This window comes from Prionailurus bengalensis, chromosome E1 (assembly GCF_016509475.1).
Source record: "Prionailurus bengalensis isolate Pbe53 chromosome E1, Fcat_Pben_1.1_paternal_pri, whole genome shotgun sequence".
Taxonomy (NCBI): Eukaryota; Metazoa; Chordata; class Mammalia; order Carnivora; family Felidae; genus Prionailurus; species Prionailurus bengalensis.
This window is the reverse complement of record NC_057347.1, coordinates 44581885-45128834: the sequence shown is the minus strand read 5'-3', so window position 1 is coordinate 45128834 and position 546950 is coordinate 44581885. Positions and strand designations below refer to the sequence as shown.

The following is a 546950-nucleotide window of genomic DNA, read 5'->3' as shown; positions in this document are numbered from 1 at the left end:
TTCCCTTAATTAGTCTAGCTAAAGGTTTGTCAATTTTGTCTTTTCAAAAACAACAACTTAATGTTTTTCTATTGCTTTCCAGTTTCACTTATTTATCCTCTAATCTTTATTATTTCCTTCCTTCTGCTACCTTTGGGTTCAGTTCTTCTTTTTCTAGTTCCTAAAGGCATAGATTGAGATCTTGTTTCTTTATCTTCATGTTTATTACTACAGAATTCCCTCTTAGAACTGCTTGTGTATCCCATAAGTTTTGGTATGGTGTGTTTCCATTTTCATTTGTCTCCTTCATTTTCCCTTTAATTTCTTTGATCCATTGGTTGCTCAGGAGAGTGTTAACTTCCATGTATTTGTGAGTTTTCCAGCTTTCCTGTTACTGATTTCTAGTTTCATACCATGTGGTCAGAGAAGATACTTGATATGATTTCAGTCTTCTTGATTGTGCTAAGACTGTTTTTGTGGCCTAACATATGGTTTATCATAGAAAATGTTTCATATGTACTTGAGAAGAATATGTATTCTGCTAATACAGACATAATGTTCCGTATATCTTTGTTAGGTCCATTTGGTCAATAGTATTATTCAAATCTGTCTCCTTATTTTTGTGTGTGTGAATATCTACCCATTGCTGTGAGTGAAATATTAGGGTCCCTGACTATTCTTATATTGCTATTTATTTCTCCTTTTAGCTCTGCTATTTTTTGCTTTGTATATTTAGGTACTCTGATATTGACTGCATAAAGATTTACAATTGTTATATCTTTTTTGTTGGATTCATCCTTTTATCACTGTATAATGACCTTGTCTCTTTTTAGTATTTTTAAAGTCTATTTTGTCTAAGTATAGCTACCCCTGACTTTTTCTGGGTTACCATTTGTTTGAAATATCTTTTTCCATTCCTTCACTCTCAGTCTATGTGTATCTTTAAGTCTAAAGTGAGTCCCGTAGGCAGCTTTCATTGGATCTTATTTTTTTTAATCCATTCAGCCATGCTGTGTTTTTTTTATTGGAGAATTTAGTCTATTTACATTTAAAGTAATTATTAATAGGTCAGGACTTACTGTTACCAATTTGTTGTTTTCTGGTTTTATAGCTCTATTGTTTCTTGTTTCAGTTGTCTTTTTTAATTTTTATTTTTTGTATTTTGATGCCTTTTGTTATAAGTTTTGACCTCTCTTATTATGTTCTTTTGTATAATTACTATAGGCTTTTTTCTTGTTACTATGAGGCTTACGTAAAATATCTTAAAATTGTAATGCCCTATTTTATTTTATTTATTTATTTATTTATTTTTTCAACGTTTATTTATTTTGGGGACAGAGAGAGACAGAGCATGAATGGGGGAGGGGCAGAGAGAGAGGGAGACACAGAATCAGAAACAGGCTCCAGGCTCTGAGCCATCAGCCCAGAGCCCGATGCGGGGCTCGAACTCACGGGCCGCGAGATCGTGACCTGGCTGAAGTCGGACGCTTAACTGACTGCGCCACCCAGGCGCCCCATGTAATGCCCTATTTTAAAGTGATAACTTCAATAGCAAGCCTAAACATTATACTTTTACTTCTCCCCCTCACTTTTTAGCTTATTGATACAGTTTACAAATTTTTTATATTGTGTAACTAGTAACAGATTATTGCAGTAATGGTTATTTTTACATTTATTTAACTTTTATTTTTTTAATGTTTATTTTTGAGAGAGTGGGGGGAGGGGCAGAGAGAATCCCAAGCAGGCTCCTTGATGCCAGTGCAGAGTATGACTACGGGTTCAAACTCACAAACCATGAGATCATGACTTGAACCAAAATCAAGCGTCACTTAACCTACCAAGAACCCCTTGTTGTTTTTTGTTTTGTTTAAATATTTATTTTAGAGAGACAGCACAAGTGGAGGAGGGGCTGAGAGAGACACAGAATAGGAAGCAGGCTTCAGGTTCCAAGCTGTCAGCACAGACCCTGATGCGGGGCTCTAACTCACAAACTCTGAAATCATGACCTGAGAAGTTGGATGTTTAATCAACTGAGCCACCCAGGTGTCCCACCTGTTTAACTTTTAAACCAGAGTTACAAGCTAATTACACACTACTGTTACAATACAGAATCTAACTTTGTATGTATGTATATACATATATATATACATACACACACAAACACACACACACACACCATTACCAGTGAGTTTAAATACTTTGTTTTTATAATGTTAATTAGCATCCTTTTACTTCCACTCAGAGAACTTTAGCACTTCTTGTAAGGCTGTTCTAGTGATTATGAACTCCCTCAGCTTTTATTTGTTTGGGGAGTCTTTCTCTTTCCTTTCCAAAGGACAGTGTTTCTGGGTATAGAATTCTTGGTTGACAGGTTTTTTTTCTTTCAATATTTTGAACATGTCATCCCATTCTCATCTGAGCTAAAATGTTTGTCAAGAAATCTGCCAAGAGACTTATGAGGGTACCCTTGCATGTAACTTCTCTTTTCTCTTGCTGCTTTCAAAATTCTGTCTTTGACTTTTGACTATTTAATGTATCTTCTTGTGTCCTACTCAGGCTCAACCTATTTGGAGTCCTTTGGGCCTCACAAATCTTGACGTCCATTTCTCTCTCCAGGTTTGGGAAGTTTTCAGCCATTATTCCTTTAAATATACTACTTTCTGTCCCTTTCTCTTTCTCTTCTTTTCCTGGCATTCCCATAATGTGGATATTGTTTCTTTTTTATCCCAGAAGTCCTGTAAGGTTTCTTCATTCTTTTTCTCTTTCTTTTTGGTCTCTGACTGGATAGTATCACATTTTCTGTGTTCTAGGTCACTGATTCTTTCTTCTGCCTGGTTGAGTCCAGTTTTAAAGCTCTCTATTGAATTCTTCAGTACAGTCATTGTTTTGTTTTGTTTTCCCCAGTTTTATCATTTCTATTTGGGGGTGTTTTGATGGTTTTTATTTCTTTGAACTCTTTGCTCATGCATCATTTATCTAATTTTGTTTAGTTGTCTGATCAGTAGAGAACACATTTCCACATGAGGAACAGTATTATGGCAATAAAATTTTATAATTTGGTAAAAATCAAATGCATGGTCACCTTAATATATTTTTTTACTTAATTTTTAACAGAATCAATAAATGATATGACAAATTCCTTCTTTTGGATCCTAAGTACGAGTATTTTTCCGGTGATGAATTCTTTTTTGGGATGTTTAAAAGTGAACAGAAATAGCAAAAAGAAAATATTCAAAAACACTGACAAAGTGAGAGCCTATTACTTTATGGCTGTGCTATGAAACATGCTTGATAAGCTGCACCCATAAGAATTGCCAGTTGTATGAGTGTGTGTGTTTCATATACTGAAACTTGCCACATAAGAAAATGGGGGAATGGGGGTGTCCAACTTGTAGCTTTTTGAAAACTAGCAGATTGACCAAGATGTTCAAGAAATAGTGTCTTTAAACATGAAGGCATGAACATAAATAGGAACTAGGGAGAAAGATCCCAGTTTAGGAAACAGCGGGTCAAGGTCTGAATCCTGGCTCCCCTACCAGCCAATTATAACTCCTCTGAGCTTCACTTTCCTCATTATAAAGTAGTGGAATGCATCCCTAAGTAACAAGGTTGTTGTGATGATTAAATTAGATTAAATGTGGGCAACTAGCTACCTCTGTTGGTGAAACATGTGACTCTTGATCTCAGGGTTGTAAGTTCGAGCCCTGTGTTGGGTGTAGAGATTACTTAAAAACAAAAACTTTTTTAAAAATGAGATTAAATGTTAGTGGCTTGTGGTTAGGAATCAGGCCTGCCCTCATTTCCAGTCAACAGTGGGAGGTTGGGGGGGGGGGGTCTTTTCTTTCCTGCCTCCATCCACTTTTAACAGGGTATTGTGGTCTCAAAGAGCATGAGTTTTGGTGTCATTTGGACTCTAGCTAAGAATCCTGGCTTTGCTACTTAAAAATTTGTGATCTCAGGGGCCCCTGGGTGGCTCAGTTGGTTAAGTATCTGACTTCAGCTCAGGTCATGATCTCACAGTCCATGAGTTAGAGCCCCACATCAGCTGTGTGCTGACAGCTCAGAGCCTGGAGCCTGCTTCAGATTCTGTGTCCCCACCCCCACCTTCTCATGCCCGCTCTCCCGCTCTCCCGCTCTCCCGCTCTCCCGCTCTCCCGCTCTCCCGCTCTCCCGCTCTCCCGCTCTCCCGCTCTCCCGCTCTCCCGCTCTCCCGCTCTCCCGCTCTCCCGCTCTCCCGCTCTCCCGCTCTCCCGCTCTCCCGCTCTCCCGCTCTCCCGCTCTCCCGCTCTCCGTCTCTCAAAAATAAATATTTTAAAAAAAAGTATTCTGCTAAACAAAACAAAACTTGTGATCTCAGGCAAGTTATTTAATGTCCCTGGGTCTCAGGGACAAGGACACATACCACATTAGGTTAATGTGCAGATTAAATCACATGGTTTATATTTAGCTCTTACCACAGCAAATGATAGGAGATATTCAATACATGCTCTTTTGCTACACTATGTGTCCCTTAAGTGAATGGCCTCACATGCTATAGGTAAATGGGGAATTGGTATAACATGAAGTCATGTTAGTTCTTAATGTAACTTTTTTCTAGCCTCTTAATGTTTAAAGCAACCAGAGGTAAGCCTTCCACAGTACCTGCCTCTTTAATAAGAGGAAACTTAACATTCTATGAAGGCCTTTAGGAAAAGTTGAGAATACATAGAGCTGCCCTCTTTACCTGCAGAAAAGGACTGACTGATTTTAAGAATCCCCATGTTACCCTCATAGCAAGCTTTCTGGAGAAAATGAGGATACAAATGAAGCTGGGAAGATATTTCCTAACTTTCAACCAGGATAGATTAGTGAACACCACTCCTTAAATCCAATGCCTAATTGTGATTCAACTGGTCCCTATTACAAATTAATGTCTTCCAGGTGTGTGTGTGTGTTTTAAGTAGGCTTCATGCCTAGTGCAGGGCTTAAATCCACAACTCTAAGACCTGAGCTGAGATCAAGAGTAGGATGCTTAACCAACTGAGCCACCCAGGTGCTCCTGCCCTCCAGGACTTTTATCTCAAAAGCACCACCAGGAGCCCCCAGTTCAAGGCCAGGACGCAATGTGCAGATGACTCTACAAGTTGAGGTTTAGCGGAGCTCACATTTTATTAGTTTTGACAGGTTTTGCTAGCCCTCTAGTTACAAAGTTGTATGGGGTTTGAGTGGTCTGCCCCAACCTAATTTTGTCCACACCAGCCCACTTTGTAGACTATGGGAGCTTTTTCAGGAACAAATAGATGGTGTGACAGCAGAGACCTTTGTGTCCCTTTCCCTCCAGTGTTTCTTAGGCACGATGTAAAAAAATCTAAGCAAGGTAAGTGTAATAATGAAAACAATGGCTCACATTTACCATGTGCTTTGTACAAATGAGCGAACTCTCTAATTCTCACAACAACCCTGTGAACTAGGGACTCCATAGGACACCCATTCACTAACTACAGAAACTAAGACTTGCAAGTTAACATGAGTAAGCGGAGATTAAGTAACTTGCCCAGGTCACCCAGTTGGAAAGTGGTAGAGACTTAAAGCGTGTCTTTTTTCTATGCATTTAAACACATTGTATTGTCTTTGCCAGTTTGTTTTAACATAAATGAGAATTACACTTACATTGTTTCTTTAATTTACAGTCATTGCCCTATTAGAAAGCCTAAGTAAAGGAAAGCTGTTGATAATTCACAGCTATTTACACTTCACAAGACTCGTGTTTCATTCCAAGAAATCAGGCTCATCAATTATTTGCATTTGGTAACATGTTAATTATACAAATAATTAGCCGTGAGACTAGACATGAACATGAAAGTATAATGAATAGTTTTGCTAATTGCTCTTTTCTGTTATGGACAGTTCCTGATCTGAAGTATTAAATGGCTCCCATATTTGGCTTGCTAGATTCTCTTTTCACTTCATGGAAAAGCCCAATTCAGGGATGACAATTAGATTTTCTGTGTCATGCTAGCCCTAACCCAGTGATTATGACTGTTGAGAAGCATTCTAGGAGACTATCTGGGCCCCCGGGGAACTCATATGGTGATTGATGGGTCTTTTTGCCACAGGTGAGTGTGGCTTGGCAGCAGATGAGCCAGATTTTTGCCATCTCCGGCCTGCTGAGAAATTTGTTTTAACTGCACCCCATAATAGTCCTACAAATGTGCTGTATCCTGGGGTGGAGACACGAAAAAAATCAGATATGGATTCTGTGTTCTAAAAAGAAAAGCATAAGTGGTCATACATAAATTTAAAGTGCTAAGTGCTCTAAAAGTAATAGACAGTGTGACATAAGGCATCAGAGAAGAGAAGGGATTGTTTATAGTAACAGGAAGGCTGGGGCAGAGATGGATCAAGTGTCCCTTCTGAGGTAGGCCTTAATACATAGAAATGGGGAGCAGGAGTGAAATGAGGAAGGCTCATTTTTTTTTTCCCATTTTTGGGCAGATGATGAATCACCTGCCGTAATGAAGAAGGAAATGTGAAACAGTGGCCTGTACATGGGAAGAATTCAGTGCAGCTGGAAGGTAGGAAAATAAAGGAAGGTCAAGTTGGGAAACAAGGGCAGGCCCAGGTTGTAAAGGGCCTGGGAACACCAGATTAGGAATGTTCTAGAACAATGTCTCTCAAGGTGTGTCCACAGGATATTCATACTTTTTACGTAACAAATGATCCTGCTGTGAACTATGTGGGAGAAACACTGAATTAAAACAAACAAATTTCTATGCAGGGGTTTTTAGAGCTTTTAAAAGGCTAATGTACACTGTGAATTTCCCAGACAGGCTTGTAGTTTGCAAAAATCCCAAACTTAGTGATCATAAACTTGTCTTTCTTGGAGCACCACATGAGATTAGCATCCGCAGGAACTCTATGAAAGTAGTAATCAACGTTACCTGCCAATAGACCAACTGACTGATCTTCTAGAAACCTATATTGTCGTTGCACAAATAGGGAGACAATTATCTGTCCCCAAAGCAGCCTCAATCCCCTCCCTCCCTCCCTGATTCCCCTGTTGCTTTACTGTTACAAGGAGCTGCCTTCAGCAGCTGACCCTTTGCCTTCCTTTCAGCCAGACCCAGTTGCTCTCATTCCTGGAGCTCTGTTCTTGCCCTGAAAGAATTTTGCCTTGTTTCAGGTCTCTAATGGTTTCATGTTTGGAATCTCCTGTCTGTCAGCCCGGACCCCAGATGTGCTGCCTGATGCCCCTTGACCCTTCCCCAGCCTGCCTGTATTCTTTCTTTACTGCTGCCCTGACCTCTACATACTTTGAGCACTTCTGGTCCTTCTGGTAAACCTGGAGATGTCCCATCTCCAGCTGCTCCCTGTTCTGGGGTACCTGTGGCTCCAGCTGCTTGATCAGAAACAAGACACCTGTGTGCTACATTCTGGGGGGCTGCGCTGATGCATGCCCAGTAAATACCCTTCTGCTACTCTTCCCAGTTATGGTGGCTTCCAGGTGAGATTCCATAATTCCCCTTGGGAGGGATGAACAAGAATCCTCTAAATTTCACATCATTTAATTATCTCGGGTGGAGGGGGAGAATCTTAGCAGTGATGTGTTTAGAGCTGCACTCCCAAGAAGCTTCTGTTGATTGGGCAAAATCAGATGGGATCATACAATGTCCTAGAAGGGGGTGTGAAATCTCTAAGTGTTTAGAGATCTGCAGGGTTCCATTAGGCACTCAACAAGAAGCCAACTGTGGTGAGATTAAACCAGCCTGGGTGAGTGGCCAAAACTTTGCCGGCAATAAGAGCATTGACCTGCCAGGCAAGTAAAACTATAGAAGATGAGATGCTGCCACTATAAATCAACTGTTGTGACCCCACAAAAGGACTTGGGATTCATTGTAAGAGTGGGCAGCAAAGACTGTGGCCCCAAAAGGCCTACCAATTTTTGGAAACTGTTAGGAAAAATAACGAACAAAAATACAGAGATATTACCTTACCTTTATAAAGAATGTGCAGTTCGAGTGGATGCATTTCAAGAAAGGAATAATGGAGTTCGCAAGGCATTTTAAGTCAGGGGGCTGCAGGAGCTTCAGTTTGAAACCAGGGTGGAGGCTGGAGGCTGACAGGGGAAATGCTCCAGTCTAGAAAATTCTGAAAGGCACGGATAATGTGAACATAGACCAAAACCCACTTATTAGAAGGAGAAGTATTCTGAGATAGGGTCAAGGAAGTAAAAAAAGGTTACTAAATGTATGGAACTCCTTACCCCCCAAGAGGTGGCATAGGCTGAAAATAGAAATAGCTTCAAAGCTGCTTACATAACATTGTGGCTGCTGGAACTATCCTGGGTTGTTGAGGGAAAGGTGATTGTTGTAGATAATAGAGAGGCCAAGTGTGTCTTCCTAAATACAGCCCTATCCTCACCCTCAGCATCGGTGGAAAAGATCCTGCGTTGGACCACACATTCCAATCTTACTTTTTTAAAGTATTGTCCTCTTTACCAGGTGCCTACCTAATATTAGGCATCATGGTCAGCACTTTTATATACATTATCTTTAATCCTCATTATACTGCAGGAGATAATAATTACCCCCATTTCATAGGTGAGAAACCACTCAAGTTGAATAACGACTCAAGGTCACATACCCAGTAACTGGAGGAGCTGAGAGTTGAGGCTTAGACACACTCCTAATGACCCTACTGCCTCTCCTCTCACACATTTCTTTTCTGGCCTTCATGTTTAAATTTAGCCTAAGACTTTACCACCTCAAATTCCACAACTGCTAGTTTTGTCCTTTGCTCATTGCTGGAAAAAAATTATCTCAGCCATCATAGGACTTGCACATTTGTTCATAGACTTCTACAGTTCAAAGTGCCCAGCTGGAGAGAGGGGGACATTAGGATCCTGGGGCTGAGACAAGATGGCGAATGGAGGAGTCTAACAGATCAGGCATTTTGAGTGTTTTGACATGTAATTCTCCCAGCACCCCATGTGAATTTCCATTTTGGAGTTGAGACTGGGTCTCGGATTATGTCACATGCCTAAGAGCCCATGGTGCATAGGCAATAGACCCAGTATGTAAAACTACATCTGTTTGGCACCAAAGTTTGCCTCCCTGGAAGGAGAGGCCATTACATCTCTGTGCTATTTCCTTATAACCTCAGAGGTTGCCTCCATTACCACAAACCACAGAGGGCTCTCTGCTCTACACCTTTGCTAAGTCCACTGCTGGCAGGGGCGGAGGAGTTCTGTGCCATACAGATATTCAGGTTGGAATTATGTCAAACAGATTGTGATCAGTCCCACCCTTTACCTTGTCAACATTTTTCCTAGTCAGCTGTAGTGCTGGTTTTTCACAAGACAGATGGATATTCTGATTGCTCTAACTCAGGGTTTCTCAACCTCAGCATATTGATATGTGGGCAGGATACTTCTTTGTTGTTGGGGGATGTCCATCGCATTGTAGAATGTTTAGCAACATCCCTGGTCTCTAGACCACCAGCCAGCAGTATCCTCCACTAGCTGTCAGTAACCTCTCCCCTCCCTCACCAGTTGTGACAACCAAAAATGTCTGCAGACCTTACCAAATGTTGCCCAAGATCATCCCTGGTTGAAAACCACTACTGTAAGTCCAAGAGAGCTATAGGGTATCCTTTTCTACCAAAAACCCAACAAACCTCACTCTCCCACCTTATCCTCCCCCCCCCCCCCCCCCAGGGTAAGCCAAGGAGAGATGACACCTGTGGGTGGGGTCGGGCTTTTCTGGTTGGGGGGAGGGAACAGCACAAATTGCTGGCCCTGTACTTACTTGATGCCCCCACGAGACGTGAAAAATGTAGAGCTTTCAATGTGCAGATGGCTCGCGCTGCTTAATTACCAGCCGAAAGCATGCTAACATTTTCCTCCCTCTCCCTGCCTGCAACAGCCCGCCAGGAGCAGTGGAGGCATTAACAACAGGGAGCGGTTGCCCTTTCCCGCATCCTTATCACACACTAATTATTTTATTCTAAAGAGACAAAGTAGAGAGAATGTAACATATGATTCTGACGACAAACACTTAAAGAAAAAAAAAAAACCTCTGCTTTTCCTAGTGACTAGAGCATTGGAGCTGGTTGCTAAGCAACTGGCAAACTGCAGACTCCTGTACTGGCCATGCTGGTTTCGGAAATGAGCCATAAAAGGAATTCCCCAGTGAGAAGGGATCCCATACCATTGCCTGGTTGCCATGGACACCATACATAAGTGATGGATCCTGGGTTACAGGCCCTGCTTAAGAAAAAATGTTGCCCCTGCTTAAGGCTTGAATGGTATGAGAAAGGTATGGAAGCCTTCTTCCCCCACGTTATCCATGTAGGCACGTCCCATCCCCTGCTTCTCCACGTGTTCCTCTGAAAGAGAGGTCTGAATCTAAGTGGCTGAGACATTCCATCCAATTTCAGCTCTGCTCTTATTTAATATGTTCCAGTCTTTGCTCGAGTTGGAAGGGAGTCTGCAATCTGGAAAGCAAATTTTTAAGCAAGAAAAGATGCCTCGGGTGGCAGACAGGCTGTCTGTCTGTCTATCATCCACCCCTGTTTGGGGGCCACACAACGCCAAGATCAGGCACAAGGGCAACTCTCTATGTTCACACTTTCTATTGGAATTTTGGAAAACAAGAGAGATTAGCAGGGAAAAAGACAATAGCCGTGACTCCAAAATGAAATTGGCATGTCATGCGGAGCACGGCACACAATAGGCCACTGCAGTTCTGTCAGAAATTAGAAACAGACTTCAGATAATAGGAGTGAAAAATGTGAGGCAAATATAAAGACATAGAGCTTAAAATACAAAGATGTGCAGGTTTAACGGGGCTTCCTATGCTAAACAGTAGAAGAGATAGGCCCTGTAGCATCACCGACCACTTCCTCATGGATGAGAGACTTGGGGCACTGGCCTCTAATCCCTATCTCATAGAGGAGGAGACGGACCCAAAGAACAGCAGTGATTTGCTCGAGGTCATAGAAGGGAAACATTGCTGAAGGGTGATCTATGAAGCACAACTCTGCATTTTTAATACTGATGCATAACAAATTGCTGTTTTAAGCTGCTAAATTTTAGAGTAAACATTGATTATCTTACAGTTTCCATGGGTTGGAATCCAGAGCATCTCAGCTGGGTGCCTCAGATTTCAGGGATCCTTCACAGACTACATCAAGGTGGTAGAGGGACTGCAGTCATCTTGAGGCTCAAATGGGGTAGATCACTCACCTGGTTGTTGGCAGAGACTTCTCACCGGCCGGAGACTTCAGTTCCTTGGTACGTGGGCTTCTCCATAAGAGCAGTTTACGGCATAGCAGCCGGCTTTCTGCAAGCCAAAGAACACCTAAGACGCCTATGATGGAAGCAGCAGTCTTTTTCTTTTTCAACTTTGGGAAGAACACAGGCAGAGGAGGGGCGGAGAGATGGAGGACAGAGGATCTGAAATGGGTCTTCACTGACAGGCTAACACAGCAAGCCCAATGTGGGGCTCAAACTCATGAACCACGAGATGATGACCTGAGCTGAAATCAGACACTCAACAGGCTGAGCCGCCAGTTAACCTAAGCTCAGAAGTGCTATCCCATCATTCCCATCCTATTCATTAGAATCAAGTTACTAGGTCCAGCACATACTGAAAGGAGAGGATTCCATGACAGTATGGGTGCCAGGAAGTGGGGACCACGGGTGGCCATCTCAGAGGCTACCACAGTGATCAAGTATGCTTCCTGGACCCAAACTGGGAGTGGGAGAGACGAGGGGTGGAGACTGGGCTCCCAGTTAGGCATGGAACACACAGGAGGGCAGAGCAAAGGTGTCTAGAAGGGGCAGCTAGGGGGCTTGAAGGGGGGGATGGGAGACCAACAGCAGAGAAGGGAAAGAGAACCTGATGGTATGGGGACAGGCAGGTGGTAGAAGAGGGGAGTTGAAATGAAGGACATAAATTGTAAGAAAGCAGGATGGAGAGTGAATTGGATGAGTCGAAAGGAATAAAGACCGAGAGTGGAGAGCAGAAACAGGAGGGAAAGAGAGCTGGGAAGCCAAGGGCTTCATCAGACAGTGCAAGAGAGCAGGGGGAGGAAGTAAGGGTGGGAAAACTGTACAGAAGAGATAGTATGGGACACTGGCAGCGGTAGCAATGGGGGAAAATAACACTGATGATAATATTTATTGAGTGCTAAGAACTTGACATGCATTACCTCACTTAGTCTTCATACCAGCCAACACTGTAGATGCTGTTATTTATAGCATTTCAGAAATGGGGAAATTGAACTTTAGGATGAAGTACCTGCCCAAGGCTGTAGAGTTGGAAAGTGGCTGCAGGTGGGTAGTGGCTGGGCACCTTTCCACGCAGCAGACCTCAGACTTGGTCATCTTGGTCAAGGGAGGCTGAGGACTGGGGAGTTTACTCTCTTACCTGTACATGGATGTCCTCTCCTGTCTCTTCTGCCATGCCCCTGGAGCCCTGTGTCCCAGCACAGATTTGGAAGCCTGGATTCCTTGCCGGTAACAGTAGCCTCATCAAACCTGAGGTGCAAGGCGAGTGCCTCAGTCTATGATGTGTACTCACATATTAAAACTGTTCTGCTACCGGGTGCCGGAGTGGCCAAGTCGGTTAAGCGTCTGACTCTTCAGTTCGTGAGTTCAAGCCTCGCGTCAGGCTCTGTGCTGACAGTGCAGAGCCTGCTTGGGATTCTCTGTCGTCTTCTCTTTCTGCCTCTCCCCAGCTCACACATGTTCGTTTTCTCTCAAAAATAAAAATAAGCACACAAAAAACTGTTCTATACTGTATTTCTCTACACCTGCGTTACTAAGGGCCATGAGGACACCATGTCTCATTCTTCAAATCTCCCACTGTGCCTTGAGCTGTCTTGAGTGAGCATTCAACAAAATGTGTGGAACCAAACCTTTACTTCTGAATCCACTGAGAAATTTTGCCTTAGTAGCTTCACAGCAAAGAGGGACAAGACGGCCTCTCCCTCTTAGGCCCAGCTCTTCACTAGCTGTTTGGGCAAATTACTTAACTAGACTGGAATGCAGTATCCTTATCAGTTAAGCAGACAGGTTGGCTAAATGATCTTTAAAGTCTTTCCTAACTCTGAAACCTCATGAATTACGTATTAGAGACTACAGTTAGGAGTCAAAGTGGAAATGGTCAACGGATCTGATACAGGCCACCACTTAGGCGGACTTGATATAGAAGTGTTCTGGATTCCATTTTGCCAAGATGCCAATCCATCAATATGCTTCTCAAGGGAAGCTCAGCTCCACTCGTCGGTGGCATGTGTGTGCAATACCGACTCCACGAGCTCAATTCATTGAGCTCATGCCAAGGTCTCTCTCTGATGCTATATGAGGAACTTAGACTTATCAACTCTCAAGAGACCAACTGGGGCACCTGCCAAAGTGACATTACAGATAAAGAGAGCAATAGGACTTGAGGTTTCAGGGTCACCAAGACTATGTAATGGGAATTAGGATGCATGGGTTTAATCACACTTTTCCAGTTGTCAGTGTTTGGAGCTGGTCCCTAAATAAAGTATAGTGCCACATACCTCCTTTTGGACCCTGCCCATCTGGGCAAGTTATAGTTTGCCTCCCACACCAGGGTCCCCAAGGTACCCAGGATAGGAGAGCACTTTTGAAAATCATCTAAGCAGTAAGCGTATGCTAACCCTGGAAATCCACTAATGGTGGATCAAAGATCATCTTAGAGTAAAGGCTGTATTTATTTTCTTCTATACCCTCCATCCACTAAAAACGATGGATGGGAGCATTTTGAAAGGGCTTGATATTAATCTATTGGGTGTGGCGACAGGCCACATTTCCTAGGCTTTCTGCACAATAAAGATATTTTGAGGGGTATACTTTAATTTCCTAATAATGAGTCTCTAAAAACAAAAACTCTACACCCCACATGGGGCTTGAACTCACAACACCAAGATCCAGAGTCCCATGCTCCACCGAGCCAGCCAGGCACCCTAAAAACCTTTTCTGATTTGCAGAAAATTCACCTAGAAGACACCAGTAAGGAGTAGTTATTTTAGCGACTTTCAGGAGCAATGGAGAGCCCTACCCTCATCGCACATGTGCTCTGAGAAGCTAAGTGTAGCAGATGTGTTGGTGTCCTGCCCACAGCCATTCACATTTCAGGCATTTACCTATGACTTGGCTTCCAACTGCCAGCACCTACTATCCAAGAGCTTTCTTGGATTGTGGTAGGCCTTGCCATGTAGAGGGTAGAAGGGCTGGGAAATTAACACCCCCGTCCCTGAATGCAGCCTTCAGACAATGACACTGGAGCCAATGTGTGAACAGCCCCAGGCTCCCTCACCCCCAGGTGGTATAAACCTGAGGTGTGCCTTCTACCCAGAGGTTCCCAACAGGACTGAGCACCACTTGCCCACCGTAGTGCCTTCCACGTCCTATCTTGAATGGACTTCCTTCCCTTTATTACTTTCCAGCCTCTGCTGGTGTTTCCTGGCATTACCTCCCTAGGAAACCATTTGCATGTAAACCCTTATCTCCAGGCCTGCTGCTAGGGGAGCCCCAACTTCTTCTAGGCCCATAAGAAGGACAGAGAAAAATGATCAAAAGAAGGATTTCTGGGGACGCTTGGGTGGCTCAGTTGAGCATCTGACTTTGGCTCAGGTTATGATATCATGGTTTGTGGGTTTGAGCCCTGCATCAAGCTCTATATTGACAGCTCAGAGCCTGGAGCCTGCTTCAGATTCTGTGTCTCCATCTCTCTCTGCCCCTCCCCCATTTGTGCTTTGTCTCTCTCAAAAATGAACAATTTCCGTAAGTGTATGCTCCCATGGTACATTTAAGAGCTTATTTACAGCTTGTTACCTACCTTTCCAGAAATGCTATGGTAAGAAGTGCTGCAGACCAATCAGAAATGGAGATATGAAGCATCTCTGAAACAGTCCTGGAAGCTTGATCACAAAATTTGTTTACTCACGACTTTCCTGCGGAGAAATGCAGCATGCCTGTAGTGATAGCCAAGGGCAGCACCCTTGAGACTTACGTCCGTGGAGTCCTCCAGAAAAACATGCTGACTTAGGGACAAGGGTCTTGTCAGAAGACACAGTGCTGGAGCTCGGTGGGGCTTCCACCCAAAATCATCTGGTTTGCCTCCAGCAGCATCTGGTCCTGAGGCTGCCCCAGTGCAGAGGAATGGGGGAGGGGAGAGCAGAGATACCCTAACTCGAAGGGCAACTGAATAAGAAGCAGCTTACAGCATGTGGGCTCAATTTTCCTCAAAAAGCTCATAATATAACTTGTCAAGAATGGCACTATGAACCCAAATTATAAGATAATTGTATTCAGTCCCAAATTTAACACAATAAAGGTTATTTGCGCTCCTGCCCTAGCAACCATCTCATAGTGGGGAGAAAAATACCATACAAAAACAAAATGTAAACTCACAAAGTAGTAATAAAACCAGCACACAACTATTCATTTCAAGTCTATTTTGAAAAGCCTTTGATAATACCAGTAATTCCCTATAAAGCTTCTATTCTCTTGCCACAGTTCCCTTCTGGAGATAGAAAACGGTTTACTGTTCTACAGCCATACTTTTACAGAGATAAAGTTCACTTTATTTCTCAATTTTAAATGTCATTCTTAAAAAAAAAATACCAGAAATCCCTGACCACCTCCATGTAGCACAGGGACAGGGCTTAGTGGCAATACCAACATGAATCCCCCTTGTTTGCATAACAAGATTCATTTGATGGTCTCAGCAAGGTCCTCAAATGTGGCCCAAGAGCCTTGTCCACAAGATACTAAAACACTTCAATAAAAAGAAAATTCAACCATCTACCCCTTTTGAAATATTCTGATGCTTCAGAGCATCCAGGTTGAGCGTCATCCCTTGTATGTCCTGGGTGACACCATAGAGGCTCAGCTTCATCAGGGGGTGACTGGCAGGTCTATCTCCAATGGAGGAAGGAGAGGGAAGGGGTCTGAGGTGCTCTTGGGTACAAGAACAGAAATATCAGACAAGCTCATGTGAGGGCGATGGCTGTAAAATATCATGAACCCTGCAGAAATCTGAGCGATCAGGCCTCAGGAAGAGGGGGAACAAGCAGCAATTGTTGCTGGAGAGCTAGGTGGTGAACAGAAGGCAGGCAGATGCCCCTAGAAGGGAGTGGGCATGCAGATGATAGCCTCTGTGAGGTAGAAAGGCAAAAAGGAAAAGAAGGTGGGGCACTGAAGAGAAAAAGATTGCAGGAACGGAGCAGTGAAGCATCGTCATCAACAAATGCTTCAGCCAGCAGTCAGCAGCTCACTGGCGCTAAAGAGGTGGCAGCCTGCAGACCCAAAGCCCTTTCAAGTTACCGCATTGGTCTTTGTGATTCACATGGAACTGGTCATTCTAATTTACATTTTGATTTTATGAGCTACTTTTAAAGAGTTAAAGTTGTATTAATGGAAATGATGTGCACGAATTTGATGAAGTCCATGTACTTTTTTAAAGTATTGATTTAATCTCTACACTCAATGAGGGGCTGAACTCATGATCCCCGGATCAAAAGTCGTACCCCCTTCTGAGCCAGCCACACATGCTCCCCCCCCACATACATACTTTTTATACATTAGTTTTAAAGCTTTAATAACTTGCCTTACATGTGCGATAGAAATAATTTGTACTTGTAGTTCAGGCTACTCTGATGTTTCTTGTTACAATGGACTTCAGTTTGCTTCACTAAGTTTATTTCCACATATATGATGGCTATTCTTTGTCCCAAAATATATGCCCTAAACTTTAATAAATCCGTGCTTAAATCCTACTTCAATTTTTATCAGAAATGTTTCCTGGATATCTATGATGGGGTATTTTTGGTTTTTGTTTGTTATTTATTTATTTTGAGAGAGAGTGCAAATGAGCAGGGGGGAGGGGCGGGGGGAGAGAGAGCACGCGAGAGCAAGACAACCTCAAGCAGGCTCCATGCTCATCACAGAGCCCAATGCAGGGCTCGATCCCACAACCCTGGGATCATGATCTGAGCCATTATCAAGAGTTGGCCTCAACCAACTGAGCCACCCAGGCACCCCGGATATCTATCATGTTAAAGGCACTGTGCTAAACATTAATATGGGAACAGAGATGAGCAAAGCATAGCCCTGTCTTTAGGGATCTTATAAATCTTATAATGTGAAAGTGGAGATGGGGAGTGGAAGGAGAATTAGACACAATTAGACATATATACCAGTAACTGTAAGGCAATCAAGGCAATAAAGATCATTGTCAGCTTCAATGCAGGCTCTTCTTTAAGCATTCCCAGCTCTGAGACTGGAGCCTTTGACCACCCCTCAATCTCTCATACGTCTCCCCAGTCTCTGCCTAAAACCTACCCCTCTCTTCATCCTATTCATTGCATAACCAGTCTTGGCAGATCTTCCATAGCATGTGGTCTCTCTGGAACCTCTATAGCATTTGTTTATTCCAGTATGACGGGAGTTATCACTGGAGGCTAAGTACAGCCTTTAAGATAATCTGAGTCAACTGATGCAATGCACCTCTCTCAGGGAGACCCTGCACACTGAAAATTTGCCTGAGCTGTGGGGTAACTGGATCCCTTTGGCTACTCACTGGGCTCTCATTTCCAGCTTCATTTGGGACTTCACATTTCTGATTTCTCTCATTAGGATTCTTTATGCTCTGATCAGACTGGAGTATGTGCGTGCATGCACACATGCACACATCAGAGAAGAGAACTCTGAGGGGTTTGCCAACCCTCATTCTCTCTCTTGCCTTCCTGTCCACAGTTGCCTCTCAAAATCCAGGTGAGAGGCTGCTCCATATTATTCATGTTGACTTACGTATCTCCACCAGCCCGTCTCTGGAGACAGCCTGAGCACCGAGGACAAGATGGGTTCCGTGACTGTGAAGACACAGTGTCTTGTAAGGCCAACCACAAAGTATCATCCTGGCCACCCTGTCCCTGGACGTTGGATACAGTAGTTCCTGCCTTTATTCCCTCTGCCCTGATTCTAATGGTTGTAGGAATCCAATGCCCAGGATTTTCTAGACACCTCTGGCCCACAGCCTAACTGCCATGGGGGTGGTAGTCAACTCTACTGCTTTGGAAGGGCGGCCTTCAGCACAGACCCTGGCCAAAAGCATCTGATTCTTATCAGAGGCTGAAGGACAGGTTTTACCAGAGCTCCTATGCCCAAACTTGAAAAGCAAGTTCATCTACCCCTTTACACACTTGGGCTTCCCTCCTATTCTTAAGAAAAAGTCAAATGCTCCACCTCCAATAATGACTAGAGATCCCTGTGTAGCTTAATGACTACTGGCTGCTGGTCACTAGAGCCAGGCTGGCCCGTTGTAACTATTTCCTAGGACTTGGGAGTTCACTGTTAAAAACAGAAAAGTCCCAAGTAACCTGATACAGATTGATCAATTTAACTATAACTTATCGTCTCAGACCTGTTCCCCGGGATCCATGGGACCTACAGCTTAGGCAAATCCGTGGGGGGAGAAAGAGCTAGATCTGGAACTGCAGGCGGTAGCTGTCCTTTGCCTTATTCAGAACTCTTGCTGTGTTCAGAACCCTCATGTGTACACAAGGCAGGCTTTGTCCCCCTAGATTTGGATGGGGAAGGAGCAAGAAGGAACAGAGATTTTCACAATCATCACATACCTAGAGTACATTTGTAAGTCTTGTCAACGTGGGATGTTGCTAGATTATTTGTAGACTGAGAAATATAGGACTGTTACGAATTGGACCAGGGACCTGCAACACCCAAACCTTCCTTTCCTCCACCTATACTCCTTCCTGCAAGGTCACAAGGGAGTCTACACTCACTGAGGGCAAAGGAACACTTACTTCTGCTGGCGCTTTGGCCCCAAACCCTGTTGTCAAACTCCAGTGAACTGGCCTGTGTCCCTGAAAAGGCTCCCTTTGGCTGAATCAGAACCAAAGCACAAAATGCAAACCTTAGCTCAAACCACTTCCATGGGAGGAAAAGCCATGTCAGGAGAGTCACCGGTGAGCACAACCAAAGAACAAGGCCAGGGCACAAAGCAAGACAGTATTTGCACCAATGGCTAAGGCCAGGCAGGTCTCCTAGCGAGGGCATTAGGTGTGTCAGTTGGGCCTGAAACTACTACCCCCAGCTCCTCAATAATTCCTCAACTCTCTGGAAGCACTGGCATCCAAAAAGAGGCAGTGGCTGGGTCTCCAGGCCATGCTTTACTTTTCAGGAATCTTTACAGGTACAGTATCCGAACAGACTAGGCATGTGCTCTGAACCTCTAATTATTTTACTTTATTTTCACTTTATTAAAAAAACTTTTTTAATGTTTATTTATTTTTGAGAGAGAGAGACCAAGTATGAGCAGGGGAGGGGCAGAGAGAGAGGGAGACACAGAATCCAAAGCAGACTCCAGGCTCTGAGCTGTCAGCACAGGGCCCAACGCAGGGCTTGAACCCACGAACCCTGAGATCCTGACCTGAGCCAAAGTTGGACGCTTAACCTACTGAGCCACCCAGGCACCCCTGAACCTCTATTTGAAAAGCTCTATCTCTGGGGCCCTGGTGGCTCAGTCAGTTGAGCATCTGATTCTGGATTTTGGCTGTGGTCATGATCCCAGGGCCATGGGATCGAGCCTTGTATCAGGCTTTGCACGGAGTGTGGAGTCTGCTTAAGATCCTCTTTCTCTCTCCCCTCTGCCCCTCTCCCCAGCTTGTGCTCTCTCTCTAAAAATAATAAATAAACAAAAACTCTATCTCTAGGTCTGTGGCCAATAAAATACCCTAATTTGACAAATTTATTGAGCTTGCCTCCTTTTGGGGGAGGTGTTTCCCCTGCCTTGGAAGCCACCACTGTGCAAGTATCCACAAGACGGGTGGTCAAGAGCCCTAGGCTTTAGTATCTTTGAAGATATATATGATTGGTTTGAGGTAAATCATTAAACTTCTCAGTTTCCTCACCTGTAAAGTTGACTGGACTAACCTTTTGGGATTAAGATTTCTTCCAGCTTTGTCATTCATCAGTCTGTCTCTGTCTCATGCACACACACACAAATACACACACTTTCTTATTCTGATTCCTGGATATTAACTCAAACGCCATGCTGAGTCACATTAGAGCCTAAAGCAACAGAGGAAAGAAAAATCATTAACACTGGTCTTCTCTTTATTTAAAATATTGATATCTTGTTCATCATTGATTTTTTGCATTAATTTGGATTTTTAAAATATTCTTGATTAATATTTTAAGTAATTAATATTTAATTTTTGGTGCCCCCTGAAACTGTACACGCAGGGTAAGTGCCTTGCTGGCCTCGCCCTGGTTCCAGCCCTTCTTTACGTCTGGGTGAGCTGCCTGATGAGGAAAGAAGGGATGAAATGTGGCCCACTTTACAAAGTTCCCTGGTGACAGCCACACAGTTATTGTATTATCAGTAAGCCACCTATACTTTCTCATTGTTTCTGTTGTTTGTTTTGTTTCCTACAGCCTAAAAATTCTTTGAGAAGGGGGACCCTCTGGTCTGCTTTATTGTTTATTTTGCTTTTTATCCCTCCTTCCACATACCAAATGCCAAGCAGAGTTAAGCACTGAACGCAGGACCCACACTGAATCCAGATTTCACAGCCGCCTTTCTCTTGACCTTTCACAACACAACTCTTTATCATTAAAAAAAATTTTTTTTTTTACAGGTGCCTGGGTGGCTCAGTCGGTTAAGGGTCCGACTTCAGCTCGGGTCATGATCTCGCTGTACCGGTGTGGGGCTCTGTGCTGACAGCTCAGAGCCTGGAGCCTGCTTCAGATTCTGTGTCTTGCTCTCTCTGCCCCTCCCTGCTTGTACTCTGTCTCTGTTGAAAATGAATGTTAAAAAAATTTTTTTTTTAAATTTTCTTTTTTAAGTTCAGACAGTAGGAAAGCAGCTGGACAGCCGGAAAAGTTAAACAGTTGTTTTAGCACACCATTACCAGGTAATGAAAAAAGAAATTTGGGTTTTATTCCTTGCTTTTGCCTTTCAGAGTCAAGAGAACCAGAGGAGAGGCAGACTTAGACAAACAGGTCTCATGGGACCGTGAGGATTCCAGAAGCTCCTCATTTTGAGAAGGGTCACCATTCTTTGACCTAAGAAACCAAAGGCTGCTGGTTACCTTTGGGCTTGCAACAATGTCTGTACGAAAACATCTTCAAAGCAAACGAGCCCTGGGCTCAGGATGTAGAGCAGAGGGCACAGTGCTCAGGTGTTACCTCTGCAAAGTCTGCATTAGAGCACGTTTTAAAGGGATTTTATTTCTTTCAATTAGATGCGTTAATAAAGGCGAATCTCTGTGAAAATGTATTCGTGCTGAAGTCCTGAAAGCCTTTATCAGGTAAACAAGTGATCATGGGTGTCCAGGAGCTATAGTGAGGGAACGCACCAGACTGCACCTCTTCTTTGGCCACCTGCTCGTTCTGTGCCCTTGAGCAAATCTCTTTCCCTCTCCCTGCTCCATGGTCTTGGTCTATAAAAGAGGGTCTGGACTACAGGCTGCCAAAATGCCCTCTCCCTCTGATGTCATAAAGGCGGCACTCTTAAAGGACTGGGCAAAGTTTGTTTGTTAAATATTCTCTCCTGTCTCTCTGTTCTGGTGGCCTTTTTTCATAGATAGTGTCAAATTCTTTTTTTTTTCTTTTTTTAGGGGAAGGGAGGGGCAGAGAGAGAGGGGGAGAGAGAATCCCAAGCAGGTTCCATGCTCAGCACGGAGCTGAACACCAGGCTCCATCCTATAAATAACCATGAGATCATGACCTGAGCCAAAATCAAGAGCCAGAAGCTCAACTGAAAGAGTCACCCAGGTGCCCCAATAGTGTCAAATTCTTAATTAGTAGGTCTCAAAGATGTACATTTGGGAGGAATGAACATTTACCTTTTTTTTTTTTTAAGATTATTATGAGAGAGTGTGCTCATGGGCATGAGTGGGGGAGGGGCAGAGAGAAGGAGAGAGAGAATTACAAGCAGGAATTGCTGTCAGTCTGCTGTCAGCCCTGAGGTGGGGCTCGAAACCACGAACCCCGAGATCATGACCTGAGCCAAAATCAAGAGTCGGATGCTCAAGAGCCACCCAGGCGCTCTGGTTTACCTTGTAGAGCAGAGAAATAGAGCTTGCTTAGGCAACTAACCGAAGCAAGCTGCACCTCCACGAGAATGAAATGGAAGCATGAAAAATTGTGCAAAACAGGGACTCTGTGCAAGTAAGGGACATTTATATTTTTAAAAAGATTTTCAGGGGCGCCTGGGTGGCTCAGTCGGTTGAGCGGCCGACTTCGGCTCAGGTGACGATCTCGCGGTCCGTGAGTTCGAGCCCCGCGTCGGGCTCTGTGTTGACAGCTGGGAGCCTGGAGCCTGTTTCGGATTCTGTGTCTCCCTCTCTCTGCCCCTCCCCCGTTCATGCTCTGTCTCTCTCTGTCTCAAAAATAAATAAATGTTAAAAAAAATTTAAAAAGATTTTCATTCCATTTGCAACATCTTTGTGCTTCCTTTATGAATTTCTCCATCTCTTTCAGCTCTACAATGAGCTATTTTTAAGACTGTTTTTCTTTCATACAGTAATACCGTTCAGATAGGCAACTTAATTGTCATCAGACCTTTTCATAGTCTTTCAAGACCTTTTGTTACGGTGAAATAATTTTAGGCACACCAAGCACAGATCCATTAAATACTTTCCTTATTTCACTAATGAACTGTTGTGGGTGGTAAAAATTAATTTCATTCCACCCATGATACCTACATATCTGTTCAATTTTTATAGTTGAGAAATGGAGGTTGCGAATAACTGCACTCAAATGAAAATCCCCTCTTAAAGTGTCTGTTGTTTCATTTATGCTGAGACATACCCAGAGGAAAAAAAATCTATAAAAATACTTCATGATTTGAAAATGGTTCAATAGGTCCAATCTCAGGGTTGATGTTGCAAAAGTTTGTACAGACTGAACATGCTTAGGAATTGGAAGGCCCCTGTGTTGACGGATTGGAAGAAAATCCTCTGAGCAGATGTGTTTAAACTCATCTGGATGGACATGTGGGCTATTAGCAGACTTGCTTAAACAGGATACTGATGAGACCAAGGGCCTGGATTGAATGACCATACGGCTCAGCCAGTGTTGCTTAATTCCGTAGGTCAGGCGGTAGCCCTAGCATCTCTCTGTCATTTTACATTCCATGCACCCCTATGGGAGGTCAAATGAGAAGGGCAGAGGCTGGGGATGAACTCAGGCAAACCCCTACCCACAGCATGGAAAGGAATGCCGAGCACAAGCTGTACCAAAGGCCAGGGAAGCCACTTTAACACATTTTAACAATTACAGGTCAGACTATTAGTTCTGATTGGAAGGTGTGAAGAAAAAAAGAAAAGAAACGAAACCATGCCCATCCCAATGGTAATGATCCCATTGGCGAGTGGAGGGTTGAGGAGAGAGATGTGCCTTCAGAGAAAAAAGGCAAAAGCCAGAGTTCTCTTCAGGGAGACAGGACAAGCATTTGAGTCCTGTACCCAAAGATAAATCTTTCCAGAACTACGAAGGACCTTGACAAATGTAAAGTTGGGATGGACTAGTACATGCCTCCTCATTTACAACCAGTCCCTTCCAGAGCCGACTCTGACTTACTTAACGTCAGTGCCTTAGGAAGCAGCAGCAGCATACTGATTTTTCTTTAGTCAGATTTAATTCTAGTTTCTGGCTTAAATGTGTGCAGACTGCCCCACAGGGTTCCACGAGCCTGGCGCTTTAACAACACTGCTTCACCTCTTACTGTGGACTCCTTTCTCCGCTCCTTTGTTTCCAAACCCCAAACCACAGATTGTTGAGAAGACACAATCAAGCAGAGTAACGAGAAGACAGTCTGAAAGAAAACAGGTAAGAATCCCCAAACTCATGTGCTGTGGCTCTGAAGTAATGACTCAGGAAAGTCTGATGGAGTTCATACCAGGGCTGAGTTTAGGGCTTAACAACATAACCACCAAGATCAGTGACAACTTTAAACAAGAACAAGAATGAAAAGGTAGTTGTCATATTTTTGCAGGCTATAAAATAATTATTTCATTGTGCTTCCTTTCCACACACACGTTCTAACACACACACACACACACACACACACACACACACAACCTGATACCTTTTTTTTTTTTCATATTAAATGGCAGCGAGCCATGAAAGACTGCAGAGAATAAGAAGTGGAGTCTGCCTCAAAGAAAAAAAGAAAAGATTTCTCTCCTCAAGTGACAGTAAATTGGATAAATGCTATTTTTAGATGAAATATATCTCACTAATGTCCAGATGTGAGTCTACCACATGAAGCGAAAAACAAATCTATCTAAAGCACTGAGCTGTACTTGAAAACATTTTTTAAAAAATTTCTGGGAATAATGATTTACAATGGAAAGACTCGAGGCACATGGTACTGACCATCAGCCTCTACGGCAGTTCACTTGGAAACAATGTCTGCACACATGGCTTCAACATGTAGATGATCCCAAGGTTTACATTCCTGATTTAATTGTTACTAACTCGCTGGGCTTGCAACTTGTCGGCAGTTTATTTCCATGTGAGCATAAAGGAGAGGAACCAGGCGTATCAGGATTTCTGCGCTAAGCCAGGGGGGTCCTCTAAGGACTGTCACCTCAAGAGGTCACCTGCTTGTTCCAATGCTGAAGCTTCTGCTCTAGACATTCTTGGAAGTCCTCCTACTCATTCACTCAACGTTATTTATTAAGCGCCTACGATTTTCCAAGCTGAACATAAAGTGATGAGTAGAGCACACACAGCCCCTGCCCTCACACCTACAGTCAAGTGGGATTTCTTTTGGAGCCCAGGTTACAAACTGCAAAAGAAAATCAATCTGATTACTTTAGTGACACAAATAACGGTGTTGCGTCTGATCACAGTCTTCATTACTGTGCATGACCCTGGATAATGTCTGGCCATTTGAAAAAAGTCAACCCCTGAAGTAGAGTCACTGAAGATATTCAGAATAACGTGATACACGCTTTAAGACCAGAGCTGTACAAATAAATTTTTGGGTAGTGCCATCATCGCTGGAATAAAGGCTTGGCCTCTCCAAGTACCTGTGTAGTTTATGCTCCTACAAGAGAGTAAGGACATCTACCCGGGACAGCAGCAAAGTGGCAGGAAAGAGGCAGGGGAGAGGACGTGGCAGGAAAGAGGCAGGGGAGGGGATGTGGCAGGAAACTAGGTGGGGTGAGTCCAGGCAGGTGATAAAATCCCTGGATAAAGGAAGGAGTGGATCATGAGGGAGAAAAGCATTAAGTAAGGCCAGCTCAGAGAGTTGAACCCTGATGGTTGGAGAAACTTGGCTAAGTATGGAAGAGAATCCATCTAAAACTGGATGTGGACGCATGGGAACTAGGTCAGTAACCTGGATACCAAAGCCCAGGCGAGTAGAAATTTCCACGATATCCAAGACAACCTGGCCACTAGGAGCTAGACGATGATCTGGCCTCACCTAGGGCTGGACAAGAAGGTGGCCAGGCCACATGGCTTTGTGGTACCCTGGAAGCATCTGGCACTTCCGCTGTAGGAACAGCCACAACTACTTTAAAACCTTCAAGACCAAGGTTGGTCCCTCCTTTGTCCCAAGAAGAGGATGAAGGAGCATATGGATGAAGAGGATGAAGATAATGAAGATTCATTAGAGTCAGTCAATAAAGGGTTAAGATGGAACAGGGACTAAGGACGCAGACACAATTTCCTACTGATTTCTTAAATATCCAGTAGCCATCAGAAGACACACGTGTACAAAAGGATCCTTTTGTCATAACTGACAAATCATATGCACTGTTTTGCAGGGTTGGTTTTTCCCTTCCCTGGCATTAAAGGTGGATTTGTACATAGCTCTCCTACTTTATCTCGCTCACAAATAGCCCAGCTGCAACCTGAAACTGCTCAAACCAAAGAAGAAATCAGGCACAAAGCCTCCATTTTGCTCACATTATACTCCACAACTTAACGGAGGAGAGCCAGAGTTTGCCTCCTTTCCCTCCTCAAGGGCCACCCCATCTGAGTCAGCTTTTAAGCCTAGCAGGTCAGCAATATACTTATCTTGCACTCCTTGGCACCTCAGGTAACACAGCTCCCCTGTAGGGATTATCATGGAGCTGTCCTCTTGATCTCCATCTCAATGACCTGCTTGACAATGTACCTCAAATACACAACTGTGAGGTAGCCTAGTGGGTGGGACCAGGCTTCCCCACTTAGTACACACTCAGCTGCTCTTTGTATTTTAAATCCATTTGCTAAACTGGTCTCCATGCAAGATTTTGTTTGATAAAACGAAAAGATTAGGGGAGGTTCTATTATATATTTATTTTCAAAAAAGAGATGAGGGTACTTGAAATCACTTTTCTAGACCAAGGGTCAGCAGTCATTTTAACCATATGTGGGATGAACAGGGCTAGACAATGGGATAAGTAAATTCTTTCCATGGCCTGTTAAAACCAAGGCATAGTCAAGAAAGAAAAAATGAAAAGGGAAATAGGTAAAAGGAAAAAGAGGGAAGTCAGAGAAAGAAAAAAGCCAACTGCTTCCATAGTAATTTGGGGGGTGGGCTTTCTCCCCAGCAATGCACATATATACATATTCACCTAATACTTTGCAAATCATCTGTAGGTCTCTATGACTGTGAAGTCCCTCACCTAGGGACCCAGGTTGAAAACCTCCATAGGAAGGCATCATCAGCCCATAGCAATGACCTTGGGTTACTCTATGAGTTATATAGTGCTGGTTGTGGAAGCAAAATTCTGGATTCTTAATTTTAATGCTACTCTGATCACTTTACCTAATTCTCATGTAGATGTGACTATGAACCACACCTAAAGTTTTGAGCATGGCCTTTCAAGTATTTCACTGAGGATTCTTATCTGATTTAATAGCCTTTATCAGAGACTCTCCAAACCATATCTTTAGATCTCTAATTGGAAGAAATGCTGAAATTGTCAGTTTCAGGTGATACTTGCCAAATGTGTTCAACAGTTGTCACATTAATAGCTCCCCTTGGAAGCACAAACAGTTCAGGTTGGTATGGAGACATCCAAATTATTTGGTTCTTTTAACAGCAATGGCCTCCTGGTGTCATCCTTAAACCTCTCATACTCCCTTAGATCTTAATTGTTATTGATACTAAAACTTTTAATGAGCCTTTTATTTAGAACTTTGAGACCAAGTAATCTACCAAGTCCATACCCTGTCATGTTTGATCGTTACCCAAAACTATCATGCCTTTCTTACCATCTATCCTCTCTTGCACTAAATGAAGTAGAGTTTAACTCCTGCACAGACTTCCTCCTGAGTTCTAGCCTCACACACCCAGGGGCTCGCTAAATCACCACTCAGATGTCCCAAAGTCACCTTAAATTCAACATGCCAAAACTATACTCTTCTTTCCTCCACATTTACTCCTCCGTCTACCTTCACCATCACCATACACACAATGCTTAAGACAAAGATAACTGGACTCTTTCCTTCTTCTTGACTCTCAGAGATCATAGATGTTAAGGTCTTGATTCTGCCTCCTTCATAACTAAGTGCTTTAGTCCAGGCCTTCTTCTTCTTCCTTCTGAACCCAGAAGGGGTTAGAATAAAATTGAACAAGCCTTCCTAAGCCCACTTTTAGCCCTTCTCCCTTCAATCACTTGCCAATGACCTTTCCAAATCACAAATCTGATTTTGTAACCATTTCTACTTAAAATTATTCAACAGATACCCCTTGCCTTCAGAATGCAAACCAAACTCCTTAGCCTAGAAATCAGTGCCCCCCTAATGCCCCAGGCCGGCACCCAGTAAACCACCTGCTATTCCTTTGAAGGATGACCTTCCCCTCTTGGTCCACATTCTTCCCTTGCTAAACACCTACTCATTCTTCAAAAATACATGGACTGTTGATGCTGGCACTGTTTGGGTGCTCTACACATAGATTCTAATTTCTAATCCTCCCACCAACCCTATGGGACTTGCAGAATTTGCTGAAGATCATGCAGCCAATGGGTAAATTTCAATCCAGGCCTGCCTGCTTCCAGTGCCTACATTCTTTCCATGAAGCCAAGAGGCCTCCCTTTAAAACTACACTCAGATGTCTTCTCTGGGGGCCTCCCCTGACTCTTCTCATTGCTTGCCCTTACAGCACCCTGGCCAGCCCTTCCTCTACTGGCCTCAGGTTAACGTGCAGTACAAGTGTTCATCAGTCTCTGTCCTGTGCTGTGAGCTTCTAGGAGGCAGATGTTGGACCTTTTAATTATTAAACAAAAACAAAAACAAAACACCAAAATATTCACAGATACTAAAATTCAAATAATGTATAAAAGTATGGGTAGACCCCCACCCCAGCTCCATAGAAGTAATCAATGTTAACTTCTTGTATAACCTTCTTGTGTAACAACATACACTTCTTGTGTAACCTTCCAGACTTTTAGGACTATGGAAATACACCTACATGCACTCTTCCTCCAACAGATGGGCTCATATTATATATACTTTCCTGCAATTTGTTTTTTCCTTTGAACTACATCTTAGCCATTTTTCTACGTGACTACATACAGATATCTTTTTTTTTTTTTTTTTGAGGAAATAAATCCATAAGGGCGCCTGGGTGGCTCAGTCAGTTAAGCGTCCGACTTCGGCTCAGGTCATGATCTCATGGTTCATGAGTTCGAGTCCTGCATCAGACTCTGTGCTGACAGCTCAGAGCCTGGAGCCTGCTTCAGATTCTGTGTCTCCCTCTCTCTCTCTCTCTGCCCTTCCCCCACTCACACTCTGTCACTTTCTCCCTCTCTCTCTCTCAAAAATAAACATTAAAAAAAACTTTTAAGAAATAAATCCATAATACTATTTTCACAGTGTATATAAATGAATAAAACTTACCATTTAAAGGTTAGAAAGACAGTCTAAGGGCAGGGGGTGGGGAGGGGGGGAAGGCCTATCTGTATGCTGATTATAAGAGAAACACCTAAGACAGGATGCAAAGAGATTAAAAGTCAAGAAATTTATTGAATAAAATAGGAATAGGAGTCTGTATGTGTGTAAATAAATAAATGGAAGACAAAGGACATTTCTATCTTACAGAATAAAGCCAACTGATAAATATGGAAGGAATGTTGGAAGTAAAAAATTGCCATTTGGCAACCATCATTGTAATAATAGATCCAAGTAAAAGTCATTCATTTTTACTAAAACTAAAGGGTAAAAATTTGAAGAGTAAGAGCATATTTATAATTGTCTCAAAATCTATTTCCTCAAAAGAAAATGATCTTCTAAGTTACAAAGGGAAAACTAACTTTCCAATGAAAATACTAGACAGGCATCACTTTAACCAAGTGAGCTAAATTAATACAATTAACGGGACCTGTTGACATTATCTGATGTGATGGACTAAGGAGGACACAACATTACTTCTGGAGAATTCCTGTCACAATGTATAACCTGAGGGGCCCTGGGTGGCTCAGTTGGTTAAACATCCGACTCTTGATTTTGGCTCAGGTCATGATCTTGCGGTTCATGGGATCGAACCCTGCACTGGGCTCTATGCTGGGCATGGAGGCTGCTTGGGATTCTCACTCTCCCTCTCTCTCTCAGCCCCTCCTCTGCATGCACTCTCTCTTTCTCTCTCTCAAAATAAATAAACATTTTTAAAAATGCATAACCTGAATATAATCATGAGGAAACATCAGACAAACCCAAATCAAGACATACTTGCAAAATAACTGGCCAGACCATTCAAAAATGTCAAGTTCATGAAAGACAGCAAAAGCACTAAGGAGGCATTTCTGATTAAAGGTCACTAAAGAGTTGTGACAACAGAATGCAATTTGGGACTTTCTTTTGCTATAAAGGACATTACTGGAACAAATGCCAATGACCTTTGAAAATTACAAATTTGATTTATAACCACTTCTCCTTAAAATTCTTCAAAAGACACCTTTAGCCTTCAAAATACAGACCAAACTTTTCAGCTTGGAATTCAACACTCCTCATAAACCAACTCATTTGTAAATACTTCTGTATGTATTTCTAAACCATGACTTTTTTGTTGTTAGCATAGCCATAATTTCATACTGGACTGGTTGTGGAAGCTATAGGAAACTCAGGGCCTGTGTGCGAGCCCCACCCCATCCCCCCAAACCTGGGATGTCAGAACTGCCAGGCTGCACCTGCTGCAGATGAACTATATTCTGGATCTCTCAAGGTGATGCCCAAGTGGTGCTATCTTTAACCCTCCATCCAAGGGATTAAAATGTGCAGTTGGTTCTTGCCAACCTCCTTCATTCTACTTCCCCATCCTCTGCCTTTGAATTCTGTGTGACAAGACCCACAGTCTTGACCTGCTGCCCCTGAAGGTTTTGTCCTGTTCAACCCTCTCCCTTCGCCAGCACCTGGTCGTTCTGGGCTCCTGGATTGCTCTGGCATTGTCACACAGGATGGGGGTTTTCCATGGGTACATGTTTATCATCTTCAATAGATAGATCCCCTTGAGGTTGACCAACAAGCAGTGTGGACTACACTGAACCAGAGGTTCTAAAATCTGGGAGAAAAGGGCAAGATGTCACAGGCTTAGAAATTAGAAAAAGGCATCCTGGAAGGAGTGGCCTTTGGGCAGAATGATCACAGCAGGATGGGATGCGGAGCACCTGAGTGGCTCAGTTGGTTGAGTATCTGATTCTTGGTTTTGGCTCAGGTTGTGATCTTACAGTTTGTGAGTTTCAGCCCCATGTCTGGCTCTGGGCTGGCAGTGTGGAGCCTGGTTGGGATTCATTCTCTCTCTCTCTCTCTCTCTCTCTCTCTCTCTCTCTCTCTCTGTCACTACCCTTCCCTTGCTCGCACTGTCTCAGTCCCTCTCAAAATAAATAAACTTAAAAAAAATTTTTTTTTGAAAAGGCAAGATGGGATGGGTGGAGACTTATAATTGGACTTGTAACTGCCTGAGTTCCCTGAACACCTCAGGTGTTGTATTTCTTTTCTCCACCTCTTACCTACTTTAACTGTGATCTTCTGTATCTTGAGGGTGGTTTAAAACATGGTCATCAGAGTCTGAAAACACTGGGGTTTGTACCTGTGTGGTCTGGGGCAAGTCAAGGGACCTCACTGACCTCAGGCTCCTCATCAGAGAACTGGGAATAATGGCACTTCACAGGGTTGCAGTAAGCATTAAATGGAATGTTCTAGATAGAGTCAACAGGGAACCACTGACAGTGAGTAGTTGAACAGTCATTCTGAGGTGGGCTTGGAATAGGGACAAAGCTGGAGGACCCTTTAAGATATCAGCCATATCCCAAGCAGTAAAAACATTACCTGACTCTTTTTAATTAAATGTTTATCTTGGGATCATTGTAGATTCACAAGAGTTATAAGAAGTAATACAGAAAATTTTCATATACCCTTATCCAGTTTCCCCCACTGGTAACTTCTTATAAAACTATGGCACAGTATCACAACCAGGATATGGATGGACAGTGATACAGTCAATGTCCTTTACCACAAGGATCCCCCATGTTAGGCATTTTATTACTATATCTGCTTCTCTTACTGCCCCCTCCCCTCCTTAATCCCTGGCAACCACTAATCCATTTCTGTAATTTTGTCATTGCAAGAATGTCATATAAATAGAATCACATATAAGCTTTGGGGATTGGCTCTATTCGCTCTACATAATCTCCTGGAGGGTCATGTAGGGGTCATTATGTGTATCAGTAGTTCATTTCTTCATAGTGTTCAATAGTATTTTGACTGTACCCCACTTCATTTAACCATTCACCTGTTGAGAGACATTTGGGTTGTTTCCAATTTTTGGCTGTAAAGCTTTAATTAACATTTGTGTACAGGGTTTTGTGCAAATTGAACATACATGTTCATTTCTCTGAAATAAATGTCCAAGAGTGTAATGGTGGAATCATATGGTTGTTACATGCTTAAGAAATTGCCAAACTGTTTTCCAGATGACCCATGTTTTCCAAGTGATCCGGTTTCTCGGTATCCTTGCTGGGTATTGACACTATTTGGATAGGGAAATAATAGTATCGCATGGTTTTGATTTGGATTTACCTAACGGCCAATGATCTTGAACACCCTTCCATGTGCTTATTTGCCCTCCTTAAGATCTTCTTCATGTCTTTTGGCCATCTTATAATTGGATTTTTGCTTATTTTACTGTTGAGATTTAAGAATTCTTTATATATTCTATAGAACTAGTTCTTTGTCAGATATATGGCTTACAAATATTTTCCCTGTAGAAATGTGTCCACAACTGTTTTTTTTTATCCTCTTAATAGAGTCTTTTGCAGAGCAAAATTTGATGAAGTCTAATTTATCAATTTTTCCAGGGCTCCTGGATGGCTCAGTCAGTTGAGTGTCTGACTTCGGCTCAGGTCATCATCTCACAGTTCAGGAGTTAAGCCCCACATTGGGCTTTGCACTGATAGCGCAGAACCTGCTTCAGATTCTCTTTCTCCTGCTCTCTGCCCCTCTCCTGCTCATGCTCTCTCAAAATTAAACATTAAAAATTTTTTTAATAAAATACCAATTTTTCCTTTTATGACTCATGCTTTTCATGTCATCTAGGAACTCTGCCTAGTCCTACATCTCAGAGATTCTATTTTTTCTAAAAAATCTTATTATTTTACACTTCATATAAAAGTTTGTGACTCTGAGTTAATTTTTGTATACAATGTGAGATTTAGGTCAAGGGTTTTTGTTTTTGTTTTTTCCCCACCAATGGATGTCCACTTACTCCAGCACGATTTCTTGAAAAGATTTTCCTCCATTGAATTGCTTTTACATCTTTATCAAAAATCATTTGGGCATATTTGTGTGGGTCTATTTCTAGATTATTTTTTCTATTCTATTATTATGTGTTTAATGTGTATTTTTGCCAATACTAGACAATCTTAATTACTATAGCTTTATAGTAAGTCTTAAAATCAGATAGGCTGATTACTCCCAATTTATTCTTTTTCAAAATTATTTTAGCTTTTGATTTTCCATATAAATTTTAGAATAGCCTTATCTATACCTATAAAAATACCTTGCTGAGATTTTAATAGGAATTACATTAAATCTTTATAATCATTTGAGGAAAAGAGACATCTTTGCTATGCTGAGACTTCAGTTTATGAACATGGAATCTCTCAATTTATTTAGATCTTCTCTGATATCTTTCATCATGTTGTATAGTTTACAACATATAACTCCTGTACTTATTAGATTTATACCTAAGTACTTGATTGTTAATAGTATTATACTTTTAATCTTGGTATCCATGTGTTCATTTCTAGTATACAGATATAAGATCCACATATAAAAATCATATAAAAAGATCTGTCACACACCCTGTTGAACTAATTTATTAGTCTCACGTGGCTTTTTGTTTTTTTCTTTTTTCCCCTTTTGCAAATTCTTTGAGATTTTCTATGTGGACAATCTGTCATCTTCACATAGGAATTTTTATTCCTTCCTTCCAATTTATGGGACTTCTCTTTCCTTATTGCACTGGCCAGACCTTCCAGCACTATGTTTATTAAGAATGGTTAGAGTGGACATCCTTGCCTTGCTCCCAATCTTAAGGGGAAGCATCAGTCTTTCACCATTAACTAGAATGTTAGCTGTTGTAGACATTTTGTAGATGCCTAAAGGCACAGGATAGACATTCCCATTACTAAAGGGAGGAATAGGAAAGAAGGAAGCAGTGATGGATCTCAAGCAAATCCCAAACACACGGAGGCAAATTCCACTAGATCTGAAGGCTTGAGAATAATCCTCTTTGGTTGGATGCTCTACCTTCTGGACTCACTGGGACAGGAGTCCCACCTCTCTGGCTCCACCAGGCAGGAATCATACCCCCAAGGATTCAGGAACCCTATCCTCAGTCAGGTCATGAACCCTGCTGGAACCCAAGTGGTAGCCTTGATCTCTAAATTGCCTTCAGGGTTCTTCTTCCCTTTTATTGAATAGCACCTGTTTGCAACTGAATAGCTCTATGGTCCAGTCCTGTAGGAACTAAGCAATCTGACAGCCTTCCTTCATTTTATCTTATTTTTAAATGTCCTGTTTCATTCAAATTGGCAGTGTCTTTACTGATATAATCCCATCTCTTTTCCTGCCTTCTGTTGAAATGGCAGATTAATTTCATGAATCACACCCATTATCTCTTTATCAAATAGATGTTCAGCCACTCTTAGAGTTCTCTTTGGAAAACCCTTTCTCATTTTTTGCAGTATGGATAGGTTGACAATTTTCCAAATCTTCAAGTGCGGTTCCTTTTCGTTTAATAGTTCATTCTTAAATTCATCTTTCCTCCTTCACATTTTATTGTGAGTATTCAGGAGGAACCAAATTTCTCCTTTGACACTTTTTGTACAAAATGTCCTCGGCTAAATGTCCGGTTCTATCATTCACAAGTTCTACCTTCCACAAAACACTAGAACCCAGTTCAGCCAAGTTGTTTGCTATGTTATAACAAGGATCATCTTTCCTTCAGTGTCCAGATACCTGTTCCTCATTTCTGAGATCTCACCAGAATCACTTAACATCTGTATTTCTAAATGCACCTCAAAACTCTTCCAGCCTCTCCTCATTACCCAGTTCCAAAGTCACGTCTATATGTGTAAGTATTTATCACAACAGCAACCCACTTCAGTACCAAAATCTGTCTTAGTCTGCTTGGGCTGCTGTAACAAAATACACAGCATAGACTAGGTAACTTAAGCAAAGTTTTTCCTCACCATTCTTGAGACTGAAAGTCCAAGATGTAATAGGGTCCATGCCTGGTAAGGACGCTCTTCTTGGGTTGCCAATGGCCACCTCTTGCTGTGTCTTCATAAGATGGAGAGAGAGAGAGAGAAAGAGAGGGAGAGAGGGAGGGAGGGAGGGAGGGAGGGAGAACATGCAATCTCTCACTTTCTCTTCTTCTAAGCAACTAATCCCATCATGAGAGCCTCACTTTCATGACCTCATCTAACCCAAATTACTTCCCAAAGGCCTCATCTCCATATAGCATCACATTGATGGTTAGGGTTTCAATATATGAATTTTGGGGGCACACAGTTCAGTCCATAGCATTATGGAGAAGTTTTCTGTCTTGCTAGGCAGCCCCTCTCCCAGTCCTTTAGTTAGAGACAGCATGTTATTGTTAGGGTTTTCTCGTCTACTTCTGTTGGCATTTCTAGGTTGCTAGCTTCTTCAGCTCCAAGTCTGGGACAGAGGAGGCAAAAAGAAAACTCAAGGAACTTGCTGCCGTGTTGTTCCTTGGGTCCCGAAATCCCTAGCCATTCTGTCTCTTCTCCACCTTTCATTCTCCTGTTTCAGGTCATGTCTGGCATTTTCACTGTAAGCATCTTTGCTACAAGTTTTTTTGCCATGTAACTAATTGGCTGTGAGGAAATGTTGTCATGAAAGAGAAAAAATAACCAGTTGATAGTTTGGTTTGTTTGGCAGTTTAGTTTCATCAACTGGTTGAGTTTGGTTTAATTTCCCCCATTGATGCAGTACTCTCATTTTTATATAAATCATAGCCTTTATAATGATCTATACAGTGGTATAGAGTTTTGAACCCACATTTCCCATAGAACTTCAGAACGTCTATCAACAGACATGTGACAATATGCTAAGAACAACCATGTAGAAGGCTTTCATAATGCAAACAAAGCTAGTTAGAAATGTGCATCCTAGGTGCGCCTGGGTGGCTCAGTCGGTTAAGCATCCAACATTGGCTCAGGTCATGATCTCACGGTTCATGGGTCTGAGCCCCTCATTGGGCTCTGTGCTGACAGCTCAGAGCCTGGAGCCTGTTTCAGAGTCTGTGTCTCCCTCTTTCTCATTTCCCCTCCCCTGCTCGTGCTTAGTCTCTGTCTCTCAAAAATAAATAAACATTAAAAAAATTTTTTTAAAGTGTGCATCCTAGTATTTGGAAATGGATACCTCTCTTAATGAAGAAATTGTAACAAAAAAAAAAGAAAACATGCCATGCTGAATGAGGACATAAATCAACAAGAGAGGGGAAAAAAAAACAGCTTAACACCTTAAATGAAAGACTTGGAAGATAGGTGCTTAGGTACAATCCACAAAATTAGATCAGTTATTTGCCTTGTATTGCCATGGATCTACATATCCTTTAAGTGTGTTCAACTATTCTGTATTTCACAGGAAAGTCTTTTTAATCTTGTTCTTAATTTTTCAGGTTTCATTATGTCCTTTTTAATGGATGCCCTCTTAGTTAAGCAGTGAAAATGTTTGCAGTGAAACTACCTAGAACCATTTCATATATAATGTCTAGGGTTTTTACCTATACTTAGTGGAAGGAATAGGGAAAAGTGAATCAACTCTACCATCCTGCTACTTATTTTTTAAGGACTCTGTTGGAGGGCTGTGCCATAAATTACTAATGAACATTTAGGTTGCTAATAAATATAATTTTTTTCCTATTAAAAACAGCACCTCAATAAACAAGGGAGTCGATTGTTTGGGTATTTGCTTGTTTTTAATTTCTGTATCACCAGGGCTCAGCAGTGCCAACCTAATAAATGTTTTTTGAATGAATACATGCATTATGACTAATGTTCTACTTCCTTCTTGACCTAGCGTGTGCTTCATTGTCCCAAAGACTCTTACCATATCAAGAGCAGACTTAAAACCTCAACGATTAGAACTGATATTGGCTAAAAATTAGCTTATTAATTGATAAGGCTTGAGGTATGCCTTCTCCATCAGTGTTTGCATTTTATGGTGGAAAGAACTTAGCTTTCCAGGTATGGGTGAAAAATAGGATTAGAAGAAATTTATCAAAATCCCAGGGTTAACTCAGATGATGTGTGTTTGAAAATTTCTTAGTGTCCTAAGTTTTCTACAAAGATCATGTGTTATATCTGAAAAGAACAAAACAAAAATCCTTCTAAGGGTAGATGGAAGTTTTTAAAACCCAGTGACCTAAAGCTGTGGTCACTGGTGGAGGGTACCTGGGTGGTTCAGTTGGTGACTCTTGAGATTGACTCAGATCACGATCTCGTGGTTTGCGAGACAACACAGATCCACTTTGGGATCCTCTCTCTCTCTCTCTCTCTCTCTCTCTCTCTCTCTCTCATGCTCTCTTCCCCTTGCTCACATGCTGTCTCTGTCTCTCAAAATAAATAAGTAAACATTTTTAAAAAGAATTTTTTAAAAACACCATGCTGCCCATCAATTAACTGGTAATCCTGGCCCTGCATTAATTTGGAAATAGAAGTGAAAGCGTAAGTGGGATGCGTCACTTCATAAGAACATCGTGGTGTCTAAGGGTGAAAGGCGTGCGGGTAAACCACACAGAAGTTTCACACAGCTATACTCAGCATTGGTCAGATGAGTGAGCTACACAGGTGAAGATAACAAAAAGTTGCCATTTACTGAGCCCATACTTCACATAAGGTACTGTTCTGGATGCTTTACATGGAGTGTTGTCCTCAGAACGCTTCCCCCATTTTACAGATGAGAAGACAGAGGCAGAACTGCCTTATGTGATTGCCCTCAGTCACTCAGTACCAAGCAAAGGAGCCAGAACTTAACGCATAGCAAGTGTGGCTCCAGATCCCAAACTTTTAATTTCAAGGGTGTCAAGGTGGCCTCCTCTGCCCTAAAAATATTCCAGCTGTTTCTTGGTATGTCATCCTTGCCAAAAGCAGCATTAAGGTGTTTCTGGATGAAGAGAAGAGGCAACTAATCTTGCCCATGGGAATTCTGTGTGGGCAAGTACATCACTGTGACATTTCCCTGGTGGGTGGCCACTGGTTTTTTCACTCCCGCTACTTCTGGGACACACTCCATAGTTTGGTCTCATCTTGAATTTTTTTTAAAGTTTTATTTTTAAGTAATCTCTACACTCAATATGGGGCTTGAACTCACAACCCCAAGACCACAAGTTGCATGCTCTACCGACTGAGCCAGCCAGGCACCCTTCATCATGAACTTTTGACCATTACTAGACCTTTGCCTTTAGAAGGGGCCCTGGCCACTTCAGTTGTACGTCACACCTCCTATGGTCCTATCCTTAGGTTCTGTTCTAGTTATTTCTCGTGTTCATTTATGTCTGTAGTCCCTCTGCTAAAGACGGACAATGCTAGAGATTTCTCGCTCTGGTTTTGGTCCCTGTGAAAACTTAGTATTCCTAAAGGGGAACACTAAGACTTATTAGTATTTTTTTCTTCACTAAGCTCACAAGAAGGCATAATTTCCTGGGCCAGAAAATAAGATTATGAAACTATTAAAAATGGAGGGGATGGCTTTCGGTGATGATGTTGATTACTTGAGTGATATCCATGAGGTTCCAGACCCTTCCTTCACATATCATATATATATATATATATATATATATATATATATATATATATATAAAATCTTCACAGCCTTAGCCATAATATCCATTCCCTTCTACAGATGGGGAACAGAAGGCTCAGAGAAGTTAAATAAGATTACGTAGCCAAGATTCAAATCCAGGTCTGTCTAGTTTGCCAAGCTAGAGTTCTTTCCCCATTTCTATGCTGGTTGGACACTGTTGGAGGAATAAAAACAAGAAAGTTGGGGGCTCCATATATTGTCTCTATATACAAATAAACTATAAGCCCATTTACTGGGCATCAGCTAGCAATTTTTTGGCTATTGGGAGACATTGGCTCACAGACTTTAGTTGATATTTTTACACACACACACACACACACACACATACACACACACACACAATGTATTTCTTGGAAAATATTCTGCCAAGAATCATTGGAAAAAAGTGTCTAAACAAAATTGGTTTTGACTCTGCCCAATGAATTAGAACACTAACTTCAGCGCATAATATTTCTTCTGTGCCTTCTAAATCATTTTTGCAGAAAACGAAGTTAACATTTCACATTTGGAGAGCTCATGATTTCCAATTCTATTTGGTCTTTCCGAAGCTTGAACTAAATCGTAGGAGTTGTACTTGTTTGCTCTAAGGCAATGGTTCTCAAAGTCTGTGGGCCCTGGGGAACTCAAAGGCCTTTCTGGGGGTGTCCACAAAACTGTCTTTACAATACTACTAAAATGTTATTTGCCTTTTCTCTGTGTTGAGATTTGCACTGATGTTACTCAACAATGCTGGGTAATGCTGCTGGGGCTGCAGCATAAATCAGGGCAATGGCATCACACTGTACTAGTATGGAAAGCCTATTGATTTGAGAGAATGGAAAGACAGGCCACAGACCAGGAGAAAATATTTCCATAACACATATCTGACAAAGGACTAGTATCTCAACAGGAAAAGATCTCAATAGACACCTCACCAAAGAAGATACACAAAAAATAAGCATGGGAGGGTCTCCTGGGTGGCTCAGTCAGCTAAGTGTCTGACTCTTGATTTCAGCTCAGGTCACGATCTCATGAATCATGAGATCTAGCCTTGCATTGGGCTCCACTATGACAGCGTGGACCCTGCTTGGGATTCTCATTCTCTTCTCATTCTCTCTCTCTCTCTCTCTCTCTCTCTCTCTCTCTCCCCCCCCCCGCCACCCTTCCCCCGTTTGTTTGTTTGTGTGCAGGTGTGCACATACACTCTCCCTCTCTCTCAAAATAATAAACATTTTTCAAAAATAATAAGCATTGGAAAGATGCTCAACATCATATGTCATTAGGGAATTGCAAATTAAACAATAATCAGATACTACTGTATATCTATTAAAATGGCTAAAATCCAAAAAAACCCCACAAAAACCCTGATCATACCAAATGCTGGTGAAGATGTACAACAATAGAAACTCATTTAACTTGAGAGAGCACGAGTGGGGGAGAGGGAAGGAGAGGAGGAGGGAGAGGGGAGGAGGGAGAGGGGAGGAGGGAGAGGGGAGGAGGGAGAGGGGAGGAGGGAGAGGGGAGGAGGGAGAGGGGAGGAGGGAGAGAGAGAATCCCAAGCAGGCTCCACACTCAGCACAGAGCTTGACATAGGGCTCCATCCCACAACCCTGGGATCATGACCTGAGGTAAAATCAGGAGTCGGTTGCTCAACCGACTGAGCCACCCAGGTGCCCCCGAAATAGGAACTCTTAAATCATTGCTAGTGGAATGTAAAATGGTAAAACTACTTTGGAAAATAGTCTGGCAGTTTCTCACAAAGATCAACAGTCTTACCAGAGGACCCCACAATCACAGTCTTTGGTATTCACCCAAATGAGTTGAAAACTTATGTCCACACACAAAGCTGCACACAAGTATTTATAGCAGCTTATTCATAATTTCCAAAAGCTGAAAGCAACTAAGATGTCCTCAAAAGCTGAATAGATTGTTATATACTCATCAATGGAATATTATTCAGCGATTAAAAAAAAATGAGCTATCAAGTCATACAAAGACATAAAGGAACATTAAATGCATATTGCTTAAAGTAACCAGTCTGAAGATGTGGTGTATATATATATATATATATATATATATATATATATATATGTATACACACACACACACACACACACGCACACACACACACACACACACACACACACACACAATGGAGTATTACTCGGCAATGAAAAAGAATGAGATCTTGCCATTTGCAACTACATGGATGGAACTGGAGGGTATTATGCTAAGTGGAATTAGTCAGTCAGAGAAAGACAAAAATCATATGACTTCACTCATATGAGGACTTTAAGAGACAAAACAGATGAACATAAGGGAACAGAAACAAAAATAATATAAAAACAGGGAGGGGGACCAAACAGAAGAGACTCCTAAATATGGAGAACAAACTGAGGGTTACTGGAGGGGTTGTGGGAGGGGGGGTGGGCTAAATGGGTAAGGGGCACTAAGGAATCTACTCCTGAAATCATTGTTGCACTGTATGCTAACTAATTTGGATGTAAATTTAAAAAATTAAAAATAATAAAATAAAAAAAAAAAGAAACCAGTCTGAAAATGGTATACACTATGTGATTCCAGCTGTAAGATAGCCTGGAAAAGGAAACACTACAGAGATAATGAAAAGATTGATGGTTACCAGAGGTTCAGGGGAAGAGGAGAGGGGGTGAATAGGTGGACCACAATGATTCTGGGGGCAGTGAAACGATTCTGTGTGATACTGTGCCCGTGGATACATGACATGCATTTGTCAAAACCCATAGAACTATACATCACAAAGAGTGAACCCTACTTTAAACTGTGTGCTTTGGTTAATAATATAGCAATATGGGCTCATCAACTGTAACACATGTTAGACTACATTAATGCAATGCATTAACCATAGAGGAAACTCTTTCAAAACTCTTGCACTATCTGCTCAATTTTCTATAAACATAAAACTGCTCTAAAAAAAAAAGAGAGAGAGAGAGAGGCGGGGGGGAAGCCTGGGTGGCTCAGTCAGTTAAGCGTCTGACTTTGGCTCAGGTGGTGATTTCATGCCTTGTGAGTTCAAGCCCCGTGCTGGGCTTTGTGCTGACAGCTCAGGGCCTGGAGCCTGCTTTGGACTCTGGGTCTCCCTCTCTGCCCCTCCCTCTCTCTCTCTCTCTCTCAGAAAGAAAAAAGCATTAAAAATGAAACAAACAAACAAATAACAAAGTCTGTTGGGGTGCCTGGCTGGCTCGGTCATCAGGATGTGTGACTCTTGGCCTCAGGGTCGTGGGTTCGAGTCCCATGTTGGGTGCAAGATTTTATTTATTTAAGTAAACTCAACAAATAAAGTCCATTAATTAAAAAAAAAAAGTCCACTGATGGGATTTCAGATTCCTCATTGTAACTAACCTTTAAAAAACCACCACTTGTCAAATTTAGGTTTGCAATCCAAGAATAATACCCATAATTATTTGAAAAAGCTGTGAAAATGCACACTTTTTCAGCTACATAGCTGTGCAGGGCCAGATTTTCTTCATATACTTCAACTAAAGCAACAGATCACGACAGACTGAATGGAAAAATGGATAGGAGAACCCACTTTTCCTCTATCAAGTCACAATCTAAAGCAATCCCTGTCTCAAAAAAACTTTTTTTCTTTAGAAAATAATTTTTTTTCTTTTGAAATGCTATTTATATTAACATGCGATGGGTTTTTAACATTATTTTTAAGTAAATGATTTTTTGAAGGTCTCAGTTCTCATTTCTTATACAGGAAATATTGGCAGACAAAATCCACACAAACAAAAACTCTTTCAAGAGTATAAAGGGGTCCTGAGACCAAAAAGTTTGAGAACCACTGCGCTAAGCCTCTGTGGTTTAGTCCAACTTTAATTTGTAGGCTATTTTCTAGACCATTGAACAAGTGATATACTAATAGCAACCACATCTAATAGTTAACTACACAGAAGCTGCCAATATCCAGAAAGTGGCCATCAAGCTGTCCGGGTGTATTCAGAAAATATGTATGCTAAGCGTATCTTTCTTCAAGCATGAATTTGGAATTTGTTCAATTTTCATTCTTCTGTTATCTTCCTTTAAAATGAAATATTTCAAAGAATATAATGAAACATGAAGGTAAATAAAAAAACAGTGCAAGTCAAATTTATGGTGTGGGAACATAAGGCTTGCTATTACAGCTTTTAATGGCAGATAGTTTACAATAAACATTGGGCTTCGCCTGGTAGAAAATAGTCGCCGACAGGAGGTAATTACTTGTCCATCTCCAAGCATCAGAAACTCTGGAGTCCCTCCAGTGGAATAATGCAGATCTGCCAACTGTCACTCATTTGAACTAACGCTTTTTTTGCTGTTGTTTTAATTAAATTGGAAACAAACAACAACAACAACAAAAAACCCAGAAGATAAACCTCCTTCCAAAAGGGCTAAAATTCCATGGGTGGATAAATCTGTGACCCATCCTTTTACACTGTCTTTATTAGCCTTGAGTAAATCACACAGCCTCCCATAAATAGAGTCACAGAGGGGAATGGAATGTATACTGTGTTAGCAAGGGCTCATTGCCAGCAAATCTGAATATTACAGTGAGGTTCTATAAACAGTAAGAGAAAAACAGCTAGGTCCCCATATAGATAACAAGAATATAAATGGACCTTTTCATGAGCTTTGCATCATCACGTATGAAATAATAAATACACCCAAACAGAGATAAAAAGGGGAAAAGCAAAATTATGCAATGATTCTGTCGTTAAGATATGTGGGCAGTGTGGCTCAAAATAGAAACCAAGCAGCTTTCCAAAGACGTGAAGGTTTTCGATAAAGAAAATATAATCGCTCTAATTCTTGTTTAATCCTGTTCCCTTCCGCTTTTGTCAGAAACTGTTACCCACCTCTGGTTATTTGAGGACAGTGGAACTGTTCACAGAAATATACCTGAAACAGATTCTTACAAGTACATATTCTAAGGTTTTTACATTTAAAAAAAGAACTGAGGCAAAATCCAAGGTTATGTGTAGGAAGAATAACCAAGATACAAATGACATACATATTTTATGTTAATCTCTAACATGCTCCGCAAATAACTTACATTTATTTTTGCTGTATGAATACTTTGGATTAAAGGGTAATTTCGCATCAACTCTTAAATTGTTAACTAAAAAGACTTCACCTGTGATTAACACTTTAGATTACTTGAAATCAAGGGCTCTCAATATAAATGCCGTGTACTTATCCAGGGTGTTTCTTGAAATGAAAAATGTGGTTATGAGTAATTCTGATTTTTATTTGGATCGTTTCATTGGCTAAGAGGTTGTTGTAGTGCTACAAAACTTCTATTTCATTTTACGGTGACGGAAAACATTTTCTTTCTATAGATGTGTATGGAAGAACTAGTCTCCCCCATGGCAAGTGCTAGTAACTGCTTGACTTGTTTTATGTTCCAAAAGAATTTAAAAATAAACGATGCTAGATTTTAGCAACTGTAATGATCTTTACCTTCAATGTCACTGTGAAAATTTATGACATGTCACAGGTGCCAAACCCAAAAGGAATGATGTGGTCAGTGAGAAAATGAATAAAATTTGAAAAGGAACTGAGGTACTTGCTTTTCTACTATTTTTCCTTCTGGTATGGATGTTCACGTTCATCAGTGTCCTCAGGGTCTAGGGCAAAAGTAAGCATGAGGATATCAGATCAACATTTTGCCAACCAACACAACTCAATATTGAGGATGAAGCAGTCTTAGACTTATCTAGAAGGTGGCACTCAGCTTGCAGGTAGAATAGAGCTTATGAAAGAGTGGACTTTATTTGACCTTTAGGGTGTCTTTCTAAAAACTGAATTCATGGGGCGCCTGGGTGGCTCAGTCGGTTGAGCGTCCGACTTCAGCTCAGGTCATGATCTCGCAGTCCGTGAGTTCGAGCCCCGCGTCGGGCTCTGTGCTGACCGCTCAGAGCCTGGAGCCTGTTTCAGATTCTATGTCTCCCTCTCTCTCTGACCCTCCCCCGTTCATGCTCTGTCTCCCTCTATGTCAAAAATAAATAACGTTAAAAAAAATTAAAAAAAAACTGAATTCATTGTCAACATCACAAATCGGGATATTTCACAAAAACAAACAAAACAAACACAAACCTGCATCCCTGTCTTCTGGAATAATTGGAAGGTCTGGCAACAGAGCCTGCATCGTTGTGCCAAGGCATGAAATGCGAGGGCTGGGCAATGACGGTTCCCCTCCCAGAGTCTCCCCAACCCACCCTACTCACGCATGTTGCCTTCTTGGTGCGTGGATATATTTACCTGGAAGGCTGTTGTCAATGAGCTGTTCCAGCTTTAGCTGTGAGTCAATGAAGACAAGACTGATCAGGCTCAGGTGTCTGCTCCTTTGGGATTCCTCCCTACTCTTGCAATGAAACTCTATTATAAAGTATAGAGTTGCAGAACCCAAGTGGACCTAAAATGGGAGGCATTTAGGGCCATCGTCCCAGATGAGAATCATTTCAAAGTTATCATTGATCTGGAGATTTTCTGGGAAATAAGGGCTCAGAGTCTTTTCTTGGAGGTGATGTCAAATCTAAGTTGAGCTGGGTACTGTACCTCAATTTAGAATGAGAATAATTCTGAGGTCAAACAGGAAAAAGACCCACTATGGAGGTATTATTGAAATGTCTTTCAGTATATGAGATGGGGTAGAGATGAATACCCGGATTCTGCCCCACTTCCTGCCTCTAACCAGCTGTGAGACCTTAGGTGAGTCACTTAACCCAGCCTCTGTTTCTTCACCTGTAAGAGGAAGGGGATGTTTCTGCATTCAGAGCCCAGGCCATACATTAGAATCACCTGGGGGATTTTTAAAACTGATACCTAGGCCCCATCCCAGATCAACTGAATCTGATTCTCTGAGGGGGATCCAAGAATCAGTATTCTCCTGACATTCCTCTCTGTGATTCTGAGGCGCAGAGAGGGACACAATTCAACATGATCTCCAAGGAGAGACAAGGTCCAACATGATTGCCAAGGTTCCTTTCCAGTCTCCAATTTCGTGGTCTCACAGCTTGGTAGCAGGTGCCAGGAGAATAGCTATTTGCCCTGGTAATGTATCAGATTGCAAGCCAAGACTATTCTTTCACAGGAAGGAAGGAAGGGAGCGAGGGAAAAAGAAAGGAATGAAGGAAGGAAGAAGAAGAAAAAGTGTGGTCATAGTTTTTCATTTATTAAGCCACCAAACCCAAATTCAAACACCCACTCCCTTAAATTCACTCTCTACAACCACATTCAGGTATCGCTTGTGCAAAGCACACTCGTTCCTTCAATTTAAATATGTTTATCTGGAGAAGGTATCTAAACTGCTGCCATTTGAAAGATACCAAGACTTTCCCAGTATAATGAGATAACCACCAGCCACACGTTGCCCTGAACAGCTGAAATGTCATTTGTCCCTGTTGAGATGCACTGGAAGTGAAAAATACACACCCAGCTTTGCATGGCGAGTACAAAAAGAAGTAAAATATCTCCTTAATAATTCTTTTATCAATCATATGTTGAAATGGTAATGTTTTAATAGAGTGGGTTCATAAGATATATAATGAAAATTAATTTTGGCTCTTTACTTTTCAAAATATGATTACTAGAAAATTTTCTTTTTTTTTTAACGTTGTATTTATTTTTGAGACAGGGAGAGACAGAGCATGAATGGGGAGGGTCAGAGAGACAGGGAGACACAGAATCTGACACAGGCTCCAGGCTCTGAGCGGTCAGCACAGAGCCCGACGCGGGGCTCGAACTCACGGACTGCGAGATCATGACCTGAGCCAAAGTCGGATGCTTAACCGACTGAGCCACCCAGGCACCCCTAGAAAATTATCGATTAGGTGGCTTCCATTATATTTTTATTGGACAGTGCTAGGAGATGTCCACTTTCTTAAACTCTAATTAAAGTTGACAGTATTATGGCAGAAAAACAGACACATAGACCAATGGAATAGAATAGAAACCCCAGAACTAGACCCACAAACGTATGGCCAACTCATCTTTGACAAAGCAGAAAAGAACATCCAATGGAAAAAAGACAGCCTCTTTAACAAATGGTGCTGGGAGACCTGGACAGCAACATGCAGAAGGTTGAAACTAGACCACTTTCTCACACCATTCACAAAAATAAACTCAAAATGGATAAAGGACCTAAATGTGAGACAGGAAACCATCAAAACCTTAGAGGAGAAAGCAGGAAAAGACCTCTCTGACCTCAGCCGTAGCAATCTCTTACTCGACACATCCCCAAAGGCAAGGGAATTAAAAGCAAAAGTGAATTACTGGGACCTTATGAAGATAAAAAGCTTCTGCACAGCAAAGGAAACAACCAACAAAACTAAAAGGCAACCAACGGAATGGGAAAAGATATTTGCAAATGACATATCGGACAAAGGGCTAGTATCCAAAATCTATAAAGAGCTCACCAAACTCCACACCCGAAAAACAAATAACCCAGTGAAGAAATGGGCAGAAAACATGAATAGACACTTCTCTAAAGAAGACATCCGGATGGCCAACAGGCACATGAAAAGATGTTCAGCGTCGCTCCTTATCAGGGAAATACAAATCAAAACCACACTCAGGTATCACCTCACGCCAGTCAGAGTGGCCAAAATGAACAAATCAGGAGACTATAGATGCTGGAGAGGATGTGGAGAAACGGGAACCCTCTTGCACTGTTGGTGGGAATGCAAATTGGTGCAGCCGCTCTGGAAAGCAGTGTGGAGGTTCCTCAGAAAATTAAAAATAGACCTACCCTATGACCCAGCAATAGCACTGCTAGGAATTTATCCAAGGGATACAGGAACACTGATGCATAGGGCCACTTGTACCCCAATGTTCATAGCAGCACTCTCAACAATAGCCAAATTATGGAAAGAGCCTAAATGTCCATCAACTGATGAATGGATAAAGAAATTGTGGTTTATATACACAATGGAATATTACGTGGCAGTGAGAAAAAATGAAATATGGCCTTTTGTAGCAACGTGGATGGAACTGGAGAGTGTGATGCTAAGTGAAATAAGCCATACAGAGAAAGACAGATACCATATGGTTTCACTCTTATGTGGATCCTGAGAAACTTAACAGGAACCCATGGGGGAGGGGAAGGAAAAAAAAAAAAAAGAGGTTAGAATGGGAGAGAGCCAAAGCATAAGAGACTGTTAAAAACTGAGAATAGGGGCGCCTGGGTGGCTCAGTCGGTTAAGTGTCCAACTTCAGCTCAGGTCACGATCTCACGGTCCGTGAGTTCGAGCCCCGCGTTGGGCTCTGGGCTGATGGCCCAGAGCCTGGAGCCTGCTTCCGGTTCTGTGTCTCCCTCTCTCTCTGCCCCTCCCCCGTTCATGCTCTGTCTCTGTCTCAAAAATAAATAAATGTTAAAAAAAAAATTAAAAAAAAACTGAGAACAAACTGAGGGTTGATGGGGGTGGGAGGGAGGGGAGGGTGGGTGATGGGTATTGAGGAGGGCACCTTTTGGGATGAGCACTGGGTGTTGTATGGAAACCAATTTGTCAATAAATTTCAAAAAAAAAAACACAGAACAAAAACCAGGAAAAAAAAATAAAGTTGATAGTATTAAAAAAAAAAAAAAAAAGATAGCTCAGGGTGCCTGGGTGGCTCAGTTGGTTAGGTGTCCGAATTTGGCTCAGGTCATGATCTCACAGTTCGTCACAGTTCGTGCTGACAGCTCAGAGCCTGGACCCCGTTTCAGAGTCTGTGTCTCCCTCTCTCTGCCCCTCCCCACTTGCACACTCTCTGTCTCTCTCAAAAATAAATAAACATTAAAAAAAGACAGCCCCTCAGAATGAACTCAGTCGGGGTTTGAAAAACATTTAATTACTAGTCTTTACTGCATAGGATCCTAGAAGGGGACTATTCTTTTTTGTTGTTGTTTTTTATTTATTCATTTTGATAGAGAAAGAGCATGCAAGTAGGGGAGGGGTAGAGAGAGAGGGAGAGAGAGAATCCCAAGCAGGCTCCTCACTGTCAGCACAGAGCCCGGCGTGGGGCTCGAACTCGTGAACTGAGAGATCATGACCTGAGCCGAAGTTAGACGCTCAACCAACTGAGCCACCCAGGCACCACACAAGGGGACTATTCTTAATAGAACTTACTGGAACTACCCAGCCTCAGTTGGACGGGGATATGAAAATCAAAAGCTGTACTTTAACCAGTAGGACACTTCTGTGCACCCACATACAGCCCCTGGGAGAATCCTAGTGGAACACGGTGGGGACAATGATGTGGTGATTCCTTCCACCTAACGTTAGGAATGTGACTTCAAAACATCTGCCCTCTCCCGATGTCTCCCCCCAGTCCTGCACTCCCGCCAGCTGTGTGCTTGCAGCATACACAGGGTCAAGAATGAACTAGAAGAATGAGTGCATTTCGAAGGGACAACATCTCAATGTCCTACTCACCCACCTTTGGTTTTCATCACTTGTCTCTCAAATGCCTCACCGTGGTTGTGTCCGCAGTCTTAACAGGATTTCCAGCCAGAAGGTCTCAGATTAGCAGTTGTCAGCCCCCGCCCTTGCCTTATCGTGCAGCCACAATAGAGGGCCAGGAGGGGAAACATGTAAGACTGGATGTTTGGAAACAGGGCCAGCTTTAAGTGCAGAAAGAGTAGGCAACTGTCCAGAATATGTGATTTCAGAAGTGCCAGGAACACTCCAGCCCACTAAGCAAACGCTTTTCTCCTTAAGCTGACTGAAGCCCTTTCTGCTTAAGGCTTTGAGGCCTCATAAATGCACACGCTCCCAGATGCACCCCACCTTAGTCATTTATGGCTTAACGTGAATACCTTTCAGATCAATTCGATTCAATGAACCCTGATCGACTGTGTGTGTGGCCGCCCTAAGCAGATTCCTAGAAGACCGTCAGGACCCCCCTTCCAGACAGGAAGGGAAAGAAAGGGCAGGGAGGGAGGAAGAGGGCAGAGTCGGGAAGGCTGGGAGAGCTGACGACAGACGTCATCCAGCTCATGGTCCAGCCAGTGTCTGGCACTGTGAGAAATGCTTCCGTCTGAAGGGAACCGGCCCCAGCAGGCAACACTGAGTAGGGCCTCAAGCGATACGTGGAGGCACCGTGAGAACTTTTCTTTCCACTCTCGCATCTCCCCCTCTCCCTCTCCCAGGCCCACACCTACCTCTGCTGTCAAACTTACTCATGGTCTTGTTTATTTTCCTTCCTCCCCCACAGGCACAAAGGCCAGGCCTTATTCCTCTGTGAGTCCCCAGAACCCAGCACACCACTTGGCACCTAAGTGCTTCATAAGCATTCGATGAATGAATGTGTGACTGCGCCCCCCTGCCTCTTTGGGGGCAGCAGGACAGTCTGTCATCCTGCCCATGGCGCTCGGCTCCCCTGCATCAAACTCTGCCTGCCTTTCTCAACTCTGGACACAACGTTGCGCAACGAAGATAAAGAGGAAGAGGCACAGGACAGGTCAGGGCATGAAGATACCACCACCCATGTGCGCACAGACCCACTTACCTGCTGTCGCTCTGCCCTTTCCCACGGACATGTGTCACTGTTTTACCCCTGACCTCAGTAGGTTTCTAAAATGTTTTTTTTTTTTTTTACGTTTATGTTTGAGACAGAGAGAGACAGAGCATGAACGGGGGAGGGGTAGACAGAGAGGGAGACACAGAACCGGAAGCAGGCTCCAGGCTCTGAGCCATCAGCCCAGAGCCCGACGCGGGGCTCGAACTCACGGTCTGTGAGATCATGACCTGAGCTGAAGTCGGACGCTTAACCGACCAAGCCACCCAGGCACCCCAATAGGTTTCTATGAGAAAAGCCACTAGCATGACTCCTTATCCTCTGTTGTGTATCAAAATAAATGAAAAGCAGAGTCTATCAAAGCCCTACCCCCATGACAGTTGATGACTATACTTTCTAACAAACAGACCCACCACCATTTTCCAGCACTTACGATATGTGCTGCAAATAAGTGGCTGGCACTCAGCAAGCTCAAGGTTCCAGCAACAGTTGCGGAGCCTTGGACAAGGAATACAGGGAGATTCTTTGTCTTCTGGTTTCTTCAGTGCATTAAAAGAGATAGTGGTATATTCAATGGGTATGAAGAAAGCTTAACATTAGTCTGCATGAAGCTCTTTGAAATGCATGAAGGGCACTACAGTGTATAAATTTAACACTTGCCCTAGTGTTCTCAGAACCCTTGTCCGAACATTTAGACAATCTCTCTGTGGATGTGCACACACACACACACACACACACACACACACAAATACATTTTAAATCGCTTAATTGCTTTTAAAATTTTTTAAGTAAACACACTGAAATGATTATAAGGCATCTGTGCAATGTATCCATTGCAAGCCTGCCACGATAAGGGCTATTTGAGAAACTAAATCACATCAATGGAAGAATAGCAATGAGTCAATTGATGAAATATTGCATTAGCAATGGCCTCTGACCCCGTATGATGCCAACTGAATGCTTTTTCCTCTTTGTAATTTAATCATTTTCCAGTTAAATTAATTTCTTAAAATCCACTCAGATAAGCCGCCTATGTTAACCACGCACACACACACACACACACACACACACATACACACACACACACACACACACACACACCCCACACACCTCCAGGTGTAGGTGAAATAAAAGACAAACTACACTTGTGTTGTGACTTTCTACCCCTACTTTGTTCTGGAAACGGACAACATCCTGTTTCTTTTTTCTATATTTGACAAGAATTTTCCATAATTTCTTCCTGCTAAAGTATGATGTCAAAGGCTCCCAAATTCCCCAAGGCAGAGACCCAGTCAACACAACACAAAACCATGAAAATGCAGCCATGAACGACCCCAGAGTGTGTCTACTGTACAGACTAACTGGCTATCATGTTGTGTTGTTGTTTTTTTTTTTTCCCGTAATACAAACTAACCAGCTCAGAAGGTGGCTTTGTACAGGTAGCAGCTCTGAAGAATGCTACCAAGCCCGCCCGCACGTTTGTGCTCAGGCTTGCTGGTAGCGTGTCTTCCACACACATCCAGGAATTTGTTTGAGGCCTGAGCGTGGTTAAGTCATGTTCTAAGAATGTGCTCTCATTATCCTGACTCAGAGGGCGCAGTGAGCCACTGAAAGGAGGTTGCACAGTGATACCTTCTGTTTTGTCTGGTTTTCAAGACCTGTCTTCCACTGCATTGATGGCCACAGACTGATGTCACTGAGGTTCATTCCGTCACATCTTTTGACAGGGCTAGAGCAAGAGCATTTTTTCCTGATGACATTTTTCAAATCGCGTGACCTGGGGGTTAGGCCTGTTGAGGGAGGGGAGTGTGGGGAGAAGCCCCTAGAGGGGAGGTGAGTGGAACCAGGGGAGGGACTAGCATGGAATGAGAGGAGAAAAGCAATGACAAAAATGAGGAGCCAAGAAATTTGGGAAACAGAAATCAAAGAGCTGTGGTTTGGCAAGTAACTCTTTTTTTTTTTTTTTACTTTTTTTTTAAACATTTATTTATTTTTGAGAGAGTGCAAATGGAGGAGGGGCAGAGAGAGAGAGGGAGACAGAGGATCCAGAGCAGGCTCCAAGCTGACAGCAGAGAGCCTGATGTGGGGCTCATTCTCACGAAGCATGCAATCATGAACTGAGCCGGAGTCGGACTCTTAACCAACTGAACCACCCAGGCGCCTCATAACCGTCTCTTAATGAGAAAGGCAGAGAGAGAAGGAAGAAGAAACAGAGGTGAAGAGCGCTGAGGAAAGGAGAGAAGAGGAAGGAGAGGTGGAGGAGAGTGAGAAAGGAGGACAGGCAGGGGTGTAAAAGCAGCAAGACTCAGTGTGTGACACAAATGCATCAGTAAGGGATGTTATGAGGAGATGCACTGTGATGAGAGCCTGGAAGCGAAAAATCAGGATATACCACCCAATATGGCACCTCTGGTTGTGTCAGTGTCCCGGAACTAGGAGAAGTAGCTTGCAATTCATCTTTAATCAGCTTGTCTCGTGCCAATGGACAAGCATGTGCTTGAATGACATTTTGAAGTTTCCTCAAAGGCTGGGATAGGGATCATGAGGTCATCACTAGCAGTTCTGGTAAGGAACCTCCTCACAGGTCTCCACATGATATATCTCTGTCTCTGTCTCTGTCTCTGTCTCTCTCTCTCTCTCACACACACATACACACACACACACACACACACACACACACTCTCACACTTTAAAAACCACTCCATCGCTTTCCATTGTATTTAGAATAAAACCCACCCCAACTCCTGAGTCTTACCAGCCTCCCCTCACAACAGCCTTGTGGCCATACCTGCTGCCTTACAGTTCCCTGAATCCCGTGAGCTCCCTCTCACCTCAAGATTTTCCCAGTGTTGTTTTATCCACCTGTGCCCCTTCTTCACCCTCAGAGGGCTGGCTCCTCTCCATCCTCTGTGCCTCACCCAGTGAGGCCATCTTCAACCACTTTGTCTCAATAGGGTCCCACACTCCCCATTGCCACCCCCATCATTTCATCTCTGCATCTATTAATGTCCCAGCACTATCATTTGTCAATGTATATTTATTGATTTGTCTACCTGTAAATTGTCCTTGACACCTACCTATCAAATATTTGTGAATTAAGTGAACAGGTGGAATGTTCTAGATTCACCGATTTGGGATGCCCAGCTTTGAACACTGGTAGCAGTCCCCAGCAGCCCTTCTTTACTAAGTGTCTCCTCCTCCTCTCTGCTGCCTCACAACTCATTCCCACCTTGGCCCTGAAGATGTTCCCGCTGCGTGAAGCCGTTCCTGGCTACCTACTAGTTCAAGGGGAGGCAAGCAGCTGTCCTTGGGTGGGGCAGATTCAATCAGAAGCCTCAAGAAGTTAAAGAAGGGCATTAGAGTTAGCAACTAACCGGTTGCTCCATCTGTATAATTAGAAAAACAGAAAGAACATCACAAAAAAGCGAGCCCTGGAGAGCAAAGAGCACAGAGATTAGAAATGCTCTCTGTCAGAGATGAATGTCCCTCTGCGTGGTACGGTCCTCAGGGGGACGGGGGGATCCCCACTGCGCCCCTGTGAGTGCAGAGGGCATTCCTCAGAGCCAAAGCTCCCTGGCTGCCACCATCAGGAAATGGGCGGTGGGAAAAGAGGCCACCTGCCCCCCAAACCAGAGCTGCCTCTGCTCCTCCATCCAGCTACGTTCGTGCAGCTCTCTCCCTCATTGGCTCAGCACTTTTATCCAAACAGAACATCCCAGGGTGACATCTACTTCCCAAAAGTCCAGGAGTTGCTTAGTGCTCATGTTCTTCTGCCCTCTTGATAAGAATTTTTTTTTTTTGGCCTGAGTACTTATCCATCCAGAAACATGTTTAAAGATCACATGCAATCCTGACACTGTCATGGCTTTCTGAAGCCTGGGTTCTGAAGCCTGGGATCATCTTGCTCAGAGCTTGATGATCAGTCCACAAATTAAACTCTTGGCCCAAAACATGTATGGCTTGAGTTTATCCAAAGTCCAAACAAATCAGATGCTCCTTCTGGAAAGAAGTCAAATGCTTTCCTTTGGTAACAATTGCTCAGAAATTTAGAAAAGCAGTATGTTTTGTATCCCCAAAGTTCTTATAATCACATCCAGTCTTGTATAAGATGCATCAATTGCCATAATGAAGGTTCTGAAAAGTCTGAGGCATCCAAAACGGATAAAGAAATCAAAGCCTGCTTGAACTTTTGAGAAGTATCTCAACACTATAGGATCCAAAAACATTAATGAGTTTGCCCTCTCTTCGTGAGACAGCACAATAGGCCAGCTACAATTCCAAATGAAGAAAATTCTAAGGGATCCCCTAAAGGAGATGTATTTGTTTAAATCAATTATAGGGAGTTTGCCAATCTTTACTAGAGTCTGCTTTGTTCCACAAGAGAATCAAATCTCGGATATTTGACCTATGAAAGCCCAAAAGGCACTACTAAGTTTCATATAGTTCATGGATGACTGCAACCCCCAAATTGGATACACCCTCATAATTAGAGATGAGGTCATAAAATGTCAGTCTCTGAAATTCAGGATAAAAAAATATCAATATGAAATTAACCACCATGACATCAGCAACGTAAGATTACCATTTTAAAGAAATAACAAGCCTTTGGAGCGGTTTGCTAAATTTGTAGGTGATGTACCCTGGTGTGTCCTCAGATCTCAGCCAGGAGAATTAAATCTACATGATATAAATGATAATGATAGCCACCATTTGCTGAGCAGCTATTACGTCGCCGACTCAGTGCCAGAAACTTTGCTATTTCATTAATCCTCACAAGGATGGCAAGGAGGCTCTGACTATTCCCATTTTAACTATGAGGATTTTGAAGTGTGAGGGGGCTGAAAGTTCACTGTCACGCAGCAAGTGTCACTGCTGGGACTCCAACCCCGCTCTTCTCAATCCCAAACTATGCTGTTAATGCCATAAGTGGAAGAGAAATGGTCCCGTGAAGTTAAGCAGAAAGTCAGTTAACTGAAACAAAGACGTGGTCTCTGAACGCCTTGAGGTGAATAATCCACAGCAGCTATTCCAGACTGAAACAACTCTGGAGGGAAGGCACATTATTCCTTAAGGCCTCCTCAGCCTGCTGGAGATATCCCTGAAGAATACTCAGGTCGCTTGGATCTAATTCAATATTCACCAAGCCTTATGATCTTTAATTTGATCTCCTGGGGATGCCTTCCTCCCCATTCCACCCCCCTCCCCGGGGAAAGTACTTTTGGTACCTGACCAGGGCTGGTCAGCTACCGGCTATACTCTCTGAGATAAAACAACTTGGTCAAGTGGAGGGCATTTAGTCTCTGCTGAGTGAAACTACTGGGAATCGTTTCCTAAAAAGATCGGCTCCAAATGAACTAAAATGGTGTTTCTGATCTTAGAAAATCGAGGGCCTAATCCTGGGTCTTCAGTGACCTCCCTCAAAATGTCCAGAGGGCACACCTTGGAACAGCCTACCCAAGCTCTCTAGCCATTTTAATGACACCTATACAGGCCACTTTTAATAAGTGACATCAAGAGACTGTCACATTGCATGCTTAGCCTGGCCAAATATAGCTGTGGGATGAACACAGAATGTCACACGAGCCCATGGCAAATTCAAAAAGCCATTAGCCAGTTTTTAAAATTAATCAGATGAAGGGGCGCCCGGGTGGCTCAGTGGGTTGAGTGTCTTGACTCTTGATTTCAGCTCAGCTCACGATCCCAGGGTCGTGGGATCGAGCCCTGCATCAGGCTCCACACTGAGTGTGGAGCCTGCTTAAGATTCTCTCTCTCCGCACCCCCCCCCCCCCGCTTTTCCCCTCTCCCCTGCTTGCTCTCCATCTCTCTCTCTTCTCTCTCAAAACTGAAAAATGAAATAAATAAATAAATAAAAATAATCAGATGAATCCCCTGCATAAAGGGGTTCTGGAGGAGAACCCGTGAATCTTTAAAGGACTACCATGCCCACAGTCCCCTTCTCAGGGAAGCCTCTCCTAGAGGTTCTTTCTGTAAAACTGCCATGGCCCATGCTTTGTGCATTGAATGAAAGCAACATCGCCACATTGGCCTCAACTGATGACAACAGAAACCCATTAGTCATGGCAAGACCCAAGGCAAAAATGACCATGTCGTGTATAAGGGAGGCCATCAGCTTCTGAGGCCACTTAGTATACAGCTCTCTACCTTTCAGGAGAGCTCCTGATTAGACAGTAACAAAGTGACCTAGTTAGACTCCTCTCTTAGGAAATATTAGATGGACAAAGTATGTGTTGTTCGGGATCTTGTGAGTAGCTGAGTCAGGTCTCCATGAGGCTCTTGGATATCCCAGGCTTAGGGCATAGTCCCAGTCTTGGGAGGCTTAGAATGCATAGCTACCCCCTCTGGACAGCTTACTCTCTGCACAAATTCAATTATTTCCCTCAAAAATGTTATTTCTGAAACTTAAGACATGGAACATTTCTGAAATTTTATACTTAAAGCTGCCCTTTGCAGAACGTTTAGATTAAGCTAAAGAACTTCCTGATGCTTATTTGTAAACACCAAATATCTCTATCTTTAGAACCCATGATCTACTCGAGTCTGTTTTCTTCACTTATTCATCATCTACCAGGGACATTTTGCAAAGGATAAGGAAGAGTAGGATTCTTTGTCCAAGCAGAAATTGTGTTTCCTCCCCACGCTAATATCTCTCTTCCTTAGCACTTTGCTTCTTAATTCTAGAACCAAGCTTATTTGTTACTTACATGCCAAGCATAAATTCACTCATTAAACACTAAAGTTGGAGTCACTGGGTAACCGTTTATAGGCTGACCCCTAGCACTGCCACGTTCTTTCAAGAGCACCAAGATGCTTTTCATGGAACTTAATTTTCAGAAACACTTTGAAATGTAGAAGAGTTTAAAACTGAGGTATGAAGTGCCATCTCCCAACCTTGTTATTTAAAAATGTGAAAATACGGGGGCACCTGGCTGGCTCTATCAGTGGAGCATGTGACTCGACCTTGGTTCTGAGTTTGAGTCCCACATTGGGCACAGAGATTACTTAAAAAATAAAAAAAATAGGGGCACCTGGGTGGCTCAGTTCGTTAAGTGTCTGACTCTTGATCTTAACTCAGGTCTTGATCTCTGGGTTGTGAGTTCGAGCCCCACATTGGGCTCCATGCTAGGCATGAAGCCTACTTAAATATATATATATATATATATATATATATATATATATATATACACACACACAATAAAATCTGAAAATATTTACAGCTGGCATCCAAGTACATTAAATAAAATCTTAAAATGTGCCTCAGAAAGTAAAGGTACTGATTATTGAGTGCTTACTATATACTAAGTATGATGTTAAATGCTTTGTCCTCTCTTGTTTAATCTGCACAGCAATGTTTTATTTTATATGGATGTTGAAGTGGAAGGAGGAAAATCTGGGTCTAATATATACTAAGGTGCTTTTCTTACTAGTAGGCAAAATCAGGAGCTGAGAATGGGAAGCCCTACTTTTGAGCCCTGGTCTGCTACTTACCATGTGTCCTCCAGCATGTCCCTTCTCTCCAACTTTCTCGCCTGGCTTTGACTTCCTCCCTCTGTTAGTCATTACTAGTTACTGATTATCATTATTCATTATGATTATTTTTATTTGAAGGGGGTCCTTGCTTCAACAGAACAAGGTCTACATCTATAATTTCACTTATAGTTTTGATTAGTGTGTCTGAAAGATTGAAAGGCAGAGGCCCCTGGGTGGCTCAGTTGGTTAAGCATTCAACTCTTGATTTTGGCTCAGGTCATGATCTCACAGTTCACGAGTTCGAGCCCCGTATAGGGCTCTGCGCTGACAGTGCAGAGCCTGCTTGGGATTCTCTCTTTTCCCCTCCCTCTGCCTCTCCCTCACACCCTCACTCTCTGTCTCTCTCAAAATAAACAAATAAACTTTAAAAAACAAACAAAAAAGATTGAAAGGCAAATTTGGGACAACATGAATGGACCTAGAGGGTGTTATGCTAAGTAAAGTAAGTCAGATTGAGAAAGACAAATACCATATGATTTCACTCATACATAGAATCTAAACAAACAAACAAACAGCAGAATCAGACCTAGTATATACAGAGAACAAACTGGTTGCCAGAGGGGAGGGGATGGGCAAAATGGGTAAAGAGGAGTGGGAGATACAGGCTTTCAGGTATGGAATGAATAAGTAATGGGAATAAAAGGCACAACATAAGGAATATAGTCAATGATATTGTAAGAGCGTTGCATGGTGACAGATGGTAGCTATACTTGTGGTGAGCAAACCATTATGTATAAACATGTCGAATCACTATGTTGTACACCTGAGACTAATGTAACATTGTGTGTCAACTATACTTGAATTTAAAAAAAACACAATTTTTAAAAAGATTCAAATGTAAAACCCATGGGGAGAGGTCTTAGGTTAGTACTTATCAGTCAATGCTTTAATTCGCAATTAATGCTTTGATAAGGATTACTTGATAGCCAGCTGAGAACAAGAACAGAACGTGGGTTGAGCTATCGTGGATGGAAAGGTACTCGTGAATGCTGAAGGACCAATGAAGGTTAGATGACAAAATGCCCCCCAAAAAGGTTTTACCTAAGTACATATTATCTGGAGTCTGCCCGGCTCAGGATATGCCTTAGAGGTTGGCGTGAAGGCAGCGAGTAATGTTCAGGTGTAATATGCAGTCTGGTCTGCCTGAAGTATGAATGAAATGCTGACAGAGGAGAACCAAGAAAGCAAGCCCTGGGGGAGGGTATAGGGAAAGCCATAGTCAAGAGTTTGGACTTCATTCCACAGTCAGTGAGGAATCTCAGAGAGCTGCTTAACAAGGGCACCACACCATGAGACCTAAGCTGCTTATGGAATAAGGGAAATGGGGGGGGGGGGTAGGGTGAGGAAGACAGGGGCTCAAGATGTGGGCAGGAGGCCCTTACAATAATCCAGTTATGAAGTCCTGGAGGTCCAAACTAGGATGGTAGTGATGAGAATAGAAGGAAGAGGGGAGCCTGGGTGGCTCAGTCAGTTAAACAGCTGACTTCAGCTCAGGTCATGATCTCACAGTTCATGGGTTCAAGCCCCGTGTGGGCTCTGCACTGTCTGCCTAGAGCCTGGCACCTGCTCTTGATTCCGTGTCTCTCTCTCTTTCTGCCCCTCCCCCACTCGTGCTCGCTCTCTCTCTCAAAAATAAATGAACATTAACATTAAAAAATTTTTAAAAGAATATTAGGAATGGTGCCATGCTGCAGGAGATATAGATGCCGACTGGATTTGGGGGTTTGCTGAAAAGACACCCCAAGCCACAGACACCTAGGGACGCTGGGCACTGACAAAAAGTCCAAGAATTTCTAGTCTCCTTTCTCCCCGTTCTCCACCCAATCAAAACTGCCCTAACTTGACATCAGTTGGCAAGTTATTGAGTGCCTACGCATGCAAAATAAATGTAAGAGTCATCTTTGCATACCCCAAGCCACGGACAGAAATAAACCTGGCAGAGAGAAGGTGAGGCTAGCACCGCTTTCCGGTCCTTCTTTCCAAATCTGTGGGCACTAGTCTAAAGCTCTAAAAACCTCCTTCCTTGGGAAAGGCAGCCAAGATTACTGATAACCAGGAGATGACTGGGGTCTGGTCTCCCTTCTACCACTGGCGGGGTGCCCCTCTTAATCATCTACTTCTTCTTACGTTGGAGCAGGTATTTCCGAGATCCCCCAAACTCCCTCAAACTCCAGGGCTGCCCTATCTTTCCTCTACCCGTACACTGTCTTTCATATTACTTTATTCAGTTAAAAACATTTTCCCCTCTCGTTTTCTAACCACGTTCTTTATAAAGCCCAGCACCGACACAGGGCAGAAGTGATGGCCTCAGTATCTGGGCCTGGGCTCGGGCATCAAGACAAAGCCAATCGGCCTCCTCCTTCAGCGTGTCTTCTCCGCCCGCCGCCATCACCGCTAGGCCTTCCCGACCGCATCCCGTTCCCACGGCAACCGCGGGGCGCGCGTCCGGGCTCTGGACCGCAGGGCCGCGGCCCCCGCCCCGCCCCCGCCCCCCCACGTTCGCGCGCGCAGGGCGAGGAGGTCGCGTTGCCAAGGGAACGGGAGGACGCTAGGCAGCCGCCCCCGCCGCCTCCGCCCCTAGAAAGCCGGGCCGCCGCCGCGGAAAGCTGTCCCCGGGGAGGAGGAGGAGGAGGAAGAGGGGCAGGGTAGAGGGAGGGGAGACGAGACAGGAGGGGGAAGAGGAGCACCGAGACGGCCCCCGCGTGATTGATGGGCGGCTCCTCCGCCCTGGACCGGCCCGCCTGCCCCGCCCCTCGGCCCCTTCAGCCCTCGCAGGTGGGGAAGGACTGACCCGCCAGGTAACGGCCTGCCCGCCCCGGCCGCGCGCGCCCCCTGCGCCCCCCGGTCCTCCTCCGAGGCGTGGGGAGGAGAAGGGGGACAACCTAGCCTTTCGACTCCTGCCATTCTGGAGGGAAATCGGGCCGAGGCCTGGAGGCCTGGCCGCTCCCTGTCCCCCGTGCTTTCCTGCCTCAAAGGGACAGGTGCGGGGGCGGGGTGGGTGGGTGGGGGTGGGCTCTGTGGTCACGTATATTCGCACTCTGGCAGGCGCCCCGCAGCTACAAAACTTCCCCGCAGGCTCCTCTGGTCTGCAAGCCCAGGGTATGGCCGCCCATCTCTGCCACAGTGTCACAATAAAATGAAGAGTCACCGCCAAAGAGCTTTTCTTATGAGCCCCTTACACACACCCCCAACCCAGCCCTTGATCTCTTAAACCAAATTGGCTGGGAGAGCCCGATTATCTGCGCACCCCCCACCCCCCATCCATCTCATTTCCTCCACTTTCCCTTGGGCCACAGCAGTCTCTCAGTAGCGGGGTGTTAGGAAAATTGGCCCCAGATCACTCATCTTTGTTGCTTATATTCAAGTCATTTTTATAAGATTTTAAAACTCTTAAGATTTTTTTTTTAAGCCGAGACTTAAAGGAATCCTGTAATCTTTGTCATTACAAATTAATTAAAAGGAGAACTAAGTTCTGAAGTCTTTCTTCCAAGCACCCACTTGTGGAAAAGGGGGACTTTAGAAACCTGATTGTCAGGTATTCATATGGCCATTTAGATTTTGGTTCAAAGGATGCTTCAGCCGAAAGAGGGGCTTAAATTTACATTTTTCTTGATTGCTGAACCAAGAAAATATTCGCTTTAATACTTCTAAAAGACCATATTAGAAACTTCTAATAAGAAAAGAGTGAAATAGTTGATGTCATTAAAAAGAGCTCCCTTCAATTCTTTGGACAAGTGTGGTCACTGAGCAGGACAGTATGTATGATATTTTAGAGAACTGAAATATATTCTGCAATCAGAGTCTGTTCTCCTTAGTCAGGGAAACTTGGTTTGAATTCATCACAATCTTACACTAGAGAGGAATACATATGTCACAAAGTTCTTAGAATATTCCTCATTGAAATTTCACAGATATGTAGAATTTTGAGGCCAAGAAGAAGCACTCCCTCTTCCTTTCAGCAAAGCAGGGCTCGTCTCCCTTCCCCACATCCCTCCTACACCCTTCTCTCCTTCTCCCTCTCCCAATTTAATATGGCTTCTTATGTTGATTTTTAAAGCTCAAGTTTGGCCCAATCTATTGTCACCAGAGACTTAAAACAGAAGTGTGCATGACCATGAGTGGATTTTAAATTGAGGATCAGTTCAAAGGTGAGAAATGGGAGAGAATACAGGGTGCTATTTTAGAAACATGTGCCTTGCCCACATTTTATTATCACCCCCCCAACACACACACACACACACACACACACACACACACTCTCTCTCTCTCTCTCTCTCTCTCTCTCTCTCTCTCTCTCTCTCTCTGTGTGTGTGTGTGTGTGTGTGTGTGTGTGTCTCTCTCTCTCCCTGTCTGTATTTGCTGAGGAAAAAATTGGGGGCTTCAAATGGCCATCTGGTTGAGAGGCCCACTAAACTGAGATCTGCAAATTAAGCATGATCTCACGTGAACTTACTTCCATACAGTTATTTCTGTTTCTTGTTCATCCTGGGCAGTTTTCGAACCTGCAGTACAGTATGAAATTCAAGTGATACTTCAGAAAGGTGGAAAGTGTTTACCTGTTTACTTAAACTGTGGCGATCTCCTAATAATCGGTTTGCCTAGTGCCTATGGTATTCGTTTACTCTCAGAGAGTACTAGGGTATTCAAATAAGAAAGCACTTGTGGCACGATGATGCTTCTAAATATACATTTTATAGTAAAGTACAGTAATAGAGAGTTTATGGGAGGGTAAAGAGACTTTTGTAGGTAATTTCAAAGTCCTTTATTTGGTAGGTGTTTGTGAAGTCAGAGGTAACCTAACAAGTAGTTCAAATAGTGTTATTTCCTACCTAGTTAGACAAAGTTTTGCCTCTTGACTCAGGAGCCTCTTTAAAATAACACCACATTATGGGGCGCCTGGGTGGCACAGTCGGTTAAGCGTCCGACTTCAGCCAGGTCACGATCTCGCGGTCCATGAGTTCGAGCCCCGCGTCAGGCTCTGGGCTGATGGCTCAGAGCCTGGAGCCTGTTTCCGATTCTGTGTCTCTCTCTCTGCCCCTCCCCTGTTCATGCTCTGTCTCTCTCTGTCCCAAAAATAAATAAACGTTGAAAAAAAAAATTAAAATAACACCACATTAAAGCCAGACTCTATTAGCTAGTTTTTCTATGTGAACTTTGTAACCAAAATGTATCATCCAAGTGGACTCTGGGATGTGCCCCTTTAGTGACCATTAACATATTTTCATTATGAATCCTTATGTTGTCTGCCTGATTAATATTCAGACAGGCTTCTCTTTCCAACAGTAGCAGCAAGGGTTCATCTTTCTGCCTGTTTTAACACCATTGTTTTCTGAAAAGAGTGGGAACATAACTTCATTCTGTGCAGGTACAAATTCATAGGAAAAGTTGAAAGTGATCTTTTAACGTGCAGTTCCATAAGTGACTACTAAACTGGTCAGAGGCAAACTTTAGGTTTTGTGTGTAGTCTGTGGAACTATCCGTTGGATTATAGTTTCAGGTTCGGACCCTCAAAGACCAACTTTCTGTACTAGAGAGACAGTAACTCTGCAGGAAGCAGCACAAGTGGCTAGATGATATTGCTCAGAGCTAGGTGATAAACCTGGTGAGATTTCACAATGACCAGTCCAGACATGGAGTCACCACGAGTCAGGGGCAACCTGATTTTGCCAATATCTACACAACTGAAAAAAAAAATGGAGAGGGGAAGGAAAGGTTCAGAATGCAGAGACACCTGAGGGTAGGGATGTTGTCTATCTTATCCTACTGTTTTCCCCAGAACCTACAGCAGCACCTGTCACATGGTAATTATTTAAAAATGTGTGTAGGAAAGAACAACAAAGCTGGAGACATGGTGCTTCCTGATTTCAAACAATATTACCAAGCTATGGTAATAAAATAGTATGATATTGGCATAAAAGCAGATACGTAGATCAGTGGATCAGAATAGAGAGCCTCAGAAAGCTCATGCATATGTGGTCAATTAACTTATGACAGAGGAGCCAAAAATTTGCCACTGGGACAGAACAGTCTCTTCAATAAATGGTGCAGGGAAAACTGGATGGGCACATGGAAAAGAATGAAACTGGACTATATTACGCTGTATGCACAAATTAACTCAAAATGGATTAAATAATTGAACCTAAGACCTGAAACCATAATACTCCATAGGTGGTAAGCTCCTTGACCTCAGTCTTGGCAAGATTTTTTCGGATTTGCTACCAAAGGCATCAAAGACAACAAAAGCAGGGCACCTGGCTGGCTCAGTCAGAAGAGCATGAGACTCTTGATCTCCGGGTCATGAGTTTGAGCCCCGTGTTGGGTGTAGAGATTACTTAAATAAATAAACTTAAAAAAAAAAAAAAGGCAACAAAAGCAAATACCAGCAAGTGGGATTCCACCAAACTAAAAAGCTTCTACACAGCAGAGGAAACTATCATCAAAGTGAAAAAGCAGTCTACTGAATGAGAGAAAATATTTGAAAATCATATATCTGATAAAAGGTTAATATCCAAAATACATAAAGAATGTATACAACTCAATGGCAAAACAAAAACAAAAACAAACCTGATTCTTAAATGGGCAGAAGATTTGAATAGACTTTTTTTTTTCCCCAAAGAAGACATACATGTGGCCAACAGGTACATGAAATGTGTTCAACATCACTCATGATGAGAGAAATGCATATAAAACCACAATGAGATATCAGCTCCCCCTTGTTAGAATGGCTAGTATCAAAAAAGATAAGAAATAAAGGTTGGTGAGGATGTGGAGAAAAGGGAGTCCCTGTGCACTGTTGATGGGAATGTAAAATGGTACAGCCACTATGGAAAACAGTATGGAGGTTCCTCAAAAAAAACCTAAAAATAAGAATTACCATATGATCCAGAAATTCCACTTGTGGATATTTATCCAAAACACTAACTAACTCCATGTTAAGCCATCTAGGCCATGGAGGCCAACTAGGTATCTACTGATGGACGAATAGATAAATGGGAGATATATTATATGATATATAATTATATATATATTAGATTATATATATATATAGAGAGAGAGACAGAAAGACAAATACTGTATAACCTCACATGGATTAAAAAAATAAAACAACAAAACTCACAGGCAGAGAGAACATCCAGAGAACAGACTGGCAGTTTCCAGAAGCAGGAGGTGGGGAGGGTGGGCAAAATGGGTGAAGAGAGTCCAAATGCACAAACTTCCAGCTATGAAATAAATAAGTACTGAGGATGTGACATACAGCATGGTGACTGTAGTTAATAATACTGTATATTTGGGGTTACTGGGGTTACTGGGTGGCTCAGACAATTGAGCATCCGACTTTGGCTTAGGTTGTGACCTCACGGTTCATGAGTTTGAGCCCTGCATCTTGCTCGCTGCTGTCAGCTCAGAGCCGGCTTCGGATCCTCTGTCCCCCTCTCTCTCTGTTGCTTCCTCGTTCACGCTCTCTCTCTCTCTCTCTCTCTCTCTCTCTCTCTCTGTCTCAAAAATAATAAACATTGAAAATAAAATAATACTGTATATTTGAAAGTTGCTAAGAGGATAGATCCTAAAAGTTCTCATCACGAGAGGAAAACCATTTTAACTCTGTGTGGGTGATGGATGTTAACTAGACTTATCAAATCAGAATGTTGTATGCGAGAAACGAATGTTATATGTCAAATTAAAAAAAAAATACCTAGAGAAACCAAGAGAGCGCTTCTCTGGCCAATCAGCAGGAGGTGCGGGACCTTAGATGACCATACTGCTGAGGTCTAGCAGGCTCGTTATGAACGGCGCCGTTTAATAACCTCGTGAACTTAAATATTTGGGCCATAAATTTAGGCCACGCCAATCCGAGCCAAAGCCCTTGGAAGCACTGGCGCTCCTTCCTTACCTCTCAGGCGCGGTTCCCTGCAATCTGTCTTCAGCCCCGCCGCGCTCTCGGCTAAGTGCTCTCACCAAGGTTATAAATAACCTGCTCTTCCCAGAATCTCTGAAACTGCACCCACCTGGTTTTCCTCCTGCTTCTCTGGCTCCTTTGCAGTTTCTCCATGTTCTTAAGTTGGAGCGTTCCTCAGAATCCTGTCTCGGGTTCTCCTCTTTGGAGCACACCTGCTGCCTTCGACTTCGGTTGTCCCCCAAATGCCAGTGGTGCCCAGACCTTCACTTCTCCAGCCAGCTCCAGAGCCCTGCGTCTGACGGCTTGCTTGACATCTCCATGTTGTTTATCTGCCCCCTCCTCCAGAATCGTCTGAGGGGACCTTCTCCCTGACCAGCTAGCTGCTGGAGCCGGTAACCTGGGCGGCTTCCTCCACGTTCCCTCTCCTGCACCATCCATATGATCACCAGCCCTGAGTAGCCCTCCAACCCATCGTGGTTAGCACGGGGGCCCTGGTGTGAGACCCTCTGGGTTCAAATCCCAACTCCACCATTTAGTAGCTCTGTAACCTTAAGCAAGTGACTTACTCCCGCTGGGCCCCGGTTTCCTTATCAGCAAAAGAGAAATGTGATGCTTGCCGCAAGCATGGGCCAGAAGATGGAATGGGTTCACGTGTGGAAATGTTTAGAACAGTGCCTGGCACTTCAGCAGGCTCAGTAAATAGCACCTATGGCCTCCTCCTCCTCCTCCTCTCCCCTGTTGCTACCCAAGTGTGGTCACCATCTTGTCTGGATTATTGTAATATATTCCCAGTGGTCTTTCTACTTCCATTTTTACTCTACCCCCCACCCCCCTTTCATTCTCCATACTAGATCTGGAGGGGCCTTTTAAAATGCAGATCTAAGGGCGCCTGGGTGGCGCAGTCGGTTAAGCGTCCGACTTCAGCCAGGTCACGATCTCGCGGTCCGTGAGTTCGAGCCCCGCGTCAGGCTCTGGGCTGATGGCTCGGAGCCTGGAGCCTGTTTCCGATTCTGTGTCTCCCTCTCTCTCTGCCCCTCCCCTGTTCATGCTCTGTCTCTCTCTGTCCCAAAAATAAATAAACGTTGAAAAAAAATTAAAAAAAAATAAAATAAAATGCAGATCTAACCATTTACTCCCCAGGCTGGATCCTTCCAGTGGCGTTGTGTGGCCCTTCCAGTCATAACCTTCCACACTCCAAGTGAACTGGTTCCTGCCTACCCTGCAGCCCTTCTGTTGCTGTCCTCCCCTCTCTCTGCTCCAGCTGCACTGGCCCACCTGTTCCTCAACCTCACTGCTGCCCCCAAAGCTTCTGTACCTGCTGTCCTTTCTGTTCAGCGTCTTGCCTGGCTCACTCCTTAGCAAGCCCAGTGTCATCTCCTAAGGGAACCTTTGCCCCCTAGATCATGTGATGCCCTCCCCATAATAACCATCTCTCATAGAAGCTCACATTTCCGGGGCGGCTGGGTGGCTCAGTCAGTCAGTTAAGCGTCTGACTTCGGCTCAGGTCATGATCCGGTGGTCCGTGAGTTCAAGCCCCGTGTCGGGCTCTGTGCTGACAGCTCAGAGCCTGGAGCTTCAGATTCTGTGTCTCCCTCTCTCTCTGACCCTCCCCCCATTCATGCTCTGTCTCTCTCTGTCTCAAAAATAAATAAAGGTTAAAAAAAAAAAAGCCCACATTTCCACTCCATAGTGCTTATCACAATCAATGTTCCCTTGTCAGTGCTCAAAGGCTTAAAATCTGAACCCAGAGGGTCTCACAACACAAAGGCAAAGGCAAAGGGCATGTTCCTCTGGCCAACTGCTCTATCCCAGTGCTCAGCCTAGTGCCTTAGCTGGAGTAGGGACACAACAATTGTTGATTGAGTGAATTTAAATTACCAAGGGCTCGTAACTTCAGTCATCGCTAATTTAGCTTGCTTTTTTTTTTTTTTTGTCAAGTTGTAAAACTTCTCCTGAAGCAGGTGTCTGTTGATCTAACCCTCTCTGAATAACCAGGACAGGATCACTGAAGCCAGCTGATGAACGTGGCTGCATTATTTATGCCGGGAATAGGAGGGCTGTAAGGGCATCAACACCAATACAAAGAGTCTTCGCAGGCTGAAAGGGGCATCTGTGGCTTTCAAACAATGGAAATCGGATTTGTAAGAGAATAAAAGCAGTTATACTACGATAAAGCCAAATATGGCAAAGCAACAAAGAATTGTGCCACAGCACATTCATTTATCTTGTATATGCAGGTTGGGGATTAAGGATCATGTTGCACGAAGCAAGGGACAGGCAGAAGTTCGTGAGTGATGTTCAGTATCTGCGGGACATGCAGCACAAAGCGGACTCTGAATACCAGGTAAGTGTAGAAAACTAGAACTATCCTCCCCCTCCGCCTACAGCTTTATGAGAGAATTCAGGGTGCAGTATCAGTGTTTGATCAGCAGTAATCGTTTCCTAAAATCCAAAACCCATCACATCCTAGATGTGTGACCATGGAAAGCCACTGAAACTCTCTGTGCTTCCTCATCTTTAAAATGGAGTTAATGGGGGCGCCTGGGTGGCGCAGTCGGTTAAGCGTCCGACTTCAGCCAGGTCAGGATCTCGCGGTCCGGGAGTTCGAGCCCCGCGTCGGCCTCTGGGCTGATGGCTCAGAGCCTGGAGCCTGTTTCCGATTCTGTGTCTCCCTCTCTCTCTGCCCCTCCCCCGTTCATGCTCTGTCTCTCTCTGTCCCAAAAATAAATAAACGTTGAAAAAAAATTTTTTTCAAATAAATAAATAAATAAATAAAATGGAGTTAATGGGGCGCCCCGGGGGCTCAGTCCTTTGGGCGTCCGACTTCGGCTCAGGTCATGATCTGGCAGTCCGTGAGTTCGAGTCCTGCGGCAGGCTCTGTGCTGACGGCTCAGAGCCCCGAGCCTGCTTCGGATTCTGTGTCTCCCCCTCTCTCTGCCCCTCCCCTGCTCATGCTCTGTCTCTTTCTCAAAACTAAATAAACATTAACTTAAATGGGGCTAATAATAGTACCTACTTCAGGGTGCCTGGGTAGCTCGGTCGGTTAAGCGTCTGACTCTCAGGTTTTGGCTCAGGACATGATCTCACAATTTCGTGAGTTCGAGCCCCATGTCAGGCTCTACATCATTGGTGCAGAGCCTGCTTGGGATTCTCTCTCTCCCTCTATCTCTGCCCCTCCCCTGCTCACACTGTCCCTGTCTCTCTCTAAATAAATAAATAAACTCAAAAAATTAAAAAAAAATAGTACCTACTTCATAATAGTTGTCATGAAAATAAAATAATACTGAAAAAGTATATAGCACAGAGCTTGGCTCACAAACCTTTGATAAACAAATGACATTTGATAAACCAGCTATCAAGAAAAAAACCATTAAAGAGTTAACTGGATCGACGCACCATTTATAAAATAATATGGCCTTCCACTGTCATCCCACCAGAAAAAAGGTGTTAGCACATTCTCCAACAAGCTAACTATTCGTCACCCTAGTTACAGTGTTTACATGCAAAAACAAACCAGACAGGGAGCCTGAGGAGTCATGATGTAATTACCCAGAGCTGGCATAGGACAAGCTTGCCAGACTGGGTGTGGGATTCTGGGAGCAGTTAGAAAGTGTCGCTCAGCCGGATGGCCAGAGGTCAACCCTCGCCAATCAAGGAGGCATGTCCTCAGCCTCAGCCGAGGATTGAAAAGTGCTCCTTCCCTTAGGAAAACACAGAACTGTCGTTATCAGATTTTTCTCCTTCTTAGCAATGTCAAATATAACCAAACCTCCTGGGTCACCAAGGAAACCAGACCTATCTTAGTAACCTGATTTCACCTGTATAACACAGCTTAGCTTTGGGATTGGAAACAAAGTCAGCAATTTCCTCCCACAACTTGCCAACCCACGTACAAGACTGTAAAATTGACGGAATTTCTGCACAATGAATAAGAACATAAATATCTGAACTGGTCACACTGGGAATCCATCTACTTTTCACCAGGATGCCTCTGCCACCTGACCCTCCTTTGGAAATACGTGTTTGAAATTGTCTCCAGAATAGGCATGTAAGAAAATCCATCATTATTTGATGGTCTGTGCTTAAGAAAATCACACAAATGTGTGGCTTAAAGTCACCACGGTCGTATTTTTCTAATCTCATTGAGCCTTCAACACTGTCCTTTAACAATACTTCTTAAGTACCTACTATGTCCTAAACGAAGTCCCCTCTCTCCCAGAGTTCGTATTCTGGGATTGAAACCAACCCTACACACAAGGAAATAAATATGTAAGATAGTTTCAATTACTGATATATATAAGGAAGCAAAGAAACAGAAGTTTTGGGTGGTAACATTTGGCCATGGAGGTAAAAGATGGGAAAGAGTCAGCCAGAGCATCCTGAGTAGCAGGAAGGCAAGTGCAAAGGCCCTGAGGCAGGAACTAACTTGGAGCCCTGGAAGAAACAAAAGAAGGCCAGAGTAGCTGAAACACCTTGACCAAGGGAGAATGTGCAACATGACAAGGTAGGAGAGGTAAAAAGGGCCAGATGATGCCTGAATCTCTCAGGACAAAGCTTGGTGTTAGGAGTTTATACTTATCTCACTGAGAATTATTGGATGATTTTAAGCAGCGGAGTGGTATGATCTGATTTACGGGGAGGTGGGGGGGGGGTATTTATTTATTTATTTTTGAGAGAGAGAGTGCATGAGCTAGGGAAGGGCAGAGAGAGGGAGAGAGAGAGAGGATCCAAAGCAGGCTCTGTGCTCAGAGCGCAGAGCCTGATGCGGGCCTCAAACTCAGAAACCATGAGATGATGACCTGAACAGAAGTCAGATGCTTAGCTGACTGAGCCACCCAGGCGCCCCTGATTTACAGCTTTTACAGATCACTCTGGCTGCTGTGTGGGGAAAGGACCAAAAGGGGCTAGGGAAGCAGCAGAAAAACTTAGTAAGGAAACCCTGGTAGAAATTTAGGAGAGAAATTATGGCGGCTTGGACCCAGAGGGTAGGAGTGGAGGCGGTGAGATGTGGCCCAACCCAGGAAACAGAAGCAGAAGAGACATCTTGCTGATAGATGGAGAGGCGGAGTGGGGGAGAGAAAGGAGTGAAGGTTGACTCACATCAACATGTTTACTTGTCCATCAGCTTCCTCTGTCATCGTCCATTTTAAACTTTTCTCCTTTTTTTTTTTTTTTTTTTTTTTTTTGGACCTCCCATCCCCACACTTTCAACAAAGAACTTCCCTTCCTGTTTTACACACACAGGAAACAAAGCAAGGCCATCAGGTGGGAAGCCACGGCACTCCTCCCCTTCCATTCCAGGCTACGCATCCATCCAGCCCCTCAAGCCCCGAGGGTGAAGTGACACTCTCCCTGCCAGTGCCTGGCCCCAGTTCTTGGTCCACACCCCGCTGTGCCCAGCCCCTCTCCATCCAGGCACTTCTCGTCTGTATCATGGACATTTCCTTCCTCTAATTGGCTCAGCCTACAAACACGTTCAAGTCCCTCCTGTCCTCAGAACAAAAGAACAAAGCTGCCTGAGGACCCTGTGTCCTTCTCTGGCCACAGCCCAAGATGTCCCCAGACAGCTACATTTCTATCACCTCCCCCCTCCCCTCCCCGGCTCCCCATTCATTCCTAACCCATTGTGGCCTGGCTGTCACCTCCCCTCCCCTGAAACTGTTCTCTCACTAAGGTCAGTAGCCAAATCCAGCAGACACCTTTTTAGGCTTTGTTTTCTAAAGCTTTATCTACATTTGACACTATTACTCTCTTCTTCTCAAAACATTACTCCTTTGCCTTTCTGACATCACACTCTTCTGATTTTCCTTCTGTTCCTGTCACAGTCTTCTCTCTGCCCCTCAAATGTTAATTCCCCCAGGTTTCCATCAGCCCAGTTTTCTTCTAATTCACACGGTCCCTGTGACCCATCTCATCCCTCCTGTGTTTTTAACCACCACTCCCAGACTAGCGACTTGAAATCCCGAGTCTCCCCCAAAGTGTCGACATCACGTGCACGCCTGCTTGCTGGGCATTTCCAGCTGGGTGTTGCAGAGGGATGCCAGCCTGTTCCACCCCCTGCCATCCTCCTCTGCGTTCCCTCCCTGACGACAGAGACCTAAGCCTGCCCGACTCCCCTCTCTTCCTCACCACCCACACCCCACCAGTTACCAAGTCCTGCCACCATTACCCAAATGCTCGTGAACTTGTGCCTTCCTTCCCATGCCGTTGCTGCCATTCTGGTTCCCACCGCCACCGTCTGTCTCCAGGATTGTTCCATTGTCCTTATTACTGGTCTCCTCGCCTCCAACCTTGGCATCTTTCAGATTGCTTTTTTGAAGTGGATCTAAAATGTGAATTTGACTATGCAGTTGGAATGCATGCAGCTCTTGAGTTATTTCCCCTCACTTAAAGGCAGGCCCAAGACCCAAGAACCACAGCAAGACCAGCCTAAACCTTAACCACGTCTCTGACCTCCTCTCCTCCCTTCTTTACTCTCTTGACAAGGGTGGTGAGGACTGCAGTTTGAATTTAGAACTAAATGGAATGTCTGTACTCCCACCACACCCTTCTTTAAAAAAAAAAAAAAAACAACTTTAGGGGCACCTGGGTGGCTCAGTCAGTTAAGCATCCGAACTTCAGCTCAGGTCATGATCTCATAGTTTGTGAGTTCAAGCCCTACATCAGGCTCTGCACTGAGAGGGCAGCGCCTGCTCCGGATCTTCTGTCTCATGTTTCTCTGCCCCTTTCCCACTCCCGCTCTGTCTCTCAAAAATAAACATTAAAAAAATTACAAAAAACAACTTTATTGAGGTATAATTTACATATCATAAAATTCATCTGTTCTAAGTGTGTAATTTCATAACATTTACCAAAGTTGCACCCATCACCATCATCCAGTTTTAGAACATTTCCATCACTCCCAACACCAAAACATCCTTTCCTAACTCTTTCACACTGCTTATGAAATAGTATTGAAATTGTCTTTTGTGTGACTTCCTCTCAATCCGGACCACAGCCTCTTAAGGGCAGTGATGGAGTCTTACTTTTCTACGTTGAACTGAATGCCCTGTCATTGATGTGAGTCAGCATTACCCAACTTGACCACCAGCTCTGTTTATCAGACTTAGATTCAGCTGACTTGTAACTATTCCTCAAGGCCAAGTCCACCCCCATTGAGCATTTTCAAAACCACTCACCACAAGGTCTGCAGAAAATAATTATGGTTGTCTTTAATACGTTCTGAGTCTTGTTGAATGAAGTATGTAGCAACCCAGCAAAACTACTTTGAAGGGAACAGTAATAAGTTATTTGTATTATTTAGTCTATCCCTTGTCTTGTTCCAGAAAGGATTTAAACTAGGGGTTTAAGAATCTGTTACGTGACCTTAATAACCCCTCAATAACTTGGTCCGTATATGACTTGTGTGTATCTAGATAATTGACCAGGGTCGACTTTGCGTTAGGTCAGTATTGAAATCCTGGGTCATCGATGAGCTTGGCCGGTTACTTGTGGCCCAAGAAATCCCAGCTCTCGCTCCTAGCACAGCAACCTGCTTGGACACCCGTGAGTCCCATTTCAGGGTGTACAAATAGCATAAGACCTAATGACTAGATATGACTCCTAAATCATACATTTGCCACAGATTCCTTCCTGCGCTTCACTTGCCTTTAATGAACTGGCTCAAATTGAAGCCCTTGGAAACCTCCTGTATGCACTATTCCTGCTACATCCTAAAATATGCGAAGGCTTGGTACGCACCAAATTAGCAGTGCCTTTGCAGGTCTGTCTGCTGGCAACAGGAGAGGTGGGTTAAACCCACCCTGAGTTATTTTGATGCTACTCCTTTCGGTGGTTGGGTGGGGCCCTTTTGAAAAAAAAGAGGAAATAAACATCTATTTGGCATATTACATGCTATTTCGGAATCTGGTAACTCGTACATAATTATATGCCATCTCAGGATCTGGCTCTTATTTCTTCAAGGGTGCTCATGCTGCATAGGCTTTTTTTTTTTTTGGTCAAACGTGTTTATGTAACTTAAGGCAGAATTTAGCCATTAATGTCTACTGAAAGCTGGAGAGAAAGATTACACTTGGCATTTCAGAATGTTATTCGGTAATCTATCAAATGTGTTCAGATGGGTTTCATTTCCCGTCATTTATTCATCCTGATTTTTCACGTACCAGGCAAACAACTCAACATGACGATATAAACTTGTTCAAAGACGTGCTAGGTGACTATACCAGGTAGCAGGGGCTCGGGAACCATTGACTCAGGGGGTTGAAGGAGTAAAGATAATTCGGCTTCCTCTCCCATAGGAGCCAGGTGGGTTCCCTGCTCTGCTCACCTCTGGGGTACATGCTTCTATACTCTTCACAGACAGAACAGGAAAAGAAACTCATTTGAGGGGAATATCATGTCAAATTATTTTTACACCTTTGTTTTTTTAACCTCTTAAAACTAATGAGCTTGAACAATGCCCCCCAATGATAATTAAATCCCAAAATGTTGGATCATAAGAACAACAAAAACGTCCCCACTGAAGCAGGGACAACTCCCACGTTTCAAAATGCTTGGAGACTTCAAGCAACAATAACCTTGACAGGGGCCACCTGCTCAAGAGGCAGAGATGTGCTGTGGTGGGGGGGGGGGGGGGGGCGGTTCACACCAGAACCCAGTGAGTCTGGGAAGTGTTCCTGGGGTATGTGGCTTCTTAAGGCACCAGGAGCTTGGATGGTGACTGGGAGGGACTGACTGAGAAACTGAGGACCCCTGTAGGTTCCAAAAGCTGTTAACACTTGGAGCACCTGAGTGGTTCAGCAGGTTACACGATCAATCAATCGACTCTTGATTTTGGCTCAGATCATGATCTCACCCTTCATGAGTTTGAGCCCTGCATCATAGGGCTCTGCGCTGTGCTGTGCTATGTGAACAGAGCCTGCTTGGGATTTGCTCTCTCCCCTCTCTCTGCTCCTCCCCTGCTCATGCTTGTGCTCTCTCTCTCTCTCTCTCTCTCTCTTAAAATAAATAAACTTAGAAAGTGAAAGAGAGAGAGATGGAGGGAGGAAGGAAGGAAGATAGGAAAGAAAAGAAAGAAAGAAAGAAAGAAAGAAAGAAAGAAAGAAAGAAAAAGAAAGAAAGAAAGAAAGAGAGAAAAAAAGAAAAAAAGAAAAACGAAGGAGGAAGGAAAGGAAAGGAAAGGAAAGGAAGGAATCTGTAACACTGAAGAAAAATCAGTTTCCAAGGCAGCCTGACTGACTGAGAGCAGGACTTTCTCAGTTGTCTGGCGGGGGAACTGCGGGCTCAGGAGACAGACCTCTGCTCCCAGAGCACAAAAACAAGGATGAACCTCAGGCCCAGACAGAAAGATCCTTTCTTCTTCCCTGACCAGAATCAGAGTCACATGATTTGGCAAAGGCTGACTTTAGAAATAGAAGTAAACCAAGAAATGGGATCAGAAGCAACAATTAAAGCCTAATGATGCTAATGACGGCGGTGACGGTGGTGATGAGTGTCTTTCACTGAACACTCCCCAGGAGCCACTCACTCTGCTGAGCGTCCTGCCAACGGGGCCCCAGGCTCCCCAGCAGTCTGGCGGCAGAGGGCATCTCCCTCGTACAGATGAGGGAAACAAGAATCAATGGAGGTAGTCAGCCTGCCCAAGGTCACGTTGGAGAAAGTGGCAGGGTGCGGGTCTGTCGTGTTTACCCGTATTGAGTTACCGTGAGTCACAGAAACCACGTCATGCCCCACAGGCACATGTGCACATTCTGTGTTCTGCCCCCACAGTGGTAGCTTGTGCTCTGTGCGTGCCTGCAGTCACAGGGATGGGCTGGGGGGTGGGGGCTGCTGGGCGCCTGCAGTCACAGCGATGCGTGGGGGGTGGGGGACTAGTGGGTGCCTGCAGTCACAGGGATGGTGGGGGGTGGGGGGCTGCTGGGCGCCTGCAGTCACAGGGATGGGCTGGGGGGTGGGGGGCTGCTACACCAGAGGAGGAGGGGAGGAGGAAGCCGCCCATCCCAAGGAGGAAATGAGGAGTTACCTGAAGCCTTCCATTTTAAGACTGCCCTCAGCCAGTTCTGTCACATGAACAGAAACTTATTTATAGCAATCTAGCTCCAGACATGTGGAACTCTGAAAGGGGAATATTTTTAAAGTTCCAGAGGAAGGGGAGCCCCTGGTAATCATTACAAATCAATTCAACCTCTGCATCCTGCATCCTAAGGTTTCATACTCTGCCCTTGTCACTCCAGGACCCCCAAAGAGGAAGCAACACCAGCATCAACAACAACAACAAAAATCATTCACATTACAAATAACAAGAAAACCAGGGGCGTCTGAGGGTTCATTGGTTAAGCATCCAACTTCAGCTCAGGTCATGATCTCACAGTTTATGAGTTCAAGCCCCGCATCGGGCTTTCTGCTGTCAGCGCAGAGCCTGGAGCCTGCTTCGGAGTCTGTGTCTCCCTCTCTGTCTGCCCCTCCCCTGCTCACACACACTCTCTCTCCCTCAAAAATAAATAAACATTTAAAAAAGATGAAAAAAAAAGCAAGTAACAAGAAAACCAGCCCCTGGAGGACGAGGTGGCAGTTATGGCTAGGTTCTTGCTATTTCCAGGACTGGAAGTCTAGACTTGCCTCTCTGTCCTGGTGTCCCTTCAACTCTGCAAAGCTGTAACTTCGAGAGGAGTAATGCTTGATTTACACAGAAAGACTGCTTGGCTTTATCAAGATAAAAATGAGGAAGGACCTACCCTGATGCTGGTTTGTTCTCTTGCTCCTCTGTGAGAGGAGGCATAAGAAACCAGAGGGAGAAAAAAAAAATTTTTTTTTTTTTTACATTGCAAACCATTCTACTCCTCCTCCCCCTTTGGTAAAGAAATATTTAAGTTGCATGCATTCTTGGAGAGAATTTTCAAAAACACTCAACCCACAAGAATTCTGTTCATCCCACAAAATCTGCTTTGGTCCTGCGTGCATTTGCTAACACCGTCCTGCACTTTTAGCCTATCAGCATTTGCCTCTTGCGCCTTTAATCCCAGTCGGTTAGGATAACACAGACATCTGCCGCTCCAGGAAACAACAGTGGCAGCCAGGACTCCTCCCAAACGAGCTCCAATCTGAAGTCATTGTAAAAGGAATGGAAAAGAAGAGGCCCATATTTACTTGAACGTCATTGAACTCTCTGGCTAACTCTCTTTAGGTTTACCTTGGTTTATTTTATTACTTGGTGTTTGTTTCACTTATTTATTATAGTTACTGTCCAGTATTCTGGGGGGTTTTCTTGCTTCAATTATTGATGAAAACAAACACTGCCCACGATTTATTAAAATGGCTTGCTATCTAGATAGCATAGTTTTGAAAATAAGGTTAACAGTGAGACAGGGGGGAAAATAAAGCGGCAACCATTTTGGAGTGCTCTCCCTTCCCCAGTAAGGCAGGGTGGAACAGTACCCTTCTCCTGGGAATCCAGGATTCCACTTGCTGCACGTATCACCTGGCCAACAGTGCATGAGCCACCACCCCCCCAGCCCCGCCCCAACCCCCAGGCCAGTGCCTCACCAGCAATTGTTGTGAGGCACAATGTAAACCAACTTGCTGTTCCCAATTCCAAGTGGTAAATGTTTTGTTAATATCAGGTCATTTCTATTTTTAACCATGTAGCATGATATTAGGCTTTCCCAGTGGTGTGAAATTCTGGCATGTCCTTCCACATCAAAGAAGGAGATGCATTTTCTAACAAAGGGGGAAAATGCGGAAGGAATCTTTCCTTTCTTAACCCAGCCCGGAAAGGGAGATGTCAGGCCCTGTTTAGAAACAGTATTGTTGGGTCCTTACGTTGCGTTTCTTTACCATGACAGGGGATAATTTGGCTCTAGCAGAGCAAAGGTGAATCTGGGCACTGGATCTACAGAAAGGCTCCAAGAAGTTTTCCTATTTTAAACTATTTAAAATATCACTGGAAACCCCCATATAGCACATGATTTCTTGGGGTTTGTTCAGTCCTGATACTGGAGAAGAAATCTTTTGGTACTAGATTTTTCTCTTAATTTCGTTTTTTGAAAATGGAATTTTTTTTTGTGGTTATTTTGTTTTTATTATTTTGCATTCAGGGACTGATATTTCCCCCTGAAACAATAATGCAATTGAGCTAACATGCAGTGCTAGATGCTGAGGGGATTCAAAAGGTAAGAGGTGGTCCTTACCCTGAGGGGGTCCTCACTGATCTGCAGGAGACACGGGCTCAAAACAAAGCAACTAAATACAACAGTAAAAACGAAAATTGTGTAATTCCAGCTGCTTTTGTATAAAGGAGCAATTAATTCGGCCTGGGGAAGAAGAGCTTGGCAAGGCGAGAGATGTCTCTTGAGCTGGATCTTAGTAGATCCACAGATTTGCCTGCTGTGCTGTGAACACCCCTGTGAAAGGCATTCAAAGGGGAGGAAGGGCAGGTGCGAAAGCTCTCAGGTAGGAAGGGTCTGATCCCATAACTGGGAGTGATCCAGGGGGACAGAGAGCCACGCTGGAATGAGCAGGGCTTTGAAGAGAACGAAGACAGAGGGGAAGTCAATGCTGCCTCTCAGGTACTTCCTGCCTTAAGGAAGCAATTGTTGGGGACACACTTGTCAAAACGCCTCTTAGTGTGTTTGTCATTGTAACTTATTAAAGCAGAGATGACTCTTTTTGACCTGGCATTTTGGGGCAAAGGGAAGAGAGTCGTGATGCCTGGCTGAGTGTCTTGACACTTGCTAAATGTGCTGATGAGCCCTTGAAGCTGGACATTGTGTATTTCATGTTCCTCACGATAGGAATTAAGCAAAAAGTCATGAAAGTTTGTCGCAGACCTAAACCAAAGATACTTTTTAAAAAAATTGTATTCTGCAGGCTTGTCTGAGACGACAGGAATACAGAAGAGACCCAAATGAGAAGAAACAAGATCAATTTGGGGGGCAAGAGACAAATTTGGAGAGACCCCGGTTTTCAACTGGGTCATCTTCCAAACAGGTACTTAGAACTCTGGGAGATACCCTCCTGCTGCCGTGTGTGTGTGTGTGTGTGTGTGTGTGTGTGTGTGTGTGTATACACGTGCGTGCACATGCATATGTCACTTAGGAAAAAGCCAACTCCAAAAGGAGGTACTGGAGAATCCTGAAAGTCAGGGTGGTCAGTCAGTTGGGCGTCTGACTTCAGCTCAGGTCGTGATCTCACGGGTCGTGAGTTTGAGCCCCACGTCGGGCTCTTTGCTGTCAGCACGGAGCCTGCTTTAGATCCTCTGTCTCCCTCTCTCTCTGCCCCTCCCCTGCTCAGGTTCATGCACACCCTCTCTCTCATAAATAAAGCAAACAAGCAAACAAAGAAACAAATCCTACAGTTCAGAGCAGGGAGATACAGGGGCAGGAGATCCCATCCTGGATGCAGCCTGGGGCCGCTCCTCTGCTGTGTGACTGTCCCCCTTCACCCAGGTTGGGCCTCGTTCTTCTTTCCTGATGGATCCCATGGCGATGGTCTCTGAGATACCATCCAAATCAGAAATGCTACAACTCTTCCACTTCAAGAGTTGAGGCACTGGGCTTTCTAAAGCACAGCATCATCTCTCCATCTACACGCCTGCACCTGTGTCTATCTGATCGGTCCATATAACCACAGCCATACATAGATATGGGTACGAAGATATATCTTATTTGTATATGGACTTATAGTCTAACTCATTGCATTGCTTAGTCTGGTCTTTCAAATACAGTTAAAATGTAGCAATAACTGCATCGTGTAATGACTAGAAATTGCTCAAATATTTCTGTCTGGATGATAATAAAAAAGGATAAGATCTAAATAATAGTGATAAGACAATGACAATACTAGTCACCGTCATTACCATCATCTGAGTGGTGGCAGTGTTCCAGCACTGTGCCAAATGTTTTATACGTTATTAGCTTATTTAATTCTCATAAATCTCTATATATTTACCTCCCCTCAAAGATGAGAAACTGAGCCTCAGAAAAGACCAGAAAATTGACCTAAGACTCCATAGCCAGTGTGTGGTAGAGTCAGAGTTCCTTTCCAGGGAGCCCAGCCCCGGGGAAGGTGCTCTGAACCACTGAACGATACGATCATATTTCATGTTTAAGATCTTATCCGAGTAAGAATTTTACTTATCCTATGTAAGCACCAAACACCACAAGCTGCATTCAACACCCATTTGTTAGCATGGCGAATTGATTTAAGATGAGCCAGACGCCTTTTATGAATTCTTATTTAATATTTCATGCCTGCAATATACTCTAGAGGATGGACTCTCGCTTTCTGTCAGCGGTGTGGATCCCTGAGATAGATCCTGGACACCTGATATCAATCGATTTGTTGGGATTTCTTTTTAATCTAGGAGGTTCACACTGCAGTTATTTAATGTTCAAAGGATCCCTCAGAAACATCAGCGATTGATGTATATGGGTGTAGATGTATCCCTGGGTGAGATCTATACTCCCTATTAAGGAACGTAAAATCGCACAATCAGATATTCCACCTAGAGTCTAAAGGTGAAAGAGACTATCTTCTAACATTGGCAGCATCGAGAAGAACACATCGCCTGGATCGCTCCCTGTTAGTCGAAGACTAAATATAATGCCTGCTGCTGATTGAACTTAGGGAGTGAGATTAATCCAAAAATTAAATCTAGTTTGGCTCGAACAGCACACTTCTAGCATTAAGATAAATTCTCACATTTTTTGCACTTAGAAACAAAACTCAAGGACTGATAAGAAAAAAGGCAATTTAAGTCGAACGGTAGCATGTAGCAATCTTCCTAGATTGGTAAAGAAATGGGCAGCTGGGTTCTTCTATTTTCACGCAAGGATTCACATGCATAGCCGTGGCCATTTTGTATGGCAATACTCACACATTTGGGACATTCTAGGACTAGAAGTTTTATGCTCCTCTCCATAAACTTTGTTTAGGGGACAGGCTGGTGACAGATTTCTGTAGTTTTCTTCTTTATGCTATAAAAATTATTCATTCTTTAAATCATCATGGCAAAATGCTCAGACCACATCTAAAAAAGGATATGGTTGTACATATAAAAGTAATTATGAAATAAGGACAAAAATATGTGCTAAAACGCATAAAGCTGGCAATTTCTAAAGTGTAAGAACAGGATTTTTCATGTTGCACTATGCCACTGTACCTCAATCTGCCAGAAACCCCAAAACAACATTACTTAAATAATCTCAGATTTATTTTCCAGGTAATGATATCCCAAGGGTTTGAGCCTTGATTGTACAAGCGCCTTCAAGGTCACATCTTCTGTGTCAAGAAGAGTGACGAAATCAGAATTTTCCCCAGTGGAATTCACCTCTGCTTTCCTCTCTGTATACAGATATTCTTTGGGGGATACTGGAGAATTTCCCCCCAGATACAAAAGCACAGGAAGGGCACGGGGAGTGAGAATGTCACTGAAAGCATCATTCAACAGCCATATGACTTGTGTGCTCCTAGTGTTGACCCCACCCCCCGCTCAATCCTTCCACTTTTGCTTGGTACAAGTGAAGCCAGAGATCCCTTATGAGACAAACCGTATCCAGAACTCTTCAACCCCCAGGATCATGGGTTGCTTTGGAGAGCTCTCCTCCCAGGTTTGGACCCCCACCCAAATTTCTATGAAAATCTGGCTGTTCCTAAGCCTTCATAGTCTGGGCCTGCCCTGCTATATTTTGAATCCTGAGGGGATACAGAACTTACCAAACCTCTTTATCAAACCTCAGTGCCAGGGAGGATGAGGATCCCAGGGGATCCCTGAGGATGGGATCCTCAGGTCCCAGAGGAGGGTATAAGAACATGGGCACCTCCCAAAGGAGAACCCAGGCCAGATTAGTCCCAGTTTCCAGAGCTCAGTGTATTGAATGTCACATCAGACAATTAGAGTTGCAAAAGATCATTGGTCGACGAGAAAAGACCAGGAGAAAGATACGTGTCCATGAGCAGACGTAAACCTAACCTAGCCCTCCTCCCTAGGTAAACATTCCCCTAAGTAATTCCCTTTTAGAGACTCCTGTGGCTGAAAACTCCAAGGAACGCTTTGCCTCTGATCTGTGAAGGGAAGTTCATTCTGACTGAGCGCGTGGTAGGGAAGTGGACTGCTTAATCCATGGGAAGTTTTCCACCACAGGGTCAATAGGTGAAGTGCACCACCACCTGTATTTTGACACTGGTATTGCAACTTCTGTCACTCGTTCCTTCCTTGCCCCAATCTCAGATTGGCACAGTTCTGATGAACCTGGAATAAGTGAGACATTTATCATCAAGTAACAGATCCAATATCAAGCCATCGTTTCCAGACACCTGCCTGGCAGGGGGCAGATCTCCCAACGCGGTGGCCACACCATTCCGCACAAGCGCCTCACCACGACCAGTGCCTTGGGCAGAGGTTGTCTTACGTCTAAATCCAAGATAAAGCAATAACCACCCAGCTCGTGCTGAGATGTTCTTTAAAGTGGTGCCTCCTAAATACATTTAAGTTAATGGTGTGGCATAGAAAGAACACTTATCATCAAGGGCCATCTCTGTCCCTCATTACAGTGTGAATTCAGACACAGCACTTGTAAGCACTTCAGTTTCCCATCACGGAGGTACTTATTATTAATGCTTATCTTGTGGGATCAATGCAAGAACAAGTGAGACTCTTGGGATCATACTAACATTTGATTACATTAGAAATTGCCTTGGTGTCTGGCTGTTCTTACAAATGGTGCTCCAGTACGTATTGGGTTCTGAGACTTCTAGAATACCTTCTTTTGCCTCAGCCCAATCCCAGGCCACATTACCAAAAGCCAACCTTATGTGGCAACTTAATTTTAGACCCTTCTCAAAGTTACATCCAACCTTGTTAACGAATCGGATTAGAATAAATAGGGAAATACATAACAGCTCCACAAAGTCATCAACTAGGAGCTGGATGAGCAGTAGACTAAAAACAAAGCAGTCTCTCAATATGAACAGGAAACAGTGTCCCCAGGAGAGCTGCTGGCCTAGAGGAGGACACATCGCCTGGATCATTCCCTGCTGTGATTGACAGGATATGTTGCCTTCTCAAACCTTCACAGAAAAGAAACAGGAGCCCTGATTTCCCCATAGAAAATGATGAAAATGAGAGGCCTCTGGGTGGCTCAGTCGGTTGAGCGTGTGACTTCGGCTCAGGTCATGGTCTCACAGTTCATGGGTTTGACCCCCGCGCCGGGCTCTGTGCTGACAGTTCAGAGCCAGCCTGCTTTGGATTCTGTGTCTCCCTCTCTCTCTGCCCCTCCTCCGCTCACACTCTGTCTCTCTCAAAAATAAACATTAAAAAAAAAATCTTTTTTTTTTCAAAGAAAGAAAATGATGAAAATGATAAGCCCATGACTTTGCAGGCAGCAACCTTCTGTGAAAAGGGACATCATGAGCATTTCTCATCTATCCTTGCTGGTCCAAATGCACAAACCTCAAGGACTTAGGACAGATCGTCACCGCATTTACTTTGCCGGCAACGAAGGCGGAGACCACCCAGCTCTCGGTTTTTCAAGAGTACTGTTTGCTTTGCTAATAGGAACAAGATTATTGTCCTTTACCATCAGCAACCAGCAACTAAATATTTAGATTCCAGGTCACAAGGACCCAATGTTACATTGGAAAGAGGCAGTAACCCTGATAACAGTAGCAACTGGCTCTTCCCCAGGCCTGGCTCGGTGGGATGTTGACCAGTGAGATCACCTGAACCTCCCAGAAAGCACGGTACTCTCAAGTGTGAAGGCAACTACCCAACATAAACATCTTAATTGTTTTGTCCATAATGATCCACACAAACTTTGGAGGTTAAAATTAAAAAGAAAGCCTCTTCAAGTAACCTGCAGTGGCTTAAAATGTCAGAATGTCCATCCACACGTGAGGGCGGCGAAAGTCTAGAAATGTGTCGTCCAATAAGGTGGCCACTAGCCATGTGTGGCTAGTTACCTTTAACTTTAAATTAATCAAAAGAAAACAGCCAACATTTCACATGCCACATGTATCCCGTGGTTGCCATATTGGACCACGCAGATATAGGACATTTCCACCATTGCTGAAAGTTCTATGTGACAGCGCTGCTCCAGATTGTGGTCAAGTTCAAAAAAGCAAAACAAGACAAGAGCCCATGGGCCAGAAAGTATAATCCACAATACGGTGCTTTACATACTATGGCTCTTTGCAAATGTTAGCTCTCTGAGGACAGTGCAGCTGTCCAAGAAGGCTGGCTCAATTTGCATTTTGTGTTTTCTGTGACCTCGCTATATTTGCATGCCTCCTTTCATTACCTTCTTATTCAGCCTACCCTGCCTGTGAAACCTTCAGCTTCTCCTCTTTCAAACAGCTCTTGGGGAAGTTATTCTCCCATTAATCTGTCAGTGTCAACCCACCAACACCCTGACCGGTGTCATGAAAGCAGCCAGGGCTTAGCACAGAGCATAAGCGTTCCATGACTCATCCTTCTCATTTTTCTGACTTCTGCTTGTCCGTTGTCGGATTCCTTGAGGGTCGGGCCTCCCTTCTTTCTGGCTCCAGGCCGGTGTGCGGCTTGAGGCAGGTCACACACGCACACACCGGTTCTAACTGCCAGAAGGCCCCACCCTGGGAGGCTATGAGTCACCCTTAGCACCTGGTGTGCTGTTTGTCCTAGCCACCCTCTCGACTGTAGCTCAGATTCCGCACCCTCAAGGTGCACCTGAGCAATAACGTGGCTCTGCACACGACATCTCAAGCTCCAAATGTACGTCATGGAGAGAGAATGTGCAGCTCACAGTTTGACAAGTGCAGATCTGTGAGAATTCTCGTCTGAGTTTGTTTTCCATTTTAGCTGTTGATCTTTTCCCCATGGCGTGTCCCACAAGCACCTCAGACTCAAGATGCTGACTGCGTCATCTGGTTCCCTCAAAATGGTCCCTCTTCCTGAATTAATTTCTGCCCAAGCCAGAATTCCAGAAATTATCTTGGGTTCCTTCTGCTGCTATTTCTCACACTTCACAGTAATCACACACCAAAGCCAGATCATCTTGTCTCCTTTCTCGGGAATCTGTCCATCAACACTCCCCTCTGCCGGGCCATCTCTCTTTTTTTTTTTTTTTGCCTGGAAATTGTCAGAGTCATTTCCTTGGACATTTTGCCCTCACCTCACCCTTTCCAGCCAGTCTTCCAGACGGTACTAAGAGTGATCCGTCTGGATCGTGTCACTCCTCTGTGGAAAATTCTTTAGTGGATCCCCCCAGATCAAGTTCAAACACATTAGCAAGGTACTCAAGGCCCTGGCCGGCCTGCCTCTCAACCCTGAGGGCACCTCTTCTGTGAAGTTTCTAGAGCTTCTCCTGGGGGTCAGGTGACTTTGCTGTTGTCTTTCCTCTGTATTCCCATAACACCCTCTGGACTCAAGTCCACCTTGGGGTTCCTCTTCCTATCTCCCTCCTCCCTTAGGCTGGAAGCCACTTGAGAGCAGGTGCCATTAGTTGTCATATTTCCAATGCCCACCATGTAACAGGAACTCAAGGAATGGCTGACGGCTGACAGTTACCAGAATGGTTTAGGAACACGCACGTGTTATAGGCATATAGCCGTAACAGCCAAAATAGGAATCCTCACCCCGCACGAGAGAAAATAGATGTTGTTACTTGGAGTGGAGTGGTGAATGCTCCCTGACCTTGCTTGCAATTACTGAGAGGCAAGTAGTTTAGTAAGGTTGCCAGTGTGCAATGGCCAGTTTGGGCTTGAAGAGGAATCCATTCCAATCAACCACTTGGAAACCTCCACAGTGGTGATCACCAGGGAGTGACCAATGAAAGAGAGCACTCTTCCGTGCATACCCTTCCGCGAATGGACAGATGGCTTCTTCAAAGCTCTGGGTAAGTTCCTTTTGTCACAGATAGGCAAGAACACGAGGACGTAGAAGGGCTGGGTTCAAGGCTCTCCGTGGACAGAGGAAACTCAGAACAGCCCAAAGTTGGCCCGGGACTCCGCTGTACTTTATAACAGAAGTCATGTTGTTATAAAGATGTGAATTCATGTTCCACCAGATAAGTCACCAGACTAAATTGGATATTTCTTTTATAATTAGGTTATAGATTAATTGGAATACACTGGCGTGCATGCCCTTCTGTGGGCAAACCAGGGTGCTGAAGGTCTCCAACAGCATTAATGGAGAAAGCAAACAATAACTGTATCGTGGGCAAAGCCAGGAATGCTTCACTTCTCCTTCATTTCTGGGCTTTGTCTGAGTTCCACTAGGTAATTTAAAAATAGGCCATGGCAGTAAAATGGGGCAACTGTCAGTTCAAATTGCAGCTGCTTCCAGAATGTTGTCCTGCCTTTTTTAACCGATAAGCAAGACAAGCCTAGAGTCAATCCTTCCACTAGGGCGATTCTGCCATGTGGCCGGGTGATACAAACACCAATTGTTATCCCAGTTCAGTGAAATTGTGGATGCCGAGAGTTGGTGGCCTCTGATCCAGAGGGCTCCTGATGTTAATTGGACTCAGCAGCTCCGAAATTGCATGAGAGAAGATTATAACAAAGTAGATTTTTGCCCATTTTATGCAGTGCTATGTATTTTGGTTTACTACCTTTTATTAAAATTCCTTACTTAAAAAAAATGGCCCTAATTAATTTTTAAAACCAAAAAAAAAAACCCCAAACCTTGTTAAAAACCAATTAAAACTCAGCTATCAAGCTTAAAAATGTTTTCACTTGCAAGATATTATTCAGGTGCATACCTGGGTGAAGCATGAGTTAGAACATACAACATCTCATCCTGAAACCTTTTGTTTTGCTTTTATACCACGTTACTCATTAAGCAATTGCAAACCGCTTTGTGTCCAAGACGCGGTGTTAGATGCTGTGGGCACACGGTAATAACAAAGTCGTGCCCCCGCCCGTTCACAGTGTGGGCAAAATAAGACGTTACACTAATGCCTACAGTTCAAGACGGTATCTGATGAGTGTAATAAAAAGGCAAAAGGAAACCTGGAAAAGCTTCCTAGAGGAATGCAGATTTTCATCTGGATCTTAAGGCACGACAGGATTTGGGGAGCTGGGAGTGGGGGGTGGGGAGCTGAGGCAGGGCACCGTCACAGGTGGAAGGAAGAGCCGAAATCAAAGAGAGATGGGCACGTTTGGGAAAGGGTGAGCCGCCCAGTCTTCCTGCAGCACAGGAAATGTACATCAGACCTCTCTTCAGAGCTCCCCTCCCTGGAGGACACCCGTCATACCCCCCTGCACCCTTTCCTTAGGATCAGGACACAGGAGGGTGCCCTTCTCGCTCCCAATTCTGCTCCCAGACCACTGCTCCCCAGGCTTTGATGGAAACACGGGTGCCCTAAGGCTTGTGCTGTTTCGCTCCACCATTCTCTCCCCCCCCCCCCCATACACACACCATCCCTCTTGTCTCCAGGCCACTCTCTTACTCAGTGAAGACGCTGGCAGTGGCTTGGTCTCTGCTCACCCATCCCCTGATCTCCTGCCGCAATCCTGGATGACTCTGGCACCCACCAGGCCACACCCTGGCTTCTCAGTTCCTGATGCGTCTTAAGTGCCCCCCTCCACTCCCCTCAGCCGCCGCCTCCCCCAGCCCACGGCACATCCCAGACTGCGCCATCAACCAAAAGGTCTCCATGTCCAAAATCCATTGATGACAACAGTCTTCCAGCTCTCCTGCTCATCCACTTTTACTCTGACGTCTCTCCCACCTCTTGGGAACCTTTGGTCCATTTGCCCTTTGTCTTTTTTTCTCGCCTCTCTGGCAGTCTCAGCCTTCCGTGGTCTCTGGGTCCATATCCAGGCCCCTGGTAACTGCTGCAGAAAAGTCACTCAAATTTGAGAAATGGTCTTACTGAAAGGTCACAGCCACCAATCTCCTGGAACCCCTCAGTGCTGCTGCGTTGCCCTGCTCAGCTCTCTCACTTGGATCCTCTTTCCCTTTGCCCAGTCTTCAATCCCTCCTCTCTTCCATTCCACACCTTGGTGGTCCTCAGAGTTTTCCCTAGCTCGTTGCTGCCCTGCCCACCCATCCCCTCTCTTGTGCATTACCCTGTCCTCAAGATCCCACCTCCTTGCTGCCCACAGACCCTTTTCCATCCAGTTCCCTCACCCTGCCTGCACCCCCAGCTGACCCAGAACCTTCTATCAGCATCTAATCGTGATCCCCGGTCTCCCACGAAAAAAAAAAAAAAAAGTTCTCCCTTGATCCTGTCCCTCCATTTATTTCTTCTCCTTCACAGTCAGAATTCTCAAAAGAATTATTTACACTGACTGACTCCATTTCCCCACCTCCCACTCACTCCTCAACCCACTCCAATCTGGCTCTCATGCTCCCTCATTCCACTGAAATGGCACTTTGTCAAACGACTTCCACATCTATGAATGGGGCAGGTCTTTGGGTCCTCTCCACATTTGCCCTCCCAGTGGCTTCCACTGGCCCCTTCACTCAGTCCCCCCGAAGCATGTGCCCCTGAGCTCCTGCAAAGCCATCTTCTCCTCCGGGTTTCCTCCCGTGTCTCTGGAGGGGATTTCTCCTCCTGTTCCTCCACTGCTGCCCAGGCCCTGAGTCCCGGGATTCCTCGAGGCTCGGGCTCTCTTCCCACTCCATACCTAGGGGTTTATCTTAATTTTGTATCACAGACCTCGTGGGCACTATGGTGAACTCTCTTAGATCCTCTTCTCAGAATATTTCAAACGCATAAAATAATAATACAAAGGATTTCAAAGGAAGCTACTTTTATCGAAATAGTCATCAAAATATTTTTAGAAATCTGTGATTCAGTAATGTATGTGCTTCTTTATTAACACATTAAATAACAAGTGATGGGCGTAAAGGGTATTTTGAGACATCTGCAACAAATTTAATGAAATGTGAAAATATCTGTGATTTCTATTGGCGACAAAGTCACAGGAACTGCCAATACCACCGTGGTTCGTTGCCTGCGTTCAGAAATGAAAGCTACACTTAGCTTTCAGTTGGGGGTTAGTGGAAATAACGATATAATTTTTCCCCCCATCCAAGTTCACGACCCACCCCCCAAGAAGCCCTGCTCTATAAATTTTCCTTAGGTCACCTCATCAAGATGTTAATTGCCAAAGTCAAGATGTTAACTGCCAAAGACCTCCAGATCTGCATACCCAACCCAAAACTCACTTGTAATCTCCAGGTCTGAATATTCAACTGTTTACTCAATACGTCTACTTGGAAGTCTCAACAGGCCCAACACCATAGTCCCCAGCCTGGTCCTTCACGATTCCTTTTGTGTGGCATCATCCAAATCGGGCACTTTCTCTCCTCCTGACCCTCATATTCAATTCAATCACCAAGTCTATGCCATTTACTTCCCCAATTGCTTTTTTTCTTTAATGTTTATTTTCTTTCGAGAGAGAATGAGCATGAGCAGGGGAGGGGCAGAGAGGGAGAGAATCGCAAGCAGGCTCCACGCTGTTGTCACGGAGCCCAATGTAGGGCTTGATCTCACCAACTGTGAGATCATGACCTGAGCCGAAATGGAGAGTTGGACGCTTAACCGACTGAGCCACCCAGGCACCCCTTCCCCAAGAGCTTTTTAATCGGTCTGTGTGTGCTTTTCTTCCATTGCCTACTTGGGTTACTGCCGACACCTCCTGGCCAGTCTTCACACTTCTACTCCTCCCCCTAAATTCCACTTTCTGTACCACATGGAGTGACAGTGACGAGTGGAACTCAGATCATGTCCCTGGCCCGCTGAAACCCCTTCCGTGGCCTTCTGTGACTTTCAGAATGGGAACCAGAATTCGTCATGGAGCCAATAAGGGCCTGAAGGATCTGGTCCTCCGTACTGCCCCAAGTCCGTCCACCCTGGCTTTGGGTCTTCCTACCTGCCAGGCCACCTCTCTTACAACACGCACCCTGCCTTCCCACCATGCCTCAGATGTCAGCCCAGGTCACTTCCTCGGGGAGCTTTTTCCCAACTGTCCCCTCCCGCAACTAGATTCGGACCCTTCTGCCCTATCTTCTATGGTTTTCCATATGCTTCCTTTTTTTTTTTTTAATTTAGGACTTGTAATTTTACATCAATAATTATTTGATTAAATGATCTACCTTCCTACCTAGACTGTAAGCTCTGTAAGAACCAAGTCGTTGTTTTACTCGTCATTCGCATATCCCAACATATGTGGCTATATTGTCTCTTCTGTGGAGGGTCCCTGTTAGTATAAATTTATGTTCATCCTAAATCACCAAGTATAAGATGAGGCATATCTTTTAAAATTTATCCTGCATTGACTTCTCTGTATTGATCATTGATCTCTCATTGTTACCAGATGGTATCATGAAGGAAACATTTTAAATCTAATGAAACGTTCATTATGAGGTATAAAAAGAAACTGGCAGTGTTCCCACAAAGTACCTACTTTATCCTCGCAGCCCGACAATATCTATCTATATTTCTGCTCCATTTCCCCCCAATATTTTATTCTGAGGACTTCAAAACATAGAGAAAACTTGACAGAATTGTATAGTGAATATCCATATACCTACCACCTAGATTCTATAATTGTTGACATTTTGCTATATTTACTTTATCACGTAACTATCTGTCCATCTATCCATCCACAGATCCACCTTGGGTTTTGGCGCATTTAATTTTAATTCTTTTTAATAACGTTTATTTTTGAGAGACAGAGAGAGAGCACAAGCAGGGGAGAGGCAGAGAGAGAGGGAGACACAGAATCTGAAGCAGGCTCCAGGCTCCAAGCTGTCAGCACAGAGCCCAACATGGGTCTGGAACTCAAACCGTGAGATCATGACCTGAGCCAAAGTCGGACGCTTAACCGACTGAGCCACCCAGGCGCCCATGTTTTGATGCATTTCAAAGCAAGTTGCAGACTTGCAACTTGATCAGTACTCTCCCCCCCAAAATACTTCAGCATGTACGTCATTAACTAGCATTGAATACCTGTTTATGGCTTTTGTGGTTTTGATGGTTCATTTTTTTTTTCCAGTTTTTGCTTAGGCGGTAGAAATTACCTGAAGTAAATTGTATAGAATAGATTTTAAGAGTAATATTTAATGAGTTTTGACAAATGCATGTGCCCTGTAACCCACACCCCCATCAAGTTTTCATCACCCCATGAAGATTCTTTATGCCCCTTTCTAGCCAGTTCCCGTCCCTGTCCCTCTCAGAGACGGCTGCTATTCTAAGTATTTTCTCCATAAATTAGTTTCTGCCTTTTCTTGTTCCATTTCTTAAAAACGGCTTTGAGTTCTTTTAAGTAATCTCAGAACCTTTTTAGAAATAGGTGGAATATACATTCTAAATAGCTGAGATAAATGAGCCTGTGTAATAATTAAAATTACATATGAGTTACAATTCAAAATTATAATCTCCCAAAATGACTTTTCAAAAAAAGATAATAGTTGGAAAAGTTATGTGGAAGTTGGCATCCTCACATACATCTACAAATGTAAGTTGATACCAATATTTCTGGAGGACAATTTGGGAACAAAAAATTTTAAATCTTTGTGATGCTTTTAATCTACTAATATAAATTCCCACTTTGGGAAACTTGAGATAATTAAAGATGTGCATAAATCTAGAAGAATATTTATCATAGCACTATTTATTATAGCAAAAAGCTGGAAGCAAAGTACATGATCAACAAAAAGAATTATGATCGATCCATTCAGTGAGGAGTGTATTCTGAAGACAAAGAGAACTGGGGCATCTGGCTGGCTCAGCCAGCAGAGCATGTGACTCTTGATCTCGAGGTTGTGAGTTTGAGCCCCACATTGGATATAGAGATTACTTAAATAAATACTTAAAAAAAGAAATTGTAAACAAAGATTAAAAAACAAAGAGAACTACCAAGAAAGAATGAACTTTACTTAGTGGGTTTATTCTTACAGTAATATTTGTATTGTAATTCTGACATTATTTCACATTTATTACAGAGCAAAACATGAATAAGAATGTTAATATAATTAAGGAATAAAGATGCTAAATGTAAAATACGAATATAAAACTTTTCAAAGGAATGGAAAGCTCCATATAGTGTTAAATTTTAATTAGAAAGATTGCTGTGAACTCATGATTTTTTTAAATACATATTTTTTAAGTGTATTTATTTTTGAGAGAGACAGAGACAGAGCATGAGCAGAAGAGGGGCAGAGAGGGAGGGAGAGACAGAATCTGAAGCAGGCTCCAAGCTCTGAGCTGTCAGCACAGAGCCCAATGCGGGGCTCAAACCCACGAACCATGAGATCATCACCTGAGCCGAAGTCAGACACTCAACCGACTGAACCACCCAGGTGCCCCTAAATACATATTTCTAATGAATTCTATTGAAAGGACTTAGGAACAGTGTCATTCTAGTAGCAATGAACACACCCAGCATTGATATTAAGTCCTAACTACCATTTTAACTAAAAGGAACCAGAGCTACTTGGATTCCAGGTCTGAGACAGGTAAAATACAAGGGGGAAACTATGATATTTTTATTGTACCAGAAAGTAAAGAAGTGCTCAAAAACTCATGTCAAAAGTCAACTTCAGTGGACTCCCACTCACCAATTTTGGTACAATTTGAGCATGAAAGAATGTGATGAGATAATTGAAGAAAATATATCCTTGAGACTGCAGTGATAATAAATAAATTAAATATGTACATAAATAAAAGAGAAGGTGGGGGGAATGTTCTTCTCTAGAGAAGAATGCCAGTTATTAATTGTAGGAGAAATGACAGAATTGGAGAAAAAAATTGTTTTGCTACTACCCCAAATGATTATCAATTCAGGAAAAGTACATCAAGAGACACTAAAATCATTGGGTAAAGTGTTGTTTATGAATAGGCTATTCAGTGTCAAAGAATCATTCATAGATTACCTACTAATTACAATGGGGGGAAATGTAGTTTACATTGAAGACATCTGGCAGTCACCACCTTAGCTAGAGATCAAACAGCATTACCAATAGCATTGTTAGGTGCTGATGTGTGACGTTATACAGAAGGACACCACACCACCTATAGAATATGCATACCCAAAATGGTTAACCTGAATTTTATCATGAGAAAACAATCAAATTCAGAACGTAAGACCTTCTATGGGGCTGGGACTCTCCAAAACAGTAAAAAACATGAAAAAGCCAAAAAGGCAGAAAACCAAAGAGTAAAGGGACATAAAAACCACATGCAATCTAAGTACCTTGACTGGATCATAGATCAGAACAAACAGCTGGAGAGACATTTGGGGGACAATTTGAATATGCTGTACGTATTAGACAATGTCACGGAACCATTACATTTTTTTAGGTAAGATGGCTGGTACTGTGGCTTTGCAGGAGAATGTCTATTTTGATAAGAGATGGATGTTTAAGTATTTAGGGGTGAACTATCATGAAGTCTAGTGACTTTGAAATTCTTTAGAAAAAGAATATATATAGAGAGAGAGAGTGTGCGCATACTTGTGTGAGAGCAGGCTCAAGAGAGCGTAGCGTGCAAATAGAGTGATGGCTGTTTTTTGTACCGTTCTTTCGACTGCTCTATAGATTTGACATTTGCAGAATAAGATTGAAACATTATTAAAAGGTATCTGTTGATGCAACGTATTGTTAAGTGAAACAGTATGTATGGTACAATTCTATTTTTTTAGTCACACTTGTATAGGCATAAACGTGTGTTAGCGTAACGTCAGCTGCTGTAACAAAGGGACCAAAAATATGATGAGTGAATCAAGGCAGTTTAGTTCTTGCACCTGTGACAGTTCAGGCTGGACGAACCAGATGGGCAGACAGCTCTCCTCCACCAAGACTTTCAGAGACTCGGGCTGATAACAGTTCGGTTGTCTTCAATGCATGACTTTCAAAGTTGTTGCCTTTCTAGCTGAAGTGCCGGGCCAGACACTGAGGCAGAAGTGAGGCAGACACTTTCATTCCCACTCGGTGGGTGAGACTTTCCTCCGAGGCCACACCACGTGGCAGGGGAGATGGAAACGTTCTGTTCAAGGAGGGTGGCCATATCCCAGCTTCACCCCATTGCTTGAGAAGGGATTTCAGTGGAAATCCATCACAGTCATTAAAAGGGAGTCTTAAAGAATACAGACCAAGCTGCTTGCAGTTTTTAGTTCTAGGTTAATGGGGCTTTGAATGTTTTAAATTTTCTTTCTTAGGCTTCTCTTTATATGTCCATTATGAGCATGCATTCCTTTTGTAATGAAGAGTTACACTTCACCAAAAAAAAGCCATTGAAACTATGAAAAGATCATTTCACTGGCAAAATTTCAGGATGCTTTCTTTTCCCGCTCTGAGAGAAACATACATGCTCATCTTAGAAACCATGTTAAGCATTTTTCTACTCAGAAACCTTCAGTTGGACCCCATTTTCTATCACATTGACTCTCACTTCTTTGCTTGCATCTCAGGGCCCCCCCCCCAATCTGACGCCACCCTGCCATCCAGCTTTCTCTCTCCCCCTCCTCCCCCACTCTCTGCTCTGGCCCCTTGCCCTGTCGTCTGAGAATCATGCCCTACTCATTACTCCATCCATACCTTGGCTCCTGTGCTGCCTCCAGCCTAAGGCAGTCACCACTCATACTTCAGGTTCCAGAAGCCTCAGGAACCCTGCCTTGACTTCGCATCTTTTTCTGTGCGTTCCTTTGGAATTCAGAATTGGTGCCACCCGATTTATCGCTTAATTAAATGTTGTTTCGCATTTCATGAGATTATAATCTCATCTCTCCCACCGCAAGCTTCTTGTCTTTAAATGCCTTCCTGGTGCTTGAGTAGGGTTGAAGTCATAGTCGTTGCAAATGATGCTTCTCAATTAATTCCCACATTGTATGACATATTATTTCGAGTAGGAGGTACTTTTGTAGATGATCTCCATTTGATGGCCAAATCTTTCATGTTCCTCAGAGGCTCCTCTCAGCTAAAAGGGGCACAGGAATTCAAATAAAGAATGGAGGAGAAATTTATTGTAGCCAAACTCTACTTGAGAAATATCCAACGGAGGGCAGTCTCGATGTGCTACTAACCACTACACTTTAGTGTTCAAATTTTTAAAATCCAGCATTTTCTGGCCACATACCACTTCCTCACCTGCTGCCCACCACACAGAACTCCATCCCAGAGCACATCATACGCACTCACTCACTCGCACAGGTCCCCAAAAGCATGAAAATGTGTCACCACCCACAAGAGTGATTTCTACAACTCACAAGGGATTAATTTGCATTACAAGAAATAGCTAGCAAGTGTCAGAAAACCTGTCATATCTGCCATTTGAGTAGCTTGCAGCTCTGAGCTTCACCCAGAGGCCATTCCACAGTCAGATGGAGAGTCATCACGAAGCAAATTCTATGGTCTCACGTGCCCCTCCTTCAGGGAGCCGACGCCGTGGTCATCAGATGTTGGGAAGACTTTGGCCAAGGCCACTAGTGACAGATCAGTGTCTCAGGCTGAGTCATTCCAACTTGCTAGCATGAGAATCACAGAGACTGTGGCAGGTGGGGGGTGGGGCGCTCTTTACCGAAGTCCATGGTAGACACAGGTGCACGTGATATTTACACACGTGGCGGCCCCCCTGACTCCAAAAAGCATCTTGCGGCGAAATGGAGCGCAACACTGTCCTGAACATGCGAAGGACTTTGCTGCTTTAGAGTTTTTTCTAGATTAGAGACAGGTTAGCCTGCTTTGTGACAAGCCAGCCCTCTGTGTAGAACACGCTTTTATGCTTCTTGAATGCACAAAGGAGTCCACCCTGTCCAGAATGCTACGTATACAAGCTACCTTCGATTCTCTAAGGCTGTTTCTGTGTCTGAGGCACAATTTGAACGTAGACTTTGGAAACTTGAAGGTACACGTTCGCACCCACAGTCCTTCAGTCACCCTTCCTGTGTTGTTACTGTTTGGACGTCAAGTGTCACCGCGTTGGTCACTGTCTTTCATGTTCTCATGAAAACATACTTATTTCAAGTGTCATAAACACACGGTCCTTCTCTGGCAATAGCCCGACACTACTCTTTTCCTCTTGTTCGCAGCAGGCCGTACCCTGATCCACACCATATCGGGAGATCTGCTCAGCCCAGCTTTCCATCACATGACATGTGGCAAAAATGGGGCTAGTCTACGTCAATCAGAATGCAGTAGCACACCCTGAAGGAGGGAGGGCGGGAGAGAGGGGCCATCCCATTTGAGGACCAGTTTCCTGGGTCTTGGAAATGAGCCATCAGGCAAGAGCTGGAAAATAACCTGGTCTCGTCCATCCCTGACTACTTAGGTCTCCTTCTCTTCTAATTGTCTCTGTTCACTGTCACCTTGCCATTCCAGATCCCACATTGTGAGGTCCCAGGCGAAATAATCTCATCATTCTCACGTCCCTGAGGCAATGTGTTCCACTTCCCAACCCCTGGGTCTCCGTCTTCCAGGAGGCCTAACTAGAACCATTATAGCATCAATAAGTTGTTCCCTATGGAAGTCCCTAATGGGACTCCCAGACAGGAGTCTTTCTCTGAACTTTGGAGAGAGCCTTGCCCTGGGCAAGGTAGTCTCTCTATTCTGCCAGAAGAGCAAGTGGGGGACCGGGGAGAATGATAAATACAAAAGTAATAACACTCTAGAAAAATGTTCATTTTGACAATAGCTTATTTCTATTCACATGGCTTTATTAGGACTTTCTTACCAAATTATGAATAGGGAACTGAGAATCCTCACATGTATCCTGTAGCTTGATTTTTAAAAGTTTCTTTCTAGTTAGTTTTTTTTTTTTTTAATGCTTTAGACTTTGATTTTGAAAGACAAAGCTGGTTTTCTTCCCCCAAAGGAATAGCAAAATGTGCTGTTGCCTCCACCTCCATGTGACATTTCAACTTAGGAACATATGGGGGAAGAAATGAACATTGTAATTACTGTTCAAAATTACAAGGGGGAAAAGACAGTTTTAAAATCAACTTTAAATCAAAATAACTTAATGATTATTGTTTGATAATCTCTGACTGTTGTTAAATATTTTCCGTTAGAGCTTTACTGTCTGAAAAAGAAATCGTGCCATATTTTCTTAAGACCAGACAAATTTCAGCTGGATACTTAGAAGACAATCATAAATTCAACAGCTTGTGAAAGAAACCAAGGGTCCAGGTGCGCCTGGGTGGCTCAGTCGGTTAGGTGTTTAGGTCATGATATCACAGCTCGTGGGTTCGGGCCCCGAGTTGGGCTCTGTGCTGACAGCTCAGAGCCTGGAGCCAGCTTCAGATTCTGTTTCCCTATCTCTCTGCCCCTCCCCAACTTGTGCTCTCTCTCTCTCTCTCTCTCTCTCTCTCTCTCTCTCAAAAATAATAAATCAATCAATACATAAATCAAGAGTCTGATGTAAGATCTGATCTACCTCTCTGCTCACATTTCTTCGGATGAAGTGAAAGTCCAATAGTATTTCTCACTGGGGATTTGGGTTTTGCTTTCAACCACAGGTAGTTAATATTCGGTTGTTAGCAAGTTAATTTTTTAAATGGGTAATTACAAAAGCCAACACTCACATGGCATTTACTGCATGCCTGATATTGTTCTAAGTACTACGAGCACGTCCTAACTCATTTAATCCTCGCAGAACAACCACAAGGTAGACAGTATGGTTCATGGATGGAAAACTCTGAGATGCAGAGATGAACCAAAATTAACACTATGTCGCACAATAACCCTGGGAAACCCAGAATCCCCTCCCAGGAAGTCTTAAATACTACACTTTGGTGCCAGAATGAGTTACTACACTTGTCACACCAAGGATCATCCTCCCTGATTAATATTATGCGTTTTCATAAGAGAGGAGAGAGAATGGCAGAGAACACAAGAAGACGTGAATAAAGGCACAAAAAAAGTTGAAATGATTTGCTTACGATTAGTGAAGCAAGCACATTCATCATAAGTATTATTATTTCTGCCATTGCGACTTTAGTTTCCCACTGACAAAACACCCCCTTCCAGCGGCAATTTCTAGACTCTTAAGAATGATTAGCAACTGGAAGCAAGTAAGGCTGATGGAACTAGGAACCGGAAAAGGATGTATTCAGAGCACAGGTACACTATTCCCTATGTAATAGGCACTGTCTCGTGGACCAAACTGTCGTTCACCTTTGGTGCTATTAAAGGCTTGAAGTATAATGAGTGGGTGAAGGAAGGATAAAATATGGCTTAACACCCACCCAATCAAAAGTCTTGTAACCAACTCCTCCCAATTCACCACTGCCCGGGACAAGCAAAGAATCCAGCCCTGGCTGAGGGTGACAGACCCACCAGCAACGGTGGACGCTATTATTGCTCCTGATACTGTAACCATGGATATTGGTAGTCGTAGACCAGAGTATCTTTTTCCTGCCTTTGCATTGGCTAGAAGTAAAGGGTTGAAGAATAGACCCTTTCTATTGTCCACTCACTCACATGAGGTATTTGTTGGGCAGTTTGTGGAAAAAATTCCATCCCATGTTCACTGACGTTCTCCTTGCCTAGGACAGTCTTGGGCATCATAATTAAAATTTGCCCACATTTCCTACTCTGAAAACAGAGAACCTGTCTCATGTTCAGAAATGACGTAATGCTTCATAGGGTGCCTGGGTAGCTCAGTCAGTTAAGTGTCTGACTCTTGATTTTAGCTCAGGTCATGATCTCACGCTTCATGAGTTCAAGCTCCATGTTGAGCTCTGCATTGACAGTGCAGAGCCTGCTTGGGATATTCTCTCCCCCTCTCTCCCTGCCACCTCCCTGCTCACACTCTTTCTCTCAAAAATAAATAAATAAACTTTTTAAAAAATGACCTAATGCTTCACCTTTGACATTTCAGAATCATTTTCAAGGATTTCCGTTAGATTCCAGAATCGAAAAGGAAAATGGAGAACAACCAGTTCATTAAGTCCTTTCTTTTTCCTGTCTCTTTATCTGATTTGTTTTCTGAAAACACAAGGAGAAACAATAATTATTTGTTTGAAGGCTGTCTCCAGACTCTAAATTACAAAACAACAATTTATAATCTTAGAGGATAATGATCTGTCCACCTGTAGATTTATACAGACATCTTTGAAGAAGACTGACAAGCAGGGGAATTTTTTTTTAGAATTCAGTTTGTCTTCTGTTGCACCCAATAATTCAAAGCTACTCAGGGTATTTTCCTGAGCCAGGAGCCCTTGAAATGAAAATGCCACAATTGTCAGCGGGAACGATGAGCAAGATCAATACAAATCGCCACGTTTGGGGAAGAGGGGGGCATTAATGTAGCACTCTGTCTGCAGAAGACCGTGCATCCTGAGAGGACTTTCCCAAGACTGGACTAATGTGCCTGTAGAAGAACTGAGTGACCCTCCCCCTGGGGAGGGAGGGGCGGAGACCTTGGGGTTTAGTTTGTTGCAGAGTGTATCACAAATCGTAACACCAGGACCTAAAACCATGAGGTAGGACTTAACTCACCCACTGTGACCAGATTTCCCATAGCCAGTTACATTGCTTTCATTATTCTTTTGGTGAGCGTCGTGGCGGCAAAGTAGAAAACTATCGAATGCCTGGATAATTTTTGTTGTGTTGGCAAGGCTGCGCTGAGACACTCTGACGTTGCAGGAATCATGATTTGGCTGTGCGTAGATTTATACTGACTTCTTTATAGAAGACGGACAACTAGGAGACTCTTAAAAAGATTAGTCTGTCTCACGTTGCACCCAGTAATTCAGAATGGTAAACGGAGGTCTAATTTTTTCAATCCCAACACACTATCTAAATTTCCTTTTCATTGTCAAGTATATGATTACCATTAGGAACATCTTTCCTCACCCACCCCCAAAGCAGTTCAGATAACAAAAGCAAGAAGTTTAAGGGCATTGATTGTTTCTTTTGCTTTCATACATAGCTTTCATAACATGAGCTGTTTGTTGGTCATCAAATTACTTAAGGGTCAGAAATGTATTCTTTTCGTAACGTTCTACAAGATAGACTCATAGAAGCGTCTCCTTTTTATGGTGTTCTGCAAAATAGTCTCATTAACTTTGCTATTATTTCTAATTGATTCTTCTAAATTGATACAGTCCATCAAAACCTCACTGGTAAAAGGGCATATTAAGCATGGCGGGATATTCCAGTGTTAGTGTTGGAGGGATCCCTGCAGTCAGCTAGTCTCTTTTTCCCTCTCTGCCCAGCAGAGATGACCTATTTGCCCATTAATACTCAGACACCTTTCATTTCTGGTAGAGTTCTGGTGAGGAGGATTCTGTAGCCGAACCAAGACTTTCCACCAAGAGTTCTGCGGTCAAGGGTGATTCCAGACTTCCAGCAATTGACCAAACATCAGTCAAACAGAAACATAAAAGTACCATGACCCCACGGAAACCGGAGAAGGTGGGCCCCAGCAAACCCTCTTCAGGTGAGTGACTGATGTGCGGAAATTCACAAACTCTAAAATCCCAACACTACAGGTAATGCCAACACTCAGACTGGTGGTACCGGTTACACCGAGGGCCCTCTGAGTGGCGAATTCAGGTTTTGGAGGGTCTGGTGATCTTATACAAGTGGTAAAATTCATTCTAGAGTACAAGAGCAAGTCAAGAAGGTGTGACTTATGCAGAACAACTGTTCCCACTGCCCAAATTTGCTGCCCAGTCATTGGCTTTGTGTGACACTTTCCTAGAATTGGTGCCTTTTCGTCTTCCTTACCCTTCTGGGGTGGGGATGGCGGAAGGCATTTGGCCCCAGGTATCAAATTTTATGACTCAAGCGAGAGCATGAAGAGAAGCTTTCAAAAGCATCTGAATGGCATAATTTATAGCCAAGAAAGAGAGAGTAATAAAGTCCTCCAATACTGGGGTTGTCCTCTCTGGGAGAAAGGGGGCTTGATACATCCTCCCTTTTGTGCAATTTGGTAAATAATTCACTCTTCAGCTGCCTTTGAAGCAGAGATCAGTCCTCCGCTTGAGGCAGGAATGATTTAATAGTATCCAGAAAGAGGATAAATTCAAGTGAAAGCGTAGAATCCCTCGGGCTCATCCCCATCAAAGCCAACATATGGAGGACAAACTTGATTCCTCCAGGAACTGACTTCGAAGTTGGGGTAACTAGGCAGAAAGGTCTGCCTTCTGCTTGCAGTAGAATGGAAAGGATCCAAATTAACTGCCGAAGAATTTGTAAATAGCGTGCAATTCATTTAAATACAAATCACAACTACTCTCTAATCCTAAATAGCTCTTGTCATGCAACCACCCGTCCAGTTAAGTCTTAATGCATTTTTAGAAAATGGCAGCTTTCCCTCAGATTAACCACCCACATTTTGTTGCTTTAATGAGGTAAAAAAAAAAAAAAAAAAATCTGAAATGATGTCCTTCCAAGCAAAGCCCCAACACTTTTTCCTTATTTAATTAGGGGAAAGTATCATTAATAGTTAACAATTTCTCATTTTTAAGACTTTTAGTAGGAAGTGTGTTTAAAATTTTTTTTAATATTTATATTTGCGTGACAAAGAGGGCACATGGAAAAGGGGCAGAGAGAGAGGGAGACACAGAATCCGAAGAAGGCTCCAGGCTCTGAGCTATCAGCACAGAGCCCTATGAGGGGGCTCAAACTCACAAACCATGAGATCATGACCCAGGCCACAGTCAGACGTTTAATCCACTGAGCCACCCAGGCTCCCCAGTAGGAAGCATGCTTTCAATTCAGCTGTTTAAGAATGGAATAGGGCAGATAAGATGATTCCCCAATTACTTCAAAATATATGTGGTCATTTATTGAATTGGGGAGGTTTTTAATAAAAAAAAATTGAAGTTTAAATAATGCAATTCCAGGGGCGCCTGGGTGGCACAGTCGGTTGAGCGTCCGACTTCAGCCAGGTCACGATCTCGCGGTCCGTGAGTTCGAGCCCCGCGTCGGGCTCTGGGCTGATGGCTCAGAGCCTGGAGCCTGTTTCCAATTCTGTGTCTCCCTCTCTCTCTGCCCTTCCCCCATTCATGCTCTGTCTCTCTCTGTCCCAAAAATAAATAAAACGTTGAAAAAAAATTTATTAAATAATGCAATTCCATTCACTAGATATGATTTCTAACCTTCTTGCTAAAACTGGATAGCTATTTGCTTGGGCTACTTTGTCATCTGTCAAGTAAAATCATTAAAATGTACGGTTTAGGCCCACTAGATGATCTTAGTTTGTGTGATTAATACAGATGCTTTTCTGACCGAGCAAACTCCAGATGGACCTTACAACACTGACAAAAAGAAGAATTAATTCACTTTACATTTTATAAAACATCACGTCTGAAGAATTACTAGCCTGGAAACACCAAGGTTTAGGCAAGAGAGCCAAGTTGGCAGAAGGCTACCTATTTCATCAAATGAGGGATGTTACTTGGAGTAAAAGCTTTTTTTTTTTTTCTTTTTTTTTTTTTCTTTTTTCTTTTTTTTTTTTTTTTTCAACGTTTAATTATTTGTGGGACAGAGACAGAGCATGAGCGGGGGAGGGGCAGAGAGAGAGGGAGACACAGAATCGGAAACAGGCTCCAGGCTCTGAGCCATCAGCCCAGAGCCCGACGCGGGGCTCGAACTCACGGACCGCGAGATCGTGACCTGGCTGAAGTCGGACGCTTAACCGACTGCGCCACCCAGGCGCCCCAGAGTAAAAGCTTTTAAAAAGTACCAGCTTTATCGTCCTATTATGATCCCGGACCACGTCCAGGACCCGCGCAGGAAGGGGCTAGACTGGGGCCTGGCTGTCCAGTGAGCCCAGCGGTCCCGGTGATCAATGCCGGTTGCTACAGAAGCCTGATCAGTTGTACAGCAAACTGGATTCACGAAGTTGGCTAAAAGCAAAGCGTTGGCGTGTTAAGATCCACTCGTTTTACATGTGTAGATGCACCCTCAGAGTTCCTTAATTAGCACAGTGAAATGAGAGCCCAGAGACATGGTGAGAATTTAAGCTGAGTCTTTTCAGGAAAAGTCCAGTTGAGTGACGCTAGCAACTCAGAAAATTCAAAGGACTCTCCTGTGGTTCTTGAAAAAGAGGATTGGGGGTCTGAATTATCTAGACACATTGATCCAGCTCACCAGGTTCCTGTTTTTCTTTACCTCTGTAGAGGAATATTTTCCCAAAGCATTTTGGGGGTGAGCCAAAGCTGACAGTGAGTCACCAAAACTCCTCCCATTTCAGAACTGAGATTCTGTGTCAAATTGAAGCATCCAAGCCAGTGAAATCCCTTTGCAACACCCGTGTAATAGACTAACCTTCCATACCGAGGTCTACTAGGCTTTTCCTGAATAAAATAATATAGCTGGGAAATGTGGATTGCCTTACACGCGAATCTATGTAATGATAATCCATTGAAATCAAGTTTTTCCTTATATCCATGCGACCTACCATCTAGAACCCCCAAGAAGGCTATTTACAATAGAGGAACCCATGGTGCCCTCTACCAATAGATTTATAACTGAGAAGGTGTCAGATTTTCATTGCTCTTCACACTCTTTTAGAAGGAGTTCACGCATTTTAAATTAAGTAAGTTCATATATTCCATCAAACTGCTGCTAAATGAGTTGGCTTGTAATTCTCCGTGTTACCCACCCCCCTCCGTGTAGTGTCGGGGAAGTGCCTTAGAGTCAAAATGCTTGGCTTAGCATCTGGGTACCATTTCTTATTTGCTTGTGTGCCTTTGGGCAAGTGACTTCTCTGTGCCTCAGTTTCCTCATCTGTAAAGTGGGGGGTCAAAACAGATCCCACCTCCTGGGATTGCTGTGAAGTTTCAATGATAAAATGTACGCTCAGCCATTAGAACAGTGCCTGTTACAATTAAATACCTGGTAAATTACAGCATATTGATATCTAGGACGCAAGAACTGTGTTTAGTAGGGAATGAATTATAAAACCTTGTTTTCTCTGGCTTAATGTTGCCCCCACTCCCCACAATCCTTTTTTTCCCCTTTACCAAAAATCGAGTTATATTTTTTAAATCCTAATATAAATGCAGGTACAAACACTTTTACTACACCCTGAATTTCCAGAGCAGAACACAAAAGGGGGAGAAATGAATAATCAGAAAGCATTCACCAAGCCAGAGATTTGCTTCATCTCCAAAAAGACATGGAAAAGTCGGGCAGCTGTGTCTGATGTGCAATGGATTCAGAAATCCTATTTCACGATCAAGGTGAACTCTGGTCCAGGGAGGGACAGAAGCAGAGCTACATAGTCTTTCAGAATTCTGCATGGATCTGGGAGAAGCTGAGCAGGTCTCCAGGCCCCACAAACGCTGGGGGACAGAGAAGCACAGGGAGCTACTATGGCCTCCTGGCCTCCTGCCTATACCCGAGACCCCGCCCAGCGCTAGCCTGAGTTGTAAAGGAGCCATCTTCCTTTTCCAGGATGCGTAGAGGCATCCAAAGGCCACTGTGCTGCGGGGTTCTGGCGCCTGGAGTCCTGCAGACCTCTCTGCCTCAGTGCCCGGCACACGGGAAAAGAGCATGCCCTCTCCTGTCACCTAGAGCTTGGGCACGGTCTCCTAGTTCTGTGCCAGGAAAATGGATCTGGATGGAGTCCTAGAGCCTGCTTCCAAAATCCTGCCCTTTTAAACAAAGCCAAGTGTTCTGAAATTATCCTCACTTATTACTGAGTTCAATGTTAGTCATTACCAGATTCACATTTGTGGGAGTAGCAAAGCCTATTCAGCTTAATAATGGCTTCTCGTGAGGACGTATTCTTGTAAAACCAAGAAAAAGCAGTGAACTCAGATTTAAAAAGATAAACATCTAACATAACTGTGGTCTCTTGTGAGTCGGGAAATATTTATTTGAAGGGCGGCCTGGAAGAGAAATTGGACGCAAATCCCAAATCTTCATAACCTACCTTGCAAATAAATTCTGTGGAAGGTTTTCTCGAAAGGCCAAGATTAATGAATTTCCAGGCAGGTCCCTTGGTGTCCCAACAACTTTCCAGGCCATCTGCCCAAGTTAGAAAACAACCACCATAAGTGAACGCTCTTTCTACGTAGAGAATACTAATCCTCAGTCGTTTATGGTAATGCTTCCGAGACCGTGGGGCTCAGGGAGGTCACAGGGCCCAGAACGGAAAGCCATGGCTCAGCATCCTGGTCTACTACTTTATAGCCCTAAATGTGAGCTGGCAACTTCCCCGAACTCAGTTTCCTCATCAGTAAAGTCGAGTTGTTACCTACCTCACCAGGTAGATGGGAGGATTAAAACCTTGTGGGGAGACTAGGCCGTAGGGAAAGGTCAGTCCCCAATCCTCCCTCTGCTTGGAAATCCCGACTCCCACCCCCACCACCTGCCGCTCCAGGCCTGGCATCTTTTTATAAGCTGCTCAACCAAAGCCAAGTTAGTCTGAGATGTAAGACAGGTTATAACTTTCTTGTAAAAAATTGAGGAACTCCAAGTAGTCTAGGGCCTTGGGCCTTAAAATGTCCCCAGACCAGGAGCAGAGGCCTCACCTGAGAGCTTGGTAGAAATACAGAACCTCAGATCCCAGTCCAGACTGACCAAACCAGAACTTGCCTTTGATAGTATCTCTGGGGTATTTGTGTGCACAGATGAGTTTGAGAAGCTCTGCTTTAGGGTCGCCTACAAATTAAATTAGGAAGAGGAGAGTATAAAGCTGACACCCTATAGGGAGGCAAGGACCAGGTCCCTGAGGGCCTTGAATGTCAAGCAGAAAGGCATTGGCGCATCAACCTGGGAGGGGATCTAAGTGAGATGTGGTGCGACCCAACTGGCACTTTTACAAGTGGGCTGTGGCATGGAGAGGGGCCTGAAAGGGGAGTGAGAGCAGCCTGACAGAGGCCGAGAGACCAGACAAGCTGTACGTGCACTGCACCCAGAGAGAAATAAGAAGGGCTTGGCCTGGAGTAAAAGCAGAGGGGATGGGGAAGAGGGCTGGGCTTGAGGGATGTTCAAGGAAGTATTCCTGGCAGTACTTGGTGGTGACTCCTGGGTGTGGGGATAAGGAAAAAGGAGGAACCAAAGAGAAGCTGGAGCTCTGGCCCAGAAAACTAGGCCTGTGGAGGTTGCCTTTGTCAAGGCTGAGAAAGCAAGAGAATGGGCCCCATTCCATGAGTGTTGTCTTTGAGGGGCAGGCAGGATGGCCGGGAGGAAATGCCAGGAAACACCGGAGGACCCAGGTCTGCTGCTGGGCAGAGAGCTCCTGGCCACCAGCAGGAATCCAAGGGCCTAGAGGGAGAGCAAGGGAGCTGAAGAGGGTCTCCCCTGTGAGAGCTCATGGAGCAAGCAGGGATGATGTGGGGAAAGGACAGAAGAAGACAACCACAGAGAAACAAGGCAAGAAGTAGCAGCCACTGCAAAAGCCTAGGGAGGCACTGGGAAACGAAGGAACAGATCATTGTGTCAGATCTTGCACAGGATAGGAGTAACTAAGGGCTGAGACCCACCCCCACCCCCAATGATACTGGAGGTAATGATCATGGTTTTCAACTGGATGCTTCCAATGATGGCATTTTAGAATCGAGACTGATTGCAGCTGCAGCCTTTCCCAAACTTCTCTGATAAGAGTCACCCGGGAGGTACTTGATGAAAAGACACATTCCTGGTTCCCGTTCCTGACCCAGAGCGTCAGAATCTCCACTGAGGCAGCCTGTAAAACCACATCTTTAACAAGCACAGCAGGTGATTCTCATCACAGAGGTTTGGACACCTGTCTCACAGCCTTGATTCTAGAACATTAAAGTTGATGAGATACCTGGAGACTCCAATAAGCTGCAGGTTGTGATTCGGTCGGTTTGGGAGGAGGGGGCGAGGATTCTGCATTTCTAAGAAGCTTCCAGGGGACATCCATGCTGGCGGTCAAAGGACCACCCGTGGGGGAACAAGGCCTAGAGAAAACACCTGTCTCATTTTGCGGATGAGGAAATAGTTTTTGAGAAGGTAAACAGATGATCCAAGGTGACCCAGCTGGCTAGTGGCAGCGCTGAGAGATCTGTCATGCACGAGGGGGTCTCTCTGGATCGTGTCTCCATCAGGTGCCCGTACTCCGCCTCCAGAAGGTTGGCAGATTAAGTGTGGGTTTAGCGGGCAAATCATTCACTTCACTTGGACACCTCCCTCGTCCACCTGCTTCTTCCCCTCCTTGGTCCCTCCCCCTTTCCGTGATCCCACCAGGATCTCTCTGCTTCTTTCTCTTTTCTCAAACCTCCCCTCTGCAGCAGAAAGGCCAGATTAGGGCATGACTGCCGCCTCCTCCTGCGGGCAGCTGGAGGACTGGAGGGGGAGAGCCTTACCGAGGTGAGACCCTGCCAGCCACCGTATGTTGCTGCGGGCACAGCTAATTAGACTGGCCGTGGGGGCGGAGAAGGGACCCCGCGCTGCCAGGCAGGAACTTAGTGGGGGAAGAACTTTCCGGCGTCTGTCAGGGACGCCAGAGACTATTGGCTGGAAGAGGGTGTGATGATGAGGCCATGTCCCTCAGTTAACTCTCGGGTGACTTTGAGATCCCATCGGCCACCCCTCTGACACCTGGACAGGCCAGCCCGAAGAACCCTCTTTGTGTTCTGATTCATTCACAGGCTTTCCCACCATGAGTGCTGCTTCCTGATTGCTCTTTTTCTTTTGTGCAGGTGACAGCAGCGAGCACCCCCTGTTCTGTGTTGAATATTCCCCTTACTGCTCCGTCTTCGCTTTCTCCCCCTTCCTGCAGCCCAATACCAATTCCTGCTGCCTCCTCCTGCCGCTCCTGCCGCCAGCCTCCCCGGTGGCCCAGGACCCCTTCCCCCAGCTCCCTCCTGCCCCCTCTCCCTCCTTCACCAACCCCTCTTCCTTGTCCCCGGGCCCTGTGCCCCAGTCCCCGGCCACCCTGTGTTACTTCCCCGTGTCCTGCCCGACCCCAGCGGAGACCCCTGTGCTGTGTCTGCCGGGCCCCAGGAGGCCCAGTAAGATTTACCTCGTGTGGTAAGTCGCCCTCGGCCAGGCACACAGCACAGAGGAGTCAGGGAGAGGGGGACTTCGGGCTTCCGGAAGGCAGGTGGAGAGGTGGGGGGCCGGAGGGCAAGGTCACGAGCAACACCCAGGCGGTGAGGTGTGCAGGGGAGCAGGAAGACCAGACAGCTGCCACTTGACTCGACCTCCTCGTAGCGCTAAGGCGTGAGCGACCAATAAAATCCCGTCCTCTCTCGAGACTCATCTCATTTCTTCGCTCCCGTGGCTGGCACACTCTGGAACATGACGCCCAGAAACAGAGCAGGCCCTCCTGTGTCCGATGGCAGCCCCGAGAGGGCGGCGCGGGGAGGGGGGGGGCGGGGCAGGCCCTTCCCAAGGCACACGCTGGGACTGAGAAGCCACGCAGAACCATGCCGAAAGGAGACAAATTAAAGGGCTCACTCACTGTTTACATTCCCTTTCCTGCCTACTTATTAGGCACCACATTTCCCAAAATCAAAAAATCCCACCTCCTGGGCTCCAAAATAAAACATATTTATGGTACATAATTAAGCTTTAATTAAGATCTCCTCTGGGTATGTGAGACAGCACACATTTCCAGCACACCCAAATAGGCAAATCGACGCGGCCTGTTATTTGTGACTGTACAGAAAGCTGCCTATTACTCCAGGGCAACACTGGCCCTTGCGACTAAGCTGTAATTCTTCCCACGATCTAAAGGAAGCAAGACTTTTTTTTTTTTTTAAGTTTATTTATTTATGTTGAGAGAGTAAAGGAAGCAAGACATTTTTTTAAGAAGGCATCTCTTAGACAGAATCTTGGCACCTCCTTGTCAAGACAGGGGGAGGGAGTAAAGGTTTAGGAGTTGTATTTTTCTCTCGCTTCGACCTGGTCTATCAAGAACCGCACTGAGCAATGACGAGGCACATGGAATTAACATGCACGATTAAGTGGATTTGGTTCTCAGTCATCAGGGCCTTGGGTAAATAGGAGATTACTACCTTTTTTCCCCCCTAGTCAAATTAAGAACTATTCAATCAACAATTACAGCATCCCAGCATCGTCAAGAGAACTAGGACAGGCACCTTGTATCGAAACAGCCATTTGGTTTCTTTGTCCCTGGAGGCATCGCCTCGCTCAGACACTAGAAGAGGGTCCAGTGCAAAGCAAACCAGTCTTCCCCAAATTCGCTAACAAACGTCAGGGTGTTAAGTGGCAGCAATGGGACTGCTGAGCACAAATGCCTTCTCTCCAAGGCAACGGGTCTGTCCTCCAACCTGCAGAGGAAGCTCTATTTCCTCTTCCAGTGTGACTCTAACTTGGGGGTCTCTGTAGGTTAAGGTCTGTACCATGCCACGGGGAGGACCATGCTAGAAAGGCCCCAGAGGTCTGAAGTTTGGTTTGATTTGGGTACGGGGAAGGTGAGTAGGACCCGGAAACAGGGTGCATAGAAGCTGTGCGGCCCAGGTCACCTCATCTGTGCCTGCAACGGCAGGTGGTGAAAAGGGATATTTTGTAAGAGTTTGCCTTCCATAGACTCTGAGAGGGTAATCACAAGGAAGAAGTCAGCAGTACCACCAAATTGGATTACAGTCTTTAAGGTCATGACCAAACTGTCTTACTCATCTTTGCGAACCCTCAAATTATTACATAGCAAAGGCACACGGGTATTTGCCGAACAGATTACAATAGGGAGTTGCTATTTGCCTTTTGGATTTTATAAAGGATTGAGGGAGGACGGCTCGGCAAGCACAGCACAGAAATGAAGGTTATCGAGTAGGTTATTCTCAAGGGATGAAACCTGCAGAACACGTTCTGGGCCAGTGCAGTTCTCTCCGGGGAGCGACTTCAGATCCCCAATTAGCAGTAGTAGCAGTAAACTGTTTGTGGCACATGCTGCAACAACCACTGAGAGCGGCCGAGAAGCACCAGACTCTGAGGCCATTTACGTACATTATCGCGAAACGTCGCAGTAACTCGGCAAGACGGGAATATTCCCGTTTCAGAGATGCCGAGCCTGAGGTCCCACCTGCCCAAAGTCAGGGGCTCCTGCCCACCCTGCCAGCTTCGCTTGCCAGACCTCGTAAAACCATCTCCGGGTTCTCAGCTTTATTACTTTAGTCTGCTGAAACCCTCGGTTAGAGACAGACAGGCTCATTTCTGGAAATCATTTAAAAGAGCTGATGCTTCGAAGAAAGCGCGCTTTTTTTGGAACAAGACAAAATCACCTTAAGTCATCTTGGATGGTCAGCCCAAGAAAAAGTCTGTTCTACTTTTGGACTCCCCCGTGGTAGCCGGGTAGCCGAACGCACCTTCGCACATCACACTAAACAATTACTCTTTGTCCTGAAGGAGACCAGGCCACACGCAGGCTAAGACAGGGTCCTCATCCTTAAGGAGAGAAAAGATGTATACCTCGGGCGACGTTAGACTATTTCAATGCTAAAGGTCCTAGGAATCCTGAAAGTTCTGACCAAAGCAGAGTCAGAGCATAAAAGCATGTGGGTGGGCATAAAAGTGGAAATAGGCCTCGAAGGATCTGCCGGCTGGGGCAGGCTGGGGCAGAAAGGCCCCTGGGGAGGAGGACCCCACCCCTGCACCCTGGGAGGGTGTGGAGGGGGGTGAGGGCATGGGGCAGTGGGCAGTGTGAGGCTCTGCTGCCCTGGGCTCTGAAGGAAATGCAAAGATTCTAACGGGATTCCCGCTAGGAATCAACGTGCAATCCTTGTGACCAGGACCTTGGGGCCTGAATCCCAAGACTGCCCCTCCCTCGGCCCTCCAGCTGCCGCTTCTTCAGTAGGAATCCCGTTGCCTCCCGCCCTGGCTGTCAGGGGAGAGGTAGGAGGCAGTCTTTGACTGCTGAGAGCTGGAGGGATGAGGTCCTAGATGACCAGGGAGAAACCCGGGGGTTGCAGGAAAGCAATCTGGGTGCTGAGAAAGTGCCTCGCTCCCCCCTTCCGTCCTGGCTCCCATAGCGTAAATCCCCTCTCACTCTCCTCCAGGTTAGTGAAATTGTGTCTCATCACCACCCCACACCCTCTGAAGAATATGTCCTCATCTTCTGGAGAACTCCCTTCTCTCCTTTGCAGTCACACCTGCAACCCCTCCAGGCCCCACCAGCTCACCCTACGTGAGCCACCACCACCGGCCGTGCCCCTCTTTCCACACATCCCCAGGAGAACATGGTCCCCTCTGTCTTGGGGACACAGAACTGAGTGCCTTCCCCTCCTGGGGCCCATCAGGAGAAGCGGGCCGTACCTAATCGCATTAAACTCGGCTTCGTGAGCTGCCAGGAAGAACTTTCATTCATTTCCTGAATCTGGACAAAAACCACAACTTACTCTCTGGAACATAAATCCAGTTGTCTCCACAGGCCAAGAACGGCTGCTCTCTCGCACACAACTCAAGGACCTTCCCAGCTTTACCCGTGTTGCCTGCTGGCTACGGTTATTTGTGAAACTTCTGAACTGTCCAAGAGGGGATGAGCCAGGCAAATTCCCCTGGAAAGATCTAGTTCAGATATTCACAATTCAACTGCCTTGTAAACTCAAGAACTTGCAGAGAGGCATGGAAAATACTGAAACGCTTGCCCCAAACTCCGCGGGCACCGACGCTTCCTACATGTGCAGAAGACATTTGAGATTATTCAAACCAATTAGCAACCTAGTTCAAAATGTGAATTTCCAAAAAAAAAAAAAAAAAATTCATCGGGAACACATTCCACGTTAGCATTCCCACTACTGTCTTTCCCGTGAGTTCATCCTCCCAGCACATAGCCAAGCAAAGAGGTCTACCTGGTATTCCAGACGCTTGGAACTTTTCTGGAAGGCCATCTTAGCTGCTAATAAACAACCTGAGGGTACAAAATAGGCTGTGATTCAACCTTGGAAGAGCAGCTGGAGAGAGGGCCTTTGCATGTCCCAACGGCAGAGGGCTCTTGACAGGGTTCCCAGCATGCCCATCCCAACATCTATGAACAGGAAGCTAGAAGCATCTTAGCAGAAGGGCACACCCCTTATAGACCCTGCTTGCAGGTGTCACAGGTACTCATTAATGGTGAGTGATAACAACCTTGCCAAGTAGGTATTATGATTTTCCATTTGATAGGGGAGGAAACTGAGGCTGCAAGGGGTGAGGTGATCTGCCCAATTTCACACAGCTACAAGGTCACAGAACCAGGTTTCAAATCCAGCTCTTCTCTGACCACCTGGGCCCCAGTCCCTTACCTGCCTTCCCCATTGCTGGGCCTTTATGCAGAAGCTGTTTCCCTGTAAAAATTATTGAAAAGATTTTGCACCTTTCAGCAGCCCAGGCACCACAAATTTTATCAAGGAAGAGGAGGCCAAACCTGGGGAGACTGACAGTCAGCCCAGAAACGCAGAGCCCAAGAGTGCCAGGGGACAGGAGCAGACAGAAATCGCAGCTGCCAGTGAAGTCGCCGGCCCTCAGGGGACCAGGTAAGGACCTGGGACCCATGCGTCTTGGTGCTCAGAGAGGACGGACTTGTGTGGTTACCTGGTGAATCCCATATGGTTTTCAGACACTTGGGCTTTTATGTGGAGGACAGTGTGCCTTGAAATGAAATGCTTAAAAGGACTTGAAAGCAAACTATTGGATCTAGTTTCCTTCTCGGAGAGAGGCTGGCCGGAAAAGGTACGGCAGGGGAGTTTGTTTTTATTTTTTCTCCCATTTATTCCATAAGCATGACTGTGCATGGTTTTGAGTGGGGGCCAGCCATTCGGCTTCTGGAGAGGGCATCTGGGTGGTGGGGGACAAGGGGTAGAGAAGCAGTCTGCAGTTCTGGGGCTGTCTCACCTGGCCCAAGAGGCGGGGAGGGGGGTCTGTGGGTGGCAGACTGCTCACCTCCCGCAGGGATCTTCTCGCCTCGCCATCCAGAGTGTTGAGATCTCAGTGTGTAAGAAATAACATCAAAGCAAATATACACTTTCCTTCAAAACCCTGGTCTGGTGGATACGTCCTCTTTCCGTCCTGAGCATTCATCCAAAGGCCCAGGCCATGTTGCTCCACTGACCACACCACCCTCCCCTGTGATGGCAGAAGGAATAGGACCCGAAGAGTCTCCATGGGACTCAAAGAAAGTGACACTGGACAGCCAACCTCGCCAGGGACCTAGTCTTCCCCTTGGAGAAACCACTGAGCATCACACTTCCTCACCACCCGATGAACACAGTAGGCTTTATTTTAAAATGTGGTATATACTTCAATGGACACCTATAAATATCAAACAGGGTAGTGGTTTGGATGGCTTGGAATTAGGGGCAATTAGAGCATATGTGAACCTGCAACAACCATATGTCACAGGCCCCCAGTGATGTAACACCTCCTATTGAGAAGGGCAGACCTCCCTTCTAATTTTAGGTCTTCTTCCTCCCTGCCTTGGAGTCTGGGATGGTCAAGTAGCCCCTCTGGGTTACAGTTCCCTTGTCCTAAAATGATGCTAACGAGGGGCACCTGGGTGGCTCAGTAGGTTAGGTGTCCGACTCTTGACTTTGGCTCAGGTCATGACTTCACAGTTCATGGGCTCCGTGTTCTGGCAGCTCAGAGCCTGCTCAGAATTCTCCTCTCTCCACCCCTCCCCTGCTAGCTCACACTCTCTCAAAAATAATAAAAATAAAGAAACTTAAAAAAATAAAAGATAATATAATCTACCTCACTGTATTGCTGTAATAACTAAAGGAAGTAATGCACCGACCAGCACCTAGCTATAGTAGGCTCCAAATTACTGTTAGTTTCTCTCCTGCACCGCACCAATGGTCCTAGTAAACCCTTGAATATTATATGAAAGGTCAGGTTTCCCATGCATGAAACATCCCATGAGGCTCATACAATCCTCCACCTGTACCTGGAAGACATCTTCTGTTATCCTGAGATTCACTGAGAATTTATCCCAATTTTCTAGTATATATTCAGCTTTCTATTATGTAAGGATAAGGCCTCCTTGTCTTCCCCCAATTTTTTTCCTCACTAGTCTCTCTTTCGTTCTTTCTCTAACATTCTCAAGTGGTTTGTATAAATTGGAGTAGGATCCAGATGTTTGAATCGCATCTGTGAGAAATTCGAAGCCAATGTGACGGAGAGGTAATATATAGAAAGCTCTTACAGATCAATAAGAAAACCCACAAGTACCTGATAGGAAAATGGGAAGAGGCGTAGCAGACAATTTCACAGAAGAAATGCAGGCAGCTAATAAACATGTGGAAGAAAACAACAAGTTGAACCTCACTAAGTAATAAATGTAAATTTGCACAAGATCGATTTGGCCCATGAAATTGGCTAAGGTTTTAACAATAACACCCAATACTGATAACAATATTGTTACCCAATACTGGGTAACAATAATACCCAATACTGATAGTGAAACGAATAACATTTCCTGCGCACTGTTGTGTCAATGTCATGCCAAGCCCTTGGCAGGAGTTGCTGGTGACACAGCTATGAGAGATGCTTTCATTTCGTACCTGTAGGGTAATTTGGTTACAAACTGGAATTTGGCAACATGTGTGAAAAGTCTTTAGAAGGGTCATACCTTTTGACCTAGCAATCCCATGCCCGTGAATCTGCTCTAAGAAGACACGTAGTCAAAGACGTACGAGCAAGGACATTTATCATGGTGTAATCTGTAATAGCAAAAACCGTGAAACCACTTATATACCCAAGAATAGGAGAAGAGTGAAACAAATTATGATACATTTATATAATGTATCTTTTTTTTAATGTTTTTATTTATTTTTGAGACAGAGAGAGACAGAGCATGAGCAGGGGAGGGGCAGAGAGAGAGGGAGACACAGAATCGGAAGCAGGCTCCAGGCTGACCTGTCAGCACAGAGCCCGATGCAGGGCTCAAACTCACGGACTGTGAGATCATGACCTGAGCCGAAGTCGGACGCTTAACTGACTGAGCCACCCAGGCACCCCTGTATATCTTAACCTGTCCTTAATATCATGCTCTTGAAGAATAATTGAACTTCTGGCAGGAGATAATGTTCACAATAAAAAAATTAGGGAAAGAAAGCAGGACATAAAGTTTTATGTACCCGAATATTCCAGTATTGACTTTTTTGAAAAAAAGTATTTCTAGGTAAGAGCGCTGACTTATAAATTCAAATGACTTCAGGGAACCCATGGAAATGGCAGGAGAAACACGTAACCGAGGCTGTGGGGACTGAGGTAAACCAGAACGTACAGGCTCCACCTAAAGGCAGTTAACTCAGTGTTCAGAGGCCGAGCCAAACCACTATTGCAGGATGAAAATGGCCCAGGGGTCTTGGGTTTGCAACCCACCCCTGAATTCCAGAACAGGAACAAGGGCAGTCTGAGTCTCAGATTATGGGGATTTTTATTTCTTCTTCATCCTCTTCTGAAAGTTCCAAATTTTCTCCAAATGAACATCAACCACTTGTATAATCAGAGGAAAACAGGTAAAAGTATATGGTTCCTACATTAGGACTGGTTGGTCAAGCACATGAAGAAATCTAGACCAAAGACAGAGAGGATGGATGCTTTTTCTGGTTTCATCTTGTTGCACCTGGAACATTCAGTGGCCCCTGGTTGAACTTCTGGAAATGGGAGCCCCTCCCTTCTGAGCTGGAGTCCACACAGAGCCCAAGAGGCGTTCAGCAGAATCTGTAGGGCCTGGTCTATGAATAGCACATCCTGGCATACCAAATGGGGTGTTTATTCCCAGCCCGCGCACTATGAAGTCTGCTCCCTATCTGATAGACGCAAGAAATAGGGTTAAAATAGTGGAAATATAGAATGGCACAGTCTGCCACCTTTAGGGGAAACACACCAAGGAAACGCTGATTGAACCTTTAAAGAGGAAGGCAGTGGTGGTGACAAGGAGAGTGAAGACGCATTCCCTGGGGTGTTTTGGGATACACAGAAGCTGCCTTGCAGCATTCAGAAGCCAGTGTTGCTGGGCGACAGCTCTCTGGCTTCCTTGAAATAAGCTTGTGGTTCCTGTTGAGTGTCCAGTTCTGATTTGCAAAAGTTGTCCTGGCCGATCATTTTGCTCAGGTGTCTCCTGGAGCCCAGACTGAACTGGCTCAGGGCAGAGGGACAGCTGTGTGTTCAGGGACAGACCAGAAGATTCAGGTTCCAGCAACTTGTTAGCTAATCTCCACAGTGCTTCATCGGATTCAAAATGAAAAGCAATCGACTGGAGCCTGCATTTCTGAATCTTCTGTATCACTTTTTTTTTTCTCAAAAAAAAAAAAAAAATCAAGAGAATTCAGTTGGTCACTTAGAAGAATTTGTCCCCCCAAACGGGATCTGAGTGGGCATACCAGCTCTACTCCTAATACACATACAGCCAGATGCTCAGAGCTTCCTGGAATCGCTGATATATCTCTTATTGGGGTTTATAAAACCCGTGAGGGGCCTGATTGGGAGAGCTTAACTGATTTCTGGAAGAGCTGATGAGTAAAAATTCACACTGCGTCGCTGAGTGTCCCATGCAGTTAACAATAAAAGAGGCTTAGAGAGTATTAGGACTTTAGAAGCTGTGCTCCCAGGAGGCCCTCAATTAAAGTGAGTCAGTATTGACTTGGCCCTTGGCTGGGACGGAGGCTCTGCGGATTTGCATTTCACTTGCCTGAGCTATTACCACACAGGCCTTTCCAACCCCGTGGAGTCCTGTCCACTCTAGGGGGCGAACGGCTCTGGAAAGTAAATGATAAGGACCGGATCCTGCAGGATAGCACAGGGGAGGTGGGGGGTGGGGCCGGGAGGAGGCTGATGCCAGGAGGAAACCAAGAGAAGTGGGATCAGAGAAGTAAGTACTTTCAGTGTCCTATCTGCACTGAGAGGGTTAAAAAAAAAAAAATCCTGAACAGTACATGCACATCACAATGAATTAAACGGATACTCATTTTCACAAGGAAATTGGAAGTCCAGCCATTTTCTTAAGGGGGACACAGGGTCGGGGTTAAGAACACAAACCATAGTGTCAGGCGGGCTTGAGTTTGAATGATCACACCCTGACTTCCTAGAAATGTGACCTTGGGTAAGTTTTGTGACCTAAGCCTTGGTGCCCTCAATCAGAAAGTGGTGTCATTGTGGCACCTATTTCCTAGGATTCTGAGGCAAAATGTGTGTATGTAATAAAGTTAGTATGGTGCCTGGCCCATTCAGTATAAGCCCGCAGTAAGGTGTGCTTAGTCGTTATTTTTATAAGGCAAGTTTTGACCAAGTGACTTCACCACTAGAAATTGCTACCCATTTGGGCACTTTGCCCCCTCTTCTCCATACATCTCTTCATAATTTAGAATCAGGGGGCGGGGGAGGAATTCTATTATTACTCGAGGTTACAAATCGACTGGGAGCTAGTGACAAAGAGAAGGTAATGATGTCATGAGAGAGTTATAATTTTTATTGCACTAAGCACTAAATGTAACCCAAGTCATCAGGGTAACTGGACACCAGCTTCTAGAGCCTTCCTCCCAATCTGCCCAGGTAGATTATATTTTCTTAAGATTTTTTAAAGCTGTGTGTGGTGCAGGAGTGTCATAAATGCGTGTTGAATGAATCCAGATGAAGAGGCACTGGTGGTTTTTGTAGAAGCCATTCCTGGAGTGCTGGTTTTCCTTATCCACAAACACTGTTATGAAAACCAGCATTTGAGAGATTTCCCCATAATCGGCCCTGACTGACCTGGGCTAGACAGTCTTCCCAAAGCTTCCACAAAAAAAAGACCTGTATCCTCAGGGTCACCCTGTCACCCCAGAACCAGCCCGAGCTCCACAAAATGTACAAAGAAGACTCCAGAAGCATTAAAGGAAGCTACCTCTACTGTCCTGCTTCTGTACCTCCAGCCGTTTTAAAGCGTGCAGATTTCCTTCTCTAGGCTTGCTTGTTTCCTTGAGGGACTCTCACTCTTAGTGTTTGAGCTCTTTCATCCATGAGCACCTATAGAAGAATGATAAACTTGTCTTTTCTCCATGCAGATCCAATAGTTCAACAAGAGGGCTCAGTGTGGGCCAGTGGCACCAAGCTGAAGAGGCCAACTCAAGAGAGAAGACACTTAGTCCCATCTTCACAGCTAATGACTATGACTGAGTATACCTCTGAGAGAGCCAAAAAAGGAGACTCAAGTGTTCTTTCTCAGAATGAGCCACATTCAGGCCTATCTCAGGCCTTCCTAGGAACAAACAGCCCTCAAGTGTCGAGTGAGTCCTTGGGGCCACCACTCCTCACCACCGCCATGGGAGGGTCAAGAAGGGCACCATTTAGATTCAGAGATGAAGATTTTTATTCCATTTTATCATTAAACCCTGGAGGAGAAAATGATGACACTGAGGAGGAGACCCTCATAGAGGAAGAACTTTTGTTGGTTGGTATGCACCGGCCTCGTTCTCCTCCCAGTCATAAGAGAAGTCGATTTCTTGGGACGTCGGCCACTCAGGCCAAAAGTAAAAATTTTGAAGAAAGTCCTGAAAATTGCAGAGCAAATTCGGTAAGAAGAACTGAGTCCAGTCATGGCTCATTAAGAATGAGCAATGCAATGGAACCAGTGACAGAGCAGCTTCCTGTGGGGGCAAGGGTGTCTCAAGACCTCAAGCAACCTGGTGGAGGGTCTCCTAACAAGAATGACAGTGGTGACAGTGAACATGAGAAAAGCACCTTTCCTTCATGGGACACCAAATCCACAGCTAGTCTAGATGATGACCTCAGTGCTGAAAATGGATTTAGAGACTGTACCTCCACGGAAGATAGGCCTGGTATCCGTGATTATGAAAGAGATTGGCATGCCTACTTAAGCAGTTCTAGTAATTCTCTTGACTGTTTTCTTTCTGGTAGACCAACAGCTCCAAGATCACCAGTGAGTTTATCTTATAACACTCCTGGATCATTAATGCATTCTGCCATGAGAGATGATATTCCAGTAGACTTGTCGATGTCGTCTACATTTATTCACAGTTCAGACTCAGAGGGAAACTCAAGGTTTAATGTTCGCCGACCACTGTCCCCTATTAGAAATAGGAATCCACTCGCCAGTGCTGAGAACCACAGTTATTTTCCAGTAAATAGTGCACATGAATTTGATGTCAGGGGAGCAGAAGATATTCCTTTAACGAACCCATCCCAGGGGGCTCTAGAATATACGGAAGAGCTCTTATTAAATCCTCAAAGCCACTTGTCCTTGGGGAGTCTTCTAGCTCCTCACCATCAAGAATGAACTTACAAGGCCATTTGCACGTGCCTGGGTCCCTGCAAGAAAATATGCCTTTTACTTTCTTCGCGGTCTCTAATTTCCCAAATCAAAGTGATAACGGGAACAGAATGGCAGCCTCTGCTTTCACAGATGAAAAGGAAGCCAATAAGATAAAGGCAGACTCTGAGAAACTCAAGAAACTGCAAGAAAGGTGAGGAATTTTCATAATGATATGTATATACTTTTTTATTCCATTTTTCCAGGTAGAAATAAGCACTGCCTTCATTAGAGCATCATGGGAATTTTAAATCCTAAGTAGGCCCTTCCTTGACATTTTAATGATTGCTTTTATCGACAACATTATCTATTTTGTTGCTCTTAAAATGTGTGTATCTATGAGGAAAATTTTGGTGTTCCAGCTCAATCTCTCCCGTATTCCCCAAATACCATAACTTTAAGGAAGGCAAGTTTGCTAGACATAAGGGATTTTTGACTGCTACATAGGGCTAGCTCTTCTCATGGGCAATTAGGAACCAGGATCTTTTACGAAAAGGCTGCTATCTCCCCAGAGAGTGAGCCACTCCACACTTGAAGTTCACCAGCTCTCCCTCATGGGACTTTGTGCAAATCCAACCAACAGTTCTAGAATTTGAATCTTTCCAACCAAAAGGCCTGTCCCAAACCGTTACCATGGTTACCTCGGTTCTCCGAAGGGCTACGCTGGGGTAACCACAGCTTCCATTTTATGTGTTCTTTCTCACGCATGAGAGAGAAACAGGTCTTTTTTCTGGATTGCCCTTTCCTTTGATCTTCCCTGTCTTGTAAGATGATGTGGGGATATTTCACAACATCCACAATATATGAAATTTGATACTTTTTAAAGCCATCATTAGACACCGTGTCAGGATTCTGTTTCCTTTACGTAGGTGTTACCACACCCTGATGTTGGCTTACTGATCAGGAAACGCATTCTGTGAATGCAAGCCGCCTTTGTGTACGTTAGTATGGCTCATTTCAGCCGTTAGTTATCTATTGATATTCATTGTAAGTGGGGAAATTCTAAGGCAATGAATTAGAATGCAGAGGGTAAGAGAGGACACAGGACACACACCTACTACTCCTTGAGGTCTGTTATCCAACTGCAGGAGTTAAGTCACTCTCCTATTAGCAGTACCTTTTCCTTTCCATATTTATTTATTTTTTTTAATATTTATTTATGTATTTTTGAGAGACAGAGAGAGACAGAGCATGAGCAGGGGAGGGGCTGAGAGAGAAGGAGACACAGAATCCAGGCTCTGAGCCGTCAGCACAGAACCCAACGGGGGGCTCGAACTCACAAACCACGAGATCGTGACCTGAGCCAAAGTTGGACACTTAACCGACTAAGCCACCCAGGCACCCCAATTTTCCTTTCCCTATTATACGAGCTACCAGCAGACCGACTCATGGTTAAGGGCCAAAAGGCCTCACATTCACCCATCTACACCTGTCCAAACATACAGCTTCAGACCCACTTGTCAGGAGTCTGGTCTTCCACCATCCCAAAGTGATGCCTTGGAGCTAAAAATGATTTCTTTTAAAAATACATCCACGTCTCGGCATGGCAATGCATTAAACAGCTATGAGTTATGTACTTCGCCTATCAGACACCCTTTTTCTTTCTGTATGTAATAAACCTTATGCTTTTCTGTTTATCTCAAAAATGTTCATTCTAGGAAGTATGAAAAATATAAACTTAAAAGAAAAATCACCTGTAATCCTATAATCCAGAGATAAGCACTAGAAAATAACTTTGCTTCCCATCTTTTATCTTTGCATATAAATGCAATTTTTAGTAAGCATTGGCTCATGTTTTATAATATGCCTCATTTAAATATTTCAAGCCCATTTCTCAATGCCACTTATACTCTTTAAAAATTTTCCCTTAGTTACTTTAATGCATACAAATAATTAGAGAATTCAAAAAAAGGCAAAACCCAGATATCCCTGTGCCTACCTTCCAGCTAACAGAACTTTACTGGAGCCCTTGAGCCCCTCATCCACCCTATCTCATCTACCCCCTCCCAATATCCTTTCTGCCCCCCGGAAACCATTCTTGCATTGTATTTATCATTCCTTTGAATGTATTTATGTATGTATGTATGTATGTATGTATGTATGTAATCTCTACACCCAACGTGGGGCTTGAACTCACAACCCTGAGACCAAGAGCCGCATACTTCTCTGACTGAGCCAGCCAGGGCCCCCTCTTGATGTCTTTTAATGAAGATCAATTTTTAATTTTACTGGAGTCAAATATATCCATCTTTATGGATTGTGATTTGTATCTTGTTATCTTGATGAAGAAATCCTTTACTAACTGAAGGTCATCAACATGTTCTATCTATTTGGGGCACCTGGGTGGCTCAATAGGTTGAGTGACTTTGACTCAGATCATGATCTTGTGGTTCATGAGTTCGAGCCCCACATTGGGCTCTGGAGCTCAGAGCCTGGAGCCCGCTTCGGGTCCTGTGTCTTCCTCTCTCTCTGCCCACCCCCCCACTCACGCTCTGTCTCTCTCTCTTTCTCAAAAATAAATAAACATTAAAAAAAATTGTTTTAAAGATATTCTTCCTATTTTTTTCTAAAATCTGTACAGTTTCACTTTGAACACTTAGGACTTAGTGTGAAATGGATTTTGGTCTTAAATGTGAAGTAATGTTTAATATGTGATGTGAGGTATGCTTTGTGAATGCCCAACTGTCCCAAGATCTTTCCTCGCTCAACTGAAGGGCCACCTCTGTCTTATAACTATAAATGTACGAGTCTGCTTCAGAGCTCTCTATTCTGGCCTGTTCCTTTTTGTTTTTCCCTAATCCAATACGACGTCATCTTAATGTCTGTAGCTTTTATAAGTTTTGGTAGCCAGTGGTGCCCTTTGGTAGGCCTCCCCACTTTGTTCCTTAAGAGTCCTGGGCTATACACGTTTCAGAATCAGCTTGTTGGGATTTTCACTGAAACTGCATTGAATCTGTAGATTATTCTGGGGAGAACTGACATCTTAGAGATACTGAGTCTTTAAAAAATATGATTTATCTCCTCTTTTGTTTGTGCCCATAATAGAAAACTATAGTTCGGTTCCTTTTCATGACTTCTGTTTCCTGGAGAGGCAGGTCTCTTCAGAAACTCAGCACACACTTCTATCTCCAGAGCAATGCCCATTTCTTCCTCTCCTTTGATTTGAGTCTCTGGCCAGTTTCCTTTCCTTGACCAGACAGTCCCCAGGCCATGAGGATTCTAAAGAACAAGCCATAGACTTCCTAAGGGCCTCCCAACATGAACATCAACCAGCTAGTCTTCACTCCCCGTCGATTAGACACAAACATATCTGCTTATATTTTCACTAATTCCATCTTTATCAGATCCCAGCAGCTTACATTCTGGAATGTTGGCAAAATTTCTTGGCAAGTGTTATGCTATCGGTGAATTCACATCCAGGTTCCTTGGTTCATCATCATCCCAAACGACATCTAGTGAGGGGTCTCTGTGTGCAAATACTTTGCCAGACTCTCGATGCACTTTGCAGAGCGGTGACACCGCCATCATGGCATCCAGGCTGCCCAAGACCCTGTTAGATAAGTAGTGGTGGTATTGGCACCACATGGCTTTATACGTGAGGAAACAGAGACCCGAGAAGCTTCGAGAACTGGTCCAGAGTCACCAAACCCACACGTTTCAGAGGCAAGCCTCAAACCCAGGCCCCCTGCCTGCAAATCCCACGTACTCAACAACAAGCCACACCGCCAACTCCCTCACAGTGGCCACGACAGGGGGAGGGGCGCCCAGCCCTTTCCATGACTTTCTTCTGTAGCCCTGTCCCACGCCTCTAGATTTATGGAGGCACTGCTGGTTCTCCTGGTCAGCTCACACGTACCACTAGCTGCAGAGGAGCCTGACACAAGACTTTGTGCACCTGCTATCAGTAACCTGGAAGAAGTTTCAGCAGGGTGGGAGGGAGCAGGGGGTGGGCCTGGGGAGTCCTGGGGGGGGCCTCCCCCTTGAACATCCCGGGACGTGGTACTTGTAGTTTGTAGACACTGCAACTGTGCAGACCCCTGCTCACCAGGGCTTGTTTTCCATTTAGTCTCCTGGAGGAGGACTCAGAGGAGGAAGGAGACTTGTGTCGCATCTGTCAGATAGCCGGGGGTTCCCCAACCAACCCCCTCCTGGAGCCTTGCGGCTGTGTGGGAAGCCTGCGGTTTGTTCATCAGGAGTGCCTGAAAAAGTGGCTGAAAGTGAAAATAACATCAGGTGGGTGGGGAAGGAGAAGCGGAAAACGTGAGCCAACATATAATTAATATGAGACACCACCGTGCGGGACTCCGAGCCTGGACAACTGTCCCCTCTCCTCCTAAGCAGTAGCCAGAAGAACCATGGCCCCTGACCCCAGGACTCTTGCTCACAGCGCTGATGGATAGTAGCGGGTCTAAATGCTGCCTTTAAATTATGGAGGGAAATGAATTTGTTTCCCAAGTCTGAGAGAAGAATCTTGGCGATGCTATTAAATCCTACCCCACTTGAGCCCGAGCAGAGATGCTAAGATTCCCTCCCAGGAGGAAGGAAACTGAAATAGGTCAGTGGTTGCACCTCAGCAAAAGCACACAGCAGCCATGCCTGCTAATAGACACCTGGCAAAAGCAGTTCTGCTTCCTTTTATTTGCGGGGGAAGGAGGGTGTCACCTAAGAAACTGAGCAAAGCTGCGTTTTGGCAGTAGGGGCAGGGAAAGAGCGCTGATCTAATTTTCTAGAACCGTATTAGGTAAAGAGATTTCCGCGTGCTGGCTTTGTCAGCTCTGTCTTTTGCAGATCTTGTAACTGAATGTGAAGCCCTTTCTCAACTCCCTGGGGAGGTTATAACCTAAATACGGCCACATGGGGAGGTCAGCTGTGGTTTTCTTGGCAGAAAACGGGGGGTTTCTTTAAAACACGGTTTGAGGAAGAAGGGCAACTTGAATAACAACAACCAAAAACAAACAAACAAACCGAAACAAAATTAACAAACAAAAGCAAACAAAAAACCCAAAACAGGAAACGGCAATGCAAAGAACCCATTACAAAATAGCTGCTATGTCTTTCAGAGACAACTCCCTGAAAACCTTTTACCCCATAGCTGGATCCTAGTTCTCTTCTCTCCGTGTTTTCCTCTTTGGTTATCACTCTTTCAGGCAGCCTGGGAGACCTAAGAGCTTTATCCTGTCCCCATAGGGAGTGGCCACGTCCCCTCCAGAGAAAGAGGCAGGAACCGCGGGCCGATCGCATTACCCGTCTCCTCCCTGATCCCCTGTCCACCTTCTGCATTTTCCCGAGCAAGGGAAACAAACCCGGGCCCATCATCCAAGCTGCTTAAACACATCTCCACGCAGCGAGCTTGGTACTCAGTCCTTCAGACGGGGAGGAAACGGGGATCTTGGCCGCTAATGACCCTGTCATGCGGTGTTTTATCTTACTACAAATTTGGGCCAATTAAACATCTAGCACAGGAAAAGAGCACTCATGAAATGTGCAATGAAAGCGCTGCTAACTGCTTGTAAAACGCCAGCATCAGTAGGGGTGTGTTGAGCGCCATCAAGATCAGAGGCACATGGGACACTCAGTAGCCTAAAGCACTACCGAGAGGCCCTAAAAAAAGAAAAAAATCAAGCAAACAAAATGCAGACACGGGATCACCATTCATCCTTGTCTTTTGACGTTCTCTACCGTTTACTATTTCTTTACGTCCCCATTGAGGCAGAGTAGAACTGGGGTATAAAACGGCACCAACCCTACCTTTCCCAAATAAATGCAGGTAACTAACCAGGCCTCTAGTTGCTAATGCATGAAAATAAACACCAGGACATCATTAGCAAAACTGCAGCACCCACGTGCCAGGAAAAGACGCTGGGCATGGTGTTTGCCTCAACACAGCACAGTTCTGCATCTTCCATTTTTGCTTTGGGGACCAGGATAAGCGGAGAAAAAATGCTGATCTAGAATGCATGTTAAAAAAAAAAAAAATTAAAAAAAACCAACAACCCCACAGCGACAAAGGAAGGCTTCTCATGTTTCTTTTCCCAGATGAGGCTGAGCTCAGTCTCAGGGGCTGGCCGGAGATACTGCTGTGCTAGTTCCCATACATGGCCCCCGGCTCCCTCACGCCCTCAGGAGGGAAGTCACCTGGGTGAGAGGAAAGGCAGATTTTTAAGCCACAGACTGAGAAAAGCTTCTGCCATCAATGTGGTCCTCATTTATTTGCTTGGACCTGTGTTATGTCTATCAGAAAAACAACAACAACAACAAAAACAACAACACAGGCCAATCTTCACTCTTTTGGCAAACACCTATGTTACAGATTCTCTGCCTCCATGTAGCAACTCCAGTTTTATGAAGCAGTGTGTTTATATTTAAACAGAAAGCAAGGCCTATTATCTAAAAGTCACGAGAATTTCACGTATACAAAGCTTGCATGCATAATAATGAAAACGATTACGAAGGAAATTTTCCAGATCTCAGATTCAAGGTCCTTTTCTACAGACAATGGCTGGCTTTAAAAAGGTCACTGAAACTCAGAATTCATAACAGACACAAGTGCACTCCCAAAATGTCAGCACAGAGAGACCCAGGGCTACATGTAACAAAGAATTCTTTAATTTCAGGAGCGGATCTAGGTGCCGCGAAGACCTGCGAAATGTGTAAGCAAGGCCTGCTGGTCGATCTGGATGATTTTAACGTGACCGACTTCTACCACAAACACCAGCAATCCCGGGTAAGAGACACTCACGCCGATCTGCTTCCACGGGTCAAAGTCAGTTAGAGGCGGCGCATGGTAGGAAGACATGCTTTCCCTGATAAAGGGACAGTATTAGGCCTGTGCATGGCATGAGTCTGGGAATGTTCCCCCCACCCCCCCCCTCGGCTCTCATCTCCAAGAAGGTCTGCTACTAAATCAGGCCATCGGGAGGGTTCGAAAGTCTTGGTCACCTGGGGTTGAGGTCCCGCTGTTGTCAGGGGCAAAAGTAGGAAGGCAGAGTAGCCGACTGGACACAGAAACAGGAATACTCTGGCAAGCTCCATGCCCCGATTTGCTGAAGTAATTTAAATTTAATAGCGACAAGGAAAAAAAAAATCAGGGTCTTGGAAAAAATGGTCCCTAATTTACATAGCAAGTAACTCTAGGGTAATAAGAAACTGCTTTACTGTTTATTAACAGGTAGTAAGCACCTAGTGTGTGCTTTTTAACACCCGGTGAATTAATTCTCCTGGGGCATTTGGGTTGCAATTCTAATACTGTGAAAAAGCTAGCGGGGCCCCTGGGTGGCTCAGTCGGTTAAGCGGCCGACTTCGGCTCAGGTCGTGATCTCGCGGTCCGTGAGTTCGAGCCCCGCATTGGGCTCTGTGCTGACAGCTTGGAGCCTGGAGCCTGCTTCTGTTTCTGTGTCTCCCTCTCTCTCTGCCCCTCCCCCGTTTGCGCTCTGTCTCTCTCTGCCTTCCAAAAATGAATAAATGTTAAAAATTTTTTTAAAAAAAAAGAAAGAAAAAGCTAGGTAACCTTATGTGGGAAGGTGATCCGTGCTCAGAATAATAGTTAATTGTTCAGTTCTCAGGCAAACGATCTTTTCTTTAGAACTGCACTGTCCAATATGGCAGCCACAAGCCACATGTGGCTAATGAACAAGTGGCTACTGCCACTCCAGATGTGCTACGTGAGGGGCACCTGGGTGGCTCAGTCCATTGAGATCTGACTCTTGATTTCAGCTCAGGTCATGATCCCAGGGTTGTGAGATCGAGCCCTATGTAGGGCTTCACACTAGCCTCCCTGAGATTCTCTCTCTCTCTCTCTCTCTCTCCCTCTGCCCCTCCCTTGCTCCACCCCTCTCTAAAATTAAAAAAAAAAAAATTAAAAAGAAAGATGTGCTGTGTCAAATGCACACTGAATTTCAAAGACTCAGTATTAAAAAAGGCAAAATATCACATAAATAATTTTATATTAATTAAATGTTGAAATAATATTTTGAATATACGGGGCTAAATAAAACATACTATTAAAATTAATTTCACCAGTGTCCTTTCACTTCTTTAATGTGGCTACTGGGAAGAATCAAGTTACATACCGGGGTTGCATCTGTGACTCACATTGTATTTCCATCGGGTGATGTTTATCTACAAGGTGCCTTGCATGTAATAAGCAGTCAATAAGTATTTATCAAATGAAAATAGTCATCATTACCATTATGATTTAACATGATTAGGAAAAAAAAAAGGATTAATAACCGTAACTGTAAAGCACATTACTTTAAAACTATAAAATCATTGTTAGTAACTAAAATGTCATTCTTCAGAGGAGTCCCTTTGACTTTTAAATCATTAGCCTGTGCCCAGACCTTTTTGTTTGTTTGTTTGTTTGTTTGTCTTTTGGAAAAAAGCACAGCTGAGTCAAAATGCTGCATCTGAGTCTAGGCAATTGTTTAGTTACCTTTTTTAAAACCCTAAGGCTTCGAGACAGAAGGACAAACTATTGATAAGAATGAAATATTTGAATAGCACAACCAAGAAGTTTCTTGGAAAACTTGGAAAAAAGGAAGAAAGAATTTCCTGAGAAATAAATGTATTTTGAGTCCATCCTTTCTGAGGCCTGAGGGTCTTGAATCATTCAGTCACAAACCCGAGGCACTGAGATGAGAAACAGAAGTGATTCTGGAACCACACTACTGAAGGGAACCAGGGCCCATGAGTGCCTGAGATCAGGATGCCAGCCAGGGTGCAGAAGGTTCCACGTGGTCATCTTGGAAGATTATTTCCGGAAATGGAACCTGTGGGACTTCCTGAGAAGGACATGTCCAGACAAGGCCAGGTTATGTGGAATACTACCAGAATGGTCTGCAGACATCACACAGCGCAGCCCAAGGGATTGCCTTGTCTAGGGAAGACCCCTGTTGGTTCCAAGTATTTCTGCATCGTTCACCCTCTGCAAAGCAGCTACCACCACTGTGCGCTGTTGGTTTACCATTGGTATTTGTAGAATTCACTCACTCACAGCAGACTTTTCAAGTTGTAGTAAAATGTTTGCACTCACGTAGCCAGAGGCAGCCTACCCCACTGAAGAGCACAGCAGCTTTGATGAAGGTATGAACCTAAATCCCTATTCCCCTCCCCAAAGTTGCTGTGTGACCTCGGGGAAACTACACAAGCTCTCTGGATCTCACTTCTCTCATCTGTAGGAAGGAGGAGATAGTTCCTACCCCGCAGGATGGGAGGTAGGAAAAGACTTGAGGATAACCCCTAATCCAGGACCTGTGCAGAGAAGGCGCTCAGGAAATGAGATCCACCGTGTTACAGCCCCAGAGATGCCCAACGTCTCTGGACTCGAGGGAGGCAGCTAAGCACGCCAGGACAAGGCTAGAGTCCATCACTGAAAAAAGCCGACCAGCCCATGCAGGGGTCATACCCGTAACCTTGGCTTCACTGCATCCTACCAGTGGAGAGAAGCATCTACAAGCATGTCCTAACCAGAACCGTGGAAGTAACTGTGTTAGCCAGAATCTTGGTGGAAGAGATCGAGGCACCCTCAACAGGGGTGAGTAAGGAGAGCTGACCTAAGAGCAGAAATGTGCAGGAAAAGAAACCAACAAGGTAGGATGAAGTATCCTGAGACTGGCATTGTGACCTTTCCCAGGCCTCAAGTGACAAGGGGAGGGTGCAACCACCAGGATCAAGAGACCCATAGGTATAGGAGAGAGTCCGCAATGGCCTGTGACCTTCAGTAACCGAAAGCAGCCACTGCCACACCACTCTCCGGCAGAGAGGGAACAAGAAGAATAACCACCTGGCCTCCCTCTCCTCCCGCCCTCTGGTCCCCTGCCAGGGCCTCCCATTGGCCAAACCCAACGGGAAGCCAGAGAACAAGGGGGTCTAGTTAATGCGATCCATTGAGATCGGCGTGTAGGGCACAGCACAGGGTGGAAACTGAATCTGGAGGGGAAAGCAGAAAATACCTAGCACAGTGATTACTCTACATGGAAGCAGAAAAGAGTTTAAATGAGTTTCAGCAAGAACCTGACAGGCCATCAAAGCCTTTTGAAAATGCCCTTCATTATAACCACAGGTGGAAACTAGACTGACAGACCCACCCTGGTGGGCGAACAACAGTCCCAAGAACCAACGCGAAGTATTCACCTGCAGGTGGAAAACAGTTGCGGGCTCACCCTTTCGCAATGGTTCTGACTGCTCTGATGGACCCTTGTGGATTTAATGGAGTCTGTTTGCCAACAGTCTGAGTTAAACTTGAGACAGTAGGGAAGCATGACTTAGACAAATTCAGAAACTCCGTGGACCAATGCGGAAGTAACTATTGTTGAACAGAAAGATATGGAGGATATAATATGCTCTCAGCTCGTCCCCAGCCGGGGAGGCCCCTTGGCCTGGCCTTGGAGTTGTTATGTCTACACGGGCTCCTGAGGTCCAGGCCTTTCCCGACTCCCAAACCTTGGTCCTCTGGCCATCTTAGCCAATGCCCAGTGCCCTTCACTCCTGGCAAACAAGTTCCTTTGTTGAGACAGGAGGTAGCTGGTCCCCAAAACAGACATATACAAGGAAAAGATCAAAACCAGAAGAAGCCTAGAACTGACTTCAGCCCAGTCTGGGTCTCACTTGACCTCAACTAACTTGCTAACTCACTAATTAACAATTAACTTATTATCTTATGCATTTTTTCTTTAGGTGGTTTTGGGGTTTTTTTTGTTTTTGTTTTTGTTTGCTTTTCTTCAATTATAAAAATCACAAACATGCAAAAATCCCCTATAATTAACATTTAGCTGCATGCCTTTTTATTTTCCTATTAAAGTATTCATGTCTAGGCCGGGCCCCAGAGATTCTGATTTAATTGATCTGGGATGGGCCCAGGTATCAAAAAAAAAAATTTTTTTTTGAAATGTGGCAAAATACACATAACATAAAAGTTTAACTTTTAAAACACATATTGAGAGCCTATTGTATATCAGATGCTCTGCTGGAGACACCGAGGTGCCCAAGACCAGCACAGTCACTTCCTTCTAACGGGAAGGGCATAGGGAGGGTAACCCTAGTGTGGGAGCATCACAACAAGGGATGCGCAGGCAGCTTGGGAACAGCCACAAAGAGGTGTGACCCGTTCTCAGGACCAGAGAAAGATTCCCTGAGGCAGAGACAGTTAAGACCAGAAAGGAAAAAGAGCAGTGAGCTCTCTATCCACGTGCCCTTGAAGGCAAAATCTGAGATATCAAAGAAAGACACCTGACACAAGATCTGATCCCAGATCGCAGTCATGCCCACTGGGTGTCCAGTCAGCATTGTCAATGGCTTTGAGGGTGTGGAGGGGCTTAGACCAGTGTTTTCCTGGTTTGCTTCAATGCACCTGAGTAGGAGTAGAGTGAATGTTGCCCATGGGTTTTAACAGGGCATTGAAATGTGATTATGCCCCATCCCTCAGACACTGGGTGGTTCCTGTAGGCCCCGTAGATCAAGGCTTGTTACTCGGCTTCTAGTGGCTGGATTAGGAGCTCCTACAGGCTGTGTGCAGAGTGACCCCATGAAGCAGAAACAACTGTGGGGGCCCTAGGACCTGGACTAAGCACTTTGGGGCCGCTGGCACCTGGTGGCCCAATCATAGCTCAACCCTCCCACCCTCCTTACTCAAGGATGCCTGAAAAGTAAGCCCAAGAAGCATCCTTGGCTCTGTGGGTGCTGTCCGGGAAGGAGGAGTCCTGTGTGACGTTTCTCACCCGGGAAGTAGGCTTCAGATCTGGCTCTGGCTGGGGCACTCAGTGTTGGGGTGCAAGGAAGAACCCCCCAGATAGAGCTCGAACTAACATTCCAAACTCCAAGACAGGCCAGGAGAAAGCAGGCTGAAGCACAGTTTAGATCACAGATTGTACACTCAGACGCCATAGAGGCCAGGCCCATATTAAATGGTTGGAATCCTGCAGGCGGCATTGTAATAAAGGGAGGTGGTCACCGAGGCAAAATGGAGAGTTCTGTCTCCAACTGGAGAAGTTCGTGTTTGTCTGTCCATCCTTCCTCTCCTTCGTTCCCTTTCTTTCCTTCCCTTCCTTCTGCCCTCCCTACTTCCCTTCCCTTCCCTTCCCTTCCTTCCTTCCTTCCCACCAGAGCACATCCCCAGACCACATTGTTGATCCATAGCTTAGAGCAGTGGTTCTCCAAGACGGGTGATCCCCAGTAGCATCAGCATCAATTAGGAACTTGTTAGAAATACACATTCTTTGACTCTACCCACCAGACCCACTGAATCAGAATCTGGGGGAGGGGGAGAGGTGGTGCCCAGCAACTGTTTTTTTTTTTTAAGTTTATTTATTTATTTTGAGAGAGAGAGCGAGACAGCATGTGTACTGCATATGAGCAGAGGCAGGGGAGGGGCAGAGAAAGAGGGAGACAGAATCCCAAGCAGGCTCCATGCTATCAGCACAGAGCCTGATGCTAGGCTTGGGCTCAATCTGACGAACGATGAGATCTGGACCTGAGCTGAAATCAAGAGTCAGATGCTTAACCAACTGAGCCACCCAGGTGACCCCCAGCAGCTATGTTTTAAAAGGCCCTTTCAGTAATTCTGATGCACATTCAAGTTGGGAGTGACTAGGGTCAAAAGACATGGCTAAACGGGCCACTGTCTGGTCCAAAATCACACATTTTTGTCATTCTTTCATCTGTACATATATTTATTGAGCACACACCAAATATCCAGGGCTAGGCACGAGCACAGGATCAAACAGGCACATGTGGTCCTTGCCCTGAGTCCTATCTTTCCTCTCTGCCTCTCATAGGATATTTTTATTTTGCAAAATACCACGTCCATTTGTATTAGCTCATTTTGCCAAAAACACCTTGGGGAAACAGGCAGGATAGAGGTTACTTCTCCCCTTTTTATAACTGGAGTCACTTGGGTCAGGCCCAGTTAAAACTCCGCCCAAAGTCTTAGCACTCGATGGCCCCAGGCTGCCCGCTCTGGGGACCCACGCCCACTGCGTGATGGAGATGTGCTGCTGTCTTCTTTGCCCGGCTGCACAGGAGGGTCTCAGCGGGCCTCTGGCTGTCATTGCTCTGAAGCACAGGCCTGGCTTTGCTCCATCGCAGCCACGGACAGATGTCCTTGGACACACGCAGCCACCTAATCACCCTCACACCTAGGAGCATCTCTTGAACACATCTGAAGACTTGATAGGACATTCAGCCAGGCTGTCTGCGTCTTTGAGTGGATTACATGGAGAATTTCCATAGGTAGCCAATCTCTTGGCCCAAATGAATATTAACAAAATGAAGGGGTGGGAGGGAGGTGGGAGAAAAGAAAGAAAAACATCTGGCAGGCAGCCTGAGTGCTTCGGGGCTCCTGTCCATGGCTTCATGAGCCTTCTCTCTTTCGAGCCTCCCTGCCCCCCACCCACCCACCCACTGCCGACACTGCACATGGGTGTCAATGCCCCACCAGAATGGTTCGAGGAGGGAGGGTCAGGAAAGCTACAAAAATAACGCTCCAAAACCTAGCTCATTTTGCCCTTGCCGAACAAATGCCCTGGAACTCTCTGTGATAACAAGTCCCTCCCACTTGTGGCTCGGAGCCTGAGATGACTGAGTTCACTAGCAAACGCATGCTCTGATTGGTCAGCCCAGCCCCTCTGTGGTGCATCACCAGCTCTGCAAAGGGCGCACATCAAGGGGCCCCGGCCAGTGAGATTTATGGCACCACGTGACAGGTTCCCTCCCACAGGCCAGAGAAGAGACACAATCTGCTAGAAGTGACTTTTCAAATTATCTGCAGAAAACATTAGTGGATATTTTCCCCATCTGCATGCCTCCGGGCCTTATTGAGTCATAAAAAGTAAATGATTTCCCTGAATGCTTTGACAAACCTGATCGTTCCAAGCCATTTTCTAGCTGATTGATTTGCCATTATGCATCGGAGTGTCTCTCAGCACAAAGGCTTACTGGCGAAGAGGGTGCTGGAGAGAAAACCAGCAGCAGCTCGCGGGAGGCCACCGCCAGCCAGCGATAGAAGCAAGCAAGGGAGAAGGCTCGGTGTGCAGGGAGGAGCCGAAGGGTGTGGGTTAGGAAGGCTTCCCAGAGGCGGTGGCTTGCGAGACAGTCGACAAGGAAGCAGGTGGGAGGAGGCAATTAGGAAAAAAGTGAAAACAAGCAACTTCCTCTCTGCCCGCTCTAGGCCAAGGTCAGGAGAGCACAGAAAACACGACCAAAGGCTAAAAATAGGAGGCTAACTGCTAAGGACAGCTGACTAGAGCCTTTAAAGACAGGTCCGTAGGAGAGCGGAAGGGCCTTGAGCCGTGACCTTGGGGCCAGTGGTCAAGATCCGGAGTTGGACCTGATCCAGAAGGAAGAGTGCACCGATCCTTGCTCAACCTGGGCACCTCTTCTGGCAGCTGTTTTGTTCTTCCTGAGCTACCCTTGATGCAATGGGAACAGGGAGATAGGCCCGGAAGGAAGGGAAAAGCACTGAGGTGGTCGCCGCGTCAGGTCTGAGCTTCAGTTATCCTAGGGAAGCAGTCACACTTCTGACCTTTCCCCAGGGTGATGCAGAGGGCCATGTCCTCTGCTAGGGATTTTAGTCTCCCAGGGGCTTCCCGAGCTTGGTCTGGCCTTTCCCCATCCCCCAGCCATGGGGATCTGATGGGAGGCCAGGCAGGGAAACAAAGCGGAGGGGGAGGGGTCGTTTCTAATGCCCCTAATTTATTGAAGGTCCAGGAAGGGTCCACAGGCCTTGTGGCATAGACCACCAAAGGCACTGAGGACAGAGGAGCTGTCCTCAGCCAGACAGCCAGACCCTCCCTGTGTACCTCCCTATGTTCCCAGCACCCGTGAGAAAAATAAAACACAAGCCACCGCTGAGGAAAAGCAAACTGAGGTTCATCGGGAAGGCTTCTACAAGCAGGAGACATTGCGAAGGAAGTCCTGGGAAAGGAGTGGGGGAGGGTGGGGAGGAGGGGGAGGGGGGCGGGGGGCACTCAAAACAGAAGAACAAACCAAGCCCACCGATGGAATGAGGAAGAGGTGAGCCAAGGCCCTGAGGTTCGCAGTCCATCTGGAACTCTACTGGGCACATGCTCAGCTTGCCCTCTGGGAGTTAATGGACCAGCCAGGGCTGGGGGCTTTAGGTGAGACCATCATCAAGCCCAATTATACAGAGAGAAACACACAGAACTAAGACCTGGGGCCTTTTCTCTGGACAAACAAGGGATCTAGGAAAACAAAATGCCCGTGGCATCTGTGCTCCACATTCTCCCACAGAAAACTTTTCCTTCCTAAGATGCACATCTCATTGTGTTTACTCCTCCGCTCAGGTAGCTAGGTATACACACACAGCAGGACATCCGCACTCTTGGCTCGGCCTGATACCCTCCCACCTTCCCATACTCGCCAGCCCATGCCCAAACAGTTTTTCAGTCCAAGACGAACACCTTCCCCATACACTCCAGCCACACCAGTGCGTAGGGAATGTTACCCAACATGTGCTCTGCTCTCTCCGCCCCTGTGCCTTTGCTGGCATTCCATGCCTCTGTCTGAAAGGCCCTCACCGACCCTCAGAGCCCACCCAAGGTGCTCCCATCCATTCGGGAACGTCCAAGGGGCCTTCCCCATGTCTTAGTAAACTGGTCTCTCTTCCCCGTGCATCTCCAGTGTAGCATGTGACACTTGCAGCTGGTACTAGAACCGTCTCTGAACGAGGCTGTCCCACACCAGACGATGGGCTCCCAGCAGGACCTCATATTCCCCACAACACCCAGCTCAAGGCTTTGACGTGTAACTGCTCAATAAACATTCAAGGCATGGGGTTGAGCCTGGAACACGGGGCTTTTTCAGGGCATCCTCCACTAAGCAGTAAAGAATTTCCACCCTCTGCCCTGAGAGTGCAGTAAAGGGTCCCCCCTCTCTTGCTCTGTTCTCTGATCCCCAAAGGCAGGCCTTGCCTTGGGGTTTGGGGTCTTGTCCCACTTCTTGTCACCCGGTGTCCTTACTACCCTCTGCCCAGTGATGTAGGCCGTGAATAGTTTATAGATGCACTTAGGAGTCTCTTTTCCATATTTAGGCACAAAATGAGCTGATGAACTCAGGCTTGTACCTGGCGCTCCTGCTTCACCTCTATGAGCAGAGGTTTGCAGAACTCATGAGACGCAACTACAACCGAGTCATCAGAGAGAGGGTGAGTGTGGCTCCGACCCGGGCCGTCGGCAGCAGTCCCCCAAACCTTGCAGCGCTGGTTAATACATGTGCAATCTGTTGAGGCCTTCACGGTCACTTGGTAGGGTATGGCACTGCCATCGTTAGGACTAAGACGTAGTGGCTGCTAAGTGTATGCACAGTGGGCCTTCTGGCTGAAAAGTAAGGGATAATCACATGATTGCTTCCTATTGAACATAAATAGCAATTAAATGGTCACTCTTGGTCATATAAGCAAGTGAGTCTCTGGAGATATTTGCTCCCCCAAGTAGAGGCCAGCAAGGCTGTGAGGCGTGCCCACGGCCCAAGCTCGGAGGGTCCGTAAAAATCAGGGGCCTTCCCCCAAGGAGAACTGTTTCTTTTGCCTTGGCTCCCACAGCGTGTTATTCCAGTGTCTCTGCATGTGTGAGGTCAGGAAATAAAAGTGCCGACAGTGTCCCATTTGTCATTAGAGAGGGGACAATGTGTTCACCGGGAATAGTCATCTGGGGCCGCCCTTCGTTTAACAGGAGAACCAGGAGCCCTCTATGAGGCCACGCAGTTTGGGGGGAGAAGCCTGGCCCCGCTACTAATTGGAGCCTGGACTTAGCAAAGTCCAGCAAAATGTACATTTGGTCACTGTCCAGTCAGAACGCAGAGCCCCAAGGGACTTCCCTCTTGGCCAAATGCCTGTCTGTGGCCAGGCCAGGAAAGCGTACTCCGTAGCCAGACACGGGTACCTCACTTACCTTAAGGTCATGCCAGGGACTGGTCTGCTTTTAGCGTTCAATGCCCCTCGGGGCCTGAAACTTGACCTCTGCTCCTATCAGGAGGTCGTGACTAGCAAGCAAGGCAGTGTGGGCGACGGGCAAGCCACCAGTCGTGTCACAAGGCAGTTTTGGTGACACTGCCACCCTTTCCCTATGCATCTCTCTTTCTCTTGACTTTCTCTTCTCTGTCCCCCACTTTCTGTCTCTCTTCATGTCTCTCTCCTCTTCTTCCTCAAGTGGGTAAGAGGCACCTGCCTGGAGGCTGGAACCCAGTGATTCTGAGGGTCCCTGACATAGCCCAGACCTTGCAATGACAGCAGGCTTCTGAGCCATTCCTATTAGTGATGCTGGGTTCAAACCATCAGTCATAAGAATTCTAGATTTGTCCCTCCTTTTTTTTTCTGGCATAAATTCTCCCCTTAGACCTCAAGCTCTCAATTAAGAAAACAGGCTGGGTCTTGGCCAAGATATCTCCTCAGGAATCTCACCCTCTTTTTGACCCAGGCCTGTCCTTCCTTTAACTCTTCCGTAGTTTTAATGGTGACATAAATTCCTCAGAGAAATACATTTAAAAAAAAATACAGGAAGCAGGAAACGATCCTTTGTTAACATTTCTGTAACCTTATTTTCATGATTCCACATCTTTTTTAATGAACTTTTTATTGCACATTGAACTTCAAAGCACCCAGTGTTTGATATAGGTTACAGATGGCTAAAACGTCAACAGGCTAATGTAAGCAATGCTAGCCTCCAGGACTGCAGGACAAACACGAGAGGACAACGTACAGTACAACCCCATGGGTGAAAACCAAGGCCTTAAAGCATTGAGTCTGCAGAACTTTCTGGTAAAACTATCCTAGAGAAGGAGTAAGTGACACCAGGAGCAATCTGGGAACCCAGATTGCTGGGAAGGAAGAAGGAAGCAGAATGGACAGGGCAACACTCTTAGGCTTACATTTAATTTGGGAAACCCTGAAATAGATCTCACGCACTAAAACCACCACACAATAACCAGTACAAATAGCCAGTTAAGAGGGACCCAAATGGAAGGACGAAAACAAATGACTTTTGTCAAATTCACACTCTCCTGGATTTGAGTCTTGGGATCTTCTTGTAGAATATACTAGGAATCTGAGGGTAACATGTAGCAAAAAAAAAGAAAGAAAAAAGGCCCTATGTTGGGGAAAAAAACCTTCTGTCCTTTACCTATCAGAACTGGAGAACCCATTCATGTCTGACTCCTTGGTGATGTCTCATTAAGACACCCAGTGATGAATCCTTGCCCATGGCGATGATCATTCACTCACTCTCTCATCCATGCCCTGGCTTGTTTCGGGTGCCGAGATGGGAATCAGGGGAAGTGGGCACCTGACATGACGCCATGTTGTCCCATTCTGACCAAGCTGGAAGATGAGACTCACATATTTATAAAGACTGGAAATAACTGGAAAGTAGCACTTGGTCAAGAGAACCAGTGGATCCAGTGAATTTCTAGAGGCTGTGAATTAACCAGATCTTCCCTGGCTAGGACTTCTGGGGTTTCCAGTGACCCCATAAACAAACCATTTGTCTCCCTCATGAGGTTGTGTTACTTGAAGGCAAAGCCGGGCCTTCTACACCTGTCTGATGATCTGGGCATACAGTGAACCAATCATATTTGATGATCATGTCCCAGGCACTGTGGACGCCAGGGGCATTGAGTGATTACCAAAATGCTAAATGACTGCAAATGAGGACATGGTCTCCTGGGGGGCGGGGGTGGGGGGACGGTGGCGGTCACTGGCGGCTCGCTCGTGGAATTTTTATCTCCCTTTGTGACCCGCAAACCTCCAGTGCCTAGAAAATGCCTGCCGCATAGTAGGTGCTCAGTAAACTTTGATGCTCAAATCAATGAACTAATAAACCAAAGCCTATTCTCTAGGAAGTGAGTTTTGAGTTATGTTTTGGAGAAAGTAGTAGCACAAATTTGTGGAGCGTGAACAGTATTCTAGGTAAAGGAACCCTCTCAAGTTCAAGGTATATATTTGTCTATTCAAAGAATTTCTGTATGCCTACTACGTGCCAGGTTCTAAACTAAATTCTGGGAATACAAACTCCTTGCCTATAAGGGGCTCCGAGTCTGAAGAGAGATAAGCATGTAACCAAGAGTATCAAGAAATGTGCTTTACGATGGAAGAAGGAGCCAGATGCGGAAGCGCCCAGAGCAGTTAGGTCCCGGGAGGAACCACCCTTCTCACCCCTTCCTACCACTCCTTCTCCAGGACCAACTGTCCAGGCAGGGTCTTCAGAGACACAAACTAACGTTCCAAGAGGACTTGCTTTTAATCCAGTTGGGTTGTACCCTCTGCCATGGGCCTTCCCACTGCTTGAGAAGCCTCATGCCAAAGCTGCTTCCAGGCTCGCCCCCCCAACCTGATCAGCTCAGGAGGTGATGTCCCAACCAAATCTTGGGGAGTTTAGCAGCTGGACAAGGGATGGTGGTGAGGGAAAGGGCATTCCATGCAGAAGGAAAGGCAGAGGCTCAGAGAAATGAGGAAGACTTGTATGTTTGAGAGAGTCGAGGAGAGGAGCGCGGCTGGAGCTGGCAGGAAGTGAGTGTGGAGGCGGAGGCAGGGAGCAGGGGCTGGAGGGTTTGTGTGCAGCTCTGGGAGGGTTTCTAGCCCGAGGCTGGCAGGCCAGATTTGCATTTTTGAGCGAAAACTGCAGCAGCTACGAGGGCGGGCAGCTGCTGCTGCAGTGGGATGGGTTAAGGGGGCCCAGGTGGGGGCACTGGAGACGGAAAGGGCACAGAGTGAGGTCCAGGCTGAAGGAAACATTGACTGTTACTCTCTGCAAGGGCCCAGCAGGAAACTGGCCTTTTCTCCAAATGCTCACGGTGGAAGCATCTCCAGAGAACACAGGACCCCACCAGCTGCCTGTTAAGCTGATGGGGACACAGGGCTGTCCTCTGCGGGGAAGCTAAATGGACTCGCCTTCCCTCACCTCCCTCCCTCTCAGTGCCCATGTGGGGTACTCCATCATTCAGGGCCAGTACCCACAAAGTCCCCTGTCCTGGACTCTCTCCTAGCCATAGGTTTTGTCAGTATCATGCTCTCCATTTCCTCAATGAAATGTACCTGTACCCTGAATCCCTCTCCCTGCTTGCCCAAGGCAGCTCCCCGATGCCCCAAAGTGCCGACCTCCATGGACTACGTCAAACCATAGAAAGAATCTCGGTCCATGAGCTAAAAGGCAAAGAGCAGAAGGGACCCCAGGCCTTTCAGGGATCATGACAGTGCCTGCGTCCTCCTGGAGTGAGCACCCGCCCCCGCCCTGGTTTCCTGCCCCGGGTGTGCTGTATTAACATTTCACCTGTAGGGCAACTTCCACCTGTGTGAAACTGGGAGGAGGGGCAGGGAACGCAGCGGCTGGCCTGGGAGGCGGGCAGGGTCTTCAAGGAGCTCCGAAACCCCACTGGCCCATTCACGTGTGAGGCCACAGGGACTTTCTCCAGGTCCTCCCACTCACACTGTGCGTAGAAAACCCAAAACTCTTGCCTCAAAGGACCAAGTCTACCCAAAACATTTGAGGCCCAGGCTCGGCCCTCATTTGGGGAAACTTCCCTGCTCACCCAGAAGGCATTTCCTTGAGGAATGAGGCCTGGTTAACATAGATGCGGTCACCTGGCTCTGAGTCTAGGCCGGGATGTGGCCGGCTCAGCAGGAGGGCATGGGAGCTGCGGATAGCTCAGTCCTGGCGTATAATTTACCCCGTCCCCAGGACCGCTACTTAGGACAGAGTCCATCCTTCTCCTGCCCTCCCCCTAGTCTGCGGGTGACAGGGACCCAGGGGCCAACGCTGCCTCCACAATGGCCAGCAGTTGCCCTAGGAACAGCGTCCGGCACCCCTCGTTTTGTCCTCCAGCCTGTCACAAAGCCCCTCTTCTGCTGGGGGGAAGCCCACCAGCCCTTCCGCGCAGGAGCCACATCCTCGCAGCCTGGCACAATGGGCTCCCACGGAGTACACAGTGTTTCTCATTGTGGCATAAAATGCCATAAAGTCAGAACAAAGAGGGAGCCCAGAGCCTTGATGGGCCTGCTGCTTCCTGCCGGGCAGAGAATACAACCGATTGTTTAAAAGCCAGTGGTGAGGCAAGTGGCCAATTAGCACGGCCTTCACCCCCACTGGCTTGTAGATGATTCGGGCCATCCAGAATGGGATTCTGCTACTCAGATCAATTGCTGAAAGGAAGCAAGTTGCGCACACATGGCCAAATTTAGAAGCCCTGAACCAGCAAAGGTGACCTGGGTCGTGGCCGCCGCCGGTGTCTTTAGGAGAGGCTAAGCCCTGCGGGTGAATATCAACACTGCCCTTGGCACCTCTGCCCCTTTAAGGCGATGTAAGGGAGTCCTAGGATATTCCTGAGACCGGGGAATTATACATCTGTTCACAATTGCTTTGGAGAAAAAAAAAATTCATTTTTCATTGTCTTCTTTCTCATAGTTGTCAAGAAATTACCCACAACCCAGACCGGAAGAAAATGAAAGTAGGTTTGGGGGTCAGTCCTGCCATCTTGAGGGTGTTTTTGCTAACTTACTCTTTTTCCCCCGTGGCTGTGTCGAACCTCATACTGTGGAAGGAAGTAATGACCACCACCCAGAGGCAAAAATAACCCCACCAAGCCTGGGAAAGTCTAGCTGCAGCAGTCAGGAAAGCGAGTCCGAGTAGGCTGGAGGCACAGCAGATAAGAATTTTAACTCATCCTGAAATCAAGGACAAGGGCCAGCCAAAGGGAAGATGGTATGGTCAGGCGGGCTCCGGAGGGCTGGCTGCAGGCTTTTTTCCCTTCGCCTTTGCTGGGATTTTCCAGCATCCGGTACTTGGGGAGCCTCCTGGGTTATCTTCTAAACCCTGGAAGGGAGCTGTTTAGCCATCACGGGAAGGGACCACGTTCATTCACGGGCTAGTGGCTGTCCTGGATCCTCTCACCACGCGGTCCAGTCAGGCGGCTCAGCCGGATACGGAGGCTGAACGAGGAAAGCAGGTCCCCCGAGAAAGGTCCCACAAAGGAGGCAGCACAGCTGTCTTCCAACAGGTTCGTTATCCCATTAAAAAAAAGAAAAGAAAAAAAAAAACAAAACAAAACAAACCCACCACACGGAAGAAAATGTGCTTAATTAAAGCAGGAGGGTTTACAGCCAGGCTCAGGAAGGATTCCTCCATCAGCAGGGAGAATGAACGTTACCGTGGACTGAGGCGGGTGTGACGATCCCATCTCCAGAAGTTCTTCAGGGGAGAAATTTTACAATCGCCCGCCCTAAGGCAGGTGGAAGGTTTAGAACGACGATTCCCACACTGGCCTCGCCATCGGAATCACCTGGGCGATTTAGCAAAAGGGCAGGTTCCTGGGCCCCTCCCAGGGGTTCGGATTCAGACGGTGGGGTGGACCCCCGGGGATCCCGACGCAGCCGATCGCGGCGATGCTTTGGGGAACCCCGACCAGCTCAAAGCCCCACAGGGTGGGGCCCGGATTCCGACCCCAGAGAACCCAATTTATTATTCGGGGCACGCAACGCTGAGAACCCGGGCTGCCCGTTCTCAGGGACGCGGGGAGGAGACGCTTCCCTCCGTTCACAAAAGGAGCCCAGAGCGCGCCACGGTGTCCCCCCCGCGTCCCCTGGCGCCCTCGCCAGGTCCCGGGGCCGCTCGGGGCCCCGCTTCCCGGCCCTGCCGCCTGGGCCCACCCGGAGCCGCTGCTCCCCCTGCGGCAGCCGGGAAGGGAGCGTGGAGATCTAGAAAAGACCTTTGTGTCTCGGGGAAAGCGCCTCTGCGCCTCGCTCGCAGGTCCCAGAGGCAGCCTTCGGCGAGAGCCCCTGCTCCGAAAGGGTGCGGCCGGGAGCCGACCTCGGGCGCCTGGGCCCGCGCTCCGGCCGGGGAGGAGGAGGGGGGGGAGGGCCGCGGCTCCGGGCAGGGCGGCGGAGGCGCCCCTCCCAGCGCCCCCGCCCCGGAGGCTCTAACCGGTCCCGGGAAACCCGCGGCCCGCGCGCGGTGGCTGGGCTGGGCGGGGGCGACCCCTAGTGCCCAGCGCGGGCCGCTGTCGCCCTGCGGTCCCGGGGACGCAGCCTTTCCCCGGGGGTCTGGGGGCCTCCTCGCCCGGGCCGCAGGGGAGCCTGCCCTCTCTGGAGAGCGGGGGAAGAGCATCCCTGGGGCTCTGCTTAAGAAAAAAAAAAAAAAAAAAAGAGTCTCCGCCGAGACCCGCGGGAGCCCTCCCTGCAAGTGCCTGGCGCTGCGCTGCTGCCCCCCTGCGTCGCTCAGAGGCAGATGGTCCTGCTGATCGTCACTTGCCCTCTCCTCTTCAGGAAGCTGGGACTAGCTGTAGGATCTGCCCCAACGCGGGGCAGCCAATGCTCCCCTGGAAACGCGGGTCTAGGCCTTCTCTCCCTGCACCATCCCAGACACTGGGGATACAGCCCGGGTGGAGGAGGGCCCTGCACAGAGGGGCTATCTTGGCACGCTGGTCAGGTGCCCCGCTTGCCTAGCTTCCGGCCGGGGCCACAATCAAGACCCAGACAAGCCGGGGCAGCCAGAGGCAGATAGACGCACATGCCTCCGGTCCTCCTCTGGCCACACTCTCCTTTGCTCCCCAGAAGCCTGGCATGGCTCGCCTGGTCGGCAGCACTTTTTTAAGTTGGGTTGCCAGCGCTGAGTCACAGCTGCCCTAGCTCAGTTCAGGTAAAAAGGGAGGAAAAAGACGAAACATTGGGGCCCATCAGGTGGCACAAGGAGACGCCAACCTCTCTGGGGCTCCGTGGTGCCCATGCCAGGCTTCTCACTGGGTTCCCCCCTCCCCTGGATCTGGAGCACACAAATGCCACCAGCAGCACTGAGGTAAAAGCAGCTTCGGAGAGTTCCTGGGTGGGTGTGCCCAAGTTCCACCACTTGCCATATGGCTCTGTGACCCAGCCCCCCCCAACAGGCACTTCACAAATGACTGACACAAATGACTGTCACCACAGCCAAGTCCAAGGCCTGGGAGGGGAACAATGCCTCCTGTAGCCAGCTGTACAGGTGTGGACAGGTGCAGCCTTGAGGGTCTTCAGGCCAAAGGCTGGGCCAGACCACCTCACCCCCATAGACACAAGTCTAGGCAACTAGCTTTGGGGGAAAGAATACGATAGGCCAGGGCACAGGGGCAGCTCGTGGGGCTGGAGCTTCCTTGTAGCACAGGCAGAGGCAGAGAGGGTCCAGGATGTCAATTAATCCTGCTCCCTGCCCTTCTTCAGTGGTTTCCAGATAAGTCAGGGAGGACTCCTGATGCCAATGGGAAAAGTATTCTGAGAACAAGAGTTCCCCCAAGAATAAAGACAAGTCCCCCATACTCCCCCTCTTCCCCGGGGCCCCCACTGCCACCCCACTGCCTCTTTGCTCCCTGTCTTCCCATCCCAGGACCCTCTACCTCCAGCCATTTGATCTCTGAAAGATTTCTTAAAGACCTAGCTCAACCCTCTCCCCATTCCCCCACCCAGCAAGGAAGTAGAGGTTTATGTGGAGGCATTGCCCTGAGAGGCAGCAAGGCTCCTCTGGGGATTCACCCTGCAAACATCTGCCACACCAGGTCAGGCGAGGATGTGGACTAAGGTGCTTTTGTGGAGGGGCTTACAGTCCCCTCTGCCCTGGTCTGGCTGGAAGCCCCGAGGGGCATTCGAGGATTCCCCGGACAGCGGGCCCTTATCTGCGCTGTTGCACTGCAGCGAGTGTGTGTGTGCGTGTGTGTGTGCGTGCGTGTGTGTGTGTGCACGCATGCGCACACACACACGCGAATGCCCGGGCACAGGTGCTGGGGTGGGGGCAGGAGGGGAAGCCCAGCCACACCCTGGTTGACAGAGCTCGCTGTCCACTATGGCCCCACAGCCTGAGATGCCTTCTTACTCTCCAGATTCCGAGCTGGGGGATGGAAACGAAAGCAACGGCCACGTTGTCTAGCAAGGGAGCTGGCCCTGGAGCTCTCCAAGGACATCGCCCCACAGCCGCTTCTTCTACATCCCCGTATGCCTCCTTTCCTCCTCCTCCTCCTCTTTACTGAAACGGAAACCAAAGTGTTTACATTACCATTTTCCCCTTGTGCCCCTCTCTTCTCGGGGTCTGGCCCGAGCAATACAGACGGCAGCAGCGACCGGCGCAGCCCCAGTGCGGTCCCAGACAGCGCAAGCCAAGCAGCCCGGGGCTTGTTGGGTCCCTGCAGGTGGCCCTGCTGCTGGCTCAGCCAGAAGCCCAGGTGACCCAGCAGCCCTGCCAGCCCAGCAGCCCGGGGGGCCCTCTGCTGAGGGCACCTGGTCAGGCCTTACTCCATGCTGAGTGGAATCAAGCCACATCCTCAGTAAATGGACTTAATTCACCCAGCTTCCTTGTGTGTGTGTGTGTGTGTGTGTGTGTGTGTGTGTGTGTGTGTTTTGTTTTTTGTTTTGGTCTCTTTGCACAAAGGTTCAGGGCCTCAAACTTGGGGGACAGGGAAGCATATCTCACCCCTCTCCCCACCTCCACCTCTCCTTGCTCCCCACCATCACGGTGACATGTCCTGGACCCTGTGGACTGTGACAGGCTGGAATGGTCAGCAGCCCCTGTAGTACCTACTTAGGTCGGGCTTGGTGTGTGGACTCCATACAACTCTCCTATTGACATTGTAGGGCCCAAAGACTAGGCCAACACGTGAGGTTAAGAAAAAAAAAAAAGGTCAGGGGTGCCTGGGTGGCTCAGTCAATTTAGCATCTGACTTCAGCTCAGGTCATGATCTTGCGGTTCATGAGTTCAAGCCCCACATCAGGCTCTGTGCTGATAGACCAGAGCCTGGAGCCTGCTTCAGATTCTGTGTCTCCCTCTCTCTCAGTCCCTCCTCTCCTCACGCACTCTCTTTCTCTCTCTCTCTCAAATATAAATATTTAAAAAAATTAAAAGCTCAGAGAAGGTTTGTGTGTGTATGAGAGAGGGACAAAGGTCAAAAAAATAATAAAAGATGGCGGGAATGAAGTTCTAATACATGTAAAAGCACGAGGCTAAGTGAAGGAAGCCAGGCACAAAAGACAACACTGTAGGATTCTATTTACACACAATTTCTAGAAAAGGCAAAACTATAGAGATAGATCGGGAGTGGCAGGATTGGGACCAGAAGGAGAGACTCTCTACACACGGGCTCACGAGGATCTGGGTGAGGAGGCTGCTCTAAAGCTGGGTCCTGGGTGATGCTTCCACAGCTGGACAAATTTACTAACGCTCATCGAACTGGGTGCTCACAATGGATGAACTCTGTGGTATAACTGTAAAATACGCCTCAATAAATTTTCTCTAAAAATGGAGGAAAAGGCAGAGAATGAGAGAGAAGAGGGAGAGAGAAAGGGAAAATGAGAATAAAGAGGTATGTCTCCCTCCTACCTCCCAAGACCAGGAGCAGCCATTGCAGATTTTGCCACAAAGACGGGGTCACCTGAGATGAGTGACGGTGCCGGCAGGGTTTTAGGAAATCTGAGTTCTGACTGAATTCCCTCAAAATCTTGTCCATCCCTGACACGATCCAGTTAAAGTGACTCTATTACTGCAAGCTGGTGGGTGTGGCCAGGCAGCCTAGCTCCAAGAGCTGAGAGCAAAGCACAGGGACGCCTTTGAATGTTAATAGAATCTACAAGAGCCATTCCAGTTGAAAATATCTCCCTGATGTAAATAAAACTCCTAAAACCTCAAATTCTTCCATTCACAAATGCAGCCCCAAGCCCTAATCATTCTATGAGAAAATGGGCCTTTATTTTTCAACTGCACTCAAAGGTTGACTCAAGACTAAAGAATTGGTCCAGGAGCCAATACTGAGAAATGTCTAAGAAGGAACAATACATATTTAAAAAAAAAATAAGTTTTAGGGCGCCTGGGTGGCTCAGTCAGTTGAGTGCCTGACATTTGACTTTGGCTCAGGTCATGATTCTAGGGTCATGGGATGGAGCTCTGAGTCAGGCTCTGTGCTGAGCGAGGAGCCTGCTTAAGATTCTGTCTCTCCCAGGTGCCTGGGTGGCTCAGTCGGTTAAGTGTCCGACTTCGGCTCAGGTCATGATCTCCCAGTTTGTGAGTTTGAGCCCCGTGTAAGGCTCTGTGCTGACAGCTCGAGGCTGGAGCCTGCTTCGGATTCTGGGTCTCCCTCTCTCTCTGCCCCTCCCCCACTCATGCTCTCTCTGTCTCTCAAAAATAAATACATGTTAAAAAATTAAAAAAAAAAAAGATTCCCTCTCTCCTCCTCACCTCTGCCCCTCTCCCCGAATTGTGCTCTCTTTCTCTCTAAAATAAAAAATAAATAAGTTTTATAGAGAGCTTGATGGAATCTGAGGTGGCCGTATAAACATTGACAGGCCCAATCCACTATAAGATGGGACAACGTTTGAGGCCGCTACCCTGAGATTGTCACAGGTTTACATCAGCCAACACTGACTTTTTGAAAACTATTTCAAGGATTTACCCTCCTCGGGTGCCTCAGAGTGCCTCCTCTGAGGTCTCGGTGGGAAAGACACAGCAGAACTAATATCTACCTGCTCCATTAATTCAACATTGCTGTGGCCCAGGGCTCCACTGATGGGGCTTCTCATGGCCTGAGGTACTTCAAGGATCAAGTCTCATTTATTAAAAGACCCTGGTGAAAAGGGCTACATTGCCCCTTTCTAACTGAGTAAATATTGTCAAAATCTATTAGAGGTTGAGACACAGTAGATGGAACGTGGATTAAAAAAAACAAAGCAAAACCTTTGCCTTCACCATGACCCTCAAACATTTATCAACCATCAACCATGTGCCAGGTTGTAAGGACACACAGAAAACAAATGATGCCCGCCCCCTAGGAACATAGCCTTTCTGGGGCAATAGGATATACACAGAAAAAGTCAAATCAAGGTTATATAGATGCCACCCATAGAGCACTTTCTATAAGCTGGGACTGGGGACTCACAATAAGCTTGTGAGGCAGATATTACTAACCCCACATTACTTGAGAGGAAACTTGTAGTAGGGTTCTCCAGGGAAACAGAACCAATAAGGTATATTTATAAATATATGGAAAGAGATTCATTATGAAGGATTGGCTCACGCAATGACAGAGGCTGAGAAGTCCTGCCATCTACCACATGCAAACTGAAGTTCCAGTGAAGTCTGTGAGGTAGTTCTAGTTCAAACCTGAAGGCCAGGGGTGCCTGGCTGGCTCAGTCGGTGGAGTGTGAGACTCTTGATCTTAGGGTTGTGGGTTCAAGCCCCACGTTGGATGTAAAGATTACTTAAAAATAGGAATCATAAAGAAAGAAAGAGAGAGAGAGAGAGAGAGAAAGAAAGAGAGAGAGAGAGAGAGAAAGAAAGAAAGAAAGAGAGAAAGAAAGAAAAAGAAAAAAAATCACCAAAAACTGAACGCCTAAGACCCAGAAAGGCTTATTTTTGAGGGCAGGAGAAGACGAATGTTCTAGCCAAAGCAGAGAGAACATTCACCCTTCCTCTGCCTTTTTGTTGTTTTCAGGCCCTCAACAGATAGGGTGATGACCACCCACCCTGGAGAAGGAGATATTCTTTACTCGGTCGACCCATTCAAATGCTACTCTTTTCCAGAAACACAGACACACTCAGAAGTAACGCTTTTCCAGCTATCTGGGTATCCTTAGCCCGGTCGAATTGACCCATAAAATTAACCATCACAAACCTAACCTTGTGTGATGCACCGAAGTTTACAGGATGAAGTCTGTTGGCCAAGGCCAGGCTCCCAGACTGCCTAAGAGAGGGGGTAATATCCTTAACCAGCTCCAGGAGGGCCAAAGGTTCAGGGAAGGCTTGTGGAGGAGAAAAGGGCCTTGAAGGATGGTGGAGCTCAGGTAAGCAGAGAGGTGGTGGAGGGAGGGGCAGGTGGGGAGCACACACAAACATAGGGTATGGTGGGAGCCACTGGCTAGAAAGGGCTCATTGGGCAGGGGAGCTAGGGGACCGTGGGGCCAAGACAGGGAGCTGAGAGTCCACACATAGGCAGCAGGGAGCTTCCATAGTCACAGCCCAGGCTGGCACAATGAGAGTAGGACCCAGAAGAACAGGCAGTAGGAAAGAGGGGAGCGCACCCTGTCACAACAGCACGTTGGATGAGTCAACTCCCACTGAGGAGGCGAATATGAGTTTTTAAATATCCTTAACCTTGTAAATGTCTAATATATCAACCGAGCGCCCACCTCGTTTCTGTGTCTTCCCTGCAATTCCGCACATCGTACATTGTAACCCTCAGCCCTACCCCAGCCCAGGCTACCCACGTCTCCCTCCTCCACTGCCTTGGAAGGGCAAAAAGAAAGCCGTCCTTCTCCACCCTTAAGCTCAAAATAGGCTTCTGAAACTCTAAGCAGAAATGATAGGTTGAGACAAAACTCTTGGGTCTCAGAGACTGGCTTCAAGATCCCAGGGGCTCTCTGTTCCCATGGCTGACTCTGCCACAATTCCTATAGAGCAGCGGGGGGCGGGGTGGGGAAGAGGTGCCATGGCGAGTCCTCCCCTCTTGTGCCTCCATTCCTCACCTGTTCGTGGTGTCTTGAAAGGATAAAATCAGTTAGTTCATGGCAAACAGAACAGGGCTGCACATAGTAAATACTCAATGAATATTTTGATTTTTACCATGATCATGGAGGAATGGCCTGTCTGAGGCAGTGTCCTGAGCCCCCTGCAGCCCCCGTATGGGGAAAGACACTGTCCAAAAGTTCCCCAAGTCCCAAAGAGAGACACACAAGGGCAAAAGAAGGGCATCTCTTCATCAACCAGCAGGGAGCTGCAATGACCAGGGACCGTGTCGCTGGATACTCCAGAGGACCACAGAACTTAGAGGTGCCGGGGAGGAAAGGAGAAAACCGCCCAGTGGACCGGAAAGCCTTAGCCGAGCAGGATTCCCTGGAAACGGCTAAAACTAAACTTCCACCATCTGCTATCAGAAGATAGTCAATTTTTTGCATTGAGTGCCAGCGACGAATCCATTTCAAGGGGAGGGGGGCGGATGCCTGCTTACTGCTTAGCTCCTCTCCTCCCTCCAGGGCTGGCTGTCCGCCTGCTTTTCCGGACAAGGAAGGATTGAAATCACACCTCGGGTTGTGCTGACTCTGGTGGCAGTCAAGACCGAGGTCAGCCTTTTCCTGGGGCCTCTTGGCAGCCCTGAGCCCTATGATAAAGGCCTGAACGTCTGGGCACTTGGATCTCATTGTCCCCCCTTGAGGCCCCTCCCTTTTTCCTCTCCTCTCCCCCTCCTGCCCTTCTTTCTCCGGTCTGCCCTCAAGATGCAATTCTTTACCTTGTGCCTGTCACACACCGGAGCCCCAGTGCTCCAGGCAGCTTGGCAGGGCTCAGACAGCCCGTTCCAGGAAAGCCATGTGGTGTGGCTGGCTGGCTCCTCACCCCTGCGGCCTCATAGTGCTGCCCACTGGGCCAGCCCAGCTCTGCCAGGACACCTGGGAGGAGGCCATCTCTGCCTCGACAAGGAGAGGTTGTGAGAAAAGGCCTGACACTGTTCTCTGGAGGGCGGCCCCACTCTCCCGTTCATTCATGGGTTCAGTGAGCTGTCACCGAACATCCAGGAGGCCAGAGCTGAGCCAGGTTAGCCCTGCGGGTGGAGGTTGGCCTTGGTGCCTGGCACACAGTGCCCTCGGCCAGGCCCACCGGGATGAGATCCTGCCGCCGGCAGAGAGGGAATGCAGAGGCGTCCTTAATGTTTACTGAATTGAAACGAACAGAAAGACAGGAGGTTCAGCGGACTCCATCAGAACCAGCACTGTTGAGAAGCCCGAGGGAAATGGCTGCTCCCGGCCCAGAGCCTTCTTCCTGCCCTGACAGAGAGCTGCCAGAGCCTCCCCTTACCTTCCTCTGGGCCAGCAGGAGCCCCCAAGCATAAAGAACAAAGTCTACAGGGAGCCCCCAGGTGTCTGTGAAGTCCAGCGTTTAGCCGGGGAACAGGGCTCTGGTGAGAACAACAGCCACCTGAGGGAAGGATAGAGGGGCCAGGATAGGTATTTCTGGAATAATTTAAACCTCTGGACACTCACTATCGCTACCCCCAGGCAGCACTAGACATTTGCGTCCTAGGTTTCTTGGCTGCTCCTCCCACCCCCAGGAATCCCGTGACCCTGCCTTTACCCCTCAGCTTTTCTTCCCTCCCAGGGCAAGGGGTCAGCAGAGGCCCAGGGAGCTTCTGCCCCCAGGTGGCTCCCTGCAGGCGGGTCAAGCAGTCTTTTGAGCTGCAGATAATGGCAGGGCCCTTAGCGCACAAAGGGAGCCGCTCCCTAATTTGGGGAGCAAATCGCTTCAGGGGGAAGTGGATTAATCATTAAGGACCCCTCCCCTGTGGGATTGGGGCTCCCTCCCCAAAGTGACCAGCTCCCTCCACGGGTCCTGCTGCTGCCCGTCAGAGGAGAGCCACTGCAGGGAGGCGAGAGCTGGACGATGGCCTCGGGCTTGGCCTCAGTCACGGGTTCAGAGAAGCAGCTCACAAGCCCAACCTCGGCGGGGGGGGGGGGGGGGGGCTCAAAAAATGGCATCCCATTTACCCTACTGTCCAGGCCAAAAGCTTTGGACTTCTCAATGTGTACCTTTTCATACTGTTTAGGTTTAGACTCTGAACCACGTGGTGTTACAACTTACTCAAAAAACAGAAACTTGTTTTCAAAAATCACAAACAAGGTAAAACATGCACGTAATATGTGCCGCCGGCGCCCAGAACCTGGCCAGACCAAGGTACCGGTCCACACCACCATCTTCAAAGGACAATCGGATTAGCCATTCCCACCGACTTCCTATTACCTCAAACAACGTCCATACTCTCTACCACTGCCTTCAAGGCCTTGGACTCCCCCATGCTCCCCTTCCCAACCCTCCAGCCAGCCTGGCCTCCTTGCTGGTCCTCTGAAGCACCAGGGACCAACACACAGCAGGGCCCAGCCTGCACCGCCCCCCCCCCCACCCCCCCGGCCTGGACCTACCTAGGTGTCTCCATTGCTCACTCCCTCACCTCCTTCAGGTTCATCTCACTTCCTCTGATGAGACTCTACCCCACCAGCCAGTCCAAACTAACACCCCCTTCCCATGGCCTAGTTCAGTCTTCCCCACAGCACCTAGCACGTACCTGGCATCGTTGACTAGCAGAGCCTTCTCTTTGTTCACTGCTGTCTGCAGCTCAAATATCCGGAGTGAATGCTGGTGGGAGAAAGGTCCTGCAAGCCACCGACCCCGCCTCTGGGGGGTTTCAGAGCCCAAACTCCCCAAGAACAAATGTGCACTTTCTCGAAGCTCAGAGACAGGTATGTGGCTGCCTTGAAAGATGGTGACGTGGAACCCCCAGCCCAGGGCTGGCCTGAGCACCTCCAAGGCTGCCCTGGGGGCCACCGCCCAGAAATAACAGTAACAGCTGGCATTTATGAGGCCCTTACTGGCTGAGCGCGGAGGTGCTGGGCTGCTAACTGCTTTGCACAGATGATCTCATTTAATCCTCCAATATCCTTAAAGCAGCCCCAAGAAGCTCATCCTGTCCTCCTATCTTACACACGTTGAAAAGTGAGCTAAGTTGCCGAAGCTCACATAGCTGTCAGGTGGCTCCTGAGCTGTCACTTACTTACACACACGTCCCCAGGAATAGGGAACGTGGGGAGCAGGCCCAGAAAGGCAAGGGTCCAGAAGAAGAGACAAGGGTGCAGGGGTCTCCATGGGGCCAAGGCATAGTAACAAAATGGTGGACTGCAGAAAGAGCACACAACACGAACCCCAAACACGACATTTATCTCTGAGGCAACACGAGGAAGTTTTGACGACAGAACAAAGCACGAACCCTTCTCTCTCAAGCCTCTTAAAGGTGTTTTATTTGTTTGCTTCTTTCTCTTTTCTTTTTTTCACAATAATGGCACATTAAAAAAATTAAGAACTACAAAAAAGGACGTCTTTGAGTCTGTGTTCACACTGCCCCGCGCCGTGGCACAGGGACTGGCCGCCCGCCCCAGCCCCCGCCGGGGTTCCGGAAGGCACTGTCAGCGCCCTGGGACTGGGCCCCCCAGGAGCTTGGGCACTGTTCCTCTGGGCCCCACTAGAGGGCGGTCTCCTGCTTCTGAGGTCCCCGGGGCTCTAGCAACCCCCTCTTCTCTCCCAACCAGAGCCAGGAGCTGGAAACGTTAGGGAACTTACTTTGGTCCCCACAGGGGACTCTTTAGGGACAGAGCCCTCCCCTAACCGGCAGGAGATGACACCTCAGCCCGGTCACCCCCAGAAGGTCAGGGCGTCTCTCCCAGTCCTGTCTCCAGCCCAGGTGACACCCCAGTGGTGCCCTGGTTCTCAGGCCCAACCTAGGCCCCTCCTGCCATGCCCCATGGGCCACTCCAGCAGGCACAGGAGTGACAGATGCTTGGCTCCCTCCGCTGACACCCACCATGAGCAACAGGGCTCCCCAAACCCTGGGGCTCTGGCTCAGAAGGAAGGGCTGCATGAGAAGCAGGGAGAGGGGATGGGGGAGAGGGGTTGGGAGCCTAGGCTGCCAGGAAGGAGAGAAGCGACAGAGGCTGGCTGAGGGCTCAGGGGAGGACCCTCAGGTTCTGCAATGAGAAGGGGGTCCTGGGGCGTGGGTCAGCAGGCCTGGGCAGTGGGGCCTGGGGAGAAAGGGGCAGAAAGAGGCTCCCGTCCTGCTTCCGGTCACCATGGGGGCACAGGCCTAGGTGACAAGACCTTAGGCCCCCCAAAAGGGAAACACCACTCTGCACTCAGCCAGGTCTCAGCCCAGCCCTCACGGGAGGGAGGGACCCCACCAGCCAGGCCCTGCTCAGCCCCAGCTCCTGACAGTGATCCCAAAGGCACCCCTCCATAGGCCACCTGGGCTGGTAGCTGGTGGGGGGGCCCCGCTGACCCAGGGCCCAGCCTCCCCACTCCTCCTGTCCCCACCCTGCCCACGCCCTTGGCTCTACTCCTGCTGCTCATTCATTTCCATGTCAGACACCAGAATGTTCTTCTCAGTGGCCTCGCCGGGGCCAGAGGCGCTGCGGCTGTAACGGGCGCCCTCAAAGGTCCCACGCTCCGCGCTCTGTCGCCGCCGGTAGAGGATCAAGGCCGCAGTCAGCAGGGCCAGGAGCAGCAGCACCGCCATCAGCACCACCACCAGGGCCGCCGGGTTTTCCGGGAGCGCTGCTGCGGCAAGCCGGACACTCAGGGGACAGGCTGCCCGCCGACTGCCCACCTGCCCACCTGCTGCCCTGCATGCGGGGGGAAAAGCGGGGAGAGGGCTGCTCTGGGCCCAGCTGCAGACTCACCCGATGGAGAGAAGCTGCTTTCCTCAGCTGCAGGGGAGAGGGAGGGACCAGTCAATAACCGAAGTAGTTAACAGAAATAATAAGCAAACACGGAGACAGCACTTCCCGAGTGCCAGCCACGTTATGAGCTCATGAGCTCGTTTAATTTCGTAGGTACTGTTATTATCCTCATTTTACATAGGAAGACCCTGAGGCCACAGGCTTCAAGTAGCTTGCCCAAGGTCACAGAGTTGGTAAAGTGGTTTGCCCGGGGCTTGAACCTTGTCCCTGCCCTTAACCGCTACAAAATGATGGGTTTGCTGTCTAGTTTGGAAATTTGTAGGAAGGGCCAGTCCCGCCTACAGACCAATTTATCCCGGGGGAGGGTCCTGGCGGCCCCGGGGCCTGTCCGTTCCCGCCCTCCCGTCCGCCCCGTGTGTCTCCGGCAGAATGAGAAGCAGGCCCCTGGCCCAGGCCCAGCACCGGCCGGCCGTGTGGGGGCGGCAGGGGGCTGAGCGCAGCATCTGCCAGCGCACTCACCTCGAGGGAGCTTGCAGACGACGCCCATGGTGATGTTGGTGCAGGCGCCCGGGCGCCACAGCCCGCTGCTGCTCTGGATCCAGTAGCAGCTGTTGTGGCTCAGCATGCTGGGGCCCAGGCCGGGGGGCCCCCAGTTGGAGTAGTTCACAGCTGTGTTGTCATGCCAGACCAGGGTGCCTCCTATGGGAAACAAGACACTGAGGGGTGTGGGGGAGAGGACACAAGGTGGAGCAGGAGCGGGTGCGAGAGAGCAGGCCTGTTCTAGAACCAATTCCCATCTCCTGCAAGCCCTCACCCCCACCAAGCCCTGGTGGAGGGCTTCCCCCCTGTACCCTGAGGCTTCACCCTCCCGATGCCACACACAGGGTACCCACCTTTGGGGTTGAAGTTCATGCCCAGCCAGGCACCCCGACTCTGGCCCTCAGAGCTCTGCAGGTGCTCCCAGACGAACACATTCTCCATCTCATCCAGAATGGACAGGACTGCCCCACCCGCTGGACACAAGGGAGGCCCATGTCAGGGCAGACAGGTCTCCCAGGGGGTGGCGGAGACCCCCCTCCCCCTTCCCAGAGGCCCCAGCCCTCTTCTCTGGCAGCCTGGGTAGAGGATGGTGTGGAGTCTGGGCGTCTGCGTGTGTGTGGCAGGTGTTACATGCGTGTAACGTCACATGTGGTCCCTGTAAATCGGAACACGACGGGGCACTTATGTGTGAGTGCGGCCTACAGGTGGAGAGTAGCAGGGGGACTGCATCCATGGAGTCTGTAAGTGTCCACGCCAGGGGCCACCACCTGAAACGCCCACGCGTGGGCACTCGCCTGCCCCGGCCCACCTCTCTGGCAGCGCTGCAGCGCCTCCTTGTGGCCCAGCAGCAGCTCCATGTGGAAGGAGTAGCAGTGCTCCCGGAAGGGAATCCAGGCGGAGTCGGCCAGCCCTTGGGGACAGCTGCCGTGGTAGCTTATTCTTCGGGGAGGAGGGGGCCCTGCGGGGGTGCAGGGTTGAAGAAGTGTCCCAGAATCCTCCCCGGGATAACCTGCGCCTTGCCCACCCCTCGGCCCCAGCGGCTGGGCACTCACCACTGTTCCCACCACAGACGGCGCCCTGCAGCTTGGTGTCGCAGCTGGTGGTGCGCCAGGCCCCGTCTACGTCCACGTAGGCGCAGCCCCCTGGCTGCTGGGGCTCCCCGTCCTGCCAGCTCACATAGCTCAGCGGCTCCTCCGAGACCCAGGAGTACCTCCGGGAGCCCTGGGCACGAGGGGGCCATCAGGGTGGGAAGAAGGGGGCCAGTGGGGGGAGGGGATGGGGGGGTAGCGGAAGGTGGGTAAGGTAAGGCAAGGAGTCGGGAGGAGACAGGGAGGGAAATCAGGGGAGCGGTCCCCAGCCCCGGCGTCAGGACAAGTGTTGGGGGCCCACCTCCTCACTGGCCAGCCCGATCCAGAGCGGGGTGCGCAGCCCTCGGGAGGCCTGAGTGAGGAAGGCCTGGGTATAGGGGTCAGGGACGCGGGCCAGGCTGGCGTTGCGGCTCTCACACAGCAGGAGGGCGTCATGCCAGCGCAGAGGCTTCTGCAGCAGCCGGAAGGTGCCGTTGAGGTAGGAGAGCACAGTGCCCGGGGCAGGGGGCGACGCTGCTGGGGATGGGCTCAGGGAAGGGTCTACAGGGAAGGGGGCAGAGCTCAGGCCAGGCTCTGCCTCCCTCACCCCACTTCCAGGCATGAAGCTGAGAGAGCACCAGCCACGGGGCAGAGACCAGGTCTCTGCCGGGCACGGTGCCTGGCACAGACTAACAGGAAATGTTAGCCACTGTTCCTAAGAACACATTCTTGCTGATAAATGGAGGAGCAACCTAGTCCTACCCCAGGAACCCATGTAGAACATGCACGGGGCTGCAGGTGCCTCAGATGCGGAACTTCAGGTTCCTGACAACAGGCACGCGCAGTGTCTAGCTGCCCCCTGTCAGCCCTCCATCCTCCCAAACCTTCCTCCTGAGACCCTCAGCACTCACTGCCTTTCCCTCTGACTGGCGCCTGGCCTTTCTGCCCATCTGCTTCCCAAGCAGATACTAGACTCTGGGGGTGACCTCAGGGGGGGGTCCTGGGTCTATGAGACTATGTTTCATTCCTCCTGGCATGGCCCACAGCATCTGGCCCCAGTGCTGACGTTTCTGAGTTCGCTGGTGACACGTACCCGTGCTCTTCTGGCAGATGAAGCCGTGCGTCTCCTCCGTGCAGCTCCGATCATCCCAGCGGCCAGTGAAGTGAGCTGAGGGGCTGTGCAGGACCACCGCACAGCTGGTCTGGGGGAAAGGAACTGCTCAGGGGAGCCCCGGCAGCTTTCCCCTGTGCCACTGCCCTGGAAAGGCTGCACTCTGAGCAAAGAGGCTGGAAGACAGGGGGACCCCGGGAGTGAAGGCAAGTGCGGCAGGTTGGCGTGGGGGTGCAGAGGGAGGGGCTTCCTCACCGGTATGTTGCCACTGGGAGCAGGGCTGGGGCCAGAGGGCTCCCCAGGTGCCCAGTTGGTATACAGCAGAGGCTCCTGCTCCACCCACTGGAAGTCCCTCTGAGAGGCATGGAGGCCAATCCAAAGGTCAAAGGTCACATTGGGCAGGCTGGCTGTGATGAAGGCTACAGTTCCCCAGAAGAGAGAATTATGAGTGACAGGACAGCCCCTTGCTCACTCGGCTCTAGCCATCTTGGGGGGGGGGGGGGCAGGATCGCGTCAGAGGATACTGGGGCCCTCCCATGGGCTGGCCCTACCTTGCTCTAAGGGGTTGGCAATGGTGACCAGTTGGGCCTCTTGCTGTTCACAGGAGAACTGTGCCTCTGACCACTTCACCCGGTCCTGAGGGTCCTGGCCCTGGATTCGGAAACACTGGGGCGGAGGGGGAGACATGATGTCATGCCCCACCATCCTGTCCCACAAACCCAGAAACTCTGCTGTGCAGCCCTCAGTGGCAGGCCCTGAGAGGCTTTGAGGGCTGTGAGAACAATAAATCAGAATCAGGACATCTAAGGCTCTGGCGCCCTCTCAGCCCAGCACCCCACATTCACACACACATCCCTACACTCGGGAGAGTTTGTCAGTGGCAGGATTTCTTTGGGTCACCAAAGTCTCTATTACCTATGACAGCAGAGCCTGGACCACGCATGGAGACAAGGTCTGTCTCAATTTCAGCTTAAACACGTTTTTGAGTGTTGCCTGAAATCCGCTATTTTACCCCATGAACTTAAAAGTTCATCTGTATGATATCCTTATCTTTTTTTTTAATGTTTATTTATTTTGGGGAGACAGAGCACAAGCAGGGGAGAGGCAGAGAGAAAGGGAGACACAGGATCTGAAGCAGGCTCCAGGCTATGAGCTATCAGCACAGAGCCCGACACGGGGCTTGAACCCATAAAGCACAAGATCACGACCAGGGCTGAAGTCGGACTCTCAACTGACTGAGCCATCCAGGCGCCCCAACCTTAGCTTTACTTTCGAATGATCTTTATTAGGCAGCAGCCTGTAACTCTGTAATTTTGTTTCTCTGTTCCCACCTTCACTACTTCTGTAAGGTCAAAGGAACCCTGTGTGGGAAATCTTTCAAGTGAAGACTATTTAAAAATGAATGACTTCCAGTGATTTCTTCCTTGGTAGGATGGAGGAGAAAGAAAGGAAGGAAGCTTTGGAGTCACAGAGGGCCGGGGGGACGTGCAGCTCAGATTCCAGATCTAACTTAACCCTTCTGTAAAATGGGAATAAAAAAAATCTGTCTTTTGGGGTCATTTTAAAGGTTAAAGAGAACAGTGCACAACACAGGAGCAGGAGCTTAACAAGTAAAAGCTCTTACTATTACTCTTATGACCAGCTCTACCATGAGCTTACTGATGCAAACGTCAGATTTGGGGTAGAAAACTATAAGCCCAGAAATAACGCAAGAGTTTGGGGGAGGTTTATCATGAAGCCCATGCATTTGGTTTCACAGAAGCAGTTCAGAGACACGGAGGCCTCCTCTAAATAACTAGCAATATTAGTCACAAGATGAGAAGCAGCAAGGTCACACCCGTATCAGCAAGTATCAGCAGTTAAAGAGAGGAAGTATTCAGCCCAGCCCAACAAACACTACGGGACCTCCTATCATGTGCAAGTATATTTAGTGATATGTCAGGAGCCAGTGGCCCTGCCCTCCAGGAGCTTAAGGCTAGTGGGAGAGGTGGATCCTTACATCCAAATGCTATGGGGCTGCAAAGAGGGCAAAAAACTAGCAGAGCAAGGTATCTGGGGCCAGGGAGCAAAGGGGCAAACAGCCTCTCATAATTCAAAGGCTTCTGACAGGGGAGTAACTGGTATCTTCACAATGATGCTGATGCATTAAGACAGACAGACCAGTTAGAGGCGCCTGGGTGGCTCAGTTAAGTGTCCGACTCCGGCTCAGGTCATGATCTCGCAGTTCGTGAGTTCAAGCCCTGCGTCGGGCTCTGTGCTGACAGCTCAGAGCCTGGAGCCTGCTTCGGATTCTGTGTCTCCCTCTCTCTCTGCCCCTCTCCCGCTCACACGCTCTCTTTCTCAAAAATAAATAAACATTAAAAAAAATGTTTTTTAAAGAAAGAGACCAATTACCTACATATGATATATTGTTTTATATCAGGTAGGAGAAGCCACAAGAGTAAGTTTTTGAAAAAGGTAATGACATGAGAAAAATGCTCAAAATACAGCCCTGAGAAAGAAAATCGTGTTACGTAGTTTGATCGTGTTACGTAGTTTGATCGTGTTAGGTAGTACAATCTCAATTATATGGAAAAAGGCAAGAAGCGGAGTAATAATATTAATAGTGGTTATTTCTGGAGAGGATGAGTGAGTGAATTTTATTTTTTCTTTCTGTGTTTTCCGAAGTTTTAATAATACACGTGTTTGTTTCTAGAAAAGATATAATATTCTCTTGCATATTCTGAAGACAGTAAGAGCTCCATGACACCAAGGGCTGGCTGCACTCCACTACAGGACAAAGATTTACGGATTATATGATCTGGGGTTAACTAATCTAATCCTCACAATCCAGCTAAGTGGTTTTACAACCTCGGCAAAGCAAGCAGGGACTGAAGCTCATACTCATGATGCCAGCACAAACAAAAAACTGCTGCTCCTCTCAGCAGTGTTTTCACCACGAGGTGAAAACAATGAAGGTCTAATCAGATCTATAAATCAACCCACTAGTGCAGAAGTAACCACTTTGGGGAAGAAATTCACACTCTTGAAGGAACATTTTGAAGCCCTGTTTGGAAACATATCCCTTCTGATTCATGTTACCGCCCCAAACTTTCCTATCTGCACACTCAGAACCCTTGGGAAAAGAATTTCCTAAATGGCGTTTCAAAAAAAAATCTTCCAAAGGCTTGTTCTTAAACCATCTTAATCAGGTCTTCTGATTAGTTTATGAGGCAGATTAGTTTAGAATGCGGAAACTTCGTAGCTGATTTTTAAACAAAAACCTTTGTTTAACTGGTAGAAAGACGGGGAAATGAAAAAAGTCCAACCAACAATGAATGAACTTTTTCATTCTGATGTATTTGTCTTTGTGAGGCAACCTTTTCGTCTACAATAACCATTAAATCCAAAATAATTCGAAGACCTGTGAAGCCCCAAATCACAAAGTGTCAGACCAAGATATTTTTTTAAATAATGAAATAATGCAATTACCTTCTCTTATCCAAATTAAATACAAAAAATTATTATCATTGATCATTTTTGAGGCCTTTCTCATACCACTAATATAGAAAACATTTTTAAACTTAACTTAAAAATACTTTTTCAAGGGGCCCCTCGGTGGCTCAGTCAGTTGGGCATCCAACTTCAGCTCAGGTCATGATCTCACAGTTTGTGAGTTCAACCCCCCACCCCCGCCCCTCATTGGGCTCTGTGCTGACAGCTCAGAGCCTGGAGGCTACTTCAAATTCTCCCTCTCTGCCCTTCCCCCACTCATGTTCTGTCTCTGTCTCTGTCTCTGTCTCTCTCTCTCTCTCAAAAATAAATAAACATTAAAAAAATTTTTTTAATACTTTTTCAAAAAAATACCTGTATTCTCTTTCAATCTTTAGCTCATGCTTTATATTCTTTTGTTCTTGTGCGTATTTTAATACATATAACATTAATCACATTAGTACAGAAGTAAATATATGCATATTCACACACATATATACAATGTACATACATATTCTTTGAACGTTCAGTATTTTGTTTCCTAACAGGAATTATCAAAATTATCAAACATTATCGAAATGTTTGGCAACCACTAATCTCGAAAACTCACCGCACTATGTGGACACTCTACCTGGTGGATTAGAAGGTGCTACCAAAAGAAGTTGTTTTCCAGGGAGTCTAACCCCGGCACCAGGGCTAAGCAGGAGAGACGTTGGTGGGCACAGGCAAGGGGCCACGAATTTGATGTTGCCGAAGGGCCAGGACTCCTGAAAGTCGGCCTTGCCATGTTCACATCTTCTCCCCTGACTCCCTTGGGGGGCCCCCTCCCCATCTCCTACCTTATTGAGGAACTGCTTCCAGCCAGAGGGGCAGCCCCCCAGAGCCGTGGGCGGCAGGTCTGGGGGCTGTGGCTCTCCAGTGCTGTTGCTGCGTTTGCAGATGTAAGGCAAGGCTGTCAGGCACCTCTGGTCCCCCCAGTCCTCTGCAGAAAGAGGGGGGCGGTCGCTCTAGCATAGGGCAGGGCGGGCAGCACCCTTACCTCATGCCCTAAGAAAAGAGCATGGGGGTCAGGTGCCTGTGTCCAGCTCTATCTAAACTCTAGTCCTCTATGGCTGCTGGACCGTGGAGACAGGTCCCCTCTCTGGGTCTAGCCCCTCTTGGGTTGTGGGAACAAAGAGAATGAGAAGAGACTGTCGGTCCTGCCTAGGCTCACCTCACTGCCCCCAACATCAACTTTCTCCTGGGCTTCTGCACCCTCTCTGCCCCCGCCTTGCTCTCACCTCGGCTGGCGGTCATGTACACGCACTTCTTATCCTTGCCGATGGGCCGAGGTTTACCGGGTGCCCAGGAGATGAAGTTTATAATGGAGCCATCTGTCCACCTGCAATGGCACCAGGCAGAGGTGACTCCAGCATTGGCCCTGGGCCCAACCTCTCTTGTATGCAGCAATGAAGGCCACCAAAAGGGGGGCAGGAAAGGGCCCAAGTCCAGGGGCTCCAGGCTGAGAATGAGGCTACTGAGCTCAGGGCAGCTGGGGACCCAGAGACCTGGTGCCTCCAGGGAAAGCCCAGCCCTCCCTGGGCTCTCATTCTCTACCTAGAAAAGCCCAAGAATCCCAGAGCAGAGGCCCAAGGGCAACAGTGTGCTGAGATACCTATGTGCTCCTGGTCCTCGCTGCCTCAAGCCTCTTCATGCATGGTAGGTGGGTACTGAATACAGAGAGAGCCCTCTGGACATCATATGTTCTTGCCCATGTCCTGAGGGGGCCTTATTCAAGAGTGGCCCCAGCATAATATGAGCTGCCATTATTTGGTGCCCAATTATATGCTGGATGCTGTGCTAAAGACTTCACATACCTTCTTTCTAATCCTCAGAGCAATCTTACCAGGCAGCATTATTCTCATTTTTAGGTGAGAAAATCAAGGCCCATTCGATCAAGGCCACACAGCCAGTGAGGAACAGAGCTGGATTCAAATTCAGATCTATCTGCCTCTGTCCTCAGCCTCCCTAGCTCCCACCTGGGCCGTGGGTGGCCATCCAGGCATGTGCACCCCCCACACCTGCTACCCCTCCCCCCCTTCCCCCCCCCCCCCCCCCCCCCCCCCCCGAAAGCTCCTACCTGAAACGCCCGTCACTCTCTGCAGTGTGCAGGCCGATCCACCAGTGCTGCTCCTGGCCCCGAGAGAACTGGGGAAACCGGTCAGGCAGATGAGGGGTGGCAGGGCCTCTCCTCCAGGTCCTGCCTGCAGGCCCCTGCCCGCTCAAGTGCTCACCTTCTGCAGGTTGTGCCCCAGGAAGTCCAGCTCGGCCTGGCTGTGCACAGAGGCCAGCTCGGCCTGGAACCACGTGCAGATGCGCTGCGCCTGGGCCCACGTGGAGTGGTGCTCGAAGAACTTGTACTCGGCCTCCTGGAAACGCAGCCACTCCCGCCGGCCTGCGGGGGCAGTGTGAGCATGCGAGTAGCGGCCAGCCAGGGTTTGCTTGCTCTCCCGGTGGGCAAGGCCCGGTCCAAAGGCAGGCAGTAGGTGGCTTTCGAGCCGCTAGGACCCGGGGCAGGAACCACTCCAGGCCCAAGCTTGCCCCTGCTTGGAGACGGAGGCCGACAGGGCTCCAGGCGTCCCGATTCCCCTTCCCTGGGCTCGAATCCCTAACTCCTTTCGTTCCATCTCAGCCAGGCCCTGCCCGGGAGGTGACGCCCCTCACCCTCTCCACACAGCCCGGGTGGGGGCCTCACCTTGTGGGCTGACGTCGGGCTCCCGCACGTCTGTGCCTACAGGGACAACAGGGACAGAGACGCTGCAGGGAACGGAGACCCCTCCCCCGGATTCCCCGCACCGACGCCCTTCACCCCATCCCCCCGTTTCCCAGCGCCATCCCACCCAACCTCGAGGGATCTTGCAGATCCAGTCCAGCTGCGTCTCACACTGCATGGCCACCCACTGCAAGGAGGCCAGGTCGAGCACTGCACAGCCCCGGATGTCGTCGTCGTCGTGCCGGCTCCGGTCGAAATTGTGATAAGAGAACTGGAGGTCGAGATACGAGAGAGCTATCAGGCACGAGGCACACGCTTCAGCGTCCGAAGGACAGACGAACAGGGGCCCGACCTGAGCTGGGAACCCCTAACCTGGGCTGGATGCCCCGCCCCCCTTTCTTTACCCTGCGGGGTCAAGCCAAATACCCTAAATCTTCTAAACCTCGCCCACCTCCAGGACCAGTCCTGCCCCGAAAGACCACGCCTACAACCGAGCCCCGCCCACCTGCTGGCCTGTCCCCTCTAGGCCGGCTCACCCCCAAGCCGTCGCTCCAGCGCCAGCTCTGTCCCGCTCCGGGATCTCGACGGTTCAGACCAATCCAGAACCAGTTCTGCTCGTGGATCTCGGGCTCTGATTCGCTTCAGCACAACACAAGGGTGGGGACAGAAGACACGGGGATAAGAGGAGCAGTCCCAAGGGCCTGGGGCCTCTCCCGTCTGGACTTCACACCCAGAGAACTGAGCTCGCTGGACCAGACGCCCAGCTCACTGGGGGAGGGTGGCCTGGCTCCCTTCCGGTGGGGTTTGCCCTGCCAGCAAGACTGTGGGCTTTCACTTCAGGATTTCAGTAGGTCGATGGGGATGGAGCATTGACCTGGGGCTCTGGACTCAGATAAAAGTAGATTCCAGTCTGGGGTCACCCGTGGAGCAGCTCCGTGACAGTGGGCAAATAACCCAACCTCTCTATCAGCCCACATGGGTCAGTGGCAATGTCTACTTCGTAGGGTTGAAAACAAGCCTGAATGAGGATTAAATGTTTAGTGCAGTGCCTGAGACGTGGTGAGAGGCCATTGACAAGAGCTGTATTTACGTCAAATAACGTAACCTTGATGTTTGCTGGGAAGACATGGCCCTGTAATTAAGATCTCAGGAAGCCTGGTCCATTTGGCCTTTTCCCAGTGCCAAGGGATTAAACGTGCTTTGTGTCATAGGGTGCTGGGAGCCCACAGGACAGACACAGGGTCCTGGAGGGACCCCCATGGGCAAATGCTCATTTTTGTAGCTTCTGTCCTCCTCTTTCTCAGGAAAAGCGGTTTATTGAGGAGAGTGGGTTGTTACGGGATGGTGTTGGGGGTGTTGGGTGTTGATGCTCAACTTGGATCAGTTTACAGAGGGATGGGAAGGGCAGTTACTTTTGTCAAAGTCTGTGAGTCTGAGGGGGCCACTGCTGGCTCCCTGACACTGGTGAGCAACAAAGTCTCCAAGTCCAGGGAGATGACGGCTACCTGAGGGAGGACAGCATGGTCCTGGCACTCGCTGCGGATACACAGGTCATTCCAAGCCCTCGGACAGGCCTCACCGGGGGTGCCCTCACCCTGCCCCCTCCCCTGCGCCCGGCAGAACCAAGAGCCCACACAGGTGCGTGCAGGCCACCGCCCCAGGCTCCGTACCCAAAGATCTTGTTGAGCATGTTGGCCACAAAGTGCTCCTCCTCATAGCTGGCCAGGCTCAGCAGCTGGGCTCCCAAATCCTGGCAGGCCCTCTGGGCCTGCACCCAGCTCTTCTTATCCTGCAGCCGCTCTGAGCTGAACACCTACAGGAACAAAGTCCAGGTGTCCCAGCTGTCCCCATGGGTCCACACGTCCTCCCATGACAGCAGTGGGGAAGGGGGCTGGGGCCGCACTGGCCGGGGGTGCAGGCTACCTAAGACAAGCCTGCGCCACAGAGAATGAGCTCCGGGGAGGGGAGCCAGCACAGCCAGCTCCTAGAGAATACCCCTGCCCAGACCCCTGAACCAGCCACAGTGTGCTGTGGGCCAGTCCCTTCCCCTCCCTGGACTCAGTTTCCTCATGTAACAAAAAACCTTGGACTATGTCAGTGGCTCCCGAACCCAGCAGGGTTTAAAAATTTAGGCCCCACCCCAATCTAGCAAATCCCAATCTCCACAGTGGCAGCCCCAGGAGTTTATTTTTATCAAGCTGCCCAGATGATGCTGAAAAGCAGACATCCCAGCCCCAACATTTGGGAACCTCTGAAACTGATTATCTCCATGATTTTTTTTTCAATCCCTCACATGTATATCGAGCACCTATTATGTGCCACACCTGACATTCCACTGACAAGCCTGTCATCAGAAATTACCTCTGTCTGCAAGCTGCTGTGGGGAAACATTGTCCCTGGGGGCCAGTTGCCTGGATGGAGCCTGGGCCCTGCTGGGGCTGCCCTCACCCCGGGCGTGCAGCTCCTTTGCTCCCGCTTTTCTCCCTCCTCCCACGCCGGCAGGCTGCCTACCTTATAGCAGTGCCGGAGTTTGGGGTCTGACCCCCAGCCCTGGGGACAGGAGCCGGTGAGGCTGGGCGTGGGGTCTGGCCCAGGCAATTCAGGCGTCACCGGCGTGCCCAGGCTCTGCCGGCAGATGTAGCGGGCCCGGAACGCGGTACAATTCTTCACCTCCCACAGCCCCATGGCGCTGCCCGTGGCCAGGGCCACACAGCCCCCACGGCTGTACCCTGGAGGGGGGAGCAAGAGACCCGTTTGCTGAGGACTCGTGGTCCAGTCCTCCCCACAGGGCACCACCCCAGCCGGGTCCTGCACACTGGGTGACCAGCTCGGCCGGCAGCAGGGACCCGGAAGGGAATGGAGGCAGAGTCCCAGCTCTGTGTTTACTCCTGCGGGAGATCTTAGGCAAGTCGCTTAACTTCTCTGAGGCTATTTGACCATCTATCTCGTCATGAAATTGAAAAGGCTACAAAAGATAATGAATGTGAAATGGCAATAATCATACTAGCAAGCACCTGTGCTAGCATCACATACAATAATTAGGCACTTCACATCTATTAATCCATCTCAACCCCAAAGTACCTTATCCTCATTTGACAGATGAGAAATTGAGGCTCAAAGATGCACCAGGCGGTTTGGCCCCAGAGCCTGTGCCCCTAACCATTTCACCACACTGTACCAATAATCAGTTTACTGGGAAGCCCTGGGACTCGGTCCCGGCAGGGCAGGTCCATATGGCCTCCTGGCTTCACCAAGGAAGGTCAAAGAAGGGGTTGGCCAAGTGCCGTGCGGGAAGGGCTCACCAGGCTGGTCACGGTTCCAGTGGGTGTACATGACCTCATCCCCGCTGAGCCAGCGGAAGGAGCCGGTGCTGTTGAGGTCCTGCAGGGCGGTCCAAAAGTACTCGCCGTCCCAATTGTAGATGAGGCTGCTGACAAAGGCCTGCTCAAACCTGTAGAAGAGAAGCTGGTCAGGCAGGGAGCTCACCCCAGCCCCCACCACTCCCTGGGCCACAGGCCAGATGCCCTGCCCCCCCAACCAGTAACTTGGGGGACCCATGGGGACCCTACAGCTGACACATAGCAACCAAGCTCCCCGCCTACTGCCTGCACCTTCGTGCCTTGCTGAGAAGAAAGTAGAGAAAATCAGACACAGCCAAGGCCTCTCTTGGGCATCCAACCCATATCTACACTTGTTCCTGCTCCTGCCCCTGCCCAGGCCCTGCCCTACACTGGGGTCACTTAATAAACGGGAATCATTCTCATGACAATATTAGAAAAAAGGTCCTGAAGCCATTTGAGGCTCCCAGGACTCAGGTCCCTCTGTGCTTAATGTTACAACGCCACCCCGTTTGGTGCAAGGTACACATTAGGCACTGAGACAGGCGTTGAGGGCTGGTCTGGGCACACGGTCCCGGCCTGTACCTGTTGGTGATGGTGACCAGCTGAGAGCCGTGATGGGTGCATAGGCGCCGGGCCTCACCGTAGCTTACTTGGTCCTCTCCCAGCCAGTAGCAGGATGGGCTGTGCCATGTCCAACCCTGGCTCGAGAGAGTGGGCAAAAGAGGGACGTCAGTGGGAAGGACTCTCCTCCCTCAGCCAGAATCCCTGGGGTGGGGGATGCCATGGTGGCATCACTGAATGTGCCACAGGCTTGGGCACAGGACAGAGGGGACTGGTTGGACACCAGAGACGGCTCTTCCTGTGCTGTGTTCTGCATCTTATCACTTCATATCCTCACTCGCTACCATCACCCACAACTGCCAGACCAGAGGTGGAAGCATGGCCCAAGGGCGGCTGATCTGGAGGCAGCCAGTGGCCCGCCTGTGGGCCAGTGAAGAAAGATGGGCGGCCCACTGGACTCCTCTCTCGGGCATTTAAACCAAGAGTCACAGTGGGAAAATTGCCAGTTGGCTGCGAAACCAGAGCTGAAAAGCTGGGAGAGCTGCCAGGAAAGGCTGGGTAATCCTCGGGTCCTGGAAAAGGTACAGTGAGCAGAGGAGGCAGCTAGCCTGGGGTGGGGGGACGGACCCTCAGCGAGGAGCAGCGAAGCTTTGGAAGAGACCACTGCTCCTCAGTGGTTGGTCCTCTACCATCCAACGCCCAGGGGACCAGGCAAGGCTTCACCCAACAGACCTCCCGCCCCTTGGGCCACCCTGAGCTCTCTGCTCCTGCCTTTCACAACAGCAGCCGAGGCTCAGAGAAATTCAGTGATCGGACTTTGTACACAGACAATACAAGGTGGAGCTCAGACTTGAACCCACACCACAAAGGCTGCTCCTGTCCTGACCACAGCCCTGTTCCATCCTAAGATGACACAAGGTGCCTGCCAGGGCCTTCACCTCCAGGAGCTCTTGAAATGGGAAGGCCTGGGGTGGATTTGAGGTTGGGAGAAAGTTACAGCCCCTTGAGCATGAGCCCAAGCAAAAGAGAAGCTGGTGGGGCGGGGCGGGGTGGGGGGAGGCTGTGCTAAGACCCCAGGTCTCCCAGGGTGTTAACTGGGGCTGCTCAACATTGCATGCACATTTCAGGTGGCCCTGGGGCCAGAGCCGTTAGTCACTCCTCCTCTCTCCCCTGCCCCCACCTCACCCAAGCCAGGACAGAGCCCCTGGGCCAGTCCCTGCCCATGCCGGCCCCCCAGATGCTTCAGCAGGGCCCCTGCTCTCTCTCCTCCCCACTTCAGGTCGTGCCTGTCGTTGTATCGGGCTCCTCCCCGGGGGAGAGCATGGGGTTCAAGTGAGATGGGGGTGCGGTAAAGGAAAACAGAGTGAGGAGCCAGACTGGCAGCAAGGGGCTGGCAGGAACGTGGCCTCGGCAGATGGAGCCACCAGGGGCCAAAACATCATTAAGTGTCTTTTTTGAGTAACCTCCCTTATTCATCCACACCACTTACGCCCCTGCTTGGCTGAGGGCCAGGCTGTGGGGAGCCTGGGAGGGCCTGGAGGAGGACATGGGTCCCTCATTCATACACGCACTGCCCCACTAACGTGGGCAGTCCTGGCCCTCTCCCTCCCTGAACATCTGGAAGCCCCTGGGGCTAGGAATGCAAGGAAGGAGACACCAGAAGGGCTTCATTCCTCCAGGAGACAGACAAGCGCACCGTGTGTCAGACGGCAAGGTGTGGGCCAGCAGAGACAGAGCCGGCGGGCGGGGGTGGGGGATGCACCCCGGCAGTCTCACTCAGGTGAGGACTTGGGGGCCTGCCCGCACCCATCTCCTGTTCTCTGCCGCCTCTGAGAAGTAGCTTCCCCAAAAAGAGCGGGGGTGGGGAGCTCTGCTTCCTCCCAACAGCCCCCACCCTACCCCCACCCTGCCTCAGCCACTATCACTCTTTCTGGAACAGAGCAGTGTGGAGAGTAGGAAGGAGGGATCTGCCAAGCACGGGAGGATGCCGGGGGAGGCTCTCCCCTCCCTCCCTCCTCTGGGAGCCCCTCTGGTTGGCCCCACCCAGGGGCAGCTCCAGAAGCACCCTCACCTTCCGGCAGCCGTGGTCCTCCTCGGCGGCCCCCTGGCTCAGCTGGCCTGCCTTCTTGCAGATGGACGGCAAGGATTGGTTACAGGGGCTATCATTCCAACGACCTTCCTAGGGACACAGGATGAGGGAGAGTCTCAGCACCCCCCTCCCCCAAACCCTTTGGCGGACCTGACTTTTAGACCTGCCCCTGCCTCCAACTTGTTGTGTGATCCTGAGCAAGAGACCTGTCTTCTCTGTGTTCCAGACTGTCCTGTGTCCCCAGTCTCCTCGCCAGCAGTTTATCTGCCTTTAGCTCCATCCAGAGGGCAGAGGTGTCTGTGTCCCAGTCCCCAGGAGAATGTCTGGCACGTGGCAGACACTCAACAAATAATTGTTTATAAATTTTTAAATAGCGTCCCTTATGCCAGATGGCTCTGTCTCTACAGTCCTGGCACCGTTTTGCAGCATCTCACAGCAGAATGTCCTGTCTGTCCCTGGAGTCCATCCTCTGTCCCTCTGACTTGGTCTCTTTTTAAAGGTTCTCTTGTCTCTACTTGAAGCCCTACATCAATTCCTACATCTACCCACACTGCATCTGAGCCCAAACCATGGCAAACAGCCATCACCCCATAATTTTTTGAGGAGACAGGACCCTGGGCTGGGTAGGGCTGGCACAGAGCAGCCCAGCCAATGGAGTGTGTCCACAAAATGTGGCTTCTGATGCCACCTGCCGGTAGGGAAGGGCAGCCGGTAGACCAAGATCGTGCCAGGCAGAATCCCAAGGCTTCACGAGAATTAACTCCTTTAATCCTCCCAATGACCGTCTGAGGTTCGCACTGTTAGTGTTCCATTGACAGATGAGGAAACCAAGGCACAGAGAGGTTAAGTAACTTGCCCAAGGTGCCCCAGCCAGTTGGGGGTGGGGAGGATTCAAATCCTCGCGATCTCTGTACATGGAAGGGAAAGGGCTGGTGGGGAAGTGGGGGATTCTGAGAGGCCATGGGGTGGTGGTACAGAGGCAGAAGCTGACAGCGGCACCAGGAGGGTGGGGAGAGGGGGTTCTCACCGGCCCCCAGATGGTGACACAGTCTTCCAGGCTGTCCCGGAAGTTGTTGGGCTCAAATGGGTGCCAGTGGGTGAAGCTCACGAGGCTCCCATCAGACCACTCAAAATTCATCTGCAGTTTCAAATCATTGAGGCCAATCCACAGCTCCTCCACCTCTGGGATGCAGCAGGGGACAGGGGAGAGAAGGCACGGAGAGGTCAGCCTCAGCCACCAGCAGCAGAGGGACAGTCCCACAGCCTCTTGGGTGGGACCGGATGGGCGCTGGGAAGGCCCTGCCCTCCACTCCGGGTGTGGACGAGCAGCCGCTCACCTTGCTTGATCTGCTTGGTGATGAACTCCAGCTCGGCCATGCTGTGGATGCTGAGCAGGTCGCCCCCGCCCCGCAGACACGCCTTCTTGGACTCCTGCCAGCTGCGCTTCTCAGCCTGCAGGCGGTAGCAGTGGCCCTGGAAGGGCTGCCAGCTGGGCTCGCACTCCACCTTCACGTTGGCCCACACGTCTGCGGAGACCCACGAGGTGCCGTTCAGGACCAAGCCACCCAGCCAGGATGCCTTGACCCGCTGAGTGTCAACATGGGCAGGGCCCTGAAGTCACCTCCTCCCCACACCTGCCTCAGATCAGCCCTGGCCGCCAGAACAGGTCCGAATGCTGAAAGGTTCTAAAAAGACAAAGCCCTCCAGGGCTGCTGGAAGCCCAGAAGCAGAGCCCCAGGAAGTGGTGGCAAATTTCACCCAGGACAGGACAGCCCCTCCAGCTAGGGCTTTCAGAAAGAGATGCGTGGGGAGACTCAGGTCAGACCAGCCCTGGGAGCCTCAGTTTCCTCCTCTGTAAATGGGATTTCCTGGGGTGCCTGGGTGGCTCAGTCTGTTGAGTGACCGACTTCGGCTCAGGTCTTGATCTCACGGTTCGTGGGTTCGAGCCCCATGTTGGGCTCTGTGCTGACAGCTCGGAGCCTGGAGCCTGCTTTGGAGTCTGTGTCTCCCTCTCTCTGCCCCTCCCCCGCGCATGCTGTTTCTCTCTCTCTCTCAAAATAAACATTAAAAACATTTTTTAATGGTATTTCCTATTATAAGATTCAAACTTAGCTCATGTCCACCTTGCTTAATAAATGAGACCACTGTCACTACCTCAGAGAGCATATATTGAGTGTGGACCCAGGGCCGACCTCGGCAGTTCAGGATGTAGGGATGGGGAAGTGGGGCCACCAGGCCAGAGGCCCAAGAAGTCACTTGCTCCTTCCCCTACCCTCAGCTCCACTCAGGGTTGAGAAACTAACCGGGGACAGGCTCTTCCTCACCCCCACTTCCATGCATTTCAGGGTCACTCTCTAGGGATCCGGGTCCCAGAGCAGCTGAAGCAAACAAGCCCTCACCTGGGCCTTGGCAAGAGAAAACAAGACTTTACTAAACCACCCACAATGTCAGGCTCGGGCAGGACTCTGCCCAGCCAGGCAGGAAAGCATGCACCCACTGGAAGCGTCACCCCAGACCGGGATTCTGGGATCCACTCCATTCTGTGAGACGCTCCAGGGTCCAGCATAGTGCTTCTCAGAGGCCTGAGCCTGAGCTGACTCACTCCTCGGCTCTGACTTGTCAATCATCTCCTGGGCCTCCCGGCTAAGACCCAAGGCTGCCACCACAGACAGAACCCAAGTTCAGACCCAACGGGGCCTTCTTCCGGCTGTTGGGAGGAAAGAAACTCAGGAAATATGGATGCCTTGCGGACACAACGGTGCCTGCCTTTGGAATGACATGCCTTGCATGATGAGACCCAGAAGACAGAACGCATTTGAGAAATTGCTCGGAAAAGATGCCTCATGCAAAGTGAGATGAAAGAGTCAGTCCAAGGCCACAGACACATCTGCAGATCCAGGAGGCCTCAGAGGAGACCTCCCCCAATGGGGACACACTGGGAAGATCCAGGAGCCAGGGGACTTGGTGAGGAGCTAGGCCCAAAGGGGGCCACAGATAGGTCAGGCCTGCCCACAGTAGGGCCCTCCTTCCTTCTAGGTCTGAGAAGACCTTGACTTGGTGCCTACCCCAGGCCCCTCTAGCTAGAGGGGAGGTGCCCTATGTGTGGGGTGCCAATCCCTAGGGGAGGAGGAGAGAAAGCAGTGGCTCCCACGGCTACTGGACTCCTGTCGTAGCCCTTCCAACCTACACTGACGAACATCTTCTGCTACCCACGGTCACGCTCCTTTGGGCAAGGCCCTGTCTCCAGCCTTACAACAACCCTGCAAGGGGTAGGAGCTTATTCGTGATTTGCGCTCAGAGACAGAGCTCCTTGCCCAAAGCCACACGCAGCAGTCCCCAGAACGGTGCTGTGCCCATTACCCCAACCTCCTCCATAGGCCCCTACAGCTATCTCTGTGAATCACAAATGTGAGCAAGACACTCCCTGGCTTAAAAACCCGCAGAGGCTCCCCACAGCCTACCTGGCCCCACCCAAACTTGACCCAGCAGCCAAGACCCTTCAGGGACTGGCTGCAACCTGCCTTTCTGAACTGTTCTCTTCAGCATGCCCTCTAAGCCAGGGTGCCTTGGCTGCACCTGCACACACACCTTGCTTGACGATCCTGTGAAATGGAGGCCAGGTGGAGGGGCTGAGAGTCTGCATTTATAACAGCATCATGCTGCTGGTCCAAACACCACACCCTATGTAGAGTCTACACTCCAACTAGACTGCAATCCTCACCAAACTTAAAGCTGCTGTATACTTCCATGCCTCTGCACCTTTGCACATGCTGTTCCCTCTGCCAAGAATGCCCTTCCCTCACACCTCTTTACAGTCAACTTAAAAAGCCCAAATCAAACGTCACGTCCATGAAGCCCTCCTTAACTCTCAGGAGCTTAAGCAGTTTCTTCTCTAGGCATGTCTTCTCTAACATTTGTTACACATATTTTTATAGTGGTACATAACTCGGGATATTCCAGTCGTGTGCTGAGATGTCTGTCACCTCCGGCTTGAGTGGGACTGCTACGAGGACCGTGCGGATTACCAGCATGTAACCACATTCCGGTTAGTCCATCAGCAGAGAGTCCCTTGTGTCGCCGCCCGACAGGCCCGTCCCCCGCCCCGCGCCTGGACCTCCGCTCACCGGGGGCCGGGCGCTCGGCCGTGGCGTTGGGCTTCTTCTTGCACACGTAGGGCAGCGCGATGCTGCAGTCGCGGTTCTGCCAGCCGCCCGAGGACTCCGTGCGGATCACCCCGCAGTTCTCCTCACTCGGGTTGTCCGGCTGATCTGTGGGGAGGGGAGGGGAGGGCGCCAGCAGCCCGGGGGAGAGAGACTCACTCACACCCGGGCCTCCTCCGGGCCCTCCTCACAGCCTCCGGCTCCCTCGGGGCCCCTCGCTGCCTCTCACCTCCGCCTCCCCCTCCCCCCTTGGGCCCAAACCCTCCTCCCGACACTGGTGGCAGGCCCCCGGCGCCTCCCTGGCCGGGCTGCCGGTGCCCTGGGTGCAGCTGAAGGGACGGACAGGGCCTGAAATCCAGCCCGTGCCCCAGGCCCTGCGCCCTGAGGAGAGGGCATCGGGGTTCTAGTTTACGCAAGGCCACTGCACGGGCCCGGATGGGGCGGGACCCGGTCCAGGAGGGGGTGGAGCCTGCCCCGCCGCCCCTCCCCCACACGGCCTGGAGAAGGGTTCCCGGGGAGGAATGAATAGGGGACCAGATGCCTGTGCAGTCCCCAGGTCACCCTGCGCCCGAACCCCACGCCTCACCACTCTCCCAGTTGAGGTACTTCAGGGGCGAGTTGTCCGACCACTGCCAGCCTCCACTGGTGTCCAGGTCATTAAGGCCAATCCACAGCGTGGAGCTGTAGCCAGTGAGGAGCCCTGACAGCAAGTCAGAGACAGTGAGAATGGGACTGGCCTACCCGCGGCCCTCCCACTGTGTGCCCTCCCCCAAGGGCATCCTTGCCCCACCAGCAGGAAGGGCCCAGGCCCCTCCAAAGACGGCCAGCAGGGCCCAGGCTGCCGCTGCCCTGCCCTGCCGGGGCCGCCAGACCCAGGATCCCCCCACCCCCCACCCCCCACCCCGGGGACTGCCCTGCCGCCTCACCGTTGATGTAGGTCTGCTCGTGGATCTCCGTGATACTCAGCAGGTCCGCCCCCTGCTGCTCGCAGCTGGCCCAGGCCTCCCTCCACGACAGCGTGGACTGGAAGTTAAACTGGTAGCAGCTGTCAGTCAGCTGGTCCTTGTCCCAGAAGGTCTCACAGTCGTTACCTGCCACCACGACAGCGGGACATGGGTCCCACACGGGAGTCCCTCAAGGAGTGCAGACCCCACACACGCTGCTCCGCGCTACGAGGAGGGGCATCTTATCACCCCAGTCCGGCAAGTTCTTCCACCCACGCTGAGGCCCCTCGGGGTCGGCCTCCCTCCAGGAGCCACCCTGGCCCACCCTCTCCACCCTGCTCTCACTCTTGATAGGGCAGAAGCCCCAGCGCTCGTCCTTGCCGTAGTCCTGGGTGGTGGCACACCACAGGTGCCCATCCTCACGGCCCGTGCTGGTGCAGCTGTGGAACCACTGGTTGTCGTACTTGAAGGGGATGGTGCACGGCTTCCCATGGGAGTTTCCCTGGATGGTGTAGACCTCTGCAGAACGGAGCCAGTGTCTTGGCATCTGGACCCCAGAGGTTGCCCGCCTCCCTCCCCGCTCAGGGAAAACCCCCTACCCCAGGGAGCTAGGGATGGGGCAGCGATGCGAAGGCCAAAGCGGCGCTTAAGGCTTTGAGGCCCCCTCCGCCGTCAGACCAGCCAGGGAGCCTGGGAGAGGTCCTGCTGCTCATCCCACAGCGCTGGGAAGGGGTCCCCCCAGCGCCCCTCATGCCTGTCCAAAATGCAGCTGCCCCTCCCCACAAGTTCCATCTCAGAACTCAGGATGTCTTACAGGAAGAGGACCCCCCTGGACAGAGCTGTCCACCACAAAAGGCCCCTCACCGAGGGACCCCGGTCCCCGGTCGCCCCTGCAAAATGGGGAGCAAGACACCAATGGGGTTACTCTAGGGTCTACCCTGGAGAGTGGGCCTGGGAGAAGGGAATTTCAAATTTACGTGATACGCTTTTGCACCGTTTGAGGTCCTCGCAAGCATGTATTAATTTTTTAAGTCCTTAAAAATAAATGCTTTGAGGTTAATATTCTTAATTATTCCCAAATGCTTCCCATTACAATTAAAGATACGGCTGCCAAGGGTCTGTATCTGTCGCTCCCGCATCTGTCACTCTGTGGCTCCGGTCCTCCTGACACTGGGGCGGGGGCCCACCTCTTCCCGGCAAGTGGCCTCTCACCATAGTAGGGCCGAGCGCACAGATCCTCATCACTGCCATAGATGCGCCACTGGCCACCGCGGGTCTGGTCGCCACGCTCGGGGCTGCCGGCCTTGGATGTGTTGCCAGTACGGCCCCCCAGGAGCAGGGACAGCTGGTCACCCAGGGTGCGACAGTGCCAGCGGAGGTTCAGGGCCTCCCGGTCACACTCGTACATGCCCAGGGAGGCTGTGGTGTTGGTGCCCGGCCAGCCCGTGCCCAGGCACTGCATGGCACCCAGGTTGAAGAGCCGGTTTCGGGAGACCCACTTCCAGCGCTGGGCGGGAAGGCTGGCGTTGCAGGCTGGGGAGACTCTGACTTGCCCACCCTGGGCCTCCAGACAGCCCTGCAGTCCATGGCTGAAGATGAGGAAGACGTTGGGTTCTGGAAGGGAAGGCAGGGCATGATGCCATCCCAGGGGCTCTCCTGGCTGGCTCTTGATGGCCAGTGCCACCTTCAGACACTGCCCCTGAGCCTGAAACCGGCTGCATGGCCAGCCTCTGCTCTAGCCCCATGCTCAGCCTAGAGGCAGGACTCAGCCCTCCATCCCACCTTCAAACAGCAAGCCCGACTTCACCTGGCAAGTTGGGCGCTGTATACTTTTCCCAAGATCTTGTGAGGAGCAGTGGACACACTGACATCACTCGGCACATCACAACTTTATCCCAGGCTCCATGACACAGTGTGGTGTTCCCACCAAAGTTCCTCTCTGGCCTGGAGTAATTGGTCTTGTTCTTCCCCTTGGCCCCTCAGCTTCACTGGCTCCTTCCTTTCCTGACTTCTAGAATCTTCTAGAACGCCCTCCACCTCCATATCCAACCACTCATGCCTCCCAGAACCATTGCGCACCATTTTTTAAGCAGCATTTAGCTGGGCTAAAGCTAGGGCTTCCCCCAGTCACTCATCAATTCACCCATCGCCTCACTGTGCAGACACTCTGGGGAAGGCAGTGAAACCCAACCTGCCCCCAAGCACACTGACTTTACAGATTAAGAAATGGAGACTTAAATGTATGGGAAGTTGACAGTGGTTGCCTGGGAGCTGGGCTGTGATGGGAATGGGGGGTGACTGCTAAGGGGTACAGGGTTTCTTTTGGGATGATGAAAATGTCCTACAGTTAGAGTGTCATGATAGCTGCCAAATTCTGTGAATAGAGTAAAACCCAATTAATCGTCTATTTTAAGTGGATGAGTTCTCTGAGACATGACTTACATTTCAGTAAAGCTGAGAAAGAGAGGTAGAGAGGGAGAGATGGAAGGAAGGAAGGAAGGAAGGAAGGAAGGAAGGAAGGAAGGAAGGAAGGAAGGAGGGTGGGGGGAGGGAGGGAGACAGGAATAAAAAAGAGAGAGGATCATGGTTAGTTTAGAGTCATGAGGTGACCTGCTCACGGTGTCACACAGCCAGGAAGCAAGCCCAGGCCTGACATCCACGTTTCATCACCTAGTTGTATACAACACACACACAGCACATCCCTGTCACCAAGGAATTTTTGCATCCATGAACCACTACCCCCTCGGGATAATTTCCAGGTCTTAAAGGCATGAATCTGACTGCTAGGGTACAAACCCCAGCTCTGCCACTTAACGTGTGACTTGGGCAAGCCTCAATCCCTCTCTCTGACTCAGTTTCCTCATCAGACTATTGTAAAGGTTAAATGAGAGAATACCTGTAAAGTGTTTGGAGCAGGGTCAGGCACACAGTAAGAACACTATAAATTATTGCTGTTGCCATTTATTATCATTACTATTCCATGTCATAGGTAAAGAAATTGACTAAGGGTAGTGAAATGATTTGACCGATCACAAGGCTGGTCAGAGAGGAGCTGAAATTTGGTCCTGGTCTTCGGAGTCCAAACCTCAAGCTCCTTCTGTTCCACCATGGTCTTATCATCCCTCTATAAGTCATTCTCTTGGACAGCTGGAATGATTTTTTTGAAGATGTAAGTGAGTCCCAAATCTTTAAAAAAATAATACTGGAGTGTTGAAGGTCATAAAGTAAACAGTGATGAATTCAATGACATAATAATCTTTTCCATGGCAAAAAAATACCATGAACAAAGCCAGAATTCCAATGACAAATATATACATAAATTACTGGTGGCAAATAGCTTATTCCCTAATATAAAAAGTGTCTACAAAAAATAGAATGAATTATGAGGAAAATAGCAGCAGCGTAGTAGAAAAGAACACACATACACAGCTAAAAAAATGAAATGCAACTGGCTCGTAACTATTTGAAACAGCCTCACTCGTAGTAAGATATAAAATAACATACGTGAGGTAAGTTTCCCTCCTACTTAAAGTCCTTCAAAGGCAATTAATTCATCATTCTTCAAATAAAATTCAAACTTCTTACCATGAGCCACAAGATCCTACATGATCTGGTCCTGCCTACCAGTCTGATCCTGGATCACACTTGCTCCTTGCTCAAATCACAATGCTCTCCTTTCCCTTCCTTGAACAGGCTTGGTCCTTCCTTCCTTCCTTCCTTCCTTCCTTTCTTTTTTTAAGGTTTTATTTTTTTAAGTAACCTCTACAACCAACATGAGGCTCCAACTCACGACCCTGAGATCAAGAGTCATATGCTCCACTGACTGAGCCAGCCAGGAGCCCCAAGCTTCTTACTTTCTTGCCTCAAGGTCTTTGCATGGTTTTTTCTGCCTGATATTTCACTTCTCAGAAAAGTCACATCTTTAAAGAGGCCCTTCGGACCTGTAGTAGCTACTCAGTTACTCTCTATCATATTGCTCAACTGTAGTTATCTTCACTATTTATGATTCTCTGATTTTTTTTCAACATCTGGGTTCTCTGTGCACCTGTGTCTAATGATTATTTTTTCTCTTGATTATGGGTCACTTTTCCAGCTGCCTGCATGTCTAGTAATTTTTGTTACATACTGGACATTGTGGGTAATGTTATAAAGAGTCTGGATTTTTTTTTTTTATTATTGTATACAGGATGTTGTAGATGACATGTTATAGGGAGTCTGAGTTTTTTTTTTTTTTTTTTTTTTTAATCTTCCTAAAAAGAATGTTGAGTTTTGTTCTGGCAGGCAGTTAAATTACTGGTGGATCATCTTGATCCTGCAGAGGCTTGGCTTTAGGCTTTGCTAGGGTGGGGTTGTTTTGGTTTCGCCTTTAGTCTTAGGGTGCGGCTGTTAGCCTTGGGTTTAATCATAAGGTGAGACCCTTCTGGAGTTTCAAAGGAAAACCTTAGGCAATTACCAAGCCCCTCTAACTTAGTGGATCTTGAATTCCAAACTCTGTTCCCTCAGGACCAGGCAGCATCTGAAACCTCTGTCTCTCAGCTGCTGTTTCTTGGTGGGTTCCCGAATGCCTCGCCCTTCCCATGCACAGTTTACGAGCGTCCGGAAGCCCCAAACGGTGACCAGTGAAACTGCCACTTTCTGTCTGAGGTCCTCAAATAGGGCAGTGCTCTCAGGGAGATATGCTGCTTAAATGAACCTCTCACTTCATCCACTTCTTTTCTTTTGGCGATTTTTTTCCTCCCCAGAATCTACCTGGTTTTGATTGCTCTCAAACCACTGTGTTTTATATTATATCCTTTGTGTATAAGTACCCTTGACTAGAGAGTTAAACTGCTACCAACTACACTGGTATTTCCAGAAGCAGAACTCGTTATCTGATGTTTCTATTTTGTGTGTCTCTCTTCTTGTTCATAAGCTCCCAAAGACTTTCTCAGTCTTTTCCACCACTGCACCCAAAGCACCTACAACTTGGCCTTACACCCAGTAGTGCTTAATAAATACTGGATGAACACGTGGATGAATGAATGAATGAATGAATGAACGAACGAATCTCCTGCCTAGATAACAATCACAACCAATCAGTCTATCTTTCTGTTCCTTGATCCAGCTGCCAAATTAATTTTCCTAAAACAGAGCACTGTCACAGCTTCTGTCACTGAGTGCTCAAAACACCACGGTAAGAAGGCTGATGGTGCAGGGACACTGGTCACTCTATTCTTCAACAAAACCAGGATGGGGGTCCTCTGTTCCCTCCCCACAGCCTGCTCCTTCCCTTCCAGCCACATTCTGGAACCATAAACTGGCCCCATGACTTAATCCAGGCCTGCCTGAGGCTCCTCTAAGGACTGGGTGTTTGATTCTCAAAATGTCCCCTCCAGTGAGAAGAGTCAGTAGTAACAGAAAGTGGCCCTTGGCAGGGGGTAGCGAAAGGGCCTGGGACCGGAAAAGGGAGAAAATAGTGCTTGCTTTTGTAGATGTTTCTCAGAGATGGGACAGGACAATGCAGCCCAAAACATCACAGGAGCCCACAGCAGCCCAGGGGGATAGAACCCTCTGCTCCTCCCCAACCAGAAAACCCACATGTGGGCTGAAGCGTTCCAGCCAGGCTGTGCATCATAATAAATGGCAAATGAGGGGTCTGAAGGGGTCTGTGTCAGCCAGGGGGAGGCAGTCCCAGGGTCAGGCCACCTTTCCCTCACTTGACAGATGAGGAAACTGAGACCCAGAGAGGAGAAGAGATTAGGACGCCCAATTGCAGTACTTTTCAAGGTGTCAGTTTCCTCCTCTGTCACATGAACCACGCCTGCAAGTCCCCTCCATCCTAGGACATCCTAGGTTCTGGGTTCAAATCCACGTATCTTCCTGGTGCACCTGCCGTGTGTGTGGCATGTCCCAGGCAACGCTGGGGCCAGGAGGAAACACACAGCACTGTCCTAGTTAGAGAAGGACAGTGGGTTTGGACATGGCAGAACATGAGGCAAACAAGCCCTTAAAAGCCAGGTGTCTGGGGGTGTCAGAGAGAGCTGTGCTTCTGGAGGGGGCGGGAGACTCTCTGAAGACACTAAGGGTCTGGAGGAGGCAGGGGTGAAGAATGCAAGTCAAAGAACTGCCTTGGCAGCAAATGAGAAAAGAACAAGGAATTTGGGAGCAGAGGGGTGGAAGGCAAGAGAGCTACAAAGGGGAAGCTGAGGGGGATTCTTGGAGGTGGATCCCGGGGACTTCGCCAAGCTGGGACCTGAGTGGGGCGAGTTCCTGAGAGAGCATTTTCCACCCAAAGTCTAGGGGGTAGTGCCTGGGCCCTCACAGAAAGGAGGCTCTTTCTCCAGGGCCCAATGCAGGAAGAGATCAAGCCCAGCCTTGGCTGAGCTGGAAACGGTAAGGGGGCGAGGGAAGGGCACAAAGGTGTTTTGAGCTGAGACCGTGTTCTTTGCAGCTCTGTGCTCAGCCAGCCCGCGTGAGGCAGCAGAGGGAGCTCAGGGTACAGAGGCCTGATGCCCCCCCATCCCGGGAAGGCCCCCTCCAGCCTTACCCATCCCTTAGCCTCACTCCACATGCCCTGGGGAGCATCAGGCGTCAGCACAGGAAGTAGAAATGCCCCTCACAAGGATTGTGGTACATACATCCCTCAAGGACAAGGACGACCTCCTGCATTTTGTTTGCAACCACACCACGACCAGCACAGTGTTGTGCACCAGGTTGTGTGTGGCTCCTTGTGTACTTGCTCAGTGGGTGAATAAAGAAATGAATGAAACCGGGCAGGAAGCTATGTGTTGAGCACATCTATCCATCCATCCATCCATCCATCCATGCATTCATTCATTCATTCATTCACTCAACAAACACGTATTGAGAATTTCACAGGTGCCAGGCACGGTGCCAGGTTCTGAGAGTACAGTGGGGAGCAACAGAGACATAATCTGGCCCCCACCACCATATGGTCTGGTTGGCACTGGGCTCTACATGGAAGATATGGAGATGGTAACAGAATCCCTGAACCTCACTGAACTTCTCTCAGTCTCTGGCCTTTGTTTTTGTCTGCCCAATGAACTTCCCATCCCTTCTTCTTCTTATTTATAATTTTCTTGCTCTGGCTACGTGAGTGGGCACAAGGCTCACTCCTGGCCAGTAACAGTGTCCATCCCCCTGGCACGGTGACTGGGCACATAACTCAAACAGGGCTGATCAGAGGCCTCCCCTGGAATACGTGATTTTCTCTCTCTGTTGTGATCGCTAAACTGCGGCTGCCAATGGCCATGTCTCCTACCATGAGGGAAAGACCTTCCTGCTACAGACGAGAATGGGGACACTGGAGAAAGAGACACAGCTGAGCAGTGGAAGGGGAGGAAACTAGTCTTCGTGTGCTGAATACCCAGTCCCAGACCCAGAGTTCCTGTGGCTCTTCTTTCAGCCTGTGAATCACTCCGGCTCATTGGCAGCCACATTCCCCTTTTGTGCTGAGCTTGTCTACAAGGGTTTCTGTCCTTGTAACCAAAAGGACCCTGATAAACACACAACCCTGCGTCTTGGAGCCACAGCCTCTCTCCCAGCCTCCTTACTCCCCAGAGGCTACCGTTCCAGGAGTCCCTCTGACCCTCAGACCAGCGATGGGCCTCTTGGGCTTGTCAGAGGAGGTACTTGGAGGCCAGACCCCCACCCCATCCTCCTTAATCACCCTTCTGCCTGCTCCCCCAGAGGCTTTCTCTCTTGTGCAGATGATAAGCATTTATGACTAGGTACAACGGGGAAATTAGACAATGCAGCCTCTGGCCTCGTGACATTTACAATGAAGCCGGAGAGGCAGAACTCATGAAGCAATCCATGAAAAAGTTACAAGCAACACCTCAGCCAGTGTGTAAAACCCCCAGGTCCAATTCATACTGCGTGGCTGGGGATGAAGGTGTTGGAAAGCATGGATTTTCCAGATAACAGCAATCTTTCTGCTGCAGTGTCCACACTTCCTTCCTTCTCAGACATCTCCAAGTCGTCAGCCTGGACATTTATGCCTGTGCTCAGAAGCAACTGGCTTTTAAGGCTATGTGCCCTACATTGAGGAGCCCCTGTCTCCTCCCTCCCTGTTGACTCTCACCGTGGCCTCTTTTCCTTTCCCATCTGCTGTGAGGTACACGCAATGCTTTGGCGGAGTCCTGAGGCTGAGTGCAAAAGACTCAGAACTGTCTCTGTCTCTCAGGAGCAAAGCTCTCAGCTGTCCCAGCAGCTTCCCGGCACTCAGCCCAGCAGCGAAGGCAGCCAGAGGTCTGACCTCGGATAAGACGGCTGCTCTCCATTACAAGAAAGACATGGTGCTGAAGGAAGCAGAGGGGAAGTTAATTCTAGCAGAGTGTCTGGCACTCAGCAGACTCTCAAAATCTGCTGAACGAGAGGCATGTCAAACAAAACCCTGAGAGGCACCCGCAGAGACAAGAGCAAGGGAAGGTGTTCCAAGGTGGGGGAATGGCGAGAGCAAAGATTGGGGACCCAGTCACCAGCCTGGCTCAGCTCCTAGGGACCAGCTGGTGAGCCCTGGGGGCTGACCAGATTTGGTCCCCGGGGGCATGGCAGGGTGACCTCTAACCACTGAGTCTCTGTAGCTGGCCCTTCTCCTCAGGCCTCCTCAGGCCACGCAGAGGCAAAGGGTCATCCCAGGGAGAGCCAGGGGCCGTAGGGCCACCAGCCAAGAGGAGCAGCTGCTTTCAATAAGCCGCTTGGCCCTGAGGCCAGGCCTGGAAATGTCCCTGAGTCAGCAGAAGCTGCCAGCCCCTCCCTGTTGAAAAGCTAACCCTGGGGACCCAGCACCCCACCCTGCCCTACCTTCTGCTAGAAGGTCCATGCGCACATTGGACCCGGATGGGGGAGGCGGGGCATCCCTTCACAGAAGGGCAGGACGGTTACAGGACACAGGGGCCCAATGCCGTGTCCAACTGTGCGATATCTCCACCCAAATCCTGGGCGATTGTGGGCTCCGGTCTACTCTCCACCCTCCAGGCTTTTCACACTCTCCTCCCTCCGCCCAACCACCCCTGCATTCCAGCGGGGCCAAACTGCCTGCTCTCCATTGCTTAAAGTGCATGTGACCAAAGTCGGCACACGCAGCCCCCCTCTGCTGCTGTCACACGTGTGTGTGGTGTCTCTCCCTCTCTCCCTCCAGCCATGGTGAGCTTCCTCTATCAGTCATTTCTAGAGATGTTCTTCTCCCCCCTTAAAACGTATGTGCTGCAAAATGTGACCTGCTCCGTCCCAGGAAGAAGTTGAAGCGGACTCTGGGAGGGGAACGGGTTGAGGTGGACTTGTCACGTCCACGTAATAAACGCAAGAGAGGGGGTACGTGAAGCGGGTGGGAGCGACCTGGATTATTCGTAAAATCGGAGAGGCGATTTTCACCTTCCTGCAACTCTGCCGGGTCCCCCCACCCCCACCCCTCGGCCCCCACCCTCCGGGCTCTCTGGGAACCAAATACTCTCAGGCCCTGGCCTCCCCCCTGGCGATTTAGTGGTGTTCGATCTCACCCTCTGCCGGCTTTTGTCTCCTCAAACTAAGGCATCACAATCTTTGCGGCCTGTCCTTTCCCGGACCCCATCTGGCAGGATGAAACGGGGATGCCGCCAGGCCCCTACAGAAGCGATCACGCCTCTAAGCTCCGGACGGACCGTCGGCTCCCAGGCCTGTCCTCTGTGCCCCTTCCCCAGCTGGACTCCTCACGGGAGCATCCCCGGGGCGGGCACACCTCGACCCCTTCCTCCCTCACCCCGCCCCAGGACCTGGGGGCAGGGGGCCGTCGGCCCCGGGAGTTCTGGGTCCTCGCGGCCGCGCGCCCCCCTCCGCGGCCGCGCGCCCCCTCCGCGCCGCGCCGCCCCCCTTCTCAGCGCCCCCTCTCGGCAGCGCGCCCCCAGCGTTTCGGCGCGGGGCCTCCGCCCACCGGCTCCACGGCCCGGCTCTGCGAACCCGGGGTCTGCGCGGCCAGCGGCCCCCGGCGCCGTCTGCCAGCCCGCAGCCAAAATAAACCGCGCGAAGTCACTTCCTTCCCCCAGGGGGCCGCTTTCACAACGACGGCCCGCTCCGGTCGCGGCAGGAAGTGGCTTTTTCTGGGCCGGCACCGTCCAACCCCACTGGCCCGCCCGCGAAGAGCCAGATTCAGGACTGAAGGCGAGGCGCCCAAGTCACCTGCCCAGCAATGCCCACCGACGCATGAAAGCACGCCCCTACCAGTGCTGAGCCACGCTTGTTTATCTGCAGGAGGAAGTCGCGAACGGACAATTTCATTATATCGCTGACAGGAGAGCCGTCTGGGGCCCCAGGCACAGCGCCAGGTTGGGTATTCCATACCTGGTTGATGGAGGATGGATGGATGGCTGGAGAATTACTTTATTAGGAAATACGCAAATGTGGGGAGAGCAGCTTTTTATTTTTATTTTTTTTCAACGTTTATTTATTTTTGGGACAGAGAGAGACAGAGCATGAACAGGAGAGGGGCAGAGAGAGAGAGGGAGACAGAGAATCGGAAACAGGCTCCAGGCTCCGACCCATCAGCCCAGAGCCTGACGCGGGGCTCGAACTCACGGACCGCGAGATCATGACCTGGCTGAAGTCGGACGCTTAACCAACCGACTGCGCCACCCAGGCGCCCCGAGAGCAGCTTTTTAAAGTTTAGTTTTGACAAAGTGGCCTCAGGTGTGTGGGGGCGAGGAGTAACCTAAAGCTAAAACATTAGATGGCCCCTGGCTCATTGAAGAGTCAACGGAAGAATTTCCTTTGGGCCTTTCTGTATTTTCCAATTTTCCACACTGAAATAATTTTTTAAAATTAGATAGCCACTCACAAGATAGAAATGTGTAGAGAATTACACTGCATGTAATGGTTTGTTTGCTAGAAACTGAGGTTTCAAATATAAACATTCCATTCACTAGAAACATTTTGTGAACAATTTCTAGATAAGTCTTTCAAATAACACTTTTAAAACCTGGTAGGGATTCCCACCCCGCTGCCGAGAGGTCCTTATTGGCCTCCGTCTCTGGCCTCTCCACATGCTGGGCATTTGCCTGGCATAGTCTGGACCCACAATAAATGTTTGTCAAATGACAAAATGAACGCAGACTGTGGAAATCTTAGAATTCATCTTGTCAATCCTTTAGAATAGTGAAATCAAACACATAGGGAGACCAGACTTGAAAATTCCCTGAGCAGACAAAACCAGTTTAGTCATAAAAGCAAAACTTAATTTAGCTTATTTTGCAACACAAGCAAATCTAACTTGAACTGGGTCAATACTTAACGTGTGCCTCTGAAAATTATAAGCAAAACTTAAATGGATCCCCAAAATTCATACGAGATAACCATGAACCATTTCCCTTTCATTTAAGAAAATTCTAATATTAGGGGTGCCTGGGTGGCTCAGTCGGTTAAGCATGGGACTCTTGGTTTCAGCTCAGGTCATGATCTCACGGTTGGTGAGTTCGGTTTGGGAGTTCGAGCCCTGCATCGGGCTCTGTGCTGACAGTGCAGAGCCTGCTTGGGATTCTCTCTCTCCCATTCTCTCTGCTCCTTCCCCACTTACTTTCTGTGTGTCTCTCAAAAATAAATAAATAAACTTTAAAAAAAAAAGAAAGCTCTAATATTATAATTAATCGCTGTGAAGTATAAACAGCCACTGCCTCCACACTATCTAAGTGCTTTATAATAATATACCTCTGAACCTCATTCCATGTTTTGGTTTGAGTCCTCCTGGTTTGCAATCTTTGGTGTGTGCACAAGAAACTTTTACTAATTATACTTCAGTGATTCATTCTTTTTTCTGAAACTTTGACAAGGATGTGGAAACAGAAACATGGAAAGCCTAAGTGACTTGTCCAAAGATCCTCATACAACTGGAACCATGATCTTTTCATTTGAAATACAATTTGTTAAAGTCCTAAATGGCACAATGCCAGTATTTGCTTAAATAGGTTGACCATATAATTTATTGTCTAATATTGAGAATAAAAAGGGGAGTTCATGATAATTACACATGTACCACATGATTGAACCAGGGCTGTCCCAGGCAAACTAGGACATAACGTCACCCTGCACTTATGGAAAGAGACACAAATAATGAGATGTAAAAGTATTGAAATATAAAAGTTAATGTTTACTGTGGGCTTGGTGGGTACCAGGTGCCAGGTTTCAAGCCTTTTCTCGTTAATTCTCATAGCGGCCCTCAGAAGTAGGTATAATTACCATCTCCACCTGACAGATGAGGAACATAAGGTATTAAATGAGAGATTAAGACAGCTTGATAACAGCTTGATAAGGGGCAGAGCTCAGAGGGGAGTCCAAGAGGACCGGGTACAGAGCTGAGCACTGAACAACTTATTCCAGGTGCTTTAAATTGATAACCTACAGGTGGGTTATATTTGGTCATCACAGTGTGTGAAAGAAAAGTGAGGCAACATTTAAAACTGAAGAGATTTCAGAGGGTCCCCTGGCTGGCTCAGTAGGGCATGCAATTCTTGATCTAAGGGTTGTGAGTTCAAGCACCATATTGGGCATGGAGCCTACTTAGAGAGAGAGAGACAGACAGACAGACAGATTTTACATAATAATCTGGATTTCCAGTTTCCAGTGTGTCCACAGGCAGCCAGTTCCGGTTCATGGGTGGAGCTGCCCACCTGGGAGGGCGCTCACTAGCTTGCCACAGTCCCCACCCACCCCTTTTGCAAACCCCCCAGCCCCCAACCCAACACTGAGGTAGAATGAAAGCAGCCACATAGTATCATGCTTGCACGACTGTTTTTATCAGAGAGGAGAAATGTTCTTCAGTATCCTGGTCTCTATTAAGAGTGACCAGAGGGGGCGCCTGGGTGGCCTGGTCAGTTAAGCTTCGACCTTGGCTAGGGTCATGATCTGGCCGTTCCTGGGTTTGAGCCCCGGGTTGGACTGGGGCTCTGCACTGACAGTGTGGAACCTCCTTGGGATACTCTCTCTATCCCTCTCTCTCTGCCCCTCCCCAACTTGCACTTTCTCTATCTCTCAAAATAAATAAATAAACTTAAAAAAAAAAAAAATGACCAGACAGCTATGCCTATTTCAAAACCAAAAATAAAAAGGGGGGGAGGGTCCTCTAAGTGAGGCTCTATTGCAAGCACAATGTCCCTGTGACATGTCGTATCCCTTTCGTAACACATTTCTGAATCGCAGCACAAGACTTTGAGAAATCATGACACGTTTCATAATGACCCTTTTCCTCTGCTCTCTGGCAATTTCCTGACCTTCTGACGTGGCAGCAGCCAAAGATGACTTGTTTGGTTCTAGAAGCAAAGCGTGGCACTCTTCAGGATCTCCCTAACACGACATGCCGAAGATCAAATGTTTGCCGGCTTCTGGAATGACAGGCCGAGAGCACCTTGCCCACACCTTCTCCGGGAAGCACAGCGGTGGAGCAGTTAGGAGACGAGCTCTGCAATCTGTACCCACCCAGGTTCAAATCCCTGTGTGGGCCCTGGGGCTGGCTGCCTCACTTCTGCAAGCCTTGCTTTTGGAAGGACATTAATAAGGCCCGTCTCCTGGGTTTCTGGGAGGATTATGCAAGAAAATGCTTGAAGATGCTCTGTACCTGATAAGTCCTCGGTAAGTGGAAGGGCCATAACTATTTTTTGATATTTAAGCAAGAGCCTCTGCCTTGACTCTGGCTGTTAGCTGAAGAATCTGTGTTTTGCAGCAGAGAGCCTGGGAACCAGGCTTAGCAGATGCTGCTATCTGGATGAGAGGAAACGATAAGAGGAAATAAGGCCAAGGACGAAAGTGTTTAAGCTGGTCTTCCACAGAATTAAAAGAAAAATAAATTCACAGTCCAGAGGCAGGATCCTCCCCCCAATTCCCGTGGGTGCCTTGGCAACCACCGTTTGTTTCTGGCCTCTCAACTTTCGGCCCCTCCCCAGGTGTGCCTGGAAGGGAGATACAGGCGGAAGAGGCCGCAAAGTGTGTCAGGGCAAAGCGAGGGGGTCTCTGGGAGAGTTAGGGCGGCCTGGGGTGTACCCTGGTCCCTACCACATTCCAGTTCTGCAGAAATAAACTCCAAGGGCCGTTGTAAAGGGAAAATGAGGTCACAAAATACGCAGCCGGAAGGGAGAGTGTGGAAGGGAGTGGGGTAGCGCCCACACCCCTCAGCCTGGCAGATGCTGGGACAGCGGGTGGACAGAGTCTGCAAGGGACCTTCTCTGGGGCTCAAGCAGTCATGCGGCTGCGGGACCCCGTTACCTACAAGAAGGAGGCTGGAAAGGAAATCTCAGATCTGGCTCAGGAGTTCAGGTTCTGATCCTGCCATTACAATCTCAATGACGTTAGGGGACTCTGTCTTCTTACCCGTAAACTGAATTATAAAATATTCTCCCTGACTCTTCACAGACTCCTCCTGGGGAGATCTACAGGGAGAGAAGTCTACGGAATACTGACACGATCCTTTTAGGGTGTGTCTCCCTCAGTGACCAGTTCCTGGAGAACAAGAGCTGTGTCTCATCCACGTGCCTCCTGAGCGCATGGCATACAGCAGGTGTGCCCTACGTGTGTGCTGAATTGAACAGGACCAGGGGAGGGAGAAGGCAAGCTGTGTCCTATGGGTAAGGGTTTAACATCCTCTAAATTATACCCTCTTAAAAACAGATCTCCATATGGACAATGAACAGAAGGGAATAAAGTGAAAACACAAAATTATTTGTTGTGCCAGGAGGTTGGGATTACACATAACTTTCGATTATATTGTTACAATGTTTCTAGAGCAAATAAAACTGAGGGAAGGAAGACACAGGGGATCTTATCACCTTTGAAGAAACCAAATATTTCTGTATATCCCACAGAACCTGCCTCAGTGTCCAATGTTTGTGAATGTAACTTGCTTTGCCCTGGACGGAAACAAAGGATCTCATACACAACACCACACTATGGCCACCACCATTGTGACATCACCCAGACCCACAGTAACACACTAGACCTGACCTACAAAGGAACGTCTGTGCCGGTCCCCTCATATTACTTCTCTTTCCCCAGCCTCCGATGCCTTTTCCTGATTTCTTTCGTACATTTTTTAGAACCATATAAAAAAAAAAAAAAGTACTGCTCCCACAACCATCACTCTCTGATATCAACTTAAAATCATGGTGTGGAGGGGCTCCTGGGTGGCTCAGTTGGCTGAATGGCCACTTCTTGATTTCGGCTCAGGACGTGATCCCAGGGTCATGGGATCAAGCCCTGAGTCCAGCTCCTCCAGGAGTGTGGCACCTGCTTGAGATTCTCTCTCTCTCTCTCTCTCTCTCTCTCTCTCTCTCACTGTCTCTTTCTCTCTCCCTCTGCTACCTTCCCTGCTCACGTGTGCTTTCTCTAATATAAAAACTAAAAAGGAAAAAGAAAACAAGATGTATTTAAAAATAAATAAAAAATAAACAAAATCATGGTGTGGTTAAGAGCTCTCAGGCTCCAGATACAAGGCTGGGTTTGAATCCCTGCTCTCAAACTGGTTATTTGACCTCTTCATCCCTCAGTATTGTCATCTGTTCAGTGGAGAAAAGGGTCAGCCTGTGCCAGGAGCCGTGCTGGGTACTACCCACCAGGTAGTTGGCAGTACTGGTTGAGCCCACGGACAGAAAGGCCTCACCAACCTGCCCAGCAAAAAGTGAGCTTATGGAAGTAGCAGTAACCTCCATGGTAGTAGAAGGGTGACTTCCTTGGAGGAGACTTTGACAACATATATCAAAAGCCTTCAAAAGCACAAATGCAGGGCACCTGGCTGGCTCAGTCAGTGGGGCATGCGGCTCCTGATCTCAGGGTCATGAGTTCAAGTCCCAAGTTCAATGTTGGGTGTAGACACTACTTAAATAAATAAATATTTTTAAAAACCAAACTAAAATAAAATATTAAAATAAAACAATCTCACTTCTATTTTCCTTAAAAATGTCTATGCTTACTTATTATTTTTGAGAGAGAGGGACAGAGCACAGGTGGGGGAGGAGCAGAGAGAGAGCGGGACACAGAATCCGAAGCAGGCTCCAGGCTCTGACCTGTCAGCATAGAGCCTGATGCGGGGCTCAACCCACAAACTGCGAGATCATGACCTGAGCTAAAGTTGGTTGCCCAACTGAGCCACCCAGGCACCCCTCTATTTTCTTTTAAATCAAGTAATGTCTGGAAAAACATTGGTACTTTCTTGTTCTTAAACTTGAGTGTCTAAATTGCCTGGGGAGCAATGTAGGTGTCCAGGCCTGGCAACAGACCTACTGAATTGGAACCGCAGAGTAAAGGAATATCTGGATTGTAAACAAGACTCCCAGGCACCCCAGAGTTTTGGAACCACTGTATACACCTAAGTGTCAACAGTGGTTATCACTGACTTAAGAGATAGCTGGTGGGTTTTTTTCTCTTCCTTGCATTTTCTACAATGAACATATCTGCTAATTTTAAAAAGATAGAGAATGTGTGTGTGTGTGTGTGTGTGTGTGTGTGTGTCCTTTGTTTCAAATGTAACCCAAAGTGACCTCAACCTGTATGTGCAGAGTTCTACACTAAACTCAGCCCATCTGGAAAGGGAGATTACAGAAATAAACCAGAAGAGATGCTCCCCGGGAAAGTCTACAGATGGGGGAGACAAAACACCTAGTCCTTGTGCCAAGGAGCAGAGACTCATAACAACAAAGAAGCTGGGTGAGTCCGGATGCATTAAACTGATACCAGTCAAGCCACCTCCCCAGCCTGAGCCAGGATACCCATTATTTTGTAGATCCAATGTGCTAGGATGCATACAGAGTTATCCACAACAGCGAGATGAGAAATGACCCAAATGTCCAACAAGGGATAAATTATGTTACAACCATACAATGGAATCCTACCCAACCAACAGAAGCATTGGGTAGAAATACATCAATAACGTATTGGCATACAAAAGAATGTTACAAAACAACATGAAAACATTTATGTCGAGTTTCGTAAAAGAAGGGGGAGAGAGAAGGGAGGCAATTTGGAAGGATATTCTCCAAAATGTTAACAGTGGTTGTTTCTTAGTGATGAGATTTCAGGTAAATTTTCTTTTTTGGTAACTTGTTCCTATTTGATTTTTTTAATGCTGTAAGTAAGTGCAAATTTTTTACAATCGCGGAAACGTATTCTTTTTTTATTAGAAAGACAGAGAAAGCACGAGTGGGGGAGGAGTCAGAGAGAGAGAGAGAGAGAGAGAATCCTAAGCAGACTCCACACTCAGCACAGAGCCCCATGCAGGGCTCGATCCCTCTACCCCAGGATCATGACATGACCCGAAACTGAGTCAGACGCTCAACTGACTAAACCACCCAGGCACCCCAAAATGTATTTTTTTAATGTTTATTTATTTTTGAGAGAGAAAGACACAGAGCATGAGTGGGGGAGGAACAGAGAGAGAGGGAGCCACAGAATCTGGAACAGGCTCCAGGCTCTGAGCTGTCAGCACAGAGCCCGACGTGGGGCTCGAACTCACAGACCGCAAGATCATGACCTGAGCTGAAGTCAGATGCTTAACCGCTTAACCGACTGAGCCACCCAGATGTCCCTACGATGTATTTTTTGAAGTAATCTCTACACCCAAAATGGGCTCAAACTCATGACCCCAGATCAAGAGTCACATGCTGTGTGACTGAGCCAGCCAGGTGCCACCCAAATAAAAAATTTAACTTAAGAACAAACTGGAAAATACTTGTAACAAATGCAGCAAGAAGCTTATGTAAGTCAATGAGAAAAACACAGACACCTGCATAATTTTAAGCCGCTTAGATCTGAAGAGAGAAGATGATCGAGGATAGGAACACAGTTCACAAAGAAAAAATGCTCATGTCTAATTAGGCCACGGAACATCTTTACAAGACTTGGAATACTAATAATACTAATAATGCTCTTATTTGCTGGATCTGAGCACTGGCTTCATGGGTGTGCTGTTTGTGAAAACTCATTGAACTGAACATTTATATGTTCACTTTCCTATATTTATATTATACTTCAAGAATTAAAACTTTTAAAACCAAGGGATTGATAAACACAAAGTTCAGGCCAGAGTTGGGTTGGGGAGAATGAAAAGGAAGACAGATGAGAAGCACATAGCTAGACAGAAGTATTGGAATGTCCTCTGTCTTGGATTAGGTGGTGGGTTCCCAAACGTTCATTATATATCAATCAATACTTATTTGTAAAATAAAAGAAGACCATGGAAAGAACCAAACAGGCCAGCATTACATCCCTGGCTCTGCCACTCACCAGCTATGTAATCCTGGCTCTGAGTGTTTCTGGCTCAATTTCCTCATCTGTGAAAGGGAGGCATAGGAGGCTTAAAATATTGTATACGTGGAATTGCTTAACACTGACTCTGGCCGACTTGATGCGCTCAGTAAATATTCGTGTAGTCTCCATTTCCCATTTGTTGCACAAACAGTGTTATACAGAAACGTATACAATTTTAAAAAGCACAAAGCCTTCCAAAAGCCTGTCCCCTTGACTGGCGCCCTTCTGATGTGCTCTCCAGTATGGGACGTACGTAGTGCTACTGAGTGCTTCTAGAGTGCTGTGTCCTGCTGTTGTCTAAGTGCAAACTTGCACTTCAGCGTCGTGGGTCCTCTCCCCTAGCCCCCTTCTGTACACCCTCGACGGCTAAGTACAAGGTAGAGAGGGGCAGCCTCGCGTTTGGAGGGGCTTTCCAAACAGGCTCTTCCTGTTAAGGGGAAGAGCGTGGAGGTGGGTCCCCACAGCCGCTCCGCGACCCTGCGCTCGCCCCGGGAACCTGCCTGCGTTTTCGGAAAACCCGCCCCGAAGGCTGAGCCCCGGGTGGAGAGGCCCGACTCCGATTCGGCACTTATAAAAACGACGGGACAGGAGGGTGGGTAACAGAGGGGGGAAAACCGCAGCCAAGGGCTCGACAGGCCAGCGTCTCAGGCTCCAGGGCCGCCCACCCCGCTCCCTAGCATCCCTCCCGCCTCCCGGGGCCAGGCCGCACCGCAGCCCAAGACAGATACCTTGGCGTCCGGGCCGCCCAAGAAAGGCCCGCCCTTCCAGCGCGCCCCTGATTGGCTCTGCCGAGTCACGTGCTTCGGGCTCGGACCAGTTACGCGGTGGGAGTCAGGGGAGTGCTGCTAGCGTCACGTGGTTGGACGAGGAGAAAGTTGCCCCCTGCCTCCCAATTTGCCAAACACGCAGACGTGTTCAAACAAAAAAAGGCCTTATCTATAATCACCCTTGTTGGATAATACGTAACACAATATGGTATAGAACAGTAGAATGTGACCTATAACCTCTGCTAAATTTTGGTATGACTTTTCTACCAATTTTATCTATAGACTCAAAATACACTATATACTCATGTGTATGCACATAATATGCATATATGTGTACAGTGTGTGTATATATATATATACACATTATATATGCAGATACATCACACACCTACACAGACGTTTTTGAATCTTGTTTTTGTCCTTAACATCTCAGCAAAAGGATTTTTCTGTCTCTAAAAACTTTTGTAAAAACCATTTTCATGGCTATGCTATTCCATGAGGTGCTGTATACTACCTTTCATTTATTCACTATTAATAGTCTTCAATTTATAGATTTTCATAATTATAAATGTTATATTGAACATATTGTTACATCAATCTTTGTTGGCACTATCATCAGGGGTGAAAATGGTACCTTGTTTGCTAGTAATTTTAAACATTTTCCATAGGCTTATTAGATACTGCTACTCGTCTTCTTTGCAAAACTCTGTTCACAGCCTTTGCTGTCTTACCTATTCTGATTTTAGATGCCTTAGAACTACGGGGAGGGGCACCTAGATGGCTCAGTCGGTTAATCGCCAAACTCTTGATTTCTGCTCAGGTCATGATCTCACCATTTGTGAGATCGAGCCCTGCGTTGGGCTCTTCACAGAGCGTGAAGCCAGCTGGGATTCTCTCTCCCTCTGCCTCTTTTCCCCTCTCACTCTCTCTCTCCTGAAATAAATAAACTTAAAAAAAAAAAAAATACCTACTGGAGATTCCTGTGTTTTTCCCTATTGGCCTCTATGAGCTTCTTGCCAAAGACATAATAGATCTCTCTTCCCTGTGTGGTGTTCTTTTTAAGTTTTCTTGGGGCGCCTGGGTGGCGCAGTAGGTTAAGCGTCTGACTTCAGCCAGGTCACGATCTCGCGGTCCGTGGGTTCGAGCCCCGCGTCGGGCTCTGGGCTGATGGCTCAGAGCCTGGAGCCTGTTTCCGATTCTGTGTCTCCCTCTCTCTCTGCCCCTCCCCCGTTCATGCTCTGTCTCTCTCTGTCCCAAAAATAAAAATAAAAAACGTTGAAAAAAAAATAAATTTTCTTTAAGACTCTTTCTGGTCACAACTGCTTTCACTAATGGTAACCACTCTCCTGATTTCAAACAGCATAGATTAATTTTGCCTCTTGTATTTTATATTAGCGGGATCATGAGCTCCCTTGCGTCTTGCTCAGTGTTTGTGAACTTCATCCACACTGTTGCACGGAGTTGCAGATTGTTCCTTCTCATTGCTCTATACTATGCCCTTGTGTGGGGCTACTCTAATGTATCCCTTCTACTGTTGATGGGCATTTGGGTAGTTTTTAGTTGGGGCTGGATTTCAGTTTGAGGCTATTATGAATAGTGCTGCTATTAATAACTTTGCTTTTTTAGCTGTTCCTTTCCTTGTTTTAGTTGAAGCTCCTTGGATTATCTACTAAACACAAAGGGGAAAATGTAACTTTTTAGTGGAGAAATCTGGTAAACAACATGAACCAAGCGACCAAAGTTAGCATTACCAACAGAGGAACAGACATACTTAATGTGACACAATGGAAAGGACACAACATCTCCCATGAAGTTTTCTTTCCAAAAATGTTTAACATGAATGTAATGAGTGAACATCAGACAAATATAGACTGTGGACATTCTACAAAACAACTGGCCTGAAGTCATTAAAAAAATGCAATGCTTGGGGCGCCTGGGTGGCGCAGTCGGTTAAGCGTCCGACTTCAGACAGGTCACCATCTCGCGGTCCGTGAGTTCGAGCCCCACGTTGGGCTCTGGGCTGATGGCTCAGAGCCTGGAGCCTGTTTCCGATTCTGTGTCTCCCTCTCTCTGCCCCTCCCCCGCTCATGCTCTGTCTCTCTCTGTCCCAAAAATAAATAAACGTTGAAAAAAAAATTAAAAAAAAAATGCAATGCTTATAAGACAAAAAGACCAAGCAACTATTCTAGAATAAAAGAGATTGAGGAGACATGACAACAAATTGGATCCTGGACTTTAAAAAAAAAAAAACAGCTGTAAAGGGTATTCTTGGGACAACTAGAGAAATCCAAACAAGGACTGCATGTAAGAAAAAAAAAAAGGTTGTATATTTCTTGAATGTGATTATGGTATTATAGTTATAAAGGATAACGTCTATGTTTTGAGATGATGGTGAAGTATTTAGGTGTGAAATGTCATGCCTACAACTGTCTCAAAGCTTCACCAGACAGACACACACACACACACACACACACACACACACAGTGAGCTAAAGCAAATGTGACTAAACGTTAACAGTTGGTGCTTCTAGGTAAAGAGTATATGGGTGTTCACTATTTTCTCAGCTTTTCCAATGGCTTGAGGAAGTATAATATCAAAGTAGTACTCTGGGATTTTTTACCCCACTCAACATGCTGTCTCCAAGATTCACCCATGATGATGCATGTCGCTGAGGTTCACTACTTTCACTGCTGCATTATATTTCATTGTGTGTCTATACTCTGTAATTTATCCACATTTCTTTCAATGTACATTTGTTTGTTTGGCTATTATAAAGTGCTTCCAGGCTCTTCTAAACCAGCATTGCTCTCCTAGCCTCAGATCCTTCAGAAATGAGGTTAAGCATCTTTGGGGTTATACCAGAAAAATCCTTTCTTGGGGGCCATGACTGACCGCAAGGCTGTTTCCAGTTGAATTCCTACTTGCCCAGGCTGGTGTCACTCAGGGCTTCTCTCCTCTCAGACAGGTTCCCAACCCCATGTCTGAGATTGCAGAGATGTCTATGGCTCCCATCTTTCTTCTTTTTTTAAAGTTTATTTATTTTGAGAGAGAGAGCGAGCGAGCGAGAGAGAGAGAGAGAGAGAGAGAGTGCACATGGGGGAAGGGCAGAGAGAGAGGGAAAGAGAGAGAATCCCCAGCAGGCTCAGAGCTGTCCGTGCAGAGCCTGACGTGGGGCTCAAACTCACAAACTGCAAGACCATGGCCTGAGCCAAAATCAAGAGTCAGACGCTTAACTAATTGAGCCACCCCTGGGGGTCCTCCTGGCACATTGTCAGCACTCAGTAAAACAAAACCAAAACAGTTAAGTGAATAAACGAAAAATGAAGGTCCATGATAAGGCATGCGTCCCCACTTGTTACTAGCATGTGCATAGTATTTTGTAAGATTGCCTTGTGGTCATGAGAACTTGCCTTCTTAGACATATCTGCATGCACTGACATTAGTTGTGTATTTGCCATTTAGAGCTACATAAATTGTCCATTGTGTTAAGACATCTTAGGTGCTTATCCATTATCTTACCAACTGGCATTTAAACGGTTTCCAGTTTGTTTTGCTACTATAAATAGCACTACTATGAGCATTTTTTTTTCTTTGGGATTAATGCCTTATAAATTCCTCAAAGTGGAATAATGAGGTCAAAGGATATGGAGTCTTACATAACTAGTTTCTTACATATTGTCTGAAAGACTGAATCCTGAAAAACCGAACCAATTTATAATGCCCTAAGTCATACAGATTGGTGTCTTCATAGCTGTCAAGTTTAGGTATTCTGTTTTTGCTAGTTTAATTACATATTTAAAGAAAGTTAATTTCTTTAATTGCTAGCGATCTTTTCACTTTCCATGTGACAACAGGCCCTATAAATTCCCTTAAGTGTGATCAGCTATAGATTGAAATTAAAACTGTAATAATTATAATCTACTTGTCCAATAATATTTAAAAGTAAAGATTCTTTCCCCCACTAATGTGTTGTTTCTGGTGTTTCTCCCATTAAGTTCTTATAACAAGTTTAAGGCTACTTCTGGAATTTATTCCAGTCCATTGGATTCTTTTCTGTTTAATTCCATGCCATATGTTTTTCATGACTGTGACGTCATCTAAAACTCTGGAAGCATAGCTCTCCTTATTGCCTTTCTATTACAAAAAAAAATTCTCATCATAAGAAAAAAAATTTTGTAGCCATGTGAGGCAATGGATGGGGCAATCATTTCACAACATATATGTGTCTCAAATCATAATGCTGCACACCTTAAACTAATACAATGTTACAGGTCAATTATACCTCAGTAAAGCCGGTGAGGGGAGGTTCTTTGAACACTGGTCTGCTCTTTTCTTTCTTTCCTTTTTTTGTTTCAGTAACTACTTACTAAATGCCACTGTGTCCAAGGCAATGTGCGGGGCCAGTGCGGGGCCAGTGTGGGGCCATAAATGCCTGTCCTGGAGTCCAGGAAGGGAAGGAGTGGCTCCACCAGGCAGGTGGCAGTGATGAAACATGAGAGGAGTTCTAGAAAGAAAGGCTTCTTCCAGCTGAGGGCAACTTGAGGCCTCAGGTATGAGCCGGGACTCGGACCTGTGGAAGCAGGCACTCCAGGCTGGGAGAAAAGCCCGAGCAGAGGCCGCGCTGGGCAGAACCAAAGCCATCTCTGCGCGACACCAAGTAGGGCGGTTTGATTTGTGCCAGGGGTTGAAGAGAAAGGGTAGAACCTGAACTCAGCAGGCCCTCAAATTCCCAATTCTGAAAGTTGAGACCTTGTTCTGTTGAGGATTAAATCTGCCTTTTAGGAACAAATGTGGCAGCAATGCTGGGCTCTGCACTGAGGATGGAGGGGAAGACAGGAGGCAGAGACCACGGATGCAAACTGAGTGACAAAGGCCAGAGGAGGAGAGGATTTTCAAAAAGTGTCCATCCGTAGGAAAGGAGTTTCTTTGTACACCCCTTCACCAGAATCCTGGGCACTATTAAGGATGTGGCAGTGGGGAGCCCGGGAGGGGGGGGTCAGTCGGTGGGGCATCCAACTCTGGCTCAGGTCATGATCTCGTGGTTTGTGGGTTTGCGCCCCACATCGGGCTCTGTGCTGACAGCTCAGAGCCTAGAGCCTGCTTCGGATTCTGGGTCTCCGTCTCTCTCTCTGCCCCTCCCCCACTCGCGTTCTGTCTCTCTTAAAAATAAACATTAAAAAAAAGTTTTAAAAAAAAAGGATGCGGCAGCTCTCTAGCCTGTCATGGAAAGACCCACAAGAATATTATAAAATAAAAATTACTTTGTCACATCATAGAGTATAAAATGAGGCCCCAACTGTCTAAAAGGAGTATTTATGTGTGTGTGTGCATATGCATAAAAACGGGAAGATGACCCCATGACAGGGGTTACTGTAAGCTGTGGGCTGAGGGGAGGGAGGACCCCAAACTATTTATGTTTCACTTCCGTATGGTCTGTTTTCCACCGAGCATGCATTCTCTAAACCGAGGGTATCGACAGCACCCCCATGCTGCAAGGTGAGGCCTGAGGAGGGTCACTGAAATTAATAATCTGGAAGCCTAGTTACCATGACCATCGAGACGCAGCACGCTACAGTGGCCGGGGGTCAGGAAGCAGCTCCATTTGCCGGGGACTGTCTGGGTTTTCACACTGAAAGTCCAGTCTAGGAAACTCCTCAGTTCCTACGTGAAGGTCAGCTGGAGAAGCTTCATGAAGAAGGGAAGTGAAGAGGGAAGGTGGGGGATTGAAGGGTTTTAGGAGCAAGAACAGGATAGGATTTTTTTTTTCCTTTTGGATTTAAATTCAGGTTCAGAAAAAATATGGTTACTTTCAGGCACTCAGAGTAGCCAGCGAAGTGTCACTGAGATGTAACGGGTTTAAACCGGCTTTGATCTCAAAACAAAAGTGCTACAGTTAGGATCTCATCTGTTGAGGACTGTGTTTTTTCACATTTAAGTCCCTTGGTATTCATGTTCTCCCTTCCTAATAATAATGAAAATAGCAATAATTTAATACGGTTTGCTAGGAAATTGACTCCGTACCAGGCATGCATCTCATACACATATTATCTCATCTCTGTGTAATATGATACCCCTAAGGAGGGGGTTTTGTTTTATTTTTCCCCTTTTACAAATGAAGAAACTCACACAGCTGGTGAGCGGCCTTACCTCAGTCCCGATTTACATTTCTGGAGGACTGAGGGGAGGTGGGACATTCCTGGCCACACCTTGCTTCTGCCTCAGTCTACACTTGGGCCGGGTGGGGGGACCACATCAGCTTCCCCTTCCAGACACTCTCGGGAGGGTGCCAGGAACAGATGGGAATCTGGCTTCCTGTTTTTACCTGTAGGAAGCTCAGGACAAAAGTGTGTCACTGTGTCATCCCAGAGGTGACCCAGAGAAAGAGATACAGAGAGGGGCCCCCACCCCATGCTGGGGTTTAGCCCCACGTGCAGTGTCTGGATGCTGGTCTCCCCTTAGCCCAGGTGAGCCCGAGGCAGTGACCAAGACTCCTTTGTGTCTTTCCCAGCATCCTGAGCCCTTTTTTTTGTTTATTTATTTTTGAGACGCAGAGCATGGGCAGGGGCAGGGGGCGGGGGGGGGGGGGGGGGCGAGGAGCAGAGAGAGGGAGACACAGAATCCGAAGCAGGCTCCGGGCTCTGAGCTGTCAGCACAGACCCTGACGTGGGGCTCGAACTCACGAACTGTGAGACCAACACTTGAGCTGAAGTCGCATGCTCAACCGACTAAGCCACCCAGGTGCCCCTAGGTTCCTGAGTCTTGAAAGGCAGAGTGTGGCAGGAGCCAGGGAGGAAGAAGGGAAGGGCATCCCGGGGCAGAGGAAGGTTCAGGGGAGATGGAGCAGACCGTGCTAAGGACAGGGGGAACGTGTGGGGGCCGGGGGACCTGGGAAAAGGCTATGGTCTCCTAGCCATCATCTAGCAACACAACCAGAGTTGTGGGGGCAGAATGCACAGTCAGAGGAACCGAAGTGGGGAAGGGCAGGGCTGAGGTGAAGCAGAGAAGCAGCCCCCCCATCCCCCCACCCTGCGGCCAAGCAGGATGGGAGGGGTCTGCACAGCCAAGGGGAGAGGAGGGGGAAGGGCAGGAACCCCCCTGGCGTTGCCCATCAGGCCACGTGTGAAGCTTGGGAGCCGACTCAATCTGTCCCCTAAGTGGCTGGAGCTGGCTGATGCCGGCAGGTCCCCAGGGTCACAGATGCCACTGTGTGGCCTTCACCCAGCCTGCCTGTTTACTGACACCACTGAGGAGTGAGGAGTAATGGGGATCTGCAGTGCCCAGGGTGAGATCCAAGAGCTGCATCACCACTGCCATGGCCCACCCCACCCAGATTTACAGGATCCAGTCATGGGAAGCGGCCCCTCCCATCTCATGAAGGAGCAAACAGGAAGGGACTCTTCCTGTCAGCAGTGCTCAGGCCCTCCAAGTCCAGGGACCCCCACCAGAGGGGTAGGCGGAGGTGGGCTCAAAAGAACAGGCCACAGCCATCCCTGCTCTCAGCGCAGCCCCACGATCCTCGGACCAAATGAATGAGCCTATGAATCCCTAACCTTTGGGAAGCTGGGGTGCAGGGCGGGGGGAGGAGGGCTGGCTCCTCCTCCATCAGACCTCTTCCGTCACTCGCTTATGGAGGCCTCCCCAGAGGGGGCATCTCAGATATCCTGAGGACGCTGAGCAGGTCTCAGTCCCTGTGTCTTGGGCCCAGTGGGACTGGGGGAGAGACAAGCCCCCTGACACAGCCAAGGTATAAATAAACACAGGGTTGCCCGCTCTACCATCTTCCTAGGGTTCCTCTCAGGACAGACTCATCGAGAGGATGTTCTAGAGGGCTTAGAGCTAGTGGGGAAAAACCCACCCAGCAGAATTTTCCAGCCTTTCCTAACACATATCACATAATTTGGAGACGCAGCATGTTCTGGTACTGAAGTGTTCAGGCTCAGCAGCCACACCTGAGTTCGCATCTTGCTTTTACCACCTTCTAGGCTGTGGCGGTGTGCTCTCGAGCACATGACTTAACATCTCGCATCTGCTGACTGCCAGTGGTGGTGACGCCCTCCCAGGGTTGTGAGATACAAGAGCAGTTGCCTATAAAGCCCTGGGCGAGGCGCCTGGCCCACGAATAATGGTAGCCATCGCTGTTACCACCTCATCCCTCCGCAGGGTGCAACAGGGCTTAAATTAGCGGTGAATCCAAACGCATACTCTTCTGAGAATTTCATGGCACTTCTGAAATCATCTCATCGGCCCAAATCCCTGCACCATGCAAGCATCAGAAAGGGAAGATTTCTCTAATGTGCACTGATGGGGACAAAGACCTGGGCTTCCTCCTCCCCTGCCTGCACCCTTGCCTTGTCCAGGTGAGCCTGAGGCGGAGGGCCAGCTCCCCAGCATCAACTGCGGCTCAAGCCAGGCGCCACCCCGGCCCTGGCAGCCCACAGAAGGCAAGCGGGGTGGAGCAGGGAAGATTGGGTTTTGGGGGGCTGGCGGGTAATAAGGAGGCTCTGAACTCTGTGACTCACCAGGAGCGGTGCAAGCTATTTGTCTGGCTGACTGGCAGCAGCAGGGATACCTGCCTGCCTCTCAGAAGGAACGTCTCCCTCCCTGTTCTCTAGACAGTGGTCTGTCCCCACAGGAAGACCTCCCAAGGTCTCTTCACCCTTCAACCTGGGTACCTGATCCCCGGGACCCCAGCAACCCTCTTTCCAATCCGCATCCCGTTCCTCCTCTGTTCAGAAACCCCAAGGGGTCCCTGGGATTCCCCACCCCCACCAGCAAGTGGTTCCCCCATTTTAGCCTCCCAGCCACCTGGCCGGCTTCCCCTTTCAAGCCTCTCCTCCACCCAACTCACCAACTCTACACCCCAGCCTAGCAAGCTTCCACATCATTCCCAGACAGCTAGCCCACCTTCCGGGTCTCCCTCTCGGCTCCCGTCCCTGCCGCTGCAAAGCCTGGTCCCACAGAGAGCCCTGGGGACCCTTTGCCCCACTCAGTTTCTCCCGCCTCCAACAAAACTTGCTCTGAGGATGCGTCTTACACTCTTCTGTACCTTCCACCACCCCCCCACCCCCCCCCCCCGCCAAGTATCTGGTTCAGCCTTGAGCAGTGAATGCTACAAAAAAAAAAAAAAAAAACCCGCACCAACCCTGCAATTAACAAAGAGGTCTTCCAGCCACACTGTGTGGGGCACTCCACGGAGCTGGAGAAGAGACGGGTTCTGCCATCACATACCCACAAAGGCACTGCCAAACTGCTGCCTCGCTGCCCCCAAGGGGCGCTGTGGTGCCCCATACTCTCACCCCACAGGGCTCCCCCGCTGGTGGTCAGACAGCCACTCGCAGACAACCCCCACCCCCCAGGGTTAAGTTCCGCCCCAGCACACTGGCCTGCCAAGCCCAATCCATCCCCCCCAAGCATTTCCTGGACCATTAGGATCCTGATGGCGGTAAACTGTTCCCACCCGTGGCTACCAAATTCATCAGGTACAGGGGCATGAGGAAGGACTGCGGCCTAGAGGAGCGGCATTCCGGCCGAGGGAACAATGATGTGCAGGGATAGCACTGGTAACAACTTCTTCCCGTCACTCCACTGCCGCTGTGGGGACCCGTCCCCCCACCGCCACCTCCCTGCCCACACCTAAGCTTCGTGCGGGGGTGTTCAATGCGATGCCACTGGGAAGGGCCCCTCTGAGGCTGTGGGGGCTACACGGCCTGAGACGCAGTCCGAGGGAGGGCAAGAAGAGGGGGGACGGCAAGGCAGAGGGGACCCTCTCCCCCTCCCTGATGGGGCCTCTCCCCAGGCATTTCCAGCTCCCTCTGTCAAAAGCTCCATGAGGGAAAAGGCCGAGTCAGCATCTAGGCCACCACTCTCCCAGGGCCTGACTTTCAAATGTGCTCTTGGGCTGTTGGAAGGGCCATCCTCCTCCACCCCTCCCACCCTGCCTCTTCGGGGATCCTTCACAGAGGAGCAAGACACAGGCAGGAGGGCAGGGAGGCAGGGGACAGCGGGGGGTAGGGAGATGCTGCCTGGTTTGCGTCTAACATTCAATTCCAGGTGGGTGTGGAGTTCAGTGGTGGGGGGTGGGGTGTCTACATGGCGTGAATGTGGGTCACTCCAAACCCCATCGCTCCCATCCACACAATCCGGACAGCACAATCGGGCAAATACGGGTCTTGGTCCTCTACGTCACACTGCCCAGGCCAAGCAAGCAAGCAAGCATCGGCCATGGCTAGAGAACCCAGACCCTCCGGGGGGCTGTTTGGGTTTTGCGCAAAACTGCAAACACTGCACTACTGTCCCCTTCCACTGACCCCCATCCGCAAATTAAACATAAAGCAAGATGAAGCTGGGCCCAGCACTGGGGCTGCAGTAACTACACTCCCAGGAGGTTCCAGCTTTGACTCCTGCACCGCCCCCCCCCCCCCCCCACCTCCGGAAGTAGATCTTTCCCTTTAGTTCTCAGATTCTTGGTGAGGGGTCTGTCTGTCCCCACACATCACTGTCACCCTTTGAAAGAGCAGCAGAAAGAAAAGGCACAAGTTCGGTTTTTTGTTTTGTTGGTTGGTTGGATTTTTGCATCTTTAGCAGCTTTTTTGGGGCCCAAGGTCTGTCTACTCTGGAGGGGTGCCAGTTTGGTCAGAGCCACCCACACACCACCACACACACACACACACACACACACACACACACAGTGCCCAGCTTGTCGCTGCATCCTGGGGGCACAAAAGTGCACCACAGTGTTTCCTTCAAACAGTGAGGTTGCCACATGCCACAAGCTGTCCTTGAAAAACAAGTGTGGAAAAGAAAATATAAACGCCCCCGAGATGCCAGGAAGGGCAAAGGAGCCCTTACGAATAATTCGAAAACAATAATAACGTATGAGTCCTGGGGCAAAGCAAGGAGACTGGCCTGGAGGGAGCCTCTGGTTTCCCCGGACGCGCCCTGCAGGTCTCCGGGCCCAGGGCAGGGCCGGCGCCGGGTGGTCCGGGAGGGCGGGCGCGGGGGTCCTCCCGGAGCCCGCCCTCTTCCTCCGAGGCAGCTCGAGACCCCCGAGCTCCCCTCCCCCGCCGCCTGCCACATCTGGTTCCACTCAGGTCCTCCCCCACCTCCCGGCGTGCTCCTCCTCCCCTCTCCTCCCCACCCCGCTTTCAGAAAAGCGGAGACGATTTTTAAAAACCCAGTCACACACACACACACACACACACACACACACGCACGCACGCACACGCACACACGAACACGCACACGCGCTTCTGGGAGAAAAAAAAAAAGGAGGGAAAAGTCGAGAGCGGCCCGCTCCCCGGCGCCCCCCCCTCCCCCGGCCCGGCCCCCAAAGTTGGCCAAGTTGGCAGCGCCTTACCCGGGAGGGCGGCGGCGGCGGCGTCCCCGGGGGCGCCGGGGTGGCCGAGGTGCAGACCCCCGAAGAGCAGGACGCAGCGCAGCAGGTGACGAGACCAGGGTGCGGGGCCCGGCCGGCGGGGCCCCATGCCCGCGGCGCTGGGGGGACGCGGGGACCGAGGGCGCACGGGCGCGGCGCGCGGTGGCAGCGCGGGCGCTGGGCTGTGACGACCGCCCGCGAGGGGCTCGCGTCTTCCTCGGGTCGGGACGAAGTGATGCCTCTCGGGGAGAAGAGGGGAGGAGGAGGGAAGGAGGCTGGCCCGGAGCGGGGGTGGGGGGGGCGGGGAGGGAGGGCGGAGGGAGGAGCGCAGAACCCGGAGGAGGGTTTGAGGGGTAGAGGGGAAGGGAAGCGGGCAGCGTGGGATGGGAAGGGGAGGAGGCGCCGGCGGGCGCGGGGCCGGGGCCCGGGCCGCAGAGAGAGCGCCAAGGGGGAAAGAAAGGGGAAGCGGAGAGGAGGATCCGCGGGGTCGAGGAGGACCCCGGCGGGCGCTCTTTCTCTCGTTCTCCGTCGCCCTCCCTCTCCCCGCCTCGCCTTCCCTCTCTTCTCAGTCCGGGCTTGGAGCCCCAGACGCTGCGTCACAGCTCCCCGGCTGGCGCGGGCGGGGAAGCGACTGCAAAAGTTTCCGCAAACTTCACGGCGTGGCGGGACCTGGGCTGCGAGGCTCGGTGGGGCGGGGGCGCGCGGCCGACCCAGGCGGCCAAAGCCCGGCCGCGGGCGCCCCCTCTATCCCGCCTTTCTGCGGACGTCTGCTCTGGCGAGCATCCGCTACCTCCACGCCTAGGAGGACCCCTGGTCGGGTCTGGGGGGAAAGGGGCGGAGCCCAGGGCTCGGCCACCAGGGCGAAGATTGGGGGAGGGGGAGGCAGGGCCCCCGGCAGTGTGCGGAGCGCAAACACTTGCACGTCGTTTTAGCATTTACGCGACCCCTGGGTCAGCGTCCTTGGCGCAAAGGGGTTCAGTGCTTTTGCTGGTTGGGGTTGCATCCAGAAACCCAGAGAAAAATCTGTCCACTGAAGACAGACGTCCTCACACTTACCAGCAACCATACTGCTGGCCGGTCGCAGAGGGCCGAATGGAAATTTCATAAAAGGAAAGACAATCCACAGTTATTCCGTATTATGCAACAGGTCACCGCAGTGCAGAGCACTGGATTGGGAGTCAGGATGTTGGAGTCTAGCCCCAACTCTACCTCTGATTCCCTGAGCAACTCTGGAAAGTCGTTTGGGATCTCTGGGCTCAAAGGAGGACTGAGGCATTCAGAGACCCTAAATGCAAAGGAGATGCACGTTCTCCCACCACGAGTAATCCAATAAAAACACTAGGAAACTGTAATATAAATTTTATTGTTTCCTGGGCTGTCCACCTCGGTGCTATTTTTGGAAATAGGGAACTCAGCTTTTTTTTTTTTCTTCTTTTTAACTACCTTCAGTAAATCTTCCCCTCCCCATCTCTGCAGTAAGAATACCGGGCCAGAGATGCTCATTTAACTCTGTCTCTGCTGGGCTGAGATTCTTGGCAAATGTCAGTCCAGAGGCTGCAGGGCCCCAAAGTGAGCACCCATGTGAAATCGCCTACAGTCCCCTGGAAAAGATTCCCACTATCCATACTTTGGCCCTAAAAAAATGGTTAGCCACCAGGCCAGGGGAGCCCCTGGCACTGCACAGCTGGCTTGGGGAAGTCTGACAGAACCAAGTGCCTTCTGGGACACATCTTCGTGATGTGGTATGTCCCAGGACCCCAGTGCTCTGCGGGTGACTGGCCATGCTGGGGCTGCCTCAAAGATCATCCTCTTGGCCTCCCCTGTTCACAGTCCTTTTATCTACAAGGGGTTGACGACTGGCCAGCTTTAACTAAGCTGCTCTTTTTCTGTCTTGAGAGGCCAGATCACAGGATGCTTTTTCTCGAAGTCATCTTACAGGCTGCTGACTTATCTTTGGATGTGCTGGCCGCAGTCCTTACCAAGGGGTCCCCTTTCTTCTGAAGGGGAACTCAGGCAGGGTACCCGAGGAGCCCTCCAGGTTCTGGAATAGGGCCGGTTCGACATTCCCCACCATTCCTGCCACCAGCAGGGCAGAAGCCAACTACCTGACCTCACCAGTCAATCACGTGGGTCCAAAAGGCCCACTACTTGCCTGCACAGGACACAGAGTCCCCAGCACACAGGAGATGCTCTCTCATTTCTTCATTCACCCACTTCATGACCACTGATTGCTAGCCCTGTGCTAGCTGCTGGGGGAACAAAGATCAGCCAACGGTCGTAGCCCTAGAAGAGTTTTGTTTAGTGGGGAAAATAGACCCAATTTTTGCCATCCTCCAGGCAGAGAAGACGGCAGGCAGCTCGGGGGCTGAGGAGCACAAGTGCATTGCGCTCACGGGGACAGATGTCTGGCCAAGTCTCTGAAGCCCTATTCTAGTCTCTGCCGAGCGTGAGACTTCCTGCTCCAGTGTGTCAGGGTTACATGCTGTATTCTGCTGACTGTCTGGGCCCACATCTGCGGCCACCATCTGTCTTAGATCTTGAACTCGGAGGGCAGAGAGCTGGGCCATGTCTGGGCAGTTCTCTTTGGAAAATCCGGCCGGTCCCCCACTGCTTCAAGATCCTGCACACCATCAGTTGATAACAGAACATGGTCACGGTCTGCAGGAGTGGTGGGTGTCCTGAGAGGCCGAAGGCTTTCAATGGGACCCTTTACTAGCACCCAGGCCCTCCTCTACTTCCAAAGAAGGGCCAGTGTCCTCTGTGCCTACAGCCTCCTCACCATTCCTGTTAAAGCTCAGCTGAACAGCCATTTATTACTATGTGTCAGGCATGAGGCTAGGTGCTGGGACTTTAGTGAGGTCTGTGACCTGGTCTAGGAGAGTTCTACCGGGATGATATCTACTATGATGCCATCGATACTGAGAAATGGCTCTCCTTCAGAAACAGCCAGCAGTAGGCACTGTGGGTTTGTGGATTTCAGCAAAACCAGTTCAGTGAGTACAGAGAGCAGACTCTGGAGTCAGAAAGACCCCAGTTCGAATTCTGACTCTCTCCCTTACCAGCCTTGCGGCATTCAGTGTTACTGAAGCTCTGAGTTCATGATTCCTATTATAAATGAGGCAACAATTCTTACCTTGTTCTGACAATTAAACGTGACGTATAAAGGGATGGCACAGCCCCGGATAAAGATGTTCAGGGAATGTTCGTCCCCTCCCTGCTTCCCACCTTCGCCATTTGAACATCAGGGTGTCTCCTTACTCCTTATCCCTCACCCTGCCTGCCTCTCCAGCCACCCATCAACCCCACTGTCCATGAGAGCTGCACAGGGCAGTTTTATCAGGATTGCAACACTGGGGGCTTTCCTTTGGCTGAGAGAATACAACCTCCCTTCCCTGTCTGAACATCTCATATTAAATTGTATACAAAACTGGTGTTCTGGAGTGTAACCGTGGTCAATGCCCACCACGGCTGGCTAACGAATGCATGCCCATAAATCACCAAGCACGGAGCAATGGGATGAGTCCGGGCCTGGGGGCTACCGCTGAATTGGAATGCCAGCTGTCAGTTCTCACCACGTTTCCCTGAGCAAAGTCACTTCCCTTCTGAGCCTTGGAGCCCTTGGATGTGCACTTCTTGGCATCATTACTCACTGTGCTTCAGGCTCCTCTCGCATTAGTCTCCTCTTCCCTGGTTCTGGAGCTCAGCAGCCTCTCCAGCCAGAGGGTGCCCGGGGGATGCAGACCTCTGGACACCCCCAGCAGGAGGATGTAAAGAAAGATGCAGTCGGTCCTTACCTGGAGAAGAGGGTGTGAACCCAAAGGGGCAGCCATGATTTTCTTCACCCCGGACCTTTCCAAGCCAGGGGAGAAGTCTGGCCAAGCAAGGGGCTGGCTTATGCCATTCCCACCCTCTCTTTCCTCTCCCCACTCTTCCTACAACTCAAACTCCTGGGTCTCCACTCAGACAAACCACCCTTTGAGTCCATGCGGCTACTACCCCCTCGTCCGCAGCACTGAGGATCTCAGAAAGGACTGGGCTATAAAGGGAAGAAAGGCAGCAGATTGGGATTCAGACAGACCCAAGTTTCAAAGTTTGGCTCCCCCTCTTCTAGGTTGTACGACCTTGGGACAGTTAACCTAAAGGAAGTATTTCTCCCATAGCAACATTACTGAGGGATCTTACCACTCTCTCTTGACTAGTCTACCCTATAATGACCACAGATACAACCTGAGAAAAACTCTGCCCACTTTACCTTCTGTTGGAGAACCCCCCCCCCCGCCACCCCTACTCCCTGGAGGGCTGCTGAGTTTGTATCCATTGGCTTTCAGCCCAAGGCCTGTATTAGAAGATGGTTCCTTTAAAGGGATCCAAACCCTAGGGGTAGGAGATGATCACTTCACAACCCCTCCAAGGAGGCAAGCCGTGCAGACTCCCTCCCCAGGAGATGTGGACCCCCAGTTGAACGAGTCCCCATGGCAGGCCTTCAGAAGTCGTCAGGGCCTTGGAGTTAAGTTCAGAGCAGGTGGGCCAAGCAGAGCCCAGGTCGCAGGCTGCAGCAGAGGCCACAAATCCATCGTCTCCAGGATCCTCACTGGCTCCTGTCTCTATTTGGAAGGCTTTAGCAGGTCAGGAGCAAGCTGGCCAGTGGGGGTTCAGAGAGGAGCAGAGCTTGGCCTGAGGTGCCAAAGTGGGGATGGCAGAGCTGAGCTGAAGAACCAGCTGCAGTTGGATGGGACGTAGTTTCCAGAACCCTCTACGGCCCTACCCAGCTGGTACCAGGGCTTAGGGGAAGAAAAATGCCACATCATCCTGTCTGCTCTCAGGGGCCTCTCCCAACCTGGAGCTGCAGCTCCTCTGAGCCTGTCCTTGCACCGAGGGTAGGGCTGAGACAGGAGTCGAGGCCCACCCTGGTCCACAGCACTGGCTAGGCTGGCCGCTTCTGCACCTGCCTCTTCAGGAGGTCATCTGACGCGGTTCCCTGGTCCTTGCCTCCCTCTGCCCAACTCAGGGAGGACAGGCAGGAGGTTTACTCTAGTCTCAGTACTTGACCTTCCGAAGCAAGGCTGGGCCCAGTCTTAGCCAACAGCCTCCTGGGACTCTTGCAGATTCTGGCCTGGAGGCAAAACATGCAGGAGGTGGTTTTGCAGACACAGAACCTCCCCTGACCCATCCTAGACCCTTGCTGGAATAGAGCCCCTGACGAGAACAGGGGCCAGGCGGCTGCATCCAGCTGGCCCACCATCCCACCCCAGCTCTGAGAGGCTAGCCAGACCTTCCAGAGTCCCGAGTGACACAGCAGTAAGTGGACCTGTCGGGGCCCCAGCAGGTGGTAACCAACATTTAAAAAAAAGAAAACAGTAAATATCAGAGTATATTGCATGTTGAGCTAAATTCTGTTCTGTGAAATATGTATTGGATTGAGATGTTAAGTGCTTTTTACTGTGGGTCCATCAAATTTTTTAAAAATATTGGGGGGTGGGGGGGCGCCTGGGTGACTCAGTCAGTTAAGTGGCCAACTTCTGCCCAGGTCATGATCTCACAGTTTGTGAGTTTGAGCCCCGTGTCGAGCTCTGTGCTGACAGCCTGGAGCCTGCTTTGGATTCTGTATCTCCCTCTCTCTGACTCTCTCTCAAAAATAAACATTAAAAAACATTTTTTTTTAAATTTTTAAATATTTGGGGCACCTGGCTGGCTCAGTCAGTGGAACATGCAACTCTTGATCTCAGGGTTGTGGGTTTGAGTCCCATGTTAGGCACAGAGTGTAATTTTTTTTTTTTTTTTTTTTAATATTGCTGTTGAGGACCTGGAACCAGCTACTTCAGCTCCCTGGCTGGCCCTGCCCAGTTCCTATCTGCTCACTCCCTGACCGGCCCCAACTTCCTCCTCTGTCTCCTATCTGAGGTCCCCCCCACCACCACTGGTACAGTCCTGGGCCCCTAACTACTTCATCCTTCTAAGCAGTCCCTAGGCTTACCGAGGGCTCAGTTCTCCTGGTGCCAAATGAGCACATACACATAGCAAGGCAAGAGTTCAGGGAAAGGTGTATAAGGCGATGTGAGAGTCCAGACACGGGCAGGCTGGCCGCAGGTGATGCCAGAGCCAAATTTTCAGAGAGGTCAGACAGCCAAGGCAGGTGAACAGCATTTGCAAAGGCCTGGAGGTATGTGGGAGTATTGGCGGGGGGGAGGGGGGAGTTGGAGGGGCAAACGTGCTATATGGGAAGAGCACAGAAAGTGTGAAGGACCCTTTGCAACAACACCCACCCCTTCTCATTCTCTTGAATTCTGCCAGGTTTCAGAGCCCCCATCTCAGCTTCATGTTCCCACTCCTCAGGGACCCCATCTTGCTCTTAAAGAATTTACTGGCTCCCATCTTTATTGCATTTAGCTTCTAAATTATAACCTTCCTTAAAGCAGGAGCTGAGTCTGATGTACCTTTTTACCTCCCACAGAGCTTAACCCAGCATATTATAAACTGTTTCGAGTAGATGCTGGAAGCTTATAGAACTGGCAACTGTAGCTCAGAATGTGAGCACTGGGCCTGCACACGCAACAAGTTTAGAGTTGTGACCTGAGTCTAGTCCACACTCCGGGCTCTCCTGTTGGTTCTGGATACGGTTGTGTCTAGCTAATGTGGGACGAGGAGCAGGGTTAGCGTTAACATTGTGAACAGTGTTCTGAAAAGAGTCTGTGGGTATAAAGACGGAAAGAGTTCTTTAAGAGTCTGTAGGTATAAGGACTCCTAAAATAAATTTGTAGGGAAGGCCTTCTTGTTCATGCTTCCCAGTGGCATGCCCTCCCTTTTCTCAGGGCATGGAACCAGGCTGAAGGGCTCAGGTCTGGCTCTAGAACAGGTTCCTTTTAGAACAGGCCAAGGCCTTCACTGGGGGAGTTTCTACATCCTGCAAACCTCTCTCTAGGGGCCCCTGTGACATAGAGCTGGCATCTAGCAACACCCTTTGACTTTTACCTTTTCAGTTGCCAAAAACAACACATCTCCCACTCCAAGCCTGACAGCAACTTGGGAGGTGCCAAGGCAGAGGGGGCCATTACTGCCGGTCCATTAGGACACCGAGGGACAGGAAGACAGCAGTTGGCCAGGGCTGGGGTGTGGGGCAGGATTTTCTATTTCCTCATCTATAGATGACATGATCAGAATACGCAGGAACCTGAAGAACACATGTTCTGTGAAGCCATGCCCCCAGCTTCCCCACCTCAGTTCAGTTCTGGCCTAGGACTATAGAGAGCTGGTGCTCAGGCCAGCTGGGCCTCCAGCTAGACTTCTAAGACTGGCCGTGAGGGAGTGTGGGAGAGTGGAACCCTAGGTTAGGGCAAGATAGCTTCCAGCTGGGAACCGAGGTACAGCCTTCACCCACAGCGGTCTGCCCAAGGATGGCACTCAGAGACTCCACCCCCCCCCCCCAAATTTTCAGGCTTGTAGTCCCTCCCCATTCAATCCTGTTCGACCTACTACCAGTCACCAAATCTCTGGGACTCCGTTTCCTCATCTGCAAAATCAGCGAGATACTCCTACCTTGTCTACCCCTGGGCTGTGAAGCAACACAGCTAAAACTTCCCTACACGGCACAAGTGCTAGAGCCCCTTCCCCTTGCTGATACTGCCCACTGCGCCCCACAGCTGCAGGTGCCTGGAGGCTGCTAAGGGCAAAGGTTACCCTCCTTCTCCAGCCAGGCACTTCCCTCCAGACAGGGAGGCCCGAACCCACAGGCCCGAGGTGGGTGGGGCCGAGTCAGCCTGCCAGCTGCTGTCTGACCCCTTGCTACCCACAGTGGGGGTCTCCTGTCCAGTGCCACACACACACCCTTTTGCTGACTCCAGCCTGTCTCGGGCCCCTGCTGAGCAACCCCAGCACAATGGGTCTCTTGTATTTCCTGCCCCTACCAGGTCCCACTACTTCCCTCTGGCAGGTTCCCCCAACCCACCCGCAGAGCCCCGCAGCACCCAGAGTCCCTAACCACTCTCTCCTTAACCCTCTTCTCCCTGCAAACTCTCTGCTTCCTCCACCCTCACTCCATCCAAAAAGCTGCAGTCCCAGGCTCTCCTCACTCCTGATCCAGAGTGCCGGGCTGGATTCATGGGCCCATCCAGGTCTGACCCAGGTCGCAGCTCTTTCCTGCAGCCCTGGACCCCATGGGTAAAGGAAAAAAATGCTAAGTTAATTCACGATAAAGTACCGGTGAGTTGTTATATGTTTTAAGAGAAGACCAAGGATGAGAAGCTTTGCCCAAAGGAGTGAATGATTCCTGAATAGTATGTTAGGTACCAAGGCACCAGTATAAGAGATGTGTTGTCTGGCCACTCCTGGGGCTCCCCGTAACGGAGTATATATGCATGAACATATAGAACAGCCCAGAGCAGGAGATAGATTTTCATCTCTAACACAGAAAATAAAACAGTCATCTCTGTCTTCCAGCCGGGTGAGTTTTAGACAAAGCCTGACAGCCACCCTCTCCAACTGCCCCATCCTTGTTGCTGCAGCTGATAGGAAGTCAGGAGGACTTGTGACCCTCAGTGCTCCAGCCATCTGGGAGGCAGACTGGGGGCGGGGAAGTGCTGAGAATGTGAATATCTAACAGGTTTCAGGTGATGCGGATGCTGCCGGCCTGGGAACCACACTGGCCTCTTAGCCATTCCTCCCAGATTCAGCCAGAGCAGTCTTGGACCCAGGGTAGTAAGAGACTGTTGAACCTATAAAGGTTTGCAAGGAATCTCAAGCCTAAGGTGTGCATCACTTACCCAAGGCAAAAGGACCTCCTGACCACCTGGCAAGTAGAAAGGCTCTGACTCTTCACCAGCAAACCTGGGGGTTTCAGTCTCAGCAATCTTACTCACTGATCTTGTGATCCGTCTGTAAACCACATTTTTTACTCCCCTCTTGCGTGCCAAGTGCTTTACATACCCTATTTCTATTCTTGACAACCATGCAAGGAGCTATCCCTGAAGCTTACAGAGGTAGGATCTGAACCAGACCTACTTGTAAAGCCCACAATCTTAACTTCTAGGTGATTCTGCCTTAAGAAATAAAAAGAGAACAGCTAATTTTAGGAAGCAGAGATTTTCCATACCTCAACTAGTGTGTGTACCACGTCTCTCCCCCACTTACCCCGGGGCTGATTTTAATTACAGACTGAGCTAGCTTGGGCAAGTAGAATGATGAGTAAGTGGGAGGGGGGAGGGGTAGAGATTCTCAGAAAGCAGAACTCCCCAAGGTGGGTCAGGCTAGTTGTAAGTGTCACCTTCTTAGAAGCGAGGAGCTGGACCTGAAGATTCTTCTAGCTCTAGCATTCTAGGAGATGACTGTGTTTAAAGAGAGTTTTTTTTCTTTTTTTAATTTTTTTTTTTCAACGTTTATTTATTTCTGGGACAGAGAGAGACAGAGCATGAACGGGGGAGGGGCAGAGAGAGAGGGAGACACAGAATCGGAAACAGGCTCCAGGCTCTGAGCCATCAGCCCAGAGCCCGACTCGGGGCTCGAACTCACGGACCGCGAGATCGTGACCTGGCTCAAGTCGGACACTTAACCGACTGCGCCACCCAGGCACCCCAAGAGAGTTTTTTTTTCTAAATGAGGAAACCAAGAGCTCCTTGACTGCTCATCTTCTCACCTGGAGGAAAACCTATCCTCACAGCACTGGGGGAAAGGCAGAGGATAGCAGGTATGTGTGGGTCGCCACACAAGTGGGGTACATACCGCTCTCAGCAGCAAGTCTCCATGTAAAGCTGCCCATCTCCTGATGGTTAAGTTGGAGCCCGATTCATTCCCATCAGAGCCCTGTATCCCTTCCCTTCCTGGGCCCAGAGCCTTCACCCCTGGGTTGCAAGCCGATGGCTGTGGGCTTTCCCTATCCTGTTCACTGCTGTATCCCCACCAACAAGCATTAGTTGCTGGCACACTGGAGGTACGAAAGGTGTTCTACGAATCGACACATGGCCATCATGCCTGCGATGTCCACTGGGACTCGGTCAGCTGCAGAACTCCCCTACCTACCCACCCCCTAAATGCTAAGAGCCCTGTTTGAAGCTAAGAACTAGAGCAAAATCAAGAGGCTGGGAGATTCACTTCTTGAAACTTATTTTAATATCCTGCCCACCCCACCCCCCAAGTTGGGAAAGTCCAAAACAGTCTGACTGGATTTAATTACAAATTAATACACATTTTTTTTTTTGTCATTGTTTAAAGTAAATCAGTTGTGGCAATAAGGGATCATCCTTGAAAAAAGTGAAACCCATATTAACAAAATATGTCATGGAAGAACCCCACTTCGTGATTTCACTGGCTACTTAAAAGTCTAGAAAAAGTCAGCGTTCCGCATGTTCTCCGGGGCTAGTCCATGCAGTGGAAAGAGGCCTTGCCCAGACTCAAGCGAGCCCCGTCAGCTCCAACCAGGCCCCAGACCCGAGGGAAGCGAGGAGACAGGGCGAGGGGAGAAAAGACAGATGGACAGATAAAGTCCTGAAGCTTCACTTCTAACCAAGCACATGGGGAGAAGGCGGCGGGAAGTTAGAGGGACGGCTCAAAGAAGCGGCATTCTTTCAACCTTAAGAAAAAAAAGGTCTCGCAAGATCACTGCACAAGGAAGAGAACATAATAATGCTGAGTAAGTCTCGCCTCCTCCGTCTCTTCACATATGCAGACACCATCCTCTCAGGGTTTTCAGGGTCGTGCTCAACCCGAGACCCTGTAGGGACTCTCTGCTTAACAGCTTGAAAGTAATGGTTAAAAAAAGGTACTACACAAACACACACAGACATAGATCATGTGTACAACCCGTACATAGACACTTGCGATGATAAAATGGAAAGCTGGGGGCACCGAGGACTCCTGGACCGACTTCCTTCCGTTCAGAGTTCCGCAGACCGTATCTACCCACAAACATCTCTCCAACTGGGATTACCCCCTCTTCCCCTAAGATCTCCCGGTACTGGGGAGACTGGGGCAGAGCAGGTCCACAAAACCAACAAAGGTCCCAGCGCAAGTGTCACCAGTGACATTTTTCACACGTGAAAGACAGACTACAGTTATCTGAGAGCTCTCTGCCCTTCCTGACTGCCCTCCCCCTGCCCAGGGAACTCGCATGCCTGAATGCTGCATCTTTAAATATTTCTGGCTGAGCCCTCTTGCCACATATGTCAGTAACATTCCAAGCTGGCTACCACATGCTCAGGCTCTGGCCTCCTCCCCTCCCTACTGTCGAGTGCTGTGCTGTTTTAAGGGCACGTGGGGCCGCACATCTCCCGTTTCAGCTCTGTCTTCAGCTGATCACACATCTCAGAAACGACCGAATGTAAAAAAACAAAACAAAACAAAACAAAAAAACAAGAGCTCCAAAAGAATGTTCATATTCAAAATGCCTATCTCCCTGCAATTATTTTTTTAATTCCACTTGATCAATCTATTAAGGTGAGTTAGACAAAGCGTGTGTGCACATGCGCACACACAGACACACACATCAGCGCACACCCACAAAATTTAGAGGCTTGGAGGTTGTTTCCTGCCAAAAGATCTAACAGAGGAAAGCTTATGAGCTGATCAAGTTTTAATATCGTGGTTAACAAGAAAGTTACACCATTTAGCAAGCACACAGAGACCGCAGGTAGGACCTCCTGATCCCTGGAGCATTTGGCTCCCTGGCCCATTTTCTGCCTACCTCTGGAACAGTTTTTTGATAGTTACTACATTCAGAGAATTCAAGAGGACTGCATGGACAGATGAACCTTTATTTAAAAAAATAGCACTTCAAATAAATTAAAAGGGACAACCGTCAAGTGTTCAAATTGTGAAGAAATAGTTGAAAACCTAGAGACTCCAAGCTGCGGGCTTCTAACCTCGTTCTTTGTCCAATGGCAAAGCCCCACACATCTCAGTCCTGCCACTCGACGTTTTCCCTACTGAGATGAGGGAAGCAATTGCAAACAGGAGACCAGACGGAGGAGAAAGCTGCATCTGACTGGAATGAACATTGCCACGTACTTGCTAATACGGGTTTCACTTTATGACCAAATGTATTCTTTCAAAAATAAAAAAGGGGGGAGGGAAGCTGCATGTTTTTAAAAACTGAAATTATTTAGGGATAAAACACTAACTCTAGTGCCTTTAACGGGCAATAGCAACTTTTTTTCCTCCGAAGTCAAACACCATCCCCAGCTGAGCCTTTGTGCTACAAGCTTTTCAGGAGATGTTACCTAAACTTTATTAAAAGAAAAGAACAAGTTTAAATATAGACACTGGACTAGCCCAGTCTGTATTTTCAAGTCCACATTCTTCATCTGAAGCACTGCATCAGGGACCCCCCTGAGTCTGCATGTTTTCAAGTTCACAGTACATGGAACCAGTTTTTCTTTTTCATTTTTTCCTCACTCAGAGCAGCCACACGTAGTGGCCGTTGACGCCGGAACCTCGGGCGGGGCCTTTTCCTACGAGGCCTGGCCAGAGCTGCCCAAGGCTTCTCCTCAATGAGAATCGATGCTGTCATGCTCTATGGATGGGAAAAAAGCAAGAAAATAAAAGCACCTGGTACAGGTTTCATGAGATCCATTCGGATTCGCTATGTTCCAAACCCGCTGCTGAATGCCATTTGTCCACTCTGTGTGTGCTGAACAGTTTGCAGCCTAGGAGTGGGTCTCAATTCGAAGAACTGTTATTGGACGCCCCCGAGGTCGATGCAATAGCAGCTCCAGCAGGGCTACTCGTGGAGACCGACTTTCGGATGTGAGGCAGCAAGTAGGGGTCACAGGCCAGCTGCTGGACATCGATGCGGTCCTCCTTTCGGTAGGCCAAGCATCGTCGAATAAACGCCTGAAAGGAAAGTTTCTTGAAGAAGCCTGAGGCAGATAATCCTGCTGCTCCCAGAGGGAACCCTGAGGCTCTGTGGCAGCTGCCAGGGCCCAGGCCCAGAGCAAACACCCTCTATAAAGAGAAGGGGCTCGGGGCCTTTCCCAGAAATCACGCCCGGAGAGGACCAGGCAAGGAGACACACGGGCAGCAGCACCTCTCTGTGACCACGGGCTCCTTCCCTGACAGAGGCACCTGAGCCATTCCTGAGTGGGAATGGGGCATGACCTGGCCTCTAGAGACCTCTGCCCCCAAAGCACAAAGACCAACGCAAAAATCTCTCTGCCTTGGACGGTTTACACAGGCACATCTAACCTAATGGTCCTGCGTGTACAAATCACGGCCTCTTGTGAACTCGCCACATCCTGAGGAAGTAAAAATTGTAATGACAAACCACCGCCACATGCAGGGTGAGGAGACCAACACTAACACTACAACGTGTCACAGATTGGTAAATGCTTGCCTTGTGTATCACATTCTTCCCTAAAAGGTGATCAAGCAAATGATGAGGCACACACCTAAGTACTAAAGAAAACCTGAATAGGACTTGTTTCCCCAAGAGCTCTGCAGACAGAGAATCATGCTATGAGTGGGGTTTCATTCAGAATCCTAATTTAGTGGCGCCTGGGTGGCTCGGTTGGGCATCGACTCTTGATTTCAGCTCAGGTCATGATCTTGTGGTTCCTGAGTTCAAGCCCCACATCAGCCTCCATGCTCTCTTTCTCCTTCTCTCTGCACTGCCACCCCCCCCGCCCCCCCCCCCGCCCCGCCGCCGCTTATCTGCACCAGCTCATTCTCTCAGAATAAACTTTAAAAAAAAAAAAAAAAAAAAAAATCCTAATTTACTACCAACAGGGAAGCTTCCTTTGTGCTAGGTATGAAGGGCTACACAGGATCAGTTTCTATAATTTGTATCACAGAGGCCTTTAAACAGATGGTTTATCTTTTCCTATTTTTTAACCAGACCATTTTAATCGAAGTCTCGTAATGCAATTATTTTAAATACAGGAATTGGACTTTTAAAAATCTAAAATGTCATTATCACCCAAAGATCATACTTTACATTCAGGTGATCATAATGTCCCAATGTAGAGTCCATCGAGGGTAACAAATGTCTCATTCTGGTGCACAATGCTGACAGTGAGGGAAGTTGTGCATGTGTGGGGACAGAAGTACATGGGAATTCTCTACTTTCTGCTCAGTGTTGCTATGAATCTAAAACTGCTTTAAAAAATAAAGTCTAGGGGCGCCTGGGTGGCGTAGTCGGTTAAGCGTCCGACTTCAGCCAGGTCACGATCTCGCGGTCCGTGAGTTCGGGCCCCGCGTCGGGCTCTGGGCTGATGGCTCAGAGCCTGGAGCCTGTTTCCGATTCTGTGTCTCCCTCTCTCTCTGCCCCTCCCCCGTCCATGCTCTGTCTCTCTCTGTCCCAAAAATAAATAAACGTTGAAAAAAAATAAAATAAAATAAAAAATAAAGTCTAACAAAGTCTATTTTAAAAAAAATCCAGGGACGCCTGGGTGGCTCAGTCGGTTAAGCATCCGACTCTTGATCTCAGCTCAGGTCTTGATCTCAGGGTCGTTGAGTTCAAGCCCGGTGTTGGGCTTGGCACTGGGTGTGGAGACTACTAAAAAAAAAAAAACCTAAAACACGAAATGTATTATTTTTTTCCCATGTTTAATTAATAAAACACGTAAGTATAACAACAATCCTGGTTTTCCAAAATAAAAAACACCTGTAGGTAGCTGCCTGATTAAAGTATTTGGAAGATAAAAATGCATTCACAGAAATAAACTTAATAATCCTTGGCCTTTAAGAACGACCCTTCTTAGTGAGATATGTGACACGGTAACTTGAGTTAAATGGGTTACTTTGGGTTGGATACAATACTGGTCAAACTCCCACCTTGAACTTTCTTTCTACACAGCCTCCAGGGCAGGCTTTTGAAACAGCCATCAGATCACACGGCTGCCTTGAGTAAAACCTTCCTATGCTTCCCATCTCTCCCATCTCGGTCTACCATCTGCCCTGCAGCCTCTGCCCTGCCTACCACACTCTCCTCTGTTCCTCCTGCATCCTCTGCCCTGCCTACCACACTCCCCTCTGTTCTGCCTGTTCTATGGATCTGCTGAGCTTGTCCTCACATCTGAGCTTCGTGCGCTTCTCTGCCTAAAATATTCTTCTCCCCGGGCACCTGGGTGGCTCAGTCGGTTAAGCGACCCACTCTTGATTCTGGCTCAGGGCATGATCTCACAATTCGTGGAACTGAGCCCGAGCTGGGACTGTGCACTGACAGCACGGAGCCTGCTTGGGATTCTCTCTCCCTGTCTCTGCACCTCTCCTGCTCGCACTCGTGTGCTCTCTCTCAAAAATAAACAAACTTAGGGGTGCCTAGGTGGCTCAGTCGGTTGAGCGTCTGACTCTTGGCTTCAGCTCAGGTCACGATCTCAGGGTTCATGAGTTCGAGTCCTGCGTGGGGCTCTCTGCTGACAGCATGGAGCCTGCCTGGCATTCTCTCTCTCCCTCTCTCTCTGCCCCTCCTTTGCTCTGTCTCTCAAAATAAATAAACTTAAAAAAAAAAAAATCTTCTCCCAAATCTACACAGGGCTCCCACCATCACATTATTCAAGACTGCTCAAAAACATCACTTCCTGCTCCCACACCCCTGTACCCTCCCTTTCTTTTTCTTCATAATCTCTATCACCATCTGAGATGGAACCGTTGTTAGTTACTGTTCGTCTCACCTGGTGGAACAGAACCTCCTAGCAGGCAGGGAACTTGTCTGTACTTCATTGCTACACACTTACCGTTCCCTCTCTATGACTTAGTACAGTGTCTAGTACTCGACAGGCACTCGGTAAGTATCTGTTGTAGGAGAGCGGGTGAAGAGGGTAAGGGTTTGAAAAAATACACATTTAGAAGGGGGAGAAGGCTTTTAGTGACTCTTGAATTTTGTACTGATAATCCAGAAAACAGCAGTTGTTTCCTGCTGACCAGTAGGTCAAAACTTACCTTTGCTTCAGGTGTTACTACTGGCTTTGGCGGGAACTGCACTTCAGTAGCTTTAAGAATAGTATTTTCTTGTAGAATGTCTTGCTGGGACTGGTTGTGGCCAAAAGGCTATCAGATAAAAACGAAACAAACAAAGGTGGGCCTGTGGTTAAAATTAAAGAGAACACAATTCAAAACCATAGTGAAGGGAAAGGAGAAGATATGCTTTGATGAGAACTGCTAGAAAGAACTTCGGAGGTGGTCTCCTCGCTCTCTTTTTATAGGTAAGGGGTGGAAAGGGTCAGAGCTTAAGTACTAACAAGCTCACGGTCCAGCACGGAGGTTAAGGCAGGGCTGGCACTGGAAGCAGCGTCTGCCACAGGATAATACCTCTGTTGAGGTTTGCTGACAACAAAAACCATCCTAGGAGGAACCAGCAACCTCTTCTGCCCTGAGTGACAACTGTAGGCTTAAGTAGTACACATGTGTGCCACTGGCAGACCCAAGACCCAGATAAAGACAGATGGAAAAGGAAGTAAACAGGAGACGGAATAAGAACAGGCGCGTGGAATAAAAGCTGGGGTTACTTAGCGGCTTCATCTGTGCCCCAATGTGCCATTTTCTAATAGCCTTAAAATACAAGTTCAAGTTTAGTGTCATCTCTACAATGTTTCTACTAAGAGATCACAATTCTTTCTACATAACCTCTACCAACATTATCAGCAGTACTTCCTCATTATCAGAGAGTATAAATAATAATTAACTCCTACTTGGGATGCCTGACTGGCTCAGTCAGTGGAGCACCCAACTCTTGATGTTGGGCCCATGAGTTCGAGCCCAACGTTGGGTGTAGAGGTTACTTAAAAATAAAACCTAATAATAATAATAATAATAATAATAATAATAATAATATAATTAACCATTACTGGCTCTGAAGTTTCCCCATATTACAAAGGGTAAGATACAGAAACAAAGACCAAGGGGCGCCTGGGTGGCTCTGTCAGTTAAGCATCCAACTTCAGCTCAGGTCATAATCTCATGGCTTGTGAGTTCGAGCCCCAGGTCAGGCTCTGTGCTGATAGTTCAGAGCCTGAAGCCTGCTTCAGATTCTGTGTCTCCCTCTCTCTCGGCCCCTCCCCCACTCACACTCTATCTCTCTCTCTCTCTCTCTCTCTCAAAAATAAATTAAAAAAAAAAGAAAAGAAAAGAAAAGAAAAGAAAGAAACAAAGACCAAGGAGAAGTTAAAGAGGAAGCTGAAATCTAAATTAAGAGCTTGGTCTAGGGATTGTAACAAAAGTATTAAGAGTCCAGGGGAGTCGCAGAACCCCCAAATGGCTTATACTCACAACGTACACTGTTGGAACCACCTACAAATTTTGATTATTTATAACACACTGACAGCAAAAATACGGCTATATGTGCCCTGTATCCTAGTATGTATGTTTACCCTAAGGGAGCATTCTCATAAGGAAAACATAAATGTGAACAATTCATTAGGTACAGTTCACTACCTAGGTTATTAGGTGTCCAAATGACCTATCACCTTGATCCAGAGGTAACAGATGGTGAATATTTTCTAACACTACATCTCCCCAGTACCGAAGATAGAAACCACGCTTTTATTAATAATAGCTTTAACTACTGGGGTAGCTGGGAATGAAGACCCCTGTAGATTTTCCAAGTTCCAGTCCATGGGACCCTGAAGAATGCCTCCTGGGACAACTGTATATTTGAAATAAACCAGGTAATATAATTCCTTATACATATTATCAGAATCAAAACCGATCCTGGATCTAATTGAAAACGGTAAAAATGTATGTTTTTCAATAGCCCAGTGAAATTCATTAGGTACTCTGTTGAAAAGTTCTGCTTATGCATAAAGCTGTTATTGTTGTCTGTGTTTTCCTCAAACCACATCCAAAAGTTCTGTATAACCAAACGATTAATTCCAAGAGAATAATGGACACCATGCCAGTGCATACATATGCCACCCAAGCCAGGTATCAAGCCACCACATCCGACCTTCCTTACCTTCCTTCCATAAAGACACTGGTAAAAGATCACACCCACTGACCAGACATCAACTTTATTTGAGATCTTTGGTGGCTCTTTCCCAACCACAAAACACTCTGGTGGTAAATACCTGGGACAAAAGGAAAATAAAATGACTGTATAAATCTAGGACATATACAAAAAGGCAAAGTAGAAGACCTTGTGGGAAATAAAAATATCTCAATTTTAACTGAAATTTAGACGAAAAAGTGACTTGGGCCTTGCTGGGGAAAGTCTGTGAGAAAACACTGTAACTTAAAGAGGAAGCATGTCCTAAAAGCCTTAAAATACATTTCTCAGTTCACCGAGAGAGGCAAATATTCTCCCCCTGGCCCCTGTTTCACCCACCACAGCATCTTTTCCCAGGGTTGCGCCTAATAGGAGTGTCATTCAACAAGTTCCAAAAAGGAGGGGGAACACAAAAGAAGTGCATTCCCTTTTATAAGAGCTGCAGCAACAAACATCAAAACAGAACTTGAAGTGGTGTGGGTTTGCTTTCATGTTGGCTGAGAAAGAGGACTGTCTCTAAAATAACTATGTTAGAAGTCCAAAGGACGGGGGGGGGGGGGGTGTGCCTGGGTGGCTCAGTCTGTTGAGCGTCCAACTTTGGCTCAGGTTATGATCTTGCAGTTCATGGGTTCGAGCCCCGCATAAAGTTCTCTGCTGTCAGCACAGAGCCCGCTTTGGATCCTCTGCCCCCTCTCTCTTTGCCCCTCCCCTGCTTGCACACACGCTCTCACTCTAAAATAAACAAACATTTAAAAAAATAATAAAAGTCCAAATGAATTCAGAACCCAGTATTAATCTCTGAGGGGAGGGGCTGTCTGCCTTCATAAGGTAGCTCTCTTTGTAAAATCTGGACTGGGAATAACTACAATATATAATAAATGGTGATACTACAGTCCAAGTTATCAAAGGGTATTTTGTGTTGCCCACTTGAAGGGTGATCAAGGGGCTTCCTGAGGGCTTCCTGAAGACTAACAAATAGGGGAGAAAAAGCCCACCAAACTAGTAGTTAGCACAACTCAATCCTCATCTGAATTCTTCCCTCCCCACCCACTCCTGGCTTGGAAAAAGACTGGCTGCACAGCCAACCACACCAAATTGTATGGTGTGGAAGGTAAGTGCCTCTTGGCATTTAGGAAACCAAACAAATACACTTCCACTCACTGCCTGGGGTCTTAGCCATGGCACAGCTGGAAGGCAGCATTCTGAAGATAACAGATCGATTTCTGCAGATTTCATGCTGGCAAAATCAATTCTGTGAAAAATTCTTTATTTTAGACCCTGCTGTGCTTCCGGTATAAAAATCTAAACTTATAACTCGAAGGGGGCCACAAGAGCTGAGAGGAAGAAAATGTTCCATGATGGGCTTTTTTCTTTTCTTTTAAAAAAGTTTAGTCTTATGTTCTTATTTCTTATTTATTTATTTTTAACAGACATTTGGGGATGATTAAGACCACTGACCTACGTTATTACTTCACAATGAAAACTGTTAGCCAAAACACACACTGAACTCATGAAGTGGGGAAAAAAGCAAAGTAACAAGAATATAGAAAAAAGAATAAAAAGAACAGCTCTTCCAAATGTCACTAAAACCTCCCTGAACCTGACTTTTCACGGTTCTTGATTCTTTAACATACATAATTTAAATATGATCTTGCATAAACAACAAATAGAACCTTGGTTCCAAAATGATCATTTTAATGTATTTATAACTCTTGTGGAGGTGGTAGAGAAGGACAGAAGTTGTTGAATTTGTCCAAATGATGAGTAATAATTTAGCCAAATATTCTCAGTACAAAAGACATTGATTTAAAAAAAAAAAAAAAAAAAAAAGACGTTGACTGCCACTTGACAGTATCAGTCTGGAAAAGTCACTTTCTAGGTCTCAGTTTCCCCATGTATAAATGAAGAAATAAACTAGTTCTTCACCCAAATAATACTGACAATAATAAGCACTCTAATTCCCTATCAAGGACTTCGGGAGAGAGTAGAGGACGGTTCTATGATATTGCACGAAATTATGTTTAAAAACATAATTGCATATTCTGTCACAATAAAATCATCCTACAGAAACAGGATTCTCAGGGCCTAATCTATAGGTCATTTATTTATAAGTAGTATTGAGGGCACCTGGCTGGCTCAGTCAGTGGAGCATTCGCTGATCTCACGATTATGAGTTCAAGCCCCCATGCTGGGTATAGAGATTACTTAAGAATAAAATATTTTTTTAAAAAAGTAGTATTCAATGTAGAAGAATTCTACCAAACACTGCAACTACCAAAATACTGCAAACCGTTGCCTAGAATTTGTTATGTCTTCCCACTCTGTTTGTATCGATCCTCTAGGACCTAAGAGGATGACATATGAGGAGTGTGATTATGACAATGCTTAGCACTACCAATATGGAGATTTTTTAAACCTTCAGAGGAGCCCACAGAATTAAGTTTTCTCAGTAGCCCCCTTTTTACCTCTCTTTTTGTTATGAAAATAATCTCCAAATATAATCTAAAGTAGAAAGAACAGTAAAATGAACTCCCAAGTAACCATCATTGAGCTTCAATAATTATCAACATGGGGCCAATCTCTGTTCATATACACCCCTCCCCCCACCAACAGATTACTCTGAAGCAAATCCCAAACATCACATAATTATTATTTAAATTCCAACCACTGAATTTTTATAGCTCAGCAAATACAGCAATAGGTAGCAATGAGAAAATGAATTTAACACAAAAAGGCTTAACTTTTTATAAGAACAAGTTACCAAACAAAAAAGCTAAAATCTAAGTTTCAGTGAATTTATATAGCAGAGGTATAGACCTGTTTCCAGAATTTCCAACAACAGATATTTTTGTGCCATTTAGTGACAGGAACACTAACCCACAATAACCACCATAGTAAATAAACACTGTAAATGTAGCTTCTATTTTAAACCCAGGATCTCAAAGGTTTAATTTAGGGACTGATTTTCACTATAGGTACCATCTCCACAAAAAATAAGGAGCAATGAAGAGTAGGAATTTTGTGCACATGATGCTTTTCTAAGGATTTGATGGATTCTCTAATATACATAATTTACATATGATCAGACTGATGAGAATAAAGCTCATCCTGTGGGCTGTAAACGATACTCTCCCTTCTCTGCCTGCTTCCAATCAACGCCCTCATTCCCAGGCAGTCAGTATTCTGCTAAGGCCTAGGGCCCTCCAGTCTCAAAGTTAAGTGATCTGACCAACTGACCCTGGGGTTTAATATATGTGGGACTTCTATGCCGCCCCCAACCTCAGTTTGGAATCAAATGTCCAACTGGCAGCTTTCTGTTACCACCTCAGAAGGAAAAAGAAAGCTCTGTTAACACACCTTTACAATCACAAAGTGAGTTGTTTGGGCTGTAGGTATCTTTTATGGCTCCTGCTGTCAAAAGCAGGCAGAAATAAGAGGTCATGGAATAAGCAGGTAGAGCTAGCTGGGGTAGGGTGGTGGTGGGGAGACGAGTGACAACAGATGGGAAGAAACGTGGCTCAAAACATTTTAGAACATGGCTGATGGGTACGGATAAATTTCTTTGCAAACTGTGCTCACTTTTTTCCTGTTTAGATTTCAAGGGATGCTGGCTGGGGTTACTTTACATACTGATCTTTACAACTTCTTAGTTCTTGACAGGGCATCATCTGTAGGCAACTCTAGAAATGAATCCCTCATCCCATTAACCCATAACAAGAGACCTACATTTGTACTGAAAAAAATTTAGGGCCATTCTTTAAATACACAGGAGCAATCTCGTTCTCTCCCTACTCCATAGGGCCAGCTCTAAAGAAACACACAACTCCAACACCTGGCCATATATAATCTCTCTCAATGGTTTTCAAGAAAGGAAAGAAAAATTAAGACAAGTTAATATAAATACAGAGAGTCAAACGGCCGAAAAGGCAGTGATATTTGGGGAGGAAAATCTACTTTGGTTTACTGCATTTTGCCTAAGACAGGATGTAGATATTAATGATCAATTACCAACATTTCAGTATAGCGCAGCCATATCTCCACCAGCCAACCTGGCAGATCTCCCAGATACCTACCAATAAGTACCAGCACCTTGTGACGTTAGCTCCATGCCATCCACTGAATTGTAGCTATCATCATCCATGATCTTGGAAAGACCAAAATCTGTGATTTTTATCTCTCCACATGCTGTACCATTTACTAAAAGAATATTACCTAAAAAGATGAAAATCTTCATGAATAAAAAGAGACTTACTAATTAAGAGAAAAGTTCAAGGTAAAACAGACAAGTAGGGGACAAGTGAACTCAAACTCTCGCAAGTAATAGCAAACATCTAAATTCGTGGAATAAAATGATCTGGACTCTGGATGCTAGAGGAGAGTCCTCAGTGTCTGGCTGCAAACTTCCATTTTCCAAGAATCACCTGCTAGATGTGCCAAAACCACCGCTATGAGCAGTGGAAAAAAAATAGCAACTCGCCAAAGTAAAATATCACTTGGACGGCTGGTCAAAAATGGTGGGAAAGTTTCATTTGAGCTTTCAGTAACAATCTCTAAACCACCCTGTTTAGAACAGTAGTTTCAGGACCGGAAAAAAAAAAAAAAAAAACCCACACAAGGGAATCAAAACTAGTACCACAGTGCCACCTACAGTTCCTATGATGGGAAAATGTATTGGATTCAGTGCTGGAAAACCCAATAACACAAACAGCTGTTGTTTTAAAAACCACTTCATTATAAGGACTTTTTTTTGTCATTTGAATTGTATTAGAACATTAAAGAATAGTGAATAGTGAGATTTAATACGTAGCTACCAGTAGAGGAAAGCAGAGTTAACAACTGTGCCCACCAGGAGGTAAATGGGAACCATCTTCCCAACACCCAAGCCAAAGCTGGTTCCAGCTGTCTACAGAGAACATATGCAGACTTCTAAAAAACAACTGAGGATGATGACAAAAAAAACAGAGGTGGGGCGCCTGGGTGGCTCAGTCGGTTAAGCGTCCAACTTCAGCTCAGGTCATAATCTCATGGTTTGTGGGTTAGAGCCCCATAACGGGCTCTGTGCTGACAGCTCGGAGCCTGGAGCCTGCTTCAGATTCTGTGTCTCCCTCCCTCTCTGCCCCTTCCCTGCTCGCACTGCCTCTCTATCGTGAAAATAAAGAAACATTTAAAAACAAAAACAAAAAAAACAGAGGTAAAAAGTCTAACTGCCCTCTACTGTTTGCTGAGGACTACTGAAATTAGATAGTAACCATACAAGAAGATGTAAATCTGTTCGAATTTAATGAAATGGGAGGCATACCTGCAAAATAAGTCATTAATTTGGAGCCACTTTCGTCAAAAAGACTTGGACTAGAGGACTACTATGTAATGTGAAATGGAGCTCACCCAGAGCAGGCCTTGCTAAATCGGGCTGACATGGTGACCCGCCCTGGCTCTACAGACAAGGGCATCGTTTCTCCAAAGCATTTCATCCGACTTATCCTCTCAAACCCAGCATTGTGTGGCTGGGCCTCTTTCATTCCCACACCTACCCAGGCAAAGCCAGATATTACTAGGCCTTCTAGGCTCCTGCCACATTCTCTAACTTTATCAGATTAGAAGTCACTTTTAAGATCAGAGAAAAGCCATCAATACTGTCACCTAAAAGTCAGACATACCTGGTTTGAGGTCATAGTGTATGATGGGAGGTTTTATTTCATTTAAGTACTTTAAAGCATTCACAATCTGCATGATAATGGACCGGGCCTCTTTCTCCGACATTAATTTGTGCTGTTTCAGGTAGAAGTCCAGATCATTTCCCTCACAGTACTCTAATACTGTACAAAACCTAAAGACAAATAAACCAACATTTGACTGTGGGAAACAGCAAACAAATCAAGACTAACTAAACCAGCCCCAGTGAAAACTTTAATTAGCTTCTTGCTCTGTTCCTTAGTCCTGAAAGTACTCTTCAATTCTTTATTCAGTATTAGCTACCTGAGTGTTTGCCAGGAAGGAAACTGCTTTCTCTCCTGGTGAAGAGCCTTCACACCCTCCACACTGGAATCTGTTGTGCTACAATTCGCCCACGCATAACTCTTCTTAAATCTAGTCTATAAGAACACTGACAAGAACTGTAATGTACTTAAGCTAGATTATCTTTCTAGAGGGGTCTCCTACACATTTCCACACCGTGCTCCAGTTCTAAACAAGCATATGGTACTCAAGCATACAAGTCTCAATGCAAACATTTCAAATGATCCTAAGCGCTGACAGTGAGAAAAAACCTAGGGTTTGCCCACGTCCCAACAACTGGTTTCATGTCATGTCTCCTGGTAGTTTGGCACAATACTGTATATAATTGCTTTTTGCTAAACACAAGAGAACTTTTAAAAGTACAGTATCTGTTGTTCTAACAAATATGCTATTGCATAGTGTGAGTTTTTTCCTTCACTTATATCAATTCATCATATAGACCCAAATTTAAAACTACATACCATTTGTGGCATGAAGGGTCATGTGTCTATCTTCTAAGGGAATTGTAAACTGAAGTAAGGATTCCTGAATTGTTTGAGTATTCCTGAGAGATGAAGACCTTTTAAATGATCCTAAGCTGTGACAATACAGTTGTATCACTCAGGATCTAGCCAGGAAATAAAAACCACCTGAGTATTTAAAACAGAGAAGTTTTAGCTCAGGGAATTGATCACATGGATGATGGAAGAGCTGAGAGGATAAACTGGCCAGTGAGGCACCCCAGAGATCATCCAGAACAGGAAGCCATTAGCACCCTAGGGCCAAAGGGCGGAGATGGTGCAACCTGAACCCAGGGTCACCAAGAGAGACTGGAATCACAGCGGGGAGGGGGAGGAGTGTCCCTACCCACCACCATCTCGGTCTCCCCAGTGGCTGAGCCCAGCTGAACAACAACTGACACCGGAGCCTGGCAGAACAGCCTACAAGGGTCATCTTCCCTAAGATGCAGAACAGGGTAAGGGTGAGGAGCAGACCTGAGAGCTAACAGGCTCAGCACTAGAGAGGACTAGAAGGCCTCTGGGAAATTTGAGGCCTTCAAAAAGCACTGCGATGAAAGGCGGACATACACCGTCCTGCGGGATCCCCAAACTGAGCAGCTTGTGTTTTCTATGAAGCATATTAGGGCATGCTAGCACCCTATTTGAGAATGAATATCAAAAATTTATAGATTCTCTGATCTAAGATATAGATTCTCATGTTTAGTGGAGGTATTTTTTGATCCAAGTGCAAGCCTGAAATAAAATGTCACTTTAACACCCAAACAACTCTCAGAAGATTTTCTAACATGATGGTGAAAAGTCACCACATACACAATAGGAAGAACAAAATAAACAACTCAAGAATAGCACACAACCAAGTCAATTTCTTAGATCAGTTAAAAGTATATATACAATTTGAAACCATAGATAATCTAAGTCATTCTCCTTATTTTTGAAATGTTTTTGTTATTGGGTGGGGGGCAGTCTACCTAGTATTCAAGGAATTTAATCACCCTTGGAAACCTGTTCTCTTAACCAGATATTCTTCTAAACCCCATCCACGCCAAACACACACTGACTATGCCTGGTCCGAGGGCCACCCTTCTGGAAAGGGGTCATCCCTGAGCAGATGGAAAAAGGGATGGTACACATTTCCAAAGGGAATGAAGGTCTCTCCCTTTGGGAAACATTTCTAAATGTGGGGTGGTTCTTGGCATAGCAGTCTCTGAGACACCTGCTGTTTAGAATAGGCCTGAATGCCTAGAATCACCCGGAAGGCTAAGAGGGAACACCTGCCGACCAGACTCTGAAGTTCAGACTCCTACAGAGAAAACATTTCCAAATGCTGAAATATTCCTAAACTCCTAGGTAAACCCAGAGGTGACAGAGCTTACCTTACCCAGTAATAAAATACAACAATGCCTAACAGTATTAAAGATCTTGGGCAAGTCATTTCACTTCTCTGGGCCTCAAATTTCCATCTATAAAATAAAGCTGAACTGAGATCCCTTCCAACTCTAACATCCCACATGCCTGTGAGGCTATGTTTTCACAGGCAGCACTGGGTTATGCCTTCATTTGTGCCACATTCGTTCCCATTCTATGATAAAATCACATTGCTGGTACTTCTTTAAAAGGCCCATCACGGTTCATCAGAATCTCTGGGGTGGGGCAGAGGCTCTCTTGTATAGTCCACACCCACTGGGGCACGTCAGAGGCAGCTGGCACCAACTTGTGACAGTTACCAAGAGCTGACAGTTAATTTTCAGGAATTTTATGAGCTGGTTATTAAGCCACTGGTAGGATGCAAGGACAAACAAAAGGTGGTTTATTCATACAATGGAATATATTTGGTCGTAAAAAGGAATGAAGTACTAATATATGCTACAATAAAAAACCTTGAAAAAACATCATCTCAAATAAAAGCAGCCAGTCAGAAGACTCCAGATACTACATGAGTGATTCCTATACAAGTCCAAAATAGGAAAGCTATAGAGACCAAAAAAAAACAAAACAGACTAGTGGCTGCTTAGGGCTGGGAGTGGGGTGGCGGTGGGGTGGAAGAATAAGGGGGTGACAGCAAAAGGTATGGGGTTTCTTTTTGAGGTAGTGAAAATGTCCTAAAAATGACTATGGCAAAAAAAAAAATGACTATGGCAATGATTGCAGATCTGTGAATATACTAAAGGCCTTGAACTGTTTACTTTAAGTGGGTGAACTATATGGCATTTAAATTATATCTCAATAAAGCTTTTTTTTTTTTTTAAGTTAGTAGCTTGAAATTGGACCTGTTGAGAAATTTGTTATCACAGAAATTGTCAAATACTACATATTAGCCTTATTCCGACCCCACCAAGCTGGTTGTTAAACATTAACCAGCACACAACTATACAAGTCCTGTGGCTAATAGATGTATTGCTGACCCAAACATGAATTCACACACGATCATTTGCCCATAAATACATACACTTGACTCCCTCAGAGAGTATTTCCTTGACCCAGATTTAAGCTCCATTTCATGAGTAGTCAACACACTGGAAGAAAACAGCATAACTGCTAAGCTAAAATGTCATGGCACTTACGAGTCAGTGTCCAGTGAAAAGTAATCATACAGCTTAACTATTCTGGGATGATCCAGTTCTTTGTGAATCCGGTATTCCCTACATGCGTGCCTGTAAACAAAGTGGAAAATTAACATTTTGTATTTTGGACTGTCTTTTAGACCTCTAAAAGGATACTTCTACACATTCTCTCATTTTTCCTTGCTTCTGCCTATTCATTCCATTCAGATCTGGCTGGCTCTGTATCTTTCCTCATCCTGTTTTCACTATTAGTATCCACCAATCTGTTGAGAAAACAGTAGGTGCTCAAATATCACTGAATGAATGGATGCCGACCGTTTCAAGTTCATTCTATCACAATCTCACCTGTTTTATATTTATACCCAAATATCGAAGCTTTAAAAATTATAAAGACAGCTTTTTCTCTCTCCTCAAAAACTTAGTATCTCTAAGTGTTTATATCCTGGGGATACATCAAGGAAATCAATTTTAGCATGTAAACTCCTTGGGTAAAAGGATCACTGACTGTACAAGGCAATTAGTAGTATTCTGTATTTGTTTTTAAACTCTCCTTACAAAAAGAACTTAAAGGGCTATCAGCTTGACTTTCTTTTAAGAAAATGTGAATCTGATAGAAAATTATGAAGCCCTAGTTTTCTTGGAATGAGAATCTACATATATGCAAATTAACATCTTTTTATTAAATACTTTTCCAATTTCAAATCACTTAATGAGATTAGGAACAAAAATATACTACATAATCCGACATATTCATTGAGTTTTAAAAGACTAGAACATGTTTATTCAATATAATTACTAATAATTTTTAAGGTAGTTCTTATTTACAAAGAGAAGAACAGAAAATTCTTATATTTTAAGTAATCCGGCACCATTTAGCTTGGGGCATTTTCTTATAAGGCAAGATCAGAAAAGAGAAACTTTCCAGAGTATGGTAAAATATAATCAGGTGATGTTTTCTGAAACTGGTGTGTCCCAGTATGTCAAAAATACACAGAAAGTACTCAACTAAAGAAAAGATGAGGAAATGATCAGGGCAAGGAGGAGAGAGGAACAAGAATCTAAAAGTAATTAAAATCTATTTTTCCCAAATGGAAACTGAGCCTGACTGAGCTTATTTTTCAAGCTGCCACTTTTAGCAGTTTTTGCTTCTTGTGATACTTCATTTCATCATCTTTATGTCTTTCCGAACAGAAAAGACATGCCAAGCACTTAGGCAGAGAAGTGTCAGGACACCACTACCCTGGGACCTGGAAACCTGGCTGCAAGAGTCCCAGCTGTGTAACGCCACTTCTCTGGGCTTCCCCGACGCTGCACAGGATTGGAGGTTTCCGAGGACGCTCCCTGGAGACGCAGGCCTCCGGAGCCCCGGTGCGGACCCTGAGCAAATGTAGCTCTGGCCCAGCTCCTCATTCCACCTAAGCAGCATCACATGTGTCCTTTTCGTATATCAAGATCCCACCTAATAGTTCGTTCAGTAAAATTCAGATGATGCTGTTAACAAAAACCAAGTTTAGAAAGCTAGGGACTAACCAGATAACCCGCAAGTCATTTCTGCCTCTAACATACTAAAAATCTACAATTCTCTGCCCTTCTGTTGTAACTTTTTGGTTTTGTTGTGCATTTCAGGGCAGAGACCGATTTCTCCCTCAAGGTACAAGAAACAGAGGCAACTAAAGGAGGCAAAACTTAAGAACCAAAGGAAGGGTCAAAGTCCTCCCCAACTAACGGCATTTGCTGTGTCACTGAGCACACTCCCTCAACATCATGTGAAGCTCTAAGCCCGCTTCTCGAGCTTCATCGGGCAAGGCCGTGGCTCTTTCCACATCCCTCGCATGTTCAACTTTTAATTTAGCATCCAAGGGGTTAATGCACTACAGAAAGCTTAATTAGAAACGGGAAGAATCTTATCCGCTCATGTGTTAGTCTTTTACTCTTTTATAAGTGGATATACATTCAATAGGCTTACAAAATGACTTTATCCTAAGAAATTAGAAGACCATCATATGTAAGTGTATAATGATAAAATGATTTCTGTGGACAGCTTTATATGAAAGGTTTCCTACTGTGGAGTTTTTAATATGTTATTTGGGGGAGTCAAAGAAATCTTGTTTAAAAAAAAGGAATCTTATAATACCTACTAATGCTTTAATAATGCAAAAGTAAAATAATCAGTTTGCTTTTCGTTTGTGGAGGGAGGAGAAGAAAGGAGGTGCAGAGCAGAACTCAAAATTAAACAAAACAACAACCTTTTGAGTTCTTCCTTCTTTCTTAATAAAGACTCAAATAAATGTCTTTATTCCAGATGGGACTGGGAAGTCACTCCCATGAAAGTAAAAGCAATCAGAGACGTTACTATGCAGGATAGCAGCGTTTTCATATTTTATAATGTTACCATAACACTAAAGTGTACCACTTTTTAGTTTAATACTAAATTTTTATTTTATTTAAAAAATTTTTTTTTCAACGTTTATTTATTTTTGGGACAGAGAGAGACAGAGCATGAACGGGGGAGGGGCAGAGAGAGAGGGAGACACAGAATCGGAAACAGGCTCCAGGCTCTGAGCTATCAGCCCAGAGCCTGATGCGGGGCTCGAACTCACAGACCGCGAGATCGTGACCTGGCTGAAGTCGGACGCTTAACCGACTGCGCCACCCAGGCGCCCCATAGTTTAATACTAAATTTTTAAAGCACTGTCTAAAATCTGTTATATGTTTGATATACGCCTCTGTAAGTTCCAAGGAGTTAATGACCTTTTGCTAATTCACTATCATCTGTATAGCCTGTATTCATCAGTATGATCTCATTATAAGCAAAATCTTTCAAAGAAAGGTGAAAGTGTGTAAGAATTTCTCCCTAGGTTTGAGCAAAGGTCTTAAGAACTTGGCACGCTCCCTCCCCATGTGTCTGTCTGTCAGCTAGGAAATGGCCCCTGCAGAGACGGCTCCATAGAAGGTACTTGGGTGCCATGATTCCCACCTCTGGTGAGGAAATGAAGAGTAGAAAGGTACTACCATGAGCCTGGAGTGGGACCAGTAAAGAGCTCAGAAAGCTGAGACGCCCCCCTTCACTTGCTCTAGGACTCTGCCTGGTAGAGAAACGTGAGGAACATACCCAATCTCTACCCACCAGCACTCAAAGCAGCTTGCCAGATGTGTCACAGAGGTACAAGGTCCAGGCTTCGACCCCTCATTGTTTCAAAAGGCTAAGGTGGGCAGCACCCCACCAGCAGTCATCACAGTATTCCTCAGTAGAGTTCTCTTCAGGGCCAGCCTAAGAGCTGGACGCTGAAACTAGGCAAAGTATGTGCAAATCCCAGCACAAGGAACCACCTTCTCAAGGTTAATCAAGGCTGGCCCCTCATAAAGTCAAGTGGTTTAGAGTGGTCAGGTCACACATAAGATACAGAACAGGCTCCAAGGATAGCTGGAGAGCATTTTTAAAGAGAAGCAAGTACCATTCCAACTCTGAGAGTCTCAATGTAAGGGGGACATTTCACGTTTCTAACTGGTCAGAGCAACATGTGGCTTCCTTCTCTGAAGTGCTCCTGGCATTCACTGTGGCATATGCCATTCGTCCCTGAACGCCAAGTGACTGGAATGTGCTTGTAATAATGTAACTGTTCCTCAGAAGCATCTGGACTGCAGCTGCCTGTCACGTAAGATACACACACAAGGTGCCATGCATAAAGCACACCTCATCCCTTTTGCTACCTCCGCTAAGCCCAATTTCTCTTAACGCCACAGGAACCTTCACTTCTCCAGTGCTGAGTGCCATCCAGCACAGAATGGGGGGGCGGCGGAGGGGAGGGGAGGTCCCTGGACCCCTGATAAGGAACATGTATACAGCAAGAGTTGCCTTGGTCTATGCCCCAAGAACCACTGATGATGTAGAAATGTTTTACTTTTCCCTTGAGATTTAGAAGCCAATTAAAAGGCTATTTCAGGGGTGCCTGGGTGGCTCAGTCGGTTAAGCGTCTGACTTGATTTTGGCTCAGGTCATGATCTCGTGGTTTGTGGGTGCAAGTCCTGTATCTGGCTCTGTGCTGATGGCGCGGAGCCTGCTTGGGATTCTCCCTCTTTCTCTGCCCCTTCGCCACTTGCACCCCCCCTCTCAAAATAAAATAAACTTTAAAAAAAAAAAAAGGCTACTTCAAAGTCCACTGCTTTTTTTCCCTTCAAAGTACAACCTGTAAGAAAAAAAAAAACACAACTGCTCTCATAGAAAGGAGGTGAGTTTACATTAAAAGTGGTTATCTTCTCCTTCCGGGGTCAGGGCATGTCTAATTCAGTGCTTTTACCTACAACAAGGAAACAATACTAAGCCCAGTGGGGATCCTAACAGCAAATCAGGTATGAATGGCCTCCAAACCGAATGAGCCATGAATTCCAACGTTCTGAAGCTTGGGTCGGGGTGGGGAAAACAAGCAAAACCCGCCATTAGTGGATCAAAGAAATTCACACCTGTACATGTAATCATTATTCAAGCTAAAGAAGTCACCCTCCCAGCCCTTCTCCCAACACAGAAGAGGAGCGCCAGCCAGTGGCATTCAGGACCCTGAACACAGAATTCGGAGGGGAAACCGTGAGGGGGAGGGGGACACAGCACTGAGGAACTGAATGTCCAACAAGCACCACTGCAGTCAAGAGGCACCCCAGGTACCCCCACCCTTCCCGTTTCCTCCATGAAGAAATGACTGAACAGGCAGGAAAAAGCCCAGCCCAGAGCCCCTCAGGATGCCCAGGCCACTGAAGGACTCCATCATCTGCTTTCTATAGACAGCAAGACAGTTTCCGAGGCTTTACTTGTTTACTGTAGCTAATGTTACACACATAACGGAAAGGGAGGTTGAAGAGCATGGGTTTTGGATTAAGGGAAGTCTAGATTTAAACACCAGCTCAGCCATTTCTTAACTATTACTCAAATTCTGTAAGTTTCAATTTGCTCATCAGTAAGATGGAAAATTTCTTACTCTCCCAGGATAGTCATAAGGATTAAATGAAACAACAATGCATGTACAGCTGTTAGCACAGGGCCCAAACTACAGCTGTTACTTCCAAATTTTGAAAAATCAGACACTCTAGGATCACTTACTTGTGGTAATTCTCCTTTTTCTCATCTCTCCAGTTTTTATTTAACTGGTGAATTTTCACAGCTACATATCTTTGTTCTGTTAGATCAAATGCCTGCAAAGAAAAGGAATAAATTATGTTCTGGATAAATGCTAACAAGAATTACAGGCAAGTAACGGACTCAAAGCTTCTATTTAACACATCCATGATTCAAAACCCCAAATGCATTATAAAATAAAAACAACAGTGGATGACAACACATCACATACTTGTTTCAGAGTTGCAACCATCTTCTTGAAACTTGTGATCAGATAATTTAGAAGTCTCCAGACTCACTGGCACCAAGGGGCTTAGAAAACAACCAAGTACACACCACAAACAGCAAGACAGCCCATGCCTTACCAGTCATTTCCAAACAGTTCTCTCTGTGGACAATATCCACCCTCTCTGGGACCTCACTCCCTTGCATTGTATCTCGCCCCTCTGCTGACACTGGGACAGGACACTTCTAAAATGCTGGGGAAACACACTATCTGCTCCTTGAGAAATAACCCCTCCAGATACACCTCTTCACTGTTTGCTTAGAAAATAACCTCATAATTTGTTACACTGTTTATTAAAATACAAACAAATAAAATAACACCCTGCCTTTAGCCCCACCCATATACAATGGGCAAATAAAAAGCAGTTTTTGATCCCAACATGTCTGAAAGTTGTCACACCAGATCACATCTCCAGCACTGTCCAAAGAAAAGGACATACTTTCCCCAAAGACTGCCGCTGCTGGAAAGTCCTGCATCAGCTAGGTAGTGCTAGATCATGGGGCGGGGGTGGGGAAGAAGGGGAACAGGTGGGTTTGTGAGGATGCTAAGTGTAAATCACAAGTTGATAACGTGAGTAGTATTTTAACACAACAGGGTATTTCTCCTGTACAAAAGAATTTATTGAAGAACTCCTTTGGGATGAATAGTTTTTCTTAATTCTTAAGGTTGAGATGAGGGGTGCCTGGGTGGCTCAGTCAGTTAAGCCTCTGACTCTTGATTTCAGCTCAGGTCATGGTCTCATGGTTCCTGGGATTGAGCCCATCGGGCTCTGCACTGATAGTGTGGAGCCTACTTGGGATTCTCTCTCTCTGCACCCCCCCCCTCAAAATAAATAAACTCATAAACAAATTAAAGTTCAGTAAGAAATTTAATACCTCAGTTCCAGCACTATTACCACCCATCTACCCGTTTCCACAAATGTATGGACAGATGAAACCGACAGGTACAGGATAAGTCATGACTCCCGTTCTACGGATCTTTTAAAACGTAAGCTACCTCTAGGGAAGCACTAACTGCAAGAGATGGCTACTCATGAAAGAAACTTCTAATTTACACTAAATTTAAACCAGCATTTTTTTAATATAAAAACTACACAATTTAAACAGAATAGCTTATTTCACAGAAATGGAAACTTCTGAACTCTATTTTTCTTATAGAATCTGAAGTCCACCTACAAGCTTATAGAACATCATGCCTTTACAGGAGAAAACCATTTATAACCATTAAAAGCCAGATCAAATACCACCTAATTTGTAAGAGCACTAATGACACGACAAGTGTCTTTTTGTCCACCTACTGTACCCTATTTCTGAATCCAAGACACTATGATCCACCACCGATTTAAGAAGCATCTAAATTTCAGGAATGTAAACATGACTAAGGAACACACTAGGAAAACACAGGATGAAGAAATAACTAACAAGTAACTGGGAAGCAACAAGAACAAATGCTGATGATTTTAAAAAAGTATTTGTTTCACTTGTAGGTTTATACCCAAAAGAATTACAAGCAACTTCTCTAAGAGGTATGTGCACATGCATGTTCAAAGCAGCACAATTCACTACAGACCAGGAGAGGAAGCAACCCCAACATCCACTGCCAGAGGAATGGATAAAGAAAACGAAGTATGTGCATACAATGGAGTATTATTCAGCCTTAAAAGAAGGAAATCCTATCACATCAACATGGATGAGCTTGGAGAACATCATGCTAAGTAAATGAGCCAGTCACAAAAAGACAAATACTGTGATTCCACTTACACAGGTATCTAAAAGTAGTCAAGTTCATTGAAACAGAAAGTAGAATGGCAGTTATCGGGGGCTGGGAGAGGAGACTTGTTGCTTAATGGGTAAAGTTTCAGTTTTGCAAGATGAAAAAATTCTGCAGATCTGTTTCACAACAACATAAATACACCTAACACTACTAAAATGTACACTTAAAAGTGGTTATGATGATAAATTTTGGTTTTTTTACAACTTTAAAATTATCAAAAACAAAAAAATAGAGTGATTCAAGAATGAAAACAGAAACAAAGAAAGCAAAAGGAAGGAAAGATTAAAAACACAAGTTAATGAAAAAATCAAAGAGTAGACGTGATCAACAAAATAAAAAGTTGATTCTTAGAGGAAAAAATAAACATTGACTCATCTCTGACCTATCACTCAAGAGATATAAAAATAAACACTTCAGGGGCGCCAGGGTAGCTCAGTCTGACTTTGGTTCAGGTCATGATCTCACTGCTAGTGAGTTCAAGCCCCACGTCGGGCTCTGTGCTGACACCTCGTAGCTTGGAGCCTGGAGCCTGCTTTGGATTCTGTCTCCATCTCTCTGCCCTTCCCCCACTAGTGCTCTGTCTCCTCTCTCAAAAAATAAAAAAATTAAAAATAAATAATAAAAACAAACATTTCATAAAAAAGAGAAATAACTAAGGTATGGATGATATATATTTTTTAATGTTTATTTATTTTGAGAGAGAAAGAGGCAGAGCATGAGTGTGAGAGTAAGGGAGGGGCAGAAAGGGAGACAGAGAGAATCCCAAGCAGGCTCCATGCTGTCAGCACAGAACCAGACTCAGGCTCCATCCACCTCACCAACCTTGAGATCATGACCTGAGCTGAAACCTAGAGTCAGATGCTTAACTGACTGAGTCACTCAAGGTGCCCCATGGATGACATTTTTAAACCAAGGTGAAATAGATTTTCCAGGAAAATTATCAAAACTGGCTTAAGAAGGGGAAGAAAATAGCAAATCAGTATTTGTAGAAGAAATTAAAAAGGTTATCAAAATGTTTTCCTCTACAATGACATCTACCCATGTGATTTGGAGTCTGCCCTTTTATTTTTTAATTTATTTTTTAATGTTTATTTGTTTTTGAGAGAGAACTCACACGAGCATGAGCAGGGGAGGGGCAGAGAGAGAGAGGGAGACAGAATTTGAAGCAGGATCCAGGCTCTGAGCTGTCAGCACAGAGCCTGACACGGGGCTCGAACTCATGAACCATGAGATCATGACCTGAGCTGAAGCTGGACGCCTGAGAGACCGAGCCACCCAGCTACCCCTGCTCTTTTAAGGAGCCAACAATTCCTATGCAATGCATCCCAGGGCATGGGAAAAAAGAAATTTCACAACTTACTCTGGATAACTAGGACATAAAAGCTAGACAATGCTGCCTGCACACAAAAGAGGACTATGGGCCAGCCGCACTTATGAACAGAGATAGAAAATATGAAATACTAGAAAATCAAGCCCAGTAGTACACTAAAAATAATATTCTAGTTCTGGAAGTGAACAGTAATGGTAGTTGTACAACATTATGAACATACTTAATGCAAACAAATTGCACACTTAAAATGGTAAATTTTTATATATATCATCAGAGTAAAAATTAACACTAAAGAAAACCGTCAAATCATTATGTTAATCAACTAAAACAAATATATCATTGTATGCCAAGTAACTTCGATTAAAAACATTAATACACATGGGGCGCCTGGGTGGCTCAGTCGGTTAAGTGTTCGACTTTGGCTCAGGTCATGATCTAACGGTTCGTGGGTTCGAGCCCCGTGTTGGGGCTCTGTGCTGAGAGCTCAGAGCCTGGAGCCTGCTTCGGATTCTGTGTCTCCTCCTCTCTGCTCCTCCCCCACTCATGCTCGCTCACTCCCTCTCTCTCTCAAAAATAAACAAACATTAAAAAAATTTTTAATAAAACATTTAAAATATAAAATAAAATATTTAAAAATAAAAGGGGGGTACATAACTAGTTTTTACTGTTTTTATCTGAAATGAAAACATTATTTTGCTCAAACTATTTCCCATATATAAATTCACAAGGCATAATGTAAATCCCAACAGTGAAGACTGCACCTCAGGAAAAGGGAATTCACAGGGCCAGGCAGTAGAGACCATTTAATAAACCGACTATGCATGTAAAATCCTGGTGCCAGAAACACCTACAGAAACAAGGAGGCGGTGACTGGTGAACATGTTATGGATCTGCAGCTATACTGAAAACCTGCTGAATTTCTCATTTAGTACAAATGAACTAAAGGCACAGTGGTCTGACCTTCACTGGCCCGGCTAAAGCCAGGATGCTGCTTCAGAACGCTCTTAAAAGATGAGAACTTTTTTTTTTTTAATGTTTCATTTATTTTGAGAGAGAGAAAGAGAGAGAGAGAAACAGCACGAGCAGAAGAGGTGCAGAGAGAGAGAGGGAGACACAGGATATGAAGCAGGCTCCAGGCTCTGAGCTGTCAGCACAAAGCCCAACGCAGGGCTCAAACTCACAAACCGCAAGATCATGACCTGAGCCTAGGTCAGATGCTTAACGGACTGAGCTACCCAGGCACCCAAGATGAGAACTTTTTAAAAATAAGAAGGTTTTCAAATAAGAATGAACTTTAAGGCATCTATTTTAAAAAATCATAAGAATAAAAGTAACACAAACGTATTTCTTTAAAAAAAATTTTTTTTTAATGTTTATTTTTGAGAGAGACAGAGCATGAGCAGGGGAGGGGCAGAGAGAGAGAGAGGGACACACAGAATTCGAAGCAGGCTCCAGGCTCTGAGCTGTCAGCACAGAGCCCGATGCGGGGCTTGAACTCATGAAATGTGAGATCATGACCTAAGCCGAAGTCGGACACTTAACTGACTGAGCCACCCAGGCGCCCCACCCCCATACTTACTTCTAACAAATGTAAGTGAGGCAGGAAGTACAGAAACAGAATATAAATCACCATAATTTCACTACTGAGAAACAATGCTGTTTTTCCTTCCTGTTTTATTTATTTTTTTTAATTTTCCAAACTTGAGAACAGGGCAAAATACTATATCCTGCCTTAGTAAGTTTTTGAGTTTCAACCAAAAGATATCAATTCACAATTATTACTATTCTTAATGTTCTCCAAGTCAGTAATAACCAATAATTTAATCTTAGTCTTTGTATCCAGTTTCTTACACTTACCTTGTAAACTTCACTGAAACCTCCTCTACCCAAAAGATGTAACAACAAATATCTGTCATTTAGCGTTGGATGATCTTTAAATCTGTGGAAACAGGGAATACAGAACATCCTGAGGTCAAGGACTACACAATCTTCCATACTAGCAAAATTCCCAGAATATCCAACATTCTATGCACATGATTATAGCTGCTACTGACAGTTTGGTAACACCACCAATATAGCTAATTGTAAACATGAAATAAGTTACATAGTTCAAAGAGACTACATAAATACAAGGATGGCACTGGCTATAGAGCCGTAAGGTATAGATGCCAGCCTCAGCACAGTCACAACTGGACCTGTGACGTGTGTTGACCTTCCTCCCTGTCTGCCTTGCTATGAAGTGAGGGGACTATAGACTACACTAGATCAGGGATTTCCAAAGTGCGCTACTCAGTTCCTCCAAAGTATTCAAAAGCCACATGTTCCCACCATTCCAAAACTAACACAATAAAACTCCAAGATATTTTACATAGCCTTAAAAACAGATCTGATTATAAAGTAAATCACATGTTCGTTCTATGTACATTTATTTTCCCTCTTTGAGACAGTCTCATGATATAACTGTTTCTGCCACACAGGATTCCACCTTGTGTTGTTTTCTAACAATAAGACAAAGACAAGAGAGATTCTGGCAAAAATAACTTTAAAACTATTTCTACCTAGTTCCTGATCTTAAACTGCCCCACTGTTAATCCTGGAAAACTATTTTAACTTTGAGACAGTGGCATGCCTGCAGAGGGGTGCCACTGCTGCATGGCGGTCGGCTCTGGCGTTCCACAGCAAGTTTGGCTCTTTGTTTAGTCGCACAGCTGTGGGTCCCTGGTCAAGTCAACGTAATTTCGTTGGGCTCTCATGAAGACAGCTCTATGCCTGACACATACAGAGTGCTCAGTCACGGTAACTGCTGTGGCCTGCCACCTCCCAGAAAGAAAAATCCATGGCTCACACTGGCCAAACAAAAATACACAAGCAATAGCTATGTCCAAAAAAATCATGTTTCAGAGTCAGAAAAATTTTAAAAAGAAAAGATTACAAACTAAAGGTATTTCCCATATCAATCTACTTTTCAGTTTCAATCCTTTAAATGACTTATAAACAAAGGTGGGCATTCATCTACAATTAATACCTAAACCTAAGACAGTCTTGTTTAAAATCTCAGCACCCAAAGGGCCCTTAAAGGTCATTCTAAAACCATGCCATCCCAACCCAGGAACCCTTCCATGCCATGACACTGTCACCGGTGCTTCCATTTAGCAGGGCTCTGCAGGAATCTGAAAACACAGAGTATCCCAACCACCTACAACTGCAAAGCTATATTGTTTAGTGACCTCTATTTGTGTGAAAATGCTAGAATACATGTATACATATTTAACATACAAATCTATCTATATTTATTTTTTTAATGTTTATTTTTTTTAGTTTTTTTTAACATTTATTTATTTTTTTGAGACAGAGAGAGAGAGAGCGAGCGAGCATGAATGGGGGAGGGTCAGAGAGAGAGGGAGACACAGAATCCGAAGCAGGCTCCAGGCTCTGAGCTGTCAGCACAGAGCCCAACACGGGGCTTGAACTCACAGACGGTGAGATCATGACCTGAGCCGAAGCCGGATGCTTAACTGAGCCACCCAGGAGCCCCTTAATGTTTATTTTTTGAGAGAGAGAGAGAGAGAGAGAGAGAGCGAGAGAGAGAGAGAGAGAGAGAGAGAGAGAGAGCGCAAGTAGGGCAGGGTCAGAGAGAGAGGTGGAGACACAGAATCCGAAGCAAGCTCCAGGCTCTGAGCTGTCAGCACAGAGCCCGATATGGGGCTCGAACTCACAAACCATGAGATCATGACCTGAGCCGAAGTCGGATGCTCAACCGACTGAGTCACCCAGGCACCCCTATATATATTTAAATTAAAGTAAGCCATAGTTGTGTTCACAAACCTGTATTACACCCTGCAATAGAGCTAAATACACCATGGAATCATATACCCAATTTATATTAAGCAGAACCATCATTCTAGACCATTCAATTCATGTCAGAAACTGTTTAGCAATCTCCAACCCAACATACCCCCAAGTTGCTTACTGTGAATTATCTTCATTATGTATCCTTTTTAGTTCCCTGATATGTAGATTTCTAACCCTTTCTAGCCTTTCCAGCTCTGCCTGGATCTCTGCTTCCTCCTAAAGTGAAAAGGAAAGAAAAAGCTCAGAACACAGGAAACTACCCTTTAGGAATCTCATTTCAAAAACAGACATTTTTCTTTCGAAAAACTAAAGGAAAATGTTTCTTCCACATTAAAAAGGATTTTTTTTTAAGTACTAGAATTTTAATCATAAAAAGCAAGATCACAGTAAATAATAAATAAAATTCAAACCATACAAAGGAGTACAAGTAAGAAAAAAGCCCTCTTGCTGCCCTGCCCTCTCGTCTCCATGCCCATTCCCCAGATGTAACTACTGTTAAGTATCCTGTGTAAATTTTCAGAAATGTTCTCTGTATTTATATACAGGCATATAATCTTTTTTTTCCTTCCCCCCCCCCCCACCAAAAATCAGGTTCTGTATCTGGTTCTGCTCTGTAAGTATGGATTATGTTTGGTGCCTTAAGTTCCACTGATTTAACAAGATCTGAGAACCCAGTTGGAAAAACACACACCAAAGGCAGTTTATTAAATGCTTACTGACCATCATCCCCGTAAGTAGTATCTACCAAAAATGTATGGGCTGTTGAATTTAGGAGATGGGCAATCCATATTTAAGACGCCTCTGTGAACATCATCAATACCTATTTTTATGTAGGTGACTTTGTGTGGTTGGTACAAGTTTAAAATATTAAGAGCTTTCAGATCAAATCTGAACCACCTGCTCGTATTGAATATTTAACTTTTACCTAAGGATAACTACTTATGAAACTTTATGAGATATGCAGAGTTATCTATTGGTATATCACTGGCTGAAAAAAGTGCTCTCATTGGGTGGCTGGAGTTGACTCAAAAATTCAAAGACATGAATTCCACCATTCACGGTGGAATACAGGATATAATAGGGAGAAGAACTACTCCAGATTTTAGCAGGTATGTCCAACTATGACATTTGCTTTAATACTACATGTAAACTGGTTTCTCCAGACATATTTTACTCATTATACTTACCTTTTTAAGATGACCTAATCTGAGTTTGAAGATTTCTTCTTGTTCATGGTATTCTGCTAATGTTAACCTAGAAGATAATGGTAGAAATTCCAGTAAATTATTTGAAATTATAGTGTGCCTATCAAAAGAGAAATGCCAAAGCATGCCATATGGTAGAGTCAGACTGTTAAAATAACTAAAAGCTAGATTATCTTGCAATCTGACAAAAGAAAACTTCTGTGATTTATCAGATGTGACATGAAGAAAGGAGGCTAATTTATAAAAAAATGAGAAAAATAAATGAGCTTATATTCTTACATTATTTATGAAACGAGTTTTGTCCATAGAATCTCAGATGAAAATCCATTGGGAAAGTAGCCAAAAATTATATGCCTGAACTTTCTTTTTGAAGAGACAGTAATAAGCCAATGGATGTGATGATTTTTGAGAATCTCGTAGACTCTGCTACCATGATAACAAGGAGTAGGACGACATAACGGAAGAGTCCAGGATTTGGAGTCTGAGGTCTAGGGTTCAAAGTGCAACTCAGGCCAATGGCCATGTGACCTGGACAAGCAACTTTTTAAGTCTCAGTTTCTTAAGAGGGTGGCAAGCAATAGCACCCATCTAAGAAAGCTGTTGTGACTATTAAGTGAGAATGTGAAATAATTCCTAAGTTGTAAAATGGTATTTGAATACAATACTCAAAGGGCTGACTTGAATGGGTAGTCACTTGTTGTGTTCCATCTACTCCAATCACAACTTTGTATCTTAAGAATGAGCATTTAAGGAGTGATCACTTACTCCTCCATCTTCACCCTCTTCACATTCTAGAAGCAGACACATAGACTTCAGTGTGTTAGATGTCACTGTTCAGTTATATTCCAAATAGCAGGAGAAAGAAGGAACAGCTATCCCATCAACCAGGAAGAGCTACAAAATAGCCTTTGAGGTCTGACTAAAAGAGACTAACAAGAGGAAATACATCCACTAGGTTGTTACATCTGTCCCTTCACAGAGGCAGAAGTACTTCTATCCATACTCCATATCACACGAGTAGAAAAGGGGGAAATGAAAATACAGTTAGGGATTCTCTCTGCCTGAAATAGGATTGGTATCAGAGGTGATAATGTGACTCACTCTAAGGCTCCACAGGACTGTTTTTGGCTTCTGGCCAAAGGAATGAGCCAAGTTACAGATACTTTAATTAAAAACTGGACTAAAGGCCTTCCAGCTTGGATTTTACACAGGACTCCAGATGGCAACTGCTTACTGACACACTACTGGCCTAGACTGAGTTCTAATTATTGTTCTATGGCAAGGAAACAGCCTATGCCTTCTTTATTACTACTAAGCCAATAGTCTTATGCATTAGCATTAAATAATTTTCAAGTAATACTGTAGGGACAGTCTCTTCACAAAATAAACCTGGGAGTGGTCACAAAGAAGACAAGGATCAGATTGATGTGTACAACATTTGCCCAGAGAATCTTCCAAATCTGGGTTCCTACTTGGACTTTCTGAAAGAAAATATTTTAAATTTAAAATCTAGTTTTAAAATATTTAGTGAAATATTTAGTTATAAGAATGAAGATGTTTTCCAAGTTTATTCACTGTGTATACTATTATCACTATCCTCAATGAAATCATTAGTTTATTTACCTGTTCATTTCCCCTAAATAAACTGTAAGCTCGTAAGGCTAGGGCTGTATCCTTTAGCTCTGTATCCCTAGTGTCCAGACCAAGGCCAATTGTACAATATGCATTTACCATAAACTTACTAAATGAATGTCCAGGAAAAGGCTCCCCAAAACATCAAGTATGTATGGAGTAAGGAATGGGATTAAGCCATCTTTCTCACTGGAATGGGATGTCATGGACCTTAAACAATAGTGCAGTATGCACACTATTATATTTGGTGGATTGGAGGTTAATGTTTTTGAGAACTGAGACGAAAACATAAAGGAAAAAGACATATTCCTCAATAAATTATACAATATCATTATCTTTTGTGTCTATCTTTAGACCTAAAACCTATTTTCAGCCAAAGACTCCCACAATGACAGCTTTGCAAAATTTTTTTTCCCTTGAAAAACCAATGAAGCCACTACAGATATACAGATTACAATACTGGCTACTGTTTTTATGAAAAATGTACTTTAAATTTCAAACATCCAATTCAGGAATGAGCTTCATGGCTACCATCAATTCTTCAGTGATTGCTTACACTACTATCTATAGATCTTTCCCCCTGCCTTTTTTTTTTTAATTTTTAATGTTTATTTATTATTATTATTTTTTTAATTTTTATGTTTATTCATTTTTGAAACACAAAGAGAGACAAAGCACAAGCAGGGGTGGGGCGGAGAGAGAGGGGGACACAAAATCTGAAGCAGGCTCCAGGCTCTGAGCTGTCAGCACAGAGCCCGACGCAAGGCTCCAACCCAGGAACCATGAGATCACGACCAGAGCCGAAGTAGGACGCTCAACTGACTAAGCCACCCAAGCACCCCCATGTTTGTTTATTTTTGAGAGAGAGAGACACACACACAGAATCCGAAGCAGGCTCCATTCCGAGCTGTCAGCACAGAGCCCAACATGGGGTCCAAACCCACAAACCGCAAGATCATGACCTGGGCTGAAGTCGGACGCTCAAAAGACTGAGCCACCCAGGTGCCCCTCTTTTTTCCCTTTTTTATGTGAAAGCTTCTTGAAGACAGAGGCCATGACTTAAATGTCTTCATATTAAGTACGTATAAGAAATATTTTAAATAGGTAAACAATATATAGGTTTTATTTCCCATGTCAATTCTGTTTGGCAGTTCCTGCTTAGTTGACCCACGGACCATTCACCTCACAGTCTGTTTTTGTAAATCAAGTCTTATTGGAACATAGCCACACCCATTCATTTACGTACTACAACAGGCTACAACAGTCAGCAGTACAGAGTAGATGCAATAGAGACCAGCCTGCCTACAAAGCCTAAAAGTATTTACCATGGCCCAGTATAGAAAAAGCCTGTCAACTCCTGCCCTAGACGAAGATTCTCTTAGTGGTCAAAATGGGATGATCAGGGGCGCCCGGGTGGCTGAGTCAGTTAAGCATCTGACTTCGGCTCAGGTCACGATCTCACGGTTCATGGCTTTGAGCCCCCGTCAGGCTCTGTGCTGACAGCTCAGAGCCTGGAGCCTTGCTTCAGATTCTGTGTCTCCCTCTCTCGCTGCCCCTCCCCCCGCTCACACTTGGTCTCTCTCTTTCAAAATTAAACATTAAAAAAAAACTAAAGAAAAAAAGAATGTGATGATCAATTAGGGAAATCTGACACAGGGCAGGGGTGAAAAAAGAAAGCATCTATACTAAGGCTATGCTATCCCTCCTATTCATGGCAGCTATGTGACTACACTGCAACCGAAGATATTGGTGTTTCCCACAGGTCCACAGAACAGGAAAAAATACTGGTGATGTCAAGATTTGGCTTAGTGGCAAAATATCTTTTTCCTAAAATAATACCTATTTTTTTTCTTAGCTTGCTCCTACAGTTTCTGTGACTGTTAACCAAATGCTCTTTAGACCAGTTAAGAGCATTCTCCAGCTAGACGTTTTTTACTTCAAAAGAACAGCCAGGTAATCCCCCTAAGATGATGCCAATGTACCATAACCCAGAACCACACATAAACAACTCTATCATTTGACCACCATGCTGATACCACATTTGTTGTGAGAGCGGCCGAAGACCATGACGTCAAGTGACCTTATTTGTCCCGCTCACTTGAAAATACCTAAATAATAATTAAAAAGAGAAGAAATAACAAGTGGTGGTGAGGATGTGGAGAAAAGGGAACTCTTGTGCAGTGCTGGCGGGAATGTAAATTGGTGCATCCGTTATGAAAAACAGCACAGCAGTTCTTCAAAAAATTAAAAATAGAACTATCCTATGACTTAGCAATTTCACCTCTGGATATTTATCCAAAGCAAATGAAATCACTCTCTCAAAAAGACCTATGCACCCCCATCTTCACTGCAGTATTATTCACAACAGTTAAGACATGAAAAAAACCCCTAAGTGTCCACCAATGGATAAATGGATAAAGAAACTGTGATATACATGTACATAGTATGGCGTCTAAAGTTAATAATACTGTATTGTATATGTGAAAGGTGCTGAGAGTAGATCATAAAATTCTCATAAGAAAAAAAATTGTAACTTTGTGAGGTGATGGATGTTAACTAAACTTATTATGGGAATCATTTTATAATATCTACACATATCTAATCATTATGTTGTACGCCCAAAACTGATACAATGTTATATGTCAGTTGTATCTAAATAAAACTGAAAACAAACCCCAAAATACACCCAACCACCCCCCAACAAAAAAGAAAGAAAATACCCAAATAAGATGAGGACTCAGAAAATGAATGAATTTTACGTGGTTTTTATATAAGTTGTGAGCAAATTCACCAACGTAACTAAAAAGAAAGCTTACGCCCTAGAAATCCCCGTAATTTATCCTTTTTTCCAGTGGCACTCCACAGGGCATTTGTATTTTGGGGAAGACTGTGGTATCTCACAGAGTTCACATTAATAAAGAACATACGTTTCATTTTCAGCTCCGTTGGTCTTGCTTTTCCGCTGTTTCTGCTCATTGGTTGCCGGAGGGGCCTGTCCCATGGCAGGGGGTTTCCGCTTTGCTAACATTTTCCGTTGTCTTTCTATCTCTTCCCTCTGTGAATTTATCCTTTCCTGCTGCCTACAGATATAAAAGATGTTGCACAGAGAAGAAGGTCAAAACACTGTAACGTGGCTGGAGAGTAAACACAAATATCTTGGCACCTATATATTTGATAGACTTGAGAAAAAGTAAGCCCCTTTAAATCAAGTAGAAATTTGATTATAACTTCAGGTTAGAAAAGCCAAATAACTGATGATAGAAAGATTTTTTTTGGAATGAGTCTGTGCTTTAAGACAGTAGTTATGATTATTCCCCGAACAGGAAAAGTAGGCAGGAACAATATCAAATTTCCACTGCGACCTTATTTTCTGACTCAAGAAAGAATTTTCTGATTCCTTTTTAACAGTTAAGAAAATAACTCTCAGGGCGCCTGGGTGGTATCAATTTAACAAGAATCTTGGGGCACCAGTTTGTTGAGCGTCCGCTTCGGCTAAGGTCATGACCTCACGGTCCCCGAGTTTGAGCCCGTCAAGGCTCTGTGCTGACAGCTCGGAGCCTGGCGCCTGCTTCAGATTCTGTGTCTCCCTCTCTCTCTGTCCCTCCCCTGCTCGCACTTTCTTTCAAAAATGAATAAACATAAAAAAAATTTTTTTTGTTTTAAAAAGAAAACAACTCTTGGTATGGCTCCATTAAAAAACTGTATTTATGTAAGAAAAATATTACAAAAGGTCCCAAGGGCCTTTTTATTTTTTTTTATTTGAATTAAAGTTTCCTCAAATTATATCTAGAAAGTTAGCTAATATGAGGGATGCTGAACAAAGTAAAAAAAAGATTTTGCTTTTAGATCTATCACTTATTCTAATTCTAAGTGAGCCATTACCGCCCCCATAGTCATTCCCACTCACTGATATGGTCAAACCTAAACTAAGTTTTTAAAAATCAAGTACATTCAGAGAAACCACAATGAAGCCTTGCAGCTAGTAAAAAACTCCTTAGGGAATAGGACGTAAAATGAATTCATAAAAAATATACATAAAGATTCTTCAGGGGTGCCTGGGTGGCGCAGTCGGTTAAGCGTCCGACTTCAGCCAGGTCACAATCTTGCGGTCCGGGAGTTCGAGCCCCGCGTCGGGCTCTGGGCTGATGGCTCAGAGCCTGGAGCCTGTTTCCGATTCTGTGTCTCCCTCTCTCTCTGCCTCTCTCCCGTTCATGCTCTGTCTCTCTCTGTCCCAAAAATAAATAAACGTTGAAAAAAAAAATTAAAAAAAAAAAAAAAAGATTCTTCAGATATCGGGGCGCCTGGGTGGCTCAGGAGGTTAAGTGTCTGACTTCGGCTCAGGTCATGATCTCGCGGTTTGTGAGTTCGAGCCCCGCAGTCAGGCTCTGCGCTGACAGCTCGGAGCCTGGAGCCTGCTTCGGATTCTGTGTCTCCCCCTCTCTCTGCCCCTCCCATGTTCATGCTCTGTCTCTCTGTCTCTCAATAATAAATAAATGTTTAAAAAACAATGAAAAAAAAAGATTCTTCAGATATCTAACACCATTACCATTAGAGGATTTCCGAAAGAAGTCTGAATTTTCTATAATAAACCCATTTGCACATTAGTAGCCAATAAAAATACCAATATATGAAAACTTTCTCTTGTATATGTCTAACAGATATTAAAGTTTGGAGACCTGGCATATTAAAAATATACCAAGATTTCAGATTAGCCATTCAAAAGACGAAAATCTATAAATCACCAACCCTAGTTGAGAATCAAATGCTAGCTCCCTTCTCTTTCTTCTACCATGCTCTCCCCTACCTCCTTTGCTTGATTCCACCTTCATTTGTGCACAGTAAGAGAATCTACGTTTTTAACCCATTTTCAAATGAAATCTATTCAACTCTCTTTCCTGAACACTGTAGTAAGTCAGTCTCTAGACTTTCCCTATACTCAGTGTATTTTCTTTAGAAGAATGGCAACCAGAAAAACAAGCCTATATTCCAGGGCAGATGCCCATTATACAATTTATGCTGCCGTTATCTATAAGGACAATAATGTAAGCAAGATTAACCTAGTCCAAACACTCTAAATAAATAACCATTCATCTCATAATACAATTCCCTTGGCTTTAGGATGAGCTGGGTCATTGATTGGATGTCAATGTAACAGAATGGAAATCAAAACTCAAGAGTTTTCTTGTCTGAAAAACCCTTTCAACTATCATTAGAGATATGTCTCCCCACCAAAGAATATGTAATATGAATCCTTCATGGCTTGAAAGAATTCTGGATTGAGACATAGAATCCTTAGGTAAAATCAAAATCCTCCTTTTGACTCAATGAGATAGCATGGTCTCTGAACTGTCTCTCAAGAGGAGTTTCCCCAATTTAAAAAAAAATGGTAAAGTATCTTTAGCTCCTTCTTATCCTTTCATGGACCATGAATGCAAGGCACAATAAACTCTCTGGAGATAACCATAAATATTTAGTTTAAACTATAAACTATAGTGGGGCTAGTGAAGTACCACAACATTTTATCTTTGAAGACTGGCTGCTTTGGAAGACAGATTTTTAGCAATCACCCTTATCAAACATACAACTAATTTTCTATGGTTTCCAGTAAGAATCCAAAAACTTGATCTCCAGAGATTCATAAAGAAAGGGGCCCCACAGTCATCATACATATTAAAGCATAAACACAGGGTGCGATGATGCCAAAACACCTCTGGGGAAATATTAAATCGTATATACTAAGAACAAGAGCGCTTGCTTGAACACAAAAATGGATGCACCAGAGTTCACGATTATATATAACAATTCCTACGTTAATTCTTGATATTTTTGAAATGATTTAGCTATTTATACTGACAAATAAAAGTCATCTAAAGATAGACCATCAGTGATACTTAATTTAGGTTTATTTGGGGAGTAGAATCTGGAGTTATATCAGTAAACTTGGAAACTTCTCTTAGAAAAGGACCGTGCCTTATCAAGCCTTGTATCTCCAACACATCTGACACTGCCTTTTAGAACTGATCCTTAGGTATTTCTTGCATTGCATCAGTTTTAGAGAATGCTTGCCATTTACCACCCATGGAAAGAGTACTACTACCACTACTACTACTATCTTTTACACAAGTATTGATGATTTGATAAATCCATCTCACTCAAATCTAAATAATCCTATTTAAAAAGCCACTGCCTCTACAAGAAAACAAGACAATTTGCCTTAGGTATCGTTAACAGGCTGAGGTAGGTCACCTAAAAAGGTATGTTAAAAGTTCTAACTCCCAGAACTTCAGATTATAACCTTAGGAGATAGGGTCATCAAATGTCCTTACTTTTTTAAAATGAGGTCATACTAGAGTAGGGTGGGCCCTTAATTCAATATGACTGATGTCCTTATAAAGGGAGAGAAGACGCAGAGACACATGGGGGGGGGGGGCGGGGAACACTGTGTGAAGATGGAGGCAGAGACTGAAGCTATGCTGCCACAAGCCACAGAACATCAAAGAACGATCCTCCCCTAGGGGCTTCAGAGGAAGCATGGTCTGTCAACATCTTGGTTTTGGATTTCTGGTGTCCTGAACTATCAGAGAGTAAATTTATGTTGTTTAACCCACCCGGTTTATGGTATTTTTGTTACAACAGCCCTAGGAAATGAATGACAGGCGCTCTCAACAGTAACACTGTATTCCTGACTCCAACCCACCATACATACGTACTAGTAGGAGGTATTAAAAAACAAATGCATTTTAAGATATCACTAATCTCAACAGTAACACTGTATTCCTGACTCCAACCCACCATACATACATACTAGTAGGAGGTATTAAAAAACAAACGTATTTTCAGGTAGCACTTTAACCAAAAATAATTTAGCAATGATCTACAGGTAGCTCCTGAATAGCCCAGGTAAGAATTTTTAAAGATTCCCACAACTTCACGTTCTGTATCTACTGTGAAACAGTATGGATACCCAAGGGAGATCTTGACACAGAATCAAGAGAGTTTTTCATTATGGATCATGTAACCAAGAATCAGATGGTTCACAAGATCACTTTAAAATGGGATTCTAGGGGCACTTGGGTGGCTCAGTTGGTTGAGAATCTGACTTTTGATCTCAGCTCAAGTCACGATCTCACAATCTCACCGTTTCGTGGGTTCGAACCCCCCACCACGAGGCTCTCCGCTGGCGGCATAGAGCCTGTTTGAGATTCTCCCTCTCTGCCCCTTCCCCACCCACTCACTCTATCTCAAATTAATAAACTTAAAAAATTTTTTAAAGAATAAAATAAAATAAAAATGGGATTCTATAATTCCTTATACACCAGAATAAATACCTGGAGTATCATTATGATGCTATAATGTTTAATTTACTCATGCTGATAATCTACTTCTTCAATGACCACAATTTTGTTTATAAATCAAATCCCATTACTTCAATGTTGTTTCATTTCAATATAAAAAAACTTTATCTATCTATCTATCTATCTATCTATCTATCTATCCTCTACACCTAATGTGGGGCTCATGACCAGGAAATCAAGAGTCACATGCTCTATGGACTGAGCCAGCCAGGTGCCCCTAAACAAAATCTTTTTTTTTTTTTTTAAGGTTTATTTATTTATTTTGAGAGAGATGGGGTGGGGGAGAGAGAGAGAGAAAGGAGAATGAGAATCCCAAGCAGGCTCTGCGCTAACGGCCTGGAGTCCCATACAGGGTTCTATCTCACAAATCATGGGATCGTGACCTTAGACAAAATCAAGAGTCGGATGCTTCACTGACTGAGCCACCCAGGCGCCCCTAAACAAAATCTTAGTAAAGAATTTTTTCCCTCTTTGAGGAAAACATCCTAGGAACTTAACTGGAAAGCAAAGCCTTTTGAGAAATGCACCAACCACGCTGCATCCAGACTTTCCAGCCTGCTCTTCTAATCTATAGCTGCTGGACTTGAGTGGCAGCCTCCAGCTGTGTTTCTGACCTCCAGCCCAGCCACCCTTGCTCTCTCTGCAGACCTGCCAACTCCCACAACCCAAATCCTTCATCTATCCTGTTGATACTGTTTCTCCTGCCTAATGGGGATTTTGTGCAGTTCAGTGGTTTTTGTAAACTGACAAGAGTCTTTTAGTTTGTCTGAAGTCAAGGGGAGATTCTTCTCAGCAACAAGGACCTCCCTTCTGTCCTAAATGGGTTTTCCTCCAATTCCAATCCAAACTTTTACACATCATGCTCTTCCTACAGTTTATCTGTGTCACTAAATGCATAAATGTTTGAGAGAATTTACCACTCCCCCGAGATTCTCTAATTATCTAATATATTCTACATCCTTCAAGTGATCTGTTCGAGCTCTGCATTTCAGAAATCTTGACCTAAGGACAAGCATATACTTAGGCTCAATATTTAACGGTGAAATTTAGATCACTTCAATAAAAAACGTTAAAACCATGCCCCCCCATCAAAAACAAATTTTTTATTGCCTTGCCATTGACTGAGATTTTAAGATTTATTCAAATAAGAAAGAGTATACTGAATAACAATAGTATGTAACAGAACTACTTTCTCAAAACTATAAAATAAACTACTTCTTCAACAGGTTCAAACATACTTTGGAAAGGAAAAATTGCCAACCTGGACAAAAAATAATATAAATTTGATATGATTTTCTTATTAGCTGGTAAATCTTCGGTGTTAGGGAATAAAGATCACTTGAAAAGAGCAGAGGAACACAGTGAAAACAAAAGAATTGCACTGGAGGTCCTGTTGAGACTGTACTTGATTATCTGATTAAATTTTTAAATGTTTTGAGGATGGTCTCTTCTCGTAAAACCTAGTACTGCTACCTGGTGTTCAGCCACGTCACCCACAAATTATGTTGTCATGGAGTTTCTCATATACAGAAAATAATCATTTATAAGGATATCAAACATAGCCTTTACAACTGAAGAATTTCAACTGCTGCATTAAAACTGAAAGGGAATTAATTTATTAAAGCAAAACTTTAGAAAATAAAATACCTGTAATTAGTAGACACTGGCCAGACAGCTTCCCAAAAGAGATGGAGATATTTTATATGACATAAAAGCATGAAAAAATGCTATCCACCTAGGAGGAACAATCCTAGTTAGGGATCTCATTTAGATAGTCCCAATTTCTCTGATGGCTCTACAGCTAAGTCATCATTTTGTACTCTGTGTAAGATTTCCAGAACCTTCTGGGACTCGGGGGCTGCTTACAGAGTAAAAAGATAAAATATCGCTGTCAGCAAAAACTATGAACATTTTTCTTAAAAGTAATTACATTTTACATCTCTATACAAACACACTATCTTCAGTCAAAGTCTTCAGATATTTTAAAGACAGCCATCTAAGAAGTAACCATTGTCAAAGACTTGTAGGGTCACTATCACATCTGGGACTCAGTCTGAGCATGAGGTGGCTATGGCCAGTACTAGGGATATAAGTTATATCTTCAGATCGCACTCTAATGAAACTGGATGGGGTGTCACTTGCAGGACAATGTGCACGTCCTGGTCAGGGTGTTAAGGAATGGGTGGGTACCATGACTCCATGTAGTGGCCACTATTATAGTGCCCTGGTGCGTTCCTGCTATCACCAGTCACCCATGCTTAGTGCTCGGAGTGGATGTCATTCTGAGCCTCTGGCACCTGACTTAACTCAAAAGGCTTTGTTTTCCTTCGTGGGTATTGCATCTTTGACTCAACAGCTAGCCTCTTATCACACCAACTTACACATACTCGAGGTACATGTGTGAGGCAAAAACATATCTAAGCCAAGGGGAGGGTAATGTATCACATATAAAGCAGTGACTACTAATGTGCAATCCAGGTTAGTATTATACTTTATTTCAGGCATATATTTGTTGTTTCTTATGTTTCCTTACTATTAAAGGAGTCCCACACTCTCCAATTACTGCACAGGAAGTTATTTCAGCTAGGAAAAAAAGGTAGGAAAAGCAGTCTATAGAATCCTCTAATTCATAGTGAGCTACAGATCTCAAGTTTGAGAGCCCATGATTAAAAACACAATGCCATTCTCCCCAGTCTCAGATGGAAATAATCTAATTAAAAATAAATAAGATATACCAAAATACACGACAATCTAAAGATCTGCTTAAGTCCAGAGCCAATATTAGCTATTTACACAGTTGGAATTTTAGGATTTTAAATGGTAATTCCCTCCTTGGAGTAAATACTTGAATGTTGAGTGCTTAGGATTCCAAGTCACTGACAGACACTGGGGTTGGCTACCAGCCTGACCACTGGTTCAGCCCCTGCCTTTGAGGTAGCCGCTCTCTCCAAGGTCTAGACACGGTCTCCTTAAAGGGCCTCAGGGACAGATCCTAAAGGTTTGCCTAGGGTTTTTACTGTTTTATACCTAACTCAGGATGTTCTTCCTCAGGTCCTTACCTATGTCATTTTTCTATGGAGCCAGAACAAATACGTTCATGGACTCCTCGTGAAAATCCATTACATAATTTAAAAGATAACAAGTCCTAGGATTTTTCTTCCTTAGCTTCAGCAATTCTTATTCTTTGTTAAGCTTTAATGTAGAACTCCTTTATTTTTTCTCTAATAACTTGCGTCATTTTTCCCAGGACTTCACCTCATTCCCTACCTTTCATTACACATATGGGGACTAAAGCTGAATGAAAAGAGGACTTCTACTACTAGGATTTTTAATGACTACAATTACAGCAAACTTAAAGCAACTTTTCAATTTCAATGTGATCATAGCACTTCACTTACTTGATAAGGTTCTGGAAAGCATAACCATCTGTCCATTGCTCAGTAAAAGAGGCCCCATGTCGAACAGTGGTAAAATGGCCCAATCTCAAGCGGTCTTGCATGCTTTTATCTCTACATGCCATCTTCTCTTGTTTTGACTTAGGAGAAAGGACAAATAGAAAATAATTTTATTCTCCTATGAGAATTCAGATATAGCATGATGTTTACTTTCTGTACTGTACTGATCAACATTTAGTACAACTGGCTGATTCTACATGGACTCTGGGAAGTACCTTAAAACTTTAAATTCTCTGCATTAACATATACCATCTTATTTCAAAAATAAAAATGGAAAAAAGCAGTTTCTTTTCTATAAAATTAATGAATTAAAAGCTGAAACAAAGTTCTCCTATCTCTGACATTAATAAAATGACCTACTATCAGCGTTCCCTGTCTTTTTAACAGCATTCCAAAGATTTCAGCAAAAGTAACCACCAGTCTCTCAAACCTCTAGCTTGTAATAATTTCATTAGCAAGTACTGCTATCTTTCAATATAAGATAAGTGTGTGTTGGGGACATATTAAAAAACTTTCAAGAAACAGTTACTAACAACTATTAACATCAAGTCACAACTAATCAATTACTATAATAAAGGAAACATCGGCCATACATAAGTATAGGCTGACTTAATTTTTTAAAGCACAAAGCACTTAATTATCACATTTTTATATACATAAGTTACTTCAAATATCATCTCTAAAATGGAAATGTAAGTACTGCTAAATGTTTTTAAGAGTTCTAGGGTATGTACTTCAAAGGTCAGGATGAGTGTAAGAACCAAGGAGCGCCACACCGCAAACAAACCAGGACAAGCTGTCCCTGTCCGATCAACATCACACGCAGAGCAAAGCACAACCAGAAACGATGTCCCATATTATCACTCTGGATGTTTGCTGCTGTGTCCATGGAAGAAAGAATTCTAACTGTCAAATTATAAAGAGTCTTTTCCTAAAGGGGTGCCTGGGTGGCTCAGTCAGTTAAGCATCCAACTCCCGGTCTCAACTCAGGTCATCACCTCACGACTTGTGGGTTTAAGCCCTGCATCTGGCTCCGCGCTGACAGCCTGGGATTCTCTCTCTCCGCCCCTCCCCTGCTCATGCTCTCTCTCCAAAAATAAACAAACGAACAAACATTTAAAAAAAAGTCTTTCCCTAAAAAGCCCAACTTTAAAATACTTCCATCTCAGGTAAGGAATAAGGAGGCACAAAATGATACCCTGAGGATCTTGGGAGCAGGGGTCAGGCCACCGTTAATCACTCACCTTTTCTATAAGGAGTTTCTTGCTCATTGTCACACACCGATTTAATCGTTCTTTATACTTCTCTAGCATCTTTTGCTGTTCGTCAATCTGCCGCCTCAAATCACAGTTGGCCTTCAATGGAAAATATTTTTTATATTAGCTCCAAGGAAGATAGATGAAAACGAAAGCAGTTTCTAGGGAGTCCAAACAGTATTTCTATTGTTAATCAAAAGCAAAATTAAAGTCCAAAGAGCTAAGATTAATTATGTTTACAATTTTTTATAATATTTCCTTCCTTTTTTTTCTCTCTTAATAAACTTATCTTTTTAGTAAAGATGAATTCTGTTACAAGTGGGCATGTTTTTCTACTGATCGTATTTCACTCCTCTCAAAAAGCAGTTATAGGTAAATCTAGTACATCACATATACCTAAACTGTCACAAAATAAAAAACCTACAATTAGGGAGATGTTTCAAATACATACAAAAGTTGATTAAGCACTTTACAGCACTCACAGAATACTTTCAAAGGGTAATTAATTAAACACAAAAAAAAACTGCAGAATTTTTTTTTAAACCACATAACGTTCTCAGGATCGATTGTTCTTTGTTTTTCTATTCTTGTTTCCAAAGAAAAAGAGACATGAATTTACATAAGTGTTTCTTTCCAGAGAAGCCAGGCACACCCATGCCCGCATAAGACAGAACTAACAAACGGGATGAATATAAGGTCCCGGTTCTCAAGAATGCCAGAATGTAAATACATAGTTAATTTAGCTGTGGTCAGAAGGACGGGCTAAATACTTTGAAAATTCAAACCTCCTACAATAACAGAGAAGGGAAGAACCACTAACCCAAGGTCAATTTTGCCCTGCGATTCTTAAATTTATTCTTGTATTAACAAAAGATCTCTACTCTTTCAACAAATAAACGCTACTTTATAATAATGTGCTTGAGTTGTGAAAAAAAATCTGGTACTTCCCAATCAAATGATATAAGTGTTTCTGAAACAGTAAAAAGCACAAATGGAAGATGTTACAGCATATGCAATTTTAGAGACTTTTCAGCTTCATTTTTAAAGTGACCAGTGTACAACAGCTTCCACCTCCCAATTTCTACTCTTCTCATAAGTTTAATTTCTACCTGTTTTTTGTACAGAGTTCTATGTGCCACTCTATCAAAGGCAAAGTGCAAGTACATTTGGGGAAATGTAACTAATTCATAATAAAGAATCCATGGTGCGCCTGGCTGGTTCAGTCAGTAGAGACTGCGACTCCTGATCTCAGGGTTGTGAATTAAAGCCCCACGGTGGGTGTAGAGATTACTTAAAAATAAAATCTTGGAGGAAAAAAAAAAAAAAAAAAAGAATCTTTAAGACAAAGACTATGTAATGTTTATATGAAATTCAATCTTTTTTTGGAAGGTAAACACTCCCTTAAAATCTATAATCAAATGTATGGAACCAATCAATCTCTGGCAGCTTATTTAAAATCTTAAGAACTCGACAGGCGCCTGACTGGCTCAGTCAGTAGAACATGTGACAACTCTTGATCTCAGGGCCAAGAGTTCAAGCCCCACACTGGGTGGAGAGCTTTCTTTAAAAATAAACAACTAAGTAAATAATTTTAAGAACTCTAAATTTTTGTGGTTTTCTAGCATTAACAATTTGTGTTCAGGTTTACAACAGCACCTGCCTATCAGTTCCTGATATCGCCTTATCCAACATATCACTAAAATGGAAAAACCCAATGAACCACCCATGCCTGCCTAAAAGGAGACATGAGGAGTGCTCGTTGCCCATCCTGCCCGATCCAAAACACAAAATTTAATCAATTTGAGAAAAATGGCAGCTGCCATCAGTGTCTTCCTTTTTGATGTATCCACTCCTTTGGTATTGTTCTACAGCCAAAGAAGACCACAACCTTTAGAAAACAAGGTAGTAGAAGGTGGGCAATGGTGAGTAAAGGGAGCATACTACTTTCTAGAAAACGAAAGCATTTTTTTTAACTCAAAAACAGTGCTAAGTCAGTGCTAAGTTTTTCATATACTCCTCAATCTTTTCTGAAAGAGTTGGATGATGAAGAAAGATGAACCTATGCTCCTTTTTCAATCCAGCAGAGATTCTCGGGACAAAAGCCTACCGGTACTAGAACTGGGCTAGGAGCTTTCTAAATCCACAATCTAGCTAATTAAAACCTTGGCAATACAACCAGCACCCACATGAACAAAAAGAGGAGTTAAGAGCAACCCCAAGCAAGCACATATGCTAACAATAAAAGATGGAAGATAGGTACTGACTCTAAATATGCCTCTCCAAATCAAAAGATGGAGAAAAGGAAACAACCAAAAATCAGACCCAAGGAAAACTACTTCCGAATAAGGAAAAAGAACATCAGCTTGAGAATGATGAAAATGATCTCCCTAAAGAATGAAAAGAACATTTTAGAATACTGCTTGTCATAGTCCAGAAAACACAAAAAGACGATGTCTATGAAATCAGAGCAAAAAACCATCAAGAATGTACAGGATGGAATAAGAAAGTGAGTTAGATAAGGGAAAAAAGTAAGTTCAAATGTAAATAACAGAATCAAAATTACATAAGATACAGTAAACAGCAGAAAATATATGGAACACAAATTAACATTTTAGTAAGATTCAGAAAAGAAGGTTGATCATATTAAATAAGACTCCAAGTGATAGAAATAAAGGGAAGAAATCAGGGATCCAGCCTAGAAACCAAGGAAGAAGCCAACACAAGACAGAAAGAGGCAAAAATTAAGTATAACCACACATTTCCAGAATAAGTTTAGAGACCCATGTATACAGAAGTACCCTGGCAAAATTTCTTGAAATCTAAGAATAAGGGGGGAGAGTACCTACACTCATCACAAAAAACAGATTACAGTGCAGTGTTTGTTCCTTTGGTCATGGTCTTCTCAGAAAAATTGAATGCTACAAAAAACTGCAAAGGTTCACACATGTGTATGCGTGTTACAAGAAGGTAAGAGGTGAAGGCTAATAGGTTGTAAACACAAAAATACCTTTTATATGGAGAGGCAAAAGAAAGAGTTCTCAGATCTACAAGGAAACAAAAAAACTTAACACTAATACATCCTTCTTGAAAAGTAATTACTTAAAATGTATTTCAGTTGGGGCACCTGGGAGATTCAGGTGGTTAAGTTCTTGATTTCAGCTCAAGTCGCAATCTCACAGTCATGAGATCAAATCCAGTGTTGGGCTCTGCACTGGGCATGGAGCCTGCTTAAGATTCTCTCTCTCCCAAGGGGCGCCTGGGTGGCTCAGTCAGTTAACTGTCTGACTTCAGCTCAGGTCATGATCTTGCAGTTCATGAGTTCTAACCCCACGTTGGGCTCTCCGTTGATAGGTCGGGGCCCGCTTCACTTCAGATTCCGTGTCTCTGTCTCTCTCTGCCCCTCTCCCACTCTCTATCTCTCAAATCAATAAACATATAAAAAAAAAAAGATTCTCTCCCTCCCTTGCCCTCTGCCCCTCCCCAAATCACATGTACTTTCTCTCTAAAAATTAAAAAACAATAAAAAAATAAAAAATGGTTTAAAAAATAAAACAAAAATTAAAAAATATACTACCAATGAGTTTAACAAACACGTGTAACTAATTATTGTAAATTAGGTCATAAAACTGCTTTTCATATAAGAATTATTCTTATATATGATATTAAAAGTAATAATTTAATAAGAATAGCCTAAAAACATCAGATTTTACTCATTACGACCAGGTTTATGGTTTAGATATGTGCTAAATTCCAGGTTTTATACAGGAGGGAGTCAAATAAACTAATACTATATTTCAATAATTACAGAAATATAGGTAAAAATTTTTGGAGGGAGAAAATTACAAATACAGTGGCTCTTATTATTTTTATTATTAAACATTATTATTATTGTTAATAAACAAAACCCTTCCTTCAGACAGTCTTACCCAGTAAAAAAGACTGCAAGATCCGCACCCAGCTGTGTCATGGGAGCCCTGGAGGTTCCTCCACAGAACCTTCAAGGCCCCATAGAGCCAGTTGGAAAACTACTGCATTAGTACAAATAAGAATCAAACCTATACCTTCTAAATCACTGGAGAAGATAAAAATGTTAGTCAATTTTATTTATATATCAGTAATACTTATTTATATATGCATATACATACACACACACACACACACACACACACACACACACACACACACTACAAAAGGCTCAAAAAAATTACTGAAGGAAATGTGCCAAATGTTTTACCCAATTAATGGAATTATGGGTATCCTATCTTTCAGTATTCTCTAAATTTATTGTAAAAAGCATATATTGCTTTTATTTAAAACAAAAAGTTTTTTTAAGAATGTGTCAGTCAATATGATAAATTGCATATTACAAAATCTATCCTTAAAGACATCATGGGATAGGGGCACCTGGATGGCTCAGTCAGTTAAGCGGCCGACTTGGCTCAGGTCATGATCTCATGGTTTATAAATTCAAACCCCCTGCTGTCAGCCCAGAGTCTGCTTCAGATCCTCTGACCACACCCGCCCTCTCTGCTCCTCCCCTGCTTGTGCTCTCCCTCTCAAAAATAGAAAAACATTAAAAAAAAAAAAAAAAAGAAAATAAATATATATATATATATATATATATATATATATATATATATATATATATCATGGTATATTTTCTAGAAGTATCTTTTCAATTCCAGATTATTTTTGAAGTTTGTCTTATAAGCACAAAAAACTTTAGACAAATACTTATAAAAGATACAAAATGTAAAACCAGGGCTGAAAAGTACTTGTGAGATAGTTTTAAAAACTGAAGAATATTGGGGTGCCTGGGTGGCTCAGTTGGCTGACTGTCTGACTCTTGATTTCGGCTCAGGTCCTGGTCCCAGGGTTGTGGGGTGGAGCCCTGCATCAGGGTCCTCACTGAGCGTGGAGCCTAAGATTCTCTCTCTCACTCTACCTCTTCCTCTCTCTCTTCTCACTCTGCTCCTTCCCCCACTCTCTCTCTCTCTCTAAAATAATAAAATATTTTAAAAAGTTCAAGAATATTTAAAAAACTTCTCTGGAACAGGAAAACAGTATTTTATATCGTTTCCCATAGTTCTAGATGAAACAGAACACTCCACCTATCTCTCTAGTATATACTTAAATATTAAAATTCGGGGCGCCTGGGTGGCTCAGTCGGTTAAGCAGCCGACTTCGGCTCAGGTCATGATCTCACAGTCCATGAGTTCGAGCCCCGCGTCGGGCTCTGTGCTGACAGCTCAGAGCCTGGAGCCTGCTTCAGATTCTGTGTCTCCCTCTCTCTCTGACCCTCCCTCGTTCATGCTCTGTCTCAAAAATAAACATACATTTAAAAAAAATTTAAATATTAAAATTCTACAGCATAAGATATCCAATTTAAAGACAGTGCTTAGAATATAGGTTTGATCCTAGTTCCTACTCAGATTACCTCAGATTAAAGGAAAATATCCAAATGTTTAGAGTATTTAACTTTGTTATTTAGAAATAATAATGATCTCTATATTACTGTAGATCTATGTACATAATCCAAATATATATAACATCAATCAGTGCTTCTTATAAAATCTCTTACCATATTTTAATACTTACTCTTAACAAATCATCTATTCTTCCCTCCTTCTTTTCTAAGTCAGAATTCTTACTGTTTTCTAGTGCAGATATTTTTTCTATGGTGAGGTCAGACTATACAAAGAGAAAACAAATTTAGGATTAGTCTCAAAATATTACATGTTATCATACTTTTCTCATTACCTTTCTGGGGGGAAAAAAAAACCAAAACACCTGCTAACACAAATAGTCTGGAATCACATAGCTAAAGAAATTAAATATGCTTTCCTTAGCCCATTCTTTAGGTCTTGTATTTTATTACACATGCACTTCAAATACACGTTACCTCTGGTATCAAATATATGAATCCTCAAACTGTTGTGCATTGAATAATGCAGAAACATACTACTCTAGAAATGAAACTAACTTTGAATAGAAAAGGACTTCAGAGGAGACAGGGCCCAAATGTCTAAAGAACACACATGCCACCTAGTGGAAATAAAGAACATCAGAAAGGGAGAGAATGAAGTTACCTGAATCTAAAGTCTGTCCAACTGGCCAAAAGCTGGTAATTCAGATAAAATAAAAATCTATTCCTAAAGCTCTTGAGATTTAAGAAATTCTCCTAGATTGCCAAGCATCTTGTCTTAAAGGCGACACAATGCCAAGAGGCTTCAAAGAAAATGCAGTATACGATTTGGCTATATCAACACTACAGAGTGGAGGATGCATCCGCTATCCTTTTCACATACTAACTTTGAATATTCCCAACATTCCCTGAATTAAGAAGTTTCTAAAAAACTCTTTACGGAGGAAATTGTGTTGGTGTGCCACATGTTTAAGAATTTTAGCTTTATTCTTGCCAAATAAACAGGAATAAATCAACTACTTTCATAGAGTAGGGAATGAAAAATCACTGAGGTGTACTGTAAGCACTGTCCTAATACGCACTTTGTATACACTGTCTGAGATAACTAGAATCAACCGTATTTTACAGATGATTTCTATTAAAAAAAAAACTGAGGCCCAAAAAGATAACAGTGTTAAGTTGCAGAGTGAGGATCTGAACCCCAGCCTAGCTCTCCAAAACAAGTGCTCTTTCCCCCCAGCACCATGCTACAGTGTAGGCATTTCTACTGCAACACACCAGAATGGTAAAGAGACACCGCAAAAAGTTCAAGCACCTTCCAAAAGACTTTAAAAACTCAAAATGCAAGTTCTGAGTATAATACACACAAATAATGAGGTAATGTTGGAGAAATAAAGGAAAGACAGAGAGGACTCCAAGATATCATATGTGGTTAGCATTTATCCCTAAGCACATCTTTTCCTCTGTATATTGATCACCAACCTACCTGGGTCTGTCTGTGCTGGATGGAGATCTGTTTCTGGGAGCTGCTGGAATGCTCTGTGTTGCCAGATCCCGTAGAAGAGGGACTGTTTTGCTGAGCCTGTAAAAAAGGTATATCAACTAATCACTAGAAAGTTTTGCATCTTTCTCCACACACATTTTTAGTTTTGTTTTTGTTTTTGTTTTTTTAGTAATCTCAACTCCCAAAGTGGGACTCGAATTCACAACCCGAGATCAAGAGTTGCATGCTCCACTGACTCAGCCAGCCAGGCCCCCCCGCACCCTCCCCACAAACGTTTGTAGGCATGCAAACAATTATATAAAACACACTCCTTCTGATGAAAGTCAGAAGTCAGGGTCATGTAGCCCAAGATGAAAGTAAAACAATTTAAATGAGAAGCAGGGGTGGGGGGCACTTGGGTGGCTCAGTTGATGAAGCGTCCAACTCTTGGTTTCGGCTCAGGTCATGATCTCATGGTTCATGAGTTTGAGCCCTGTGTCAGCCTCTGCACTGACAGTGTGGAGCCTGCTTGGGATTTTCTCTCTCTCCCTCTCTCTCTACCCCTCCCCTGCTCTCTCTCTCAAAATAAATAAACTTAAATAAATAAGCTTAAATAAATAAATAAATAAATAAATAAATAAATAAATAAATAAATAAATAAAAATGAGAAGCAAGGGCTATAACATGGTGGCTTGGCTCATGTCCCTGTAAATAGTGTGAAGTACTCAAATGTGCCCAAATGAATTTTTAAATCTGTAAATCACAGAACACTGAAAGCTATTCCTGTAATAATATATCCTTTTTACTTGTACGTCATGGCAATATGCTTCTGTTGGAAAAGGCTGGCAAAGCATCCACCACACAGGGGATGCTTATGACTCTAGGCAGAAAGAACTGTGAACTACTATTCAGAATAGTCTCCTAAATCCATAAACCTTACCCATGAACACTCAGCAGTCCAAAAATCCAGGCTGATTTCCAATAATGTCGCTTGCTGATGTGACTTTAATACATAGTCACATAGTCACACTGGGCATTCTAAGGCATTTAAAATTTATAGGGTTTAGGTCTTAATGTAATTCATCTTTTCAGGAGTATACAATCCTTATACTCCCAAAAGTCCTTTTAAAAAACAAGATTGAACCTAACATAATATAACCCTTCACAGACATAATTAGAAAATATTGGATATTCTAAGGATTATGGGCTAATCCCATAATCTTATCTGAGATCTACTGCTACCATCTTATCAGAGAAGATGTAGTGTTTCCACATATGTGAATTTTGATACTTTCTATACATTCCTTAAACTAGTTTTCTCATCCATTAACATATAAACAATACTATAACCACCACCTACTGAGAATTACTGTCAGCTAACTGCTTCAATGTCATGATCACATGCAATCTTTACAAAACCCTGTAAGATAGTCATTATTATTACTTCCATTTATAGATAAAGGAAATGCAAATCAGAGATTCTAAGCACCTATGCACGGTCACAGAGCTAGTAAGTGAGAGACCATGAATTAAGGAGTACTTTCATCTACAAAACCATTCTCAATGGCCACAGCAGACTGACTCCCTCTCAGTAACAGAGTTACTGTCTCACCAGGCCACAAGCAAGCTAATAAGCACTTCATACACATAATTATCTTGAAGGCTCACGACAGCCTTATAAAATAAGGCAGGCAGTATTATATTCTGCACGTGGATTTCTTCATTCAACAACTACTCACTCCCTATGTCTAACCACTGTGTTAGATGTTAGGAACACAATGACCAAGTCAAACAGAAATAAAACCCACAGACCCAGTCATTATTCTGCCTTAACAGAGCTTAGAATCCCAGTGAAGATTTATTAAGCACTCAATAAATATTTGTTGAAAGAAACTGCTAAATAACCAATCATACAGTAAACACAAAATTCCAACTGGGATAAGTGCTGTAAAGAGTATTCAACGGGGGGGGGGGGGGGGGGGGGGGGGGGAGAAGAGTATCCAACAGGGCACATAATCTAATCTAGAGTCAGGGATGACTGCCTCAGGAAAGCAGCATCAGAGTTAAGATGTGAAGGAAATAAGCAGTCAAGGAGGAGACGGTCAGGTCATTCCCAGGAGAGAATGTGTACATAAACACAAGGGGAAGAGAGAAGACTGATGTGGGGATCAAAGAGGTCAAAAATGAGAAACCAGTCTCAAAAAGGCTGAACACCGTGCAAAGTCCGAAATGACAGAGATGGGATCAGAGCCACATTCAGGGAAGTCCAAATAACGGAAAATGTTCTTTACTCTCTATGATGCAGCAAATCTTTTTTTTTTACTTGCTAATTAATAAGGGTCATTGATATGAACCTCAAGTATTATACTGAACTATATGAGCATTATCTCCTTCAGTTATCATTAGATTTCTCTTACAATCCTCTCCTTTTGAAGTGTGTTTCTAAACAAATATGACTTTCAAACCATATAAGAGCCAGTAAGAATCACATGACTGACTAAAAGCCTCTTCTATAACTTTCAGGTTTTGGTATACAAGCTTTGCTAAAATGCCTTTTTATATGTGCTCATTTGTGATTCTGAGTTTTCTTTCAGCAAACAGGGTGCTAGAATGTAACTCAGTGGGATGTGCCAAATTAAAGCTCTCTGTAAAGATATATGTAAAATAGTTCAATGATAAGAAGTAAAAATGCAAAAAGTTAGCTGAGCAAGTGGGACATAGGTTAGGAAGTAGCAAATCCTCATAAAAAGGGAAACAATACTTTCCAAAGGCAAAAGAACTACAGAAATAGAAGGACCTATTATTGTGACAAATGAGTCCATGGTAGAAAAAAAAAATGCCCTCATTCTGATCATTCATTCAATATTAACTGTGGATCTCTGTGCCTGGTCCTGGTTAAACTCTAGAAATGCAAAACTGGAAAGCAAAGAGAGCTTAGTCTCCCAAATGAGAACAGAAGTCGCTGGCTCTTCTAAGCCGGCCACAGTAGTTGTTAATTTAGTCCAACCCCAACCTTGCAAAACACCTCCCCAGATGTCCATATTCTTTGCTCCTATTATAAAAGTAATACTGGCTTCTAATTCATGATGACAAGATGGATCTTCCAAAGTCCTACTGATATGCAGAAACACTTTTAAAATGAAATCACAAGAGCACTAAGAAACAAGAGAGAGTCAAGGATCAGAAATGCTTTAAAACATTAAATTTTAAGAACCATTCAAAAACAGTTGGGTTCAGGTAGAGAAAGTAAAATACATTCATAGCTTAAAACATCACCAGTGAAACAGACTGGGTCGTTTCTAATTAAAGAAAAAATTTTTTAATGTTTATTTATTTTTGAGAGAGAGAAGAGTGTGAGCAGGGGAGGGGCAGAGAGAGATGGAGACACGGAATCCGAAGCAGGCTCCAGGCTCTGAGCTGTCAGCTAAACCAACTGAGCCACCTGGGTGCCCTTAGACTGGGTCTTTTCAAGGGAGCTCCTGAAAAGCTCACTTGAGATTTACATTCACAAAAACCAGGCGTAAACCATGTGACAATTACCATGCATTTAAAACCGGTAAGGTCCAGTAACGACCCCCTGGATCCCTCCCCTTGCATACTGAAGGGCCTGGATACTACCATTCTGACCCCAGGACAAAGCACAAGAACAGATCTCTTAAATAAGGCTTAAAAAAAAAAAAAAGTAAAGATTTAAAAATGAAAAATAAGTGGGTCCAGGGGAGGGCTCCTGGTGTGAATATTGTGGCTTGAGGGAAAAAGCAAAGAAAGTACAGTACCCCTGCCCTCCACAACTGATATAATGGGGAAAGAAATGGAAGGTACTGCAAAGAGTAAAACAGCTCACCCATCAAAACAAAGCCCTCCTTATTTAGACACTGGTAGAGGAGCTGGCCTTCCTGCCCAGAGCTTACCAAACATCCACACAGTCAGCCCTCCCACCATCTGGGAAGCAGAACTATGCCACTTGTAAAGGAAAATCCACGCCAATAACCAATATTAACCACCTTACTACTTCATCCAACTAAAGCTGAAGACACATTTTCAAGAAAGCCAACAGCACAAAAGGAAGATCCAATGTGAAAAGACAAAGATCCAAGAGAAAACAGATAACTCCATAAAAACAACTTCAAAAATAAATTATGTCCCCAGACAAAGGATACATCTATAAAAATGAAAAAGCAAACAACATGAAAATAAACTTAAAATTATCAAAAATTTGAAAACTGAATAGATTAGCTAAATAACAAAATGAACATAGTTGAATACAGAATCAGTCATCTGGAAGACAATGCCAAGAAAATCTCTCAGAAGTGAGGCACCTGGGTGGCTCAGTTGGTTAAAAGTCGCACTCTTGATCTCAAGTCAGGTCTTGATCTCAGGGTTGTGAATTCAAACCCTATGTTGGGCTGCATGTTGGGTGTAAAGCCTACTTTAAAAAGGGGGGGGGGGGGGCGGTGCCTGGATGGCACAGTTGAGTACCTGATTCTTGATTTTGGCTTAGGTCAAGATCTCAGTTCGTGGGATTAAGCCCTGCCCTAACGGTGTGGAGCCTGCTTGGGGTTCTCATTCTCTCTCTCCCCCTCCCTCCCTCCCTCTCTCTCTCTGCCCTTCCCCTACTCACTCTTTCTCTTTCTCAAAATAAAAATAAACATTAAAAAAAAAAAAAGAAAAAGAAAATCTCCCAGAAGATAAAAAAAAAAGTCAAATAAAGGAAAGAAAAGTTCAGAAACGTGAACAACACAGAGGCTCCAAAACAATCTAATAGGCTCTCCTGAAGAAAAAAATAAAGAGAAAGAAATAATCAAGGAAGAGTAAAATAAAAACTTCTCTGAGATAAAAAGGCACATTTTAAGAGTGAAAAAGCCTACTATATGACAAGTAGTATTAATGGAGAAAAACACAGTAGACAGACTTCAAGAACAAAAAGATACCATATACATCTCAATAGATCTAGAAAAAGCATCCAGCACTTTCATGATACAGACATTTAACAGACTCAGAAATAGAAGGATACTTTTTCTTTTTCTTTTTTTAAGTTTTTATTTATTTCTTTTGAGAGAGAAAGAGCAACTGGAAAAGGGGCAGAAAGAGAAAGGTAGACAGAATCCCAAGCAGGCTCTGCACTGCCAGCGCAGAGGCTGATGTAGGGCTTGAACCCATGAACCACGAGATCACGACCTGAGCCTAAGTCGAACACTAAACTGACTGAGCCACCCAGGTGCCCCAGAAGGTCACTTTTTCAACCCCCAAAAAGGCATCTCTGAAAAACATATAGCTAGCCTAATACTGTCAAAGATCACATGCTTTCCCCCGTAAGATCAGGAATAAGACAGGATGTCCACTTGAACCACTTTAAGTTAAAACTGCCCACATTGAAAGAAAATAAAGAGCCCTATATAAATGGAAAGTTATCTCATGTTAATGGAATAAAGACTTAGTATTTTTAAAAAGGCAATACTCCACAAATTGATCAAAAGATTCAGCACGACTGCCATAAATCCCAGGTGGTTCGTTTGCAGAAACTGAAAAGCTGATTCTAAAATTCTTATGGAAATGCATGGGATCCCACAGCCAAAACAATCCTGAAAAAGAACAAAGTTGAAGGAATCACACTGCCTGGTTTCAAAACTTAATTACTACAAAGCTATGGTCACTAAGACTGTAGTACTGGGGCGCCTGGGTGGCGTAGTCGGTTAAGCGTCCGACTTCAGCCAGGTCACGATCTCACGGTCCGTGAGTTCGAGTTCAAGCCCCGCGTCAGGCTCTGGGCTGATGGCTCAGAGCCTGGAGCCTGTTTCCAATTCTGTGTCTCCCTCTCTCTCTGACCCTCCCCCGTTCAGGCTCTGTCTCTCTCTGTCCCAAAAATAAATAAACGTTGAAAAAAAAAAAAAAAGACTGTAGTACTGACATAAGCATAGGCATATAGATCAATGGAGTAGAATCTGAGTCCAGAAATAAACGCTTTACATTTATGGTCAACTGATTTTTGACAAGGTGCCAAGACAATTCAATGGAGAAACAATAGTCTTTCCACACAAATGGTGCGGCGGGGGTTGGGGGGGGGCAGGGGGGACCGACTGGATATCCATATGCAAAAGAATAAAGTTGGGCCCCCCCCCCCCTTCCTGACACCACACACAAAGAATAACACAAAATGGATCACGGACCTAAATATAAGAGCTAAAAGGACACTGAGAAGAAAATACAGAAGTAGAGTTTCATGACCTTATGTCAGGTTAAGGATTCTTAGCTAAAACACTAAAAGCATAAGCAACGAAAGAAAAAAGATAAACTGGACTTTTTCTAAATTAAAACCTTTTGTGCTTCAAACACTTTCAAGAAAGTAAAACAACAACCCACAAGAGAAAATACATGCAAATCATATAGTGGACATGGGTCCCTTTCAACTCAACAACAACAAAAATAGCTCAATTTACAAATGGACAAAGGATTTATATGACATTTCTTCAAAGAACATATACAAATGGCCATAAGAAAATTTTAAAAGTGCTCAGTATCATTAGTATTCAGGAAACGCAAATCAAAACCACAATGAGATATTACTTCACGTCCACTAGGATGGCTATAATCAAAACAACAGATAATGACAAGTGTTGACAAGGATGTGTGGAGGACCCTCATGTATTACTGCTGGGTTTGTAAAATGGTACATCTGCTTTGGAAAGCAGTTTGGCAATTCTGAAGAAATAGTTACCATAAGACCCAACGATTCCACTCTTTAGCACATACCTAAAATGACAACATACGCCTATACAAACTTGGACATGAATGTTCACAGCAGTATCATTCATAATAACCAAAAAGTAGAAACAACCAAAATGTTCATTAAATGATGAAAGCATAAAAAAGGCTGTGAGCAGCTGAGCACCAGGAGGAATGATTAGATTTACAGATACACATCCACAAAAATCCATGAGACCATAAGGATAACCAAAGAAGAGAAAGTTAGGGGCGCCTGGGTGTCTCAGTTGGCTAAGTGTCTGACTTCGGCTCAGGTCATGGTCTCGTGGTTCATGAGTTCAAGCCCCGCATTGGGCTCTGTGCTGACGGCTCAGAGCCTGGAGCCTGCTTCACATTCTTTGTCTCCCTCTCTCTCTACCCCTCCCCCCTTTGTGTGCGCGCACACACACGTGCGCTCTCAAAAATAAACATTAAAAAAAGTTACATTAAAAAAAAGAAAGTTATATGTCAACATTTCATACAGCTATTCCTCCTTCCTTTAAAAATTAAAGTTTTATTTAAAAAATTAAAATTGGTAATTAAAAGGTAAGAACTAACCATTTAACCTGCTTTTCTGAAGAACTGTAAGTCAATGTAGCCAAAGAGGCCCAGATGCTGACAGGAAAGTTCTATTTTACATAAGAATAGACATCAATAAAAGGTAAGTGTGATAATGTTAATCACGCTATCTAGGAAAATATCAATATTTCTTAGAAAATACCTGTTAAGTTATTCAGAGATAGGCGTTCAGAATTTCTGAATGTACTTTAAAATACTTCAGCATAAAACAATATGAAAGTACATTTTTAAAAATCCAAGCTTTTAAGAATATCCTGTGTAATGTTAAAAGATGCAGCTTTCAAGAAAATAATAAACCTGACATTAAAAAAAAAAAAAAATCCAGAAGACCCTGACAACTAGAATTGTCTCATTCAATCAAAACTCATCAATGACTAGGATGGTTTTCTCAGTGAATCCAACACAACGACTTGGTTTTGCAATGCCTAATAATGAAACCATCATAATATTGTAAACGTTCCTTAAGTGTTTTCAAAGTCCTAGAAGAATTTGGAAAACAGAAAATACTAAATTATGGTTAAAATAAAATAATAAAAATAAAATAAAATAAAAAATAAATAGCACACACAACGTAACATTAACTAAAAAACTGAAAGATGAGAAAGCAGATGGGTGGACAGTTTGAGTATGTTAAATTCATCTCTTATAATGGAGAGTAGACAGGGGAGCCTGGGTGGCTCAGCTGGTTAAGTGTCCTACTTCGGCTCAGGTCATGATCTCTCAGTCCATGAGTTAGAGCCCCGAGTTGAGTTCTGTGCAGACAGCTCAGAGCCTGGAGCCTGCTTCAGATTCTGTGTCTCCCTGGCTCTCTACCCCTCCCTCCCTCGCTCGTGCGCTCTCTCTCTCTCAAAAATAAATAAACGTTAAAAAAATTTAAAAAATAATGGAGAATAGGGAGATCTTGTTTATAGTTAATTAAGAGATACATTATTTAGGGGTTGGGTGGCTCAGTCGGTTGAGCGTCCAACTTCGGCTCAAGTCATTATCTCACGGTTCATGAGTTCGAGCCCCGTGTCAGGCTCTGTGCGGACAGCTAGGAGCCTGGAGCCTGCTTCGGATTCTGTGTCTCCCTCTCTCTCTCTGCCCCTCCCCAGCTTGCACTCTGTCTCTCCCTCTCTCAAAAATAAACAAACATTAAAAAAAATTTTTTTTAAAAAGAGATACATTATTTGAAGTTCAAACAGTAAATCAGTAGAAAATCTAAAACAAACTCTGGACAGTGGTTACATTTCTGAGGGTTGCAAAGGAAAGACTCTTCTCCATCATTTTAATTTTTTTGTGGGCAACGTACATATACTAGTTTTACAATTTAGAAAATTGTATTATGGGGTGCCTGCGTGGCTCAGTCGGTTGAGCGTCAGACCAACTCAGGTCATGATCTCACGGTTCATGGGTTCAAGCCCCGCATAGGGCTCTGTGCTGACAGCTCAGGGCCTGGAGCCTGCTTCAGATTCTGCGTCTCCCTCTGTCTCTGTCCCTCCCCTGCTCACATTCTGTCTCCCTCTCTCTCTCAAAAATAAACATTAAAAAAAAAAAAAACATTTTTATATTATCTTACAATTTAAAAAATCAACTTCCTGTATGTTAATTATACTTCAATAAAAAGAAGAAAAAATTGAATTTCCTATGTTAAAACATGTAAAATTACATTAACAATATAATTTTAGATATTTATAGAATCAAACTCGGGAGTGCCTGGATGGTTCACTCCAATTGAGCATTCAATTCTTGACTTGGGCTCAGGTCATGATCCCAGGGTCATGTGATCTAGCCCTCCCCCCCCACCCCTCCCCAGGAGATTATCTCTCTCCCTCTCCCTCTGCCCCTCTCCACCACTCACGTTCAGGCTTTCTCTCTCTCAAAAATAAATAAAAACAAAAAGGATCGAACTCACGATATTCTGCCACCTGCTATTTTTATTTATCAACATCTATCTAGACATCTTTCTCTGTCACCATATACAGTTGACCTTGGAACAACAGGGGTATGAACTGCACAGGTCCAGTTATATGAAGATTTTTTCAGTAAATACAGTGAGGTATTGTAAGTGTATTTTTTCTTATGAGTTTCTTTTCTTTTTTAAAAAACATTTATTTATTTATTTTGAGAGAGAGAGCATGAGCAAGAGAGGGGCAGAGAGAGACAGGGACAGAGAATCCTAAGCAGGCTCCAAGCTCAGCATGGATGTGAGGCTTGGTCCTATGACCATGAGATCACGACCTGAGCTGATAGCAAGAGTCAGATACTCAACCAACTGAGCCACGGAGGCACCCCTCATATGATGCTCTTAATAACATTTTTTCTCTAGCTTACTTTATTCCAAGAATACAGTATACAATATAAATAACATACAAAATATGTGTTGACCAGCTGTTTATGTTATCAGTAAGATTTCTGGTCAACAACAGGCTGTTAATAGTTAAGTTGGGGGGGGGGGTGGTCAAAAGTTATACTGCATGATTTTTGACTGCCAGCAGGGTGTTGGGTGTCCCAGTCCCCAATGTTGTTCAAGGGTCAACTGCGTATATACCTTTCTCACTTCTTCTGTCAACTGTATAGCATTCCATTAGACTCTATATGAAGGATGCCTTTATCAATTCACACAACATATAATTACCCTGAGAGTGTGTTAGAGTAGATCCTGTTCTGGTATTGGAAAATCAAAAGGAACAAAGCAGGGGAGCCTGGATGGCTCAGTTGATTGAGTGTCCAACTTTGGCTCAGGTCATGATCGCAGGGCTCGTGAGTTCAAGCCCCACGTTGCGCTTGCTGCTTTCTGTGTGGAGGCTGCTTCACATCCTCTGTCCCTCATTCTCTCTGCCCCTCCCCCACTCATGCTCTGTCTCTCCAGAAGAAACAAACATTAAAAAAGAAAAGTGAACAAAGCAAAGTCCTTGACCTGATGGACTTTCCATGCCAGTGGGGGCAGGGGAGGAGTCAGACAAGTAAATTATAGCAGGTCAGCTGGTGATAAGACTGAGAAGAAAAACAAGCAGGGCATAGGAGGTAGACATTGTGTGGAGTGGGCAAGGAGGAGTTGCTATTTAATAGAGTGTGATCAGGGTAGGCCTCTCTAATAGGGTAAATTCAAGCAGAGAACTGAAGAAGCGTGGCAGACTTACTATCTGGGGGAAGAATGTTAAGACAAAGGCAACACCAAGTGTAAAGTCCCTGAGGTGAGAACATGCCAGGTAGTATTTGAGAAGGCAAGGTGGCCGGTGTGGATGGCACCTAGTAAGGAAGGGAGGTGGCAGTAAGAGATGGCCAAGTGGTGAGAAACAGACCACGCAAGTCTTTATGTGCCATTTTAAGTACCTTTGAGCAAACATGACTGAATCACTCTCATCGGTTGAAAACAGATTAAAAGGCAAAGAAGGTAGGAGCAAAGAATCCAGTGAGGAGGCTACTACCATAACCTTAGTGGGGGACAACGGTTTAGTTCAAGTAGTAGTAGGAGTACTAGTAGGAGTAGTGAAGAGGTTAGAAGCAGTAGGAATCTGAACATAACCGTAATAGTAAGATTTACTGATGGATTTGTAACTGGGATATAAAATAAAGAGAAGAGACAAGAATGACTCCATGGTTTTTAAACAACTAGAAGGAGAGAATGGACAGTTACTGAGATGTGGAAGGCTGTTGAAGAAATGGGTTTGGATTGAATTCAGTTTTGGACATGTTAGGTTTGATATGCTTATCAGACATAAAGAAAAGTCTAGAAGCAACTGACTAAATACATTTGGAATTTGGGGCAGGGCTCAGAGCTGGAGATATAAACTTGGAAGTGCTCTGCATATGGGTGATAACTAAAGCAAAGAAACTCAATGAGATTATGTAGAGAATAAAGGTAGACAAAAGTCTGAAGACGGAGCCCTGGGGCACTCCACTGTTTAGAGGTCTGGGAAATGAGAAAGAACAAAAAGAGTGGAAGCGGAGGGGAGCACAAGAGGACGTGCTTGGAGAAAGGAGTCATCAGTTATGGCTAATGAATCATGCTGGACAGATACATTCTGAGGACTGATCACTGGGTGCAGCAGTGTGGCGGTCACAGACACCCTCGATACAAGTTCCTGTGAAACACCGGTGAAGGGAAACACTTCCGGATTTCTGCAATAATAAACAATGCAATAAACATCTTCATATAGTTTTATGGGAATAGAATTCCTGGGTCCCAGGACATGTAAATTTAACACTCAGATACAAACCAATTTGTCCAAGAGACTGCACCAATTTAGAGTCAGTATAAAACTTGCATGTGTATCTAAACTATAATCTACACTGAGAATTATCAAATGTAACAATCCTTAACACTCTGACAGGTCAAAAGTGTTATACCTTGTTTTATTTTGCATCTCTCCACGGCTGAAGTTAGGCAGTTTTCATGTTATTAGTCATCTGTCTTCCCTCCACCTACCCCGTAAAACTGCCTGCTAATTAATAGCTTTTGCCTATTTGTCAGGAAACTGCTGGTCTTTATTTATTAAAAACGTTTTTTTAAATATGTTAATGTTAACTCTTTTGCTTTCTTCTTTCTTTAGACTACTAAGCTTATATCCTGGCTGGAACTGCAGAGAAGCAAAGAGATCCAGAACTGTACCAAACCATTGAAGCCTTTGTTTTTCACATTTATTTCCCTGTTCCTTCTTCAGACACGTTCATTTCTTACTCTTCTCTGCCATCTCTCCTCTCCATGAGAACAATCTGGCTATAGCACCTGCACTCCTCTGACAGCCTGAGTGCACGAGCTGATAGGACTGAGGAAGCCGTTATCCACGTGCACCCATCCCAATACCTTTTTTGGAAGGCTCACAATAGAGGACCGAGTTTTGCTGATCGAAATCCTGGGTACTTAGCTACATGCCTGTCACATAGTGGGCATTCAGTAAGTATTCGTGCAATAAACAAAGGGAACTCCCCTCAAGTGAAATGGAAATAGCTTTCAAAAAGGCAATAAAAGAACATAAGGACAAACAAACCTCTGATTATCCAAGGTTTTGCCTGGGAAAGTTAGCTCGAAGATGAAGATTTAATGGTCAGTGAATAGTAAACAATGTAATTTTTACACACGCGCACAGACACACGCTCTGTAAGCATACTATAAAGAACCACAACATTCTCACACAAACTATGCCATACTACTGTCAGGCCCACACACAGGACTGTATTGGTCAATTTTCCAATTTTGTTTCTGACACCCACAGATAAAATTAGACCCTCTTCACAAAGAAGTCTCTCCATTCCTCTGATGCTTAAAAAATTCTCTAAGTTTAAAAGCTGTACCATCTCTTTGAGGAAAAGCAATAATAACGGTAAGAAAGTATTCCAAGTTGTGCACAATGGTTCGCTAATTACTTCATAATTTTTATTTCCTTTCCTTAAGGCACCCACCCTTTTCATGGCCTTTTTGAATACAACTGCATGTGGATTAATGACTCAGAATCCACGAAACAAATAAAGAGGAAACTTAGGTTACAAGTGGAGCGAATGAACCAGGAGAAGAGAAAGAAATTTGGATCAGTGATGACTTTAGCTCTGAAAGAGGCCCCCAAAAATGGAAGAATAGGGCAACGGGGCTTTCCGTTGCTCTGTATCATCTGTGGTGGGGCACAGAAACCAAGAAAAATAACAACTCTGGAGTCAAACTGCACTAGATAATTTGGTAAGTAAAAATGGGGTCAAACCTACTTGTTCTCCAAGGAGAGAGAAAGAAGCAAGCTGAGAACAGCAAACAGGTAGCCAAATACTCCTGGAAAAAGTATCTGTCCCAACACTGTGAAGAGGTGAGAGGAGGCAAGCGTACAGGTCACGCCAGTACCACGGAGGGGAGACAGACTGGCACACACACTACAGAATGCCCGCCTACCTGCTAACATTTTCTGACCTACACGCTGCTTCAAATAAGTGACGCCTGGAGTTTGGCGACTTTAATTAGACAAGTACTCTGGCTGTAACGGAATTTGATCTGTATCTTCTTCACTTCTTTGTCAACCTAAAACCGTATTTTCTTTCCCACGGTGTGCCCAGACTTTAACAAAGTAGTCCCTCTCACCCCCTGGAACCAAGGGACACTGAAGAAAACCACGCTACCTTTAGAAGGCACACAGTTAGTAACAGCATCATCTCTTCACAAACATAATTCCTCAAACTCCATCAAGGAGCTCGAGGGCAACACGGATCTGCATCAGGTCAGCCTTGGTACTCACTGACACAAAGGTGAAGCAGAGGCCAGCTCCCCTCTGCGCCAGCTGCTCCGTGTCAAGCCGAGGCTTCGCCAGCATCACCGACATGAGGGTTGGCAGAGCGGACTGCTCCTCCGACACCTCCTTTGCAGCGCTGCCATCTAAGCCATAGAGGGGCTGCTCTACCCGCCGCTGCAAAACATCAAAGAAACCCCACGGATTACATGAGAAAGCAGCCAGAAACTGCCAAAACACATAATGGATTAAAACACAGCGCATAGAAGAGTAATTTTTGAAAAACACCTTCTCTGAAAACAAATATGGACAGCATAATCACAGTGTCGCTGGATTATAACTTATCTGTAAATCTGGGATAGTATCTCACTTGAATTCTGTAAAATTAATTGTATTTTACAATTTTAATTGTTCCGTATTTCTACAACTGAAATTGCAGTTTACTTTGCAGAGTTCAACAAATCGACTTCACAATACCTTCAAACCTACAAAGGAAATGTTATTTCTATCCTGTAGGTAAATGAGGATGAAGACATTTGTCCCCTAATTTACAGGAAGCTTATTTCACTCTCAATTCTATCCTTACCATGCTATACTTATATGCAAAAATCGAAAATAAATACAAGCAACACAATTTCCACAGAACACTAAAAGAATGATATAACACAATTACGTATAGTTTATTCCAGAAATGTAAGGATGGTTCATTATTAGCAAATCTACCGATATAATTCATTACATTAGTATTGGGGAGCGGAGATATCAAGATTCTTCCCTTTAGATGCCAAAAGAGGATTTGCACATTGTTGGGCAACTCTTAAAAACAAAAACAAAAAACACTGGGAGTATCCATCTTTAATACAACACAGTATTTTTTTTCAGAGATGAACATAAATTAATGGTGCCATACCAAAGACACACTCAATAAAGTTAAGAAAACTAGAAAGGGGTTAACACATTAATATCACAATCATTCAACATTATTACAGAAGGTTTAGCAATGTGGTAAGGGGGGGAATGAGGTATAAACAAGGGGAAATATTAAAGATTAAAAAGTGTCATTTTTGGATGATATAACTATTCACAAAGGAAACTAAGCAAATCAACTGAAAAACAACAAATAAGAGCTTGGTAAGATGGTCGAATATAAAATAAATATACAAAAAACAACAGCTTCCCCATATACCAATAATTGATTATTATCAGAATATATAATGGAAGAAAAAGCAGATTCAAAATTTCAAAAAATCTATACGAGAGAAATAAGTTTAGAAATAAACTTAAGAAATATGGAGATTACATATAAGAAAACCTACAGATTCACTGGCAGACGTAAAAGATGATCTACACGGTAATACCATGGGCCTGCATTCAAATTTTATAAATGTCAAATTTCTTTAAAAGCCAACGCATGTGGCTTTTTATTTACTTTTGTTTTCCTTTTTTCTCTCTCTCTCCTGCTACGAGAGAGTGCTGTAGTGGTGCAGTGATCACAGTGTCACTCTTGCTCTCTTTTGGGAGTTGATTTGGTGGAATTTCACACATTAATTCTAAGGTTCACTTGGAAAGATAATCAAAATTAGCCACACAACTGTTGATAAAGAACAGCAGGGAAACTTGACTAGTTATTAAAACATACCACAAAACAGCAAGACCACATCAGTATAATACCGGTACATGAGCAGACAGATCAATCAGTGGCACAGAACAGAAAACTCAGAAACAGACCCCTATAATATGGATATATAATCTGTGATTAAGCTGTGTTTCAGATTAGTGGGAATTTACTAAATAGATGGTAGGGTATTTGTATAGGTATCAGAAAAAAGTAGAAAAGCAGATTGCTTCCTTATACATAAAAATTACAAGGAAATACAAACAAGTATTTCTATGACTTTCTAGTGGTGAAGGACTTTTTAAGCATGACATTAAAAATACAAACCATTCAGGTATATCTCAGAATAACATAAAACCAGTAAGACACAAAGGAAAACAGTGACAAATTTGACTCCAAATTTTTTTACTCCGGAATGGCAAAAGTCAACCTGAAGTTAAAAGATAAAATTATAAATAGGCAAAAATGTTTACCATATAAATGACAATGAGTTAACAACCTTAATAAATAATGTGCTCCTCATCAGGAAGAAAAAAACAAACACTCTGATAAATAAATAGGCAAAGAACTTAAAGAAGCATTAAAAGAGAAATCCAAAAGGCCACTAAACTTATGAAAATATGTTTAATATCACTAATGAAGAAATGCAAGGTAAAACAAGGTATTCTTCTGGCAAAATTACAGTGATAAACTTCAGTATTAGGAGGGTACACGGAAACTGGGACCTGCGAACTGCTGATAATCTGCTAGCAATTATGTGATGACATTTTAAAGTAAGCATATTCTTTGACTAGGGAATTAGAGCTTGGAAATTTATCCAAAGCAAAAGAAAAGAAATGCGAAAGACACACACACACACACACACACACACACACACACGGACATTTGTTACGGCACTATTTAGAGGACAAAAAAAATGTTTACAGGATACTGGTTACACAAATAAAACAACAGAAATTAGGAAACTATTATATGAACATACATGTACACACATATATGCCCAGTAAACCCTTTAATAACAGTTCTGGAGGAGACCTGAATTGTTGGACTTTCATAACATGTATGTATCCCTTCATGAGGAAAAACATTTTCATTTTAGAAAATAAAAGTAAAATAAACTAACCAAAATGATCCCAACAAAAGAATTTAGGTTTTTAATCTGTAAGCGGAGTCCACCTCCTCGAGGCCAACACTCCTACCCCAACCAAATGCAACTGTTTAAATTCAGGCTCCAATGTGCTTGTGATACCCATTCACAGCAATATCTGCACTACTTGGGAGACTATATCTCCGAAGCCCCAATACTAAAATTAATCATTCTGTTATGTACTCAATAAATGTTTGCCAAGGGTTGAAAGATTTTTATAGAATATTTCTGGAAATACAGCAGGCTAAGATGTTTGAACTAACCTTCCCTTAGAAAATGATTATAAAAACAGGACAAAACATGGGGAAAAAAAAGATGTTAAAAGCATTGAAGAGTTGATAAAATAAGGGATCTGCCAGGGCAAAAATTTAAGGGAAATTAGGAATGCAAGACACTTAAATGAAGCATTCAAGTCATATTTGCCCTAAGGGTACCTGCAGATCTTGACCATCCTGCTTACCGAGCACAAGGTGCCAAACGGATCGTCACAGGCCAAAGTCCACTGAGGGCAGGGGGTTCAATAAGGAAACCCTTCGCACTTCAAGCTTCAAGGACTTTCAAAGGGTTATACTCTAAGGGAAAATGTAAACCAGGAGAAAAATTTCCTCCACCCTCAGAGAACTACAAGGAAGTTGCCCTGGCAATACAAGGAGCGGGGGCTCCCCTGAGAAATGTTAACACAATCCAGATCAATACCGACTGGGTAGCTGAAACAAACAAACAAAATAAACCAATCAAACAAAATGCAAGCCATGAATTCAGCGGTTTAAAGTAGTACTGGATGGGTAAAATCTCTAGGCATTTGGAAGAAGCAAAGAAAAATTCTCCCTGGAGGAACACATCTTTTAGATCTCAAAGAAATTTCACAAATAATTTTTCAGGAAAAATGAGCGGCACACAGTCAAAAAACCAAAGAAGCGTAAAAGAAATAAAGCCCTGAGCAACAGCTAGGAAAAACAACAGACAACAAATAGATTCATAACACATCAAATGCCAGAATTATCAAATACAGATTATAAATACTCTACTAAATAAATAAATAAAAGACAAACTTGAAAATATCAGCAGGGAACACAATAACAAAAATTAACAATTCAGTGCAGTTGGACAGCCTGGGTGGCTCAGTCGATTGAGTGTCCAACTTCAGCTCAGGTCGTGATCTCAACGTTTGCAAGTTCAAGCCCCACATCAGGCTCACTGCCGTCAGCACAGAGCTCATTTCAGATCCTCAGATCCTCTGTCCCCCTCTCTCTGCCCCTTCCCTGCTTGCGCTCTTTCTCTCAAAAATAAATAAACATTAAAAAATAATAATAATAATACAGTGAGGTTAACAGCAAATTAGATGCAACAAAACAAGAGAATCTGGGACCAGAAAGGCAAGAAACTATCCAGAGTGGAGCAAATGGAGACTAAGAGAAAGTAGAAAAAAGTCAAAAGGCAAAGTGATAAGGTGAGATGGTGTGACACACAATTAATTGGAATTTCATAGGAAAAAGAAAAAGAGAACAGGGCAGAGACAATATCTGAAGAGACAATGGCTAATAATTATCCAGAACTGGTACAAGACCCAACAAAAAACCCTAACACTTTACAAACAAGAGAAATAAAAGGATGCATCATAGTGAAACTGCAGACCACCACAGATGGAAGATTTTTAAAGCAGCCAGGGGAAAACAAGAGCAGATAATTTCAAAGAAATGAGAGATATATGAAAGTTGTTTTCTCAGTAGTAACAATGGGAGTCAAAAGATGGTAATAATACATTCAGCTGTTAAGAGAAAAAAAATGCCAATGTAAAAATATACACAGCAAAAGTATCTTTCAAGAATAAAAGCAGGGGCGCCTGGGTGGCTCAGTTCGTTAAGCGGCCGACTTCAGCTCAGGTCATGATCTCACGGTCTGTGAGTTCGAGTCCCGCGTCAGGCTCTGTGCTGACAGGTCAGAGCCTGGAGCCTGTTTCAGATTCTGTGTCTCCCTCTCTCTGACCTTCCCCCATTCATGCTCTGTCTCTTTCTGTCTCAAAAATAAATAAACGTTAAAAAAAATTAAAAAAAAAAAAGAATAAAAGCAAAATTAAGTACTTTAAGCAAACAAAACTCCTCAGCAGATACATATAAAAGAATACTAAAGGAGTACTTCAGGTAGAAGGAAAGGGACCCTAGGTAGAAGACGTAAGATGCAAAAAAGAAGTACAAAGAAAGAGGTAAATGAACACTGACAGTAAAATGGATGAACAGTGACAATATAAACTAATAATGTTGTATGAGGCTAAAAAAAAAAAACAAACAAAAGCAAAATACAAACATACACCACCACCACCACCAAGTTAGTAGCAAGTAAATGGAGTTAATGTTCTGAGGTCACTGTTTATTTGGGAGGAGGATAAAGATACTATTAACATCAAACTTTGGCAAAAAAATAAATAAATAAATAAATAAAATAAAAAAAAAAAAACTTTGGCAAACTGAAAATATGTGTGGTAATTTCTATGAGAAACACCGAACAGGACCTAGCTTCTAGTGGAGAATGAGAATACACAATGATTAACCTGCCCCCCCAAAAAAACAACAACCCAAATAAAGCAAGAAATGAAAGAAAAGAGAATATGCAGCATGAATAGAAAACACATTAAAAGATGGCAAATAAATGCTAAAGGGGCGCCTGGGTGGCTCAGTTGGTTGAGCACCTGATTTCAACTCACTCAGGTCATGGTCTCGCAGTTCACAAGTTCGAGCCCCACACTGGGCTCTGTGCTAACAAACAGCTCAGAGCCTGGAGCCTGCTTCAGATTCTGTATCTCTCCCCCGCCCTCCCCCCGCTCATGCTCTGCCTCTCTCTGTCTCTCAAAAATAAATAAATGTTAAAAATAAATAAAATAAAATAAAATAAAATAAAATAAAATAAAATAAAAGCTAACGTTAAAAAAATACTTTAAACAGAATAAAGAGAAATTCAACTATTTATTTGTCAGGTATACTGAAAACATAATGAAAAGCTGGTAGTATAAAAATGGAAATATCTATACCATATAATGGTTTGGATACATGAAATATTGGATAAAATGCATTTAGAGCAAAAAGTATCATAAGAGATGAAGGGTCACTTAATAATACACAAAGCAAAACTATAAATACATGAAGAAACAACTCGCACAATCATGAGAGATAATAAATACACCTCTCTTGGTAACTGCCAGGACAAACAACCAAAAATCAGAATACAGAAAATTTAAAAACTATGATTAAACTCCATGATTAACAAAACTGACTTAATGACAGAACAAAACTATATTGTTTAGGGATACACACATGGTCGAACTGTAAGGAAGAGCACATTATAATCACGAAAGTTAGAATAGTGGTTGTTTCCAGGGTAGAGAGCGTTGTAATCAGAGAAGAGCACACAGGTTTCCAGGGTGCTGGAAATATTTTACTTCTTGACCTAAGGAATGATTATATGGAGTTAACTTTATAAGGATTTCCTTTTTGTGAAGGGCCACACAAATATTTTAGGCGTTACAGGCCATATAACATCTCTGCGATATATTCTTCTGTCTCCACAACTCTTTAAAAATCTAAAAATCATTCTTAGTTTGCCAGCTATGAGTTGTAGTTTTTACCAAACTCCTGCATTAAAAGTCTCATGTTTTAGGTACTTCTTTGTTTTCAACAAAAAATACAAAAGAACCTGGGAATGCAAGCTGGTGTAGCCACTCTGGAAAACGGTATGGAGGTTCCTCAAAAAACTAAAAATAGAACTACCCTACCACCCAGCAATTGCACTACTAGCCACAGATCCACGGAATACAGGTGTGCTATTTCGAAGGGGCACATGCACCCCCATGTTTACAGCAGCACTATCAACAATAACCAAAGTATGGAAAGAGCCCAAATGTCCATCGATGGATGAATGGATAAAGAAGATGTGGTATATATATATATACACACACAATGGAGCATCAAAAAGAATGAAATCTTGCCATTTGCAACTACATGGATGCAACTGGAGGGTATTATGCTAAGTGAGATTAGTCAGTCAGAGAAAGAAAAAAATCATATGACTTCACTCATGTGAGGACTTTAAGAGACAAAACAGATGAACATAAGGGAAGGGAAACAAAAAGAATATAAAAACAGGGAGGGGGACAAAATAGAAGAGACTCATAAATATGGAGAACAATCTGAGGGTTTAATGGAGGGGTCATGGGAGGGGGGATGGGCTAAATGGGTAAGGGGCACTAAGGAATCTACTCCTGAAATCGTTGCACTATATGCTAATTTGGATGTAAAATTTTAAAAATAAAAAATAAAATTAAAAAAATACTTAGGGGGGAAAAACTAAAATAATTCTTTATCCATCGATTCTTCTTTTCTTTTTTTTTTTTAATTTTTTTTCTTTTAACGTTTATTTATTTTTGAGACACAGAGAGAGAGCATGAACTGGGGAGGGTCAGAAAAGAGGGAGACACAGAATCGGAAACAGGCTCCAGGCTCTGAGCTGTCAGCACAGAGCCTGACGTGGGGCTCGAATCCACGGACCGCGAGATCATGACCTGAGCCAAAGTTGGACGCTTAACGAACTGAGCCACCCAGGCGCCCCTCGATTCTTCTTTTCAACAACTCTGAGCATCTGCTATGTGTGCCAAGCACGGTGTTAAAGACCAAAAACTGAACAAGATATTATCTCTTCACGTCAAGTCAAAAAAACAGTAATAATAATTATACCGTTAGGTAATAAGACTGAGAGACGGAAACAGCAATCAACTACAAAGCAAAGTCCCTGGTCTCATGAGATTAACATTCTAGTGGAAGAAGATGTGCAACAGATTAACCAAATAGTTAAAAATTAAAATATAGGAGCGCCTGGTTGGCTCAGTTGGTTGAACGTCCAACTCCTGATTTCAACTTAGGTCATGATCTCACAGTTCATGAGTTTGAGCCCCATGATGGGCTCTGTGCTGACAGCATGAACCTGCTTAGGATTCTCCCTCCCTCTCTCTCTGCCCCTGCCCTGCTTGCTTGCTCACACTCTCTCTCAAAATAAATAAACTTAAAAAACTTTTTTTAATTAAAATGTTAGTAAATAAAAATATTAAAATCATACCACACACCAGTGACAATGAGTGATCTACAACAAAACACACAACAATATGGATTCATCTCACAGAAGTAATGTTGAACAAAAGAAGACAGACATAAGAGTGTACATTGTATGATTTCTTTCATACAAAATACAAAAACAGAAAGAAAAAAAAACATCTCTGCTGTTAGAAATCAGGACAGTGGCTATTCCCAATGACAGGGAGGGGGCTAATAACTGGCAGGGAGCATAAGGGGGTTTGGGGAGGGAGGCTGGTAATATTTCTTTCTTGTGTTGGAATACTTTAAGCACTTTAATTGGTTTAAAAATTAAAAATAGGGGTGCCCTGCCGGCTCAGGCAGTGGAGCATGCACCTCTTGATCTTGGGGTTGTGAATCTGAGCCCCACGTTGGGTATAGAGATTACTTTACAAATTCTAAAAAAAAATTTTAATGAACATATAAATAAATGTTAAGAAAAATAGACACAAGCCTCCTCAACAGTTACCTACAAACCCTCAACCTAACCAAATAGATCTACACATCAAACATTTCTAACTTTTTAAAAAATGTTTACTTTGAGAGAGAGAGCTCACATGCACGTGCAGGAGTGCGGGGGGGGGGGGGGAGGAAGGGAGAGAGAGGGAGAGGGAAAGGGAGAGACAGACAGAGAGACAGAGACAGAGAGAGAGAGAATCTCAAGCAGGTTCCGTGCTGTCATCATAGACCCTGATGTGGAACTTGATCTCATTACCGTGAGATCGTGACCTAAGCTGAGATCAAGAGGAGGACACTTCCAGTTGAACCATCCAGGCACCCCTTTACATTTCTAACATTTTTAAATATAGCCAGGATGACAAGATAATAGCCAAATTTTCAAGTTGGATACAGTTTACCAAGTGCTTTAATAACTGCGGTCACCTTAATGAACGCATGTCTTTACGAGATAGAAGAGGAAAAGAAATGCATTCTAAACACTTTAACACAGAAGACTAAATCACTTAGGAGAAGATCAGTATTACCCAACTCTGCTGAGGTAGCAGAGTCAAACAGCTTTCCTAAAAACAGACCTAGCACAAAAACTGAACATAGGGAGATCCCTCTTCCCCCAAATCCCAAAGCAATACCTGAGGCATCAGCAGACAGAACACACTCCTGAGTACAAAGATCTTGTATGGTATCAACAAATTATCCAAAGGCACTCAAGTAAATTAACACAAAATCCCCTATTAGGTAGCTAGCTCAGGAGTCTCAATCTCGGCACCAGTGACAATTGGAGCAAGAAACTCTTTACTATGAGGGCCTATTCTGTACTTTGTAGGATGTTTACTAGCATCTGGCCTCTGCCTACTAGATGCCTATAGCTCCCTCCTCCCACCCTCCAGTTGTGATCAAAAATTACTCCAACAGTGCCAAATGTTCCCTGAGAGGCAAAACTACCCCACGTTGAGAACCACTAATCTGGCTATAATGGTCTTAAGATCTTCAGTTCTCACTTGAAGGAAGGAAACAGATGGGCTTGGCTGGCTCGGTTGGTGAAGCCTGCGACTCTTGATCTCAGGGGTTGTGAGTTCGAGCCCCACACTGGGCGTAGAGATTATTTAAAAATAAAAATCTTATTTAAAAAAAAAAAAAAGGGAAGGTAACAAACCCATCTCAAATTTGAGTAACATGAGTTTCTCTACCACATCACTGAGAAAGCCTTGAAAATAAATCAAATGCCAAACTTATATTTAAGTTTGGCAAGGATACAAAGTTTACGTTTAAATTGGAAATCATTTCCTTGACGGAACTGAGCTGTAGGCTTAGAGGTAACTTACTATACTGAGAAACAGGGGTAGCTCTTGTGCAACATAAATTTACGGAGACAGACTTGAGTCTCAGTGACTCACAGGTAGCACTCAATGTTTCTCCTCAGTGCCTCATTCCCCTGGGTAGTTAACGGAAGAGAAACTGCTGGAGTGATCCTGGGTTCTCGCCTCCTACAACAGGTGTCAAATTTCTCCAGGTGAATGCTTACCGGTAAGGGATTGGATAAGGAATGTTGCGGTGAGGATCGTGCAACTGGCGGAACACTTCTGCCAGGGCTGGTTCCTGGCCCGCTTCCCCCAGCAAACTGGCCAACAGGGAAAAACGGATATGAATAATTCAAAACAGTACTGTGCTTCAGATAAGGAGAGTAAAAGATTAACACACAAACAGGTCTTAATTATATGGCCCCTTTAAGTCAATACATCTCATGCTAAAGAGAAAAATACCATGTAAGTCAAATTTTGGCTAGCTTTTCAGCGAGATTTTAAGAAGGAGCTCCAGCAGAAATGTACCAAAAAGATATAAAGAAAACGTGGCTGAAAGCTGAAGGTACACATGGTTTTGAAAGGACATCAGAGAAGAATGTTTTCCCTTCTTGTCTCAAAATAACCCGAAGCAGGAATACAGTGGTACAGTGGATGTTAGTGTCTTCTTTAGGAACCACTAACGATGGGTCAGTGAGCTCGCTACGTGTCCCACCGAACTAAAGGGAAGAGGACAAAAGAAGAGTCCAAGTCACTCCATTTCAATCTTTGCAAGACCCGAAACCTAGTCTGGCCAAGAGAAACATCACCTCATTTGTGAATTTTTATATCATCACAGACAAGACACATCATAAACAAATTTAAATTTAGGAAGTCAGCAGCAGTTTCCTCTTAACAGAGAGAGATGGGCCAACATCAGATTGATGAAGATGGGGAGGAAGGGGAGGAGAGCACAGTAAAGGCAAAACACTGCTTTCTAAAGCCTTAAATGAAGGCAAGGATTCAGATTTTTTAAAAATCACTATAAACTTTTTTTCCAAAAATTTAACTTACCTCAAAGTAATCACTAATCTTATGTCCCCTAGGAGTGCCTTTCCCTGAAAATGAAACCAAAGTAAGTATAGTTTTTCCAACAACATACGTAAACCATCATTCGCTAAAACGTACTATGCATTCACTAACTGCGTATGTCATCATCAATTCAAGTACTGGCTTTACTTTTAACAAATAAGCCAAATTACCTGTATCCTAAGAACAGAGACAGTTTCCTCCATCTAATAAATGCCTTAATAAGCAGTGAAAGGAAGACTTTTTCTCAGCTTGCTTTCCTTTAAGATTTGCTAATCTTTCTTTTATAATATGGTAAGAAAACCTAGGCCACAGCTATGAATCAAAATAAAACAAATGTACAGTCCATGCCCTCAATCAAGAGAACAAAAAATTCAAAACAAACTCATCAGGACTAAAGGGTTTTATGCTAGGCCACAAAAAACTTTATGTGACCATGTCGCTTTGGGACAATTTTCTGCCCCCTGCCCAAAAGTAAAAAATAATTTGTAGATAAAAAAATAAGAAAAATGCAAAAAAGACTGTGACTTCCATTCCTTAGAGGGGGTGGAGGTGACGAAGCAAACCATTTATTCCCTCTTTAATTACACAAAGATATTCGGCATCATAACCCATCATATTTATAGATTTAGCCCACTGGGTGCCAATGCTCAACTGAATTGCCACAGGAGAGCAGGTACAAAGGACAGCCATGTAAATGAAACCATTTCTGGCTACCAATTATTAACAAATCACTGAGCTAATGCAAGACATAGTTACAACACCAATGTAACCTCTTTTCTGTATAATACATGCTTAGTCTGAAGAAAAACCTGTGGTGAGAAGATCGTTAACTTACAACAGGGAAAACAAGGGTCCCCAAAGAACTGACACTTTTGGCAAGTGTGTATCAAATGGCGAGTCTATAATAAACAGCCTGATACTCCCTTAAGGTACACAAATCTCCTTTGTTAGGAATCCCTGTGTAGGAACTAATTATTTCGTGTGAGTTGGAAATTCTAAGTATCTAAATTCCAAGAACTTAGTATTTTTATTGGTATGAAATTATTAATACCTTGGCTAGTTTCATATGGTTCAGCTTTTCTTTTCCGGTTTCGCTGGTCATTCTGTTTTTTCTCAGGAGTCTGTTAAATACCATATACATCACAATTAGCATTTTGTTAACTTTTTCACATTATGAGAGTAGGTACAAAATATCAAACTTATAAGAAGATAGAAGGCAAGTCCTAAATCAGAGTCCTGGAGTTATGCAGTGCTACCTTTCAACCCAGACTGAGGGTGTGGGAATGTGTAGTCTCATAGTGAATGTGGCCTCTTACCTCTACTTCTTTATCACTCAAGGACCCCACGCTGCACAAGCTCTGATTGGAAGACTCACTATTGAGTGGCCCCTGGAAAGAGAGGAAAAAAAAAAAAAAGGAATCAAAAGAAACTAATTTAAGATGACAGCGACACTGAAGAAGCCTGCCAATTTTGATGTCTGAAGTCAAAGAAGTCAAGAATTAACTACAGTACCCGTAAAAGCCAACTTGAAAAGAACTCCATCAACTATACCATGGTGCCCTCACATTAAAATTCTCTAGGCTCAGTCGGTAAACCACGCAACTCTTGATCCTGGGGTTGTAGGTTTAAGCCCCATGATGTAGGGTGTAGGGATTGCTTAAAAATAAAATCTTTAAGTGTCCGACTCTTGATTTGACTCAGGTCATGATCACAGTTCAGGAGTTTGAGCCCTGCGAGGGGCTGTGCACTAACAGCTCAGAGCCTGCTTGGGATTCTCTCTCTCCCTCTCTCTCTGCCCCTCCCCCATTCCTGTTCACCCTTTCTCGCTCGTGCTCTCTCTCTCAAAAATAAATACATAAACACTTAAAAATACCAACTCTGTAATCATGTGCAAATTTCCCCTTCTAGAGTACTTCTGCACGCAGTGAATTCATTTTTTAAGGAAAATAAGCAGGGGAAATCCATTCTCTTGCCCTTCTGTATCATACAGGCATCATCTGAAAGTTGGTATGTTAAGGAGGATGTTAAGAGTTTCTTACAAAGAATGGTCAGAGACTAGAATATGAAGGAACTGCTTTTCTGAGTCAGGCTTTAAGGAGGCATGACCACTAGCTCAAAAACCAAAGTTACAAGAGACTGACTTCCACCCTAATGGCATGAGGGGCTCTGCTGGCCCGCTCCTCAGTGAAACTGGTGAAAATTATTTAAAAAAATAAACAAACAAACAAACAAAAACCATCATTCAAAGCCTCTGGAAATAGTCCCTAAGGGGAAACAGTAAATGAAGAAAATAATCATTCAATAAAATCTATGAAAATTTAGGCTGAAAGGTCAAAGTCTGAGGAATTTGAACCCAGACCACTCCCACTCCTCCCCTCTCCCCTGTCAGCAATGTTCCCGTTCTTGCAGTGGCCAAGAACACATGGCTCCTTCTTCCCCCAGCTCTCAGTCCAAGAGCTTTCTTCTCTAAGGAGCTGGACTGTCCCCAGGCCCCTGCTGCTGACACTAAGTCCCAGGCAAGTACATCAAAAGCAGGGGCTCCCCCGTGTGCAACCCCCACTTGCAGAACAGAAGCTATACCTCAGGCGTGGCACACTGAGAATAGTGGGACCCCAAGAGCTCTTCCGTCCAGCTCATGAGATGATGGTGGCTCCACATCTGGATAGGCTGCTGCATGCGCTTCCTTCCCACCTGACTCCCATCCTCCACCCGCTCCAGCACTCAGCTCCCAGATCCAGAATGTCACTCACAGAAAAGACTGCCATCATCCCCATCCCCAACTCCAGAAACCTGACTCAAATACTCTGCCTCAGGAGAAAGGCAGGAACACTTAGTACCAAATCTCTTCCCAAAAGACTTGACTTCATTCCCATGGACGAGTTTAAGCCTAAGAGTATTCTCAAGAACAGTGGAAGCTGTGGTAAAAGAAAGGCCAACAGAAGATCTGTGGGTGAAATGAAGATACGGCTTAGACTGTAGGCCAGCTAGTTTGCAGAAGAGAACCAGGGAATAAGACACCTGGGAGAAGTCCTCCTGGGGTCAGAACAAACAGCAAACACTGACCTCAGAAACTCTTCCTTCCAAGGAGCCCCAATTTGATCTGATTAGTTTGTAGAGGAATTTAAGCCTCAGGGCACTGCTGAAAACAAGAGAGCAATCCGGGCAATTAGTGGAGTTTTAACAGCTGGGTTGGTCAGGGAACGAAAGCTCTATTAGTACCAGTCATCCCTGGGTGACTGTAGGCATACTTAAAGCTGTGTCTCCCCAAAGTCACCACCAGAGGCTTGACACTGGATGAACAGTGGATAGAAAAGACGTCACTAAAATAATCTAGCCAGTCACTAAACAAATAAACAAGCAAACAACAATAATAAGTCCATCAGGGCACTTGGGTGGGTCAGTCAGTTCAGCATGACTTCAGCTCAGGTCATGATCTCATGGTTCGTGAGTTCAAGCCTCGCACTGGGCTCTCTGCTGTCAGCATGAGCCTACTTGGAGCCTCTGTCCCCCTCTCTCCCTGCCTCTCCCCCACTCATTCTCTGTCTTCTCTGTCAAAAATAAATAAACTTAAAAAAAAAAAAAAAGTAAGAGCTTCTCTTTAAAAACAAAACAATAACAAGTTCAAGACTGGGATGAGAACTCAGTACCCAGAGTTGGTACAATACGTCATCTAAAATGACCAGTTTCCAACAAAAAATCATGAGGCATGCAAATACAAAAATATGACCCATATACCAGGACGAAAAAATGGCAGACTAAAGAAACTACCTGTGAGAGTGACTAGATATTGGATTTAACAGAAAAATATTCAGAACAGCCATATAAGTATGTTCACAGAGCCAAAGGAAACCACAATTAAAGAAAAAAAGTGTGAGTGACAATGTTGTATTAAACAGCGAATATCAATAGAAACAAAGAAATATATATTTTTTAAAAAAGGGGAATTATGGAGCTGAAAACCACAATAATGGAAATAAAAAAATGCACTAGAGAGGCTCAAGAGTAGAAATTAAGTGACAGAAGAAATCATTAGCAAATGTGAAGATAGATCAATAGAAATTATGCAAGCTGAAAACCAGAGAGAAAATAGAAGAAAAATAAACAGCTTCAGAGAAACGTGGGAAAATGTTAAGTATGCCACAATGCACATAATTGAGGTGAGGGAGGGAGGGAGAGAGAGAGAGAGAGGTGAGCAGAAAAGAAGCAGAAAAACATATCCAAAGAAATAATGGCTGAAAATTTCTCAAATTTACTGAAAAGCAACAACTTATTCATCCAAGAAGCTTAATGAATTCCAAGCATGACAAACACAAAGAGACCCACAAACAGGCACATCATAGGAAAAATGCTCAAAGGCAAAGACAGGAGAAAATCTTCTGAAAGAAAAATTTTTTTAGTTTATTTATTTGGAGAGCCTGTGTGGTTCAGTCAGTTAAGCATCCAACTCTTGGTTTCAGCTCAGGTCATGATCTATCTCATGGTTTTGCAGGTTCGAGCAGGCAGTGCCTGCTTGGGATATATTCTCTCTCTCTCTCTCTCTCTCTCTCTCTCTCTCTCTCTCTCTCTCTCCCCCCCCCCCTCCCCTGCTCATGCTATCTGTCTCTCTTAAAAAAAAAAAAAAGGAAAGAAAAAAGACAAAGACAAAAATCTTAAAAATAAAGAAATTAATTAAAGTTCATTTATCTATTTTAGACAGTGAGAGAGAGGGAGAGAACATGCGCATGTGGGGCAGAGAGAGAGGGAAACAGAGAATCCCAAGCAGGTTCCATGCTGTCAGTGCAGTCTGACTCGGGGCTCGAACCCACCAAGTGTGAGCCAAAATCAAGAGTTGGACGTTTAACAAACGGAGCCACCCAGGCACACCCTCCCCCCTTTTTTTTGATGTTTGTTTATTTTTGAGAGGGAGAGAGAGAGAGACAGAGTGTGAGCAGGGGAGGGGCAGAGAGAGGGAGACAGAATCTGAGGCAGGATCCAGGCTCTGAGCGGTCAACACAGGGCTCGACCTCACAAGCAGTGAGATAATGACCTGAGGTGAAGCCAGATGCTTAACTGACTGAGCCACCCAGGCGCCCCCTCTTTTTTTTTTTTTAAAGTTTATTTATTTTCGAGACAGAGACAGAGATCATGCGTGTGAGTGGGGTAGAGGCATTGAGAGAGGGAGCAAAAGAATCCCAAGCAGGGCTAGACCCCATTAACAACCCCACAAACAATCACCTGAACCGGAATCAAGAGTCAGACCGCTAACCTACTACGCCACCCAGGAACCCCCTCAGGAGAAAGTCTTAAAAAGCAGAAATATAATGCATCACTTACAAGGGAATCCCAATAAGATTAGCAGCTGACTTCAGAGCAAAAACAATTTAAAAAGGGGCAAAAGATCTGAACAGACATTTCTCCAAAGACTATATACAAATGGTCAATAAACACATGAAAAGAAGCTCAACACCATTAGCTCACGGGAAATACAAATCATAACCAAAATGAGACACCATTTCAGACCTACTAGAATGGCTAGACTAAAAAAGAAGTAAGGGGGGGCGCCTGGGTGGCGCAGTGAGTTAAGCATCCGACTTCAGCTCAGGTCATGATCTCAAGGTTCATGAGTTTAAGGCCCGTGTCGGGCTCTGTGCTGACAGCTCAGAGCCTGGAGTCTGCTTTGGATTCTGTGTCTCCCTCTCTCTCTCTGCCCCTCTCCAGCTCACTTGCTCTCTCTCTCTCAAAAATAAGTAAACATTAAAAAAAAAAAAAAAGTAAGAAAGTGCTGGCAATGAGCACTGAGATATGCAAAGAATTGTTGAATCACTGTATTATACACCTTAAATTAATATAACACTATATGCTAATTACACTTGATTTACAAAAAAAGTGCTGGCAAGAATGTGGAGAAACTATGTTCTCACCAGAAATATATTGCTGGTGGGAACATAAAATGGTGCAGTTGCTTTCAAAAACAGGCAGCTCCTCAAACAATTAAACATAATTACTGTATGACCCAGAATGCTACTCCTAGGTATATGAGGAAAAGAAACGAATATGCACAAAAATTTGGACACAAATGTATAGCATCATTATTCACAAAAGACATTTAATGTCCAATTGATGAATGGATAAACAAAATTCCATACAATGGAACGGGATGGTATGTAACTGTGAATATACTAAAAAAGCAATGGATTGCATATTTTAAAAGGGGTAAATTGTACTGTATATGAATTATATCTCAATAAAACTATTAAAAACCAATAGTCACTAGGCTTAGTGTCAAAAATAATTTGCATTCTTACTAGGGTGTATCAAGTATTCCTTTCGCCATATTCTTAACACACTACTTTTTAAGTATAATAAACACACTACAACAGAGAGCTTCATAGTGAGATACTTGGGAAGCTGCGAAAATAATAAAGTGAAACTAGGGAGAAGAAACAAAATCAAATCATGTATTCCTAGTGACATAACTCAGCAAAAGACTTATTCTTACAATGGTATAGAGTTCCATGATGTTTTGAATGAGACAAAAAGGAGTTTTATTTACACAAAAATTCTACAATAATTCTTTTTAAATGTTTGTTTATTTTTGAGAGAGCGAGTAGGGGGGAACAGAGAGAGAGGGAGACACAGAATCCGAAGCAGGCTCCAAGCTCCGAGCTATCAGCACAGAGCCCGACACAGGACTCGAACTCATGAACCACGAGATCATGACCTAAGTTGAAGTCGGACGCTTAACCGACTGAACCACCCGGCGCCCCTAATTTTTTTTTTTTTAACATGTATTTATTTTTGAAAGAGAGAGACAGAACATCAGTGGGGGAGGGGCAGAAAGAAAGGGAGACACAGAATCTGAAGCAGGTTCCAGGCTCCAAGCTGTCAGCACAGGGCCCAACGCAGGGCTCGAACCCACAAATCATGAGTTTATCACCTGAGCTGAAGTCAGACGCTTAACTGACTGAGCCACCCAGGCGCCCCAAGAATTCTACAATAATTTAAACTGAACATTCCTATGCCCAAATTTTCAAAATATTCTGTTCATGAATTACCTTTATTGTAACCATTATGAAGGTTTTTTTTTCCCTTTGGATAGTAATAAAACCACACATCGTATTTTAACTATACACTTGACTCACCAAATACCCCTCACGTTCAAGAGGAAATGGCAAATGTGATACAGAGAAGAGAGAACTGAACAATCTATTTTTTACTCGGAATTACTGATACTGAAATACACTGGCAAGTGTACCTAACAGTGATGCACACTGTTGTGTTTGAAATGCTGTGTGTGAGGCACAAGGCTTCTTATGGTTCTGTGTGTCTAACCAGAAGAAAAAAGGATTAAGAATTATTTAATCCTCCCTTTTGCTGTCCTTTTCTGAAGCACAGCATCCCAAGTTATTATAAAATCATTGGATTAAATTAGATTAGCAGGGATAAATGACATATATTGCCTGTTCTAAGGCAGCTTACTGTCTAGTAAAAGAGCTAAATAAAAGCTTTTAGGCAAACTGAATGTTATCTTTCAAAAATGCCACTATCACTAAAAAACAAACAAAAATGGCAGGAAAAACTCAACTACATTAAAAGAGGATAAGAAGGTATGAGTATATTAAATGTATGATCCTTGATCTGACCCTGAATATTGAAACAAATCAAAACCAGCTATAAAGGGCATTATTGAGACAAAGGCAGAAACTGAATATGGACTATATATTAAATAATTAAGTGCTTTTACAAATTGGTCTATTATTATCAGTTCCTCAACTGAAAATTTTCCATTGGACGCATCTTTTTAATAGAGTGCTTTGTACGTTTTGTATGAGTTCACGTCCAGCTTTCCGAGCGTCTTCTACATTTCAGGGGTCAGGGGCAGTCCCCAAAACAGTTTAATGTCTGCCTCTGCCAATGCCCTATACTATTCATCAGTTCCAAACACATTTATTTATACATTAGTCATCCTGACCAAGATTTCCACACAAGGTTGAAGTTTCCATTTCTTGCAGGTGGCTTTTAATTTTTTTTTTTTTAAGTAACCTCTACACCCCAACATGGGGCTCAAACTAAGGATCTCGAGACCTAGAGTCGTGTCTTCTACCAACTGAGCCAGCCAGGCGCCCCACTTCTTGAAGGTGGCTTTTAACAGCCACAAACCTAATATAAGTAGCTCACTTCTGTCCTATGTCTTGGACCAGTGGGCCGTTTTACCAGTCCTAGCTCACAGAGAAGCTTTCCAATTCCCAGCTTTATACAGTTCCAGTTCAGACCTCTGGACTCAATTACCACCCCCAGGGGCAAATTAAACCCGAAAGCAGAAACACTTAGGGGCCATCAAGTTTAACTCCCATTCACCACTGTGACAATGTCATATATTTGAAGCTCTAACAACTGGGACTTAATTTTTCCAATTTCTCTTACACTGCTGACATTCAGGAATTAATAGTTTTCATATATTTCATTAAATCACTTTACTGAATTGTTATTCTTTCTAATCATCTGTTAGTTTGTTCCTTTGGTTTACTTGTCCAGATACAAAATCACAGCATTTTTAAGTAATAAGTTTATATCTTCCTTTCCACAATTTGTATCTCTTACTTGTTTCACATTTTACTGTACTGAATAAAACAACAGAAACAAAAGCATAGAGAGAACACAGTTCTTTTCTTTTTCAAGGTAACTCCTCTAGTGCTTTACCATTAAAAGCTGTATGAAGACCTCAAATAGCACTTTCCAGCCAGGGCCTGGCAGAATGGCTCCCACAAAGCAGGGAGAAGAAGAAGGGCCATTCTGCCATCATCAAGGTACCATCAACATTTACAAGTGCACCCAAGGAGTGGCTTTCAAGAAGAGTGCCCCTTGCACACTCAAAGAGACCCAGAAATTTGCCATGAAGGAGATAGGAACTCCAGATATGCGCACCGACACCAGGCTCGACAAAGCTGTCTGCATCAAAGAAATAATGTTCCACCCCATATGCGCGTATGGTTATCCAGAAAACGTAACAAGAATGAAGATTCACCAAACGAGCTCTATACGTTGGCTACCTACGTATCTATCACGGTCACTACTTTCAAAAATGTACAGTTAATGTGGATGAAAACTAATCACTGATTGTCAAATAAAGGTATAAAACTGCAAAAACAGACAGACAAACAAAAACAAAAAAACCCAAAAAAACCTCAAATAGCCAAAACAATCTTGCAAAAGAACAAAGTTGGAGGTCTCCGACTTTCTGATTTCAAACTTCCTACAACACTATAGTAATCAAAACAGTATGGCACTGGCATAAACACAAGATAGAGACAAAATGGAATAAAGCAGAAACCTAGAAATAAACTTTCACATATATGGTCGAATGGTTTGTTGGGGCGTTTTTTATTCCAATTTTTTCTTTGATTTTTTTTTCAGTTTTATTGAGATTTAATTGACACACAGCTCTGTATGAGTTTAAGATGTACTGCATAAGAAGGGTGATTTGATAGAGGGGCGCCTGGGTGGCTCAGTCAGCTAAGTATCCAAGTGTGGCTCAGGTCATGATCTCGCAGTTTGTGGGTTCAAGCCCCACATCGGGCTCTGTGCTGACAGCTCAGGGACTGGAGCCTGCTTTGGATCCTGTGTCTCCCTCTCTCTCTGCGCCTCCCCTGCTTGTGCTGTCTCTTTTTCAAAAATAAATAAACATTAAACAAATTTTTTAAAAAAAATTTTTAATGTTTTTATTTATTTTTGAAGGAGAGAGAGAGAGAGAGAGAGAGAGCATGAGCGGGGAAGGAGCAGAGAGAGAGGGAGGCACAGAATCAGAAGCAGGCTCCAGGCTCTAAGCTGTCAGCACAGAGCCTGATGCAGGGCTCGAACCCACAAACTGTGAGATCATGACCCAAGCCGAAGCCAGATGCTCGACTGACTGAGCCACCCAGGCACCCCCCCAAAAAAAAATTTTTTAAAGGATGACTTGACATAGAAGATTTTCAACAAGAATGCCAAGACCATTCAACAGTGAAAAGGACACTCTTGTCAACAAATGGTGTTAGGAAAACCGGAAATCCATACACAAAAGAATGAAGTTGGACCCTTATCTTACATCACATACAGGAATTAACTCAAAATCGAGGACTCCAAAAACACAGGCAACCAAAAACAAACAAAAGATAAAGTGGACTACACCAAAATTAAAATCCTCTGTGCATCAAAAAACATGATTGGGGTTGGGGCGCCTGGGTGGCGCAGTCGGTTAAGCGTCCGACTTCAGCCAGGTCACGATCTCGCGGTCCGTGAGTTCGAGCCCCACGTCGGGCTCTGGGCTGATGGCTCAGAGCCTGGAGCCTGTTTCCGATTCTGTGTCTCCCTCTCTCTCTGCCCCTCCCCTGTTCATGCTCTGTCTCTCTCTGTCCCAAAAATAAATAAACGTTGAAAAAAAAAAATTAAAAAAAAAACAAAACATGATTGGGGCTCGTGGGTGTCTCAGTCGGTTAAGCGTCCGACTTTGGCTCAGGTCATATGAGTTCGATCCCCACATTGGGCTCTGGGCTGACAGCTCAGAGTCTGCAGCCTGCTTTGGATTCTGTGTCTCCCTCTTTCTCTGCTCCTCCACAGCTCGTGTTCTCTCTCTTTCAAAAACAAATAAACATAAATGACCAACAGGGGCACCTGGGGGGCTCAGTTGGTTAAGCAGCCAACTTTGGCTCAGGTCTCACAGTTGATCTCACAGTTGGTTCGTTAGTTCGAGCCCCACGTAGGGCTCTGTGCTGACAGCTCGGAGCCTGAAGCCTGCTTTGCATTCCGTGTCTTGGTCTCTCTCTGTCATTCCCATACTCTCACTCTGTCTCTCTCTCTCTCAAAAATGATAAACATTTAAAAAAAATTTTTTAAACAACAGCAAAAAAAACCCAAACACATGATCAACAGAGTGAAAAGGGAACCCACAGGAGAAAATATTTGTGAACCATATAGTCTATGATAAGGAGTTAATATCCAGAATATACAAAGAATTCCCACAAATGAACAAAAACACAATAACCTGATTAAAAACTGGGCAGGGGCACCTGGCTGGCTCAGTTGGTAGAGCATGCAACTCGTGATCCCAGGGTCATGAGTTCAAGCCCAATGTTTGGGGTAGAGTTTACTTTAAAAAATAAATACATAAATAAATGGGGCGCCTGGGTGGCTCAGTCAGTTAAGTGTCTGACTTCGGCTCAGGTCATGATCTCACGGTTCGTGAGTTCAGGCCCCGCGTCGTGCTCTGTGCTGACAGCTCAGGGCCTGGAGCCTGCTTCTGATTCTGTGTCTCCCTCCCCTCAGCTCCTCTCCTGCTCACACTCTGTCTCTCTCTCAAAAAAATAAAGATTAAAGAAAAAAAATTTTTTTAATAAAAAAAAGGGCAAAGGACTTGAATAGACATTTCCTCAAAGATATACAAAAGGAAAAGGGCCAGCCAAACAAGCACATGGAGAGATGCAACATCACTAATCATTAGGGAAATGCAAATCAAAATTACAGGAGATACCATAACACCTCATACCTGTTAGAATGGCTACTATCCAAAAAAGGAAAGTAATGAGCACTAGCAAGGATGTGGAGAAATCGGAACCCTGGTGCACTGTTAGCTGGAATGTAAAATGGTAAATTTTATATGTATTTTACCACAATCAAAGCTTTTTTAAAAAAAAAAAACTGTATTGTTTTTTAAATTAGGAAGTTCAGACGGCTACTAAGTTCATCCAAATACTTTCTTAAAAGTTATTACTTATTTGCTATTGTAATAATAATAGTCAACGCTTACGTAGCGCTTCTTTGGGCTGGCTGGGCATTCTATATTAGCACATTTCATTCTCACAACTTAAAAATAGACCACACAAATATGTCCCAACTAATTTTTGACAAAGTCACAAAAACACTTTGATAGCCTTTGCAACAAATTGGTGATGGAGCAACTAGACATCCATAGGCCAAATTGTGAACCTTGCCTTAAACCTTATACTTTATTTTAAAAATTAACTCAGGCATCAACTGTGTGGCTCAGTTGGTCAAGCATCTCTTGACTTAGGCTCAGGTCATGAACTCAGTTTGTGAGTTTGAGCCCCACCTCAGGCTCCGTGCTGACAGCACGGAGCCTGCTTGGGATTCTGACTCCCTGGCTCTCTACCCCTCCCCTGCTTGCTATCTCTCTTTCAAAATAAAAACTAATAATTTAAAAATTAAAAAAATTAAAAATTAACTCAAACAGGGACATCTGGGCGGCTGAGTCAGTGAAGCATCTGACTCTTGATTTCAGCTCAGGTTCGTGAGCTCGAGCCCTATGCCAGGCTCTGTGCTCACAGAGTAGAGACTGCTTGGGATTCTCTCTCTCTCCCTCTCTCTCTCTACCCCTGCCCTCACGCCTGGGCATGCTCTCTCTCTCTCAAAATAAATAAACTAAAAAAAAAAAAAAAATTAACTCAAGCAGAATCAATAACTTAAATATAAAACAAAACCATAAAATATTTAGGGGGAAAAAAGGGAGAAAATCTTCACAACACAGGAGTAGGTGAAGAGGTCTTAGACATGACACCAAAATCTTGATCTATAAAAAGAAAAATTAAGAAATGGAACCTCATCAAAATTAAAAACTTTTACTCAGCAAAGGACCTTGTAGGAGGAAGACACAAATCACAGACTAAAAGAAAATATTTGCAAACCACGTATCTGGCAAAGGACTTAAAATTAAACTGTATAAAGAACTCAAAACTCAATAAATTTTCTAATCCAATTAGTAAACTGGCAAAAGACATGAACAGACATTTCACTGACAAGGATATATAGACCAATAAGCATGAGAAAGATGTTCGACATCATTAGCCATTAGGGAAATACAAATTCAAACCACAATAAAATTTCCTTATATACCTTTCAGAATGCCAGAATGAAATATAGTGACAAACTAAATGCTGGCAAGTATATAGAAAAACTGAATCACTCATACGTTGCTGGTGAAAATGTAAAAAGATGCAGCCAATTTGGAAAATTGTTTGGCAATTTCTTTTAAAAGCTAAAAATGTACGTAACACAAATCATATCCCAGCAATAGTACTACTGGACATTTGTTCCAGAGAAATAAGGTTCATGTAAAAACCTACATACAAATGTTCACAGGGATTTTATTCATTATAGCCAAAACCTGAAAACAAACCAAATGTCCTTCAATGGGTAAAAGTTAAACAAACTGGGACATCCACACCATGGAATACTACTCAGTAATAAAAAGGAATGAACTATTTATATATGCAACAATCCGGATGGACTTCAAGGAAACTATGCCAAGTCAAAAAACCCAATCTCAAAAGGATACATACCACATGATTCCATTTTTATATTATACATATAACATATATGTACATATGTCTTGAAATAATCTATAGAGATAGAAACATTAGCAGTTGTCAGGAGTTATGGTGTCAAAAGAGGAGGTGCGGGTGGCCACAAAAGGAGTAGCAAGAGAGCCTTATAGTGATGGGGCAGTTCTGCACCTTGATTGTGGGTACAAGGAGCTTACACAAGTGATCAAAGTGCACAGATGCGCACACACACACAAACACTAATGGTGCACGTATAATGTGAAATCTGAATGAGTTGTGTGGATTTTACCAATATCGATTGCCTGATTTTATTTTTTTTTTTTTTTTCAACGTTTATTCATTTTTGGGACAGAGAGAGACAGAGCATGAACGGGGGAGGGGCAGAGAGAGAGGGAGACACAGGATCTGAAACAGGCTCCAGGCTCCGAGCCATCAGCCCAGAGCCTGACGCGGGGCTTGAACTCACGGACGGCGAGATCGTGACCTGGCTGAAGTCGGACGCTTAACCGACTGCGCCACCCAGGCGCCCCACGATTGCCTGATTTTAATACTGTACTGTAATTATGCGAGATGGTTACATTAGGGAAGGAAAAATGCATGACACTTCCCAATACGTTTTTTGCAATTACCTTTGAATCTGTAATTATTCTGAAATAAAAAGGGTTTTAGGTTTTATGTATTATTTACTTGCTATAGGTAAGTAATAAACAATACTTAGGTAGCAGTTGCTACATAGGCAAGGCATTCTATATTAGCACATTTAATCCTCATTAACAACCCGTTAAGGACTCGACTGTGTCCTTATTAAATTTATGTTGAAGCCCTAACCCTCAGTACATCAGAATGTATTTGTTTCTTTTCTTAAACAAATATATTTTTAAATATTTATTTTTGAGACAGAGAGAGAGAGATAGAGCATGAGTGGGGGATGGGCAGAAGGAGAGGGAGACACAGAATCCGAAGTAGGCTCCAGGCTCCAAGCCGTCAGCACAGAGCCCAACAGTGGGGCTCGAACTCATGAACCACAAAACCATGAACTGAGCCACACAGGCGCCCCCATCAGAATGTATTTGGAGATAGGGCCTTTAAAGGAAGTAATTAAGTTAAAATGGGATTGTTAGGGTGGACCCTAATCCAATATGACTGATGGCCTCATAAGGGGGAAATCAGGACACAGAGATACCACACATGCATGCACAGAGAGGAAAGATCGTATGAAGACACAGCGAGAAGGTGGCCATCTGCAAGTCGAGGGAAAGCCTCAGAAAAAAATCCCAACCCAGCTAACACCTTGATCTTAGACTTCCAGCCTCCAGAATATTGAGAAAATACATTTTTGTTCTTTAAACCACGCAGTCTGTTATGGCAGCCCTAGCAAACTAAGGGCTGCACAGTCTTATAAGAGAGTTGCTATGATTACTCTCATTTACAGATGAAGAAACTATAAGAAAACTTAGTAAACTCCCTAAAATCACACAGCTGGTAAGAAGCAGAGCCAGGATCCAGACCTAAGCAATGTGGCTTCAAAATATGTGACTTTGAGCTATACTGACTCTAGATACATTGATCAATTCTTCAAGTGTTTGTTTATTTTTGTGAGAGAGCACACATGAGCAGGGAAGAGGCAGAGTCCCAAGCAGGCTCCGTCCCCCTAACACAGAGCCCGATGTGGGGCTCCAACCCGTGAACTGTGAGATCATGACCTGAGCTGAAATCAAGAGTTGCAAGCTTAAGACTGAGCCACCCAGGCACCCCAAAATATATTTTTAATATAACATCCTTGTCAGGGCACCTGGTGACTCACTCAGTTAAGCGTCCAACTTCGGCTCAGGATCATAAATGAGATTAGGCTATATTTTTAATTCCTCAATTTTGTCAAATCTTGCTATTGGTGTTTATTATTTCTGTGTTATTATTAGATAGATCTAGTCCTTGAAAAATTAGGAGAGAGCACCAGTAAACAGGGAGCGGATTTCTGCCTCCTTCAAAGAACAGGACAGGGAGGAGGAGATCATTTCATAATCTTGACTTCTCCTAGGTAATAGAGGAGACTATCCTGATTTTTACATCTTACTTTGTGAACATGAATTCCTACTGAGTAAAATTATCTACTTCACTAAGACTTTTAAATGAACAGGCTATAACCAACAGCATCCATTTCCAGGTTTTTTTACTTTGTAGGTCCTCAGTATCTTTTGTTATACCCAATTTACTCCCTCAGTTTTTCCTGTTTCCCAATTTTCCAACTCTGGATTAACTGCTAGTCTTCTGTTTTGCAGTGTACTTATTTCTTCTTGTATTTTTATTATTTTGTTCTTTTTTTCCCCTAAAACCTTAGGTCGTGATGGCAAATTCATACTCTTGTATGTTAAGTATGCCTTCGTCCACATGAGATAAATTTAATAACTACATAGTATTTTTTCATTTATTTTTTAAGTAAAATAGTCTGTCACTTGATATTTGATACACAATAGCTATTTAGAAGAACGCTTACCAACATCCAAGTCACTGGGCAGAGGAAACTGTCCCTTCAAAGAGTCCTCTCAGGCTCAAAAAGAAGCTAGAAAGAATTTTTTTAATAATGTATGATAGTAAGACTCCTTAGCAAAAGCCCCATTTTCTATGCCAACATTTCAACTATTTACCCTGTCTCCTGCTACTGATCATTTTTTCATAAGTAAAAAAACCAATGACAGTTTAAGAAATAGACAAAAAATCCATTTTTTTTGTTTAAAAAAAAGTATGGTTTTCAAAAACAAAACACATTTCTTTTTTTTAAAAATTTTTTTTTTCAACGTTTATTTATTTTTGGGACAGAGAGAGACAGAGCATGAACGGGGGAGGGGCAGAGAGAGAGGGAGACACAGAATCGGAAACTGGCTCCAGGCTCCGAGCCATCAGCCCAGAGCCTGATGCGGGGCTCGAACTCCGGACCGCGAGATCGTGACCTGGCTGAAGTCGGACGCTTAACCGACTGCGCCACCCAGGCGCCCCAACAAAACACATTTCTAATATACTTAAAATGCAGTTGGGGGGGGGGGTCTTAAAAAAGTACTTTAGTCACAGACCAAAAAAAAAAAGTGGATAAATGATAAACCCTTGAAAAAAGGTTGACAACCACCTTTAGCACATGAATGACGCCCGTATGAACAGAAGAAAAACTTGTAGAAGTAGGGGCCAAAGGTTAATCTTTTCACTCCTGTAAAAGCTTAAAATGTCAACATTTGTTGAGTTTTTAAAGTTTTCATTTCCTCCTTAGACTAAATTGGCGTCTTAAAAGGAATTGAGAACAGCAGACAAAACTTGATTAAGTATAGAGGAGCACAGCTGACGACAGGGTCAAACTACCTGATGTAGTAAAGATACTCCATTAGTCTATATCTAATGGAAATTAAAACTAAGGGTCTCCACACTTGTAGTAGCACCACCTTTTCACACCATAGCAGAGTCAAGTCAGCAATCAGAGCAGTCTGACTCCCAGAGACCTCTGGCACTGGCTAATTGATCAGTGTTCCCAGCAGTGAAATAGATGAGAAGTCTTATTAATCCTTCCTGATCTGTATAAGCAGAAGAGTCTAGGTCAAGTGAACAAAAGCATAACCTCAATCGTTAAAAACACAGAGACACAACCCTTCAGTCAATCCCAAGATTTGAGTCAGTTTATAGGCCCAGAACCAGTGAATGGGGGGGGGAGGGGGTCTCCTTGAGGAAGACAACCAAAAATTTACACTACAACCAAAAATTTACACTTTTAATCTTTCTCTTCCAGGCTTTCCCCAAAAGGACTACACCTTTTACCAAGGCGTCCGCCTGGAGGAAAATGAAATCATCAACGACATTTTGAGGATTATTAGACACTGGCTCTGAACAGATACTAATTCCAGAAAACTCAAAACATCACTGTGGTCCACCAGTCAGAAGAGGGGCTGATGGAGGTCAGGTGATCACAGTACAGTTTTAGCTCAGGTCCACCTAACAGTGGGTCATGAACACTGATGTGGTTATTTCTCCAGTTTCAGAATGCATAACTATAATACACATACTCAGCAACTGGCAGAACCCCCTTACTTCCAGAATGTTCCCAATTGAGCAGGGAGTACGGTACCTTTAAACTTATAAAATCATTTTCAGCAACATTCTCCTAAAGAAAAAAAATATGTAAAGAACAAAAACAATTTGACTTATTTAAAACCTGGCAGCACCATTTCAATCCATTCCAATATAACTTTTATTGGTAACTGAGGTAGCTTTTTTACTATAATAATCAATCACGATTCCAAGTGAAGCTATCTACTTATCCTAGAAAACCCGAAAAAATGTTCAAATGAATCAAGTGGTTTAACTCTAATAATAACAGTAGCAAACATATTTGGGTGGCATAGGTATAAGGAAGTTCATTTTTTACTTCCATTTAATTTTGAGCAAAGGGGGGTGATTGTTATTGTCTATCTGAAATATAATGTTGTATGACAATTACACCTCATTTAAAAAAAGCCTTCATTAAGAATACACTTATGAGGGGCGCCTGGGTGGCTCAGTCGGTTGAGTGTCCGACTTCGGCTCAGGTCATGATCTCGCGGTCTGTGAGTTCGAGCCCCGCGTCGGGCTCTGTGCTGACAGCTCAGAGCCTGGAGCCCGTTTCAGATTCTGTGTCTCCCCCTCTCTCTCTGCCCCTCCCCTGTTCATGCTGTCTCTCTATGTCTCAAAAATAAATAAACGTTTAAAAAAAAGTAAAAAAAAAGAATACACTTATGATGAGCACTGAGTAATACAGAATATCTGAATCACTATATTGTACACCTAAAACTAATATAACACTGTATGCTAACTATACTGGAATTAAAATTAAAAACTGAAAAAAAATCAACCTCCCCCCAAACAAAAAATCAGATTAACTGAAATTTACAGTGAATATACCAGGCCAAAACAACAACAAAAACACACCTTCAACCAAAAAAAACCCAAACACACACACACACACACACACACACACACACATTTTAAATGATTTTTTTTAGTAAGTAAACAAAAATGTATTACACTGTCAAAAAAAATCCTTAATTGATATTAATGATTTTTTGTAACATTTCAGTCATGCCAAACTCTAACCATGTAATTTAATAATATCGATTTCCAGACAACAAGCAAGCCCAACAATAAGAAAAAGAAGAAATCTTTTAACTGTCTTCTCTCCTGGAAACCTGCCTATTAAAGTCTACATAATTCACTCAAGATTTGATGCACATAATCAAAACAGATAATAACGTGTCAGCAAGGATATGGAGAAAGCTTAACCCTCACACACTGCAGGCAGGAATATAAAATAGGGCAGCCATATTGGAAAAGTCTGGCAGTTCCTCAAATAGTTAGACTAATGACTAAAATAAGAGATCTTTAGGGGCGCCTGGGTGGCGCAGTCATCTCATTGTTAGTGAGATTGAGCCCTGCCTCAGACTCTGAGCTAACAGCACAGAGCGCGCTTGAGATTCTCCCTCCTCTCTCTGCCCCACCCCGGCTCATGCACAGGCACGCGCTCTCTCTCTCTCTCTCTCTCTCTCTCTCTCTCTCTCTCTCTCTCTCTCTCTCTCTCTCCCCCTCCCAAAATAAATAAACTTAAAAAAAAATTTTTTTTTTACAAAAGAGATCTTTCGAGTTTTACGTTAGCTCCAGCCTTTAACAGAGTATCTCTTAACCATAAGATCCAGCAATTCCACCACTAAGAATACAGCCAAGAGAAATAAATACATGTACACACAGAAATATGTACATGAATATTCACAGCACCATTATTCATAATAGCCAAAAAATGGGGGAAAAAACCCAGATGTCCATCAACTGAAGAATGGATAAACAAAATGTGGTATATCCATACAATGGAATATTATTTGGCAATAAAAAGAAGTTCTGATACATGCTATAACATAAATGAACCTTGAAAATATGATGCTAAATTAAAGAAGCCACTCACAAAGGACCACATATTGTATGATTCTATTTATACGAAATGTTCAGAATATGCAAATCTATGGAAACAAAAAGTGGACTGGTAGTTGCCTAGAACTGAGAGGGGAGGGGGTTTTGAGGGTGACATCTCAGCTGTCAGCGAGGAGCCTGCTTCGGATCTTCTGTCTCCCTCTCTGCTCCTTCCCTGCTCCTGAGTGTGCACATATGCGAGTTCTCTCTCTGTCTCTCTGTCTGTCTGTCTGTCTGTCTCTCTCTCTCACTCCCCCCATCAAAAGTAAACAAACATAAGAAAGAAAGTGAAAGAAAGAACAATCATCCAAACTAGGTCTATATAGCAACATCTAAATGGCAGATCTCAAAATCATCTGCTGAGTGAAAAATAGGCAAGTTGCAGAACAGTAATGATAGTTGGATTCAATTTCTGAAAAAAATCACAAAAATCAGTCATGTGTTTTCTATGCAAAAATATGTATGCAAGTGGATAAGTACAATACTTTAAAAATCTAGGGGCGCCCAGGTGGCTCAGTTGGTTAAGCATCTGACTTTGGCTCAGGTCATGATCTCACGGTTCATGGGTTTGAGCACCACATCAGGCTCTGTGCTGACAGCTCGGCCTGGAGCCTGCTTCGGATTCTGTGTTTCCCTCTCTCTCTGCCCCTCTCCTGTTCGCCTCTGTCTCTCTCTCAAAAATAAACAAACATTAAAAAAAATGTTTTAAGTCTACACGGATACATCTCAAACTTTTCAGAGCAATTACAGTTACATCATTGTAAAAGTATGCATGCATTCCTTATATAATTAAAAATCAATAAAAACTAATTGTAAGGGAAAGGAATATGACTTCAACACATGTAGAAGCAAGTCATACGGACTACTTACTACGTATTTCACTAGAAAGCTGACATTTTAGCTTCAGTCTTTCTCCTTATGCTTAGAAACTCCTTTATAGATTAAAAACTACAAATTCAATATTTACAAATAGAAAAGAGGAGTTCTGTACAAAATTCTGGGGGCATATTCACAGTGAAGACAACACAGAAGAAATGGTCATAAGAAAAACAAAGATCAACATAATCTAGATTCAAAATATGTAAGAAGTACATAACCGTGAAAAAAGTTTGATGATCAGTAAGTTTAAGTTCCTGGCTTTTACTGTTTTGAGGAGATCATTAATTAATCTGTAAGAAACAAACCTATTGCCATCCCTTACAGGAAACTATCACAAAATTTCTATTGCAGAGCCCAATATATTGGTATAATCATAGGAGTCAGTAGTCTAAATTCCAGTTCTGCCATTTAATGATTGTGGTACAACCTTTGGCAAGTCAACTGCTCTGAGCCTCAATTTACTCATCTGTAAAAAGCCAGGCGGACCAAAACCAAAAAGGCAGACATCACTAATGCACTCTCTGCCCCTTCAAAAGCTAGAATGTAACACAGTAATTTTAAGTTTATATAATCAATGACTTGGGGCACCTGGGTGGTTCACTCAGTTAAGCATCTGACTTTGGCTCAGGTCATGATCTCACAGTTTGTGAGTCTGAGCCCTGCATGGGGCTCTCAGCTGTCAGCACGGAGCCTGCTTAGGATCCTCGGTCTCCTGCTCTCCGCCCCTCCCCCACTTGCATGCTCTCTCCCTCAAAAATAAACAAACATTTAAAAAAATTATAAAATAAAAAATAGATTCAAACTTAGAACTGTTAAGTGCATTTCCTGAATGGGAAAGAATGAGATGGCTCAGGAGTATGACCAATAGAAAAATTACTGAGGGGGCGCCTGGGTGGCGCAGTCGGTTAAGCGTCCGACTTCAGCCAGGTCACGATCTCGCGGTCCGTGAGTTTGAGCCCCGCGTCAGGCTCTGGGCTGATGGCTCGGAGCCTGGAGCCTGTTTCCGATTCTGTGTCTCCCTCTCTCTCTGCCCCTCCCCCGTTCATGCTCTGTCTCTCTCTGTCCCAAAAATAAATAAACGTTGAAAAAAAAAAAAAAAGAAAAATTACTGAGAACGGCTGGTACCAACAGTTTAAAATCAGACAGGTGTGGGAATCAGTGAACCACTGTATGAAACTGGGCAAATCACTGATATGATATATGAGCTCTGTGATATATGAGCTCTTTTCATCCATGATAAAAAGAGGGAAAAACACCCACCTTAGGGATAGTAAAAGGATTAACTAAAATAATACTATATACTGGGGAAGGAAGAAAACAACGCCTCTTCTATGAGGTGGTGCTCAATGAAGACTAGGCATTTCTTTCCCCTTGGGAATAGGGAGGCTATTCACAGACCATCTTTAACATGAAATTTTAACCAACCAACCAAATGAGTTTTGTCTTGTTTTTTTCCACATTGCTATCAGTTTTGCACAACTTAATGTGTATCTCAACAGCACAGAAAGGACTCATTGCTAGAAGGACAAAGATGCACATCCTTTTATTTCTAAAAAACATTTTCCTTTTTAAAAATCATGGTAGGTGTACTCTTTAATCCTCATCCTCTATTTCCCCCATCTGCACCCACCTCCCCTCTGGTAACCATCAGTTTGTTCTTCAGAGTTAAGAGTCTATTTCTTGGTTTATGTCTCTCTCTTTTTTTCCTTTGCTTGTTTGTTTTATTTTCTTAAATTCTACACAAGTGAGGTCATATGTTGTCTTTCTCTGACAGACTTATTTCACTTAGCATTATACTACATACTATTATACTAAAGAATGTTGCAATAAACATAGGAGTGCATGTATCCCTTTGAATTTGTGTTTTTATATTTTGGGGGTAAATATCCAGTAGTCCGATTCCTGGATCATAGGGTAGTTCTATTTTTAATTTCTTAAGGAACCTCCATACTGTTTTCCACAATGGCTGCACCAGTTTGCATTCCCACCAACAGTTCAAGAAGCCAAGCCAACCAGTTTTACTCACCCTATAAACTGTCAAGCATGTATTACAATAAAACAGCTTGCCCACACAGAGACCAGATTATTCAACTAGTTGCAATATTTCAGATACAACCAAAAGGTAAAGACTTTGAACCATTCACCTAATTAAAGCTGCAGCCCCCTCTCCCCCCAGCCTGGCTCAGTTGGCTCAGCTGGCAGAGCATGGGTCTCAGGGTTGTGAGTTCAAGCCCCATGTGTTGGGTGTAGAGTTTATGTAAAAAATAGAAAGATAAGTAAAATTTAACAATGCTAAGCCAAAGCTGGAAATTCAGTGACCTAAACCTAGTTCTTCCTTCAATCTCCACTAGATTATAAACTCCATGAGGGCAGGAATTATCTTCTTTATTCACTACCATATACTACTATCCCCAGCACAGTATCTGTTACTTAATAGGTGTTTAATAAAGGCATGCTCATGAACAAGTAAGCGTTCTATAATCCTTTGTATCTCGATGCCCTCACAATGAAATGAGAATACAAGGTAACTTCTGTTACAAGGAACTGCAACAAATATTCTCTTCTGTTCTTGGGGAATGTTTTTATATTTATATTACTTGATGCTATTGTAAATGGTATTGCTTTTCAAATTTCAATTGCCAACTGTGCATTCCTAGTATGCAGAAATACAACTGATTTTCATAAATTCATCTTGTATCCTAAACTGAAACTCTAATAGCATTTTTATAGATTACTTAGAACTTTCTACATATGCAATCATGTCATTTATAAGACATCTAAAAAATAAACATAGTTTTACTTTTCCTTTCCAATCTGTAGGCTTATTCCTTTTATTTGCCTTAATACACAGCTAGGATCTTCAGAACAGGTTAAACAGAAGTGAGAATGAATATCCTTAACTTGTTCTGGACAATGGATGGAAAGCATTCAATCTTTTACCATGAAGTATGAGGGCCACTGCCAGTTCTTCACAAATGCCTTGGATCAGATTGAGGAGGCTCCTTTCTAGTAGTCCTCATTAGCTGAGAGCTTTTATCACAGATCAGTCAACTTTGTTTAAATGTTTTTCATGCATCTGTTACAAGGTCATTTGGCTTTTCTGCCTTTTTTTTTTTTATCAATATGGTGAATTACACTGACTTTTAATGTTAAATCAACCTTGTAACTGGGATTAAACCCAATAAGTCATGATGTATTACCCTTTATGTATGTGTGTGTATGTATATATAGAGAGAGAGAGAGATTCAATTTGTTAACACTTTTTAATGATTTTTGACTATACTTTCATGAGAGATGTTGAGCTACAGTTTTCTTTTTACCTCATGTCTTTGCCTGGTTTGATATCTAGATAATGCTGTCCTCATTAGAGTTTTCTGATATTTGTGAAATTTTTGTTACCATTTCTTCCTTAAATGTTTGATGGATAGAATTTACCAATAAAGCCATGTGAGTCTGGACTTTTCTTTGTGGAAAGGTTTTTAATTACAAATCCATTTTTTAAAAATAAACATAGGGTTATTCAAATTTGCCTCTTTCATTTATTTCAGCTCTTTATTTCTTTCCTTCCACTTAGTTTGCTCTTTTTCTAGCTTCTGAAGGCAGAAGCATGGGTCATTTAGACCTTTCTTTTGAACCTTTAAGTTTCCTCCTAAAAGCACTGCTTTAGCTGCATTCCACAAATTTAGATATACTGTGTTTTCATTTTCATTTAGTTCAAAATAGATTCTAATTTCCCTTGTGAATTCAAATTTAAAGTTTATCTAGAAGTATGTTATTTTTATTTAGAAGTATGTTATTTAACTTTTAAATATTTGGCAATTTTCCAGATATCTTTTTCTTTTTGATTTCTTTAATTCCATTGTAGTGAGAATACTCCTTATAATTTAAATCCTTTTATATTTGTTGAAACATGTTTCATAGCCCAACATAATCTATTTTCATAAATGTTCCTTGTGCACTTGAAAAGAATGTGGGCATGGTGTTCTAGAACTGTCAATTAGGTACAGTCCATTGATAGACATGTCCAAATCTTTTATATCCTTGATTTTTTTTTTTTTTTTTGCCTGCTTATTCTATCAATTATTGAGAGGATGTTGCAATGTTCAACTACAATTATGGATTTGTCAATTGCTGCTTTCAGTTGTCAGTTTTTGCTTTGCTCTATTACTGGATGCACAGACATTTCGGACTGCTGGGTCTTCCCAATGAATTGATCCTTTTTTCATTATGATATGTGCTTCATTATCCCTTACAATATTTTCTTTGTTCTGGAGACTCCTTTGTCTAATACAAACATAGCCACTCCAGCCTTCTTAGTGTTTATACAGTATTTTTTCCATCCTTTTAATTATAAAGATACAGATTAAAAAATAAAGTGGGTTTCTTTATAGACAGCATTTGGTGGGTCATATAACAGTGACCTAACCTGACATTCCCTTTTAACTGGAGTGCTAGACCTTTAACTATTTAATATCAATACATGTGTATTTAAATCTGCCATATTACTAATTTTTCTCCTATTTGTCACATCTTGGGGTTTTTTTTCCCTTTCCCTTCCTTAAGATTGAGGTGGGGGTACCGGGGTGACTCAGACAGTTAAGCATCCAACTTCGGCTCAGGTCAGGATCTAGCAGTTTGTGAGTTCGAGCCCTGCGTCAGGCTCTATGCTGACAGCTCAGAGCCTGGAGCCTGCTTCAGATTCTGTGTCTCCCTCTCTCTCTCTACCCCTCCCCTGCTCAGGCTCTCCCTTTCTCTGTCTCAAAAATAAACATGAAAAAATAATAATAAAACAAACAAATAAATAAATAAAATAAAATAAAACATGGCCTCTCAAGGGAGTGAGGGAAGAATAACAAAAGACTGGGAATTAGTCAAGTCTCCTGCACAGTAACTCTCCATACAACATCTCTAATAACTACTTACATGCTCAAATACTTCTTGTAAAAGACAAATATGTGTTCTAATTTGAGGTAACCAACTGCTATACAGTGTTTTTTAACCCTATTTTGAGTCACAAGATTGTTTAAGAATATATGAAAGCTGCAGAACCCTTACCTCCCAGAAAAGATACATCCATAAATATATACAAATTTTACCTAAGATACATCCATAAATGTATACAAATTCTACCTACCATTTTACGAGGTTCAAGAACCCTAACACCTGTCCATGAACTCCTTTGCCATAACTGACTATGAAGAAACCAATGGTTTTATTCAGAGATACAGAACACTGACTGACTTAAAGACAGGTATCAAACTATATTCCTCCTCTCCACAGACAGGAATGTAGCTATAACTACTGAAATTACAAAGGCTCCTTTCCTTTGACCCAGCAATTCCACTTCTAGGGATTTATCCTGTAAACATATATAAACACATGTGAAATGCCATTATGTACAAGGCTATTCACTATAGCACTGCTTATATCAACAAAAGCCTGGGGTACCTGGGTGGTTCAGTCAGTTGGTAAGCATCCAACTCTTGATTTCAGCTCAGATCATGATCTTGCAGTTCCTGAGTTGGAGCTCTGCATCAGGGGCCTGCTTGGAATTCTCTCTGCCCCTTCCCAACTTGCGTGCTCTCTCTAAACAAATAAACTTCAAAAACAAATCTTGTCCATTTTAAATGTCCATCAACAGGAAACATGGTTCAGCTGTACAATGGAATTTAAGCAGCCTCTGGAAAAAGGTCTAGGAAGCTCTATGTATCTTATTATAAAACAACTTCTAACATTTTAAGCACAAAAAGCAAAATATACAATAGTATATATAATATACTTGTCACTGTATTTTTAAAAATTGGAGGGGGCTGGGGCACCTGGGTGGCTTAGTTGGTTAAGCATCCAACTCTTGATTTTGGTTCAGGTCATGATCTCAGTTTGTGGGTTTGAGCTCCACAACAGGCTCTGAGCTGGCAGTACAGAGGCTGCTTGGGATTCTCTTTCTCTCTCCCCCCTTCTCTGCTCACACTTGCTCTCTCTCAAAATAAATAAACTTTAAAAAAAAAATGGAAGGGGCTAATATAGCAACGTATTTGCACACCTATGTATATATATATGTATATATATATATACACATATATGTGTGTGTATATATATGTATATATATGTATATATGCGTATATATATATACGCATATATACATATATATACACACACACATATGTATATATAAAATATATTACATATACAACAAATATATGATTTGTATCACACCTATCCTATCACATATATAAATAAAAGAAACTGTTAATGGTTGTCTCCAGGGAGGGAAACCAGATGGACATAGGAAAGGTGTCAAAGAGATGTTTCACTGTGTATCTCTGAAATCTTCTGAGTTCTGTACTAACTAAATATATCATACCTAACTGAAATTAAATCTTTAAAAAAGAACCTCTACCCTAGACCCCAAGCAGTTTTGTTAAGCTTCAAAACCAAGCTGTGCTATCATTCTGTGACTTATTCTGTAATAATATTTTATCAGAACTTTTCTTAGGTTGTTTACCTGCAGTGTATGTTACGGTGATCTTTCTGAGCAGCACAGAAAAGGTCTCATCTTTTCCACACACAATCTGACTCCTGAGCAAACTACACTCCCTTCTTTGAGGCTCACAGTACCTTCACATCTCTATATTCACCCTACATGTCTATAGCTGTGTGCTATAGACATCTGGGTCCATGTTGGCCTAAGTGCCTCAAGAATATATAGTGCATCTTGCTTTTTTTTTTTTTTAATAATCCTCCACAACACCTAGACTTAGTACAGACTCAATAGAAGTTGGTTGAACTCTAACTACTGAAAATTTTGAGCATTAAAACTTCAATTTAGCTATTATGTCTCTTTTCCTTCATCTTATCCAGATTATCATACAAGCGGGTCAAACGGTTCATAAGAAACTGATGGAATGTTTTGTGTCTTGGTTCTAGCTAGTCAATCGTTAACATAACACAGACTGGGTAAGTTGGTTTTGCTTTGATGCTAGTAGCTTCTCCTAAATTTCAACATTAAATCTGTCTGTTAGAGTTAATTAACAGAAGATATCCTGAGCTGGAGGCACCATCTCCTGAGATCAGCCAGCCCTTCAGATTACATTTTAATTCCACAATTAATCCTTAGTATTCCTCTGGAGTCAGGCAAAACAGGAACCATATTAATACCAACTCTGGCAGCAGTTTATGTGATAAAAGTCACATATTTACTCCTTACAGAAGCAAAGTTATCAGTCATTACAGGTCACATCCATTACAACAGATATTAATATCTTATTTTCTTTATGTGGGCAACATTAACAGTCTTCACAGGACCTAATATTTAAGACAATACTGGTTAAAATAAAATTCTACGACACCAAATTTGGATAGATTGCTATTATTGTTCTAAAGCTGGCTAAAATAAAAGGCTATCCTATGTAACTCATCAAATTACATGATGGCTTATTTCTTCAACTTCCTAGGCCAACTGTACTATCTGCAAAAACTGCAATGAGTATTATTACTAGTTCTTCTATAGATGTTAATGCAATTCCTAAGCTTAGGTTTTTGTAGATGTAAACTAAAAGAAAAAGAATCACCATTTTTGGCTGCCCTTTGTCCATTATAAGAGCTGAAGGGAGGTCAAACTCCAACCAAATAATGAAATTTAATATGATCCAGCCATTTGACTTCTGCCTAGGTACCCAAAAGAAATGAAAGGACTCAAATAGACATTTGCACACCTATGTTCACAGCAGTATTCACAGTAGCCAAAAGGAAGAAGCAACCCAAGTGTCCAGTGACAGATAAATGGATAAATAAAATGTGGTACGCATAATGGAGTATTATTCAGCTTTAAAAAGGAAGGAGAGTCTGACACATACTACAACATGGATGAACCTTGAGCATACTACGCTAGGTGAGATAAGCCATTCACAAAGAGACAAACACTGTATGACCCCATTTATGTGAGATTTCTAAAGCAGTTAAATTCATAGGAACAGAAAGCAGAATGGTGATTGCTACGGTCTGGGATGAGGAGTAAATGGGGAGTTACTGTTGAATGAGTATAGACTTCGTTTTTGCAAGATGAAGTTTCTTGAGAGAGATGGTGGTGATGGCTGCACAACAAAGTGAATGTCCTTAATGTCACTGGACACTCAAGAATGATTAGAATGGGGGGCACCTGGGTGGCTCAGTTGGTTAAGCGTCCAACTTCAGCTCAGGTCACGATCTCACAGTTTGTGAGTTCGAGCCCCACATCGGGCTCTGTGCTGACAGTTCAGAGCCTGGAGCCTGCTTTGGATTCTGTGCCTCTTTCTCTCTCTGCCCCTCCCCCACATGTGCTCTGTCTCTCTCTGTCTCTCAAAAACAAATAAAAATGTAAAAAAAAAAAAAAATTTTTTTAAAAGAATGATTAGAATGGGGGAGGCTGCCTGGGTGTCTCAGTCAGTTAAGCATCTAACTCCAGCTCATGTCAGGATCTCACAGTTCATGGGTTCAAGTCCCACATCAGACTTCGCACTGATGGTGCAGAGCCTGCTTTGAATTCTGCCTCCCTCTGTCTCTGCCCCTCCCCCACTCACTGGTGCCCACATGTACATTCTCTCAAAAAGAAATAAACATTAAAAAAAATTATTAGAGGGGCACCTGGGTGGCTGAGTAGGTTTAAGTGTCTGACTTCGGCTCAGGTCATGATCTCACGGTTCGTGAGTTTGAGCCCCGCATCCGGGCTCTGTGCTGACGGCTCAGAGCCTGAAGCCTGAAGCCTGCAGCCTGCTTTGGATCCTGTGTCTCTTTCTTTCTCTGCCCCTCCTCCACTCACACTCTGTGTGTGTGTGTGTGTGTGTGTGTGTGTGTGTGTGTGTGTGTGTGTGTCTCTCTCTCTCTCTCTCTCTGTCAAAAATAAACACTTAAAAATTTTTTTTGAAAAATGATTGGAGGGGTGCCCGGGTGGCTCAGTTGGTTGGGTGTCTGACTTTGGCTCAGGTCATGATCTCACGGTTGGTGAGTTCGAGCCCCACATCAGGCTCTATGCTGACAGCTCTAGAGCCTGGAGCCTGCTTCAGATTCTGTGTCTCCCTCTCTCTCATGTTCTCTCTCTCTCTCTCTCTCTCTCAAAAATAAATAAACATTAAAAGAAATGTTTTTAAGTATTTTTTTTAATTTTTTTAACGTTTATTTATTTTTGAGACAGAAAGAGACAAAGCATGAACGGGGGAGGGGCAGAGAGAGAGGGAGACACAGAATCGGAAGCAGGCTCCAGGCTCTGAGCCATCAGCCCAGAGCCTGACGCGGGGCTCGAACTCACGGACCGCAAGATCTTGACCTGAGCTGAAGTCAGACGCTTAACCGACTGAGCCACCCAGGCGCCCCTTTAAGTATTTCTTAAAACAAAAAAGTTATTATCCTGATGAGCAGTGAATGATGTACAGAATTTTTGAATCAATACATTATACACCTGAAACTAATATAACACTGTATGTTAACTATACTGGAACTAAAAACTTAAAAAAAGAAAAAAAAAAAAAGAAGAACAGGGGTGTCTGGGTGGCTCAATCAGTTGAGAGTCCAACTCTTGATTTCAGCTCAGGTCATGATCCCAGGGTCGTAGGGTAGGGCTCCACACTGAGCATGGAGCCTACTTAAGATTTTCTCTCCCTCTGCCCCTCTCCCCTGCTCATGTTCTCTCTCTCTCTCTCTCTGTCTCTCTCTCTCTCTCAAATAAAAATACATAAATAAAAAGAACAGTCCAAATTATAAAACCAGATTTCCCATTAAAGTCGCTGTAAGGGCAAAAAAGTTGACCAAGGGGCAGGCAGGTGCTAAGACAAACGACCCTACAAGAGAAGCTCTGTGGCCCCACACTAAGCCAAAAGACTACTCTCAAATGAACCAAAGAGAATAGAGAAACGGAAAGGTGAACCCCTCTGTAGGGCAAAGTCACCAAATACTCCAGAAATGATTTTTTTTTTTAATATGTCTAAAGTCCAAGGAAGGAATATCTGGAACTAGAAAAAAAGTAAAGTTTCCTTCTGGATTAGGGTAACGGGGCAACTGCACTGTAAAAGCTCAAAGAGAATAGCCCAAGAAGCATTTAACATGGCTAACATACTAGGAAGCATAATGTAAACTAATCCAGTCCCATCACATCTAGTAGTAATTAGGGCCAAGTGAAACCTACCACCAAGAGAGACCTAGCAATTTGAGACCCAGACAAGGCCAAGAAGAACAAGACTGACCAAGCCAAATCATCCCTAGACTTAGGGTTGAAATATGAAATCACGGATAATATACCTTATTTACTTCCCTTCTCCTTGCCTTTTTAAATAGTTTTAAGGAATATTTCAATTCAATCTTTATTCACCTAAAAGTAAACAGAGAATAAGAAATAACGCAAGTGACACTAATGGCCAGGAGTGATGACAACACCTCATACAGGAAGGAAGGGAGCAGATGAGAAGTGAAAAATCACAAGGGAGAAACCTAGGTATGGATTCTTTACCTGCTGTGGCACAAGAGTTCATGCACACTTTTTAAGTGTTAAACAGGTTTATAATATCACTGACTGTAAAAAGTCTGGGGTGCCTGGGTAGCTCAGTCAGTTGAGCAGCCAACTCTTGATTTCAGCTCGTGTCATGATCCCAAAATTGTGGCACTGAGCCCCATGTTGGGCTTCATGCTTGGGATATTCTTTCTCTCTCTCTCCCTCTCCCTCTCTCTGCCCCTTCTCTGTTCATATGTACACATGTGTGCGCTCTCACTCTCATTCTAAAATTAACAAAAGAGGGCACCTGGGAGGCTCAGTGGGTTAAGCAACTGACTCTTGATTTCAGCTCAGGTCATAATCCTGCCCCACATCGAGCTCTGCACCATGACAGTGCGGAGTCTGCTTAGGATTCTCTCTCTCATTCCCTCTCTCTCTCTCTCTCTCTCTCTCTCTCTCTGCCCCTCCCATGTGCACTCTCTCTCAAAATAATAATAAAACTTAAAAAAACTTTTTAAATTAAAAAATGAAATGAGGAATTACTGCACCAAAATCCATGAGAAAACAAAAACTCAGAAAGGTAAGCTCAGATGGGTGGCTCAGTTGGTTAAACTTCTGACTCCTGACTTTGGCTCAGGTCAGGATCTCGCAATTGGTGAACTGGAGCCACATCAGGCTCGCATCAGGCTCATGCTGCCTGAGAGTCTCTCTCTCCCTCCTTCTCTGCCCCTCCCCCCACCTGCACACATACTCTTTCTCTCTCTCAAAATAAACTTAAAAAAAAAAGAAAAAGAAAAAGAAAGGTAAGTTCAGCACTCAAAATTTACTTCTATTTGAGGGCATTTGCAGATTTAATTCCAAAGAAAAACTTCGAAAACGAGCTATACTTTTAGGAGGCCTGGGGTGTCGGTAGAGAATAAAGTCAAAGCCTGGGACCTCCCCAATGAGGAAAGTCTGAGAAATCCACCCCATACTTTAAACAAGGAGCACAGGGCTACCTTTTCAGGGCAAGAGTGACCCAGAAACAAACCAGCCCTCATGGAAAGTCAATGGATAGGTTTACGCAGATTAGACAAATTTAAAAAGAAAATAAAGAAGCGGAACGTAGGTCAGAAGAAACAACACAGTATTCAGCCCTGGGAAATGATAAAGACCAGCAATACAGAAAACAAGGTAGGAGGCAGTGAAAATACAGTAAGAAGTTCTAACACGTTTAAACAGAGTGCAAGACGACAATGACAGAGGAGACATATGAGACAACAGCTGAGAATATTCTACAACTGATCAAAATCAGCAATCCATTGATTCAAGAAGCCCAATGAATCCCAAGAGAATAAAAGTACTTCAACCATTCACAAAAATCTGCACATTGATGTTTATAGCAGCTTTATTCATAATTGCTAAAACTTGAAAGCAAACCAGATGTCCTTCAGTAGGTGAATGGATAATAAATTGCGGTACATCTAGACAATGAAATATTATTCAGTGCTGAAAAGAAATGATCTAACAAGCCATGAAAAGCCACGGAGAAAACTTAAGAGGAATATTACAAAGTGAAAGAAGCCAGTGTGAAAAGGCTATATCCTGTGTGATCCAACTATATGACATTCCAGAAACAATGAAACTATGGAGACAGTAAAAAGATCAGTAATTGCTAAAGGCTGGGGAGGGAGGGATAAAGAGCCAGAGCACAGAGGGTTTTTTAGGGCAATAGAACTACTATGTATTATGCTATAATAGAGAAATATTGTACATTTGAGCAAACCCATAGAATGTATAACACCAAAAGTGAACCCTAATGTAAACTACAGACTATGGGTGATAATGATGGGTCAAAATCAAGGTGCCTGGGTGGCTCAGTCAGTTAAGTGTTAGACTCACAGTGTGTGGGTTCAAGCCTTTCACTGGGCTCTGCGCTGACAGCGTGGAGCCTGCTTGGGATTCTCTCTCTGCCCCTTGCCCACTCGTGCGCATATGCTCACGAGACCTCTCTCTTCCTTAAATAAATAATTTTTTAAAAAAACGATGGGGCACCTGTGCGGCTCAGTCAGTTAAGCATCCAACTCTTGGTTTGGGCTCAGGTCATGATCTCATAGTTCATGAGTGCGAGCCCTACACCGGGCTCTCTGCTGTCAGCATGGGGCCTACTTCAGATGCTCTGTTCCCTTCTCTCTGCCCTTCCCCTGCTCATGCACTCATGCTCACTCTCTCTCTCAAAAAAATAAACATTTAACAATAATAACTGACAAAACTTTGGAGATGGGGAGAGAAAAAGTATTAAATGCTTATTTCTTTTTCATAATAGAAAAATCAATAAATGAAAAAAATCATTTTAAAAGAAGGTAAAAGAGACTTAAGAAAGATTTAAAAAGAAACACAAAGGGCGCCTGGGTGGCGCAGGGGCGCCTGGGTGGCGCAGTCGGTTAAGCGTCCGACTTCAGCCAGGTCACGATCTCGCGGTCCGGGAGTTCGAGCCCCGCGTCAGGCTCTGGGCTGATGGCTCAGAGCCTGGAGCCTGTTTCCGATTCTGTGTCTCCCTCTCTCTCTGCCCCTCCCCCGTTCATGCTCTGTCTCTCTCTGTCCCAAAAATAAATAAACGTTGAAAAAAAAAATTTTAAAAAAAAGAAACACAAGGAAGATTTAAGCCTAAATATATGTCATAGCATTATATGTGGATGAATTAAATCTCCTAAATAAAAGACAAGAATTTTGAGACTGGAGTAAAACAATAAGCTAGAGCAGACCATGCCTGCGGGTGACAACTTTACTTTCATCTTCTCAATACTCTTTTCTAACTCAACAAAGACTTATTCAATGTGTATGATGTGCTGAGCATTTCAACAGTCATACATGTTCTCAAGGAGACTAACAGGGGAAACAAACAATGCATGTCATAATAAAAGTAGGTTATCAGGTGCTAATAAAATAATTCAACGAGAATGGTGCAAGTATCTGGAAAAGCTATAAAGACACATTACGCTCTGAACAGTAAGCTGAAAGTTCATCAGGCAAATAAAAAAGGAAAGGTAAAGGAGAGAGCATGAGCCTGTTTGCAAACAGATCAGTCACGGTTTGAGCAAGCAGAGCACAGCACTAGGAGAACAGACCACTGGCTGTGAAGTTGAAAAATTAGGGTAGGAGTTTTAATTCAGTCCAACAGTCTATGGGAACCTTTAAAGCAAGGGAATAAAACAATACGGGTATTTTTAGAAATATAACTGGAGACAGTTTACAGAAAGATAAATGGGGTAGGAGAGGCTGGTTATTACAGTTGTGAACGAGGAAGGATTGAGAAAGTAGCAGGGAGAGCAGACAAATGCTTGAGAAACTTCAGAGAAAGAAGAGACAGGAGCTGATACTTGGCTAGATGTGAAATGAGAGAATTAAACAAATACGAAGTAAATGAAAGGGAGAAGTCAACATAAAGGCAAACATAACAATAAATTTAACAGTGCCTTAAAATTCAATGGTTTAAGTACAGACTTTCTCTCAGAATTTATGCTTATTAAGCACTGTCTAACTATGTATTAAATGCAAAACACCTAAACATATATTTTTTTAAATTACTGGATTGGTATGTAAAATAGCTAACACTAGCTATCCAAAACTGACACCTTCTAATTGATGCAATTAACTAAATAACAGGAGAAAAAGTTATCAGTTGGTTAAATATCTTTTCAGAAGTTAAATCTGATCATTTAAACGGATCGCGTATCAGAAAAAAATAAAAATATTTTAAATACGCTGATCACGTATCACTCACAAACTTACAAGAGGTAGAAAATGATCACTTTTCTTCAAGACATCAAAAAATCTACTATGTGATACTACTTAAAAATATATGGTCTTACAGCAGGCTCTATAAAGTGAAGGTTCTTGTGTCAGTACAGACCGTCCCACTTTCGTGGATTCTCATTTTGCTTTTCTTTTCAATACCATCCATCACAAACCATATTAATCCTTTTTATTCAATACAACTGAAACTAATAACATTAATCAAAAAAGTAGGTTGCAGTGGGGAATATAAAAAAAAATTACACCTTAGACATTTTCTTTGAACTTGAAACATGTAAATGTATATTCTGTTGCAAGTCTTTTGATGCAGCCCTTTTGAGTTACAGATCCACTGACTATAGTCCTGATCTCACACAAACCACACCCATAATGCATCAGCCACAATTTCTAGTTTCAACTTCTTTAAAAGTGAAGCAAGACTTAAGAGATATTTGCCAAGGATCTAAATGAAGAATTCTTCCAGATTACAAAAAAACAAAAACTTATAAACCTTCAGAAGTATCTCCTTATTGGCTCACCTTACAGTTCTTCCATGGCAGTTAACTTAGTTTTCATAGAATCAACAATTCTTACATTTTGCAATTATATTTCACTGGTCTCCAAAATTTTTTATTAGATTATGTAATTATAATACAAGTGCAAATTGTAACAATGTGATCCTTGGTAAGTCCAGAATTCAACCAGCAGGAGCAATGCAGTGGGCATTAGCAGGTCTCACAAAAAGAGAACAGAGGTTTATTAAGACTAGTATCCCTGTTACAAAAGATTTAAATTCACATCACTTTTATTGTATTTTGAACAGTACTTGGCACTTAGTAAGTACCATGGAAGTATTTACTACTATATTAGCATTAAAACTAATCTGGCTACAAGGGCACCTGGCTGGCTCAGTCAGAAGAGCATGAGATTCTTGATCTCGAGGTTGTGAGTTTGAGCCCCACGTTGGGTAGAGAGACTACTTAAATAAAAAAAATAAACTTAAAAAAAAACCAAAACTAAACTAGCTATAAATACAGTGCGTGCAGGGGTGCAATTCTACCTATTTCACACGGCCTCTGGAATCAGAGACTACCTGTACTTAAATTGTCAAAATGGGGTGCCCTGCTGGCTCTAAAATGGTGGAGCATATGAGTCCTGATCTTGGGGTTGTGAGTTTGAATACAGAGATTACTTAAAAGAATATAATCTTAAAAGAAAAAAGAGAGAGAGAAAGCAGGGTAGGGAATATAAGCTACAATAGGTCCTCACTGAAAACATTTAAATACAAGGTAGAGTCAGTTTCACATAACTAGAAGTGGCTTATCCAGTATAAGGGAGGAGACCTTAAAAAAAGAAGTAGGTAGGGGCGCCTGGGTGGCGCAGTCGGTTAAGCGTCCGACTTCAGCCAGGTCACGATCTCGCGGTCCGGGAGTTCGAGCCCCGCGTCAGGCTCTGGGCTGATGGCTCGGAGCCTGGAGCCTGTTTCCGATTCTGTGTCTCCCTCTCTCTCTGCCCCTCCCCCGTTCATGCTCTGTCTCTCTCTGTCCCAAAAATAAATAAAAAACGTTGAAAAAAAAATTAAAAAAAAAAAAAAGAAGTAGGATAGCTCACATATCAGGTCAACAAGAAATGAAGAAGTAGGTTCACAACCCAATTTAACCTTATCACCTCAAAAATGCTAAAAGGATGGTTACATGCCCTCCTAAAAAAACTGGCAGCTAGATAGAGAAGAAAAACCAACCCTATTTTCTTGGTGTCCATCAGGCTACTTTCCTCTATCATCAACCCACTAGTGACAGAAAACCCCAACCTCTTAAAAATCCACACAATGCATCCCAAGGCACAAAACAAATCCTTCTGGCTTACCAGTCATTAAAAATTAAACATGCTAAAAGAAAGAGAAACTGAATGCATTTAAATGCAAGAAAATTTTATATTTGTGAATTAAAATCCTACCCATAAGAGCAACTTAAACATAAATAATAAATGTGGTGGCTTTTGACCATTTTATTTCAGTCTAAGTTTTGTGATGTAGATCCAACTTGCAGGTGTGAAAAACTTGAAGCGACATAACAAAAGATCTGTTAACAACCAGGAAGTTCAAAGACTGCAGCCACTTAAAACACCCTTGTCCACTAGGAAAGAATCCACAATGGCACTAACTTTCTTCCTTCTATGGACATCAAAAAGTACTGAAAATGTTATGAATAGTTAGGAGAAACTCAAGAGACAGCCCCTGTGGCTGCACCAGTCCCACTAGATGGCACTATCACAGGAAAGTCACTCTCCTCTCCCATTTGGAGCAAGGGCTGAAACTGAAAACTATCAACTCAGTGACATCCTCATTGGGAAATGATGACCCATAATGAGGAATTCAAAGCTAGGAGGCAGAGTTTTTCTCAAAGCACCTTTTCTCCCAGTACATGGCCTCCTCCTCCTCAGTCCCATTTCAAATCAGTGGTCTGAGGGATACAATGTCTTGCAGGCAAAAGAAGTTATACAAAATGGATATTTTCTTTTCTTCTTCCTAACTCCAAATTACAGAATATTTACTTGCTTCCCCCCCCCCCCCCAAGTTTCTTTGCTATGGGGAAAAAAAAAAGTCCCTTGCCAGTCCTTGAATAATATTTATTATGATATAGTACAGTAAGTATAGTCATAGTAGACTAAAAACATCAAAATAACATACAGTTACTGGCATAAAAAACATTTGGATATAAATAAACTTCCTTATATATACAACAGGAAGAACTTCCTATTAAACAGATTAAGTCTTCTGACACCTTAATTACAAGATTTTAACTTAGGCCTGGGCAGCAAGATTCACAAGGTCAATTATCGCCATCACTTATGCTCCACCCCATCAAAAGAGTACTTGGATATAGCTATCACGACCTTAAAAATTGAGGAAAAGAAAGGCATACTAACAACAAAACCCAATGAGTTTAAACTACCATACAATTTGAATACAAACTTACTTTTATTCCATAGGTGACCACTTGAACAGACAGATTTGGATATGAACCTTGTGCTGAATTCCCAAATGAGAAGACACATAATCAATTTAATCCAGAGACCAATTTAATACTCAAACATACTGCTCACTTCCAGTTGAAGCTACTTCTCCTAGATCAGAGAACTTACACTTATACGTGTATCTTCAATATGTGTCAACAGTCAGCATAGCCTTCCCAAAGTGCCCTAAGTGCCACTTTAATCAAAGTGGCCAAAGAAACCAAGAACTACAAAATGTGCAACAAATCCTGTGTTCCCACAGCACCTGGTCACGGTTCTAACCCAGATGTCACCGAGGTATCATCTCTCTCTCGCTTCCTCCACAATGGAGGCTTGGAAGCTCTAAGTTGGGGTGTCATTCCTCACACCCTGCACAACGTCCAGTATGCGGGAGACACTCAATTTATCTGTTGAATGAACAAAAACTAACAACTTACTCCAGCTCACCAAAATTATGAGACCCCTCAAAGCAGCCAGTTTTTCCAACTAAACCTTGACAAACACCTTCTTCTTCAAGAAGCTACTGACCAAAGCAGGTCACTAACATTCAGGTCTCCAGGAGAAATAAGATTTCTTGAGAAGCATGGAAAGGTATGAATCACGTGAAGTCAAAGATCAAAAATTCACAAGTCTCAAGCCCAATTAATGCAACGATCTTAGAATGGTGAAGCTTTTAAATACAACATCGTAAATATATTTTACATATTGTATTAAAATCATAAGTATATTGTACTAAAACCGTCCTATGAGAGCAGAGTGAACTACATAAGGACGCAGAGGAAGCCATAACATTGCTTAATGTAACCACCTGGGGGCTTGATCTTATTTTATGTTCCCTGAACAAAAACAGTGAACAAGAAGGAAAAATAGGAGGAGAGAAAGCAGTCTGGGGGTGCAACCAGGAGGAATCTGCTGAGCTACAGATCTGGAGAACTGACAAACAGCAGAAGCAGATTTTTCAAAACTCTTATCACAGAACTATCCAAAAAACCTACCGTAATGAATCTATGCCAATACCTTTTCGTTAAGTTTTTTTTTTTTTTTTAATTTAATGACTGAGTTGTTTTGACAAAATATGGCACAAAAGCCAGATACACATCCCATTAGTATCCTTGCAACGAGATCCATGGGAAACCTCTCCTAAATTAGAGGGGAAAGAGATGCATATAGTTCCATTTAGAATCCCTTCAAATGTACCGTGAAGTTAGAGGAATGACTGGTAGGAGCTAAAAGTTCATCGGAACAGGTGAGCCCATCTCCCCTGCAATCTACCAGTTTGACCCACCCAAAATGATCATAACTGTTTTCTAAATGTGTTTCCATTTGACTGTGAACAGTGCTCATTATGGTCATTTTACTCACCTTACTAACGCCAACCCCTGTAAACCTGGCCTCTAATAATTCCTGCCGTCGAGGGTCCAGGCTATGCAATTCTTCCATCATTTCTACTGGAAAAGAAAAAGTAGGTTGTGAGACCATAAAAGCTAAAACGCGAGGCACCAATTTTTAGTTACAACAAAATGTAATTATTTCACTGAATGGTCACATACAGGTAAACCTCAAGTAAATACGGCATACAAGCGATAAACTACAATGTGCTGCATCAAACAGTAATACATTTAAAGTTAAAAAGCTCAGAAGTCCTCTTCGGAGGGCTACTATATCCTTGTCTAGTTCTGATTTTAACGGCAAAAACCCTCAAACCACTCATATAATCTCAGTAAAAGTTGAACAAGGACTAACTTGCAAAACAACGACAAAAATTCCTTCCATCAACCTTTGAATTTAACGAAGTACTTTCGGATACTTGTTTCCCAAACCCACAGGAACTAGTTCTTAAACTAAAAATATGAATCATTAATAATAATTTAAAAATAATGCAGCATGAATCAGAAGCTACAAATAACTTCAAATAACGCTATTATATAGCTCCTTGCTCTGAAGAGCTCACGGTAGCTCATGAAAAAAGGAATTAATTATTTTAAATTTAATAGAGAACCCATGGTAAAACCATCAACCAGCATTCACTCAGGAAATTAGCAGAGCTCCATAACCATCCCTTTACAAAATCTTTTTCTGACCACTCCCTGGAGCAGTAGGTTTCTCTAGACATCTGCTTTTAGCACTCCTTCCAAGCAGGGAAGGGCAGGAGGACACCATTTTTAAACTCCTTCCACAACCAATAAATGCACAGGCTACTTTCAGCAAATACGTCCATCCATCGCAAGAGATCAACTCCTGCAGAGCCCATTGGAAACCTAATAGTACAAGTGGAATAGGAACATATACCATTACACAGAACCCCTTTGAACATATTATTAAACAGCGATTGGAATGATTGGCATGATTTAAAAGTTCACTGAGAACATGAATTAAACATGCTCCTCTGCAATCTAACAACTCCACATTAACTGTAACAACCCCTACCAGTCTTCCAGTTTCATTTCCCTTCCTGGATTGAGAGCCTGGGGCAAAGGGGAATGAAAGGGTGACAAATTAAAGTTTCACCCACACAAACGAGCGCAGGTTAGCGAGGGAATAAGGAAATTCTCGAAAAGGCAGAAAGGCATCTTAAAAAAGAAAAAGAAAGAAAGGAAAAAGGGGACAGAGTGTGCTTCCCCTAAGTGGCCTTCCTCGCGTCTCGCCCTGCCCTAATCAAGGCCGGAATGGCAGAGGTTGCAGCCTCCCTCAAACCCTAGGGTCTCTCAGAACATTTCCTAAACCTCCATCCCCAGGCCTGGCCCAGAAAATGACGCCCCAGCGGTTATTCCATTTAATGTCAACTCATGTTAAGGAAATCTCCACTCTGTCTCATTCCTGCGGGGCCTTGGACTGGGATCCTCCCTGCAGCCCACAGCCGGGAAACAGAACCGATGGGGCCTGGTCCCGGCGCCCCTTGCCTCCCGCCGGCTCCAAACTTTCCCCAACTCCAGGCCCACCTGTCACGGAGGGAGGGCGGGCCGGCTCTCGGGGGTGCCCAGGAGGCTGCCGGGGCCTCCAGCTGCCGGGGCGTCCCCTTCGCCCTGCCGGCCGCCGGCCCCACTCCCAGGCCGGGGCTGCCTGGGCCTCCCCCATCTTCAGCCCGGCCCCTCGGCGACCCGCAGCCCTCGGGGAGCCCCTCCCGCCTCAGCGCCGAGGAGCTGCGGCCCGGCCCCCGGGTGGGCCCGGGCCGCAGCCTCCTCAGCTGAGGGGGGTCCCCCGGACGGTTAATGCCCCAGGCCCGGCGCCCTCCCCCGCCCGGGGCTCAGCCTCTCACCTGCCGCCGCCGCCGCCGCTCCACGCTCCTCCCGGGAGGGGCCCCGACCCGACCCGGCCGCCGACCGCTCCGCTCTCCCCCTGGGCAGGCCCGGGGCGGAGCCGGGGCCTCTCCTGAGCGCCGCAACCCCCCGCCCGGGCAGCCGCCGCCGGCGCCGGGCTCCACGAGAGGGCGGGCGGGGGAGGGGGGCCGCGGAGGCCGCAGATCCCCGGGCTCGCGTACAGAGCCAGGCGCCCGACGCGGGCCCGGGCCCGGGCGGCCGCGGGGGGCGCGGGACCGGCCTCCTGGCGCCGGACAAAGGCCAAGGGAGGCGCAGGAGGGCCCAGGCCGGGCCGGGAGGTGGGGGCCCGCTCGGCTGGGGGCCACTCGGGTGCGGCGCGGAGGGCGGGGGGGTCGGAACCGCTGGTGCCCAGGACCCGCCTCCGGCCCCTTAATCCGGATCGGTTCGGTCCGGATTAGTAGTGATCGGTGTAAACACACTAGTGAAACCGCGTGTTTCCTCGCGAGATTTGCACGGCTGGGAGGCAGGGGGGGTCCTGGGGGGGGTGGGGGAAGAGCCGACAGTGGGGGAGGAGGGGGAGGGGACGAGGAAGGTGGGGGGGGTCCCCGCTGCCCCGGCGCCCCGCCTCCTCCAATCAGCGGCCAGGCTGGCGGGCAGGGGTTAACCAGGGGACCCCGCGCCGGCGGAGGAGGCCGCCGCCTCGCCGGGCGGCTGAGGGCGGGCGCACGGGCGGCGCCGGCGACTGACCGCCCCGAGCCCGACCCGGGCCGGAGTCCCGGAGCCCCCGCCGCCGTCAGCGTGTAAGCGGTCCCCGCCCGCGGGACCGGCCCGGCCGAGGCGGCCGAGCCGGCGCCCTGGGCCGTGGACCGGCGCTGGAGGGGCCTCGCCGCCTGGGCCAGGCGCTCCCCGATCCGCTTCAACGAACCCCGCGCCCGCCTAGTCCCTCGTCTCCACGAGTTTGGGTGAGAAGTGGGCTTGCTCTGCCCAGGGATGGATTTTAGAGGAAGAAAGCCCGAGAGCCGGCGGACCCCGCCCGAACTTCCTCGGAGACGCCCAGTTAGTGAGTTCGCTGTGCCCACCGTGTTGGCTTCTCGCACGCCCCGCCACTCTCCAAAGGGACTTTCCGGCTCCCCAGACCCACACTGGCCGCCCTGGAAAGCGGACAGCACTTTCCCTCCACATACCTGGCTGGCAGAGGGCGCCTCTAGGGACAAAAGGTGCCCTGGGATCAAAGCTGAACCCCCCACCCCCGCCAGGATGCTGCCCTCCGGAAGGGGGGGGGGGGCGCTACCCCAAAGGGACTCCCCGGGCACCCAGGGGGAGGTTCCATTTCACCCTCTGATTAAACAAAACAAAAAAACACGGCCCTCCCGGTACTTAGCGGGACCTGAGTGTAAGTACTAGAATGGAAAAAAAGGCCTGCCCTTCACAGAAATGTCTACTGAGGAATGAGAACTAGGAAGGGGTGCGTTCCTGCGCATAGTAGCCCCAGCAGCAAAGAGGGCTTCCTGCACAGGAAAAGGCTCCCACTCTGATCACCCAGCACCAGAGAAAAGAAGCACATTCTCCACCGACTTCTAGGAGCCAGGACACTGCAATGCCAATACCCGACTTTGTATTTTCCTCTAACACTTCCTTGATCAGACGTCTGAAGATGATTTAAGGAATACAAGTGAATCACAAGGGGGAAAGTTCAAACAATGAACAACAGCCTTGAACTTTTCCAGGGGGTCCGCAGTTACTTCAAGTGGAGTTTTGCCTTTTTTTCTTTACTAGTTTTTTCTTATTTCTTGCTATATTAACAGAACACAGACCTGCTGAAAGGGCAAACGACTGCGGTTTACTTTTTGTTAGTTGTGTGACCTTCCAAACCCTTGGGCAAATTAAGGCACTGTGGGAAAAAAATCCATTAAACCAAGCGTCACCTTGCCCCTGATCCCAGCCAGGCTGGAAAGTGCACACACATATTTCCAAAGATAACAGTGTTTGAAGGGGAGGGGGAGATCCAGTTGGGGGCAGAGGGTAGGGAAAAAAGGTCAAGGTGGAGGGCCATCCAGACAGCAGGAGAACCAAGGGACGCATATTATACATACGACTTGTCTTTCCACTCCAACACAGAAGACCAGCAAATTGCGTTCTAATGAATAATCAGGAAAGTAACTCCTTAAATGACACTGGAATGTCTTAAGTGGGGAGAAAAGAGTTTAAGAGAAAGAGCACTGGACAGAGAGCAGAGTTCTAGCCTCGCTGATCCACAGACAAGCCACATGGACCTGTTACCTAACCTTTTCAAGCTTTGCCAACCTCATCCATAAAGGAGTCCTTTCCAGACCTAAAATGCTATGATTCCATTTTTTGAAGTAATTATTTAGAATAATCATTGGAATACAGGGAAAGGTGTTATTTTAGTTTCACTTTTCCAAGTGCGTTTTCTCAGCATGTCAGAGAACTTCCACTGCCACAGGCCTGTTCACAGCCACGCTCTAGATTTAACACTCATCCCAGTAGGAATTGCTTATAGGCGTTTAATGAATTTGCTTACCACAAAGATTGGGTGCTTCTATTTATAAGCATCATATACAAGAAGATATCAAATATCAACAGCAAGGGAAAATAACCTTACCCTTTCCCAGAGTAAGATGGGCAATTTTTTTAAGTTTATTTAGAGAGAGAATGAGTGAGGGAGTGGGAGGGGCAGAGAGAGGGAGAGAGAATCCCAAGCAGGCCCTGCACACCAAGCGAGCACAGAGCCCAACGTGGAACTGGAATCCACAAACAGGTCAGGATCTGAGCCAAAACCAAGAGTCAGATGCTTAACCAACAGCCACCCAGGCACCCCCAGATGGGCAATTTTAAAATTGTCCAATGGTTCCTCTCACAATGTGATTGAACCTTTGGTTCATGAATCAATGTGTTTAAAGTGTGTTTGCTACATGGTAACTTTGTCAGACTCAGCTTGTCACAGACTGGCAAATGGTGACATGCCCCATGCAAAGGCCCACTGGCTGTGGGCAAATAGATCCAAATAGAAGCTGTCCACATGGTGCAAGCTGCTCCTTCCTATCTTCAGGGGAATGTAGGACAGCTCCTCCAGGTTTATGTTCATAGTCACAGAGAAGAACACGGAGCTGGCTGGACATGCCTCAGACTAGTTCTGATCCTCCCCAAGGAGTGCTCTGCAAACCTCAGTAGGTTAATATGCTTTAAAGGGAAGAGATGTACATTGGTCCTTGGGAAGTTCTCGCTTAAAGCTAAGTGGAATCCGTTGGGGCACCTGCGTGGCTCAGTTAAGTGGCTGACTCTTGATTTGGGCTCAGGCCATGGTCTTGCAGTTTGTGAGTTCAAGCCCTGTGGAGGACTCTGTGCTGACACTGTGCAGCCTGTTTGGGATTGGGATTCTCTCTCTGCACCTCCCTGCCTCTCTCTCTCTCTCTCTCTCTCTCTCTCTCTCTCTCTCAAGATAAATAAATAAACTTAAAAAAACCCTAAATGGAATCCGTTATTTCAGTACTACTTGGAGCCTAAAATGTGTAATATGCATATGGCAATCTCCAGGAGGGGGATGGAGGTTTTCGGCACGTTCCCATTTAATTTTGGAATCATCACTGTTTTTTGTTGATTGGTTGGTTCAGTGTAGCCATGGAAAAGGTGTTCTGAGGAAGACACTGGGGGAAACTAGTTTTAACTTCCTTTTGCTCTTGGCCTATACCACACTAATGATTGTCCGGCATCTCCTTGAATGTTTCATAATATCCACCATCTGCAGCAAAAAGATCCTGGCATATTTACTGAGCAGGTTGACAGTGAGTCTTAGTGTGATTGCACCTTTTCTAAAAGGAGCCTGCAGTGGGGTGGCAAAGAGGACACAGTTATTAGTCAAGATCCTTGATTTTAATCTGTCTCGCCTCTTACCAGCTGTATGGCCTTAAGCAAGATATTTAACTTCTCCATACCTTTAGCTTATCCATAAACTGGTGTTAAAATAAAATCTCCCAGGAATGTTGGAGGATTAAATGAGATAATATATATATGCCTGATAGAGTAATCCCTGAATAAATGATTCCCGAACTCCACACTTCTGCAAAGGGTTTATGTACATTTGTCATTAGATTGGTTTAGAGGCACACAGTTTAACTTTGGGAACCAGGCTGCCAATGCACTGAGTTGTTTAGGTGTGCTGTTTCATAACAGAAAAAGGAAAAAAAAAAGACTTAATGTCTTTTTAATGAAGCATTATGTTTGTTGTGGGGGAGTGGTGTAGGGAGTAGAGAAAAACAAAAGTTGCCTGCTTGGTCTCTTTATGTTGTTTTCCCCCATCCCTAAGAACTGAGGGTTTCTCATCCTCTGAAGAAATACGGAATTTCATGCAGGCAGTATTTCCACTATAGATTGCACTAGGCAGGACAGTATACAACACTAAAGTATTTGTGACTGGACAGAGCTAGGTTCTGATCCTGTCTCTTCACCTCTGGGTTCCCCATCTGAAAACTAGCCAGCACATCTAATTCCATGAGTTGCTTTAATTAAAATTGAAACAGTGATGGGGCGCCTGGGTGGCTCAGTCGGTTGAGCGTCCGACTTCAGCTCAGGTCATGATCTCGCGGTCCATGGGTTTGAGCCCCGTGTCAGGCTCTGTGCTGACAGCTCAGAGCCTGGAGCCTGCTTCAGATTCTGTGTCTCCTCTCTCTGCACCTCCCCTGCTCACACTCTGTCTCTCTCTCTCAAAAGTAAATAAACATCAAAAAAAATTTTTTTTAAAAATTGAAACAGTGATGGAAAATGTCATAACCATGCTGGACGGGACATACAATAGGCATTTAGTCAACATTATTTCCCCTCTTCTCCCCATTCCTAACAATGGAAAAGAGTCTGGTTGCCATGAACATGCACTACAGATTTTAAAAATTCAGATCTTGTCCTTCATAAGACTCTCTGCCAGTCACTCTCCTATCTCTCTGTTTGACATGTCCTCCTACTGACTAGCTTGCTCCACAAACCCCTCTTGAGCAGATGCCCTTGACACCATTTGCTTTATTTATCATGTCCTGCATTCTTCCCCCCCAGCCTCCTGAGGGTGGAACAATATTCTTATTCTCCTAAAGAGTATCTCCTTTCTCTAAGTTCCTCTTCCAACTCCATCCCCAAATGTTATTTTTTTAATAATTGCCTTTTCCCTGCATTGTGTGTTCCTTCTTCCCAGCAGCTGCAATGCAAGATAGACAAATAGAGGAGTGAAAGAGAGTAAAGGCCACTGACATGTAGCCAGCCCCCTCCCCTTCGCTGTTGAATCCCCCATACTGGTCTTTCTCAGAAAACTTCAAGACAGGGAACAACAGCAAACACACGATATTTTTGGAAACAGACAAAGTATATTTTTAAAATCTCTGTCCTTCAGGGATGGGTAGATGGCTCAGTCAGTAGAGCATGTGACTCTTGATCTCGGGTTGTGAGTTCAAGCCCCCATGTTGGAGGTGGAGCCTACTTTAAAAAATAACTATAAAAATAAATAAATAAAACTCTGCTAAAATCTCAGTTCTGTGTTTTTTTTTTTCTTGTAAATATAGGTCTTTAAAGTTTATTTTTATACAACCCAACATGGGGCTCAAACTCACAACCCTGAGGTCAAGAGTCAGACGCTCCACTGACTGAGCCAGGCATCCCTCTTCTGTTGGCTTTTTATATTAGGCTTAAGTAATTAACCTTCTGACACAGTGACACAGGTCATGAGGGAAAGGGGGCCCAAGCCCCATGCCCATATGAAAAAAAGGGGATCACCCAGCAAGGGGCAGGATGCTTGGGGATGGTCAGCCATGAAAGGCAAGTCAGAAGATGAGCGTGTTTTTGTATAGCCTCTGAGTTAAGAATGAACTTTACATTTTTAAATGGTTGAAAGAAAATAAAAAGAGGCATAGTATGGCACATGAAAATTACATAAAACTCTAATTTTGGCATCCATAAGTAAAGTTCCATTAGAACACAGCCACACTAATCCTTTACATGTTTGTCTGTGGCTGCCCTTGCACCACAAAAACAAAACTCGATAATCATGACAGGCCAGTAAAACCTGAAGCATTTACTATATGGTCCTTTACAGAAAATGTGTGTCTACCTTGGCTCCGGGCCGAGGGTTTCTCAATTTGTACTAAGACTTGACCGTTTTGCAAAAACGCAGGTTCTGATTTAAGAAGTCTGGGATGGGGCCTGAGATTCTGCATTTCCAGTGGCTCTCAGGTGATGCTATTGCTGCTGCTCTGTAGACCGTCCTGAGCATCAAGGCCTTGAAAGGTTTGTCTGTTACATCAATTTTTGTGAATGATTTCTAAGTAAGCAAATCTTAGAAAACATGAAAACTTGGAGCGCAACCCATAATAACCTCAAACAGACTTTCCACATTTCGTTCCATTGTTTTGGCATCAGGTGACAGCCTGAAGGATGTGGAAATGGATTTGCCAGCAACCTCACTGAGGCCAAAGGGATGGGGGCCCCAACAGTCCTGTTAGGTGAGGCTCCCCTTTTTTTTTTAATTTTTTTTTAAACGTTTATTTCTTTTTGAGACAGAGAGAGACAGAGCATGAATGGGGGAGGGTCAGAGAGAGGGAGACGCAGAATCTGAAACAGGCTCCAGGCTCTGAGCTGTCAGCACAGAGCCCGATGCGGGGCTCGAACTCACGGACCGTGAGATCATGACCTGAGCCAAAGTCAGCCGCTTAACCGACTGAGCCACCCAGGCGCCCTGAGACTCCCTTATATTTGTCCTAAAGTTATCATTCCAGCTACAGAAAGTTCATCTTTCTAGGTGTTCCAGAACTTGAGAAAGAGATCTGAGTTGACCTTATCCAAATTATTCTTGATTTTTCTAATTTGTGGCAAATTAGAGCTAAGAGCCTCTCTTAGCTCTTCCTTCAGTGACCAGCGTTCTCAGACCCTTGGAGAAACAGCCTGGGTTCAAATCTAGCCCTTCTGTATACATGTTCTGAGACCTAGAGACACATAAGCTCTCGTGCCTCAATTTCCTACCTGAGCAACAGAGATGATGTTTGCAAAGCACGTGGTATGCCACACTGGATTTGTGCAAGCATCTCAAAATGTCACATATCCCAGGGCACCTGGGTGGCTCAGTCGGTTAAGCGTCCGACTTCAGCTCAGGTCATGATCTCATGGTTCCTGATCTCGAGCCCCACGTCGAACTCTGTGCTGACAGCTCAGAGCCTGGAGCCTGCTTCAGTTTCTGTATCTCTCTCTCTCTCTCTCTCTCTCTCTGACCCTCCCCCACTTGCTCATGCACACACGCTCTCTCTCTCAAATAAATAAAACATTAAAAAAAAAAAAAAGTCACATACCCCAAACCTGTTCCTCCCCCTAGCTGACTTGTTTTAGCAAATGTCAATTCCATTCTTTACAATCTAGACCAGAAAGCTTGGAATTATCCTCTTCCAATTTTACCCCCAGCCCTTTCATTCCAGCCTGTCTGCTCCCACTTCAGAGCCTCTGTACTTACTGTCCCTCCACCTGGAATGCTCTCCATCAGATGCCTAACTGGCGTTGGCCATGTGTTTTGACATCACCTGAAGTGTGTCCTATCTTCTGTGTACATTTGATAATGATACGGAGCTGGCAAGTAGCTGCCTTTCCATGACAGAGTGAGAAGAGCCTCCCACCTCTTCCAAGGGACAACCATTACAGGCTTTTGAGTAGAAGAAGTGAGGAGGGTATTTTAAAAAGAAGAGCATAGCCCCAAATCAAATGCTTGCTCTCATGTCCATGCCACTTGGAGAAACAGACAATAAACACGTGACTATGTCAAGGGTTATGACTGCTGTGGGGAGAAAGCAGGAAACATGAATAGAGCACCAGGCCCTGGTGGCAGTGTAGATGCTACTTTCTATAGGGAGGTAGGTCAAAGACAGCCTTTCTTCGATAACGTGCCATCTGAGCAGGTGCCTAAATGAAATGAAGGTACAAACTCCGTCACTGTCTAGGGGAAGAGCCTTCCAGGAAGAGAGAACAGTGAATGAAAATGCCCTGGGCCCACAAACTCGCAGTCCTATTTTGTCAAAGCGCGTTTCTGGGCTTTCTGGGCTCTGCGTGATACAGTGAGAGAGATGCCCGCCGCAGAGCAGAGCACACGGGCGGACCACAGGTGCAGCAAGGTTCTGCTACAACAGGGTACTCAATGCTGTAGCGAGTTTCAGCAGTTTTGAGGCTGTGTTTAATGTCTGATCCCAAAGGACAGGGATTATAACAAAAAGCACTTATTGAGCATTTATAGGGCAGGCACTAGAATAAGAGCATGTTCATTATCACATTTAATCCTTTCAATCTTGAGGGAGGCCCACCAGACAGACAAGGAGAAAGTGCAGGAGAGGTATGAAGTCCCCAGCCAGCTCACAGGCAGCTGAAGAGGAATCCTCCCAGAGAACGTCTGGCTCCAGAGCCAGGGCAGTTCGCCACCTGTGCCACTGGGTCTGGGTGGCAGCAGGTGGGCTGAGTGCCCAGTTCTGCCCCTCCTGGCCTGCCCCAGGTTCCACCTGCTCTTTTAGTTTGGTTCAGTTAACTCTAACTTTCCTTCACCTCATTCTGGTTTCTTGTTTCATTACCCCATATTCATTGTGTGCCACGTCTTTCCTTAGCTGGCAGCTAGTTCTCATTTCCTTTGAAAGTTCACACCCAGGCAGGTGGTTACTCAGGTAAGACTCTTATCAAATTCATCAGCACCCAGAATCTGGTTCAGGTCCCTTGCTTCAGAGTTCATCTAGCTCAGGAAGAATGTAATCAAAACACTGAGAGAATGGGACACACCCATGATGTCACTTCACTCATTTTAAAAGGAGAACGTGACTGCCAAGCAGGGGCGTTTGACCAGCAGACTCTCCTCACAGAAAAGCTACTCAGGAAGGCAGACCGCCCCAGGAGGTGGCTCAGTGAGCCAGGGGAATGAGTGGGCTAATCCTACCGGCTCCACCTGTCAAGCTGTGTTCAGCTGCTGTTCTCAATTCCTCAAGACCGGACATGGTCTTCTAAAAGGCCAGAGCATTGGTCTGTCCCTGTCCTGAAATTACACCAAAGCCCTGCTTTTTAGACTCCTCTCTTGGATGCTGGGTGGGCAGATCACAGCTCTTCTGAAACCACAAGCAATGTAGAGGCTTACATTTTCTTAGACATTTGGATCGCCCATTTTTAGCCAACTCTGCTTCTTTGTAGGTGGCTGATCTCATCCTACACTTGTTGAATCTTCCAAGTCTTGTTCTCAGGGTTTTGCAGGTATCTTGGTGAGGTCTCAGGTTTTAGGCTCTGCTCTGTTTATTAGCATAAGACTTTAGGAGGTGCCTGGGTGGGTCAGTCAGTTGAGTGTCTGACTCTTGTTTTCAGCTCAAGTCATGATCCCAGGGGGATCGAGCCCCACGTCAGGCTCTATGCTCAGCATGCTTAAGATCCTCTCTCTCGCTCCTTCTGCCCCTCTCCCCCACTTGCATGTGCTCTAAAATAAAAAAATTAAAAAAAAGATTCTCTCTCTCTCTCCCTCTGTCCCTCTCCCCTGCTCTCGCTCTAAATAAATAAAAATAAAACCTACTCTTAAAAAAACAAAAGACTTTAGGAAAGTTACTTCAATGTCCTCATCTATCAAACTGAGAGCTAACACCTGTCTTCCTCCCCAGCTTTCTCAAGCATTAAGCCTGTTAACACAACAAAGCTTTTTGAGAATTAGAAAAAAAAAAGTATGTAAATAAAAATTGAAATTATTTTTCTTTTCCTTTTTTAAAAAATGAGCAGCAGGCAAAAGTTTATTAGAGTATAAGATTAGAAAGGAAGAACAGTATGAAAACTCTCTTTACAGAGAGCGGGCATTCAAAAGTGAATGCCCCTAAAAATGAAATTATTTTTCAAGGCAAGACCTCCCTATATCAACAGTTGCACCAGGGAAAGAGAAAGTGGCATCAGAGCTGGCCCCAGAAACCCGCACACAATCTACAGCTTGTACTGTCTACCCAGCAGCCCAGTGTCCATTATTGATGGGAGCGTGGTTCTATCTGGTCCAAGAACCACTGCCCTAAAAAATACTTAATATCTCGTCTTGAAGCCATCCACAGACTAGGGATATTGTTTGCCTGGTCTCCCATTGTTCTTCCCTAAATCCAGATTTTGGTTCAGAGTAAGTGCAATGTTGTGAAAGGAATATAAGACGCAGTCATAAGACCTGGTTCAAAAGTCAGCTCTGCCTATCAGTGAGGCTCAGCCAAGAGTCACTCCCCGGACTGAGCTCCTGGCTGCTCCCCATCTGTAAAAGGGCTGCTCAGATGACCTGCCCTCAGAACGGCTGTGAGGCCACCACGTGGTGACCCAAGTTAAGAGAGACTAGCATGAAGGTTGGCATGTAGCAGATACTCCAAAGATGCTTGCTAATATTTTTTCCAAAGAAACTTGTTTAAAACAATAAAAACATCAGTCATGGCAACTGATTTGACAAGAGAAAACAGTCTATCATTAATCTCCTCAAAATGCTAGCTTTCTTCTGAGGTTTTAACTTTTGCCTGATATCCCAAGCTCTTTTGTTTGTTTGTTGAGAATGTTTTTTTGTCTTCCTAATCTAACAAAATATTTGGAAGCCAGAATAGATAACTGTGTGTACGAGGGGGGACTTCTTGGTCACTATTTTAGCCACCAAGACAATGGTGTGTTAGCCCCCAGGTTACTTAAGATTTTACTTTTGTTCTGAGGTTCAGTCACCAGCTTCAACGCTGCAAGGATATCACATGGTAACAGGCTCCCCAGTCTGACTGCGAACTTGAAATCTTATTGACCCATCCATGCCACTCCTGTGTCAAAGCGCGAACACCCTGATAGGTGCCTTTCTCCTCTCACACAGATGCCAAGACTCACCTGACAAGTCCTTCCCTGGGGAACCCTTACACAAAACCCCACATTGACAACCAGGAGCTGAGCTAAGGCCCCGAGGCCTGGGTTTTGGTTCGTAGGGAAGGGGTGGGGGCTGGGAGGCCTCAGGTGTTCATGCCTCCAGAAAGCTGGCATCACACCTGGCACTGATGCTGCATTTCTGTGCTGCCCTGTTGGGCTTGTGCAGGTGGGGAGCTGGCCTGGGCCCTCGTGGGCCTTCCACGGCCTCCCCTCCCCTCACCGGGCTCCCCAGCACAGCCCACCCCTAGGGAGGAGGCTTGGGTTTGGTTCTCCAGCTCCTGCTGGTCTGTCTCCTCCACCAGAAAAAGAGAAGTGTGTGTGTTATGTTAACAGATTCCTGTGGAGTGTCCCCTTGTCCACTGAGGGCATTCTGTCTTACAACTGGGAAAACAGAGGTGTAGGGTGTGGGGCAAAGAGCCTGACCCGGGAGCAAATGCTGAACCAGGATCCAGTCCGAACGCTATTCTGTGAACGTGGGCTGGTTACTTCACATTCCAAGCTCCAACTTCCTCCTCTATAAAATGGGGATACAATACCCTTCCAGAAGGACATACCTAAAGCATCAAGCGCAGTGCTTGGCCAAACAGACAGGCTGTAACATGGGTCTTCCTGGAATGAGGACTTCTTCTTTTGCTCATTTGACTTTTAAAAAAACCACCTTCCCACTTGTGTTGGCCGGTACAGATTTATAATACATAAAATTGACTTTATAGGGTTTTCAGGAAGTCTCTGCACTAGAGCTGGGTTCCAGCATTGCTGACTGAAGTGTGGTGGCCAGAGGCCCTAGCAGCACCAGCCACAGAAGAGGGATGAAGGGGGGAAAGGGCCCAGCCTCTCCTCCCCCCCCCCACTCCTTGGGAGGCGGCAAACTTTTTCTGTAAAGGGTCAGATATAGTAAATACTTCAGGCTTCACAGGCTATTGACCCTGCTGCAACTCTGAGGGCTAGCAGGAAAATAGCCACAGGTAATATATAAGTGAAGGACTATGGCTATTTCCAATTAAACTCCGTTTGCAAAAATAAGCTGCTGGTTGCAAAGGTGGTTTGCCAACCCCTGCATGATTCTCAAACTGTAACTGACATTAGAAGCACGAAGGGAACTTCTTCCGGGCATTCATTTTCGAATGTCCCCTCTCTGTAAAGAGAGCTTTCCTATTATTCTTCCTTTCTAATCTTATACTCTAATCAACTTTTGCCTACAGCTCAAAAAAAAAAGAATCACCTGGGGGCTTCCTCAGAGGCTGATCACTGAGCTCCACCCCCAGAGTTTCTGATTCAGTGGGTCTGGGGTGGAGCCTGTCGTCGTTTGCAATTCTAACTTCCCAGGTGAGGCTGATGCTTTGGGAGCCTCTCTAGAACCACTGTAGCCTTTCCCACTCCCCTTCTTCCTACGTGCACCTAAAATACTTTATTCCTGTTGCAAACACAGCTTATATTATATTAATTATATTATATTATATTATATTATATTATATTATATTATATTATATTATATTTTATGTTATATTATATTAATTATATTATATTATGGTTAATGGTCAGTGTGTGGGTCTCCAGGATCCTTTTTTTTTTTTTTTTTTTTTAAATCTTTAAGTAAGCTCTACACCCAACGTGGGGCTTGAACTTACAACCGGAGGATCAAGAGTATTACCAACTGAGCCAGCCAGGTGCCCCTCTGGGATCCTTTCTTAATCATCTTCCCAGCTTAGTGCCTAACCATAACAGTTGCTCAACATTCATTGAATTCAAGGGAAGGTCACAGCCATTGAGGCTCCAGGTCCCTCCCTGCTCCTCGGTGGACATTTCTGTCTGGCACTCTATGCCCCTGGGCCCAGCCCTGCCATGGAGAAGAGGAAAAGGGACTTTGTCTCCCTGCCTGCCCAGAAACAGACCAGGAAAGGAGACATTCCCTGCTCAAACTAGACCTTGAACCTGGACTATTTCCTAAGGAAATAAAACAAGAGAGGGTGAGGGTTGGTTTAATTTTGTTACAATTATCATCATCATTATTTTGCTTCTAAATGGACTATCTTAATTTGTAAGTATGTGTGTGTGGGGGGGGGGATCCAAATAGGTGTTTGCTCTGGAAAACCACTATTTCTAAGTTATAGAGACTAAGTAGACATGGCTTTTTCTCAGATCAGACAGAAGCAAGTTTGGTCTTGATAAAAAGGAATAATATTATGGGGCACCTGGGTGGCTCAGTTGGTTGAGTGTCCGACTTCGGCTCAGGTCATGATCTCACAGTTTGTGAGTTTGAACCCCACGTCTGCTTCAGACTCTGTATCTTCCTCTCTCTCTGCTCTTTCTTGAGACTGCTTCAGATTCTGTATCTTCCCCTCTCTCTGCTCTTCCCCAGCTCACATGCTGTCTCTCTCTCAAAGATACAGATTAAAAAAAAATTTTTTTTTAAGTCTAATGCATGATTTACTTAAAAACAAAAAGGAATAATATTAAAGACCTTTCCATATTTTGAGTGGCACGAGCTTCAGCTACTCTCAGCCACTCTAGTGGCCACTTCCCTCTCCTGAAACTTACTACCTAAGTCCTGGTTTTTATCCCTGGGATGCTCTGCAGGAGGCAGGTATGCAGCCCATGCTTTCCACCTTGCTCAACAGACACAGGGCTGTACAGTGGGGTAGCGGTGATAATCCCAGTCATGGGCTGGCTGCAAACTGCACATGTAACAATGACCTCCCTCTTTCAGATTCCCAGGCCTGTCTGAGGGAGGATTACACAGGAATTCCTTTGATCTGTGAAGTTTCAAGACCATCCCTACCTAAGTTCTGTCCTTCACTCTCTCTTTTCCAAGTTAATAGACAAAACCAGAAGAAAGGGCTCCTTCCTACCCCCTTTTTTTTTTTTTTTTTTTTTTTTACATAAGCTCCATGCCCAGTGTGGGGCCAGAACTCACAACCTTGGGATCAAGAGTCAGATGCTCTACCAGCTAAGCCAGCCAGGCGCCTCTTCCCCTCCCCATCTTGATGAGGTCTGTGAACACTGCCGAAGGTCCAGATGACATTTGCTGCTCATCTGGACTGTAGCGCACAGAGCCATGCCTTGATAACCCAGAGCATGGGAAGTTAGCATGGCAAAGGAGCAGGACTGATTCCTAGAGTGACTTAGACTCCTTCTGATATGCCCTGTCCCTGCCACCTCGTTACCTCTGCCTGCCAATCAGTTTCACATCAATAAACTTTATGTTCAGGGCTTTGCGGAATGAAATCAAAGGAGAGCAGCTAAAGACTGATCTCTGACCTTGGCACGTAAACAGCCTACAGATTGGACTTGACAGTTAATAAAGGAAAGGCCCAGTGATTCTCTGATGCCTCTTTGCTTTAATTAGAGTGAGCGTTCATAAGTTATGGGGAAATCTTCAATTTGAAGAGGGAGGCCCCACAAGACAGGAATTCACATCTCCACTCATTCATTCATCTGTCCCTCTGTCAACAGTCACTGGTTACCTGCATTCAGCACCGCGCTAAGGCTTTCGAGTAAAGGGCTACAAGAACTCCAATGTCCACATGGTGCTCTCCTGGACGACGGCAGCCAGCTGGGCTGGCTGGGCAGTCAAGAGAACAAGCTTCAGTTCACTCGAATCTGAATTTGAATCCTGATTCTCCTGGGTGGCCTTTGACAAGTTATTTAACCGCTCTGCCCTTGGTTTCCTCTTGGGGTTAATAATGCCAACCGCCAAGGGCTGTCATCGAGACTGAGTGAGACCATCTGCACAAAGCATTCAGCACAGAGCCTGGCGCCCAGAGAGCACGCCAGAAATGGACGGCCCGGTGCAGTGCACTTGGTGTGCTGGCAGGCTTTCAGGAGCTGAGAGGCTCCTTCCCTCCCGCTGGCGCTCAGCCAGTCATGGGGAGCCGGTGATGACATCCGCGGTCTCTGCCCTCAACGATACTAGAAACCTACTGTTGACTGCTCTTAGTTTCTTCATCTCTAAAATGGGGTAGAGGTGGTAATCTCCCGAGAGGATCTGGAAAGAGCACGAGTGTGGAAGCCTGCCTGAGGAAAGGACTGTGGGAATATTAGGTTCCAGTACAGTCTATGGCTTGTCATCCGATGCCACCGCAGCCCTGCGGGCTGTCTTTAATAATAGATATTTTAAAATTCCTGAACCCACTTCATGCTATATTTGCTCACACACAGAGGTTTATTCAGTGTTAATCACATTAATCTGCTGTTTCATTTCACGCTGTGTGGTGCCAACTTCAGTGAGAGCCAGGAGAGAGCAGAATTTACTCTCAAAGGGCTTCGTGCTGTGTTCACCCAAACGGCGCCTCGTCAAGGCATCTCAGAGGCCCAGGGACCTCTGGGCCACCCCCACACTCCCCAGGGGTGCCCTGAAGCCTTACACAGTCTTGTCTTTCAAGTGTCTCTCTGTATATATTAGTTTTTACCCTCAATTAGAAATCTCTTAGGCAAGCGTCCAGTTTTTACTAGCTATCTCTAATTCTTAGACAATGCGAACACATGCTGTTCAGTAAAAGCTCCCCAGCAGGTGTCCCGAAGGGACCTCAGCGTACAGGAGTTTGGAGGGTCCTGTGAGATCTCCCAGAACGATCCCCTTGTGTTACAGATGGAAAAACTGAGGCATAAGCACTTAAATCTCTCCTCTGTTGGCTCCTTTCTTAAACCAATGAATAAGTCTTCATTCAGATCTTAAACACAAAACAACACATTTGCCAGTTTTTTCTTGGCCCTGTGCCCCAAGCTGCTTGAACCTCTCACTTGACCTCCAGGTCCTGTCAGCCAGCCCACAGCCCAAGTTCCAACTTCGTGAAGAAAACGGAAGTCATCAGACAGGAAAACCCACCACCCGATGACCCCGTGGCCAAGCCCAGCACAGAACAGTGTCCCCTTGGGCCAAGGCTGCCCTCCGTGTGCTCGCGGCTGGCATCTGCCACTGGCCTTCCCGAGGACCCTGCCCTGCACCTCTCACCCCTTTCTTACATCACCAGTTTCTCTTCCCACAGGATCATTCCTGTCAACACACACACATGCTCTCGTTTCTAAAAATTGTGTATAAAACCCTCCCTTGGCCTCGTGTTGCCTTCCAGCTACTGTACCATTTCTCTCCTTGAAAACTCTGCTGTATCCCTTACCTGTTCATCTCTCACTCACTTTTTCTAAGTTATCTTTTTTTAAAAAAAATTATGTTTATTTATTTATTTATTTAAAAAAAATTTTTTTTTCAACATTTATTTTTGGGACAGAGAGAGACAGAGCATGAACAGGGGAGGGGCAGAGAGAGAGGGAGACACAGAATCCGAAACAGGCTCCAGGCTCTGAGCCATCAGCCCAGAGCCCGACGCGGGGCTCGAACTCACAGACCGCGAGATCGTGACCTGGCTGAAGTCGGACGCTTAACCGACTGCGCCACCCAGGCGCCCCTATGTTTATTTATTTTTGAGAGAAAGAGAGACAGAGTGCAAGGGGGAGAGGGGCAGAGAGAGAGGGAGACACAGAAACTGAAGCAGCTCCAGGCTCCGAGCCTGACGCTCCAGGCACAGAGCCTGACGCGGGGCTCGAACTCACTGATGAGCCGAAGTCAGACGCCCAACTGACTGAGCACCCAGGCATCCCTGTTAATCTTTTTTTCGTTTGTTTATTTATTTTGAGAGAGACAGAGTGTGAGTGGGGGAGGGGCAGAGGGCGAGGGAAAGAGACTTCTAAGCAGGCCGTGGAGCCTGACACACGGCTTAATACCATGAACTGTGAGATTGTGACCTGAGCCAAAACCAAGGGTCGGACACTCAGCCAACTGAGGCACCCACGCGCCCTTAAGTTATCTTTTTCTCCAATTTTTTTTTCCTACATAAGCCTACAGAAAAGTTGAAAAGTATTAAAATACCCTAGACCTAGATTTTCCAGTTAGCATTTTGCCACATTTGCTTTCCTTTGCTCTAATAGATAATATACCTGTATAAAGTATGTAACATATATACATAGGTAATAGACATAAATGAGTATATGTAAATATATGTAGGTAGGTATGTTTGGTTTTGTTATTATTGCACCATTGGAAAGTTGCCAAGCATCCTGCCCCTTCACCCCTCAATACTACAATAAATACTACAACGTGTGTCTCCTACGAACCAGGATACGCCTTACTTAACTGCAGACCGTTATCACACACAAGAAAGCGAATGCTAGTAAATCTTCAGTATAAAGCCCATTTTCAGATTTCTCCATTTGCCCCCAAAATGTCCTTCGTAGCTATGTTTTGCAGATTCCAGTGAAGGATGACTGGATTTAAACTTCCAGATTAAACCTCCACCCAGATTAGCCAACATCAGGGTAACTTCATCACCAAATCTAAAGGGTGCTTCTCTGGCCTCAGCTGGGGCTCAGCCACAGCAGTCTCCTCTGGGCTTTTGGGTCACCGCACATTCCTCTCCTTCCGCCTTCCTCTTTCTCCTCTACCAGTCCTCTGAATGTCCTCCCCAGGCCTCTGTGCTGGGCCCTCCTCTCGAGCTCCCAGGTGGTCTCATCTAGGCCCATGCTTTGGACCAGCTGCAGTCTGATGCCTCCCACATTTCCCGCATCCAGGGCCAACCGGTTCTAACCCAGCTCCCCAGCTCCAGACTGATGCACCCCACTGCCTTCTTCTCAGCATCTTCCCTGGGACGTGTCATCAGCACCTCCAACTTAAAATGTCCAAATGGAAGCCTCGAGGTTTGCCTTTCCGTCTCGGTAACAGCATCACCATTCACTTACTCTCTGGTTCTGACTCCGCCCCTTCCTCCCTGCCACACCCCCTCCCCACCCCACCCCCCACCGGGTCCCGTCTGGACTCCCATCTTCACAGCCACTACCAAAGCCTGGTCTACCCTTAGCGGCCTGGATACCCTGGGGGCCTCCAAATTGCTCTCCACCCTTACAATACATTTTCCACCCGTGCTAATCTTTTAAAATGTAATCCAGGTCAGGCAGCTCCCTCTCGTAAAACTTTCCAACAGTTTCTCATTATAATGAGAAAACATCCCAACTCCGCAGGGTTTATGAGGCCCTGGTGGTCTCAGCCCCGCCTCTCTCCAACCTCCTCCCAGGAGGTTGTTTCTGGTGACCAGACCCTGGCCTCCCACAGGGCTTTGTTTGTACTGGCTTTTGCCTCGGGGCGGCCATGCTCTTACTCTGGGTCTCCTCAGCTTCCTCAGCTGCCCTGTCCTCGGCCTTCATGGCTGCCGACATCCCTTAACTCACACAGCAAAGATCTGCCCACCCGCGTCCTCGGCCCTCCCTTGTAAATGTCCTGGGAAGGGCTCTGATTGGCTTAGCCGGTGTCACATGCACACCCTGTCCAATCACCTGTGGCCAGGGAGAAGGTCACCGGGCGGAAACATGGCTGCCGGGAGCTGCCCTCGTTTTTCCCGGGCTGAAGGGCTGAAGAAGGGGAGCTGGTCCTGGAGAAAGGGGTGTGTGTATCACACCCCAATTCGTCTTCTCTACGTCTCTGCTTAGTCTTCAGTGTGCTGGGCTAGTCAGCAGCACTTAACCTATCGGGGAACTGCCCTTTTTATTTTTCCAGTGAAAGACTTTTAACCAAAAAAGGGGAATGTATAGTTACCAATGAAAGAGTTCAAAAACACAGAAAATAGAGGAGAAGGAGACTCTAGATTTCCACCAGCTGATGACAACCACTGTTAGCCTCTAATCACTCTGTTGTCTTCTCTTTGGACAGTCTCCAGCCATGAAACTGAAGGGCCCTTCTCCTCTCAGCCTCCTCAGAGTGCAGTTCTGATTCTTTTTCGTATTTATTTTTTTTAGTATTTATTTATTTAGAGAGAAATCACAGGTGGGGGAGGGGCAGAGAGACAGGTAGAGAGAGAGAGAATACCAAGCAGGCTCCACACTGTCAGCTCAGAGTGTGATGCAGGGCTCGAACTCACAAACCTTAGGAGCAGGATCATGACCTGAGCCAAGTCTGATGCTTAACAGACTGAGTCACCCAGGTGCCCCAACTTTTTTAATAAATATTTTTTAGGGGCGCCTGGGTGGCTCAGTCGGTTGGGCGGCTGACTTCGGCTCAGGTCATGATCTCGCGGTCTGTGAGTTCGAGCCCCGCGTCGGGCTCTGTGCTGACAGCTCGGAGCTTGGAGCCCGTTTTGGATTCTGTGTCTCCCTCTCTCTGACCCTCCCCCATTCATGCTCTGTCTCTCTCTATCTCAAAAATAAATAAATGTTAAAAAAAAAATTAAAAAAATATTTTTTAAGTAGGTTCCACATCTAACGTGGGGCTCAAACTCATGACCCCAAGTTTGACAGTCACGTGTTCTACCAACTGAGCCACTCAGGCACCCCCCACAGTTCTGATTCTTAACCCCATTTTTTTTTTTTTTCCAACTCGCACTCATCCCTTGTAGTGGCTTCAATCACCACCTTTGAGCAGGCGATACCTTCATTAAATCCTCTCCTATTTCTTAGCTACAAATTTGTATCTGGTTTTTGGATCTGGCCTCTCCAGGAGATACCTGTGGGTGACTCAAACTATAGGCTCATTACTCTCCCTCCATAGCCTCAAATCTCTTCCTCTTTCTCTTGACTGAAACCCTAATTATGGCATTAACATCCCACCATGGTTAAAGCCAGAAACTTCCAGGTTATTCTGTTTGTCTCACTCCCTGCCTCCCTTACCTCATACCCACCACCACTTCTGTGCATTATACTGGTTAAGTGCGGGCTGGCCCTGTTCCCAACTTTCTGCCCTCACTTCCATAGCGCTGGTTCATCCCATTGTGTTGGAACTAGTAGAATCTTCTCCGGGACCTTCCCGGCTCTGGTCTCCCCTACAGTTCTCCCCACCACACCCTTTTGTCCTCTGTGATTATCTCGCTGAATTGTTGCCAGAGGTAACTTTATTAAATGTCTTTTTTTTTTTTTTTAAGTTTATTTATTTTGAGAGAGAGAGAGAGAGAGCATGAGCAGGGGAGACACCTGGGTGGCTCAGTTGGTTAAGCGTCTGACTCTTGGTTTGGGCTCCGTCATCATCTCACGGTTTGTGAGTTCGAGCCCCATGTCGGGCTCCACACTCACAGCACAGAGCCTGTTTTGGATCCTCTCTCCCCCTCTCTCTGCCCCTCCCCTGCTCGTGCTCTCTCAAAGAAAAAAAAAAGAAAGAAAGAAAGAATGCAAGAAAGAAAGAATGCAAAAGGTTAGATTTTGTTCCTCAATGCCCTGGATGCTGCCATGCCACACTCTTCATCCATAGATACTTTCTCCCAGTTAGACTGCCCTACCTGCATATATAAATGCTAAAGACTTTACAAAACACTTCTTTCCACAAATGTGTTTCCTTAAGGCAGTGTGAGTTGGACAGAAAGGGAAGGTGGAGAGAAGGGTTCACCCACATTTACCTCTGTCACCTCTGCCCCTGCATCTGATGGGCTGATGACAGTGGGATCACACTGTGACTTACGTGGGTTCTGGGCATGTCTGCTTTCATGGATCCTTTCCTCAAAAAAAAAAAAAAAAAAAAAGTAACTGTATTACACACATGTGTTGATATAAAAACAAACATAAGCTAGGCTGCCTTCATTATCATATATTCATTAAATTCATTAAAGTTATATTCACTTTTCTTTCCTTCTGGTTTTAAAATAAATTAACATTAAAACATTTCCCAGGACCCCGAAGGATCACGGGCCTGAGGCTGAATGTGCTCTGTACCTGATGGAGAAGCTGGCCTTGACTAAGGGGGAAACCCTGAAATTTGTTGAAAGCCCGAAGGTCTTACCTCCTCTTCACTGCTCTCTAGGAGCTTAGAGAAGACATGTAGATTTGTGCTTTCTGCTACAATCTTATCAACGATCATACAGTAACACATGTTTATTCTTTCCAGGCCAAGGGACAAACTGTTGGTATAACTATTAAATACACAACATATAATGACATGTATCTTACACAAAGGAGTCTTATAAATAGCCCACTGAATTTGGCATTCAATGGTGTTCTCTGCAAGGAGTTCGGGTTGTGTTACGGGGGCCACTAGGGCTGCCAGATTACGTGTATCCTATTATTTATATCCAAATTGCAGTTGAAGGAACTGAGAATCAGAGGAATCCACTGACTGGGCCCGGGTGACACAGAGAACAAATGAAATGTCGACTCTAGGATTTCAACCTCAGTCTGTGCTCTTATGAGTGGTTTTGGACAGAGTTGAGGTACCCAAGGGCCCTCTAGGGGAGAGGCATGTCTCGGAGGTATTTAGATAAACTAGTTCAAGGCTCAGGTGAGATCCTTAGCTCATGACATAAAACTAAGGAATTATCCAAGTATTGGTGACCTTTCAAAATTCAAAGTGGATCATCTTGTTCACTGTGTTGGTCTCTCTGTATCATGGGGCCCAAGCAGCCAGTTCCCTATGGCTGTTTCTGCACCTTTAAACCATTCTGACTGGGCCTCCTCTCTCGGGTAGCTGGGCAGTCTTGCTCCCTTGGTGGCTCTTTGTCCCTATGCTTTCCCAGGGATGGTTGGTTTCTGAGAAACTTTTAGGGGGCACCTTCCATCTCCAGACAAACTATTTCCCACTGGATTAGATGACACAACTTGACTTTCCTCACTTTCCATGATGGGCAATTAGGGACCCAGTTCCTGGGTGACCTTCTATGTACTCACCCACCCAAGACATATTTGTTGAGCACCTACTATGGGCCAGACACTATTGTAGGTACTGAGGATACAACTGTGATCAAAGCAGACAAAATCCCTGATCCTAAAGAGCTCATAGTAGAGAGACAGGAGGTAGATATACAATTAAGAATAATACGGTGTATGGGGTGCCTGGATGGCTCAATTGGTTAAGCGTCCGACTTCTGCTCAGGTCATGATCTCACAGTTCATGAGTTTGAGCCCCGCATCGGGCCCTGTGCTGACAGCTTGGAGCTTGGAGCCTCCTTCGGATTCTGTGTCTCCCTCTCTCTCTGCCCCTCCCCTGCTTGTGCTCTGTTTCTCTCTTTCTCAAAAACATTAAAAAAAAAAAAAAAGAATAATGTAGTGTGTCATAAAGAAGATAAAACCCCATAATGCGGTATGACTGAGGGAAAGGAGAGAGCTGTAGGGGGTGGTAGTGACATTGGCCAAGGGCATCAGCAGAGAAGGACTCTCACAGGTTGAGGGACATTTGAGTTGAAAGCTGAATGAGGAGAAACCACAAGTCATGAGAAGACAGGGTACCTGCAGGGCTCTGGGAGAGTAGGAGCAGTGAGTCCTAAGGGGTCCAGGTATGGCACGTCTGGAAAGCCTGCCTGAGCAGGAGAACGGAAAGGCAGGAAGAGCCGAAGGTGGGCAAGCGGTCCTTCCCTGGACAAGAAGGCCCAACCCAGGGCAGCCAAGGATCAGCAGACAGGTGGGGAGGGAAAAACAAGTCAGGAGGAGACCACTCTTTTCTAAGGAAGGAGAAAGAGAAAGGAAGAAGGAGCAAGAAGGAAGCAGCGACAAGGCTGGCTACACAGTTTGAGGGGCCCTTTGTTAAACATTATCAAGCATTTCCAGATGGCAACAGCAGAGCTTTGAGCCTAGCTGGGCCCTTCTGAGTGCTCAGGGGTGTGACTGAACAGGACGCGCCCCCTCGGCTGGAGTGTCTGTGGAAAAGCAGGCCCGGATCCTTCCTTCACCCCAGGGGGTGGGAGCCTCCCAGGCACCGGGTAAAATTGGTGGATTACATTTTTTTTACTATTTTGAGGAAAATGTTGCAAATTGTACAATGTTGCAAAACCAACACAATTTACGCAAGAGATTTCATGGACTACCTATAATTGTTTCACACTTCTGAGAGTTGCCTTGTTTTCTTTTTTCTTGGGAGGTTTGGGGTGGGTGGTGGGTGGTGTGGGGCCAGTGCTCTTTCTTCTCCCCCCCCCCCCCCCCCCCCCGCCCCCACGTGGGAGGCAACAGGGCTGACCTCTGAGCAGGTGTGGCATTTTCCAGACAGGCACAGTTGGTTGGAGCCAAGAATGTTTAAACCCATATATTATGTCAAATACCATTTATATCAAAATACCCCTCCTGAATCTTAGGCTAATTACCTGGCAATTAACACTAGCCATCTGACCTTGGTAAACCATTTATCCTCCCTGAACACCAGATTTCCTCATCTGTAAAATGGAGATAATTACACTTATATTTCACAGGGGTGCTGTGAGGATTAAATGTATGAAAAGCTTTTTAAAGAGTGTTAAGGTCTAAACAAACGCCAGTTAACGTTACTAAAGATCTGCTCAGCATCAGCTTCATTGGTGCGGACGGGGGACCTTGGTTCGGCCACAGTTTGACAGAAATCTTGGGGCCACCTGTCTACTGGGCTCTGGTGTATTCTTAACAATCAACTTCTGATCTTCAGTTTCTCAAGCAGCTTCCTTTCCTGGGGGGATCCCCTCGGCTTGTCAGTTAAGTTTGAGATCACGGGTCAATAATCCTGGTTTATATGCCAGGTTCTGGTGAGTTGGGCTGGCTTCATAATGTTAATAGTCCCTAGATGAACTGAGAAGACTCCAGACCCTGGACCTGAGGGTCAGTAGGAGACAGATAATCATTCTTACTCATTTCTTAGTACATAGTGCACTTGAGTAATGCTCTTATTAAAATGTGCTGAAGGCAGATGCATTTCTGACAAGGGTGAGCAATTCAGCACTCCCGATGCTGTGGGGCAGGGAGAGTGGAGTCTATCATGGTCCTCCCACTAGGCCAGTGGCCATTCCTTCTACCTAGAAGCCTCTTTGTTCAGACATCCGGGAGGGATGTCACCTCCTCCAGGAGACCCCATCTGAAAGGGCCTTTTCCCCGACTCCAACCTCCACCTCTGTCTACCCTGCTCAATCCTCCTGGCACATGCCCACCTGATTCATGCTTTACGGATGAACCATACGTGAGCTCCACGACAGCTGTGACTCTGCTTGGTGTTTCTAGGCTTAGGGTTCAGAGCCTTTGGTCAGCAATGGGATCCAGCTGGAATTTATAAGATTTAAAAATTTTCATTGTATGTATGTATTTTACATTTTTTTTTTTTTAATTTTAGAGACAAAGAGTGTGCGATCGGGGGAAAGGGGCAGAGAGAGAGAATCTTAAGCAGCCTCCATGCTCAGCGCTGAGCCCAATGTGGGGTTGGATCCTACGACCAGAGGCAAAGTCAAGAGTCAGACACTCAACTGACTGAGCCGCCCAGGCACCCCTCACCGTATTTATTTTTTAAAATACCTTCTGAAAGAGAAAGAAAAAAAAAAAAAAACCTTCTGCTCATGATGAGTGATACTTGTTTTACATTTATAGTAGTGATATAAAGTTTCCTTTCAAAATAAATGTAAGAATATCAGTTATTTTAAAAGACCAAGGAAATAATGATGGTGCGCAGGGGTCAATATTTGGGAGGATGAAACAAAACAGTGCTCTGGGGATGCCTTTTGAGACTCTGCCTGGCCTGTAGACCTATTCTGGGACCAGCTTACTGACAAAGACACGCACACACTGTGCACCCATTTAACAGACGCATCAGGTCTCAGGAGCTAAGTGATGCTTGCCTCCTACAGGGGCGGAGAGCGGATCTTCGAGAGATGGGGCAATGGTGGGCACACACTTCCCAGGGCTCTTCTGAGGCCCCTGTGACATTTCTGTCCTGGGGGTCATGAGACACCCTGTGTTTTCCTACCTTCTGTCTTCGCCTTTAAACCAGCTTGAGCTGCTGATACAGGCAACCATAGCCCTGTACATGATGGTCTTCTGAAGTTAAACACAAACTGTGTGTCAGTGGGTGTCTGGGGGGGGGGGGCGTGGGGGCAGGGCAGGAAGAAGCTGTTTAGTCAGTCCCCGTTCATTGTGCGCCAACCAAGGGCCAGGCGCTTTGCTACTCCGCTAAGTGTCAAGAATCCAAAGTTCCCCACTAAATGATGAGCTCCACCGTCAGCCTTACTCACCCAATGAACGTTGAGGAATGGGAAGCAAGGCTGGGGAAGGGGTGGGGGGCTTACCCACAGCAGGTATGTCAGGGCTTTCTCCTCCCCCTTGGAGGGGTTTCTCTAACATGCCACTGCTGATAAAGGTTTAAGGTACGGCTCCTTCTGAGGATATTTTAAGTTTCAATGGAGAAATCCAAACTCAGAGAAAGGAAGGTGGGGAATGAAGGAATGAATGCAGTTTGGGGGCTCGCCTCAGGGTGAAGATGCCAAGCTTGAGCCTTTGTCGAGGATACTGGCTACTGTGTCTCGGGGTCCCCCCACTGGAGCATGGAATCCAACTGTGGCTGTTTGCTCGGTAACTTGGTCATGCACTGTGTTCCATGGATTGCAGGTGAGGCGATGTCCAATCTTGAACCTAGAAATTCACTGAAATAAAGGGAGGGGGCCATAGTGCACCATTTCAGTATTTTTTACCTGTGAAACTTACCATTAATGCTCCTTCCACCTCCTAACCAAGGTTCCCAAATCAACCCGCACAACCTGCACACCTGCACACATTCAGAAGCATATAAAAGCCTGCAACGCATCGATGCAGCGGGCTCTGAAAATAGCAGCAGAAGCCACAAACCAAAGAACAGACCTTTGTGAACGGAGTGAAAGAAGCTGTTTGTCCTGAGTTCATCGTTTAAGCTACATACGACTCCCCACGATTACTAAAGTAACATCTTTAGGCAAAGATAGGGATCAACCCGAGGAAAGTAGAATGTCTTAATACGTTGTGTTTTCATTTTCCTGGTAAGTCTCCAGGGTTCTGATTTTCTTTTTTTTTTTTTAATTAAAAAAATGTTTATTTATTTTTGAGAGAGACAGACAGAGCACGAGTCGGGGGAGGGACAGACAGAGAGGGAAACACAGAATCTGAAGCAGGCTCCAGCACAGGGCTCGAAGAGGGGCTTGAACCTATGAACCGTGAGATCATGACCTGAGATGAAGTCAGACACTTAACTGACTGAGCCACCCAGGCGTCCCAGGCCCTACTTTTCCAACCAGAGCCCCAGGGAGTGGGAACTTACACGAAGGCAGGTAGTGGAACCATTGCAAAGCACAGGTTTGACGGCATTAGCAGAGGCCAGGCTCCAGTGAAGTATATAAACCAGGGGATGAATCTTTGATGATGAATGGGTTCACAGCATAAGAACCCATGCACTCCAGGTGTCACCTGACCCTGGACGCCACCCACATGAACATGGCTTCACTCCCACTGTAGTCCCAGTGCACCCACCTTTCTCAAACCGTTACTCATTTTCCAAGCAATATTGAATCTATCTCCTCCGCCTAATTAACTGCTACTCAGGCAGATCAGTCAGTTTCAGAAACTTCTCCATTAGACTTGAATCTAAACCACACAACTTCCTGAGCAGTTTCACACGTGGAGCTACCTTCCCAGCCAACGCAGCACTTTTCTTGCATCAAGACTATCAAGAGATCAGACTCGAAAATACAAAGCACAAACTGGTGGTTGCCAGAGGGGAAGCGGGTTGGGGGATGGGATGAACAAAACGGGGGAAGGGGAGTGGGAGGTACAGGCTTCCAGCTATGGAATGAATAAGTCAGGGGATGAAAGGTACAGCATTGGGAACACAGTCAATGGTACCGTAATAGTGTTGTATGATGACAGATAGTAGCTCCACTCGTGGTGAGCACAGCATAATACAGAGGGTTGTTGAATCACTATGCTGTACATCTGACATTAATGGAACGTTGTGTGTTGACTATACTTCAATTAAATAAATAAATGTAAAAGAGAATATCAAGAGATACTGTTGGCAGTCAGACACAGTCCAGTCTGTGTGTTTTTGAGCGGCACCAAAGTCCTACTTTAATCTACCCTGACCGTGTTTAACTGTTCTCTGCCCAGTATTAGTGATTCCAAGGCTAGAAAATTACACAAAGTTCCTGTAGAGTTTAAGGCTGACAGATAAAAAGTCAGAGGGCAAGGGAACAGAGTGTAGCAGATGACTGAGAAGAAAAGGTAGCAGCGGGCAGAAAGAGGCTCTTTTTTTACACCTAAAGCCCAAAGCCCAAGTCAAGTGCCCCAAAGATGGAATCAAAACTCTTCTGGTTGCTTGGAAATGCCTCAGAAATGCCAAAGGAAGGTTTTAGTGGATCATTTAATATATCTGTTCCTCATCCCAAAAGATAAGTGAAATACCATTCCAGTGACTCAGCCTTTTCCAGTTTTAAATACATTCAGTGCAATGGAAGAGATGGGAAGTTCCCTTTCTCTTACCCTTTAAAGATGAAGCCAAGCAAGGTGGAGGTTAGTGCAAGGGCGGAGGGGTGGTGGTGGTGGGGTGCTGGACCCTGGCAGGGCCTCTGTGTGAGGCGGGGAGCTGTGGCAATAGTGACTTGGTGTGGGTGTCAGAATATATGAGGGCAGAATATATTGAGGACCACAGGAGTTTGGGATTATTGCAAAAGGAAACTAAAGTACAGAGAAGAATAAAAACTAGAATAAATCTTGTGTTGGATCGGTACCAAAGGCAGTGATCTGAACTGATAGTTTTCTTTCTTTCTTTTTTTTTTTTTTAATGTTCGTTTATATTTGAGACAGAGACAGAGACAGAGACAGAGACAGAGCGTGAGCAGGGAAGGGGCAGAGAGGGAGACACAGAATCTGAAGCAGGCTCCAGGCTCTGAGCTGTCAGCACAGAGCCCGATGCGGGGCCCAAACCCGTCACCCGCGAGATCATGACCTGAGCCAGAGTCAGATGCTCAACTGTCTGAGCCACGCAGGCGCCCCAGAACTGATGGTTTTCAATATGCAGTAGTATAAAAATACAGATGCAAGTATGTGTGTGTGTACCTACATGCAAATATCTTGGCGCTCCATCCACTCAGGGGCACATACCAGGAGCAATGAGCACACTCAGCTTGGTTTCTAAATACCTTTCTGCACTAAAAGAAACCAGCACCTTTTGGGGGGAAATGCTGGATTCAGACTGGGGCAGAGAAACTGTAAAATAAGCTTGGAACAACTTGTGCTTGAAGTGCTCTGAGAATCGTGGGGACAGTCACAAGATCACAGAAGCATTTGAAGAGGCTCCCACTGGCCAAATCTGGGGTAACAGGAGCACCAATGACAGTAGATGTAATAATCACTAAATAAAACAGAAATCTGAATCCAGATTAAGAGAAGTAAATGAATAGGAAAAAAAAGCTTTCCTTACAGAACCAATATATGGAGAAAAAATGGTAGGGTTAGGAGACACTCACAGGCTACCATCATAGTAATTCAGCCAAGAAATTGGAACACAGATGCCAAATGGAGGGTAAAGATTGATGAGGAATGGGTAATTTTCCCGATTTCAAAGCATTACCCTATGAAATGCTTATTAGTAACTTTTCAGTGGAGAAAAACAGCAGATACCACCTCAATGAAGTGTTCAAGGTTAACATTACCAATAACAGGGTAATTCAAAATCGATTCCCTGATAGAATGTAATGGGAAGAGCACAGCATCACTCAGTGTTCCTGCCAGAAATGTCACTTGAACCAAATCATGAGAAAGCATCGACGGACCCAAACGAGGGACAGTCTGCAAGATAGCCTGTGATCTTCAAATGTCAAGGCCACTGAAACACGCCTGGGTTGTTCAGAGTATAGGGGACCGAGATATGACTACTAAATGCAACTTTTTTTTCTGGTGATAGGTTATTGGGACCATTGGGAAAACGTGGTTATCTGTGGATGTTTTCAGATTTCTACTTCTGATGGATTTATTTGGTGATAGAATGTCTTGGGGCGCCTGGGTGGCGCAGTCGGTTGAGCGTCCGACTTCAGCCAGGTCACGATCTCGCGGTCCGTGAGTTTGAGCCCCGCGTCAGGCTCTGGGCTGATGGCTCAGAGCCTGGAGCCTGTTTCCAATTCTGTGTCTCCCTCTCTCTCTGCCCCTCCCCCGTTCATGCTCTGTCTCTCTCTGTCCCAAAAATAAATAAACGTTGGAAAAAAAAAAAAAAAGAATGTCTTTAGTTATAGGAATTATACATGAAAATATGCAGGAGAGTTGGGACATCACCTTGCAACCTATTCTTAAAAACTATTCTGAAAAGAAAATGGACTACTCTTGCAATATTCTTGGTAATTGGTACTTTTTTTTTACGTTTGAAATAAAAAAAAATTGCTTGTTTCTTATCACATTTCCACATGTAATACAATGATAAAAAGCAATTATGGGAATATTTGAGTTGAACATGCAAAACATAGGAAGAACTGAAAATTCTTTATTTGGTAAAAATTAAGAATACATTGTATAACTTATGAACCACCAAGAGGGAAACATGTAGGAGTGGTAACTGAAAAAAAGCAGAACATAAAAAAAGCAATACTGATGATGATCATTTTCAGTTGTACAGTCATGTGGCTAAAATAAAGTTCTCTCAATTCCTTTTGTGTCAAACAGTTAAGGGCACAATAAAAAAAACGAGACAAGTTTGCTAAATGTCAAGATCTTTTTTTCCCATTACTTATTTATTTTTTAAAATTTACATCCAAGAAAAGTTTAGATCGTTTTACTGTTTGAGAAATAGGTTACTTAGAGGGGGAACAGTGTCTAAAATTCCACAGAACTAGAGTTAAGTGGAGACCATGACTAATAAACACATAACAAGGACATGTTTTGATTCTCTTTAAAGCAGTAATTTTTTTTAATTGTTTATTTTTGAGGGGGGGGAGGGAGGGAGGGAGACAGAGCGCCAGTGGGGGAGGGTCAGAGAGAGAGGGAGACACAGAATCTGAAGCAGGCTCTAGGCTCTGAGCAGTCAGCACAGAGCCTGATGTGGGGCTTGAACTCGTGAACTGAGAGATCATGACCTCAGCCGAAGTCAGACGCTTAACTGAGCCACACAGGTGCCCCTAAGGCAGTATTTTTGAGTCAGGAAAATATCCAAAGAAAGAGGATTCTTCTTGACGTGCTTCTCGCTGAACGAGACCTTTATTCACCGTATATATCAACTGCCTAGTCCAGATATTTGAACTCCGAAATAATTTAATGCAACTCACAGTCAGATGACACTTTATCACGTATAATACTTCCACATGGAAATAAATTCTTGACGCCTTTTGAATTCACGATTCCCATGAAATTTTAGTTATGATAAATTACAAAATGGCAAGAAAGATTCTTTGATATCTCAAAGTAAGAAAAAACTTAGGAAAGTACATATTAAAGGGCTTCCCAAATTGGAAGCACAATTATTAGAATCTTGATAAAAAGCAATTTTTTCTTGGTTTAAGGTTCAAGTCTGAATCCTTGGACTTTCCCACATCGACAAGACACCACTTGTGAATGTTCTTTTTAAAAAGCTCCAATGAGCTCACGCGTCAGGAGCAGGTGCCACTCAGCCAGCGCTGGACAGAAGAGGCTTGCGGTATTTGCACTGAATCCAGACTCGGTACATGGTCAGCTGTTTCCCTCGGTTCACTTGCAATCGGCGATCCACCAGGTTCTGAACCTTTTCCAGTCCAGCCGTAGTGAAAAGTGTATCCAGCTCATCTGGTTCGGAAAAGAGATGTTTACATATTTTCCGCTAAAGAAAAAACATGGTCCACTACTTCCTGTATTAAATGGGGCTCCACGAGACTGTTTTTATTTATGTATTACAAGTGGCTTCAGCAGGGCTGTTTATTTAGAAGTGTAGGAGCAGCTTGGTAATATTAAGTTCATGTTTAAATGGGGGAAGCCAAACCTTCTGGCAAGGGCCCCTTGGAATCCAGAGGGAGAGCCTTAGAGCTGACAGGAAAGAATTTTCAAGGGCTTTATGGACACCTTCAGGTTATACGCAAAATCTCTATGCACGTAATGTCAAAGCCACTTTTTTAGCAGAGTTTCCACTATATTTTAACCAACAGCTCAAAGAAGTATGTGGCACAATAAAGGGCCCAAGGATGGCACTGGTGGGGGAGGAACCCCGAGGCAGGGCAAGCCGCAGAGGAGGGCAATTCTGGATTACACCTGGGAGCCGGGGCACGGGGAGCACAGCCTAATTCTGGCGCACCTACAGGACAACCGGGCTTACAGGGCAAAACCAGCTGCACTGGGGTCTTGCCGAAGGGGCAGGTTTCCCATCTGGGACAAAGCCACAGGGAGGAAGCGCAGACAGTTGAGGAGCAAAGCAGAGGACTGAAGGCTCCTGTAAGTGGAGCCTGTGTGGAGAACAGTGAACCGTTCAGGTGGCCTGGAAAGGCAGGAAATGTCTTCAAAAGGCAGAAGGGGCATGACAGTTTTACTTCCGAGACTGTATCAAGCAACATTTGATCTGGTGTTTGGGGGGCTGTTAGCATGAAGAAAGATGAGCATTTCCATACCTTGTGTGAAGAAGTAAACTCTAGTACCATCGCCTCTCACGTAGAAATTTTCAGACAGACACTGACCTGTGGAGCGATGTGATAAACATCAGAGAGACTTTAAAGCACTTCCTTGAATTTCACTGCCAATCAAATGTACATCGTGATACCATTTCTTGGGCAGAGAACAGAATCCCTTCTTGGTTGCTCTGGGCACGTTGCAGGAATCTTCGGAGAAGAGGACCCCAAGGGGAGTGATTGAAATGCAGTGTTACGTCACACATGTGAACCTCAGCCTTCTGTTATAGAGTTGTTTCGTGTTGGAAGGTGTTTTCCCCCCTCCTTGACTACATAAATACCACATACTCTTTGTAAAACAAAAGTAAACAAATAAAAGCCAAGGACCATAGCTGAGTCTGAGGAAAGGAAACTTGAGATAGACACCATAACCATTTCCCATGTCTGTCCACCTGCCCACACTCGCTCACAAGTACAAGACATACGCTGTTTTGGTTACGGACGCTCTCCCTTCAGCTGCCAAGCCCTCTGACCTAACGTCAATTTACCAACCTGGTGCCCCTCTGTACCTTCTGAATGCCAATATGATCTTACTTGCTTCACTTCTGCTTATTTCTCTCCAGCTACTCTTACATGTGGGGTCAACTTTAAAATACTTGTCTGTACACTGCTCTTCTCATCTGGGAATGCAGAACGGAAACCCCTCCAAGACCAACAGTAAGGGATCTACCCCACGCGGCAGGCACAAGATTCCCCTCTCCGGAGGCATTCACTTGGTTTTCGAGATTTTGCTTACATATGTATTACATGCTAGTTCTTGAGGAATTCCCGAAAGGACTGTTAGACTGAGTCAACAGCCCCAGTGTGCTCAAAAAACCCAGTGGGCGCCTGGGTGGCTCAGTCGGTTAAGCACCCTGCTTTGGCTCAGGTCATAATCTAACGGCTTGTGAGCTCAAGTCCCACATCGGGCTCTGTGCTGACAGCTCAGAGCCTGGAGCCTGCTTTGGATTCTGTGCCTCCCTCTCTCTCTGCCCCTCTCCCACTCACATTCTGTCTCTCTCCTTCAAAAAAAAAAAAAAATCTTAAAGCAAAAACAAAAACCATTAATGGAGAAGCATAGCTCTTTTCGTGAGTTGGCAGATTAAAGAAGTGGTCATCTCATCCTAATTTTTGTTACCCTCAAGTTTGTTTTTGGTCATTTGGATATGTTCTTCTGGGAATCAAGTCTAAAATTTTCTTCCCTGTGTTTTGGGTGGGTTGCTGATCTTTTCCCTATCAACGTACCAACAGTCCCCGAAGAGCACAGATAATAATGCAGTCTTTATCTGTTCTATGCACCGAAATTATCGGTCTTTAAACTGTTTTAATGGTACCTTTGGCCACATTTTGTTTAAAATTATTCATGTAATCAAATGTCTTTTCTAAAACTAGCTCTTCTAAATGCAGCGGTCTTGGTTTTACAGATTTGCCCAATACCTAGATCACACAATCTTCAAAAACATACCACCTCTGTCATGTATTAAATGACTTCATATTGGAGCTGTAACTCTAGGTTTCTAATCGATTTCACGGATTTATACATCTATTCGGATGGCCAATCTGTTGTTTTGCTTACAGTAGCAAAATATGTTTTATTTTATTTTATTTTTAAAGTTTATTTATTTATTTGGGGGGGGGTGCAGACAGAGGGAGAGACAGAATCCCAAGCAAGCTCCGTGCTGACAGCAGAGAGCCCAATGCAGGGCTCGAACTCATGAACCATGAGATCATGACCTGAACTTTTAAGTTGGACGCTTAACTGACTGAACCCCGCAGGTGCCCCCATGATACCTTTTTTATTTTTTAGTTATTAAAAAAAATTTTTTTAATGTTCATTTATTTTTGAGAGACAGGGATAGAGTACAAGTGGGGGAGGGGCACAGAGAGAGAGAGACACAGAATCCAAAGCAGGCTCCAGGCTGAGCTGTCTGCTCAGGGCCCATCGCAGGGCTTGAACTCACTAACTGCGCCATCACGACTTGAGCCGAAGTTGGACACTTAACTGACTGAACCCCCCAGGTACTCCCACGATACCTTTTTTAAATCGAAGCTGAGCCATGTCGTGGCGGCCATAATCTCGCAGAAGCATCATCCCTCCGGGCTTCAGAAGCCTGCTCAGCCTGTTGATAGCCTTCTGCATCCTGTGGGGCAACAGAGAAGGAAGATCAGGTCTCCTTAAGGACAGGGTCCCTTCTCCTTGTAGCACGTCTGGAAGAGCCAGTGGACTTCGTAACCCTGCTGACACATGGCCCCTGAAATCTTAGCTCCTCTGCTCTCCCTTCAGATGAGAACAGGAGCGCGTGTCTGAGCTTCTGATGTGCCTTCTGTGGTCTGCTCACAACTGTGGCTTCGACCCAGTCCCTTCAGTATGAAGAGGCCCGAGGACAACCTGCTTCTGCTGGAGAGTTCGACCATGGGCCAAGTTACATACTCTGCATCTGGCTCACTGCCCACTCCTGCGATTACTTCCCAGGGAAGCCGCCCCTGGCCTGTGCGCCTGTGCCTCTCTGGGCGCCACACTGAAAACCTGCAGTGAGGACTACTAGTCGGTGGACTCCTCTGCCTGCCCCCCCAGGCCCGAGCTCTTTGTGCGCAGAGACTGTGTCTTTCCATTTGTTGAAGATCAAACCCTAAGAACTTGCAATTTACAGGGTGAGTCAGCATGCAAATGAGCACCTCGGCAGAGAGCTTTCCATTCTGACTGCACTTTCCATACACAGTCCTCGTGGGGGTTTCGGCTGTGCTAACCTCAGAAGTATAAGTGCTACACAGTCTATTTAAATAACTGAATAATGAATTTTAATTCTAATGTTTTGTTTCAGTCCATGTCAGTTTTTAAGTCTATAGCAGTTAAACTTCTGCCGTTTTAAAAAAAAATCTATCTAGTAAACTCTACCCTCAATGTGGGGCTTGAGCTCATGACCCTGAGATTGGGTCACATGCTCTACTGAATGAGCCAGCCAGGTGCCCCTGAACTTCTGCAGTTATTAATGTTTAGAAGCATGCCTGGCTTTTGGGCTGTCCTGCATCTGCCTTTATCCACAATCACAATGTCGTGTCAGGTCAGATGACTCAGTGCCATCCTAAAGGAAATGGGAGCTAGAGAAAATCAATCACTCCTCTGGGTCTTTGGCTGATGCTGCTTCCTGAGGATAGTACTTCATCAGGACAGCTGGTTGCCCATGTCTAAGAAGTTTTTTTTTGTTTTTTTTTTTAAGGGAGAGAAGAGTGCATGTGAGCATGGGTGGGGGTGGGGGTGGAGTACAGGGAGAGAATCTGAAGCAGGCTCCATGCCGAGCAAGGAGCCTCTCAAGCTCGATCTCATGACCCTTAGGTCATGACATGAACTGAAATCAAGAGTTGATGCTTAGCCAACTGAGCCACCCAGGCGTCCCTAAGAAGCTTTTAGAGTTCAGCAACTGACTTTCCTTTCATCTAAACTTTATTTTATGGAATTCTCTTGTAACTGCAGTTTTCCAAAGAACTTAAGCATAAAGGAACACCTGAGTTAAGGTTCACCATAAATTCTGTGTTGTTAATAAGCTTGGTTTACTGCAAGCATTTAAAAAGGCCAATGAGGGGTGACTGGCTAGCTTAGTGGGTACAGTGTGTGGCTCTTGGTCTTGGGGTTTTGGGATCGAGCTCCACGCTGGGTGCAGAGATTACTTAAAAGAAAAATTAAAAAAACACAGCCACTACTCTCCCATTCCTTAGGGATGTTAAACCAGAACGATGACCAATCACTGCAGTCAACAGGCAGAGGTTTAGAGGCTGAAAGAGAAGTTGGGAACTTGCAAATCTAGGAAAAGGGATGAGACACTCGTAACACTTTGACAGAGTGGCTTTTCCCTGCCTATCAGAGGATCCTTCTTACTCAGGGCCCAACTTTGACGAACGCTTTGTTTTTGTTACACTGCTGGTGAAAGGACCTCCAACTTACTTGTCTGGCACAACTGCAGAAAGAACAAATATGAGGATGATGATATCAAGACTCCTCGTGGGCACTGGGTAACTCTGATCTTCATCACACAGATCGTGAACAAAGGCAAAACACCGGCAGGGATCATATGCTGAATTTGTCTGCAGACAGTTGAGAGACACACAGGTTAGAAAAGGTTCTCTCTCTCTCTCACACACACAGACGCGCGCGCACACACACATTCACACGGCCTCAAGGAAATCTTATCTTGCTTTAAGTGTAACCGCAGCTACTGCCCACTGAGGGTTATCGGTCTAATCACGAAGGCACGCAATCTTACTCAAAGGTTAAGATTCTTGAACGATTCCAGAGAGGAGCTTGTGGAATCCAACTGGTACTTTTGTTTATTTATTTCTAAAAGATTTTAGTTTTGGGGCATCTGGGTGGCTCCGTCGGTTGAGTGTCCGATTCTGGCTCAGGTCATGATCTCAGAGATCGTGTCTTCAAGCCCCACATTGGGCTCTGCACTGAGAGTGCCGCTTGGGATTCTTGGGATTCTCTCTCTGCCCCTACCTACCTCGTGCTTTCTCTCTCTCTCTGAAAATAAATAAATAAACTTAAAAAAAGATTTTTGTTTTAAGTAATGTCTGCACCCAACATGGGGCTCAAACTTGCAACCCGAGATCAAGAGTTGCATGCTCCACTGACTGAGCCGGCCCGAGGTGCCCTTAACCGGTACTTTTAAAACTAGAGTTCTTCATTCCTCTACTTTTATTCTTTACTCTGATGCAGAGTTAGATTTGAAGACTGGAAAATCACCAGGAAGGTAAGTGGCCATAAGGAAAAATAAAACCCCCATCAGGAGAGAGATAAAACATACAGACATTTAAACATTTAAGAGCAGGATTTAAAACAACTCCCAACTCAACTATACCATATCACATAGACCACAGAATTCTCCAGGAAAACCTATGTCTCTAGATGTGGAAAATTTAACTTTATATTTTATTACCATAAAATTAACTAAAAAAAACCCCAAACTAACTAAAGATAAGCCTCAATATTCACCTGGTCTGGATCCATGAAAGTAACTCCAGAAAGGTACAACTACCAATTCTGGAGCTCCTCTGCTACAAGCATTAGACATGATTGTAACAGACACATTAGGGTAATTTCCCTTTCCATATCTCTTCTCCAAAAATGTGACTTTATTCCTCATTGGCCCCCGCTAATTCAAACAGGGCAAGTAGATTATCAGCTGGGCTGGGTCAATCAGACTATTCCTGGGGACTTTGGAATCAGGACAAGTCATTGTGGTGAGGCTCTGAGAACCCTGAACAGGGTGGACTGGTAAGGGTGAGCATGTCAGGATCATATGTAAAACCAGGAAAAACCTATTACAGAAAGTTGGTCTGTAAACAGAGAACAAACAAAGGACAAATGGGCACTGAGCTATGATTGATAGGAAACCATGAACTTGAGGGAGGTACTGTGATAGGAGGAGGAGAGGGTGGTGCCATCTCACTGGCTAGTCAACTCGCCTTGGTATCTGCCACCTTTTTAGGGCTCAGTTACAGTCCTGGGTACACTTTACGTCCTTGGGTTGCATGACCTTCTCTTTCTTTCACTGGCTGAGTTTGTCTAGATGTTTCTGTGACTTATAATTCAAAGAATTCTGACTAGAAACAGTCTTCTCATTTCAATCCTTAAAAGGAAAGTTTGGAGAGGTCAGGAGACAGGCCCAAAGTTCCACAGCTGGCCAGTGAGAGGTTCTGTATTCATGTTTAGTTTTTTCCGCTAATGCTGCCTGTAAATCTCTTACTTTCGGACCACATAAGAATAAGAAATAAGAGGGGCACCTGGGTGGCTCAGTGGGTTAAATGTTTGACTTTGGCTCATGGCTTGTGAGTTCGAGCCGCACACTGGGCTCCATACTGCTGGTGCGGAGCCTGCTTGGGATTCTTTCCCTCCCTCCCTCCCTCTCTAAAAAATAAATAAAAACTTAAAAAAACACAAGAATTAAAAACATTGCTAGAGACCCTGACTTTTAGAAGGCGTTTTCCCCTCTAACCAGTGAAAATGATGGATAGGAGCAATTACACTCACCTGGACCAGTTCTATAGCTGTGGAAGAAAAATCACAACAGTAAACAAAGAGTCCTGGATCACTGAAATGGGCAGAAAAACAGTAGAACAATTAAGACTATAAAGTGAATTGTGTCTGTTCTCTTTCCTGTGTAGCAGAGGTTAAAATATCAAAGACACCACATATTAACAATGGAACACGTTCTGAATCTTACTAATTTTCCTGATGACAAAGATAACTTGGAAATCAAATTAAATCAAGACCATTAAAAAAAAAAAAATCCAGACCATAAATCCGATCTCCCGTCACCCATGGTGCCCAATAACCACTGTTGCCAGTTTGCTGCAGTAAGTTCTGAGAAACAACACAGCCCTTTCTCCTCTGTGCGGTCACACAGTTAAACTTTAAACACACTTACTTGTTAGTTTGTAAAATCGGAAAGACTGTGTTTCCCACACCACAACCAACCTGCAGACAGAAATGAACTTTTAGTTACAGGATTTTCCAAAAAATTAATTCCTGGAGCTAGATAAATAATCAATAATCTTGCCTCCTAACTCCATTAGGGAAGGTGTGGTGACCAGAGCTAAATAATACCCATGCCGTTCCCTGACCTTGACCTCAGAAAGTCTAAAAGAGGCAGCCATAGAAGACTTTGAAAGCATGGGCTTTCAACAGCAGAAGGGAGTTGGTATGGAAAAAAGGGCATAGATTGCTTTTACTTTTTCAGTTTTAGCAAACAGTCCTATAGATGAAATATTTTCTTACTGAACTGCACTATATCATTACTGGAAAAAATGTTTCTAATTGACTAAGCTGAAAAATTTATGAAAAGGGGACCACAAATAAGATTAGTCTGGGTGTGGTAATAATAAAAACAACCATATACTAAGGACTCACTACTTGCCAGAGACGATTCTAAGCCATTTTACATACGTTACTTCAATGTATGCAATCCTCGTAACTATGAGGCAGACAGAGAGGCAGAGGTCCCGTTCCGCCTGGGGAGGGTAAGGGACTACTGACAAGGTCATGCAGGAAGTATACTCAACCCTAGGGTAATCTGCTTCTGGGGGAGTGTATAGTCACCGTCTGGCCTCAGCCACACCACCCCAACTAGGAAGACAAGAATTCTCCCATGCCGGAGAAGCAGGCACCCTCCCAACTAACCCCTCCATGTTCTAACTGTATTACAAGAGAAGTAAAAGACTTTGTCTTGTGACTCGGGACCCTTTTCTAAGTGGTAGGTACAGCACGATGCTACAACGTTCAGGGCAGTACGATGTTCCCAAGTAGCACCCCAGGTGATGTATCTGTGTGCTACAACCACCAAATATCTGGTCTGAATTTAGTACATAACGTTAGCTTAAAAAAAAAAAAAAAGGAGGTGTTTCTAGGCCAATATAGGAGTCAAGTCTAGGCACCTTCTTCACCACTTTTGTGGTCAGCCTCCCTAGGCCACCCACGTGTACGACAGCCTCATTAACCCCATTATCAGGACAATAAAGGGGGGTTACCTCAAGTATTCGGTAGGTGGCTGAGGATCCAGGGAACTCATCAGCACAGATTTCCAGGTGATTGAATTTCTGAGTTACATTTTCTTCCACAGGAGCTGTCTGTGTTTCATGTTCAAGACTATTTGAAGAACACTTGTGCTGTTCTATTTTTAAACCAGGTCCATCCTCACTGGTCCTACATTCAGGTACTTCACTCCTCTTGTTGTCGGAGGGCAAATCCTCCAAGTGATCTTGGCTTTGGCCTGGTGCCAGCTCTGGGAATTCGGTAAAAAGCCAGTGTCTATCCTTGAAAAACCCGTTTTCGTGGATTTTGTAGAAGTCATTCCAATATTTGTGGGCATTTATTTCATAATCAACTGTGAACATTAAGGGAAGAGTTTAAAAAACCATCTCTCAGGATTTTATTTGTCCCTAATGTCATATACCATTCTGTCTCATTGATGTCATTTTATACTAAAAGTATCCTCAAGCAGAGCCATTGTCTCAGAGCTGGAAATCTTTTAGTCCTACCATGAACCTGAACTCCCTCTGCATCCTGTCCTTCTAGGGAGTCCAGCTTCTGCCAGCGAACTTACTACCAATCCTCCACCCACATCTTTGGGTGGCTCTTAACTACTAGAAAATTCTCACATTAAGCAAAAAATGTGTCTTTTGATCAAAAAGTCCTATTTCATTTCTTCTTCTTTTTTTAAAGTTCTACTACTTCTTAGGGCCATACAGAACAACTCTTTTGCATTTAAGGGCTGTTATTTCCACCTCTAAATTTTCTCTTTTACAAGTGAAACGTCCCAGGTTCTTCAGTTATTCCCCATGTAAACTCAATGGTTATGATACATGCAGCTCTTCTTAAAATACACTCCCGTCTGTGGCTCTTCATAGAGTGTGGAGCTAAGAAATGAACTCAGTAATACCACAAGATACTAAAAAATAGAAACAAGGCTAAAAGGAAAGGAGAAATGCGGACAAGAGAGAAAAATGTCTTCAGATGAGAAGAGTTTTGATGATGGAGGACAGGAGAGACTCGAGAAGGGTAGACTGTTTACGCTGTAGTCTAAGGTGATCAAGGCAGTGTTAGACTTGAGTTTTGTTTTCTTTTTCTTTCTTTCTTTTTTTTTTTTTTAAGGCTTCAGTTTTTGGTTCTTTGCCAGACCTTGACTAGTGTAGTAGAAATGAATACAAATCTAAGAAATTGGATTTTAGTTCCACCCTTGCTACTACTAACTAACTGCTTACCTCTGGGAAAGGCACTTAATGTCCTGTGGTCCAAGTTTCTTTAACTGTAAAAAGAGGATATTGGACTACATGATTTTCAAAATCCCTTTCAACTCTAACCTGCATTGATCTAGTCTCTGTCAAAGCATGTAAAGTGAGTATTTTGCAACTGGAATCTTCTAATTGTTACACTGAACTGTGGGATTGCTACCCTCTCAGTTTCTAGTCCTACTTTCAATTGTCTTTTAGGAAAAAGGCCCAATCAGTACTAGTTTTAGTACCCAGAGATATTCTGCAGTGAAATCATCCACCTCTCCAGAAGGGGCCTCTTTTTCTTTGGCCAGACTTATCTACACTCTGCTTCACCCAGCTCTCCTCGGCAGAAGCCTTAAATCCTCACAGCGAAGAAAAGACACATTCACCAGTCATTGGCTTCCTCCCCCAACAACATTGGAAATCAGATCACTAGAATCTAGCTTCAATCACATTTCCTCAGTAAAAGTGCAATCACATAGAGAAAGCACAGACTCTAAGCCAATCACGTGACCACACGGTTGACGAAGGCGAGTCACATTAACATGGGTCTAGACAACGTAACTAAAACTTAATCGCTAGAAAATATCAAGATACACTTACTCTCAAATAAAGCCCAAAACAAAACTCCCTGTTTGCTCTAACAAGATTTTAGGGTGACGCCCTTTTCCGTCCTAACCCCACCCCCCCCTCCCGTTCTACCCCCGAGTTCGGTATCAGTCCTGTAACAAAGGCTCTTGGCGGTCTCGATTCTCTGCCTCTCGTGGACAGTGCGTTCAGCAGTACACTGGCTGCAGATACCACCGAGGGCCCACCTGGGCGCACCTTGCTTCTCCTGGCACACTCGCTGGGTGCTGTTCTCCCGGACTTTCCTCTCCGCCGCCGCGGCCTGCTCTTCCGACCACTCAACATTGTCCCTGGGAAAATCAAACGGGCAGCTTAGAGGCCTCACGTTCCAGCCGCGGGCAGGGTGAGTCGCTGGCCCCGGAGCGCCTCTCCCACGGGAGGAGAGCGCCTCAAGCAGGGCAGCGGGACTCGTGGCCGGCGGTCAGGGGCTTCTCGCAGCGCCCGGGGCGGCGGGCCAGAGGGCGGGCCGCAGGCCAGGCGAGGGGCAGGGCGGTTACCAGGCATTATGGTGGAAGACGCGCGCCGGATCGCTCAGGAACCGGCTCCCAAACTGCTGCCTCTTCTGGCCGACGGCAGCGGGCGCGCACTCGGCGTAGGGACCAGCCATGACACCGGAGCCGGATATGCTTACTTTTCCGTAAAGAGAAAACTTCCTGCGGAGCCACGCCCCCTTCCGGAAGTCGCGGAGTCTGGGCGGGAAAGGACCAGGGCAGGGCGGGGCGCGGCAGTCCCCTGTGGAGGTTGGTGCTCGAGCTCCGCCCACTGGGGCGGGGCCTGAGTTGGGGATGGGGTTGGGGAATGGGGCGGGGCGTACTCTGGCAGAATGTCTTCTCGGAGTGGGTTTCCTACTCCCCATCTCTTGCCAGGAGGCCCTAGTGGTCTTGCAGGCCCGCAAGAAAGTGGGAGACATTAATTAAGCTTGAGCCTCCTCTCTATGCTGGGGTCCTCTAGCAGGTTCCCCCGTTTCCCTCAAAAATTTTAAAAATGTTTATTTATTTTGAGAGAGAGAGAGAGAGAATGGGGGAGGGGCAGAGGGAGATAGAGAATCCCAAGCAGGCTCCGCAGTGTCAGTGCAGAGACTGATGGGGGGCTTGATCTCCTGAACTGCGAGATCATGACCTGAGGAGAAATCAAGAGTCTCACGCTTAAATGACTGAGCCACCCAGGCACCCCTCCTTCAAGTTTTAAGACAGGAAAAATCACTTTGAGAATTAAAGGTAGCTAGTCCCATGGAGCTTATGGTCAGAAGAATTTGAGGAAGGTAGCAAGCTGGCCGAGGAAATCTGGCAGTTTTCCAGCTTCCATCGTCAGCTTTTTGTAGTGTGAAAAGCTATGAAAAAAAAAAACAACACGATTTTTCTGGGAGGAGGATATGAAATGAATTCTGAGAGCACAAGGTTTATCTGTTTAATCAAATGGAATATCCATCCAAGGACAAGTTAAAAAATTTTTTGTAACCACATACTTTTTGGAATTATCCATATCCGAGCTTATTCACACAATCAGGGTTGTAATGCAAACACACATAGTTTGTTATGTTCATACATTTTCAGCCTTCCATTTCTATTTTGATAATTACTACAAACTGATTCTCAAAAGAAAGCATGCTGTCTGCCCAAGGTTAGTTGAGAAGGGTTCCAGGAGAGTAATGATTACCATCTGGAAGAAGATAAGGAAAGGGTTAATTAGTTACTTAGATGGTGCATTACTAGACTCAGCACACTGGTACCCAGTTGTTTCCTCCATTGCAGATTCTTTCCATACGCAAAACTGAAGGGAGCTATGAGAGGTTCTGTATCTTTCTCAGACAAGAAACTGGAACGGGCCCTAAATCCTCCTTAATCACAAAGAAAAATATGTGAGTGAATTGAAAAGATAAGAGAGTAGAGAATTTGTACTTTATTTGAAAACACTTTTGCCATTCTCATGGTCTTTTGAAACATTTTGAACAAGACCTCCTCTCCAAAAAACAAGTGACGAGGATTTTTATAGTTTCTCGAGGCCAGTTGTTTGACATAGTGGTTGATTTATATGTATTCTTGGCATCTTGTTGTCTCTTCTACACTCGTTTTTCTCCCCACACCAAAAGCTATTCATGCTCCTAATCAACATTCTCACTGCAGAGTTTCTTGCAGGGAGCTCACTCTGTTTTCACTGGAAGTCACTTACTATATTAATTCCCATAACTAGTCATTTAAAATGGCAAACAACTTGGGCCCTTTTGGTGAAATGGGAGAAAAGTATCCTGAATTTTCGTACAATTATCTTTGGTTGACCTGTACAACTCATGTTTCTCCATCTTTTGAAGCACCTGAAGTTATTTTTCTGCAGAAATTTGGAAGACGTGACTCTGAGTCCTCTGTGCTACCAGACTTCACGCTGGACTGTATCTTCAGCAAGCAAAACTTTTCAGGGGAGTTAAGGGTCCCTCTGCTGGTGAGCTGGAAGAGCTCTTCTAGCTGGGTGGCATGGGTTCAAAGCCTGGAAAGGTTAACAACTCTCAGTCTGGATCATTGCCTTGGGTGTCAACCTGGGACGTGGGTAATTATTTCATGCTTTTCTTTAAGTTCCAGTCAGTGGAAATTCCGGTCTGTGTAAGCATGTGCTCTGGAACTGAAAGTGGGGGAAGGGACCCTGGTGTCCTGATTTGCTCTCCTTAAAGTTTCACAGAACATGTAGCAGGCCTAGATAATTGAATAAGCCCATTTAACAAATTTAAACAGCCTTTTGTGTTTTTTTTTCTTATTGCAAAATAAATATGTTTATTGTAGAACATTTAGACAAAAGAAAAAAAGAAACTACCCCATTCCATCCTTAATTTAACCCATTAAATACTTTGGTTTTAAAAAAAACAACACTGGTGTATACCTTCCAGTCTTTTTTTTTTTCTTATGTATTTATAGAAGTAACTTTTAAATTACAATAGTTTCAGAACTGCTTTATGCCCTCTTATTTTACAACTTCATTGAGGTATAGTTTACATATAATTAAATTCACCCATTTTAAGTGTACCATTTGATAAGTTTTCATAAAAATCTATATTTGTGCAACTACAATCATAATTAGGTTCTAGAACAATCCCATACAGCCTTCTCATGGCTCTGAGCAGTTGTAGCCTATTTTATAACCTGATTGTAATATCATTCTTTTGTTTGAATGGTCTTTTCTAACATCATTTTAATTTATAGAACTGTACCGTGACTTACTGGACGTTTAGGCAACTTTAAAATCCAACACGATACACATCCCTGTAACTAAATCATTTTGTATATTCATGATTATTTCTTTAGGAATAATGTCTAGAAGTGGAAGTAGTGAGTCAGTGGTTATAATTAGCTGGATTACTAAGCCGTGAGGTCAGGGCATTTTATCTGTTTGTTCACTGTTATATCCAGGTCCTAGAACAAGGTCCAACACATAGTATGCAACTCAATAAATGTTGAACAATGGGTGCCTGTCAGTTAAGAATCCGACTTCGGCTCATGATCTCACTGTTGGTGAGTTCAAGCCCCGCGTCAGGCTCTCTGCTGTCAGCACAGCACTTGTTTCAGATCCTCTGTCCCTCTCTCTCTCTGCCCCTCCCCCCTTGTTTGCACATGCTCTCTCAAAAATAAACATTAAAAAAATAATTTTTGAATGAATGGCCGAGTACCTATTGCTATACTGACAAGATGCCAGGTTATACTGTCACTACAGTATGCGACAATTTGATAGAAAGACTGTGTTACTGTACATTTTAGATTTTCCAGGACAGATATGCTTTAAAATATTCTTTCCTGTTATCTCATTGATCCAAGAAAATATTTCAGGAATTCTAATTTTGGCATCCAAATTACATCTCTTAGATTGCCTATTACGGTCATAGCCATACCAAAAAAAGAAAAAAATCTGTCAAACCATAAATCTTATTCTTCAGGTAAGAAACATGGCCACTTGTCAATAAGCTTCTTTTTCTCAACATCATAACATTGTAAAGAATGGCAAATATATTTAGACAGTTTTGACTCTTCAAGGTAACACAAATTTACTTCAAGACTGTTTCATGAAATAGTTCTAGGAGACTTCACTATTTTCATTGCTTTTTTCTGGCATGTTATGATTTTATATTATAAGCCACTGTCCCCATCAATGTGAAACATGTTTTTTCCTTTTTCTAACAGGAAAAAATAATGTAATGGATGATATACACCGAAATGTGATTAAAATAGTAAATTTTGTGTGTAGTTTTCCACCATAAAAATTATAACTACCAAATGTGTAATATAGTTACATATGTGCATCTTTATTAAATGCATTAAAGAACAAGTGTAATGGATGAGATAAACTTTAAAAAAATTTTTTTTATGTTTATTTATTTCTCAGAGAGAGAGACAGAGCATAAGCAGAGGAGGGGCAGAGAGAGAGGGAGGCAGAGAATCTGAAGCAGGCTCTAGGCACTGAGCTGTCAGCACAGAGCCCGACGTGCTGCTTGAACCCAAGAACCGTGAGATCATGACCTGAGCCGAAGTCAGGTGCTTAACCGACTGAGCCACCCAGATGCCCTGAAAGCAGCATCCCTTTTTAAAAGGTATCCAAGAGATCAGCCTGAAGATGTGTGGCTAAGGAGCCTTAGGAACACCCAAATTTAATCAAGATTCCCTGGGAGATGGTGATATTATTCCCTGGAACTGAAGGATCATTGTCATCTGCTGTCTTTGGCCTCTTTTACAAATAATCAAAAACCTAGTGCCACTTACAGTCACATAAGCTAAGAGGCACGTTACAGGGAGAGCCCGTAGGGGCTCACAGGGGCCCTTAAGGTAAGTGCACATCTCAGGTTTTCTCCTCCTGCCCAGGCCGTTTTGAGCCAGGTGGGGGCAGCAGAGTGCAGTTGTTTGCTGGGGAAAAAAACCACATGACCTCTATTTACTAGGTAAGAACTAGGAAAGGGAAACCACATTATGACTTAAACTTTTTTACTGGTCAGAATTCAAAAGATGTCAACATTTCCAGCTGCTAAGAATGTACGAGACAAAAGCAAGAAACCACAATTTTGATAACTATGAAAAAGTAGTTTGCAGTGAGCTGTTTAGAAAATGTAGAAATCTCATCGTCGAAAGCCTTTGAAACCTTTCCGTTTTCGTTTTCTTCCTGTGTCTGTGTCACATTCACTGATATCCGAGGAAGAAGAGAATACAGAGTTGTGGAAGGTATGCCTATTCATGTAGGCATCATATAACCTTAAGTCCTTTGGTGAAAGTAATTCTTGGCAAACATTCCAGGACCATGTGTAAGTAGAAAAGGTATCATAAAAGGACTCATTTTTAGTGTCTATTCCAATCAAATCCCCTCGGATCTTCTGCCAGAGGTTTAGCATGTCTTTCCGGTGCTCCAGGGCAATTCCCAAGTTATAGGTATCTATAGCTCTCTTCACCTGCAGTGAGAGAGCAGAAGTTGGCAGTAGTTACCTTACCATATCTTTGACTTATGGACCACAATTCTAGATATCCTAAGAGTTACATTCCCAGGCTGGTTGAACATCACTGAGTTTCCACGTTGGTAGGACCTTTTGAGGACACGCAAGTTAGGAGTTGATGGACAATCCAAATGTATGATTTGGGAATAATGAGAGAAGAAATGTTATGAGAATATTAAAAACACAATAGACTAAAACAAGGAGGAAATGGGGGATGGAGACAGGCTCTGGATATAATAGGAGTGCCAAGGATGGCACTCAATCCAGCTTAGGACGGGGAGGGAGAGATGCTGAGTAGTTCCTCAAGGGTTTGGCCAGACTGAGAGAGTCACTGGTGATGGGAAGGAGTTTCAGGGACAGGAGATAGCAGAAACAAAGGAACAAAGGCCTCTGGAATTGGTAGAGGCACAGGCACGTTGGTGTCGCTAAAGTGTCAGGTTTTGAAAGTGGGAGGGAAGGAGTGAAGGAGATGAGGCAGGCAAAGCACTGTGCTGTACTGGCCCTTAGACTTGATCTCAGGGAGGTTGGGAGAGCCCTTTCCTAGTGAAAATCATGCTGTAGTGAGCCACCCTTCCCTTCCCTTCCCTTCCCTTCCCTTCCCTTCCCTTCCCTTCCCTTCCCTTCCCTTCCCTTCCCTTCCCTTCCCTTCCCTCCCCTCCCCTCCCCTCCCCTCCCTAGTAATTTCTCCACCTAATATGGGGCTCAAACTTAAACCCTGAGATCAAGAGTGGCACACTCCACCGACTGAGCCAGTCAGGTACCACAATTACCACCTGTTTCTGACGGAAGGGAGGTAAGTCTCTCAGAGTGTGGAGCAGAAAGTAGAGTTGAAAACTCATGCCATCGTTGAGAGGGAAGCATTCATTCTTAAGCAGGACAGGGGCAGAGCTGGATCTTTATGTTAGATCATGAGCAGCTGTGTGGAGAGTGGGTGGAGGGGAGCAGCTGTGAGGTAGGGATAGGAGGTTGGGGGGTCCAGGCAAGACCTAATGAGGGCCTAGGGAAGGCAGTAGTGATAGGATGGGATGAAGGAGACAGATTTGAAAAATTTTCAGGAGAACAAGAGTAGCCAGATTTGGTTGTAGGTGGGTGTGAGGAGTGAGGACAATTCACAAATTAAGGGTGACTCCTGGCCTTCTAGTTTCATTGACTGGGTAGAGGGTGATATCAGCAGCTGACATACGGAATCCCCAAGGAAGAGCCATTTTGATGCAGATGACGAGTTTGGTTTGGACTGGTAGAGTTAGATAGGCTGAGACAGTGAGGTAAAAATGTTCATCAGGCAGCCAATGAGCTACGGTGAAAGTACTGGAAAGAAGTCTAGGCTAGAGACAGACTTAAGAGGTATCTGTGTGTAGGTGGCAGCTGAAACAAGAAGGGTAGATTGAGATAGTGCAAAGAATGTTTGTCCTGGCTTTTCCTTCACTTAACGCAGAGATCCCCAAAGTTCTGTTGTGACTGGTTTACAGGTATGCCAATTGACTGCCTTCCTCAAGCTCCTTAGCCCTTGGGGCAGCCGGTACTCTGGGTTGGAGGCCTCCGGCTATAAGGAGCCTCCATTTATTCCAGCATGAGTATGTGCCATGATGAGACAGAGGTCGGGAGCCCACTCCTGCGTGTTCTTGTGGCGTCCAGTGCCGACCTCACCTGTTGTTTCACTTATCCCCATGTATTACTACTGTTTATTTCCTTCTCACCCTCCCTCCAAGCTCACGGAGGGCAGGAACTCTGTTTTTTCCTCCCCCGTGGTATCCCGTAAACCTAGAACTTTGTTAATAATATATAAATATTTACTGAACAAATGACCGGACGAGTGCCTATAATGGGAAGAGCAGTAGGAAAACGAAGAACCATCAAGACTGAAGGGATGAACATTCAGGAAAGAAAAGCGGGAGGAAGGGACACAGAGCTGCAAGATGCAGTACTGTAAAGGCCAAGGAAGTGGAAACCATCCAGGAGACCTTGATCATTAGTGTCACGTGCAGAAAAAAGGCGGCATGAAATACATATACCCCAGTTTGTCTCTGTGGAGTATAAAAGCTGCTAAGATGTCACGGCACAAAGGTAGTCAGGGAGCACAGAATTATGGTTAAAAATGTGGATTCCAGAGCCACACGGCTCATGTTTCTAATTCTGGCTCTATTCCCCTATTCCTTCTGCCTTTAGACAAGTGAACCTCTCTGTGCTTATCTCTAAAATGACAAAGAACCATAACAGCACCTATCTGGAAGCACTGTTGTGATCAGTAAATGAATTAGTACCCGTAGAGTACTTGTGGAGCACCTATATAGCACCGTGCTTGGCACCTGGCAAGTGCTCTTGAACTATCCTCCTAGCTGCTGTAGTCGAGATGCTTTCACTCATCATGGTTCCCTCAGTACACCCCCCTCACTGTGACAGCTGGCTGCCTTACCTAGATGCTATTTCCAGCATGAAACAAATGAATGTCCCAGAAGCGATGCTGGGTATGGTTCCATGGGTGATTAGCAGGATGAATTGTAACAGTTAATATTTGAATCCACTTGATTACAGAGCAAGAAGCGTCATTGCCATGGGTAAAAGTGAGAAATGAGCTTGTCTTGTTTTAAAGACACGGAGCAGAAAAAATAACGTTGGGGTTTATGGTTGTAGTATTGAAATGGAAAATATTCTCATCAGTGATTTCTGAGAAGGTGCCAACAGTGAATACTCACGGGCTGTTTAATAGCTGCCGCATCAGTCACTGTCCAATTCTGCTTCTTTTTGAGCATTTGGTCAATGGCCAGGATGTCAGTAGGACAGCCTGAGACGGGGTCAATAGGCTTTATATTTGCTGCCTTTATACACATTTAAAAAAAGAAGGTTAGTGATATCTTTTGGGTTGAATTATACAACATAGACATAATAAGGAGAAATACATTGCATTATGAAGGGGTTTGTGTATGGTACAGAAGGTAATTGCTAAGCCACTTGTCAGTTGTTTTGGGCTACATGGTATGGTGCCACGTGTAAATGAGCATTTAGCAAATTTTCTTTCATAATGATGAAGCCTACTCAGAAGTATAGACCAGAAGATGGGGCGCCGGGGTGGCTCAGTTGGTTAAGCGCCTGACTCTTGATTTCACCTCACGTCATGATCTCACACTGAGTGAGTTCGAACCCCGCATGGGGCTCTGTGCTGAGCGCAGAGCCTGCTTGGATTCTCTGTCTCCCTCTCTCTCTCTGCCCCTCGCTCACACACACACACGTGCTCTCTCTCTCTCTCTCTCTCTCTCAAAAATAAATAAATAAATAAACATTAAAACAAGAAGAGATGGCTTATGTGTGGAATGGATATGGAAGGTAGAGAGGAGCCAACTCTACTTTCACCAAATTTCCCAAGCCATCACCAAGCTCTGAAAATGAAGATGGTGCCCTCCACAGATGACAACCTACAGTACTTCCAAACTTCCCATGGGGAGCCAGCCATCCATTTTCCCTGCTCCTGGGCTGCTGAACAATGCTGGCAGAAATCACGTAAATATGCTCATTGATTTCTTTGAGGACGTGTATTACCCAGTCTCATTCAGGCCCGTTGTACCGCCTGCCATTACTTTTCTTCATTTGCCGTTAACTCTCTTACAGCCCTCAGAGCAGTCCTCTTAGTGGCTGCTGGGAAACCAGGTCTGCACACTCCCTCAGCTACCGATCTTGTCTCTCCAGGGCTGCCTAATATACATTCTTTTCACTCTTCTTTCCACCTTAGGATTTCTCCATCTTGTAGCCTGATTTTTCCTCTTTGCCTCTTCGATGTGAGTTTTTCCTGAATATTTATTTGCTCCCTGGGCCATTTTCCTTCAATTTCCCTTGTTCCAGAGCTGGCTTCGTGGGTGTGTGATCTGTACAATCACACAGGACCACGTACTTAGAAGGGCCCTGAGTTTGGTTTACTGTTCTCCTGTTGCTGTCTTTAAATTCTTAGTGATTTTTGGAAAAGGGGGCTCCACATTTCCATTTTGCACTGGGCTCCACAAATGGCATAACCAGTCTTGCCCCTCTCCTACAACTTCAGTTTCTCTGCCTCGGGCAGTGGTTGTCAGCTTTGGCTGCATGTTGGAACTTTAAAAAAATGCTGAAGCTTAAGCCCCATCCCGAGATCTGATTTAATTGGTTAGGGTTGTGGCCTGGGCACAGGGCTGTTAAAAGCTCTCCTTGGTGATTCCGTTGTGCAGCCAAGATTGAGAACCATAGCTCTAAGGGCTCTTCCTCCTGGCTACTAATGTGCTCAAGTTCCCCATGTCCGGAAACAACTTTTTTCTAGATTCTGATTCTATATTAAGCTTTAGTTCCATGTCTCTCTTCCTTAACAGATAAGAGTTTTTTGTAAGATGAGTTGATTTCTTCTTTCTTCTTCTTCCTTCTTCCTCTTTCTTTCTTTCTTTCTTTCTTTCTTTCCTTCCTTCCTTCTTTTCTTTTTCTTTTCTTTTCTTCTTTCCTTTCTTTCTTTTGGTCTGTTTTATCAGTTTCTGGAGATGCATGATAAATATCTCCCTTCTTTCTTTTCTTTCTTCTTTCTTTCCTTCCTTCCTATTTTCTTTTATTTTTTCTTTTCTTTCTCTCTTTTCTTTCTCTTTCTTTTTCTTTCTTTCTTTCCTTCCTTCCTTCCTTCCTTCCTTCTTTCCTTTCCTTTCCTTTCCTTTCCTTTCCTTTTCTTTTGGTCTGCTTTATCAGTTTCTGGAGATGCATGATAAATATCTCCCTTCTTTCTTTTCTTTTTTCTTTCCTTCCTTCCTATTTTCTTTTATTTTTTCTTTTTTCTTTCTTTCTTTCTTTCTTTCTTTCTTTCTTTCTCTTTCTTTCTTTCCTTCCTTCCTTCTTTTCTTTTCTTTCCTTTTCTTTTCTTTTGGTCTGCTTCATCAGTTTCTGGAGATGCATGATAAATATCTCCCTTCTTTCTTTTCTTTCTTTTTTCTTTCCTTCCTTCCTATTTTCTTTTATTTTTTCTTTTCTTTCTCTCTTTTCTTTCTCCTTCCTTCCTTCCTTCCTTCCTTCCTTCCTTCCTTCCTTCCTTTTTTCTTTTCTTTTCTTTTCTTTCCTTTTCTTTTGGTCTGCTTTATCAGTTTCTGGAGATGCATGATAAATATCTCCCTTCTTTCTTTTCTTTTCTTTCTTTTTTCTTTCCTTCCTTCCTTCCTATTTTCTTTTATTTTTTCTTTTCTTTCTGTCTTTTCTTTCTTTCTTTCTTTCTTTCTTTCTTTCTTTCTTTCTTTCAGTTTGCTTTATCAGTTTCTGGAGATGCATGATAAATATCTCCCACGGTGATTATGGGTTTGCCTATTCACTTTTTTAGCATGCATAGTGCCTTTAAAAAGTCTAAAGTTAATCCTTACAATTCTGTTAACTGTTATCTGTCAGTTTGCTAGGTACACAGAGGTTCAGGATAGCTATATCTTTCTGAAGATTTTTAAAAGTAATTAAATAGCATCTTTATCTTTAGCTATGTTTTCCTTAAATTTTACTTTCCCTATGCTAATATATTGATACCAGCTCTCTTTGGTTTGTATTTGCCTGATTTATCTTTTTCAGTCTTTTTACTTTCAAACTTTCTGTGTTGTATTTTAGGTGTGTCTCCTTTAGAGAACATATATCTGAGAATTATTAAAAATCAGTCTCAGTGTCCTTTTTTATTTTAAACTTGAAAGATGATCCGTTGTCTATGTATTTTTCTTTTTCATCCTTGTTTTTTTAAACTAGTGTGTTTAATCTTTTGTTGTGATTACTGACATACTTGGATTTTTCTATTTTTAAAAATTTTTAAAAATATTTATTTAATTTTGAGAGAGACAGAGCATGAGCGGGGGAGGGGCAGAGAGAGACAGACACAGAATCGAAAGTAGGCTCCAGGCTCTGAGCTGTCAGCACAGAGCCCAACATGGGGCTGGAACTCACAAACCACGAGATCATGACCTGAGCTAAAGTCAGATGTTTAACTGACTGAGCCACCCAGGCACCCCATCTGCCTATTTTGTTTTGCATTTTCTATTATCCCATGTTTTCTCTTTTTTCTTATTCTTTTTTCCTTCTATTTGACAATTATTCATTTTAATGATTATTCATTAACTTATTTATGATTCATTTTAGTGATTATCCTCACATTTTTAACACTCAATTTTATTTTTGAGGCAGCATGAGCAGGAGAGAATCAGGGAAGAGAGAGAGAGAGAATGGGAGAGAATCTTAAGCAGGCTCTATACGCAGTGTGGAACCACGTGGGACTTCATCTCACAACTGTGAGATCATGACCTGAGCTGAAGCCAAGGGTTCAACACTTACCTGACTGAGCCACAGAGGCGCCCCGACACTCATAATTAATTTAACAAATTATTATTATTTGACCAGTATCCTAAGTCTCTACTCAAACAATAAAATGAACTTAGGAAGCTTTAATTCTGAGCACCACCCTTCTCATCTCCCATGTCACTGTGCTGTAGAGTATTTTAGCTCTTGTTTAGTACTCCCCAAAACAGTTAATTCTTTTTTATTTCCAATCTTTAGGAGTGTAAAACATACATATGCTTCAAAAATCAGAGTATGGTGAATATACACTGTGATCTCCTTGCCTCTTCTGTCTCCCAGCCCCTTACTTTCTCTGTCTGCAGGCAACCAATGTTACTATTCTCTTGGATTTCCTTCCAGAACATTTTACAAGAAAAAAGTATATGTACATACTTTGTATTTATTTATTTTTCTCCTTTTTATACAAATAGCAGTGTGCTACACATACTGTTTCATATCCTTTTCCTTTTGGAGATCTTTTACATCATCACACAAAGAGTTTCTTAAGTCATTAAAATGTCTGCAGGGGCACCTGGGTGGCCCAGTCAGTTAAGCATCCGACTTCAGCTCAGGTCGTGATCTCCCAGTTTGTGGGTTCGAGCTGCACATGGGGCTCTCTGTTTCGGATTCTCTGTGTCCCTCTCTCTGCCCCTCCCCTGGTCGTGCTCTTTCTCTCTCTCTCGCTCTCTTTCTCTCCCCAAAATAAATAAGTTTTTTAAAAATGGCTGCAGAATATTTCATGGTAAGGATAAAGCATAATTTAACTAGTCCCCTAGTTATTTAACCTAGTAAATACAGTAGTAGTTAACCTAGTAAATAGTTAACCCAGTAATAGAGTTAATCTAGTAAATGGTCATTTAGTTATTTCCCCAACCGTTTGCTAGTATAAACAACCATGTAATGAGTTGCCCTGTATGGGTGGCATTTGGAACAAGTGTATCCCAGATAGTATCCTCGGGGTGAGATGCTAGGTCATGAAGGTGGCTGAATATGCCACCCCAAATATGTGACTTTGGCAAAAGGAGTATTTATTTATTTATTTATTTATTTATTTTTATTTATTAAAAAAAAATTTTTTTTTTAACGTTTATTTTTGAGACAGAGAGAGACAGAGCATGAACAGGGGAGGGGCAGAGAGAGAGGGAGACGCAGAATCTGAAACAGGTTCCAGGCTCTGAGCTGTCAGCCCAGAGCCCGACGCGGGGCTCGAACTCACGAACCGTGAGATCGTGACCTGAGCTGAAGTCGGACACTCACCCGACTGAGCCACCCAGGCGCCCCTGTATTACCACTTTCAAGGTGGTTTTGATTTGGATCTTTTATGAAGAATGGGATTGAATATCTTTTCACACTACTGAGAACTATCTGTTCATATCCTTTGCTTATTTTTATACAAGTTAGTTTCTTTCTAATCAATTTGAAGCTCTTTGATGTATTAAAGGAGTTAGCCCTTTGTGTATGAGTTGCAAATGTGATTATTTTTGGCCATGCAGAAATTTTTGATCTTGAAGTAGCAGAATTAATATCTATTAAAAAGGGGCACCCAGGTGGCTCGGTTGGGCGTCTGACTTCAGCTCAGGTCATGATCTCATGGTTCATGAGTTCAAGCCCCACATCGGGCTCTCTGCTGTCAGCACAGGGCCTGCTTCAGATCCTCTGTCCCCCAACCCCCCACTTCTGCCCCTCCCCTGCTCTCTCTCAAAAATGAATAAACACTAAAAAAAATAAAAAAAATACAATGACTGAAAACGTTTGTCACTAAAAACATGTTATTAGTTCTGTTAAGTTAGAACTTAGAAACTTAAGTATTTGAATTAACTAATGTTTAACTAATATTAATTTGAATTAATTAATAATTGAAATCTTACCTGTGCTTTCCAGTCTCTTTTATGGAAAAAATAGTTCTCAAAGAAGTTCAGAGGCTCCTTTCTCCTTAGCATTTCTAATTTCTGCATGTCTTTGAATGGCTTTCCCATCACCACCCCATCCACATTAGGAAACAATGGAAAGATGGGTATTTTTGAATATGGGCTATCTGAAGGAGGATTGCACCCTAAAGATAAAAACAAAAATGATATTATGAACCGTGTAAGAGGAAATTCACATAAAAGACATACATGTAGTGCCTATTTTGCTCTTTGTCTAGTCTTCTCAGTGGCTGTGACCCCCACTCTTCACTCTCCTGCCCTCTCCTCTGCCCCCAGACTCTAGGCTTCACCTGAATCATGAGGACTCAGGTTAAGATGCAGATATGCTTTCCAATGATACCTGTGTGACATAGACCAGACAGAATAGGCTGTGGTCCTGTTTCTATAGCACTTGACCTCTAGTATTTATTTCTGACCAGTAATCTACAAATAAATCCTTTGCAACAGTGGGGAGAGGACAAATGGCTCTTACTCTTGAGCTCTTCAAGAAATTTAAATAAATCCTTTTCTTTCATTATTGCAGTCCGGGCAGCATTGGCAAAGGCAGCTGTGCTTGAGCTGGGAGGGGTGCATATGTCTTGCTTAAATCTCCTTTTTTCATAAGCCATGGTGTAGGGATTCCATAACATTCCTGTTTCCTGGAATTTTCTTTGGAAATAGCTAAAAAAAAAAAAGTAATTAAAAAAAGAATAAAAAGTGCTGTATAGTCCTACTGAAAAACTGCCTAAGTGTTGGACAAAAGGAAAAAAAGTCCAGCTGCAAGGTATTGGCTGAATCCATTTATTTTAAACTTAATTTATATATTCATTCAATATCATTTATTGAGTGCTTAATTTTGTGACATTCATAGAATATCTACTAATACTTTCCCCAGGCCATTTGGCTAGCTTATATTTCTAGTTTCTGGGCTTTGGCTTCCTTCCTCCTCCCCCCAAACCTCAAGTCTTGTCTAGAAAAATACCTATCAATAGTGATCCTTGACAAAGCCTTGAGTGGTACCAGCTTGAATACAAACATTAATCATGCCTACCATTATATTACTTTGTGTTGAGTTTTAAAATGCAACTTTCTTTTAATTAAAAGAAATCCTTACTGCAGAGAATTTGGAAAATGCAGAAGAGTATAAAAAGGAAGTGTCACCAATAATCTTACTATTCAGTAAATTAGTATTGGTTGCATTTCTTTGAGTTGTGTGTGTGTGTATGCATGCACATGTGTAGCAACGGATTTAGGAGATCTGTTACTGTGCATTTTAGTTTATAAATACTTTAAGATATGCTAAGGGACTCTCATTCACAGCACAAACATCCCCAAAGGTATAGACATCTGATTTACAAACATGCATGCCTTAAACATTCATTGCAGATCAGATTCCCTCTTGCAGCTGGAACAATGGATGTCTCTCTGGAGATGTGGGAGGTGGGGGAGAACTTGGTATAGTGGGGCTTCAGTACCAATGTGGGAGACCTCGCTTCTCAGTTTGCGGAGCAGAGGACCGTCACTGCTTACTGTCTCAGAGGACGAAATGCAAGACCTTGCTTATCATTACACAGGCAGGTTTTTCTGTTACAGCAATGGGAAGCTTCATTGCTTTCTGGGATGATGACAGGCAACCTTTTTTTTTCCTCTCAGAAAGAGGGAAAGAACTCATTCTAAATGTTGCAGCTGCAGCAGTGGTTGGGTAGATGTGGCAATAGCGTTCTGCCTAGAGTCTGGTTTATAAACTTTATTTTATTTTATTTTATTTTATTTTATTTTATTAGAAAGAAAGAGTGTGTGATCAGCGGACAGGGGGAAGTGGGGGGAGAGAGAGAGAGAGAGAGTGCATATGAATGAATCTTAAGTAGGCTCCTTGCTCAGTGTGGACCCCAACTTGGGGCTCTATCCCATGATCCTAGGATCATGACCTGAGCCAAAATCCAGAGTCAGATGCTCAACTGACTGAGCCACACAGGTGCCATAGCAGTCTGGTTTATAATCAGATAATTCCTTCCTTAACCTTGAACCCAACTATCCACAATGTTCTTATCCTCCTCTGAAAATATATAATGCTCATTTCTCTTAGTGTAATTTAAAGGTCTTGAGGCAGGAGCATGTCTGGTGTATTTGAGGAACAGCAAGGGTGCTAGCCTGAATGGAGCAGAGTAACAGGAGACAAAGTCAAAGAGGTCAAAAGTGAGGGCAGGTCACCTAGAAGACCAATAAGTCACATACAGTCTAAGACTCATACTCAGAGGGAAAATGGAAGGGTTTTGAAGGTTTTTTAAAATAATATTTTATGTTTTTAAGTTTATTTTGAGAGAGACAGAGACAGTGCAAGTGGGAGAAGGGCAGAGAGAGAGAGGGAGAGAGAGAATTCTAAGCAGACTCTGCACGGTCAGTGCTGAGCCTGATGCAGGGATTTCATGAAACCACGAAATCATGATCTGAACTGAACCAAGAGTCGAATGCTTAACTGACTGAGCCACCCAGATGCCCCATTGGCTGAAGATTTTGAGCAGAGGACTGACATGATCCGACATTTTAAAAGGATCATTTGGTGCTGTAGGCATTAAGACATCAGCTAGATAGAGGGAGTGTTGAGAATAGACTGGAGTGGGCAAGGCTGGGGTGGGGAACCAAAAGGTACAAACAGGGAGACCAGTTAGGAGACAGCAATCCAGGAAAAAGCTAATGCGTGTAAAGTGCACACTCAGAAATTGCACATAATGTTTAGTAAACGTTGTAATCAACTACAGGAACACCTGTCAAATTCTACCATTACCCAGCTCAAGACCGGCTTTCTCAGGAAACTACATGAATGATCTTTGCCACTCATTTGGCATTATTTAGTTGTCTACGTACTTAGGGCTTTACTCTCAATTTATATTTTAAGTTCCTTAAATGCAAACACTACATATCAAACACTTCATCTCCTTAGAAACCAGGTATATGATAAGTAACAACCATCATCATCACCAACAACAACATCATCATCATCATCATCATCATCAAAACACCAATATCAGCAAACATTTCCTGGTCACTTACTGGGTATGAGAGGCAGTGTAGGGCAGTGGAGAAGAGCATGGGTTCTAGAATCAGACTGTGCTAAAATCCAGGCACCATTGCTCCATGGGGCAAAGTACAACTACCTGTACTTTAGGTTTTTCATTTGTAAAATGAGGACAATAATACCCATTAAGGAGGTGAGGATTCAAACACACACACACACACACACACACACACACACACACACACACATATATATATAGTAATGATTATTCTAGTTACTTCCACATAATAATAGTTATTTTTTATGGGGCTCTAGGAATATTTATTCCTACGTTCCCACAAATGCCCTATAAGGTGGGTATTATTATTGTTGTTCCCATTTTATACGTGAGAAAACCAAGGCTGAAAGGTTAAGCAATGTGTCAAGTTTGTGTACTAATAGCAGGCATTTAATAAATGCCTTTGAACTGGAATGAAGAGTAGAATTTTGTGTGCCTTCTGTTCCACACCTGACAGATACAGGACAGCATAGAGCTACCCACGGAGGATTCAGAAAACATTCTGTATTTTTAAGCCTAGGAGGGAAGGCACAACTTTGAAAGAGAATTAGTTAAAAAATTGGTAACAGCAACATTCAATATAATATAATGATAACAATAGATTGAGAAAATTTATCTTTAGTGATATTTGTTGGAATAAAACACATTTGGGTGTGAGAATATTTCCTCATCCTCCATTCTCGGGTCTACTTCTGGCTGTGCTCCAGTCCAAAAGGCTACTTTGGGATGTCTGAAATTGCTATACATCGTCCCAGAGTCAAAGGAAGCCCCGGGGAGTTCCAACATGAATGAGAGTGTCTTCCAAATGAGATTTCCAAGCCCAACACAAAGATCATCCCTGGAAAAGTCTGGATTCTTCTGGGATTCTCTAGCCTAGGGTAAGAGAGTCTGAACTTTCTTGGTTGTCTTAGGCCTTCAGTGGGCCCTGAGATGGACTGAGGTCAGTCTTGCAATTTCAGAACTAGGTAGCACAGTTGGGATGAAGGAATTGGGTCTCATGTGGCACGTGGGCATTGCCACAGACCCCATCTCCTTTGTTCTGGGGCAGACCCTGTGGAGAAGGATGTTAATTAGAGGTGACTGCCTTGTACATATCCTCATAAGTGCTTCTAAGAAGGCTGTTTTTACCCCTTTCTTTGCCACTTACCTTACTATTTCCATTATAGCCTTTCTGGGTAAGGCCGAAGTCTCTACAAGCTTTGATAGGATTTCAAACAACAGGATCCCTGGGTTGCCAGCTAAATCTAAACATTTCTCCTTTTCTGGAACTATGAAGGAGAAAAAAATTCAAAATGCTTTCTGAAAAAAACATCTGTCAAAAAAAGTAATAAGCTGACAAGTCTTTTTATTCTATTTACAAGAGTAATACCAGGTTAGGTACTAGAGAGTTATAGAAAAACATTAAAAAATCTGTTCTCTTTGGTAGAAAGGTCATTTTAATTACTGAACAGACAGAATAATCATTAAAAAATACTTTTAGTTCTGGGAGCCTGGGTGGCTCAGTTGGTTAACAACCGACTCTTGGTTTTGGCTTGGGTCATGATCTCATGGTTCATGAGTTTGAACACCGTGTCGAACCCCGCTTCGGGCTCCACGCTTCCAGTGCAGAGCCTGCTTAGGATTCTCTTTCCCTCCCTCTTTTTGTGCTCTTCCCCTGCTCACACGGGCTCATGCATTCTTTTTCTCAAAATAAATAAATACTTTTAGTTCAGTGACTTCTAAGTATATATTGACTTGAAGTAAATATGACTTGTAATTAAATTGAATTTAACATAAACACGACTCATGTATTAAGGACTATTGTCTTGTTCTTCTAGATTAAGAAATTGTTGATAAACATATCTCGGGTTTGCAAGCAAACCCTCGTTACTACAGTAGTACTTGAAGCAGTAACTTCTGTTTATTCTAAGGACAGTTCACAGCCTATGAATGAGTGCTTTAAAAACAATTTTTTTTTTATTTTAGAGAAAAAGAGTGAGCAGGGGGGAGGGGGAGAGAGAGAGTGAGAGAAACTTAAGCAGACTCCACACTCAGCACAGGCTTGACGCTGGCCTCGATCCCATGACCCTGGGATCATGACCTGAGCCGAAACCAAGAGTCAGATGCTTAACCGACTGAGCGACCCAGGTGCCCCTGAATGTGTTTTCAAAACAGTACACAGTATTTAGAATTTAGAATGTATTTATCCTAGAAAATATAACCTGAATTGTGGTTAGTTTTTCCAAGGCAGGCTGTTAAACTCATAAATAAACCATCAGAGGACTAATAATATGTCAAATACACTTTCACATCATTTATGACCATGTGTGAGAATATGCTCTTTAACCTCTAGCCGACTCTCCAGTCCTTGCACTGAGGGAAGACTTCATCAGGGTGAGGAAGGTATTTTTTAGGAATAGTAAATTATTTACACCCCAAATTTGCACGAGAGAGAGCATTTTTCTTTTTCTAAAAAATTTTTTTCATTTGTAAAGGGAGCTCCTCTCAAAGTAGCACAGGCGCTTGGTAAAGAATATTATAAAAGGTGACCGATTTTTTCTACACTACTCCAAATGTTCACACCAGAGACCAAAAAGCAGTGTCTCCTGCAGAAGGACTTGATGCATTTAAGTTAAAATTCTAAAACTGTATCAATTTGCTTAGCAAATAGTGTTTTGGAGAAGCAGTATGGCAAGTAAATCTCACCCCAGAATACACCTTCCTCACGTGTTTCCTGATCAGAGGCCTAAATGAATAATAGTTACTATGCAGTGACTCACAGCTACCCGGCTGCCATCTGTTCTGTAATAGCTCTACTCACCCACAGCTTTAAGAAAGCGGTTCTTATCTGTGAACACCTTTATGAAGTCTGAGAAATTCACCTTTCCATCCCCTGAAACAGAAATTTGAAGGCTCAGAACAAAGATATAAGATGCATTTTAGTAATTAGATTATATGTTAAATGTCAAATGAAAACACCTTGGACTATTCAATACGTAAAATCACAGCATGTTAAGGCTGGAGATGTGCTCAGGTGAGCACTGGTCTTCTCGAAGTGGTTTTAGCACTGTTACATGAGTCACCCACAGCCACCAGAAGCAATGGTGGGGTAAAAACATCAACCAGGCTCTCAGCCCCTGCAGTCCTAACCACTCACTCCTTTCCTGGAGACTTGCCATTTTTGCATGGAATCCACCCCTGGCTTCCCATACCCCCCTCTGCTATTTTTATTATTAAAAAAACCCCAAGTTGTACCCAGTCACCTCTAATGTTAAAGAATAGTGCTGTTAGAGGTATGTATGTGTGTTCTGATGAAAGAACAGACAAATTGGGCGGAGTTAGTGGAAACAAGTGATGCCTTAATTGACCAGTGACACTGATTCACATGTGGGCCTTATGCTAATTGAATGGGGCACTGGCAGTTGGGTGGGGAGAGGTGAGAGGAGATAGTGAATATATACTCCATACAACATATCAGCATGGGCTATAATCACTAGGTCAGTGTATTCAAAGGGAATGTTATCTAACAGCTTTAAAAATAGCAACAAAAATGCTGTGGCATTTTTGTCACAGTACAGATGGGCTCAGTGGGTGATGGGCATTAAGGAGGGCACTTGGGATGAGCACGGTGTTATATGTAAGTGACGAATCACTGGGTTCTACTCTGGAAACCAATACTACATTGTATGTTAACTAACTTGGAATTTAAATAAATTAAAAAATATGTAGGTGGGCTCTAATGATGGAAGGAAGATTTATACTAATAAGATTCAAATGGAAACAAAGGGCTTGGATTTTCTTGGTAACATGTCATTTTTGAGATTGTCAATGACTTTGTATCTGTTATTTCAAGGCACCCTCCAAAATGTACATCATGACAAATAATCTGAATTTGATGTTGAAATATGACAGTCACTTTTAGTTTCCACACAGAACTTTTCAAAGGATAGTCCATTTTGTACAATTTGATTTTGTAACTTGTACACATACTTTACTGATATCCTTAAAGAGAAACACGTATATGTACTTTTGACAATAAATGAGATTTATTTCTCATTTATGTAATCACTGATAGAAACATATAAATTTATAAAAACCTTCTATGAGAAAAGTAATTACAAGTCAAAGTACTCACCATCAATATCAGCACATTTTAATTCATTATAGACATCATGCTTGGTTAGATTCATTCCCAACTTGGCTAGAGTGCACATCATTCCGTGTAAATCAATACAGCCAGTTTTATCCTTGTTAAAGAAGTTGTAGGCATCTTGGAAGGCTGAGGAAATGCAGTTAAGTTAGTCAGACAGTTAGTTATTCAAGAATGAGTATAGGGGTGCCTTGGTGGCTCAGCCAGTTGAATGTCTGACTTCAGTTCAGGTCATGATCTCACGGTTTGTGAGTTCGAGCCCCGTGTCAGGCTCTGTGCCGACAGCTCAGAGCCTGGAGCCTGCTTCGGATTCTCTGTCTCCCTTTCCCTCTGCCCCTCCCTTACTCGTGCTGTGTCTCTGTATTCCAAAAATAAATACTAAAAAATGTATTAAAAAAAGAATGAGTACATATTCTAATGAACTAGGACAGACTATATAGTTGATTGGAGATCAAGTTCTAAAAAATTATTGAGAGAAAAATGAGTACATAATAGACATTTCATATAAAGGACATCATCCTTCCATGAGATTTGAACTGGAATAAACTACTTGGTGGAAAACCAAGTATGTTCGCAAAATGGTCTTTGAAAGATGTCCATGCCCTAATCCCTGGAATCTGTGGATGTATTACTTACACAATAAAAAGGACTTTGCAGTTATAATTAAGATAAATTATTGTGGATTATCGGAGTGTGCCCAATATAATTACAGGTCCCTTAGGCAGCCAGAAGCAAGAGAGATGTGGCAAAATGAGAGATCGGAGAGATTCAAAGAATGAGGAGGGCTTGGTTTGAAGATGGACGGGGTCATGTAATGTGGAATGCAGATGGTTTTACGGGGCTGAGAGAGACTCCTGGCTAACAGCCAGTAAGGAAACGGGTCCTCAGCCCCAGAACCACAAGGAACTGGATTCTACCAAGAACCTAAATAAGCTTGGAAGTAGATTTTCCTTTAGAGCCTCTTGGTAAGAAGCCAGGCTGGCCAACTCCTTCATTTTGGCCTTGAAAGACCCAGAGAAGAGGAACTAGCTGAACCCACCTGGACTTCTGACCCACAGAGCTGTGAGATAATACATCTGTGTTGTTTGAAGCCGCTAAGTTTGTGGCAATTTGTTATGGCAGCAACAGAAAACGAATGGACCCAAATATACCCAAATTATATGCATGCGAATGTTTTGAATAGAGTCAAAGTTTTTTCAAAGACATACTCCAGGCATTAACTGGAGCCAAACTTAGACATGTATTTTCTAAAATCAGCGAATGAATAAATAAACCGAGAACAAAGTATATCCCAAATGGCACCAGAATAAAACTTATTTCATATCACAGTCAAGTATTAGCATCTATATGTATGCAATGTGTCTGTATGTATGAGATTCATCTTATAGAGATAATGATATCTGTCTTAAAAATGTGTGAATAGGTAACATCTTTCTCCCTTGACAGGAGGCAGGCTTCTCTAGGGCTGGAGCCATCTCTGACTGCTTTCTAATTTCTCCCTAGTATTTCTAGCATGTTAGTAGGTATTACCTTCATTCATGCAGCCTTTCAACAAATACGCATGTCTTTTTTTTAATGTTCATTTATTTTTGAGAGAAAGAGACAGAACACGAACAGAGAAGGGGCAGAGAGAGACAGAAGCACAGAATCCGAAGCAGGCTCCAGGCTCTGAGCTGTCAGCACAGAGCCTGACGTGGGGCTCGAACTCACGAACCGTGAGATCATGACCTGAGCTGAAGTCGGACGCTTAACTGACTGAGCCACCCAGGCATCCCAAATACGAATGTCTTCTTTGCGTCAGGTGCTGCTCTAGGTGCCTAGGCTACACTAGCGCCCTAAATAGACAAAGATCTCTGCACTTATATAAATATAATAAATAGGTAAGTTGGATAACATGTTAGAAGGTAGAAGACAAAGGAAAAAAGAAAAAGAAATGCATGTTGGGGCGATTGGGAGTTCCAGGGATTGAGGGATAGGTTGCTTGTATTAAATACATGAGATCTGAGCAAAGACTTCAAGGGGATGAGGGAATAGATATCTGGGAGAAGAGAGGACCAGACAGAGGGAAGAGCCAGAGTGAAGGTGCCACGGGGAACAGGCCTGGCAGGTTCCAGGAACAGCAAAGAGGCTAGTGTGGCTGGATCGGAGTGAGCAACAGGAGAGGAACAGGAAAGGTCAGAAGTGTAGTGTGTGTGTGTGTGTGTGTGTGGCTATATTTTACCATTTATTTTAAATTTTATTTTAAAATGCATTTAAAAAAAAATTTTTTTTTCAACGTTTATTTATTTTTGGGACAGAGAGAGACAGAGCATGAACGGGGGAGGGGCAGAGAGAGAGGGAGACACAGAATCGGAAACAGGCTCCAGGCTCTGAGCCATCAGCCCAGAGTCTGACTCGGGGCTCGAACTCACGGACCGCGAGATCGTGACCTGGCTGAAGTCGGACGCTTAACCGACTGCACCACCCAGGTGCCCCTTAAAATGCATTTTTAAAAGTTTATTTACTTATTTGGGAAGAGAGAGAGAGAGAGAGAGAGAGAGGAGAGAGAATCCCAAGCAGGCTTCACACTGTCCGTGCAGAGCCTGATGTGAGGCTCAAACTTATGAACTGTGAGATCATGACTTGAGCTGAAATCAAGAGTTGGGCACTTAACCACCCAAGCCACCCTGGCACCCCAAATTTTACTTCAGATTGGTTTTAGATATAGTTGCAAAGATAGCCCAGGGATCCTGTAGATCCCTCACCCAGTTTTCCCTAATGTTAGCACCTTACATTACTCTGGGACATTCATTACATCTAAGAAGCCAACACTGGTGTAGTGCTATTAACTAAACTGTAGACATGAATGGGATTTCATTAGTCTTTCCCACTCCAGGAAATAGTCTATCCCATCCAGGATACTCTATTACATTTAGTTGTCACGTCTTTTTAGCCTCTTCTCTGTCACAGTTTCTCAGACTTTTCTTGTTTTTGATGACCTTGGCAGTTTTGAGGAGTACTGCTCAGGTATTTTGTGGAAGTCCCTCAATCTTGGGTTTTCTAATGTTTTTCTCACGGTTAGCCTGAGATTATGGATTTTTGGAAAGAAGATGAGCAAAGTGAGGTAACGTTCTCCTCACGGTGTAAGAAGGCTGCATATTGTTAAGATGACTCGGCACGGATACATTTACCTGGATTACCTGGCTGAGGGAGTGTTTGTAAGGGTTTCCCCCTGTAAAGTTACTTCCCTCCTTTCCATTTTCTACTCTTTGGAAGCAAGTCACTAAGGGAAGTCCAGACTCAAGGGCCAGAGGGCCGGGGAATGAAGCGCCATCTCCCGGAGGAGGTAATAACTACATTCATTATTTGGAATTCTCTTGTTAAGGGAGAGTTCTCGCTTCTCCATTTAAAAAAAAATTCAATCAATGACCAACTAGGATTTATCCCAGGAATAAAAGGTTGATTTAATAATCAAAACCATGTATTAATGTATCATCTTATCAAGCTAAACATAAAAAATGTGGTAATTTCAAGAGACAGAAAAAAGTACTTGACAAGAACATCTATTCTTGCTATCTAATATCAACAACGTAGAAATACGAAAGAATGCTCTCATCCTAATAAATTTCATCTTTGAAAGACTCTGTAAAAGAAATTCAGTCATTTATTTCTGTCAGTATGGACTTGCAGCTCTTCTTTTTATACTTGGAGTTATAACCCAACACTACTTTATTTATTTTGGTTGCCCCAAATTACTCTAGCTTTAGTCATTGTGAGCCTTTCCAGGTTGCCCTCATGCATCCCTTTGAAAAGCTCCTGTGTCCTTTTGTTTCCTGAGTGCTTCCTTACTTTCTGCCAGTACGACATGTCCCAGGTTTGTCTTGTCTATTCCCTGCCCGGGCCCCGGAATCAGCCATTTATCCAAGCCAGTCTGCTTCTTTTATGGGAGACCGGCATTAGGAGTCGAGATCTGGGTGGTGGGTATGCTGTGGGGGTATTGATGCTTCTAAGTCCTCTCAGCCGACAGAGCTAGGAAATACTGTGCATGGATAGTAACACGTGGATACACACATACTTCTAAGTATTTCTTGATCTGTCCATCTGTATTCATATGAAGCCAGCACCACTGGTTTACTGGAGGCTTCTCCCCGTGTTTATCTGTAACTTCCCACTTCAAACCGTGAGAAACCTGGCTTCTGCCATCTGCCATCCATTTACTGGGTTACTCCACCCAGTCCATAGGTACAACAGTTTCAGAATTGTTAAGCTATACCCCTATGGGAAACAACTTTACTGGCTAGAGTGCGTTGTTTCTGTACAGTTCCTTTTGTGTCGGGTCTTAGAGTTTCCAGTCAAAACACCATTTTCAAAGTTCCTTAGGTCATCTCCTCCCCTCACACCCACCGGACTTATGTTTTAACAGGATCACTCTGGCCGTTAGAAAAACAGACTTTTGGAAGAGTTTGGATACAAGTTGGAGACTGGTGGTCAGGAGGCTATTTTGGGTGAACAACAATGGTGCCTCCGACCAGGGTTGGAGCAGAGGTGGTAAGAACTGGCTGCTTCTAGATGTATTTTAAAGGTGGAGCCAATGAGATTTCCTGGTGGACTGATAGGTAGGGTGAGACAGAAGAGTCAAGATTTTTTTTCCAGAATAGTGAAAGATGGAATATCATCACCTGAGATGGGGAAGGTTGTGGGTCGAGCATGTTTTAAGAATAAGAGGCTGAGGGGAGGGAAGAATGGGGAGGTACTGTTTAGTGGGTGTGGAGGTTCAGTTTGGGAAGATGAAAACGTATGGAGGTGGATGTGGTGACGGCTGTAGAACATGTGAATATATTTAATGCCACTGATCTGTACATATACACTTGAAAATGGTTAACACTGTAATTTTTATGTTATGTGTATTTTTGAAATTAATTAAATTTAGTTTAATTTTTTTATTTTAGAGAGAGAGAGCGAGCATGTGAGTGGGGGAGAGGGGCAGAGGGAGAGAGACAGAGAATCTTAAGCAGGCACCATGCTCAGCATGGAGTCCGACACAGGGCTCGATCTTATGACTCTGGGATCATGACCTGAGCCAAAACTGAGTTGGACACTGAGTGTCACCCAGGTGCCCCTATGTTGTGTGTATTTTACCACAATGAAAAAGAGTGTATGAAGAACACGTCAGAAGTTCAGTTTGGGATGTGTTGATTTTGCAGTATCTATTAGACATATAATTGGAGGTGTCAAGGAGGCAATCACATATGAGCCTGGAGCTGGGGAGAGAGGCTTGGGCTGGACATACACATTTGGGAAGTGTCAGCATGTAAGTAGTATTTAAAACCTGTTCCTTCCTGCAGAAACCACAGGAAGGGACCTTGCCCACTGCCCCCCACCCTCCACTTTGCCTCCTGGCTGACTCTGGTGCTGCCCCGTGTGCCCTTCATGGTTTGCTGTGCCTCTTATTTCTAGGGATGTAGGAGTATAATATAACACTTTCTTCCTCCTTGACGGTCAAGACAGACACCCAAGACGGTGTCTGTCTTATAGTACCCAATTAAAATAGATCCTGGGAACCCTTAAAACAAGCATCAATGTATATGAATGCTATTAGAAAACTTAAAGTTAAAAAAAAATTTTTTTTAATGTTTATTTATTTTTGAGACAGAGAGAGACAGAGCATGAACGAGGGAGGGTCAGAGAGAGGGAGACACAGAATCTGAAACAGGCTCCAGGCTCTGAGCTGTCAGCACAGAGCCTGACGTGGGGCTCAAACTCACAGACCGCGAGATTGTGACCCGAGCCCAAGTCGGCCGCTTAACTGACTGAGCCACCCAGGTGCCCCGAAACCTTAAAGTTTTAGAAGGCTATCAACTGTTGTTGTTGTTGTGATTATTATTATTTTAAAGTTTATTTATTTATTTTGAGAAAGACAGGGACAGCCCGAGTTAGGGAGGGGCAGAGAGAGAGGAAGAGAGAGAGAATTCTAAGCAGGCTCTGCACTTCCCGTGCAGAGCTCCATGCGGGCCTCGAATCCACAAAATCGTGAGATCAAGACCTGAGCCAAAACCAAGAGTCTGACACTTAACCGACTGAGCCACCCAGGCACCCCTATAAACTATTATTAAGGCATTTAGCTCAGTTTTACAAGGATAAATACAATTCCGATGTCGACAATCTTTTGTTTTTCAAACCGGTTTTCCCAGAAATAAAGGTGATTCTTTGCTTCCTGTTTTTTCAACTGGTCCCAAACTTGGAGGGTGAAGCATTAGCCTTCCCAGAACCCAAACACAGTCATGACTGACTTTCTTTCTTTTTGTTTTGTTTTCTTTTTTTTTCTAACGAGTCATGCTTTCCCTTTCCTTTGGGCCTTTGCAGATTCTACTCTGTTTTGCCCAGAACGCTTCCTTTTTGCTGTCTGCCTTCCACTCATTATCCAACCTTCTCTGGGACTCCATTTCTATCCTCCCAAGACCAAGTCAGGAGACTGTCTTTTATGCTCCCATAATACTTTATACTTCCCCTATCATAACTTGTGTCATATTGTGATTTAAATTGTTTCAGTCAAAAATTCACGCTTTAATGATCTGACTTCTCTGAAAGACTTCCTATCAGGGCAATGACCATGTTTCCCAGGCTTACTACATCATGGGCTTTAAATAAATATTTGCTATTTGGACTGATAAACTGTAGGAAGCTTAGCTAATTTTATCATTATGATTTTTTTTTTCTGTGAGAAATCCTGGGGCTTCATTACTTGATTTCTATTTGACTTTGCATTTGTTCTTTTGCATACCCACACGTCCTTATTTGAATAAAAATATTTGTCTAGGACTGTCCAAATTCTAGGAAGATGTCTGTTTGAAAGTAATCGCCCTTCCTTCCCATAAATTAGACACTGAATTAGAACTTCTGGTCTCAAATAGCAGAGGACTACAGTCAACCCTTGAAGTTACAGATCTCAGAGAAGAAAACGATCAGATATATCAAGGAGCTTTCATTTGGGGATGATTCTCATTACCTTGTATTTGTGAAGCATTCAGCTTCCTTTCTTTGTGCTGTAATTGGCACGGGAGAGATCCTGGTAAATCTTTATCCCTGACAAAAGACATGAGAAGATTTAATACATATGGGAAACCAGCAAATGTTAGTTCCATTCTTCAGTTTTTGCTGACTGGAATGACTGTATGCATCACAATATATCCAGAGGAGATGCAGCGAGAAAATGTTGGCCACCAACGTCCACCTCTGCCCTATCCCTGCCCATCGCCCTTACATCCTTAAAAAAAACTCTGATTTTCTCCATTTTACAAAGAGAAAACTGAGGCTCGGAAGGATTAAATAACTTGTCCCAATTGCACAGATAATAGGTAGAAGTCCTGAGATTCAGACTCAGGTTTATCTGACTTCAAAGCTCAAGGATATAAGCCCTACACTATTCCTATTGCTAGAAATATAAATTCAAATTTTTAACGGGTGTAGGGGGTGCCTGAATGGCTCAGCTGGTTCAGCATCTGACTCTGGATTTGGGTTCAGGTCATGATCTCATGGTTTGTGAGTTCAAGCCCCACACTGGGCTCTGTGCTGACAGTGTGGAGTCTGCTTGGGATTCTCTCTCTGCCCCTCCCCTGCTCATGCGTGCATGCTCTCTCTCTCTTAAAAGAAATAAACATAAAAAAATTTTTTTTAACTGGTATAAATAATCTTATGGTGAATATCCTTATACTGAAAACTTTGTATCTATAATTATTTTATGACTTTAACTGCCAAATTGTATTTTTACCTGCATATGAGATAGAGGTAGATATATGTACATCTACATCTATACCTATATCTATATATGGTCTATATGTATATCAACCATATCTATATGTATGTATCTACCTATCTACTGAGAAAGTGATCACTTCTGGAAGGTTTGGAACACTGGGTGACTTTTCATTTCCTCAGAAAAATAAAATCTGGAAAAAAGAGAAAATGTATGGATACTTTGGGGATATTTTGTATAGATCTACAGGAGGTTATTAGTTTAGAGTACATAAAGTACATTATGCATAACTGGGTTTTCTTATAGTAATTTAAAAGTAGGTTTAAAAAATCATAATTTTATACATTAATTTTATTTAAAATACATTTAGGTTTGATACTAAACTAAAAGTTTTATTATTTTTTTTTTTTTGAGAATTTTTTTTTCAACATTTTTATTTTTATTTTTGGGACAGAGAGAGACAGAGCATGAACGGGGGAGGGGCAGAGAGAGAGGGAGACACAGAATCGGAAACAGGCTCCAGGCTCTGAGCCATCAGCCCAGAGCCTGACGCGGGGCTCGAACTCACGGACCGCGAGATCGTGACCTGGCTGAAGTCGGACGCTTAACCGACTGCGCCACCCAGGCGCCCCATATTTTTAATGTTTTATTTATTTTTGGGACAGAGAGAGACAGAGCATGAGCAGGGGAGGGACAGAGAGAGAGTGAGACACAGAATCCAAGGCAGGCTCCAGGCTCTGAGCTGTCAGCACAGAGCCTGACGCAGGGTTCGAACTCACAAACTGCGAAATCATGACCTGAGCGGAAGTTGGACGCTCAACCGACTGAGCCACCCAGGCGCCCCTATTATTATTTTTTTAAATGTTTGTTCATCTCCTGAGAGAGAGAGAGACAGAGTGTGAGCAGGGGAGGGGCAGAGAGAGAGAGGGAGACACAGAATCCGAGGCAGGCTCCAGGCACACGAACTCACGAACTGTGAGATCATGACCTGAACTGAAGTCAGATGCTTAACCGACTGAGCCACCCAGGCGCCCCTAAACTAAAAGTTTTAATGGAATCTCCTAGTTTTTATCTTTTTACAAGAAGCAAATGAAGTGAAACTGGAAGAAATACTACACATGGTAATTTAAAAAATTATCGTTTATGAATTTAGTCTCCTCCTCAGTATCTAGTAGGTTCAACTCATTTTCAAAGAGGGACCTAGGGAAAAAAGGAGGTAATAGGTCTCAAAATGCACCATTCCCAACTTTTACAACATGGAATTTTACCTAATTAGTTTGTTTTCTCTGCTTTTACCAACACTGATTTCTTCTGCTGCTGTTTCCATTCTATCACTTATTTGAATCTCTGAAAACTCCAGTTTGCCTTACTCAGGTTATTTTATATTCATCGTATTTCTAAATATAAACAGGTTCCTTTTGCATGATATAAAAGATGCGGTAGATGGAGAAATAGGAAGTTCTCGAGAAGCAAGTCAGGCAGTGTGATGTCTTTATTAGCAACATTCAAAAAGGATCCTCTTGGCAGAATTTCAAACCACACAGGAAATGGTCTTTTTATTTTATAATGTTTCAGAGCTTTGAAGAACCTTAGGTTTGGAATGAGCCTGGGCTGGCCTCTCATCTCATGTAGGAATTCCCTCTACGTGTGCTTTGTCTAGACTTTGCTTGACTCCTTTCAGTGACAAGAACGTCACTAGTTCAAGAGACAGTTTGAAATGCAGGGTGAGGGAACAATGAGATCAAGGGACTTGGTGGCTGTAAGGTGTCCTGCCCACATCTCTCGGAAAGAGGTCAGGAATCTATTCCTGCAGCAGCGAACGGCACAGTCAAGGACGCTTGGAGAAATCTCTCCAAGTGGCAGAGAAAATGGGTGGTTGTGAGGGAGAAGAGAGGCTCTTCTTCTTGTGCTCTGATAAAATATAGATCAGGCTGTTTTAGTCACTAGTGGCTACTGTTTATTGGAATTTGTAATTATCAGACGGAGGAAAAAGCTTTTGCTAATATCACAGGCAAATCTCCCTTCCCAATTTTAGCTCAAGGTCAGTCACGGCTAATTTACTAGATTTCATTTTACCCATCATATTTGAGCTACAGACCTTCTCTGTACTGACTTGCTTAGGGGATTAGGTCTTCTTTGTGATCCCCTAATGTTATTCGCCTTTAAACTGGCACTCAACCCGTTTCAGATTCTGTGTCTCCCTCTCTCTCTGCCCCTCCTGTTCATGCTCTGTCTCTCTCTGTCTCAAAAATAAATAAACGTTAAAAAAAAAAATTAAAAAAGAAAAAAAAGAAAAAAGGGGCGCCTGGGTGGCTCAGTCGGTTGAGTGTCCGGCTTCGGCTCAGGTCACGATCTCACAATCCGTGAGTTCGAGCCCCGCGTCGGGCTCTGTGCTGACAGCTCAGAGCCTGGAGCCCATTTCAGATTCTGTGTCTTCCTCTCGCTGACCCTCCCCTGTTTATGCTCTGTCTCTCTCTGTCTCAAAAATAAATAAACATTAAAAAAAATTAAAAAAAAATAAACTGGCACTCAAAATATCTTAATGTACTACTGACAACTTCTTAAGCCCTCTAGGATATTCTGTCACCTTACACAAAAATTGTCTCTCATTTGGGCGAACAGGAAGAACTTTTTGTTTCTCCGATCAAAAAGGATTTTTTCTTTTCATAAAAATCTTTATCTTCAATTCATATGTTTTGTTTTATAACTAAATTTATCACAGGATACTTGAAGAACATCCTAATTTGTTTCCTCATAGCCTTTACGGGTATTTAATACATTTACCACCTTAATAATTCTTTTTTTCCATTTATTTTATTTTTAAATTTTATTTATTTAAATTCAAGTTATTTAACATACAGTGTAGTAATGGTTTCAGGAGTAGAACCCAGTGATTCATCACTTATGTAGAACACCCAGTGCTCATCCCAATAAGTACCCCCTTAATACCCATCACCCGTTTAGCCCACCCCTCCCACCTCACCTCCAGCAACCCTCAGTTTGTTCTCTGTATTTAAGAATCTCTGATGGTTTGCCTCCCTGTTTTTTTTTAATGTTTAATGTTTATTTATTTTGAGACAGAGAGAGAGCAAATGGAGAGGGGGAAGGGAGGGGAAGAGAGAATTCCAAGCAGGTTCCATGCTGTCAGTGCAGAGCCCAATGTGGGGCTCGAACTCACAAACTGTGAGATCATGACCTGAGATGAAATCAAGAGTCAGATGCTTAAACGACTGGGTCACCTAGATGCCCCCTCTCTGTTTTTAGGTTATTTTTCCTTCCCTTCCCCTATGTTCATCTGTTTTGTTTCTTAAATTCCACATATGAGTGAAATCATATATATGTCTTTCTCTGACTTATTTTGCTTGGTATAATACACTCTAGTTCCATCCACATTGTTGCAAATGGCAAGACACCTTAATAATCCTTTATCTTAATCTACTTATCACCTGAATACATTCATTACTTACCTCTTGCCATGGGAGCTGGGTACTTTTGTTAGAGGATTCAGCTTAACTTTTGATTTAATATCAGAAACTGCCATGGGGCCAATAACTCTGTCTGGAATTCAGAAGATACAAATAGATCAAATCACAGATTAATTCCTCTATTTTCTTTTGCAACTTCCCTAGCTTAAGACCTAGAGTTTGAAGTCCAGGGCCTTGAGGAATGGTAATATGTGCAAATTCAAGTTAGAGGTGTGTGCAGAGTTGGAAGGCCATGCGGAAGGGCCCTTCACCGTCCAGAGATCTCTAAGCAAAATTCGTATCATTGTCTACCCCCTTCACAGAGTAAAAATAAGTGGTACCATGTGACATAAAGCATCCTAGAAAGATGTGGAAAGAGTTATTTAAAGACAAAATTTATTTCTGAAATTGGTAGAATATACACGTCGTAATTGACAGAGAGTAAAACGTTACAGCATTTATAAAATATTTACCTACTTATTTATATCTTGGATACCTGCCTGGTAGTAAGTAGATCTTCCCAGGGTTTCCTTCCTGGAGGTCCCTCCCTGTCCCCTCAGTTCTTATGAACCTACTCGTCTTCCTTAAAAGCAGGAGTGGAGGTAGGATACAATGCTGTTTCACTGCCCTAGACTCTCCTGAATGGACTTTTAACCAGTAGAGCCTCCCTAGTCCTGCCTTTCCACTTCTGCAGAGTTTGGACATCAGGGCCTATGGGCCCGAAGCCAGGTTGGTAGGGCTTCCCCCTTTTATTGTTGGCTTGCCCTCTCTAATTATTTTTTCAAAGTATATTAGGTGGTTCACTGACAAGAATACTGGGTTGCTGACTTAGGAATAATAGACAATCAAATACTATGAAACCACGAAGAAAAAGTCTGTGTACATTTAGTTATAGTTTGATCCATTTTCCCAGCTCTTCACCTCAGAGCCTGGAAAGCCAGTTGTTTCCAAACAACTCAATTACATATGTTCACAGTCCAAAAACCTACCATAGAACTGGGAACTCCGGAGAGGCTCAACAATTTAGGCACTTGAAAGGTGCTGCGAAATCATCCTCATGGTACAAAATAATCATTCCTTTAAAAAACTACCTTCAATCTCTCTTAGAGATGATAGATTTGGAAAAAAAAAAAAAGGACTCAGCATAAATTCCTACACAATCCAGATATTTGCCTACTTCTAAGCCGCGCTACCTACCACCCCTGGGCTTCAATCAGATCAAGAATCCAATAAAGGGTTTGTTCCATCATACAACTGTGACCTCATTCACTTCTCAGGCTTGGGCCCAGGAGAGAATGACTTATAAGCTCCTTCCAGATTTAAAGCAACAGGTTTTTCAATGTGGTTCATTTAGTACCCTTGGGGTATCGTGGGTGTGAATTACAGAATGGGAATGTTTTGACACTGTCGGGGTTTCAGGGGAGGGGAAGGTTTTTTTTTTTTTTTAATTCTGTATTAGAATATTTCCATGTTAAACATCAGTGAGTTGGAAGTTGTTCGAATGAAAAATTTTACTGAAATGCCTTGATTTAATGGTGATTAAGAACCACTTCATTAATTGTTTTAGCCTAGAAAGAAGGACAAAAAATACCCGAAACTCTCATAGATTTGTAGACTGTGGTATTATTGGAAAGAGTGATTGAAAAAGAGCAATTTAAAAAAGGATTATGATTGTTGGGGCGCCTGGGTGACTCAGTCGGTTGAGTGTCCGACTTTGGCTCAGGTCATGATCTTGCGGTTTGTGGGTTCAAGCCCGGCGTCGGGCTCTGTGCTGACAGCTCGGAGCCTGGAGCCTGCTTAGAATTCTGTGTCTCCCTCTCTCTCTGCCCCTGCCCCGCTCGCGCTCTCTCTCTGTCTCAAAAATAAATAAAAACATTTAAAAAAATTTTTAAAAAAGGATTATGATTGTTTTAATTAGAAACTTTAATATTCAAGATCTGACATGCCTAATGGCATGGTAAATCAAATAACATGACTTAGGCATATTTTTATAGTCTTCCTTGTGGCTAAACACAGATACCTTTGGCACCCAAGGTTTAGCTTGAGCCCCCAAAATTGTTTCAGGTCTCATTCAGGAGCTGCAGTTCTAGAGGCTTCTTATTCCTGTTCTCAGAGTTTATTGTAAGCATAATTTGACACTTCCCTAGTCTTTTGAACTTGATATTTGCCTCCCATTCTGGTCTGGGATACAGAGGGAAAGAAAGTGATGGTTTAATTTATGAATGAATTAAACAAGTATTTAATAAGGGCCTACTGTATTACGGGCCTATCAAGAATAAAATGGGAATTATGGGGGCACCTGGGTGGCTCAGTTTGTTGAACGTCTGACTCTTGATCTCAGCTCAGGTCATGATCTTATGGTTTGGGAGATCGAGCCCTGCATCAGGCTCTGCATTGACAGTGTGGAGCCTGCTTGGGATTCTTGCTCTCCCTCTCTGCACCTCTCTCGCTTGTGCGTGTGCTCAATAAATAAATAAATAAACTTAAAAAACAAAATAAAATGGGAATAATGGCATTGTCATTGGATGGGATTGTTGAGAAATATTATTATTTTAAATATTATTTTAAACTGCGGTAAAAACACATAGCAAAATTTACTATCTTAACCATTTTAAGCATACAGTTTATCAGTTTATTTTTTAAAGTTTTATTTTTAATGTTTGTTTATTTATTTATTTATTTATTTATTTATTTATTTATTTATTTTTGAGAGAGAGAGAGCGCATGTGCACACAAGCAGGGGAGGGCAGAGACAGAGGGAGACACAATTTGAAGCAGGCTTCAGGCTCTGAGCTGTCAGCACAGAGCCCGATGAGGGGCTTGAACTCACGGACTGCAAGATTATGACCTGAGCTGAAATTGGGGGCTTAACCAACTGAGCCACCCAGGGGCCCCTAAGCATATGTTTGTAACTAAGTATATTTAAATTTGGGGCCCCTGGGTGGCTCAGTCAGTTAAGTTTCCGACTCTTGATCTTGGCTCAGGCCACGATCTCCTGGTTCATGAGTTTGAGCCCCACATTGGGCTATGCACTGTCAGCACTTGCTTGGGATTCTCTCTCTCCCTCTCTGTCTCTCACCTGCTTGTGCTCTCTCAAAATAAATAAATACACTTAAAAAAAAGTATATTTACATTGTTGTGCAATCAACTTCCAGAACTTTATTTTGCATAAATGAACCTCTAAATTCACTGAACAATAGCTCCCCAATTTACCCCTCCCTTTAATCCCTGGCAACCACAATTCTATTTTCTATGAATTTGACTTCAGAAATCTCATCTAAGTGGAATCACACAGTATTTGTCTTTTTGTGACTGGTGTATTTCACTTAGCATAATGTTCTCAAGGTTCACCCATGTTGTAGCCTGTGTCAGAATTTTCTTATTTTTTAAGCCTGAATAATATTCCATTTTATGTACCACATTTTATTTATCCATTTATCTGTCACTGGACACTTGGGTTTCTTCCACCTTTTGGCTACTGTGAATAACGTTGCTATGACACATTGGTGTACAAATATTTCTTTGAGACCTTGCTTTCAATCCTTTAGCTTTATACCCAGAAGTGGAATTGCTGAATCACACAGTAATTATATTTTTAATTTTTTAAAGAAATATTGTTTTCCATAGTGGCCATCATTTTACATTCCTGCCAAAAGTGCACAAGAATTCCAATTTATCCACATCCTTTCCTGTTTTTTTTTTTTTGATAATAGCCACCCTGATGGGTATGAGGTCATATATCTTATTGTGGTTTCAATTTATATTTCCCTAATAATCATTAGGGATTATTAATGTTGAGCATCTTCTCATATGCTTGATGGTCATTTGTATATCTTCTGTGGAAAACTGTGTATTCAATTCTTTTGCTTACTTTCTAATTTTTTTTCTGTTGTTGAGTTGTAGTTCTTTATATTTTCTGGATATTAACCCCTTATTATATAAAATATTTGCAAATATTGTCTTCCATTCTGTAGGTTGCCTTTTTACTCTGCTGATTGTGGTCTTTGATGCACAGTAGTTTTAGATTTTTATGTGGTCCAATTTCTTTTTTTATTTTTAAATTTTCCTTTATTTATTTTGAGAGAAAGAGAGAGTGTGGGGGAGGGGTGGAGAGAGAGAGAGAATCTCAATCAGGCTCCGAGCTGCCAGTGCAGAGCCTGACGTGGGGCTTGATCTCACGAAATATGAGATCATGACCTGAGCTGAAATCAAGAGTCGAACACTTAATGAACTGAGCCACCCAGGCACCCCTGTGGTCCAATTTATTTCTACTTTTGTTGCATGTGCTTTTGGTATAATATCCAAGGAATCATTACCAAACCCAATACAATGAAGCTTTTCTCCTATGTTTTCTTCTAAGCATTTACAGCTTTAGGTCTTCTGTGTAGGGAAAAGTAGAATTTTAATGTGTAGCACTGAGGGAAGAGCTGTTTAGAGTGGAAAAGGAACAAAAGTATGTAGAATAATCATGAAAATTAGGAGACAAAGAACAGCTCAACCACATTAGAGGATAGGATTGCATGAAGTGAGTGGGAGCAGAAATAATTAGGTAGGTTGGATTAGGTGTGGTTCATAGAACAGAGATTGCAAATTTGATCCTCACACAAATTTCATTAGGCTTATACCACATTTAAAAACTTGAATTTCAAAAGTGAAAACATGGGTAAATTAAGAGTTATCAGTTTACGACTTCTCATGAAAAACCCAAAGATCGGAAAACATGGGGCCCACATTCCTGCTTAGCCATAATTGGCTGGAGCAGAACAACTGTCATCCCCTTAACTGGAACCATATGTTTTCTGATTGCCATAGTCCCCATCATTTTTTGTAGTTTCCTAGACCAACCATGTCACTTATTTAATGTCTTTTTTTTTTTTTTTTTAGACATATATACATCTTCATTGTTAAGCTGAGGCATTCTGGACTTTATTAGCTCCGGGGAATCCTGAAGATATTTGAGTAGGAATGTTGAATGTCTATAGCTGTTTTCAATGGGAATTAATTCAACCATATTACTCTGACAGTTGCCTAGGCTCATATTCTCTTCTGACCTTATGAAGAATAAGAAGGAAATGAATATTAGATGGGCAGAATATTAGTAGTAGGCTTCTTTCTATGTAGTACTGTTTGCTAAAGGAGAAAAACTTCATGACAAAAGGTTGTGTCTTGGTGTGATTTATAATTTGTAAGTTCTGAAAACCTAATTTTTTTTTAATGTTTATTTATTTTTGAGAGAGAGAGAGAGAGAGCGCACACAAGCAGGGGAGGGGCAGAGAGAGAGAGAAGGAGACACAGAATCTGAAGCAGGCTCCAGGCTCTGGCTGTCAGCACAGACCCTGCCATGGGGCTTGAACCCACAGACTGAGAGATCATGACCTGAACCAAAGTCGGACAATTAACCGAGTCACCCACGCACCCCTGAAAACCTAATATATTAGGGTAAAGTCTAGTTCATCTTGTACCGTTAAAGATATATGAGCTTTAAGGAGAAGAAAATCTCACCAGTTCTGTCATTTACCAGATTGATGGGAACGGTACTTTTCAGAAAAAGAAAAAATGTAGCTAACTCTCTGTTAGAGATACTGCCCCAGTAGGCCAGTTTTTTTTTTTACAGGCAGATTCCTTTGTTTCTCTCCCTGGCTGTTTTGCTTTCATTGAGTGTCAGCACCTTGAGGTCAGAAGCTGCAATGTTCTATGACAGAGTCCTAGGAGATGTTCATTGAATGACTGGGGAAAGTCGAGATGTTCCTTCCTTTTGGGCACAGAAACTGTACTTCCCAGCAACTCCCTCATCTTTGGCTTTTCTCACTCTTTATCACCTAGAAATCATCAGGGTATGTCAGCATGAAGGAAATATTATTTCCTACCTTAACTCTGGTAACGTGGGTAGGCAAAATCCTTTGGGATGACGTCATCCTTTAATTTTTCCCCCCCAAATTTTTATTTAAGTTCTAGTTAGTTAACATATAATATTGGTTGCAGGAGAAATTAGTAATTCATCATTTATATATAACACCTAAGTGCTCATCACAACAAGTGCCCTCCTTAATACCCATCACCCATTTAGCCCATCCCCTGCCCACTCCCCTCCTTCAATCCTCAGTTTGTTCTCTCTAGTTAAGAGTCTCTTGTGGTTTGCTTCCCTCTCTCTTTCTTTTTTCTTAAAAATTTTTTTTAAATGTTTATTTATTTTTGAGAGACAAAGAGAGACAGAGTGTGAGCAGGGGAGGGGCAGAGAGAGAGGGAGACACAGAATCTGAAGCAGGCTCCAGGCTCCGAGCTGTCAGCACAGAGCCCGATGTAGGTCTTGAGCTCAAGGACTGTGACATCATGACCTGAGCCAAAGTTGGTTGCTCAACTGCCTGAGGCACTCAGGCAGTCCTTCCCTTTTTATTTTTTTCCCCTTCCTCTGTGTTCATCTGTTTCTTAAATTACATGTGAGTGATGTCATATGGTATTTGTCTTTCTCTGACTTATTTCACTTAAGTGAAATACACTCTAGCTCCATCCACATCATCACAAATGGCAAGATTTCATTCTTTCTGAAGGCTATTCTTCCATTGTATATATACACCACATCTTCATTTATCCTTTCATCAGTCAATGGACATTTGGGCTCTTTCCATAATGTGGCTATTTTTGGTAATGCTGGTATAAACACCAGGGTTCATGTGCCCCTTTGAATCAGTATTTTTGTATCCTTTGGGTAAATATCTAGTGGTGCAATTGCTGGGCCATAGGGTAGTTGTATTTTTAACTTTTTAAGGAACCTCTATATTGTTTTCCAAAGTGGCTGCATCAGTTTGTATTCCCACCAACAGTGCAAGAGGGTTCCCCTTTCTTGGCATCCTTACCAACATATGTTGTTTCTTTTGTTAATTTTAGCTATTCTGACAGGCGTGAGGTGGTATCTCATTGTGGGTTTTGATTTGTATTTCTCTGATGATGAGAGACGTTGAGCATCTTTTCATGTGTCTGTTAGCCATGTGGATGTCTTCTGTGGGAAAATGTCTATTCATGTCTTCTTCCCATTTCTTAACTGGATTATTTGTTTTTGGGTGCTGAGTTTGACAAGTTATTTACAGATTTTGGATACTAATCCTCTATCAGATATATCATTTGCCAAGATCTTCTCCCATTCCGTAGGCTGCCTTTGAATTTTGTTGATTGTTTCCTTCACATACAAGTATGTGCAGAAGCTTTTTATCTTGATGAGCTCCCAATAGTTCATTTTTGCTTTTGTTTCCCTTGTCTCGGGAGATGTGTCTAGTAAGAAGTTGCTGTGGCCGATGTCAAAGAGGTTGCTACCTGTTTTGTCCTTTAGGATTTTGATGATTTCCTGTCTCACATTTAGGTCTTTCATCCATTTTGAGTTTATTTTTGTGTATGGTGTAAGAAAGTGGTCCGGGTTCATTCTTCTGCACGTGCTGTCCAGTTTTCCTGACACCATTTGTTAAAGAGACTGTCTTTTTTCCATTGGTTATTCTTTCCCGCTTGGTTGAAGATTAGTTGGCTATACATTTGTGGGTCCTTTTCTGGGTTCTCTATTCCATTCCATTGACCTATGTGTCTGGTTTTTGCCAGCACCACACTGTCTTGATGATTAGAGCTTTGTAATACTAGCTTTAAGCCCAGAATTATGATGCCTCCAGCTTTGTTTTCCTTTTTTAGGATTGCTTTAGCTATTCAGGGTCTTTTGTGGTTGCATACAAATTTTAGGGATGGCCCAGTCCTGAGGATCCCCAGTTCCTCTCTTGCTCCCTCCTGAGTTGTCTAGATTAATGATAATGGAAATATTTGCAGAAATTAAAAGGCTTACTCCCCTTTACACAATACCATTTTAGCTATTACTCATTTAGACCAACTAGTTATAATTTAAAAATATATGTACATCAACATGGATGGTTCTTTTGGAGCAGCAACAATGGAAATACACAGCAAAAACACTCACCCCCATCCCATTCCAGCAAGGCATGGATTCGAGAATGGGAGGGGGATTACAAGAATCAATATACATAGGCCCTAAGAGGAAAATACAAATATGTGACAACCACCTGTTCCTCTCATTGGTTTAGCTTGAGAATCAATCCAAAATATCAGAAAATTTTGCTAGCATCAACTTGATAGCAAGTTTTAATATTAAATTGTTTGACCCATATTCTGAAAACCACTAAATACTCTGATTTCCAGTATCTCCTCTTTCCATAATATTTGCATCCATACATATTTGAATTCATTTCTTCACTAACTCAACAAATATAACACCAAATATAACACTAACTCAACAAATATAACAAATATATTCATTGGTCTCTTCACTTAGGAAATGGCAGTTCCATCCTTCCAGGCCTGTACTCCATCCTGTTCAGGCCAAACCCCTGGAATATGTTCCATTCCTCTTCTCTTGTATTCCACATCTAATCCAATCCACTCATTCCATAAATATTTTTTTGTGTGCCTACTATGTTCTAGGCCCTGGGATACATCAGGGAATATATCTATCAGGAAATACTGTTGATTCCATCTTCAGAATATATATGTAACCAAATTACTTTCCCCCACCTCCATTTCTACCTGCACTTCTTGTCTAACTGGTCTCCCTGCTTCTGCTCTTGCCTCATCCACTCCTTGCCAAGTCTATCCTATACACAGAAGCCAGGATAATCGTTTTAAAATTTAAATCAGATCATATCATGTCTCTGCTCAAATCCTCCAGTAGTTTCCTACGTCACTCAGGGTAAAAATCCAACTTTTACAATGCCCTTCAAGGCTTATATGATCTGTTACTACTGCACCTGTTTCCCCAACCCTGCCATTGGAACACGTCATTGCAGGGTCCTGGAATTGTGCACTGCAGAGCCTACGTGCCTGAATGTGATGGTCCTGTCTCCTAGTCTATGACTTTATCTCTTCCTATACTGCCCTTGGTCACTCTGGCTAATTTGCTTTTTCTCAAATACTGCAAGCATGCCTCTGTATAAAGGCATTTACACTTGCTCTGCCCTCTGCATGGAGTGTTCTTGCCCTAGATTATTCATGGCTTACACCCTTACCTCCTTATTTTTTTCCTCAAATGTCCTTTATCAGCAAGGCCTTTCTTGCTTACCTTCTCCCACTTCCAGCATTCCTTATACCCTCTTTCCTTGTTCTTTTTTAAATCTGTAATCTCTGTCATACTATTATCTTATTTGTTTATTGCATACATCTCTTTACTAGAGTGTAAGTTCCATGGGGGTAGGGATTTTTGTCCTCAGCACGTAGAACAGTGCTTGCACATGGTTGACACTGATAGTTTAAATGAATGGATACATGCATCCATTCATCCCTTCAGCAGATACCTATTATTTGCTAGGGACAGAGAATAAAGTCTTAAAAAAATGGTATGCCTACCCAGCTAGGTATGCCTAGCTGACAGACAAGTGGGACAAATTCATCCAAATTCAACTTTTCATGATCTGTGACAGAAGTCATCAAAATTAATAGTCATCAAAATTAATAGAAACTAAATATCCCAGGAGGCAGGCATGTGTTAAATTTAGTTACGCCAATAGTCATCTAGCCAGAACCAAATGGGATGAAGGGCTGATTTCACTTAATTTACTTGTGGGCCTATCCTAGGTGGTTTAGACCTGGTAGGCTGGTGTATAATTTATCTGTGGGGCTTACGGTCCCAGGATATAAGCTGGGTTCCACAGATAGGTACACTGGATAGATGGAAAGTGCTTTCGGGCTAGGACTTATATTTGGGGCCACCTCTTGTTTATTTTTTCCACTTAAAAGAGCTTGACAAGTATACAGGTGCAGATTTGGCATTCGTGTGTTTTTTTAGCAGATTTTTTTTGGGTCATTCCTATACTTTTAAAAAAATTAAAATATAATTCACGTACCACAAAACTTCCTGTTTGAAAAGTCTGAGTTCAGTGGTTTCTAGTATATTCACAAAGTTGCACAACCATATACTATCTACTTCCAAAAAAGTTTCATCACCTAGAAAGAAACCCTGTACCTCTAGCAGCTACTCCCATGTTCCCCTTTGGTTGCCTGTAGGTAACCACTAATCTGTCTTCTATCTCTATCAATTTGCCTATTCCTGACATTTAATTTAGACAGAATAATATACTATGTGGCCTTTTTATCTGGCTTCTTTCACTTTGTGTAATGTTTTCAAGGTTCATCAATGTTGTGACATGTATCCATGCATCGTTCCTTTTTATGGATGAACGATTATAGCTGTGCAGATAGGCCACATTTTGTATACCCATTTATCAGCTGATGGGCATTTGGATTGTCTTTACTTTTTGACTATTATGAGTCATGTTTCTATGAAAACTCTTGTACAAGTTCTTGTGTGGACATAAGTTTTCATTTCTCTTGGGTCTCTCCCATGGAGTGGAATTGCCGGGTCATATGGTAACTAGGTTTCACATTTTGGGGACTGCCAAATTGTTTTGCACAGCAGCTGCGCCATTTTATATTCCCACCAGCAATATATGACGACTTCAATTTCTCCATACCCTCATTAACACTTGTAAGTCTCTTTTTTATTATAGTCATCCAAGTGGGTGTGAAGTGGTATCTTGTGGTTTTGATTTGCATTAAAAAAATTTTTTTTAATGTTTATTCATTTCCTGAGAGAGAGAGACAGAGAGAGTCAGAGAGAGACAGAGTGTGAGCAGGGGAGGGGCAGAGAGAGAGGGAGACACAGAATCTGAAGCAGGTTACAGGCTCTGAGCTGTCAGCACAGAGCCTGATGCGGGGCTTGAACTCAGGAACCGTGAGGTCATGACCTGAGCCGAAGTTGGACGCTTAACAGACTAAGCTACCCAGGTGCCCCGGATTTGCATTTCTTTAATGACATATGGTGTTGAACATCTTTTCATGTGTTTATTAGTCATTTTCATATCTTCTTTTGAGAAATATCTATTTAGATCTTTTGCCTGCTTTTAAAGTTGGGTTATTTGTCTTTTTATTGTTGAGTTATAAGGGCTCTTTATATAGGTCTTGGACACTAGACACTTATCAGATATATAATTTACAAACATTTTTTCCTATTCTGTGGCTTGCCTTTTCGTTTTCTTGATAGTATCCTTTCAACCACAAAAGTTTGAATTTTGCAGCTAAAAGAGAATGAACGGATCTTTTCTATTTATTTTTTTTAACGTTTTTATTTATTTTTGAGACAGAGAGAGACAGAGCAGGAACGGGGGAGGGGCAGAGAGAGAGGGAGACACAGAATCGGAAGCAGGCTCCAGGCTCTGAGCCATCAGCCCAGAGCCCGACGCGGGGGCTCGAACTTACGAACCGTGAGATCATGACCTGAGCCGAAGTCGGACACTTAACCGACTGAGCCACCCAGGCTTCCCGAGAATGAATGGATCTTAATCTAACTCACCTTTTTCATTTTTTAAAAGTGTTCATATTTTTTTACAGTTTCTTTTTTTACAGTTTATTTATTTTGAGAGAGGAAGGGAGGGAGAGAGGAGAGAGGGAGAGAGAGGAGAGGATGAGTGCGAGTTGGGGAGGGGCAGAGAGAGGAGAGAGAGAAACCCAAGCAGACTCAGTGCTGTCAGCACAGAGCCCAACGTGGGGCTCCAACTCATAAAATGTGAGATCATGACCTGAGCCGAAATCAAAGTCAGATGCTTATCTGACTGAGCCACCCAGGCCCCCTGATTCACCTTTTTCATTTTACTGATAAGGACACTAAAGTCCAAGGAGTTGAATTAATCTCTTCAGTGGCAGAGTTAGGAACACCTGCTTTATGTAATTGTGCTCTGAATTGCATCAAACAAGGTACCAGGTAACCAGAGATAAAAACAAATTCATCACAAATGAATCCATTAGAAAACAATGTAAAAATATCAGATAGTCACATGTGATGCAGTGTGGTATGGACTATAAAAGCAAAAGGAGCTCAGAAAAACAACTGGAGAGATGATAGTGTACAGTCACCTAGCAAGAAGTACACGGAGGGTAGTAACTGACAAAACTATGAGGGGAAAGGACTATGGGATTGAAATATAGGAGTCAAAGTATTAAATTCCTTCACACCAGGCCTCACACTCACCTTTAGCATCGTGTTCAGTTTTCATCAACTTGTGTAGTGGCGTGAGTCCTTTTGCTTATAGGATTAAGATTAAAGACAAGATTAAAAATCAAAATTATTTACATTTTTGATGTTTTGAAAAGTAACATAGTAGGCTACTATGATTTCCTTCTAATTTTTCCTTAGATGAGTGGGGAAGTGAAGAAAATGTCAGTTACAGGTGATACATCTCTTGTATTTCTCAAAAGGTTTGATTCAAATTCTAGTTAGTTAATAGGGGCGCCTGAGTGGCTCGGTCGGTTGAGTGTCCGACTTCGGCTCAGGTCATGATCTTGCAATTTGTGAGTTCGAGCCCTGCGTTGGGCTCTGTGCTGACAGCTCGGAGACTGCACCCTATTTCGGATTCTGTGTCTCCTTCTCTCTCTGCCCCTCCCCCACTTGTGCTGTCTCTCTCTACCAAAAATAAATAAAATAAAAAAAAAATTTTTTTTAAAATTCCAGTTAGTTAACATACAGAGTTCTATTAGATTCAGGTGTACAATATGGTGAGACTCCACACTTCCATACATCACCCGGTGCTGATCACAAGTGCACCCCTTCATCCCCAGTTGGTGATACACCTCTTGGTTCATACTGCCTCTTTTGGTGCCTCAATGGATCAAACTCCAGAAAATTTTTTTCGAAAAGCATTATAGAGTTAACATTGAAGGCAAGACTGTTCATTCATCATCTTTCAGGATGAAAAGAAGTGAACAGGTTTTGCAAATTTGTTGACTCGAGGGGGATGGCCTGCTCCCTGTTTCATTTTCATTCGTGCTTTGGTTCTGAACTGTTCACCAAGTATATACCTTTTAATGGCATGGATATTTCTTTCTAAGTGAATTCTCCTGTGAACTGCATGCACAAAATATTTGTTATAATATTAACTACAAAATCTCCTCCCCTTGCCCTACCCCAACCTCTGGCCAGAACGACAACCGAACAAGTACTTTAAGAGTACGGATTCAATTCTCCCCTCCCCACCCCACAATGTCGGGTTTCTATACACAAGGAGCTTAAATCAGGAGAAAAGTGCTGGATATAATGGCTCAATTCTCCAAGTTTGGTCTAGTTTGGCCAGATAAAGCCAATAATGCACTATTTTAATACCAAGAGAGGTCAGTTGCAGGTTATGGGAACATGAAAAAGGTTTTGGTAGCACATTTTTAGGCTGTGAAGGCTATACAGGGTAATTTATCCTGGAGAAGGCAGTACCCATCAAGTAGATGTATTTTCTTTATGAGAAGGGAGAGATTAATACTGACACAAGACACAGATGTGGGATTAAAAAACCCTACCAAACATCTTTATTCCCTCCCTTCCCCCTCATCCTTCTCCCCTCTATTGCTTGCTTCTTTTCCCTGCCTCGACATTAGTTTGCTAGAGGCATCCCGTTCCATTGTGGGAGGCTGCATGTGGCACCATTCTGGTTGGGATAGTGACGTGGAAGATTTGTTTCTGTCAAGAGGCAGACTTTATTTGTACACAGCAGGTTTTTTTCCTGAATGTGTATTAGAGGTTTTCTATAGCCCTAATAAGTAGGGTTTTAGAAATTCTCATTCAGAACCCTACAACCCAAACAGCATCGCAGGCCAGAGTAGAATTTTGAATGTTCACCGTCAAACAATATAAGTATTAGCAGGTCTTGAAGTTGTTCATATAGAAGGGTCATTTTCATGTTGTTTTGCTTAGTAACTGAAATTTGCTTTTATTCCTGAGAAAATTAGAAATGGCGAAATGGGAACTGGAGAGAAAAGATACTTACGTGTAAAAAGTGCCATTATCTAAACAACGAGTGTATCTAGTCATCAGAAATTTGTAAGTAAAAACTTTAATCATAAGTAGTATGTATTTGAATGTACAGAAATGTCAATACAATGTTCAGAAATAAAATCTGTTCCCTTAATACCGACATCTATAAAGGAAACTTAAGAAGTGGATATGGAAAACAGTATGGAGGTTCCTCAAAAAATTAAAAGTAGAACTACCCTATGGCCCAGAAATTACACTACTAGGTATTTACCCAAAGGAGACAAAAATACTGATTTGAAGGGGCACATGAACCCCAATATTTATAGCAGCATTATCTATAATAGCCAAATTATGGAAAGAACCCAAACGTCTATTGACTGATGAATGGACAAAGAAGATGTGAGATATATATATATATAAAACAGAATATTAGTCATCAAAAAGAATGAAATCCTGGCATCTGCAAATGATGCGGAAGGAGCTAGAGTGCATTAGGCTAAGCGAAATAAGTCAGTCAGAAAAAGACAAATACCATATGATATCACTCATATGTGGAATTTAAGAAACACAACAGATGAACATAGGGGAAAGGAAGGACAAATAAGATAAAAACAGAGAGGGAGGAAAACCATAAAAGACTCTTAAACACCGAGAACAAACTGAGGGTTGCTGGAGGGGTGGGGGATGGGCTAAATTGGTGATGGGCATTAAGGAGGGCACTTGTGATGAGCACTGGGTGTTATATGTAAGTGATGAATCACTGAATTTTATTCCCGGAATCATTATTACAACTATATGTTAACTAACTAGAATTTAAATAAAAAGTTGAAAGAAAAGAGTGCACTTATCATGATGAGCATTGAGTAATGTATGGAACTGTTGAACTGCTATATTGTATACCTGAAACTAATATAACACTGTATGTTAACTACTTTGGGATTAAGATAAAAAACTTAATAATAAATTAAACAAAACTCCAAATTAAAAAAAAAAGAAGTGGACATTGAGTAGTAACACCTGGGGAATTTGTGGAATAGACACTACTGTTGGAAATTTCTAAAATGAGGAAACGTACTTTTAATGTCTACATTTTCTTTAAAGCACTGTGGACTTCACAGAATAAAGTATATTTTGGAATGGGCTTACGTAGTGAAGAAAGCAGTGGGACAGCAGGATGGGCATGTGAAACATTTATGTGTGATAGAGACTAGACGGAAAGAAAAAAAAGGCAACACTACTAGGAAAACAAGTGGAAGCAGGAATGAAAGAAATGTAATCTCTCATAGAGACAGGGAGAAGAGAAGAGGGAAAAAGAAGAAATGAAAGAGGAGAAAGAAGAAGAATGGAAAAGTAAGCAGGGGGGACTGGGAAGCTGTGCTTTCTTAGCTTTGCGAAAGGCTGATTTGCAGAACTCCCTCGTGTGCCCTGGGGTTTTACATAGTTTTACATAACTACTTCTTCAGAGTGGCCCAGATTGGGAGGGGTATTATGAGAATGACCTCAATACAGCTGCTAGGGTTTGTGAATCTTCAATTATCAAGAAAGCAGGAGACTAGAACCTTTATTAGTCAATCAAGAAGCATTTATTGAGCACATACTATACTCAAAAACCAGGCTTGCTAAAAGCAGGAACTTTGTCCCTTTTCATTGCTGAATTTCTTTCTTTTTTACAGTGTTTGGGACTCAATAAATGCTTATTGATGAGCACTGATCTTGTTATACATGATCTAGAGGATTGCTTCTGTATCTCTAAATTCAGCATCAGGATTTTAAATGCTGGGATTAAAAACTACCAGACAGACATTTTTGAAAGTTTTCTGGCATCAGCGACAGAAACAGCAATATATGGGATATAATGGGACCTATTCAGAGGATTTTTTTACTTTTATAAATAGTAAAATACAACAGGACTCGTTTGGAAATGTTAAGTGTGGGTGTCTAGAATTCAAATTTATCTTCTCTTATTAAGATTCATTTTGTAGATACTTACATAAAATACCTTAAATTATTCTTAAATTCTTTTTGCAACACAATCAGGCTTTCAAAGACATCAATTTTTACAAAATCGTTCTCATTGAAGAATGCTGGCGCAGACAGCAAATCAAAATTATTGAAGAAGTACAGATTGAGGTTGTGTGTGGGGGCAAGGGGACCGAAGACAAGTTTTACCTTGCCTCTCCTGGCAAGTTTCATAGCATCGTTTTCAAACTTACCACTTACTATTTTCTAAGTAAGTACAGACTGTGGCATTTGGCATTGGAAAACTTATTTTAGAAATAAATATGCTGGGGCACCTGGGTGGCTCAGTTGGTTAAGTGTCTGACTCTTGGTTTTGGCTCAGGTCATGATCTCATAGTTTCATGAGTTCAAGCCACACGTCTTGGGTTTTGGGCTGGCAGCGCAGAACCTGCTTGAGAGTCTCTCTCTTCCCCTCTCTCTCTGCCCCTCCCCCACTTGCACTGTTTCTGTCTCTCTCAAAATAAACAAAAAAATTAATATGCTAAGAGACCTGCAAACAAAATGTACTAAGGTTATATGCTAAATTTCACAGGCATCTAAAAAGGAATTTTAGGTCATTAGACATACCAATCAGTAGGTAAGATTTTTTTAAAAATTTTATTTATTTATTTATTTATTTATAAAAAATTTTTTTTTCAACGTTTATTTATTTTTGGGACAGAGAGAGACAGAGCATGAACGGGGGAGGGGCAGAGAGAGAGGGAGACACAGAATCGGAAACAGGCTCCAGGCTCTGAGCCATCAGCCCAGAGCCTGACGCGGGGCTCGAACTCACAGACCGCGAGATCGTGACCTGGCTGAAGTCGGATGCTTAACCGACTGCGCCACCCAGGCGCCCCTATTTATTTATTTTTGAGAGAGAAGAGAGGATGAGTGAATGGGGGAGGGTCAGAGAGAGAGAGAGAGAGAGAGAGAGAGAGAGTAAGAATCTCAAGCAGGCTCCATGCTGTCAGTGCAGAGCCCGACTCAGGGCTTGAACCCACAAACTGTGAGATCATGATCAATAGGTAAAATTTTAATATTAATAAGAAAATGGAAAAGTACTTTGAAAGTATGACTTTAAAGCTAAATGCACAAAAATTGTGTGTATAAGGAAATAAAATTGGGGGTGAGAAAAATTATAGATTATCATTGGGTGATACAATTAAGAATTATTAACATTTTCCTTTTTCATTCTTTCATTTTTTCATTATAGAAACTTTCGATAATGAAAAACAGAACTTTTCTATAATGAATATGTATTACTTTTATAACCAAAGAAACACATGTAAAAATAGATGCATAGCACCAGATCTTCCATTTTTATAAATTGAATCATAAATTTCCACTCACGTTTAAACTTCTTCAGGCCCGCCATAATTGAAGGCACTCTAACCTTCCCATTTCCTGTAAAACATTTGAATCGGATACAGAGAAAGTCACATAAAAACTCATAAAAACTGATAAAAGTTGTGAAGTGATTAAAATGACATGGTAGCCTGGAACTTTGTCCGTGAGTTAGAAGGACTAGAGAGACTGGTTTGCTTGGGACTTGGATTCATTTTTCCCTCCGGTGAGGATGATGGAGCAAAGGAAAACTCTTCAGTGAGACAAAACTCTCTACGTCTTCAACACAGCTCCTCTCTTCTGTGTTTCAAGGTCTGACACTCCAAAGGTGACAGGTGGAAAAGGGATATTATAAAAAGAACCGGGGCTCAACTCTGGCAGCATCTTTTCCAAACTCAGATCTATGTTATTTTAGAAACAAAGATATGAAGAGAATATGTTGGCCAAGTGCTCAGAGTTGGAATAGGGAGAGAAGGAGCTGCTGTATGTTTTCTTCTTCTTTTTTTTTTTAATTTTTTTTTCAACGTTTATTTATTTTTGGGACAGAGAGAGACAGAGCATGAACGGAGGAAGGGCAGAGAGAGAGGGAGACACAGAATCGGAAACAGGCTCCAGGCTCTGAGCCATCAGCCCAGAGCCCGACGCGGGGCTCGAACTCACGGACCGCGAGATCGTGACCTGGCTGAAGTCGGACGCTTAACTGACTGCGCCACCCAGGCGCCCCTGTATGTTTTCTTCTAACAAGTACTTCTTGAGAATGAATACATGTGAGGTGTGTATTTGTCCTCTTAAGGACACAGAGTGTGCTTCTCTGGCTAGAACCATCTTCCCGTACTTGTTCAGCTTAGGGTCTTCTCCAGGAAACCCCAGTCTTGGCTAAATCCTCCCTTAGCACCTTCTGCATACACATAGCACCTTTTTTAGGTGATGAAAATGTTCTAGAATGACTGTGGTGATAGCTGCCCATATCTGTGAATACTAAAAACCATTGAATTATATACTTAAATGGATAAATTGTTTGGTATATGAAGTCTATTTCAATAAGGCTGTTAAAAATGTTGGTTTGAAAAAAAGGAATAGGGGCACTAGGGTGGCTCAGCTGGTTAAGTACCTCTTTTTTTTTTTAACATTTTTATTTATTTTTGAGAGACAGAGTGCAAGCGGGAAAGGCGCAGAGAGAGAAGGAGACACAGAATCCGAAGTAGGCTCCAGGCTCTGAGCTGTCAGCACAGAGCCCGATGCGGGGCTTGAACTCATGAACCATGAGATCATGACCTGAGCCAAAGTTGGACGCTCAAGTGACTGAGCCACTCAGGTGCTCTAAGTATCTGACTCTTGATTTTGGCTCCGGTCATGATCTCACAGCTTGTGAGCTGATAGCACAGAACCTACTTGGGGTTCTCTCCCTCGTTCTCTGCCCCTCCCCTGCACTCTTTATTTCTCTCTCAAAAATAAACACTAAAAAAATAGAATGAGTTTTATAGCATAATATCATTTAAGGAAATTAAATACCACACACATGGAATTTTTAAAAACATTTTCTTAATGTTTTGTTTTTTTTTTTTGAGGCGGGGGGGAAGAGAGAGGGGCAGAGACAGAGGGAGACAATCTGAAGCAGGCTTCAGGCTCTGAGCTGTCAGCACAGAACCTGACTCAGGTCTCGAACTCATGGACTGTGAGATCATGACCCAAGCCCAAGTGGGACGCTTAACCTTAACCCACTGAGCCACCCAGGCACCGCCCCCCCCCCCAACACACATTGAACTTTTAAAAGGATACATACCTATCTAAAATAGACATGAGGAAGGTAGATTGAAGAATATATATTAGATATAATACAGAATTTACCTCCTGAAACAAATATTACACTATATGTTAACTAACTAGAATTTAAGTAAGAATTTGACAAAGAAAAAACATAAAGTTTGCAAGTACCAAAAAAATAAAGATAAAAAAGAGAATGTACCTATGATGGAGGGAAGGAGCTAGGAATGGAAATGGGAGGTAAAGGGGAAAATAATAAAATGAAACACAAAGAGTCTTTGCATGGGCCAATGATGATAGTGCGCCATACTGAGGAGTTTGATTAGCTCACTGTGTGCATCTGATGTTTAAGAAAAAGTCCACTCTTCAAAAAAAGTTTAAGATGCTGGTGGAAAAGGAAGAAATATTTAACAGGCGGCTGGAAAAACAGCGGTGACAAAGAATAATTCAGGGAACAAAGGTTTTCAAACATTTTGGTCTCAGGGCATCTTTAAATTCTTAAAAATTTTTGATAACCTCCCAGAGGTTTATGTGGGTTATAATTATCATTAGATATTAAAACTGAGAAATTTTTAAAAAATGAGAAAACATTTTTTTAAATGTTTATTTATTTTTGAGAGAGTAGGAGCAGGGAAGGGCAGGGAGGGAGACAGATACTGAAGCAGGCTCCAGGTTCTGAGCTGTCAGCATATGAGATCATGACCTGAGCCAAAGTTGGATGCTTAACCAACTGAGCCACCCAGCGGCCCCTAAAAAATATTAAAAAAATTTTTTTTTTCAATGGTTATTTTTTTAAAAAATTTTTTAGCGCTTATTTATTTTTGAGACAGAGAGAGACACAGCATGAATGGGAGAGGGGCAGAGAGAGAGGGAGACACAGAATCGGAAGCAAGCTCCAGGCTCTGAGCCATCAGCCTAGAGCCCGACGCGGGGCTCGAACTCGCGGACCGCGAAATCGTGACCTGAGCTGAAGTCGGACGCTTAACCGACTGAGCCACCCAGGCACCCCATAAAATAGCAATAAATCCAGTACATGTTAACATACTTTTATCCTAGCCACTAGACCACCAGGGAACCTGTTAACATACTTTTAAATGAAAAATATGTATCAGTTAAAAATGAAAAATTAAAGCATTAACATTTAGTGGGAAAGGAAGTGTTATTGACTGAATGTTTATGTCCCCCCATAAGCCCCCTAATTCATATATTAAAATCCCATCCCCAATGTGATGTTATTAGGGGGCTGGGTTCTGAGGAGGTGATTAGTATAGGATGAGATCATGAAGGCAGACCTTCATGAACGGGATTAGTGCCCCTCTGAGTCAGGAGAGAGCCTGGTGCTCTGAGCTCTCTGCCCTGCGAGGATACCATGAGAAATTGACAATCTGCAGCCCAGGAGAACGTTCTCGCCGGAACTCAACCATGCTGGCACCGTGATCTCAGGACCTCTGGCCCCAGAACTGAGAGAAATAAATTTCTGTTGTTCATAAGCCACCCAGTCTATGGTATTTTTGTTATAGCAGCCTGAGCTAAAATAGCAATGTTTTACATTTTTGCGAATCTCTTTAATGTCTGGCTTAATAGAAGACAGCTGGGATTCTCAGTCTGTTTCTGAATTTAGTTTGCTGAGATGTGTTTTTTTGGTTGAAGAAAATCTGGCCTCATAGACTCAGGTAGTCAGAAAAGAAATATTTTCATAGGTTTTTCAGTATATCCTGTGGATATATCATGTAGCTTATTGAAAAAGCTATTGTATACTTGTGAGTGAATGAGAGTGATGAAGGCAAATAATGTTTTAGAGTTATTTTAAAGTTTCTGGGGTGCCTGGGTGGCTCAGTCAGTTAAGCATCCAACTTCGGCTCAGGTCATGATCCTACAGGTTCATGGGTTCGAGCCCCGCCTTGGGCTCTGTGCTGACAGCTCAGAGCCTGGAACCTGCTTCACATTCTGTCTCCCTCTCTCTCTGCCCCTTCCCTGCTTGTGCGTGCTCTCTCTCTCTCTCAAACCTAAATAAACATTAAAAAAAAAAGTGTCAGATCATTTCTAAAAAAAACCAAAACAATAGTTTCAAACTCGTGGACCTCCCAAGAGAGAGGGGTCCCTGGACTGTCATTTGAGAGCTGCTGTCATAGAGAGTTGGTAACTAAAGCAATGATCAGGGAGCCATATAATCGAAGGGTGGAAGGAACTAAAACTAAGAAGACAGAAATAAACCCTCGGTTGTTCCCACGTTGGGAACCTTGAATAAGTGAAGCTGGTAAAGGAGTCATTAGTGATTTCGGATTCTGGGGGCTATTTTGGTAGAGTCACGGCTATGTGAGCGAGGAAGCCAATTGCAAGGATTCAAAGAATGTGAACCTAGGAAGCAGAAGTGGCTTCCTATAGACAATTAAAAAGAGGGTTGAGAAAGGAATGAGGGGTGGATGGTCATAATTATCAGGCAGAAGAGCCAGGGGAAGGTAGGTCTTTAAAAGGGATGGGAGAAAAATAAAGAAAAAATAAAAGGAGTGGGGGAGGGGTGCCCGGGTAGCTCAGTTGGTTAAGCGTCCAACTCTTGATCTTGGCTCAGGTCTTGATCTCACAGTTGTGGGCCTGAACCCTGAGTTGGGCTCTGTGAGCTGAGAGTGTGGAGCCTGCTTGGGATTCTTTCTCTCCCCCTCTCTCTGCCCCTCCCTTGATCTCTGTCTGTCTCTCTCTCTCTCAAAATAAATAAACTTAAAAAAAAAAGACAAGGATCATTTCTGAGGATCTTACATATAGGATAACAAAGACACACTTCTGGGAAGATGAGAATTTTTCTCACCTTTAACTGTCAAATGAGGCATCAGCTCCTTCATATCATCTTCTGTGAGCTCGATCCCTTCACTGGCTAGAAAGGTGTCCAAGTCCTGGATATCAATCATCTCTCCTTAGAAAAATTAAGAAATAAATTATGTAAATATTATAGAACTATCTATGAAGGATGAAAAATGCTATCTTATATATACTATACTTATATATACTTACTTATATATACTTATATATACTATTACCCACGAGTGCCCAGAATTAACAGGAGGGTCAGAAAAAAGTTCTGTGTCTTTAATTCTGGCGGCTACAAAAAGGAAAGTACACTATGGGTCAGGAATCGACTGGTGAGTTATTGCAAAATCCATAGCAAAATAAGCCACATATAAGGATTTGGCTTTATTTTTACCCTTTCTCCTACCCTGCTTGAAAATTCAGTGTGTTTCTATAGACCAGTCTTAAAAATTTTATTTTCATTTGAAAATATTTGCTTGCAGCTTGCTTCTGTGATCACTATGCATTCCAAGAATGTTATTCATCTCAACACAGAAGTAATTTTTCCTCATTCACTGTAAAAAGAATGCAGCAACGTTAAAGATCAATATAAAAGGGGAAAAAATAGAATTCTGCCACCCTACCACAAAACGATTTGTAGTTTTTCATATTCCATTTCTGGACTCTGACAATAAGGCTGTACTTTTACTATGTGGAAATCTAATATCCACACCGTCTGTATTCTGCTTTTCCAACCTAATATGATGTCGTCAACACATTTCCAAGTTACCACGTAATCTTTACAGTTAATTTCAACACATGATATCTCAGTGGCCTAATAGGCCAGGGTATATGTAGTCATTCCTCTACTGTTAGATATTTAGGCTGTTTCAAATTTCTCTGAAGGTCTTTGGGTAGAGACTTTTTTCTTTTATTCAGCTATATTATTGCCAGAGGATAAATTTCTGGGAGTGGGGTTCATGGAGAAAAGGAATGTTTCTTTGGCTCTTGATCTTTTACTGTGGTGAAGAACTCTTTGGGGGAAAACTGAGAATATTATGGGAATTTATATGTTACCACATATTAACTACATATTAACTATACATATTAACTGTTCGCCCAAGTTCAGAAGCATCCATAAAAGTACACATATGAAAGAACTGAAACATATGTGAAGGGGAAATATTATTCTCTACCAGTTATAAAGTATGAAGATGTCATTTACAATATCCTTTTATCACAGCTTGGAACTTACCCTTTATGCAACTGACAGCATTCATCAAATCATTCAGACCAACGGTTCTATCATCTATAAGGCAAGGGCAATAAACTTCAGAATAAGACAAGCTGGCATAACTGAGACCCACAAAATTTACGATACCTAAGTTCGGAAACTGTGAAGACCATGAAAATTCAGTAATTTTTTCCCCAAATTTTCCTTAGAATTTTATGGACTTAACTTCAGAGATAACAGTGTTATCTTAGAAATGAAGAAAGCTTTCAATCTGTAATGAATCATTCTTATATCTTCCTTTTTCTTTGCTTTAGAGGCCACCAGAGTAAGATTAAACTAAGAAGTATTGGTTACAGGTAAGTATAGGGAAAAAGGACAAATGAACCTGACCCTGAGTATTTTTTTTTAATTTAGTCAGTTAATCAACAGATATTTAAGGGGGTGGCTTTTATGTGCCAGCCACTTTGCTAGGCTTTGGGGATACGAAAGTAAACCAGCTGGCAGGGTTCTTGCTGTCAAGGAGTGTACGTACAATCTCACAGAGGGAAACAGGCAATTAGCATATAAACAAATAAACAAAAAGGATCATTTTAAGTACTATTAAAATGTCATTGAAATAAAATAGGGTTATACAATAAAGAGCAATGGTAAGATTGCTTTAGATGGGGAAGTCAGGGGTGGCGTCTCTGAGGACTATTTGGGTTGAAGCCTGAATGACAAGAAGGAATGTTCGAAGTTGAAAGACAGTACGAGGGACAGCCCTAAGAATGGGATGAATTTGATGTGACTGAGAGGCAGAGAAAAGGCTGGTGTGCATGGGCCAAATCATGCAGGGAATTGTAGGCACCCATGATAAAGGTGGGGTTTTATTCTGGTTGTAATGGAAGGTCATTGGAAGCCTCGAAGAAGGGGGAGTAATTTAACTGGATTTTAGCTTTGAAAAGATCATTCTGGCTGATGTGCACAGGATGGGGAAACTGGAAGAATGGGGACTAGACAGGAGACTGTTTCAGTGGTCCAGGAAAGAGATCCTGGTGGCTTGGGCTATGGTTGCAGCAGTGGAGGCAGTGATAAGTGGATGAGTTCTGGACATATTTTCCAGGTGGAGCCTAGATTTAAATGTGTGATGTAAGGGAAAGGAGAAATTAAGGAAGAAAACTATTTGTCCTCTTCCCCAACCCTCCTTCCCCTCTTTCTCCATCAACAGGGTAGATGGGATGACATTACTGACATGGGACTAAATGTCATTACTAAATGTCATTACTAGAAAGCCTCAAACCTTTTTAGGGGAATTAATCAATATTTTATTAAATTTATGATGCCTTTTGGACATCAAAGTGGAGGTCTCAAATAGCTAGTTTGAGATACCATTCCTGACTTAGGATGGTTGAGCTGGAGAAATAAATTTGCTTTTATCAGCTTTAAGAAGTCATCTGACCCAATGAGACTGGATGCAATCCCCTAGGAAGAAGGTGCAGATAAAAACAACCAACCAACCAAATAAACAGCCAAGGTTCTACTTCTGGACCCTTCATTATTTAGAGACCTTGCAGGGGAAAAAGAGTCAGAAACTGAAAAGGAAACTGAAAAGAAGCTCCCAGTAAGGAAAGAAAAAAATTAGGTGAGTATGGGGCTTCAAAAGTCTGTAGAAAAAAATGTTTTAATAAAGATGGGTTAGTCACTATGTCAAACGCTGCTGAGACAGCAAGTGAAATAACAGAGACGTGACCATGAACCTTGGCAAGAGAGAGAGGTCACTGATGATTGAGAGCTGGTTTGGTTCCATGGCAGGGAACGAGTGCTCAAGAGTGAATGGGGGTGAGGAAAAAGAGACAAAGAGTCACCACAAATGTTAGGGATTTTTTTGAGGTATAGTCGACACACAATGTTATGTTAGTTCCAGGTGTACAACAGAATGATCCGACAAGTTTATACATTGTGCTATGCTCAATGTAGCTATGATCAGTCACCAGACAACGCTAAGTAATGACAACTTTTTGAGAGGTTCTGCTTGTGAAGAGGAACTAAGGGATAGAATGGTCACTGGCAGGGGACAAGGGGAATAGAAAAGCATTATCAGCATGTCAATGGAATACATAGAGAGACACTGTAGAGAGGGAGAAATTGATGGTGCAGGAGAGAAAGGGGGAAAATTGTAGGAGTTGAGTCCTTGAGAAGGCAAGTGGAGGTGAGATCCAGGCCACAAGTGGAAGGGCCAGCCCACAATGGGAGCCGAGATTCCACATGGCTGGTGAGCAACTGGGGTTGGAATTCTGTACTCTGTCCTGCTACAGCGCATGTTCAACAGCATTAGTCATCATATTCAGTTGGTGAATGGGGTAATGTCACAGCAATGTGAATGGTGTGTTGGTTCACACGGATTTTTTTCCTAAGTGAAAGAATTAGAATTATGAACTTCAGCAGGAAAAGAAAAAATTCTAGGTTGGCTACGGCAGGGGCCTTTTCAGCCCTATTTTCATAAAATAATTAATATAGGAAGAGATACTTGTAATATAGGAAGGGGAAGGAGGTTCACTGGCTCAGAAATCTACTTCCATCTACGTTATTTCAAAACTGCAAGCCAGCTTTTCAGCTCTTTCTTTATGGGTGTGGGTGTGCATTTTTTAATAGTCTCCAGCCACTCAGGTATTTACCTGGGCTGTCTACTCTTCCTCACACAGTATCACTTACTGCTTTTGTTAGTTTTCTGGTTACACATTTTGACTGGACTTCTCCAATTTTCCCTATGAGCTCAGTTACTTTAGTGGGCAATTAAAATTTTTTTTTAATGTTTATTTATTTTTGAGAGAGAGACAGCGAGTGAGTGGGGTAAGGGCAGAGAGAGACGAGACACAGAATCTGAAGAAGGCTCCAGGCTCTGAGCTGCCAGCACAGAGCCTGATGTGGGGCTTGAACTCATGGACTGGGAGATCATGACCTGAGCTGTAGTTGGACGCGTGTAACCAATTGAACCATCCAGGTGCCCCTAGTGGGCAATTTAAATTTTACAGAACAGGAGGTTTTTCAGGCATTCCTCCATTGTGTTATGGCAGAAATGTCTGCACAGTAAATAAACTGGAAAGATAATCGTCAGAGAGTGGGTACGTGAAATAGAGTTTTTGGGGATGATGAAGTATAAGTTGGGGACAAGGTGTAGGTCATCACCATGTGAGTAGCAGTTAAGGGACAGGAGTGAAAGATGATTGAAATTAAGGAAGTCAAGGAACAGGAGGTCAGGGTGTTTAGATGGGTGACTTATATCAGGAGTTAAATAATATTTAATCAAGATTTCTTAACCTGGGGCCTATGTACCCTCTAATGATAGAATTCAGGGAGTCCTTGAGCTTGAATGGGAAAAAAATACAGTGGACCCTTGAACAACATGGGTTTGAACTACACTTATATATGGACTCTTTTGATAAATACAGTACTGTAAATATATTTTTTTCTTTCTTATGATTTTTTTTTTAATTAAGTAGGTTCCACAGCCAACGTGGGGCATGAACTCATGACCCTGAGATCAAGAGTTGCATGTTCTACTGACTCAGCCAGCCAGACACCCCAATCTTATGATTTTATTGATAACATTTTCTTTTCTCTAGCTTATTTTATTGTAAGAATATAGCATATAATACATATAACATGTAAAATATTTGTTAATTGACTTATGTTATTGGTAAGGCTTCCAGTCAACAGTAGACTATTAGTAGTTACATTCTGACTGCACAGGGGGCTGGTGCCTCTAACTCCCACAACGTCCCATCTGTATTTTCACTAACCACTCACTTAAATTTAGCATTTTCTTCAATTATTAGTGCAGGCTACAAACCACAGTCGAAGTAGTAAAACCTATGACTTTGCCATTAATACAAATCACTGACATTTTGGATGTTATATGGTAGCTCTTGCAAATATATTGAAAAGTTACTTAGGCTCATCACTACTTTATTTATTTAATTAATTTATTATTATTATTTAAATGTTTATTTATTTTTGAGAGAGAGAGAGAGAGGGAGACACAGAATCTGAAGCAGGTTCCAGGCTCTGAGCTGTCAGCACAGAGCCCAATGTGGGGCTCGAACCTGTGAACCACAAGATTGTGACCTGAGCCAAAGTCAGACACTTAACCGACTGAGCCACCCAGGCACCCCTTTTTTATATTTATTTTTTTGAGAGAGAGAGATTGCGAGTGAGGGGGCAGAGAGAGACAGAGAGAGAGAGAGAGAAATGGGGTTCACCTGAAACAGGGCTTGAGCTCATCCATGTGGGATTCGAACTCACGAACCATGAGATAATGACCTGAGCTGGAGTCAGATGCTTAAATGACTGAGCCACCCAGGCACCCTACTCATCACTACTTTAAAATTCTAACAATTATTACATCTACTACTAGAACTTGTTAAATGTGTTATTAAGCACTAATAATTGATATTTTAATGTTTTGATAAATTTAGTTTCTTCATAATCTTACTTATTATATTTTAGGCATTTAAAAATATTATACTCAGAAGTGATCCATTCATCAGACTGTCAAAAGGGTCTATGGCACAGTAAAGTCACAAGCCCTGATCTGCATGCAAGTTATGGAAGTTGCCAAGAATAAGAAGAGGAGTAGTGAAGGACGAAGACGTGAGCCCAGTGCTATTTCTTACCAAATGCTCTGGTCGCATCTCACCTATTTATTTATATAAAGGTCATATTTAGTAAACAAATATTTATTCGATTAGGACTTATATTTTCACGATGGCAAAATTAATTCATAGGTCATGGAATTTCTTTTCTTCTTCCTTCTGTTCTTCCCCAGCATCTCCTCCATATTCCCTGTCACCTTCACCGTCACCACCATCATCATGACTAACATTTACGGAGTCTTCTAGACATTGCATTAAGTACTTTGCAGGTTTTATCTATATTGATTTCAGAGAAAGAAGTGACCCTAGAGAATTATTTAGTTCAACTTCCCATTTAACATGGGAAGACACTAACATTCAGTAGGGTTAAATTATTTGTTAGCAATTTAGTGGCAGAACAGGGACCAGGCCTCAGCACAAAGAAAAGCTACACTACAGATGAGGCATATTGGCTAGATTCACCAGGGGAAAAGGGAATCCCCTCCGCCCGCCATAGATACTGCTAAATGATTTTTCTAAGACCATCTCTAGCAGTGGCAAACTCTTACCTGTCAGTGAGTCCCTTTCCTCATACCTTCACCAGAACTGGATATTATCAATCTTGCTAATTTTTGCCTGTCCAATAAGTGAAAATAATACTGTATTTTTTTAATTTGTATTTTCATGACTATTGGTGAGGTCAGACATCTTTTATGTTACTGGGCAATTATATTGCTCTTTTATGAATTATCTATTTGTGTACTTAACTTTTTCTACTCTCAGTATGTTTTATAAATGTGTGAGGGCTTTTTCTACCATTGGGGTACTAGCTCTTTGTCTTGCAATCATTCTCTGCTAACTCATCATTTGATTTCTGACTTTGTTAATTTTTCTCTTAAATGTTCCCGTATAAAAAATTTAATGTTTATTTATTTTTGAGGGAGGGAGAGAGAGAGAGAGAGAGAGAGAGAGAGCGAGAGAGGAGCATGAGTTGGGGAGGGGCAGAGAGAGAGAGAGACACATACAGAATCTGAAACAAGCTCCAGGCTCTGAGCTGTCAGCACAGAGCCCAACGCAGGGCTTGAACTCCAGAACAGCGAGATCATGACCTAGGCTGAAGTTGGGGGCTTAACCAACTGAGCTACCCCGGTGTCCCCAACATGTTTCCTTATAAATGAGGTATAAAATTTCACTTTTCTTTCAGTGACTTACTTGTATGGCATTGAAGGCATGGCTAAGTTTTACAAGTAGTATCCCTAACATATATTTTTTTAAAATTTATTTATTTATTGAGACTGAGAGATAGAGGTAGAGACAGATAGAGGGAGAACGCACATATGACCAGGGGAGGGGCAGAGAGAGAGAATCTCAAGGAGGCTCTGTACTGTCAGCACAGAGCCCAACTTGGGGCTTGATCCATGAACTGTGAGATCATGACCTGAGACCATTTCAAGAGTCGGATGCTCAGGGTGCCTGGATGGCTCAGTTGGTTGAGTGTCCAACTTTGCCTCAGGTTATAATCTCGTGGTCCATGAGTTTGAGGCCCACATCGTGCTTGCTGCTGTTTCGGATCCTCTGTCCTCTTCTCTCTCTGCCCCTCCCCTGCTCATGCTTTCTCTCTAAAAAAATAAAGAAAACATTAAAAAAAAAGTAAAGAGTTGGATGTTCAACTTACTGACCCACCCAGGTGCCCCTGCAACATAGCTTAAAAAAAATTTTTTTTTAATGTTTATTTATTTTTGAGAGAGAGAGAGAGACAGAGTGTGAGCAGGTGAGGGGCAGACAGAGAGGGAGACACAGAATCGAAGCAGGCTCCAGGCTCTGAGCTGTCAGCACAGAACCCGACACGGGGCTCAAACCCATGAACTGTGAGATGATGACCTAAGCTGAAGTCGGACACTTAACCGAGTGAGCCACCCAGGCGCCCCACAACATGGCTTTTTAAAAAGCATTTTTGGAGATAGTATTTCCTAATGAGTCAGGATGAAGTTTTTCTATTTACATTTACTTCATTAAATATGAAAAAGGAAGGCTACTTTCAGTAGTTCTGATAGAAGGATTCAATATTTCTTTGAAGGGCATAATGACACCCGTAATACTCACCATCAGTTGACACATCAGTCATTATTTCCTCAAGTTCCTCATCATTGAGTCTAATTCCCATGTTTTCCACAAGGGATTTCACTTTTTTGAGTTTGACCCTTGGTCCTTAGGAAAGAAGGGCACGAAATAAGATCATAAATACTGATGCTTAAGAGTGAAAAATGCTAATCCTGGTCATGCATCATAAATTCCAACTGGAGGATAAAGCATAAGGGCACAAAGAAACCATTAACATATATATCTCCCTAGATTTAGATATTTCTGTTGAAAGTAGGAAAAGAGGTTAGAGAGGGAGAGAGCCAAAGCATAAGAGACTCTTAAAAACTGAGAACAAAGTGAGGGCTGATGGGGGAGTGGGAGGGAGTGGAGGGTGGGTGAGGGGTATTGAGGAGGGCACCTTTTGGGATGAGCACTGGATGTTGTATGGAAACCAATTTGACAATAAATTTCACATTAGAAAAGAAAGTAGGAAAATTGAGAAAGATAACCATTGAGACCCAGGTGGACAGTAAACAGTATTTACCTTTATGGGGACAGATGAGATTGATGGAGGTAGGAGGACTCTCACTTTTCAAAAAAATTGGGATATAATTGACACATTATATCACTTTCAGGTGTACAACATAATGATTTAGTATTTGTATCTATCGCAATGTGATCACCACAATAAGTCTTGTTAATATCCATCACCATGAAAAGTTGCGAATTCTTTTTCTTGTGGTGAGAACTTTTAAAATCTATCTCTTAGCAATTTTCTTTTAAAAAAATTTTAAATGTTTTTATTTTTGAGACAGAGACAGAGCATGAGCAGGGGAGGGGCAGAGAGAGAGGGAGACATAGAAGCCAAAGCAGGCTCTAGGCTCTGAGCTGTCAGCACAGAGCCTGACACGGGGCTGGAACTCACGGACTGTGAGATCATGACCTGAGCCAAAGTCAGACACTTAACTGACTGAGCCACACAGAAGCCCCTATCTCTTAGCAATTTTCAAAGATGCAATATGGTATTGTAACTATAGTCACAATGCTGCATATTATATCCCCATGACTTGACTTAGCAATTCTTTGCAGAATTTTTAAAAATGTTTATTTATTCTGAGAGAGGCACAGGCAAGGGAGGGGCAAAAAGAAAGAGGAAGAGAGAGAATCTCAAGCAGGCTCCATGCTGTCAGCACAGAGCCCGATATGGGGCTTGATCTCACCAAATGGAACTGTGAGATCACGACCTAAACCAAGATCAAGAGTCAGATGCTTAACTGCCTAAGCTACCCAGGTACCCCTTAGCTTACAATTCTTTTCTCAGTGTTCTAAGTGGTAGAATTGGATAGTTTTCTTGTAGTATTTGATGTTTTGAAAATAATTTCTGATCAAAAACTTAAAAAATTATTGCTTATAACAGAATAGTATAAAGGGTAGAGATAGGATATTTTCCTTAACACCTGTCCAGTGGACTCTGCTTCAGTTTCCCATGAGAGGTGAACAGAGGGGAATAAGTGAGTCCACTCATGGTTGAAAATAGCAACCAGTCTGTACAGTTCTAGCCGGAATACAGTGTTAGAATTTCTATCCTGAAATGTCAATGCACCCAAGAAAAAATGGGAAGTTATGAGTCTAAAACAATGGATCAAAAAATTGGCAAGAAGCAAAGTTGGAACACTTAAAGGCAAATGCTAAGCACGAGGAATTTATTTTTATTTGTGCTTTCACCATGATTCTCACTTACCATTGAGTGCTTTCACACCTTTTAGCAATCTCTTCTTATATACTCTTCCATCAGCTGTAAGACAAGACACGATTAAGAATATAGGTTAAATGAAGGGAAGATTAACAAATAGAGCACAAAGACAGTCCAACATCCATAATCTCAGGGGGGAAAATGCTTCAGAACTGTTGAGGATTTTATTTTATTTTGCCCTCAAGTAAGAATGAAACCAAAGATAAAGCTCTCACTGATGTAAATCTACCTATTGGTTGAATTAAAAACAGTCTTTATCTCCCTATTTCTCCCATTTTCCTTCTTACTCTTACTCCTCTGATTTTCCTCATTTCCTTGGTCAGGATTTAGGTGAAGCAGTGATCCCAGGATGACAGGATAATGTAGACTTGATGATGGAGACTAGTGAGAGATGTTGCCAATTTTCAATATTAAAATGTAAGTGACAAGAACAGGATTTCTTCTTTTGTAACACCATGTTTTCTAGATGGGGTTTTACTAGACATAGGCATATATGATTTCAGCACTTTTCATACACAAGCCCATAAATCCAAGTTTCAGAGATGTGCTAAATGCTCACCACGAATGTTCAGAGATGTGCTAAATGCTCACCATGAATGGGCAGAGTTTTCAACAGCTCCTTATTCTCCTCATCAGTCAGTACTAGTCCCATTTGCCTCAGCACATTGTTCAGATCACCCACATTAACCTTCTCTCCTTTGGAAAGATGAGAATTGTTCATGCATAAGATTTTTTTTTTTAATTAAAAAAAATTTTTTTACATTTATTTATTTTTGAGAGACAGAGAGAGACAGAGCACAAGTGGGGGAGGGGCAGAGAGAGAGGGAGACACAGAATCCGAAGCAGGATCCAGGCTCTGAGCCATCAGCAAAGAGCCTGATGCGGGGCTAGAACTCATGAACTGTGAGATTGTGACCTGAGCTGAAGTCGGATGCTCAACCGACTGAGCCACCCAGGCGCCCCGTTCATGCATAAGAATGTTAGGAATGGGCAAATGCTTTCAAATTACAGAGAAGATTGCATATTTGGCATAAGTTTAATTAGAATAGCAAATTGACAATGAAACTTGTTAATCTATGTAGGTTTAGAGTACATGTGGGCAAATGGATTATGTTCAGAAATAGAATTTATACTTTCAATTCAAGCAAAAGAAAAGTAGATATATCCCAGATATAAGTCAAATGCCATTATGTTTCCTGAATTATGGGGTCTTTTGACACATATTTCCTGGCTGTCCTACAAAAGCTTCACCTTGAGACTGAACAGCGTTCACCTATATTTTGGTGGTTTAAACAATGGTGAAGTGGAAAACATTCTTGGTCCAAACTCCATATAATGTAGGTCTATACAGGAAAAATCCCAAATCAAACAGTAAGATTATAAAGCAAACATTTAACCATTAAATTTGTAGGATGGGGGCGGGTCAACTTCACATGTCAGTAATAGCCTGAAGAGAAAACTAGTGTTTTAAAAGCATCTTTTTTTTCCCTGTAAATCGTTAAGGTCTTAGTTAATAACGAATTCCCTTTTTACCACTACTTCTTACCTATAAAAGCTTTTGCGTCGTCCATCACCACATTCAAATCCACCATTTTATTCTCTGTAAGAAGAGGCAATTCAGGCACAGAGACCAAATCTTAGACTTAGAAAAATGATATGAAAAATTTAAGTCGTAATATAAAAGGTTCAAATTCAGCTGTTTTTCATAATTTTCCTCAGTAACTTTTTAAAGTCAAATAAGCAAGAACAAAGAGAAAGATCAAAATGTTAAAGTGAACATCCTCTAATTAATACTACTTGGTAAAAAGTATCCAATGACCCTTAACCCAGAGATTAAGAAGGTTTAATAATACAGTTGATTATTTAAAAAAAAATTTTTTTTAACCTTTATTTATTTTTGAGACAGAGACAGACAGAGCATGAACAGGGGAGGGGCAGAGAGAGAGGGAGACACAGAATCTGAAACAGGCTCCAGGCTCTGAGCCATCAGCACAGAGCCTGACGCAGGGCTTGAACTCACGAACCGCGAGATCATGACCTGAGCCGAAGTCGGACGCTTAACTGACTGAGCCACCCAGGCTCCCAATACAGTTGATTCTTGAACAACGTGGGGGGTAGGGGTGCTGACCCCCTTACAAAGTTGAAAATCCATGTGTAACTTCTGACTCCTCAAAAATTACTAACAGCCTATTGTTGACCACAAGCCTTACCGATAACATAAAATATCAATTAACGCATATTTTGTATGTTCTGTGTATTTACTGTATCCTTACAATAAAGAAAGCTGGAGAAAAGAAAATGTTACTAACGAAATCATAAGGAAAAGACATTTACAGTGCTGTACTGCAGTGACAGAATTTAAAAAAACGTGCACATAAGTGGATCCACACAGTCAAACCCCTGTTGTTCAAGGATCAACTGTAACCCCTTCTAACAGGACTCTCCCTTCCTTTAGACCCAATAAGGAAGCATATTTCAATAGACAAGATGGAATTTGAGGCCTAGATGTCATTTATTTACATGAGCAGTTGACTGTTAAACCCGGACAGAATGCTATCTTCCCACTCTCGAAATTTTGCTTATAGTCCCCACCTCCAACCCTCAGGACAGTGAACTGTTTGAGAGCAGAGATCATGCCTTAATTTTCTTTGTCCTACCAGGTATAAATTGTTCACTCTCTAGTTCAGTGTTTTGCATCTAGTTTTGTGCTAGCTAAATGAATGAATTCCAGTGGTATAGTAGTCATAATGTTGGATTAGAAAAAATTATTCTTTCCTTTTTTTTTTCTTTTTGAATGGCCTCAAAATACTCATTGGTAATAATCCCTTTTCTGGTAGGAAACATTTTAAGGGTGCCTAGCTAATATATGGGGACAATGTCACAATTAAATGATTTATAGTGATATTTTTCACGATAAGAAGAGGCTCCAGACAAAATAATGGATAATTACTCAGGGAGAGGGATTCATTCATTCATTCATTCATTCATTCATTCATAGAGCATGCAGGGGAAGGGGAGCGAGAGGGGGAAAGAGAGAGAATCCCAAGCAGACTCTGCACTGTGAGATCACGACCTGAGCTAAAATCAAGAGTCGGACGCTTAACCGACTAAGCCACTCAGGTGCCCCGGAAATTTTAAACTACAAGGTGGGCTCAAACTATTTTCTTCATTAAGGCCAACTACAGGTAGGGGCAGCAAAGATGTTTGCTGGTGACAGTGGCCTTAGCCACACCTGCCAATCATTAGTTGAGAATAGGAACCCTGAAGTAGGGAAGAAGAATAATTTGTTTATTTTGGTGTGGCATGTGCTCGTTGTGCTGAAAGATGTGCTGTCTGGCTCTCTTACAACTTGTTTTTCATCAGGCTTTTAATGGGAAGGCACTGGCTCTATGTTGGAATCCAAGAGCCCTCTAATTCAGGACCTTTTAGCCTGGCGCTTACCCCTTAGCCAACTCTTTCTAATGAATTCTACTATTTTTGCCTCCATGACATTTTTACCCAGCTAAATTGGTCTTATTCAGTCATTAATGAAACTGTCTTATTTAAAAAAAGACATACATGGGGGGCGCCTGGGTGGCGCAGTCGGTTAAGCGTCCGACTTCAGCCAGGTCACGATCTCGCGGTCCGTGAGTTCGAGCCCCGCGTCAGGCTCTGGGCTGATGGCTCAGAGCCTGGAGCCTGTTTCTGATTCTGTGTCTCCCTCTCTCTCTGCCCCTCCCCCGTTCATGCTCTGTCTCTCTCTGTCCCAAAAATAAATAAACGTTGAAAAAAAAATTTAAAATAAAAAAATAAAAAAGGCATACATGGAAAGGAAGGAAGATGTATGAAAGAAATAAGGAAAAATGGTAACACCTGTTAGCTCTAGCCAGCAGATACACAAGTATTTGTTACAGTGTTTTCTGCTTTGATAGATGTTTGAAATCTTTCAGAAGTTTTTCAAAGAGATTAAAAAATAGGTTTGCCTTCAGAAGCCCTCATATAGAAGCTCTAAGATTTGCTCCGAAGTACAGTGGTATCTGAAATACTTACTATCAGTCGGCAGGTGTTTCAGTAAGTCCTGATGGTCCTCTTTCTCAAGCTGAATTCCCATGTTCTTTATAAGGGGGTCCAGGTTACTGATACTGACTTTCTTTCCTTGGGAAAGAAGAAGATGTAAATAATAGAAGTAAGTCCAAGAAGTGGAAGATGCTAGCTTTGAATGTGTATCCACCCTCGGTGGAGAGTGAAACACTGGCCATTTAAATGAACCCAGATAGTCAGTGTTGGAGGTGAGAAGAGAAAATGCTCCCTCAGCACTGTGTTGTAACTTTTCATTGAAATAATCATGGAGGTGTCTGGGTGGCTCAGTCGGTTGAGTGTCCGACTTCGGCTCAAGTCACGATCTCACGGTTTGTGAGTTCAAGCCCCACGTTGGGCTCTGTGCTGATAGCTCAGAGCCTGGAGCCTGCTTCGGATTCTGTGTCTCCCTCTTTCTCTGCCTCTCCCCCACTCAGGCTCTGTTTCTCTCTGTCCCTCAAAAGTGAATAAACATTAAAAAATTTTTTAAAAGAAATAATCATGGATGAAGAAGAATTAGATAAGCCTGATGAATTGTGATAATCAGCGTAAATGAAATCAGAATGTCAAACTTGCTGCATATTATTAAGAATAACTTGAGGTAGTTATACCTAAAGAAGAGTGGTAGGTTATGAGCATAAGTTCAGTGTCATTAAACCAGTGGAATAATGGAATAACATGATTCTAATCAGAAATTTAAAAAGGCAGGGGTGCCTGGTGGCTCAGTTGGTTAAGCATCCAACTCTTGATCTCGGCTCAGGTCATGATCTCATGGTCCGTGGAACTGAGCCCCGTGGCAAGCTCTTTGTTGATAGTGTGGAGCCTGCTTGGGATTCTCTCTCTCCTTTTCTCTCTGCCCCTCTCCAGCTCCCACTCTCCCTCTTTCTCAAAATAAATAAATAAACTTTAAAAAAAGAAAAAAAAGCAAATGCAAAGCCTAATAGATTTTAGCTCCTGTTCTCATGATTCTTACCTTTGAGAAGTTTCACACTATTCAGTAATCTTTTCTTGTACACCTTTCCATCTCCTGTGAGACAAGGTAAAGTTTAAGTCAAAAGAAAAAGGATAAGGAATTCTATAATTTTATAAAACATTTGATATGATTCATCTAGCAATTTATTTATCTCACCCTCAAAGAATAATAAAAGGAATGCCCTCAATGTGGTCAGTCTATTCCATCACTGGAACCTATGGCAGTAGCTGATGCAGGCTAAAAATACACCCGTATAGTTGCCTCTTTCTTCTTCTTTTTTTTTTTTTTTTCTTGAACTGCACTTTGATGCTCTGCTTTTCTCCCTTTTCCTTGCTCGTGCCCTAGGCCCATAAGGTATTCCTCTAAGTCTATGTTTAGCCTGAATGATAGACCTATAAAGGGATTTTATTAAAAATAATTATCAATCCAAGCGGTGGTATAAAACAATATTTAAATAAATGTTCTCTAGACAGTTTCCATAAATGGAGAGGAAATTCAACAGGGCCGGAGAACACGGGACATCTGCTAGCCCCACCCATCTCCACAGGTGCTGTCTGTCCCAAAGGGCCCCTTCCTGTGGCAGGAGTGTCTCCAGTGTTGACAGACTCCACAATGCCTGGCATGTATATGCAGTTATCTCCATGACAGCCCATCTTCTCTCTGCATCTTTGTCCTGCTGTCTCAGAGCCAATGTCCCAATTCTCATAATTGGCTCCTTGAGAGAAATCTAGGGGAATGCTAGACACGGGAAGTGGCCACAGTCTTAGGTGTATGTGGGGAGAATACAGATGGGCATCGGGCATTTGCTGCCCATGGTGCTGCTTCTGCCATCAAGGGGTACCAGCCCCCTCGGTGATGTGTAGGCTCGCTCTTGCTTAGGGGACAAGTGGTGACGGGAGTGTGTATGTGGGAAGAAGGTCTACGTGGAGGTCCATGAGACTGGGCAGGAGACACAGGTGGGGCACAGGCTGGTCTCTAGGGTCTCTAGTGGTGAGCATATGCAGGTGCCCAAGAGGTGGTTTTTGAGGGACTAATTGGACGACTGACCAATCGGATTCGAATACTGACAGTCCCAGCACATGGTTCTGGAGGGCACCCTGCTCTCAGGTGTTTATCTTTTAGTTGCTGGATTCTGGGGTGTTGGGGAGGCACATTCAGGGGAGCTACAGAGAAGTCAGCTGTGTGGCATTTAAAATATTTACTTGGAGGGTGGGGCGCCCATGTGCATCAGGCTCTGTGCTGACACCACAGAACCTGCCTGGGATTTTCTCTCTCTCTCTCTCTCTCTCTCTCTCTCTCAAAATAAATAAATAAATTTTAAAAAGTTAAAAAACTATTTAGCAGGGGTCCATTGACTTGTAAATTTTTCACTTAAAAATTAATCACTTCCAAACTGAAACACAGATGAGAATGGGGTTTCTGTCTGGACTGCATGCTCCTTAAGGGGTTTCTTAGGGCATCAGAAAGTTCTCCCCCAGAAGCCCACAGTGCCACATTTCCCTGAGCACCACGGTGGCATGTTATATACTCACCAGAGACTGGCAGAGTTTTTGACAGCATCAACTGCTCTGTTTCAGTGATCTCAATTCCCATGTTTCCCAGTACATTTTTTAAGTCATTGGCTTCCACCTTTTCTCCTTTGAATAGATGGGAATCGTTTCAGGTGAAAACATTAAGAAATCGAATTATTCTGAATTATGGCGAACATAATCTAGTGCAGCATTATTTCCAACTGCAGGATGAAGTTGAAACACACAAGCTGACTCCAGTCACTAGAGTTATGGCAAAATCCAACACCTGAAAAGTTTCTTTACTCAAAATGAGAAGACAACTCTTCTCTTCTGTGTGGGGGTGAATATAGCATTGAGTAACATGGGGGCAGTGTGATGGTATATAGAATGTGCATAGTTATACTGGTAATAGCTCTGATAGTGCTTCATGACTTGGACTATGGGGCTGACTGTTCTTAGTGACCATATTTCCTGATGCAAAAACTTCACCTTGAGATTTACTGGGTTCACCTGGATTTTGATTCTTTAAACACTGGAGAAATAAACACTGGTCAAAATATCGAACAAGTTAATACTTCTTTTTGAGAGTGGCCACACTTTTCCTAAATCTCTAATAATCTAAGTTATTGGCAATAAGATGAAAATCATCAATAAATAAGTAAAAGAACAAAGCAAACTTACTAATGGTGGATGGAGGGGGCAAAGTACTGCTTTAAAAAGGTACTTCTCTACAAGGCATCAAGATCTCAACTTTATGATGTCTTCTACAAGTTCTCACTCACCTGTAAAGGCACTGGCTGCTTCCATCAACACAGCCAACTCCACCTTTTCATCTTCTGTAGGAAAATTCAGAATGTAGAATCAGATGAAGATAGTGAGACTTGAAAAGTTATATACAGTTCTTTTTTTTTTAAGATTTAAAAAAATTTTTAAGTAAACTCTACACCCAGTGGGGGGCTTGAACTCACAACCCCAGGCTCAAGAGTTGCAGGCTCTACCAACTGAGCCAGCCAGGGGCCCCTATATAAAATTCTTAAATGAAGATTTGGTGTATGGAATCCCAATAATTTTTCATGTTTTATTCTAAAAATTTTATATTTTCTTTTAAAAAATATTTTATTTAAAAATTTTATTTTTTAAATGTTTATTTATTTTCTGAGAGAAAGAGAGAGAGATAGAGGGGCAGAGAGAGAGGGAGACAGAGAATCCCAAGCAGGCTCTTCACTGTCAGCCTGATATGGGGCTCGAACTCACGAACTGTGAGCTGAGATCAAGAGCTGGATGCTTAGCCTACTGAGCCACCCAGGTGCCCCTAAAGATTTTATTTTTTCGGTAGTGCTGCTATGAACATTGAGGTGCATGTGCCCCTTCGAACCAGCATTTTTGTATCCTTTGGATAAATACCTAGTAGTGCAATTGCTGGGTCATAGGGTAGTTCTATTTTTAATTTTTTAAGAAACCTCCATACTGTTTTCCAGAGTGGCTACATCAGTTTGCATTCCCACCAACAGTGCAGTAGGGTTCCCCTTTCTCCACATCCTCACCAAAGATGTGGTATATATATACAAATGGAATCCTACTCAGTGATGAAAAAGAATGAAATCTTGCCATTTGCAACAACATGGATGGAACTAGAGGGTATTATGCTAAGCTGAATAAGTCAGTCAGAGAAAGACATATCATATGATTTCACTCAGGTGGAATTTGATAAACACAACAGATGAACATAGAAGAAGGGAAGGAAACGTAAGATAAAAACAGAGAGGGAGGCAAACCATAAGAGACTCTTAAATACAGAGAACAAACTGAGAGTTGCTGGAGGGGAAGTGGGTGGGGAGATGGGTTAAATGGGTGATGGGCATTAGGGAGGGCACTTTTTGGGGTTAGCACTGGGCATCATGTAAGAGATGAATCACCGAGTTCTACTTCTGAACCCAAGACTACATTGTATGTTAACTAACTTGAACTTAAATTAAAAAAAAAAATTTCATTTTTAAGTAATCTCTATACCCAACGTGGGGCTTTGAACTCACAACCCTGAGATCAAGAGTCATATGCTCTACTGACTGAGCCAGCCAGGCACCCCTTATTATATTTCAATCTACAGGAACATATAATAAAGGAAAGAAGTTTGAGCTTTAAGTATATAACCATTCAATTAATAAAACTTCTTAATTATTTCATAAGCTGTTAAAAATCTTTGGAATCTTATGGTGAATGGGATGTTTTGTTTGTTTGAAGTCAGCTCCACCCCAGGCAGTTTTCCTTCTTTCAGACCTAGTTCTCTTGCACTAAGTAGAAGCCTGAGACAGGTTAGAGCAACAGTTCTCAAAGTGTGGTCCAAGGACCTTTGGAGTCACCCAATACCCTTTGCATTTTACACTTGTGACATTTGCACTGATGGTGCAAAAGTAGTAGTGGGTAAAATTGCTGACATCTTTGCATGAATTGAGGCAACAAACAGCACTAGCCATCATTGTGTTCATCACTGTACATGCTTGTAGTAAATGGATGTCAGTTTCACTTAAGTGTTCTTGATGGTTCAGCAAAAGGTGTTAGTTTTATTAAATCTGAACCCTTGAGAACACATCTTTTTAATATTCTGTATAGTGAAATGAGAAGTTTGTAGAAAGCATGTCAGTTGCATACTAAAATAGAATGATTGCTTACAGAAAAGGTAAGAACTGGTGTGATTGAGTCTCAAGAAAACCAGCTGCCTTTTTTTTTTTAATGTTTATTTATTTTTGAGACAGAGTGTAAAAGCAGGGGAGAGTTAGAGAGAGAGGGAGACACAGAATCTGAAGCAGCCTCCAGTCTCTGAGCAGTCAGCACAGAGCCTGATGTGGGGCTCGAACTCACAGACTGTGAGATCATGACCTGAGACCAACCAACTGAGCCACTCAAGCACCCCCAAACTAGCTGCTTTTTCATGGATCACCATTTTTGCTTGAGAAAATGGACAAAATTTACTTTGGTACTTGGGAAGCATCTACTTGTAAAGTAACAGAGTAAACCTGTTATTTTAAGAAAACAATTGACAGTAGATGTTTTAATGGTAGAGTTCAAATTTTCAAACACAAGTTTGAATTTAGGAAACCTTGTATTTACACAATGACTCGATAGATTCCCAATACTGAGCACTCTTCTGATTAGATTGGTGACAATATTAACAAATATCATTTTTTAATATTGAATAATGAAATGTGCCAGTATTTGGAAGATCTGTATAACTCAGTGAACCACTATTTTCCAAATGACCAAAATGTGATGTTACAAATATCCATGCATGGGTAACAGATTAAGTGTAAGACAGACCAACAGATTTTTAATGTAACCAAGTCTAAAAAGTTCATTTATATGATTTCTGATCCTATATTGCTACTAAACTTTAAGAAGCTACCACTTGTTGAGTTTTGGGATAATATCAAAGAAGAATATCCACAATTATCTGAAGAGGCTATTGAAATACTCCTTCCTTTGCCAACTACATACATCTATGTGAGGCCAGCTTGTCTTTACATACTCCAACTGAAACAACATATCCCAATAGATTTAATGCAGAAGCAGATAGGAGAAACCAGACAGATGTAAAACTGACATATAAATATGTAAAACAGTACCTCTCTTCTCACTAAATTTTTTGTTTTATTTTGGAAAAATACATTTTTCTTTTTTTTATTAAAAAAATTTTTTTAATGTTTTATTTACTTTTGAGACAGAGAGAGAGGCGGAGTATTAGTGGGGGAGGGGCAGAGAGAGAGGGAGACACAGAATCCGAAGTAGGCTCCAGGTTCTGAGCTGTCAGCACAGAGCCCGACGTGGGGCTTGAACCCACCAACTGTGAGATCATGACCTGAGCTGAAGTCGGATGCTTAACCGACTGAGCCACCCAGGTGCCCCAGAAAAATACATTTTTCAAAAAATGTTTTTTATTTAACATGTAATAGATTTATTATTTTTAAAGTGAATTAATGCATATTATTAAAATGTGCTCTAATTTCTAATACAATTAACATTAATAGGTAGATATAATCAAAATCAGAAAAGCTCTTTATGTTTTAAAAAGTTTTTATTTTACTTCCAGTTAGTTAACACACAGTGCTATGTTAGTTTCAAGTACAATATAGTAGTTCAACACTTCCATATATTACCCTGTGCTTATCACAAGTGCCCTCCTTAGTCCTCATCACTTATTTAGCCCATCTCCTTGTCCACCTCCCCTCTGGTTAACCATAAGTTTGTCCTCTGTAACTTAGCGTCTGTTTCTTGCTTCGTCTCCTTCTCTCTTATTTTTTCCCCTTTGCTTGTTTGTTTTGTTTCTTAAATTCCACATATGAGTAAAATCATATGATATTTGTCTTTCTGTAACTGACTTATTTCACTTAGCATTATACGCTCTAGTTCCATCCATGTCATTGCAAGTGGCAAGATTTCATTCCTTTTCTAAAGGCTGAATAATATTCCACTGTATGTTTATATATACCACATCTTTGTTATTTATTCATCTATCAGCGGACATTTAAGCTGCTTCCATATCTTGGCTATTGTAAATAATACTGCAATAAACATTGGGGAGCATGTATCCATTTGAATTAGTGTTCTTGTATTCTTTGGGTAAATAGCCAGTAGCACAATTAAAAGAATGTATTTAAAACTCAGGACCTTACAGAGGGGCCAAGATGGCAGAACTGCATGGAAGTTCTCGGCTTCTCTTGTCCCTGAAATGCACCTAGATCAGCACCAAACAATTTTGCACACCTAGAAAATTGCTCTGAGATCAACACAACAATTTGTACAACTTGAGCCACAGAACTCAGCAGGTACGAGGCACAGAGAGAGGCACTGGGGGAGAGAGAAGCCACGGAGGGTAGGGAGCTGTTTTTGCAGAGGGAGGACGGAGAAAGGGGAGAGTGCAGGAAAAGCACTCCCCACAAAAGTAGCTAGAGAGAAACTGTGGAAACACCCATAAGTGACAGAGCAAGAAAGGGAGAAAGGAGAAAGGAGAGGGTTTCAATACCATTAGGACTCCATAAACAGGGGAGAGCAGAGTCAGAAATTCCGCAGCTCAATAACTGGAGGTGCTCTGGTGGGAAGGGTGAATCCCCAAGAGCAGGCAGCGAGGTCCAAGGGGTCTGAGAGCCACAAGGGGAGAAGCGATTCCCCTGCTAGAAGGACATTTGGTAGAGGCCATGCAGCCTCCTCACAGGGAAAGGTCCCAGTGGACCCTGGAGAACAGCCACATTTGCTGCTATTGGAACAAAGATGCTAGGGTATGATCACACAACATTTTTCTGGAACAAGCAGGCACCTGGCCATAATCTGTGAACCTCTGCAATAGTGCAACCCCACAAACATTCCGGGGGGCAAGTCAGGACCCTGATATTGCCTGGCAAGACCCTCCCCCAGAGGGTCGGAGCAGGTCCAAGCTGCAGGGCTCTCAGAAGTGAGGGGTTTGGAAACAGCCCCATATGAGATTTAATTCAGGAGGGAGGTGCCACCTGGCAGGCTGACACTTGGACACAGAGAGTGTAGAAGTGGGGAGCGGATGGAAGCTGGAGATAAAGGAGGGGTGCTTGATCGCTGCTTGGTGACAGCGCAGAGTTCTGGTAAGAGAGACTGGGAAGCTGAGTGACCCCATTTTCACCTTTTCAACGCATGCCCGCACCCCAAACCAAGCCACCTCAGTAAGCTAAGCAGCACCGCCTAGTGGAGAAGGCAGCTACTGCACCAAGCCCCATCCACTGCGCCAACTAAGCTGAGGCCCTAGAAGACCACCACAATTCTCTCTGCCTGCTTAGTGTATGGACCATAAAGTGCTTCACAGTTAGACTTCAAGGGGAAACTGGATGTAATTTCAGTCAGATTTCATTCTGCTCACTGGTCCATCTATTGATGCTTTTTTTCTCTCTTTTTTCCTTTTATTTTCTTTTCTTATTCTTGGATACAGAAAGAGAAAACATTTATTTTTATTTTCTGTTTTTAATTAAAAATTTTTACTTAAATTTTTTTTTGTAAATTCTTAAAATTCTATTTTACTTCATTTCATTTTATTCTATTTTATCGTATACATTTAAAAATTATATTTTCTTTTTTTTTCTTTTCTTTCCCTTTTTTCTTTAGTCTATCAAGCTTCTTTCAACAACCAGATCAAAATACACCTAGGATCTAACTTCCTTTGTTTGATTTTTTGTGTCATTTAAAATTTTTTAATTAAAAAAATTATTTATTTCTAATTTAGTTTTATTTTTTTTAATTTACATCCAAGTTAGTTATCATATAGTGCAACAATGATTTCAGGAATAGATTTCTTAATGCCCCTTACCCATTTAGCCCATCTCCCCTCCCACAACCCTTCCAGTAATCCTCTGTTTTTTCTCCATTTTTAAAGAGTTTCTTACGTTTGTCCCCCGCCCTGTTTTTATATTATTTTTGCTTCCCTTTCCTTGTGTTCATCTGTTTTGTGTCTTAAGTTCCTCATATGAGTGAAGTCATATGGTTTTTGTCTTTCTCTGACTAATTTCACTTAGCATAATACCCTCTAGTTCCTTCCATGCTGCAAATGGCAACATTTCATTATTTTTGATTGCCGAGTAATACTCCATTATGTACATATACCACATCTTTACCCATTCATCCATCGATGGACATTTGGGCTCTTTCCATGCTTTGGCTATTGTTGACAGTGCTGTTATAAATGTTGGTGTGCATGTGCCCCTTCGAAACAGCATACCCGTATCCCTGGATAAATACCTAGTAGTACAATTGCTGGGTCATAGGGTAGTTCTATTTTTAATTTTTTAGAAACCTCCATGCTGTTTTCCACAGTGGCTGCACCAGTTTGCATTCCCACCAGCAGTGCAAAAGAGATCCTCTTTCTCCACATTCTTGCCAACATCTGTTGTTGCCTGAGTTGTTAATGTTAGCCATTCTGACAGGTGTGAGGTGGTATCTCATTATGGTTTTGATTTGTATTTCCCAGATGATGAGTGATATTGAGTATTTTTTCATGTGTCGGTTGGCCATTTGTCTTCTTTGGAAAAGTGTCTATTCATGTCTTTTGCCCATTTCTTTACTGGATTACTTGTTTTTTGGGTATTGAGTTTGATAAGTTCTTTATAGATTTTGGATACTAACCCTTTATCTGATATGTCATTTGCAAATATCTTCTTCCATTCTGTCGGTTGCCTTTTAGTTTTGCTGATTGTTTCCTTCATTGTGCAGAAGTTTTTATTTTGATGAGGTCACAATAGTTCATTTTTGCTTTTGTTTCCCTTGCCTCTGGAGACATGTTGAGTAAGAAGTTGCTACGGCCAAGATCAAAGAGGTTTTTGTCTGCTTTCCCCTCGAGGATTTTGATGGCTTTCTGTCTTACATTTAGGTCTTTCATCCGTTTTGAGTTTATTTTTGTGTATGGTGCAAGAAAGTGGTCCAGGTTCATTTTTCTGCATGTTGCTGTCCAGTTTTCCCAGCACCACTTGCTGAAGAGACTGTCTTTATTCATTGGATATTCTTTCCTGCTTTGTCAAAGATTAGTTGGCCATATATTTGTGGGTCCATTTCTGGGTTCTCTATTCTGTTTCATTGATCAGAGTGTCTGTTTTTGTGCCACTATGAAAACATTTTTTAAAATGTTTATTTATTTTTGAGAGAGAGAGACAGAGTGTGAGCAGGGGAGGGGCAGAGAGAGAGGGAGACACAGAACCTGAAGCAGGCTCTGGGGTCTGAGCTGTCAGCACGATGTGGGGCTTGAACCCATGAACCATGAGATCATGACCTGAGCTGAAGTTGGACACTCAACTGACTGAGCCACCCAGGTGCCCAATTCAGTTATGTTCTAAACATTTTTGTCTTCATTCTGCTCCTTTTTCTGTTTCTCCTCTCACTCCTGCCTTTGTGTGTGTGTGTGTGTGTGTGTGTGTGTGTGTGTGTGTGGCAATCATATAAGCTATGAACCTCTGCTTCACACTTCTAGTACCTCTCTCCCCTTCACCTACCACATCGTCTGCCCCTTTATCAGTCCTGCCCCTTTATCACCATGTAGTTCCTTAATACTCTTATCATCTGGACCTTGGCAGCAACATCTAAATTGCATCTCTGCCCCTGATTTTTCTCTCCCCAGCATGTTTTTCCTCACTGCTTTCAGAGTAGACTAGTCATTGTCTACTGGAAAAAGGTTTCTGTCCTTCCTCCCTCCCTTTCTTCATCCCTTCTTCCCTCTCTCCCTTTATTTATTTATTTTTAAGTAGGCCCCACACCCAGCATGGGGCTTGAACTCATGACTCTGAGATCAAGAGTTTCATGCACTACCAACTAAGCCAGCCAGGTGCCCCAGGATAAATATATCTTAAATACTCACCAATAACTGGTAGGTGGGTTTGCAGGTCCTGGATTTCTTTTTCTTCATGTCTGAACCCAATACTTTGTAGAACATTTTTTATGTTACCAACATGGACTCTTCCTCCTTAATAAAAACAAGAAAAAGTAGATAAGGATGTCACACAATGAAAAATGCAGGCCATCAACCCTATCTAGAAATGAAAGCACAAAGAAGCTCTTTATAGCAAGTTGTGTGGGAGTCAGGGACAAAACATGACCCCATAACTAAACTTCTGAGAGAAGTTTATACAAGGGAGAGGAAATGTAAAGGAGGAGGAGTTTGGCAAATGGTAAATTAGGCAAGGACAACAATCAAATCATGTTATTCTAGACAAAGGATTTGAAACTTGCTACAGTAATAAATTACCTTCTTAATATAATTATACATAAGGAAAAACTAGTTAAGGAGGCAGAATAACTGAAAACAATAGTTTTTTTTATCAAATCACCATAAAATATGAGGATTTACAGAGAGTCAGTGTATACGTTTCAGATGAGTCAAATAATAAATGAAGAAAGTGAAATCTTAGGAAGACAAGAATAAAGTGTATATAATTTTTTATATGCTGTGTAGATAGTAAATACTTTTGAAATACAAAAAAAAAGAAATCACAGGAGGAATGACTGATATAATCAAATTCATAAAATGAAAAATGTCTGTGTGTAAAAATACAACATAATGGACAGAGAGTAGATTGTTGGTTGCTTAAGATTGGGAAGGTTGTGGAGAACGAGCAGTGATGACTAATGGGTATAGTATTTTTGGGGGTGATCAAAATGTTCTAAATTGATTTTGATGATGTTTGAGCAGCTCTGTTAATATACTAAAAACCATTTATACACTTTAAATGGGTGAATTTAAACCATTTATACACTTTAAATGGGTGAATTGCATGGTATATAAATTATATTTCAATAAATTTTATAAAACATGTGACATGACAAAGCAAAAAAGTATTTTCTGTAGCTATGACAATTGTGCTAATATCTTTAATTTATAAAGAGGCCATTCAAATTAGGAGGAAAAAGCTTGGATTCTGATAGGATAATGGGCAAAAGACAGGAACAAGTAATTAAAAGACCAAAAGACATAATGACATAAAAATAATTTCAACTTCGTTGATAATAAAAAAATCAAAGCAATGATTAGATTCCATTTCTCATTTATCAAATTGGCAAGGATCAAAAAATGTGAGAATAAACTGTTGTGGCAAGGGCATAATGGTAACCAGTAGTCTTATCCACTCATATATATCACAGCCTTAACCATGTTAAGATTTACTGGATTTACTAGAAAAATCTATCCAAAGCAACCGACTTAAAGTTGGACAAAGATCATAGATGTATAAGAGCAAACCACTGGAGACTATGTAAATAAATGTTCAACAAGAAAAAAATGACTAAGTAAATCATAAATACAACTTGATGTATAGTCATTAAAAATGATGTTCATAAAAAATTTTTAGGGGCGCCTGGGTGGCTCAGTAGGTTGGGCGTCCAACTTCTGCTCAGGTCATGATCTCACAGTTTGTGAGTTTGAGCCCCGGGTCAGGCTCTGTGCTGACAGCTCAGAGCCTGGAGCCTGCTTCAGATTCTATGTTTCCTTCTCACTCTGCCCCTCCCCCAGTCTCTCTTTCTCTCTCTCTAAAGAAAAAATAAACATTAAAAAAAATTTTTTTAATGACATGGAATTCTTACACTATAATTTTAGGATTAAGTGTAGGATACATAAAATATACAGTAAGAGTCTGTACACATGTATACACAGAAAAAAAGAATAGTGATAACTATAATAAAAAAGGTGAATATCACCTGGGGTTATGGGTAATTGCATTTTTTTCCATATGTTACTTTATATATTCCAGCTCAAATACCCGACACAGAGGAGACACTTGGATATTTGCTGAATAAATGCATAACTTCCTGATTATTTATATAATCAGCAAAAACAGTTACAACAGTCTGATATTTTATTGTCCTTATCCTTTTCCTCACTCACCTTTGAAGGACTTCACACCCTCTAGTAATTCTTTCTCAAACACCTTTTTATCAGCTGTAAGATAAAACATAATTGAGTTTTTGACGGTTCACGGAAATTAAAGTGTTTACTTTCAGGAAGGGGAAATTTAGAAATCTATCACAATTCATTCTCAATGAAATGCAAAACTCAGTGTATTGATACTCTATCCCTGGACAGAATACAAGGCTATTGTTAGTGGTACTCTAGTTTGCTAAAATGCACACAGCTTTTTCTTTCTCGTTACATCCTCACAATTTGGTTTCATTTTTTCTTTCTTCATCTTTCCTGCCCTTCTGCTCCTTCATCTTCTTCCAGCTTAGACCTTAGATTTTTTTCCCAAAGGGACAAAAGAACTTGTTTGTCCTGTAATGGGACCTCTGACTGTAGAGGTCCCAGTTTACTAGACCAAAATCTAAATGAAAGAACAATATTTTTTAAAATGCTAGGATTCAGTCTTTTAAAAAACCATAGTTTTAATTGACATAAAATGTTCCAAACAGTAGAATTTCTAACACAAAACTTTAAAACAAAGCTTCTGTGCAGTTTTGAGGACTTGAGGAGACCTGGTCACTGCAGACATGGTCCCTGTTTGTCCAGAATTTAGGATAGTGCCATGAACACAACAGATCTTCAATAAATGTTTGTTGAATGAATAAATTTTTAGATATCAGTAAAGTAGAACTTCAATGCTTACCAGAAACTGGCAGGGTTTTCAGAAACTTTTTATATTCTTTATTTGTGATCTCTATTCCCATGTTTTTCAGAGCATTTTTCAGGTCCTCAGTAGGAATCTTCTCTCCTTTAGAAAGACATACATAAACATAAGGAAACATCCTTCCCAGGTTCAGCGGGGAAGAACTAGGCATAATCAAGCTTGGTTTAGCTATTCAGAATCAAGGAGGTAAGAAAATCTTCTCTTAACCTACACACCTAAGATAAGATAATATCATATATAATAGGTGAAACAGGGATTGTACAACTTCTCAGTAAATTAGATGTGTTTGATGACTAATAATTCAACCACTAATATAACATCTGTATTCTTTTCTTTCTTTTTTTCCCTCTTCTTCTACACTTTTCTCGTTACCCTGCCTGCCCCCTTCCCTTTCCTCTTCTTTTATCTGAATTATTGGACTAGTTTTAAAAATGACAATAAAAGCTGGTTCTCTATTAAAATTTTCAGTAAATCTGAGTAAATTTATATTTACATTGTTACACTGTAAGCTGGGCCTATAAGAATGGGGAGATAGATTTGAAATCACATATTTAAAAATCTACTGAAGACAAGAGAAAACAAAAAAGCCATAAGAACAAGAAATCGGGGAAAAATAGGCTAATTTGAAAAGAAACTAAAACAATATCTAGAAATAAAAATGTAGTTATTGAAATTAAAACCCCAATGGATAAATAGTATGAGACACAGTTGTAGAAACAGTGAGCTAGAAGAGAGGTTTAAGAAAAGACAAAAACATAATATAGGGAAAATATGAAAGAAAGAAATGAAGAGCAAATGAGAAGGTTCAACATACATGTAATTGGAGTTTCTAAAAATGAGAAAAGAGCAAAAAAAAGAAGCAATATTTGAAACATAAGGGCTGAGAGTTTCCAAAACTTGATGAGAGGCATGAATGTTCAGTTTTAGGAATCATAAGTTCCAAGCAGGAAAAATGAAAAGAAGTCCACACTTGGCCACATGATAATGAGAATTTCAAAGATAGAGATAAGAGTGATAAGAGAAAAAGAGATTAACTATAAATAAACAATGAAAACTTATAGTTGATTTTTAGCAGCAAAAAAAGAGGTCACAGAACAGTGGATATATGAATCTATCATCTTTCTGTCTAATATTCATATGTATTTTCTTCTTTCTCCTTTTTTTCCCTTTTAAATTTAAATATGACTTTTTATTATAGGTTAACTTTACAAGATAGTCTTTAGGTTACAGAATATTCAGATGGGACTGTAACGAAATTTGAGAATTAACATAGCCCAGAGATAGTATGACTGTCTTCCAGAGATAGACTCCTGGAACTTTGCTTCTCCTAATTCTGGTAAGAGAACAAGAACACCTTCATTTGTAGGAAGGACAGTTGCATCTTATTCGTTGGAAACAAAGAGTTGTTTTGTTGTCATATGGAAGTTAAGTTCAAACATATGTAGAAGAGTCCATAGCTAAGTAGCCAGAGGGGTAGACTATTTCAGCTGTTTAGTTATTATCTCTCAGTCCCAACTCTACCCTTCTAATCTCTGCTTTGTGATGCTGAGGCTGGGACTTGGTAGACCATGTTTCTGTTTTGCTAGCTGGTTCCATATTAAACTCTGCCAATGAGTGGATGGGGGGAGTGGTAGAGAAACAGAGGGACTGAAAGACTGTCCAATGAAGTTTCTTCCTGTGGTAATAAATGAATACAGCTTTCAATTTTTCAACCTTGTGGAACCAGTTTCATTACACTCGTCAGAGATACGCACGGCAGACTTCAGAGTTCTAAGGTAGAATGATAATCTGTAACTCTAGACATAGTCAAAGCATGAGTCAAGGCTGAGTGTAAAACAAAGGCATTTTCAGAGAGTAACCCTTGTTGAAATTACTAAGAAGTATGTACTTCAGGAAGAATGAAACTGAACCCAAAAAAGAGCAGAAGTAAAAAAGCAATGGTGAACAAAGAAAGTACGTGTATTTAAGTTTTGCAAAAGATCAGATTTAAATTGCTCTGCCCTTGCTTGCAATATACTCACTTGGCAAAAGCTCATTCCTGTTTAAATACAAGTTTGTGCTTACTCTGTGCCTGCAGGCAGGTAGCTGAACTAGAGCTGGAGCCAACTGTGCTGACTGTTCTCACTTTAAATGGATGATCGTGAACCTCAGGTGAGTCCTTAATTCGGTTGGGCAACCACACTACACTTTGCTAGTGTATTAACTTTCCTCCTTTTCTAGATGACTACTTCATATCTCTTCTTTTAAAACTCCCACTTCCTCTTCTTCCATTTGATCATATCATCTTTTATGTCTTTAATTAAAAAAAAACAACAAAGCCTTCTCTTGATGTCACTTTCACCAATTTACTTGCCTCGTTGTTCCACCTCTTTGCTTCCCCTGGCAGCAATATTTCTCAGATATTCACAATGCTTCTAAATGCTATCTTCCCATTTTCTCTTAAACTCACTTTAGTCGGCCTTCTTTCCACCCTCACTACCTGATAATTTTCTTCTTTGTATCATTAATGGTAGTTGATGATTTGAGATCACTATTGCGGCTATACGCAACGGTCAGTTCTCAGGTCTTATCTTACTTGAACTACTGACCTATTTGTTGATCTGCCCTCCTGGCTGATACTTCTACAAGCTGCTGTAGATGCACTGATTACATCTCTTCAACCCTTACCATTTTAATGTGTGCTAGCCCAAGTTTCGGTTGTTGGCATCTCTTTATCTGAGGGATTTCTTTGGTTGCAGAGTTCACTCTGCCTATGCTCAACTGGCTGGAAATACAAGTGGAATAATATTGCCTCCCTCTCCTTGAGCAGTTACCAACCAATGACTGATAGGAGTTGATATAAAAACCTAGCTCTCCCACTCCCCCTGAGGCTGTGTTCTATACCATTTCCCAGATATTCCCCAATGGGATTAAGTTCCAGTTATCTTCTTGGTAACTTGCCTGATAAACACATACTGTATTTGCTGCCTTCATTCACTTCTCTACTCCCCTATCTGTGTTTCTTGGACTCACCTTCCAAGTAAACCATCTGCCTGTATGATATTTGTCTCAGGGTTTGTGTCTGGGGGCACCCAACCTAATCTACTTATTTGGCTTTTAGGACACCATATTCTCTTGGTTTTCTACCTACTTCACTGGTCACTTCTTGGTCTTTTTTGCTTTAACACTACTTAAAAAAATTAATGTATTTATATTTTGAGAGAGAGAGGAAGAGAGAGAGAGAGAGAGAGAGAGAGAGAGAGAGAGAGAGAGAGAAAATGTGAGCAGGGGAGGGACAGAGAGAGAGGGAGAGAGAGAATCCAAAGCAGGTTTCGTACTGCCAGCATGGAGCCTGAAGTGGGGCTTGAACTCACAAACCATGAGATCATGACCTGAGCTGAAACCAAGAGTTGGACACTTAACCGAGCCACCCAGACGCCCCTGCTTTAACACTCCTTAATGTTGAAGTGTGCCAAGATCACTCCTTAGTTCTCTTTCATTCTCTATCTATACTCACTCACTCATTGGGTGAATTCATTCAATCTAATGGCTTTAAATATCATCTATATGCCTATGGCTTTCAATTATATATTTTTAGCCAAGATATCTTTCTTGAATTTGTGACTTACTGGTAGCTTTGTACCTGTTATCTCTATTTGGGAGTCTATTAGATATCTTAAAATATCCCAAACTGAACTCCTAAGTTTCTTCCATCTAAACCTGTGTTTCAGGCAACTTTCTCCAGACTCTGATGTAAAGTCTATCCTTTTAGTTGTTCAAGACAAAAATCTTAGAATCATTCCTGACTTCTTCCTTTATCTAGTTGCTGTCAGGAAACCCTGTTGACTTCTTTTATTATTTTTTTAAATTGAAATAAAATTGACATATAACATTACTTTAGTTTCAGGCATACAACATAATGGTTTGATGTTGGTATAAGTTATGAGATGATCACCACAATCAGTCTGGTTAAAATCCATCAACACAGTAGCTCCTTTTAAAATATATCCAGAATCCAGCTACTTTTTAATCATCTTTATTGCTTTCTACCCTGGTATGAATCACCATCATTTCTAACATCAATTACTTCAAAAGCCCTTTTAGGGTTTTAATTCCCTATTCTCTACCTCCCCGAGTCTGTTCTCCCCATAGAATCCAGGAAGATCTGATGAAAACATCTGACATAGGTCAGATCATATCATGCCTCTACTCTAAAACCTGCAATGGCTTTCCATTTCTCTAAAACAAACAAACAAACAAACAAAACAAAAAAAGAAAGCCCAGGTCCTGGAAGGGCTTTCATGGTCCCGACTAATCTCGCACCCATCACCTCTTTCTCCTCATCTCCTATTACTATTTTCCTTCCTTATTCAGCTTCAGATACATTGGACTTCTTGCTTTCCTTGAATAGTCCAGGTATGCTCCTGCCTTTAGGTCTTAGTCCCTATTCCTTTTGCCTGTAATTCTTTTCCTACAAGTCCCCACATGGACAAAACCCTTACCTCCTTCAAGTATTTGCTCAAATGTCACCTTCTCGGAGGCCTGATTATCTGTTTAAAGCCATAAGTGCCCCTTTCCCCAAATACACCTTCCCCTTCCAATGTCCTTTAGTATACTTTTCATTTTTCTATAGCATTTATCACTTTCTAACATACTACATAATGACTTATTATGTTTATTGTTTATTGCTTGTTTCCCCTGCTAGTGTGTAAGCTCCAGAGTAGCAATAATCTTTGTTCTGTTTGCTCTTATATCCTAAGTGTCTAGAACAATGCCCACATTTAAATGCTGAGTAAATAGTTGTTAAATGAATAAGTGGAGGGAGGAAACACTATTGTGTTAAAAATATAGTTCCGTATAGGGAAACAAAAGCAAACCTGAACTACTGGGACTTCATCAAGATAAAAAGCTTCTGTACAGCAAAGGAAACAAAAAAACTAAACGGCAGCCTATAGAATGCGAGAAGATATTTGCAAATGACATATCTTATAAAGAGTTGGTATCCAAAATCTATAAAGAACTTATCAAACTCAACACCCAAAAAACAAACAATCCAGTTAAGAAATGGGCAGAAGACATGAATAGACACTTTTGCAAAGAAGACATCCAGATGGCTAACAGACACATGAAAAGATGCTCAACGTCACTCATCATCAGGGAAATACAAATCAAAACCATGATGAGATACCACCTCACACATGTCTGAATGGCTAAGATTAGCAACACAAGAAACAACTGGTGCTGGTGGGGATGCGGAGACAGGAGAACCCTCTTGCACTGTTGGTGGGAATGCAAACTGGTGCAGCCACTCTGGAGAACAGTATGGAGGCACCTCAAAAACTAAAAATAGAACTACCATACAACCCAGCATTTTAACTATTAGATATTTACCCAAAGGATACAGATTTGAAGGGGTACCTGCACCCCGATGTGTATAGCAGCATTAACAACAATAGCCAAACTATGGAGACAGCTCAAATGTCCATAAACTGATGAATGGATAAATGGATAAAGAAGATGTGGTGTGTGTGTGTGTGTGTGTGTGTGTGTGTGAGTGTGTGTGTGTGTGTGTGTGTGTGTGTGTAATGTAATATTACTCAGCCATCAAAAAGAATGAAATCTTGCCATTTGCAACGACACAGATAGGGCTAGAATGTATAATGGGAAGCGAAATAAGTCAATCTTCAAGATTTGTCAAGAGACAGACAAATAGTAGATATTTCACTCATATGTGGCATTTAAAAGACAAAAAAGATGAGCACATGGGAGGGAGTGGGAGAAGAGAAGAGAGGGAAACAAATCACAAGAGATTCTTAAGGAAAGGGAACAAACTGAAGGTTGCTGTAGGGAGGTGGGTGGGAGAGGGCTAGATGGGCGATAGGTATTAAGGAGGGCACTTGTTGTGATGAGCATTGGGTGTTGTGTGTAAGTGATGAATCACTGAATTCTACTCCTGAAACCAATATTGCACTGTATGTTACCTAAATTTTAAGTAAGAAAAATAGTTCCATATAAAACTTTAAGATCACATAATATAATCCTCATTGTACCATCTCACTCACCTGTAATATTTTTAACTTCATCCATCAGTACATTTACATCAATCTTCCCATTACCTTTAAGATAAAAAAGCATGAAAAAGATTTTTAGAAAAATGATATAAAAATTTTAAATTGTGAAATAGAAACCCCAAATTCAGCCACTTTGAGACACTTTCCCTAGAAATTTATTATTTTTTTATGTCATTAACTTAAATTAATATAGCTCCTGCATTTTACATTATCAAATTACATGCAGCACAATGCATGAACAAAGTTTAAAGCACTCTCCTTTCCTTCAAGACAATCTATTATTTACTAGGTTACTCTTTTGCAGGCACGGGTCTGAAATTTTTTGAGAGTTTAAAAATTTTGTTTAAAAATGATGTTTCCATTTTGTCAGTGCTGACTTTCCCTTTGGGCTTATGATCACCTTAGCATCAAGTGATCCCTGTAAAGGATAGAGTGCTGTACCCCATGCCTAGCTGCTCTCAGGTTGCCAACATGATAATCATCATGTTGATATATTCAGTTACATTCCCAGATATGATGACAAAACTCTTGTGCAGTACCCATTCTCAACTGAAAGACTTTTTCATAGACTACGTGCTTAGTTTCTTTAGGCTATTTCTCAATTCTGAAGCTACTGGAGGTCAATGGATACATTTTTAGTAGTTTGTAATATTGCAAGTTTGAGAAGCACTGGGTTGGGATGTTAAGATAGTAGTTAAAAGATGCAATTACTCTAATTGGCAAGATTCAGTTTGGAACCTTAGAGCTGCCTGTGGACATACTCATTTTCCACTTATGACTTGGTCAAGGGTGCCAATCCGTCACTCCTCAAACATGTTCGTACTCTTGTTTTAAGTGTAGTAATAATTCTAAGATTGTCAATTCCTCCAAGAGTGAGATACCAAGAATCACTTTGTATTCCTACTATTACCTTAGCATTAGTTTGTTTGCAAAAGATTGCTACTAAATTGATACTAAATATTGATACTAAACACAAATGCTTCCTAAATAATTAAGTTCCAGTAGAATGCAAACATATTGCAGAGAATGAAGTAGCTTTAAAACCAGTTTATAGTTCAGGTTCTTAGATATAGAATTTTTCCTGGCTTGTTTTTTTTTTATGTCTTTTCAGTTATGATGATCTTTTATTGGTATCCTTTTATAGTTTTAGAGCATCTATGATGATGATGATGATGAATACTATTATATTATGACTTTTACACAGGATAAGGAAAAACTTTTATTGGAGAAAAATCTGTTCCTGTAAAGGACAGATCCTAGAAGGTCTTTTGCTTTGTGTGTCTCTTAATCAGCTTCACTGAGGCCTATCGGGCCCCTGAAACAGTCTTCCCTCCTATTTCAGATGGTTCCACAGATGTACAAGGTAGTCCACAAGAATTAGATTAGAATTAGCCTCATTTTAAATCACTGTGCTGGTATCTTTTCTTATGTTTCAGGATAGTAGAAAAACAAGGCAAAGACAAATATCTGTATTTATTGAACTGGCAGGTTAAGAGAGCTATGAAAGGGATTAAAAACCAAAGAAAAAGCCATTTTTGGGAAAACCGCTTACCTCTTACTAAGGCAAAGTTTCCGAGGCTCTAGAACAGTGTCTGACATATTATAGGCATTCAGTTAAAGTTTATGGAATAAAAGAGTGGAAGGTACTACTGGTTTAGAGAAGTCCATGTTCATTGACTTGGATCTTATATCTTCACTCCTTCCTCAAAGGGGCAGGTGTCAAAATTTCCTCATGAATGTTTCTCAGTTCTACCAGCATGAGAACAGTCTGATATATGCCAAGTTTAATGAATTCTGTTGACCATTACTATGTATCTTCTTAAATTTCTTAGTTCTAGTAGTTCATGGCAGTATAGCAGAGTGGTTAATAGTTTCTGGAGCCAGATTGCCAGCCCACAACTTACTAGCTCTATGACTTTACACAAGCTACTTGAGTTCTCTGTGTCTTAGTTTCCTTATATGTAAAATGGGAGTAAAATTAGAACCTGCCTTATAAAGTTGTTTGCAAGATAAAGTAAGACGATATATATAAAGTGCTGATGATAGTGCCTTACACATTTCAGGACCATGTTGCTCATTGGTGTTTAATGCTGGTTAGTGGTAGGGACTCAAAGATTAAAATCTTGAGTATTCTCCATTGAACCCTGGCGTTCCCTGTGAAGAGTGACACTTGCCATGTATACTGGGCACCATTCTTGGTGATACTTCCCAAGTGAGAGCCATTGAGCTTAGTTTAGTAGCTATGTGAAAGGCCTCACTCTTTCTTTTTATTCTCAGATACATCATATCTTCAGGTAGGTAGTCCAGGCCTGATACTAGCCTCAAGTCCAAAGTTTGGCTAAAGAGTATATTGACACTTAAAATTCTCACCATCAGTTGGTAGGAGGTCCTTCAGTTCCTGGATTTTTTTCTTCTTGAGATCAATTCCCATGTTTTTCAGGAAAGTGTCCACCTTATTTGGAGACACCTTCACCCCTTAGGAAAGAAAGGGATGGGATATGAAAAATATTTGTAATGATGTAAAGAGTGGGTTATTATAGATCATGCCTAGGCATCAATACTACATAGACAATGAAGAGCAAAGAACAATTAAACTATCCAACTAAATGTGGTTTGTTGTTATCTAAGTGAGGAATTCCTAGACCCTGATCTATGGAATTCTGTTATTACTTTTAGGAAAACATTTAAGAGAAGAAAGCGAACAATTAAGGGTATTTGGTAAGTCATAGCACAGACTAAAATCAACCTTTATACATGTGTTTGAACAGAAGAATGGGAAACTTGCTAAATTAATGGACAACTACAAATCCATCCATCCATCCACCCACCCACCCACCCATCTGTCCATTCAGCTAGCCATCCATTGAGCCAGACAGAAGCCAATCCATGGATTTACTCTATCATAATTCTCTGAGACACTTTTTAAGAACATATGCTTCTAGATACTATCCATGGAAATTCAAGATCAATATGACTAGAAAGGGGCCTAGTGACTTGAATGCTACATATTCCACCCTCCCCCTGGTAATTTTAATATACAACTTTATTTGGGAACCGCTGCCTTTGGGTTACTGTAATGTACCTAAAGCATATGAAGAATAAACACTGACTTAACAAACCATTGGGACATCTGGGATAATAATCTGAAAATTGAAAAATAGGAAGAGTTTTTGAAAATAAGAGCAAAGCCAAAAATGAACCCCTGGGACCTCATCAAAATAAAAGGCTTCTGCACAGTGAAGGAAACAATCAGCAAAACCAAAAGGCAACTGACAGAATGGGAGAAGATATTTGCAAACGACGTATCAGATAGAGGGTTAGTATCCAAAATCTATAAAGAACTTATCAAACTCAACACCCAAAAACCAAATAAACCAGTGAATAAGTGGGCAAAAGACACAAATAGACATTTCTCCAAAGAAGACATCCAAATGGCCAACCAACACATGAAAAAATGCTCAACTTCACTCATCATCAGGGAAATACAAATCAAAACCACCATGAGATACCACCTTACACCTGTCTGATGGCTAACGTTAACAACTCAGGCAACAACAGTTGTTAGAGAGGATGTGGAGAAAGAGGATCTCTTTTGCATTGTTGGTGGGAATGCAAGCTGGTGCAGCCACTCTGGAAAACAGTATGGAGGTTCCTCAAAAAACTGAAAATAGAACTACCCTACAACCCAGCAATTGCACTACTAGGCATAGATCCATGGAATACAGGTGTGCTATTTCGAAGGGGCACATGCACCCCCATGTTTACAGCAGCACTATCAACAATAGCCAAAGTATGGAAAGAGCCCAAATGTCCATCGATGGATGAATGGATAAAGATGTGGTACATATATACAATGGAGTATTACTCAGCAATCAAAAGGAATGAAATCTTGCCATTTTCAACTATGTGGATGGAACTGGAGGGTATTATGCTAAATGAAAGTAGTCATTCAGAGAAAGACAAAAATCATATGACTTCACTCATATGAGGACTTTAAGAGACAAAACAGATGAACATAAGGGAAGGGAAACAAAAATAATATAAAAACAGGGAGGGGGAAAAACATAAGAGACTCATAAATATGGAGAACAAACTGAGGGTTACTGGAGGGGTTGTGAGAGGGGGGATGGGCTAAATGGGTAAGGGGCACTAAGGAATCTACTCCTGAAATCATTGTTGCACTATATGCTAACTAATTCGGATGTAAATTAAAAAAAAATAATGAATAAAATTAAAAAGAAAAAAAAAGAAAATAAGAGCAAAACTTGATGACCAGTTTTACCTGCCTTTTCAATATGCTTCTTACTCACCTTTGAGAGACTGTAACTCTTTCATCAATCTGTTCATGTACACCCTTCCTTTGGCTGTGGGGAAAAAATAAGTTTCAGGCAGGAGTGTTGATATTTAAATATATAATGAAACATGCATAGGTTCAGAAATGGAGACTTCTAGTATTTTATTCTAGAAATTTAAATGATTAAAAAATTTTTTTCATGTGCATTTATTTTTGAGAGAAGAGAGAGACAGAGCGTGAGTGGGGGAGGGGCAGAGAAAGAAGGAGACCCAGAATCTGAAGAAGGCTCCAGGCTCTGAGCTGTCAGGACACAGCCCGAAGCAGGGCTTGAACCCATGAACTGTGAGATCATGACCTGAGCCAAAATCAAGAGTTGGACACCCAACCGACTGAGCCACCCAGGGATCCCTAGAAATGTATATTTCACTTCCAAGAATAAAACTTAGAGGAGTGGAAACAGCTCTCAATTTGGTGAAATCATTTTGGTGATGGGGGTAGGGGGATGAAACATTCCTTAACTAGGCAGTATTAGTTTAAAAAAAGTCCACATGTTCAGGGCGCCTGGGTGGCTCAGTCGGTTAAGCGTCCGACTTCGCTCAGGTCATGATCTCGCGGTTCGTGAGTTCCAGCCCTGTGGCAGGCTCTGTGCTGACAGCTCAGCGCCTGGAGCCTGCTTCAGATTCTGTCTCCTCTCTCTCTGATCCTCCCCCGTTCATGCTCTGTCTCTCTCTGTCTCAAAAATAAATAAACGTTTAAAAAAATTAAAAAAAAAAGTCCACATATTCAACTTCTCTGAAGGCCACTGAGATTTTTCCCCACTGTGGTATTTTTAATGCTCACCATCAACTGGAAGCTTGTTCTGTAGTTTCAGGCCTTCATCTTCTGTGAGTGTTATCCCCATATTTTCCAGTAAAATTTCCAGGTTACTAGTATCGACCTTCTCACCTTTAAAAATTAAAAGGTGGTAAAAGTTGAAAATTTGAAGAATGGTGACCTCATGTTCTAAAAAAAAAAAAAAAGAAAAAAAAAATCCCGGGGTGCCTGGGTGGCTCAGTCCGTTGAGTGTCCGACTTCAGCTCAGGTCATGATCTCACGGTTTGTGAGTTCGAGCCCTGTGTCAGGCTCTGTGCTGACAGCTCAGCACCTGGAGCCTGCTTCAGATTCTGTCTCCTTCTCTCTCTGCTCCTCCCCACTTGTGCTCTGTCTCTCAAAAATAAATAAATGTAAAAAAAAAATTTTTTTTAATCCCATTCGTTGATTAAACAATGAAGTAATTCTGACAAGAATGCCAGCTAAGACATCATCTTAGAGCTTTTTGGCTCAAACAATGGCAATCAAATTTAGGCCAGCAGTCTGTAGATGCAAACATTCATGGATATACAGGTAGAGTGAGAGAATTTATCAGTAAGGAAAACAATGCTGCTGAAATACAATTTTGTGTAAATGTTAAAATCCTGGTGTTGCAAAGTCTTCTTAATTACCTATCATGGAATCATACAGGGCTTTTCTCCAGGGGCTTCTTTCTTAACCAGAACTGGCTCTCTGTCATGCCTCAGGGATTTGGTGGGCTTGCCTCCCTCTCTTCTTGGCAGCCTCTACCACCCATAAAGTTTTTTTGGTGGCTAGGAAATTAGATGCAGTCTTCCAAGCTCTCCTGTTTTTAGGGTCCCAGGAAAACTGGCACATAGTTATTTTCATTCTAAGGGCTTCAATGTAAAGTGCTACAATGAGCCAGACAGGGGAACATCAGACTCTCACAGAATGGGTAAGACACAAAGCTAACAAGTTTGTTTGGTAATGGACTTTTAGGAGGGTGGAAATCACCACTTATCCCTGCCCCCCAGTAGCTGTTTCCCAATCTGCTCGTAGGATGGCTGTGTGAAACTTTCCTTCATGATGGCTCTTGCCTCTAGCTTGAAGATGCAGTTTAGCAACAAAAACAACAAAATGGTAATTATGTGAGGTGACAAATGCGTTAGCTAACCACATTATGGCAAATATTCTGAATTACGTGTATCAAATCATCACATTGCATACATTAAACGTACACAGTTTAGTTTATATATATCTATTATATCTCAACAAAGCTGGGGAAAAAAGATGCTGTTTAAGTGGGCAATTTGCACCTCCTAATCATTTCCGATTTCAGGAAAAGAAAACTCTTGCTTTTAGTCCTCTGGAACCACACCGCAGTACTTCCATTGGGAGGATAATACCTGGGGAGGGAGCCAGTCTTCTGCACAAGTGCCTGGGAGGAAATGTGTACAAGGGTTGCTCTCCCCTAGCTGCTTCAGACTCTTCTGGAAAGCCTTGCACCATGGAGCTTCTAAAATGCCCCCCCACCCTGTAAGCAGCCAAGGAATGATTCTTCAGATACAACAGAGCAATTTCCTAGTCTGCTAGCTCGATCACTTTTTTTTTTTTATTAAAAAAAGGTTTTTTTAATGTTTATTTATTTTTGAGAGAGAGATAGACAGAGCGTGAGCAGGAGAGGGCCAGAGAGAGAAGGAGACACAGAATCTGAAGCAGGCTCCAGGCTCTGAGCTGTCAGCACAGAGACTGATGCACAGGGCTTGAATGCACTAAACCCCCTCCAAGATCATGACCTGAGCTGAAGCCGGATGCTTAATCAACTGAGCCATCCAGGCTCCCCTAACTTGATCACATTTTGACAGACATGGGTCTTCTGCTAGGTTATCAGTCTAACTACCCCTGTCATCTGTATCATTCCCATTCTTCAAAATGTAAGCCCACAAAGTTTTCTATCCTCTCAAATCTATTCTGTGTTTTACCACTCTGATTTTTCTTTCCATTGCTAGCTTTCTTTTCACCCTTCCCACAGTGCCCTCTCAGGCTCATATTTCATTAAATATGAATTTCTCTAAATCTTCAGTCTCTTTATAGACTCTTACCTTCTTTCCTAACTGAACTTTGTCTGTTCTGGATAGATTTTCCTTTTGCTTTTGCTTTTCCTTTTCCTTCCCTTCCCATGCCCTCCCCACCCCCTCCCTCCTTCTTTCCTTCCTTCCATCTCCCCTCCCTTCTTTCATTTCCTTCCTCCTTCCTTCCTTCCTTCCTTCCTTCCTTCCTTCCTTCCTTCCTTCCTTCCTTCCACCCTCTCTCCCTCCCTCCCTTCCTTCTGAGAGAAAGCTGCTCTTTTTTTCCCCATAACTCATTTGCCATAGGGCTTACATTCTCCGAGATCCTATGTGCTGCTTTCTGGCCATACTCAAACCTCTCCTTTTGTGAGAATTATGGTACTTGGCTTTCTTTTTATTGTCACTTACTGACTTCTTGGTCATTTAAGGAGCTTGTCCCATTACTCACAGTCTTCCTCTGCACCCAAATTCCTGGCATCATAATAGGCAATTCTAGTCTTTATATAGATAGTTCATTCCACAACCTGGCCTCTCAATTTCTTGAGCTCCTTAGCCTCAATGATGGTCCCCTAAATCCTATACTACTTACCTATCAAGGACACATCCTGAACTTTGTCATCACCTGGAAATGCTTTGCCTCTAACATCTTCAATTGTAGCATACCTACTTTTGGTCGGAACCTATATTCTTGCACTTCTTTTACTTCCTTCCTCCTACCACCCCTGTTACAGTTTTGATAGAGACTTTCATTCCCTTCTCTCTTGCTTTCCTGCAAGTTCATGCTTTCCATGATAACTTCACTTCCTCTTTTAGCCACACTAGACCACCTAACCACTCTCTTCACAACACCACCATTGTCTTTAGGCTTTCATTCTTTTGGCACATCAGCTTTAAGAATCTCATACTTTGGGGGGCACCTGGGTGGCTCAGTCGGTTAAGTGTCCGACTTCGGTTCAGGTCATGAACTCGCGGTTTGTGAGTTCGAGACCCGTGTCGGGTACTGTGCTGACAGCTCAGAGCCTGGAGCCTGCTTCGGATTCTGTATCTCCTGTCTGCCCCCCCCATGCTCATGCTCTGTCTCTCTCTGTCTCTCAATAATAAATAAATGTTAAAAAAAAAAGAATCTCATACTTTGGGGGGTGCCTGGGTGACTCAATCAGTTAAGCATCCAACTTCAACTGAGGTCATGATCTCATGGTTCATGAGTTCAAGCCCTGTGCCCGCTTTGGATTCTGTGTCTCCCTCTTTCTGCCCCTTCCCCATTCATGCTCCGTCTCTCTCTGTCTCTCAAAAATAAATAAATGTTAAAAAAAATAAATAAAAAGAATCTCCTACTTTGGTCCAACTGAAGGATATCATAATCATGTGAAAAGTCGCCATTACTTATTTATGGTGTCTGACTTTGGTTAGACTCTTGGCACTTCTCAGCAAGGCTTTCCTATATTCCTCATCAACTCTAGTTACTGTTCTCTTATCTGAATTATCCACCATCATTAACACTTTCCTTAAAGTCCTCTACCCCACCACTGGGTCCTTTCTTTTAGTAGATGATCCTGTTTCCTACTATACAGAGGATGGAAGGTTTTAGATGAAATCCTCTGAATCTTACTTCCACGTCTACCTAGATTCTCTATATCTGTATCCTTCCTGACTCGAGGTCTGCTTGTCTCAGAAAAAGAGGTGGCCTCAGATTCTTACTCACATATTTAACTGCCTAAGGTTCAGTCTCCCTGGAACCTCAAACTCAGTATGACCAAAATGGAAACTGTATCTCTACTTCTAAATGTATTTTACTGAATTACATATTTTGGTCAATGTCACTGTCACCCACTCAACTACTCAGCTCAGAAACTGAGGAGTCGTCCTTCATTTCATCCTTTTGCTCTAGCTCTATACAAAACCTACAGTAACCAAACTCTACAGTTTCTATAGCTGTAACATCTCTTCTACATGTTCCTTCCTCTCAAGCCTCACAGAGAATGATTTACTTCTACTCTTTACTGTCATTCACCTGGACATTTACAACATGCTTCCTAGCTAGTTTCCTTGACTCTATTCTTGTACATACACCTCCCTCAATCCTTTATACTGCTGCTAGAGTAATCTTTCTAATTTACAAATCTAATTACATAGTCCCCTGCTTAAAATCCTGGAACAACTGCCCCCTCTGTGCAAAATGAAAGTCATACTTTTTTACTAAGTATTCAAGGTCCTCCGTGAATTGCCTCCTGTATTAGTTTCCTATTGCTGTAACAAAACAGCAATTACCGAAAACATGGTGGCCTAAAACAATACAGATTTTTTTTCTTTTACAGTTCTGGAGGTCAGAAGGCCAAAATTAGTTTTACTGAGTTAAAGTCAAGGTGTTAACTGGGCTGGTTCCTTTAGGAGGCTCTTGGGAAGAATCCATTCCCTTGCTTTTCCCACTCCTAGAGGCCACTTACACTCCTTAACTTACTTCCCCTCTTCTATCTTCAAGGCCAGGAATGGAGCATCCTGCTTCTGTTGTCACATTGCCTTCTACTTTTTCTGTCGTCAACTCTAACCTTGCTTCCCTCTTCTAAGGACACTTGTGATTATATTTAGAGCCCAACTGGATAATCAGGGATAACCTCCTCACTTCAAGATCCTTAATCACATCTCCATGGTCCCTTTGGCTGTATAAGGCAACATTCATTCCCAAGTTCTGGGGATTAGGACCTGGATATCTTTGTGAGTCATTACTCAGCCCACCATATCCTGCTCCTTCCTCTTTAAGTTTATTCTTTGCCAAACTCCTGACAGCATTTATGCTGTAGCTAGCTACCCCCAATTTTTTCTAGTTCCTTAAAGCATCATACAGTTTCTCATTTTGGTGCCTTTTATTATCATTTTCTTCTCTATCAGGAATGCCCATCCTGCTGTGTCTGGAAAAACTGACTTATAGTTTAAGGATCAGCTCTTGTGTTGACCATTCTATTAAAGCATTTCCCAATTTCTCTTCCTCAGGAGCAAATGACCATTCTTCCTCTTCTTTACTTTGTATAGGTTTTTAACATCGCCCAATAATATCTTATTGCATTTATTTATATGTTTTTTTTTTCTTGCCCAAGCTACATGACCTCCTGGATGGTTGGTTTTTATAGATCCACACTTGAGATGTACAGATGTTTACTAATGAGGTAATAAGGATCTAACCCACCTGTAAAAATATTTCCTTCATCCATTACCACATTCACTTCAATCTTCCCTTCATCTGTAAGAGAAGACAGAATTTTGTGCCCAAAACAATAGTAGAAATAGAAGAAAGACAAAGAAGCCACACACTGAAGTACAACACAAAATTCAGCAAATTTTAATGATTTGCTCTAGAATTTTATCCTATTTTTTATCAAATGTAAACGTAGAAAGTCAAAGCTCTGATCAGTCAAAGCTCTGATTATAAAAAAGATACTTAATTTCATATGAAGACATCAGTATTTATTCTATTAAGACAAACTGCACATAGTAGAGTACTGCTAGGCTGACATTTAAAAAGTAGCCCTCTCTATTTTCAGATCAGGAAGAACTCCATTTTACTGATTATGAGGCTGACAAGCACTGTAAAAGGGGTAAATGCTCCAATAGGAAAGATCTGACTTGAAGCATTAATAATGTCTATTTCTGTACTGAAATGACAGGTGACATTTAGCTATGTTCTTCCACTATCCACATTCAACATGTATTTAAAAAGCTTGATCAACCTAAATGAATTTTAATATATTTTTTTAAATTTTGTATTTTTTAAAAACTTTATTTTGTATTTTCCTCTTAAATGAGGGTATTTAGAAGGAACCACCTGATAGATTGTCAGTGCCTCACAGGAAAATGTCTCATCCATTCTCATGTATTTCAATTAGTCCCACAGAAGACTTAGGATGGTCTGAGATGGGTCTCTAATGCTGCTTCCTGTGGGCTCACTGACCTGAAGAGGGGTACTCAGGGAGATGGCTGACACTTCCACAACCAAAGTCACTGTTGTGGCATTCCAGTAAACTTTCAAGATACCTGGAAAATGTGGTAGCAAAAAATATATACATCCTTTCATAGGCAGATCAAAAATATTGGGAAATTATATGTTTCTAGTAATAAAAAAACTGTCCTATGGAAAATTCACTTTTTCTGGCAACAGCAAAGGCATCATTAAGTGGCATTGTGTTGAGATGAATATAGACTGGTTGTTATTATTACTACTAATAAAAACTCTATGCTAGGAACTTGCAATGTTTAGGAAAGGTAGCCATTATTCTGTTTTTAACAAAAGGGAACTAAGACTCAGAGGGTTTCATTTGACCAATCTTGCACAATTAGGAATTTTCAGTGCTGAGATTCAAACCTGTGTCTCATTCCAACTTATAAATTCTTTCCACAATGCCATCTAATCAGAGGAACAAGTGGGATTAATCTCAGGTTTTTGCTGTTTTTCCCATGAGAGTTGTTATCTTGGAAACTTTTCTGAGTAGGTCTTATGGGTCTTGTATTATGGGGTCATGCTAACATATGCTAGGTGTGAATTATATAATGGCAAAGTACTTTGAAAATTATTCTCCATCTTGAAATTGTTTCTGGTAGTTCAGAATCTACTCTAGGTAAATGTTTTTTTTTTTTTTTTGTCTCTCTTTTAACACTATTTCCTCCTTATTCTATTTGCTTACTTTCAAACTTTTCTTATCAGATATTCCCTCCATTCTTCTTCTTCTTTTTTTTTTTTTTATCTTCTTCTTTTGGTCTGATTATAATCTCATCAGTGCTCTGGCATGTTGCTAAGCTTTGCTGAATCTGTGGATTGGTAACTTCCTAAGTAAAGATGAATTATTAGAGTATTCATTTCTAACCATATTCATACATATATCTAGTTGAATGTCATGTAGGTATATTAAAGTCAACATGTCTAAAACTGAAACTACTCTCGGGGCGCCTGGGTGGCTCAGTCGGTTGAGCGTCCGACTTCAGCCAGGTCACTATCTCGCGGTCTGTGAGTTTGAGCCCCGCGTCGGGCTCTGGGCTGATGGCTCAGAGCCTGGAGCCTGCTTCTGATTCTGTGTCTCCCTCTCTCTCTGCCCCTCCCCCATTCATGCTCTGTCTCTCTGTCTCAAAAAAAATAAATAAAAAACATTAAAAAAAATAAAATAAAACTGAAACTACTCTCTTGACACTGTAACCTGAACATCTTCCTGAATTCTCCAATTGGCTTATGATATGACTGATGACCTAGCCACCAAAAGGTCTCTGTTTTCTTAAAATTCTTATTTTTCATAATTCACATGTAATCAGTCATCAAACCTATTCATTTTAATTCTAAAATATTTCCCAAATCTCTTATCTGTCATTAAGTTTACTTTGCTTGCTCAGGCCTTATCATCTCTTGTTGCATCATAGCAATATCTTTCAAATTTGAGTCTTCGCTTCCAATAGTGCCTCCTACATTGTCATCAGTATTGACTTCCAAAAGAGAAATACTCTAGAAATATCATTGCCTATAGGATAAAGTCTAAGATCAAGGAGAAAAATAGACAATTCAAGAACAATAGTTGGGATTTCAATATTCCACTCTCAATAAAGGATAGAACAACTAAATAGAAAAGTCAGTAGCATAAAGGAGACTTGAACAATATTATCAACCATGAGAAATTCTTTAGGATATACCAGGCCATAAGTCTCATTCAATTTAAAAGGACTGAAATCATAAAAAAGTATGTCCTCTGACTATCATGGAATTAATTCAAAATCAACAGCAGGAGAAAATTTGGGAAATTCACAAACATTTGGAAATTCAAAAACACATTTTGAAATAACCCATGGATCAAAGAAGAAATATTGGAAATTAGACAGTATTTCTAACTGAAAATGAAAACACATCATATTGAGATTTCTGGAATGCAGCTAAAGTAGTGCTTTGAGGAAAATTTATAGTCGTAAATAAACACCTATATTAGAAAAGAAAAATTTCAAATTAATAATCTAAATTATCATCTTAAGAATCTAGAAACATAAGAGCAAATGAAATCAAATGTAAGCTGAAAGAAGGAAATAATAGAGATTAGAGCTGAAATCAATAAAATGGAAAGCAGAAAACCAGTAGGGAAAATTGATATCGGCTCTTTGAAAAGATCAACAAAATTGACGAATCTTTAGCTGGGTTAACCAAATAAAAAGAGAAAAGACACGGATCAAAATCAGGAGGGATGACATCACCATCAACTCTACAAGAATTAAAAGGAATATAAAGGAATACTGTGAACAACTTCGTGTCAACAAATTAGACATGAAATGGACAAAATGCTAGAAAGGTACAAATTACCAAAACTAATTCAAGAGGATGAAGGCTCAGCTCCACAGCATGGTATAAGGTCTTTCCAGTCTCAGCAGCCTACCTTTCTAGCCATGTTTCCTGTTTCTTTACAACATGAAGCATATATTCTAGCCACAAGGAAATACTTGCTGCTCTCCTAACATTCATGAATTTGCATGATTTTATGCTTTTGTATGCATTGCTTTCCTCATCTGGAATGCCTTTATCCCCCTCAGGTTATCCTTGAGTTTTCTCACATAAGTAAGCACTTGCAAGTATAGGCTCTATATGTACTGTACATGTAGCCTGTGGGTGGGTGCTTGTTTGCTGTGGGTTGTCCCAGCTTTCTTTTCTTTTTCTTTTTATCTTTATTTTTATTTTTTTTTTGAGAGAGAGAGAGAGAGAGAGAGAGAGGGAGAGAAGGAGGGAGGGAGGGAGAGAGAGAGAGAAAATGCTAAGCAGGCTTCATGCTCAGCATAGAGTCTGATGCAGGGCTTGATCCCACCACCCTGGGAATCAAGAGTTAGAAACTCAACTGACTGAGTCATCCAGGCACCTCTCTTTTAAAAAATTTTAATTCCAATATAGTTAATGTACAGTTATATTAGTTTCAGGTGTACAGTATAGTGATTCAAGAATTCTATACATCATCCAGTGCTCATCATGACAAGTGCCTTCCTTTAACCCCATGGAATGCCTTTTTTTTTCCCCTGAAGAATTTCTATACATTTTTGACAAGTCTTCCTCTGATTCTTTACCTGGTGAACTTAGCTTTTCCCTTCCTCAGGATCTTACTGAATGCATTTTTAGTATTACAGCACAACCGCATAGTGGTATGATGGCCTGTCAGCATGTGAGACTCCTTACTAGATGCTGAACTCCTAGAGGACAGAGAACCATCATCTTCATTTTTATATTCCTAATAGTTTATGTATATTAGGCACTCAATAAAGTCCACTGCAGGAATTGATGAATTCTTGAGGATTGGGTCTCTTTCTGTTTTTTAATGTTTCTGCACACTCTAAACATGCTCTCAGAAATTCTCACATACAAATGCAAAGTTTCACCGTAGGAGCAGCTCACCATCAGCAGGCAGGTTGCTGAGCAGGTCCAGGTACTCCTCTTCTTCCAGGTCAAAGCCCATACTTTTCATGAAGAGTCCTAACTGATTAACATTAAGCTCCACTCCTTAGGGAAACAAAGGATGGAAGTGAGAAGGGCAAACAATAATGATAAAGTGAAAAATGCTAGGCATGTCCATGCATTAATTGGAGGGACAACAATCAAAGGAACAATAAATTTGCTTAAATGAAAAGAGCTAGCATGGGAATCAGGAACAGAACCTGCTCTTCATTGTTGTCCAGAAGACTTGACTGTAGCTCTCGGGAGACATTTATAAGGAGAAAAATAAAGGATTGGCAAGTCTGATGAAGACCGTCTTTCTAATTCCTCTCTGGAAATAGGACTTGGAATGATAGAGACAAAAGTAATTCCTTCAAAGGTAGTTATGTTAAAAGTAGTAAATGATGAGACAAAAATTTGTTAGATTAACAAATTTGTCATCACCAAAAATAAATGTGGTTTTTAAAATGTAAATACGAAACATAAGGAATCTCAATTTTACCTGACTGCTCACTCACCTTTGAGAGACCTTATGCCACCCAGCAGCTTATGCTTATACAACTTTCCAGCAGCTGTAAGATAGGGCACAATACAGTAATTGGTAAGGGAACCTGTTGTAATAATTTAAAACCTAGCAATTTCAGAAAGAACAATTCTTATAGTTTTACTCATTTTCCCCCCCTGTTTATTATATCCCAACTTAAGAGTTAGACCAATAGAAAAAGCTCTCAAGAGAGTAAATCTACACACTACTTAAAAAATGTTTATTTACTTTTGGGAGAGAAAGAGAGAGAGAGCACGTGTGGAGAGGGGCAGAGAGAGACGGAGACACAGAATCTGAAGCAGACTCCAGGCTCTGAGCTGTCAGCACAGAGCCTGATCCGGGGCCCAAACTCATGATCCGTGAGATCACAACCTGAGCCGAAGTCTAATGCTCGACTGACTGAGCCACCTAGGTGCCCTGTACCCACTTTCTGATTTGACAGTTGAAACAATTATTAGTGGTGTCTTTCCATACCTTTCCCATGTCTCTCTTTTCATCTACTTCTCATTTTCTCCTTTTTTTGCTTAAGATCACACATATTAATGCTCTCAGGGATAAGAGTAGATACTGGTGGGACTCATGAGTGAAGCCATGGATGATTTCTGAGCTAAAAAAAACCTGACAACCATGACAGGACTTCTTTGAATATTAGTAATGAGTATTTCTACATGTTTTCCACGTGACATCACATAGATGTTGTTTTAGATATTTTCATTGACAAGCCCATGAAAATGACTCTTCTGCAAGGTAATCCCTCAGTGAGATGTCCTGTGCTGCCAACACAGGTGTTGTATTTTACAAAAATTCAAACATGGATTTCTACTCCCACATAGGTGGTGGACTAGCATGAATATCTGGTTCCTTCCCCACAAATCAACCCTGAAGAAACTGAAGTCTGAGCAGTGTCTAACCACTGCCCTTAAACCCCACAGGCTGATGTTCACTGGAGCCTGACCTTACACCTTTACCTAAAGCATATTTTCAAACATAGTAATGATGCCCCAAGAGAACAAGGACTCACAGGACAGGACCAAAGTAGCCAGTCATCTGAGGAATATAACTACTTCAAAAACAAACAGACAAACAAACAAACAAACAAACAGACTGAATAATGTATATTATTTGAATAAGAATTATTGGAATAAAAGGACCAGGAGTTTAAAATAAGCATGACAGATATACTTAAGGAGAGAAGATATTAGCAAAATATAAAAAGAACAAGAAAATATGAAAAGAATCAATGGAAATATTAGGTATAAAACATTTGGTATAAAAACAATTTTAATTTTTTTAATGTTTATTTATTTTTGAGAGAGAGCACAAGTAGGGGAGTGGGAGAGAGAGAGAGAGAGAGAGAGAGAAGGAATCCTAAGCAGGCTCTGTTCTGTCAGCATGGAGCCAGATGAGGGGCTCAAACCCATGAACTATGAGATCATGACCTGAGGGGAAGCCAAATGCTCAACCAAGTGAACCACCCAGGCTCCCAGGACACCCAGGCACCTCTGCTATAAAAAAGTTTAAATAAAGAAACACAGCGGATGAGATAGAGTACAAAGGAAATATCTAAAAAATTAATTAGTGGGTAGTTTGATCAGATTGAAGAATTCTCTCAGAGGGCAACAGAAAAGGATAAAGAGGTGGAAAATGGAAAATTATAAGATATGCCTATAGAAGTAGCAGTGCTAATCTCTGGGTAACAAGAGTTCCAAAGGAGAGAAAAAAAAATGGTAAGGAGAAACTATTTGATGAAATAATAATTTAAAATCTCCAGGATTAAAGAAAGATGACTTTATATTAAAATAGCTCATATAGATTTAAATAGAAGATGGAAAATTCCAACCTAGATATACATTATAGCGACTTTAATAATATCAAATAAAAACAAAATTCTAAAACTCTTCAGAGAGAAAAGAAGGAGACCTATAAAGGAAGAAAAACCAGATTGACATTAGATTTCTCAACAATAATTCTAGATGCTGAAAGGCAATGGAGTAAAATTAATGGAGAAATATTAAAAGGGCTTCGAACTTAAATACAAATTGTTATTTAAGCATGAGGGCATAACCAAAATATTCCCAAGGACTCAAGATTTATGATTCATCACACAGACACCCATATTGAAAACTTTTTAAAAAGAAAGTACTCAGGGGTACCTGGGTCGCTCAGTCGGTGAAGCACTTGACTTCAGCTCAGGTCATGATCTCATGGTTGGTGAGTTCAAGTCCCCCATTGGGCTCTGTGCTGATAGCTCAGAGCCTGGATGGAGCCTCCTTAAGATTCTGTGTCTCCCTCTCTCTCTGCCCCTCCCCCCATTGTGCTCTGTCTTTCTGTCTCTCAAAACTAAATAAACATTTAAAAAATTAAAAAAAAAGGGCAGTACTTGATAAGTAAAACAAATCTAGGAGTTGTTACAAGAGGTATGGAAGGGAAAAATGACCAAATATCTGGTGAAGTATATTGATTTTTTTTTTAAAGTCAAGAGAAAAAAGAGAAAGAATATTATCTATAGTAACCCTGACTTAAATCCTAGTTAAATACCAACATAATTGGTATAGCAAGCAAGGTAAGTTGACAAATAGGACATGAGAGTATACTAAAATCCTTGTCTTATTTGGGGGATTGATGAATTTAAGATATCAGTGAGGTAAGTGGCCATGAATATGGGTCTTAAGGACAACCACTATAATTTTTCAACCTGTAGAATAAAACTTAATGAATCTAATGGGAAATATAAAGACAGAAAAAAGTAATAAGAATACTGTAAATGGAAACTATGAAATATTATAGCAGAACCATGTCCTATAAACAGTAATTATGAAGGAATTTATTAAGGAATTTAACTCAACAATTATAAAATATAGACTCTTAGATGATATTAAAAAATAAAACCAAACAGTATATTGTCTACAAGTGACATAACAAAAAGACAGTAAAACTTGAAAACAAAAGCATGGATATGAACCAAAAGAAAGCCAGAGTAACAGTACTATACCTGACAAAATAGTATTTAAGGCAAAATATATATCATAAGGGACAAAGAAGGATGTTCTCTTAATGGTGTCTTATAAGTCCTTAGGCCTTCTTTATTCCTTTTCATTTTCTGTCCATTTTGCTTCTCTAATTAGATAATTTCAAATGATCTTTCTTCAGGTTCACTGATTCTTTCTTCTGCTTGTGCCAGCTGGGTTCTTAAGTTTTTAAGCTCATTATTGAATTCTTCAGTTCAGTTATTTTATTTTTCAGCTCCAAAATTTATTTGGTTCATTTTTACATTTTTCATCTCTATGCTGAATTTCTCATTTTGTTCTTGTATTGTTTTCATTATTTAAATTGTTTATTTGACTTCTCTTGTAGCTCTCTGAGTGTCTTTAGAACAATTATTTTGAATTCTTTGTTAGGTAATTTGTGTATCTCCATTTCTTTGGGGTCAGTTACTGGAAGATTACTGTGTTCCTTTGGTGGTATCATGTTTCCCTGATTCTTCATGATCCCAATAGACTTGTGTGTGTCTGTGCATTTAAAGAAGCAGTCTCCTATACTTTATATGGACTGTTTTCAGTAAGGAAAGACCTTCACCCATCTTTAGGGATACACCAGAGTTGTTGCGGCTCTGGGACTAGTGGTACCTGGTGCCAAGAGTGGAGATATGTGTTGACTCCAGGTCTGGGGGTATATGGTGTCTTGTCTGCTCACATTCCTGGGGTCCAGGACATGAGCAACTCCATGGTCCTTAGTGAGAGCTATGGGGGGATCCACAGTGGTTTCAAGGGCTTTTGGGGTCCTCAGTAGCACCTCCAGGTCCAGTGGCTGGGGAACAGGACAGGTGGCGGTGCTGGCTGGAGTTAGTGGTTTGCACATACTCAGCTGTGGGGCCTCACTGCAGGTGAGCCAGGGCTGGCTGCAGACATACTCATAGTAACGTGGGTAGCTGGCTTCTGTGAACAGAAAAACCTTGAGCGAAAATCTTAGTGGCAAAATCTGCAGGAAATCTGTAGTGGCTGTGTTGACATTTGCTTTCTTCAGTAAGGAAAGCTATTGGGGTCCTCTGTGGAGCAGTGTGCTGGGGTCTGTAATGAGGTCCTCAGTGATGAAAGCTGGGGGTAACTTTCATATTTGCAAGGGCTATTGAAGTCATCAGCAGCAAAAATTGCTGGGGCCATTTGCAGATGAGGCCACTGGGAACTGTGGTTGCTCCCACTATGAACTGATAATGGTTTCCTTTTCCCTTCTTCCTTGTTCTTAGACATCTCTAGATGTCTTACCTTTGTTGGTCACCAGGTGGAGTGAAACGTAAGCAGGTCCTTTGTGCAGTGCCCCAAAGGCTTGGAAAGTTGGTCACTTACTCCATTCTCCTTTTCTTAGGAGGGGAACTCTTTTGGGCTGGGGAGTTTCCTCTCGGCACTGAGCAATGTTGGCCTAAGGGTGATGCAGGCAAAATGAAGCTGTTCTTTTTACTCTTTTTGTGTGGTTATTCATGGGTTTTCTTGATCCACTGTATTGCTTCAGGTTTTTAAGTGGACTCCTGAGCTCTCCCAGAGCTAATTTTGTTTGTGGATAGCCGTCTAATTGTTGATCTTTGTTGGGCAAAGGAGGGTAGGGTCTCCTACTCTGCCACCTTGGTGACATCTCTCCCCCAAGTAGTTTTTAAGAAATGATATTAACTTATAAAATTTTTTTAATGTTTATTTATTTTTGAGAGGGAGAGAGAGAGACAGACAGACATGAGCCGGGGAGAGGCAGAGTGAGTGGGAGACACAGAATCTGAAGCAGGCTCCAGGCTCTGAGCTGTCAGCACAAAGCCTGACATGGGGCTTGGACTCATGAACCATGAGATCATGACCTGAGCTGAAGTCAGATGCTTAACTGACTGAGCCACCCAGGTGCCCTAGAAATGATATTAACTTAAAAACAATGTTTACTTATTTATTTTTTTAAGAGAGACAGAGAGAGAGAGAGAGAGAGAGAGAGAGAGAGAGAGAGAGAGCGAGCCAGGGAGGGGCAGAGAGAAAGGGAGAGAGAAATCCCAAGCAGGTTCTCCACTGTCAGTGCACAGCCTGAGGCATGGCTCAATCTCATGAACTGTGAGATCATGACCTGAACTGAAACCAATGGACACTTAACTGACTGAGCCACCCAGGTGCCCCCAAAATGGTATTTACGTAGGAATTTTTTTCTGAACCTTTGTTCAGAAAATGTCTTATTTTGTGACATATCAGATAAAGGGTTACTATCCAAAATCTATAAAGAACTTATCAAACTCCCCCCCAAATAAATAAACCAGTGAAGAAATGGGCAAAAGACATGAATAGACACTTTTCCAAAGAAGACATCCAGATGGCTAACAGACACATAAAAAGACACTCAACATCACTCATCATCAGGGAAATACAAATCAAAACCACAATGAGGTATAACCTCACACCTGTCAGAATGGCTAACATTAACAACTCAGGAAACAACAGATGTTGGTGAGGATGCAGAGAAAGAGGAACACTTTTGCACTGCTGGTGGGAATGCAAACTGGTGCAGCCACTGGGGAATACAGTATGGAGGCACCTCAAAAAATTTAAAATATAACTACCCTATGAATGGACAAAGAAAATGTGGTATATATACACAATGGAATCTTATTAGGCCATCAAAAATAATGAAATCTTGCCATTTGCAACAATGTGGATGGAACTAGAGTGTATTATTCTAAGCTTAATTAAGTCAAAGACATAGGATTTCACTCATATGTGGAATTAAAGAAACAAAACACATGAACATAGTGGAAAGGAAAGAAAAATAAGATAAAAGCAGAAAGGTAGGCAAACTGTAAGAGACTCTTAAATACAGAGAACAAACTGAGGGTTGCTGGATGGATATTGGCGGGAAAATGTGCTAAATGGGTGATGGGCATTAAGGAAGGCACTTGGGATGAGCACTGGGTGTTATATGTAAGTGATAGATCACTAAATTCTACTCCTGAAAGCATTATTACACTATATGTTAACTAATTTGGATTGAAATAAAAATAATTAAAAAAGAAAATGTCATATTTTGAAATATGTGAGGATATGAATTTTATTCTCATACTTGATTGATAGGTTAGCTGGATATAGAATTCTAGGTTGGAAACAAATTTTCTAATAATGTTGAAGGTATTACACAATTGTCTTTCATCTTTAAGAGTTGTGGAGAAGTCCAATACCATTCACATACCCCCAACTTTCTATGTGACCTGCTTCTTTCTCTTTGGAAACTTTTATAATTTCGTTATTTCTGGTGTTCTGATTATTTTACAACCTACTCTGATGTGAATCTTTTTCTTTCTTTTCTTTTTTTTTTTTTTTTTAGTTTAATTATTTTTGAAAGAGAGAGAGAGAGCAAGCAAGCGAGCATGAGTGGGTGAAGAACAGAGAATGGGAAACAGAGAATCCCAAGCAGGTTCCACACTGACAGTGCAGATGTGGTGCTCGATCTCATGAACCATGAGATCATGACCTGAGCCAAATTCAAGAGTTAGTTGCTTGACTGACCGAGACATGTAGGAGCCTCGGGTGTGGATCTTTTCCTATTCTTTGGAGTGGTAGGTACTTAGTGAGCCTTTTCAGCCTGGAGTCACATTCTTTCAGATTTGAAGACATTTTTTTAGTAGGATTTATTTTACAGTTTGTTCCTCTATTTTCTTTGTTTCCTCTTTTTGGGACTCCTTCTATTATTCAGTTGTCAGAGTTGTCAGACTGATTTTCTTATTTTTTTTTCTATTTTCCATCTTTTTTGTATTTTTGTTCCAATTTCCAAATTCATCTTCCAGCCCAATGAATTTCTAAATTTTTAGCGCTTTTTTTCCCAAAGAGCTTTTTTCTTTAAAAAAAAAAAGTTTGTTTATTTTGAGAGAGAGAGTTAGAGACAGAGAGAGAGAGAGAGAGAGAGAGAGAATATATGCAAGCTAGGGAGGGGTAGAGAGACAGGAAGAGAGAGAATCCCAAGCAGGCTCCACATTCAGTGGAGCCTGACATGAGGTTCTATCTCACCAACTGCGAAATCATGGCCTGAACTGAAATCAAGAGTCAGCTGCTTAACTGAGTGTGCCACCCAGGTGCACCTCCAAAAGAGCTTTAAAAAATTTTTTAGAGTGCTCCTTTTTTTTAATTAAAAAAAATTTTTTAATGTTTTTATTTATTTTTGAGAGAGAGAGAGAGAGAGAGAGAGAAAGAGACCAAGCCCAAGGGGGGAAGGGACAGAGAGAGGGTGTGACACAGAATCCAGAGCAGGCTCCAGGCTGTGAGCTGTCAACACAGAGCCTGATGCAGAGCTTGAACTTGTGAACCATGAGATCATTATCTGAGCTGAAGTCAGATGCCTAACCCACTGAGCCCCCCAGGAGCCCTGTTAAAAATTTTTTTTTAATGTTTACTTATTATTGAGAGACAGAGACAGCATGTGAGCTGTGAGATCATGACCTGAGCCAAAGTTGGACGCTTAACTGACTGAGCCACCCTGGCGCCCCATAGCGTGCTCCTTTTTCATAGTGTGTCCTAGCTTGTTGCAAGCCTCCTTTTCTTGTTTCGTAACTAGGGCTTTTCTCATCTTTCTGAAGATATTAGTTAAAATTGTTTTGAATTATTTTTCTGCTTTCTCCCTTGAGTATAGTAGTCTCCCCTTATCTTCAGTTTCACTTTCCCTGGTTTCAGTTACCTGTGTCAACTGTGGTCTGGAAGCCGACGACCTTCCTTCTGATGTATTATCCAAAGGTCAATAGTAGCCTAATGCTAATCACAATGCGTCCATAATTCATTTCACTTCATCTAATCATGTAGGCATTTTATCATCTCACATCATCACAAGAAGAAGAGTGAACACAGTACAATAAGATATTGAGAGAAACACAGACAGAGCACATTCATGTCATGTTTATTATGGTGTATTTTTATAATTGTTCTATTTGATTTTTAGTTATTAGTGTTAATCTCTTACTATGCCTAATTTATAAATTAAACTTTATCATAGGTATGTTTGCATAGGAAAAAAACATATATAGTCTGGTACTATCCATGGTTTCAGACATCCCCTGGGGTTTTGGAACATATCCCCATGCATAAAGGGGGATTACTGTACTTCATCCAAGTTCTTTCTTTTCTGCTGGCTTTTATTTCTGTCCTTCATGTAACAAACCTTTCTTACAAGTCATATGATTCTTGGTTGTCTCTGTTTAAGGGTGAGGTGTTTTTGTTTTAGTAGTACACATGTTATTATCTATAGTTTCATTGCAAGCTACAGATCTAAGTATCTGAATAAAGGATATTAGAATTCACTGCCAGCATCTAGGCAGGCCAATGGGAGAAGATGATAGGGGATCTCACCATGCTACACGTTGACTTTCATGTAATTTCCTTGTTTCAGTAGAAAATTCACTCCCAACCTTGGCTGGGTCTGATGTCTGAGAATCTCCCCAGTTTAACCTCTCCAGAGAGTAAATCTCTATGCTGCATGGATAAGAAATACTTGCTTAGCTGTGGAGTGAGGAAGGGGATCTGTCAATTGCATTGATCTTTTTAAAGACTTTCAGCCATATCTCATACTCCTGACTTTAGAGGTAACTGGTGCCTCTATTTCCTGAGCTGTTTACAGTTTTGTGACATTAAGTAGCCCTATTTTTTTAATATTTTATTTTTAAGTAGTATCTATACCCCACATGGGGCTTGAACTCACAATCCTGAGATTAAGAGTTGCGTGGTCTACTGACTGAGCCAACCAGGTGCCCCTGAAGAGGATGCCTTCTTGTTTGCTTCTCCTTTCAGGCTCAGTTTTCACCTTTTATGGTCTTTCATGCAATTTGTTTTTCAAAATTTAACTGACATCTCTTATCTGCTATAATATTCTCTTCTCTTAGTCTTTGTGGAAATATTTAATTTGTTTTAAAATTAAAAGAAATTTTTAATTTGTTTTAAAATTAAAAGAAAATTTTTATTTCTTTTACATCTTTTTGGCATTTTAGAAAGTGGTAAAGATAAATGCAAATATTAAAAAAAGATTGCCATGTTTAGCCAGAAGGTCAAAATATGTATCTCTGTCTTATCTAGTCAACTAGATTATGAACATTTTAAGTGCAAAGACTCTGTGTTATTTTGAGCAGTGAGCTTCTGGCACATATCTTCATAGCTCCTGAATCCAGAAAAATGCCTTAAATATAGAAATCATTTAATAAACATAACTGGAGTTCTGAAATAGAAAACCTAATAATTAATATCTTTAGATTTTAAACATTAATTTTTTCATATTTTCACAGCCACTATTTGGTTATCTTCACCACCATCATCATAGATACGCCTTGTTATTATCCTGTTCCATAGATAGATTATATAAGAATTATTGATTAGTTTGAGTCAAGCTCATAAAGTACTTGTCCACATAGTGTGAATGTGTACTCAGCATGAAACTGTGCATGGTTCCCGAAACTTGCCATGGTTAGGTATCCCTCTTTGACTTTTTCCATGCTTTTACTTTTGGTTCTTCGTACCCCCTACCATCAAACCTTTCAGGCCTGTTTAAAGTAATAACCACTCTGTGAGGTCTTAGACACTCCAGGAATAGTTGGTCAATATCTCCTTTGCAGTTTCATAGCAGAATATTTATTAATCTTATAGCACGCATCACAATGTATAGCATTTCTTTCTGTTTTGTATGTGCTGTCCATCTCTAACTGAGGGCTTTTTAGGACCTGGGCTGTGCCTCATTCATCTTTGTAACCCTTTGTAGTATTATGTCTCATACCTTATGGCAACCAGTAAACTTTTAGGGGGTGGATAAATACCTCATTGGTAAATTAAACACTCACCATCAAGTGGCAAACTTTTCATCAACACAGAGTTCTCCCTCAGTCTGAGTCTTAACCCAATGTTTTTCAGAATATTTTCCAGGTCTTCATAGTGAATTTCTTCCCCTTAAAAAAGAAAATAATGGTAGAAGGTCAAATTTCAAGCTTTAAATCATCATCATATCAACTATTTTTGTGTAGCATCACCCTCAAATATAGGGTAAAAAGTAATGGAAACATTAAGTGTTGTCTAATTACATAAAATTAGAAGGGAGATTCAAAAATAGAACTTTCTGTAAAATGTTAGGAACAAGGAATTAATACAACATGCAGAAAGTTGGTATTTTAACAGCCCACTAAGTTTACTGGTGTAAATAATTCTACTAGCATGTACCATTTGCTATATTGTTTTATTTTTGCCTGAATTATGAGCTTGTTCATCTGGTCATATTACTGGTATGTGCATCTGCCTTCGAATTTTGTCACTAGAACAGTAGAAAATAAAATTATACTATTGATACTTCAAAGAACATAGGGGTTGTTACTTCAACGTTATACTGTGGCCTTTTGCATAAGATGTAGATAGCAACTGATTATACTAATAACATTTAGTTTCTCAAGTTTTTCTTTAATTATGTATATATTACCAATTAAAAGAGATAAAATGACAGAATTATTATGTCATAGATAGGATAACAGAAAATACTTTAAAATGGATAAAGATTTGTTATATATGCACAATGGAATATTACTCAGCCATCAAAAAGAATGATATTGTGCCATTTGCAATGACATGGATGGAGCTAGAATGTATCATGCTAAGCGAAATAAGTTAGTCGGAGAAAGACAAATGACATATAATTTCACTCATATATGGAATTTAAAAAACAAGACAGATGAACATTTGGGAAGGGAGGAAAAGAAGAGAAGACAGCAAACTACAAGAAACTTAAAAAAAAGAGAACAAACTGAGGGTTGATGGAGGGAGGTGGATGGGAGATGGGCTAGATGGGTGATGGGTATTAAGGAGGGCACTTGTAATGAGCACTGGGTGTTGTATGAAAGTGATGAATCACTGAATTCTACCCTTGAAACCAATATTGCACTGTATGTTGACCAAAATTTAAATAAAAAAATAATTGGGATGAGGTGGCCAAGTGGTTAAGGCAATGGACTTCTGAATAAAAAAGAATTATTTTAATATAGGAAAAAAATAACTTCTTTTGTTAAGTATTAAGAAATTTTTTTTGAAGTAGGCTCCACCTCCAGTGTGAGGCTTGAACTCACAACCCTGAGATCAAGAGTTGGATCCTCTACAGACTAAGCCAGCCAGGTGCCCCAAGAGATTATTTTTATTATTCTTTATCATTATTTCTTCTCACTCACCTAGAAGTTCATGTACTTCATCCAGAAGTTTATCCAGTTTAACCCTCCTCTCATCTACAAGACAAGACAAAAATTAGGTATAGTTCCACTATGGACTGAAGTGTGTCCCCTCAAATTCCTAGTTTGAAGCCCTAACCTCTGATTTGACTTATTGGAGATAAGGTATTTAGGAGGTAATTAAGGTTATGAGGTCATAAGGGTGAGGCCCAACTCTGATAGAACTGTGGCCTTATAGGAAGAGGAAGATAACTCTTTCTCTTTCCGTCTCTCCATTTCTCCCCCTGTATCTCTCCCTCTTTCCTATCTCCCTGCCATGTGAAGACACAGTGAGAAGACAGCCTCTGCAAGCATGGAAGACAATCTCCATCAGAAACTGAATCAGCTAGTACCTTGATCTTGGATTTCCCTGCATCCAGAACTGTGAGAGAATACATTTCTGCTGTGTAAGTCACACAGACTATGGTATTCTGTTATGGGAGCCTGAGCAGACTAATTCAGGTTCCCATTACATAAAATTCTTAAACTGCAGAGTAAAGTATAAGGATTTAGCAGTGGCCTAAAATTTTTTTTCTAATTAGATATTTTATTTTCATACTGTAAAGCAAAAGGTCGAAAAAAGAAAAAAATCTAAATAAGATAGAGACATCTATTCTACTCATACTTTTCTTTTTGTGTTCCTCACTCATCAGAATGGAAGAAGAGAAATTCTTTCCATTTTTTGTTTTTTTATATCTGCTTTACTGAGGTATAATTAACAAATAAAATTATAATATATTTAAGGTGTACATCATGGTGATTTGATATATGTATACATGAAAGGAATCCCCCGTCTAAACTAACACATCTATCACCGATTATATTTGTCTTTTTGTGTGTGTGAGAATATTTAAATTCTATTCTCTTGGTAAATTTCAATTATATAATACAGTGCTATCAACCTTATTTTTCATTAGGTCCTCTGTCCTTACTCATCTTAGAGCTGGGAGTTGGTGCCCTATTGCCGTTTTGTTAATAATCATTTTCTGGCTGTTTCGTAATTCCTTTGATACTTTCTTCACTTGATTTCTTCCTTTATAATTTGATTATTTTCAGGAGTGTTATGCTTAGATTCCTTTCTCTTTCTCTTTTGTGTACTGACTGTAGGTTTTTGCTTTGTGGTTACCAGGAGGCTTACATAAAACATATTTATAACAGTCTATTTTAAGCTTATAAGAACTTAACTAAGAATGCATACCAAAGGTATAAATTTCTATTTTCCCCTCCTTTTATGTTTTTGTTATCACAACTTACATCCTTTACCTTGTGTATCCATTAACAAATTGTTAACTAAAAATGTAGTTATAGTTATTTTTAATACTTTCGTCTTTTAATGTTCATACTAGATTAGTAAGTGATATAGCCCCTACTATTACATTAGAATATTCTGAAATTAACTGTACATTTACCTTTAGCAGTGAGATTTACATTTTCATATGTTTTCCTGTTACTAGTTAAGCACCCTCTTGTTTCAGTTTGAAGAAGTTTTTTTAACATTTCTTGCAAGGCTGCTCTAGTGGTGATGGACTCCTTCAGCTTCCGCTTGTCTGGAGAACTATTTCTCTTTCAATTCTGAAAGACAACTTTGCCAAGTAGAGCATCCTTGGTTGGCAAGTTTTTTTCTTCTCTCACTTTGAATATATAATGTCACTCCTCTCTGGCCTACCAAGTTTCTCCTGAAAAATCTGCTGATAGTCTTATGGGGTTTTCCTTGTATATGACAAGTTGTTTTCTTCTTTCCATATTTAAGATTTACCCCTTGATTTTAACAATTGTAATGCATCTTAGTGTGGCTAGCTTTGATTTATCTTATTTGGGGCTACCTGAGTTTCCTGAATCCTCATGTCTGCTTCTTTTCTCAGGTTGGGGAAGTTTCCAGGCATTATTTCTTTGAATAGGCTTTCTGTCCTGTTCTCTCTCTCTTCTCCTTCTGGGAGCCCTATAATGTGAACATTGGTCCACTTCCTGGTGTTCCATAAATCCCTTAAGCTATTTTCACTCTTTTTCATTCTTTTACTTTTAGCTCTTCTATTTGGGTAAATTCCACTGCCCTGTATTTTGAGTTTGCTGGTTGTTTCTTCCACTTGATTGAGTCTACTGTTGAACCCCTCTACTGAATTTTTCAGCTGAGTTATTTTATTCTTCAGCTTTCTGATTTCTCTTTGGTACTTTCTTATGTTTTCTATCTCTTTGTTGAAATTCTCACTTTGTTCGTGCATTGTTCTCTTGACCTCAATAAGCATCTTTATGATCATTATTTTGAACTCCTTATCAGGTAAATCACTTATCTCCATTTCATTGAGGTCTGTTTCTGGACTTTTATCTTGTCCTTTTGTTTGGAACATATTCCTTTGCTTCTTCAATTTCCTTGACTCTGCTGGTTTCTGTACATTACATAAAAGAGCCACCTCTTTTAGTCTTTTTAATTTTTTTTATTTTAAGTTTTTAATTATAGTTAGTTAACAGTGTTGTTAGTTTCAGGTGTACAATATAGTGATTCAGCATTTCTATATATCACCCTGTGCTCATCACAAGTATACACCTTGATCTTCCCTTACTTCCCTCCCCTCTGGTAACCATCAGTTTGTTCTCTATAATTAAGAGTCTATTTCTTGCTTCGCTTCTCTCTTATTTTTTCTCTTTGCTTGTTTGTTTGGTTTCTTAAATTCCATATGAGTGAAATTGTATGCTATTTGTTTTGCTCTGACCTATTTCTCTTAGCATTATACTCTCTAGCTCCATCCATGTTGCAAATGGCAAGATTTCATTCTTCTTTTTATGGCTGAATAATATTCCATTGTGTATATATATATATATATATATATATATATATATAGCACATTTTCTTTATCTATTTATCAATCATCATCTCGATAGAGTGGTCTTATGTAGGAGGTAAACCTTATTTGTTCAGCTTAGTGAGAACTCCTGGTTGTTTCTCAAACCCATGTGTTTATCTAAGCTGTCTTTGTTTTCAGGGGCTATCAGGAGTTGAGGGTGTGCCAAGACTTGTCAGTGCCCCAAAATGTAAGATCTCAGGCAGCACCTTGATGCAGGCTGATTTTTTCATTTTTTAACTCACCAACAAGTATTTGCTGGATACCTACATATATGCCAGGCTCTATTTTCAGTGCTAGAAATACAAAGCAAACAACATGAAGTCTCTGCTTCTGTTGTAGCAATTACCAACGTCAGAGCAACCACTGGGTTACGAACAATTTCAGAATGACCAATAGAGCATTGAATTAAAACAGAAATTTATTTAAAGTGCTCTATCTCTTTGTTCCTTAGATTTATTTGGGTATCTTTGTTTCTTTGGTTATATTTTTAAAAGTCAGTTCTTGGTAACCTGTTTTACAGAGAAGAGGCAATAATATTTATTTTGAGGTTTTTAGCTAGACTGCCCTCCACATAATTTAGGGTGGGGCCATATTCCAATTCCAACAGGAGTTTTATAATCTTGTCTGGCTCATGTGTTACACATGTGAAAAAGAAATAGTTTGAGACAAGAAATAGGAGACTACTTTTTTGACAAGCATTTTGACAACGCTTGATTTCAAGCATGGTCAGATCATATTAGATAAACTCGTAAACCAACACTTCTAGGATGCTTATCAAACTATTAATTAATCCACAGAATCATTTCAAGATACTAAAGATGTTAAGATGCTCAAGATACTAAGACTTAAATAGAGTGCTTTGATCAAATGCTATTGCTGAAAACCATGCCAAAAAGTGCTAATCCTAGATAAATATACTAATTATATTTTTCTCTATATCATAAAGGTTAGCTATTTCAACAAATTAACTATAGTGGGGTTGCTTATTTAAAATTAAGATTCATAGGGGCGCCTGGGTGGCTCAGTTGGTTAAGCTTCCGACTTCGGCTCAGGTCATGATCTCACAGTTCCTGGGTTTGAGCCCCACATCGGGCTCTGTGCTGGCAGCTCGGAGCCTGGAGCCTGCTTCGGATTCTGTGTTTCCTCTCTCTACCCCTCCCCTGCTCGCGCCCTGCCCTGCCTCTCTCTCTCTCTCCAAAATAAATAAATAAGCATTTAAAAAATAAAATTAAGATTCATAGCCTCCACCTAAAACATATTTGATCATAGTCTTGAGGGGGCAGGTAATTTCTGTGTAATTTAAAGTTTGATACCTGTGAATTAATTTTAATGTGATTGTTAGATATATGCTGTATATATTTTACAATAGCACAAATAACATTTAACAGTTTCCAGCACCCTTCCCCATTTCTTTTTGTTGCTTTCTGAATTCCTTTATAATTTTCTCTCCCTACCCCTCAAAAATACTTTTTTGTTTGCTTTATTTTTTTTTCACTTTTATTTTTTAACATGTTTATGTATTCATTTGGTTGGGGGAGGGGCAGGGAGACAAGAAGAGAGAGAATCCCAAGCAGGCCCTGCAATGTCAGCATAGAGCCTAACATGGGGCTCGATCTCACAAACTGCAAGATCATGACCTGAGCCAAAATCAGTTAAGCCAGATGCTTAACTGACTGAGACACCCAGGTGCCCCTGTTTAGCTTAATTTTTTAACTTGTTTACTTGATCCCAACACTGATTTTCATCTCATTTTGGTATTCTCTGGCATAGGAACTCTTCAAGCAGCAATATAAGCAATTATTGATATTTTATTTAAGATTAATATTGAGACAATATATCTCCATTCTTTAGGATTGGGTATCTATAAACTTCTGGCTTTTTCCATGAAATTAGTAAGTATGTTTAAGATCTTCCTACAGAACTCGGTGTGGGAAGATGGCGGCGTAGGAGGACGCTGAGCTCACCGCATCCTGCGGATCACTTAGATTCCACCCACACCTGCCTAAATAACCCAGAAAATCGCCAGAAGACTAGCAGAACAGATTCTCCAGAGCCAAGCGTAGATGAGAGGTCCACGGAAGAGGGTAGGAAGGGCGGAGAGGCGGTGTGCGCTACACGGACTGGCGGGAGGGAGCTGGGGCAGAGGGGTGGCCCGCCGGCCAAGCAGAGCCCCCGAGTCTGGCTTGCAAAAGCGGAGGGGCCAGATGGAGTGTGTTCTGACAGCAAGCGGGACTTAACATCCGGAAGGTTATAAGTTAACAGCTCTGCTCAGAGAGCGGGAGGGCTGGAGGACAACGGGAGGGAGAGTTGCTGATCCCTGGACGACAGAGCTCAGCTTGGTGGGGAACAAAGGCGCTCGCCAGTGCCATCTCCCTCACCCATCCCCCAGCCAAAATCCCAAAGGGAACCGGTTCCTGCCAGGGAACTTGCTTGCACCACGCAAACACCCAACGCTGTGCTTCTGCGGATCCGTCCCTCCAGTGGGTCTGACTCCCTCCTGCTGCCACAGAGCCCCTCCCAAAGCAGATTTCCCAAGGAAAAGCAAGCTGAGCCTGCCCCTCCTGCCCCTGTGCATCTTGCCAATACACCCCAGCTAATACGCCAGATCCCCAGCACCACAAGCCTGGCAGTGTGCAAGTAGCCCAGACAGGCCACACCACCCCACAGTGGATCCTGCCCCTAGGAGAGGGGAAGAGAAGGCACACACCAATCTGACTGTGGCCCCAGGGGTGGGCTGGGGGCAGACATCAGGTCTGACTGCGGCCCTGCCCACCAACGCAAGTTATTCAAGACAGCACAGGGCAAGTGCCCCACAGTCCCGCACCACTCCGGGGACTATCCAAAATGAAGAAATGGAAAAATTCCCCTCAAAAGAATCTCAAGGAAATAACAATAGCTAACGAACTGATCAAAAAGGATTTAAACAATGTAACAGAAAGTGAATATAGAATAATAGTCATAAAATTAATCACTGGGCTTGAAAACAGTATAGAGGACAGCAGAGAATCTATTGCTATGGAGATCAAGGGATTAAGGAACAGCCAGGAGGAGCTAAAAAATGCTATAAACGAGCTGCAAAATAAAATGGAGACAACCACAGCTTGAAGAGGCAGAGGAGAGAATAGGTGAACTAGAAGATAAAATAATGGAAAAAGAAGCAGCTGAGAAAAAGAGAGATTAAAAAATCCAGGAGTATGAGGGGAAATTAGAGAACTAAGTGATGCACTAAAGAGAAATAATCTATGCATAATTGGTATTCCAGAGGAGGAAGAGAGAGGGAAAGGTGCTGACGGTGTACTTGAAGAAATCATAGCTGAGAACTTCCCTGAACTGGGGAAGGAAAAAGGCATTGAAATCCAAGAGGCACAGAGAACTCCCTTCAGATGTAACTTGAATCAATCTTCTGCACGACATATCATAGTGAAACTGGCAAAGTACAAGGATAAAGAGAAAATTCTGAAAGCAGCTAGGGATAAACGTGCTCTAACATATAAAGGGAGACCTATAAGACTCGTGACCCATCTCTCTACTGAAACTTGGCAGGCCAGAAAGGAATGGCAGGAGATCTTCAATGTGATGAACAGAAAAAATATGCAGCCAAGAATCCTTTATCCAGCAAGTCTGTCATTTAGAATAGAAGGAGAGATAAAGGTCTTCCCAAGCAAATAAAAACTGAAGGAATTCGTCACCACTAAACCAGCCCTACAAGAGATCCTAAGGGGGATCCTGTGAGACAAATTACCAGAGACATCGCTACAAGCATAAAACCTATGGACATCACAATGACTCTAAACCCATATCTTTCTATAATAACACTGAATGTAAATGGACTAAATGTGCCAACCAAAAGACATAGGGTATCAGAATGGATAAAAAAACAAGACCCATCTATTTGCTGTCTACAAGAGACTCATTTTAGACCTGAGGACACCTTCAGATTGAAAGTGAGGGGATGGAGAACTATTTATCATGCTACTGGAAGTCAAAAGAAAGCTGGAGTAGCCATACTTATATCAGACAAACTAGACTTTAAATTAAAGGCTGTAACAAGAGATGAAGAAGGGCATGATATAATAATTACAGGGTCTATCCATCAAGAAGAACTAACAATTATAAATGTCTATGTGCCGAATACGGGAGCCCCCAAATATATAAAACAATTACAAACATAAGCAACCTTATTGATAAGAATGTGGTCATTGCAGCAGATTTTAACACCCCACTCACAGCAATGTATAGATCATCTAGACACACGGTCAATAAAGAAACAAGGGTCCCGAATGATACATTGGATCAGATGGACTTGACAGATATATTTAGAACTCTGCATCCCAAAGCAACAGAATATACTTTCTTCTCGAGTGCACATGGAACATTCTCCAAGATAGATCACACACTGGGTCACAAAACAGCCCTTCATAAGTATACAAGAATTGAGATCATACCATGCATACTTTCAGACCACAATGCTATGAAGCTTGAAATCAACCACAGGAAAAAGTCTGGAAAACCTCCAAAAGCATGGAGATTAAAGAACACCCTACTAAAGAATGAATGGGTCAACCAGGCAATTAGAGAAGAAATTAAAAAATATATGGAAACAAACGAAAATGAAAATACAACAATCCAAACGCTTTGGGATGCAGTGAAGGCAATCCTGAGAGGAAAATACATTGCAATCCAGGCCTATCTCAAGAAACAAGAAAAATCCTAAATACAAAATCTAACAGCACACCTAAAGGAAGTAGAAGCAGAGCAGCAAAGATACCCCAAGCCCAGCAGCAGAAGAGAAATAATAAATATCAGAGCAGAAATAAACAATATAGAATCTAAAAAAACTGTAGAGCAGATCAACGAAACCAAGAGTTGGTTTTTTGAAAAAATAAACAAAATTGATAAACCTCTAGCCAGGCTTCTCAAAAAGAAAAGGGAGAAGACCCAAATAGATAAAATCATGAATGAAAATGGAATTATTACAACCAATGCCTCAGAAATACAAGCAATTATCAGGGAATACTATGAAAAATTATATGCCAACAAACTGGACAACCTGGAAGAAATGGACAAATTCCTAAACATGCACACACTTCTAAAATTCAAACAGGAAGAAACAGAAAGCTTGAACAGACCCGATAACCAGCGAAGAAATTGAATCGGTTATCAAAAATCTCCCAACGAATCAGAGTCCAGGACCAGATGGCTTCCCTGGGGAATTCTACCAGACATTTAAAGCAGAGATAATCCCTATCCTTCTCAAGCTATTCCAAAAAATGGAAAGGGAAGGAAAACTTCCTTCCCTCATTCTATGAGACTCATTCTATGAAGCCAGTATTACTTTGATTCCTAAATCAGACAGAGACCCAGTAAAAAAAAGAGAACTACAGGCCAATATCCCTGATGAATATGGATGCAAAAATTCTCAATAAGGTACTAGTAAATCGAATTCAACAGCTTCTAAAAAGAATTATTCACCATGATCAAGTGGGATTCATTCCTTGGATGCAGGGGTGGTTCAACATTCGCAAATCAATCAACGTGATACATCACATTAATAAAAGAAAAGATAAGGACCATATGATCCTGTCAATCGCAGAAAAAGCATTTGACAAAATTCAGCATCCTTTCCTAATAAAAACCCTCGAGAAAGTCAGGGTAGAAGGAACATACTTAAACATCATAAAAGCCATTTATGAAAAGCCCACAGCTAATATCATCCTCAATGGGGAAAAACTGAGAGCTTTCCCCCTGAGATCAGGAACACGACAGGATGTCCACTCTCACCGCTGTTGTTTAACATAGTATTGGAAGTTCTAGCATCAGCAATCAGACAACAAAAGGAAATCAAAGGCATCAAAATTGGCAAAGATGAAGTCAAGCTTTCACTTTTTGCAGATGACATGATATTATACGTGGAAAATCCGATAGACTCCACCAAAAGTCTGCTAGAACTGATACATGAATTCAGCAAAGTTGCAGGATACAAACTCAATGTACAGAAATCAGTTGCATTCTTATACACTAATAATGAAGCAACAGAAAGACAAATAAAGAAACTGATCCCATTCACAATTGCACCAAGAAGCATAAAATACCTAGGAATAAATCTAACTAAAGATGTAAAAGATCTGTATGCTGAAAACTATAGAAAGCTTATGAAGGAAATTGAAGAAGATATAAAGAAATGGAAAAACATTCCGTGCTCATAGGTTGGGAGACTAAATATTGTCAAAATGTCAATACTACCCAAAGCTATCTACACATTCAATGCAATCCCAATCAAAATTGCACCAGCATTCTTCTCGAAGCTAGAACAAGCAATCCTAAAATTCATATGGAACCACAAAAGGCCCCGAATAGCCAAAGTAATTTTAAAGAAGACCAAAGCAGGAGGCATCACAATCCCAGACTTTAGCCTCTACTACAAAGCTGTAATCATCAAGACAGCATGGTATTGGCACAAAAACAGACACATAGACCAATGGAATAGAATAGAAACCCCAGAACTAGACCCACAAAAGGATGGCCAACTCATCTTTGACAAAGCAGGAAAGAACATCCAATGGAAAAAAGAGTCTCTTTAACAAATGGTGCTGGGAGAACTGGACAGAAACATGCAGAAGAATGAAACTAGACCACTTTCTTATACCATTCACAAAAAGTAACTCAAAATGTATAAAGGACTTGAATGTGAGACAGGAAACCATCAAAACACTAGAGGAGAAAGCAGGAAAAGACCTCTCTGAGCTCAGCCGCAGCAATTTCTTTCTTGACACATCCCCAAAGGCAAGGGAATTAAAAACAAAAATGAACCATTGGGACCTCATGAAGATAAAAAGCTTCTGCACAGCAAAGGAAACAATCAATAAAACTAAAACGGAATGGGAAAAGATGTTTGCAAATAACATATCGGACAAAGGGCTAGTATACAAAATCTATAAAGAGCTCACCAAACTCCACACCCGAAAAACAAATAATCCAGTGAAGAAATGGGCAGAAAACATGAATAGACACTTCTCTAAAGAAGAAATCTAGATGGCCAACAGGCACATGAAAAGATGCTCAACATCCCTCAGCGTCAGGGAAATACAAATCAAAACCACACTCGGATATCACCTCACGCCAGTCAGAGTGGCCAAAATGAACAAATCAGGAGACTATAGATGCTGGAGAGGATGTGGAGAAACGGGAACCCTCTTGCACTGTTGGTGGGAATGCAAACTGGTGCAGCCGCTCTGGAAAACAGTGTGGAGGTTCCTCAAAAAATTAAAAATAGACCTACCCTATGACCCAGCAGTAGCACTGCTAGGAATTTATCCAAGGGATACAGGAGTACTGATGCATAGGGGCACTTGTATCCCAATGTTTATAGCAGCACTCTCAACAATAGCCAAATTATGGAAAGAGCCTAAATGTCCATCAACTGATGAATGGATAAAGAAATTGTGGTTTATATACACAATGGAGTACTACGTGGCAATGAGAAAGAATGAAATATGGCCCTTTGTAGCAACGTGGATGGAACTGGAGAGTGTGATGCTAAGTGAAATAAGCCATACAGAGAAAGACAGATACCATATGGTTTCAGTCTTATGTGGATCCTGAGAAACTTAACAGAAACCCATGGAGGAGGGGAAGGAAAAAAAGAAAAAAAAAGAGGTTAGAGTGGGGGAGAGTCAAAGCGTAAGAGACTCTTAAAAACTGAGAACAAACTAAGGATTGATGAGGGGTGGGAGGGAGGGGGAGGGTAGGTGATAGGCATTGAAGAGGGCATCTTTTGGGATGAGCACTGGGTGTTGTATGGAAACTAATTTGACAATAAATTTCATATAATAATAATAATAATAAAAGATCTTCCTACAGAAAAACAAAAATTTCCTTACAGGGCACCGTGTACTTGAAATGCTCACCATCAACTGGTAGGTGATTGCACAATTTCTCAATTTCTTCCTCTTCAAGTGGGAATTCCATATTTTCAAGAGCATCATCTATTTTATTGACATTAACCTTTCCTCCTTAGGAAAGAAAGAGATAAAAAAATAAATTTGTATTTATGCCAAAAGAGGGAAAACTGCTTGGTTATACAAATCAAGAAACACAAATAGGAAGTAAAAAGCAGTGTTACCATTAAGTTCTCGGAGTGATCAAAAGAATTAGCTATGGATTAAGAATAGAAAAATTCTCCCTGTCAACTTTCCAGAAAACACTATTATAGCAACTTGTATGATGAGTTTACCCAGAAGAGAGAGAAGAGCAGGCAAGACTGATGAGTTATAGCAAAGAGACAACCAATACACAAATTTCTTACCATTAAATAAGATTTGAAATTTGCTACAATGACAAAATAGTGTAGGTTATTTTCCCAAATGTGACTGTATACAACCAAGAATGACAGCTCATTAAAAAAAATAGAATAACATAATTAGCAGTCTAATCATTGAGAAATAAGAGAGATTTTAAGTAAATGCAAAAGCTTGAAGATGTTTTCTCTTTCTTGGCATGCTTCTCACTCACCTCTGTATGTCTTCACTCCATCCATCAACCTTTTTTTATACACCTTATTGTTATCTGTAAGATAAGGGTCAAATTTGGTTGACTAAGAAGTGGAAACAGAGAAAGGCAGTAGCTGTTAGTTATTTGTAGATTTTTACAAGTTATTACTAGTTATAATTCCAAAGAAGAAGGAAGCAAAGAGATGACTAAGATTCTCAAGGTAACTATTCATCTCTGCATCTGAGCTACTATTGGTAGAACTCTAACATGTTAAAACAGATTTCTTTCTTTCTTTTTTTTTCTAAAGTGTCCCTCCTTTCCCTTCTACAACTGTTTTATCACCTTTTTCCTATCTTTAGCTTTAGACTTGTTATAGATGCTGGTTCCAACATTGAAAAATGTTTATCCATAACAGCAGTACCCCAAAGAGAACATTACTCCCAAATTAATATTTAAGTGGTAAAGACAGAATATTTTATATCAGAAGAGGCTCTTTCTACATTTATTTTTCTCTTAATTTTTAAACACTGAGTATAATTGACATACAACATTGTGAAGTTTAGGGTATACGACATATTGATTAGATATATTTATATTGTAGTATGATTGCCATTGTATCATTAGCTAATACTTCTATCACATCAAAAAATTATTTCTTTTTGCGATGGGTAAAATTAAGATCTGGCTACTTAGCAACTTTAATGTTTACAATACAGTTTTGTTTTCTATAATCACATTCTGTATACTAGATCTCTAGAACTCATTTATCTACTAGTTGTAAGTATGTATCCTTAAACAACATCTCTCCATTCTTCCATGACTCCCCCTACCACCCAGCCCCAGTAACCAGCATTCCACTGTCGAGTTTTTTTTTTTTTTTTAGATTTCACATATATGAGATATCATTCAGTATTTGCCTTTCTCTGCTTCACCTATCTCACATAGCATAATGTCCTCAAGGTCTACCCATGTTGTTGCAAATGGTAGGATTTTTTCTTTTCTCATGGCTGAATAGTATTCCATTGACTATAATACACCACATCTTCTTTATTCATTCACTCATTGATAGGCACTTAGGTTGTTTCCATATCTTGGCTGCTATAAATAATGCTGCAATAAACATGGGAGTGCATAAATCTCTTTGATAACCTGTTTTTACTTTTTCGGATATATATCCAGAAGTGGGATTGTATATTGTATTGTTTTATTTTTAATTCTTTTGAGAAGCCTCCATATTTTTCTCCATAGTGGCCAAACCAGTTTACAATTCCATCAACAGTGTACAAGTGTTCCCTTTTCTCCACATCCTCACCAACACTTGTTATCTCTTGTCTTCTTGATGATAGCCATTTTTACAGGTGTGAGGTGGTATCTTATCGTGATTTTGATTTGCACTTCCTTAATGATTAGTGATGTTGAGCACCTTTTCATGTACATGTTGGCCATCTGTATGTCTTTGGAAAATGTCTATTTAAATACTCTGCCTTAAATTTTTTTTAATGTTTATTTATTTTTCATAGAGAAAGAGAGAGAGAGAGAGAGAGAGAGAGTAGGGGAGAAGCAGATAGAGAAGAAGACACAGAATCTGAAGCAGGCTCCAGGCTGTGAGCTGTCAGCACAGACCCTGACATGGGGCTCAAACCCATGAGCCACGAGATCATGACCTGAGCTGAAGTCGGACATTTAACCAACTGAGCCACCCAGGCACTCCTAAATACTGTGCCTTTAAAAACATTTGATTGTCTTTTGCTATTGAGTTGTGTGAATTCCTTATATCTTTTGAATATTACCTTTTTATCCTATACATGGTTTGAAAAAAATTTTTTCCATTCTGTAGGTTACATTTTCATTTCATTAATTGTTTCTTTTGCAGTGCACAAGTTTTATGCAGTTCCACTTGTTAAATTTTTTTGTTGTTTGTGCTTTTGGTGTCATAGCCAAAAATACCATCGCTAGGACCAATGTCAAGGACTTCCTTCCCGATGTATTCTTCCAGGAATTTTACCAAATTGGGTCTTATGTTTAAGTCTTTGATCCATTTCAAGATATTTTATGTGAGTTGTGTAAGATAGGGGTTAAGTTTTAGTCTTCTGCATGTATTTATCCAGTTTTCCCAACATCATTTGTTGAAAAGACAATCCTTTCCTCATTGCATGTTCTTGGTTCCCTTATCAAATATTAGTTGACTATAAATATGGGGGTTTAGTTCTGGGCTCTTTCTTCTATTCCATTTGCATATGTGTCTATTTTTATGTCAGTACCATACTGTTTTAGTTAACAAAACTTTGTAATCCGGAAGTGAGATGCCTCAGATTTTGTTCTTTCTCATGATTGCTTTGGACATTCAGGATCTTTTGTGGTTCTATACAATATTTAGGATTGTATTTTCTATTTCTGTGAAAAATACCATGGAATTTTTATAAGAATTGCATTGAATCTAGAGACAGCTTCAAGTAGCATGGGAATTTTAACATTAACTCAATCTATGAGCACAGGATGTCCTTCCAATTGTTTATGTCTTCTTTGATTTCTTTCAACAAAGTCTTGTAGAATTCATTGTACAAATCTTCCACTTCCACTTCTAGGTATTTTATTGTTTGTGATGCTATTGTGAATGGGATAGGTTTCATTTATACATTCATTTTACTTTTTTTTAAAGTAAGCTCTATGCCTAATATGGGGCTTGAACTTAAGACTGTGAGATCAAGAGTCACATGCTCTACTGACTGAGCCAGCCAGGCACTCCTGGGATAAGTTTTTTTTTTTTTTCCAGATGTTTTATTGTTCGTATATAGAAATGCAACTGATTTCTGTTTATTGCTTTTATATCCTGCAGCTTAACTGAATTAATTGATTATATCCAACAGTTTTTCTTAGTTGAGCCTTTGAGATTTTCAATGTCACTTGCATTTCAATATCATTTGCAATTAATGACAATTTTGCTTCTTCCTCGCTGATTTGGATGCCTTTTATTTCTTTGTCATGCCTGATTTCTTTAGCTAGTATTTCCGGGATTATGTTGAACAAAACTATTGAGAAGGAACACCCTTGTCTTGTTCCTAATCTTAAAGGAAAAGGTTTTGGTTTTCCACCATTGAGTATAATTGCTGTGGGTTTGTTGCATATGGCCCTTTTTATGCTGAGGTATTTTCTTCTTATACCCAATCTGTTGAGGTTTTTATCATGAAAGGATGTTGTGTTTGGTCAAATGTTTTTCTGTATCTACTAAGATGATCATACAATTTTATCTTTCATTCTATTAATTAGTGTATCACATGTATTTGATATGCATATATTGAGCCATATTTGCATTCCAGGGATAAATCCTACTTGGTCATGGTGTATAATCCTTTTAATGAGTTCTTGAATTTGGCATGGTAATACATTGTTGAGAATTTTGCATCTGTGTCCATCAGGGATATTGGTATATAGTTTTCATTTTTGTAGCAGGTGATGCTGGTCTTGTAGAATGAGTTTGGAAATGTTCCTTTCTCTTCAGCCTTTTTGGCAGAGTTTGAGAAGGAGTGGAATTCTTTAACATTCTTTTTTTTTTTTTTGAAGAGACAGCAGACTCTTGAAATTTATTTTATCTTTATAATACTGACTAGTTTTGTATTGCTTACTTGTTGTCATACATATTACTTATCCATTACTTGAGACTCCTCTATCATCTTTAACATTTTTTTAAAGAAAGAGAGCGCAAGCAGGGGAGAGGGGTAGAGGGAGAGAGAAAGAGAATCTCAAGCAGGCTCCATGCTCAGCCTGGAGCCTGATGTAGGGCTCTATCTCACAACTACAAGATCATGACCTGAGCTGAAATCAAGAGTTGGCCACTTAACCAACTGAACCACCCAGGTACCCCAAGAAGGAGTGGCATGAATTCTTTAAACTTTTGGTAATATTTGCCAGTGAAGCCATCTGGTCCTGGAGTTTTCTAGGTTGGGAAGTTTTTCATTACTGAATCAATCTCCTTACTCATTATTAGTCTGTTCAATTTTCTATTTCTTCTTAATTCAGTCTTCATAGGTTGTATGTTTTTGGAAATTATATATTCCTGTTATCTATAGTGTCAGTTGTAATTTCTCCTCTTTCATTTCTGATTTTATTTGAGTCTTCTACTTTTTTGAACCTCATTAAGAGTTGTCAATTTTGTTTGTTAAAAAATCAGCTCTTAGTTTTACTTATCTTTTTTATTGCTTTATCTCTATTTCATTTATTTCCACTCTGATCTTTCTTATTTCTTCCCTCCACTAATTTGAGCTTAACTGTTCTTCTTTTTTTTTCTAGTTCCTTTAGGTATAAAGTTAGGTTGCTTATATGTGATCTTTCTTATTTCCTGAAATATTCATTTATCACTCTAAACTTCTCTAACAGAACTACTTTTAAAGAATCCCATAGGTTTTGTATGTTGTATTTCCATTTTCATTTGTTTCAAGGTATTCTTTGATTTCCCTTTGATTTCGTCAACCCATTGACTTGCCAAGAGTGTGTTGTTTAGTTTCCACACATTTGTAGATTTTCCAGGTTTCCTCAAGTTGTTGATTTCTAGTTGTTCATTGTCTTTGGATAATGTACTTCTTTCTTGTTTTTTTTTTAACGTTTATTTATTTTTGAGACAGAGAGAGACAGAGCATGAACGGGGGAGGGTCAGAGAGAGGGAGACACAGAATCCGAAACAGTCTCCAGGCTCCGAGCTGTCAGCACAGAGCCCGACGTGGGGCTCGAACTCATGGACCGCGAGATCTTGACCTGAGCCGAAGTCAGCTGCTCAACCGACTGAGCCACCCAGGCGCCCCGGATAATGTACTTATTTCACCGTTGAAAGCAGGACATTCAAGTTCCCTACTATTATTGTACTGCTATTTCCCCTCTCAGATCTGTCAGCATTTGCTTAATATATTTGAATGCTGTGATGGTGAGTTTGTGTATATTTATGATTGCTGTATCTTCTTGATGATTTTACCCCTTTATTATTATGTAATGACTTTCTTTGTCTCTTGTTACCATTTTTGATTTAAAATCTAGTTTGTCTGATATGATCATAGCTGTCCCTGTTTCTTTTGGTTTCCACTCACATTAAATGCCTTTTTCTATCTCTTTACTTTGAGCCTCTGTGTGTCCTTAAAGCTGAAGTGAGTCTCTTGTAGGCAGCATATAGTTGGATCTTGTTTTTATCCATCCAATCACTTTTGACTGGTGAATTCAATCCATTCACATTTAGAGTAGTTATTGGTATGTCAGAACTTACTAATGCCATCTTATTAATCGCTTTCTGGCTGTTTTGTGTTCCACTGTTTCTTTTCCCTTCTGTTTCTGCGTACCTTTATGAATTGGTAAGGTTTGGTGGTGGTATCCTCTGACTCCCCTCTTTGTATCTTTTGTAAATTTAATCCAGGTTTTTGCTTTGTTGTGACACCATAGGGTTTACACAAAATATCTTATAGATAAAACAGTCCACTTTAGGCTTATGGCAACTTACTTCAATCACCTACAAAGGCTCCATCCTTATATTTCTCAGTTTCACATCACTGATGCTACAATTGACCTATTTTTAATATGTGTATTTGTTAATTTATAGTAGTTATAGTTATTTTTACTAGTCTTCTTTTAGCCTTTATGCTATAGTTAACTGATTAACACACCATTCTATTATAGAATTGGAGGTTTTTAAAAAAGTCTAACTGCATATTTTTCACCTTTGCCAGTATGTTGTGTACATTTGTATGTTTTCAGGTGACTGGATAGTGTCTCTTCATTTCAGCTTAAATAACTCCATTCAGTATTTCTTGGCCAGACAGGTCTATTAGTGGTGAACTCCCTCAGCTTTTGTTTGTCTGGGAAAGCCTTTATTCCTCCTTCATACGTAAAGGATAACTTTGCTGAATAAAGTATTCTTGGCTGGGAAGTTTTCTCTTTCAGCACTTTGAATCTGTGATTAAACTCTGGAGTTTCTGCTGAGAAATCTGTAGATAGCATATAGTGGGAGTTCCTTTCTGGGTTACATTTGTTTTTTTACTGCTCTTTTCAGGACTTTTTATCAATGATTTTTAAAATTGAGATATAATTGACATATAACATCATATTAGTTTCAGGTTTACAACATAATAATTTGATATTTGTATAGATTATGAAGTGATTATCACAAAAAAGCTAGTTAATACTATTGATTTTTGACTGTTTCAATATAATGTGTCTTAGATAAAGTCTTTTTGCATTGAGATAATAGGATGATCTATTATTAGCTTGATGGACTTGGATGTCCAAATCGTTCCCCAGATTTGGGGGGTTCTCAACTATTATTTCTCTGTTCTCTGCCTCCTTTTCCCTCTTTTCCTTCTGGGAACTGATTATTCTAATATTTGTCTTTTGATGGAATTCTGTAGCTCGCATAGGCTTTCTTTGCTCTTTTAAAATCTTTGTTTTTCCCTCTTGCACTCTTGGTGGGAATGAAAACTGGTGCAGCCACTCTGGAGAATAGTATGGAGATTCCTCAAAAAGTTACAACTAGGGGCGCCTGGGTGGCGCAGTCGGTTGGGCATCTGACTTCAGCCAGGTCACGATCTCGCGGTCCGTGAGTTCGAGCCCCGCGTCGGGCTCTGGGCTGATGGCTCGGAGCCTGGAGCCTGTTTCCGATTCTGTGTCTCCCTCTCTCTCTGCCCCTCCCCCGTTCATGCTCTGTCTCTCTCTGTCCCAAAAATAAATAAACGTTGAAAAAAAAATAAAAAAAAAAAAAGTTACAACTAGAACTACCCTGTGATCCAGCAATTGCACTACTAGATATTTACCCAAAGGATACAAAAATACAGTTTCAAGGGGCACCTGGGTGGTTCAGTTGTTAAGCATCTGACTTTGATCTCACAGTTCATGAGTTTGAACCTGCATCAGATTCTCTGCTGTCAGCACACAGCCTGCTTCAGATCCTCTGTCTCCCTCTCTCTCTGCCCCTCCCCTGTTCTCTCTCTCAAAAATAACCAAACATTTAAAAAATACAGATTTGAAGGGATACATGCACCCTGATGTTTATAGCGGCATTATCAACAACAGCAAAACTATGGAAATAGACCAAGTGTCCATCAATTGATGAATGGATAAAGAAGATGTATATGTACAACGGAATGTTACTCAGCCATCAAAAAGAATGAAATCTTGCCATTTGCAATGACATAGATGGAGCTAGAGTGTATTGTGCTAAGTGAAAGAAGTCAGAGAAAGATAAATACCATATGACTTTCAATCATATGTAGAATTTAAGAAATGAAACAGATGAACATATGGGAGGCGGAGAAAAAGAGAGAGGGAAACAAGCCATAAGAAACTTTTTAAAAATGTAATTTATCTTTTAAATTTACATTCAAGTTAGTTACCATACAGTGCGACAATGATTTCAGGAGTAGATTCCTTAGTGCCCGTACCCATTTGGCCCAACCCCCTCCCAGAACCCCTTCAGTAACCCTCTGTTCTCCATATTTAAGAGTCTCTTATGTTTTGTCCCCCTTCCTGTTTTTATATTATTTTTGCTTCCCTTCCCTTATGTTCATCTGTTTTGTATCTTAAAGTCCTCATACAAGTGAAGTCATATGATATTTGTTTTTCTCTAATTTCACTTAGCATAATACCCTCTAGTTCCTTCCATGTAGTTGCAAATGGCAAGATTTCATTCTTTTTGATTGCCGAGTAATACTCCATTGTATATATATATACTATATCTTCTTTATCCATTCATCCATCGATGGACATTTCGGCTCTTTCCATACTCTATTGTTGATAGTGCTGCTATAAACATTGGGGTGCATGTGCCCCATTGAAACAACATACGTGTATTCCCTTGGGTAAATACCTAGTAGTGCAATTGCTGGGTTGTGGGGTAGTTCTACTTTTAATTTTTTGAGGAACCTCCATACTGTTTTCCAGAGTGGCTGCACCAGTTTGCATTCCCACCAGCAGCGCAAAAGAGATCCTCTTTCTCCACATCCTTGCCAACATCTGTTGTTGCCTGAGTCGTTAATGTTAGCCATTCTAATAGGTGTAAGGTGATATCTCATGGTGGTTTTGATTTGTATTTCCCTGATGATGAGTGATGCTGAGCATTTTTTCATGTGTCTGTTAGCTATCTGGATGTCTTCTTTGGGGAAGTGTCTATTTATGTCTTTTGCCCATTTATTTCTTCACTGGGTTATTTGTTTTTTTGGGTGTTGAGTTTGATAAGTTCTTTATAGATTTTGGATACTAACCCTTTATCTGATATGTCATTTGCAAATATCTTCTCCCATTCTGTTGGCTGCCTTTTATTTTTGCTGATTGTTTCCTTCACTGTGCAGAAGCTTTTTATTCTGATGAGGTCCCAATAGTTCATTTTTGCTTTTGTTTCCCTTGTCTCCAGAGACGTGTTGAGTAAGAAGTTGCTGCGGCCAAGATCAAAGAGGTTTTTGCCTGCTTTCTCCTCAAGGATTTTGATGGCTTCCTGTTTACATTGAGGTCTTCCATCCATTTTGAGTTTATTTTTGTGTATGGTGTAAGAAAGTGGTCCAGGTTCATTCTTCTGCATGTCGCTGTCCAGTTTTCCCAGCACCACTTGCTGAAGACTGTCTTTATTCCATTGGATATTCTTTCCTGCTTTGTCAAAGATTAGTTGGCCATACGTTTGTGGATCCATTTCTGGGTTTCCTATTCTGTTCCATTGATATGAGTCTGTTTTTGTGCCAGTACCATACTGTCTTAATGACTGCAGCTTTGTAATACAGCTTGAAGTCCGGGATTATGATGCCTCCTGCTTTGGTTTTCTTTTCCAAGATTGCTTTGGCTATTTGGGGTCTTTTGTAGTTCCATACAAATTTTAGGATTGTTTGTTCTAGCTCTGTGAAGAATGCTGGTGTTATTTTGATAGGTATTGCACTGAACATGTAGATTGCTCTGGGTAGTATTGACATGTTAACAATATTTGTTCTTCGTATCCAGGAACATGGAATATTTTTCCATTTTTTGGTGTCTTCTTCAACTTCTTTCATAAGCTTTTTATAGTTTTCAGTGTATAGATTTTTTACCTCTTTGGTTAGATTTATTCCTATGTATTTTATGGTTTTTGTGCAATTGTAAATGAGATCGATTCCTTGATTTCTCTTTCTGTTGTTTCATTATTGGTGTATAGGAATGAAACCGATTTCTGTGCATTGATTTTATATTCTACAACTTTGCTGAATTCATGGATCAGTTCTAGCAGGTTTTTTTGGAATCTTTTGGGTTTTCCATAGAGTATCATGTCATCTGCAAAGGGTGAAAGTTTTACTTCCTCCTGGCCTATTTGGATGCCTTTTATTTCTTTGCGTTGTCTGATTGCTGAGGTTAAGACTTCCAATACTATGTTGAATAACAGTGGTGAGAGTGGACATCCCTGTCATGCTCCTGACCTTAGGGAGAAAGCTCTTAGTTTTTCCCCATTGAGCATGATATTAGTGTTGGGTCTTTCATATATGACTGTTATGATCTCAAGGTATGGTAAGAAATGCTTAAATAGAGAACAAACTGAGGGTTGATACAGGGAGGTAGGTGGGTGATGGGCTAGATGGGGGATGGGTATTAAGGGGGGCACTCGTTATGATGAGCACTTGGTGTTATATGTAAGTGATGAATGACTAAATTCTACTTCTGAATCCAATATTGCACTCTATGTTAACTAACTAGAATTTAAATTTTAAAAAAGGAAAAAATATTTATTGCTTTCATTCTATGTTATTTCAAAACTTCTATCCTCTGAGTAATTTATTCTTTCTTCCATTTTGTATGCCCTGCTACTGATGCTCTCTATTGCATTTTTCATTTCATTCACTAAATTCTTCAGCTCCAGAATTACTGCTTGGTTCTTTTTCATAATTTCAATTTCTTTGGGAAAGAACTCAATTTGTTCTTACATTTATTCCTGATTTCACTGAATTTTCTTTGAGTTTTCTTGTAGCTCATTGAGTTTCTTCAAAACAATTATCTTGAATTCTTTATCCACTAGATGTCAATATGCATACCTTTGAGCTCAGTCTCTGAAGAATAATAATTTTCTTTTTATGATGTCATATTTCCTTGATTTTAAATTTTTCCTGTGGTCATGTGTTGCTACTTTGGCATTCGAAGGAACAGACACCTCCTTAGCTTTTTGCCTGTTGTCTTCAGATGGGGCGTTATATTCTATGGCGTTGTTATTATGAGTTTTTCCTTTGTCTTTGTGAAGGTATGCTTCCTCCACTCTTCTTGTTCACTTTGTGGACAAATTTAATTTTAATTTTTTTCAACATATTTTTTAAAATTTGAGTATAGTCAATACATGTTACATTAATTTCAGGTACACAACATAGTAATTCAACAACTCTCTCTGTTATGCTATGTTCACTACAAGCGTAGATACCACCTGTCACTATGCAGCACTATGACAATACCATTGACTATATTCCCTATGCTGTACCTTTTACTCCCATGATGTATACATTCTGTAACTGGACACTTGTAACTCCTACTTCCATTTTGCCCAACTTCCACTCCCCCTGCGCCACAGCAACCATCAGTTTGTCTCTATTTATAGGTCTGATTCTGCTTTTTGTTTGTATAATCTTTATTTCTTTTTAGATTCACATATGAATGAAATAATATGGTATTTATATTTCTCTAACTTATTTCACTTAGCATAATACTCTCTAGGTCCATCCATGTTGTTGCAAGTGGAAAGATCTCATCCTTTTTTATGGCTGAGTAATATTCCATTGCACATATACACCACATCTTCTTTATCCATTCATCTATCATTGGACACTTGAGCTGCTTCCCTATCTTGGCAGTTGTAAACAATGCTGCAATAAACACAGAGGTGCACACATCTTTTCAAATTGGTGTTTTTGTTTTCTTTGGGTAAATACCCAGTAGTGGAATTATTGCATCATATGGTATTTCTATTTTTAATTTTTTGAGGAACCTCCATACTGTTTTCCACAATGGCTGCACCAATCTACATCCCCACCAACAGTGAATGAGCATTCCTTTTTCTCCACATTCTCACCACTACTAGTTATTTCATGTCTTTTTGACTCTAGCCATTCTGATGGGTGTAAGGCGAGATCTCAGGGAAATGCAAATCAGGACCACAAAGAGATGTTACCTTATACTTGTCAGAATGACTTTGTGGCCAAATTTTAAGCTTTTATATATATATTTTAATGGTCTTTAGAATTCACCAGGTTGGCTATTGAAAACTTTTGTTTTCCACCAGGTGGCGCTCTAGCTCAAGTTTATGGTTTCTCCCTTGCCACTCCTGGCGGTTTTCTGAGCATGCTTACTACTGGAGCTCGCTCTAGAGGACGCAGTTGTCACTCCTGCACAAGGAGCTAGCAGCAGAATAAGGGGAGGTGTGGGCTTAGCACTTGGGCATTGGGAATCTTGAGAACCATAGGGAGATCCCCAGGTGTATTCCCAGAGACTCATGGGTCGACTTCCTGCTGAGCACAATCTCAACACTGCCAGTTGAAATTCATCTCTGCCTTTAAGAGTTCCTGCCTTAGTCCCCAGGGTGCTGGTGGAGAGAAATGGGTTTTACCAGATGGTCCTGCTCTGCTGGGGAAGCCAGGCACTCAGGCACTCACTCACTGCTTTCCTTTCCCCTAGGGGAGAGGTCACTGTGGCCTATACATCACTCCTGTGCATTATTTGCTTTGGGGAGAGTGGCGCCAGGGAAGTTTCTCTTACTGCCTCCGCTGTGACCAAATTCGTATTTTTCTTTCTTTCTTTTTCTCTGATGGTGTGTTGGGAGTCTCCCTCCAGCAAGGCTAGACTTCTGCAGGTTCTCTCTCATGCCTGGGTCAGCACTCATCCGATTTTTGCCTGACAGCACTGAGAGAGATGTACACAATTTTGCCGGAATTTTGTGTTGTACACAATTTGTACGCAATTCTGTGTTGGCTCTGCAGCCCCGTATGGAGGCTGGCTGTCTCTTGCGGGTTGCACAGGTGGGTGAGCCTCCTCCTGGGTCCCTTGGAGTAAGGTGCTAGTTCCCGAAACACTCCCAAAGGCACTCTTGTTTGTGTGTGAATGTCCAATTCATTGTTTTTGTTTTTAAAGTTTTATTTAAGTTATCTCTACACCCAATGTGGGGCTCCAACTCAGGACCAGAGATCAAGAGTTTTTTGCTCTTCCAATTGAGTCAGACAGGCGCCCTCTAATTCATTGAGTAAGGAGGGTGGTTAAAAGGACAAAGAGCTTCCATGCCATGTTGCTGATGTCACCCCTTTTAAAATTTTTAATAGGACTTTAAAGAGTTATACTTCGAGAATTTTATACAAAAACTCTTAAACCCAATATTCTCTGAAATCCACAGCAATGTCTGAAATGCTTACCATCCAATGGCAGTATGTTCAGTAGATCCTGGCTTTCTTTATTTGTTAACTCAATACCTACATTTTTCAGATAAAGTTGTGTGTCACTGGCATTAATTTTATCACCTTTAAAAAGATGGGAGATAAGGTATGTGAACATTTTCATGCATAACAATTCTAATTTAAGAAAATTATAATAACATAGCAGCATCTCAACTTGCTAGAGATATAACTTCAGAACAAGGATACAGGGAGGCTTGTCTAACTGCATCACAAGAAGGGGTTAAAAGATAACATGTCTCCTTTAAGCCTTGTCAAAAGAATGCTTTTATTTTTTTTTTTTTAATTTTTTTTAACGTTTATTTTTGAGACAGAGAGAGACAGAGCATGAACGGGGGAGGGGCAGAGAGAGAGAGGGAGACACAGAATCGGAAGCAGGCTCCAGGCTCCGAGCCATCAGCCCAGAGCCCGACGTGGGGCTCCAACCCGCGGACCGCGAGATCGTGACCTGAGCTGAAGTCGGACGCTTAACCGACTGAGCCACCCAGGCACCCCAAGAATGCTTTTATTAATGCTCTAAAAAAGGGGGACAAGCCAACCAGCCTATAATAAAATAGACTTCTTAAAAAATGATACTTCTAAAACCATAGGTAATAAGAAGTCCATCTATATTCTTAAAGACAAACACGCCATCAGTATATTGGTGAAATAAGGCTTGTGTATAGTTTGGAATACTGGGATATACGATTAAAATATGGTATGTACATACAACAAAGGATCCTGATTTTACATTTTTCCTCATTACTTCTCACTCACCAGAAAATAAATTTGCTGTCCTCATAAAGGAGTTCAGTGAAATCCTTCCACTCTCTGGAATACAAATCATAAATTGTACACAAACAAAACATGTATTGCTATTGGGAGTAGGACACCTTTCTTCCATGAAATTTTCTAACTTCTCATTCCTTACATAGAGGGAATTTGTTGATTTTTCATTTTCTTAAACCATCCAACAACCTTCTAGAATTCTAAAGAGGGTGTTTTAACATGCTAAATCAGATCTTTAATTCTTTTCCACTTGACCCTTTTCACTTAAAAGATATCTCTCTGGTGCCATATTACTGGTCTAAAGTCAGATATCACTGAGCTTCTATTTCAACCCAACCCGACATTCCTATTTGTGAAATCAGAATATGATCACCTCTGGTTTGTACACTACTTGTGAGACAATTCCAAACCTTTTTTTTTTTTTTTTTACCTCCTCATATGGTTTTGTCAATCTCTGACCTTTTTCCAGCATCTATTTCAATAACTTCTATTGTTTTCCTCTGAAGTACTGTTTTGCTTTTCCTAGCTAAATTGTCATCTACCAGCGCCCTATTGATCCTCACATGATATTAACAATAATAATCAGAAGTCCTATTTCTCATCCTCGAGGATTATAACTCTACAAGTGCTTTTAACTTTCTAAGTGAAATTGAATAAGAATACTCAGATTTCATGAGAAGATTTCAAAGATTTTTCTGAAAGGAAGTGGTAAGTGAAATACTCACTATCAATTTTCAAATGATTCCGTAGATCTTTGATTTCTTCATTTTCAAGGTCATAGTTCAAGTTTTCCAGAATGGTTTCTAGTTTATTTTCTAAAATTTTCCCTCCTTAATAAATAAAGAGGCAAAACAGAAATGTGAAACTATGCCTATTATTAAAAGAATTCTAGTTAAGTCTATGCACCAAATCCCAATGGGGTTGGGGGAGAAAAGCAAAGTTGCCATGCAGATGTTCAAGGAAAACATAAAACTAAGGTGGCGGGGGACAGGGCTGGGGAATGTGAAGAAAAGAACACTGTCCTTACATATGCTATAAGACACCCTGCTAAAATTTGTTATAGAATATAAAGCAAGGAAAAGGAATGAAATTTCTTATTTGTTCTTCATTTATTATTCATAATGGAGGAATATGTCCGAAACAACAGCCACGATTCTGGCTGCTGAGTTTGAAACCTGCCATTATAACAGTAAACCATTTCTACACACTTAGTGGTTACCTGACCTTGAATTATAAGTCATAAAGGGGAACAAAAAGGTTAATAAACTAACTGTTAAATATAACAGAGTGGTTAGGAATAGGGGTTCAAATCCTCTTCCTAAGTTCAAACTGTGTGACCTTAGGCAAGTGAGTTAATACCTCCCATTTGTAAAATGGTGCTAATGTAAGTACATACCTCATAGAGTTTTTGTGATAATTAAGCGAGTTATTAGACATCAAGTACTTAGGACAGTACCTGGCATTATAATCAAGAGAAATAAGCTATTGTTATCATTAAGCTTATCACTCACCTTGGAAAGTCTTTACACCTTCTAGCAACCGAACATGATACACCTTTCCATCAACTATAAGAGAAGTCATAATTGATGTCTTAGAGAAAGTGATACAGCAATTCATAACAAGAATACAGTCTATTTAATAAAGACAATGTCACATGCTTTGTCTTACAGATTTATCTCATTTCTTATCCACACATCCTTCTCTTGGCTTTAAGAAAAAGGGAAGGAGGGGGTGCCTGGGTGGCTCAGTTGGTTAAGCGTTTGACTTCGGCTCACATAATGATCTAGCTCGCAGTTTGTGAGTCTGAGCCCTGTATCAGGCTCTCTGATATGGCATGGCTCTCTGAAGCAGCATGCAGCCTGCTTCAGATCCTCTGTCTCCCTTTCTCTCTGCCCCTTTCCCCTCTCAAAAATAAATCAACTTTTAAAAAAGTACATGTCTATTAAAAAAAAAAGAATAAAGGGAAGGAGTAGAGGAAGGTCTTAAATTTATCCATTTTACTGTTCTGAATCTTTCCATCTCTTTGATTTGACACTTTTTAACCTGACTTCCTCTCTTTTTCCCCCTTCTTTCTCTTTATGCTTTAGGGCTGCCAAACATTTCAAAGTTAATATACTAAATTAAATTTTATCAATTTAAAAATCTTAATTTCTTTATGAAGTCCTCAAGCTAAGTCCCAATCAAGTAAGCTCCATCCCCTATGGCAGCCTCCATGAGGGCAAGGATTTTTGTCTTTAATCCCATAACCTAAGAAGTGCTCAATAAATGCATTGAATATACATATATGTTTAATAAATGTTTAATAATTCCCCACCTACCCCAATAATATATACACTTAAACTACGTTCTCCTAAAGGCCAAACCAGTATCAGAAATGCTCACAAGTAATTGGCAGGGTTTTTAGCAGCCTCCAGCGTTCCTTAGGTGTGAGTTCTATCCCTATGTTTTTCAAAACGTCATCTACTTCATCAACATTAATCTTGATTCCTTTGAAAAGATGTAAATTATGACTGATGAAAAATTTAAGGGTTATGAGTGATTCTAAACTATGATTTTCATCTAAGTTTAAGAGTGGGGTTGGTCAAAATACTGAGTCAAGACTCTAAGGGAATGTCAGAAACAGCACTAAATCTCATAATTCTAGAGAGAAAAAAATACTCTTTGAATGCTCAAATAAAAATGGGATAAATCAACACTCTGAAATGGGAGTTGTACACGAGACTAGAACCACTTATATAAATGACTATATAAATCATTCTATAAAGATGGTATGTATATTACTTTTTATCTGCCTGTATGATAAGTTATTCAGAAAAAGATTTATACCAATGTTTTATCACGCCAGTTATTGTGGTAACATAGACTTTTGGCTCTTCCAACAATGGAAAGTGATGGGCATTTTTGAAAAAAAAAATCCAGAGAACACAGGATATTTTAGTAAGACATAAAAATTTAGTAGTTTTGTTCAAAAAGCATATAACTCAGAGCTAATCTGGACCATTAATATACCAAGAAGACTAATAATGTCAGTATTATAGGAATAAAACGTTTAAAACCATAACATAAAAGCATCAGAATATTGCTATTTATAATAAGTTTTTCCTATAAGCTTTCACTCACCTCTGAATGGCTCTAAATTTTCCATGAGCATATTCAGCTTAACCTTTATATCTGTAAAATAATGTACAAATGAGACCCAGCCATAATGACTCAGACCCAGAAAACATTATAAAGATGTCATATTGTGGAACAAAACCCTGAAATTTAGAAGTTTATCCCAGATGAACATGGAATTGGAGAACAAAATTTTATTTTATTAATTTTTTAATGTTTATTTTTTTTTGAGAGAGAGAGAGAGAGAGAGAGAGAGAGAGAGGGAGAGAGAGGCGGGGGGGGGGGAAGGGGAAGAGAGGCAGAGAGAGAGGAAGACAGAATCTGAACCAGGCTCCAGGCTCTGAGTTGTCAGCACACAGCCCGATTCGGGGCCGGAACTCACAAGTGTGCGATCATGACCTGAGCCGAAGTCAGACACCCAACCGACTGAGCCACCCAGGTGCCCTGAGAATAAAAATTTAAATATGACAAATATATAGCAAAGAGGAAGAAGCTGCAGTATAAGATATCAAATGCTGTACATAGGAGTGTTAGCAAGTTTTATTTTTAAATTTATTTTTATTTTTACTTTGATAGTTTCATGTCTACAATTTATTGACTCAACACTTCCACAAATCACCCTGTGCTCATCACTACAAGTGTACCCTTAATCCCCATCACCTATTTCACCTATACCCCCACCACCTCCCCTTTGGTAACCATCACTGTGTTCTCTATAGTTAAGAGTCTGTTTCTTGGTTTCCCCCTCTATTTCTTCTCCCCTCTGATCTTTTGTTTTGGTTCTTAAATTCCACATGAGTGAAATCATATGGTATTTGTCTTTCTCTGACTTATTTTGCTTAGCTCCTCTGGCCATATAAGCTCCTTATATCCTCTAGCTCCATCCACGTCATTGCAAGTGGCAAGATTTCATTCTTTTTATGGCTGTGTAATATTCCATTGTATATATCCGTTTATCAGTTGATGGACATTTGGGCTCTTTCCATTATTTGGCTGTTGTTGATGATGTGTCTATAAACATCGGCGGGGGGGCATGTATCCCTTCGAATTAGTATTTTTGCATTCATTGGGTAAATACCAGTAGTGCTAGAAAGTTTTGAAAGCATTGCTGGTCCTGCCTTCCACTTCACTTGTTCTACTTTGGACTCCAGGAGTATTCTGAGGTTTGGCCACCTTACCATTGCAGGATTTAAAAGCAATGTATACTGTAACATCAATGTGTTCACCTACCTAAAATGTTGTACGTGGCTACTTCCACACTCAACCCTTACTCAGCACATTCTTTAAGCTTCCAATTCCATAGCCACAAAGATTTCCAGTCTTTTCTGAATCTCTCATTTGTGTACTTACTGGTTGAAAATCCTCGTTTCTAGGGCCACATCACACAGCCCCCTGAGGGTATCATTCATACCACAGTCTATGTAGCCCTCCTTACCTCTCCTACACAAGGCAGTATTATTTAGTAGAAAGGGCAAACCTTTGAGGTTTATATAAACCTAGAAAGGCTTCTATAGGGTTGACATCCCCACTCTGCCACTTAGCAGCCATGTGGCTTTGGTCAAGTCAATTAACTTCTGTGACTGACTCTCAATTTCCACGTCAGAGAAACTAGGATTACGATCTATTTTTCAGAGTTGTTTTGAGGACTATTGATAACATATTTCAAGTGCCAAATATTGTTTGTTGTATATAGCAGGCATTTAATACTTTGTAATTATTGAGGAATAATGTCAGCATCATGGCAGGATAAGACATCCCTCCTTTTTGTCCCCCTTTCTAACAATCGAATTCAGCATCTATCCATGAACAAAAGTGTCTCTGTGGGAGTTGTGGGATCCGGCACCATATGCCAAGGAACCCAGCAGGAATCTACCCACATGGGTACTGGGTAACAGGTAGACAGACCTTGGTACAGGCTGTAGAACCAGCAGGAACTTGCAAACCAGCCACAGGCCCTCTGTGGTTGGGAAAATCCAGAAGAGTGATGACTTGGGCAGACACCCACAATGAGTGGGCCTTTGTGGAGGTCACCTCTCCTGAGGAGAGATTCCAGTGCTCCATTGGAGTTTGGATGTACTGGAGAGGGTAAGAGGAATCCTGCCAGTGTGGCCCCACCCTGAAGGCAGCACAGCGCAGGGCTATACTACTAGCTGGTGACAGTCTCTCCCGTGGAGGAAGGGATAGCTGTGAGTGATTGTCCAGCTACCCCAGCTGTGTGGAACACTGCAGGAGAAGCCGGTTTCTCTCCTGCAGCACCCCAAGTGTTGAGGTGGGACCACTATGACTGGGAGGAAGAAGATCATGAACAGGCAGATAATGTTAAAGAGCATTCGACGGATGTGGTTTCTGCTGACTGCCTCAGGACGCAGTAGATAAGCCTGTCCATGAGCTTCTGGGAGAACCTCACCCGATGAACCCCACACCTGGCCTGTGTGGGCACCTCCAACACCCCGAGTTCTAAGCCCATACCTCTCCCCAACTCTGCATCAAGCTGCTTGTGCAGGCTCATGAGTGTGGTGGCAACAGTAAACAGGAGTGTCCTCAGAGAACACTCCAGGGACTGTGGACAAGGGAGAAACCACAAACTTGAGCTGTAGCTCCACCTTTTGGAAAACAAAAGAGAGGTTTCCAATAGCCAGCCTGGTGTGTTGTAAGAACCAAAGACAGACAAGCCTAAGAGTTCTTCTGGAAAGTGGAGCTAGAAGTGTGGGCAAGGTGTATCCAGACAATGTTGGAGGAAGTCCCAGATAGAAGCAGGACCATTGAAAAATCTCTCCCATCTGAAGATAATCCTCAAGACAAGTAGATTTGGGGAAGTGATTACTTGTCTTTTCTGCTATTATATCTCCTTCTTTTAGTCTAGTTAAAATGTATGGTGATTTAAGGGCTTTTTCCTTTTTTTTTCCCCCCCTGGCTGGTTTTAAAATTTCTTCTTTGACTTTACTTTCCTTTGTTTCATTTCTCTACCTGCTTCTTAGGTCTGTCAATTTCTAGTTGGTGTCTACGAATTTAGGCCTGCAGGGGTGTCACTGTTTTAACAGATTACTGATGTCTGATTTAAACAATAATGATCTGAGATGATACATTTTTTCCCATATGAATAAATTTGGAAGTTTTATTAGAGGAGTTCACTTTCCCTAAAGGTGGAACAACAAACTCACCATCAGTTGGCAGACGATTCTGCAGGTCCTCAACTTCCTCATCCTCTAGCTCGTAACCCAAGTTTTCCAGGATGCTTTGCATTTTAGGGGTGTAGCACTTTCCACCTTAGGGAAGGCGGAATAGGGATAAAAATAGGAACTGATATCCAAGAAAAATACTGGCTATATTCACACACCAACTGAATGAAACAAATCCACAGCACAATAATTAAAAACAAAACAAAACTGTTTAGGGCTACCTGTGGGACATGTTGACACATTCCACAATAGAAATGTATTGTGGAAGCCAAAAATAGAATATATTCCTATATATATATATATATATGTATATATACGATATATATACATATATATGTATATATACATATACATATATGTATATGTATATATGCATATATATATACACACATACATATACACACACATACATATATATATATACATATGTACATATATATGGTGAATCTGATGAATTATGTTAGAAAATAACTAGAGCTCTGGATAGCAAATAGATTTTTGAAACTTTTTCAGTATCAGAGGACTATAAATTATCACATTGGATGTAGTTGCATCTAAAGTAGATCTATAGGCTAATGGGATAATAAAATCAATAATCTAATTATTGTGTAAAGTTAAGGTAAAGTCTGGGGTGCCTAGGTGGCTCAGTCGGTTAAGCATCCGACTTCAGCTCAGGTCATGATCTCTCACTCTGTGAGTTCAGGCCCCACATCTGGCTCTGGGCTGACAGCTCAGATCCTGGAGCCTCCTTCAGATTCTGTCTCCCCCTCTCTCTGCCCCTCCCCTGCTCATGCTCTGTCTGTCTCAAAAATAAATAAAAACATTAAAAAGTTTAAAAAAAAAGTTAAGGTAAAGTCTGTAGATCTTAGTTTTATTTGCCTTCTTGTTGAGATTCTGACTTACCAGGAAAAGCTTTTATATAATCGAGCAGTGTATTTTTCTCTACCTTTCCATCAGCTGTAAAATAATACATATTTAAGGTTAAAAAAATTAAGGTTATATGGACAGAGTAAGAAGAATGAAATTTCATAAATACATACTTTAAAAATATCATCTTAAGTTATATGCCTACATTTCCCAGGCCTACCTATCCTTAATAAATAAGAAAAAAATAAGATGAAGAGAAATTTTTTAATGTGGACAGTCTGTCCATTCTTCTACACTGAAACAGATACACCTTTCCCTCTCATCCTGATTTCTCCTTTTTCTTCCTTTACTACCTGCTAAATTAGCCTTCTTTTTGTCTTTGCTTTGCTTAAGCTTCATTCACTTCAGAGTAATGATACTCTTAATGGCAGAACCTAGGTTGGAAGATACCATAGCCTCCCAAAACAATACACTTAAGTGTCAAAGGCATAATTTCTTTACAACTAAGTGTTGATCTTTTTGTCTTTTAGATTTTTATAGGAAACCAGATGGGTCCATTCTTTAGATGTTCTCACATTAAAGTTTACACTAGCATAGAGATATACCATACGTATACAGTGATAGAGAAACTACCTACCAGTAATCGGCAATGTTTTCAACAGCCCCCAGAGCTCTCTATCTGTGAGTTCTATTCCCATGTTTCCCAGTGCTTTGTGTATATCCTTGGCTTCAACTTTTCCTCCTTTAAAAGATGGGAACGGTAACAGATGAGAATTGCCTACTGACTCCAAATGAAGCGTCTAAGCTTAAAAGGGTTATCTATAGTTATCAGAAAGTATTTCTTGAGTTCTAAATAAAATATTTATTCCTAGCGCCCTTAATGACCTCAGAGGAGTTAACCCAGATCACAGAAAGAAATATATAGGAGGCAAAGTGATCTAAGTTATGTACAGGCAGCTACCTCATTTTAATTGTATTATCATCACTAAAATCTGTTACTCTTTGCTTTGCCCTACTTGGAAGATAGATTAGCTTCACTGACCGCATTATTTGTATCCCTGCCAAAGTTTTACCTTAACAATTGCTGGGTTACAGTAAACGGTAGTTAAATATTTTAAGTAAATGACCACAGGTGTGTTGCCCATTGGAACGAGTCACAATATAAAAATGAAGTTTCAGAGAATATAGAACTTGTTATAGAGAGAGAGCAGCGCAACATTTTTGCCAAAACATAAATGTCCAATGTAATCTTCGTGTCATTAGAATCAAATTTTAATCATTAAAAAAGTAGAAGTTAACGGTCAATGACAGAATAAGAAAACATAACCTTAAATATGTATGTGAATGTGAAGTATTTGCTTTTTTTGTTTTACATCTTTTCACAAAGCATCTTGCTCACCTGTGAATTTCTTTATTTCTTTTAGCAGTTTATGCAGATCAGCCATCCCGGAAGCTAAAAAAATAAGCCACAATTCAGACAGACACAATTGTGCACTGATAGAGAACGACTGTTAAATAGAGCAAAGGGATTAATGTTTCTTTACGATTTGTTGTTGAATACACATATGCAAATTAGCATGAAATGGAAAACTCCTCTCTAAAAATGCTCATTGTTAATTACACTATTTATTTTCTGCTTTCTTTTAATATCCCAACCTCCACACACCATGTAACATCTCCCTCCTTAGGCTTGTTCTCTTCAATGTATACCACCTACTATACCAGATCCTGGGAACAAGAGTAAAAAAGTTTCAGTTCAGAAATTTAAATCTAACTCTTTCCTCATTTAACATTCTCCAGTATTGACACTGCCAAGTTAACTTAGTTTATTGCATGTTTTCTAGTAGGTATGTTCATTATATGCTCAAAGATTGTGAGTGCCTTTAAATGAAAAAAAAAAAAAAAGTATTTATTCTGTATTCCCTCCAAACATCCTAACCCAGGAAGCACCATAAGGCTTTGCACATGGTAATGTTAAACACTTAAAAATTGAACAGTGGAGTGGAACATGTTAGAATGACAGAATTAGCTCTGAAATCAGTATATTTTTCCAGGATTGCAGATACAGTGTATTTTAGAGTAAGGAAAACTTAGAAATTATGCATATTATTAGCATTTTCTTACCCAAAAATATGCCACTTATTACTATGGAATCCCATTCTTCCTTTAGGGTAGGTTTCAGTATACCGTCTCCATATATATTTTGTTAGCAGATTTGCACCTTACGGGCTCTTGCTACATATATAGCACGACGTCATTTTTCATAAAACTCCCAGTTAACTATCAGTTAATGCCTATTGCTGACCATAACTGGAAAGTCTTTGTGGAGAGCCTTGCAGAGTGGCTAAGAAACATATTACTTAATTAATTCGATTCCTCATTAATTCAACAAGTATTTACAAAGTATCAAGTATCTGCACATATGTGGGAGGCACTGAGGGATACAACAGTGAGCGACATAGACATGGTTCCTTTCCTCACAGAGCCTTTATTTATTACATATTTCACTGAAGCTAGGTAAGAAGAAACCTTTGATCTGTCAGCTTCTTTGTCAGGACACACTTTCAGAAATCTCTCTTTTATTTTTTATTCTAAGATAGCAAGGAAAATTTGTGCTGATTTCACAGGATCCACAGCAAAGGGATAACAGCTAATCATGCACACGATGATAATGGGAACATTGAGGGAAGCAGAGTATTATTCGTTTGATCTGGGTTTGTAAATGCTAATCTTTGCTCCAGAAGTACATAATATCCTCTAGGCTGAGGACTAAACCCAATGGCTTCTCACTTCTCAATTTTTAATTGGAGCTCTCTCTCTGGATTTCAGTTATTTCAGTTTTTTTTCTGAGGAAAAAAATTAGTTTGATCAATTTGTTGGCTAGGGTAATGTTTCAAAACCTTACTCTCCACAAGTATTTCTTTCTTCTTCTTCTTGGAAACTTCACTAAAATGATATGAAAGGAATAACAAATGAATATGCTCACAAAGACAACAATATAGAAGATACCAGTGAACAAAAAACTTCACAAATAATTGCAAATTAGAAAGCAAGTAAGGTAGTGGTAATAATTTAGCAGAGCTGAGGAAGTTATATTCCCCTTATGAGGGGAATAGTAATGAAAAGTCATTGGAATGTCTCTGACAGATAGAAAACTCAAGTGAATAGGAAGTAAAGCAAATCCTTTCTGGAGGAATGCATTTCATTTCAGGTGTCAAAGAATTCTCACAGGAATTTTTCAATAACATTGAACAGCGTATAGTAAATAACCAAACACATAGGGAAACAAGGACACCGTAAATGAGAATCAGAAGAAACAACAGAGACAAAACCCCCACCAATAATTCATTAACTGGAATTATGAGACCAAGATTGTAAGAGAACCATGTTAATTTGAAAGTATCTGTAGGGAACAACAAACTAAAAACCTGACCTACTAGATTCGGAAGAGAACTAAGTAGAATTTCTGGAAATTAAAAATAAAAAACCAAAAGGATACAAGACAAGATACAAAAAAATACAAACGACACAAACTATTGTTTATATTTCTATTGAAATACAAAAACTAAAACCAAGAGGTTAATAGCTAGATCTAACACCAGGCTAGACACAGTTGAAGAGTTAGTATACTGGAAGTCAAGTCAGGCGAAATTATCGAGAATGAAGCACAGGAAGAAAAATACAGAAAATACTGAAGAGGGGCTAAGTGTCATGAAGGATAGAGGAAAATGGTTTAATATACATTTAATTAGAGTTCCAGAGGAAGAAAAAAAGACTATGTGATACAGACAATATTGGAAGGAGTACGACTGAGAATTTTCCAGATGTGATGAAAGATTCTAATTTTCAGACTCAGAAGTCCCAAAGAATCCCAGGCAGAATAAGTGAAAAGAATTCCATTCTTATCTTCCACATTATAGTGAAACTTTGGAAACAAAGATAAATGTTTTAAAAGAAAAAAAAAAGACTACCCCCAAAGACCAATAGATTCATAGCTGACTTCTCATCAGCAACATTATAAAGCAGAAAACAATCGAATAGTATTTTCAATGTGCTGAAAATAAAAAAAAAACTGTCCACCTAGAATTCTAAACCCAGAGGAAATATTTTTCAAAAGTAAGGGGAAAATAAAGATATTTTTAGGCCCAACTCCCCTCCCAAATCATTATTTGTTACTAGCAGATCCTAAATAAAGGAAGTTACTAACAGCAGAAGAAAAATTATCCCAAATGAAAGATCTGAAGAATGAATAGAAAAGAAAAGGTAAGAGTGGTTAAATCTGGATGAATATTGGCTTTATAAAACACTGCTACTAATAATGCTTTGCTGAGTTAAAAGAATATAAGACAGTATTAAAAGACATTAAACAACTTTAATATAGGGAAGGGGAAAATGGAGTTAAAAATGTTCTTAGGTCCTTGTACTATCCAGGAGGAAATGAATTTGGAGGGGCATTAATCTGTAAGTTTATACGATTTTCTTTAGCAAGGCTCAGAAATAAGAGTGGAGATTTGAATGACTGAGATGATCAAATGTTGGAGTTATATACAGCATGTATGACAGAGAGAGTAGCTGGACAGTGAAAGAAGTAAAGTTAAAACAAGTTATATATTGAAAGAAAATGTAGAAATGCAGGGACTAGTATTTTTGATGAATATGAGGACTACATTTCTTGGTAATTAAGGTGAGAAAACTAGAAGGCTATTTTTGTTTGTAGGTATGTATGTAATCTCTCTATACCCAGTGTGGGGCTTGAAGTCACAACCCTGAGATCAAGAGTCACATGGTCTTCTGACTGAGCCAGCTGGGTACTCCTAGAAGGCTATGTGAAAGAAGGCAAAATATTGCTGTTTAAAGTTCCTAATGTAGACCAGGGAGGAATAATGAAAACTAGTACCAAAATACAGGAGGAGGGAATCAGGAAGTTGGTATACCACAAAGGTACAGAGGAATGGTTGGTTCACAACCTTGGAAGCTTCCTGGATGAAATCTAAACCTGGACCCCCTAAACAGAGGGCCGAGAGAGAGCAAAGAAAGAGGTGGACCACTCCAGATTCGTAGATGGCAGGTTTAATAAGCAAGGGAACTTACATATAAGGATTCTCCTGGGTAGCCGCAAGATGAATAGATCTCTGCATCTACACTCTGGAATCTTAAAGCTCATAGAGAGGTCTTAACTGGGTTCGGTCATGTATACTGTCCAGATGGTTTCAAAACACATTGTTTTTTCAAGACAATTGTTTTTTCCTTGAATATAGCTCTCACTGTGGGAATGGTGGACAGAGCATATATTCCAGGGACAGGGGAGGGAGTGAGGAGCCTCTGATTGTCTGGGTCCAGCTCGATGGTCAACCAGTAGTCATATCATTTTGATTATTCCTCCAACAGGATTGTATAGCTAGGTGATATGACTTTTAAAAGATATTTAATTTTTTTTAATGTTTATTTATTTTTGAGAGAGACAGAGACAGAATTCGAGTGGATTGAGGCAGAGAAAGAGGGAGGCTCAGAATCTGAAGCAGGCTCCATGCTCTGAGCTGTCAGAGCCCCGACGCGGGGCTCGAACTCACGAGCTGTGAGATCATGACCTGAGCTGAAGTCGGATGCTCAACCGACTGAGCCACCCAGGTGCCCCTAAAAGATATTTAAGTCACATAGTTAATTTGAAATTAGCAACCTCTTCCTTTTGGGCAATAAGCCTTCCTTCAGCTACTTTCAAGTAAATACTTATCACCTATAACTTACTCTAACACATGTACCATGCACCCTGAGATTAATGAAAACACACTGAATCAAAAATATTGTTACGTTTAAAGAGTTAAAAAGTCATATTAGCACCAAAACAGATTTAGTTCCAGACACTCACATAAATAAGCTTTTAAGTCTCAATTTCCCTTAAGAGGTCTCTAATATCTATGATGCTTACCATCAGTTGGTAGGTTTTGTGATAAATCTTTAAGTTTCTTATCTGGGAGCTTGATTTTCATGTTTTCTAAAACGTTTTCCAGGTTACTGACATCAACCTTCCCACCTAAAGAAAGAATTGGGAATACAAGAGAAATTTAATGCCTTCTCCAAAGGAAAACATTCCAATTAATCCCCCCGTGCCATGCAAAAATATCAGTGACTGAACACATTCAAGTGCACAAAGGTGGACAAAGTAGAATGGCAACCTTTTCCTTGGTCTGGAGGACAATCCTGCAAAGTACAAATTCGTTCTCCAGTGAATTATAACGGTAGAGACAACCAATTGAAACCTTTTTTTCTGATAGGCAGGGCATAAATGCTGAGTTTCATTCTTCCAGTCACTGAAATGCCCTGAACAACTGCCAATTCTTTTTTTTTTTAATTTTATTTATTTTGAGAAAGAGAGACTGAGAGAAAGAGAGAGGGAGAGCAGGAGAGTGGGAGAGGGAGGGCAGGAGAGGGAGGGAGGGAGGGAGGGAGGGAGGGAGAGGGAGAGGGAGAGGGAGAGAGAGAGAGAGAGAGAGAGAGAGAGAGAGAATCCCAAACAGGCTCCATGCTGTCAGTACAGATGTAGCCCTACATGGGGCTTCATCCCAGGAACCTCGAGATCATGACCTGAACTGAAACCCAGTCCGATGCTTAACTGACTGAGCCACCCTGGCACCCCTACCAATTTTTGCCTCATGTTTTCTATGTACATCCAGATTTAAATATGCTCTTAAATTAAATTTGACAAAAACCAAACTTACTCAACAGCAAAATGAAAGAATTTGAACAAGGCAGCTATATTCACAACAGCAAAATAAATACAGAATCAGTTCATATGAGAGGTGTTAAGAGCCACAAGAGAATAACTAAATAATAATACAAATGTGAGGCAGGGGAATCTTATTTATCTTTCTTGTCATCATGTTACTCACCATTGAAAGATTTCAAACTGTCTAGCAATCTGTTTTCATATATGTTTCCATCATCTGTAAGAAAAGGCACAACTGATATCACAGATAAAGTGATATAGAGATAGATTTTATTTATTTATTTATTTATTTATTTATTTATTTATTTATTTATTATTTTAATATGAAATGTATTGTCATATTGGTTTCCATATCAGACAAAGGGCTAGTATCCAAAATCTATAAAGAACTCACCAAACTCCACACCCGAAAAACAAATAATCCAGTGAAGAAATGGGCAGAAAACATGAATAGACAGTTCTCTATAGAGATTTAAAGAGACAGTACAAACATGTCATTTCACAAAGATACTTTTAAGTGATTTGCCTTAGAGATAAGTCTGATTCTTCTTTCTCTCCAATGAATCTGAAACCATGGAATGGAGAAAACTCTCAGAGCGCTGTGTCTGGTCAGGTGCAAAGCCAATAATTAGTGGCAGGTGCCATCATGGAATATGAAGATATTTTTCCTTTACTTTCTTTGACTTTTCCTTCTTTTTCCTAATCTCTTAATTCTCCCACCCTCACTTTTTTCTTACACTTCTCAGCTTAACTTTTAGTTTTGAGGGTGAAACCAAAATAGCTGAAAAATTTATATTGAAAGGGAGGATTCAAGAAAATAGAGTTGCTGACTCCCAAAGAACTAATTACACTTTCTAAAGGAAGAACAAGGTTATGCTAAAATTTCTTAGACCTTCCTTTTGTTGTTGTTTTAAAATTAGGAATATGTAATAAGTATAGTTTTTTTTTTTTTAATTTTTTTTTCAACGTTTATTTATTTTTGGGACAGAGAGAGACAGAGCATGAACGGGGGAGGGGCAGAGAGAGAGGGAGACACAGAATCGGAAACAGGCTCCAGGCTCTGAGCCACCAGCCCAGAGCCTGACGCGGGGCTCGAACTCACGGACCGCGAGATCGTGACCTGGCTGAAGTCGGACGCTTAACCGACTGCGCCACCCAGGCGTCCCGTAATAAGTATAGTTTTTAAAAATCTATTTAAATTCAAGCAGTTCACAAATAATGTAGTATTGGTTTCAGGAGTAGAATTTAGTGATTCATCACTTATATATAACACCAGTGCTCATCCCAACAAGTGCCCTCCTTAATGTCCATCACCCATTTAGTCCATCTCCCCACACACCTCTTCTCCTGCAACCCTCAGTTTGTTCTCTGTATTTAAGTCTCTTATGGTTTGGGCAGAAGACTTGAATAGACACTTTTCCAGAGAAGACATCCAGATGTCTAACAGACACATGAAAAGATGCTCAACATCACTCATCATCAGGGAAATACAAATCAAAACCACAACGAGATACCTCCTCACACCTGTCAGAATGGCTAACATTAACAACTCAGGCAACAACAGATGTTGGTGAGGATGCGGAGAAAGGGGAACACTTTTGCACTGTTGGTGGAGATGTAAACTGGTGTAGCCACTCTGGAAAACAGTATGGGGGTTCCTCTAAAAATTAGAAATAGAATTACCCTATGACCCAGCAATTGCACTTCTAGGTATTTATCCAAAGGATACAAAAATGCTGAATCTAAGGGGTACATACACCCCAATGTTTATAGCAGGGCTATCAACAATAGCTAAATTATGGAAAGAGCCCAAATATCCATCGACTGATGAATGGATATAGATGTGCTGTATATACATACAATAGAATATTACTCAGTGATCAGAAAGAATGAAATCTCGCCATTTACAACAATGTGGATGGAACTAGCATGTATTATGCTAAATGAAATAAGTCAGTCAGAGAAAGACAAATGTCATATGATTTCAGTCATATGAGGAATTTAAGAAACCAAACAGATGAACATAGGGGAAGGGAAGGAAAAATAATTATAGTGCTTTTTTAAAAAGTTGTTTTAAACACACAGGACCACCTCCCTTGAAGGCTCTAAGAGTATTTGAAATGCTTACCGTCAACTTGAAGATTTTTCACCAGTTCCAGGTATTCTTTAGGTGTGAATTCTACCCCAATGTCTTCCAGAATATTTTTCAGATCTTTGACGTTAACTTTTTCTCCTTCAAAAAACAGAAATGGCAAGTATAGTTGACAATATTAAGAATTACCTAAGTATTCAAAAGATGAAACAAAACTGCCCCTGTTTAAACATCACCCTCCCCAACTGCTAGGTAAAAAACAAAAGCACAAGACCTGCTTGGTGGAGTAAAGGGCAGGCAAAGAATTAGAATGTATTCCCTTGTCCCTAAGGGAAAGGTGCACTTTCTTAACACTGGGGATAAGAAAGCACAATTCTCAGTAAACTGAGCTTTTTAGGTAATGTCTTGCTAATTAGAATATAAAGGTTAACTTAATATTGCTCTCGGTCCCCCCCCCCCCAATTATTAGATTCTTTGAACAATATACCCTAGTTTTTACTTCAACTATTGTTGTGGTCATCTAGATCAAGGATTGCCGAACTTTATCTGTAAAGGGCGAGATTGTAAATATTTTAAGCTCTGCAGGGTATACAGCCTCTGTTACAGCTACTCAACTCTGCTGTTGTAGCACAAAAGCAGCCATTAATAATACATAAATGAGGAATATAAGTGTGTTCTAATACAATTTTATTTATAAAAAGAGGCAGAGGACTAGACTTGGTCCAAGGGCTGTAGTTTGTTTATCCTTGATACAGATTTTCAGGGTTTTTTCCAGTGGTGAGGATCAGAAGCATTATTATAGGCAAGTATTTTAGAGGATATAGGACTTGCTACTGAGAAATGAGAAAAACATTTTAATCCAGACAACCCAAAGATTGACTTCGGGCAATTAGACATAAGCACTTGGAACAACATCTTTGTAACCACCATGCAGGTGAGAAATAGAACATGACAACACTCTGTCATACTCTTTCCCAATCCCTATCCACAGTCTTTCTCTAGAGGTAATCACTATGCTGACTTTTTTGGACAATGATTTCTTGCTTTTCTTTATAGATTTCTCACAATGATCTTAAAAAACAAGTTATAGAACCTGCAAATTATTAGGGTTAGGGAACACTGCACACTATTTGTGATAGCATTTTTACAGAGGCAGATGAAGCAAAATGAAATACTATGCTACTATTATATAGGTAATAAAACTATTATTTTTAAAAAGAATAATGAACAATATAAAATTCAGAATAGTGCTATCTTAACAAGTAAGGAGGCACGGTAAAGGAATAAGGAAACAACCATGTGTTGATGCAATGGTATTGGAAATATTCTAGCTACTTCATTGAGGTGGAGTCATGGAAATGAGTACTATACTTACGGATTATGTGTTCACTGAAAACAGGAAAATGTCATTAAAGAATTAGAATTTTAATCTTTATGATAACTTGTAACTTGCCTGTAACTGCTTTCACATCACTCATCACTTTTTTCAGAGAAACATTTCCATCAGCTGTAATACAAAACATAAAAAATTCAGACCATGACTTAAGTCTTAGGAAAATTGGGACTTAGGGCCCAGTGAAAGTCCATATATTCTACTAAATAATTTGCGTTCACCTTAAATTTGTATTTTCTGCTTTGAGTGCTTGATTCCTTATTAGTAAGAAGGACAATGGCATTTGGGTCATGTTCCTTGAACACAGGGTCTGAATATGACAAACGTACTATCTCCAGATACTGTCTTATAAGCATGGCAAAATATATCATTTACAGAGGCCAGTTGGTTTTGTTTTTGGTGAACTTTGCATCTAGCACAGATACTGAGCAAGGGACTTTGCATCTTCCCTCTATTTGCCATTAACATTTCTTGAGTGTTTTCAACTACTGTATCTATCTCAAAATGTTGGTGACATGTGGTTATTGGATATAATATTAGTGGTGGAAATATTAATGATGTTCTACTACTTCCAAGATGTATATTTTTCTCCCAATTATTTCAGACTCCCTTGGTTAGTCATTCATTCATTTTCCCCACTGTTCCCATGTTTGTTTCTCTCTACCGTTCTCTGGCATGACAACAGCTATGAATAACCTTTCTGCACTAATCACTGTTGAGTGGGATGATAATTTCAGATGAATAGAAATGAAAAAAGACAGGATTTCTTCTTAGTTTAAGACCAAGTTCTTTGGACACCTGGATGGCTCAGTTGGTTAAGTGTCTGACTCTTGATTTTTTGCTCAGATTATGATCTCATGGTTCATGGATTGAGCCCTGCATCAGTCTCTGCACTAACAGCATGGAGCCTGCTTGGGATTCTCTTTCTGCCTCTATCTCTGCCCCTCACCCACTTGCAGGCACATGCTTTCTGTTTCTCAAAATAAATAAATTAATTAATTAAAAAAAAGACCAAGTTCTTCTCCATGATTCTTAAAAATATCTTAAACTCCTCAAATAAATCTGGTTTTAGAAATTCTTATACATGATCCCAAGATTCTAAGTTTTCCCTTAAAAGGTGATGTAATTATTGACAATGCTCACCATCAACAGGTTGATTTTGTATCACATTTTTAAATTCCTTATTTTTGAGCTTGATCCCCATGTTCCTCAGAACTGTGTTCAGGTTATTAGCATCAATCTTTCCTCCTTAGAAAGGGATGGAGATGTAAAAAAAAAAAAACAATAAAGACACAATATGAAAAATACTTCTTGTGCTGATGAATTAAATCAACTCTGAATAGGTCTGGATGCTAGTCAGAATGTTAACTGGAATTACCTTACTGGAAAATGGTTTGGCAGTAACTATCGTGATTCTTCCAAATTTTTGTAATAGCCCACTAATTCCACCTTTGGGAATGTCGAAAAAGCTTATGCCACAGGGGAGAGAGAAATGTTTATTACGGTCTTACTTAAAATAAGGAAGGAAGGAAGGAAGGAAGGAAGGAAGGAAGGAAGGAAGGAAGGAAGGAAAACAAAGAAGGAGGAAGGAAGGAAGGAAGGAAGGAAAGAAAGAAAGAAAGAAAGAAAGAGAGAAAGAAAGAAAGAAATACCCAGAATTTCAATATCTAATGACAGGGTATTGGTAAGCAAACCATTATATCTTCATTCCATGGAAAAGTACATAGCCATAGCTGTTACAAAGGTGATTGCCACAGGAAAATAATGTCATTTTATAGGGTGTTTTTATTAAAAAATTACATTATTTTATAGGGTGAAGTTATATCATACAAACATTTAACATATATGAATTAAAATCATATGCCCAGTAAAAATATACATAAAATGAACAATGTAAATAATGCATGGGATTCTGACATTCCGCAGTCAGCAAGTACATAAATAGAGTCAACCCAGATGGACATCAACTTATTATTCCAGGAGATGGATTCATTTCCCCTATACCTATCATACTGCGAGCATCTTAAGTCAATGTGATTCTAGTATTAGATACAATTTTTTGTATATTGTGGCTCTTAGGCAAGCCAACCACTTTATCTAATTGCTTCAATATAGCGATAACAATGTATTTCATCACTGGAAGAATATGTTTGACTTACCAAGACTAGCACATTGGTGTCTTTTATGGAGTCTTCCAATGGAATTTCAGAGCACTTGTGACTCTATGAGATTATTGCTATTTTAACCATATAGGGCTTTAAAATATTAACAGTGGTCATGATTGGATAGGATTATGAGTGATCATTTTTCTTTAATTTATATTTAGTGAGCACATGGCACATTTAATATTGAAAAAAAAATAGAAGAAAACTAACAATTCACAGTTGACATTATGATGGTTATTTTCAGCATCGTGAAGGCTGAAAGTCTAATTAGACCTATCCAAAAGTGCATAGAAAGACAACTGTGGAGATACTTAGGACTGATTCCTTTGAGTCTGATCCTGAGATCAAGCCTATATAGCACCAAAAAAAAAAAAAAAGATTAATATATAGAAGGAATGGCAGAGGAATCATGATCTCATCGCTAGGAAAAAAATACAAATACAAAGATTAAAGATGTCAATTTTATATACTTTCTCAGTACATTTCCTACCTACCTTTGAAAGACTTCAAAGCTGACAGCAATCTATTCTGAAAAACTCTGTTGTCATCTGAAAGAATAGGCACAGTTCAGGATAGAGAATGAGTCACAAATAGATACAGGGGTCAGACTTTCCTTTGTGTGACTAACTTTAGAAATCTATCCACTTTAACCTTCAAATCATGCTGACGTTAAGCAATGAAAACAGTTCTCGCTATGGTATAGAGCAGTAGTATGGTTTAGAGGTTCAAATGGCCTGGGTTCAAATTCTTGCTCTGGTGATGACTAGTTTTGTGGCCTCAAGCAAATTATTTAGCCTCTGTGCCACAGTTTCCTCCTCTGTAAAATGGGCACCAGCTGTCATCATTGTGTGTGGTGAGGACAGAACCTGGCACATCATTAGGGCTCAACAAATTTGAGCTGTTGTTGTTATTAGATCTACTTTACTCTTTCACTCTCAAGGCAACTGTTGGTTCATATGCTACAGAGGCGAAGCTCACATACCCATACTTTACTGTTTCTATTTTTGGCTCCTCTCATTTCTTATTTCTATCACATTTCCATTGTTTCCTTTACTTCTTACTCCCAAAGTTTGTCAGCTCAGTGACCTAATGAGTAACAACAGGAATTTGCTTGTACCGTTTTTTCTTTTTCAACAGCACTTAATTTCTGAAAAGCAGGTGATTATTCCTCTGTGTTCTGCATCTTCTGTATCTGATTCACTTCCTGCAGGCGTTCTCTTGTGTTTTTTTGAGAGAGAATTCATAAATGCAGGAAGGCCCTTGCCAGAGAACATCTTTAGTAAATAAAGAGAACTCTGGTCCTGGGGAGATTTGAGATCATTTCTGGCATCTCCTGAACTTTTTCATAATTGACAAATGCTCTGAGAAACAGGACAAAGCCTAAAATCAGGAACACCTGCCAAAGCTCAGGATAGACCATCAAAATACCCAGAGAAATAGGTACAAAACTTGACAATCAAGATCCATTTAATTTGAGAGAGACCAAATCCTAGAATGGTCTCATACCTTCCTGTGGCTGAGGCCATCAAGAAAAAGACATAAAAAACCCAATCCAGTTAAAGGGACATGCCATGAAAAAGAGTTAACATGAAAATCCTCAGTTGGTCAGCATCATCAAAATTATTCTGACCCACAAAATCCTCATCTCTTCCAGGAATCAAAGGGATAGTAGCTTCAGCCTTGGTTTTCATGGCTTCATCATAACTTCATCATAACGGTGCAGTGTCATAGATGGAGGCTTTGGAAACCCAGACTCATCTTTGCAGTCAAAATAATGCTGCATTCTCTTCCCATATGGTGGAGGAGTTTCACCTGCAGTCTGTTCAAGTTCCCCTCACCCTTTCTTATTTTGCAACTGCTGGTACCTGCTCCCATAAAGCTTGTGCTTGAAGGTTTTGCTAACTTCCAAACTGGTATAATAATGTCTAAAATTTTAATTTTCTAGGAGATGGTATAAGAGTTACTTGTATAGATAGGCCTTTGTTAAGAAGATGCCATTTATTTATTTATTTATTTAGGAAGATGATGCCTTCCTTTGTGCTTAAAGGAAAAGAGAAATAATATCCATAAACAAAAGAGGAGACAATTTTGGCATCCTTTCAGAAACTGAGCTTAAAGAGGAAGTAAATAATAAAGATTAGAGCTGAAATAAATGATATAAAAACTAAAAAAAAACTTCAATAGAACATATTAGTGAAACCAGGAGCTGTTCTTCTTTCTTTCTTTCTTTCTTTCTTTCTTTCTTTCTTTCTTTCTTTCTTTCTTTCTTTCTTTCTTTTAAAATTTAAAATTAAAATCAGGAGACTATAGATGCTGGAGAGGATGTGGAGAAACGGGAACCCTCTTGCACTGTTGGTGGGAATGCAAACTGGTGCAGCCTCTCTGGAAAACAGTGTGGAGGTTCCTCAAAAAATTAAAAATAGATCTACCCTATGACCCAGAAATAGCACTGCTAGGAATTTACCCAAGGGATACAGGAGTGCTGATGCATAGGGGCACTTGTACCCCAATGTTTATAGTGGCACTTTCAACAATAGCCAAATTATGGAAAGAGCCTAAACATCCATCAACTGATGAATGGTAAAGAAGATGTGATTTATATACACAATGGAATACTACTTGGCGATGAGAAAGAATGAAATATGGCCTTTTGTAGCAACGTGGATAGAACTGGAGAGTGTCATGCTAAGTGAAATAAGTCATACAGAGAAAGACAGATACCATATATTGTGAAAACATATGGATCCTGAGAAACTTAACAGAAGACCATGGGGGAGGGGAAGGAAAAAAAAAGTTAGAGAGGGAGGGAGCCAAACCATAAGATACTCTTAAAAACTGAGAATAAACTGAGGGTTGTTGGGGGGCTGGGGGGATGGGGGGGTGGGAGGGTGGGGAGGGTGGGTGATGGGCATTGATGGGGGCACCTGTTGGGATGAGCACTGGGTGTTGTACGGAAACCAATTTGATGATAAATTTCATATTAAAAATTTTTTAAAGTTTTTAAATTTTATTTATTTATTTATTTATTTTTAAGATTTTAAGTTGATTTATTTATTTTGAGAGAGAGAGAGAGAGAGAGAGAGAGAGAGAGAGAGAGAGAGAGAATGAATGAATGGAGGAAGGGCAGAGAGAGAGGGGGACAGAGGATCCAAAGTGGGCTCTGTGCTGAAGCAGAGAGTCTGATGTGGGGCTCGAACTCACAAACTGTGAGATCATGACCTTAGTTGAAGTCAGATGCCTTATGAACTGAGCCATCCAGGTGCCCCTAAATTTTTAAAAAAATTTTATTTAAATCCAAGTTAGTTAACATATAGTGTAATAATGGTTTCAGGAGTTGGAATTTAGTGATTCATCATTTACATATTACTCTCAGTGCTCATCCCAACAAGTGCTCTCCTTAATGCCCATCACCCATTTAGCCCATCCCCCGCCCACCTCCCTCCATCAACCCTCAGTTTGTTTTCTGCCATTAAGATTCTCTTATGCTTTGCTTCCCGCTCCCTTAAGAATCTTTTATGGGGGCACCTGGGTGGTGGTTAAGTGTCTGACTTCAGCTCAGGTCATGATCTCAAGGTCCATGTGTTCACCCACGTCCGGCTCTGTGCTGACAGCTCAGAGCCTGGAGTCTGCTTCAGATTCTGTGTCTCCCTCTCTTTCTGCCCCTCCCCTGCTCACATTCTGTCTTTCTCTCTCTCAAAAATAAATAAACAATAAAAAATTTTTAAAAAAGAATCTTTTTATGATTTGCCTCCCTCTCTGTTTCTATCTTATTTTTTCCTTCCCTTCCCCTATGTTCACATGCTTTGTTTCTTAGATTCCACATATGAGTGAAATCCTATGATATTTATCTTTCTCTGACTTATTTTCCTTAGTATAATACACTGTATCTCCATCCACGTTCTTGTAAGTGGCAAAAGATCATTCTTTTTGATTGCTGAATAGTATTCCATTGTATATATATTTTGCATTTTCTTTATCTATTCATCAGTCGATGGACCTTTGGGGTCTTTCCATAATTTGGCTATTGTTGACAGTACTGCTAAAAACATTTGGGTGCATATGCCCCTTTGAATCAGCATTTTTTATCCTTTTGATAAATACCTAGTAGTGCAGTTGGATCATGGGGTAGTTCTATTTTTAATTTTTTGAGGAAACTATACACTGTTTTCCAAAGTGGCCACACAAGTTTGCATTCCCACCGACAGTGCAAAAGTGTTCCCCTTTCTCTGCATTCTCACTAATATCTGTTGTTTCCTGAGTTGTTAATGTTAGCCATTCTGACAGGCATGAGGTGGTATCTCGTTGTGGTTTTGATTTGTATTTCCCTGATGATGAGTGATGTTGAGCATCTTTTCATGTGTCTGTTAGCCATCTTCACTGGAAGCCATGTCTTCACTGGAAAAGTATCTGTTCATGTCTTTTGCCCATTTCTTCACTGAGTTGATAAGTTGAGTTTGGTAAGTTCTTTATAGATTTTTAGGAGCTGGTTCTTTTAAAAGATCAGCAAAATTGATAAACTAGCCAGACTCATCATCAAAAGAGAGAGAGAGAGAGAGAGAGAGAGAGAGAGAGAGAGAGAGAGAGAGAAAGGACTCAAACAAACAAAATCACCAGTGAAAGAAGAGGAATAACAAACAATACCACACAAATACAAACAATTATAAGAGAATATTAGAAAAAACTATACGCCGACAAATTAGACAAGTGAAAAGAAATGGATAAATTCCTAGAAACATATAACCTACCAAAATGGAAGCAAGAGGAAATAGAAAATTTGAAGTGAATGATTACCAGCAAGGAGATTAAATCAGTAACTAAAAAACTCTCAACAAACAAAAGACCAGGATCAGATGGCTTCACAGGTGAATCTTATCAAACATTTAAAGAATAATTAATGCCTATTCTACTCCAACTATTCCAAAAATAGAAGAAGGAAAAATTCCAAATTCATTTTATTAGGTGAGTATCACCTTGATACTAAAACCAGATAAAGACACCACTGCCAATATTTCTGATAAACATAGATGCAAAAATCTTGAACAAAATACTAAGCAAACAGAACCCAACAATACTTTTAAAAAATCATTCACCATGATCAAGTGGGATTTATTCCAAGGATGTAAGGGTGGTTCAATATTCGCAAACCAATCAACGTCATACATCACATCAACAAACGAAAGGATAAAAACCATATGATCATCTCACTAGATGCAGAAAAAGCATTTGATAAAATACAACATCCATTCATCACACAAGCCCTCAACAAAGTAGTTTTAGAGGGAACACACCTCAACATAATAAGGTCACATATGAAAACTCCATGGCTAACAAAGACAAGGATGTCCATTCTCACCACTTTTATTCAACATAGTACTGGAAGTCATAGCCACAGCAATTAGACAACATAAAGAAATAAAAGGCATCCAAATTGGTAAGGAAGAAGTAAAACTCACTATTTGCAAATGACACGATACTCTATATAGAAAACCCCAGAGCCTTGTGGTTTTTCATTGCTGAGGAGACCCCAGGAAAGAAAGTGTGCAAGCTAATTTTGAGCTGCCTCTTTTTGTAGTCTTAAGAGAGCAGAGCACCTGTTGTCTATTACCCTCTATGTTTCTGTAGACAAGTCTTGTCTATACTCTTCACCATGGCTCAGCTCCAGACACGCTTCTTCATGCTTGTCTGGATTTGTTCAAAATCTCCAGACATGCTTTTGAACAACTTTTTTTTTTTGGGTGGGGGTGGCCAGGGTCTGCAGTCTTTTCATTACTAGCAAGATATATTGTTCTTGATTCAGAGATATTCACATAGCATTTCCCACAGGTGCTTATCTTTACTTCATCTGTTGATGTACAGAGATTCTTTTTTTTTAAAGTTATTTATTTTGAGAGAGAGAAAGAACAAGTAGGAAATGGGCAGAGAGAGAGGGAGAGAGAATCCCAGGCAGGCTCCGCACCATCAGCACAGAGCCTGATATGGGGCTTGAACTCATGAATTGTGAGATCATGACCTGAGCCAAAATCGAGGGTCAGACGCTTAGCCTGCTGAGCCAGCCAGGTGCCCAAGAGATTTTGATAGATAGTTACTTCTAAATTACAAGACTGTCATATAGTCTTCTTGTTGAAAAAGTCTTTGAACTGGAATAAGAATTATTCTTGTAATAAGAGCTTTGCAATACCAGTATGTGGATGTTTGTCGTTACCCAAACAGTTGTATATTTTTCTAAATTTGTAGACTGAACATTGATTTCTTTTTGTATAAATCTAATAATTAAGTCATTGTTCTTAAGTTGAAGATGTAAATGATTCAGATTTCAGATTTTTAAAAAGTAAAAATCCAAATAATTTAGTGAGAGAATTCTTTCAGAAGTATTTTAGTTAATAGATGCAGGAAGAATGAAGAATTTTTACCATTTTGTAACTCCAAGTGAAATAATGGGTTTAAGTAGTGATTATCAATAGCTGCTAAAACTATTCATTAGGTAAAAGGCTGACAGAGAATATTATGATGGATGGGATCAGAATGACATCATCAGAGTCCAGATGTAGATTTTCACATCATATAGAAAGAGATACAAGCTAATGCACTTCCTCATGTGATGCAGCATGAAGCACATGACACTAGGTGTAAATATTCTTGCTGGGGAAAAAAAGCAAACCTGAAATATAATCAAGTGTTTAGGTCTGCCTAGTGTACAGAATGTGTAGGTGGTAGAGGAACATTTAAAGAACGCCCCGGAGGGCTGCCTGTGTGGCTCAGTTGATTGAGTGTCCGACTTTGGATCAGGTCATGATCTCACAGTTCATGGGTTCAAGCCCCACATCAGGCTCTGTGCTGACAGCTTGGAGCCTGGAGCCTGGAGCCTGGAGCCTGCTTCAGAGCCTGTGTCTCCCACTCTCTCTGCTCCTGCCCCACTTGTGCTGTGTGTGTGTCTCTCTCTCAACGATAAATAAAACATTGAAAAAATTTTGAGGAACACCCTGGAGATGTAATCAATGAAATCTAGAATGTAAGAAATATTAGAACAGATGACCCAGTTTCTTTAATAAATAAGTGGCAAGAAAAAAGGGAGGGGGAACTGTTAAAGTTTAAATAAAACATACTAATAAAAAAGAAAACCCTAAAGACTTCACCAAAAACTACTACAACTGATAAATGATTCAGTAAAGTCACAGGATACAAATCAATATTCAGAAATCTGTTGCATTTCTATACACTAATAATTAAGTAGTAGAAAGAAAAATGAAGAAAACAATCCCATTTACAACTGCACCAAAAATAACAAAATACCTAGGAACAAACCTAATCAAAGAGGTGAAAGACCTGTACTCTGAAAACTGTAAAACACTGATGAAAGAAATTGAAGAAAACATAAATGAATGAAAAGACATTCCATGCTCATGGATTGAGAGAACAAATATTCTTAAAATGTTTATACTACCCAAAGCAACCTGTACCTTATTGTAATCCTTATCAAAATATCAACACATTTTTTAACTAGAAAAAAACCCTAAAATTTATATGGAACCACAAGAGACCCCAAATAGCCAAAGCAATTTTGAAAAAGAAAAGCAAAGCTGGAGGTATCACAATTGTGGACTTCAAGTTATATTACAAAGCCGTAGTAACCAAAACAGTATGGTACTGGCACAAAAAGACACATAGATCAATGTAACAGAATAGAAAACCCAGAAATACACTCACAATTATGTGGTCAATTAATCTTTGTCAAAGGAGATAAGAATATCCAATGGGGAAAAGATAGTCTCTTCAATAAATGGTGCTGGAAAAACTAAACAACCGCATGCAAAAGAATGAAACTGGACCACTTTCTTACACCATACATGAAAATAAATTCAAAATGGATTAAAGACCTAAATGTGAGCCCCGAAGCCATAAAAATCCTATGAAAGAGTACAAGCAGTAATTTCTCTGGCATTAGCCATAGCAACATTTTTCTAGATGTGTCACCAGAGGCAAGGGAAACAAAAGTAAAAATAAACTATGGGGACTTCATCAAAATATAAAGCTTATGCACAACGAAGGAAACAATAAACAAAACTAAAGGCAATCTACTAAACGGGAGAAGATAATTGCAAATGACATATCCAATAAAGGGTTAGTATTAAAAATATATAAAGAACTGATACAACTCAACATTCAAAAACCAAATAATCCAATTTAAAAATGGGCAGAAGACATGAACAGACATTTCTCCAAAGAAGACATACAGATGGCCAACAGACACATGAAAAGATGCTCAACATCACTCATCATCAGGGAAATGCTAATCAAAACTGCAATGAGATATCATCTCCCACCTGTCAGAATGGCTAAAATAAAAAACATAAGAAACAAGTTTTGGTGAGGATGTGGAGAAAAAGGAAGACTCTTGCACTGTTGGCGGGAATGCAAACTGGTATAGCCAGTGTGGAAAAACAGTATGAAGGTTTCTCAGGAAAGCTAAAAATAGAACTACCCTTTGAATTGCACTACTGGATGTCTACCCCAAAAATACAAAAACACTAACTGAAAGGGATACATACACCCCTATGTTTATAGCAGCATTATTTACAATAGCCAAATTATGGAAGCAGCCCAAGGGTCCATAGAGAGATGAATGGATAAAGAAGATGTGGTAAATACACACACACACACACACACACACACACACACACGCACACGCACACACACACCCCCCAGAATATTATTCAGCCATAAAAAGAATGAAACCTTGCCATTTGCAACAACATGGATGGAGCCAGAGAGTATATATGCTAAGAAAAATAAGTCAGAGAAAGACAAATACCATATGATTTCACTCACGTGTGGAATTTAAGAACCAAAACAAGGAGAGAGAGAGAGAGAGAGAGAGAGAGAGAGAGAGAGAGAGAGAGAGAGACCAAGAAATAGACTCTTAACTATAGAGAACAAACTGATGGCTACCAGAGGGGAGCTGAGTGGGGTGATCGTGAAATAGGTGATGGGTATTAAGGAGTACACTTGTGATGAGCACTGAGTGAGGTATGGAATTGTGGAAATGACTATATTGTACACCTAAAATGAATGTATCACTGTATATTCACTACACTGGAATTAAAATAAAAACTTAATAAAAAAGAAATTGAGCTTAACAGAGGGGGGAGTTTTGAGGGTTCAGCTCTTAGAGGGATAAGGATTAGGAAAAGGGAACCCCCCCAGGGACAATGTAAGGAACAGTAACTCTGGGAGAGAACAGGAATTTACGAGGACTTTTGCAATGTTTACTGAGACAAGATATAAATCCCTCTGTCCTTTCCCTTCCCAAATCATCAGTAACATCTTTCCTCAATACTGATTTTGTGGAAAAGGATTCTTTTTCACAGCTGAACTCTGTACTTGAAGAGTACAGAGTAAGAGACTGTTCAAGCAAGAGCTGGAGGATGGGTGCAGGGAACAAATACCTGAACTTGTGTCACTTTAAAATATAAAGATGATAAATAGAACCATTAAACTGAACTCTCTGGAGGTTACAGATGCAGCTCACCATCAGCGGTAGTGATTTTTGTAGTTCCAGACATTCCTTATCGTTGACTTCTATCCCCATGTCTCCAAGAATGTTTTTCAGATCTGTGGCATCAATCTTTTCTCCTTTGAAAATACAGAAGGTTTATAGATGAAAATTAGAGAAATTAATTACTCAGTATTATGTAAGTTTAAGAGGTTCATAAGAAAATGTTATTGACCTATATGATATGTACATATAAATATACTTAAAATAGCTTATATGGCATCATTCCCAGGTGGGGATTAAAGAGTGAAAGTAAAATGGAATGTGGAAATACAGTGTGTCATTAGAAGTCAAAGCAAATTTGTTCCTAAATTATTGATATAATAAAGGCTCCCTTAATTTGGGGGATAATGAACAGAATAAAATCTAGTTACCAAATTGGATAATGAATTGCCGAAAGAAATGATTATGGCAGGAGATCTTATATTGACTCATGTAATTGATTGTTGACAAAACCACATTATCTTGAGCTTTCCAAAGCTTTATTTATTCATGTGCTTACCTAAAATTTAGCTATTTACATGTAGGTGAAGACATATATACATATATGAGAAAAAAATCTGTACAGTACATAGGACATGTTATCAAAAGCAAGTCTTATAGTTTATTTTTCAAACAGATAATCCAAGATCAAATGGATTTTATCAGGCAGAAATATTTTATATTTTATAATAACTGGGTAAAATGGCAAAATTAATACGGACAATAGACTACTAGGAATATAAAATTTTAAATATAATTTATTATAAAGCATTAGGGTTTCAGTGTCATAGAAACTCACCTGTAAACTCTTTCATTTTCATTGTCACATTTTTCAGGTCAACCTTCCCACCACCTGTAAGACAAAAAGCAGTCACAGACCAACAATGAGACTGTTCCTTCTGCTTTCTCTACTTATGATACCTGTCCCCCAACTAGAACATTGATATCATCTTGAATTTTAGTTCCAGACTATTATATTACATTTTTCATCATATTTACTTAGATATAAGAATGCTTTTTACAGTTTTTTCCTCCACTTTGTTTCATGTATCTCAGTTTTTTCCCCTGTATTCAGATTCTGTTATTTTGTTTATAGTCAGTTTTTTGTTCTCCTGTTAACTATTTATACATTTCTTTTGGTTCCTGATGCTGTAAAATTTTATATGACTGTTCAGGTACAGGTTGAAAATATATTTTTTTAATTTTTTAATTAAAAAAAATTTTAAGTTTATTTATTTTGAGAGAGAGAGAGCACACACACAAGCAGGGGAGGGGCAGAGAGAGAGGGAGAGAGAGAATCTCAAGCAGGCTCCACATTGGCAGCACAGAGCCTGACACAGGCCTTGATCTCACAAACCCTGAGATCATGACCTGAGCGGAGATCAAGAGTCAGACACTTAGCCAACTGAGGCATCCAGATGCCTGAAACATTTTTTTTTATTTGACTTAGCTCTCAGTGTTGCCTTTCAATATAGGACAACAGGGAAGGAAGGATAAGAAGAAATGAAATGATAATATATAAATAATTCTGGGAAAACATTGTATAAAACAAAAACAGTATCATCTTGAATGAGGATAAAGGTCCAAAATAAAATCAGATTATGATAGATTAAGGATGCATATTGTAATTTCTACAATAACCTTTGAGGCTTCTAAGTTAACAAGAAAAATAAAAAATAATTAGTCCAAAAGGAAGGCAAGAATGGAAGGAAACAGAAAGTTGAACATGTGGTACAAAAACGGGAATTCAGTAAAAGTAGATTTAATCTCATAATTACTACTAATACTGCAAAAATGATTTTCAGATTGCTAATTGTTTAGGGTTTTTGCATGCTAATTGGTTAGGATTTTTGCATTGTTTGTTTATACAAAGATTAGCCTGTGATTTTCCTTTTTTGTGTTGTCTTCATCAAATTTCGGTATAAAGATTATGATAGTTCCATAAATCAAACTGGCAAGTGTTTCTTGTTTTTATGTTTTTTGAAGAGTTGAGTAACATGGAAATTATTTCTTACTTATATGCTAGGTAAAATTCATCAAGGAAGTGATCTAAGGCTCAAAATTTAAGAATTTAAAATATCTGAAATCTAAGGATTCAGAGAAGTCAAAAGTAAAAGGATGGATAAGTATAGACCATACAAACACTAAGCAAAGGTAGAGTAGGAATATTAACATCAAACAAAATAGGCTTTAAGAAAAAGCTTTTCTAGTAATAACAAAAAGAAGTTTAATTCACCATGAAGATGTTATAATTCCAAACTTGTATGCTCGTATTAACATGGTCTCAAAAAAACCAAAGAAAATTATAAAATTATAATGAGAAATAAAAATCCAAAATTACACTGAGCGAAATTTTTTAAAGTTCATTTATTTTGAGATAGAGAGTGTGCGAGCAGAGGTCAGGGGCAGAGAGAGGGAGAATCTTAAGCAGGCTCCACGCTGTCTGCACAGAGCCAGATGTGGGGCTCAAAGTCACAAATTATGAGTCATGACCTGAGTCATAAGCCATCTAGGCACCCAGGGGGAGATTTGATACATCTTTGTCAGTAGTTAATAGAATAAGCAGATATTAAAATATTAAATCATTAGGACTTTAGGATATTTGAACAAGAAATTTAAGAAAGTTGATTTAATGGAGATATAGGCAACACCGTACCCAATAATTTCAGAATGCATATTTTTTCACATAGGGAATATTTAGCAAAAATCACCATGTACTGGATTATAAAGCCAAATCTCAATGCACTAAAAAGTAATGACTATAAGCAATTCAAAAATAATAGTAAGGAAAGTGTCACTTAGAAGAGCACTAAATAGAATAAATCACCTAGGAATAAAGTTAACAAAAGAAGTACAAAGATCATACTTCAAACACTACAAAACATTGTTGAAAGAAATAAGACAAAACTCTTAGCAAAATAGGAATAGAAGGGAACTCCTTTAATCTGATAAAAGTTATACATATAAAACTTCAATAAGGTAATACTTAATGGTGAAATATGGAAACGTTTCTCTTTGCGATCAGAAACAAGGCAGGCTGGGGCACCCGAGTGGCTCAGTCGGTTGAGTGTCCGACTTCGGCTCAGGTCTTGATCTCATGGTTCGTGGGTTCAAGCCCCACATCGTGTTGACAGCTCAGAGCCTGCTTCAGATTCTGTGTCTCCCTCTCTCTCTGCCACTCTCCCACTCATGTTCTGTCTTTCTCTCTCTCAAAAATAAACATTAAAAAATTTTTAATTAAAAAAAAAAATGAAGTAGGAACTCCTGGGTGGCTCAGTCGTTTAAGCATCTGACTCTTGATTTCAGCTCAGGTCACAATTTCATGGTCCTAAGATCGAGCCCCCACATCAGGTGTGGTGCTGAGCATGGAGCCTGCTTAAGATTCTCTCCCTTCCTCTCCCTCTGCCCAGCCCCCACTTGTGCTCTCTCTCTCTCTCTCTCTCTCTAAAAGAAAAAAAGGAAAAGAAATGAGGTAAGGATGTCCGCTATCACCACATTTACAATACTATACTGGAAATTCTAACTGAAGCAGTAAGGCATGATGAAGAAATAAAAGGCATAATGATAGAAAAGAAATAAAACTGCCATTATTTGGAAACATAATTATATATGTAGAAAACTCAGGAAGATATTCAGATAATTATAATTTATAAAAGTATAGAAAGGTTGCTGGGTACAAGGTCATTACACAAAAATCAATATTTTTTATGTATCAGCAAAAAACTGAAAAAGAAAAAAATTTAAATATACCATTTTCAATATTATAAAAAATACCTAAAAATAAATCCATTGCATTAAATGCAAAGCTTTACCTAGAAAATTATACAATAGCCAGCCTAGGACACCAGAACACCAAGAAGATGATGTTAACTTTGTTAGTCCAAGCCACTGTTTGGACTGTGAAGAAAAGGAAGATTCAGGCCGACCCACCTGCCCCTACTCTGACACTTTCAGCAGTAAACAACTTCTCAAAAATGAGTTTGAACACATAGGTGTGAACGTTTGTGTTCAAACCAGGGATTGTAATAGCTTTTCTTATATTCTAGAATATACCAAAACAAAAGTAGATTCCGATGGGGACGTTGTTCAAGATGGAGTCAGAGTGTTCATCAAAAAGAAAGCACAGCTAACACTTTTAGGAACAGAATTGGTCTAAGTTGAAGAGTTTGTGTTCAACAACCCCAACAAGAAAAGAAACTTGTGGCTGTGGAGAAAGCTTTAATATGTGAAACCTCGGGACTAGTCTGGCTGTAAGCTCCTGGAGGCTTGTGGAAGTCTGCGGGCTTACGGAAAAAATCACGTGACTGTTCTATGCTTAAGGTTTATAATGTATAACTGCCTTATGAGGAAAATACAGTGATGCATTTTGAAAACGAAGCCACTATGTTAGACTCTAGATGATGTTATTTGTATTCTTTTTAGAGGACAGAAAATGAGAAGCCCTCACTTTTGGGGGGTCATTTTTCTACTTTTTCCCTTCCTTTTAAAAAATTCATGTGTAATTAACATTCAGTAAGTTTTAGATGTACAATATCCTAATTACACAATTTTATACATTTCTCAGTGCTCATCAAGATAATTCTACTCTAAATCCCCTTTACCTATTTCACTCACCTGCTCCACTCACTTTTCTGTTAAGGAAAAAAAATCCTACTCTGCACTTAACTCTCTTGAATCTTTTCTGTTAGAACTAATTCCATTACAGTTGCCTTTCTGAGAGGATTTTGGGAAATGTATTCTTAATAGGTATGCAGTCATTAGATCTCTGTTGAATGGCCTGACTGCAAATCCATTGGCATTTTCCTGACCAGTTGACAGCTTTTAAAATTTAGAGGTAGGAAGTTCTTTTAATCATTAAAAATTTTTTTTAGTGCTCACAAGTTTATATTTTTAGGTTTGTAAAGATTCTTGTGTATTTTCTAAATACACTGACAAAACAGATTTGGAGGTTTATATACGTCTTAGGACACTTATACTAGGCAGGTAAATTACATTAAAAAGATTGGTCTTCATAAAAGATCTTCCCAGAGAGCATTAATATATTTTTTAAAGATTTTATTTAAATTCCAGATAGCATTAGGGGTGCCTGGGTGGCTCCGTTGGTTAAATGTCCAACTCTTGATTTCAGCTCAGGTCATGATCTCACAGTTTGTGAGTTTCAGCCCCTCATAGGGCTCTGTGCTGACAGCACAGAGCCTGCTTGGGATTCTCTGTCTCTTTAACTCTCTACCCATCCCCTGCTCACTTGCTCTCTCTCTCTCTCTCTCTCTCAATAAATAAATAAATAAACATTAAAAAAAATTTAAATTCCTGATAGCATTAATCTTTTCCCTCTGCTTTTACTGTGATTATCTTAAGTTCTCTTAGTCTGTCAATAGATTCCAGCCACATCTATTTTTTACTTTGATGTTTATAATTTATTTAGTAATTCTATAATGATTGCTTAGTACTTTGTTTCTTTAGTTAGGCAATTCCCCTTGTTTTATTTTTAAAATTTAATTATTTTTTAATTTTATTTTTTATAGTTTCAAGTTTTAATTAATTTTTTAAAATGTTTTTTAAAATTTATCTTGAGAGAAAGTGTGCGTGAGAGGGGGATGGGCAGAGGAGAGGGAGAGAAAGAATCTTAAGTCTGAAGCCAAGCTCCATCTCAGGACTGTGAGATCATGGTGTGAGCTGAAATTAAGAGTCAGATGCTTAAGGGGTGCCTGGGTGGTTCAGTCGGTTGAGCGTCCGGCTTCAGCTCAGGTCATGATCTCGCGGTTCGTGAGTTGGAGCCCCGCATTGGGCTCTGTGCTGACAGCTCAGAGCCTGGAGCCTGCTTCAGATTCTGTGTCCCCCCCTTTCTCCACCCCACACCTGCTTGTGCTCTGTCTCTCTCTGTCTTTCAAAAATGAATAAACATTAAAAAAATAAAAAAAAAAAAAAGAGTCGGATGCTTAAAACCAACTGAGCCATCCAGGCGCCCCTCAAGTTTTTACTTAAACTCCAGTTAGTTAACATATAGTGTAATATTACTTTCAGGAGTAGAATTTAGTGATTCATCGTTTCCATACAACACCCAGTGCTCATCACAAGTGTCCTCCTTAATCCCCATCACCCATTTAGCCCACCCTCCCCACCTTCCCTCCAGCAACCCTGTGGGGATAAGCTTAGGCATCCCCCAGGTTTACACCAATGGGTTAACAAGGCATAAAGAAATATAGTCATAAAATGCTCACACCCAAGTTTGGGTAAACTAGATTGGCACTCCAAGAATAGGGGGGTGCAAAGACACCCCGAGAATAGGGAGGAACAAAGCTGCCAGGAATAGGGAGGAGCAAAGGCACCCCAAAATAGAGAGGGGGTGCAGAGGTCCCAGAATAGAGAGGGAGAGGCAAAGGCCTAAAATAGGTATGGTGCAAAGGTGCCCAATAGATAGGTATGTGAAAATTTTTTTTAATGTTTATTTATTTTTGACAGAGAGAGAGAGAGCATGAGCAGGAGAGGGGCAGAGAGAGAGAGGGAGACACAGAATCCGAAGCAGGCTCCAGACTCTGAGCTGTCAGCACAGAGCCCGACACAGGGATTGAACCCACAGACCGTGAGATCATGACCTGAGCCAAAGTCGGATGCTCAACTGACTGAGCCACCCAGGCGCCCCTGATAGGTATATGAAATGAGCAAGATTAGATATTCAGGGTGGAAGCACCCCCAAGTTAGTACTACAGCAGAAAATCTGCTTTCACAGGAGAATAGGGCCAGGTTAGGTAAATTGGTGAATTGGGACTATGGACCGCTGTGCTGCAGGCAAAGCAGCCCGAAGCGGGAGATGGTTAACGTAAGAAAAGGTGCCATATTAACCCTGAGGTTATTTCCCCTATCTGCCTTATCCCCTAGGCTGGCAAAGATAAACAGGTATGATAAAGAGCGCCCCCTGTCTGCTGTTAACAACCATCTACCCATTTGCCTGGTGCCCAGATTTTGTTTTATATTGACCCAAACCCCAAGCACTGTATATCTTCAAAACCCCCCTTTTCCCTCACGTCCCCAAGTTAATGTTCCTAGTTTGTCTCTTTGTACACACCCATTACATTTGGGTGTAAGCCTTCTGATCTGAATAAATATGGGGCGAGGGCCCTTATTCGGGGCTCTTGTCTTTTCCACAGACATTATCCATCTCTTGCTTTAATCTTGTGTCCACTCTTTTGCTGGTCAAAAGAAAACTTTAGACTTAGAGTCTATGACACAACCCTTAGTTCTTTCTCTATCATTTGGAATCTGTTTCATGGTTTGTCTCTCTCTCTTTTTAAAAAAACATTTTTAATGTTTTATTTATTTTTGAGAGAAGAGCACAAGCAGGGGAGGAACAGAAAGAGAGGGAGACACAGAATCTGAAACAGGCTCCAGGCTTTGAGCTGTCAGCACAGAGCCCGATGCAGGGCTTGAACTCATGGACTGCAAGATCATGACCTGAGCCAAAGTCAGATGCTTAACCGACTGAGCCATCCAGGTGCCCCTGTCTCTTTTGGTGCCACCATGTTATGTAACCTTCTCATTTTGAGATCTAGTTTTATTGAATCCATGAAATTGCTCCGTAATATGAATTAATCGTCAAGTACTTCTTTTTGGTTGTTCCTTAGGTTAAACTGACTATATTACTACGAGATGGGGTTATTTGTTTTTTGCATGCTATCTTCCTTCCATTCCATCTTCTTTCCTTATTTTTCTTTTGGTATTTTTCTCTGCTGTGCTAATGCTAGAATTGGTGCCATATCCTTTCTTTTCATTTTGCATATACTTCAGCAGTTGTGTTCAGATTTTCATTTTATTCTCAGGATTTAATGTAACAATGTTTAGTTGCTCATCCCAAAAGGTGCCCTCCTCAACACCCATCACCCACCCTCCCCTCCCTCCCACCCCCCATCAACCCTCAGTTTGTTCTCAGTTTTTAACAGTCTCTTATGCTTTGGCTCTCTCCCATTCTAACCTCTTTTTTTTTTTTTTCCTTCCCCTCCCCCATGGGTTCCTGTTAAGTTTCTCAGGATCCACATAAGAGTGAAACCATATGGTATCTGTCTTTCTCTGTATGGCTTATTTCACTTAGCATCACACTCTCCAGTTCCATCCACGTTGCTACAAAGGGCCATATTTCATTTTTTCTCATTGCCACGTAATATTCCATTGTGTATATAAACCACAATTTCTTTATCCATTCATCAGTTGATGGACATTTAGGCTCTTTCCATAATTTGGCTATTGTTGAGAGTGCTGCTATGAACATTGGGGTACAAGTGGCCCTATGCATCCGTACTCCTGTATCCCTTGGATAAATTCCTAGCAGTGCTATTGCTGGGTCATAGGGTAGGTCTATTTTTAATTTTCTGAGGAACCTCCACACTGCTTTCCAGAGCGGCTGCACCAATTTGCATTCCCACCAACAGTGCAAGAGGGTTCCCGTTTCTCCACATCCTCTCCAGCATCTATAGTCTCCTGATTTGTTCATTTTGGCCACTCTGACTGGCGTGAGGTGATACCTGAGTGTGGTTTTGATTTGTATTTCCCTGATAAGGAGCGACGCTGAACATCTTTTCATGTGCCTGTTGGCCATCCGGATGTCTTCTTTAGAGAAGTGTCTATTCATGTTTTCTGCCCATTTCTTCACTGGGTTATTTGTTTTTCGGGTGTGGAGTTTGGTGAGCTCTTTATAGATTTTGGATACTAGCCCTTTGTCCGATATGTCATTTGCGAATATCTTTTCCCATTCCGTTGGTTGCCTTTTAGTTTTGTTGGTTGTTTCCTTTGCTGTGCAGAAGCTTTTTATCTTCACAAGTTCCCAGTAATTCACTTTTGCTTTTAATTCCCTTGCCTTTGGGGATGTGTCGAGAAAGAGATTGCTACGGCTGAGGTCAGAGAGGTCTTTTCCTGCTTTCTCCTCTAAGGTTTTGATGGTTTCCTGTCTCACATTTAGGTCCTTTATCCATTTTGAGTTTATTTTTGTGAATGGTGTGAGAAAGTGGTCTAGTTTCAACCTTCTGCATGTTGCTGTCCAGTTCTCCCAGCACCATTTGTTAAAGAGGTTGTCTTTTTTCCATTGGATGTTCTTTCCTGCTTTGTCAAAGATGAGTTGGCCATACGTTTGTGGGTCTAGTTCTGGGGTTTCTATTCTATTCCATTGGTCTATGTGTCTGTTTTTGTGCCATAGAACACTCTCTTAAAGAAGAGACAGGATGTATTTCATGTGAAACTTGAATTCAGCCACATCCTTTAAAAAATGCCCTGTTGATACTAAATAAACGCTATCACTGGTCTATGGATACTCTCAAACCCAAGCTGTCCTAAAGGGAATGCATTTTTATATACAATGCTTACCATCAATTGGTAGGTTTTGTGAAAAATCTTCAAGTTCTTCGTGTGACAGCTTAATCCCCATATTTTCCAGAAATGGGACGAGGTTATTCATAGCCACCTTTCCTCCTTAGGAGAGACAAATTATCATAAAAACAACCGAGATGTAGAAAAACTCTTTACTAATCCATGTATATTATGGTTATCACTTTACTCATGAAGACTTTAAGGTCCAGTAAAAGCTAGTCAACGGTATAAGGAGGGTCAGTTTTAAGACTAGATGTAGAGTCTCATCCTCAGACTATCTTTTTGTTCATATCAACATAATGCAAGTTCGAAAAGGGCTGGGTAATTTCCTAGGGATTTATGGCATATATCACATATCCATAAATATTGGGAAATACGCATGTGAAATTTTTAATGTAATAAAAATAAATCTGTGTATATGAAAAATAAGAGAATATCACAGATATATGTGTTTTCTCGTCATACTTCTCACTCACTTTGAAGAGCCTTCACACCATCCAGCAGCCTTTTTTGATACACCTTTCCTTCAGCTGCAAGAAAAGACATGATTCATGGTCAGAGAAAAATAATAAGGGAGATTCACCTAAATAATAAATATTCTACAATTTTCCCCCTATTTCCATAATTTCAAAAAAATAGACTTTTTAATGATTTTTCTGAAATGTACCTAATTTCCTCTCAAATAGTGACAAAGTTGGTTTGGAGAAAGATTTTTAATGAGGCAAATTTATTCACTTTTGCATAAAAGGCAAGGATTAGTGGCTTAAAACTTATAAAACATACCTCATTTGATTTATTTTTACCTCTGACTTCTTTCCTTACA

At 43.0% G+C, this 546950-nt stretch overlaps 7 protein-coding genes and 2 pseudogenes across 24 annotated transcripts in view; 2 read left to right on the top strand and 7 right to left on the bottom strand.

The window, feature by feature from the left end:
• The first annotated feature begins 59930 nt into the window (after positions 1-59930).
• MARCHF10 (membrane associated ring-CH-type finger 10) lies at positions 59931-143401 on the top strand. The gene is given in 12 exon segments (XM_043584927.1): positions 59931-60201; positions 67538-67644; positions 78165-78284; positions 99496-99667; positions 111477-111629; positions 117138-118334; positions 118337-118556; positions 122469-122635; positions 125017-125126; positions 134445-134558; positions 139807-139849; positions 143240-143401. Coding segments are annotated over 11 exon segments (2433 nt in total). The 5' UTR covers positions 59931-60201; positions 67538-67554; the 3' UTR covers positions 143287-143401.
• A 7755-nt stretch (positions 143402-151156) lies between these two features.
• Positions 151157-203848, bottom strand: MRC2 (mannose receptor C type 2). Of its 3 annotated transcripts, none has more exons than XM_043584923.1 (30): positions 203024-203848; positions 173858-174259; positions 172991-173164; positions 172628-172792; positions 172288-172401; positions 171666-171809; positions 168879-169067; positions 168569-168723; positions 167524-167631; positions 165474-165589; positions 164853-165001; positions 164062-164279; positions 163221-163363; positions 162087-162189; positions 161683-161821; positions 161533-161568; positions 161072-161232; positions 160918-160985; positions 160079-160179; positions 159638-159780; positions 155879-155993; positions 155583-155746; positions 155310-155418; positions 154539-154777; positions 154202-154370; positions 153958-154107; positions 153503-153622; positions 153129-153308; positions 152610-152636; positions 151157-152487 (listed from the first exon to the last, which is right to left on the bottom strand). In XM_043584923.1, the coding sequence occupies exons 1-30, from the start codon at positions 203148-203150 to the stop codon at positions 152264-152266; spliced, it is 4452 nt and encodes a 1483-aa protein (XP_043440858.1). In that variant the 5' UTR covers positions 203151-203848; the 3' UTR covers positions 151157-152263. The 3 variants fall into 3 exon arrangements, with proteins under 3 accessions (XP_043440858.1, XP_043440859.1, XP_043440861.1); XM_043584924.1 differs by having other exon boundaries at positions 151157-152484; positions 203024-203384; XM_043584926.1 differs by lacking the exons at positions 151157-152487; positions 152610-152636; positions 153129-153308; positions 153503-153622 and adding an exon at positions 153691-153804 and having other exon boundaries at positions 203024-203384.
• Positions 203849-214759: 10911 nt separating this feature from the next.
• On the bottom strand, positions 214760-329567 carry TLK2 (tousled like kinase 2). Of its 11 annotated transcripts, none has more exons than XM_043584915.1 (22): positions 329063-329564; positions 327172-327260; positions 289713-289784; positions 289448-289517; positions 288379-288422; positions 287550-287645; positions 277699-277866; positions 264182-264277; positions 262869-262961; positions 257259-257369; positions 255958-256094; positions 248132-248284; positions 243555-243621; positions 242486-242583; positions 240373-240454; positions 235112-235203; positions 230020-230109; positions 226601-226770; positions 225017-225155; positions 220914-221025; positions 218903-219010; positions 214760-215857 (listed from the first exon to the last, which is right to left on the bottom strand). In XM_043584915.1, the coding sequence occupies exons 2-22, from the start codon at positions 327250-327252 to the stop codon at positions 215684-215686; spliced, it is 2253 nt and encodes a 750-aa protein (XP_043440850.1). In that variant the 5' UTR covers positions 327253-327260; positions 329063-329564; the 3' UTR covers positions 214760-215683. The 11 variants fall into 11 exon arrangements, with proteins under 11 accessions (XP_043440850.1, XP_043440851.1, XP_043440854.1 ...); XM_043584916.1 differs by having other exon boundaries at positions 327172-327257; positions 329066-329564; XM_043584919.1 differs by lacking the exon at positions 287550-287645.
• A 28571-nt stretch (positions 329568-358138) lies between these two features.
• Positions 358139-370320, bottom strand: METTL2A (methyltransferase 2A, methylcytidine). Of its 4 annotated transcripts, none has more exons than XM_043584909.1 (9): positions 370168-370320; positions 369869-369960; positions 367799-368154; positions 366700-366749; positions 366303-366363; positions 364218-364357; positions 362312-362418; positions 360242-360307; positions 358139-359429 (listed from the first exon to the last, which is right to left on the bottom strand). In XM_043584909.1, exons 1-9 carry the CDS (start codon positions 370275-370277, stop codon positions 359275-359277), a joined length of 1137 nt encoding a protein of 378 aa, XP_043440844.1. In that variant the 5' UTR covers positions 370278-370320; the 3' UTR covers positions 358139-359274. The 4 variants fall into 4 exon arrangements, with proteins under 4 accessions (XP_043440844.1, XP_043440845.1, XP_043440842.1 ...); XM_043584910.1 differs by having other exon boundaries at positions 369859-369960; positions 370168-370293; XM_043584907.1 differs by lacking the exon at positions 358139-359429 and adding an exon at positions 359436-360111 and having other exon boundaries at positions 370168-370310.
• A 4288-nt stretch (positions 370321-374608) lies between these two features.
• EFCAB3 (EF-hand calcium binding domain 3) lies at positions 374609-483223 on the bottom strand. Of its 3 annotated transcripts, XM_043584903.1 has the most exons (33): positions 483170-483223; positions 481805-481909; positions 471956-472009; positions 471399-471503; positions 467187-467240; positions 461967-462071; positions 461143-461196; positions 459203-459307; positions 456824-456877; positions 450762-450866; positions 450047-450100; positions 448028-448132; positions 440454-440507; positions 439693-439797; positions 438161-438214; positions 437161-437265; positions 434678-434731; positions 433723-433827; positions 433120-433173; positions 431400-431504; positions 424708-424761; positions 423475-423579; positions 418914-418967; positions 413793-413846; positions 401729-401819; positions 397515-397591; positions 390515-390658; positions 389201-389272; positions 387548-387668; positions 383820-384007; positions 383288-383472; positions 377819-377941; positions 374609-375083 (listed from the first exon to the last, which is right to left on the bottom strand). In XM_043584903.1, the coding sequence occupies exons 2-33, from the start codon at positions 481824-481826 to the stop codon at positions 374757-374759; spliced, it is 3048 nt and encodes a 1015-aa protein (XP_043440838.1). In that variant the 5' UTR covers positions 481827-481909; positions 483170-483223; the 3' UTR covers positions 374609-374756. The 3 variants fall into 3 exon arrangements, with proteins under 3 accessions (XP_043440838.1, XP_043440840.1, XP_043440841.1); XM_043584905.1 differs by lacking the exon at positions 437161-437265; XM_043584906.1 differs by lacking the exons at positions 413793-413846; positions 418914-418967; positions 423475-423579; ... (19 more) ...; positions 481805-481909; positions 483170-483223 and adding an exon at positions 402715-402975.
• Positions 483162-537626, bottom strand: LOC122484685. Its single transcript, XM_043582644.1, has 21 exons — positions 537573-537626; positions 536768-536871; positions 527736-527789; positions 526220-526324; positions 525137-525190; positions 523720-523824; positions 521755-521808; positions 520794-520898; positions 516267-516320; positions 515505-515609; positions 514904-514957; positions 513983-514087; positions 510828-510878; positions 510090-510194; positions 509219-509272; positions 508433-508537; positions 507696-507749; positions 506901-507005; positions 494557-494610; positions 493926-494057; positions 483162-483223 (listed from the first exon to the last, which is right to left on the bottom strand). The coding sequence occupies exons 2-21, from the start codon at positions 536799-536801 to the stop codon at positions 483162-483164; spliced, it is 1551 nt and encodes a 516-aa protein (XP_043438579.1). The 5' UTR covers positions 536802-536871; positions 537573-537626.
• Positions 528393-529174, bottom strand: LOC122486013 (annotated as a pseudogene).
• Positions 537627-540636: 3010 nt separating the features above from the next.
• LOC122485745 lies at positions 540637-541209 on the top strand (annotated as a pseudogene).
• Positions 541210-543940: 2731 nt separating this feature from the next.
• Positions 543941-546950, bottom strand: part of LOC122484684 — a 65056-nt gene continuing 62046 nt past the window's right edge. Inside the window, exons 31-33 of the mRNA XM_043582643.1 lie at positions 546604-546657; positions 546125-546229; positions 543941-543963 (exon numbers count right to left, since the gene is read on the bottom strand). Coding sequence (XP_043438578.1) covers positions 543941-543963; positions 546125-546229; positions 546604-546657 — 182 coding nt within the window. The remainder of the gene's footprint in view (positions 543964-546124; positions 546230-546603; positions 546658-546950) is intronic.

Bases quoted from the DNA above. Each gene is read 5' to 3' on its own strand.
- MRC2 (XM_043584923.1), bottom strand. From the start codon at position 203,150: ATGGGGCCCCGCCGGCCGGGCCCCGCACCCTGGTCTCGTCACCTGCTG. The intron at 172,793-172,990 runs GTGAGAGCAGGG...TCGTGGTGGCAG, and splicing joins GGGCTTCTGCCCTATCAAGA to GTAACGACTGTGAGACCTTC. The intron at 154,371-154,538 runs GTGGGCCCCCAA...CCTCGTGCCCAG, and splicing joins TCGGGCTGGCCAGTGAGGAG to GGCTCCCGGAGGTACTCCTG.
- TLK2 (XM_043584911.1), bottom strand. From the start codon at position 327,252: ATGATGGAAGAATTGCATAGCCTGGACCCTCGACGGCAGGAATTATTA. The intron at 248,285-255,957 runs GTAAGTGAAGTG...TTATATCTGTAG, and splicing joins GCTTTCCAGAACCTTATCAA to GCAGCAGGAAAGGATAAATT. The intron at 242,584-243,554 runs GTAAGTATAATG...TTTTCACTTTAG, and splicing joins GATTAGGTCATCTTAAAAAG to GAGGAAGCAGAGATCCAGGC.
- METTL2A (XM_043584907.1), bottom strand. From the start codon at position 370,277: ATGGCTGGTCCCTACGCCGAGTGCGCGCCCGCTGCCGTCGGCCAGAAG. The intron at 368,155-369,868 runs GTGCGCCCAGGT...TAATGTTCACAG, and splicing joins AGTGTGCCAGGAGAAGCAAG to TTGATTATGAAATAAATGCC. The intron at 366,364-366,699 runs GTAAGTGTGTTT...TGCCCATTTCAG, and splicing joins CCGATTTTACAAACTAACAA to TGATCCAGGACTCTTTGTTT.
- EFCAB3 (XM_043584903.1), bottom strand. From the start codon at position 481,826: ATGAAAAGTTTGCCACTTGATG. The intron at 440,508-448,027 runs GTGAGTATTTAA...ATTTTCCTACAG, and splicing joins AACCCACCTACCAGTTATTG to AAGATGAAAAGGTGGAGTTG. The intron at 433,174-433,722 runs GTGAGCATTTAG...CTTGTCTTACAG, and splicing joins GAAAACTCTGCCCATTCATG to CTGATGGAAGAGTATATAAG.
- LOC122484685 (XM_043582644.1), bottom strand. From the start codon at position 536,801: ATGTCTGGAACTACAAAAATCACTACCGCTGATG. The intron at 494,611-506,900 runs GTAAGCATTTCA...CTTATCTTACAG, and splicing joins GAACATACTGCCATTGGATG to ATAACAATAAGGTGTATAAA. The intron at 483,224-493,925 runs GTAAGGAAATTT...CTTGTCTTGTAG, and splicing joins TTTCAAGTACACGGTGCCCT to ATGAGAGGAGGGTTAAACTG.